Genomic DNA, 484,032 nt, shown 5'->3' with positions numbered 1-484,032 from the left:
AACAACAACAGCATCACACACAACATCCCCGTTCCTCGACTCTGCTCGGGAGCATTTCTTTGCCAAGACCACACTGATTTTACCGTTTCCTTTTGGTATATTCTTCATGGAGTCCCTGGCGCAGCAAACGGCTAACGCACATCCGCGGGGTGTGTTCTCACTGAGCCCTGATCCACCCAGGGAGGCTTTCTGTGACCAAGCCTGGGTCCGCTCCCCACTCTGCTCTAGCAGATGACCGTGGTCTGCTCTCCGTTTGGATGGAAGAGAAAGGCCCCTGGCAGCTCCATTCCAAGGGCTTCACGACCTCACCAAAGCCAAGGACTTCTCTGAGCCTGGGCACTGCAGGCGGGACCAGCCAACACATGCCCCATAGGCAGCTCCTGTCCCACTGCCCTTGTCCCATGTCTGGCAATGTGTTCCTAGCATCTCCCGAGAGGGGCCAGTAACTCTGGGTTCAAACCTGTGGCCCTGGTTCATCCCATCCCGTCCCATCCCATCTCCCAGCCTCCCCATGGCCTCGGGAACTGTGTGCTGCTGAGGCAAGGCCTGATGCCTGCGGTGTGTCCAGCTGCATGGCGACCCCCTACGTGTATGGCTGTGAGCACATCACATCCAAACGTCTTCCGGGGCAAGATCGTCCTTCCCTGAACATGGTCAGGTCTTCTTTTATTTTCTTTACTGCATCTTTAATTTTGTCCCATACAGTTCTGCTTTCTTTGTTATGCTAATCACAAGAGGCTTTACAATTTTTGAAGTCCCTGGGTGGGACTTTCCCACCATCCTGACCCAGCTCCAGGTCTGTCCTTCCCCCGCCAGGCATCCTCCACAGTCTCCAGGAGGGCTGTGGTCACAGGCGTGTACACCATGTGGCCCGGACAGGCCAAAGGCCGCACCTGGGGCCAGGTGAGGTGGTGGGCATGACCTATGAGACCCAGCCTCTCCAAGTCAGAAAGGACACTGGGGACTTCTCGGGGGTCTGGGGCCCACAAGTGTGGGGGTACTGGTTAAAGGAAACACGACATGAGTCACCACAGCTACGAGGCGGCCTTGTGACCATACTCAGCTAGCATCCAGCAGCCCCCCAAACTCCCACACCAAGGCTGGACCACAGCACGCCAGCTCTGGGCTTGTGCTTCTTTCCAGATGTCAAATATGGCCAGGGCACCCGGGTGCAGCTCACACGCAGGCCATCAGTGCTCGGGCCCCTGGGCCCCAGAAAGGCTGGTGCGGAGTAGACACCCTCATCCAAGTCCCCCCGAGCCAAGGGGCTACCCCGCCCAGACACAGACACAGCAATCAAAGGCTTAGTCTGCTGACAATAAACACAGGTGCTGCCACCCTTCACGATGCCACCCCAACAGTGCCTTACTCTTTGCACCCCAAGTGCAGCTGCCTGTGGACCCCTGGCTGTCATCTGGAAGGAATAAAGAGGCAGGGGTCTCAAGTAAAGAAGGACCCCCTAAGACAGATGGAGAGTGCTGGATCCTGACACCTCAGGGACCCACAGCCAGGGGCTGCTCTGTGAACACCGTGTGTGCATGGCTACCCCTGCCCCTTGCCCCCAGCCAAAGGCCCCTCACCTTCCCAACCCACACAAGAGGTAGATCACAGCCTCACTTCAGCAAGGCCATCCCCCAACGCCCCTCCACACCCCCAGGACAGATGCCCGGATGGTCCCAGCCATTGGCAGGCACAGCCCTGCAGCTGTGGCCCCTGGCGGTGGGGGCCTGGGGACTGCAGCCGCCCCTCTGTGACAGTGCTAGGCAATGCCAAGTTCCAGCGCTGGTGCCAGCTCTCAGAGAAAGGGCCATGAATGGCACACAAAGGCTGGCACACAAATGGCAGCAGCCACCTGACCCGCGGGTGGACGTGCCGGGCCCCAAGTCCCCCGACCCGGGGCCGATACGTTTTTAATAGAACCCCGACAGCTGTTCCAGCTCCCAGGGGACAACTCGTGAACAGCTAGCTGTAGGAGATAACTTTGCCCTGTGGCCACAGTGGACTGGGCCAGGAGGGAGCAAGTTGGGACTGGGGGAGGGGGTCTGCGGTGTCCAAGGGCCATTGGCCAGGGAAGAGGCTGTTGCCCGCTGTGCGGACCGACTGGCCAATATAGCCAAGGTCAGGGCATCAATCTGGGTCATCAGGGGGCAGGAGACGCTGTGAGTCAGGCCCCCTCTTCACCTCAGCTCCCACCCTGGGCTCCAGCTGCTACCAACACAATCTCGTGTCAGCTTATGTCCCTACATGGCTGACAGCAATTCTCACCACCACCACCCCCCCCGCCCACCCATGCCTTAAAATAAAATCACAAAGCATGTACAAGGATGCTTCTTTGAGGAGAATAGTGTGTCATTTCCTCAAAAAGCTGAAAACATAGAATTACCGCTGTTGTGGTGACGGCATGGGCAGCCCCATGTGACAGAGTGAAACTGCCCCATTGGGTTTCTAATGCTGCGGTTATTATGGGAGCAGATCACCATATCTTTCTCCTGCAGAGCCACTGGGTAGGCTCAAACCCCTGACTCTTCGGTTAGCAGCTGAACACTTAACCATCGCACCACCAAGGTCCTTAGAATTACTGTAGGATCCAGTAATTCCACTCCTAGGCATGTGCCTAAGAGATTTGAAAGCAGGGACTCAAAGAGAGACTTTCAAACCAATGTTTATTGCAGCATTATTCACAATAGCCAAAAGGTGGAGACAGCCCCCATCCATTAGCAGATGATGGATAAACACAATGTGGTCCATCCACACAACGGAATCTTACTCAGCCATAAAGAGGAGTAAAGGCCTGACACACGCTATAATGTGGGTGAAACTTGAAGACATGATGCCGAGTGAAAAAAGCCAGGCACAAAAAGACAAATACCATACAGTCCCACTTATGTGAAATATATAGAATAGGCAAATGCATGGAGACAGAAAGTAGATTAGAGGTTACTGGGGGGAGGGGGAGAGAGAAGGGGGAGCGACTGTATAATAGGTATGGGATTTCTGTTTGGGGTGATGAAAACATTTGGAAATGGATAGTGGTGATGGCTGCACAACATGGTGAATGTAATTAATGTCACTGAATTGTAATGGCTGTTTTGCTAGATACATTTTACCACCATAAAAAATTTTAGAGGAAAAGGCAACCCTGTGACCGAGCCTGACATCACGGGGTTCAGCAGGTGCAGCCTCCCAACCTCCAGGCACTCACACTGGGCAGAAGACGCCACGTGAATGGAGGCTCTGCACCTGCCATGGAGGGGTCCCAGGCAGACAGGTGGGGGTCCTGGGCAGATGTGTGGTGTCGGGGTGAGGACAGCATGTGAGGAGATGGGGGTCTGACTCACGACCCCTCAGGTGACAGAGCGTGGAGGACCTCAGCATACAGTGCCACATCTTATCTGCGGGACATGATGACTCACCCTCCCCCCACCACCACCACCTTCACCTTCACAGGTGAGGCCACAGTTCGTAGGAGTAGGGCAGAGGCAAGCAAGTACTTTCATAGGAAGCCTGGACTCAGGACACCAGTCAGGGGTAGGGAGCACCTGGTAGGTGGGTGTTAGAGGGGATGTCCTGGGAGGAGGTATTTGCCAGGAGGGGGCGCCAAGAGGGGGCTCTGGAAAGGGAGAAGGGAGGAGGCCAAGGATGAGGGAGGAGAGACTGGAGGGAAAAAGTGGGGAAGGGGGATGGGGAGGGCATGCAGAGGGTGCCAGAGGGAGGTTGGATGTGTTAGGAATGGGGCGTGGAGAGAAGGGTCCTGGGAAGGGAGAAGTGAAGAAGGGGTGGGAGGAGAGTGGCAAGAAGGTGAGGGTCAGGAGGGTAAGAGGGCCATCAGGGTGCCCCAAGAGGAGGATTCGCAGGTGAGGAAGCAGAAAATTGGGATAAAGTGCTCCAAGTGCAGCAGGCCGGGCACTCGGGTTGGGAAAGAATCTAGAGGCTGACCACAGTTCCCCCATGTTACCACACCAGCTGCTGTCACACTGCAGAGTGTGACTTTTGCATAGTTGTGACTTTTAGAGCCATGTTAATGTTTCACTACCCAAAAAATAAAAAATCAACCAAGATGGGGGAAAAAAAAAGAATATAAATAAGAACAAGTATACCTAACAGTGTATCAAATGAATAACATACATATACTAGAAGAAAAAAATAACTAACCCAAGTAACTTTTGAACACGGTATTTTGACTATTAGCCTCAGGCTGGTGACAAAAACAACTACAAACTAATGCTGGGCGCTAGTTACCAGGTTTACTTTTCATAGAGGTGCGGGTCAGCACTTTCAAATGACTTTATGCGTGTTCTAGGACCGGCAAATAAGTAAATATAAAGTGGATAATAGAAGCTAGGCTTCTCACTGTCAGAGAAGGAGTTACAAATATGAAAGGGCTCCAAATGAATCTTTTGTGTTTGGATTAGAATTGGAGGTATCAACATGCACTTATGGTTTTTCATAGATAGAAGAGATGGATGGGTGATAGATGAGAAGGGAAAGAGGAAGGAAGGGAGGGAGGGAGGGAGGAGAAAGGAAGAAGGAAGAAATACAGATGTCTGTATGTTTCCTAGCTCTCGCCCTTGGGAGGGCCTGGGAGCCATGACGCCCCAGTAACAATGAGCTCAGCTAGCAACCAGATCTTGGTTTCTAAACACCATTCTTTACTAAAGGAACCAGGGCGCCTTGGAGGAAGCTGATTCTAGGGCTGGGGCAAGGGAAGTACAACTTCAAGCAATTCGTCTTGTTTTCACCTCCCAGGGACTCTACTTTTAGGTATGTCCCCAAAAGACTTGAAAGTAGGGACTCACACAGATACTGTACACAAATGTGCATAGCAGCATTTTTACAGTAGCCAAAAGGTGGAAATAACACAAGTGTCCATCAAGAAATGAATAAAGAGGTGGGAAGATGGTGGAGTAATCAAACGCTTCTGGTGATCCCTCTTACAACAAAGACTCGAAAAAACAAGTGAAACAATTATATTTATGACAAGCTAGGAGCCCTGAACATCAAAGGCAAAGCTAGAAAATGGACTGAGAGGCAGGGAGAGGGAGAGACGGTTCAGAAGCAGAGAGGAGTTGCTGGACCTGAATCTCCGGGAACCCTCAGGCACCATTACCAGGAGCAACTACGGAGGGCTGGCAGTAGCATTCCGGCCTCAGTTTCCTCAGGGAGAGACAGCCAGCCGCACAGCCTACTCACATCTCCGGAACCAGAGAAGAACGGCGCTCTCGGCAAAAGCTAAGTACTTGCATATATTTTACCGTGTCCCCAGTTCCCAAGCCGGCTTCAGTGGCTGTTGATTTCTCTGGACCTGAAATAGGTTCTGCTGAGCACTCTGAGCCACTCTCCAGGCCTTGAAAAAGGAATAAATTCACAACTGGGGGAAAAAATAATCTGCCAGTTCCACTAACCTGGGAAGCTCAGGACAGAAGTGGCACCTGTCCAGGCATAAACGGTCCATGGACATTGAATACCTTTCTGCCCGTATGGACCTGTGTGGGCCTATTTCAGGAGAATAGGCCCTTGTTGGTAGACTGCAACTGTTTCAGCTGTCTGGTGGAAAGGTGAGTGTTTGATATTTGACACTGCTTTGCCTATTAAACAGGGTCCTCACCTACCCACATCAGGGTCCTAAGGACTGCTGGCTCCACTCACATCACCCAGGTACCCACAACAGGGGTCCAAGAATAATCAGTACCTCCCAGTCCCTACAACCAAAAGCATTGGGTGCCCATGGTCCATCTGCAGAACTCACCCACCTCTGCACTCTAGGGAACAGGGACATGCTTTCCTCACAGACACTCGGGGGATGGTTGTCAGCCCCCTGCCTTGTTCAGAGCATGACCCCCTGCTGCAACCAGATACCTGTACCTACACCAATCATCCCTGCTCCTCTAAAACTGTAGGACAGAGTCAGTACCACACACTTGATGACCAACTACCTGGACACCTGAGCTGAATCCATACAAAAAAAGTGAACGGACTCCTAGGCTCATATCCTGATAACAGCTGTAGCCATCTGGTGACAGGATGTTAGAGCTTCAAAGGAGGAAATAATCGAGCTAGCTCACTCAAGCAACCTAATGGGCATATCAAAACAAAAACAAAGCAAGAAGCTAGGATATAGTAAGCAAACATGAAATAAACTAATACGATAACTTATAGATGGCCTGGAGACAACAGTCAATATCAAATCACATAAAGAAGCAGACCATGATTGCTTCAACAAGCTCTCTAATCACAGAATCAAGGAATCTCCTGGATGAAGGTGCCTTCCTTGAATTACCAGAGCAGAATACAAGATTAATATACAGAACTCTTCAAGACATCAGGAACAAGATCAGGAAGGAGATCAGGCAAAATGCAAAACAAGCCAAAGAACACACAGATAAAGCAGTTGAAGAAATTAATAAGGTTATTCAAGAACATAATGAAAAATTTCATAAGCTGCAAGAATCCATAGAGAGACAGCAATCAGAAATTCAGAAGATTAACAATAAATCACAGAACTAGACAACTCAATAGAAAAATCAGAGGATTAGAATTAGTGAGATTGAAGATAAAACACTTGGCACCAATATATTTGAAGAAAAATTAGATAAAAGAATTTTAAAAAGTGAAGAATCCCTAAGAATCGTGTGGGACTCTATCAAGAGAAATAACCTATGAGTGACTGGAGTACCAGAACAGGGAGGGATAACAGAAAATAAAAAGAGAATTGTTGAAGATTTGTTGGCAGAAAACTTCCTTGATATGGTGAAAGATGAGAAGATACCTACCCGAAATGTTCATCGAACTCCACATAAGGTAGATCTCAAAAAAAGTCACCAAGACATATTATAATCAAACTTGCCAAAACCATAGATGAAGAGAGAATTTTAAAAGTGACTAGGGATAAAGGAAAAGTCACCTACAAAGAAGAGTCAATAAGAATAAGCTCAGACTACTCGGCAGAAACTGTGCAGGCAAGAAGGCAATGGGATGTCTTATACAAAGCAATGAAGGAAAAAAACTGCCAGCCAAGAATCCAGCAAAACTGTCTTTCAAATATGAAGGTGAAATTAGGACATTTCCAGATAAACAGAAATTTAGGGAATTCATAAAAACCAAACCAAAACTACAAAAAATACTAAAAGAAGTTCTCTGGTTAGAAAATCAATAACATCAGCTATCAACCCAAGACTAGAACACAGGACGGAGCAACGAAATGTCAACACAGATAGGGAAATCACAAAAATAAATCAAGATTTAAAAAATGCTTAAAACAGAGAAAGAGCAATGTCATTATATAAAACAAGACAACATTAAAACTAGAAAGAAGGACTAAGAAATTCACTCATAGATCTTTCATATGGACAGGAAGAAAAGCAGATATAAAGAAATAAAAGTTAGGTGTAAACGTAGAAAAATAGGAGTAAATATTAAGGTAACCACAAAGAAGACTAACAATCCTACTCAACAAAATAAAATACAAGAAAAAAATACTCAGGAGAAACAAAATCAACAACAATGCATAAGAAGAAAAGACAACATATAAACATTATCTACTCAGCACAAAAAATTAAGTGGGAAAAAGAAACTGTCAACAACACACAAAAAAAGACATCAAAGTGACAGCACTAAACTCATACCTATCCATAACTACACAGAATGTAAATGGACCGAATGCACCAATAAAGAGACAGTGGCAGAATGGATTAAAAAACAAGATCCATCTATATGCTGCCTACAAGAGATACACCTTAGACTTAGAGACACAAACTAAAACTCAAAGAATGGAAAAAATATATCAAGCAAACAACAATCAAAAGATGGCGGGAATGGCAATATTAATTTCTGACAAAATAGACTTTAAAGTTAGATCTACCACAAAGTATAAGAAAAGACGCTATATAACAATTAAAGGGACCATATACCAGAAGGATATAACCATATTAAATATTTATGCACCCAATTACAGGGCTGCAAGATACATAAAACAAACTCTCACAGCATTGAAAACTGAGATAGACACCTCCACAATTATAGTAGGAGACTTCAACACACCACTTTCAGTGAAGGACAGCACATCCAGAAAGAAGCTCAATAAAGACACGGAAGATCTAAATGCCACAATAGACCAACTTTACCTTATAGACATATACAGAACACTCCACCCAACAGCAGCCAAATATACTTTCTTTTCTAGTGCACACAGAACATTCCCTTGAATAGACCACATATTAGATCATAAAGCAAGCCTTAGCAGAATCCAAAACATTGAAATATTACAAAGCATTTCCTCTGACCATAAGGCCATAAAAGTAGAAATCAGTAACGGGAAAAGAAATCAAACTCATGGAAACTGAACAATACCCTGCTCAAAAACAACTGGGTTATAGAAGACATTAAGGATGGAATAAGGAAATTCATAGAATCCAATGAGAATGAAAACACTTCCTATCTGAACTTTTGGGGCACAGCGAAAGCAGTGCTCAGAGGTCAATTTGAATCAATAAATGCACACATACAAAAAAAAGAAAAGGCCAAAATCAAAGAATTAGCCCTACAACTTGAACAAATAGAGAGCAGCACAGGAAACCCTTAGGCATAAGAAGAAAGCAAATACTAAAAATTAGAGCAGAACTAAATGAAACAGAGAACAGAAAAACAATTGAAAGAGTTAACAAGACCAAAAGCTGGTTCTTCGAAAAAACTAACAAAATTGATAAACCACTGGCCAAACTGACAAAAGAAAAACAAGAAAGGAAGCAAATAACCCGAATAAGAAATGAAATGGGGCATATCACAACAGACCCAAAGGAAATTAAAAGAATCGTTATCAGATTACTACGAAAAATAGTACTCTAACAAATTTGAAAACCTAGAGGAAATGGATGAATTTCTAGAAACACATTACCTACCTAAACAGAGGTAGAACAACTAAACAAACCCATAACAAAAGAAGAGAGTGAAAAGGTAATTTAAAAACTCCCAACAACAACAACAAAAAAAAAAACCCTGGCCCAACATAAACCAGAGACTACATCAGCCTGAGACCAGAAGATCTAGATGGTGCCTGGCTAAAACCGATGACTGTCCTGACAGGAAACAAAACAAAGAACCCCTGAGGGAGCAGGAGAGCAGTGGGATGCAGACCCCAAATTCTCGTAAAAAGACTAGACCTAATGGTCTGACTGAAATTGGAAGGACCCCAGAGGTCATGGTCCCCAGACCTTCTGTTAGCCCAAGACAGGAACCATTCCCATAGCCAACTCTTCACACAGGCATTAGACTGGACTGTGGGATAGAAAATGATACTGGTGAAGAGCAAGCTTCCTGGATTAAGTAGATACATGAGACTATGTGGTCAGCTCCTGTCTGGAGGGGAGATGAGAGGGCAGAGGGGCAGAAGCTGGCTGAATGGATACGAAAATAGAGAGTAGAGGGAAGGAGTGTGCTGTCTCATTAGGGGGAGAGCAACTAGGAGTATATAGCAAGGTGTATATAAGTCTTTCTTTGAGAGACCGGCTTGGTTTGTAAACTTCCACTTAAAGCACAATTAAAAAAAAAAAAAAAAAAGCCCTGGCCCAGACAGCTTCACTGCAGAGTTCTGTCAAACTTTTCACAGAGAAGAGATAACACCACTACTACTAAAAGTATTTCAGAGCATAGAAAAGGTCAAATACTCCAAAATTCATTTTATGAAGCCAGCATATCCCTGATACCAAACCCAGGTAAATACACCACAAAAATAGAAAATTACAGACCTATAGCCCTCATGAACATAGATGCAAAAATTCTAGCCAATAGAATTCAACAACGTATTAAAAAAATAATTCACCATGACCAAGTGGGATTCATACCAGGTATGCAGGGATGGTTCAACATCAGAAAAACCATTAATGTAATCCATCATATAAATAAAACAAAAGGCAAGAACCACATGATCTTATCAATTGATGCAGAAAAGGCATTTGACAAAGTCCAACACCCATTAATGATAAAAACTCTCAGCAAAATAGGAATAGAAGGAAAATTCCTTAACATAATAAAGGGCATTTATACAAAGCCAACAGCCAACATCATCCTAAATGCAGAGAGTCTGAAAGCATTCGCCATGAGATCAGGAACCAGACAAGGATGCCCTTTATCACCACTCTTATTCAACATTGTGCTGGAGGTTCTAGCCAGAGCAATTAGGCTAGATAAAGAAATAAAGGGCATCCAGACTGGCAAGGAAGAAGTCAAAGCACCTCTATTTGCAGATGACATGATCTTATACACAGAAAACCCTAAAGAATCCTCAAGAAAACTACTGAAACTAATAGAAGAGTTTAGCAGAGTATCAGGACATAAGATAAACTTTCAAAGACATCGAAGAGGAAATCACCAAATCAATGCCATTTACAGTAGCCCCCAAGAAGATAAAATAGGAATAAACCTTACCAGGGATGTAAAAGACCTATACAAAGAAAACTACAAGACACTACTGCAAGAAACAAAAAAAGACCTACATAAGTGGAAAAGCATACCTTGCTCATGGTTAGGAAGACTTAACATTGTAAAAATGTCTATTCTACCAAAAGCCATCTGTAGATAGAAGGCAATTCCTATCCAAATTCCAATGACATTTTTTAATGAGATGGAGAAACAAATCACCAACTTCATATGGAAGGGAAAGAGGCCCCAGATAAGTAAAACATTACTGAAAAAGAAGAACAAAGTGGGAGGCCTCACACTACCTGATTTTAGAACCTATTATACCGCCACAGTAGTCAAAGCAGCCTGGTACTGGTACAACAACGGACACGTAGACCAATGGAACAGAATTGAGAATCCAGATATAAATCCATCCACATATTAGCATTTGATATTTGACAAAGGCCCAAAGTCAGTTAAATGGGGAAAAGACAGTCTTTTTAACAAAAGGTGCTGGCATAACTGGATATCCATCTGCAAAAAAATGAAACAAGACCCATATCTCACACCATGCACAAAAACCAACTCAAAATGTATCAAAGACCTAAATATAAAATCTAAAACGATAAATATCACGGAAGAAAAAATAGGGACAACACCAGGAGCCCTAATACATCACATAAACAACATACAAACATTACTAACAATGCACGGACACCAGAAGAGAAACTAGATAACTGAGAGCTCCTAAAAATCAAACACTTGTGCTCATCCAATGACTTTACCAAAAGAGTGAAAAGATTTCCTACAGACTGGGAAAAAGGTTTTAGCTATGACGTTTCCGATTGGCATCTGATCTCTAAAATCTACATGATACTGCAAAAACTCAACTACGAAAAGACAAATAATCCAATTAAAAATGGGCAAAGAATATGAACAGACACCTCACTAAAGAAGACATTCACAGATACATGAGGAAATGCTCATGATCATTAGCCATTAGAGAAATGCAAATCAGAACTACAGTGAGATTCCATCTCACTCCAACAGGGTTGGCATTAATCCAAAAAACACAAAATAATAAGTGTTGGAGAGGTTATAGAGAGACTGGAACACTTATACACTGCCAGTGGAAATGTAAAATGGTACAACCACTTTGGTAATCGATTTGGTGCTTCTTTAAAAAGCTAGAAATAGAACTACCATATGATCCAGCAATCCCACTCCTCGGAATATATCCTGGAGAAATAAGAGCCTTTACACGAACAGATATGTGAACACCCATGTTCATTGCAGCACTGTTTACAACAGCAAAAAGATGGAAGCAACCAAGGTGCCCATCAACAGATGAATGGATAAATTATGGTGTATTCACATGATGGAATACTGCGCGTGGATGAAGATCAGTGATGAATCTGTGAAACATTTCATAACATGGAAGAATCTGGAAGGCATTATGCTGAGTGAAATTAGTCAGTTGCAAAAGGACAAATATTGTATGAGATCACTATTATAAAACTCGAGAAATAGTTTAAACAGAGAAGAGAATATTCTTTGATGGTTATGAGAGTGGTAAGGGAGAGAAAAGGGGTACTCACTAATTAGATAGTAGACAAGAACTATTTTAGGTGAAGGGAAAGACAACACACCATACAGGAGAGGTCAGCACAACTGGTCTAAACCAAAAGCAAAGAAGTTTCCTGAATAAACCGAATGCTTCCAAGGCCAGTGTAGCAGGGGCGGGGGTTTGGGGACCATGGTTTCAGGGGACATTTAGGTCAATTGGCATAATAAAATCTATTAAGAAAACATCCCGCATCCCACTTTGATGAGTGGCACCTGGGGTCTTAAATGCTAGCAAGCAGACATCTAAGAATGAAAGAATGAAGAACACCAAAGACACAAGGTAATTACGAGCCCAAGAAACAGAAAGGGCCACATAAACCAGAGACTACGTCAGCCTGAGACCAGAAGAACTAGACGGTGCCCAGCTACAACCGATGACTGCCTTCACAGGGAACACAACAGAGAATCCCGGAGGGAGCAGGAGAGCAGTGAGATGCTGACCTCAACTTCTCGTAAAAAGACCAGACTTAATGATCTTACTCAGACTAGAAGGACCCCGGAGGTCATGGTCCCCAGACCTTCTATTAGCCTCAGACAGGAACCATTCCCATAGCCAACTATTCAGACAGGGATTGGATGGGACTATGGGATAGAAAATGGTACTGGTGAGGAGTGAGCTTCTTGGATCAAGTAGACACATGAGACTATGTGGGCAGCTCCTGCCTGGAGGGGAGATAACAGGGCAGAGGGGATCAGAAGCTGGCTGAATAGACATGAAAATAGAAAGTGGAGGGAAGGAGTGTGCTGTCTCATTAGGCGGACAGCAACTAGGCAAGGTGTATATAAATTTTTGTATGAGAGACTGACTTGATTTGTAAACTTTCACCCACAGCACAATAAAAATTAAAAAAAAAAAAGATGAATGGATATGAGACCAGAAGAACTAGATGGTGCTAGGCTACCACCAACAACTACCCTGAGGGGAACACAACATAGAATCCAGATGGAGCAGGAGAAAACTACAGAGCAGATCTTAAATTCACGTAAGGCCAGACTTAATGGTCTGACTGAGACTGGAGGAACCCCCAAGGCCAGGGCCCCTGGATGCTCTGTTTACCCAGAAATAAAACCATTCCCAAAGCCCAGTCTTCAAAGATTAGACTGGACTATAAAACAAAGTATATTCCTGAAGAGCATGCTTCTTAGTTCAAGCAGATAAAAAAAAAAAAAAAAAAAAAAAAAGGAGGCCAAATGGGCAGCTCCTTTCTGGAGGCAGGATGACAAGGCAGAAAGGGACAGGAGCTGGTTGGATGGACACAGGAAACGTGGGGTGGAAAGGCGGAGTGTGCTGTCACGTTATTGGGATTGCAACTAATGTCACATAACTTTATGTATAAATTTTTGAATGAGAAATTAACTTGAGCTGTAAACTTTCATCTAAAGCACAATAAAAAAGAGAGAGAAATGACTGGATAAACAACATGGAATATTTCTTTTTAAAACTTTTTTATTTTGAAATAATGTTAGAGTCGCAAGAAGTGCCACCCACCTCAGAAAAAAGCCTAGTGATTCTACTTCTGAAAAATCAGCCACTGAAAACACCGTGGACCACAGTTCTACTCTGACACACATGGGGCCAACATAAGCAGAAAAATTTAAAGGCAACTGGAACCAGGGAAGAAAGAAGATGCGGAACCGTGCATGTGAAGAACGTGACATTTGTGTGAAAGAGAGTTTTGCACACACGCACACACACGCACACACTCATGCACACAGAGAACTGGCCACTGAGCCATTTCTGGGGAGGAGACTGGGAGCACTAAGGTAGGAAAAAGACTTGTTTTTCAGTGTAAATCCCTGAACATCACTTTCAAAAAATGTAGGTGATTTTTCAATATTGTCAAATATAAAAGGAGCTCTGGTAGTGCAGTGGTTAAGAGCTCAGCTGCTAACCAAAAGGACAGCAGTTTGAATCCACCAGTCACTCTTCAGAGCCCCTGTGGGGCAGTTCTACCCTGTCCTATAGGGTCACTACGGAATCGACTCAACAGCAACAAGGTTGGTGTTTTTTGTGTTTTTTTTGGTGGTGCAGTGATTAAAGCAATCGACTACTAACCAAAAGGTCGGCGGTTCAAAACCACCATTTGCTCCCCGGGAAAACAATATGGCAGTCTGCTTTCATAGAGAATTACAGCCTTGGAAGCCCTACAAGGGTCACTATGAGTCGGAATTGACAGCAGTGGGTTTGGTTTGGATTTGGTCGAATACATGGTGATAGAGTTTGGAGCCTAAAAGCAAACATCATGTGCATAAGTACAAGGTGGGTAGAAATGGCTCAGCACAAAGTCAGTGGGGTCAAACCCAGGTCTGGGAAGCAGCAGGGGGCCTCAGAGCCTGTGGAAGGTGGACAGAATCTCTTCTTTATCCCTTTTTTACAGGATGGGATCACAGTTGGGCCTTGCCCCCACTTCGCTGTGGATAGAAGCCACCCTTGGCTTGTCAAGTGCAGCTGAGGGGCCTTTCAAATGCTAATCAGGGCTCCAGACAGGACGTAGAATCACAGGACAGCAGAAGAGCTGGAGTGGAAAGGAAACAGGAACAGAGGGGAAAAAAGGCAGGAGGATGACAGAAAAGGGAAAGGAGGTCAGCCTCCCACAATGAGCCTTCTGTGTGGCCCAAGGCCACGGAAGCAATGTGGCTAAAAGGCCAAACCGTGACCAGGAGGGACCAGGACCTATGTCTCCAAGGACCAAAAAGGCAGGGAGGATGGCGACTGGGACACTGACTCATCCCTGAGCAGAAACTCAGATGACGAGTGTCCACCAGGGGTCGAGACCTCACTCATACCATTTGCGGGGGTGCCGGCCAGCCACCTGGAAAGATCCTCTGGAGAACTGTCAGGAGAGCTGCGAGGCCTGTGTGAGTGTCCTAGGGCTGCTGCAACAAAATCCCACAAACTGTAACAGATGCCAAAACAGATATATATTCTCAGTTCTGGAGGCCAGAAGTCCAAATTTAGGTGTTGGCAGGGTCACGCTCCCTCTGGAGGCTCCAGGGGAGGATACTTTCTTGTCTCCTCCAGCTTCTGGTGGCCCCAGGCGTCCCTGGACTTGTGGCCGCATCACTCCTGTCTCTGCCTCCGTCTTCACACTGTGTCTTCCCTCTGTGTGTCTCTCTGTGCTCCCCCCCACACAACACATACCACATTACACAAATACCACACACACATTACACATATACCACACATACATTACACATATACCACACACACACCACATTGCACATGTACTGCACACACACCATACATTATGCATATGCCACACACACTGCAGACATACAGACCACACACCATACATTATACATACACCACACACACACACACACATCAACTTTGAGCACTGACCACCACGTTGCGTCTTTAAATGAATGGCCTTATCCCACCTTGCAACAACCCAGTGAGGTGGGCAACATTATTATCCCCAATTCCCTGAGGAGGAAACTGAGGCACCAAATGTGACTTTGTCCAGCAGCTGTGGGTGGTGCAGCCAGGGTGCAAACCCAGGCAGTGACTCGAGTCCACCTTCTCATTGCCCTGCCTTCCTTTTGCACCCTTATTTTTCATTCTGTGGAGGCTGCACATGAGTAGAGACCAAAGGAACCAGACCAGCTCTGCCCCTTTCTCTTTCTTTCCAGAAAGTTCCATCCTAAAACTATTAGTGGGACAAAGCGTTCGGACATTCATGCTGATGATGGGGGGGCCACCGAGGCCCAGAGCAGGGCAAGGAAGATCTCCCCACATGAGTGACCAGCATGGAGAGTAAGAGCCTGAGAGAGATAAGGAGGGCATCTCATGGTGGAGGGGTAGTGGCAAAGTTGGAAGATTGGCTTCATATAAGATTGAATTGTGTCCCCAAAAAATATGTGTTAACTTGGTTAGTCCATGTGTGGTTGTACTTCATTTTGTGATTTTCCTATGTGTTATAAATCATAATCTCTGCCTGTGGTTAAAAAGGATTTGGGTGGGACTGTAACACCCTTACTAAGGTCACAGCCCTCATCCAATGTAAAGGGAGATTCCCTAGAGTGTAGCTGCACCACTTTTTATCTTACAAAAGATAAGAGGAACGGGAAGCAAGCAGAGAGCCAGGGACCTCATACCACCAAGAAATCAACACTGGGAGCAGAGCGCATCCTTTGAGCCTGGGGTCCTTTCGCCTGAGAAGCTCCTAGTCCAGGGGAAGATTGATGACAAAGACCTTGCTCCAGAACCGACAGACAGCGAAAGCATTCCCCTGGAGCTGACACCCTGAATTTGGACTTGTAGCCTACTAGACTGTGAGAGAATAAATTTCTCTTGTTAAAGCCATCCACTTGTGGTATTTCTGTTACAGCAGCACTAGATGACTCAGACACAGGAGGGCTGATTATGTAAGCACAGAATTTGTGCACTATGGGAGCAGGATTCTCACTGTTGAAGACTGGTTATAAATATGGAGAAGGAGAAAACTAGACTGAGCCTTGTGGTGTTGGACTGGAATGAGAGGTATTGACACAAACTCATGGTTTTTAATAGAAATGGCTATGGACACAAACACATATATAAATAAATATGTGCTTGTGTGCACACACGTCACATATTCCTTAGCTATGTCAAGTGGGAAAGCCTAAAAGCAACAACACACCAGTAGCAATGAGCACACACAGTTCCCAGATCTTGGTTTCTAATTATCTTTGAAGAAATGGCTCATTCCAGGGCCGGAACGGTAAAGTACAAAATGAGCCCGAACACCTTGTGCCAGACAGGAAGGAGGTCTTCAGAGAATGATGGAAGCCCATGGAAAGGACAAAAGGTAGAGGGGCTTCCCTGGCCAACACTGTCACAACCTGAGCATCAAAACAAAATAGGCACATGCACACCACTACTCACTGCAGCACTGTTCACCAAAAGGCAGAAACAACCCAAACGTTCACCCTCAGGTGAATGGATAAACCAAATTCAGCCATAAAAAGAAAAGGAGTTTGGAAACATGCTACAACATGAATGAATCTTGAAGACTTGATGCTGAGTGAAAGAAGTCAGACAAAAAAATACCGCATATTGCATGACTTCATTTTTTATGGAATGTCCAGAATAGGCACGTCTATAGAGACAGAAAGTAGATTAGTGGTTACCAGGAGCTGGAAAGAGGAAGAAATGAGGAGTTATTGCTTAATGGGTACAGAGTCTTTTTGGGGGGTAATGAAAAAGCTCTGGGAATATAGTGGTGATGGCTGCATAACAATGTGAATGTAATTTAAAATAGTTAAAATGGCAAGTTTTATATATATTTATATACTTTTAAAAGAGTATAAATAAAACAACAAGAAAGTAAAATAGAAAATTGCAAGTCCACAGTGATATAAATGAATGAATGAATGAATTGGAAGTTTGTCGAGGATATTTACATAGTTTCAAGGTTATGAGGGGAAAAAAGTGACTTCACAGTAGAAGGGCTTGGCAGTCACCACCCAAGTAAAGTGACCAAGGTGGACATCACTGGGAATAGGGCCAAAAGTACATCATGCACCCGTCCCCAATAGGATGCATCAGGGGACACTCCTGCAAAGACACACAGCCTGACCGTGTTACAAACAGATGGCAGACAGGCTCACATTCTGAAAAACAATGACCTGCGTGCTTCACAAGTTTCAGCTTGTGAAGGTCAAGGAGGACGCAGGAGCCATCCAGACAGAAGGAGGGCCAAGACACACAGAAGGCTAGCGGGTTCCTCCCCACTGAGTTCTCAAATACACACATACCACCATCCTGCCATACTGTGCCTCAGCCCCAAACTTGGCAGATGGTGGGTGCCACTTTACCCTAGCTTCTCCCCTTTCCAAAAGCACCCAATGGCATAGGTGAATGTGGATGTTGGTTTTGCTTTGAATTTTTCTAAGAATTTGGTGATTCTCACCCCTTGACACAGAGACTGATCTCAGAACCATGAGGGGGGTCTTGTGGTGATGGTCTCTCTGGCTCTCACCAAGGAAAGATGACAGATGCTGCTTCTGCCTCAGACAAGGGACTTGTTCTCTCAGAGAGACACATGCAGAAAGCTGACCAAAAGCCCAGTGCCATTTTTCTTTCTTAAAATGCAGCCCTGCTCTGTTGTTGGAAGAAGCAAACATCTCCTGGAGAGGAGAAAACAGCAGGAGGAAGGGTTGCCAGTCCAGCAAGAACAGCCCATTCCTGACCGAGGGGTGGGGAGAACCTCCCTTCCTCTCATCACAGCCATCCCACTCAGCAAAGATGGGCACCTCTCACAAATGTTGTTGTTGATGTTGTTATAGTTGTTAGCTGCCATCCAGTTGGCCTCCGACTCGTGGTAACCCCACACACAATGGAACAAGACTCTGCCCGGTCCTGCACCATCCCCATGATCAGCTGCGAAGTGAACCATTGTGCTCCACAGGGTTTTTGTCGGCTGACTTTCAGCAGTTTCTCAAATGGGGCCCTAAGTACACCAGTGACTCACTTTGGCCAGAAGGGGAGGGGCAGAGAACTTGATGGACTTCCCTGACGTGCAGCAACAACTAAAGGAGTGAGACAAACAGACCACGGTCAGACTGTACCTGACACCAGTACGCTGACCCATACCTGCAGCAGGCCCGGAAGCCAAACCACAACCCTGCAGCAATGACCAGGACTTGACCAACGATGGCAGCTTCCCTAACTGACCCTCCCAACCAGTCACATAGGGTGCCCCACTCCTTGTTAGCCGTCCCCAACTCCCCCACACAACAGCGTCCACTGAGACATGCCTGGAGCCTACCCTTTTCCACTCTGAAGCTTTCCTACCCACTGGATTCTCTGCCAAATGCAAGTGATGGTGGCCAGCTCCCTTGCTACAGCAGGTTCTGAATCAATAGCCCCTGCTTATTCTCATCTGAGGGGACGGTTGTTGTGGTTAGTTGCCATCAAGTTGACTCCAACTCATGGTGACCCCATGTACACCAGAACGAAATGCTGCCAGGTCCTTTACCATCTTCATGATCATTGGTATGCTTGAGTCCATTTTTGCAGCCACAGTGTATTTTGAGTGCCTTCCAACCTAGGGGACTCATCTTCCAGCACTATGTCGAGCAGTGTTCTCTGTGATCCATAGGGCATGCACTGATTTTCGGAAGTAGGTCACCAGGTCTTTCTTCCTAATCTCTCTTGGTCTGGAAGCTCTGCTGAAACCTGTCCACCATGGGTGGTCCTGCTGGTATTTGGAATACTGGTGACGTAGCTTCCAGCATCACAGCAACACTCAAGCCCCCACAGGAAAACAAAAAACAAAGAGACCTCCCTTAAAACCCAGCAGCCAACACGGGCCTGACAACCTCATCTCCAGCTCGCCCTTCCTGTTGGGAGGCTTGGAAGCTCGCTAAGCATCCAGAGCCCTTTAAACAGGGGAGCCGGTCTGGTAATGACGGTCAGAATCTAGGCAAAAAGGTGTATTGGCTCTATTTGCAGATGTTCACAGCCCCTGCTCTGGAACATCCCACAACAGACCTCCATGGACTCCAAGGACAGGGCCACTCTGTGGAGAGCCATGTCTCAGGGGCAGTGCTTTGGGAGCATCTCCCAAGAGTAGCACACCCCAAGAGCCCGTTCTCCTGCTCATGCTGCACCAGCCTCTTGGTATGATCCAAACTGGTGCCTTCTCTTTGTGTGTATTTTTCCGGGGTCCTGACCTGCAACCTCTCTGCGTTCTCTTTAAGATGAAAGACAAAAACAAATCTTTAAAGGCCATCTCCTGAAGCCACAGAATGGCTGGAATTAAACGAAAACTAAGCTTGTGACTCTCCTCTTGGGGAACTTCCTGCTTCTTGAAAATGCATGGAGGAAGGCAGGTCTGATGGGGAGGCAGTCTGTCACCCTGCCCTGTAGAGGTCGGTCAGCATCAAGGCCTATGGACTCAGTGTCGCTAGATGTGTTCGTGCGGTTTTCCGTCAGAGGGCAAAACATCACCAAGACCTCTGAGTGGTCAGTGTAGAGGGCTGGCTGGTGTCTCCTTCAAAATTCATGTCCACCCTGAACCTCAGAATTTGGCTTTACTTGGAAATAGGCTCTTGCAGACATGATTATGGTAAGGGTCAACATGAGGTCATACTAGATTAGGGTGGGCCCTAAATCCAATGAGAGTATCCTCATAAGATATAGAAAAGACACAGAGTGACACAGAGGAGAATACCATGTGATGATGGAGGCAGAGATTGGGGTGACACTGCCACAAGCTCAGGCATATCTGGGGCCATCAGGAGCTGGAGAGAAAGGAGGTGTATTAACCTGGGCTGCTCTAACAAAGCAGCACAAAGTGGGGGGCTTAAAACAACAGAAATGTGTTCTCTCACAGTTCCGGAGGCCAGAATCAAGGTGTGGGCAGGGCCATGTTCCCTCTGGAGGCTCTGAGAGAGAATGTGTTCCGTGCCTCTTCCTGCTTCCGGTAGCTGCGGTAATCCTTGGCATTCCTTGGCTATGGCCGTATCGCTCCAACTTCCACATCTGTGGTCACGTGGCAACTTCTCTCTGCGTCTCTTTTCAGAGGCTAGTGCAGAGTGGCCAGGAGAACCGGCCTTCGGGGTGCAGCTGCTCTTTGGAAACACACCCAAAGTGCTGCCTCTGAGACGTGGCTCTCCGCAGAGTGGCCTTGCCCTTGGAGTCCATGGAGGTCTGTTGTGGAATGTTCTGGGGCAAGGTCTGTGACCTCATGTTAACTGATAACATCCGCAAAGACCCTATTTCCAAACAAGGTCCTGGGGGTTAGGACCTTAACATATCTTTTGGATGACATGATTCAACCCATAATAGGCACACATGTGCAGTTCTGCCTTGCAGTCCTTCTCCTGTGAATGCTCTGTCTGGGACCGCAGACTCCGTGCTCCTGGGTCCTGGAGTCCTCTGCAGCATCTTACCAGAGGGAGAGAACACCATCCCTCTAAGATACACGTCCACCCCATGGCACAGCACCCTACACTTTTACCAGGAGGAGTGGGCAGACCACCCACGACTCACAGGAGGCACCCCGAGGAGGAGGCAGCTGAGAAACATTAAAAAACCAAGCAACCCTCAAAAAGTTAAATATGGAGCTGCCATTTGACCCAGCAATTCCATTCCCGGGTATGCACCCAAGCGAACTGAAAGCAGAGACTCAGATACATACACACCAATGTACACTTCAGCACCGTTCACAACGGCCAAAAGGTAGAAGCAACTCAAGTGTCCATCAGCAGATGGTGAATAAACGCAATGTGTTCCATCCATACAACAGGATATTACTCAGCCATAAAGAGGAGTGAAGTCTTAATGCATGCTACAACATGCATGAGCCCTGAAAACACGATGCTGAGTGTAAGAACCCAGACACAAAGGACACATACGGTATGATCGCACTTACATGAAACTTCTAGAAGAGTCTCTATAGAGACAAAAGGTTATTAGTGGTTGCCAGGGGTGGGTGGGAGGGGGAGATGGGGGTTGTTGCTTAATGGGTATGGAATTTCTGTTTGGGGTGATGTCATGCATTGATTTGTGTACCCCAAAAATACATGTCCACTTGTTTAGGCCATGATTCTCAGTATTGTGTGGTTGTCCTCCATTTTGTGATTGTAATTTTATGTTAAAGAGGATTAGGGTGGGATTGTAACACCCTTACTAAGGTTACAACCCTGATCCAACATAAAGGGAGTTTCCCTGGAGTGTGGCCTGTACCACCTCTTATCTTACAAGAGATGAAAGGAAAGGGAAGCAAGCAGAGAGTGGGGACCTCATCCCACCAAGAAAGCAGTGCTAGAAGCAGAGTGCATCCTTTGGGCCTGAGATTCCTTCACAGAGAAGCTCCTAGTCCAGGGAAAGATTGATGACAAGGACCTTCCTCCAGAATCTACAGACAGAGAAAGCCTTCCCCTGGAGCTGACACCCTGAATTTGGGCTTGGTTTTTTTTTTTTTTTTTGGTGGGTAGACTGTAAGAGAGTAAATTTCTCTTTGTTAAAGCCCTCCACTTGTGGCATTTCTGTTATAGCAGCACTAGATGACTGAGACAGGTGATGAAAAAGTCTTGAGAATAAATAGAGGTGGTGGTTGCACAACATTGTGAATGTACTTAATGCCACTGAATTGTTCACTTAAAAATGATTAGAATGAAAAATATTACATTATACATATTTTTACCATATTAAAATTTTTTAGAACAAGAAGACAGAGTGAAAGAAGTGGATGCCCCGTTGCAAAGCTGGCAGGAAGCCCCCAGGTCTTGCCTCTCAGAGAAGCCTCCTGCAGAGATTAAAAGTCAGGCAGCCCCCCAACCCCCAGACAGAAGTGGCCTGAGAGAGGCAGACACTCATCTCACTGTTTCCCGGCCCCGTTTCATCTGGTGCCACGAGGCCCCATGTCCTTCCTCATCCGAAACTGCTCTTTATGCCTGGCCTTTGATTTCTGCTCTTGTCAGCACAGACTCCCCTACCCTGCACCCCCAACCCAGTGTGCCCCTCAAAGGACATCCCTACACAGCAGACACCCCCACCTCCAAAGCCAAGAAGATGGCCAGACTTGAAACAGCGCAGACATAGCCACATCTCCTTCTCTGTAAGAATCTGGTGTTTCCCCAGAAAAAAGAAAAATGTGCTCTTATTGGGTTGTGCTCCAGCCCAAGTGTCTAATGGAAATTCTTTAATTAAGAAAATTAATTCTTGAACAATGCCATTTTCTTGTACTACTGGTAACGATGTCCAGATGAGCTTGTTAGTCTACCACAGGTACTGGTTTTTCCAAATCATATGCGGAGAAAAAAAAAATCTCTGAATTCTTAGATGCAAATCTGTTTAATCCTAAAACAAAGCATTGGTTTGTTAAAGAGCTTTTAATGTACATTGAACCATTGATGCTCAGAAACAATGGGTTTCTCCAGGAATTTCTTTACTGGCCTAAACATTTTCAAACGTTTGGTATTTCAAGTGAATGGAAGGGGAAAACGACATGCCTGTAAAAGTAAGCTGTAATAATTACCTGGCTAATTTTAGTTTAGCCTTTATTGTAATTTGTCACCTCAATAATAGGAGAAATATAGATACAGCAAGTTTAAATGATTGAATTGGCACTTGAAATTCATTGGTTTTGTTATAATTTTTATGCAGTTTTTTTTATATTGAGGGATAAGATACTCAACAAATTGCAAATTTTTTTTCTATAGATGTGTGATTAACAGTCACAGTGATCTTTTTTATAAATAGCATGCTAAACAGACTTGCTATATGTGGTAACTTTTTCTCTGATGGAGTTGCTATAAGCCTTGCAATTCCTATGTGACTATCTTCCGCTATTTTGGACAATGCATGTACGATTATGCTTTGGATATAATGCTTTGGAAAGTTGTTTAAGTTTTGTCAGATAACTTATATTTTTCTTAAGTACGTGTTTCCTACTTTAAAAATAATTACTGACAAATATGCATTTCATATCTGTTTATACTTTGAATGTAAAAACATTTTTGTTTTGATATACTTTCTAACTTCCTGCATTGTTTTGATATTTTTTCGGCCAGATCATCTTTAGAAACTTTGGTTGAGTTCAGAAGTCTTAAGTATGCAAGTGTTTACGTGATTGCGCCATTCCAAAGAGCATCAGAACTGTCATTCCCTTCTAGTATCTTCTCAGGAGTAATGCAAATGACAAATTTCATCATCCTTTGGTAATATAAAAACTCCAGTGAACTCCCAAGGACACTGACAACATTTATATCATATGCTGTGTGTAAGGGTGCAGGTATGTGTGAAAGTATGAGTCGTTCTGTGGTTGTGTGTATCTCCCTGTAAGGTATGCACCGCGTTGGAACTATTCAGTGTATGTCTCTATGTGTATAGATATTTGTGCATGTATATCTCTTGCCTTTTGTTTACTTCAAAAAACCTCAAAGTAGCTCTCTTCAAACAGGGAGATATAGATTCCAAGCAACCTGTCTGTTTTTAGAATGTTCTGTGCATAGGGTTGCTATGAGTTGGAATCAACTCTATGGCAATGGGTTTGGGTGCATAGTCATCAGAAAGCATCAGTAAGTATCAAGCATATGTGTTTGCCTGTTAGCAGTGATGATGAAATCATCAAGTCAACACATGCTGTTCCCACAAGAAAAATAATAAAAGATAAACTATTTCTAGGAGAAGGACAAGCATTTCTTTACGTACCTGGGGGATACAGCTCTTCATGGTAAAGAGGGAATTTCTTTGGGGACATCAGTCAACTCTGGAGTTGCCATGTACAATGAGATTTACAATTGTGACACTCTTGGGTGGTAGTTTCAAAAGACACTACTAATATGCAGTAAGTGTTCCAACTATCTGTTGCTGGAAACTACTGTTTAATGGTCGATTAAGTCTGTGATAATGCTTGGAAGTGGGTGGAATTATGAAACTGTAGATGTTTTTAGAAAAACTTGTGAATGAAAACGAATTCAGGTGTTCTGTGTGAAGATGCTGAACCATTTCAATCAGACATTCCCTTCTCATGGCAGAAATTTTTGAACATTAAAAAAGAAAATAGTCAAAAAAAAAGAATCCAGTGTTTCCTGGGATGTTATGAATTGAATGTCTCCCCCAAAATATGTGGTAGTTCTGACCCTCTGCACCTGAATGACCCCGTTGGAAAAGTAGGGGATTTTTTTGCTATGTTAATGAGGTCATACAGGAGGAGGGTGGGTCCTAGACCCAATCCCTTCTGAGTGGTGTCTTTATAAAGAGCAAGATAGACACAGAGACACACACACGGGAAGACAGACGCTGTGTGAGGCCTCGTCTACAAGCCAAGGAACGCCAAGGATTGCTGGCAGACACCGGACACTAGGAGAGAGGCCACAGAAAGATGGACACAGCAGAGGCCCTGATCTAATCTTTCAGCCCCCGGAACCGTGAGAAAATAAGTGTCTGTTCTTTAAAGCCAGTACTCACGGTGTCCCTACTGCTGCCACCCCACAACACTGAGCGGGCACTGCCTGCCCTGTTAGACAGTTCGAACAAAAGCATTGAGGGTCTTGTCAAAAACAGCCATAAAAATGGGTTGTCATCGCCTGTGGGGTAGGACTGAACTGCCACCCCTGGGCTAGGTGGGGACAGAGGGACAGGAACTCTCCCGTCGTTGTGGGCCTCTCACGCTTACACCTGCCTCAGACTCACCCATGGTCCCAAAAACATCTCAAGGGGTTGGGGCAACATCAACTTGAAACAGCATCAAGAAACCAAGAAAACCACCCATCCAACTCCACTTTCAGCTGCCAAGACAACACCCTTTGGGACAGCATTAAAATTCAAGGACACAGGGAAAAGAAACACATTTTCCAGGGAAATGTTTTTATACGTAGGCAGCCCTGAGACTGGTGCTAGAGGAAGAAGAAAGAAACGAGTGCAGGGACACGTGGAGAAGGTTTTCATCTTTGGGAAAGGCACATGGTCATAAAACAAGTCACCCTGGGTTGGGCTCCTTCCCTATAAGAGGCGACACCAGGTCAGGTCTGCCCGAGCAGGCATCTGCCCACCTCTGAACCAAGTACCAAAGTCCCCTTTTCCTGCAGTAGGGCCAGCTCCTCCCACCTCTTCAGGGTGCATCCAGCCCTAAAGTCACCAGGCTGCACTAAGTCGGGGCGAGGCTGCCTCAAACCTGCCAGGGCTGCTGCCGAGAAAAGCCCGAGGGACTTACTTTAAAGGAACCGCGCAGCAGGGGCAATGCCAACATGCATGGGCTGGAGCATCCAGACCATCCACCTGCACCCTCTCAAACTCTCCTCAGCAGTTTTCAAATGAGGAGCTGAGGGCTCCTCCCAAAAGATCTAAGCCCTAGTCTTAGCGTGGTCTTTCCTTTCTCCCATCCATGTGGTTAGAAAAGACATGTTTTTTAAAAATCCACCCTCTGTGAATGGTTATAGCAAAAAGCCACCTGTCAGCACCCTGCTGGACTGGAAAGTGGCTGGGAGTGAGGTCAGCCCTTAATCCTCTTTAAACGGTGAGAGCGGGTTACCAAGAGCGAGAAGAGAGAGGGCATGGGGGAGAGAAGACAGACGAGAAATCTGGTTGATTCTTTTTGAACAGCAAAATGTGTTACTAGTGTACAGCTTAAAATTCTAACAAGCTTTACTGAAGAAAAGAGAGGAACCACACACAGACACACACTACACATAACACACACAGAGACACACGGACACACACCACACACAGACACACAGAGACATACACATACACGGACATAGACACACACATAGACACACACGCCACACACAGACAAATCCACACCACGCAATACACACAATAGGAACACACACGTGCACATAGGCACACACCACACACGTGCACACACACACATGCGCACCACACATGTATGCACACCACACACATGCACACGCAGACACACACGTACGCACACACCATGTAACATAGCACACGCGTACACATGCTGCACTCATCGCTGCCCCAAACTTAAAGTAGGAGCACAAGAAAATCACACACAGGAACAAAAGGAACAGAGGCACAGAGCAGTTCGTTCTGAAGCATCAAAGTCCTGATGTCTGTTTGCCAGGAATAAGGGAGACAGGGCAAGTTTTCAGAAAAGAAAAGAGGGATTCGGGGTGGGTCTGGGGAGCATCAAGAGGCATCTCATTTTGTCTGGCTTCTTTCCAACCATAAAATCTAATCCATCATCTTCTCCGGGAGAAGGCTCTTCATGAAAATTTACAGCGTGCAATTAAAAGTTAGAATTCCCCAGGGACCCTTCTCAAGGGGGTGTCTATCAGCCCCATGTAACTCAGGGGCCAGGCTGTGTGCAAAGCTGGCAGCTTTTAGCTGGCTCCTGGACTCCTGCACCCTCGCCACCACAGGAAGATGTTTCCGAAGGTGAAGCAGGGCTCGCTGATACTGGGTCTTCCTGCTGTCTCCCAGGCTGGGGGGATGGGGTGTCTGGCTCTGTGTCACAGTTTGTGGTTCATGGCCCCCCAAAACCTTTGGGACGGGCAAGGAGAAGCCCAGATGTTTCAGCACAACTTCTCACAGTGAAGCATTTTCACCTCAGTGAAATGCCCCCTCACCGTCCTAATTCAAATGAAGACTCCAGGAAGCCAAATACCACCCTGCCCATAGAGAAGTAGAGAATCTAATCGTCCAGGGTGGAACCTATAGCCCAGGAGCTCAGGGGCTCAGACCAGGGTCTCGGTGGAGGACCAGTCAGGGTGGACAGACGCTGCTTGCTGCACACACATGGGGCTGATCCATAAGAAACTTAGCTTTTGGGGATACAGACCAGAATCAGTCATCAAAAGCCAAGCACTGGTCCCCGGTAACTGGTTCAGATGGCGGCCATCCTGATCCCGGCTCTCCTGGAGCCAGGCTGCCCCCAGAAGGCACTTGGCAACATCTGGAGACACTCCGAGTTGTCACGACCTGGGGGAAGGGGCTGCTGGCATCAATGGGTAGAAGCCAGGGATGCTGCTAAAATCCCACAGTGTACAGGACGCTCCCCACCATCACAATTGGTCCTGCCCAAGATGTCACCTGTGCTGCGGTCAGAAGTCCCTGCTCTGGAGCCCTGATTTCAAGGACCAAATACCCTGTGGCAGCAGCAGCAAGCCCTCAGCATTTGCCCAGGGTGCTCAGCAGGCATCACTCTGGCAACCACAGGGGACTTAAAACACCCACCAGAGGCTTCCTGGGCGGCACAAGTGGTTTATGCTCAACTACTAACCTAAAGGTTGGTGGTTTGAACCCATCCAGCGGCTCCTCGGAAGAAAGACCTGTTTTGGTAAATCAGCCCATGAAAACCCCCATAGATCACAACTGTCCAATCCCCAACCCACCATGGGGACAGCACAGGACCAGGCAGTGCTTAGTTCTGTTGTGCATGGAGTCACCGTGAGTCAGGGACCCACTCAATAGAAACTAATAACAACAAGATGGTAGCTGCATGTTTAGTTTTTTAAGAAATTGACAAATTGTTTGCCAGGGCGGCTACACCATTTATGTTCCCACCAGCAACATCTGAGCAGTCAGTTCCTCCACATCCTCGCCGGCATTTGGTGTGGCCACTGTTTTTTATTTTAGCCATCCTGAGAGACATGTAGTGGTTTAATGTGCATTTTCCTATTGGAAGGAGCCCTGGTGGCACAATGGTTAAGCACTCAGCTGCTAACCGAAAGGTCTGAAGTTTGAACCCACCAGCAGCCATAAAGGCTACAGCCTAGGATACCCTATGGGGGCAGTTTTACTTTGTCACATGGGGTTATTGTGAGTCAGAATCATCTCGATGGCACCCAAGAATAGCAACAATGATGTTGAACACCTTTCTATGTGCTGTTTCGCCTCCCGTATATCCTCTTTGGTGAAATCTCTCTTCATGGCTATTGCCCATTTTCTAATGAGGTTGTTTGTTTTTTTTGTTATTGAGTTTTGAGAGTTTTTTCTATATTCCAACACCCCGGGGCACACAGTGAGGCAGAGTGTAGGAACCTCGCTCAGTCTCCACTCCAGGAAGCCACTGGGGTCCTGCAGCGCTGAGGAAGGGGGAGGGCTGGACATGCCAAAGTTTCCCTAGCCAGCCCATGGCCCACAGCTCCAGGCTGCACTTAAATAAACAAGGGTCACAATAGCACCCTGTAGACGGAAACTGTTCAGCCAGCTGACTGTTTCCTGTATGCCCCGCTACTCCGAAGATACGGCAGGGCTTAGATAAGTATTTTGCTTCCATTCACTGCCTTTTCCCCTTCTTCGCCTCCAGCCTCTGCCCTGTCCCTGGTTCAGGCTTCCTGTGAACCGCAGTTGTGTTTAGGGTATCTGATATGTTATCGTGAAAATAATAAAGTCAGAGTTGCTTCCAGTTGGAATGATGTGAATATGTTCCCCAAAAATGTATGGACACAGGTGTTTTCAACTCTCTGCAAAGGATGTGCTCTTGGAAACATACGTGACCTGAAGCTGTTGTTGATTTGAAATGCACCAGGACACAGGAAGGGCCTACAGCAAGCACATTCCTGGCTCAGTGGTCACTGCTAGGCTGTGCGTTGTTCTTTGAGCTTGTATATTCCTTTATACAGGTTTCTTTTCTAGTTTAAGAAAAACGGCTCTGAGGGGGTGTTATTACATTGCCATCCCACCTGTATTCCACACCCAAAGTCAGATTATGGCTGGGAGGGATGGAGCAAGGACGGGTTCTGCAGGAGGGGGTCTGGCATCCTCAGGCTGTGTCTTGGTGTTAGCAATCATTCCAGGTCATGGTGCTGACAAGAAGGTGACGCCCATCACCACCACTGCCACAGTTCTCGTTGTCATCACCACCATTGTCATTACCACCACCACCCTTACCACCACCACCACCATCGCCATCACCACCACGATCACCACCGTGACCACACTATCATCATCATCATCACTATCACCACCTCCATCACCATCATTACCTCCATGACCTCACCATCACCATCGTTGACATCACCATCACCACCACCGTCACCATCACCAACACCATCACCATCACCACCATCACTATCACCATTGCCATCACCACTATGACCTCACCATCACCTTTGCTATCACCATTGCCATCACCACCATTGTCATCATCATCATCATCACTATCACCATCGTCATCACCACCATCACCATCGCCATCATCACCATGACCTCACCATCATCACCATCAACATCACCACCATCACTATTACCATCATCATCACCAACATTACCTCACTATCATCATTGTAATCATAAAATCACCACAACCACTACCACCATCACTACCATTGTCATCATCATCATCACTTTCACTATCACCATCACCGTTGTCATCATCACCATCACCACCATCACCACCACCATCACCGCCACCATCACTATCACCACCACCATCGCCACCATCACACCATCATTGCCACCATCACACCATCATTGCCACCATCACACCATCATTGCCACCATCACCATGACCCCCACAGTCACATCACCATCGTCATCAACACCACCACCACAAGTACCACGAACACTGCCATCACCACCCTCACCATCTCTATTGCCATCACAATTATCACCACGATGGCCATCATCACCTCCTTCACCACCACCACCACCCCCCCATTGTTATCATCACCATCACCATCACCTCCACCATCACCGCCACCACCATCATTGCCATCACCATCACGATCACCACCATGATCACACCATCATCACCTTTGCTATCACCATTGTCATCATCATCAGCACTATCACCATTATCATCACCACCACCATCACCACCACCACCATGACCACACCATCATCACCACCTACATCACCACCATCACCACCATTGTCATCATCACCTTCACCAACGCCATCACTGTTGTCATCATCACCATCACCGCCACCATCACCATCACTGCCACCGTCACTATCACCTTCACCATCACCCACTAAAGGCCAGGAGCAGGTAGGTGTGAGGTCCCATCACCATACCATCATCACCACCACCACCACCATCATCACCACTGTCTTCGCCATTGTCACCACCATCACTGGCTGACAGCTTCATAGTACTTGCAAGCAGCCCTTCGTTATTCATTTCTCTATAACTCCCACATCCGTGAAGAGAGGCCACTAAGCCCAATTCACAAATGAGGAAACCAGGGCACAGAGAGGTCAAGGTCGCACAGTAACAAAGGAACATGAACCACGGCAGTCTGACTCCAGAGTAAGGCTCACCCCTGAATAACCAGCCTGTTTGTGAGCCCCAACTCTGGGCACAGAGGCTCCTGGAAGCATAGTCCTGAGGACCACCTTGCTGTCCTTTCTCTTAATTCCAGTTTCTTACAGACAGTGTGGAGCTCCAAGGCAGTCAAATGGGCCTGGCTGTTTTGCATACCACAAAAGCTCCCAAACCCCCCATTTGAGAGGAAGAAAGGAGGCATGTGGGTGTTGAAGCAGGAAGATCTGGCTACTGGCCCATGACCGATGTGATCCAGACAAGCCCATGTCAACACGTGGTTTGCTTTTCTGAGGACAAACTGCAGAAGTTCAATTCCTGGGGAGCAGGGCTGGCCCTGCTTCTGCTTTAAGCCTAAAGGAAACCTCAGCCAGAGGGCTGCAGTTCACGGGGGCCCAGACAGGCAGAGAATCTGAAGTAAGTAGGAGCCGACAGAAAAGAAGGGATCAAGACATCACTTCTGCTGTGATCACCCCGCCAGGCCCACGTGGGGCTACCACAGACCTGGGCCTCCAGGTAATGTGTAAAACTGTCCATCAGCCAGGTCTGAGTGACAGGCGAATTAAGCTTGTTAGGAACACCCGCTAAAGGCCAGAGGACAGGCTCTACACTTGAGGGTGCAGAATCCTGTGTCCTTCTAGAGGAGGGTGTGGGTTCTTACAAACTCATGGTCACCAGGAACAGGTAGGTGTGAGGGCCCAGTGGGTGGGTCCCAGCCTGCTCTTGTCAGGGGCCACGTAGGCAAAGAGAGGCCTGCTAGGGCTCCATGGGTTCAGTTCCCTTCACCACCTCCCTCCTCACTTCCTGGTCCCTCTGACCCCACTCAGGCCATGTGCACTCACAAGTGCATCTGTTACCCCCTTCCCTCCCCACTGCCCCCATGGAGCCACCCTCAGCCAAGGGGTCCCCCAGACCAGAGGGGGATCCACAGGACAGAGCAGACAAGCGAAGCTGCCTATGTAGGCCCCAGGCCACCCCCACCCTACCTGGCATGGCTAACTGGGTTTCGAGCCTTGGGCAGCAAGATTGGGTCCCCAAAGCCTCACATGAACCCCAGGGGGAAGAGGTAAAACCTGGCTGCAGGCCTAGGGCTCAGTACCACCAAACCCCAGTTCCCAGGTCCCATCAGGTCACCTGGAGGAGCCGGCCTGGTGGGGAGAACAGGCTGGCTGGCAGGAGGCCCCTGGGGGATGTGGGGGCCTGAGAGGTTGAGGCCTGACATCTCGGCAGCCATCATGTAGCCTGTGGCTCCACCTAGTGGCGACACAGTTGGCCAGCCGGGCCACAGCACAGGACCCAGACCCCCAGACCAAGTACCCAGGGCTGCCACTACCACAATGCACTGCCTCTGGGCTTCTTTCTCTACGCTAAAGCGGTCGCTGGGTAGGGAGGGCAAAAGAGGTGTCATTTCGAAGCTTCCAGTGAAATCTAACCACAAATACATTCTGTCAGAAGCGGCTGCTCAGACCACCTCCAAGATCCAGGCAGCTTTTGTGTGGCTTTATTAGCTTTCCTTTTGTTTTTTTCAATTTTATTGTGCTAAAATATATGTGACACATTTGCCATGTTAACCACTTTTTTCCTAAATTTTATCTAATTTGCTGTTGTTTAGAATATACACAGTAAAACATGCATCAATTCAACAGTTTCTACGTGTACAATTCAGTGACATCGATTACATTCTTCCATTTGTACAATTCTCATTCTCCTATTCTGAGTTGTTCCTCCATTTACATAAACTTCAGTGCCCCCTAAGGTTCCTATCTAATCTTTCAAATTGCTGCATTTTAACCACTTTTAAGTGTACAATTCTGTGACATTAATTGCATCCACCATGTTGTGTAGCCATCCCTACTATCCAAATATTTTTCATCCCCCATACAGAAACTCTAACTCCCCATTCCTGCCCCTAGCCCAAGGTAACCTCTAATCTGTCTCTATACATCTGCCTATCCTAGGTATTTCATGTAAGTGGGATCATACAATATGTGTCCTTCTGGGGTCTGGCTTATTTCACTCAGCATCATGTTCTCAAGGTTCATCCATATAGTGACATGTATCAGAACTTCATTCCTGTTTATGGCAGAGTAATACCCCATTGTGTGGATGCACCAAATTGTATTGTCACCTGTTGGTGGACACTTGCATTTTTTCCACCTCTTGGCTACTGTGGATATTGCTGCAGTGGACATTAGTGCCGTTGGCCTTCAGTGTGGCCAGGACAGCCAAAAGGCCCTCCACGTGCCTATCCACCAGCACCACTGGGGTCTTCGGTGTGGTCTCCCCAGGCATGAGCAGACAGCGTTTGAGGCTGAGAGGACCCCCACCCAGCGCAATGCTCCAAGGCTTGTTGAGGGCCCACCTCAAGTGTAAAAACACCAACTCTATCTCCACCTCGGAGCCTGGGCTAGAGTTTTGGGGCAACAGGACGACCCCAACCAAAGCCACATTACCCTTGGTTTCAGTGAACAGATGCCATTTAAGGTCCTGACGAAGCACTTTACAATGCTGGTAGTGATGTTATTTTTAATATACCCACCCTTACAGATTAAACTATGCCCGCAAAAAAGCTATGTGGAAGTCCAAATCCCTCCACCTATGAATATGCCGCCTAACACATCCTTCCGGGTTATCTGAAATTGTAAGATGCTTGGAGCCACGCAAAAGACTACTGTCCGTGGAATTTAGTCCCGTGAAATGCAGACGATTCTTGACCTCTAGTGGGGTCAGTTTTGCGTCCCATGCCCGACTTCAACCCCACCGCCGTGTCCACGCTGTCCGGCTCCAAAATGGCTGCAGCGCGCTAACGACGCACGGAAGCCCCCGCCCCTTCGCGCCGGCAGCCGCTCCGCGCCCCGCCCCAGCTCCGACCCGGAAGTGATCGCCCAAGGCGGAAGTAGCTGTAAGGCGCGGGAAGCGATTGAAAAGTTTGTAGGCGCGACTTCTAGAGTGAGGCGCAGGGGTAGCTACGGACGTGCGGGGACCGAGCGGGCCGGGGGGGTTCGCTGAGGTGGGGCCGGGGCGGAGCCCGTGAGCGGGTCGGGGTTCCGGGCGGGAGGCTGCGAGGGAGACCTGGGAAGTTCGGGGGCAGCGAGGGGTTTCGGGGCCTGGTGGGGGGCCGCAAGAGGGACCCGGAGGGTTCGGGGGCCGGGGCAGGGCCACGAGGGGGACCCTGGGTTCGGGGACCAGGGCAGGGGGCAGCGATGGTCAGTGCTACTGCTATGTTTGTGATAAGCTGGCATCTGAGGTAAGGTGCCCCGCAGGGCCTGTGAGGGCTTCAGGGCCTGCGGGGGGAGCTGTAGGGGTCTGAGGACCAACAGGAGAGCTATGGGGGCCTCAGGGCCTGCAGAGGAGCTTCAGGGACCTCGGGGCCTGTGAGGGGAGCTGTGGGGGCCTCAGGGCTTGTTGGGGGAGCTGTGGGAGCCTCAGGGCCAGCAGGGGGAGCTGTGGAGACCTCAAGGCCTGTGAGGGAAGCTGCGGGGGCCTCAGAGCCAGCGAGGGGAGCTGTGGGGGCCGCTGGTCACCTGGGTCTGCACCGGGTCTCCGCATGTTTTTGTGCTTTGGTATGTCTGGGTCTATCCTAAGACCATGGTCACGCCCCACCTTTGGGGGTGGTGACTGGACTCTGAGGCGCTGGTACCCCGCAGCATGAGAGGCCTGTGCATCCAGTCTGCACCGCCAGTGCCTGTCCTGGACAAGCACCCTGTCCTGCCACTGCAGCGCCCACAAGAGCAAGCACTGGAAGGATGAGCGGAACCGCACCCTGGCCGGCATCCTCGTCGTAGACCTGCGGCATGGAAGTGAGTCCCGCAGGAGCCCAGGTCTTGAGAGCCAAGCTTAGAAGGTGCCACAGCTTCCCTGTCTCCCCCGCCCCCGCAGGAGAGCGTCTGCTGCTGTTTATGCAGGAGTTTGCTGCGGCCTACACCCACTACCTCAGTGGGGCGATGCTGCCAAGCTCACAGGCCTGCTGTGCATTCCAGTCAAGGCCCAGCTTGGGACAGTGTTATCCCTGCCAGTGTCGGCATCAAAACAAGGAGCCCATGTACTGGTGAATGTCGGGGCAAGGGGGCTGGGCAACACTGGGGCACCTTTCCAGGTTAGCTCCAAAAGGGTTCCCACTGCACATCTGGGGTCTTAAACGCTAGCAAGCAGCCATCTAAGATGCATCAATTGGTCCCAACCCACCTGGATCAAAGGAGAATGAAGAACACCAAGGACACAAGGCAATTACGAGCCCAAGAGACAGAAAGAGCCACATGAACCAGAGACTACATCATCCTGAGACCAGAAGAACTAGATGGTGCCCAGCTACAACCGATGACTGCCCTGACAGGGAACACAACAGAGAGCCCCTGAGGAAGCAGGAGAGCAGTGGGATGCAGACCCCAAATTCTCATAGGACCAGACTTAATGGTCTGGCTGAGACTAGAAGGACCCCAGTGGTCATGGCCCCCAGATGTTCTGTTGCCCCAGGACAGGAACCATTCCCGAAGCCAACGCTTCAGACATGGATTGGACTGGACAATGGGTTGGAGAGGGATGCTGGTGAGGAGTGAGCTTCTTGGATCAGGTGGACACTTGAGACTGTTGGCATCTCCTGCCTGGAGGGGAGATAAGAGGGTGGAGGGGGTTAGAAGCTGGCGAAATGGCCACAAAAAGAGAGAGTGGAAGGAGAGAGCGGGCTGTCTTATTAGGGGGAGAGTAATTGGGAGTGTGTAGCAAGGTATATGTGGGTTTTTGTGTGAGAGACTGATGATTTGTAATCTTTCACTTAAAGCACAATAAAAATTATTTTAAAAAAAAGGGGGTTCCACTGCGGCTTCAGAGGGCTACTGCCATCCATTCGCATGTCCCTCAAGGTCATGGAGGGCATGAGGTCCATGGCCCTGGTCAGAGACCTTCCAGGCTTGAGATAGTCCAGGCTGCGGAAGGGGCTCTGCAGGGCTTTGTCAGGCTCGGTTGTTAGACGGGTTTTTTTTTTTGTTTTTTTCGTGTTTTATTTGTTTTAGCATTTTATTAAAAAGCAGTCAAACACATAGAGAAGGTTGTACATGAACACCACATGCCCACTGAGATGCCCCATTGGTGTCCAGCTTTGGGCCCCCAGGCTGGCTTCTTGCTGTGGTGGGGCTGTGATCCTTCAGGTGGATATGACAGGAGGCAGTTTTGACGGACCAGCCTTGGACAGGCTCCGTGAGCAAGGGTCTGCTTGCATGGGGCTTGGTGGTTTCCAGAACCTTCCCAGTAGACTCTCCTAGCCGCTCAACCTCCCACACGTGTTGGGGAAGCTTGAGTCCTTGGTCGCCCCCAAACCAGCGTTGGGGCCTGTGTGGCCCATGTGCCACGTGCCCATTGCCTGGGGCCACTCATGCAGAGGTGGGCCCTGAGCGCCTCACTGCTGTCCCCAGCACGTGACCCCCTCCAGCCTTTGTGGAATCCATGGTTGTGTTCCCACCAGAAATGGCTCTGACCTTTTGCCATCGGTGCCCATCAACGAACCTGATAATGCAGAGGGGTCCAGCGTCCTGTTTTTTTGTTTTTTTCCTCTAGGTATTCAGAGATTTTCAATTTGGTGTCTTCATTTATAAGCCAGGCAGAGAAAGAGACTCCAGAGACATCGGCCATCATGTTGCTGGGGGCAGTGAGGGAGATCGCACTGCATAAGGACCCCGCACTGTAAGCCTGAGGCTCTTGCCAGGTCTAGGCCCCGGAGGCCTGATCATCGGGTCTGGAGGCCCTGAGGCCTGATTGTCGGGTCTGCAGGCCCTGAGGCACAATCATCAGGTCTGAGAGGTTAGAAAGTCCTAAGCCACCCACAAGGGTGACCTGCATGTGTCCTCTTGCAATTATTGGGAGAACATGGGTACCACCGAGTCTCTGAAGCTGGCAGTGCCCCGGCTCATGGCCAGGTGTGTGAGGCTGTCCCTGATGGCACTGGGAGCCACAGGGCAAGGGGCATGTGTTCAGAGAGAAGCAGGCAGTCCCGGACCCAATGAAGGCAAAGGGGGGTTGTGTGGGAGTTGGGGTAGGGGGCACAGGAGGGGTCCTGGAGGCCATGTCTAGGACCTGGGTGGACAAGCGCTTGGTTCCTAACAGGCTGACCTCATCCAGGATGCACATCAGTCCTTGAGGGCTCCTGGAGGCCATGTCACCACCTGCCGTGTGCATGTGCACTTTTAAAGAATGCATGTGCCCATGTATGCCATGATTGCAGAGCTGTACCCCCAACGCCCAGGCTTCCCCTGCTAGGTGCCAGGTTGGTCACTGAGGGTCCTCCCACTGGCGTGCTGTCCTCTCCCAGTCCAGTAAAGGCCCCATTGTCATGACCTCTGCATCCCAGCCCCCCACCCCCCATACACATAGGTGCAGAGCACAACCAGGGAGTGTCCTGGCGTCTCTTAGCAGAGGTCCTTATTCCAGGCTCTGATCCCACCCTCATTGTCTCAGGTGAGCCGGGCGGCCCTGTGGAATGGAAATCCTGCCTCATACCACCCCTTGCCCTTCAGACATCTCTGATGGCCACTGTCCCCCCAAGATGACGCAGCTGTTGCAGAGGACGCTGGTGCTCGGCAACCTGCCTCAGGCGCTGTGCCAGAAGTTCATCTGCTTCTTCCAGGCTGCGCCACTGTCCCCATACTGCTTCAGCTTCGCAAATTGGTGAGTACTGCTGCATACGCCCTGCACACCATGTTGCTCAGAGAGTTGGGGACCCTGCGCCCCTGCCCCAAGCTGGGCGCCAGGGCCTGAACTGGTCAGATCCTGGAAGAGGGGCTGCAGTTCCACCCCCTCAGCCAGGGGAACAGCTTCATGGTGTCCACTCACCCACATCATTCCTTGAAGACACTGGGAGCCCAGTGTCAGGAAGGCCAAGCCATCGTCCTACCTCTCGGGGGCACAGGTGGGCAGGGGGTGCTGGTGCTGACAGCTGGTCGACAGAGAACGTCCAGTCACCACTCTGTGCCCAGCCTTCCTGGACCAGTGAGGGTACTAGTAGCCCCAACAAGTGAGAGACGGCTCTGTGACCACAGCCTGTATGCCCTCAGCCTGAACGTGGCACCTTAGGACCACCGGCTGCTGACCGCCATGCTGAGAGGCCAGAACATCACTGGCCCCAGAGGAGCGGGAAGAGGGAGTTTCTCTGGGAAGTGTTTGCCATTGTCAGAGCCAAAGTTGAGCAGCTGGAGGGCCTGGGCCAGTGAGTGACCCCAGGTGGGCTGTCGGGTAGTCTCTGTCTACCCCTCCTGCCATCTAGCTGCCACGGGGCCCAGAGCCTCCTGGCCCCAAACCTGGGTGTAGGCTCATCTGTGATCAGTCCCCACGGTTGGGTACGGTGCAGGTACAGTGTGACCTACCCTGCTACAGCTAGGCCTGTTGGCATGTTGTCTTAGTCCCTATTGCTAAGGGGCCTTCCTCCCAGAGTCTAAGCCTGCCCTAAGCATGGAGACCCCAGGTCTCTGCTGACTGGACGTCAAGGCCTCTGGGGTGCTCTGCACTGGCTTTTGGGCTATCCCTGACTCCAGGCTTCTGCCAAGTGGGCAAGGGTCAGGGTGGGTGCTGCAAGGTGCCAGGGCTAGAGGCAATCCTTCCCTCTCCCCTCCCTACCTGATTGCTGCAGTGATGGGTTTCTTTCCCCTGCTTCATGCTTACAGAGAGCTTGTGCACTACTTGAAGGCAGTGAAATGTGAAGACACCCTCGGGTAAGAACGCTTCTTCTCCTGCATGGCGATGTCTGATGTCTGATGGGTGGTGGCATACCATGCATCTGTTTCATTTTAGCAGACAGCGGCCTATCAGCGCAGGTGCCCACGGTGGGAGCTACCCTGTAGGCTGGACGACCTCCAGGACAGGGTCCCCTTCTACCTGTGCAAGTGTGGGGACTTCGCGGGTGCAGCCTACATGCTGCTGTCTCCTGTCAACATGCTGACCTGCTGCACTGCCTGCTGGCTCACACCTGCACACTTCGAAAGCTACCTGAAGGTGCTCTGGACGGGCAGCGTCCCTGTGGGCAATGATGTCCAGGACACTGGCCACTGGACGGTCGGCGTGGGTGAGGAGCTGGGGTGCTGGGCTCACCCCAGGGGGCAGGCTATGTCTGTCCTCCCGCCTCCCACCAGCCCACATTCAGGGCTCTACCACTACCTGCATGGACAGGGTGCCCAGCCTGGGCTCTGGCTAGCTGGGGGTCAGATGAGGGACCATGCAGGTGCTCGGCTGATGGAGTCATGGCTCTGTGTACCTGGGGGGTTTGTGGGTGTGGCCCCTCCTGTATCAGAGCCCATCCATCCCCAGGTGTGCCAGTGAAGCCCTGGGTCCTCATGAAGCAGGCCCTGCGAATGCTGTTTGGGAACGAGGCCTCATACCGGAATGTGACTGCCGAGTGGGGAGGAGGTGCAGGCCCTGTGTAAGGAATATGAGTGTGTGGGTGGGCAGGCAGGGCCATATGCTGAGCTGCCATGTCACAGGCCCGTTGCTGGAGCACCCTCCTCTCCCTCTGGGGCAGCAGCCCCATCCTGGAGTCACTGACGCTGCAGGCATCATTATCCTCATTCCAGAAGGTAACCACAAGTGCGCCTGCACGCATGGGGTCCGCCCCACTCTGCTCCCAGCCCACCTGCCCCTCACAGCTTTCCTTCTGCCTCTGGGCTCCCAGCAGGCATGGCATCGGTGCCGCCTTCCTGAACTGTCCAGCAGCCCTGCGCTCGTCTCACTCAGGGAGAGCCCATTAGGGCCCAGGGGTGCCCTTTGCCTGCTTTTATAACCCCTCAGGCTGCCCCTCAGGGCTTCCCAGCCCTCTCGTGGTCGACTTTCAGCCAAACCACCAGGCAGCTCAGGGTTTTATTCGGGAAATGGCCCTGTCTGCACGGTCCCCTCCCTCACACCCAGCCTGACCATGGCACTGCCAGCCCTCTTCCAAGACACTGGTCAGCCCACCTCCCTTGGGGTCCTGGTCCCTGCAAGCCACAGCAGCTGACCATCTGCATGGCTGCCCACCTCAGATGGTATCTATGACCACCCAGCACCCAGCCCACCCCTCCTGGCCGCGCCCCCCACTCTTGGGGCTGATGGCACACTCCTTGCAGAAGGTGCTGCGCGCCTTCGATGCCATCCTGCAGGAGCTGAGGCAGCACGGGCATGCCACCCTGCCTGCTGACCTCTTCCTCAGCCCGGTGAGTCAGTGGAGCTGAGGCAGGCAGGGCCAGCTGTCTCCATGTGAGCTGCCGGGTCGAGTTCATCTCCCCAAGCAGTTCCCTCCGCTCCTGTCTCCTTTACTGGCTCAGCTTGCTCATTTTTCTCTGGCTCAGTCCCTGCTTGCTCTGACAAAGTTGGGTCAGGCCTCACTCCCTTATGTCCCCTTTCCCCACGGATGCTGCTCTGGGCTTGTGCACAGGGAGGGTGATGGCCCCCATGTCTCACCACCTGCCCATCTGCCCAAGCTGGGCCTCGAGGCCTGCCTCCTGCTGTGCACCCAGGCTGCACACCAGAAGCTGGTCACCGAATTCCCTTGGCCAAACTCACTGCTGGACATCATCCTCGCCTTCAGGGTAAGGTAAGCACAGGCCCCAGTGCTGGGCATGAGGGGGTGGCCAGGTGGGTGGCATGGTCAGACTCAACTACATTTCCTCCTGCTGGGTCTTGTAGAAAAACCTCTGGGCACTGAAGGTGATTCTGGAAGGCGTGTACAAGACCTCTGCCGTCTACAAGGTGGGACCTGAGCTACCAGAAATACACGCTGCTACGGCTGTGAGTGAGCCTGCGGCCTACGCCATTGTACAGGGTGTGTGTGTTGGTGTAGGCCCTTGTGTGCGTGTAAGAGTGTGGTTTGTGTGTGTGTGTGTACACATGCTAGTGCATGGGCATGTATGTGTTGGTATGAGTGCTGGTATGTGTGGGCTATAAGTGTGAGTGTGTCTGGGGGTGGCTGGTGAGAATGTAAAGGCTCTGGCCAGTTGGTGTCCATGGCGGTCCTGGGCACCCTTGAGCCATGCTGTTCTGTTAGTGGAGGAGCCCAGGCCAGCATGTGTTGAGCTGGCCATACCCACAGGTGGCAGATCCTGGGCCCTGATTACATGGGAGAGCTGCTGTGCCTGCTCATGGGCTTCCAGAGCATCGACCTCCAGACCATTGGCGTCCTCCTGACCCACGTCGTGGTGGAGAAGCTCAGCCAGTGAGTGCCCACCATGCCCTAGATGGCCCAGCCACACGTGGTTGAGGTTCCGGGAGCACTGCTGGCCATTGGTTGTGGAGGGTATCAGCACTGTGCAGGGCAGGGTGGGGCCGCAGCACTGAGCAGAGTCTCAAAGGCCACCCTGCCTTCCAGGTGTACTTGGGCCAAGTCACTGGACCTTCACCGTCTCAAGGTGAGTGGCTTTCTCCAGAGGGGCCGGTTTCAGGGTGCTGCAGAACATGCCCTGGAGTTTCAGGCTCCCTACCGTCTTGGCCACACCTGGCCGTCGCTGTCCCTTCTCCCACAGGCCTTCCAGACACTGCATTTGGACCCCACCAAAAGCTAAATGCCTTTGTGTCAACCTTGGAATACTTGTAACAGTTGCCATTGATGCTTGTGGAGAAGAGGGGTTTTGGTGAACATGTTGTCTGGGCTCTGTGCCCTGCAGGTTTTTTTTGTCTGTTACTTCCCCTTCACGATGTTGGCTGCTGATTGTTTCCTGGTCTCCAGAGAGCAGAGTGGCCGGTGGGGTGGGGTGAGGCGCCGTGTTGGCACCAGGCACCAGCAGGTGCGCACAAGCAGGTTTTGTCTGAAGGCACAATGTCAGTGGGCCTGTCCTTTGGTGCAGGGACACCACCTACCACCCCCATCCGTCCGTGGCACCACGTCCGGAGGTGGGATGCGGGCTTTGTACATTCTTATTGGCAGTTCAGCTGTGCTCTGCTGGGGCCCTGGGTGGGTGCAGTTTGGGCAGCTGGGGGGCATCAAGGGGCCGCTTTCAGAGACCTGGGATGGCCACTCAGTTGTCACTAGGGTACGTGTCTTTCTCACGAGAGATGCAGCGGGAGCCCACACTCCTCATCACCCTGAAGTTGTTTGTTGTATTTTTTGCACACATAAGTCTAAGACTTGAATTATTTTTGAAAATTACTTTCAAACTTCCAGAGATTACACAAGAGAACTGATTTTTTATCAGCCTGTTTAACTTGGTGAAATATAAGTTTTCTTTGGTATTTTTCCAGTCCTCACAGCTGGTTTATTTGCGGAGGGGGACAGAGCTGGTGCATCCCCTTGGGCATGATTGGCAAACCTGGGCTGCAGTTGTTGCTGGGCACTCTGTGAGGAGGGGAGGGACACTCCTCCCTCCCCACCAGCTGTGTCTCCTTGAGGCGGCTGTGGCCTTGGGGGGCACACCAGCCCAGTGCTGGGTGCCTCAGAGGCACCACCATGTAGCGAGGGCCCTGGTTTCTGTGGAGGATGGCTGGGCAGGAGGGGGGCTGTGCCCCCACGGAGCCACCACAGAGCAAGCCTGGCCCTGTGCCATCTCCCCAGCCATGGAGATCCACAGATACACGGGCCCCACAATGAGGCAGGAACACAGGTGCCAGGGTCTAGCTCTTGGGGTGCCCTCTGCAGGAGATTGTGTCGCAGAGGCCACCCTCATCCTCTGCAGCATCTGGGGGCTCTGGTGTGCACACTTACTCAGGGTACCCTTCTAATGATCTCCTGAAGGGTCAGAGCACCGGCCTCCCCGGCAGGGGTTCAGCCAGGGCATGGAGGGGCTGCAGCAAGCGTGAGGTGTCTGCAGCCTGTCCGCCACCCACTGCACCAGGCCCACTGGCAATGGCCGTCCAGTGAGTCTGGCACACAGGACTGGGCACCCACTTCTGGGCCACAGAAGAAACAATGTGTCCTCACCCGGCGACCCAGTTAGTGGAGCTAATTTCAGAATGGGGCCTCTGCTCTCGAGACTGGCTAGCAGTGGCAGTCAGCTCAGCACACAGCTAGGTCCTCCCAACAGCCTCTTCCCACGCAGGCTGCAAGGTGGGTGCACCTCCCAGGGCAGGCATGGTCCTGGGCACCATGCGGTCTGGTCACCTCAAGGCTGACTGTTGAGCCAGGAAGGCGTCATCCAGAGTGCAGAGTGGGACCCTGTCCTGTACAGAAGTGAAGGTCCGTTGGCCCTCACGTCTCGGTAAGCAACAGGTGCAAGTACTCAGCTCTCTCGCAGAGTCACAGCTGTCACGCAGAGCAGAAGGGAGCTACCTGTAACCCAGGGGTGGGGGTACCTGGGCCACAGGCCTGTGACCAGCAGGAGGCCACACAGCTGTTGGGTCTGAAACACTCACCAAGGTGGGGAGAGTGGCCCCCATGGCCCCACCACCCTGGCATCGCCACCCCAGCCAGGCTGTCCCTTTTCTCCCTGCCCCATCACTGAAGCCAGGGGCTTGGTCCCTGACTTGACGAGTCATTGAGTGCACAGCGCCACAGAGAGGACTTCAGTGATCAAAGTGGCACTGCCTCAGCTCCTCATGGAGACCTGAACAGCCACCCAGCAGGGCTCCCTACCCCAACCCAAGGGTCACAGCTGTGCAGTCTCCCCACCCCCGCTGCTTTGGAAGGAAGTTAGGAGACCATGCCCACTTCCCTCCCCAGGAGACGGCCTCCCCTGGGACCCTCAGCCCTAGAACCCTGGGGGACACCGTTGGGCAGAACCTGTCCTGAAAGCAGGCCTCCCACTCGCCCTGTCCTACCCATGCCTCCAGAAGGGCCAGGTCTGTACCCAGGGGGCGCCACAGTAACCATGGCACAGTGTCCTGGATCCTCGGTGGCCTGCTGTGTCGGGACCATGTGGTGCTCAGGGCACCAAAGGACAAGCTAGGGGGCTGGGGGCTGCAGCCCCCCACTGTCGTTCTGGGGTCCCGCAGGAAGCCTGCCATGATGGGAGCAGCCTCTGTGATGATGCTTGCTCAAGGCCAGGCAGGGCTGGGGGCCTCAGGATGATAAGCAGCCATCCGGGGAGGGCAGAAGTCAGCCAGCACCACCATCTGCCCAGCGGGAGCCAGCACCCTTGGGTTTAAGCTCCCCACCCCACCCCATAATCCGTAATAAAAAATAATCCCGAGTTTCTGAACGTGCTCCTGTTCCAGGGTACCCTTCGCCTTGTCATTGCAAGTGGGGGTGGAAAGAGGCTGGGGGGGTGGCATCTGGGCAGGCTGGGCCATGGGGGCCCCTAGGGACTTCTCGTGATGTCGTTGTGCCCACCCACCTGCCCTCTGGGTGGGGCAGAGTGACTAGGTGCCCGGACCCAAAGGACCATGTTTTGGAATCTGGCCCTACACTCTGCTGCAGCGTTGCTGCCTGGGAGCCCCCACCCAGGATGCAGCCTGGTGCGTGCGTCACTCATGTCCCCTAGGCACAGCTCTCCCGAGTGCCAGCCAGGAGCAGGGACGGTGGGCAGCAGGGACTGTGTCTCGGGCCTGCTGGCATTTACAGGGCTGCAAGATCAGGCGGAGGGGTAGCCAGAGCCCTAGATGCCCAAAGACTACGAGGTGTACCACCACCCGGGGGCAGCATGTCCTCAGGCCCCTGCTGGCAAGCCTTCTGGGCCACTGCTCGGCCCTCTGTGCCTGGCCATGCCAGCCCAGGGCAGGCTAGGGTGTGGGCAGCCCCTCTAGACCCCAGGACAGCCACCCAGGCTGCCTGCCTGGCCTAGAAATGGGACCAAGTCCGCTAGAGGAAGAGGCCAATGTCCACAGTAGTTCAGCTCCAGGAAGAAAGAGCGCTCTGACCCCCAAAGGGCAAGGGGCCATCCCTGTCACTGGGCATTCCACTAGCCTGGTGGCCAGTACTCCTATAGCCAAAGGGTGGGCAGCAGAGGGCAAGAGGGCCTGACCAGCTTTGGGTGAGATGGGCTTAGAGGGGGCACTCAGCTGATGGCCCTCCACACCCAGGAGCCCCTGCCCCATTGGAGGGCATCTCAGCCTCCACTGCCCTGTGGGCCCCAGCACCTGCCAATGGGGAGATCCTCGGAGATGGTGCTCGTGCCAGGCAGGTCAAGTCCCCAGGGTCCCCCAGAAGGGGAGAGTGGCCTGGGCGGGGCCAGGGCCCCAGGTGGCAGGAGTGGGCAGGGCTCTGCCTGCCTCTAGAGCCTGGCTGCACTTCGCCCATAGCTTTACTGCCACTGGGTCCTCCTGTCACCCCGCCCTCCTGCCACCTGGCCCTCCAGGCTGTTACCTGGCCATCCTGTCACCTGGCCCTCACCCTCCCTAGACCTCCAACCACTGTCTCTGTCGCCGTCACGCCTAAGGACGCCGTCCAAGGTAGGCCCCTTGTTCTAAAGTGACCCTGGTCCTCGGACTGGCCCCAGTCCCAACTCCGGAGACTGGACCCTGCCTGTTCCGGCCGCGCGCAGAGGCCAGCCCGGGGGCGCGCGGCGGGGGCGGTAGGCGCGTTTGCGCCTAAGGCGCCGCTCGCGCCGCAGCCCGCCAGTGCAGAGACGCCGAGAGCCGGGCCGGGGCGCGGCGGCGGGCGGCTCAGAGGTAGGTCCTGTCCCCTCCACCTTCCTGTCCGCCCGGCGCGGGCACGGCGTTCCGGGCAGGGGTGCCACGTGGGTCCGCAGGGGTGCGAGCGGGGTCGCAGGGAGGGCGGCCCCCGCGCACACCCCCCCTGCCCTTCACCCCCTTCGCGTTGGCTTCCCCGCCCCCACCGCCCGGCCAAGGCCCCCCCCCTTCCCCGCCCTCGGCGCAGCTGCAGCCTCGCCAGGACAGAGACCCGCTACCCGGGGCCCAGTCTCCAGGGCTCACCACAGCCTGAGGCCGTTTTCTCACACCCTGGAGGAGGAAGCAGGGCGGAGGGGCTCCCTGGGCCCTTGAGTGGGCTGGAGGCAGGGAGCAGCTGCCTCATTCACCTCCAGGTCTCAACCTGTGGCTTTGCTGAAGAGGGGTCTGAACGGTCCATGGAGTTGGGGGGGACACTAGACTATGTGGGTCAGACTGCCCTATTCTAAATCCTGAGGGCATATGTGCCAGGGTGCTCTTGCCCCCCACCCTGCTCTCCAGGCTGGACATGCAAACTTCAGCCATATCCCCAGGGGGCCCCAAGCTGTCTCGGCCCCCTGTGCCCAGGGAGGGCCTCAAGGTGGGGACACAGGTGAAGGGCCAAGTGGGGTACCTTCTGAGGCCCTGCCCCCACCCCCCCCCCACGGCAGTCGTTGCCCCGTCCCTGCAGCCTGGAATTGGGAGTGGCCATGGGAGGTAGCGTGGGTTCCCAGGGCCCTTCCCCAGTAAGCGGCCCATTCTGCTGCCTCCTGGGAGACACTGCCCTGTCCCCACCTCCCATTCTTCAACCCTCGAACCCTAGTCCTGGGAGGCTAGGCTTTGATGAGGCTGATTGGGTGGGGGAGTGTGAGCTGAGGGTGGAAAGTTAGCACTGCAGTTAATTGGCCCCAGGGGTGAAGGGTGGGGGCCCTGGGGCTTCGTCATCAAGGAGAGGCTAAGGCAGCAATGTGGTCCCTGGGGCCCACCCTGGGCAATGGGGAGGCCACTCTCCAGGCCAAGCCAGTCTCCCACCCACCCTGAGGGGGGCTCAGGCAGCTGGGGAGGCAGCTAGGGGTGACCGCTCTGGGCACCCAGCTCAGTCACTTTCTCCTTCTCGTGCCCCCAGCTCCAGGCTGGCTACCGAGGCCCCCGACACCATGGAGGAGTGGGACGTTCCTCAGATGAAGAAGGAGGTCGAGAGCCTCAAGTACCAGTTGGCGTTCAAGAGAGAGATGTCATCTAAGACCATCCCAGAGTGAGTCCCAGACCCCTGCCCGTCTTAGTATCCCAGGCTATTCCCACCCCATGAGGTTTGCATTTCATTTGCCTGCCCCACACTCATTTGCATGAGCCAAGACCACACCCCCTGGGCTGGCCGATGCCATCAGTTCCACCTCCCAACCTGTGGCACCCTAGAGAGGGGCCGGGCATCCCCACTCACCTGCTCCTGTCTGCAGGCTCCTCAAGTGGATCGAGGACGGGATCCCTAAGGACCCCTTCCTGAACCCTGACCTAATGAAGAACAATCCATGGGTGGAGAAGGGCAAGTGCACCATCCTGTGAAGTTCCCCCCACTCCCTCCCCCACCAGCCCTTTAGCCCCCAGCACCCTCGCCCAGCCCCCACACCCCCAACTGCCAGACAAGCATCTTTTTTGAACTTGTAAAGGTATAACTTTTATTGTCTTTTCCAAAGTTTTTACTTTGGGGACACACACTGCAGTGGGGGACTGGTTTCCAGCTGAAATAGGGAGGTGCTATGGGTCCTGGTGGGGCTTGGGGCCCGGTCCCAGCATGGGATGGGGGAACAGGGGCCCCAGCATGGGCGGCCAGGCTACAGTAGGTCACGGATGTGTACGTGACGCCGCACGGCATTGGACACTCCCTCGCTGAAGCGGAACCAGACATGGCTCTTGCCCACGGCTGTGCCTATGAACCACTCCACCACATCCTTCCCAGGGGCCGTGTCCTCTGCTGGGGCCACATGCTTGCTGGGCGCGGCCACGCTCCTGACGATTACGCGCCCGAAGAAGTCTCTCTCGGGCTGGGAGAGGATCAGAGGAGGGCATCCTGGCACCTCTGAGCAACACCCTTGGCTCCCCACAGCCACAGTCACCTGCCCAGGTCGCCTTACCTGCTCCTCGAAGGTGGCCTTCCTCATGATGAATTCCAGCCGCTGCTCATGGTTGCAGGGAGCAGAGTGCCGCACCCCTTTCTGCTCATCCCTCAGAGAGTGCTCGGTGCCTGGGGGACCCCCATCTGCCTGCAGAGGCATGAGAAGAGGGTGAGGCTGACTGAGCAGGGCCACACCAGTGACAAGGCTCCATCTGCCACGGGCAGGGCTCACCAGGAACAGGGCTTACCAGGGGTGGGCCTCACCTGGGAGGGTGCCTCACCTGGGGGCCCTGGGCAACTTGGGCCAAGGCCTCTGCCCGGCGCATTTTCTCCACTTCAATCTCATGGGCAATGAGCTGCTTGGCCTGGTAGGTGAGTGGCTTGCGGGTGGGCAGCTCAGGGAAGCAGCAGATCTCTTTCACATTCCTGCTCTTGGGCAGCGGGGCAGGGAAACCAGGGCCTGGTCAGCGGAGGAAGGATGGCACCTGCCCGCCAACCTTAAGCATCACACTTCGAGAACTGGAGTCTGGGTTCATGTCCTGTAACCCCCACATCCCAGCTCTGTGGCAATGGGGGGCTGACCTGTCATCCCCTAAAGAAAACCAGCTGGGGAGGGTCAGGGCGGAGCATGGTCCCAGGACCAGGTCCCCCCAGCCTGTCTCTAGTTCTAGGTAGTCTCTAAACAAACGAGGAAAAAAAAAAAAAAAACCAATTGCTATCAAGTCGCTTCTGACTCATAGCGTCCTTATGGGATAGAGCAGAACTGACCCTGTAGGTTTTCCAAAAAGCACCTGGGGGATTAGAACTGCCGACCTTATGATTAGCATTCAAGCTCTTAACCACTGTGCTAGTAACGGTGTATCCCGCACGTAAGAACAGTGGTGCTGGGGCCAACTCCAAGCCCTGCTCCTGGATACCACTCAGCCCCCTCACTGGGGCAAGGGGACCCCAGGACTGAGGCCTGAGCCCCTCTTGGGTCCCCCAGGAGAGAGGTGGCCAATAAGGCCAGCAGCAGCACCTTGGGGTCAATCCCTGTGCCTCACTGCCCCAGAAAGAGGAAGGGAGCTCGGAGGACCTAAGTGGCTATCCAGAACCCCCGACGGGGGACAGGCACAGGCATAGACAGTGAGGGGCTGAGCAATAAACCTGCAGACCAAACAGGGTCAGGGGTCATCCCAGAGCCGTCAGTGATCCCCACCTCACAGTCACATTTGGAAAGGGCTGAGCGCACCAAGATATTTTAGACTGGGTCCTCGAGCCCAGGCCTCAGCCTCCCCGCCCTGGTGCCCCAACCCCCGGTGGCAGTGACCTCGGACAGTGCAGTGAGCCCCAGGGGGGCAATGACCCTGGGCAGGGCAGGTTGGGGTAGGGCAGTGGTGACCCAGGGCAGGGCAGCAGCCCCAGGTGGGGTTCACTCACGGCTCTAGGCGGTATGTGTACTGCCCATTGAGTGCCCGCTCCTGGCGGTAGGTGAGGCTGTAGGCCAGCATGGTGCCCACGAGGTCAGCCAGCTGCTGCTTTTCACAGGCGCTGTACAGCTGTGTGCTCACCTACAGGCAGATGGTAGGACACAGGATCTGAACACGGCCAGCCATATCTGCTCGGAGCCTCTCCCCTCCACGAAGCACTCACGGGGCGCAGCTTTGGCGTGAGGATATCCAGGAGTGGGCAGAGGGCATCCAGCACAAGGGCCTGGGGCATGGTACGGCTGCGGGCAGACGGTGTGATGCCCGACACTAGCGTCTGGATCAGGTCCTGCGTGCGGCTAGTCCGGTTCTGGGCCTGGAGTAGGTGGGGGAGCAGGACCTGACTCACCTCTAGGACCCGCCTGACTCAGGGAGCGAGACCAGCTCAGCCCAGGACCCCCTGACCCTAGTGGAAGCAAGGCCAGCTCAGCCCAGGACTACCCTCCCCCCGCACAGGCACCTCCTGCTGGCTGCTGGGGAAGGCCAGGCGCGGCACATGGGCAGCGGCGAAGAGCAGGTGGAAGGCAACAGGCAGGATGAGTGGGTAGCGCAGCAGCTGGAAGCTCTGACCACGGAGGGTAGCCCGGGCCAGCAGGTCATCAAAGGCCAGCCAGTCGAGGGCAGCACACACAGTACCCAGCCTGGGGTCCCGAAGCCGCAGCCGCAGGAAGTTGTCATACAGGCCCTGTGGTTGGTGGGGTCTGTGAACCCTCAGCCCCTTGCCCAGCCCGGCCCTTTCTCTCCCCCCGCAACCCCATGAGTTCCAGGGTCTCGGGGGGTTCCAGGGTCTCAGAGGATGCCAGGCCTGAGAGAGAATAAGCCGTACTACTGTTGGACAAGGACCCCAGGATGTGCGGGGAGACCCTCCCTACCCTGACTACCTCAGGAGCCAGCGGGCTGGCCCTAGCCCTCCCTTTGGGGCACAGCTGGCACGAGAGGTCCCCCGCAGAACCCAAGGCACAAAGCCCATCTCTCGCCTCTGCAGCCTTGCCGGCCCCCACCCACACTGAGCCACCCCCCACCCCCACGCTGAGCCACCCGCCACCCCCATGCTGAGCCACCCACTCAGTGGGATTTCTAGGATCTCAGACTCCTAAACCAAAGCTGTTCAGGGTCCAGCTTAGGCCCGGGCTCTGGGGGGCTGGGAAAGCCATCTGTCACCTGCTCTGGTTGAACTTCAGCCAACTCCCCTTGCTCTCACGCCCATGTGTCATCCTTGTCCCCCACTCCTGCCCAGGACTCAGTCCTGACCCACCCCCGGTCCCGGCTCTGACAAGCCCTGTCTTTGCACCGACACCTTCTGACCCCCCCATCTGCCACCCTCCTCCCCCAAACTTTCTCTTCTCCTGGAGCGCGGCACCCACTCCCTCCGTCGTGGGGACACATTTGCCCCACACACTCGCTGTGGGTTACCTGCACCACCTTCTCGTGCTCGCCAGCAGAGGCAGCCACATGCAGCACACGGTGGAAGCGCTGCGAGACGCAGATCGAGGCCGTTTCGGCAGGGCAGGGTCCTATATCCCTAGTCAGGAGCATGTGGGCAGATGGGGCTGGGTCTCGGTCCACATGGCACCTGGAGGGGGGACACTGAGGCTGGATGGAGCCCTGTGTGAGAGTGAAGGCAGCCCCCTGCCCACCCTGACTCCCCCCAAGAACCCCTCCTGACAGCAGCCCCAGCCCCTCGTCCGCAACCCCTCCCCCAGAGGTCTCATTGCCCAAGGGCCAGAGGGTCTACATGGTCACACACTCTGGGGTCCAAGAGGTCTCGGCTAACCGGAATCTCACTTAACTGGAGGTGGTCAAAGCCCAGCAGTGGAGATGGGGCCAGGGGCCTCAGCCCAGGTGTCCACAGGGCCTGTGGAGGGTGTCCCCCCGCCCCATGCCCACACCTCTTGGCCCGGGGCAACTGGAAGACTTCCTGCCATACTGCAAAGAGTCCCTTGCGCTGGTCCTTGAGGCCAATGTGCATGCTCTGCACAGCCTGTGCACTCAGCTCCCGCCGGCCCTGTCCATGCAGGAACTGGACACACGGGGATGGTGAGGGGCAGTGAAGGGTGGTGAGACACAGCAGGGGTGGGCAAGCAGGCCCCCACCCCCACCCTGCCAGCCCCCACCTGCAGGGTGTTGATGCAGGCGCGGATGTCATTGTCCGTCTTCTCGCAGAGGGCCACAAGCACACCGGGGTCAGCCTGCATGCCCCGCCGCTGGGAAATCTGTGGGGGTTAGGAGCAGGCTGGGTACTCTCCACAAGTAAGGGGAACCCTGTCCTGCAGGGGATGAGGTAGGTCTCCACTGATGGCCACAGCCCTGCCTGGAACCAGGCAGCAGCATAGGACACTCTGGCTCAGACACCACCAGCCACCACACCCAGGGCTGGCCAGGGGCTGGCTGGGGACCTGGACACAGAGGTTAGCCTGGGGGGAGGCCTGTGAGGGATCCACAGCCTGGGCATGTCCCCCAGGGTCCTTACTAACCTCCTGGAGCCGCTGCACAAGCCGCGAGGACAACGTGGGCGGAAAGTGGAGCAGAAGGGCCTGCTGCTTGAGCTGCCGCAGGGATGGTGCAAACCTGGGGGAGGGATCAGGCCATGCTACTGTGCTGCCACGCCCACCCTACTGGGGCACCCAGGGTCCATGCCACAGCCCAACGGGCACAGGGAAGAAAGCGGACCCAGGGCCCGGTTCTGATTCCATCACCAAGAGTTTATGGGCTGTGAGGCAGGTGGGCTCTCCTCAGGAAACCAGTGGCCCCACTGCCCACATGGTGGACCCCAACCGGTGCCACCACACTCACTGGTCATTGCAGATGCAGATAATGGGCCTCATCAGGAGCCCCCCCTCCACCTGGTGCTGCCGTCCCCTGCCCTTGGGCACAGCCTGGCCTCTAGGCTCCCCCTCCTGTGGCCCCCTGCGGTCCAAGATGCTCAAGAGGACATGGACAGCGGCCTGTGGGGGATGCGAGGGATGTAAGTGGAGCCCGCCAGCCTCTACCCCAACCCAGCTACAGAGGCCCCCCCATACCCAACTTGTCCCCAGAGATACCTCCCATGCCCCCTTCTGCCCGAGATCCCCCACAACCCCATCCAGCCCTGGAAGCCCCCCTCACACCCTGCCTGGCCCTGGAGGCCCCCCCCGCCCCACCCAGCCCTGGAGGACCCCCTACCGTGGGGGCCCCGTCGATCTCATCAATGACCAGGCAATTGGGCCTCCCGCCAGCACCCAGCACTGACTCCATCTGCGTGGCTGCCTCGATGCATGTGCGAAAGGCCTCAGGGCTGCGGTCATCACTGGAAGTAGACACAGTGAGGTCAGGGAGGGGCTTGGACAGCATCCTGGGGGTGGGCCACAATGCCCCCAGCTGGGCTTAGAGGCTGCCACGTGATATGCCCACCGCCAGGACCAGTGAACCTAAGCAAGGAGAAGTCTCCTAGCCCACGCACCTGGGACCGCCACCATGCCCAGATCACAAAGCCCCACCTCCTCTGACCAGTAGGAGCATGGGAGACCTGGAGGCTGGCCTTCCACGCCCTACCTGGCCCCTGGTCCAGCTGCTCCCGAGGATACCTCTACCATGCTACTCCGCTCACCTGGCATTCATCTCAACCACGCAGTACCCTGCGTGCCGTGCAATCACATGGGCCAGGGTGGTCTTGCCCAGCCCTGGGGGCCCGCACAGCAGTGCCACCTGCAGATGATGATGACATGCTGGAGCTGGCACCACCTCCAGGAAGACCCCCTTGCCCAGCAGCTGCAAACTGTAGCTCCCAGCTCTAACGCTGACAGTATCTTACTGCTCACAGTCCTCGTGTGAGGACAAAACCCTGCCTGCTAACAGCACAAAACTTGTCTGCTAAAACAAGAGAGCAAGTCACGGGAAACTAGAAGGACCACAGCCATTACAACGTGAGACCCCAGAACCACCACAATGAGATGGGGGCCCATCAAGGGGCATCGTGACCCCGTCATCTGAAGAACATTCTTAAGTCTCTGCTCAGGTTAACACAACAGACCAAGACCCCGACATCTTTGTGCTCCTGAGAGCAAACATGCCTCATGGCTCACAGAGGCTGCAAAGGCGCCATCCACCCCAAGCTCAGCCCTTAGCCCAGGGCAGTGGTGCTTGTGGTGGGGCTCACCTTTTGCTGGGGCCGCTGGCTCGGGTCCAGCTCAGCCTCAAGCATTTCCTCCAGCACCTGCTCGTAGCTCTTCCACTTGCCAGAGGCTGCGGCCTCCTTGCCCACTCGGGGCAGTTCAGTGCTGGGCCTGGGCTTCCAGGTGGGCCTCTCACGGCCGAACACCACCAGGTCCCACAGCTTCAGCCACTTGAGAAGGCAGCGGTTGGTAAACTGTGCAGGGGAGGGGCACAGCCTAAGGACTCCCCCCCATCAGCCCCTTCTGTCAACCTGCTGCCCTGGGCCCACATCACAGATGAGGGTGCCACACCTCAGGAAGGTACATGACCAGTGTCCAGTCTCCTTGGTGGCAAGTGGCAGGGCAGGGTTCACAAAGGTCCTCTGACCCTACCAGATATGCCTTGCTTCTCCAGGTTATCCCAGTATTAAATAAAGGAAGACCCCATAGTGGGAGCAGGGACCGGGGTGGAGGTTCTGGGGAGGTGACACAAGGGCTCCCAGCTGAGCTCACAGGTGGCCAGCAGCAGACCAGCCCCATGCTGGGTCTGTTTCCCCATCTACAACTCTACAGGGTGGACCAGCTCTCTCTCCACCCAACAGCCCAGCGAGCTGGGCCCTGAGTTTTTCCTTCTCAGGGACAGGGAAGTCAATCCTAGTTGAACAAGAACAAGGCCTCACATCATCACTGAGCAATTCCATGTAGTGCCGGGGCGCGAACTCATCAACCCACAGGTAGTGGTGGGAGGCGTCTTGGCCATCAGCCACCTCTGGCTCTTCCTCTGGGGCCCTCACAGGCTGGGGGAACTCCTCCTCCTCAGGCCTGAGGCTGAAGAACATTGTGGTCTGAGCCACCAGGGCCTTGACCCCAGACCATGCTGACCCTGCATCCATGGAATACAGGCGGAGGCAGTCCAAGACCAAGGGAGGGTCCCGGGGTGCGGAGAGCCACTGAGTCACCTGTGCAGCACATCTGAGAGCTGCTGGGCCTCCTCGAACTGCCGCTGCTGCCGCTGTTTAGACAAGGGTCGGGTTAGAGTGGCTCAGACCTTGATCTCACCTAAAGCCACCCTTCCCTGCCCAGCTGGACCCTAGCCAACCCACCTTGCCATCCACCTGCTCCTTCAGGGAGGCAAAGGGCACACCCAGCAGGTCCAGCTGGCTGTGGCCACGCCACCGGATGTCCAGGAGAGGGCTCTGTGGGGAGGGGGCCACAGTCACCTCCGCACCCTGGTCACAGGGCTCTCACAACCCCCCTATAGTGCCCAGGGAGCTAGCACCCAGTGTCAGCTGGCCAAGGGAGGTGGGGGAGGCCCTCTCTAGTCAGGGACCCCAGTGGGGAAACCAAAAGGGATGGGGTCAGATCAAAGGAGCCGCAAGGACCTCCCCATCCTGGGGGTATGCCTGGCCTCAAGGGTGGGTGGGGAAATGGGGTCTCCCAAGGTCCCTCTGACCACACAGGACCTCCACCACACTCCAAAGCAGCTTCAGCTCTCCCTGTTGGTTCTCTGCCCACCACCTCACCTCCTCCCAGAAGCTGACTGCCACGTGCTGCCAGAACCACAGGTAAGGAGACTGAGACCCAACAGAGAACCCAGGTGACCCAGTACCCAGCAAACCAAACACACGGACCCCATTTGCCAAGCCAGGTGAGCTTGCCGAGAGGGTCCTGGCCAGGGATGTGAGGCCCGAGGCCCTTCCCTCGGCCACAATGAGCCAGCCACGTGGCACCCACCTGCACCCCCATGCCTGTGGGGTCAGCCCATAGCACCAGGAAGGCTCGGTCGCCACCAGTCGACGTCACGTTTATGTAGTCTTCCAGGACTGGTGGCCGCCGCAGGACAGGATTGCGAGCAGCTGGTGAGGCCGACATGGGATCCGTGTCGGCTCCAGTGTCCAAGGGCCTAAGAGGGGTCGGGACTCAGACTCAGGACTCGGCCTGCTGTTACCAGTAGGCAAGGGGCCAGGCCCACCCCTGGGCACCAGGCCCTCACGGGCCACCCCTCCAGCCTCAGGGCCCCATCTGAGGAGCAGGCTCCTTGCCAAGTCCAAGGCACGTACCCATCACCCCACAGCTCAGCAGGGACCTTGGGGCTTGGCGGGGGAGTGATGCCCCACTGTAGGGAATTGGGCAGTGACTCCTCCATCTCCTCCTCTGACTCAAAGTTCAGTCTCTTGACCACCTCCAGCCGCGGCCATTTGATCCTGGGGGCTGTGGGGACACATGGAGGAGCAAGAGACACTTCCCCAGCTTCACACCCCACCCTGGCCCCTGCGGCTAACCCTGCAGACATACTGGGAGGCAAGACTCTGTCCCTGTGGACATCACTATCCAGTTTTCTCTTCCTGGCACCATCCTTGCCTTTCTGCAGAGACCCGACCAGAGAAGAGCAGGTGGTAGCATCTTCTCTGGTGATGGCCTCCTCAAAGCTCAGCTGGGGTTGGCCCACTGGGGGCTGAGGAGTCCTGGAGAGTGGCAGACCTGAGGCCCCTGCAGAAGAGAGGGTGTTCGGTGGCTGCCGCAGGACAGCCTCCTGGGCCAGCGGCGTTGAGGCTCTTCCCTCCCCAAAGGGCGGTTTTCTTCTGGCCTTTGCTCACCGGTCTCTACCTCATCTTCTCAGAGAAGCCCTCCCTGATTGTCAAGCACCAGCATCACAGTGCTGTACAGGCGAGGAGGGTGAACAAGCCATGGGAGATGAGAAGTGGGGAATGGACGGCGTACACAGGGGAGGGGAACAGAGCCCAGAGGGAGGAGAAGGGGGGAAGGAGATGGGGGCCGATGGGAGGCCGGGGGAAGGACAAGGTGGTGGGGGGGAGGGGATAGGGGAGAAGTTGGGGAGGGGGGCAGGGAGGAGGGGGAGCTGGAGGGAGGAGATGGGGCCGGGAGGAGGGAACCGGGGAGGAAACGGGGGGCCGGGGGGTTCGGGTGGGCGGGTGCGTGGCCTCCCCGCCCCGCGCGCACCTTCCAGCTCGGCCAGCACCTCGAGCTCGGCCGCGAACTGGCTGTGGAAGTCGTCCTCGACCCCAAAGGGGTCCTGTTCGTAGTTCTCCATGCTGCTCGCCGCAGCGGTATCTCCAGGCCCGCGCCCCGAGCCTCCCGCCTCCAGAGCGCCGCCCGCGCCGCCAATCAGAGGCCGGCGTGCGGGCGGTGCTCGCCATTGGGTGACGGTGGCTGGCCGGCTGGGCGTGGTTGAGTGAATTCATTGGCTTCGAAGCGGCGGGTCCAGGAAAGCTGGCCATTGGGCAACGGGGGCGGGGCGGAGGCGGGGCTGCGCGCGCAGGCCGGGCGGGGCCGACTCAAGTCACTGTAGAAGAGTGGCAGCCCAGAAACGCTCGTTATTGGTCGCCCAGCTGCCCTTCCGCGGCGGGGGCAAAGGGGGAGACGGGGGCAGGCGGGGCGGGGCGGAGGCGGGGCTGTGCGCGCTGCGGGGCCGGGCCGAGGAGCTGCTCCGTGACCCGAGCGGAGACTCCGGGTCGCAGGTGGCGGAGTGCGGGGTCGCGGGGGCTGGAGCTCGGGCTGGACAGCGGCATCGGGGATCCGGACGGCGCAGCTCGGCGGCAGGTCGGTCCTGGGGCGGGCAGGAACTCAGAGCCGGGATCTGGCCGGACTCCTGTGGCCAGGGGCCACCTAGGGGCGCGGAGGCAGGGCCTTAGGGAGGGGGTGTCTGCGGGGAGGGGCCGGCTCTGGCCGCCCCGGGACCCCGCTCCTCTTTTGGGGTGCAACAGCCCCTGCCCGTGTTCTCCGACTCACGCACTCGGCGAAGCCCGGAGGAGGGCCTTTCACGTGTCCAGAGCCCGGAAGGGTCTACGGGACGGGCTGGGGAGGTCAGCGAAGAACAAGCCCGTTCCTTTCAAGATCTGGGTCGTGTCCTCACGATCCAGTCAGAGTCCGGAGAACCACTGACTCCCACCCCCGCACCCCGCTGATGCTTCCCCCCCAAGTGGGCCTTGGGTGCTGGGACATAGGGGATGGGGCATCAGAGGGTTCAGACCTGGGGCGGCGGGGGGGGGGGCCTGGGGGACAGGGAGAGGTGTCTGATGAGAGAATAGGGGGTGGGAGGAGTGTTTGACTCCGGGATGGAGGTGTCTGACCGGGGAGGGGTGTCTGACGTGGCGGTGACGTTGCCCCACCCCCTGCCCTCTCCTGCCTCTTTTAGGCACAGCCATGGAGCCAGGCAGCATGGAGAACCTCTCCATAGTGTACCAGAGCCGCGACTTTCTGGTGGTCAACAAGCACTGGGATGTGCGCATTGACAGCAAGACATGGCGAGAGACGGTTACTCTCCAGAAGCAGCTGCGTCACCACTTTCCTGAGCTGGCTGACCCCAACACCTACTATGGCTTCAGGTGCGAAGAGTGGATGAGACCACAGCTGGTAGGGTCCAGGCCACCTGAGGATGAGACCACAGCAGGCAAGGTCCAGGGCACTTCAGAATGAGACCGTGGGGGTGGGTGGGGTCCAGGCCACCTCAGTACAAGACCACAGCATTTGGGGTCCAGGCCACTTCAGGATGAGACCACGGTGGGGGGGGGAGTCCAGGCCACTTCAGGATGAGACCACAGCCAGCAGGGTCCAGGCCACCATGGGACAAGACCACGGCGAGCGCCTCAGTGACCCTGCCGTCCCCAGATTCTGCCACCAGCTGGACTTCTCCACTAGCGGGGCGCTCTGTGTGGCCCTGAGCAAGGCAGCTGCCGGCAGTGCCTACAGGTGCTTCAAAGAGCGGCGTGTCACCAAGGCTTATCTGGCTCTGGTAAGGCCCTCCTGGGCATGGGGGCCATAGCCCTGTGCCAGGCACCCTGTCATCTCCACTTTGCCCCTGTGGCCACTGGGCTGCTCCCTGAGAGGTGTGTGTTTCACCTGCCCAACAGTTGCGGGGCCATGTCCAGGAAAGCCGCGTGACCATCAGCTATGCCATTGGCAGGAGCAGCACAGAAGGCCGGGCCCACACCATGTGCATCGAGGGCACTCCAGGTATGGCCTCAGGGTGGGGTCCGGGCAGGTGGGGCCCGGGGTGGCAGCTGACCCTCACGTTGCCTCCTCCTGCCCAGGCTGTGAGAACCCGAAGCCGAGCCTGACGGAACTGGTGGTCCTTGAGCACGGGCTGTACTCTGGGGACCCCGTCTCCAAGGTGCTGCTGCAACCACTTACAGGTGTGCCAGAGTGGGGCAGGGGACCCTGCCTGCGGTGTCCCCATTTTGCAGGGAGGTAAACAGGCACTGGGGGAAAGTAACCCGCCTGAGGCAACCCCAAGTCACTGGCAGAACTGTCCCCCACCCCAGCACAGCCTGAGCCCTCAGGTCTTTACTGGGCCCTGGAGGTCCTTGGAAGGAGCTGTGGTGACGCAGTGGTTCACGTACTCAGCTGCTATCCAAAAGGTTAGCGGTTTGAACTCACCAGCCTCTGCAGGAGAAAGGTGTGGCGGTTTGCTTCTGTAAAGGTTTCTGCCAGGGAAATCCTGTAGTGCAGTTGTACCCTGTGTTGTAAGGTCACTGAATCTGAATCAAGTGGGGTTTCTAGATGGGGTTCTCCGTCTGGAACCTGAGAGCACCCTCTGTCTGCCTTCTACTGTCCTGAGTGTCAGTCTCGCTTGTAAAGGAGGTGGCTATGGGGTGGAGGGGCATGGATGCAGAGGGTAGAGGGGCATGGATGGAGGGCCCACTGATCCATGCCCCTGCCACAGGCCGGACGCACCAACTGCGAGTGCACTGCAGCGCCCGCGGCCACCCCGTGGTAGGCGATTTAACGTACGGGCAGGGCGGCAGCCAGGAGGAGCGGCCCTTTCGCATGATGCTGCATGCCCTCTACCTGCGGGTGCCCACAGATGCCGAGCGTGTCGAGGCCTGTACACCCGATCCCTTCGTGCCTGCCCTGGACGCCTGCTGGAGCCCCCACACCCTAGTGCACCCCCTCAACCAGCTCATCCAGGCCCTGCGAGCAGCCCCTGACCCTGACCCCACCATCTGGGGCCCCCAGCCCTGCAGCCCCACCACACCCCACTCCGTGACCCCCGAGACCGAGGCACAGCAGGCCTCTTGCCTACAGTGGCTGCTGGAGTGGACACTGGAGCCAGACAGCTGAGTGGGCAGCCAGGGTGTAGGGTGGCAGCTGGAACCCCAGGATGGGGCTGCAGGACAGAACCCCAGACCCACCCTGAGGCAAGTGGTGTCCCTAGTGGGCACACAGATGGCTGCTGGCTCCCCACTGGAGGAGAATTTAGGCCCACCCTGACTGCTGCAGGTTGAGGGCTGCAGTGTAGCCTGTCGGTCAGCAGGGGGAGCCAGGCAGTTGCAGGTGGAGGAGCGCCCAGGAAGTGCTGATGCCTGGTCACCAGGGAAACCGAGGCCCTTCTTTTCTCCTGAAATGCCTTTCTGGCTTCTAACCCTCACCCTCGGGCCCCCAATTTACAGACAGGATGGAGGCCAGGGAGGGGGAGTGACTTCCCACAGTCACCCAGCTGGACGGGGCAGAGTGGGCCTGGATCCCCAGCACCCACAGTCCCTGCCGTGCCCCTACCACCTGAAGTGACGCATTTCCTTTGCTCCTCTGCCTGGAGCCCCTCGTCCTATCGTCTGCAGACCCCGGCCCCTCTCCCTGTCTACCCACCGTGGTCTTCACACCCTGCTAGCCCACCTCTCTCTGTGCCTTTGTTTCTGCTAGATTCCACCTGGGAGCCCATCCCCCTCCACCTGGGTCCTGGGGATGAGGGGGGTGGTGGCTGAGGAGCCCCAGCTGCTCACCCACCCCTCTACACCTATCAGGGGTGTGCTCCACTATAGGGTCTTCGGGCTCCTAGCCTACCTCTGGCACTGCCTACTCCCACGAACCCCTGGCTTACAGGAACCCCAGCCTGGGAGCCGTGGGCAGCTTGGGTCTCACCTCCTGTCTCCCCGCAATGTGCCAACTACAGCTTAACTTCAGGGACTCAGAATAAACTCAGTGACAGACCCTACGGGTGACCAAGAACGTGTCTGATGTTAGGGTCTTGGGGGGTTCTGGAGACCCGGACCCTTCATGCCTCCTTCCTGAACCAGCAGGCCTCTGCCCTGAAACTACCAGTAGGGCTCAGACCACCTCAGGTTGCTGGCTGTTGACCTGAGCCCCAGCTGTGCAGGGGTACCCTACAGCCCAGCTTGAGGGCTGGGCTATCAGCAGGGATGGAGAGGGTAGAGGCCAGGTCAGGCCCACCCTGGAGGACCCCCAGGCTTCCCAGGGCCTCCCAGCCAAGTTTCCCAGGGCCTCTTAGAGTCACCTCCACCTCAGTGCTCACCCCCAAACTCTCAGAGCACTGGGTGGTGGGGGTGGTGGAGGTTGCACAGGGCTGCAGTTCTGGGCCTGGCATCTAGTCTTGGGCCAGCCCCACCTGTGACCACAGTGGGGTGGCAGCAGGGCTAAGGCAGGGCAGAGACCCAAGTCAGAACCCCAGAGACAGGGTGGCCGGGTTGGAGGTCCGGCCTAACTGCCTGAGGGCTGCATGGTCTAGGGCAAGTTACTGCTGCCCCCGTGTCTGTTTCCTTCTCTGTTAAGGGGGACTTGAATGGGTCAAAGGAGGCCACACGAGCCCGTGGGGCACCCCATTCTCAGTTGCTGTCTAGCCAATGGGACCACTCATCCCCTGGCCCTGCCTTTTTCAGTTGTTGTCTAGCCAATGAGACCACTCATCTCCTGGCCCTGCCCTCTTGCTGTCTAGCCAATGGGACCACTCATCCCCAGTCCTGCCCTCACACACCTCTCTCACTAGTTCTCATACTTGCTGAGCCCTGCCTACCATAGGCTCCACACCACAAACTCATCCCCCTTTGTCCTCATCAGAGCCTGCTCACCCCTTGGGATATCGTGTCTCCTGCCTCTGAAGTGGCAGCTCCCAAGTCTGGGACCATATGGATGATTCAGCACTGAACCCCTCACCCGGCACAGGCCTAGCCACGTGGTACTCAGGAACCATCTGGAGGAAATGGGAGGATTTCTCCAGGGGTTGGTCCCATGGCCCGCCTCCACAGGAGTGCCTGCCTCTCCTAGCACCCCACTCTTCCTCAAGCAGCCCTTGCTCAGCTGCCATCATTCTTGTTCCTGCCACACGAGATCACTGTTGGACACCGACCCACGCAGCCCCGTACTCAAGGGTTGTCACCTGACTCTCACCTGTCAAGCTCACTTGCTCCCCAACAACTGGCACCTACCAGAGTGACTGGGTCCGTGGGGGCTGTGGCTGAGCTAGGACCACCCAGGTGACCCCAGAGTCCCTCACTTCCAGGTCCTCAGGCAGGGCTATGCCAGAACATCCCCAAGGTGGCTGGGTATCCTTGTTGACCCCCAGAGCCAGCTATATCCTGTGGGTCAGGAGGGGGCAGCTACAGACACCATATGCACAGGGCTGTTCTCCACACCAGGACAGAGAGCCTCTGGGGCAGGCAGGCTGCTCCTTGCAGTTGTCAGTCGACTTCTTCCTCAGCTGGGGTGGGGGGGCTCATGGGGTCCCCCACTTCCTTCTAGAGCTGGCAGCAAGAGTGGGTGGTGGGTGTCACTGTGTTACCCCAGCCACTCCCAGCTCCCCAGGAAGCTGCAGCTAGGGCAGGTGGCCGGGGAAGCCCACTGCTCCCCAGACCCAGCCTCCACCTTTGGAGCAGGGCTGGCCCAACGGGGGGAGGGGGTAAGGTCAGGAGCACAGAGGTACCTTCTCAGTATCGTTGGCTCTGCCCTCCAGCTCCTGGGCCCCCAGGTGTCAAGAGACTCTCGCAGCGCCAGGAGGTCAGGAACAGGGCTGGGAGCCTCAGGGAAGAGCCTGACTACCACTCTGCAGGGTAGGGACACCTGGGCTCAGTGGGCCACAGGGAGGGCAAAGAGTAGATGTGGCCAGCCAGAAGGCCATGGAGCCCTGCATGCTGGCCTGGCACCGGTCAGGGGCCTGAGTGCACAGAGTAAGGCACAGGACAGATGGGCAGACAGAGGGTGGGAAGACAGAATGGGTGGCTGGCTGGCTGAGTAGCTGGCCTGAGAGATGGACCCTGTCTGGAAGAAGGCTGCCACTCCACTCCCGTCCTCCCTGGATCCTCCCCCTGAAGAAGAAGAGCCAACCCCCCACTCCCATCTCCCAGGACCTCCTGCCTGCCTCCCAGGACCCACACAACCCCTCTGACCACCCAGCCACCAGGGCCAGCCCTTTCTGCCTACCAGGTAAGGTGCCCTGCCCCCACCCCAACTGCCCCATGCCCCAGCTGTTGTTGGCAGGGTCTTGGGTAGGCGTGGGAATTGAGTGAGGTTTCCTGGAGGAAGGGGGAGGAGAAGTTCCCCAGCAAGGATCCTGGGCATGCTTCTGATGGCACGTGTGCTTAGTGACATGCAGCAACGCGTCTCAGGGCTTCAGCGTCACAGGGTGGAAGCCAGCCACACCCGCCCACACACAGGTACTACATCCAGCCCACATGTGCCTGATGTGCCTGACAGGGACATACCGTGGCACACGGCACAGAGGAGTGCAGGCCGAGAATCACACATTGGGCCTGCATGCACGGAGATGTGCGCTCTCATAGAACCCAGAGTGTGGGTACGGCTGGGCTGCTGCCAGCCATGAGCTCAGCTGAGCTACTGCCTCCCCTGTGACCAGGAGCAGGTGCCCGCCGTGCCTGGGCCCCTGGGGGTGGCACCACAGCTTCAAGGCTCCACCCAGCAGAGGCTCTGTGGGAGGGGGTGGCAGGGCGCAGGGCAGTGGCATGCTGCCTGCAGGCGAGGCATGGAGAAGCACAGAGTCCCCCATGCCCCCACCCTGTGTAGCTCCTGTGCCCCGGGGCTCAGCGGTACAGGCTGACGACGGCTTGGTGGGCTGGGATCTCTAATGTTCCTCCACCTGCAGACCTCAAGCCTCAGGTGAGAGGGTGGGGCTGTGGGTCTGGACCAAAGTGCAGCCCTGGGCAGGGAGTGGGGCCTCTCTGGGCCTCACTTTTGTCCCTTGTGGTGGGGGGAATAGCTCCACTCTCTTCCTCCTGGGCCATTTGTAGGGTCTGGAGACCCAGAGCTGTCCTGGCCAGGCTCCCTAATGTCCTCTAGCCTCCCTGGACCCTAGTCCCCAGACCTCACGACTTTGGTTTCAATGTGGCCAGGGCTGCGCAGGGGACTGGGGCAGAGTGGTCACTTGGGGCCAGTTGCCATCCAAAGCTGGGTGTTTGAGTGGAGGCAGAGAGGGGCAGAGCCTGCCTGGCCACACCTGATGGGGTAGGGGGAGAGAGGCTGCCCAGGGCAGGTTGAAGAGACCCACTGCCTTTCTCTCAGGTGCCTACTCAGAGTTACAGGGACCGCCGCCCCTCCCTCTTCTCTGTCTCCTTAATTGGAGATGCTGCAGCTGCCGCTTGGGTCCCCTGAGCCCCCACCTGTGATAAGAAAGACCTCATGTTGGCCCGGCCCCCCGCCACTCCTTTTTGTTCCAAAGCGACATATTTTTTGTGGGGTTTTTCCTCCTAAACATGGAGGGAGCTGGCTGGAGCCCTGTGACCCGGAAGGCCTCCCTCACTCTGGCTGGACAAAGGGGGTAAGGGGCGGGTTCACCGCAGTGTGCTCCCCTGCAGCTTGTCTGGGACCCGCTGCCTGTGACCCCGGAGCCTTCCTGCCCTGGGATGGCCTCAGCCAGGATGACCATCACCAGCCACCGAGCAGCCATGGGTCCCTGGGCGGGTGAGACGTCCCCCTGCGTGGAGGGCCCCCGTGGCTGGTCTCCCCAGGGAGGTAGGGAAGGGAGGCTCCCCACGGAACACAGCACCACCCACTATCCTGCCCCAGACCCAGTGGCCCAGGAGGTGGCAGGCAGGACTGTGTGGGACTCCACAACCCACCCATTCAGGGCTCTTCTTCCACTGGAGAAATGATCTCACTAAATGGCCTCTTGGGGCTGGCAAAATATGGGGGCTAGCACCCCACCTCTGGGCTGGATTTCCAAGGCAGGAACATGGAGCAGGCCCCCCAAATCCTTCTGGGAGGCCCAGAGCCTCAGGAGACCTGGCTGGAGGAGAAAAGTTTACACAGATGCACACACCACCAGGCACCCCTCAGACACAGGCCTGGCCCAGCCCTCCAGCCTCCATGAGCACCCATGGTGGGGTCCAGGGCTCCCCAGCATGTTCATCGCAGGCTCTGTTCCAGGCATCCTGGCCAGCCTGGGCCTCATCCTCCTGGTGTCACTCACAGCCCACTGCTCAAGCCCCCAAACCAAGAGCTTCTTCCAGAGCCAGCTGTACACAGACAGGGCCAGCCAGTGGGCCAGGTAAGTGCCAGGCTGGGGAGTCCTCCAGCAGGGTCCAGCCCACAAACCCTGCAGGGCTGGAGGGGGATGAGGGCCCACTGGTCGGGGGTGCTGGTTCCCATGTTCCAATGGGGGGAGGGGGAAATGCCTTGCCTGCAGTCACTCATCCCAACTGCAACATGAGATGACCAGACCACCCCTCCCTCACTGACCCTCAGGCTCTGTGGGAACTCCCTGAGCCACCCAACCCCCACTGAGGTTCCATGGGAACTCCTCAGTTACTCCTCGGCTCCAATAGCTCTTCCTTCCACCCGAGGCTCACCGCCCAGCTGGTGCCACATGTGCCCTCGGCCATCCCTGCACTGTCAGGTGGCTCGTGCATGGTGTCCCCCACCTTCCCAGGGGATACATGGCCACTGACCAGCAGATTCATCAGTCAGGTGGGGCCAAGAGTCCTGAGTTGGACCAGTCAGACACAGGCTAAACTCACACTAGAGCAGCGCCTGCCGTGCATGGGATTTTCTAGACTCACACTGCAGCCAAGGGGCAGCTGAAGATAGTCACTTACCCAAATCCCTCAGCAGGTGGCCAGAGTCCTCCGAGCCCCATCTGAGCACAGAGCCATCAGAGACTGGGCCTCAAAGGGGAGGGAATAAATGAGTGAATGAGTGAGTCAGCAAAGCAGGGGTCACATCTGAGCCCCAATGATAGCTTGAATCCTGGCCCTGGCAGGTACTCAAGGAGAAAAGGAGGGAATGAATGAATGAACACACACGAATGAATAAGTAAATAAAGGAGCCAATGAAGCAGGAACCCACCCTGCATTTTGAGACACTTCTCTGCACCATTTCCAGCACTTCAGCACTCCCCCCGACCCGCCTGGTGCTGGGAGGCAGCTCCGAGTGCCCTTGATCCTGCAGGCTGTATCTGTGCCCCTCACACCTACCTCCTCTCTGCCCAGGGCCAATGACTCCCTGCTGCACAGCTTCTGGTGCCAGCCAGCCGGCCAGCTCAACCGGGACCAGCTGTCAGCTCTGGTCAGGAGGATGACATCCCAGCAGGTGCTCCTTGAAGCCTGGCAGGTAAGCGCCTACCAGGGCCCTGGGCTAGCAGGGCACAGGGTGGCTCCAGGTGGGGAGGCTGTGCAGGGAGGGGGAGCGGGGGGTGGTCTGCACAGATGAGAGGGTCTCCCTGGCAGAAGCTGGGCTGCAGGACCTCCAGGCCGGGTTGGGAACATGGGAGTTCAGGTCACCGAGCTCAGGGAATGTTTTGGAAAAAGAGCCAATCTGCCAAGCTCAGAATGACTCAGGATACGTCCCTCAGGTCCACTCAAACACAGTGGGAAGTTCGGCCCCTCCAGGACAGTTTCTGTCCCTTTGGGCATCTTTTCCTGCTCCACCCACTTCAGACGTTTCTAGGATTTTTTGGCCAATTCACCCGCAGTCGCCCAAACCTCCTGTTGTTGGGAATGAGAGTTTGTCACCCCCGCACATTGGCCTTTCCCTCCTACGTCTAAGGCACTATTCCCCCTGAGGCAAGCTCGCTGGACCCTTGGAACTCGCAACCAATCTACGCATCCTCCATCCCCAAGTTCAAGGAAAAAAAGCTATCACTTTGTCTCAATATGAAATTAGTCTAATGCAGAAAAATGGTAAAACGCAGAAAACTTTCCTTTGGGGACCTACTCCAGCAGAGAAAGTCCTAGCATTTAGGGTGGATCCTCTGTTCTCGGCTCCAAGCAGGGCTTTCTTGGGATTTAATCTCATAGAGTTGGTGCCTCCCCCACCCCACCAGACTATCCATGCCCACTGCCTCTCTCCAGGGCTGCAGCTCTGAATAATGCTCCGAGCACTGACCCTAAACCACCCCTCCTTGCTAGGTTGTCCCCTTGTGACTGCCCTTCCCTGGACTAAACCGAACCCTAACCCTTGAGCTTTCAGGTTTATCGTGATTTCTTGAGGATAGACCCCAGGAGGGATGGCTGGGAATGTGTGTAGTTTACAAAACTTTCCCCGATTGTGAAATTCATGCTCATGTCAGAGGGCTTGGGAGGCACTAAGGAGCACAGGGGAGAAGTGAGACCCATTTATCTGCTGCCAAGGAAGATCCCCTGAGCAGCCTGACAGGCCCTGCCCGTGTCGTTCCTGCGCATCTGTTAACTGTAGCTGGGATTTTAAAAAACAAAAAACAAACCAGTTGCTGTTGAGTCGACCTCAGCTCACAGGGACCATGTGTGTAAGAGTAGAACTGTGCGCCACAGGGTTTTCAATGGCTGATTTTTCAGTAGATCTCCAGGCCTTTCTTCCAAGACACCTTTGGGTGGACTTGAACCTGCAACCTTTTGGTTAACAGCCAAGCATGTTAACTGTGTCACCCAGGGACTACATAACCAGAAAATACCTAACTTGCTTTCAAGTCCACCCTGACTCCTGGCTATCTCCTGTGTGTCGGAGTGCTCCACAGTGTTGCCGGTGGTTGGTTTTTCGGAAGTAGATCACTAGGCCTTTCTTCTGAGACACCTCTGGGTGGACTTGAACCTCAACCTTTTGGTTAGTAGCCAAGACTTTTAACTGTTTGCACCACCCAGGGACATAATAACAGGCAGGCAACTATATATTCTACTTTCCTCCCTAATGACTGCATGTTTCTTTTCTGGATATTTAAATACTAAATATCTTTCATGGAGAAATGGCGTCTTCTGTATGAACATTTTAGGACCACAAGTACCTGCTGTTAAGTTGCCTTCTAGAAGGTTCTACCAATTTCTGATTGTCCAGTAAAGCATGAGGGGGCTGATTTGACCTCATCTTTGCCAGGGTTGAGCATCTTCACTTAAAAAAAAAAACAAAACAAAACTTGGCAAGGCAGAGAAAGTTTTGGAAGTTTTCATGCCATTTGTGTCCAGGAGTTACTCTGAGGAAGGAGGACCACCATCCTGGGAGAAGGCGAGCCTTCACTGTCTGTCTACTCCCTTCCTTGCTTTGTGGGTTTTATGAAGGCATCTTGCTTTCATAATGCATTTAGGAATATAAGTGTCTTTATGGGCTGACTTGTTTTTAACATTTGGGTGTCTTTGTACATCCTTCTATCATCAATCTTTGGGCGGCTCTGTGTTTTTAGGTGTGTTGTGGACAGCATTGTTATTAGGTGCTGTCAAGTTGGTTCTGACTCATAGCGACCCGATGTACAACAGAACGAAACACTGCCTGGTCCTGCACCATGCTCACAATCATTGTTATGCTTGAGCCCATTGTTACAGCCACTGTGTCACTCCTCTTTTTCACTGACCCTCTACTTTACCAAGCATAATGTCCTCCTCCAGGGACTGGTCCGTTCTGACAGCATGTCCAAAGTTTGTGAGATGTAGTCTTGCCATCCTTGCTTCTAAGGAGCATTCCAGCTGAACTTCTTCCAAGACAGATTTGTTTGTTCTTTTGGCAGTTTGTGATATATTCAATATTCTTCACCAACACCATAATTCAAAGGCATCAATTCTTCTTCAGTCTTCCTTGTTCCCTGTCCAGCTTTCACATGCATGGGGGGAGATTGAAAACACCATGGCTTGGGCCAGGTGCTCCTTAGTCCTCAAGGTGACATCTTTGCTTTTCAACACTTTAAAGAGGTCCTTTGCAGCAGATTTGCCCGATCCAATGCGTCTTTTGGTTTCTTGACTGCAGCTTCCTTGGGTGTTGATTGTGGATCCAAGTAAAATGAAATCCTTGACAACTTCAGTCTTTTCTCCATTTATCATGATGTTACTTATTGGTCAGCTATGAGGATTTTTGTTTTCTTTATGTTGAGGTGTAATCCATCCTGAAGGCTGTGGTCTTTGATCTTCATCAGTAAGTGCTTCAAGTCCTTTTCACTTTCAGCATGCAGGGTTGTGTCATCTGCATAACACAGGTTGTTAATGACCCTTCCTTCCTCCAATTCTGATGCCACATTCTACTTCATACAGTCCAGCTTCTCGGATTATTTGCTCAGCATACAGATTGAACAGGTGCAGTGAAAGGATACAACCCTGACGCACACCTTTCCTAACTTTGAACCACACAGTATCCCCTTGTTCTGTCTGAACGACTCCCTCTTGATCCATGTACAGGTTCCTCATGAGCACAATTAAGTGCTCTGGAATTCCCATTCTTTGCAATGTTTTCTATAACTTGTTTTGATCCACACAGTCAAATGCTTTTGCATAGCCAATAAAACGCAGGTAAACATCCTTCTGGTACTCTCTGCTTTCAGCCAGGATCCATCTGACATCAGCAATGATATCCCTGGTTCCACGTCCTCTTCTGAATCGAGCTTGAATTTCTGGCAGTTCCGTATTGAGCACTGCTACAGCTGCTTTTGAATGATCTACAGCAGAATTTTACTTGGGTGTGATATTAATGATATTGGTCGATAATTTCTACATTTGGTTGAATCACCTTTCTTTGGAATGGTCACAAATGTGGATCTCTTCCAGTCAGTTGGCCAGGTAGACAACAGCATAGAACTGGGTTTTCTTTTTTATTGTGGTGAAATACACATAGCATAAAAATGACCACTTTGACCGTTTTAAGGTGCACATTCGGTGGCATTAACTATTCATGATGCCATTCAACCATCACCGCTATCTGGTTCCAGAACATTTTCATCACCCCAAGCAGTCACCCCCCATTCCCACCCCCAGTCTCAGTAAGTCCTAATCTACTTTCTGTCTCTATGGATTTGCCTATTCTAGACATTTTGTGAAAGTAGAACCACCCGGTAATTGTTTTTTTGTGTCTGGCTTGTTTCACTGAGCATAATGTATTCAAGGTTCATCTACATTGTAGCATGTATCAGTACTTTATTGCTTTTATGGCTGAGTAATTTTCCACTGCCACCACCACTTGTCTGTCAGTCTGTCATTTTTTTGAATTATGGTGTTGGTGAAGAATATTGAATATACCATGGACTGCTGGGAGAACGAACAAACCTGTCTTGGAAGAAGGACAGCCAGTGAGTGAAATTAGTCAGTTGCAAAAGGACAAATATTGTGAGACCACTATTATAAGAACTGAAGAAGTAGTTTAAACACAGAAGAAAATATTCTTTGATCGTTATGAGGGTGGGGAGGGAGGGAGAGGGGTATTCACTAATTAGATAGTAGACAAGAACTATTTTAGGTGAAAGGAAAGACAACACACAATACAGGATAGGTCAGCACAACTGGATTAAACCAAAAGCAAAGAAATTTCCTGAATAAACTGAATGCTTCAAAGGCCAGCATAGCAGGGGTAGGGGTCTGGGGACAATGGTTTTGGGTGATATCTAGGTCAACTGGCATAAGAAATCATTCTGCATCCCACTTTGATGAGTGGCGTCTAGGGTTTTAAAGGCTAGCAAGCGGCCATCTAAGATGCTTCAATTGGTCTCAATCCACCTGGAGCAGAGGAGAATGAAGAACACCAAAGACACAAGGTAAATATGAACCCAAGGACAGAAACCAGAGACTACATAAGCCTGAGATGTGAAGAATTAGATCGTGCCCAGCTACAACCGATGACTGCCCCAACAGGGAACACAACAGAGAATCCCGGATGGTGAACAGTGGGATGCAGACCTCAAATTTTTGTAAAAAGACCAGATTTAATGGTCTGACTGAGACTAGAAGGACGCCAGAGGTCCTGGTCCCCAGACCTTCTGTTAGCCCAAGACTGGAACCATTCCCAAAGTCAACACTTCAGATAGGGATTGGGCTGGACTATAACACAGAAAATGATACTGGTGAGGAGAGAGATTCTTCGCTCAAGTAGACACATGAGACTATGTGGGCAGCCCCTGTCTGGAGGCAAGATGAGAAGGCAGAGGAGGACAGGAGCTGGCTGAATGGACACAGGGAATACAGGGTGGAGAGCAGGAGTGTGCTGTCTCTTTAGGGGGAGAGCAGCTAGGAGCACATAGCAAGGTTACATAAGTTTTTATATGAGAGACTGACTTGATTTATAAGCTTTCACTTAAAACACAATAAAAGCAAAAAAAAAAAAAAAAGTACAGCCAGGATGGCAAGACTTTGTCTCACACATTTTGGACATGTTATCAGGAGGAGCCAGTTTCTGGAGAAGGACATCATGCTTGGTAAATTAGAGGACCGGTGAAAAATAGGAAGACCCTCAACGAGATGGATTGACACAGTGGCTGCACCAATGGGCTTAAACAGCAGCAATTGTGAAGATGGTGCAGGACCAGGCAGTGTTTCATTCTGTTGTACAAAGGGTTGCTATGAACTGGAACCAAGTTGATGGCACCTAACAACAACAACACTGTCACATTGTGTTTATCTGTCATCTGCTAATGGCCACCTTGGGTTGCTTCCACCCTTTGGCTGTTGTGAACAGGCTGCAGTGAACATTGGTGTTCACATCTGTGTGAGTTCCTGCTTTCAAGTCTTTTGAGAGTAGAATTGCTAGGCCATGTGGTATTTCTGTTTAGATTTTTGAGGAGCCACCACACTGTTTTCCTATAGCTGGATGTTTTAATAGTGTTTGAAACTCTGTCCCTCATTGCAATGCTGGTCTGTGCATGTCTGTCAGGCTTTATAGGGCTGTTTGTTCCATCTTGCTCTCTCATCACTCTGTGTCCTACAGTGTGTTGGTCCTGACTCTGGATGGGTGGGATCTTGATAAGGGGCAGCTTCTGAGTTCTCCTCCTCAACGTGAGGAACTGCTGATAAGGCAAGATCAACAGTTGCGTATTTGCTGCCAATACTTTCCTAATCTGGTTTTTGCCTTTTACCAATAGTCAATTTTTTTACCTTTCTTTTCATACTTTACAGGTGTTCCAAATGTTTAGGAGTCAGGGTTATCCCTATTTTTCTTCCCTTCTCTCCTCCAAGAGGTCTCATTCCCTCAGGGATTCCCTATGGGGTATCTTGTGGGGTGTGGGTTAGGATAGGGCTGTCTCAGGAGCACCCAGCTTGGGTGGGCATCTCCCCAGGATGAGATCCAGGCAGGGTTTTGTGGAACTGGGGAGGACTGGCCTGGTTTGCCCTGAGGCCCCCTGAGGCCCCCTTCCTGTCTTACTTGGGCTCTGTTGATGCGAGGTGGGGCTTCGGGCCCTTGAGGGATTGGCTGAAAGCCTTTAAAATGGCTCCAGGGCAGGCCACAGAAGTCCAGGCAGGGCATGGGCATGAGAGGGGGCGTCCTGCAGGAGTGCCAGGGATGACCCCGCTGTGGGGTAGGGGAGGCTGGGTGGCGTCTGGGCTAGGTACTGAGGGTGCAGGGTCCCACCCGTGACTTCTGGGATGCCCCTGGGGGTCTGCATGAGGGCCAGGGGGCCTCACAGGCCCTACACCTGCCAGGCCTAGGGTCACCCCTAAAATCCATTTGCAAGTGGGAAGGCTGCTGCGTCTTCCCAGCCAGAGGGGAAGGGGGTGGAAGAGAGGCCTGCTGTGATGTGCAGTGAGCAGGAGGAGGGGACATGGAAGAGGCCTTGCAGGGAGGCAGCTGGGGACTCAACCAGGGTGGGCAGGAGGAGGAGTGACCCCCACACCCTGCCCAGCTCAGCTGCCTGGCCAATCTTGTCGGGCAGCATGGCCTCCAGGACGACTTTGAGCAGCACCCACCGGACCTGCTGCTCTTCTATGAGTGAGTGCTCTGCCTGCCCGCATCCCCTCTGAGCCTGGGCCAGGGGCATGGCCTCTCCTGGGAGTCCCCTCTGAGCCCCAGCGGGGGGGCAGCCTCTCCCTGGACAACCTCTCTCCTAGGCATCCACTCTGGAGGGAGGCCAGCCCCACCCTCCCTGACAGAGCCCCTGCCATCCGCAGCCTGACCCAGGTGAGGGGGGACAACTGCCAGGCCTTCACACACCATGCCAGCCAGGGGGACACAGAACTGCTGGCCAACCTGCCTGACCAGAGGGTGGCCCTGCGGTGCAAGGCCTTGGACTGCCTTGTAGGTGGCCAGGCAGTGAGGGTGGGGTGGGGCCCCAGGCCTCTGGCTCGGCACTGACCTGCTGCTTGCAGGGAGGGCCCCGCCCTTGGCTCAGCGCCTCAGACCTGCTGCTGCTCGGGAGCATGGTGTGCGACATGGATGTGGCCAGCATTGCGGCTGCTGACCCCCACATCCTGCAGAACCGGCAACGCTGCCCCCGGCTGACCACCGCCCAGCAGGATGTCCTCAACATGCTGCTGGCCAGTGGGAGGACTGTACTCGGGTGGGCGGGGGCTGTGGGGGGCACCTATCTACTCAGGCACCCCAGGTCCACACTCACCCAGGGCTCCCTGCCTCAGGGATGGGACAGGGTGCAGCCTGGGTTTGGGCTGAGGAGGTAACTGATGTCCAGAGCTCTGCTAACCTCTGACTTCAACCTTAGCCCTAAGCCTCCCTCTGACCCTGCAGTTTATGGGGCACAGGGTTTGGGGGTGGAGCCACAGCTTCTTGGACCCACAACCCCTGGGCCCCTCATTCCAGGTATCCCGACCAGGGGCGGCCTGCGAACTGACCACTCCCGTGGGCTTCAGCTGGGGTGAGGGGGGAGCTGAGCTCAAAAAGGGCAGGCAGCTGTGGGACTGGGATGCCACCCTGGGCCCCCACAGCCTCTCCTCCCATGTACCAGGTCCCCGGGTTCCTGGACTCTGGAGGGGCTGCAGGCTCTGGGACCCCTGGCCACCCACATCAGCCCCTGGCTGTGGACGCAGGTGCCCAAGGTATGATGCAGTATCCTAGACAGTCTTCACCCAGCCTGTCCTAGGCCTGGGGTTCATCAGGCAGCCACCCCAGGGCCTGAGAGGTATACCAGATGCTCCCTGGGGTCACAAGGCTTCTGACTGTGGGGAAAGGGGGTTGGTGGCCCAGGAGGCAGAGCCACCACGCCCATCCCCTCCAGGCCGTAGGCCTGGACTTCTTCTGCACAGCAGTGTCTGCATACCGGGAGGGGAGGCTTGGCCCTCGTGATGCCAGGCGCTTCGTCACCAGCTTTCTCAAGGCCAAGGCCAAGGCAGTGTCCCTAAGGTCCAGGTGGGGCACAGGTCAGTGGCCACTGAGGCCAGTGATGCTACACCTCCTCTGCTTGGGGCTTCTTTTGGTGGGGGGGAGCTCGAGACATCTGCTCCTGGACATCCAAAACCTGGGCCCAGGGGATGAGACCAGTGCAGGCTCTGGGGTGGAGGTCCAAGCGCAGTGGGGCTAAGCAGTGGGATTAACAGTTGAGGCCAGAGCCATGGTTTGGCCCAGATTCTTGGTTAGGGGTCAAGGCGGAAGTTCCGGCCTCACCACCGCAGGTAGAGCCTGCATCCGTGGTAACATCACGGCAGCCACCTTGCGGGACGACCTCTTCCTGGTGCACTATGACTGCCAACAGCTTGAGCCCTGCCTGGGCAGCCACGTGCTCCAGGCCAACCTGGACCCCCTGCTGCAGCACCCACTGCCTGCTGAGTGTCAGCGCGTGGTCAAGGCCAAGCTCAGCCAGGTGGGTGGGGCCAGTGAGTGGTCAGGGCCAAGCTGGATCAGGTGGGCCAGATAGTGGGTGGTCAAGGCTGAACTGGGTCAGGTGGGTGGGATGGCAGGTGGTCAAGGCTGAACTGGTCAGGTGGGCGGGTGACGGTGGGTGGTCAGGGCTGAGCTGGGTCAGGTGGGTGGGCCAGCTCTGCAGGGTGTGGCAGAATGGGGCCTCAGGGCAAGGGCAGCCCGACCGGTCTCTGGCCCATCCCCCTGCAGATCTACCCGCGTGGCATCCCCGAGGACCAGCTACAGCGCATTGCCTCACTTGTCTACCTGTACTCGGATGTTGAAATCAGCCAGTGGAACATCACATCCCAAGACACGGTCCTGGCCCTCCTGGCAGCGGACGTGGCCCTAGACAACCAGACTGAGGTGCATCAGTGGGGTGGGGCCCCCTAAACCCCCAGCCCTGGGCCCAGCCTGCTGATCCCACCCCACCTGCAGGCTGTCCTACAGAAGTTCCTGGACCACAATGGCACGCTCACCAGCCCACTGCTCGTGGCTATTGGGGGCCCCCGTCTCTGCTGGATGAGTCCCTGGCAGATCCAGACCATCCAGCCCTCCGAGTTCCGGTGAGACCCCTGCCCTGTCCACGAGCCCCACCTGAAGGCCCTGCCCGGCACATCATGTGACTCTGGAGTCAACTAAGAGGACCAGGCTGGAGTTGCTTCCACCCTAGGCCAAGGAGGACCTGAAGGGGAAACTGAGGCTTGGTCAGGGGGTGGATCCCCAGCTGTCCAGAGGGTATACTAGTCTTCTGGAGGCGCCATAACAAAGGACCACAAACTGGGAGGCTTGAAACAGGAGAAATTTATTCTTTCACCCTCTGGAGGCCAGAAGGCAGAATTTAGGGTGTTGTCAGGGCCGAGCTTCCACTGAAGGCTGTAAGGGAGGGTCCTTCCTTGTCCAGGCTTGTGGCCACTTCACTCCAGTCTGCCTCATGTCTCGTGGCTTCTCTCATCTCCCTGTCTCTGCATGTCCTCTTACAAGGACAGCAGCCACCACACTAGGGTCACTCTGCTGCACTATGACTACATGCTAACTAACCCCATCTGCAAAGACCCTATTTCCAAACAAGGTCGCATGCTGAGGTTCCGGTGGGTGTGAACTTGGGGGGATGCCATCCAGCCCACCACAGAGGTCGAGGGGGAGCTGAGGCCTGGGGAGCAAGGGCCAGGCCAGGTGTCCAGAAGGTGGAGGCTCCTGGCCTGTTCATCAGTCTCATTCCCCAGGCTGGCCGGAGCCCTAGACATCTCCGCCTGCCCACAGAGCCAGAAGGACGTGCTGTACGCAAAGGCCCGCGAGGCCTTTGGTGGCACCAGGACCACCGCAGCCTACTACCGCTTCATGCGCCCCTACCTCGGTGAGCTCCCTGCATGCAGCGCCCTCCCCTGAATTCTCACCCTCTCCTCTGACTGACTGCCTCCCTGCCCCCAGGTGGCGCCCCTGTGGAGGAGCTGCGGCATCTGGCCCAAGCCAACGTCTCCATGGACATAGACACCTTCACCAACCTCAATCCCCGGGTGCTGCAGGTGAGCCCAGGGCTGCTCAGGGGGCGGGAAACTCCCTGAAGCTCCAGGGAACAGGTCCCCCAGTCCCCTCCAAGTCACAGCCGTGCAGACAGTGTGGGCCCAGCATTCGTTCTGCTGCCTGGCCCCGCTGTCGCTTCCCCGCCATTCGCCATCATGCCCCAGGTTAACACTGCCATGTACGTCTTCCCGAAGCTGACCCCCACAACCCTGCATGCCCCCACCACCCCACATGCTCCCTGCAGAGCCTCAGTGTGGACAACGTGACGACACTGCTGGGCCAGAACGTGGGGGACCTACAGAAGGTGCGCAGCCACCCCACCATCAGCTCCTGGCTCCGCAGCCTGAACCACTCAGCCCTGGGTGAGCTGGGGCTGGACACCGATGTTGCCAGCACCATCGACCCAGCCTTAATGACTGGAGGGACCCCAAACACCAAGCCCCGGCCACCACTCCTGGCCCACCCCTCGGGCCTGCCTGGGGACAGTGCTGAGGCCCCCACCTCAGGTATGCCCCGCATGCCCCGCTGCCCTCTGGCATCCTCCCTGGTGGTGCCCACCTCCCAGGGCCCACAGCAGCCCTTGTCACTGGCCTCCCACCCACATTACGCTCTGTGCACTGGCTCCCCATCCCACATTTGCCTCCTTGGGTGACACCTCACTTACTTGAGTTCCACTTTTACTGCCCACTGAGTAATTCAGGGGCATAACCACCCCATCCCAAGCTCTTGGAACAGCAGAAAGTGCAGGGATGCTTTGAGGTCCTGCTGGGAGCTGCTGGTAGGGTCCTCCCTTGCCCTGTCCATCCTCAGGAAGGGGCGAGCCAAGAGCCTGGGGAAGGGCTGCCTCCGGTAGCTTCAGGTGGGACTGACAGGCACCACTCTATGTCCACTGCAGGTGCCCCTCGGACACCCCTGGGGGCCCTGCCACTCACCCTGGTACTGCTCTCCAGTCTTCTGTGGCTGCTCCATTGGGCAACCCCGAGCCCACCTGGGCCTGCTCGCCGGGGGCCCATACTGCGGAAGGCACTGCCCCAGGGTGGCCAGGCCCGTGGGCAGTGCACGCAGGGTGGACAGGGCTCATCCACAGAGCTGGGCCAGGAGATCTGGGGGGCCTGCTGTCCTGGCCCCTACTCACCCCTGGCCTCTAAGACCTAGAGCTGGACTGAAGCACCATGGCTGCCTGGACCCTTCTCACCCCTCCAGGAGGAAGAACTGGGTGGGGGACTTCAATGTCACCAGCTTTGCTGATGAGTATAAATAAAGCTTGAGTTCTCTCCCTGCCTGTGTCCCTCTACTCTGGGCTGGCAGTGGGGGGTGGGGGGCACTAAGAACCTCTGCCAGGGCCCAGCCCCCATAGCCCTCTGCACACCTTGGCTGGGGGCTCAAGAACAAGACCCTAGAAGTCCCTGCCTTCAGGACAGTGGGCAGTATTGGGAAGGCCCCATTTGCCCCCCAACCTGATGAGTCCCACCCTCAGATCCCCTTTCCCAGTGGGAGTGGGGGGCCGAAGAAGGCCACATGCAACTCTGAGAGGGCATGTTTGTGGGGTCACAGCCGCCAGGCCCTCCAGCGCCCAGGGAGCCCCAAAGTTATGCTCTGACCCTGTCTGCAGCCTCACAACACCAAGGTTGCATCTGCAGGGGGGACGTGGCCCCGTTTATTGAGGCTCTTGGGGTGGGATGGGCACGACCAGCCTGCTTGTGGCCCAGTGGGGCTCCAGCAGGTCTGGGGAGAGTCATCCAGGGCAGTGTCAGCTCAGGTCAGAGCCAGAAGCAGTGACAGGAGCACGGCAAGCACAGATCCGGGTCCAGAGAAGCAGGGGCCCCTAAGAAGGTCTCTGTGCAGAGAGGAGCCCACACAGACCCAACTGGCCACCCTGCCTGCCAGCCAGCAAGCTACCCACGCCCACCTTGGCCACCCAGGTCTACGACCAGGTAGCCACTGGGGATGCCGCCCTGAAGCCCCAGGCCCAGCGTGTCCAGGTCTTCCTGCCGCTTCTGAACAATCCAGTCCCACACCGGGCTGTTTTGCGCCTCCGCCTTTAGGGCCACCACATGCAGCCCCAGCAGCCCCTGCACCTCAGCCACTGTCAGGGGCTGACAGAGACACCCCAGGGTGGCCGTCAGGGTCTCCTGCCCCCTCCCTCTCACCTCCCTCCAACCCAGAAGACTGCCCAAACCTGCCCTGTTTCCGTGTCACCAAGCCCAGCCTCAACCCCACAGCCCCGGCCTGCAGAGCCTGTCTGGGGCCAGACCCTCACCCACTGCTGCCTTGCCCATCCCCATCCGGCCATACCAACAGAGCCTCTGTCCACAATTCCTTGAATGTGGCCATGTCCATGCTGATGTTCTGCTGGCTGAGGGCTCACAGGTACTCTGTGGTGGCCCCCCCGCCACATGGGGAGAGGGATTCCAAGGCTATGTGAGGCCCTGCAGACACCTCCAGAGCCCCACCCCCACCCCTGCTCGCTTGCTACAGAGATTCCCTCATCCAGAGGAGCTCTGGGCCTCTGGGGAGGTGGGATGGCTGGAGCGGGTAGGGATGCCCCTCAGTGGCACAGAGCCCCACCACAGCATTTCAGTTCACATACACTTGGGGGCCGAGGATGCGGGGCCGCCCAGTCACACGCCAGTGGGCAGCTCTGAGGTGAGGAGAGAGTTGCAGCCCCCACATCCACCAGGGCCCCAGGCTCACCCAGGTAGGGCTGGATCCTCTCCAGGTATCTGGGCCCAGTCGTGTTCTGGAAGGCGATGTGGACCTTGGTGTAAAGGACCTCCATCTGTGGCCGGGGACATCCCTCCAAGTCTCTGGGCTTGACCACCCTGTTGGAGAGCATGGAGCCAGGCAGTGAGCTTGGCCCTGGCACACTTGCCATGCCCTGGGCCCTCGAGGACTCACCAAAGGATGTCTGGCTGCAAAAGTTGCAGCTGCTCAGGACTGAGTAGGCACAGGTAGGCAGGGTTGAGGGTGGCCACAGTGGCCAGGGTGTCCTCATCAACCTGGACCCCTCCTGCCACATAGCAGGTTATCAGGGCAGCCACCAGTGGGAGGAGCTGCTGAGGCACCTGGGGTACAAAGACGCCTATTGCCCACCCCCAGGCCTGCACAGCCTCACACTGTGTTGTCCCCCACACCGCCGGCACAACCTCACCATCGACCCCACTCCTGGCCTTCCCAGCCTCACACCCTGTATCCCCCACCTGCACAACCACATGCCCTGGGCACCCCCACCACCACCTGCACACCCCTGGGCAGATGGTCACCTGAGCGTCTGCCTTTTGCCCCCTGCTGACTCGGACTAGAGCTTTCAGTGTCTTTGTGGACATCACGTCCCACTTGCTAATATCCTCAGGTGAAACCAGCAGGAACAGGGAGCCCAGTATTTGGACCACATCAGTGGTGTAGCCCTGGGGGTAGGTCTGCATGAGGAAGGAGCTGTGAGAGCCATGGCCTCTCCTGAGGTGACTGGGGATATGTGGGTGCAGCAGACCGGTGGGAGCCCATACCCTAAGCTACCTTGTCCAGCTTGCACTTGAAAACAGTGAGCTGCTCATAGGTGAAGAGGATGGCATCCACCTGGTCCAGCTGCTCAGCCAGCAGGGCACTATCCACACAGGCCTGCAGCTCTCCCTCTGAGTAGAAGACCAGCATCTTGTCCACCCTGACAACCTCCAGCCCCGGGAGACAGCCCTCCTCTGCAGGGGGACAGATGGGATGGGGGTAGGCTGCTCTTTTGACTGCATCCCCTGTACCCAGGTGGGCCCCGGCTTCTCCTCCCAGGGCAGGCACGGTGATCACTGTCCCCAGTATCCCGCTGCAGTCTGGCTGACCAGGCCCTCAAGAGGATGGCAGACAACTTACGGTGCCACCAGGACAGGTCCCTGGGGTTGTGCTGCAACCAGGCAGCCGTGATGGCCTGAGGACACAGCAGGGCAGGGTGGGGTCTCACCTGGCAGACACTGCAGAGAAGGGGCTGGTCCAGCATGGGCAGCAGCATACCTAGCTACTCCCTAGCCAGTAGTACCTCAGGTCCAGCTACATGTTTGCAAGTGGGTGTCTTTGAAAACTGACTCGCACTGTTGAGTATGTAGCTGGGTGTGGCTGCATGTATACCTGTGTGTGTGTGAACACAGACTGGACTAGCCCACACCATGCAGGGCTGGGACCCCTTCCCAGGCCCATGAAACCCTTCCCCCACACCCCCTAAGGGGACTTACCTGTCCTGTCTCTGCTGCCTGGACCCCAGAAGGTAACGCCCACACTGCACAGGTAGGGTGCAAGTTGGAGGGAGGGCCCACGGCTTCTGGGGCGTGCCTGCCCCAGGCCTTGACCCTGGGGGTGAGGGGACAAATCCTGGCCCCAGTCTGATCCCCAGCCCCTCAGCACACCCCACGGGGTGAGAAGCAAAGACAAAAACTCATCCCACCCCATCCCAGGGGCAGGGACCTGCACCCCACTAGGAAGTCCCACCTCCACACCCTAACCAGACAGTTCAGAGAGCCACCAGGACAGGTCCCTGGGGCCATGTCCTGGCACTCAGCTGCTCAGGGCAGTCAGGTACCCCCACAGGCACCCGGCTTTGGCCTCAGCCCCTCACTGCTCCAGCTCACCCTCCAGCGCAGCGGAGTGTGGCAGTGGGGGAAGGGTGCCAGACACAGCCACCTCTGGGGGCAAGGGTGAAGCAATACCTCCAAAGCCTGGCCGATGGTGTGGGGGCACTTGGATCCCTGCCCACAGCCTGAGAGGAGGGGGGCTGGGACGGTGGGGGGCACAGCCTTTCCCCAAAGTCCCTCCACCCTGTACCACCGAACCCCCTCTCGCTCTCCCACACCTTGAGCAGCCTCTCCCTTTACTCACCAAGGCTGAGAAGGACAAGGCTGCAGTGGGTGAGGGTCCCATGGTCCCCAGTCTGTGAAGTCATGGCCTGTGGGGGACAGTGGCCCTGAAGCCCCCTGGGCAGGACCAGATGCCCGATCATCTACCCTGTGGTCTGGGACAGCTCTGGGAGGGGGTTTGTGTGTCTGAGGCTGGTCCCTGCTCAGTCAAGTTTCCTGTGGAGCCAGAGAAAATCCCAGACCAACCTCCAGAGGCACTTGCCACAGCATCTGTTCAGCTGCCCAGCTGGCCCAGCCCCTCCTGCCCCAGTCATCCTCTGAGTCACACCTGCCTCACTGTGAGTGCCCAGGACAGGAGGCAATACCATTGCCTTCCTAGGGGGTTGGGTGGGCATCTCAAGGTTAGTACAAGGCTGCCTCCTGCCCAGGCCTGCCTCAGTTTCTCCTTCTGCATGCAGTGTGCTTCAAAGTGAGGGGCTGGTCTGCTCAGTACCCCCTCCCCACCCCATGCAGCCCTGCCCCCCCCCACCTCTTGCAGCCCTGTACCCCCCGCCCCATGCCCTTGGCCACAGGTGTCCTGCTTTGTGGGAACCAGAGTCCTGCAATGAACAGTGCCCTAGGACAGGGTAGGGTGGGCAGGGTTGCCTGCCAGAGGGGGTGGATGTTCCTGTGTTCCCTTTTGAGCCCCTCCCAGAAGCAGGAAGAAAGAAGGCCCTCGGGGTGAAGTGGGAGTGGAAAAGGGTCACCCCGTCCCACCTCCAGCCCCTTGGAGCCACCCTGGGTCATGGACCACATTTTCAGGGGTAGACATGGGGGGTACCCTTGGGCTTCTGTGTGTGCTCTCTGAGGGTGGGGCTCTGGGCCTGCGGGTCAGGTGAGTGAGGAGCCCCTCCCAGGAGAAGAACTGCCCTTCTGGGGTGGGGGGTCGGGCCTGCAGGAGACCACCCACTCTCTACACTGCCCCTCCCCTCCCAGGAAGGCCAGACTGGGCACTGCCTGTGGCTGGGTGGAGTAGAGGGGGCTCCCTCCCCCTAAATCTTTGCTCAGGCCTGTGCCTGCCCCCCCCAGGGTTCAGAAATGGGAGGGGCTTTCATGCTTCAAACAGGGGCAAAGAATCTCCTGGGCCAGCCCAGTACCCATGGTGGGGTGGTCTTGGGGAGTGACCGCAGCATTCAGATGTCACCTTGCTGTCCCCTGGCCCCTGCTGAGGTAGGAGACTCTTGGGGCTGCAAAGACCCCGAGGAGGCCAGAGAAAACCTGACCTCCAAACCAAAAAGTGGGCAGTGAGGTGGGGGTGGGGTTCCCTAGGGTGGGCATGGCCAGACATGGACTATGCACCCCCTGTTGTCTTTCTCAGACTGCAGCAGACCCTGACATGGCCCTGTTCCCTCCTCTATGACTGGAGTCCCCTCAGTCACTCACTGAGAGCCTGCTACTATGCTATGGGCCCTGCTCAGTTTCTGGGCGTATTCGGAAGCAGAATAGACTGGGGCTGTGTCTAAGGCTATGGGAAGGGGACCTGACCACACAGAGAGTACTGGCTCTGTCCCTCTGCCCCCCTGCCCTGCCACCAGGGTGACAGCAATCCCTCCTTATTCCCCAGGTGGAGTCTGGGGTCTGAGTGGGTCACGAGCTCCTCAGAGCGGTGTGGGAGAAGGAGATGGCCCAGGACATACCAGCCGAGGTTCTTTCCTTGCCCACCTGCCCCACCATCTGCAGAACCTCCCACCCCAGCCCAACCGTGCTCTCCAAGTGTTTTCCCTCAAGTGAAAGCAAAGAAGTCAGACCACATTCCCTGCCAACCTCAGGCCTGTCAGGTGAGGGATGGGCAGGGGAGAGATGGCGGAGCCTGCCTGGGGTCACATAGCATGTCAGCAACAGGCACAGGGCTAGGGGCAGAGATGATCCCAGGGCACCACCCTCTGAGGAGGGGGAGGTCTTGCCCCTCCCCCCATGCAATGGAGACCTAAGGAGGGGACATCAGCACTGGGCAGGGCACCAGGGGGTACCCCACCTTCCACAAGTTGCAATGTTTGGAGCTGGCCCAGGCCTCCTCCCTGGGCAGGCCCCAGCCACCGACTAATCCTTGCTCCCACCCAGAACAGGCATGGCCAGGGGGTTAATGGAGGTGAGGATGGAGACTTCCCTGCCCTCACCGCCACCAGGTATGCCCACTCACAGGCACATTCCCAAGCCTGTGACCTCGGACCCCTGCTGCACACAGATAAGGTTATAGTCACCCCTTGTGGCCTGAATGCTGGTCTTAGTACCCAGGAGATGCTGCTCCTTGGGGAGACCCCCAAGTGTCCCCAGAGCCCCTACTCCTGGATGGTCCCTCCCAGAGTCCTGGCAGGCCCTGCCTTATGATGACTCTTACCTTCCAGGCTGACCCACCAAGCCTGTTCCCTCTCTGCCTCCGGTTTCCACCACTGGGGAGTGGGGCTGGTCTAGTGGCCGACACTCTCCAGGGCTCTCAAAAATGGGCCTGCCCAGGCGGCTGGGAGGGGCGGCTACTCACGCTGTAGGAATGCATGGGTAGGCCCCTACCCAGAGCAAAGGCCAGCACTGGGTCAGCCCTGGGCCACCCCGTGAATGGGGCAGTAGGAGTGGAGAGCTGCCCTGGGCCTTCTCTCGGTGGGTGTGTGGGAGCTCTGCCAGGTGGACAGTCGTGGGCCCCAGGCATGGGCCAGGAGCCCTCAAGGTGTTGTTTCCTGAGATCTTGTCCTCCCATTTCTTGGGGTGTGAAACTGAGGCTCGGTGAAGTAGAATGGCCTGCCTGGCAGGGAGCCCACACCGTTGGTTTCCTCTGTGTCCCTGTCCCTGTGTCTCCTCTTTTATGAGGACAGCACTCATATAAGATTAGGACCCACCCCACTCCAGCACGACCTCATGGCAAGGCTAACTGGTAACATCTGCAAAGACCCTACTTCTAAACAGTCACATTCACAAGTGCCAGGTTAAGATTTGAACATATCTTTTCAGGGAACACAATTCACCCCATAACACCTGGGTACTTGTCTGCTCTAGGGAGTACACGCCACTGCTGCTTCTGCTCACGGTACCGAGCTCCCATTTCTGAAAAAAGCTCACGAAACTGCTGCTGGTTAAGTCCATCGTTAACGTGGAGGTCGCTCTTGGCTTTACTGGTTCAGTAACCCATGAGTGATTCAAATATTTTCTGCAAAGTACCTGTGGGTGAGTGATATAAGAAAAAGCCTTAGGCTTTAAACGGGTTACATTTGCACAAGCCTTGTAACTTTGTCCAGCTAAGCCTTTTCCTGCTCCATACATAACTTTGCTACCATGGATTAAAACACGTATTAGAAGATTTCACTTCAGTTTGTGCCCAATTAACGTTTTCTCAACTTCTTTAAAATAAGCTCCCTGTAGTTCGTTGTTTCAGGGAGATAGTCACCTCCACCTCCTCAAATAAACAACCACAACTGGGCAGCATCAGTAACATCTGTCTACCCACCAGGAGCCAAGGAAACCGCCTCAAATAATTTGCCTTGTTTTTAATTGACTATGATTTTGATCCCAATGCACTTAACCTTAGAACAACTGTTCTTGCCCAAAGGCTGAGAGTCTTAAAGTTCATTTTCCCTGCATAGTCTTTGCTGCAATCAAACATGAGTTAGTTAACTCACCATCCATAAATAGCTTTCCTTGTTTGACTAACAAGCCTCTGGGAAGCTTAATTTGTCTGCAGCCTCATTTTCATTTTTGTGAAGAAATTCAACTTCACAAGATACTCTATTTTAAATTTTCTGATTTTTCTGACCTTTGCTTTCCTGTGAGTTGGTCATATTTCCCGTGATGAGTGCCTGGTTTGGAAATGTGGAAGTATAGTGTATTTCAGCAAAGCTGTAGGCTCACTGCATAATGAACACAGTGCTTTGTCATCTAGTCTAGTAAAATAATCCACGCTATACTGTGCCTTAAAAACATGACTTTTAAAAGTCCACTTTCCTCTTCCTCCCCCCCCCACCCCCAGTGATGGGTTTGCCTTGATAAGAAAGAATAAAATGTAGCAATATGACCATTCATGCTGCACTCAAAACACTGTTACCACTGCTTCACTGATTAGCATCTGGACGGCAGTGCAACATTGTTGCAGCACTCCATTCTGCCATTGCAGCCAGAAAGCAGTCACAGGAGAGGACAAATGAGCACAGCCCTGTTCCAGTGAAACTTGATTTATGGACACTGAAATGTGAATTTCATATAATTTTCCTGTGTCATGAAATACTGTTCTTCTTTTGATTTTTTAAAACCCTTTACAAATGTAAAAATCATGGACTGCAGTTTGCCAGTCCCTGGTTTAAACACAAAACACAGGTACTAAAAGACAGGGTTACCAGTGCACCTCGCGCACAGTCGCCACCCGTCTGTCAGTGGAGGCTTGTGTACTGCTATAACACTGAACATATTTCAGCAGAGCTTTCAGACTAAGACAGACTAGGAAGAAAGGCCTGGTGATCTACTTATGAAAATCAGCCAGTGAGAATCATATTGACCACAATGATTTGATTCACAACTGACCATGGGGATGGTGCAGGATCGGGCAGCATTTTGTTCTGTTGTGTATGGGGTCATGAGTCAGGAGCTGACTTGGTAGCAGCTAACAACAACAACAACAACATCAGGACAGATTAAGAAAAAAAACCTTAACTACATGCTATCTGTAAAAGTGACACTTTAAATATAAAGATACAGAAAACCTAAAAGTAAATGAATGGAAAAGGGTATACCATGCAAACAGGAAGGATAAGGAGGCTGGAGTGGCTATGGCCAACTTAATGTCAGGTAAAATAAATGTAAAGACAAGGACGATTACCAATGATAAAGAAGGACATTTAGTAATGATAAAGGAGTGTTTATGATTTCAATCCTTTTAAATTTGTTGAGATTTGTTTAACAGCCCAGAAGATGGTGTATCTACGAGTATATCATGCATGTTTGAAAAAAAAGTATATTCTGCAGTAGCTGGTTATAATGTTCTATAAATATCAGTTAGGTCAAGGTGATTGAATGTGTTGTTCAATCCTCTGTGTCTTTACTAATTTTTTTTTTGGGGGGGGGCTAGTTTATTTTAAAGGAACCTGGTCCTGTAATGGTTAAACTTTTGGCTGCTAACTAAAAGGTCATTGGTTCAAACCCACCATTGGCTCCTCAGGAGAAAGACCTGGAGATCTGCTCCCATAAAGACTAAACAAAAAAGACTACAGCCTAGGAAACCCTATGGGGCAGTTATGCTCTGTCCTACGAGGTTGCTATAAGGCAGAATTCACTAGGCAGCACACAATAAGAGTTTATTTTATCACTTGCTGAACAACTTGTGGGCTTACTAAGAGGGGTTTGACCTTTCCAGCAATTATAGAAATTCAAATTAAAACAGGGAGATTTACAAAATTAGAAATGTAGATAATAGCAGATGTTTGTGACACTGCAGAGAGGCAGATCCAAAATTACGTATGTTTTTTAAAATAAGCAAAAGTAAGCTGTGCTCATGAAAGAAATGTTGGCCAGACATCCTTTGCAGAGCCGCTATGGTCTCTTGCTTTAACAGTGCTTGAACAGAACCTAGCGCTCGCCAACCTTCCCCCAGCCAGCCACTCCCAGCCAGCCTTCCGCCACCTTCTCACAGCAGTGCCCCTGGATGCCCCAAGGCCCCTACCATTGCTCCAGTGCAATGCAACTGCTGCCTCTCCTCGACTGCCACCATGATGACCACACCCCTCTCCCAGATGTACCAGAACTACAACCAGGACTCAGAGGATACCATCAACCACCAGATCAACCTGGAGCTCTAAACCTCCTATGTCTACTTGTCCAGGTCTCACTGCTTCAACTGCTATGATGATGCTTTGGAAATCTTTGCCAAATATTTTCTTCACCAATCTCATGAGGAGAGAGAACATACTGAGAAGCTGATGAAGCTGCAGAACCAATGAGGTGGCTGAATCTTCTTTCAGGATATCAAGAAACCAGACCGTGATGACTGGGAGAGTGGACTGAATACAACGGAGTGTGCATTACGCTTGGAAAAATGCATGAATCGGTCACTACTGGAACTGCAGAAGCTGTCCACTGACAAAAACGACACCCATTTGAGACTTCATTGAGACTTATTACCTCAAAGAGCAGGTGAAATTCATCAAAGAATTGGGTGACTACGCAACCAACTTGTGTAAGATGGGGGCCCCAGAATCTGACCTGTCAGAGTATCTCGTTGACAAGCACACCCTGGGAGACAGTGATGGAGAGAGCTAAGCTTTAGCCTGGCTTCCCCATAGCCTCAGGGTTGACTTCTGTGGTCACCAAGACAGCGCCTGCATGTTGGGTTCACATGTACCTTTTCTATAAATTGTACCAAAACATCCACTTCCATTCTTTCATTTGTACCATTCCTTCACATTGGAAAAAAAAAAAAAAAACTCTTATTTTCACATGGCTAAATCTGTTCCTGATGAGGGCAACTTCAGCCACATCTAAGAAGTTGGATAAATGTTACTTCTGGCTTCTGTAGTTTGACTTCTGGTGCAGACACACTGAACATTAATCCCCATGGGGGCACAGGGATGAGGCTCAAAGAAAACCAGCTAGGACCTCCCTGAACACCCCTCCCCAACATGGGCAGAACAGAAATAGGCTGCAGAGTCTAAGGGTCATCAGGAGACCCTGCCTGGAGCCTGGAGCAGACCTGACCACTGGATCTTCAGCAATATGGGCTTGGGTGTCCCAGACATGCCTTCCTCTGCTGCCAGTCCCATTTGCTTGGTGACCCGAGCCCCAGGCCCCAGAGTAGATCCACTGTTGAAATCAGGGCCCCCCTATATGGGATGTCCCCAGAGACCCTTCCTCACCAGGCCCCCCTCCAAGACTGCTCTGGCTGCCTATTCCAGGAAGCCTTCCCTGGTTGACCTGACTCTGGGTGGTGACACCTCTCCCCTGCACTGCTTCCCCATGTGCCATAAGGCTGGTTGAGGGCCGCAGAAGATGGCTTTTCATCCACTTTGCAGAGGAGGAAATGGAGCCCACAAATGGCTGGCCAAGCCTGCAGAAGAGACGGGTTTTGGGTTTTGGCCAAGGAGAGTGGTTACAGCTCTGGAGCTGGGTGCTCTGGGGTCAAGCCCAGTAGTGGGACGTGGACCAGGTCCTGGCCATGTTTGGGGCCCAGCTGCCCACATCTGTGCACCGGTTCCTGGACCGGCTCTTGGTGGAGCTGCCACTGGTGAGCGGGAGGAGGGGGGGCGGGGGAGATACCCAAGGGAGGTTTGTAGGAGGGAGGCTAGGAGCAGCCCCACGAGGCAGAGGTTCTGGGGAGTGGGCCAAGCAGCCCAGGGAGGGGTGGCTGGTGGACCCCCAGTGCACTGGCTCCCGGATCCCAGGCAACCCTCGGCCCTGGTGCCTCCCTGAGTCCATCTGCAAATGGTCTTGGGACCTGTGGGGCTGTCCCTCCCTTGTCCTGCCCAGGCTCCCCCGGCATCCTCGTCCTGGCCTTCCACACCCCAGGATGCCTGGGGCCGGCCACCAGGGCTTCACATCTCAGAAAGCCGTGTGCTTCTTCAGCCCACATATAATGGCCAAGGGGAGGGCCAGGGGGACACTGTCACATGGGGTGGGGAACTGAGGCCTTGCTTTGTACACCCAGGGTGATGCAGCTGTAGACATGCGGGGACCTGGGTGTGGGGGAAAGAAGACTGCCCCAAGAGGGTTGCAGCCTGGGAGCTTCAGCATCTCAGAGCAGAGAGCCAGGGCTGGGGATACCAACAGAGTGGAGATGGCCCCTGGGGGGCACCCTGGACCCAGCAGGGCTCCACACAGGGAACAGAATCCAAGTACAGAGAACTCTGAGGGACAGGGAGGCGTGGGAGGCCAGAGAGGAACAGGCTTGCCCTATGGACCCCCAGGAACTCTCCTGCCTCTGCCCCCACCTCCTACCTCCTACAGAAGCTCACTCCCCAGGACCTGGAGGGCCTGCTCAGCGAGAACCTTCTGGAACTATTGAGTATCAAGCACCTCAAGGCTGGGTAGGCCTGGGTGGGGGGTTCACAGCCTGGCCAAGGTAGCAGCCAGGGGGCTGCAAACTTTGGTGGGGACCCCAGACCAGGTGAAGGCCTTCTCAGGCCACCTGAGTGCTGCTGCTGATCATTCGGGGGTCTGCATACAAAGAGTGGGTGCGAAGGCTCCTGGGAGGGGTGCCGTTGAGCCCATGGGGCGATGGGGGCCTAAGCAGGATGGACCCCATGTACTGTGGACAGCGAGCACCACACCTCCCCAGGGAGCTCGAACATCAGGCAGACTCTGAAACTCTCTCTGGTGTTTCCTGCAGCCCCTTCCAGCTCTGTAGCAGAGGGGGGACCCTGGAGCTGCAACCCACCCACATCCTCTGTCTGCTGCTTCTGCCACAATGCCCTCAGCCTTTCTAGATCCCCAAGGGAGGAGGTCACACAGGCCTCCTCATTAACGGCTAATTGAGGTGTGCACCCAGCCACACAGGGGCCCTGCCAGGATTACACCTGTTGACAAGATGTGGTGGCCCCAGAGGACAGGGGCCGGTGTGGATTACGCCATAACGGTTCTCAAATGACTTCGAGCAGTTCCCTACAACGAATAAAACTGGGTCAGTTTCTCTTCACAAAGGTGGTGCCTGCACCTCAGGGCAGGGTGGACCTGGACAAGGGGCTGGGCCGGGAACCAGGGGAAGGGCCAGACCACCACAACAGCCTCCACCACTAAAGGGTGGTCTCTCTCTGGACCCTGGGGACTTGCAGGGATGATGACCTCCCCCAGGGCAGGGCCACCCTAATGAGCTCACTCCTGTTGGTTGAGTCTCTCCCACCGACACACCCACGGGGACCAAAATAGCCCCCTGTGCCATAGAAAGGCCCTCTGGGAACAGATGTGGAAGCTTTGCCCCCCACCCCATGCCTATCCAGAGAGGAGAGACCCCCTCCATGACTGTGAGGGGCCTGGGGCTAATTTGTCCAGAATCTCCTAAGCCTGAGGGCCCTCATGTCGTAAGGAGGCCCCTCGCTGCTGCCCACAAAAACAAACCAAATAGCCCCCAATTTACGACAAGTGTGTGGGCAGGTATAGGACCCAAGACCTGTTTCCATGGGAATGAAAGAGTCCCAGATTCTGGGTGGGTCATCACCATCCCCTTGCTGTGCTGATGATGACTCTGTCCTCTGCAAAAGGCAGCCCTGAGTCTACCTGTCTGTATGTGTACCTGTCTACCTGTCTTGCACGTAGAGATGGCCACCATGTCTTCAGCCTCCTCCACACACCTACTGCCCTCCTGCAACACTTAATACCAGGTACTGGGAGACAGGAGTGGGGAGCCCCCCAGCAAGCCCTGAAGACTCCATGGCTACCTGTGTGCTTAGGGTCACTAACAGCCAAGTTTGGGTGGACCTGTGTGTGTGTGGGTAGCCAGTGACTCAGGGCTCTCCACTGGCTGTGGAAACTACTCACGCCTCCTATAACCACGTGAGTCATTGGGGCAGTGAACCCCATTTCTCCTCTCCATTTCTCAGGGTGGGGATGCATCCTCGATGCTTGCTTTGCCACCAGGGCATTTGAAAATGTGACAAATATTTTGCATCATATGACTGTTGTTGTTAGTTGACAGTTGTTAGATTCTGACTCCTGGTGATTCCATGTGTGCAGAATAGAACTGCTCCACAGAGTTTTTAAGGCTGTGACCTTTCCCAAGTAGATCACCAGGCCTGTCTTCTGCGGCACCTCTGGGTGGATTCGAACCATCAACCATACAGCTAGTAGTCAAGTGCTTAGCCATTTGCACCCCTCAGGAACCCATCATATGATTACCCAAAACCAAACCCATTGCCGTCAAGTTGATTCCAACTCATAGCGACCCTATAGAACAGAGTAGAACTGCCCCATAGGATTTCCAATGAGAGGCTGGTGGATTCAAACTGCCAACCTCTTGGTTAGCAGCTGAGCTCTTAACCACTGCATCACCAGGGCTCTGATCATATGGTTAGGAAACATTAAATTTTATTTATTTATTCTTTTTATTTTACCTCCCCCCAACCCTGTGCCTGCCTCTCCTGCCCCACCCCTGGTCAGCTTATCTTTCCAAGAGTCCAGTGGCCCCCACCCCAGCTCCACAGTGCAACCTGCCATGCTCATGGCTCTTGGACACATCCTGGGCTATGTCCCCTCTGCTGGTCACAGTGGCTACCACCCTGTTCTACCTGTTCTTCAACGCCAGTTCAGCCCCAAGCCTCATCAGTGTGTGCCCCCCAAAACACACACATTTAGGAGGTGGGCTAGGCCAGGTGAAACTTATCCTAGTATTCACCTGTCCTCCAACCCCTGAGGTTCTCATGAGAACATGGACATGAGGGCTGTCATGAAGTGAATGGCAGCGCCCCTAAAGATACAGCTGTCTGCGACCCCTGAGTGTGACCTTGTTTGGAAAATGGGTCTTGCAGATGTGATTGAGTTATGGAACTTGAGATGAGTTCATCCTGGTTTGGGTTGGCCCTAAGTCCAGTGACAAGTGCCCTTAGAAGAGAAGAGAGAGGAGGAGAAGCCAAGAGACAACAGAGGCAGAGATGGGAGCAATGCTGCCACAAGCCCAGGAACCCCTGGGGCTACCAGGAACTGGAAGAGACAAGGCTGAACCCTCCTCCAGAGTCTTTGGAGGGAGCACGGCCCACCCACACCTCGAATTTGGATTTGTAGCCTCCAGACCGTGAGAGAACAATCTCTCTTCTTTCAAGCCCCTGCTTTGTGGTCTTTTGTTATGGCCAGTCTGGTTGCTCGCTCAGGGCATCTGTCCTCGGGGGTGAGCCTGCACTGTAGTCCACAGTAAGGAGTTTCTTGGCTCTGCAAGCCTCTGAGGAAACGGTGCCAGCAAAGAGGAGGTGGACGCCTTGGAGCCCAAGTGAATTCCGTGTCTAGAGCAGAGGCCGAGGCTAGGGCCCTGTGGAGTCCACAAGAGCGTCCCCTGCTGCTTGCGTCCTCAGCCGGCCCTGTGCCCTCCCCAGCACGTGGAAGCCTCCCGTCAGGGTCAGGCTGGGAGCTGTGCACATGGGAAGCAGGAGGTAAATATTCACTAACGATGATGATGAAACAATTTGTAAAATGTGAATGCAAAGACCCAGGAGGTGTCATGGTTGGCACAAGAGCCTTAGGGTCCCCAAGGAAAGGCTGAGAGTAATAAAAGAGCTGCTGGGGCTACGGGGTCCCGCCCAAACTCCACCCATTAAGGCCATAAGGAGGACCCTCAGCTCCAGCATTTGGAGCAGATCCAACAGGGCTTTGCGTGAGTGTGTGTGTGTGAGTATGTGAGTGAGAGTATGTGAAGGTGTGACAGTATATATAAGTGTGTGTGTATTATGTGAGCATGTGAGTGTGTGTGAGATAGTAAATGGGTGTTATCAGTGTGTGAGTGCAGGTGTGTGTGCGAGTGTGAATGTGAGTGTGTCTGTGGGTGTGTGCAAGTGTATGAGATCAGAAAACCCCTGGTCATATTTTCTGAACAAAATACTGGATGACGATCTCCCGCTGTTACGGATTGAATTGTGCCTCCCAAAAATGTGTTGTAAATCCTAACTCCTATGATGGTTATAATTTACGACACATTTTTGGGGGGTACACAGACCAGGGGGTTTCTGGTCACACATACATACACATGCACTCTCACACTCACACACACACGGACTCATACACTAATAGAGCCACTATCTCACACACACTCATATACGCACACCTTCACACACTCTCACTCGCGCGCGCACACACACACACACACAAAGCCCAACTGGACCTGCTCCAAATGCCAAAGCTGAGGGTCCTCCTCCTGCCCTTGATGGGTTGAGTTTGGGCAGGGTTATGGAGGCCTGGTGGTGCAGTGGTTAAAAGCTTGGCTGCTAACCAAAAGGTTGGTCATTCAGATCCACCAGTTGCTCCTTGGAAACCCTATGGGACAGTGTAAAAACGGCATGGGGCAGTGTCTGACCTCCTCTAACTTCACAAGGGGGAAGAAGAATCAAGATCAACAGCCCAAAGCTGATTCCTATGAGACAGGGGTTAGGCATACTTTCTCTCTCCGCCATCTTTACCAATTCTGACACCAACTGTCCTTCGCATGGCACTTTTTACTTCTTTGCTGGGTTCAATATTCATTGCAATCGCCACACACAACTCACAGACAATACTCATGATTATGGGGTTTATTAGGAAGTTACAATTCAGGCTCAGGATACAGTTCTTCCATCAAGACAGCCTCTTTCCCGCTGTGCTCACAGGCATGCCTCTCTCTGGCTCTGGGCCTCTGCCCAAAGGCACTCAGCTTTCTTTCTCTGTGGGGAAGCCCACCACGCTGTCTCCTGCTGCCAGGTCTCTGCCACTGCTTCTCGCTACCTTCAGTGTTACAGCTCTCTCTCTCTGTCTCCTGGTTCCAGAAGCTTCTCGGCACAGGGATCCTGGGTCCAAAGGAAGTGCTGGCTCCTGGCTGTTATTCCTCGGTTGTGGTGGGATCTGCTCTTTCCCTGGCCTGGAGTGACTCATTTCAAGCCCAGTGGGGTGCAAAACTGACCAATCCCACTGGTGAGCCACAATTATCTTATTTGCCCAGTCCCACCTAATCACTTGGGTGGGATTTACAAGACCATGGCTAGAAAGGCCACACAAAAGTGATCAAACGGACTGCAGGCAGTTCTACCCTGTCCTATAGGGTCACTGTGAATGGGAATCAACTGGATGGCAACGGGTTTGGTTTTTGGGTTATAGTCGTTATAATCCCATTTGGAAACAGGTTTTCTTTGTTATGTTAATGAGGCAGTATTAGTGTAGGGTGTGTTTTAAATCAATTTCTTTGAGATATAAAAGAACAGATTAAGCCAGCAGAGCTGGGGGAAGATAGGTACCATGCCACATGAAGATACATTACCAAGGAACAGAAGCTCAGAAGAGACGACCTTCCTCTAGAGCAGACAAAGACAGAAAGCCTTCCCCTAGAGCTGGTCCCTGAATTCAGACTTCTAGCCTCCTGTCAAAAAATAAATTTCTGTTTAATACTATTATAGCAGTACTAGATAACTAAGACACCTGAGTCCCCCTACAGGGACTGAAACTGCTGGGGCTGGGCCCAGATTTGACCCCTGGATTTTTCTAGAAAGTTCCAGGAAAAAATGGTCATTCAGTGCATAACTGAATGTGATAGACACAAAAATTGTTCTGTTCAAAGTCATAAAATTTCACGGGGAAATGGAGTTTGCTCAGACTGCTCCTCGAAATGAAGCAAAAGGGGCCTGGGGACCCTGCGAGGGGCTCCCTAAGGCCAACCAGCATTCCTCATAGGACCTCATGCCCTGCAATGAACCACCAGAGATGGAAGGAATCCCCCTCCCCTTTCTCCCCCAACTTTTCATTTGCTTCAGCGTCCATCACGCCTGAACTTTTCATTCGACGGCAACTGAGTGCCCACTGTGTGTCAGGCTGTTCTGGGTTCTGCATCACTGAGCAAAACAAAGCTTGCTGCCTGTGCAAACTCCCCAAGTGTGGTACCTCGGTGCCCACACCTGGCCGAAGGTAAACACTAAAGGAGTGGATAAACTAAGTGGGGATGCCCTCTTTCTGAAGGCAGACAAGCTCTGGCACCCGAGTTGTGGCAGTTTCATCTACCCTGTCCCTGTCCCACCCCGGTGGAGGCAGGAAAGTGCAAACGAATGTGTCCCAGGGACTGGGACGAAAGGCGCCGTCCCCACGCCCGCTAGCAGAAGGTGGTCACCCCCCCAGGACGCCTTGGGCGAGGCACGCATGCGCCGCTAGGGGCGCTTTCCGGCAGCCCGCCTTTTGCGCCGTTTGGCGACACCTGCGCGGGGCAGTAGTGTGGGCGCCATGGCGTCGCCTTTCAGCGGGGCGTTGCAACTCACAGACCTGGATGACTACATCAGGCCGTCGCAGGTGGGCAGGCTCTGGCGGCGGGCGGCGGTGCGCGGGGAGTGGGCCGCGGCTGGCGCGCCGGAAGCTTCCTACTCTGTCTTTCTGCCTCGGTTTCCTCCCCTGAGAAATGGGGTCCGACCCCGGGGACCCAGGCCCGTGCCCCAAGGACTCCAGGGAACCCACTTGTACTCTGGTGGACACAGGTAGCAGCTGGTTATCACGATGCCTTCAAGACCACCAGTGAGGGGAGTGCCCCTCCCCCACTCTGGCTGGGTAAACTGAAGCTGTGGGGTGTCAGGTAGTTTGCTGCCAGGGTCACTCGTGGGCGCAGAACCGCCATGCCCACATCTGCGGGAAGATCTCTGCCAGGCCTCAGCTCTCTGAGCTACAGTTCTATTATCTGGAAGTGGACTGTGATGTCCTACCTTGGTTGTGAGGACAAGGCAATGGTCCATGTGAAGCACACAGGGTAAAAAAACCAAAAAACCCGTAGCTCAGTAGACATCAGGGTGTGCGGTGGGCGCTGCATGGGGAGGAAGACAGAAGCCCAACCCTAAAGAGGACCTGCAGTTTTGTGCCTGCCTGCCACCCACCAACAGCCGTAAGGGTCCCAGCTGCAAGGTGCCAGGGGAAGGAGGAAGGGGAGAAGGGGGCTGGGGCTGTGCCCCAGCACTGTGGGCAGGGATGATCCCTGACGGGCCCCCCGCCAGGCCTTCTGGAGCCAGTCATCTTCAGAAGGGTGGTGGCCAGTGCAGTTCTCTAGTGACAAGAGAGGGCAGGAACAGGGAAGGGAGTGACATTCCCCCCCCCCGCCCCCGGCACTGGGCAGGGAGGTGACTTGTAAACGCTGCTGAGCAGAGCGCTCCTGCCAAGTTTCCTCTCGGTAGCCAGCATCACCTTCTGGCCCTTCTATCTGTGGACACACCTCCTGTTCATACCTGGGGAGGGCAAGGATCAGGGTTGGCAGGGAGAATTTTCAGGCGTGGTTGCCACTGGCTGTACTGCTGACTGGCGACCCGCAGAGTGACCTTTGGTGCCTACAGGATGTTAGAAAAGGGGGTCCATGTGAGGATGGGGTGAGTGGCCATAGCGCATAGGACTGTCCTGGCATCCGTGGCTCCGACAGGGCCTCAGGCAGCCAGCCTTTAGGAGACCCTCTTCCCAGGGGCCTCCGTCTTCTCAGGCCTGGCATGGCATGGGGTCTCCTCCCGGCTCAGGACTGCATCAAGCCCATAAAGGTGGACAAGAGGCTGGGGAGTGGTGTAGCCAAGATCCACATCGAGGACGACGGGAGTTACTTCCAAGTGAGCCAAGTAAGATGTTCTGCTTGGAGTATCAGAAACATTTCCTCTGCTTTGTTCTTCACTGAGGTGATGCCGAGTCTCCCTGTGTGTGAGGGATTGGACCCAGGGCCACTGGGGCAGGGGCCCAGACTGAATAACAGGTCCGATGTGCCTTGTAGGGGGTTCTTTTCTCTGCAAGGACAGCAGTTCCTGCCTCCCTCTCTCAGAGCTCTAGTCTTGTAGATTCTCCAGCTCAGATCTCTCATCTCGAGCTGGGCTCCCTCTTTCCTGGGCTCTCCCTGTCCTCTGCAGGCCAGGGGGACACAGAAGTTGGAGAAAGCAAAGATCTCACTGAACGACTGCCTGGCATGCAGTGGCTGCGTCACCTCAGCAGAGAGCGTGCTCATCATCCAGCAGAGCCATGAAGAACTCCGGAAGATTCTAAACGCTAATAAGGTGGGCGGTGAGTGGGCTGAGAGACCCTTTCAACCTGAGATCCACCAACATTTTGTCATTCATTTGTCAAGGTGAGGGTGTGTGGGCATTCTTCTTAGTGAGTTACCTGCCAGCATTCTCCGACACCGAAAGAGCCAGGCCTCAAACTTTTGGTTGTGAAGTCTGTGTAGAACTGACTGCCCAACCAAGCTAACGCCCATGCTCTCCAGAGCCAGGCGCCCAGCTCTCCAGCCATCTCGTCAGCATTCAAGAGTAGATGGCATCCCACCTTGCTGCATTAACACTGTAACAGGTAAAAGGTGGATGCAGCCTGTCTTAGTTATCTAGTGCTGCTAGAACAGAAATACCACAAGTGGATGGCTTTAACAAAGAGAAGTTGATTCCCTCACAGTCCAGTAGGCTAGAAGTCCAAATTCAGGGCGCCAGCTCCAGGGGAAGGCTTTCTCTCTCTGTTGGCTCTGGAGGAAAGTCCTTGTCATCAGTCTTTCCTTGGTCTGGGAGCATCTCAGTGCAGGAACCTCAGGTCCAAAGGCCACGCTGTGCTCCCAGTGCTACTTTCTTGGTGGTAGTATGAGGTCCCCATGTCTCTCTGCCTGCTTCTGTCTTTTATATCTCAAAAGAGTTTGGCTTAAGATACTACTTAATCTTATAGATCTCATCAGTATAATTGCTGCTAATGCATCTTATTTCATCATAGTGATAGGATTTACACAACATAGGGAAATCACATAAGATGGTGGACAGTCACTTAAAATAGTGGACAGTCATACAATGCTGAGAATCATGGCCCAGCTAAGTTGACAGATATTTTTGGGGGACACAATTCAATCCATGACATAGCTTGTCAGCAGATGATGGCTAACCAAATCTGTGGTCCATCCACACAGTGAAATACAGAAATTAAGTCCTGATGCATGCCACAATGTGGGTGAACCTTGGAAACATGGTGTTCATGACAGAAGCCAGACACCGAAGGGCAAATGTTGTGTAAAAAAAAAAAAAACATCGCTGTCAAGTCAATTCCGACTCAAGTGATCCTATAGGACAGAGTCAAGCTGACCCATAGAAGTTCCGAGGAATGGCTTGTGGGTTTGAACTGCTGACCTTTTGGTTAGCAGCCGTAGCTCTTAACCTCTGCCCACTTACATAAAGGCAAATGCATAGAGACTAAAGTTTATTAGTGGTTACCAGGGGCTAGATGGAGGAGAGAATGGGGGTATTGCTAAAGCAGTACAGAGTTTTTGATAAGAGAGATGAAAAATTTGGAAACGGTTAATGGTGATGGTTGCTCTACATCGTGAACATAATTTAGATCACTGAATTGTACACGTAAAAATGGTAAATATTTTTTTATATATGTTTTACCACAATAAAAAAAGCAATATATACACATATCTATGTAAAACCCAGAGGTCGGCGGCTCAAACCCTCCAGGCGCTTTTTGGGAGAAAGATGTGTCACTCTCCTTCTGTTAAAAAAAGAAAAATCCGGAGAATATGGCCCCTGGACACCCTTTTAACTCTGTACTGAAGTCACTCCTGAGCTTCACCCTTCAGCCAAAAATTAGATAGGTCCATAAAACAAAACGAGACTAAATAGGCACACCAGCTCAAGGGCAAGGATGAGAAGGCAGGAGGGCACAGGAAAGCTGTTAATGGGGAACCCAGGGTTGAGAAGGGCAGAGTGTGGACACATCATGCGGTTAGCTACCAATGTCAAAAGACAATGTGTATTAACTGTTTAACGAGAAAGTAATTTGCTCTGTAAATCTTTCATCTAAAGTACAATAAAAAAATTCTTTTTTAAAGCTTACAGTCTAGGAAACCCTATGGGGCAGTTCTCTATTCTACAGGGTCCCTGTGAGTCAGAATTTACTTGACAGTAGTGGGTAAGTGTAAGTATACGTAAAGTTAAGCGCGCCCTCCTTGCCTTCCAGGTGGCGGTGCCCGACCAGCAGAAGCTGGTTGTCATCTCAGTCTCCCCACAGTCCGTGGCTTCATTAGCTGCGAGATTTCAGCTAAATCCTACAGACACCTCCAGGAAGTTAACTTCATTCTTTAAAAAGATAGGTGGGTGGGTGCTGCCATGTGGGAGGCAGGGGCCCGTGCCACCATGCTGACTCTTCACGCATGTCTGAACTTGATGCTCTGGGAGCACTTTGTTCTGGGCGTGGCTTCTGACCCTAGTGACAGCTCTGCATGAGCAAGGCCACGGGGGCCAACTCTGGGGTGCAAGTCTGGACTCACCACACCTCGTATTGTTTTCTCATGATCACCGCAGCACCTGTTACCTGTCTGGCCCAGACCGACTGGGGTTGGACTCTGTCCCCAGGCTATGGGGAGGGGCATTGAGTGGACACCCCTTGTAGACTGATGTCTGGGCTCTGTGCAGGGTGTAGCCCAGCCCCCTAGAGGGACCTCTGACCTCAGACAGGGACACCCACAGTCACTCACGGGCTCTTGGGCAGCACCATGGTCACTGTCCACAGCATGGTGTGCCATGTGACCACCACAGACACACTGAGGGTCTTTGGTGGCATGGTTCCAGTCGGGGCCCCACCGTGGGTATCCTCCTGGGTTGAGCTGGCTGTTGCTTCTAGGGGTGCACTACGTGTTTGACACTGCCTTCTCACGGAACTTCAGCCTTCTTGAGAGCCAGCGTGAGTTCGTGCAGCGGTTCCAGAGCCAGGCCAACTCTGGACAGGCCCTGCCCGTGCTGGCTTCCGCCTGCCCAGGTGCGCTGGGCCATGTGTCTCTGGATTGTTGCAGTTTGTGAGCTGGCATCAAGTCGTCCCTGAACTCGTGGCGAGCTGTGTGTTACGGTGTAGAGCTGCTCTGTAGGATTTCCTCAGCTGTGACCTTCACGGATGTACAGGCCTTCCTTCCTTGGCACTGCTGGGTGGGATTAAACTGTTGCCCTTTAGTTTAGCAGGCAATCGCAAACCATGTGCACCACCCAGCCTCCTGGTCTTTGTGCTACTACAGGTAGCTAAAAGTTAAAGGTGAAGTTAAAGTCTGAAGTGGTGTCAACAGCTCAAAACAGGCATAGGAGTGGTAGGAGGCATAGGGTTCTGTAGAAACGGGTCAGAAGTCTGGCCCAGAGTATCCCTCAGGAGGAGGAGCCTGCCTGGAGGTCCGCCTTTGGGTCATTTTCACTTACAAGGAGTCCTGGTGGTACAGTAGTTAAGCACGTGCCTGCTAACCAGAATGTTGGCAGTTCAAATACGCCAGTTGCTCTGTGGAGAAAGGGGTGGCAATCTGATTCTGTAAAGATGTACTGCCTTGGAAAACCTATGAGATAGTTCTACTCTGCCCTGTAGGGTTGCTATGAGTTGGAATCAACTTGACAGCAGTGGGTTTTGGGTGCGGGTGGTGCCCCTCTGAGCTGCTAAAAACATACCTCCGGGTGATGAGAGAACAGAGTGTTTCTCTGTGAGGTCAACCCCCTGACGCATGGCCCGCCCCCGAATTGTCAGTCACTTCTTGGCAGTGAGAGGTAGTTGGCACCAGCTCCCTCACTGCGCCCCTTCTGCTCCTGTTGGCCCAGGCTGGATCTGCTACGCTGAGAAGACCCACGGCAGCTTCCTTCTCCCACATCTCAGCACTGTCCGGTCCCCACAGCAGGTCATGGGCGCCCTGGTCAAGGACTTCTTCGCCCAGCAGCAGGTGACAGAGCCGGGTGTGCAGCCACCGTGAATGGTGGTGGCCACATCAGTCACTGTGAGACTGTGGGAGAGGTGCTGCATCCTAGCCAGTGGCCACACGGGGTCCCGCAGACATGCAGAAGTGGTACAGTTCAGTAGCAGCAAATGTTCTGCCACCCCCATCCCTTGACACTTGATCTTCTGCTGCCCAGTGCTCCACCTGTCACCAGAGGACCAGCTCCAGGCGTGTCCCACACTCGGTGGCAGGCCAGGCACTCGGTTCAGGGAGCGGGAGGTGGAGGCCATGTGTCAGCGACACCCACCCCACAGGGTAGGCGGCTTATGAGGGCACCCAGCACAGGTTGGGGAGGAGGAGGAGGAAAGCCAAGCAGTGACTGCTGATCACAGCTGCTGCGCCTGCTTTCTCCCCTCTGTCCAGACATGAGTGGACGTCTCCCTGAGTCTTTCTTGCCTGGCCTCCTGGTTCCTTCCAGGGTGGCATGATGTCTGAGCCACACTGAAGGCCCTGCTTACTCTGCAAGGGTCAGCCCATCTGTGATTGGCCCACATCTGCAGGTGGTCCTTCTTCTGGAGTGATGAGCCCAGGCCCTGTAGTGCCCGCTGATAAATGCAAGATTGCTAGGAGAGGTTTCGGAGGAATGGCTGGGGCTGTCCCAATGCAGTGCATGTTGATCTGTTATGGGGCATGTCAGCCCCCATGTGGGGCATGTTGGCACAGCATGGGGTGTTGTCAGCCCCTGTGTAGGGCATTTTGGCCCCTGAACCATGAGCAACTCTGTGTCTGTGTCCCCATGTAGCACCTGACCCCTGACCGTCTCTACCATGTGACGGTGATGCCCTGCTATGACAAGAAGCTCGAGGCGTCCAGACCTGATTTCTTCAACCAAGAGTTCCAAACACGTGATGTTGACTGTGTCATCACAACAGGTGCGGTTGCACTGCCTACGGGTCCCAGAGCCCAGGCACAGGCCCTGAGGGAGCCCCAGGGTAGGGGAGCAGGCCAGACCAAGGGTCCTCCTCTGTCTGCCTGTGGAGCCAGGTCAGCTGTCACCAGTCAAGCCCCATCCTGGAGACCTGCCTGGATGGCACACTGTCAACGGCTCTGTGGTGGGATGGTGAAGGCTCTAAAGCCCAGCAGCATTTCTCTGCCAGTCAGCACCTGTTGTTGCTAGGTGCTGTCAAGTCAATTCTGACTCACAGTGACCCTGCGTGACAGAGTAGAACTGCCATATAGGGTTTTCTAGGCTGTAGTCTTCATGGGAGCAGATAAGGTCTTTTTCCCGGATCCACTGGGTGGGTTCAAATCGCCTACCTTTCAGTTAGTAGTTGAGTGCTTAGCCGTTGTGCCATTACCAGGGTTTCTGGGTCAGCATATAGAGTCCCTGTACACGAACAGCCTCACAGAGCCCCACCATCCCTTCAGAAATGGAAAGAACACAAAAATAAATTGCCACAGGGAGGCCGGACAGACTTGGAAGTCCCCTGCCTCTCCCGTGGAGACACAGGAGGGTGGGCTATGTATCTAAAAAAAAAAAATTGTATCCAGGAGTGGCAATTCTTGCCCCCGGCTGGGTCCTCCACCCACCAGCCCAGGAGGCACATGGGGCCATTGAAGGCAGATGGCAGATGTGGGGGTGGGTGCCCCTGGACTGTGAGTGCTGGCCAAGTGCTGAGAGTCCAGTGGAGCATCTGGTTTATCCTAGGGGAGATGTTCAAGCTGCTGGAGGAGGAAGGGGTCTCATTCCCAGACCTGGAGCCAGCCCCCCTAGATGTTCTGTGAGTCCTGGTGTACCTGACATTGGGCCACAGATGGCTAGGAGGGTTTATTGTGGCTTTAGCCGCTGCCTGTGGGGTGGCGGGTGGGGGAGGGGGGCGGGGATCCATGCCTCCATGCCTGTCAGGGTCCACAGCGTGAACGTACCTGAGGTAATCAGAGCTGAGGCTGGCCTAGCCCAGCTCTGTGCCCTGAGCACAGTGGACTGGGGCAAGGGGACAGTCCTGTACCCCAGGGTCCTTCCCCTCCTTCCAACCATGCACCCCCACAATCCCCCCCCCACCCCCCCACTGGGCATGAGCCATACTCTCCGTGTAAGAAACCATGTGTGAAGTCTCAATTCCACCCTGACAAGTGTGGTCAGAGACCACTGGCCTGGCCCGCAGCCACTGCCCTGCTCAGAATTTGTTTGGGACATGCGGTGTGGGGGCAGGTATTGGGGAATTGTGGCACTCTCTGATCATTCCTCCAAGGGGTGGGGCCGTGCCAACTGTGCCCCAGACCCTTGCTGGTCATGGCCAGGCCTGGCTCCCCAACATGGGGGTGGGCAGCAGGCTGCAGGCAGCTCCCCAGAGAATGTAAATCATACAGGTCCTGAGGAGGGGCTTGAGTCCTGAGAAGAGCCCATGTTCTACAGTCCAGCTCCCTTACGCTGCTCCAAGACCCCTCCCAGCTCGCTCTGCAGTCCAGCCTTGGGGCTGCTCTTGTGGAGTCTCCTTCCTCAGACCTGGGAGTGGAAGCCCTTCCCCCAACCCACAGCACTGCCCTGGTCAAAGGCAGGTGGGCTAGAGGGCCCTCAGCAGCAGGCCTCTCCTAGGGGCCACCTGGCAGCCCTTCTGCCCAGACCCATCCCCATGCCGTACTGACCACCCCCTTTCTTAGGTCGAGCTGTGCATCTGCCGAGGAGCCTACCAGCCATCGGGGTGGGGGCTCCGGGGGCTACCTGGAGCATGTGTTCAGGCATGCAGCCTGGGAACTCTTTGGAATCCATGTGGCTGAGGTCACCTACAAGCCCCTGAGGTCAGTGGAGCAGCCGAGAACTGGGCTCCAGGGGCTACATCTATGGCAGTCTCAGCCCCTGGTCCTTCGCTTAGCTGGGCTTATGCAGGCATTTGGCACAAGCAGGGCTCCCCCTCCCAGCCCTGTAGCTCAGTCTCCCCATCATGGGGGCTGTGTGCAGCATGGGAGGCATCTTCACAGAGGGGCTGAGGCACCTTATCACTGTCCTTGAGGAGGGGAGGAGGGGAATGTCCCTTTCAAATGAGGAGGCCGTGGTTGGGGTTAGGCAGTGTGTCCTACCCCCATCACACCCTGCTTGAGGGAGAACAAGGATGGCAGTCTTGCGGTCGAGACCAGACATCTGGCCACAGGGTGTCCTCCTAAGCCCCCAGGCCTCCTGTGGAAGCGTCACAGCCAACCAGCTCTGTACCTTCAGGAACAAGGACTTCCAGGAGGTGACCTTGGAGCGGGACGGCCAGGTCCTGCTGCACTTCGCCACTGCCTATGGCTTCCGTAACATCCAGAACCTGGTACAGAAGCTGAGGCGTGGGCGCTGCCCATACCACTACGTGGAGGTCATGGCCTGCCCCTCAGGTAGCATGTGGCCTCTGGGGGCAGGAATGGAGCAGGCCAGGTGGGCGGCTGATCAGGAGAGCTGGTGTGGGGAGGAAGCCATGGGTTTTGTCCCTGTGCATCACCCCACCACCATGCCCATCCCACTCTCCCTAACCCCCACAGGCTGCTTGAATGGCGGTGGGCAGCTCAGGGCCCTGGATGGGCACAGCAAGGAGCTGCTGCAGCAGGTGGAGCGGCTGTATGGGGAAGTCAGGACACAGGAGCCCAGAGATGTGCCAGGGGTCCAGAAGCTGTACAGGCACTGGCTGCAGGGCGAGGGCTCAAACAGGGCTGGCCACCTGCTGTATACACAGTACCACGCTGTGGAGAAGGCCAGCTTTGGCTTCAGCATCAAGTGGTAGGGGCTTTGGTTTGCCTGGCCTGGCATGGAGTGTACACGAGCACGAGCCTGGGGCTCCAGGGCCTCTGCCTCAAGACACAATGGGACAAACTGGGACATGTGGGAACAGGACTCTGGCTGGAACCTGCCTCTGGCAAGCTTCAACCCTCAGGCCCACACTGAGGCACTGTGCACTGGGGGGCCCACTAGGGCTCAGTCAGAAGGCGAGAGCTGACTCCCATGCCAACAGCAAGGCTCCAGAAACTTGCGATGGCTCGGGCTGTCGCCAGCCTCCCTCACTCTTCCCTAACATGAAGGGAACTTAAAATTTCTAGAGTCATTTTCTGAAGCCACGGTCTGGGAGTTGTGCCCAGCATGGGGAACCCACTGAACAGGCAAGAGGTGCCCACCTGAGCCACACCTAGCATGGGGTTGCATGCCTGCTGACCTGGAATCTAGAGATGGGCCACACACCGAGGCTGCAGCAGGCCCGGGGCTCGGCCCGCATGCACAGTGGGGTGCAAGGAGCCTGGTGGTATAGCAATGGCTCCTCTGCAGTCCCAAGCCAGGCCTTCCATCCACAGATGGCATGGGGGGATGCCAGACTTTCTCTGCCCACACCGGGCCAGTCTTACCATGAGGCTTACTCCCAATAAAGGGATGTGCATGTCCTAAAGCATCTCTAAGACATGGTCTGTGTCCTGAGAGCATCTGCTAGAGTGAAGACAAGGTCTTTTCAAAGCTTTATTTGGGTCCAGAAGTCCAGTGCCCGGTACAGCTAGTTCCAGGACCCACAGGGCACGGCGTCCCCAGGTCCCACACGCACCCCACAGCAGACACTGCAAGTCTACCTGGCTGGTGGAGTCCACGCAGATACATGGGACAAGCAGTCTCTGCTGGCCTCTGGGGGCAGACAAGGTTGCCGGAGGTTTCGGCGTCCCCACACGGCCTAGTTGGCTGAGTCACTGCAGGAAGAAGGGACATGGCATGAGCCCCGGCCCAGCCCCAGGCTCACTTCTCGGGGGACAGGCAGGAAACCCACTGAAGCACCAGGAGGGCCTGTGCTTGTAGCTGCAGTGACTCTGGCTGCTCAGATGCCCTGTTCAGGTGCCTCCCTGCACAGGGCCTGCAGGACCTCTGCCGGCACCATGTCTTCCCTGCAGGGAGGGGGCCCCTGTTGTCCAGATGACGGCAGTGCCCTGAGCACACTGGTATTCACACCACTGTGGGCACGTGGGCCTCACCTTTTTTCTGGGATGATGGTCCCAGTCACAGCTAGGGCAGAAGAGGGCAGGGCACAGGACAGAGCCCAAGGAGTGGCTAGGGCAGCCACGTGGCGGTTAGTCCTACAGGCTGCCCCTTGCACCCAGGGGGCCCTGGGTGAGGTGGTGGTGTACCTCTGCCCTGAGCCCCACCCACCACCCAGGGTTAGCTACAGAGACTCCCCCAGGTGCCCTCCCCCCCCCCACTCCAACTCCAGACTCCAGGCAGCACACTCCTGCCCTAAGCACATCCATGGCCAGCCCAGCCACAGAGCTGACCCCCAGCCCTGGCCACAGAGGGCTGCATACCTTGGCCCAGGACAGCTTGGCTCTCACATGGTCATTGCTGGGCCCCACCTGTGTAAACACCATGGTGTTCAGTATGTGGCCGAAGGGCACCTTCTCACACTGTTGGCTCCTCTACCTGTCCTGCCTCCCCACAAGGGGCCATCGCGTCCATCCATCTGCACCCCTGGCACGGGCGGGCAGGGAGTTCAGACTCTCCTAGGAGTAGGGCTGGAACAGGCCTTTGGCGTTTCGAGAGGCATGGGCCACTCGGTGTCTCAGCCAGGCTCTGGTATATTTGCTGTGCAGTCCTCTTCAGGCACAGGCCACAGCCAGCCACCCTGGGGACGGAGAGCTGGCAGGCCCAGACACCCCATAAGAAGTAGCTCCTGTGGCCTGGCATCAGGAGGCAGCACATGTGGATGGCCCCCAAACTGCACTGTTTGGAGAGGGGTGTGAGGTGGACATCCTGGGCAGCTTCCACCCCCGGCCAGGTGCATCGTAACCCACAGCTCCTGGCCATGTGCCAGCCTGTGGGTCAGTGTGCAGACTGCACTTGTTGGTGCCCAGCACAGCTAGTCCGGACTACGGCTCCACGTTGCCCTGCGTGTGGTCCCTGGGAGCAGGCAGGAGTGGGCCATACCAGAGGTAGGGGCAACTGGGGGCGGAACCCTTGTGTTCAGCCCACCAGCCCTCACCAGAGGTGGTGGGTGGTCAGCACAATGGTCAGGGACATCCCCTCCTGGCCCACGATCTCCTCCAGCAGCTGAAAGGAACAGGTGTTAGGGAGCTACGGGCTGCCGGTTTGGAGCTGCCTCCCATATCAGGATGCCGGGTACAACAAAACACAGCACCCCAGGTAGGCCTGGCCCTAGGGCAGCACCTGGGTGGGTGAGGAAGCCAGCAAACAATTACTGAGCACCCGGTGTGTCCAGGATGGGTTAGGCACCACGGAAAAGGCCAAGAAGAGGCCAGAGGCAGCCCCACCTTTTGGGAGACCCGAGATAATCAAGGAACCCCAAATGACCATGAACAGAGAAGAGTATGGGGGAGGGTCTGCTCCAGCCAGTGAGGCTGGGGAGCCCCTCCGAGGGGTGTAGGGCAAGGGGGTCTGCCTGCCAGGCTGTCCCCAGGCAGCCTTGACCTCAGCGTGCTCCCCACCGCCCCCCACGGCCCATCCTCACCCTCTGGGGCACAGCCACAGTCTCCCACATGTGCTCCGCGATGACTAGGTACATACAGTTCTCCAGCACGAGGATGACCTTAACCTTCGTGGTCGCTGGAACTGTGTCCAGGGGAGCCAGGATTTGGAGACACGGGCGTGGGGTAGAGACACGTCCCGATGAGGATGACAGTAGGTAAAGGCCAGGAGGCAGGGCACTCGGTGACAGACCGTCGGCACGGCAGCTCAGAGCGCCCAGAGGCCGCCCAGAGTTACCTGCCTGTGACATCAAAAGAGGCCCAGCCTTCTGACTCCCTTCTTGAGGGTGACATCTCCTCTTCCAGACTCTAAATAGGGCCGTTCGAGGGCCGGAATCGGCCCACACACATTCAGGCCAGAAGAGCTTCCCGAAGGACCCACGTGGCATCCCACACTCCAGGCGTGCGCGAGCAGACCAGCGGGTGCAGGAAGCCAGCCCCTTGTCACCTAGGCCCCTCTCACCCTCAGACCCCACCCCTGCATTACAGGCCGCCTTCTCTAGTGAGCCTCGCCGCCGCCACTCAGAGAGTTTTCCCACGCCAGCCCACTCCCTGGCCTCGCGCCGTTCAGGCCCCGCCTTCCTCCCACCCCAGGCCCCTCCCTCCCCGCGGCGGCGCGACCCCGACCCAGACCGCCCCCTCCCCGCAACCCCCTCCCCCGCTGTGGTTGAGCTGGCCGGGGTTACACAGCCGCCTGAAGGACGGGTGGAGGAGGCGAGGACGCCGGTCACTGGGCTAGACGGAGAGCGCCGCTCCGCCCGCCTGGCCCGGCACTTGCGTGACTCGGGGCCGAAGGGAGGGCGCGGGCGCGGCGGGGAAGGCGCGTTGACTCTACCCTGAGCGCTCCGCAGCCGCCAGACCCGGGGCTGGACACCTCCTCCGGTAAGACCTCCTGGCGCCCACACTGAGCCAGTTGTCCCCTACCCGCCCCCCCCGGTCCCAATTAGGACATTGTGCCCTTTTTCTGCAGTTTGGGGGATTATCTGTCCAGTTTGTTCCCCTGACCATCCCAGCACTTAGCTGGCATCGGGAGGCACACATAAGGCGTCTAATTAGTGTGCGAACCAACACAAAAGGGCTGGCATGGAATTCCGCGTGGCCGTCACACCCTCCCCCAAGCTGAGCACACCCCATGCACCCCAACAGATCTGCGTTGCACAGATGGGGAAAGGGATGGACAATCCTCCCCAGCCGCTGCTTTGCAATTGTGGGCGGGGCCTTGAGTCTCCTAGGACCCACAGACCTGATAACGACAGCCACAGCATCGTAGCAACAGCCACCAGGGCGGCCAGGCTCACCCAAGTTTCTCTAGCCCATGGAGAAAGGAGCGCCTGCAGGCGTTAGGCCAAAGCCCCCACCTCGGGCCGCTGAGAATGTGAGTAGACAAGATGCCAGTGCTCCTGCCCTGGGGCCAGAAGAGGGGCAGGCCCCACTCCTGGACTGATCCTGGCCAGCGGAGGGGCTGCCCCAGCTGGGCTGGTTTGAGTAGGTGGATGGTTACTACTGGGCTGGGTGGATGACTAGGGGCTCCATGGGGGTGGGGGCTTCAGCCGGGCCTGGACCCACTTGGAGGGTGGGTGGCGGTGCTTCTCCAGGTTCTGCCATGGGCTGAGGACTTGCGGCTAGGGGCCCCAGGTGACACCCCAGCCTGGGCCATCAGTGTCCAGCCGGAGTCACTGTCAGACCTGGAGCTGAGTGAGGAGCAGTGGCTGCAGGTGGGAGTGGGGCTCTGGGTGCCAGGAGGAGAGGGGATGCCTGCAGGGTCCCATGGGCAATCCCTCTCACCCCACTGGCCACCCCCAGATCTCCAAGGAGCTGGTCGACCTGCAGCTCACCATCCATCAACTTCGGGAGCAGCATGAGGCCCAGATCTTCGAGCTGAAGAGTGAGGTGGGCACCTGCCCAGCCTTGCTAGCCCAAGGGCATGGGAGGGGTACCTGAGGAGGAGCATGCTGGAGGGTCCAGGTGTGTCAGTGGGAGCCCCAGGGTGGGCGTGTGCTGCTATACCCACACTCATGTCCAGGTGGACGTTTTCCTGCTCCAGTGGCCCAAATGCAGTTGCTCACCTGGTCACCCTGCAGGTCCTGCGGCTGGAGAGCCGAGTGCTGGAGCTGGAGCTGCATAGGGAACAGGGCAGCTGGGGACAGCACCAGGCACCAGCACAGGGCCACTCTAATGACCAAAGACTCCAGGATGCCTTGAGGAGGCACCAGGTGGGAGCCTAGCAGGGTGTGGTGGGGACATAGTGAGGCCAGGACCTGCTCACCCCTCACACCTCCCTTCCATACAGACACAGCCCAAGGACTTCATGCCCCTGAAGTCCAGGCAACAGAAGCTGCAGAACCCTGTGAGTGTGCGGCCACCTGTCCCAGGGGCTGCCCAGGTGTGTCACAGCCTTGGGGGCAGCAGTGCAGTGGGTGGGGAGCTTGGGTTCCAGTTCCACCACACCTGTGTGCCCACAGCAGCTGGGAGAAGCAGAGAGGGCACTGGAACTGCAGAGGGCCCAGCAGCAGGTGCTGGAGATGCGTGTGTGAGTGACTACCTCGCTGGAGACAGGGTGGGCAAGCAGCTGTTCCCAAGGGGCTGAGGGATCCCTCCCACCAGGACCCACTGACCTCACCCTATGTCCACAGGGAAGCCCTGGGCCGGCAGCTGCAGAGAGCCCAAGAGGAGGCCAGGGCAGCTGGGCAGCGAGTGGCCACACAAGCCCGGGTGAGCCCAGCCCCATCTGCCTCAAGATCCCAGGCAGCGGGGGTCCCATGAGCACCGCCTGCCTGCTGGATGTGGGTTCAGAGCCACCTCTGCCACCAGGTGCTGTCCGCCTGCCAGGGCCAGCTCCACCAGGCAGAGGCCAAGAACAGCCAGCTGCAGATACAGCTCAAGAAACTGAATGAGCAATATGTGATCCGGCTGCAGCACTATGCCCAGGACATGGCAGTGAGCACTGGCGAGGTGGTCTTGGTCTTGGGGAGCCGAGCCTAGCCTGGGCATACTACTTGGCTTCTGGGAACCCCATGGCCCCCAACACCAGCCCAGCCCCATCTCCCCCAGGACTATGCAAATGGTGCAGGCCAGGCGCCAGCCACTGCACCCCTTCGGGCATTCCTGGAGGCCACCCTGGAGGACATCCGGGCTGCGCATCGAAGCCGAGAGAAGCAGCTGGCCCGGGCTGCACGCACCTACCACAAGCGCCTGGCAGACCTGAGTTGTCGACATAAGGAGCTGCTGGCCATCCACAGGTGGGCCCCACCCAACATGTGAGGGGGCCTCCAGGGTAGGATGGCCCCCATGACCCTGGGTGTGGCTTAGTGTGCAGCAGGCTCCATCCCAAGTGTTGGCGGACCCCACCATGGCCCCCTGGCCCTCCAAGGCTGTCCTTGATGCAGCCACTTGGGACCTCAAGCGGATGCCCATGTACCTGGCTGCAGAGCTTGGCCCCCTGTGGGAGGAGAAGGCAAAGCTGGAGATGCACCTCTGGATGCTCCAGGCCCAGGTGACCCTCCCTGCTGCCCCACATCAGCCTTGGGGTACAAAGCCCCAGAACTACCCAGGCCTCCTTCCAGCTCCACCAAGCCCAACCCTAGGGCCTCTGAGAGGCCTCCCTCATTCATCCAACCAGGAACCCCTCCTGCACAGCCTGGATATGAGCCCCCGACCATTTACAGCATGGGGGCCTGAGACGCTGCTCTTGTTCCCACAGAAGGGGCCCAGTGAAGCCTCCCTGGGGGCTTTGGAGCCACAGTGAGTGCCCTGGGGGGTCCTGCGGGAGCTGGGGAAGGGAGCATCAGGGAGAGGAACTGATCTGTGCCATAGGAGAGGGAAAGCTGACCCTGGGTGGGCATCAGGGAAAGCCCACCAAGGAAGGGGCATCTCAGGTGAGGTCCAGAGGACCCAAGGAGGGAGGCAGGGGGAAGCATGAGGGGGTGGCTGGCAGAGGTGCTGCCCAGGGAAGGGCAGTAGCAGGCTGCCCCATGGCTCTGGATAGCCTAGCCTGTGCTCTCAAATGTATAAAAGGTAGAGGCTCTGTAGAACCACCTCCCAGGGTTTTGGGGAAACAGGCACCCAGCAGGGCAGGGGATGTATCCGGCAACGCTGCAGACACTGGGTCACTGTCCAAGCTGGCTTTAGGCAACCCTTTCCAAACTCACTCCCAGGCAGCACCACCTCGAGGCTCAGGGAACTCAACCTGAACGGGGTCCCTGGTCAACACCTCATGCCCACCCCACTCACAGGGGCCTGGACGCTGCATCCTGGGCCCAGATACACCAGAAGCTCCAGGACTTCTCCAGAGGCACCCAGGTAGTGGGCAAGGGCTTGGGGGGCCCTCACCTGTGCCCTGGGCTCACGGCCCCTCCTGCATTCCAGGCTGAGCTGGAACAGGAGCGGGCACAGCTGCTGGTCCGGGCCACGGCAGCCGAGGCTCAGCTCTCTGAGCTACAAGAGTATGTGGACCAGCACCTGAGCAGGTGGGCTAACCCCAGGGCCTCAGTGTGTGGGAGGGCAGATGCCACTGTCCCCAGCCAGGCAGGGGATTTCAACCTGGCCTCTCTAAACAGGTACAAGCAGGAGATCCTGACGCTGAGAAAGCTGGTGGGAACGGGGGACCCCTCGAAAGTGGGGGCTGTGCCACCAGCCAAGCCCCCGCGCCCAAGGACCCACAACCGGTAATCCAGGAAAACTGAGCAGACTCTTCTCTACTAGCAGTGGAGCACCCTACTAAATAAAAGTCAGGGCAGAGCTGAGTCTTTATTGTGTCCAGCAGCCGGTCTGAGAGGTAGAGGACCCACGGTCCACAGCAGCCTGGATAGGGGCCCCCAGGGAGGAGGCAGCCTCCCCAGCTAGGCCATCACAGCGAACATCGTAGGCCCAGACTCGGTCCAGGCCCTCACCCACCACAGCCACAGGCTCCCAGGTGGGGAGGCGGAAGCACCCAGACACCACTCGGGCCCCCTCGGGTAGCTCTGCCTGTAGCTTGGCCTCCAGCATTGGGAGCTGTGGTAGAGAAGAGTGGGGGCATGGGCAGGGGACCACACAGCATCCCACCAAGCTCCGCCAGGCCCAACAACTGCCACTGGCTGGTCCCCAGGCCCCAGAGCAGCAGCGTCCCCATCGTGCAGCCCAGACCTACCACACTGGGGGCCAGGAACACAGACACGTTATGGCAGTCCCTCAGGCTCACCTGCAGGAAGAGGAGGTCCCCCAGCAGGAACCGGGGCCCGAGCCGGGGGAGAGGGTATGGGGGTCACTGCTGCTTCCGAGGCCCAGCACGCACTGTGGAGCCAGGTGATGGGAGATCAGGTGGGGGGTCTGAAGGGTGCAGAATCCAGAGGTTACCTTCCAGAGATCCTTACAGAGGTAGCAGACGTTCCCGGAACAGCCTGCCCTCCACGCGTGTAGCGGTACCAGCCCCACCAGGCACGGGTTCAGCTCGTAGCCCACAGCCGGGCGGAGACTGCACCTGTGGGCCGCCAACACCTGTGGGCAGGGAGCGGGCACGGGGACCAGGAGGCGGGGGAGAGGCGCTCGCAGGAGGGGGCAGCAAGTAAGGGCGCCTTACAATCCTGCCATCGCCAGAACCCAGATCCACCATGTTTCCGCGGCGGCCTCGCATCAACGATAGCACATTCTCCACCTGCCGCGCGCTCGCGCCCAGGTACGGCACCTGAGTGAGGGGGCGGGGCTGGGAGGGCTGGAGCCCATTGGCCACACCCACTTCTCCCCCGATACCTGGATCATCCAGTAGTGGAAGGGTTTTGCCACCTGGGCTTCCTTCCCTAGCTGCGGGCCGGGCCCCGCCTCGCCCCGCCCGGAGCTGCCGTCACCCTCCCTTCACCTGTTGTCAACCGTTATTTGCAAGTCCCGCCCCCTCCCGGCGGGGGCTGCACTTCCCTCGCAACCCCGCCTCCAGCTAGGCGTCGCCCGGCGCAGGCCCCGCCCTGCACCTGCAGCCGCAGCGGCACGCGACGGAAGCCAGGCTGCAACAGCCGGGCCCACACGGCGTAGGCTGCCAGGCCTGAGCCCGTCGCTGCCTGCAGCAGCTCCAGAGCGCCCAGGCGCCGCTCGCGCAGCTCTGTCACCGCCTCGGCCGGGTCGTCCTGCTCCATGGCTGTGGGACACGCGGCTCAGGATCGCCCCGCCCCCAGGTCCCACCCCGGCTCGGATCGGAGCCCCTTACGCTAGGACCCGGGAGCGAGAAGGACTCGCCCGATCCACCGCCCCGCCGCCCCGGCCTGCACCACTTCCTCCGCTCGCGTTTCCTGAGGCCGCGGCGATGCGCCGGAAGTGAGGGGCAGGGCCCACGCTAGTGACGCCGGAAATGGCCGACCCGAGTCCGCCTGGCAGGTCCGTTGTGGTCTTCAGTTCGCCCAGGCCCAGGGCCCTTCCCGCGAGTTCCACGTCGCGACGGCATCGACCTGCGCCCCACGATTGTGGGCAGCCCTAGTGAGCGGCGACCTTCGCAGGATCCGGCCCCGCCGTGCCCTGTTGCGAAGCTTGCAGTGGTCCGGTCACTCGTTGGTTCACTCAGCGGACGGTTATTTTGGGCTTTCCCTCGGAGGTGGGGAGCCCTTGGAGCGCACAACCTGGCGTGGGGAGACGGGAGACAACACCCGACGATTTCAGAGAGGGCTGAACACCCAACGGAATGTGGGGCTGCGATTCGACGGCCTGAAGGGGAGGGGAGATCACTCGGGGTGTCCTGGCCCAGCGAATACAGTTCCTGCGGAGGCTGGCGACGTCAGTATCCCAGGAGCGGGAGGCCAGTGTGTGGGCTGGAGCACGGGTGGGAGAGAGGCTCACCAGGGGACTGCGGGCCCTGGTTTAAAGCCAGCCTCCCTCTACGGCTCTATCTCAGGGAGATTGGTCGGGGCTCCACTGACCAGGATACCCGGAAAGCCGATCAAGCCTGGGAGCAGTCGCGAAAGGACACCGGTCAGGTTCCTCCTACACCTGGAGGCAATCAGCTGGGTGGGCGGGAAATTGGAGGAGGGCTGGGGTCTGAGGGAAAGGGGGCGGTTCCGGAGGAGAGGAGGGTTGACGAGGAGGAGAGATTTAGCCGCCGGAAAAGACAGATGCTGGCTCTCAATTGAGTGAGTGGGGCGTGGGGGAACCGGATGTGAGGGGCCTGGGCCTCTGGCGGCTCGTGCAGCCTGGGGCTGGGAGTCAGAGTCCCAGGAACTGGAGAGACCACCTTCCTTCTCCAGAAAACATCAAAATAGACAGGCGTTCCTGGACGGGACCTGCAGAGCCTGAGCAAGGGGGAGCCAAGTGGGAGAACAGAGCTGGGGTCAGGCTGATGAGCCAAGACCTCCTCACCTCACCTTGAGGCCGAATACCCATGAGTGTCAGAGCTTGTCTGACCTGCCCCTTCTCGGCCTCCACAGCCCTGGTCCAGAGCCCCGGCCGGGATGGGGTGCTTCCCAGTGTAGTCAGGCTTGAGACCACTGCCCTCTCTTCAAGCATGGAGTGCCTCAGGTTCCTTCCTGAAGGACAGGTGTCACCAGGTGACAGGAAAGCCCTGCTGTCCAGCAATACATCCCACTCCTCCCAAGACCAGAGTACTGGAAAGGAGAAAGAGGCCTGACCCCACTAGGCATAGAGAATCTGGGAGGCTGCTGTGGGGCTGGAACTGGCCCTCTCAGGAGAGGGGTGTGCCTGGGCCCTGGGCTAGGGGAGCACTTCCACAGCACCCCATTCTTGTCTTGGTCCTTGCATTATTCCCAGTGCCCAGAGCAGTGCCTGGCTCCCAGAAGGCACTCAATAAAAGCTGGTTGGATGAGCGCACCCCCGAGTCTGCATAGACCCCACACCTCTCATGTTCACACCGGCACTCCATGCTCTGAGTGCCCACATTAATTTGCACACATGCGCACGTGGCTTGCACACAGCTGGAGGTGTGGCCCGTAGGTTACACAGGTGCCACAGCCCTGGTCCCGTAGCTCCAGTCCCACACACCCTACCGCTCCCCATGCCCTAGCTACTTCCCCCTAGGGCTGATGAAGCCCTTGGCCCAGCCCTCTGAGGTGTTCTGGCTATCGAGGTGTGGCTCCTGGCCCCATGAGCCCCACCCACCTCTTCTCTATGTCCTTTGAGACAAGGACTCGTTGCACAGGAGGCTCAGTCACTTCCTGGGTCTGGTGAGTAGAGGCCAGGGCCCAGCCCAGAGCAGCTGCCCACCATGTTTGAGAATCAGGGTGAGTTCAGCTCACCCTGGAGGGGAAGCCCTCCTTGGGACTGCTGCCGCCTCTGAACAAGGGGAAAGGCTCCCAGCGGGGAGGGAACTCAGACAGTGGGGTCTGAGTCCAAGGGAAAGGTCTGGGTGGGGATGAAAATGACAGGGTTCTCCATGTGTTGGTGGCACTTAAAGCCTTGAGGCTTGTCCAGTTTTCCAAGGAGAGAATGTGGATGGGAAGGGGAGGTGCGGGGTTGGACATTTAGGGAAATGAGAGGAAGCGGGGTGGGGGCAGGGGGAAGTGGAGTGCCCAGGGGAGTGGATCATCCTGGTTCCCCCATCCCCCACCAAATCCTCATCTGCCCCTGAAGTAAAGGTGGTGTAAGCACAAGAGCAGCCCCCTTCCTGAAATGTGGAGCTTTCAGTCACCCTGTCCAGAGTGGCTACTGGGGGGTGTCCGCTGACCCAAGGAGGGGGTCCTGTGCAGGGGTAGATTATCCAATAAACCCAGTGCCATCGAGTCGATTTCGACTCATAGCAATTATCGAATAGGCAAGCTAAACATAGTGCTTACCTTGTCTACCTGATCATCTGTAGTGAACAATTTCACATTATTTCACGACATCAAAGACTGCTAGGTATGGCTGGCATCTGTCTCCCAACCCCACAGCACCTTCCTACAGAATCAAAGCCTCTTTTCAAATTTACAGTCCCTGACAGGGCAGATGACTTAGTAAGCAAGGTAAGCATGGGCTTACTTACGCATGCTTACTAGTCTATAGTCAACAATTTCACATGCTTATGTGATGAATTGACACTGACTGCAGTAATGGGCTCAACATAGCGACGACTGAGGATGGTGCAGGATCATTCTGTTGTGCATGGGGTCACTATGAGTTGGAACCAACTATTTGGCACCTAACAACGATGCGTGAAAAACGTGTGAAATATAAGCACAAGTAAGGCTGTGCTAACCTTGCTTATTGGGTAATCTATCCCCACCTGTGGGGAACTTGTGCAGTCCTGCCCCTGTCCTAACCTCAGTGCTCTGCCTCAATGCTCAGGGCCCCACCTTACCGGGAGCTGTGGGCTCGGATGAGGAGTCAGCTCTGAGGAGTCAGCTCGCTGGCTCTGGCCTGCGCGCACCTGGCCTGTGGCCTTTGTGAGCAGATCCCTCGTCCCACGATGCCTTTTGTGCTGGATGCTGGGAGGGAGGGGGCGCCACAGTAGGCAAGTGGTGGGAGATGGCCCTGAGAGACACTAGTGTGCGTGCCTGCCCGCTGGGAGTGGCAGAGTGAACCCTGAGGAAGACCCCATACCCGCTGCTCCAATCGGGATGCCGGGTGCGCCCTGCGGGGCCTCTGGACAAAGGGGTCCATTCTTCCCAAGGGTGGTACAGCCAAGGATGACTTTGCCACTCAGGGGGAGGGAGGCTGGCCTCTACCAATTTCAGCCCATCCCCGGGCCGCCTGGAATCCGGGCTCAGGAGCAATGTCTGCCTGCCCCCCATCATCTGAGGAACCCCAGGAGTCATGACCCTTTTCCCACTCCTGCTCTGAGCCACAGAAGCACCCTGGAGTTGGGAGGCAGCAACTGAATGGGGGGGCCTTGCATGCCTCACCCCATCCAGCAGTCCCTTACAGGGCATAGGCGTTGCCCCTCCTCCAGCCTTACTAGCTAGGCAGCCCCCCCGGCTCAGTCTTCCCCACCTTTTTTTTTTAATTTTTATTGTGCTTTAAGTGGAAGTTTACAAGTCAGTCTCTCATACCAAAATTTATATACACCTTGCTGTATACTCCTAATTGCTCCCCCTAATGAGAGAGCACACTCCTTCCCTCCACTCTATTTTCGTGTTCACTTGGCCAGCTTCTGACCGCCTCCACCCTCTCATCTCCCCTCCAAGACAGGAGATGCCAACATACTCTCATGTGTCTACTTGATCCAAAAAGCTCATTCTTCACCAGTATCATTTTCTGTCCCATAGTCCAGTCCAATCCCTGTCTGAAGAGTTGGCTATGGGGATGGCTCTCGTCTTGAGTCTCCCCCTCTTTGAAGTGAGAACACAGTGGCCCAGGCCTGAGGGGATGACATGAGGTGAGGCAGAGCCAGGGCTGGCTCAGGTACAGACTCCACCAACACTGGCTAAAGTAATGATGTTCTTATTATCACTGTGGCCTCAGAAGCCCTTGGTACCGGGATGCCATCTGGAGGCCCCCTCCCCACCCACCCTCCCACAGCCCTGCCCCAGAACCCTGTCCTGGGGGAGAGACCCCCAGTGGTGGTCACTCCCAGTCCCCTTCAGCCTAGTGCCACCTTGCAGGGAAGCAGGTGGGCAGTGCTCACAGCCACATAGGCATGGCCAACCTTCTGGACATGAGGGGCACAGCCCAGTCAGGCCTCACCAAAATGGCTCCAGCCCCTGAAGAGGAAGGTGCCAGGGCCTGGGTGCACACCGCAGTGCAGCGGGGTGTGGATGGAGGCCTGTGCCTGGCCCCCTGCACCCCCCCCATCCTGAACAGTGGCAGCATCTGGCGGAGGACTCCTGCAGCTCCACGTCATGGGTGACCTTGTGGATGATCCCGTGGATTACTGTGAGACATGTGGCCAGTGGCAGGCATGAGGGGAGTGCAGGCCCCAACGTCCCCCCATGGCTAGACACTCACCAAAGTCACTGGTGCAGGTGGCCAGGAGGAGCTCAGTGTTGCTACAGAGTCTGCGGGCACCTGGGAACTTGGGGCTGTAAGCCCAGCCTTGCCCATCTGGGATCCCCCAGGACCCGCCCTGACAAGAGGAGGAGGGCCAAGCAGCCAGACTCCTGTCTCAGACCTGGAAGGCAGCTGGGGACCCCAGGATGTGGGAGAAAGCCGCACAGCACACATGTGGATGCATCCTGAAGCCACACCTACACTGGAGTGCACTCCTGTGCGCACACACCAAGGCCTGGGGCTATGCCCAGTGTGGGGGTGGGAGGACACACCCGCCTTGCATTTGCACAGCCAATGCCCAGAAGTCCCCTGTGACCAGCCAGGCTTGGGGTGGCAGGGCTTATGGTGGGCCCTGGGGCCTGGCCTGGGGTCAGGGGACAGAACAGAGACCCCCCCCATCCCCTGTGAGGTCAGGCTGCAAGCTCCAGAACAGCAAAGAGGTGGGCCTGCTGCCCTGCAGGAAGCATCTTCATGGACTTTCGTTGGTTGGCTGGGGGAGGGGAGGGAAGTCACAGCTGGCCTGGGAGGCCTGGGCAGCTTTGGCAAGATGCTTTGATTTTGTCCCCAGCATCCCCTCCCCCACACAGTCCCAACCCTTCGGGGACTAGGGGCAGGAGACTGCCATGCCTGGCCACCCCCCTCCACTCTGCCCCATGTCACCAGCTCTTTCTCTAAGATGGATCAGGAGGGGGGCACTCCAGGTCCAGCATCCCTTACTCCCTTGGGTCTCACTAGCTAGCTATGTGGTCTTTGACAGGCACTTTGCCCTTGGGGCCTGTTTCTCCCTCTGTGCAATGGGTTCAATGCAGGCACATCCCCATCAAACCTTCATGACTTCACCTCGATGGTCACTCACTGTCCACACCAAGGCCATGAGCCTGGGGTAGCGACTCAGGATGCCCATCTTCCTGAAGCTCAGAGCTGAAGGCGGCCACCTGGCAGTGGGCCTGGGCTCTCAGCTAGCAGCAGCTCCAGGGTGCCACCAGCCTACTCAGCAAAGACCTGGGAGCCTACAAAGGGTTGTGCTGGCTGCAGGCAGGCGACTCCAGACCACACGTTGGACCACGCCCCAGGATCGCCGACGGTCCAGGGTCAGGCGCATTGCCCCAGGTGGGTACAGCCATCCACAGTGACCTCTGCACCGGCTAGGGCCAGCTGCCCCACGCTGCTGGGCTCCAGGGTCAGGGCGCTGGGCACAGGACCAGCGGCGCTGAGCCAGAGCCCCGTGTCCCCGCCCGGCCCAGCCGCCCACCCCACCTTCTGCAGCCACCAATAGTCGCACCCACTTTGTGGAGGAGGAAACTGAGGCCCCGCGTTCGCGGGACTCCAGGGGAGGGCAGCGATTCGGTGCCGGTCAGAGAGCGCCCCCATTCCTCCTAAAGGGGAACCCCAGTCCAGGGGGACCACGCAGGTTTCCTCACGGGTCGTACCTGCACCTCCAGCTGCAGCGGTTCCCGAAGTAGCTGGCGCGGGCGCCTGCGGCCAGGAGGGCACAGCAGGGCGCGCCGAGCCTCGCCGGAGGAGGCACGGAGCGCGAGCACCTACCGAGGTCTCGGGTCTCGGGAGCCGGCCCGAGTGGACCGGGACGGGCGGCGGCGGAGCACCCGGGGCGCCGGCCGCCCTCTCCAGCGCGGCCCCACGGCCAGCGGCTGCTCACTGGCCCCCGCAGCCCCCCATTCCGGTAGCTTCGGAGCCGGCCGGGCCGGGTGCGAGGAGGTGGCTGGCGGCCAATCCTGGGGCGGCCACGGAACTTTCCGCCAATGGTAGCGGCGCTCCCTGGGGCGGGGCCGGTAGCTGGGAGCGGGAAACGCGGCCGGCAGCGCGTCACCCCCCAGCCCTCGTTTTCTGGGCGGCCCCTCTCGGCCCCCAAACCCTCCTGGTCCCGCCACTGTCCCCGGAGCTTGTGCTCGGGGGCAGGGTGCAGGTGGTGCTCGCAGGAACATCTGGGCCGGAGGCCATCTCACCCCGGGGCCTGGCCCCTTCCAGCCCACGTCCCACCCCTAACCCGGCCCTGGCGGCCCCTCCCCGAGAGCCAGCAGGTACGCCAGGGAAGAGGGGCGTTCACTGGACGCGGGGACTTTGCCGGGCTGCCGTCCGCTGACCTCTGGGGAGCTGGGCCTCGGAGCTGGGCACAGGCTGGGGCCCAAGCTGTAGTCAGGGCCCCCAGGAACCAGCCTGTGGATCTTGGGGCGGTTGACTGGCAGAGAGGTGGGAGGCGCTGCGGAGAGGGCAGCCAGATCAGGCTTAGACCCGCTCTCCCAACAGCCTTTTTCTCAGGCCAACTGTGACCACATGTATGTCAAATGAATGATACAGTGAATGATGTGGCTTTCTGGAGGAGGTTGAACGGTGGGATGACAGGCACCAAGACAGGACACTGCTGAGCAAGCCACAGAATCAGCCCCACAAAGCCTGAACAGGCTGAACCAAGGCTGACTCCCAAAGAGAAGGAATTGCCCAGGGTCAGTGTGAAGATCCACGTGGTGGTGGAAGACTTCCCTGACTGAAAGACCTCTGAACTCCACCTGAGAGTGGGGAGCCACTGGCCAAGTGGAGAAGGGAGAGGAAGTTCTAGGCAGAGGGGAAGAGGAGACAGGTGTGGATGGGACTTCTGACTGCTAGGTGAAAGCCCAGGGCCAGGAAGAGCAGAGGGTGGACCATAGGTCAGATCGCAAAAGGCCTTAGGCATGGAGGCAGTTCAACCAGCGTTGACGATGGGGTCCCAGACCAAGTGAGGTTTCCGGAGCTTGCAGACTCTGTGGAGTCTGCCTCCCTTGCTAGGCCTGCCCCTCCAGCCCTCCAGCCTCCCCACCCCAGGGCCTGAAGCACATGGCTGGCAGAGGTCAGAAGGCCCCAGGGGAAGGGGGAGGCTGGGGCCCACTGTGAGCCTTTCTCCTGGCCCAGAGTCTCCCAAGCCAAAGAAGGGCCCAGGTGGCCCTAGGGCTCAGCTGGCCTTTTGCCCCAGACAAGGTGAGGGTTATAGGGGGTAGATAAGACCTGGAGCTGGGCACCTGGCAGAGAATGACACACTAGCAGAAAGAGGGGAGAGGTGGTCAGACCCAACTGCCCCTTTCCAGAGGCCAGAGGGCCACTTCTGGGCTGTCCTTGGGGCAGAGGCCTGCCTAGCCTATGCTTGAATCAGGTAGTGGGCTCCAGGCGCCCTCTGCTGGTAGCATGAGGAGTAAGCTGACTGGGCTCTGGCCAGCTCATCAGGCCCCACCTTCACCCCTTCCCCAGAGGATGAGCCAGTGATGCTTATAGTTTCGGGTGGCCAAATGACTGCTGACCCAGAGCCCAGAGCCGACTCCCTCCCCGTGGGGGTTTTGCCTCGTGGTCCCTCCTCCCTGCACTCTGGTAGGGAGGACACCACCCTCAGCATGACACCTGGCAGTGGAGTTTCGCACAATCTGATTGGCTACTTTGCCTGAGAGCCGCCATGGGCCAGGCTGACTCATGCGTCTGTTGAGCATCTCCTGTGTGCAGGGCCTGTACTGGGGCCTGAGGCTGCAGTCTCGAAGGGACAAGCATGTCCTTGCCCCTGTGTTGTTTGCAGTTGGGTGGAGACAACAACAATCCCAACAGAAACAGTAAGAGTTGATGTTCATGGGTGTCTACTCTAGGCTGGGCTCTGAGCTTCAGCCCCCACTAACATGTGAACCATATATGCATGTGAACCACACATGCACACATGCACGTGTGCACACACCCATACGTAATGCCCATGCACTCCCACCATGTACATGCGTGCACGGGTGCATACATACATGCACACACATGAGCATGGATGCATACAGGAGAGCTGAGTTAAAGAGATGTCCCATGCAGGTGGCAGCATGACTGGGCTGGTCAGGGAGGGTGGCCCTGAGAGGTGATCTGTGATCCAAGGCTGGGGGATGGAAGGAGATGGCTGTGAGCAGGAAAAGTCGTGAGGAACAGTGAATGCAAAGGGCCCACAGTAAAGAAGAGCAGTACCCAGCCCCTGTTCCACCTCTAGGCAGACGAAGCCCCCAGGCAGATCCCAAGAGCCCCTGGGCCTGTGGCTGGGTATGGACATGGAGCCAGGGGACCCTGAGGTCCTGACCTCAGCCCGCACCATGGCCCCGGTGGGCAAGTAAGCTCAGGGATGAGTGGAGGGGTGGCTGGACACAGACCCATGGAGATAACAGATGTCAGCTCTGACTCTGGTTTGTCCTGCATCCTCCGTGTCTTGCCACTTGTCTCTTGGAGTCTGTCTCCAAGTTCTCGGTCTTTCTGAACCTCTGTCTCTGTACTTGTCTTTTCCTGTGTCAATGGGTTGGACTGTGTCCCCCCAAAAAGACACACTGAAGTCCTAACCCTTGTACCCGTGAATCAGACCTTGTGTGGAAGGAAGGCTTTTGAAGATATAATTAGTTAAGTTGACATGAAGTCACACTGGAGTAGGATGGGTCCTAATCCCATGTGACTGGTGTCCTCGTAAGAAGCAAAAAGGACAAACGGGGGAAGACAGCCACATGATGATGGAGGCAGAGATTGGAGTGATGTGGCCTCAAGCCAAGGAATGCTATAAGCCAGAAACTAGGAGAGACAAAAAAGGATCTCCTCCTAGAGACTTTGGAGGCAGCATGGCCCTGCTGACACCTAGAATTCAGACTTCTGCCTCCAGAATGTTGAGAGAACAACCTTCTGTTGTTTTAAGCTCACCCTTCCCTGTTTATGGTCCTTTGTGAGAGCAACCCCAAGAGACTCAGGTACCATGTCTTTCATCAAGGGACTTGGCAGGGTCGAGGCACCAGGAGCACGAAGACCTTTTTGAATGACTCTGTGCAGTTCAGAGTGACCTGGCTTCTGGGTTCCCGGCTTCCCCAGAGGGGCCTTGGAGGAGAAGCCTGATGAGAGGCTGTGAGTGGGGGCACTGGCAACCTCAGGCAATGTCACCCGACATCACCCCCCGGCCTGCCCATCCTCTGGCCATTGCACTGTCTCCCAAATCATGGTCCTAGGGGGCCAATGGTGCTGATGCGGGACATCCCAAAGTGGAAGACTACCTTCTGTGGAAGGTGTTGCACCACTGTGAGTCTGGCCTGAGCAAGGAGAGGCAGCCCTACTGTCTAGCACGGTGGACCACGGGGTGTAGGGTACCCCAACAGGGAAGATCACAGTGCTGGGGCCACAGACGAGGAGTGCTCAGGATGAAGGCAGGGGGCTTGGCTGCCTGAAGACCCTCTTGGGGGGCAATATGAAGAGTGGGCAGGGGAGAACCAGGGACGAGGGGCAGGAATAGTGGCCCAGGAGAGGAAACTGATGGGCAAAGGCTGGGAGGACAATGGAGCTTAGAGAAAACCAGAAGCCACAAACATGGCAGAGAGAGGAGGGGAGGAGCTTGAGCATGGTCCTCCTGGTGACACAGAACAGGGACTCCAAGAAAATGAAGAGTTGACAGGACAAGGTCTCCTGCCTGAGTCTTGAATTTCACCAACAGCAGGCAGAAGGCAACGTGGGGGTTGGCCTGAAGCTGGCCCTTCCTTGTCCCCAACTGAGCCTTAGCCACCGTTTCCTTCTGAAGCCAGGACCTCCCAAATGTGCCCTCAGGCTGGCCCAGGGGAGAGTGCTGCAGCATGGGTGGGGTCAGGAACAGCGGGGACAGTCCCCACACCAAGGGGCAGGTGCCAGGAGCTCACCAGCCTCTGGCCCCCCAGCATCACATGCCAACCGTGTCCATGTTCAGCGCTGGCCTGGATCTGCTGCCCAGCTGGACCAAAGTTGCTAAGGGTGCCTGAGGGCCCAACACCAGACCAGGCCTCCCCCAGACCCGGTCAAGGAGCCAGGCCATCGCTGCCAACTCCTGCAGCCCTGCTGCCCGCACCCCTGCCAAGTGGGTCTGGCCTGGCCTCAGGACCCACTGTAGAAAGTTTCCTGTCACCAGGGATGTTTTTTCCCCTTTGACAAGAAATCCACCACCACCCCACCACCACCTCCCCCCACCACGCCCCCACCCCGGCGCTGCTCATTTTCTTGAGAAGCCGAAAATGCAGCTGCCGATTGATTTGCCAGTGAGCTAAAAATAACCACCAGCCTCCAGCCAGGGCCAGGAAAAGATCCCATCGCTAGGAGACAGCTGTTACCAGGAGACGGCCATTGCTAGGCGACATGAGTTGCCATGGCGACAGCCCGGCCCTGAGTCATCCTCAGCCCTGGCTACCTTTGATGAGGGGGCGAACCAGGACCTGGGCAGTCAGGACCTGGGTCCCAGGGGTCCCAGGAGGAGGGATAGGCAGGAAAAAGAGACTGGGGGGCAGCAGAGGGACCCACTCCCCACAGCCACCCCAGCCACAAGGCTCTCATGCCTGTAGGCGCCTCACTCTGGCTAAGGGGTGTTGAGGACCACCAAACATACCTGTGGTTTTCTGGCCCCCCACAAGCCTCTCCCCAGCCCCTCTGGGTCCTCCTGTCTCTGAGGGGGTATGGGAGTGGGGGAGAGTGTCCATCTGGCCCCAGTGGCTTCAGAACAGAAATAATCACTTGGATCGGGACTGAGGGACTTTCACCCCTCATACTGGACCGAGACCTTCAGGACACCCCCTTCAGACCCCATACTCATTTCACAGGCGGGCCTCAGCCAGGGGGAAGGATGGGTCTGAAGAGCCCTGGGAGGGAGGGTGTGGGCCTACACCTGTGGCTCCAGGGTGCACCGCTGGCCCAGAACCCCCAGGGAAATGCCTGGGGCTGCCCGTGGCTGAGGTGCAGGGACATTTCAAATGTGGCGCCAGGCCTGGGCAGCTCTGCCCCTGAGCCAAGCGTCCGCACCAACCACTGTCATGGCGGCCCCGCCCCTAAGAATGGCTCTCTCTCCCACAGCCCTCCCTTCTCTAAAGGCCAGGACATGCCCCCAGCCTTCAGTCCTCAGGCCCCTGGGACCCCAGCTCCAGATGAGAGCTGTTCCAGGTGAGGGGGTGCTCCAGGTGACAGAGGGTGCTCCAGGTGAGGGATACTCCAAGTGAAAGATGCTCCAGGTGAGGGGTGCCCCAGGCAAGGCCCTGGAGGGTGACCAGTGTGGGTGGAGCTCAGGATGCCAGGGGCCAGGTCTGAGGTGAGGTGGCAGTCAGCCACTTAGGTGAAGCCACCAGTAAAGAGTGGGGAGAGCCCGGGGAGGACAGGCCCCATCTGCACCATAAAGGACCCTGTACACCGTGGGGATACAGGTGAGGAAAGAGGTGGGGAGCTGGGCAAGGAGGCGGCTGCCGTTACCCACAGAGGAGCCAGCGAAGGGGCCTGGCATGCGGAGGGCGACAGGATGGGGAGAAGTGTGGGATCCCACAGGCAAAACAGACAGGGTGTGGACAACAATATCTCCTTAGCTTCCCCTGCAAGGAAGAGTGTGCCTTTGCCCTGCTTCTTCAGAGATAGGCCAGCCTATGGGGGCCTCTTCCAGGCCAAGTGACCCAAATGCCATTGCATGTCCTGGTGTCACACACCTGTGCACTTGGGGTGTGTCCATTCCAGCCTGACTTGGGGCACGGGGCTCAGCACATATTTACCTTTTTCTCTGGCTGAAGTTCTGGCACTCGCCGAGGGGCAAGCCCCCCCAGTGTGAGGGTGAGACCCTTTCTACCCTTGCACACAGGGGTGGCAGTTTCTAGGGGAAGGCCAGCCTGCCAGGCCCACAACTGGTCTAGACAGGCTGGAGTGTTTGCTGCTGGCCACCCCAAATGCCTTCATCTGCCCCATTCTGTCGGCTCCACCACAAGCCTTCTTTGATCAGTACCACTCCTTGGTCCCTACCTCACAGTAGCAGCTTGCTCACCCCGGCAGGCCCTGGGCCCCTTCTTCTTGCCCCCACAGTGGGATCCACCATCCTGTCCCCGCCCCCCACTGCCCCAGGCCTCATATGCCAGAACCCCCTGTCCCTGCTTCCTGTCAACATGCTGCAGTCACCAGCTGGTTTCGTGTCTACTAAGAGTCTCTTAGCCCTGTGGCTCTTGGACCCCACACCTGGCCCTCCACCTTCCCTGGTCCCTGGAGAACCCAGGATGGGGCCCAAACCATCTTTGCCTGAGCCTGCCAGGAGACCTGGTGCCTTGGTCCTTAACAACATCCATGCCCATACCCACTCCCCTACCCTGCCCTCCACTGGCCTCCTGTCCCTTCTGGAGGGCACTCTCGTCTCCTTCCAGTCCCAGGTTCTTTCCAAAGCTCTTTTGGGACCCCTCTTCCATCGCTCTGGAGGATCTCGACTCATTCCCTCAGGAGCCCCCTTGACCACCCTGGCGAGGCCACCAGCACTTCACCCCCCCGTGTACTTCATCATTCTTGTCACTCTATGAAATGATCTGGTCCAGTCATTTGTGTGCCGGTTCTCCGGGTGTGCGCGCGAGCCCCCGCTCTGGGGAGGTGTCAGGCCGGGCCCAGCAGGTCCGCATCAATGTTAGGAGCGTGAAGGGGTCTGGGCCGGCTATGCCCACCCCTCACGGGCCTAGTAGAGGGGCCATGGGAGGTGGGTCGGACCATCCCACCTCTCGCTTCCCCCTCCCCGCAGGTGGCAGCCAGGGGCGGGTACGCAGGAGGCCTGCCCCCCAGCAGTGCAGGACAGTGCACCCCCTGCTGACCGACCGCCCCGGGGACCCAGTCCACCTGGTCCGCAGGGTTCGGGGTCACCCGGGTTTGTTGTCAGGCCGGCTTCGGCGACTGGGAGCGGGGGCCGGCCTGGCGCGCGCCCGTGGGCGCTGCGCCGGGAGCGCGCGGGCCGGGCCAGGCCGGGGAAGGGGCGAGGCTCGACGTCCTCTGCGCCCCCCTCCCTGGCCGCGGACCGGGATTGGCTCCCGGCGGCGGGGGCGCGCGAGGGTGCGGCAGGCTGGGTGGGGGCGCGCACCGGCGCCGCCACCGGCCTCGGAGGAGCCCAGGGAGGAGCCGGGGAGGAGCGCGGAGAGGTGGGAGAGGAGGGGGGAAGAAAGAGGAGGTGCTGGCGGCTCCCTGCAAATCGGCCGTATTTATCTGGGCACAGCCTCAGCCACACCGGTGGGAGGCTCAGGCGCCGGTCCTCTCCCACCTGGGAGCTCTTCTCCCGACGCGCGCGGCCGAGGGGGCCCGGCCAGGCCGGAGCGCTGGACGCTGGGCGCAGGGCGCGGGCCGGGCCCTGCCGGCCAGGCCAGCACCTCGCTGCCTCCCATCTAGCCAGCGCCCATGCCGGGCTCCCCATGACCGGAGGACTCCCGGAGGACAGCGTGGCATGAGCCAGGAGCCCGGGCCGAGGTAAGGTGTAGGGCCGGAGGGCTGCGGGACGGGAGGGAGCCAGGAGGGACCAGACCGCGCCACCGCAGCGGCCACAATGAGGAGGGGGCGGGGTGGGGGTTGGGGACTGCAGTAGCCGAGACCGCCGCCAGGAGAGCTTACATAAGACCGCAGCCCCTTCTCCCGTGCGGTGGGGCCACCGGGCCTCCAGTCCCGCGAGGCCTTCCCACAACCCCGGCTAGTGGAAACCAGCTCACCACCCACCAGTGGGGTCAGGGCCGTGGTCCGTGCCACTTGAGCCACTGAGGAGAAACGCAGTGACCCTGTGGAAGTGTGGAGTTGCAGCCCCCGGGTTGCCTGTGAGCCCCTGGCGGTGACAGGTGCTGAATACAATTAAATTCCAAGAGGAGGCAGTGGTTGTATGGCCTGGGGGCTGCCCCTTACCTGACACTTCTGGTGGGGTGAGTTGACCAGCTCCTGGTTCTAGAGGAGCTGTGGGCCTTGGCCGAGGCTGGAGGGGCTTAGAAGGGGAACTGGGCCCCTGAGCATTGTTGGGGAAGGGTCCTGTGGCCTCCTGGAGGCGTGAGTGGGTGAGGAGAGCCCCCTCAATCACCCTAGAAGGAGAGCAGTTCTGGCTGTGGAGCCTCAGGGGTCATGGCTAGCAGCCACTCCTCCCAGCTCCTCCTGGCCTCTCCTGGGCAGCCTTACCTTGGGGACAGCAGATGGTAGATGCGCCTTCAGCTACCATCTCCAGAAGGCCCCTCCCCCACTACCATCTCCCAGGGCCCACTGACCAGGGTCAGCTCAGGCCTCCCTGGTGCCTGGCTGGGCACAGGGCCCTCGCTTCCAGCTACTGCTTCTGTGGGGCGTTGGACAGCAGCCTGAAGCAGAGGCCTAAGCCTGGCTGGGAGCCTGAAAGGCTTGGGGGACACAGGCGCCTGAGCCCCCCGACAGGGTCACCCAGACCAGGGAGGAGACCTAGTGGTCACAGAGCCCAGCTTGCCCCTGCAGGAGGTGGCTACAGGGCCTGACGAGGTGCCTTTGTTTTTTTTTTTTCGTAAATGTGGGCTGTGCAGGGTGGGCCATGAGGCCCCAGGGAATCCCAGGCCTACACTGACCCCTGCCTGCAGCTTACACTTTGTGGCTTCCCTACCCCAGACTCCTCCTTAGTTTGGGCCAAGCCTGGGAGCTTAGCATCCCACACTGGGGAGGCTCATCAGACAGAAGGCCACCACTGGCTCATGCTCACTCCCAAGCATCTGATACAGTCTCCCCCTGGTCAGAGGGGACCTGTCTGGGCCTGGGGCCAGGGAGTTGTGGGGTTGCTGAGAGGCTAGGAGACATCTTATCCCTCCAGAGGGAGGGAAGGGGCTCATTGGCTGGCTCTGCTGGGCTACCCAAAGCCCCTGTCTCATCCTACATGGGAGCTTGCAGCTGTGCTTCCAGGGCTGGCACAGGGTTGAGTGGGGGTGGTGGCAAAAGAGAGACTGTGGAGTGAGCTAGTAGCCCAGATCCTTTCCCAGCAGTGATCTGGGAGCACAGTCAGTCGGCCGCAGAGCATTGGACGGAGGGTTTGGGGCAACTGTCCAGAGCAGCAGGCACCAGAGCCCCAGTCCTAGGCCCTGGAAGTGCTCAGGTCCTTCAGAGCAGAGGGGCCTGGCTGGAGCCAGACTGATGTCCACTCTCCCAGGTGCCCAGCCTCTCCTGGGCTGCCATGCTCAGGACATGCCAAGTGACCTTTGTCTGCTGGTGCCTCGATGTGGGTCTCTGAAGGTCTTGCCTTCTCAGAGCCCCTGTCACACAGGAGGGGAGGGGACCCTGCACCCCAGAAACATCTCAGAGCCAGGGGCGGGAGGAGTGCTGCGGTGATATGTGCAAAGTGGCAGGATGTGAGCATTCCTGAGTCATGGAGCTTGTCCTGGAGTTTGTCAGCCCACTCAAGTTGCTGGCCCTGAGCTGCCCCAGTTGTCACCCCAGGCCTTGGTGTCATCACTGAGCCCAACCTGCTGTGAGTGCTTCTGGTGTCCACAGCTGCCCAGCTGCACAGCCTCAAGGGCAGGTCTATCAGAGACCCCAGGTCTAGGGTGGGATGCTCTGAAGGTGGGGTGTCAGGGCTGGGGGAGAGCCCACTGAGCTTGAAATGAAGAGGGATGGAGGTCTCCAGGGTAAGGGCAGTCCCAAAGAAGGTTGCCCCGGGAGTGGGTGTGCAGCCTGCAGCCTCTGGAAGGAGGAACAAGGGTGTGACCAAGATGCCACCAGGTAAGGTGAATTGTCAGAGTGGCCACCAGCCCAGGGCCCAGGTCGGAGAGGGTACAGGGGCTCTGGAGAGGCAAAATAGGGCACAGTATGATTGAGGCAGCTGCAGAGGACACATGTAGTTTGTGGTAGGCCAGGCACCCAGGGTTGCCCTCTAGGACACCACTGCTGGACCCAGGCATCGGAGGTCACAGACTTGGGGTCAGGTCCCAGCTGTGTGCCACTCCTGGAAAATCTGCAAAGCTGCACCAGGCTTGTTGCCCCATCGTGGTTGGGCCATGTGTGAGAGCATCAGGCAGTGACAGGGACTTAGCCCTGGTTCAGCAGATAGGAACAGCCATATCCTTGCCCTCCTGGGGTTCCTGCCCCCTCCCCTTGGGTCTGGCCAGACTCAGGAACTCTGGTGGTCAGCTTCCTCAGCCTTGCAGCTCCTGAAGGGGCCCCACTGAGAAGGAGAGGGAGCTATTCTTTCCCCAAGGGTCTATATGATTCCAGGGCCCTCTGCCCACCACCCTTTGGTGTTGGGACCCTCCTCAGAGACTCTGACACCCACTGACCTTGGGTAGTGGCCTCCCTCCCTTGTGGGCACTGGCCCCTGTCACAGCAAGATGAACCTCTTAAGCTACAACTCACCTACAGCTCCCCTTAGTCTGACTGTCCTCCACTGGGCCCCCATCTCTGGTGCTGTGCCCCTTTCTGCAGGACCCTGCTACCTGGGCTACTGCTCATTGTTCATTCATTCATTCAGCCAGCCCCCAGAGGCCACCTGGATGTGGTGCAGTCTGTCCCAGGCTGGGTTGGAGAGGCAGACATGTGGGCAGTGATGGCGACTGTGTGATGAGGGGGACCCTGGAGATGTCTTCTCCATGCTAAGGGTTCTGGTGAGGGAGGCAAGGGTGGCTTCACGCTGAGAGCTGAGCAGGGAGAAGGAGTTTGCAGTGCTAATGGGTGAAGTCTCCCAGGGGAGGGGGAGTCTGTCTGGACTGTGAGTCAAGCTGGGGAGAGGCTGGAGGGAAGGCTGTGAGGCAGACGGGTGGACTCCAAGGGTCTCAGGCTATCTGTGGACTGCTGGATTGGTAATCACCAAGTGCTGGGGTCCTCCCAGGGGCTCCCAGGGCCTCCCTACTCCCTGGGCCCATCTGGTCCCCATACTTCTCTCTGAGCCTGTGGGGAGAGCACAGAGGCCACATGCAGCTCTTCCCAGCTCTGGGTGCTGAGGGCCAGACAGCCAAGGTAGCAGCCACTGTCCTCATCTTTCTCCTTGGGGCCCTGGAGTGCCCACGCCCTTCACAACCAACCTACCCAGGAGGTGACCTCCCCAAGAATTCCACTTTCCAAGCTGAGCACAGCAGGTGGAGTGAGACTGGGAACTGTACAAGCTTGGCTGTCTTTTTAAAGACTCTCCCTTTCCCGGCATCCACTGTCGAGGTCTTGCCTCTAAGGGAGAGGCAGCGTGAAGGGCCTGGACACTGCCCCTGTCCACTTCTGGCAGGACACTGCAAGCTGGTCCCCAAGAGCCCTGCAGTGGGGGGCTGTCACAAGTGGCTGGAGGGTCATGGACTCTGCCTGGGTCACCCTTCTGGCCAGGTGGGTGGGCCAGGGCCAGGCTCATCCTAGCCCCTCAGGGGCCCCTTGGCTAACTGCCAGGAAGACCCTCTCCCCAGCCTTTCTCCTGAAGCTTCAACCCTTGAACCCAAGAGATGGCTGTTTCCAGTTTTGAGCTGTAGGACTGGGGCAAGGAGCACTCAGGGTGGGCAGGACAGGGCCGGGAGTGCAAGGAGCAGCTGGCAGGTGGACACAGGACCAAAAGCAGCAAGGCTGGCTCTGTGGGGAGGCAGCTTTGATGGGACTCACATGAGGGCTGACCTCAGGGAAGGCTGCCCTGGCCGGGGATAGGGCTGTGGGCTGAGGGGAAGCTGGGCTGTGGGCCCCCAGAGGCTTCTGGGCGGCCCCCTGAGCCTGTGCCTCCCTCCTGTGGGCTCTCAAAGATTGCTTATTTTCATCCTTCAGATCCTGGGGCCTAGAGGTAGGGATGGGATGTGTGCCCATGCAAATGTGAATGTGCAATTGTGCGCTCCAGTGGGGCAGGAAGGGAGCCCACAGATGGCCCAGGGCATCCACGTGCATCCCCCAACTTGGTGCTCCACGTGCATACTCAGGGCTGGGAGAATTCTCAACAGAAATCTGCAACAGTCCTCCTTATTTCTCCCTGGTGCCGCCTCCGCCACCTCTTCCGGATTCTAGCCAAGGGGGTAGCTTCTCCGCCACCTTCAGCGCCCCTCCCTGCTGAGCGGGGCTTGCTGGGCCTCGGATTTGCTGGGGCTCCTCTGCCTTACTCCCCAGCCAGCCAGCCAGCTGCTGTTAGTGGCGGAGCAGGCCCAGGCCCGGCCTCAGAGCAGGTGCGCAGCTGTGGTGACCGCTGTCCATGGTGCTGGCGCCAGCGCCGGGCTGGGCCAGGCCTGTGGGAGGTGGGAAGCTGGTGGGCAGGGCGCCCCGGCCTTAGGAGCAGGGGATGCTCTGAGAACACAGAGCTGCCTCTCCATCCCCATCACAGCCTCCTGGAGGGAGTTGCCGGGCAGCCTCTCCCTTTTGCCTCGGGGATGGGGTGGCCACGGGCCTCATCCTGTCAACCGAAGGTCCCCTCCTCCTGTATTCTGTCCCTTGGGATCTGGGGCAGTCCTCGAGCCAGGTCTTGTTCTGTGCTCACCACCACTGTGGGCAAACCATGACTTCTCAGAGCCTGGGGTCCCCTGCCTGAAAACTGGGGATAACAATAGTGGCCACCCCTCCCCCATACACACACAGGGCTTCTGTGAGTTTAAATACATGACTTTCCCAGTGGGCAGTGTTGTTATGGTTGCCGAATTCCTATCAGCCAGTGACAGCCATGATTTCCTGGCCAAGGTGTGGGAATGCCCTCTGGGCAGGGCCTGTGGGAAGCAGGGAGATGGCACAGAGCACCTGGAGTGGGACTGTGGTGGGGTGGGGTCATGGCTGCCAGGGCAGAAGGCCTTCAGTGCCCAAGCTGGGTTGGCAGCCCGTAGGCTCATTTTCTGGTGAGACTCCTGGCCCCAACCAAGATCTGTGCCCTTCCTCGGACATGGGATGCTGAGTTTGGGGGCTGGAAGTCAATGCTTGGGCAGGTGCCTCGGTGAGGCCTCCCAGCTCTGGAGCAGTGGCCCAACTCAGCCAGGCAAGAGGGGAAGGTGTCTGTGGGGACCTGTGGGTGGGCACTGTGACCCCAGTCTAGGACTGCCCTTTGACTGTTGCAGCCTTTGACTGTCCCTCCCCTGAGTGTGTGGGGCAGGGGGTAGAGGCCTAGGTCCTGGGGTCACTTAAAGAGCAGGAAAGGTGGAATCTGCCTTGCCCTTGAGTCTGACTGTGGGGCTCAGAAATAGCCTGATTCACGTGCCGAGAGCTCACCATGAGCCAGGCACTGTGCTCAGCCCTTCCACACATCACCCCTGAGAGGGGGCACCATCACCTCCCAGGCCCAGAAGTGAGGAAATGGAGGCTTGGAGAAGGTGAGTGGCTTGCCAAGGCACGTTCTGAGCCCAGGGTGTCTGACCCAGAACTTGTACAGTTTAAGCACTGGGCATCACTGCCTGCTTGCTGGGTGTTGGGTGGGTGGTGAACAAGGAGGAGCTTGAGTATTTGGAGCAGATGGTGGCACTGTGAGGGCCCCACTGCCTTTTCTTTCCAGGGACTTCCATGCCCAGTATTCTCTGCCACTCACAGCCTCAAGGAGTTGAGTGGGAGCCGTGGGCTGTAGCTGCCCCAGCCCCCCTGACTCTGGGGTGGGGAGACTAATGACCCTGACCTAAGCAGAGCTCCCCACATCTGCCCTCTCACAGCCAGCCCTGATCCAAACCTGGGCCCCACTGTTTAGTAGCCATGACCTTGGGCAAGCAGTTCACCCTGCTTCTGCCTCAGTTTCTTCATCTGCACAATGGTAACAGTCATCACAGTGTCGTCCTCATCGGGCTGGGCAGAGGATTAAGGAGGCAGTATGTGTCCAGGACTCAAAACAAAACCTCCTGTTTGCACTGACATTCTCAGGGGCAGGTGCAGACAGGGCACCAGAGAGCCGTGCTGGGACCCTCTGAGGGGAAGGCCAGAGACCACCCGCCAACCTACTCTCTCCATTCCTCAGCCCCTGCCTAGCAGGTGGGCAGCAGGCAGTAATGGGGGCCTGGTTCACACAAGGCCAGGGTGGGCATCAGAGTGGCGGAGACAAAGGGAGCAGCTCCCACACTGAAATGAACAGAATCTTTTCTCTCTTCACCTCTGTTTTCCCACCTGTAAAGTGGGAACCACAGTACCTAAGTGTTGAAAAGTGCCTGTGACCTCCATGCATACAGTAAGTAGGTGCTCAGTGAGCATGGTCCTCATGACCCCAGCTCTGCTGCTTGTAGGCATTCTGGTCCTCTCTGTCAGGCAGGGTCTGGGCTGGGCAGGGCAAGCAGTGGTGAGGGGGAGCTGCTCGACCCTCCTCCTGCCTTATCCTCCCGCAGAGCGAGCGTGGAAGATGTCGAGCCCTGGTGTCGACGGTGACCCCAAGCCTCCATGCTTGCCTCGAAATGGCCTGGTGAAGCTGCCAGGCCAGTCCAACAGCCTGGGCGCAGCCAGCATCACCAAGGGCACACCAGCAGTCAAGAATCGCCTGTGCCAGCCCCCACCACCCCCTGCCCTCCCGCCACCCAGCCTGGCTGCCCCGTTACCCCGGGCCACCCTGGCTGGGGGGCCATGCCCTTCAGTGGGGCTCCCCCTTGGTGGACCGGCCTCATCCCTGGCTCCCGGGCCCCCAGCCGAGCGTCTGCCCCTGGCTATAGATGAGAAGATCCTCAATGGCCTCTTCTGGTACTTCTCGGCGTGTGAGAAGTGCGTGCTGGCGCAGGTGTGCCGTGCCTGGCGGCGCGTGCTCTACCAGCCCAAGTTCTGGGCTGGCCTCACGCCAGTGCTGCATGCCAAGGAGCTCTACAATGTGCTGCCCAGTGGCGAGAAGGAGTTCGTGAACCTGCAGGGCTTCGCGACACGTGGCTTCGAGGGCTTCTGCTTGGTGGGTGTCTCCGACTTGGACATCTGTGAGTTCATTGACAACTACGCGCTCTCCAAGAAGGGCGTCAAGGCCATGAGCCTCAAGCGCTCCACCATCACTGATGCCGGCCTGGAGGTGTGCCTAGGGAGCAGGGCCAGGCGGGTGGGGCAGGGCACGGGAGAGGCAAGGCCAGAGAGTGGGGTGCGGGTGGCCCTCAGGGGAGGCTCCAGTCACAAAGATCAAAGTAGCTGAGGGTGGGGCCCTGAGGAGGATGGGGCTGTGGGATGGGGGGACCCAGTGCAAAATGAAAAAGATGCCTCCTGTTCAAGACGGTGATGAGGCATTCAACTAAGGGCAGGGACCTTCTGAGCACAGGGCCCTGGACGAATGCCCAGGTTGCATGCCCACAAACCTGGCCCTGGAGGGCAGTGTGCTGGAGGAGACAGTCCCATAGGAAGGAACAAATGTCAGAGGGGCAGCTGAGCGGCCCCTACCCTAGGTCCTGGACTCTAACCATCACAACATGAAAAGCCCACTGCTCAGAGGGCCAGCTCAGCCAGGCCCTGCCACCTGTTTTAGAATTGTGTTGGTGTATTACATGTTGTTTTGTGCCTTCAAGTCAATTCTGACTCATAGCAGCTCTACAGGACAGAGTAGAACTGCTCCTTAGGGTTTTCTGGGCTGCAATCTTTATGGGAGCAGATCACCAGCTCTTTCCTCCTACAGAGCCTTTGGTGGGTTTGAACTGCTCACATTTCAGTTAGCAGCCTAGCACTGTAACCACTGTGCCATCAGGGCTCATTGGGATGTGACATACACTCTGTGAAGTGCTCAGTCAGAGTTCAGTTTGATAAGTACTCACAGTGTCCACACCTGTGAGACCACTGCTTCCTGCCCCGTAGAGGCTCCTTACTGGCCAGTTCAATCTTCAAAGCACCGCAGAGGGCTCCCTTGGGGAAAACCAAACACTTAGTGGGTGGGTGTGGGCAGTTGGATCTCCTGATCCTGGGACCCTGCTGACATCCCACAGGTGATGCTGGAACAGATGCAAGGAGTGGTGCGCCTCGAGCTTTCAGGCTGTAACGACTTCACCGAGGCGGGGTTGTGGTCCAGCTTGAGCGCACGCATCACCTCTCTGAGTGTGAGCGACTGCATCAACGTGGCGGATGACGCCATCGCCGCCATCTCGCAGCTGCTGCCCAACCTGGCGGAGCTGAGCCTGCAGGCCTACCACGTGACGGACACCGCTCTAGCCTACTTCACGGCGCGCCAGGGCCATAGCACGCACACGCTGCGTCTGCTGTCCTGCTGGGAGATCACCAACCACGGCGTCGTCAACGTGGTGCACAGCCTGCCCAACCTCACAGCGCTCAGCCTCTCGGGCTGCTCCAAGGTCACCGACGATGGCGTCGAGCTCGTGGCTGAGAACCTGCGCAAGCTGCGCAGCCTCGACCTCTCGTGGTGCCCGCGCATCACCGACATGGCGCTGGAGTACGTGGCCTGCGACCTGCACCGCCTGGAGGAGCTCGTGCTTGACAGGTGCGGACCAGCGCCCCAAGTGGGGCGGAGCCTGGGAGGTGGACGGGCCCAGCGTGGAGTGGGCGGGGTCATGGCAACCGGGGAGCCTGGAGTGGTGACCCGGGTTATGGCAGGAGGGCAGAGCCTGGATGGTGGGCATGGCGTGCCAATGGATAGGGCCAGAGCGAGTGGGCAAAGCCATCCTAAGCCGAAGGCCTAGACTAGTGGGCTGGGCTACAGCAAGCGTGGGCTGAATCAGTGGCCCTCGGGAGTGGGTGGGGCCGCAGAGGGATCAGGGAGTGAAAGGGAACCATGGCTGGGACTGGCAATGGAAAGGGAGGGGCTATTGTGGGGCGAGGCAGGGGGCGAATCCACTCCTGGGACTCCCAAAAAGGAGCAAGGGGATGGAGTTGAGGAATGGAGCCAGATGAGTTGAAGGTGGCCTCGGGCAGTGCCCCCTCTGGTCCACCCACAGGTGCGTTCGCATCACGGACACTGGCCTCAGCTATTTGTCCACCATGTCGTCCCTCCGCAGCCTCTACCTTCGATGGTGCTGCCAGGTACCGGCCCTCCTCGCCTCAGAGGATGGAGGAGCGCCTGGGGGAAGTGGGGGTTGAGGGAAAAGCCCCCTTCCAGACAATCCGCTGACCTTCTCCCGCTCCACTCACACACTGTAGGGAAGTCTGGGATCCCTCCGCACCCAGCGGCGGACCTAAGTAGGCCTTACAGGGTCCTCAGGCCCTCACTGGCACTCCCAAACTGCCTCCTGGCTCCGTGGTGGCTAAGGAAACCCCTTCTTGAGCCCCGCATCCTGCCCCTCTAGCAGCCCAGTACTATGATTTGACCCCAGAGCAGGGTGGGGTTGGGAGGCGCCCCAAGTATGCGGACAGAAATAACCCCTGCGCTCGCGCCTAGGTGCAGGACTTCGGGTTGAAGCACCTCCTGGCCATGAGGAGTTTGCGTCTCTTGTCTCTGGCAGGTGAGACCCCCTCCATCCTCCTGGTCAGTGACCAACCCCGACTAGTCCGACCCCTACTAGTCCATCTGGTCCCTTGTGCGGATTCACACCTGAGCTGACTGGCCTTGTCCCAGGTCCAAACCAGAGAAAGAGGGAGACAGGGACAAGTTCCAGCCCCGCCAAGCCGGGTCCTGGCCGGCCCCGCCCCCGGCCGACCCCTCCCAGGCTAAGCCACCTCCCCCTCCTGCCCGCCCGCAGGCTGCCCGCTGCTGACTACATCCGGGCTGTCCGGCCTGGTGCAGCTGCAGGAGCTGGAGGAGCTGGAGCTGACGAACTGCCCGGGGGCAACGCCCGAGCTCTTCAAGTACTTCTCTCAGCACCTGCCCCGCTGCCTCGTCATCGAATAGCGCGGGGTCCTGCCCGCCCCCATCGCCTGAACCCGGTCATGCTCTGGGTGGGGGGCGGGGACACCGCTGAGCCTCCTCTCCCAGCTCTGCCCTCGGGGGAGCCCCACCCCAGTCCGGGGCGGAGAGGGGCGGGCGAGCCGAGGGAAAGCCCCGCCCTGCCCGCCCCCCCGCCCGCCCCCCCGTCACCTCCGCTCCTCTCCTGGCCCCGCCCCGGGCAGGAAGGGACAGTGGGCAAGCCCCTCGCACGCTCGCACACTCGGGGACTTTGTGCATGCCCCTCGTGCCCGCACTGCACGCCCGCCCTCCCCCACGCCCCCTCCGCCGCCATCACTCGCCCACTCGCTGCGGGGGCCAGGGTTCGGTCTTGGGGGCGCGCTTTGAGCTCACCAGACGGCCGCCTTTACTGCCTTCCCCGCCCACACCCCGCTCTCGGCCTCCGTGATACCCCCCATTCCGGACAGGGCCCCGGGCAGGGGGAGAGGGAGATCGAGGGACCTGGGTTTCCCAGGACACAGGGACCTGAAAGAGCACCAAGGGCTTCCCGCATCTTCCACGGCACAGTGCCTGGAGCCCTCCTAGGAGTGCGCCAAAGCCATGGCCCCCCCCGCCCCGAGGAGCCCAAGCTCCCTTGCCCCTCCCCCGCCCCAGGCCAGCCTGGCCCAAACGGGCCTCCCCCTTCCCTGCCACACCACCCCTGGCCTCCCTGTCCTTGGGCCCTAGGCAGGCTGGGGCAGATTTAGGTTGTAAGAGCAGTGGCCTGGCTGACCAGTCATGACCTGGGAGTGATCAATATCAGCTCAGCCAATGCCTCAACCCAGGGATGGTTCAGGCACAATGAGAGACCCAGAGCTGGAGTTGACACCTCAGGGCCCAAAGGCCTTGGGAGCAGCCTGGGCAGAGCCCACACTGCAGCCCCTGCCACCCGCTGGCTCAAGCCTTTCAACACCAAGCTTCACCGTAGGCAGGTGTCCACCAGGTGGATTCTGTAGCAGTGGGCCCCGGCCAAGGCTGGGGGAAGCGCCAGCCAGTGACCCCAATCTTCCAGTGGCCAGCATACCCTCTGCACCTAGAGGAGGGACGGCTTCCCTCTAACCCCCCCTCCCATCCCTCCCAGTTTCCCAACCCTCTGCCTGCCCAAATGGGCTTTGGCCATGTTCTGTCTGATTCCAAGACACTTGGAAGTCCTGGGCAATGCTGGGACATCTTGGCAATTGCTGAGGAGGGGGCTGGGACCCCTTTCCATCCCAACCTTGAGCCCCAGGAGATACACCCCCCAAATCTGATTGGAAGAGAGTAAGCAGTTTCCAGAGAGCCAGAGAGTGAGAAAGAGAAAGAGAGCAAACGAGAGCAGAGGCTCTTGAAGCAGAGAAGCAGTTCAACAGCCCAAAGGTTTCCCTGCCCCTTGAAGTGCCAGCAGGAGGCACTGGGACTGAAGTCGTCAGGAACCAGTTTCTTAAGCCCCTACTCTCCACAGCCCCTTAGTGGGGAGGAGGGAGCTGTCCATTGTCCAAAGTATTAAAGGAACTGAAGCTCTGATATTTCCAGCAACTATAGGAGGAAAAGTGAGAGAGAGAGAGGAAAAACAAACAAAACCAACCAACCCCTGAAATCATTTTCTTATTGTACATAATGACCTCATTCTCCTGTATATGCGGAAGATATAACCTTATATTTGGTAAGTGTTTCTTGTGCTATTTTATCACGTGACCTGTTTATAAAAATATATATTAAAAATGTTGTAAAAACCCGAGTCTGAGTGGTTTCTAGGTCATCAGACCGTGCCGGGGGAGGGTTTTCCTGCTGTGGGTGGCCCAGATCTATGTGGATCCTTGTGTACCTCTCAACATGCTTTCAACACACATGTTGGCGCTGTGTGCCACTGTGCCAAACTGGGAACAGAGCAGTAACCAACACAGAAGACGCCTAACCTCCCAGATGCTGAAACCACTGCATATAATATTCCCTCCAAAATGAGACCCATTCTACACACAGGGGAACTGAGGCTAAGAGAGGGGCAGGGATTTCCTAAAACATCACACAGTGCCTCAAGGGCAGAATCCAGGACTCACACCCAGCAGAGAACGGAATGCGGGAGAGGGTCACTGATTGAAGGAATCCTGCAAACAGGTTGTGTCAAGGACTGGAAGTCTGGTGGAGACTGAGGCCGACTCGATCCCTGCCCTTGTTGAGTTCATACTTGTGAACCAGTAAGCAAACGAACAGGCTGTGACATGTTGTGGAGGCGACAGTGACAGAAGTGGCCAGGAAGGCCTCTGAGAAGGTGATATTTAAGCTGAGCTCTGAGAGGTGCCAAGAGAACCATTCAGGTATAGCAGGTGCAATGGCCGTGAGGCAGGAAGGAGCGCTGCGTGCTAAAAAAAAAAAAAAAAGGCACGGGAGCCACTAGGGCTGGGGCACAGGGAGCGGGGAGAAGTGTGGCGGAAGATGGGGAGAGGTGGAGGCCAAGCTTGCAGTGGGAGCTATGGGGGAGGGCTTAAGCGGAAGAGTGGTACCAGGCTCCTGTAGGTTTTAGGTCAAAGGGGAAAGGCAGGCCCAGGCAAAGCAGTTAGGAGGCTGCTCCTGAGGCTCAGGAGTCGGCAAGGATGTATTTGGGGGACAATTGGAGGAATCTGGGAATCATTTACGGAAGATCTGACTTGCTGATGCGCCTGGGAGGAGGGAGATGTCAGGGATGAAAACTGGCATTTAAATACTGAGATAAAAACACCAAGGTGAAAACGGGTAGTCCGGGAGGCCCCCCAGTCCCAGTCCTGGGCTATCCTCCTCGGATACCAAAGCGGCTTCCTGACCCGGAACTTTAGTGGTGTGCGCGAGAATTCGCGCCCGCTTCCGGCGGGGCGAGTGAAAAGAACCGCTTCCGGCGAGGGGCAGGTAAGAAACGGACCGCTTCCGGCGCGGCTGTTAGCGTCCGGCCGGCAGCTTTGGTAAATGCGTTGGGAGCCGGCGGAAAGCATAGCCGCCCCCGCTGCTCTGGTTCCGGTCCCGCTGTCCTTGCTCCCCCGCGCCACCGGCACCTCCGCGCCGCCCTCAGGAATTCAGTACTCCGCCTGCGCCTCTGCTGTCTCCCGTCCCGCCCGTCTTCCAAACCCCTCCAGCTCCTTAAGCAGCTCGGGCCTCGAGGCCCCCCTATGCCCCCCGCGCCTCTATCGCCTGGGTCCTCCGGACCCATCTGCCTCTCTCCTCTTTTGTCACTCCCTCGCCTTCGTGTGGACGTGGGAGCCACTTCATTCCTCTGTCCAGCGACGCGGACGGCCGGGCTTGACTGACCGAGGGGCCAGTGACTGCCCAAATCTGACTGATGAGGGGGTAGAGAGGTGGCCTAGACCGAGACTGACCCGCCTCAGGGTACTGTGGGGCCAAGTGGCCTACCTAGCTAGGGTGATGGGCTGAACTGACTCCAGTGAGTTTGAACTTGCCTATTAGACTGACGGACAGAGACCCGTGGACTGCCCTGAACCAGCTCTTCACGGCTGCCCAGCCAAGCCCAGGCCCGAGCAGTCCTGGGGGGCCCAGCGAGTGTGAAGGGTCTGAACTGAGGGACAGACCCACAGTCGACCAGCCTTCCTGCTCACTGACCTCCTGCCCCCACCAGACGTGCAGCAATGGAAAAGATGTCCCGTGTAACCACCGCCCTGGGTGGCAATGTGCTGACGGGCCGCACCATGCACTGCCATCTGGATGCGCCAGCCAATGCCATCAGCGTCTGCCGTGATGCGGCCCAGGTTGTGGTGGCTGGCCGCAGCATCTTCAAGATCTACGCCATCGAGGAAGAGCAGTTTGTGGAGAAACTAAACCTGCGTGTGGGCCGTAAGCCCTCGCTCAACCTGAGCTGTGCAGATGTGGTCTGGCACCAGATGGACGACAATCTACTGGCCACAGCGGCCACCAATGGCGTGGTGGTCACTTGGAACCTGGGTCGGCCATCCCGCAACAAGCAGGACCAGCTGTTCACAGAGCATAAGCGCACGGTGAATAAGGTTTGTTTCCATCCCACTGAGGCCCACATGCTGCTCAGTGGCTCCCAGGACGGCTTCATGAAGTGCTTTGACCTGCGCAGGAAGGACTCTGTCAGCACTTTCTCAGGTGAGGCCTGCAGGGTTTGGATGGGACAAGTGCAGGTCTCAGTAGGCATCCCAGCCTGTCCAGGCCGGGCCAGGAGTGTTGCCTGCCTCAGAGGCCTTCAGGTGTGCCCCAGAGGGCTTCCTAGAGGAGGGGTTCAGGAGGAGCAGGCCTGGATGAGGTGGGAGTGGCACCTGGACCTGCTGGGGGTGGAGTGGGGCCGAACTGTCAGAGAGAGTGAGGTGTTGAGGTATGAGCCAGGGGAGGGGATGTGGTAGGGGAGGGATGAGGGTTGAGAGCTGTTGAGACAGGAGGCAAGGCCAGCAGAGTCGGAGCAGGGCACGGGCCACGTGTCTGCATCCTTGCGCCAGGTGCCTGTGTCTGCTCCACGAGGCTTCTCCCTGCGGCTGTGCCCTAAGCAGTGCTTGAGGGTGCCCATTTCACCTCTGGGCTCTAGGCTAAGGCTGCAGGCAGGCATGGAAACGAGTCCTCAGCCACTCAGAGGCTCCACCAGGCCTCCTCCCATCCTGGAGCTTGAGGACTGGCCCCTCACTTCCTCCTGCCCCTCCCCTCCATGGCCAACCACCTGCAGGCCAGTCCGAGAGCGTGCGTGATGTGCAGTTCAGCATCCGAGACTACTTCACCTTTGCTTCCACCTTTGAGAATGGCAACGTGCAGCTCTGGGACATCCGGCGGCCTGACCGCTGCGAGAGGATGTTCACGGCCCACAACGGGCCTGTGTTCTGCTGCGACTGGCACCCTGAGGACAGGTGTTGTGTGAGGGGTCACCTGAGGACAGGGTGTGTGTGCGTGAGGTCACCCAAGGGCAGGTGGGGCATGGGGGGGTCACCCGAGGGCAGGTGTGTGTATGGGGTCTCCAGAGGGCAGGTGTGGTGTGGGGCGGGGGAATCATCTAAGGAGAAGTGTGATATGGGGGAATTACCTGAGGACAGGTGTGGCATGTGTGGGGTTGTCACCTGAGGACAGGTGTGGTGGTAGTGGGGGGATTGGACAGACGGGTGAGGCACAGAGGTCTCTCTCACTGACTCAGACCTGTGAATCAGAGAAAGTAGGATACAGCAGGACTGAGGCACCCCCCTCCCACAGAAGAGGATGCTGAGGTCTTGGCGGGGCTCTTGCAGGGGCTGGCTGGCCACTGGTGGACGTGACAAGATGGTGAAGGTCTGGGACATGACCACGCCCCGTGCCAGGGAGGTGCACTGTGTACAGACCATCGCTTCAGTAGCCCGTGTCAAGTGGCGGCCTGAGTGTCGCCACCATTTGGCCACCTGCTCCATGATGGTAGATCACAACATCTACGTGTGGGATGTGCGCCGGCCCTTTGTGCCTGCCGCCATGTTTGAGGAGCACCGTGACGTCACAACAGGCATTGCCTGGCGCCACCCACACGACCCCTCCTTCCTGCTGTCCGGCTCCAAGGACAGCACACTGTGCCAGCATCTGTTCCGTGATGCCAGCCAGCCTGTCGAGCGTGCCAACCCTGAGGGCCTCTGCTACGGCCTCTTTGGGGACCTGGCCTTTGCTGCCAAGGAGAGCCTGGTGGCTGCCGAGTTGGGGCGCAAGCCCTATGCTGGTGACCGGCGCCACCCCATCTTTTTCAAACGCAAGCTGGACCCCTCCGAGCCCTTTGCAGGCCTGGCCTCCAGTGCCCTCAGCATCTTTGAGACAGAGGCTGGTGGCAGCAGCATGAGCTGGTTCGTGGACACGGCCCAGCGTTATGCCCTGGCTGGCCGGCCACTGGCTGAGCTCTGTGACCACAATGCTAAGGTGGCCCGAGAGCTGGGCCGCAACCAGGTGAGTGGGGTTGGGTGGGGTGGGGCAGGCATGACTGCAGGCCCAGAGGGCTGTGGCCTCCCCAGGTGTCCGTCAGCGTACCACCAAGACTACACGCTGTTCCCTTCCACTGCCCCCCTCTATGCTGCTGCACTATAGCATAGGGATTCTTAACAGTCTCCTGGGGCAGCCAAGCTTGTAGATCTTGGGTTCCATCCATGCAGGGAGGCCTGCACAGGCAGCGGTGCCCAGGGCCCCACAAGTGACTGGTGTCCGCCCCCAGGTGGCTCAGACATGGACCATGCTGCGCATCATCTACTGCAGCCCTGGCCTCATGCCTTCCACCAACTTCAACCACAGCGTGGGCAAGAGCAGCTCCTGTGGCCTGCCGCTCATGAACAGGTAGAGCTTGGGGTGGGCTCTCCCAAGAGGCTGGGCCCTGGCCTGAGCCTCGAAGGCCCAGCCCACGCATTGGCCCCTCCCTGCTTCCAGCTTCAACCTAAAGGAAATGGCCTTAGGGCTAGGCAGCGAGACTCGACTGGACCGCAGTAAGGGTGACACTCGGAACGACACTGTTCTGCTTGACTCCTCGGCCACGCTCATCACCAACGATGGTAAGGATGGGGGGCACTGCTGTGGGCAGGGTGGGGCATTCCACAGCTAGCTGCTCTTCAGTGCCGCTCCCTCCCCTGCCGGGCAGACAATGAGGAGACCGAGGGCAGTGACGTGCCAGCCGACTACCTCCTGGGTGATGTGGAGGGGGATGAGGAGGACCTGTACCTGCTGGACCCAGACCACACGCACCGTGAGCAGGAGGGCAGGGCCAGAGGTGGGGTTGGGGCAGGGCCAGGAGGCAGGGCAGAGGATCAGATCCTGCTTGCCCCCTGCCCCACAGCTGAGGAGCCTGAGTACGTGCTGCCCCAGGAGGCCTTCCCACTACGCCACGAGATCGTGGATACGCCACCCGGGCCTGAGCACCTGCAGGACAAAGCAGACTCACCACACATGAGTGGCAGTGAGGCGGACGCTACGTTGCAGACACCTATGGACTCGTCCTTCTCGCTGATCTCAGTCTCGCATGCCCTCTATGACAACCGCCTACCACCGGACTTCTTCAGTGCCCTAGTGCAAGACATGCTGCACTTCTATGCTGAGCAGGGCGATGTGCAGATGGCCGTGTCGGTACTCATCGTGCTGGGAGAGCGTGTGCGAAAGGACATTGATGAGCAGGCCCAGGTGTGTGCCTTATGTGCTCTGCCCTGCACCGCTGACATGGAACCCCAGCTACTGGGGGTGCTGGCCTGGGTACTGACCTCCCTGCCTCTTCCTGCCCCTCCCTGCACCACCAGGAGCACTGGTATACGTCCTACATCGATCTTCTGCAGCGCTTCCGCCTCTGGAATGTGTCCAACGAGGTGGTCAAGCTGAGCACCAGCCATGCCATAAGCTGCCTCAACCAGGCCTCCACCTCCCTGCACGTCAACTGCAGCCACTGCAAGCGGCCCATGAGTGGGCGGGGCTGGGTCTGTGGCAGGTGGGGCCGGGGGCGGGCCCAGGGGCGGTGGGGTGGGTCCCCGGTCAGCCCTGAACCCCACTGAGGGAGCCTCCCACCCCCGCCAGGTGCCACCGCTGCGCCAGCATGTGTGCTGTCTGCCATCACGTCGTCAAGGGCCTGTTCGCATGGTGCCAGGGCTGTAGCCATGGCGGCCACCTGCAGCACATCATGAAGTGGCTGGAGGGCAGCTCCCACTGCCCCGCGGGCTGCGGCCACCTCTGCGAGTACTCTTGATCTGGCCCTGGCGCAGCGGCTTCTGCAGGAGTTCTGGACCCCAACCCCCGATCGCACCTGCATGGACGTCTCTTGCCCAGACTGTGCCCAGGGGAAAAGGCCTGGAATTTGTGAGCCAAATAAAGCAAGCTGGAGCCAATGTCTAGGCTGCCTGTCGCCCGAACGCGCCGCGGAGCTGCCCCTTCCCCGCGCGTGCCAGCTCTGGTGGGCGGGGGTCTTCCTGGAGGTGGGGGTGGCAGTGGTGATGGCGGCCGTGTCGCCGTGGTAACTGGCGGAGCCAATCACGACTCTGTGCGGCCTGCACTCTGTCTTCCGGGGCGCTGGGCCGATCTGAGCAACAGCTTCCGGGAACCGCGCGGCGCGCACCTGTTGCCAGGACGACGGATCTCTCAACCACTGTGGGCCGCGCGGAGTGCGGCTGGACTTCCCGGCGTTCCCCGCGGCGGCGGGCGGGATGCTGGTGGCGTCGACACGGTCGTGGCGCCAGGGGTGCGGCAGCTCCTGCTGCTGGGTCAGTGGACGCTGGCGGGCCCAGGGAGGCCCGGCTTCGGGCAGGCAGGCGACGGGGGCTGGTGAGAGGCGCGGGGCTGGAGCGGGGTGTGGGGCTGGGGCGGGGTGGAGGCGCTGACCCGGCTCTGCCCTCAGGCAGCGGGGCGGGTCGGGGACGCTGGCGGCCTTGGCCGAGGAGGGGCGCTGCACTGTTGAGCGCCGCGCCGACCTCACCTACGCTGATTGCGCGCCGCGGTACATGCCCCTGCCCACCTCTCAGAGCCGGCCCCTGATTTCCGTCATCTTTGACCGCTCCTGTCAGTCCGAACTACCCCCCCCCCCGCCCCCGACCACAGCCTGGTGAACGCGTGGGGTGTGGGCGGTGGTGGGCGTGGGCCAGACCCGACTGTGACGCAGCCTTTCTTGATAACTACGCCTTGTTTTTTTTTTTTCCTTCAGACCCGTCATCCTGCAGGGGCTCACAGACAACCCGGTGAGTGCGCGGCAGCCCTGGGCAGCTTTGTACTCGCTGGGCCTAACCGCTTAGTTCTCTCCCTTACCTGCAGAGGTTCCGGGACCTGTGCTCTCGCGAAAGGCTGCTGGCCTTGTTTCGGGACAGCGTGCTGTGGCTGAGCGCAGCCAACACCTTCAACAAGAAAGGTGAGCTGCCCAACCCCGCACTTGCCACCTTTCTTTTGTCGTCAGACAGGACTAGCAGATCCTGAGATCGTTTTCTTGCAGTGGCCCTGCCCTTCCAAGAGTATGTGGAGCAGCTGCTGCACTCTTAGCACCCCATCTTCCTGGGCAGTGGTGAGTCACGCCTGGGTGATGGTGACGGAAGGGCACCTGGGAGGCCTTGGTGTCAGGATTATTTCTGTTGTAGACACTCTGTACTTCTTTGGGGACAACAGCTTAACTGCATGGGCGCCACTCTTCCGCCATTACACCCCACCCCGATTTGCCCTGCTGGATACCACCTGTGCTTACAGCTTTGGAATAGCGGGTGGGAACCCCCCACAGGATCCAGGGATTTGTGTATGTTGGGGAAAGTAAGATCACTGTTGTTTTGACTCTGTAGGAGCTGTTTCCCGGTGTTCCCTTCCCCTGGTATGAACCTGGGTTCTCAGAAGTGATTTATGGCCATAAGGTCAGCAGGGACTGGGAGCTGAGACTTACTTAGGGCTCCCTGATGCCAGCGTGAGTGTGACCTTGCTGCTCCTGCCCCCAGCGCTGGTTCCTGTACCCCCCAGAGAAAACGCCAAAGTTCCACCCCAACAAGACCATACTGTCCTGGCTCCACAACACATACCCTGCCTTGGCACCCTCTGCAAGGCCCCTGGAGAGCACCATCCAGGCCGGGGAGGTCAGTGGCTGGCCAGAGCGTGTGGAAGGGTCCCACAGGTTCTCCACTAACCCCTGTGCCCCTGCTCCCTGCCAGGTGCTGTACTTCCCTGACCGGTGGTGGCATGCCACCCTCAACCTGGACGTCAGCGTCTTCATCTTCACCTTCTTCAGGTAGCCAGAGTAGCAGCTAGCTAAGCACCCCCACCACACGCCACCACGTGCCAGGTAGTGCTCAGAGATTTTATTACAGGAACAATGGTAGCAAGGTTGGTTTTGGCCCAGCCCACCCTCACTGCTATTTTGGGCCCAGAAGCGGGGGTAGGGAGGCTTGTACCTAGGGAGGGCTGTGCTGAAACAGGAACAGTTCAGAGCCCATCAGCAGTACGACAGGGTAGGGCAGGACACTAGGGGGTGGGGGGGTCCAGGGACAGACTATGTACAAGGGCTGGGGACACAGGCCCTGCACTGGCAGCCTTAGTAGTCCTCTACCCAGCCATTCTCGGAGATGAATGCGTCGATGACCTCCTTCATGGCCAGGTTGGGGATGAGCTGTTCCTGGGTCAGTGGGCTCCGCGTCACAGGGTCAAAGTGGCCCACACGCTGCAGGGACAGCAGGGTCAGAGGGTGCTCAGGGGCCTGGGGCTGGGCAGTACCTGTCCCTGCTGGCCGCAGCCTCACCTGCAGGTGCTCCTCAATATCTTTGCGGTCATAGGTGATGCCACTCGGCGTGATGCATGGCTCACGCATCAGCTCGAAGCTAATCTTGCCACACAGGTAGTCAGGGATATCTCGCCTCTGCAGCACACAGGGAGGGATCAGGGGCCATGACAGGGACCCCCACCACAAGCCCCAGGGGACAGATTGGCCTCACCTTTCTCTTCTCGTCCACCTGGGAGAAGATTTCATCCATGTCTGCCAGATATTTGTCCTGCAAAGAAACAAGCAATTAGGCACCATCCCCCTGCCCCACCATGCACGCAGATAGATCCACTTGGGGCTGGGGGTATTCTCACATGCTTGGCCTCAATGCAGGCCTGCTGGGCCCGGACGTGGCCATCGTCCTTGTCACCTTCGTGGTTCCGCTGACAATCTTCCAGCTCCCTGGGGGCCGACCAGGAGCTGGTCAGATAGGTCTAGCCAGGAGAGGTCAGGCCCCACCCAATCTCAGGGCCAATGATCAGGCCTCCCATCTCCTGCTTCTCCAATAAATATTTTTGACTTAACCTAAGACTACGTGACTTAGTGGGGCAGAGTCTGCTTCGGCCACAGCCCACCTCTCCCGCTGTGCCAGGATGAGCCGTGTGAGGTAGGAATGCAGCTCGTTCTCCTGGTGGATGCGCCGCTCCTCAATGCTGTTCCAGCGCTTCTTCTTGGCAATGCGCAGAGCACTGGGGATGTCATCACCAAAGTTGAGCCGCTGCTCCTTGGCCAGGTTGTAGGCTGGGGAATGGGGGCTTTGGGTCACTCGTTGGCAGTCTGAGGCCAAGCCACCCCTGCCCCCCCCCATGCCGCCAGCCCACCTCGCTGCAGATTGGCGATGGCCTCATCATAGCTCTCCATCTCAAGCTGGCACTGCCCCAGGAAGAAATGTGCCTTTACTGACTGCCCGTCCAGCTCCAGAGCACGCCGGCAGTCAGCCAGTGCCTGCTCATGCTGCTGCATCTTCAAGTAGCACAGTGCCCGGTTGGTGTAGTACACAGCTACCAGAGGGTTCCGGGTCTGGGGACCAAGGCCAGACCAGCCAGTGTGAGGGTCTGAGGGCATGAGCTCAGCCTGGGCCCTCTCCCAGGTCATGTTCGAGCTTTGGGGCCCAAGGCTGGAATCAAACTATAAGCTTCTCAGGAGTCCCTGGGTCCCAAGACTTGCTGAGCTGGAGTCCTGGCCCACGTGCCTGGCTCAGAACCCAAACCTCAACTCTAATTGATTTTGCAAAGGTAAGTCCCAGACCTGTGGAGACCCACACTTTGGGTTTGCGGTCCTCGATGCACAAAGATACCTGTACTCAACCAAGCCAACTCAAACAAACCTGAACCGTTCACCCCACCCACCATACTTGTCCAGCAACTGGCGCTGGGTCCACAGCCGTGGCCTTGGCCCCTTAGGAACAAGATTATCACCGAGTCCTCAGCCTGTGACTTCCCTGAGACCGAGCCAAAACCTTCCTACCGAAGGACCGGCGGGGCTGCCGGGTAGGGGCTGGGGGGCGGTTGGACGCGGGGCTGAAAGATGGGGCCCTGCCCCCTCCCAGACCAGGGCGCACTCACGATTGCGCGGCCGTAGCAGGCCGCCGCCTCCGGGTACTTGCGGCCCACGAAGAGCCGGTTGCCCTGCTCCTTGAGCTCTTGCGCGCTGAGGCTCTTCTCCGGGCTTCCACCGCCAGCGCCCAGCCGCGTGCCACCCTCCTTCTCCTCCCTGCCCTTCATAGCGCCGCGCGGCACAGCCTGGGCTTCGCTCCCAGGCTCCGCGCCCGGCCCACCCCGTGCCCGTAGCCGGAGCCCGCGATCCGCTCAGGCCGGGTCCAGTGATCGGCCACCGGAACTTCCGGCTGCGCGAGGCGGAGCCAGCGGATGGGCACGTGAGGTGGGCGGGCCCGCGCGTGCGCCTGCCCGGCTTCGGCGACGGGGCGGGGTTAGCCGGGAGCGCCGGCGTAAAGGCGATGCCCGTGCACCCCCTAGCCTCTCTCCGCCCCCCACTCTTGAGCCCTCCTTCCCGAAGGCCGGGCCCCGCCCCCACATACCCTGCTCCTCTAAGGCCTCTCTACGGAACCGGCTACGGCTGCAGCTGTCTTTGCATTCAGCCTCCCCAGTGAGATACCTTCTTTGGGCCTGCCCCATCCCGTGAACCCCGCCCCCGGACCAGCTGAGGACCCGCCCCCGCCGGTGAAGCCCCGCCCCGGAGTGCGAATATAGCAGCCGCCCGCGGGCTGTGGGGCTGTGAGGACCCGAGTCGCTGGGTCGTCCTGGCGCATCACGGGGAGGTGGTGTGGGCGCACGCGGGCTCCCAGGGCCGGCTGGAGGCCCTGGATCGGTGGTACGGCGGTAGGGAATTTGGCGGAGGGAGAGGGTACTGGTAAAGGCGACAGCTCCCCGTGGCCTGGACCCCGTCGCTGCTCTTCCCCAGGTATCATAAGGAGTTGCTCGTGGCCGGGAGTGGGTGGAGTTCGGGGGAGAAGCACGTGACGCGAGACGAGCTGGAGCGGCTGCTGACGTGGAAGGTTGCGGTGAGGATTCCCCTGTGGGGTTGGTCTCCAGGAGAGGGCGGAGCTTCTTCCTGGGGAGACACTTCTTCGCGAGTCAGAGCTTCCTCGGGCGGAGTTTCATTGGGGCGAGCCCTCGCGGGGCGGGACCTCTTTCTGGGGTCGGGGCTTCCTTTGGCCAAGTCCGCCTCCAACACCCTTGGCCTGGCCACCCCCAGTGGGGCTGATTCCGGCCGCCCCTGCAGCAGCTGGTAGCCGCCAATCCCCCGGAGCTCGTGGTGCGGTGCTCAGCCGCTGCCTTCCGCCTCCTGCCCGATGTGCTGACGGCCGTCACAGAGCTGTGTGCCCGCCGCAGTGTGGGCGCCGCCACAGCCTCAGGTGAGGAAGCACTTGGGTGGGTGTAGTGTTCTCTCTATCCACCCAGCGAAGTTCTCGGGTGGAATGGGAACCCACCTGGCCTGGTCTGTCCTGGAGGCGGTGTTGTCCACTGAGTTGTGGGGCCAGAGTACTACCTTCCGTTTCACTGCCTATAGCAGTCCTGGCAGCTGGAGCTCCTGAGGCAGCAGACTTCATGTCCCATGAGGCGGTGGCCAGGGTGTCTGGCCTGCCTGCCCAGCAGTACATCCTCCAGCACTACCGGCTGTACCTGGGCCAGATGCAGGATCATGCCAAGGCTTTGAGCCAAGGTGAGGGGACATCGGTGGGCAGGAGGGCGTCCAGGGCTCCGGTGGGAGTGTCCAGAGGGCAGGGGTGGCTAGCATTTATGGGCCCAGACTCCCTCTGCTCCTTCCCAGCCAGTGCCTCTGGGCCACGGACCCGGCAGCCCGCGGAGACAGCACTGTGGACCTGGGCCGTGGGGCGGAAGATGTGCCCGGGCCTGCTGCCTGACCTCAGCCCTGGCACAGTCAACATCCATGTCATCAGGCCGGCCAAGAGGCGCAGGACCCAGGCCGATTGACTTGAGCCATGGAGGAACCTGTTGCCTTGATGTGGAATCTGTCTGCATAGCAGGGTTGGCCAGACAGAGGCCTGCCTGCACCATCACAGCTGAGTAAATGCATGCTGAACACAGCTCCCTTCCCAGGCGAGGAGTATCCCACCCTTCTTGCTGTGAGGACATCTCCCACACACCATGACAGAGGTGTCGGGGTCAGAAGCCCAGGCTCCTTCACAGTCTGGTCAGCACATGGGGTGGCCAGGTGAGCCCCACAGCCCATGCACTGCCACCGGTCCTGTGTAAAATATTTATTCATTCTCAAAAAAGGCTCAAACTGCAAGTCCTGGGGCCAGGGAGCAGGGCAAGGTCTCCTCTGGGCCTCCCTTGGGGACCACCTCCTACCTAGTCCCGCCCTCTGAAGCCTGGGACGATGAAGCCAGAGCTGGTATCAGGCTTGGTCTGATTTGGTGGGGCCACAGGGGCCACTCACCCCCGCAGGGGGAGAAACAGCTTCCACATGGATATGCAGCCCGCCAGTGGCCACCTGAACCCCACACCTTTGCCCAGAGCCTGTCAGGGTGGCGGGGGCACATGGGCACCCAGCAGGTCATAGGCAAATATGTTCCAGAAGATGGCAAAGAGCAGGAAGGTGCCATAGGCAAGCAGCACCACCCACCAGCCGCACTGGTCACCCAGGCGCTCCTCGTAGCTACGCAGGATGGTCAGGCCCATGCTCACGCCCACCACTGCACCTGCCAGGTGTGCCATGAAGCTGGGCTGTGGACCTGAGGCAGGCAGCGGTGGAGAGAACCGCAGCCACACGGCCCGGCCCACCTCGGAGCTCACTGCGAAGGAGGTGGGAGGAACTGTGGGGGGCGCCCCAGCCACAAGCTGGCGTCCCCACCCACCTCACCCTGCCCAGCCCTCTACTCACTGCACACCAGGGCCAGCACCATCCTCAGCAGCTTGTAGGGACACCGCATCCCAGCCCAGTTCTGGTAGCGCAGACAGAGGCTGTGAGGCAGGATGGGCACCCCCCCGTGCCCGCTGGGTACCCCCAAACCCCGCCTGGGTGGTCCCATTACCATAACAACATTGGCCAGATGTGCCGAGCAGAGGGCGTAGACCCCGCCGGAGCTCCCCACCACGGGGGCCCGCATGTCGGTGATAGAGACAGTCAGTGAGCCTGCGTGAGCCAGGAGGAGGCTGTGAGGGTGCAGCCTGATGGTGGGGTAGAGGGCGGGGGTGCACACCTGCCTCACCTGCCAACACGCCAGCCAGGTAGAGCAGGCTGATGCGGAGCAGGCCATGCACCATCTCCAGGGGCACCCCGATCATCAGCTGCAGAAGCGCATTGAACCCCAGTTGCTCCAGGCTGTGACAGTGGGGGCCGGGCACAAGGGGCATGGGCATGAGGAAAAGGGGCTGGGTATGAGAGACAGGGCAGCACCCTGGTCTCCCTCCCTCGTGCCAGCTAGTGCAGACTCCGTTTCTTGACTTAGCCCCAGCCACTCACCCGACGTGCATGAACATGTAGGTGAGAAAGCGCCAGGCCCGGGCACGGTGCCCGGGGTGGTACACCAGGGGGCTCTTCATATACTCAGGGTGGTAGGTCTGCAGCACCCACTTGTTGAGCCGCGCCCCATAGCACAGGAACACGATGATCTGGGGAGACGGGGGTCAGGTGGGGCCTGGCTGGGTGGAGGGGGTGGCTGGGGCACGGGCAGCACTCACCTGGGCAAGGGTGACAGATGCCATGAACACTGGGGGCGGGCAGCTGCGGTGCTGGTAGAAGTACCAACGGCGGTCCACCTCGCAGGGTAGGATCTCGTAGGCCACATAGCGCACGAACCGTTTGTAGACACCTAGGCCTGGCTCATCTGGCAGCCCGTCCCGGGGCAGTGCCCGCTGGCCATTGGCAATGGCCCGCTTGAAGCTGCTTGAGCGCTTGCTGTTGATCTAAGGGTGGGGTTGAGCATGGGTCCAGGCACCCCTGACCCCTGCCACAGTGCCCTCCAGCCCCCACATCCACACACCTCCCCAGTGGGCTGGGTGGAGAGGGGCCACCTGCCCGCCCCCTCTAGCCAGGGTGCTGTGCTGCAGGGCTGGGGCTCCCCACTATCTTCCCAGTGGCACTGACCAGGTCAACCAGTTCCTGGTAGCAGACCTGGCCCTGCTCGTTGCTCTGGGCCAGGGCCACCAGCATGTCCAGCTTGGCAGGGTCCAGAGGCAGCTCATGGTTATGCACCAGGCCAGCGAAGGTTTCCGTGCTAATGAAGCCGGTGTTCTCGGGGTCCAGCTGCTAGAGGTAGGGGGGGCCAGCCGGCCTAGGGCTGAGCACAGGCTCAGACCCTCATTCACAGGGCTGGGCTAGGCTAGCTCAAGCAGCAGGTCCAAGCACCCTTGGCCCAGAGGCCCCAGCCATCTGGACGGGCTGCCAGGTTCTTCTCGTCTCGGTCCCACCCTGCCCGCCCTGGGGTCAGCCTATGTCCGAGTACAGCGTCCTCCCCTTGGGTCTCAGGTGCGGGGCCAAGGTCGTGCAGGGAGGGGTGGGGGCACTTGCGGCCGCCCGGTATGGGAAGCTGCCCTGCCCTCACGCACCTGCTCCTGGATAAGCTGCAGCAGCGAGCTCCTATCCATAGAGCCGCGCCGGGGGCCGGTGGGTGGCCGCGGCCGGAGGGGCTGCTCTGCGGACGGCTCCGCTCCGCCCCGCCGGCCTGCTCCGCCTGCTCCGCTCGCCGCCGCCGCATGCAGGATCGCGTCACGGAACCGCTGCACGCGCCGCCGGGACAGGCGCGCGCCCCATAATCCCCGCCCGCGGAGTGACGCGCAGAGCACTGGTAACCGCGGTCCTGACACACCCGCCCCGCCGCGCTTAGGCAGGACCCCGGCACTGCGGCTGCCCCTCTCACCCACGACACCTGGGAAACTGAGTCACCGCGCCGCGCCCAAGCTCTCCCTAGGGGCGCATCTGCGGCTCTGTGACCTGCGTAGCCCTCCGGGCTCCGGCCTCAGTGCAGACGTCACCTCCTCAAGGAAGTCGTCCCGGACCCCCGCGCTGCCTGCGACCCCCCAGGCGGTGGACCCCGCGTTTCCCTCGCGGCTCATTGGCTCTTCCTGCTGACCACCCAGACTGATGCAGACAGCCTGGCTTCTTCTGAGCCCTAGGGCTCTACTGCTGGGTGCCAAAACTAACAGAAGCCAGTGAATGTAGGGGAGGTGACAGTGCAGCTGCCCAGACCAACCCCCACCGCGCACGTCTGGATTGGGGGCTTGTGCCTGAACACTACTGCAGCCAGCTTGGTGGAGAGTCAGGGTCTCTGGCCTGAGCAGGCCACTGGGGCTGGGCATGGATGGTACTAGGTAGGCTCAGGCAGACCCATGGACCCCCGGGCAGAGCCACAGCTGGGATCAATGAGGGAACCCGCTTATACAATGGAGATGACACAGACCAAGGGGATAGATGACCATAGCAAACTTTTCAAGGGCTACTCAAATGTACAGCCTGTTGCTGCAGTGTGCAATGGAGCCATCATCACTCTTGGCAGCTGTGCCCTCTGGGGACACAGGTGTCCAGAAATAGCACCTGGCTCTGAGGGCTGGCAGGGGTGGAGGGACAGCCCATGGGGCCAGAAGGGGCCCCAGTGCCCACCCCACCCTCCTGAGGCAGATGTGGTCCTGCACAGTGGGCACCACCCAAGTGTACCGAGCCTGCCAGGCACCAAGAATGTGGCTCAGAAGCTGGGGAGGAAGGAATGGGCTGGGCTGGGACCCTGGTCTGCTCAGCCACCACAGGCTCCAAGACACGTGGAACAGCAGGTGCCTGTCCAAGAAGGTTCTCTGGAGAACCACCCCGTTCCCTTCAATGTGGGGGGTGCTATGGCTGTCCCTTTCAGGGTGTGAAGGACGGGACAGGACTAGGCAGGGTCCCCAAGCAGGGGGCTCCTATGCACTGCAGACGGAGCAGCATAATTGGGTGCCTGGTTGAACCAGGCCATCTGGACACTGCGGCCCGGGGAGTGGGCTACATGGGGGTGGTGACCTCAGACTGCGGGCTTCCCACTACACTCCCTCAAGGACACTGTGGGCTGCTCATCCCCAGACTGATGTGGACTACATTGGACAGAGGTCCTCTGGGCCCAGCCAGACATTAAGTGGCCTGGACATGATGCCTGGGGGCAGGGAGCAGATCCAGGGCAGAGGCTGAGGTGATGCTGCAGGAGGCACCCTGAGGTCTCTGGAAGTAAACGGCCAGAGCTGTGCTTTCCAGCCACCCCAGACAAAGGACAAGTTTTAGGCTGATTCACAAAAAAACTGCCTTTAAGGTGTGGAATCCAAGAGATGGAAGACAATTGAAGTTTAATCAGAAAACCCAGTTTCATGCCCTCAGAAGGGGCAGGCAGAACCCATTCCACAGCAGTGGCAGATGGGCCCATGTGGACCACAGGGAAGTAGACATTGTGATCCCAGCACTTCTTGCCTGCCCCTACTTCTGACCCCTTCCACACCTGCTGACCACCTGGGCCCAGGACCAGGAAGGAGGGAGTGGGGCCCTAAGAATTCCACATCCGGAGTCACCAGCTTCCTCATCTATGACCCCAGTCCCCCCAGTACACATGATGCCCAATAGTGACAGGGCCCAAGCTGTTTGGAAAAGGGGCCTCTCCAGTAGGGGTGGGCAAGCTGGCACAGCTGTAGCAGGATAGCACTTGGCAAATGTTCAAGCAGGAGAAGGCCCCTGGGCAGGGGCCCTCTGCCAGTGCCTTGGGGACCCTGAACCAGGACTGTAGGGCGGGGCCAGGCAGGAGGGCAGGGAGGGCCTCAGGCTGGCCTCATCAGCTCTTCACCAGGGCCCTATATAGGGAAAAGCTGAGCACGGCAGCCAGGGCGGCCCCAACAGCCCCCAGCGTCACCTGCAGCCAGAAGGAGGTGGGGTGCAGCTCCGTATGAACCAGGTATCTGCAGAAAGAGAGCAGAGCCATCTGGAGAAGCCCCAGTCCCTCTGCTCAGCCCCAACATCCCTGCTGTGCCCCACCCAACCCCTAAAGCTGGACCTAGAAAAGCCTCGGAGCCCCATGAGGCTGGCTCCTCGTCTGCAACCCAATCCCACCAAGCCTATCCTCCCCATCCTGCAGCATGACTCCTAGCTTACAGCCCACCCACCCATCTGGGGACAGGACTCTAAGGCTGTGGGGGCCAGTACTCACGGGAAGGTAGCCATGGTGGCCAGCCGGCTGAAGATGGCAGTGCTGGGTGCAGCCGAGCTGATACAAGAGAACGGGACAGGAGCGGGCAGCCGGTGCCTGTGGCAGAACTCAGCCGGGGACATGCCTGGTGGCGAGATGCCTTGGGGCAGGTCGGCCTTGGAAGAGATGAAGAGGCAGGGGGTCTGCCCATCCAAGTAACGCTGCTGCAGGGACAGGAGTGACGTAAGGGCAGCATGAGGGTGGTCCACAGAGTGAAGGCAGTGGAGTGCTGCACGGTGCCCCCTGCCTTGCCTTATAGATCCTGGCGCAGAATGTGAAGGATGTGGGGTTGCTGCTGTCAAACAGCAGGCAGGCGACATCACAGGCAACATCTGATGCAACGTCCAGCAGGCTGTCTGCACCCACCTCATGAAGCTGCAGACAGAGGACGGCCTCAGGCAAGGTGGGCTCAGAGGGCCACGCAGGGACAGTGGGGGCAGAAGCAGTAGGACCACCTCAGGGTACAGGACGGGACCCCCACCCCCACCCTGAAACGTACTATCAGGTACTTCTCCTGCCTGTTGACGTGCACTGTGTTGATGGCGTAGGCAGAAAGTTCCATGGAGGGCTCCTGGAGCTGAAGGAGGCACAAGAGAACACAGGAAGGAGACACTGACATTCGGTGGCCCTGATCCCCAGGGCACCCCCCACGCCCTGCAGGACACTCACCCCTAGGCTCCGGCCAAGGAAGGCCTGCAGGAAGGCAGACTTGCCCACTCCATGTGCCCCCACCACCTCGCACAGGAGGACACGCCTCTGGGTCTGCCCCTTCTCCTGGTCCAGCCTTTTCTCACGGGTGACTGTGTGTGGACAAACAAGTGATGCGGGGTGGCACAGAATCCCAGGCAAGGTGGGTGCCCGCCTGGTAAGAATGGGGCTGATGCGGAGGCCCAGCACAGGGTCCTTGAGAGGCAGGTGCCCACCTGTGATGGCATGGGCCTGGGAGTCCTGCTCAGAGAGGACGGGGTACCCCAGGTAGCCGAGATCCCCAAGACAGCGCCGGACATCCACATAGGTCACCAGGCTGGGGGTAGGTGGGCAGGAATTACAGCAGCGCAGTGGCAGTGTGGCTGGGCGGGCGGGCAGCGAGGGCTACGCTTACGTCCACTGGCAGAGGAAGCTGTGCAGGGGAAGCTGGCCACCGGCTGCAGTGCACACCGTATAGGGCAGCTCAGGGCCCCAGGGGGCTGCTGGGAAGACACTAAAGAGGCTCTGCAACTCCACGGGCGAAAGGGCACCATCGTGGTCCTGGACGGAGGCATTGATGCAAGCAGTGATGTAGGGGGCAACAGGGCTGCATGGGGGTGGCACCGGGCTGCTCACATGCTCACCTGGTCGTGCTTCTCAAACACTCTCTGCAGGAATTGGTAGCCAAAGTGGTTGAGCTCAGTGGTACAGCCTGAGGGCACGGGGAGCCTGCAGAGAGGGGGCCCTGTTCCTGCAAGCCTGCCTGTGAGGCCTCCCAACCGTACGCCAGGGCAAGCACCATGTGGCCATCTGCCCGTTGTGGGGAGGCCTGGCCAAAGTCCCCATCCAGGGGGCAAGGGGGCAGAGACAGATACATCAAGATCTGTGCAACTGTAGCAGGACATCTTCTACACAAGCATTCTGGTAGGTGGTCAGTCCCCTGGACCTGGTGTGCTCTGCTCAGGGAACAGCCGGGCCCAAATGCCCCCAGGAGGCACTGTGCAGGCCCCCCATGAGACGGATGGACAGATGGGTGGGACTGAGACTCAGGTGAGACATGCACCCATTTGTGGTCCCCAGGATGTGGCCCAGATGCCCACTCACGGGGGGAAAAGGTAGTCATCCGTGAGCTCAAGCGCATCACCATAGCCAAAGCGCCGCAAGATGGCCCAGGTGGTCTCATGGCGGCCACGCTGGATGAAAAGTGTGTTCAGGAAGAGGAAGCCTGTGCTGAGGAGTCAGAAGTCTGGCACCTGGCCTGGTGGCCCTAGCCCACCACCCCACACCAGCGGGCAGCCCAGCCTCACCGTCCAGTGTCAGCTGATCATTCCACACACCGCCTGCCACATTCTTGCTCACCACCATCTTCACATCCTCCAGGGCCTGCGGGGCCAGGGGGTGCCCAAAGCAGGACTTCTGTTTCCAAGAGAAACTTGGTGTTAATCGGCAGCCTCCTGGTACTGCCCAAGACCAGGCATCGGGGCTGTAGGGGTGCGGGGCAGGGCGTGGAGGGCTGGGCTGCACCTGGAAGGTGTTGAGTTCCTCATCGCTGAGCGCCTGGTCCAGGTCCTGGTCGCAGAGTCTGAAGACGCGTGTGAGGGCCTGGGTGCACGCAGGCTGCAGCTACAGGGACAATGGCTCAGCACACCTGCTTCCCCCTGCACACCCCTCTCACCCCATGCCCACCCCACCCGCTGCCTGTCCCCCACCTGCTTGGCCTCGGGATCATACAGAGGTGCTGTGGGGTGCAGCACGGCCTTCTGCGCATAGTAGAACAGCTCTGAGATGTTCCTCAGGTTCTTGGCCGAGCACTGGGAGGGAGAACTGGCTGGAGGCGCCCTGGGGACACTGTCCTGGGTGCAGCAGGTCAGGGGACCTCCCTCCACCCCAGGCCCTCAATGAAACAACCTGACTCCGACTGGCCCCAGGTAACCAGCATGGAGGGGTACAGAGTGTGCTGTAGGCTCTCCGCTTCTGCACTGCCCTCACCACAGAACCCCTCTCCTTGTCCACCTGGACGACCAGAGCTGGGGCCAGAATGAGGACCACCCTGCTCACCTCCACACAAGTCTCGATCTCAGGGAATTGGCTCATGATGGGAAGCACAGCCTCGATGGAGCCCCCCGGCCGCAGGTCCGACTTGTTGCCCACCAGGATGATGGGGACCCTGGGGAGAGGCCCATGGTCACCAGGGCTGGACAGTGGCATGGCCCAGGCACCCACTGAGGTCCCCACCGAGGCCCCCTCATTACCTAGGGCCCCTCTTGGTTCTCCCATTCACCAATGGGATCCACTTGGTTCTGATCTGAGAAAGGCCAGGCTGTGAGTGAGACGGCTCCCACCTGGGCTCTGTGCCTGCCTGGGGGATGGGAGAGGCACTGGTGCCCCAGACCCAGCGCTCTGCCTCTGCCGTCAGGGTCTGTGCAGAGGTTGGCAGCTGAGCCCAGTGCAGGGCTGCCCTTGCTCACCTTCTCGATAGTGGCCTCCTCGGAGATGTCGTACACCACACATACCACATTCGCCTGTGTGGAGCAGTGGTGGTTTTGTCCCAGCCGTGCCCTCCAGCCACCCATTCTGGGCCACCTGTATACTCAACCTAGATGAGCCCTGCCCTCCAGCAGAGGCATCAGGTCCCAGCACAAGACTCCCATGGCTCTGGATAGGGCATCCCTCAGGGGGCTCAGGACAGACACAGGCAAGGCAACAATGGGCACGAGGGGCAACAATGGCAGGAGGGCCACCCCTGGGCAGCCAAGGCCTAAACCCTTGGCTGGCACAAGAGAGGCTGCAGTAGGTTCAGGTGAGACTGTGGGGCCAGGTTCCCTCTCCTGGGGGCTTGGCTGGGGCACAGGTTCCCCCGAAACAGATGAATGTCTGGCACTACAGCCCCAACAAAACAGCGGAATTAGTGGGCTACAGCCAAAGCGGGCTCCTTAATCCAAAAATCTCCACAAGAGGACAAGGCCAAACAACTAGGCCCAGGTGGCAGCCAACCCCCACACCGACAGCCCAAGCCTCAGGCCCAGCAACCCCTCCTCAGACCCTCTCCACCGGCACACCTTGTGGATCTCAGCCTGGAGCTCCTCCTCTGTCTGCTCAGCTTCTAGACGGAAAAAGAGCTCTCACTGAAAGCCCTGCCCCAGGCACACACCCTGGGCTGTCGGGGATGGGGGTGGGGTAGGCGTTACCTGAGTAGTCCACGATGTGGGTGGGCACCTTCTCTGGGGTGACATCCGCAGGAATTGTAATCTCTTCTGCCCGGGGAGGGACCTGGGACACAAAAGCCTATTGCTGTAGGCAGGACCCCTTAGGGTGGCCCAGGGAAGAAGGGCTCCCCCGGGGTAGGCTTCACCAGAAAAACCCCTTCCACCCAGTTCCCAGGTCTGGGGCAGAGCTAGAATGACACCGCGGGGTAGGCCAATCATTCGCAGGCGGCGCACCAAGCCCAGATGCGGACCCCACCCCATGCGCTGTGGGCACTGAGATGACGCCCCTAAAGCACGCTGGGGTACCACGCCCGGCGCCAGCCCGCCAGCCCGCCGCCCGGGGCCCTGGTCAGGCCGCGCGGGAAGCCTCCGGCCCGTACACGCGCTCGGCCACTCACCTCTTCGGGGAACTCCTCGCCCACCAGCGACAAGATCAGCGACGTCTTCCCCACCTGGGCTGCGCGGGGCGGGGCGGTCAGCGCGGCGCCAACCAAGGTCACGGCGCGCCACGCGCCCGCCAAACCCGGAAAGATCCAGGCCCCAGCCCTGCCGCTCCAAGACCCCCGGTCCCTCCCCCCAGCCGCTCCATGACCCCCGGCCACCGCCCCAGGCGTGGGCGCCTACCCTCGCCCAGCAACAGGATGCGAACATCCCGCTTCATGGCCGCAAATCAGCCCCCAACCTGGTCCCGTCCTGGCCCCAGCCCCGCCCCCGACCCGCCTGGTTCCCAACCATATCCCTGATTCCCGTCCCTCGCACCGACACTTCCGGTCCGCGCCCGCACTTCCGGCCCGCGGCCTAGGGAGCAGCGACTGGGCGGACCAGAGCGGCCGGGATGCGCGGCGACGCCACCGCGCGGGCGCACCGGGCACTGCAAGCGCCGCTCCCGGCTCCTCCTCTCTGGGCCGGGGGCGGGGTTGGAGTTCTTCGCACTCAGGTGTCTGACCCGCTGCTGCAGCCTCCCGGCTACATCCCTCCTGTGTGCAGGGATCTCAGCCTCCACCTTAAGCGCTGAGGCTGCCCAGGGAAGGATCCTTGATGAGCAGCTGGGTGGAGAGTGGGGGCTGTGGGGGTGAGGGCCAGGTCGTGGCTGGCTGGGAGAGCCAGGCCCAGGACAGTCTGGAATGAGCACAGAACCAGCAGGCTGGTGGCCAAGGCGACGCCCACGTTTATTTAAACTGTACAGGTTAGACACATTAACCCCAGAAGAAAAGCCAACAGCATTTCACAGTTCTCAGACCCCCAAGTTCACAGCAGCTGGTCTTGGTTACAGACAGTCCTGAGCCCACTCTTGTGGAGGGCCACTTCACTGGCAACCCTGAGCCTTCCTGGCCAGCAGAAGGCCCAGCTGTTGAGGTGGTCACTGGGGAGACACCCCAGGGCACCGGGCACTGCTGCCCCTGGGCCTTAGCAGCTGACGCCTCCCACACCAGGATTTCCTTGTGGGCCGCTGTGAGGAGCAGCTGTGCTGACAGGGAGAACTGGCACAGGTGCACCGAGTTGTTGTGGCCAGCGAAGTCCTGCACAGTCCCCAATGCACAGTCCACTAGCCCCACCAGGCGCTCTGAGGGCAACATGGGCCTCAGTGCTGGTGCAACTCCGAGTGAGGGCTGCCTGGCCCGACCTTACCCTGTCTTCTGCCAGGGCAGGGTCCTCACTTCCCCTGTCCCTCCACACCCACCAAAGGCAGGGTCCTCACCCCACTTCAGAGGTGAGGGCACAGAGGTGAGGCGGTGTGCCTGAATCTCAGTGCCTGGGGAGGGGTCTGAGGGACAGGGCAGCCCTCAGTCCCTCAGGACAGAGCACTCACCAGCAAAGCTGACAGCCATAAGGCATGCTCCCAGGGACAGACTCAGGGACATGGCAAAAAGGGGCAGTGGGACTGTCTCTACCACCTGCTGGCAGTGATGGTGAGACCCAGCCCCTCGCCCCATTTCCCTCAGCTGGCATCAGGTAGTGCACCTACCTGCTTCTGGCAGAGGCTGTACAGGAGGAGCAGCTCCTCCCGAGGGCCGAGGTGGGCACATACCAGCAGGTCATTGTTCCAGGAACAGAAGGTAGCAAGGCAGGGTAGCAAGCAGGCAGGCGACTATAAGGTGCAGACACTGTGGCAAGTGGGGCAGGCACCACCCTGCCCCCAACCCATGTGTGCTTGCAACTGGCACCTCTTACCTCTGCAGGCATGGGTGCTGGGAAGCTCGGCCAGTCCACAAGCTCACAGCAGTCCTCCAGCCAGTCAGCTGCCGAGACACTGATCTGCTGGTCCCTGCTGACGGCCAGCCACAGGTCTGCACCCGGCACCCCAAAATCTCCATGCTAGGGGACTGGGGGCTGGTGGGTGCCTCCTGCCAATTACACCCCCCTGCCCGCCTGCCCCTAGGTGGCTTCACCTCCTTGCTTCTGCACTGGGTGGCAGAAATGGGGGTGTCCTGGTGGTCTCTCAGCACTCAGAGAGTCATCCCTGCGTGGGGGCAGCTCATGGCCACCAGCCCATCCTTGTCCCTGGAGAGGATGATCTGACCTGGGCCAGGGCAGGGTCACACGGTCTCCTACACACCCCAGGCCCCACCTTGACCATGCATTCATTCCTCTATATGCCTTGGTCTCCACCTGGACCACGCGGCTGTCCCCTTATGCCCCCTCTGCCCTCATCGTCAGTGGCTAAGGCCACAGCCGTCAGTGCAGATGAGTGGGGGTGCATCTTGAGCTCCATCTCTGTTTGGGAAACACTGAAGATGCGCAGTGTGCCGTCGCTGTAGCTGCCCACCAGCTGCTGTGGCCCCAGCTGCCCATGGGACAGGGGGCTCCAAGCCAGACAGAGACAGCTCTGGGGATGTGCAGGGGCCAGTGTTGGTACCCACCAAGCCCCTCGCAGGCAGGCAGCCCTGCTCAAGCACCTGCATGCTCCCACCCCTCAGGCCCCACACACCTGGCTCAGCACCTGGAACTGGATCACCAGCTCCATGCTGGCCAAGGACCACACCCTCACACTCCCATCCTCGCCACAGGTGGTGCAGTGGGATTTGTCAGGGCTAAGTCACCTGCAGGACACAGCCAGCTGAGGGGCACCACCCAGCCCCACTTGGGCCAGCTGCCCTGAGCACAGAAGGGACACAGGCCTGTCCTGCCCCCAGTGACTTCATCTGTGGTCCTGTCCTGAGCCCTGGCATGTCCCAGCACTTAGTCTGTGTAGGGCAATGGACAGAGGGACACCACCAACCAGGCCAGCTCGACTGTCCCTCAGAGGAATGGCCACACAGAGCTACTGAATCCAGAACATGGCAGCTTACCACCCCTGGTGGGCTGCAGACCAACTAGAGAGATACAAAACGATCCCTTCGGCAGCTGTTGGTGACGACAGTGGACTGTTCTCCCCAAGTTCTCGTGTACATGAAGAGAAGAGCAGACGCATGGCCCAGGGAGGGGGCTGTGTGACACGGGGAAGGGGCAGGGGGACAACTGGGGGAGGTTGGGGCTAACCTGAGTGGACCTCACCTTGCTTCTGTGGTCACTGATAAGGTGGATGCTGGCGCCCTGGTGCCCACAATGCCCATGTCCATGCAGGCATCAAAAGCACCACTCACGATGTCCCCGTCCAGCGTCAGCTCGTGCTCCAGGAGGACAGAGCTGGACCTGGGGCAGGCATGCAGGGGTGGCCGTGGGCTTGGGTGCCAGACCCCTCCAGGCTGGGCACTGTGGGCGTGTCCCCTCCAGGCCCCTGCTGAGCTCCCCACTCCATCACCTCATGCCCAAGCCCTTCAGTTTCAGCTCCTGCACAGCTCCTGTGGCCCACAGGTGCAGCCGCCACGTGTTGCTGCCGGTGACCAGCTGCGTCCCCACACACAGCAGCACTCCTGGGGGTAGAGGGCAGTCAGCAACTGCCCCAATGCCCACCACAGGACGGCGCAGCCCACAGTGTAGCAAGGGGCTCTTCTCACCCACCAATCTCGCCATCATCAGCCTCCCAGGCCAGGAAGCAGCAGCCAGAGCAAGTGTCCCAGACGCAGACCTGGCCGGCACTGGAGCTGCAGCAGAGTAGGGGCACTGTGCTGAGGCACAAGGTGGTGAGCTCGCTGGTTCCCAACTCCACAAGGAACGATTCGCAATGCACCTGGGCAGGCACATGCACGGTCAGCCATCCCCAAGCCCCACCAGCCAGACCCCTGCCTCCAGCCCTGTGCCCACTGCTGTACACCTGGAGGCAGGTGTCTGTCCTTAGCTGCTGCAGGAGCCAGAAAGTGACATCGCCCTGGCACACATAGGCGAGCTTGGGAGCATCCCCGGGACTGAATGCCACGCCATGCACTGGCTCTGGGAGGTGGGTGAAGGTCACAAGTTCATGGGTGGCCATGCTCCACAGGGCAAGAGTGCAGTTGCTGTAGTCACCTGGGTAGACATCAAGGGCAGGCAGCTGCGTCAGCACCCAGGCGAGGCCCCCGGAGCCCATCCCTGGGCCTGCCTCTGCTGACCCAGTGTGATAAGGAGCCTTGACGTCCAGTGAGAAGGCCAGGGCCTGGATGGCGGAATCATGGTGAGAGATGAGTCTCTGGCAGATGCCCATAAACACATCCCAGATGCAGATCTAGCAGCAGGCAGCCTCACTGCTGTGGCCCAAGACAGAGACCAACACCTGGCAAGTGGCAGGTATGGTCAGCGGGCTGGCATGGCCAGCGGCTCACCTGGCTGTGTCTGGGGGTGGGCAGGGGGGCACCTAGGCATCATGGCTGAGGGCCAGTGTGGACACGTCCTCGGGGTGGCCGAACCAGTGCTGCCAGGAGCCAGAGCGCAGGTCCTCTACCACCACCAGGCCGCCGCACATGTAGGCAAAGAAGCCTGCGGGGCTGCAGGGCTGTCAGGAGTGGCCTAAGTGTCTTCCTGTCCCCCTGCCCCCCCAGGAGCCAAGAAGGTCCCCACTACACCCTTCAGGAAAACTGCTCAGGTGCAGAAAGACCCAAAGAGGAGAAGGCTGAGGCACCTACAGCTGGGCCCCACCTGTGTCTGGCCTCCACACCATGTTGGCATGTCCATTCCTGTTATAGCTCACAACGGCCTTCAGGTGCAGCTGCCTGCCACCAGCTGGAGAGAAGGAAACAGTCTGTATGGACAAGGACCTAGGATGCTGGAGATCCTGGCACAGCTGCCCAGACCCCCTCAGGGCCACATAGCCCCTCGACCTCAGGGTCATCTCCCTGCCCATCTCAGGGTCACATATGATTGGTCAGGGTGGGAAGTGGGAAGTGGACAGAGTCCAGGGTGGAGGAAAGGGGTGCCCCTGGAGCCCCTCTCCCCGACCCTCACAGACATGGCCCATGGCTGACCTTGGGGAGCTGGGAGGCCTCGAAGTATACCACGAAGGGCTTGTAGGAATCAGGGCAGGCAGTGAGCAGGGTACGACATCCCTGGGGCTGCTGGCACCTGCTGGAGGGAGGGTTGAGCATCAGGCCTCCCCAGGGCAACTCCTCAGAGACCCTCATCACCTAAGGGTGAGGACTCCAGGGAGCAGAAGGCCCACCCACCGCTGCCTGGTCCAGGTGGACACACCTCTCTATCTACTGGCCCCACCTACCCCCTGCCAGCCTTTCTCAGACCTTTGGGAGCTACAGGGCCCGTGTCAGGGATTTCCCCTCCCCGCACTGGTCTTCCAGAGTTTACCGGGCCAGCCATGGGGGCAGGCAGGCTTGCCGAGTCCCCAGGGGACCGCTGTGGCCCTCCTTGGCCTGTCCCCGCCAGCTCCCTTCTCCACCAGCACAGGAGGGCCTGGGACCTGGCGGGGCCCCGCAGGACTATCATCCTCACTGGGTCCTTCATCACTGAACACTGAGGACATGCCTAGGGAGGGGGCAGTGAGGAGTCAGAGTGGAGCCCACACGCAGCCACTGTCCTTGCTCGCCATCAGCACCTGGGCTGGCTGGACCTCCCGGGGCCCCCGCCCCTTACCGTCACTACCCTCTGGGAGTGTGGCACCAACTGCCAGCTGGGGCAGGCAGGTCTGGGACAGCACAGGCACCCGGCCCCAGGGGAGCCCACTGGCTCCAGAGATGGCATCCACCTCCTGCTGTCCTGCAGCCGGCCCTGGGGATTGAAGGCACCACAGGTGGTGCTCAGGGATATGGCCCCGGCTCTGTGGGTGACTGGGAGAAGGGACTGGCCCTGCAGGGGAGATGGGGCAGACAAGACCTTTTCCAGACAGAAAAGGGACCAACGCCAATGTCCCTGAACACAGTCCGGCCCATGCTGGGGTGCCCGCCCCTCAGACGAGCCACTGACCCGCCTCACAGGCTGGTGAGGCCCTGGCTGAGCCTTGGACACTGCAGAAGCAATGAGACAGAGGGTACAGAGAAGGTGCTGTGTGGTGGGTGGGCACGAGGGCAAAGTGGACACTTGCATGCCCTGGGGTATCCTCTCAGGGAGACCAGGATGTCCCAGAGGAAGACAGCATCTCCCACACTGAGGACCTGCTGCTGGTCGGGGGTGAAGGCCATGCCCTGCACAGGCTCCAAGTGCCCGAGGGAAGTGTCACACATGGAGCCTAAGGGTTGGCCAGGTGGAGACCCAGTGAGGAAGGCCCTGGAGGACTTCATGCACAAGCAGGCACAGGGAGTCCTGGGGCCCCGCCCTCCGTACCCAGCAAAGAGACCACCTACAGGCCCATGCCATCCCGCTCAGCACATACCTGGCAGCCAGGGTGTGCCTATGTTGAGGAGTCCCACACCTTGATGGCCTGGTCACCGGCCGTCACCAGGAGGCGGGCATCCTCACTGAAAGCCAGGGAGGAGCAGGCCACAGGGTGGACGTCAGATAGCTTGGCGTCATTCAAGTGGTGGTAGGCTAGACAGCTGGGGGGAAACATTCAAGTGGGGGGAGGCCAGATAGCTAGGGGGCATTCAAGTGGGGGGAGGCCACACAACTGGGGGTCATTCAAATGGGGGCAGGCCAGACAGCTGGGGGGGTATTCAAGTGGGGGGAGGCCAGACAGCTGGGAGGGTGCATTCAGGTAGAGGGGGGAGACCAGGCTGAGGAGCTAGGGCAAGAAGGCCTGGCCCTATATAGCAGGAGAAAGTAGCTTTCTCAGTAAAGCCACCTCTTGGGGGACAGCAGTGGCCTGGGGGTTCTGTCTTTGTCAAGGGATAAGGGCGATAGTGCTCTGGGGCTCACCTCCCAAATGGTGCACCCCGACGTGACATCCAGCACCAGGACTTTGGTGGAGAAGGTGGACACCAGCAGGTGGCTATTGGACTGGGGCCGGAAGCAGATGGCCTGAAGCAGGGCGCGGACATCCACTTGCAGCAGCTGGGGCAACAGTGCGTGAGCGTCAGCCACTGCCGCTGGGCAGAGTGCACATGCATAGGCCTGGGCGCAAGAGGGTACAGCCTCAGGAGCAGGAGGCTGCACCCCCGCCCCGGCCCCACGTTGTCCAGCCAGGTAATCCTTTGTCCAAAAGCCAACCCTTGCCCAGGAGGACACAGTGCCCTTCCACCACGGGCACACCCACCCTGCCCCCCCGCCCCCAGGCCCTTGCATCCACATGGTGACAAGGAGAGCCCCAGTGGCAATCCCGAGGAACTGTGCAGCTAAGATGGGGGTTCAAACAGGGGTCTGCTGGCTCCCCCACCCACACCCCAGACAGGAGAGGAGACCCCAGCTGCTCACCTCGTCTAGGGAGGCCGCGGCCACCAGTCACTGTGTACTTGGAGGGGCCCACGAAGGCCAGCAGGAGGCTTGTCCCCGCTGACCGCCAGGGCACCGGGGCTTGGCCAGGCATCCTGGCATACCATGCTTCCTGGGGCAGCATGGGGGCAACGGGTCAGATGAGCGGGACAGCCATCCTCGGCTTTGGGATGCTGTGAGCCCTAAAGGTACCTTTCTACCCCATGCTGGGGGTCCAACCAGGGACTTGGGACGCCAAGGGGCAGGTGGAGATGGGCCTGAGTGTCTCCGCATCGGCCTGGGAGGGTGTTGGTCTGGGGGGCCTGACCTGCCACTTAGAGGACAGAGCACCAGGGGTCTGTGCAGTTGTACTGGGCCAGGGTGCCCTGAGAACAGGTGCTGAACAGGAAGCTGCCATCAGGAGTGACGGCCAGGCCAGTCATAGCCCCTCTGTGTCACCTGCACAACATACTGGGACAGGGTGAGGGCTTCAGGCAGTGCTGGAACTCCTGTGACAGCCCATCCCCTGCCCAGCACCCCACGAAACCATCCCCAGCCCCCTCCACCCTGGGCGTCCCAGCAGGTTCCGGGCACAGCCCAGCCCAAGAAGAATTGGCTCCCAGCCCCAGAGGAGTTGGCTCGCAGCCTTGCCCACCTGTGCTCCATCAGCACATCTGAGGTCGTCAGGCTGAAGGACCACACAGTGCTGCTACGGAAGCCACAGGACGGGATCTGCTGAGTGGGTTGAAAGGTCACTGTGCCTGGGGCCTCACCCAGGGGTGTAAGATCATACAGCTGGGGGAGAAAAGAGTGGGTGAGGGGTGGGGCCCGAAGATGAAGGGCAGGGCTGGCTGAGCACCGTGCCTCCTGTACCTCCCTCCAGCTCCCTCATCTGCCCTGCTCCCCCTGTTGCACCCTACCTGCTGCAGGGTTGCCAGGTCCCAGATGCAGATGGTGCCATCCTGGGCAACAGTGGCAAGCTGCATACTGACTGGCTCTGTGGCGCAGGCCAGCACAGAGGCAGTATGGGAACAGACCAGCACACGGTACTCCTGTGATGCCATGTCCAGGAAGCCCAGTTGGCCCATGGAGGTGGTGGAGAGCATGTGCTGGCCATCAGGGCTGATGCAGACTGAGCTGACTGGGCCCTCGTGCTCTGCAGCTGGGGTAGGTAACCTCCCAGCTGATGTGGGTCGCAGGCATGGACCCCGGGCAGATTGTGGATTCCCATGCTCAGGCTGCCTGCATGCCCAAGGCACAGACGAGCCCACTTCTCCCACCAGGAGCCCTGGTTCCTGGGGCCAAACCCTGCCCAGCTGGCCCTGCACAGCTAGCTCCAGGCACTCCTGGCAACGGACCTGGCCTCAGGACATAGTCCCTGCCACATGCCCCACACTGAGTGGCACTTGGACCTCACCTGCCTCCAGGTGCACCGCGGAGAAGTTCAGAAGCCAGAGACGCAGGTAGTGGTCCTCGGAGCCCATAGCGCACAGGGCTGGGGAGATGCTGACGCTGATGGTGATGCCGGGGCCTGCAGAGGGTGGCAGTGTCAGGGGTACCCCGGCTTCCTGCCATGGGGCTGGGTGCCCACCTACCTGAAGTGAAGGTTGGCTTCTGCTAGTGGGGGCTCTTGGGGGGCTGCATGGGCAACAGGCGGCGGGCATGCCTCACAGCCATGCACTGGGCATCCACCTCCAGAATGTGACCACTCTAGTTGCACACGTAGCTGCTCGAAAATGACAGGTGAAGGGTTGTGGGGTGGGGGGTGCAGGGCAGGAGTCTGTGGGGCCTCCAGTGTGTGTGGAGGTGCTCACAGGAGGGGACAGGGCTCACATGAAAGGGAGGGGCAGGGCGGGGGCTCCCAGCCAAGGGGAGGCTCACAGCATGGGAAGGGGCAAGGCGGGGGCTCACAGCATATGTGGCCCTTCCTGGCACGACTGGAGGAAGGCAAGGTCAGTGAAGTGCAGCATGTGGTGCTCCACCAGGTCCTCTGGGCAGGAGTGTAACGCCCCACCACACAGCCGCCACAGACGCACAGTTCCCCGCTCACATAACGCCATCCTACAGGAGAGGCAAAGGGGTAAGCGCCCACTCTGGGGTGCCCACGGTGAGACCCTACCTCCATACTAAGGCTACACAAGGAGGGTCCCGAGCCAGGGACTGGGTTCAGGGGGGAAGCTGGCAATGTGGGTGGGTGGGCCACGTCACCTGGTGTCATCAGAGGCAACCACCCAGAACTGGATGTTTGCGTCAGCACTAGCCTATGCCACCTTGCCGCCGAGGCCCACTGGATTGGTGCCCCACGCCACCACCATCTGCAACACAGCCTGCACCAGCCCCAGGGGGACTGAGCCCGGTTGCATCCAAGCGTCCTTGGGGCTCTGCCCAGCCCACCCCTCTGGGCTGCTGGGTGATGCGCTTCTCTGGAGGGACCAGCTGGTGAGGCCATGGGAAGCTCGGCTCCCATGCAGCCTAGGCACACAGTTCCTGGACATTAGCTGGAGAACCAGAACCCATATCAGGACAAGGCCAGCACGGACTTGGATTTCTATGAGGCACGAGCAGCGGAGCATCCCAGCGGTGTTTACAGAAACAGATAATAAAATGCCTCACAAACAGAGGTGCGGTTAAACAGCAAGCAGCACAATGCTCAGCTTCAATGATGGCCACTGACACGTCAAAGAGTCCATCGTTCAAATGGTAGAATAGAGAAACCACTGAAGAAATCAAGGCAGGTGTTTAACTGTTGACCCAAAGCGATGCCCTTGGAGTAAAGAGCGAAGAAATTAGGATGTAAAACGTAAGACCCCCGGGGTGCTTCCCAGCACCTGCATTCATTGCGGGGAGGGTTGGCCAAGCGTGCCCAAGCAACAGCCTGCAGGTCCATGCTAGGGAAGGAGGTAGGGCAGGGGAGCTATTCTAAACTGGATTTTTTTTTTTTTTAACAAAGGACACACAGGTCTTCAACAAGCAGAAATGAGCAAGGGCAAGCATTTAGCAAACAGAAGCACACACTCCAGGCGGCATCCCCACCTCCCCAGCCTTGGGGCAGCCATTACTGTCCTCCCATGGCCGTCCTTGCCAATGCTGCAGAGAAACTGGGGGCGCAGGGCAGGGGTCTTCAGCAGTCAGTGCCGCCTGGGCTGCCCCTCACTGCCACCCCTACCCCTACCGCTGACCCCACCCACCTGAGGGAGCAGACAGAATGGACTGGGCTCTGGAACATGGACAGGCAGCCCCCTGTCTGGAAGTCCCAGAGCCACACCATGCACAGAGGCTGCACCTGTGCTGAGGCCAGCAGCAAGCTGCTCCCATCCTGTGCCAGGGCAGAGATCTAAGGAGGCAGCCATGGCTTCAGGGAAGGCCCTGAAGCCACACCTAGTCCCCCAGCCAGGGTAGTGCCCACCTTGTCAGTGTGGCCAAGGAAGAAGCGCTGCTCGCTCGTGTAGATCTGCAGGGTGACAATGACCACATGGCAAGGGTACATAACAGTGGCCCCATCCTTGGTCCATAGGGCCTGGCAGTAGGGCTAGGGCAGAGGTCAGGGTGCACCCCATCCCTCCTGGCTGCCCAGGTCAGCCTCGTGCCCTTCCCTGGCCTGCACACATTTGGCACAGAAGGAACACACACACCTCATATCACACACAACCAGATGCACAGGTAAACCGGACAGCTAAAACATGCAGACACACACACATGAATACATACACAACATATCCACACACACATGCATATACACATAATATTGCACACATATGCGCAGACATGGATGTGCACATGTGTGTGCAGATGAAAATATGCACATACATACACACGTACATATACATAAATGCACACAAGTGTGTGTGCACACGGGTGTGTGTACACACACACATACATGTATACACAAACACGCACACACATGCTGTCACTTCCTCTAAGCCTTGCCTCCAAGGCAGAAAACTCTGGGATTCAGGTAGCAAAAGACCAAAGGGCTCCCCCAGAGACATAGCCCCCATCAGCGCCCCATTAGAGCCCTCATTTTCTCCAAAACAGAAAACTCTGAGGTTCAAGTAGCAAAAGACCAAAGGGCTCCCCCAGAGACACAGCCCCCATCTGAGAGGGCCTGACAAGCACCCGGAAGCAGCTGGGAAACATTGCCTTCTCTGCAACCACTCTGCCTGAACCTGTTAGGGCCCCACAAGACACGCTTACATGCCAGCCACATGCATGAGGTAGGCACATGGTTGGGCAACCCGCGGCAGAGCACTAAAAAACATGGGCTGAGAGCTCTACAGTCCACAGAAATTCAAGTGATTTAGACTAGCACTTTAGCCATGTGAGTGCCCATAAGCATCTGCCAAACAAACAGAGCGACATGTGTGAATCTGAAAGCCAACGTGGCCAGGGCACTGAGCTGTGTGCCAGTGTGTGGGCATGGTCAGGTGGACCCAGGCATCTGAGGACCGCAGAAAGCCACCAGGGTCTGCAGGGGGTGAGGGACCCCAACACCCAAAGGCTCTGAAGCCCACGGGCACCTCACCCATCTGGTGCTGGGGCCCCCGAAGCCAATGACCCCCTTGAGCTTCAGGATCGGAACCGGGAGTAAGCTCTGAAACAGGCAGACTCCTGGTGAGAGCCCAGCAGGGCACAGCCCATCCCCAGCCCCCCTCGCAAGAGTGACTCCTTGGGTCCTGGGATGGCTCCTGCCCGTGGCAAGAAGCCAGGATTCTGGGGACCCTGGGTCTTGCCCCACCTGCAGCGCGAGCCTCCCTACCCCCACCACCACAGACCACCAGGAGCTGGGAGTGGGACTCAAGAGTTGAGGAGCAACATACAGACCCCATCCTTACTCTCAGTTGAGAGGGATTCTTGCCCCAAGCCATCTCCTGTCTGCTCTGCTTGCTGCTGGCAGCCTGGATGGGAAAAGGTATCAGAGGCCCCTCGGCCCCCAGTGCCACTCTAGGGGATTCAAGATGAACCCAGCCTGCCATGCCTCCAGCACCCCTTACTCAAAGCAGGAGGTGAAGCAGCTACGCCAGGCCCCAGACACTACTCTCACTGGCGACATGCTCCCCAAGTGCTGGCCACCTGGGCCCAGTGCAGTGAGGGCCCATGCCTTCCTGGAACGGGTACTCACCTCCTGAGAGCCAACATCCTCCAGGGCCCAAGGCGCTATAGCCTGCGTGTGGGCAAACGTGTGGACACCATCGCCAGCCCCCACCTGAGCCAAGGCCTCCAGGGGCTGTAAGGACAGACTGACCTCCAGGAAGGACACAGACACCGAGGCGGCCGGGTGGGACTGTGGAGGATGGGATCCGTCAGCTCTTGGGGTCCTGTGCCCAGCCCCTGCCCCAAGGGTGCAGAGCACTCACTGCTGTGGGACTGGACATCGGGACCACGGGGGACACGCTGTCCTTCAGGGTTCTGCTGCCAACCACCACACGTGGAATGAGCCATAGCATAGGCCCCAGGAGGCCTACAGCAGGGGCAAGGGCAATGGTGACTACCAAACAGATATGCCTAGTGAGGCAGTGGCTGTGCCGGGACCCCATAGCCACAAGCTCCCAGCCACCACCTGCCCACGGCCTGGCACACCTGTGCGTTCAGCACACCCCCATACCAGCTCAGAGCTGGAAAGCTTGAGGCACCCAGGTGTCCCCACACACAGACCTCCAGGACCTCAGGAGAACCAGTACTGGCCCTAGCCTGCCAGCAAGCAGCCACACCTCAGTGTTCACCTGCCTGCTGGTGTGCAAACCCCCTCCCCCCCTCCCACCGACCAGCCTGCCACCAAGCCCAAGCCTGCCTGCCTCAGGAGGGGATCAGCTATTCTGACCCAGCTCACAGGGTGCTCCTGGGCTGTTGCTTGGAAACCTTGGCAAGGCAAACGGCGAAGCAGCATCTGGGATGGCCTCTCCCATCTCCCAGAGGCCCCCTGGACAGGCAGGGCTGCTCACCACATGTGGACATAGCAGTCATGCCAGCACTCCCGCTTTGGCACTGGGAATGCCATTTCTCGTGGCATGGGAGTGACAGCCAACTTGTTGCACTGGGCCTCAGTTATGGTCACAGCTATATTGACTCGGGGTTCTCCAGATCAAGGGAAGCAGGTCTAGCAACCCCTCCCAGCGCCAGGTGACACTTAAGCCAGGTGCCCACCAGTGTGTCACCAACATCCACCCTTGGGGTGCCCAGGAGCTGAGAGGCAAGGCTGTGCACGCCTACGGTGGCTCTGGCCCCAGCTGCACCTGCCAAGCAGGAGCTCAAAGGAAGCCCAACACCAGCACTGAGTCTCCTGGGGTAAGGGGAGGGAGCAGGGGGCGGCCCTCACCGGGGTCAAAGCACAGATCACTGGTGTAGAGGTTCCAGACCAGCATGCTTGCATACAGGTGGACACTCTTAAGGTGCCCATAATGCTGGTTCAGGTACATGAGCAGGGTGTCCTGCAAGTCTAGATGCAGGCAGGTCCAGCAGGTACCAGGGGGGCCCGCGCCTGCAGACAGTACCTGATCAGGGCCCACCCATCCCATTGAAGAGCCCCTCCAGTCTACAATGCCCTCTGTCCTTGGCTGCCCCTCCCCAGGCTACACAGTCCCCACTCTGCCCTTTCCAGACCTTCTGCCCCATCTTGTCACCTGGCCTGGACAGCCGCGCCTCACAGAGGAAGGGGAACTGAAGCCACGTAGCCATAGACTTGAACTCCTTGAATAGGTTGGAAAAGGACACACGGACAACCTGGCTGTCTTGCGGGAGGGCAGGGTGTGGCCATGAGGAGACAGAGGTGACAGGATTGTGGGGCCCCCATACTGCCACATACCACACTGCACCTCAATGGCCAAGTCCAGGTGGATGATGAAGTGCTTGGTGGGCAGGGGCTGGAAGAGAACATACAGGTACTGCCCAGTCAGTCCCAGCGACTGGGTGCTGGTTTTGGGGAGCTGGATGTAGTTGCTGGCAGACACAGATCCCCGGATCTGGTACACAGTGCTTCTCAGGGTCTTGTCCTGGAGAGAGGCAGGAGCTGTGCTCACCAGCAAATCAGGGGCCACACAGGAGGGGAACCCTCTGCACCTGGTGACCCCGGGCCAGGACCCTGAGGTAGCATGGGGCATGTCCCAGTTGGAAGGGAAGGGGGCCTTGTCTTCTCCTGGGCCCCTCACCCACACACCTTCACTAAAGGCATGTCACCCTCCTTGGTGGACCTCTTCCACTCATCCACCTTGAAGTGTCTGAAGACATTGAGTAAGGGCTGCTGCCACACTGAGGGGGGAGTGGAGCAGAGGTCAGGCAAGGCACTGAGGGGTGGGGGCTGCCACGCTGGCGGGGCGCGGGGGCAGAGGTTGGCAGGCACTGAGGCGTGGGGGCCCACGAGCCTGAGGACCTGGCACCAGGCTGACAGGTGCGTCCTGGACTGGGGGCAGTGTGGGGGCCTCGGGGAGGCCCAAAGGCTTATTCTACACTTTCACCCAATAATAACAAGATAAGTCACAGCAGAACTCAGCCCGCAGCCCTGGGCGCCAGGAAGCCAGGCTCAGAGGTCACTCAGCCAAGCGCTGGCCGAGGTGGGGGCCCCAGGGGCCGCCCTCCAACACTGATGCGCACCGGGGGCCAAACTGGTGGGTCCTGCACGCTAAGGCCTCTGCCCCGTCCCCAACCCGGCCCGCCACCTCCAGGGCTGCCCCAGGGCCGTCCACACCACACCGACCGTTCGCCCGCTCGACCCCGCCTGCCTCGGTCCCGGCCCCGCCCGGCCCGGCGGCGGACCGCTGATACCTCCGGCCAAGGCGCAGCCGCTCGAGGTTCCCGCCTTGGCCGCCGCACGCCCCACGCAAGGCACGCAGCGCGGCGCCCACCACCGGCGCCTAGCAACGGCGCCTCACCCCTTTCGCCCTCCTGGCGGCGCCCAGGGCCCATGTGACTGCGCCAGCCCGGCATGCCCTGCGCGGGCGTCGGGCCGGGCCGTGGGTCTCAGCCGCAGGAAGGTCGCCCCGGGGCACCTGCCGTCCAGCCTTTGAGTCTTTTAAAAAAATTTGGAGCCAGGATCTTCTCGTGCGAGGTGAGCCCTGGCTCAAGCCCCACGCCGGCTGTCGTGCGAAGGCTGGCACCGCCGTTCGGAGGCCTCCTCTCCACCTCTAGAGCGGCAACCTCGCTGTCCGCAGCCTCCCCGGTCTCCAGGACTCCTGCCCTGCCTGCTCCGGCCACTTCTTCCACAGTTGCTACTGGCGGCAGAAGCCGGAGGCCCATCCTTAATCGAGAATTCGACCCACCCCCAATTCGTGTTAGTGGGGCTGCACTTAGCCCTTGCCGACTTGCAAGAGGAGGGAAAGGGCTGAGGCTAGACCCCTCCCAAAAGCCTGGCCACACACACTATCGACCCAGCAGGGACCCCACCTCTCCCTCCTGCGTCCAGCAGGCAAGGCCACCCTGGCCAAGAAGGCAGGGTCGTTCAGCTGTCCACAGGTGCCCATAAGGAGGCTGGGGGCTTCATGCCCATGCAACAGAGCTCCTCCACTTACCCACACACACTTCCACCCCAAGACCTGAGGAATGTCTTCGCTCAGTGTCTCACAGCCAGGCATCCCAAACCCAACCCCAAATCCTGGAGAGCTAGGCCCCCTGGTTCCATGGCTAGTTACTTAACGTTGCTCTGCCTGACTGAGGCCAATAGGGAGAGGAAGGAGCAGGGCAGTTGGCCCTGCGCCATGAGCAGGCTGGGCCCTGGGCCTCGTCCCTCAGCCAAGTGGGCAGCTGGGGGGAAGCTGAGGGGCAGAGTGTGGCAGAGCTGCAACCTTGGCTAGCCTAGGGGTACCATCAGCGGGGCGAGAGGCTCCACAGGGAAGCTGACCCCCCACCCCCTCCACACACACCAAATAAAGGCCACTCAGAAAGGGCAGTTTCTTGACTTTATTAGCCTGGAACTCCTCCCTCCAGCTCCAGGGCCTGGCACAGCAGGCAGGATTGAGGTCAGCAGACAAGTTCAGCCCCTGTAGCTAGATGCCTGGGACAGTCGGACCAAGGGAACAAAAGGTGCAAAAGTCCAAATGCTGGCACTTCAGGTGTGGCCGGCACCCAGCCAGGCCCAGTGAAGCGAGGCCTGCTGCCATGGTGGACACGGGTGCCATGGTCCTCTTCTGGCCACGGGTCCATCAGGGGCAGGGCAAGGCCCTGCACAGGCAGTGCTCCTCCCAAGCATCAGCTAGGAGCAGTTGGTGATTCTGGCCAGGAACTGCTGCGCCCACCACTCATCCAGGTCAATGGGCACAAAGTCTAGGAGGAGAGAGAGCCAAGTAGTGATGCTGCCTCCCCAGGCCAGTCAGTAGTACCTCTCCCCTACAGTGTGACTCCTCAGCTGACCCAGGTGAGGCAGGCACTGGGAGAAAACAGGCCCTGCTCAAGACCTCCCTCCCCAATCCCACACCCTGGGACAGGGGACAGAGATGAGGGGACACTCACTCTGCAGTCGGGGGTTGGGGGTCCTCTCCTCATACTGCACAGGCCTTGGCCCACTCTCACCGGCTGGGCCGCCATCCAGCTGCTGCTCTACCTGCTGCCAGGCTGTGGAGAGGGGGTGGTCAGGCCAGGCCAGGCCCTGCCACCCCTACTCCCACCCCAGGGCCTGGTGGCCACCCTGGACTCCAGCCCAGCACAGGGAGTGGGCAGCCAGCTCAGTGGTCACAGGACCAACGGGCAGACAGCCAAGGAGAAGCCTAGCCCTCTGGCCACAGGGAGTCACGTTGCAGTGGGGAGAGAACTGGTGGCCTGGTCACAGCCTCGGCCCCCACTCTCTACCTTCGGACACAAAGCGGACGTTTTCCTCGTGGGCCAGTGTGTAGGTCTCCTGGGCCCCTTCGAGGGATGGGGACGTGGCAGGGGGCCGCCGGCAATTCACCCGATTGAACACCAGCCTGGGCCCTGGGCTGTAGGGGGGAGAAGGTTGACGTCGGTCCCCTGGTTGGGTGCTGCCTGGTAGAGCTCTGAGCAGCCTCCTGCCACGCCCTCGGCCCAGCCTGGGTACTTCTCTGAACCATAGAGCAGCCACCCTGCAGCCAGAGACTGAGCCGCTCATTCTCCTGTGGCCGAACCGCCACAGCTCAGCTCACAACCTTGCAGCATTCAGCCCTGCCAGCCACTCCCACCATTCCCCAGGCTCCCCACCCCTGACAGGGCACAGCCTAGTGCACAGATCCAGGCTCCAGCTACACAGGTGGCCCTCTCTGGCCCAGCGGTCTCCTGGTGCCTGCACTGCCACTGGCCTCCCAGCAGCCCAGGGGTTGGCTGAGCCACTACTAGACTTCCTTCACCCCACCCGCTGGGCCCCATTCTCCACCAAGTTCTCCCCAGGAAAGGAGCTTCTCCTTCTTGAAGACGCCCCCAGTGTGGCAGAAAGGACCCAGACAAGGACCAGGCAGCTTCTGCCCTTCCCCGGTTCACCCCCAGGCCCTGTGGGGACTAGCACCCAACAGCACCCAGAATGCCAGGGGAGGGTGGCCAGAGACAAGATGGGGGACTGGGATGCTCAGGGAGCTCTAAGTGAGGAGATGGCCCCAGGGTGCTGGGCATTTGACGTCCAGGAGGCTGCAGACCCTTCCTGGCCAGCCGGGGCCGGGAATGAAGTCCACCCCAGCCGGCAGGAGCCAGCCACGCCAGCACAGCAAGCCCAGGATGCAGGGGCCATGGAGGGAACGGGCACACCTACAGCAGGAGGTGGGAGCGGGACTCCGGGGCTGCACACGCCGCTCCGGCAGGCCCTCGAGGTCCCCGGCCGGCCGGCTCGCCTTCCTGGGCTCAGGTCCCCCATCGCTGGGCAACTGCAAACAGCTCTGGGTTCCTCCTCAGGTGAGAGGGGTGCTAAAACAGAGAGGATCATCCTGAGGTGCCCGGAGCTAGCAGGTCAGTGGCTGTGGAGGGCCTCACTGTGCAGATGACAATGGCAAGAGAGCGGGGTGTGGCTCCTCCCGCACAACGTGGGGGGCTCACGCAGGACCCTCAGACTCAGATACGGCCACTCCCTACCTGAGCTTCTGCACAAAGCAGAAAGCAGGAAGGTTTGAACCAGCTCTGCAAGAACATAAACTTGGGGAAACCAATTTAAAAAAAGAAAACAGTCCCAGCCAGTGGCTATATGAATGAAGGGGGAGCTGGAGGGGCCAAGAAGGGGCCCCAGCAGCTGGGGGACTGCCTTGCCCCGTCCTGCCCACCTTGCTGCCCCAGGCACCACTTATGTAATCCTGCTCTGTGAAGCTTCATGGGGAAAAGGGCACAGCTCCAGTGTGCAGCTGGGGAGGGGTGCACCTGGGGATGGTTTGCATCTGGGAAGGCATGCGCTGAGCCACGGCATCCAGGTCCCTGCTCAGCACTGACTGGGGTATCGTCTCATGTAATCTGAACACCCCTCCAAGTAGACCACCCACCCATTTGTCAGCACAGCAACTTGGGCTTGACATGGAGGGGGCTTGCCCCAGCCTGCCTCCCCCACCTGGCTCCCAAGTCTGCGGGCCTGCCTGGTCCGTTCCCTCTTCTGGTCTTCCCATGTGCCCTCTACCTGTCCTCCGGTCGGGTGGCCATGCAGTCCTGCTGTCCCCAGCACTCGATGACACCTCAGTTTACCACACCCTCCCTGTCTCTCGCCAGGCAGAAAGCGCCTTACAGGCAGATATGTCTGGCCTATCCACCATCATGGCCCAGTTCCAGGCCCCTACCTAGCTGGGAAATAAGCAAGTACAGTGTGCACCCAGGACAAGTCTGTGGGGGTGGGGTGCATTTTCAGAAGGTGGTTGGGGAAGCCTCCCACAAGAGGCTGCAAGAACACGGGTGGGGCTCCATGTGGGGGCAGCCCGCCCCCACGGGCCCTGGGGCTGTCCTGAGCTCCCAGCTAGGTCTAACATGGGGCAACTGGGGGAGGGGGAGGGCAGGCAACCCTTGTGCCCGAAGAGGGGAGGAGAAGCCTGCCCATGGGTTGGCCAAGTAGTCTAGCCCCTCAGGTGGATGGTCTGTGCCCGCCCAACAGACCCCCCCATCCAGCCTGGCTCTGAGTGCCCTGGCCACTGAGATGCATGGCCTCTGACATCCAGAGGTTTGGCCATGGGGCCCAAGGGCTCCCAATGAGACCCACGTGGGGCCCTGCAGGGACCGGGGAGCCTGTCTTTTCCATGCTGACCCCACCCCCAGCAATGGGACCAGAGAGGGAAGGCAGGCTTCCCAGGTAAGAGGTTGGGAAGTCACCCTGGGCCCCTGGGCCTGAAGAAAAGAACCAGGCCCCTGGCCAGCACCCCACCGCCCCCTCTCTCAGTGAGCTCTGCTCCCTTACCTGGGTGACCAGGTGACACAAGTGCCCTGTGCCTCAGTGTCCTCATCAGAAAGGTAAAGGAGGCTCTGAAGACCATGGCTGGAGCCAGCACAGTCTGGCCTCAGGGACCCCCAACCCCACTGGCCTCCCTCCCTGGACGCTAGGCCTCCCCTTTGCCCTGGTCTCCTCGCTAGGATCTAGCTGCAAATGTCAATGTGGCCCTCCAGCAAGGAGGCCCTGAGAGCAGTCTAGGGCCCTCAGCCAGTCTCAACACTCATCTGATGGTCCCCACCCTCACCCCAGCCTCTGGTGTCTCAGGCCAGTAACTGAGCCAGACAGGCCCTCTCAGCTCTGAGTGGGCAGGGAGGGGGCAGGCTGAAGGTGGAGTCCATCTGGAGGCACTCCTGGAGGCTATCTGTCCATCCTCGGCTTGAAAGTTTCCCTCAGTGCTCCCCCCAGCAGCCCTCCCCAGCACGGCCTCGGCTAGCACATGGACCCTGTGAAGCCACCAGTATTATTTGCCTTCCCAGAGGGGCCTGAGCCCAAGCACCAGCGAGCCCAGGAAATGTGCAGAATAAAAGCCCCAGGAACTTAGCCAAAGAAGGAAAAGTTTCAGTGGCAGGGGTCTGACCCCAGGTCATGGTCACAAGGAGGCCAAACTAGCTGGGCCTGAGCCTCCCATAGCCTCGGGCTGCAAGCTGCAGGTTCACAAGGTGTGTGGGGTGAAGGACAGGAAGGGCACCCCTTGGCGGCCAGCGGAACCACGTGCACCTTTTCCCTCGGCTCTCAAGGACGGGCTGGCAGCCTCGACAGAGACAGGAGACCTTGAAGGCCAGCGCCCTGGGCTACCAGCTCCACCCAGGAGGAGGAGCACTGGGCAACTCGCCTCAAACCATGAGCTCCGCCTGCCCCAAAGGAGGGCAGCAGGTCAAGCGCCCAGTCCACCCAAGGTCCACCGCGGACCGTCTGCCTCGGCTCTCTCCAGCCACTCCGGCCCCAGAGCAGGTGGGCTCTCTTCTCCCCACTGGGGATCTACCAGGGTCCCGCAGGAGGCGGAGAGTCCAGGTAAGGAGCAAGCGCCACGGCGCCCTGGCTGGATCAGTCCGGCCATTACCGGGGCGGGGGGCGTGGTCGGCGCGCCCCGCCCCTCCGCAAGCCATGTGGCACGGTCTCCGGTAACCTTTCCCCAAGGTCACCCTCCCGGCCATCCGGCGGGGGAGGGGATGGCCGTGCTTGGCGGGCCGGGGCCGCTTGCTTCTCACCTCGACAGGGGCCAAGGTCCCGGCGGCTGCGCCCGCGGGGGAGGCGGCGTTGGCGGGGCTGGCTGCCGGCATTTCAGGAGCTCGCCGAGCCTGCTCTCCACCTGCTGTTGCGGGGGGCCTGCGGATACACGGAGTGCGTCAGCCGCCGGTGGACACGGGCCCTCAGCGCACGGAGCCCCGGGCGGACACTGCGTCGTGGGCCCCGTGGGCGTGCGGACCCCGGAGTGGGTAGACTTTAAGGCGCCAAACCCTGCCCCTACCCCTCACCCCGTGCGCACCTGTGCGGCGCTGCGCGACGAGCTTGCTGGGCCCCTTGGTGATAGTATACATGGTGCGCCGGGCTCCCGTGCGGAGGGGCCGCGCCCCCGGGCCGCCCACGCGCTCTCTCGGAAGCACGCCCGGCTTGCAGCTCACCGGCCCGCGGGGCTGCTTCTGGCGGGCGCGGAGGGCGCGGCCCCTTTAACGGGCGGCTGGGCTCGGATTGGGGGGCGGGCCCGCTACACGCCCCCGGCCCTTAAAGGGCCCGCGCGGGTTCGGGCCGGCCTGGGAAGCGCGCGGTAGGGGGCTAGGCAGGCGGGGCCGGCGGCCTCCGGGCAACAACGTCTTGCACTCCCTGCGGCCCAAGGCCACGTCAGATGGAGAGCCCTGTGGCTTTCCGCGGCCGGCGGTCGGGCGGGCGCCTCAGCTTCCCCAGGCCTTGGTGTGGCCGCAGTGTCTTGGCCTGGGGGCCGGGTGAGCCAGGTGCAGCCCATACGGTGGGCAGGGCTCCTCATGTGGGGCCGCAGCGACGGCCAAGTGCGGTCCTGAACCCCTGACGCCCTGCCACGGAGAGGCACGGGGGAGGGGTCCGTCCCCCTCATATCTGGAGGGCCCTGGCCAGGGTGCGTGGGCCGGTATGAGTGGTCGCCTTTTGCTTGAGCCTTGGAACCAAGGACACGAAAGGGAGGGCGACCCCTGGGTTTCCGGTAGGGAAGTGGTGCCCAGTGAGCCTCCCTCCAACCCCTCCCCCAGGTGCACCCACCAACTCCAGGGAGGGGCTGAGCGAGGCCACTTACTGACCCAAGGTGTTGGGAGTCCTGGAGGACAAAGAAAGTGGTTAGGCAGGCCTCTCTGTCACCCTGCATCTTGGGGACAGCAGTTATCAATGGCAGCTGAGTCTCAGGCCTTCATCTGTGACCTCCGGGGAGAGTGGAGACCCAGGAAGCCGGACTGCCCCCAGACCAAGGAGACAGGGGAGGGGAGAGGAAGCTGGGAGCCTCCCCTGCCATTGATCAGTCCAGGGCTCTATCCCTTGGCCCCTCGGGTATGCAGGCTGCTCAGACCCTAGGGTCTCCCCAAAGGCCCACCCAGTGTGGGCAGAGGGGGCACAGTAGCCACTGGGTATCAGACACCAGAGCAACCAGGCCATGGGCAGCCCACCCTGGCAGGCAACCCCTTTGTCCTTCATTTGGTTGAGTTCAATTACTCAGGTTAAAACTAGGACCCCACCTGCCCAAGCTTGTGGCATCCCTTGGGCCCTTGGACTCCTGCTTTCATCTGGCAAATATTTGAAGAGGCTGTCTGTGTCAGTGCCAAGCTTGGGGGTGTCCACCTGCCTGGGGGTCAGGCTTACTGCCTGTAGAGGTTCCCAGAGCACTTGTGGGGTGGGCAGCCCTTGGGGCAAGGGTAGGAGAGGGTCTTTTGGGGGTCAGGAGGCAGGGTTTCTCTCTAAATCTCCAGGCAATAAGCAAAGTGTCCAACAGAAGAGGGAAGAGGCATGGGGAGGAGAGACCAGCAAGACCCCTGCCCCCTCTCTCCCCATCCTACCCCAAGTGCCTGCATGGCAGCGGGGGAGGACCCCACATGTTCTCAGGGACTCTGTGGAAGCTTCTGCCCAGGGATGGGGTGCTCTCAGGCCTGTCCTTCCCCCCGCCCCCTACCCCCATGCCCCAGCCCAGGCCCCTTGGCTCCTTGTCTTGGCCTAACAAGGCTGGAGGATGAAGGGTCCCCCTACCCCAGGCTGCCTCCTCTGCAGGGAGGGCAGGGCCTATGGGAAAGTCCAAGGGCTGTGACCTGGTGACCTTGGGACCAGCATGTGTTCAGGGAACCCAGACCTGAGCATCTCCCCCACCCGGGAAGGACCCCTCACTGGCCAGGCTGACCCCCTCCCTCAGCACTGTCTGCCCTTCTCCAACACTGCAACGTGTCCTCCAAGGCCAGCTTCTTCCTGGTCATCTGCCCAGCTTGTTCTTGTGGCCTTGAGCAGGCAGAACTGCTGTGACCATCTCCCTGCTCAATCACTGTCACCAGGGAGATGGGGACCAACAGGCATACACCGTTTCTACAAGGGAGACTGGTGCCACTCAGGATCGGGGGAGAAGGGCAGGGTACCAGGGAGGATTTGGCCTGAGGGTGAGGGGGTGTGTGTTCCAGTAGAAAGCCTAGTTAGAGCACAAGGGGTGGGGGCACGGAGGAGCTGGCCTTGGCCTGAGATAGGAGGATGGGTAGACAAGCCTTGCCTTTCCTTGAGGCCGAGGGGACATCACAGCCTTACCCCACAGGCACTGTCTGAGGCCTGAGATCAAAGGTTGAGCCCAGAAGCCCTCAAAGGACTTGGCAGGGGAGTAGCAGGCAAGGAATTTTCCTGACAAGCCAGAGTGGAAGGTTACAGGACAAGTTGGAGGGGGTAGGGGTCCCCAAAAGATGCCAGAGCCAAGGCAGGGGAGACCAGGGAGCAGAGAGCCTAGGAGGCTGAGGGTGGCACAAGGGACAGAGAGTAGGGACAGGCAGCCCCCCTTGCACCTCTCCCCTAGAGGAGTCTTCCCAGCTATGCCCTCATGGCTGGCCCCCCTGTGTTAAAGGCATCCCAGGGGTAGCAGAGGGCCCAGTTGAGCCCCAAAGGTCAAGGGTCTGGACAGGTTCACTGCTGCAGCTGCCATGACGTGACGTCAGCTTGGGCTACAGAGGCAGCAGGGCCAGTTCTGCTGGACAGGAATCTTGGCTGGCTGGATCTGCCCTGCAGCCCCACAGACCTCCAGGGACCCCATTGGCCAGAGCCCCTGGGCCAGTGCTGCCCATGATGGTGTCTTTCCTGTGAAGCCACCCCCAGAGGCAAGGTTGAGTGACCACAGTAACTCCTGTCATCAGAGAGGTCTGGACCTCATCCCCAGCCCCTGGACTCAGCAGTTGGGGGAAGCTGGAAAGGGTGGTTCTGCCGGGGTCAGCAAAGCCCTTTTCCTTATGGACCTCAATCATCATAATAAAGTCCTGTTCTCTTGGAAAAGCTTCTAAATACAATATTAAAGTTTTATGTAAACAGAGAAGTCCAGGTTTCCATCATCCCAATAGATGTTCCTCATGGACCCAGGGTGGCCAGCTGGACTAGGGGACGGGCTTCTATGAGACCCAGGGCTTGGTTCCCGCCAATGGAAAGGTGACTGGTAACCCTGGGAAAAGTTTCTGGCCAGATGATCAAGCACGTTCCGCCAGTTTCCTGGGGTTGCTGGGGCCCACTCTCAGAATCTAGGGACAGAGGGGTAGACGAGAGGATGGGAAGGCTTGAGAGGGAAGCTCAGGGACCACGGACCTGGGACAGGGGTGGGGGTCCAGAGCCCAGATGAGAAGGTGGACTGCTGTGAGCTCTGGTTGTCAGGATGCTGAGCCCTTGGGGAGGTGTGAGAAAGGGTGGTGCTAGTCTCCTCCCCCAAGCAGGCCCCTGGACATGGAAGTGTCCTTGGGGAAAGGAGGCAGGCTAGTGGGCCTTTCAGGCCTGGTGAATCTGGGGGTTGGGGGCTGGGACCCTCAGGCCCCTGCGATTCTGGTCAGAGGAAGGGGCTCCATGGGGACTGCTCCCTGCAGAGCCTGAAATGCAGTTCCAGGAGGAATGCCTGTAGGCCCTGGGGGTGTGGACAGAGGCACAGGCCAGAGGGAGGTGCTGTTGTGTTGGCAGAAGGACAGGAATTTCCCCCTGTCCACCCCCACATATACAGCATGGGGCCAGAGACCAGAGATCGTGGCCCTATGGGCACTGGCAGCTGATCAAGTGGAGTGGACAAGGCTTCACTGGGAAGGTGGCTAGTGCCACCGTAGCTTCGATGTGGTGGGACATAAACCCCTCAGGTGGGGGACCTGGGAACTGGTCCAACCTCAGGAGGGGTGCTTCTGGCCCAGAAAATAATTCAGTCTCGACGGACTCAAGCCCGGCTGCTGAGGAGATGCCACTAATCGAAGGCTGGAGCCAGAGCAGCCGCAGGGGCTGTGGACACCGACAGGCTCTAAACACGGGTACAACTCCCTCCAGAAAAACCTGCACTCGTAAGCACTTACACATGCCCAATCACTGTGGCAAAGGCCTGTGGTGAGGCAGGAACCCTGGCCATCTGCAAGTTTGGCCACTTCCCTCCTGGGCACTGAGCACTGAGCTCCGGGAGTGTCTAGGGCAGTGTAGCCCTTCTCAGGGTCCAGCCCAGAGTGAGTAAGGAATACCAGCCAGGGGTCAATGCCATTAGCAAGCAGCCCTCAGCTGGTCGTTGGGCTGAATTCCTATGGCAGTGCCCTACAGCAAAGGAAAGCAGCCTCAGTCTGGGTCTCTGGGACTGGAGGTAAGCTGGAAGTAGGGTGACCCATACAGGGCAATCTGGGAGACTTGCGCTCTGGGAACCCAATGTGAAGCCCCAGAAAGCCAGGTGTCCTTCAGGTGTTGGGCAGCCTGAGAAGGGGGTACCTCACGTCGCCTTCTGGGGCTCCCTGCCTGGTGCCCAAGTGGGGCCTCCCTCTGAGCTGGGGACCCCAGTTTGGGAACCGGGAGCAACACCTGTGAGTGCCCGCAAAGGGCTGCCTCCGACTTGATTTCAGGGGTCACCGACCCTTCACGTTCTCCGAGGTCCTCAGGGTGGCCCTGGTACACTCAGTGTCACAAAGACATCCCAAGCATCAGTGGGTTCCCTTTCCAGGCCAGCCAGGTACCCCCATCCTGCGGGAAGGGACCGCCCCGCAGCCCCGCCCAGGCGGAGCCCCGCCCAGGCAGACCCCGCCCCTGCCGGCGGTTGCCACGGTTTTCAGGGCGAAGGTCCGAATAGAGGCCGCCCTTTAACTCGTTCCCCTCCTCTCCAACCTACTCTCCTCGAGTGCCGGCCTCCCGGGCGAATGTCGCGAGGCCCACACCGTCCCAGCGAAGCCGGCCCTCCCACCCTGACCGCGGATTCGGCCTCTGCTTGGCTGCGGTGGCGAGGCGCATGCGATATGGTCTCTCCAGCGTGGGATGGTTGCATCACAATCTCCTAAGTCTCGCGGGCGGACTGATAGCGCCGCTGGTGAAGTGCTAGCATACAAGAGTCCCATTCTTGCGACCCGGGTTCGATTCCCGGGCTGCGCAATACTCTTTTGAGTCTTTGCTCCCCCCCGCCCTCCCGCCGTTTTGAAAGCTGACTTTTAGCTAACTGAAGAGATTTAAAAAACAACAACAGAAATAGGGGAACTTCGTCACTTACGCAGCCGCCCGGGAGGCCATCGCCATGCTCTCGGAGAAGCTTACTGAGCGCCTGCGGATGCAACGCGAGCGAGACCCTCGGCAGGTCAAGCCAGTTTCAGAGAGGGGAAGGCGCTATGAAACGCTGGCACACGCGAGAGGGTGCCTGAGCAGCGGAACAACTATAAACCAGAGACCCCTGCGCGCCGCTTCGACCCCCATCGGCTCCCCACCCCCTGGACGGCTATTGACTTCGACCCGGCAACCGTTGTTGTTAGGTGCCATCGAGTGGGTTCCGACTCATAGCGACCCTATGTACCACAGAACAAAACACTGCCCGGTCCTGCACCATCCTCACAATCGTTATGGTTGAGCCCATTGCTGCAGCCACTGTGTCAGGCTATCTCCTTGAAGGTCTTCCTCTTTTCCCCTGACCCTCTACTTTACCAAGCATGATGTCCTTCTGCAGGGACTGATCCCTCCTGACAACATGTCCAAAGTATGTAAGACACACTCTTGTCATCCTTGCTCCTAAGGAGCATTCTGGTCATACTTCTTCCAAGACAGATTTGTTCATTTTTTTGGCAGTCCATGGTATATTCAATATTCTTCACCAACAATTCAAAGGCATCAATTCTTCTTTGGTCTTCCTTATTCATTGTCCAGTTTTCACATGCATATAATGCAACTGAAAATACCAGGGCTTGGGTCAGGGCACCTTAGTTTCCAAGGTGACGTCTTTGCTTTTCAACACTTTAAAGAGGTCTTTTGCAGCAGATTTGCCCAATGGAATGTGTCTTTTGATTTTTGATTGCTGCTTCCATGGGTGTTGATTGTGGATCCAAGTAAAGTGAAATCCTGACAACTTCAACCTTTTCTCCATTTATGATGTCGCTTATTGGTCCACTTGTGAGGATTTTTGTTTTCTTTATGTTTAGGTGCAATCCATACTGAAGGCGTCTTTGATCTTCAACAGTAGGTTCTTCAGGTCCTCTTCACTTTCAGCAAGCGGGGTTGTGTCATCTGCATAACACAGGTTGTTAATGAGTCTTCCTGCAATCCTGATGCCCCATTCTTCTTCATATAGTCCAGCTTCTCAGATTATTTACTCAGCATACAGATTGAATAGGTATGGTGAAAGGATACAGCCCTGATGCACATCTTTCCTGGCTTCAAACCACTCAGTATCCCCTTGTTTTGTCCGAACAACTGCCTCTTCATCTGTGTACAGGTTCCTCATGAGCACAATTTAGTGCTCTGGAGTTCTCATTTTTTGCAGTGTTATCCATAACTTGTTATAATCCACACAATGGAATGCCTTTGCATAGTCAATAAAACACATGTAAATGTTCTTCTGATATTCTCTGCTTTCACCCAGGATTCATCTGACATCAGCAATGATATACCTGGTTCCACATCCTTTTCTGAATCAGGCCTGAATTTCTGGCAGTTCCCTGTCGATATACTGCTGCAGCTGCTTTTGAATGATCTTCAGCAAAATTTTGCTTGTGTGTGATATTAATGATATTGTTCGATAACTTCCACATTCGGTTGGATCACCTTTCTTGGGAATAGGCATAAAAAAAAATTTTTTTTTTTTCTTCCAGTCGGCTTGCCAGGTAGCTAGCTGTCTTCCAAATTTCTTGGCATAGACAAGTGAGCACTTCCAGCTGCATCCGTTTGTTGAAACATCTCAATGTGTAAGTTTGTCTACTGTGGGGGCTTGTGTGTTGCTGTGATCCTGGAAGCTCTGCCACCGGTATTCAGACACCAGCAGGGTCACCCATGGCGGACAGGTTTCAGGTGAGTTTACAGGCTGAGACTAGGGAGAAGGGCGAAGCAGTCTACTTCTGAATAGCTTTCGGGGGCAACTGCGGGGCGTGGCCTCCTGGGAATGCCGGCGGCACAACGACATGGGGGGGGGGGGCGGGGGCGCGGACGCTGGACTACAACTCCCAGCGCGGCTGGCGGCCGCTGGCGGACTACAGCTCCCGGCGCTCCCCGCGGCAGGGCGCGGAGTCCTGGGGATTGCGATGCTGGTGGCGGCGGCAGCCGATCGGAACAAGGATCCCATCCTGCGGGTGCTGCAGCAGTATGTGGACCCGGCTCAGCACGGCGTCCGCGTGCTCGAGGTGGCCTCGGGCTCCGGCCAGCACGCAGCCCACTTCGCCCGGGCCTTCCCCCACGCCGAGTGGCAGCCGTCGGACGTGGACCAGCGCTGCCTGGACAGGTGTGACCGAGCGACGGTGTGGCCAGAGCCCGCCGTCCCTCCCCGCATCCACTCGGGAGAGTGCGGGCGGACCGGGGCCTCAGGAAGGCGGGACCCTGGACAGCCCAGGAGGTCGGGGCGTCCCGGGGCTGCGGGATGGCCGGGAGCTTGGGGAGGACCTCTGGGGGCCCATTCTGGCCGCCCAGGCCTCCTCTCCACTGTGACCCCGGACAAGACCTTTCACCTCTGAGGCTCTCCTAAGGAGGGCCGACAGGTCATCGGGATGTGGGCGCACGGGGTAGGGGGGCGGGCACCCACAACGCTGTCTTCCGGCAGCATCTCGGCCACCATACAGGCCCAGGGGCTGACGAATGTGAAGGCCCCGCTGTACCTGGACGTGACCTGGGGCTGGGAGCAGTGGGGCGGCACTGGGCCGCAGTCCCTGGACCTGCTGCTTTGCATCAATATGATCCACATTAGCCCTCTGGGCTGCACCAAGGTCTGTGGGGATGGGGGCCAGTTTGCCCCATGTTGCAGACAGCCTGGGAACAGCACCTTACTGCCCTCTGCCTCACTCTTCCCAGGGGCTGTTCAAAGCAGCCGGGCACCTGCTGAAGCCCAAGGCGCTGCTGATCACCTATGGGGTGAGCACTCCCCACAGAGGACCCCAGAGATGGTCCCTGCCCCTCAAAGGGCAGATCCTGGCCACCTCTGACTGGGATGGTTCTAGGCAGAGTTCTGGCCAGCTGTCCCCTCATGCTATTCCTTTGATTCTGTAGCAACCATCCACTCTCTACCCTCCTGCTCAGCCTCCCTCTCCTCTGAGCTGGGGACACACCACCACCACAGCCTGTGCCCCGCACCCCGTCCGAGGCAGCCCGGGCAGGTGGGTGGCAGCAGAGCTATATCTCTTGTCCCTGCAGCCCTATGCCATAAATGGGAAGATCTCCCCTCAGAGCAACGTGGACTTTGACCTAACCCTCAGATGCAGGTCAGGCTGGCAGGCGGGGGCTGTGTGGGAGGCAGGGGGGCTGGGTGCCCCCAGGCTGTGATTCTACTGCCCTCCTCCTGCAGGAACCCAGAATGGGGGCTGCGGGACACAGCTCTCCTGGAAGACCTGGGCCAGGCCAGCGGCCTGCTCCTGGAGAGGATGGTAGGGGCTGAGGGTCTCAGGGTGTGGGTGGGCCTCAGGACTTGGAGAGGCTCTTCCCAGCCAGCATTCTCCTCAGGTGGACATGCCAGCCAACAACAAGTGCCTGATCTTCCGGAAAGAGTGACTCCCCTCCCTCCCACACTCCTTCACCCCTGGACCGTTGGCTACTCCCTGGGCAGAGCCTTGGGTCTCCTAGCCCTGCTCAGTCAGGGGGCTCTTGGCCAGTGGTCCCAGCCTGCCTCAGAATAAAGTGTATCCTGCTTCCCAGTCTGGTGTCCATACATACGCCAACTCCTGGAAGCATCCCTCCAGGGCAGGCAGGAGGGGTCTACCCTGTGGGGTCAAGCTTGGGCCATGGGGGAGGGAGGGAGAGGACATCCAGGGACAGGCTGAGGCAGGACTAGCTGGCTGCTGCCCCCTCCAGCGCCTGCCACAGGTATTTAGGGTTCCCAGGAGTGACCTCTGTGCAAAGCCAAAGTCCCAGTTTGGTGGTGGAACCACTTCTGGGGAGGATGGAGGGGCCCCAGTGGCCCACCCAGACCCCCTTGCTGAGATCAAGAGGAAGGGTCGAGTTCTCCTTGGAGAGGCCTAGCACCAGTAGGCCACCAAGTTGGGGAGGAACCCTTTTATTTGCCAGGACAGGAGAGGGGTGGGGCTTGGGCGGGACTGGGTGAGCCTAGTCCTGGAAGCGTTTGAGCAGCTCGCAGGCCTTCTTCTCCATCAGCTCTGCTATCTTCTTGACACGCTTCTCACTGGCAGCACGCACATAGCTGCTAGCATCCAGCACAGCCATGCCATCACGCACCTCGCCCATAATGACCAGCGGCCCATCTCCAGCCGTCACATTGGGGCACGGGCAGGCCCAGTCCACACCCAGCAGTGTCACCTCCAGATACTTGGTGCCAAGGAACTGCAGACCCATCTTGTCATCCTTGAGCACGTCGTCCAGGGCCACGCGGGCGATGCCACCACCCCCGGTGGCCTCAGGCTCCTGTAGCACCTCGGTGAGCCTCCCCACGATGGCGAAGTCGCTGCGGCAGAGGCTTAGTGCCAGCCGGCTCCTAAGGCGGCAAGTACGGCAGGGCAGCGTGCGCGGCATGGGACAGGCATCCTCGCAAGCCTCACGGCTCTCGAAGTTGTTGCCATTGCCCTCGCAGCCACCATAGACAAACAGGTGGCACTGGCGCAGCAGCGGGCTATAGACCCAGCGCATCTCATGACCCAGGCACGGGCCCCGCACAGCAGGCAGCACGCAGGCATCCCCAGGACCAGGAGCACAGGCCTGGCACGCCTCATATGTCCTGAAGCCACCACCCGCACCCTCATCGCAGCCACGGGCCTTGAAGGTTGCACAGCCGCCGCGCCGCGGGTCAAAGCGCCAGAGCATGCGTGGACCAGCGGAGCCAGGGCAGGGCTGTGTGTCGGGTGGGTGGGAGCACTTGGCCCCAGCCAGCGCAGGGACTCCAGGTGCATGCAAGGAACTCTCTGCAGCCACACCCCACTGCACCACAGAGAGTGGAAAGTCGGCTCGCAGCAGGCCAGCGGCGTTGCGGGCGGTGCAGGTGTAGAGGCCGGCATCCTCGAGCCGGGCATTGTACAGCACCAGCTGCCCAATGCTGGTGACTACCACGTTGCCGTACATCTGGTCGGGTCGCAGGATCAGGTTCTCCTCCTGCTCACTCTGCCTCTCCCAGGTGATGGTGGGCGATGGGCGCCCGCTGACATCACAGTTCAAGCTGGCCGTACCCCCAATGGCCACCGCCTGTGGCGAGGGGTTGCTGTAGAGGGCGGGTGGCTCGGGTACAACAGGTTCGGCCCCAGGCATGGGGCGTGCTGTTGTTTCAGGGGTCCCCGGGGGGCCCAGGCTGCTGGGGGGCCAGCCCAGCACCGACTTGCAGGGCACGACGTGCAGGCGCAGGCCCCGCAGGCAGGCCTCTGCATCCAGGTAGCAGCGGTTGTAGTAGGTGAGGCCATCAGAGGCACAGGTGAAACTGGGCTCTTTCCCACAGCGCTCGCGGCAGCGGCACACAGGCTGCCCGTTCCAGATGTCACAGTCGGAGCCCTGCTGCAGGCACACGAAGCCCTCGCACGTGGTGGCAGCTGGTGCCGTGGGGCCCCCCGGGGCAAAGCGTGCTGCCACGCAGCTTCGCAGGCCACACACATTGGGGCAGCACCTCTCAGGGGCTGCACAGTCCTGGGAGGCAGGGGGGAGTGACTCAGTGTGCGCCCCTTCTTCCACTGCCCTGCTCCTTTTCCCACCTGGCCCACCCTTGCCTCTGGGATGCAAGCAGTGAGCCGTCTCTTCCAAATGTGCCCCTTGGCTGCAGCCAATCACTGCCTCTCCTTGAGTCTGCATTTTCCTGCTGGAAAGCCAAGGAAGCTCACTCTCACCTCAGTGTGATAAGCTGCCACTGCCTGAGCTACAGGAAACCCTGGTGGCATAGTGGTTAAGAGCTATGGCTGCTAACCAAAAGGTTGGCAGTTCAAACCCATCAGGCGCTCCTTGGAAACTCTATGGGGCAGTTCTACCCTGTCCTGTAGGGTCGCTATGAGTCAGAATCGACTCAACAGCAATGGGCTTGGTTTTCTTTTTTTTGCCTGAGCTATAGCACTCTTCACGCGGGGCACCCCCACCCCCAAACAGGTTTCATCACTACACCCATTGCACAGACAAGGAAACAGTCCCACCAAGCCCCACCGACCCTGATATCACTGGTCCCAAATGAAAGAGCAGCAACTGGGGCACAGCAGGGCGGCACTGTTTTGGGTGTGGTGTGGGGTGCCTCTCCCTATCCCCAGGTCTGCAGGCCTGAGGGCATGTCCACTCTGACCTTCAGAGGTGGAGGGTGGCTAGGTAGGAACAGGCAGGTTCAGACAGGACTAGACCGAGAGTGCAGTGGGGAAGGGGGCTCTTGGTGTTCAGGTGTGTGGGAGTGGGGGATCCCTGGGGCACAGCCTGCCCTGCCACAGCAGAGTGGTGAGCCCCACACCCGGCCCCTGCTGACCCCGATCCTGCTCCCCCCTGCTCACCTGGTCCCCCAGGCACTCTTGCTCACAGGTGCTCTGGGCATCCACCCACAGGTGGGGGTTCAGCTGGTTGGGGCACACACCTGGGTGGCTCCTGGACTCTGGTGGTGGCGGTGGCAGGCTTGCCCTGGCAACCAGCCCAGAGGTGGTGGCGGCGAGCACTGTCAGGAGCCTGATGAGCAGCAGTGGGGCCGGCATGGGGGCCGTGGAGAGCAGGAGTGGGCAGAGTGCGGCCGGGGCTCTTAGTCCACCTTGCCTAGGCCCTGCTGGCATCCACCCTGCCCTTGCTGGGTCCCACCTCCTGCTCTTGGCTGGCTGGCTCTCACCTCCCTGGGGCCCAGGGCTCTCCAGCCCCCTCGCCCCTACAATAGATGCTCTGGCCTGGAGTCTGGGGTTGGGTGGTCGGGATCCCTTAGAGCTTTCAGGGTCCGTCCATGTGGCTCCAGCCATCTGAGCTGGTGGCTCTCAACCTGGTCAGCTGGGGGTGGGGAGGGGAGAGGGAGGGGCTGGGCCCAGCAATACAGAGCCACTGGCAGAGTGAGGGTCATTGAGGGGCGGGGAAAGTCCGCCTCTGGCTGAAGTGAGGGAGGGGAGGGAGACAGGGGGCACTGTAACCTGAGCCCCTCCCTTGGGCCCTGGGCTTTGGGAACTGTCCACACTGGGATCAAAGCCCTTTGTCCAGACCCTCCCCCGCTCCCCAGTCTCAAGACCAGGAAGGTGGGGGCAGGGCTGGCCAGCCTCAGCTTTTGTCCCTGACGTCCTGGGGTGGGGGGACCTACGAAGTGGGGGTGGACTGACACAGGCATCCCTCCCAGCACCCGCTCCCATGTCTCATCAGGCCTCATTTGGGCTGGCCCCTGCTGTCACCTGATGCCATTATGTCCAGGTGCGACATCCAGAGGTGCAGGGAAACAGGCTCCAAATTCAGCCCCTGCAGAGGGTAAGTTGGAGGGCTCTTCCCTTCCCGGCGATTCCATAGCCTTCTCCCTTACCATCAGTGCCCCATTGGCCAGCCCTTCTGATGACTTGTGAGGATGGGGCTGATGCACCCCACAGCTTTCTTTTGCAGAGAGCCCCTCTGGTAAAACCCAGGTGCTGGACCCCTGGTCCAGGAGGAATGGGGCCTAAGGGAGGAATGTTCCGGAGCAGTGCTGTCTCAGAGAGCTTCCCACAGGACATCCATCTCTGTGCTGTTCAGTCCAGTACCCACTATTCCACGGGTTGCTAAGCACCTTGAAACTGAGCCATTAGACGATGGGACAGTCTAGTCCCTGGAGAGGCCAGGTCAGCGCCCCTAACAGTGTGTTAAGAGAGCAGATGTCCCACAAGCCCTCCAAGACCTAAGGTGTTGGGGCCGTAACAACTGTACATGTGGTTGGGGGCATCTGTCCTCCAGCCCTGGGGGCAGGGCAGGAAACTCGCTGGGATCAAACGAGGCACAGGACAAAGGGCAGCCAGAAGTTGGCCCTTCTAAATCCCCTGCAGCTCCAGAGAGGTGGAAACTTCTGGGAGGGGGCTTCTCCAAAACAGATGAGAAACTGTCCCTGTGTCTGATCTTTTGACCCAGGAGGCAGGGTAATAAGAGCCTGGTGTTGTACACATGAAGCCAAGATGGACACCAGGATGTCAGTGGTTTTTTGCCTCAGGGCCTGGAGCCACTCCATACACATCGTCGACCCGACCGGGCTGCTCTGGCCCAGCTCCCCCTCCCAGGTAGGCCTCTCCTCTGGCAGCCCAGCAGCGAAGCTGTCCCCACCGGGGAACAGACTGACACAGCCTGGAGAATCTGTGCCCTCACCTCACCCCTCACTGGGGTATAAGCCCAAACAGACAGTTGCAGGGGTGGTGAGCGCAGAGGGCTGAGAGGTGGAAAGCTGGGTCAGCAAAGTTGGATTGACTCCACAGCTGCAAGGACACCTCCTTCCTCCCCCTTGCCCCCTGCATCACAGCCCCCACCCACCAGGCACTGCACTTCAATTTAAAACCATAGAGTTTAATTTATATAAAGCGAACCACAGTGTCACAGTTGAATTACATTTACTGTACAAAAAAATAAAAATGGTTCAAAGAGAACAAAGGAATGGAGCAAGTCCACAGCAGCGAGAAGTAGTGTTGACATTGTGAACAAAGTCATCAGTGTCTTTGAAGAAAAACCAAGTCCGTGGGTTCTCTTCATAACTGCAAGAAAGAGAGCCCATCTATAGGAAAGGCTGGGAGGCCTGGGCACACATTTGCAAATCTAGTGTTGCCCAGCCACCTGCTCAGGACCCGTCTCAGGAAACGCGCTGGCCACCTAAAATGTCCAAGAGTGGGGGAGACACGCTAGGGGGTCGAGGGCAGGAGGTAGAGTGTGACTGATGGCCATGTCGCCCAGGCCAGGGTAAGAGACAGGGAGGGGGCGACAGATGGCTTTGTGAGGGACGGCCCCACCCAGGGCCTCCAATACATTGTGGGCTGCTGGGTCCTTAGGCTTTGAGTCCACTGCTGCAGTGGTTGCTCCAGTGAGCAACTCACAGTGGCTGTGACCCTGCAGCACGGTGATGCAGGTAAGGGGCGGTCACAACTCACTGGGGTTAGTGCAGAGTGGCCACTACCCCACAGGGTCCCTGTGCAGTTCAGGGTGCCTAAGGTGGTGTTTCTACCTCTACAGAGCCCTTAGCCTCTCTGGAGAGGCCGATCTCTGTGTGGGAGCAATGAGGGGAGGTCATGCACTTGCACAGAGTTCTCAGGCACCCCAGCCCCTTGGGAAACCGTCTATTCATCTTGAGGCCTCTGACGGGTGGGCACATCGTGTCATCTGGAGTACTGGCTGGAGCCCCAGATGCTTTCCCCAGACCTACACTGGGGTCAGCTTCCTGTGCAGAACCCAGTGCCCATGATGTGAACAGAAGAAAAACTCTGGGTCTGACCCACCTCAGCCTCCAGTGCCCTCCCAATTGTCCCCAGCACATCCCCAAGGCCAACACAGCAGTACCCAGGCCTCCATAACAGCCCTTAGAAATGTACAAAAACAGGCCGCATGTTTTCTATAAATGAGAAGGGCGGTGGCAGCCCCTGCACTCCTCAGAGCGTCTCCAACTATGGCCAGCTGTGCCTCCTGATGGCTGCTCACGGGCATGACGCCCCGCGGAGTCTGCAGCAGGGCGCACACGCCATCCTCTCAAGCTTGCTCCGCTGAGACCAGCCACATGCCCCTCCCTCAACCTCAGGTGTGGGGGGGGCCAGAGCCCTGGGAAAGTGCCCGGTGCCTTGCCGACTGATCCCCCCACCCCCCAGCCCAGGATGGCCCTCCTGTCGCGTGCAGGCGTGGTGGGGCGGAGAGCCTGCTAGGAGATCTTGCAGTTGCTACGGGAGCAGTTCTGGGGGGGGCTTTGGGGGGGACGGATGCAGCGGGACCGCTTGAGGCTGTTGCCCTTGCTGCCCCCACCACCGCCCCCGCCAGCCAGCGAGTAGGAGCGGCCATGCATCATGACTGCGTTCATGCCGTTGGCCATAGAGAAGGACTTGAGGTGGCTCTTGATAGTGACGGGCAGTGGGAGCTTGTCGATGAGGTGCACCGGTGTGCAGGACACGATGGCGCGGCAGCAAAGGTCCTGCAGGCTGAACACTGGGGGACAAGGGATTGGGTCAGACCGTGGCAGGGGGAGAGGAGGGAAGATGAGGTTGTGGGCACAGTGGGGAGAAAGTGGTCAGCAGGGACCCTCCAGTGATGGGTGTGGTCAGGGGAGGGGGAGCGGTCTTGCGGGCGTGCCAGTGGGCGGGGCATCCGGGCCTCACCACGGTTGGGCCGCCAGATCTTCTCCATGCCGTGGCGCATTAGCACGATGCGTGACAGCTCCGTGAAAGACTCAGTCACGTTGAAGTTGCACAGCGGGCTGACCTCAAAGAAGGTCATGCAGTTCTTCTCAGCGTAGGCGCGCGCCTGCTCCGTGGGCACCTGGCGCTTAAAGGCCAGGTGCAGCCTGTTCCCCACCAGGATCCTGGGGACCCCGGGTGCATGCTGGGGACACAGGACTCAGGACTCAGGGCTGGGAGCAGCCCCCAGCACCCCCTCCTGCCCCACCACCTATGGGGTCTCTGACCCGGCTCCCAGTCTCCTCTCAGAGGCCCTGTTGGAATTTTGATGCCAGGATCAAACCCAGCCTGGCCCCTCCGGCCCAGTCTTGAGGACGCGAGGTCAGAGGCCCAAGCTCAGTCATGGTGACAGGGAAGGGGTGGGGACCCCTAGGGGGACCTGATGAGGCACTCTCCCAGCCACCTGTCCTCACCTACCTCATCGATCTCCTTGATCCACCGGTCAATGCCATCAAAGGACCAGCGGTTGGTGATGTCGTACACCAGGAGGATGCCCTGCACAGAGGGAGATGCAGGTCAGCCACCACAGGGCTAGGCCAGGGCCACAGCCAGCAACTGAGGACGAAGCACCAGGGTGACGGTCATGCAAGTGCCACACAGAGCTGGTGCCCACTGTGTCCCTTCCTCCCACACAGCAGGGCCACAATGGGGGCAGCAGAAACAGATGGGCAGAGTAGGAGTGCAGAGCTGGGCTGGGCTGAGACGGGCTACCCTCAAATGTGGGAAACCAAATGGGGGTGCCCAACACCCCATCCTGGCCCTGCCCCACCCCCAGCACCTTCATCTGTACGTGGTGACAGTGTGGGCAGGGGCCACTGTGGATGCTTCCTGCAGGTGGAGGGGGGACACTGCAGTGAGGGGGACACAGTAATGGGGACACCCCCACCCTGCCCCAGCCATGCCAAGCAGGTCAGTAGGGCAGGAGTGTATCTCAGACACCTGAGCCCTGGCCTGGGGCACAGCAGACCAGCTGGCCACCACGCCCCGAAGCAGCGCAGGAAGGCAAGTGTCCTTGGAAGGACATCTGCCTGCAGTGAGCTCTGCCCAGAGGCACTCCAGGCAGCTCAAGGCAGAGGCAGAGCCTGTGTTCCCAGCCCCACACTGGCCACAGGTTGTCACTAGGAGCTGGTGGCCAGCTGCAGACAGGCTGCTGCAGGGACTTCCCACCACTTCCCTCAGAGACCAATTACCCTGAGCTCCAGCCCGAGGCTGGCCAGGGCCCATGCCTCCTCTCTGCCCTAGATCCCATGAAGCATATTGTGGATGACACCTCACATGCTTGCCCCAGAACCCCATTTGAGGGGCAGAATCCAGGCAGTGAGCAGGGGCCACCTAATCCTAGCCCTATGAAATCTCCACCACGGGGGCGGGGGAGGCGGGGAGTGGTGCTCAAACAGACGACACTCCCATCTCAAAGTAAAGAACTTCAGAGTTTCTGCCCTAAAATACCTCTCCATTTCTGGATGACTCAAGTCCAGTCCCCAGGTCCTGCTGGGACAGGGAAAGGATGCTAACCCCAACCTGTGCTCCTGCTCTCTGGACAAGCCTCACTCAGACTAGGTGGAGGTGGGGATAGCTCATCAGGATCTTCAGCCTGGCAGATGTCCTGAGGCTAGGTGCAATTGTGGAGGCCAGTTTGGTGGGTGGATTCACAGATCAACGAGCACACTCCTATGAGTGAGTCTGGCTGCTTGGAGTACAGAGAGCAAAGTCCCTCCTTTACTGCTGGGGTGGGTGTGATTTGGGGGACACTGCCACCAAAGACATTGTGATATAGCCCCCCCCCCAACCTGGTAATCCCACTTCCAAGAAATCATAGATGATGTGCCAACACTAGCCCCTGGGGATGTACACCCAGAAACAAACTCACAGGACTGCTGAGTAAGTCTTACAAACATACCACGAGGACACTAAAGATAATGTTTTAGAAGTTGTTATGGATTGAATTGTGTCCCAAAAGGAAGCATGCTGAAGTCCTAACTCCTGTACCTTTGACCGTGACCTTGTTTGGGGAAATAGGGTTTTTCTTTGCCAATGCTATCATAGTAGTGTAGGTCCTAATTCCTTCGGAGTGGCATTTTCTAAAAGAACAGGACAGACCAGGAGACACACACAGGGGAAGACGGCCTGTGAGGATTCCTCTACAAACCGAGGAACCCCAAGGACACCGCAGTTGCCAGAAGCTGGGAGAGAAGGAAGGATCTTCCCCTAGTGCCACTGGGGAAGTGCAGCCTGCTAATGCTCTGAATTCAGACTTCTGGCCTCCAGAACTGTGAGAGAATCATTACTGTTCTTTAAAGCCACCACTGTGTGGTATTTTGTACAGCAACCACGAGACTCAGACAGAAGTGTATTTGCTGCTCATGGGAAGATAGACAGCAGATTGTGAGATGAAGATGCCAGTCCCAAATGTTATGTACAGTGTGATCTTCAAAAAACAAAACTAAAGACACACTCACACCCCACATAGAAAATGCTGACATGGACACATGCCAAATGTCAACAGGCTAGATGGTGGGTGACTTTTCTCTCGTTTATGGTTCTCTGTGTTCCCTTAGGAGAACATGACTATTTGCATGACGTTTAAAAACTAAAGCAAGTGAGCACAGCCCCTGGCTGACCTGGCTGGCCTGGCTTCACCTGCACTGAGGTGTCCGGAGCCCTGGGCTGCCCAGCAACAGCCTCGCCTCCCCCAGGCTTTGCCGGGTGCTGGTCCCCCGAAGTGACACTGCAGTACAGCGGAAGTCTGGTGGTCGGGGTTATGAGCAGAGGAGACATAGTCACAAGTCACAGGGAGGAAGGACACAGAGAAAAGTGGTGACAGTGTCAGGTGACAGGCAGCAGGGACCAAAATGAAGATGCTGTGGATTTACCTGGGAAAATTTCTAGGATTAACCACAGGTAGGACTGTTGAGAAACCAAAACGAGATCTCCTGTTACTAGAACCCACCCCCACAGCAAGTCCAGTGTCACTCCTATGTTTCAAAGAGGCAGAAAGAACAAGGGGCAAAGAAACTCTTACTACACTGGTTTTTTAAACAATAAAATACATGCTCAGAATACAAATATTGACCAGACGCTAGGGTACAGAAAATAGCAACCCCTTCCCCTAATTCCCCCAAATATTGATCAGAACAGTAGGGTATAGATAAAAGCAACCCCTTCCCCTAATTCCCCCAATGCTGGGATGGCTACTGGGTGCCTCCTGATGTGCCACCAAAGTGCTGTTCATTTCTACCATGGACATGGTCGCACCTGCCTACACCTGTCCCTTCACGCCTGGATGCGCAGGCCCAGCAGCTCACACTACGGCGACCACAGAGCCCATGGGACTAGGATTATATTGTCAGATCTGAGGTAATTTTGCAGCCCTCTGGATCTCAGTGAAGGTGGAGGTAGGCAGGAAACACAGAACAAGGACTTGGGCAGACGCAACCCCTGGGGCTTCAGTGTGTCAGGGACGCACAGCGAAGCACTGGCAGAATGAGGCAGCTCTGCCACCAACCTCGAGGTGGGATGGAAAGGCCCAGGACAAGGTGACTAGGGCCCAGCTGTCGGAGCCCGGGCTGCAGCCCAGGGCCTGGCTCAGGCTGGCCTTGCTTCTCCCAGGGATGCTCAGACACCCCAAAAGCACTGGGCACCCCCCACCAAGCCAAGACAGGCACATGAAATGACGACTAAGCATCTGTAGAAGCAACAAAGGAAAAAAACACACCAACACCTGCCTGTGGCTGATACTGTGGAGAGAACATGCGGATGAATTACCCAGTGCCTGTGTCATGGACTGAACTGTGTGCCCTAAAAATGTGTGTATCAACTTGGCTGGGCCATGATTCCCAGTATTGCATGACTGTCCACCATTTTGTCATCTGATGTGATTTTCCTGTGTGTTGTAAATCCTGCCTCTACGAGTTAGTGGGGCAGGGAAGGGCAGCAGTTGTATTGATAAGGCAGGACTCAATCTACTGGATTGGACTGTGTCACGTCTTGAGCAGGTTTCTTCTAAGATACAGAAGAGAAAAACAAGCAGAGACAGGTGGACTTCATACCACCAAGAAAGCAGGGCCGGGGGCGCAGCAAGTCCTCTGGACCTGCGGTTCGCGTGTGGAGAAACTCCTAGTCCAGGGGAAGACTGATGACAAGGACCTTCCTCCAGAGCTGACAGGGAGAGAAAGCCTTCCCCTGGAGCTGACACTCTGAATTTGGACTTCTAGCCTACTAGACTGTGAAAAAGTAAATTTCTCTTTGTTTAAGCCATCCACGTGTGGATGCCTGCTTTCGAAAGAACTTTCCACAGGCAAGTGCGGAGGCTTGCCAGAGGCTTCCTATAGCTGAAAGTGTGCCGCGATGGTGACGCTCACGGCCCAACCCTGTCAGGCTTGATTTTTCACTGCCCTTCTGGGTGCTCCCAGCAGCCCCCCATTATCATAATTCAGGATGACCCCCACCCCCGTCTCTTCGTTTTCTTTATTACGAAAACAATGCATGTTTAGGAGGCTCTGGTGGTGCAAGGGCTTAATGTGCTTGGCTGCTAACCGAAAAGTTGACAGTTCCAGTCCACCCACGGATGCCTCAGAAGAAAGACCTGGTGATCTACTTCTAAAAAATTAGCCACTGGAAACTCTGTGGAGCACGGTTCTACTCTGACACATGTGGGGTCACCATGAGTTGGGTCAACTTGACAGTACCTGGTAGTGGTTAAGCATGTTGACTATAGAAAGATTAAAAAATACTGGAAAGCAGAAGGAAGACAATAAAACCCATCCAGAAACCCCACTGTGCAGAATGGTTGGCAATGCCATCCACAACAGAGGCTTCTCTCCTAAGTATCTAAAGCCATATGTGTAACTCCTCCCTCTCTAAAGCCCCAGGGTGACATACTCCTTGTGCTGTTCTCCACCTGAAAGCCCTTGCTAAGTGTCCATGTTGTGACATCTCCACCTTAGACTTCTGCTCATCAACATAACCATGGTGACAGATGCCCGTGAGGGTCTGTCTGTCTGTCTTGGGTCACTGCGAGGACAAGCTGCTCACAGTGGAGCTGCTGGTTGGGGCAACTGCCTCCAGGGACACCTAGCACCTACTGGGCAGCATGGGACACCTGGACCCTCTGTCTAGTCTCCATGCCTCTGTGGGAACTCGACAGACATAAGACATGCTGGGCCACCTGGGCCTCTCAGCCACCTAATAGACGAAGAGAGCAGAGCCGCGCTGCACCTCAGCTCAGAGAAAGAAGTTGTCCACGAGGCCCCACACATGCAGGTGTACCTCTATGGGACATCCCCCTCCCACGCCCAGGATCTCTGCAGCCCTGTCACCCCAGCACATGTCCTGAGCATCCCAGCCCAGTTGCCCCCAGACCCAGCCTGAGCCCCTGCTCCTCTGAGTGAGGCCTGGGGTACCCTCAGCTCTACACTCAGCAGGAATGAAGGGTCCTGGCTGGCCTAACCCCAGTGAGGCCACAGGGTGTCACTCTGGTCCCGTGAACTGGATGACTGGCCACTGGGCACACTTGCTTCTCCATGTAGAGTCCTCTGCATGGGGAACCTGGGGGCTCCCAAGCTCAGAGGGTCCAGGAAGACATGTCCCCCAGACAAGCAGGGGCTCTCAGCAGAGGCTGACGTCCTTGGAGAGGTAATGTGCTCCAGGAGTTCGTAGGATGGCAGCTGGCAGTCAGCCAGAACAAGTCATGAACTGAACACAGTCACAGAGCGGCTCTTGCCTTACCTGTGCGCCCCTGGAGTAGGACCTGAAAATGGTGCAGAACCTGCCCTGGCCTGAGGTGTCCCTGAAACATAAAGGGTGGGGAAGGAGGCAGGGTCAGCAGGGGATGCGGCTCCCAGGACCCTCTTGACCTCCTCACCCATTCTGTGGCGCCTGCCCACGGCTCCCCACCATGGCCAGCAGGGCTCAGCAAGACTAGGCAGCCAGGCTGTTCCACAAAGGAGGCCCCACTGGCACAAATCAAATGCCCATCCTACACACCCAGTAGAGGTGGCGTATCACCCAGGGCTAGGTGGCCAGGGCTGTGCCGCCAGGTGGGAGAATGCCCAGACTGTGAAGCTCTGGAAAATTTTCTCTCATGTGAGTCCTGAGGGCCATAGAGGAAGCAGTCATGGTGAGCATGAGGGTGTGGGGCCCACCAACAGGGCAGCCTCAGGTTCACATGAAGCTGCTGAGATGCAGTCCTGCCTTGTCTAGGGTGCAGGCTGCACCACGGCACACAGGAAACCAAGTGTTACTCCCAGCATCTGTGTCCTCACCCAACAGCCCTGTGGTTTTGTGTCCCCTAGGCCTCTGGAGCCCTGTCCCCGCCTCACCAGAGCTCCAGCTTCACACGCCGGCCGTCCAGCAGGATGGTGGTCGTCTTATAGTCAATGCCTGCAAGAAAGCAGAGCAGGGGGAGGGTGAGGGTCACTCCTGCGGCTCCAGCCAGGGACTGCTGTGCGTGATGGGTCATAGCAGCCAAGCCACGCTCACAGCAGGCGTGTCCCTGCTGGGTGGGACCCTCCCTCAGGCTTAGCCACGAGGAGGGTGGGGGTAGTCAGCCCGTTGAACAGAACTGTGGCTTCCTCAGCAGCAGCTACTCTGGATCTAAAGCTGAACGCTCAACATTCACCATGTTTCCAAGTCCTTGGGTCCCCAGAGCCCCAGGAACAGGTGATCAGAATGCCTGAAGCACTATTAAGGCAAAGTAATTTTTAAGATGCTGTTTCTCTGGAGAGCTTTCCAGAGAGCCTGTGCTTCCCACATTACTTCTCTTTATTTTTTATACTTCTATAAGAGAAGATCAGTCCAAGAGAAGCTGATGGGAACAGAAACGTGTTCATGATCTTAGAAGAATTTATTTATGGGCGATCTAGAAATTCCCCAAAAGCTCATCCAGAGGCTCAGTCCCTTCCTCTCCTCTGCCTTAAAATCTTCCCAATTTCTTGGTTTGTTATAACATTTGTTCCAAGAGGGCTTGAAGAATGTTGAAAAATGTTTTCTTTTTTTAAAAAATATGGGCCTGCCTACAGTTTGGCTAAAAACTGGTCTCCAAGAATGGCTTCAGTTCCAATTCAGAAGGGTGTCTTGGGGCCACAGACTTGGGGGTTCCTCTACTACCTTTCAGGCCAGTAAGTCTGGTCTTTTTTGTGAATGTGATTTTTTGTTCTACAATTTTTCTCCTGCTCTGTCCAGGACCCTCTGTTGTGATCCTAGTCAGAGCAGTTGATAGTGGTAGCTGAGTACCATGTAGTTCTACTGGTCTTGGGTCGTGTAGGCCTTGGTTCCTGTGGAAAATGGCATTTTTTAATGTAGCTGCTGCCATCATATGGTGTATATATATGTCTGCATACGTGTGAGCACACTGCATATCTATGCAAGTGTGTATATGTATTCACACAGTGTATATGTGTGCATGTACTTGTGTACTGCACCTGTGTATAAAAACACACACACATGTACATGTGTGTGCATGCATGTACACGTGCGCGCACACAGATACATAAAACCCACCCGCCTGGATGCTGGCTGGCGCAGAGCTAACTGTGGAGCATCTGCATGCTGCAAGCCCCCTTGGCCATTGCTGCCCACACTGTTCTGCCTGGCTTGCTCTAAGCTGTGCATCAAAACCCAGTGTGCACACCAGCCCTCTCAGCAGTGCGCTGGGTGATGGGTCCCCTTGCCCCTCTTGGCTAAGCTCTTCCCCCTGCTGCCCTGAGGCCCCTGTGGCCCCTCTCACCCACAGCTGACCTGGGCCCCTACTCGGCTGTGGAGGCAGGGACAAAGCCAGCCCAACCCTGCATCGCAGTGGGCACAAGGTCTGGGGAGCCAGGCCTGAGGGCTACAAACCCTCTTCTCCCTGGCCACCCCACATGCTGACCTTCACACATGCCATAGTTTGTCATCACTAAAGCAATCACTATTTTCTACAGCAGCTGTGGCTGGAGCACTTGTCACAGGCTTGGGAGGGCCCACGCCAAATGCACAATTATAGCTCCTCTGTAGAGTCATGTAGCCCACTGGGCACATCAAGATGCACTCAGAGGACCCCAGACAGGCAAAGCACTGTCCGAATGCCTTTGTGCCACTAGATGGCGGAGTTGCCCACGGCTCAGCTATGAGGGTCCAAAAGGGACCAAATCTGTCCCCAGCAGGCTTGGGCAGGTCTGACAGCTATGCGGACTGTAGGCTGCCCTGCCTCCCGGGGCACTCGCCACCAGGCCTTATCCCGTGGCCACAACAGGGATGGGGGCACCACCACTCCTCTCTCCACCTCAGGTCCCAGGACAGCCCATGGGATATGCTGCTGTTCCCAGTTGACCACCAGACCAATGCTCCAGCTGCTGCCTGGGGGCCCTGCCCACCAGCCACCCATGGCACAGCGTTTACTGTCTGAGAGCCCAGTTTATCATTTATGACAGGACTCTAACTTCTATCTTTTCAAAAAGGAGTAACAGGCCTCTATTCTTCCAGGGTATGGAGGAGTTGAGGCTGCGGCATTTCGTTCTGGCCAGTGTAATTGCCCTCCTCCTGGAAAACAGGAGCAGTATGTGGTGTTCCAGGGGAACACTGTGGCACAGGCCATGTCAGATGCAAGAAACGGTAAAAATGACAAGTGGGGTCCCCACTCCCTGCCTTCTCCTGCTGCATGCAGAACCCAGCTAAGTCCCTGTGGTGGTCAGTGAGTGCTAATGAGAAAGACGTAAGGTTGACTATGGAACAGTGTCATCAACTCAATAAAGATGCCATGGCTTCAGGAACCGCTGAGTCTTCCCCATTCTCGGAAGCTGCCCACCGCCTGCCCTCGGTCTGACAGCTTTGGAGGGCTTCCAAGAAGAGCAATCACACAGGCCGAGCCTGAGGCTGCACAGGAACTGGACCAGGCGGTGGGCAGGTTGTGGGGGCAGCGCATGGACCAACACACAGCAAGGAAGGGCAGTGGCCTGGAAGCTGTGGCGGGAGAGCAGACGGTGCTGCCCAGGAGGCCCTTCTGCCAAGTCCAGGCATTGCCCATGAAGGGTTGATGGGCTAAGGGGGAGATACTACTCGCTCGGCACTCTGGCAGGGCACTGCTCATTTCTCCTTCTGCCTGATACCTTGTTTTCAAAGGAGCTTAATACACTGTTCAGTGAAAAATGCCAGGGCAGAACTGCATGTGGGTGGCCACTGTAGTGGAGAAGGGGAGCACGTCTCTGCTCACCTTCAGTTGGAGTCAGGGGGCTAGGTGGTATGAGGGGGTTGGAGCTGCAGGGCTGGGGGGAGGGCCTTGGCCCAGACCTGCCTGCCAAGCCGTGGGAGTGCACAGCCTGCTCTGCACACTTATGTTCGAACAGTGTCAGCCCAGAAAGGGCCGGCCGGGTAAAGGGCGATTGCCTCTCCCCCTTCTGTCAATGTTGAGATTGCCTCACTCTGCCAGAGGCTGAGGCATGAGACACCCAGACACAACTCAAGGCAGTCTCAGCAGAGTCCCCAGAAGCACCTCCATTGATGTCCACAGGACAGGACACTAGCTTTAACCTGCTCATCATCCTCACGCTGCTGGAGGCCCCCCTTCTCTGCATCTACACCGGCACAAAGATAACCTCTCAACCTGGAAGACTACTGGGGTGGCTGCATCACCCCGATAGCCTTCTAACCACAAAGGGAGTCTGGGGAGCCCTGACAGGCAGAAGCCGTGTGTCTTGGGGCCGTGTCCACACTATTAAGAGAAGCCCAGACTCCAAAACCTACCATCAGATAGGGAGGGGGACACACTGACTCCTGCTCTGGGGTTCCTAGCCCCCACCCTGGCGCTGCCTAAAGAAGCCTGCTGTGGGGCACAGACCCCGGCACTGCCCCTCATCTCCCCGTTGTGCTGATGTATCAACAGTGAAGCTGGAGGCCCAGGGCAGGAGGAGTCCTGCTCCTCAGGACTTGGCAATAACCTGGGCTCACTGCCCTATGGCTGGATCCCCATGCTCCCCTCCACAGCAGGGGCGCCTCTCTGCACATCCCAGCACACAGCCATTCTGGGGCAAATGAAGCAATGTTTTCCTTGGAGCTATCACTTTTTCCTTTGTCTATCTGTCCCTAACCCCGAAGGGCTCACCTCCTGCTTCCAGAAGTTGGACAATTTTCTAAAGACCAAATCCATGTATATCCCTTGGGGGGTGGGGGGGACAGGGGAGTGGGAAGCATCACCCCTAACAAGAAACCCTTCACGGTTGCTGGTGCGTGTTAAGTGCACTGTTCCAGAACACTGGCTCCCTGCTTCCCAGACGCTGGCTCGCAGCCCCCAGGCGCCGTGGCCGCCCTGCTGCGCAGCCAGGGCCTGAAAGCTCAGCCACAAGGGCTAGAACATGCTCCAGGCCACAGGGCACACCCACAGTGTCTGATGAGCCTCTGGAAGGAGGGGCTGCTTTCCTGTCCTCAGTTTCCACAGGTGACCTGGACACTCATCATGCCACTGGCCATCCTTTGAGAACTCAAAACACCAGCCAAAAGCCTGAGGTTCCCCTGCTGTTCCCCAAGGAAGCCCAAATGCCCAGTCATCCTGAAGTGCACCCAAGAGCTACGCCAGCCAGTCCCCAGGACTGAGTGGGGTGTGTGAGCATGTCTGCATGAGTACTTGTATATGTGCGTAACGTGGGTGTGATGTGTGTGTGAATGCCTGCGTAAGTATGCACATATCTGTGTATGTGGTGTTGTGTGCATGCACATATGTATCTGTTTGCTAACACAGAAAACAACAGTGTGAGAAGAAAAGCAAATCCAGAGGCTGTACCTCTTGTGGTACAGGGTGGTCCCCAATCAGGGTCAGTTAAAGCACCGTTTGAGCTTCCTTCTCCCAAGTGTCTACCTGTGGGTTGCAGATGGGCATGGTGTGCTCTTCCCAGGCCTCTCCTCCACATCTAACCATCTGGCCAAGACCCCTGGAGGATAAAAGGACCTAGGTCCATAGCTGGCCTTCCCCAGCCCACCTCACCTTCCCAGTGACAATCTCCAAGTAAAACAGGAGCCAGAGTGCCAGCCTGACCTGTTTCTCATCCTCCCACCACCCCGCAGCCTCCCTAGTGGCAGTTCCCTTCCTGAAGCCATTATCTTAGTTCCTCTACCCAGGCCGGACACAGCATGCTGGTGGAAGAACACCTACGTGTGTGGGACAGACATCTCTGCGAGACTCCATGGCTCTGCAGAGAAACCTGGGCCATGGCCATCTGCCAGCTCCTCAGTGTCTGCCATGCTGTCTGCTGGAGCTCACGGCAGGTGCTAGGGTGAGGGCCTAAGCCTGAGACTATCCCACCGCCATGCTGATTCTGATCTTGGGAGTGGCCCTCTAGCCTAGCTCCTGGAGCAGCACAGAAGTGTTCCTCAAATCCTCTCTCCAACCCCTACAGCACACACAGTGGGTGAGCGCCTCGGGAGAGACCCCAGCTGGAGCCATGGTGGGCGGCATTCCAGAAGCCTCCTCTTGCTTACACTGACCCCGGGGGCTCTCAGGGACTGGCTCTGCTTGGCAGGAGGGGCAGGAGCGGTGTGGGGAAAGAGAACAGGACCCTGATGACGGTCTCAGCCACAGAAGCCAGGGAGGAGCAGCTAGACGGACAACAGCAGTACCAAGGCAGCAGGAAGTAGCCGGGAGGGGAGGAAACCTGGAAAGAAACCTGTGCTCAGCTTGGGATCCACTGAGACCTACGAGGAAGGTTGCAAGAAGGGGCTAAAGAAGAGGGTGTGAGGCCCTCAGTAGAGGGAAACCTACCTGCCCCACCCCACCTGCCCTGCCTCACATCCCACATACCCTGGCCTGGCCCACCCCACCCAAGCCGGACCCCCTACCCTCCCTGCCTCACCCTCCCCAGATCCCCATCATGAGAACCACTGTCACCGGGACCAGTGCCCACTCTAGAACCTGGTGTCTGACAAAGGAAAGCAGGCCCCAGTAAATGGCACCAAAAGGAGCAGAACCCAGGCACCAGACCCAGGACAGGGCAAAGGGTGCTGAGGACTGCATGGAGGCCCCAGACCAATGCAGGAACAGCCGTGAAAGAAAGCTCTATGCAGCGTGGTCATCACTTGGAAAAATGCACATTTAGCGAGCACCAAGATCTTGGCCGCTAACCAAAAAGTCGGCAGTTTGAATCCACCAGCCGCTCCTTGGAAACCCCATGGGGCAATCCTACTCTGTCCGATAAGGTCGCTATGAGTTGGAATAGACTCAACGGCAATGGATTTAGTTTTTCTGGTGTCCCATGTGTAAAAATTCATGCCAGTTGGTTGTTTGGACGCAGTAGATATGACCCTGTGGGGTCAGGGTTACACTTTGGCTCAGGAACACAAAATGTGGGGGCAGCAATGGGTACAGTCTTGAGACAAAAATGAGCTTCAAGAGAAACATATAGAGACAGGGAGGAAGCACATTCCGGGCTTGGGGTCCCTGATGGGGGACACCTGCAGCCTACATGGTACTAAGGGGCTCAGAGTGCCAGGGACGTGTGCCTACATAGACACCGTGCTCTTTTGTGAGCAGCCGCAGCCACACCAGGCTGTCGTGCAGTCCTCAAACTCTCTGGGACCACAACATCACGTCATCGCGTCCATGCAGTCACTGACCCTCTTCCTCCCTCCTTCCCACCCACTCCCAGGGCCAAGACCCTCAGCAACTCTCACCAATGTTGCGCCCCCAAAGGTGCAGAGAGGGAGATGGACCATGCTCAGGGGCCCACCCCCACTAACCCTGTTCCCCCTGGGCAGGGGGCGTGTAAACTGCAGTGCACTTTCCTGGTGGCCTGACACCTGATGCGGGGATGCTCAGGAGCCAAGGCATCAGGAGACAAGTGCCCTTGTTGGTCCAGCCAGCAGTCACACAGGAGTGGCTGCTGCCCTGAGACAGGACGCCTCACAGGTTCAGTGGGTGTGCCTGCACCTGGCATGGTGCCAACCAGACCCCCACCCGGCAACACACCCTGAAGTCAGTCAAGGCCCAATGCAGGCCACCTATGAGAACAGACATGGTGCCCACAACTGCGGCTCCCCACGGGGCCTGCACAGTGAGGACCCAAGATGCCAGACCACTCCTCAATCTATGGACCTGTGTTTGGAAGAAAGGAAAACGATCATCACCCCTAGGAAGGGCTCCAAGTTTACAGAAGCCCAGAACCACACGCAGCTGCCAGATACAGGATGGCACCAATGACTCAGATGTTTGTGTATGAGAACACTGCACTCACACACCTGCCTGAAGAACAGGCCCAACCGGCCTCCAATAGGCATGCAGGGCCCCACTGTCTCCTGCCTCCAGGTGAGAAGGGCTGGGCTTGAAAACCCATGGGCGTTTCTGGCAGCCCCAACCACACGAGGGCCAGCTAGTGCCGGGGTGAGACACAAGACCATCTGCCATGAACTGAGCTCTGGGTTTGACTGTCCGGCTGTCTGCTGGCACTTCCCATCCTTTCCTGGACTCTTCCTGGTCCACATGGCTTTCTGCTCAAACCAACCTGAGGGGGAGGAACGCGGCTCCTATCTTCTAAGGTGGAGAGACCAATACGGCACTCTAACAACGAGGGAACGGGGTAAAAATACAAATGTGTCTCTTAGGGAGCCTAGGGCAGTCCAAACAATGAATGCGCTAGGCTGCTAACTGAAAGGTTGGTAGTTCAAGTCCACCCAAAGGAACCTTAAAAGAAAGGCCCGGCATTCTACTTCCAAAAACTCAGCCACTGAACACCCTGTGGAGCACAGTTCTACTCTGACACACATGGGGCCGTGAGTTGGGGTCGACTCAATGGCAACTAGTTTGGTACCTTCTATAAAAAGATCAGAAAATGAACCCTCAAGTGTTACAACTCCAGCAAAGGATAAACCCATGTGGTGTCGGATCCTGGAAGCGAGGCTGTCCCTGAGATCCAAAAAGCCTATGGAACCCAGGAAGTGCAAAAGTACTCTCACACCTGCTGACTTCACCTGACAAAGGGTGCTGGCCTGATCACAAGGCTCATCCTGGTGCTGTGCTCGCTGGACCGTGATGACCCCAGGGATAAGACACGTTTCTGCCAACAGCACGCTGCCATCTCTGCTCAGTGCTATGGGAGATGCACACAGAACACGCAGGGGTGGTAGGCTCTAACAACACCAAGTCCTTCTGAGAGGGGCTGCTCCACCATTTCCAGGGGTGGGCCCTCCTGCTGGACTGGTCCCATGAGTGACCACTGGTTCTCAGGAAAATGTCCACATTTCACACAGGACTGTCTTCACTGTGGTTAGTGTGTCACAAGAAGTGTGGCAATGTGCTGAGGCCCAGCAGAGAGGACAAAGGGGGACGGTGGTCCTACCTCCTCACTGGTGGTCCTACCTCCTCACTGGTGGCTACTAGTGCTGCAGTACCGCTGGGGAACAGGGGGTGGGGCCTACCCTCAGAAGAGCAAATTAATGTCTTTGGACAACTCTGCCAACCCTGCTGAAGCCCCAGCCCCCTCCTACGCCCTTCTGAGCACACACATCATCCACCTCTTGGGAGCCAGGTGTGAGGAAGCACAGTGTTCCTGGGAAAACAGCCTGTTGCCTTCCATGGCAGAATGAGGGGCGTGACCTCGGGAGACAGGGTAAGCCTGCTGGCAGTCTCAGTGGGGAAGGCAGCAGCCGAGGATGGCACAAAGGCCCGGCAGAGGTTCTCACACATCCTTGCTGAGCCTCACTTGTCCCTGCCCCCAAAACCAATCCCGGGGCTCTGCTCTCGTGCCCTTCAAGCCACTTCCTCTAGACTGAGCCACGAGCCCGGCACTGCTCTGATGCCAAGCCTGTTCTGGAAAGAAGGGACATCGGCATCAACCCGTCAGTCTTACACTCTGATGAACCCTGTTGCAAAAGGGCAGGACACACAGGCTCCGTGCCATCCTGCAGGCCAGACAACACTCAGAGCAGTCAGACAGGATGGATGAGAGGGCCTCACACACCCAGCGAAGAGTGTGGAAAACAGGCCTGAGAAAAGTAAAATCAGTGGGTTCACAAAAGTCCATGGAGAGACTGCACCACACGCATGTGGACTCACCGAGTCTGAGTGCAGAAGCACCCTTGTGGTCCAGGGTAGGTCTGCTCACAGCAGTGGTGCTGGCTGTTATCACTGCAGACCATGCTAACCGTGCTACCACATAGGATCACACATTCACAGGTGAGCTAGGCAAGTGCCAGTAGCATAATCCCTGTGTATGTGTGTGTGAACCACACAACCTGACACCCATAAACAACCTTCAGTAACGTCTCCACAGGGCATCTTCTGCAAACAAGGGATGCCAACTCCCTGAGCACTACGTAAACACCACAAGGACGGCCTACCTGTGCAGACCCTGTGTGGATGCGCCCACGCAACTGGGAGGCGGGGAGACCCTAAATATACAGGCCAGACACACCACAGTCTCTCGTTATCAGAACTCAGGCCACCGTGAGACCCCCATCATTGGGTGCACCACCCCCAGCTACATCTTGTTCCCCACAACCCTTTCCTCACACACTTCCTTATCCATTACCCCAGGGTGCCAGCTTCACCAACTCAGCCCAGCTCAAGCCCACTCTTTTCTGTGTAGCTGCCAAACTGCTCAGACTTGACCACAGGGATGAAAGCCCTTCTCTTTCAGAAGGCCACCAGCAGCACCGCAGCCTCCAGCGTGAGCAGGCCTGGAGCTGCCACTGAGTGCCAAGGTGATGGTACGCTCCGGACCCACCGCTTCCTTCAAGCCCCGAGGCCTCCGTTTGAGTTGCAAACGGTGAGAAAAAAACACTGCAAATTACCACAGACCTGCTCCCTGCCAGGCAGCTTTGCGTTTTAACTACCTGGAAAAAATAAAGAAAAGGTGCAGACAGTTGGTACTTGGCTCTTAATTGTAGCCTAAACACGCGAGAGCAAATAGGTGGCTGTTACTGTTTTTATTATACATTCTGGCTCCAAGCGGGCTGACAGCGCAGCCTATGCCTGCACACAAGCCAACGCACTCCGGTGACGCAACGCCCCTGCGGATTCCAGCTGGGGTCTGGGCCAGCACTGATGGATGGCATGAACACCCCCACTGCAACCCTGAAGGCAGACAGCCCGGAATAAAAGGCTGCCCTCCCAGGAACAGCCTCGGCAGCGCGCTGCTCCGGGGCAGCCTTCCCGGGCTGGCGGAACTGGCTTCCAGGCCCGCGTCTGGGAGAGACAGGGTTAAAGAGGCGCTGACAAAGGCCCTGGTAATTCGAGTCTCTGAGAACCCGGGCTTCCTGAATGGCTCCGCAGCAAACCCAGTCGCGAGCGTGCACACGCACAACGCGAAAACGGCCCAGGCTGAGCTGGGGGCCAGGCCGCGGACGCACAGACAGCGGGAGCACGGCCCGAGGAGGGGCCTTACCGTTGCTGTAGGCGTAGGGCGACTCAGAGGCGCCGTCCTGCAGGCTCTCGAGGATCTCGCCCTTGCCCACGTCGCTGTCGCCCACCAGGAGGAACTTGAGCAGGTAGTCGTAGCTCTTCACCGGGCTGCCCTGCGTCCCCATCCTCCTCTCATGGGCGCGCAGGCCCGGCCCGCATGCTCCGCGGGCGGACCCGGGCGACCCGGCGGACGGATGGCGGACCGAGCGAGGAGGGCCCGCGCCCGGCCGTCCCGGGAGCCACTGCGACCTGGCGGCCGGAGGCGCCGATGAGCGGAGGCCGCGCCGCCCGCCTCGACTCCCGGAACGCAATGCCGCGCGCCAGCCCGCGCGCCCGCCCGCCACCGCTCCGGTCCCGCAGCCTCACCTCAGCCACCGCCGCCGCCCCGCAGCTTCCCGCACGGCGCCGCGCAGCCCGCGCCCCGCCCCCAGCCGCGCCGCCGCCATTGGCCACCCGCACCTACCCTCCCGCGGCCATTGGTCCGGACGCACGTCCGTCACGGGCGCACAGCCTCCGCAGTTTCCCACACAGCGCTGCGGAGCCTCCGGTCGCCCGCCTCCTCGCCGTCACCATTGGCCGCCCGCCCCCGACTTTCCCGGAATTGTTGGCCCTCTTGCACGTTCGTCAGGACCACTACCGCCCTCGCCGCTTCCTGCAGAGCATCCCGGAGACATCGGTCACTAGCCCACTGTTCCGATGCACCGCCGCTCTCGCCCACCCCCTCACTGTCACCATTAGCCGCTGCCGCCTGCCCTCCCAGCCCCATTGGCCTGTCCGCACGTCCATCATGGCACCGCTAAGTCCGTCCGGCTCGCCCCTGTGCTCCGCCCCCTTTCCACTCACGTTCACCAATCAGGAGCTTGGAACTCCATGCTTGTTCCCATACGCCCCTTTTCCTCCCGCCGCCAGGGAGCAGAAGGGTGGTGGTTCCTGGGGTGAAGCGAGACGAAAGGGTCCAGGAAAACTAACCGCCTAGCAAGCTGCGGCCGACTGCTTTCGCAGAGTCCCGGGGGGGGGGGCAGCGTGGCCCTCCTCGCGGAGGGAGCGTGTAACGGAGCGTAGTTGGGCAGGAGCGGCCAATCGGACCTCGGGAAGATCGGGGGTGGGACTTCCGTTCCCGGTGGGCTGCGGGGCGGGGTGAGAGCGAGGTCAGGGGCCATCGGTGCCCCGGGACGGCGACCGGGCCGAGGGTAGTGGGGCCAAGTAGGGGTCAGCGCACACGGCGGGGGGCGACGAGGCTGGGGGACGTCGGGGTGGTGGACCGGCCGGGGGACAGCGGGGGCGGATGGCAGGGCTGGAAGAAAGTGGGGCCAGGCAGGGGATAGCGGAGGCGGGCGGGGCGGGATGTGTCGGGGGGGCAGTCTGGAAGAGAGGTCGGGGGCTCGGCTGCCCTATGCCCACCCATCAGCCTGCAAGCTGGAGTTGGCCCGGTCTGGACCTGTCGGGGTCGCCCCGCCCGGTGTCCCAAGTCTCCCATCCTTCTTGGTGATCCGGCTGCAGAGCCGCGGGGGAAGCGAGCCGCGTGGTCAGCCATGAACCCTGGCATTTGCTGCTCTCCAGGTTCCGGGGAAGAGAGCCCTCAGGTCACAATCCATGACTGTGAAGGCTTAAATGTTCTAGAACCTTGGTGGCCGCACTCGCGGGTTACTTTTGTCTCTCGAGGTTGTCACTGAGCGTAGGCCCTATCCCCAGGTGCTTGGGGCCCTGCAAATGTGTGGAAACCAAAAGGGCCTAGGACTGGGGTCGGGTTGTGGGGCTCCAAGGCTTGACCTGGGAGGCTTCCAGGAGGAAATGACTTCGAAGTTGTTTACAGGATAAATGGGTTGTTTTCTTTAACTGACAGAGTATGAATAGCCAGTGATCACGTGAAAAAATGCACAGGTTCACTCTGTGAAATGTAAAAGCAAAATTATACCATCTTCCAAGCACTGGAAACCCTGGTAGAGTAGTGGTTAAGTGCTATGGCTGCTAACCAAAAGGTTAGCAGTTCGAATCCGTGAGGCGCTCCTTGGAAACTCTATCGGGCAGTTCTACTCTGTCCTATAGGGTCGCTATGAGTTGGAATCAACTCGACGGCAGTGGGTTTGGTTCCAAGCACTAGGGTGACCACGTCTTTGTGGGCCAACGTGTAGGGGACCTTTTCACGGTCTGGCTCAGCTGTCACGGAGAGAGACGGACAGGAAGTGACATGTCTTGACTCACCTCTCAGTTGGGCTCCAGGGACCAGTAGAATCCCAGCACCAGAGCATGCGACTGATGGTGAAAGACTGGAAACCATGGAAGGTCCACTGAAGGGGAGCCGTGAGACATCTATGGTCCCTGCAGCCACCACGGAGATGAGGAAAGACGCAGGTGGGTATTGGCACGAAGCTCAAAGATCTGCCGGTAAGAGAAAAAAAGAATAGCATAGCATGTCTAGTGTAATGCCAGTGTTTGTGTTTAAAGAAGACACGTAGGTGAAGGTAATGTGTGATAGAAAAAGGTGGGGAAAGTGCTCCCCAGAGTGACAGCATCATTTGCTCGGGCTGGGGGGTCAAGAGTGACTTCCTCTTCGTTGATACTGTTTTTCTTTGAGAACATTCATGTATGATAGTATTTAAAAATAGCTGAAAAAACTAACTCTGAAACTACAACTCTTGATTTACTGCAAGGTGTCTTTCCAAGAGAAAAAACATACATCACACGGACACCTGTCCATGAGTGTTCACAACAGCCAAGAAGTGGAGACAACCCAGGTTTTCATCAACACATGATGGATAAACACAATGTGGTCCATTCATACAATGAAACATTCAGCCATAAAGAGGAATGAAGTCGTGACACACCCTACGACATGGATGAACCTTGAGAACATGATGTTGAGTGAAGGAACCCAGACACAAAAAGACAAATGTTAGGATTCCATTTTTATGAAATATCCAGAATTTGCAAATGCATAGAGACATAAACTGCAGGGACTAGGGGAAGGAAGGATGGGGAGTTATTTCTTAATGAGTAGAGTTTCTGTTTGGGGTGTTGAAAAAGTTTTGAAAATAAACAGTGGTGAAGGTTACACAACATGGTGAATATAACTAGGGCCACTGAATTGTACACTTACGATTAAAATGTTAGGTTTTTTGTTTTGTGTGTTTTACCATAATAATAATAATAATAAAAAAAATGTCAGCAACAAGAAATACACAGGAGGAAGCCCGGGTGGTGGCAGGGCCTGTGCGCTCAGAGCTAGCCTGCCTTGTGGCCTTCATGAGATGCCTAACTCTCTGGCCGTCTCATTGTGTACAGTGGGTGGCGCCATCCTGGGAAGGCTCTGAAAGAGCAGCCGGGGAACCAGGCAGGTGGTCGGCAGGTCTGACCTCAGAGAAGTACAGTGTGAAGGCTCTGCCTTGGTCAGTGCATCAGCACCTCGAGGGAGACTGGGGGTCCCACAGATGAAGGCCAGCCTTGGGCAGGGGGGTGCAGGTCCAGGGATGGCAGGACAGTAAGGACTGGAGAGGTGTGGGAGGTGCCAGATGGCATCTTGGTGACTCAGAGTGGCCAGGTGACAATGTCCCCTCGACTGGCTCTGGTGTCAGGAGAGGTGCTGGCCCTGAGGGCAGGTGCACAGACAGCGCAGCATCTAGCACAGAGGCAACATGTCCAACAGTACAGCATTATGGGCCTTTTAGTGACCTCTTGGCCCCAGGCCCTTCCCCGCATAGTGGGGATAGCAGGCCCATGGGAGGAAGCTGCCCCAGGGACCTAAAGGCCACAGGACCTGTGGGAAGGTGGGGGTAGGTTAGTTTGGTCAGGGAGGGTGCCTGTCCTACTCGGGGCCTGTAGGCTCTGATTGATGAAATACTCACCAGAGCCAGGAGCAGCTCACCTGCATCTTCAGGGAGATCCCACCCCTGCCCTGGAGTCCCCTGCACCAGGCAAGCCCTCTAATGGTGAAGGTTGTGTGTCAACTTGGGTGGGCTGTGATTACTCAGTGGTCTGGCAGCTGTAAAATGATGTAGTCACCTTGATGATGACATTTGATATAATGTAATCTCCTTCATGATGGGATCTGCTATAAGTTTTCTTGGGGGGTGTGGCATATATCCAATATATGTGGACTTCTGACAAAGCTTGCTGGCTCTTGCTTTGCTTTGGATCTTATGTTCTGCTCGTGAACATCAGACCTCTAATTCTTGAGACTTGAGCCAGCGGCCTGCCACCTTACCTGCTGATCTTGGGATTATTCAGCCTCTGCAACCTGTGAGCCAGAGGCCTGCTGTCTGACCTGCCACTCTTGGCTTTACCAGTCCCTGCGGCTACATGAGTCAGAAGCCTCCACCCTGACCCATGAACTTGGAACTTTTTAGCCTCTACAACCCCTAAGCCATCTCCTTGATATAAATGTCTCTCTACATACGCATGTTGCACTGATTTTGCTCTGCTAAGATACTCTCTGAGGCCTCAGAGCACAGCAACCCTGGGCCCAGGTCCACTGGCCTACCCCAGGGGCATCTTTGGGGCTGGCAGTGGGGTGAGAGCCAGCTTGTCCACCTACCACACCTGTGGAGAGGCTGCTTTCAGAACAAGCTGTGTTAACCAGCTGTCCCACCACCCCATGAAGGGGGTCTTAGGGCCCCACCCATCATATCCCTACCCTGGGCCTAGACCCACTACTCACGCCAGTGGGACAGACACAGCCAGGTGGCTCCCAAACAGAAGGCTTTATTGTCACTGTGGTGGTCACCTGCCCTGCCCCATCCACGTGCCTATTATCACTGCACTGCTGAGCGCTGTGGTAAAGCGGAGCCAGGGCTCAGATGCTGCCTCCTTCCTGTTTGTGGCAGATGCAGCCTCTCCTCAAAGGTGACAGCACAGGCCACTCCACTTGGCACTGCCACACCCACACGCTCAGCCCTGGTTCTCCTGCCCCACCAGACCAGAGTCCCAGGACCATGTTGGGGACTCCTACTTCCGTGCGACACCAGTGAGGGGAGGCAGAGGGCCTGGCCTGGAGCAGAGGGGCATCAATGGCCTATCAGCAATTTCTCCAGGAAGCATCAGGGAAAACACCTGGGCCATCAGGTGTATGGGTTAGCCACTGGGGGCTGGATTCGGCAGGAGGAGGGGGCAGGAGCTGGTCTCCCCGCTGCTGCAGCACTGGGAGGCAACACGTGGGCAAAGCTGTGGCTGTGAGTTCGCCCTGGGTGGACCCCCTCGATCCCTGTGTGGCAGGCCAGCCAGGTGACTGGCCAGCATGCCATGGAGCAGGCCCAGAACCCTGTGGAAGAGAGGATTGGCGCTGGGTCATAGGGTGGGTGGCGGGTGCTCCTGGGGCAAGTTCTGGGGTATGGAGGCATCAGTTGACTGCATGGTGAGCAGAAAGGACCAGGACACAGGTCCCAAGGCAAATGGTGCTGGTGACAGAGCCTGACTGGGTGGGCTGACCCTGCCTGTGACCTCAGGGCCCTAGGAACTAGGGGTCAGGGAGGAGCACAGGTTCCTCCCCATGCCCAGGGGCACATGGGCATCTCCCATCTGACACCTGGGGGGCATTCACTACTGAACAGTTCATGCCACCCTGGGTGGAGCAGAGGCTGCCACGGCCAGGAGGTGGTGCTGGGTGGCAGCTGGGGCCTCAGTCCCGCTGGCCCTCCTTCTGCCTCCAGGGGTAGATGAGCTCCCCGAAGAAGAGCTTGCGGCACAACGAGCTCCAGGAGACCTTGGGGTGGCAGCCACAGCTGGGGAGACGATAGGTGCACACAACATGGCTGTACGGCAGCGGGTTTATCTGCAGGAGCAAGGGTGCATTCAGACGGTGGCAGCAGAGAAAGGTCCGGGGGCTCCTTGGGGAGTAGGTGCTGGGGCTGGATGGCTGGGCAGGGCCAGCTGTGGCCCAGACGTGGCTCCCTGTGTGCAAGCCCAGGGGCCCCAGGTGGGGAGGAAGCACTGGGTGGCCAGTTTTCTCTGCCAGTTCTGGGTAGGCTGGAGGGGGTGAGGAGAGACCAGGCTGGGCCGTGAGGGCCAGGACCACTGGCCCCAGCCTCACCCGGTGCCTGGAGGTGCATCCCAGCAGGGACCCTCACTGCCTCTGCTCTGACCTCCGTCAAATGCTTTTGGCACACTGGGGGGTACACAAAGGATGGGCTGGGCCATGATGGAGCTAGGCATGATCGCCAGGCAAACCCTGCCTGCCTGGACCTATTCCCTGGCACTGAAATTTACCTCAAACTCCTTGCTCCTACAGGGACAAGCACTGGACGGGTGTTCAGATACAGGAGCCAGCAGGGCCCTCAGCCAAGTGCAGGCCCACAGGGCACACCTGAGCAGCCAGGGCCTCAGCCAGGTCTGCAGCAATGCCAGCACAGCACCAGAGCCCCTTGCCATCTTAGTGCTGCTAAGAAGATCCTGCCATGGGCTGGGGCCCCAGCAGTGCAGCCCCAAGGGGGCTCTCAGCCCTGCCGGGGAGCTCTGGGTGGAGTGGAGCCATGATGCTCAGAAGCCTCAAGGGTTAGGGCCCCCCACCGTGGGCCCTGCCCTCAGCTCCTCCAGGCCTCCTGCCTGTACCTGGCCCCAGCCAGCATACCCCACAGCCCTGAACTGGGCAATACAAAGGGGTGGCCCCATGGTGGCAGGGGTCCTGGTCTGGGGATGAGGGGAGGCAGTACCTGCATCAGGAGGCGGAGAGGCTTGCCAGCTTCCTGTTTCAAGACCCGGAACTTCACGCCAGCTGAAACGAGAGCAAGGGACAGTGAGAGGGGCAGCACTGCCCCAAGCCCTGGGAACCCCCTCACTGCACACAGCCCGGAAGATGTCAGCCTCCTTGGCATGGGTAGGGTCTTGGGCAGTTCCCGTGGCAGGCCTGGCCTGCATCAGGTTTCCAGCCCAGCATTTCCAGGTGGGAAGGTTCTTGGAGAGAGAAGCACTGGGATAATTGTCAACTGATGTAAAGGCCCATCCAGGAGGGGTGACTGCTTCTATAGGCATTTGTGTGAGGTCTCTGTACCTCTGCCCCCCTCCTCTGGCAGCGCAGCACCCACCTGCAAGTCTGTAGGGCCGGCAGAGCCGGAGGCCGACTGAGTACAGGGGCAGGGAGTTGACGAGGTCCACAAGCAGGTGGAGGAGGCCCTGCACAGTCACCACCAGGAGCCGGAGCTGCAGGAGAGAAGAGCGCTCAGGGCCCACGAGGCTGACAGCGCCCAAAGCATCCTCCTTGGTGAGGGTGATGACCCAGCCAAGGCCCAAAAGTGGCAGAGGCTCGCGAGGTCAGGCAATGACATGTCCATCCCTGGAGTGCCACTCACCTCCCACTGCCCCCCACCCCCCACTTGCACGCAGAGCATCCTAGAACACAGTGGTCTGTGCCAGTGACCCCCAGGGCCCAGGACTCACCAGGGTGAACACCAGGTAGTATAAGGCTATGGTGGGCAGAAGAAAGACCAGGATGGTGAAGAGCAGGGTCCCAATGAAGAGCTGCAGGGAGGGGTCCAGCCATGAGCACCGGGGAACTCACCTGTACTAGGCTCAGGCTCCTGAGAAAGCTCGGGAGGGCAGGCACTCACGATAAGCATCTAGTGCTGTGCGGAGCTGTGTTTTGTGTGTCAACACCCAAAGTCATGGACTTGCTGATGGGGGGCGGGGCTGGGAACAGGCCACCGAGTGCAGTCATGCACTGAGGACAGGCCTGCGTCAACATTAGGACAACGTACCCCAAGGGGCAGCACCGGATTGCTGTCGGGCTGAGCAAGTGCATGGGATGGCCCACACCCAGGGTTACCTACACATGTCTACCTCCATCCCAGCCAGCCCTGTGGTGGGTAGGCAGCTGCAAGATGGAGCCATGGGTGCCTCATGACGCTGTGGGCAACTACACTGGCCAGGCAGCCACTCTGAGTGCCTGAGCTTGGGGCGGCCACCCCCACGGCCACACAGGCCAGTTGGGCATGGGGGAATCACACACGTGGGCGCCGGTACCTGGTCGAGGTCATAGGAGCAGGAGTCCACACGCTGCCGCAGCATGTTCCACTTCTTCCCCCGGAACAAGCGCCAGAGTGAGGACAAGCCATAGATCTTCAGGCAGTACAGCCTGCAGGCAGGTGTGGGAGGTCAGGGACTTGGGTATTCAGGGTGGGGGCGGTCAGGGGGCAGGGGGTCAAGGTGTAGGTGGTCGGGGGCAGGCAATCAGGGCAGGCGGCCAGGGGGCAGGCGGTCGGGGGGAGGTGGTTAGGGTGTAGGTGATCGGGACGGGCAGTCAGGAGTGTGGGAGAGGGCTAGGGGCCCAGGCCTATGCCCATGGGGCCAAGGGGAATGCCACCTGGCACCATAAACGTAGAAGCAGTAGATGTGGAAGGTGAGGAGGGCGATGATATCTGACAGGAGGGACAGGGCGACTGTGAGGCCCAGGCAGGCGGAGAGGCCCACGTGCCACAGGATGCACTCAATGAAGGGCGACATGAGATGGATGTAGCCTGCGGGGAACAGGTGGCCTGAGTGAGCCTCCAGGGGCCCTGCCAAGAGATCCTGCCCCCATTCTCCCTGAGAACATGGCGAGGGCACAGTTCCCCACCCCGACACACACCACACACTCACTGATCCACAGGTGGATATGGTAGAGGAAGAAGCGGCCCAGCACCTGGTCCAGCGCTCGGTTCATCTTGAGCCCGGCAGGTGCGCCCATCAGCCACTGCAGCAGGTGCTGAAGCTCCTCGGCCACACGCTGCAACCACAGGGTGCATGGGTGGCAGCTAGGGGACTTTGCACCTCCCTGCAGCCCGAAATCCGGGTACCACCCTGACCAGTCCCTCTCTGTGGTCAGGGAGCCCCTTCTGCACAGTGGGGCTTCTGGGGCTCAGGGTAGGATGACACGGTCAGGAGGGCTTTCTAAACCCCAGTTGTAACCAGGAGACCATAACTGGGACCACCTGTGCCCCTGGCCTGCTAGACACGTTGCCTGAGCACATCCCTCTCCCCCTCAGGCCAGTGACTCAGGGACACTAGGCCAGATGCTCGTCCTGGACAGTTCACTCCCAGCAGGCCCCCTCTACTGGCCTCCTGGCACCACCCCCACAGAGGCCCCAGGTGGTGACTGCACGAGCATGAGGTGTCCAAGGGCCCAGACAGCAGGCTGGAGGGCGGGACTCTCCTGGAGACAGACAGGGACTTCAAAGTTGAGACCCTTGCTGCATGTAGGAGCCATGAAGGCTACCCCAGAGGAAGGCCAGTGCTGAGAGGCCCAAGCGGGCCCTCTGGCACCATCGTGGGGCTGCAGGAGTAAGCTCCCCACCCACACTTGCGCCACCCTCATCCACCGCCCAGCCAGTCCTGACTGCACCGAAGCCTCACAGCCATATCAGACACGGCCCTCAGTCCAAGGGGATAAAATGTTCTTTATAAACAGAACTTGTTTAATATTTAAAGGATAAGAGCCAGGCAGCAGAAAGAGGCTTTCATTTTTAAATTAAATATTTATGTTCCCAAGCAATTTTGCAAAAGGAAGGCCAGACGGTGCCGCCCCAACACTGAGTGGCTGGTGAGCAGGGTGGGCCTACCAAGCTCCTCCCCAACCCTCCTTGCTCCTGGGCTGGCCCCTGAGCTTTGTGGGGGCTCACAGCCTGTAAGGGTCCGAGAAGCATCCCCCGCCCGAGACACAGCAGGCCCAGAGCACACCATAGCCTGGACACAGGGCCTGGGGGACAGCTGCAAGCCAGAGGAGCCATCCTGAGCAAAAGACAAGCTACCATCAGAAGTGAGGGGCCTTTGGCTCCGAGGAAGGGAGGCAGAGAAGCCGGACTCTCCAAGGAGCAGTGGAAAGGCAGAGAGGTAGACCTGGGAGGCGTGGAACAGCAGTGTGGGCCCCCATCAAAGGGTGGGGGGAGCAGACCAGCAGGGACCTGAGGGGCAGGAGCCCTGGACACACAAATTCCATGACGCTGACACCACAGAGGGCCAGGCCAGGAGAGGAGCAAAATGGTCTTGCTGGGGAGGGGCCTTCTCCAGGCGGGGTTGGAGTGCAGGGGACTCATCTGCGGCTACCTGGGGCCTGAGGTATGGATTAGCAAGGCCCATGCCCCTGATGGGGGACAGCTGACATGGCAGAGACCCCCACCCCCCACTCACATCAGCCACAGGGATGAGGGCATCAGCCAGCTGCCCAATGTGGTCCTTCCCATGGAGCCAGGTCAGCAGCGCCAGGCCCAGGGCCACGTCCAGCAGCACTGAGACAAGTACATTAGCCTTCCTGGGGGTCAGAGGGGCAGTGAGAGCAGCCAGGGTTGGCACAGGCCCCCCTCCCGACCCCGCCCCAGCCTGGGACGGGGGTAGTACCTCATCAGCTGGGTAGGGTTCTCAGCCTTCCGGGTACTGAAGATGAGTGAGAGGTGCCCCAGCCGGTGCTGAACCTGCTCACAGGTGGACAGCTTGCTGCAGATAAAGGGCAACGGCCACAGCCGGAATAGCCTGCAGGTGAAAGGGGTTGGCCCCTGAGGCCCTCTTGCCTCATCCCTGAGTACAGAGGAAGGGCTGTGCCTTGCTCAACCCAAGGCCCAGGTGCCCCAAGCCCTGAGGGCCATGCACCCACACGCAGCTGGGGCAGTGAGGCAGGTGAGAGGGCACCCCATGGGCCACTGGGTGGGGGTAAGCTGCCGCCAGGCTCCCCCAAGCCCCACCTCACCATGTATCACCCCCGCTGCCTCCCAAAGTGACAGACTCCTGACTACACTTCCTGCCACCAGCCAGTCCCACATCCAATGCCAAGGGCACTCCAGAGGAGGAAACAGTGCCACCCCTGCTGACAGGGTCCCAGAAGGCTCGGCCACGCCAATGTCGAGGGGAGGTCTCCAGGGCAAGGGTGAAGAATGTGCTGGTCTGTGGCAGTGTTCAGAACCTCAATATAAATTCAGAGCCTAGCTGGAGGAGAAGGAACTTAAAGGACTCAGAACACGCGGTGCCACCAACTCACCTCGGGAAGGAGGGAGGCCTCCACCCTGGAAGACTTTTAAGGCTTCATCTTTGGTGGAGCAGCTTTGAACCAACTCCAGGGAAGAAAGAGTGTGCAGCGACCCCCACCCACCAACTCCAACCACAAGGAAGCAGGCCAGCACAGGACTGCTGAGAGCCTCACCAGGGCCATGGGCTGTCCTGTGCTGGTGTCTCGAGAGAGCTTGAAGCCAGGGGGCATAGGGGCTGCAGTCCTGTGCAGACAGCCCAGTATACTGAATGGCACGCTGCTGGGGGCTCAATATTCTGTGCACATGAGTGGTCCTAACCTTTCTTGGGTCCTCTGAGAAGCTGACAGAAGCTGAGGATCCTCTGCCCCCAAAAGCACCTCTACACAGACACCCTTATGTGCACAGCCCTGAAGCCCTTCATATCAGTCTCCCCAGAGACCCAGTCTCATATGCCCCACACAGAGCAGCCAGACTGTCTCTGGGACAAAGTCACAGCATGCGGGGCTCAGGGCACACAGCCACAGTACACAGGGCCCCTGGAGGCAGGTGCTTGAGAGGACAAGCTAGTCCCCATCATCTGCGAGCCCAGGACCTGGGGATGTCCTGCATCACAGCTGCTCCCCACTGGCAGTACCACCAGACAAGAGGTCTGCAGCGCAGCCCCAGAACCGCTGCTTGACCAGCTGCATGGCCAGCAGCTATTGATGACTGCATGCTCCCCTGGGTGCCACCAGGGACAAGTAAGCTCCAGGCAGGCAGACAGTGTCCACCATCTGCCTTCTTTCTCAGAGCCTAAGCCATGGGTGGTCCGTCCCTATTCTCCTGCCCAGGGTCTACCTGCCTGGCTCTACCTGGGAAAAAGAGGCCCCAGGCTACAGCCTCCACTGGGAATTCCCCCTAGACCCAGCTGCTTGCCGGCGGATAGCTTGAGCTGAGCCCTGCCTCCATGCCCCGTACCACAGGGGCAGCTGTGGACACCTGAGGTCCCCACGCTTCTCAGCACCCACCCCTTGCCCTCTCTCACCCCTCCCCAACAGTACCCAAGCACCCACCGGCAGGCACTGATGGCCGAGAGGAATGACAGCAGGAAGCTGAGCAGCAGACAGGCTGGCCCTGCAGCCTGCTTGGCCAGCTCCACAAGGATGCTGGCCTCCACACCCTCTGACTGCCAGTGGCTCAGCCGTATGGGCCCCTCGTCGAACCTGTTGCTGCAGAAGAGCACCTTGCTGCAGGCCACTGTGTCGAAGACAGCAGCCAGCCCCCTCGTGCTCACTGGGGCATCCCCAGCCTGATGGTCGGGCAGGGCTGCGGGCGGGTGCAGCTGGGACAGCAGCACCTGGCGCTGGTTGTAGAAGACAAGCACGACCTGGTCCTCGCTGGGCACACCAGGGGGTGCAGCCCGCCGGACAGCCTTGCAGCTCCAGAAAGTGCTGCCCCGCTCGCGGCACAGCTGCAGCCAGGGCTCATGGTAGAAGATGGCACCCAGGCCCTCCAGGAAGCGACTCAGGCCCTCCTCGGGCTCCTGCTGGCAGTGACACCAGGTGCCCAGCACAGTCACACCCACCCGGCTGGCCTGCTGCACCTGGGCCAGGAACTCCTTGACCTGGATGGGGATGAAGGGGAAGTGTACCACAGCCAGGACTACTGCGCTGCTCTGCTCCGGGACCCACCGTCCAACCAGCAGCCCGCTGTCTGCTGATGCACAGCACGTGGGGAAGAAGGCCTTGAGCACCATGCTGGGGACCCTGGAAGAGAGGGGGCTCACTCGCACTGCCACCACCACTGCAAGGGAAGAGTTCCTGAGCCAGGTGGCACCAGGGCAGCTGGAGCTGGGGCCCAGACGGGAAGAGACAGCCCTGAGGGATGCCATCCACACAACCAAGGGCCATGGCTAGGCAGTGCAGAGGCCAGCAGATGGACCCCTTACCTGCTCATTACACACAGGCAGTGCTCCTCTGTGAGCCGACAGAGTGCTGCCTATCTGTGCCCCGACCTGTGCCCCCACCTCAGTCCCCTCCTGCGCCCCCATCTGCCCAAGGCATGTGGCTTACCCACCAAGGGCAGATCACAGGGGTGCGGGGAGGTCATCTGACTCACTCATCATTGTTTAATGAAAGGGTTTTGGGGCCTAAGACGAAGCTTTTAATTTTTGCCTTTAGGGAGCCTCAGAGAGTTTTTCACGTGGAGCACACAGAAGAATGCACAATCTGCTTAACAATTAAAGAAATGCAAACTAAAGCTCTCAGGAACCCTGACTAACTTATAAACAAAAATAAAAGTGAGAACCTAGTACCCAGTGCCCCCAGGCCCTGAGCCCCTGCCTGGTCAGCAGCCCTCACCCAGGATGCAGGCCAACCCTCCACTTCTCCACGTGGGTGGGGGGGCTCCTGCCTCAATGCTGACCCTCCACCCTACCCGTGTGGCCCGGGGCAGTGCCCATCTTTCCCAGGAACCGCCGGTGTCCCAGCAAGCACTTCCTTCAGTGCATGGTCATGCTATCTGTCTAGGGCTTTTCCTAGAGCTCTCCAGAAATGGGGGTGGGAAGTTCCAGGGTCCCTGGAGGTGTGGACAAATATGCTGCTTCTTTTGGGAGAATTCCCAATAAGATTCACTCAGGCTGAATTCTGAGGGGCCCTGAACCCATTCTTCCCAAGATGTGAGCATATGGGGAGGACTGTGGTTTCAGGACTGTGGGTTCCTGAAACCCCCTCAGCAAGCCCATCTGCACTGAGACAGCCACCACTGGGTGGGGTTCCTCCTTGAGGCAGGCGGAACCCCCAGCACAGCAGTGGGGCCTACGCTTACCTATGGACACACACTTTCTCTGGCACCAACTGCCCCCATTTCACTGCACAAGTCTAGAGCAGTGCCCTGAGCAAAAATCCCTGGGTAGGGCCTCCTACCTCGTGCTGCACCTGGCCTCCAGCCCCAGTGTTCATGAGGCTCTCCGGGACAAGGGGACACAGGGACACAGGAGTGTGTGTGTACCACACACAGACACGCACAGTATCCTGAGGGCTGGTGGGGCTCTGGGAGGGCCTCATACACATACAAATACGCATGGCTTCAGAGGCCACTCCTGCAGCTGCCCTCCCCTGCAGATAACTCAGACCAGGGCTTGGGAGGGCCTCTTGTGGCTGTAGGATTTATAAGAAAGGGATCTCTCTAGGTGGGGCTGCCGCCAGTGACTGGAAAGGACAGGCAATGGGGTGGGGGTGCTCCAGCAGGGAAACCCAGAACCCTGATACCAGCCCTTGGCCAAGCCCTGTGGCTACCATCAAGGGCCAACTTCCCTTCCTGATCCCTCTCCAGGGCTTATAGGCCATCCCCCAGGGCTTGCCTTCTTGGGAGCCAAATGAGAAGGATAATCTCACCCAAAGGGGGACAGGATGTCCACCTGGGTGACCCCTCAGGGCCTGGTACCCTAGCAGCCAATAACATCATCAAACCTTGCCTGAGAAACCCTTTCACAGGAGCTAAGGAAAACCCCCCATGGCTACTGCTGGAAAAGAAACACAAATAACCTAACGATAACGCTTTGGGGGAGGCTGGTTCCTTGGTGTGATCGCTTTGTGAAAATTCATCAAGTAGTACACGTATGATTAGTACACTTTCTTTGTGGATATTATGCTTCATCTAACAAGTTTACCTAAAAAAAAAAAAAAATGCTCTTCACATCTAAGAAAGGAGGAGATTGGAGGGCAGAAGCTGATGTTCTTCTTAACACGTTATGGGGCAAATTCCCAGCCCTGCTCCAACCTCAGCCTCTGGGAGTGGCTGAAGTACAAAAGGAGAACCGGCTCACTTGGCAGCTGTGGGGATCAGACAGAAAAAAGATGAAAGCACAGGCAAGATCGATAAGCAGAGGAATGCGGGGTGGGAGAAAGAGGGGTAGGAACTTAGGCAAAGTGAGCATCTTTAAACGCTGTGATAAAAAGATACAGGCACCTGCTTGGAAAAGGCTCCTCTGAAGAATGAGACCCCATGAGACAGCCCACTCTTCCAACAGTCGGGTAAAGAGGTCTCTGGATTCCCTGTCCCCATAGAACTTGAAGTCTACCTTGTAAAGCAGGGGCGGTACTTCCCTCTCCTCCTTCCCGAGAACAGATTCCCAGAAGAGCCTAGCTGGACTGGCCAGGAACCCCTCCCCTTCTTGAAGCCTCCCTGCTCACTGCTCCTCAAGATCTCACAAGAATTTGTTTTTACCAGTGTTGTTTTCAAAACAAAAAACCTTCTTGCTTTCAGACTTTGATTTCGGGAGGGGTGTGATTATATGATTGATTTTTGCCCTTTCCTGCACGTTGCGGACAACTGTAAAGTGAGGACGGCCAGTCCTGTGGACCCTGAAAACCCCTCCAAAGGGTCCACAGCGGACAGACAGGCCAGGCTCCCCGCGAAGACGGCCCACCCGCCGGGCCGCGAATCCTCCCGGCGTGGGGGAAGGCTGGTGGGAAGCGCGCTCCCTGGTCCTCTAGTCGCAGGCCGGCCGGGCGGCGGGTGGTGGCGACTCCATTTTATGGAGGACACAGGCTCTGAAGGATGAACAGCCGGCCTGGTCCCGGAGAGACCGCTGGCGCCCGCGCCCCTGTGAGGTGTGCCCGCCGAGACCGAGGCGTCCGAGACCCGCTGGACCCAAGGTTACACCACGGCCCACCCACCCCCTCTGCTCACCGGCTGCGCCCCGGGGCTCTACCCTCGGGTGGCGGGATCGGAATTGGGTTGGGGCCCACGTTGAGCGGGCCCGGGCGGACCGCAGCGTCAACTGCCCCCAGCCCAGCCACCGCCGCGCCGCGGAACACAAGCCCCATTTCCGCCGGCTCCGCGGTTGCTGGGCGACGGTCCGGCCCCTAAAGGAGCCCGGGCAGCCCGCCGGCTGCGCCCGATCGTTCCGCGCGCTCAACATTCCCGCTCCCGCTACCGCCAGGCCCAGCGACGCCGACCCTCTTTCCCGGCTGCGGCCGAGATCCCGCGCTCCCGCCCCCGACAGCCGCCGAACTCCCTGAGCCCCAGGCTGGTCCCCTCCCACACTGCTCTCTGCAGAGGGCCCCCCAGGTCCCTACATAGCAGGGCAGGTGGGGCCTGATAAAACCTGCCCAGAGGCTGCCGCCAACTGATTGTCAGAAGTGGCACACCGGTCCCTCCTGTTGTAGGTAACAACACCGCAACTACAGCTGCAACAACATTATTGAGCACTACTTCATGCTTCCGTCCCTGCTGGCTGGGACATATTGGAGGACCTAAACCACAGCCCCCAGAGTCCTGGCAGGCACCGACATAAGCACCCTGTTCTGGCCTCAGGGGCAGGGGCAGAACCAGGCATGGCCCCTCCCCACCCCTTACTCCATGAAGGCCCCTCACTGCAACCAGGAGCCTTTAAGGGTCATTTCCCTGTATAGAGTATGTCTCTTTTAAGCAGCGGGAGTTTGTCTTCACAGGACGCTTGTCCTGGACCCTCAAGACCGCCAGAAGCCTCTTCCCAACCTCCACCTCCTTCCCTCACCCCTGGGGGTGGGGGGTGGCTTGGAGCTGTTTGCCACCCCCCGGGGCACCTTCAGAGCCCCTCCTCTCTACTGTTACCCCCCCTTACCTCTGCAGGGCTCAGAGAAGCTGGGGGTGGCTCTGCACCATTGGCACCTTTGAGGTTGGAGCACATTGAGGGACCGCCCCCTGCCTGAAGCTGCCTGGCCCTCCCAGCAGCACACTCCCTGCCTGCATCTGTCTGATTAGGGGTGGGGGCTGGGTGGCAGGCCTGCCTGGGTTAGGCTTGGTGCCTGGTCCTGGCACGCCAGGCCTGATGGGTAGCAGTATGGAGGGGGCACAGGTTCTCAGGCCATGGGCAGGGTGGGGAGGCTTGGGAGGCAGCTGTTACTCTGCTGTGGTTGAGGTCTGAGTCCTCGGTGAGGGGAGAATGTGAGGTCCTCAGCAGTCATCGCCAATGCAGCCCTGGCTGTTCCTCCAGGGAGCTCAGGCTGGAGGCTGCTTCTACCCAGCCCAGCCGGTTAGGCCCACTCCAAGCAGTGCTTGTATACCTTGATGTAGTGGTCTCTGGCATCTGCCACCACGAGCTGGCCCTGGGGTGCACAGGCCACGCCGGAGGACTGCCCCCAGCCCCTAGGACACCAGGCAGACTGGCGCCCCAGTCCAGGGGAACAGGGTCACCTGACACCGCTGCTCGTCCCTCACGATGACGTCGTCCTCTGAATCGGAGCACAGGTCCACTGGGCTGCCAAAGGCATGCCCTGTCTGGTCACCCAGGGAGCCCAGGGGCTGAAGAGTACTGCCAAATAGCTGCACATTCCCACACCCGTCACTCACAGCAAGGCCTCCATCATCAGGCCCTGGGCCCACCCAGCAGGAGCCCCGCAGACCCAGTACAGAGGTGGGGGCCAGTACCTCTGGAGCAGGGACTGACATGAAGCAGTGTATGGCCTCATGGCCCCGGGCACACAGTCTGTCACCAGGAGGCGGTTGAGGGGGTCCACAGCCAGCCCTTGGGGAGACTGGAAGATGCCCATCATCACCTAGCAGCCCTCAGGGGCCTGGGTGGTGTGCTGGAGTGCCTGGACAGCCCTGTGGATCAAGTTGCTGACCACCACAAGCCCTGCGGCTATCACAGCCACATCCTCCAACACAAAGGGCCCAGCCCCCGGCACACCGCAGGGCAGGCAGCAGACAGCACGGCCCTCCAGGTCCAGCACATGGACACAGGGCGCAGCCCCCTCAGTCAGGAAGAGCAGGCCCTCTGGGGAGCAGTACATGCCCTGGGGTCCCCCTGCAGCCCTCTCAGGCACTGGGATCTGCCCTAGCAGCTGGGGCCACAGGGCAAGGGCAGGGCCTCCAGGCTGGTCCAACGTGAGGTGCACCCAGAGCCCGGAGGTGGGGCAGCCCAGGTGGTTGGGGCGGGAGGCCAGAGGGCAGGTGAACAGGCTCAGACTTCTTGGAGCCGCTGGTCTTGCCACTAGACCGCCAGCTAGGGCTACAAGGATGAGGTCAAGCCCTCACTGTGTGCCCAGCCCCAGTCCTCTCAATGCCCTCCAGGGAGCTGGTGTCTTCCCCATTTGACAAGGGCTGGGGGGTCCAAGCCAGAGCTGGAACTCAGCTCAGCCAGGTCCCAATTCCCTGCCCGGTCCCCAAGACCAGCAGCCTGAGGCTCCATTTCCCCAGATGTGATCCTTGGAACAGGCATCTGGGGGACACTTGGCACGGGTGGCTGTGATTCCGTCTCTGAGCTCCAAGGCTTCTCCCAGAAGCGAAGTGTCCTGGGGTGGTGGTGGGAGTGATGAGTCGTGTTTCTCAAACTCATCCACCCATGGAACCCTTCCTTCGTGCAGAAAAAGTGAACTTTCATGTGGGTTGGCCCCAGCCCCTGCCCACCACCCCTACACAGCTCCTCCATCTGGGCCCCTGCACCCAGGACTTCTGAGAATGAGGCAGGGGACCCTTTCCCAGGCCTTCCCACCTGTCCCGCTGGAGGGAATGAGAGGGATCTCCTAACTGGGGCCAGCTCCCTGGATCCGGTCCCCAAGCTCCTTAGCTGCAGCCTCTGTTGTTGGAAACCGGAACCAGAGAGAGGGGAGGAGCCACCCAGCAGGTTCCCACGGGGACACAGTGGGGCATAGGGCACAATGGGGGGCAGGGGCAGGGGCAGTCTCAGTCTGCCATGTTGGGCTGCCACATTTGAGCAGCTGCCCGAGGAAGCTGTAAAATGGAAATTGGATTGTGCCACTCAGCTGCTTGCCCTCCAGTCCCCCAGTGCTGCCTCAGGCCCTCTGCACTGCCATGCCCTCTGTCTGGACACCTCCCTGCCCCCACAGCTGGATCCCACCATGCATTACTCAGAGAACTCCCCTGGGCCCCACTGGATCTGATGAGATTCCACCCACCCTCTGCATAGAGTGGCCCAAGCTGGACCCAGGTACTGGGTCACAGGTAGAGGCTCCAGGGGGGCTGTCTTGTGTTCCCCAGTTAGGTGACTGGGCAGAGGGCCTCTGAGAAGTCCTGTGACTACTGGGGCAGCCCCTGCATGGCCAGGCACACCTGTCTGCTTGGCCCCTGTCTGCCAAGTGGGGGCACTGACCCCCGAGGTGGTGAGACACTGGGGTGTGGGAGAGACGTGGGTGCTGACAGAAAGCTGGGAGGGGTGGGTCCACTGAGACCTGGGGCCTGGGGATTCTCCCACAGCCTGCAGCCCCTCCAGGAAGCCTCCAGATCACCCGTGGGGGGTGAGGTCAGCCTGGCGAGTGCCCCCGCAGGCGCTGCCTGTGGCCTTGTCTGCAGCCCACAGCCCCCTCACCTGACCGCCCAGCACCCCAGCTTGGATGCTTCTGGGTGGGGGCAGGCATGATGCTATCACAATTAATGGGGCGGTCGGAGTCCTGTGCAGACTGGCCCCAGCCCGGCTGGCCCGGCCCCAGCTCGGGGAGCAGGCACAGGCAGGAGAGGGCCCGGGGCCAGTCTCAGGTGGAATTGATGGGTGTGGCCCAGCTCCCTGGAGAGAGGGTGATCAACTGTGCCCCAGGGTCCCTGGGTACCTCCCTGCCCCCACCCCCAGCCTGTGGGAGCGCCAGGCCTCTGGGCTTGGCTGGAGGTAGCCAGCTGTGAAGGCCACCAGTGCCTGTGGCGGCTGCTAGGGCTAGAGGGGCCCAGCACTGCCACAACGGATGGAGCAGCCCAGGCCTCTGAGGTGGGGGGTGGCACCGCTTTGCACAAGGAAGTGGCCTCCAGCTGGACTTGGACTTTGGGGTGATCCTGTCCTGCCAGTCATGGTGGCTGGAGGCATCCATACCCTGCCACTGCACAGACAGTCAGAGCAGTCCCAGCCAGTCCCCCAACCATGAAGGCCCTCAGGTCCTCATGCTATTCACTTAGGGAAATCTCCCTGCCCCTGTCTGCTGATGCCCAGGCTGTACCGTCCCCCAGACCTCCAGGAGGCCCCTGCCTGCAGGAGGCAGGTCAGAGAATCCAGAGGTTAGCTCCTGGTGGCCAGGGACCCCACCACCCAGCGACACTGCCCTCCTGGGGACACCACCTGTCTGGGTGCTGTCGTGGGGGCACGTCTGGGTGGTGAAGGAAGGAGAAGGTGAAAAGATGTGTGAAGTGCTTTCTATTTCAACATCCAGGACTGTGTGCAATAAATAACCATGATCCCTCAAGTCCCTGTGAGGCCCCATAGACAGGCGAGGTGCTGGCAGGTGGATCTCTCCAGGTGCATGCTGAGGCCAGAAAGGTTGCCATGGGGGGTGCTGGGGTGGGGGAGCGGGGGCTAGAGGAGCAGGGACAAGTGCTCTGAGGGCAGAGGTGAGGGGCAGGGGAGAGCTGGTGCTGGGTCAGACCTTAGCACCCCCGAGAATCTGCAGGCTGGGGACAGCCTCAGGGGCCCGGGAGCCCCCTGCTGCACCGTGGGTGCCCCAGCCACCGTAGGGAGTGACGTCCTCGGAGGCCAGCAAGGGGAGGCCCGGAGGCGGGATGCTGGAGTCAGCCTCGCACTTGGTGGTGTGGCCAGAGAAGGGCTCAGCAGCTGCGGGACTCAGCGCACCAGGTGACTCGGGGGTCCCCTGGCCAACTGTGGGACCAGGCTCAGGAGGACCCCAGGCCTCCAAGGGTGCCTCAGGCCCCTTGGCTGGCACCCGCTTCACAGAGAGGTCAAGGGGCACATCAGGCGGCCACACAGCGTGCTCCAGTGCTTGGTGGATATACAGCAGCTCCTGGCGGATCTTGCCCAGCTGCTCATGCAGGGGGCGTGGGGCCAGGCCCCCTGTGGGTGCCAGCTGCTCCAGGCGATGCTCCACATGTGCATAGTCATCCAGGGCCCGGGTCAGGTCCTCACGCATGTGCCCTGGGCTGCTGGGTCCCAGGCCGTGTGGTGGCTGGGCGAGTGTTGCCACAGGGCCCAGGGCCTCCGGGTCAAAGGGCTCCTTGTCCTCAGACCAGAACATCGCAGGGGGTCCGGTCGGTAGGCTGAGGGTGAGGTGCCGGTCAGGAGGCCGCCCCAGCCCCTGCCTCCACTCCCCAGCCTGGGCCAGCAGCCAAGACCTTCCCTTGCCCCCAACCTGCCACCTGACGCCCTGAGGCAGGGGGATAAAGCCTTGGCTTGGGGACCAGAGACACTGGTGGGCTGGCTCCCCAGCCTTAGCTTCCCCTCTGTGGCTTTGCCCTGCCCAGGCCTGTCCTCCTCCAGCCCCTTCCTCCCCAGAGCCGGGCCCTTGACCCACCTGCTCTGGGAACCAAACTTGGCTATGCTTGGAACCTTCTGGAACTCTAGCCTACTTCCTGGGAGTGCCTTCTTCTTCGAGTCCTCCTCAGCAGACTGCTCCAGCTCCCTCTCCGGCCCTGGATCTCTGGGGGGGCCACAGGGCCAGGGCCCCCCCACCCCGGCTACAGGCACCTTCAGCAGCCTGACGGCCTGAGTCCCAGGGGATCCTTTGGGCGTTGCGGGGGGCTTGGTGGGGGTGGCCCTGCCTGCCGGCAGCCCCAGACTATGTTCCAGGATCAGAGGGTAGTAGAGGCGGGGGGCTAGGGTCGAGCGCTCAGGGGGCTGCAGGGCCGGGAAGGCAGGGGCCGAGGGCAGTAGGGAGGTGGCTGAGGCCAGGAAGGGCACGTGGGTGGTGGCCAGGGAGGGCCCCAGGTAGGAGAAAAGACCTGGGCTGAGCTGGTAGTTGACACCCAGCAGGGACAGGTGGAGGTTCTGGGCCTCAGGGAACTCCCTGCGGGCAGGTGGCGGGTAGCAGGGGACACTGCCCTCAGGGCCCATGACAGCTCTGTCCCCCACGGCTGTGCTCCTCGGGCCCCTGCCCGGCCCAGGCTCCCAAGACTCACCCAGGAGCCTGCTGGGGCCTAGACCCTTCCTGGAGGCCCTGGCAGTGGGGGGTGGAGTCCCCAGGGTGCCCTCAGCCCCTGACTTGAGGCACCCACTGCAGCAGCGCGGGGAGAAGCCTTCCGTGCCACCAAGCGTTGGTGCGGTAAGTGCTTTGGGGTCCCCGGGGCAGTCTGTGGTAGGTGCATGGGGCTGGGTCACAGTTGGGGCATGGTGGCACGGCCAGTGCGGGGAGTTGAGCAGCAGGGAGAGGGAGTCCTTGCAGAGGCTGTACTTCATGTGGTTGTACAGGTGAGACTTCTCCAGACAGGTGAAGGGGCACTGGAAGCACTTGTAGTTGTATGGCTTGCCCCACGGGCGTGGGATGTAGTGGGGCTTCTTGGGCTTCCGTGCCCGTGCCCGAGCCCCTGCGCCTGCCTCTCGGGACATGGCAGCCTGCTAACAAGCCAGTCTGGCCACCATGACCACCTGGGGACATGAGCCACGGTCAGTGCCCATCACCTCTGACCCACTCTCACTCCCCCCAATTACTCCCAGTACCCGAGGATAAAGCCCAGGGCCGACTGTCACCCAGTCCCCCAGGTGGGGGACAGATACAAACACACAGCCTCTGGACACACCTGCCTCTCAGCTTCAGCACAGTCACTTTTGAGTGTGCATGTGGCCCACGCGAAATCCGGGACACATACTAGAACTGTGTCTGCCATGCATGGGGAACTGAAATGCCTGCCATCGGGTGTCCTGGCCGCCCCCCAGGCCCATTTCAGGGGTGACTCAATCTATGCCCATCTTCCCCGCTGGCCCCAGGCTCCCCATGAGCTTGTAGAGGGACACGTGTGACCAGGGCTCCTTGACTGACAAGGGCCCTTCTGGGCTCGCTCCCCCCAGAGGCCCTGTGCCAGCCCTCATCAAGTTCCTATCCAGGCGGGAGATAAGCAAGATAAAAGCAGCCAGATAAGAAACCAGTAGAAGGTTCTGAACTCCAAGAGGCAGTGGCTACGGCTGTGTGTTTGTGTGTGTGTTACACGTGTATGTGTGTGTGCTACACGTGTATGTGTGTGTGCATGTGTGTGTATGCCGTTATGTTGTCTATGTGTGTGCACGTGTGTGAGTGTGTATACATGTGCCTGTTTTGTATGTTTATATGTGTGCACATGTGTATGTTATGTGTTGATATGTGTGTATATGTACACTGGTCACTGGTCCAACAAAGTGGGGTGGGCACTGGGGGGCTCTGAGGGGCTTGGCCACACATGGGGCTGGGCCAAGCTGTGGGGACTGGATGTCACAGCTCAGCCCCTATACGCCACCCACCTGCTCAGCCTGGCTCCATCTGGGTGGCTTCAGGCAGGTCAGGGCTGAGGCCTGCAGTGGACGTGCTCAGCCAAGACCCTCCTCCCCATGCCCGCCTGCCCATGCTCAAAGCCGGCTCCGAGCTCCATCTGGGCCACCACCTGCACCACCCTCCTGCCCCACTGTGAGCCTGCACAGGGCACAGTGTATATGTGTGGTGTTGGTGTGCGCACACGGGGGTACGAGGCCTCTGCACACTGAGCTGGCTCAGAACACTGCACCCAAGGGTGTGAGAGGCTAGGACACCAGAAGACACACTCACACACACACACGCACACACATGCAGGGACTAACGATTATGGACATGCACACTCAAGGACACCCGCAGACACACACACACACAGGGACTCACACAGTCATGGACACACACACCCAAGGACACACACACACGCAGGGACTCACACAGTCATGGACACACACATCCAAGGACACACACACGCAGGGACTCACACAGTCATGGACACACACACACATGCAAGGACTCACACAGTCATGGACACACACACCCAAGGACACACACACGCATGCACAACACGCATGCAGGGACTCAGTCACACATACTTGCAGACACATGCAGACACACACAGGGACTCACACAGTCATGGACACACACACCCAAGGACACACACACGCATGTACAACACGCATGCAGGGACTCAGTCACAGACACACACACCTGAGGACACATGCAGACACACGCACACACAGGAATTCACACAGTCATGGACACACATCCAAGGACACACAGACACAGGGGCTCACACATCAGTTACAAGCAAAACATGCCCGAGGACACACGCAGACACTGATACAAAGACTTGCACTCGTTCCCGGAACCGCCCACAAGTGCCCCCACACCCTCATGCCCTGGTCCTGGGCTCATGGTAGCTAGCAGTAGGATCAAATTGCTGGGGGTTGGGTCATTGTGGGCCCTGAAGGTGGCCAATGACCACTTTGCTGCCCCTGACCCCCGGGCACCCCCCCCCCGTGGGGACATTAGGGGCTGGGAGTGGAAGGCGGGGCAGGCAGGGGCTTTGGACTGGGTCTGTGGGTGCCTACACCCTGGAGTGGTGCAGATGTGGTGGTGGGGAGTGGGGCTGGGGCTCCTGGGGGGGGCTGGGCTGTGAACTCAGTCTGGGTTTGTGGGTGAGTGTGGAGCAACCCCCCGCTCCTTAACCCCCGTGATGGGATGACAAATGGGTGTGTGGGCTCGGGCAATGGAGGCAGCTCTGCTGGGACCATCGATCACGTAGCCCTGGGAGCCACACAGCTGCGCTGCCTGGTGCTGCCACTGTCCCCTCCAGCCAGGCTCTGGACACGGGTGGGGACTCCTCCCAGATCCTGGACTTGGGGTGGAGGCTCTTCTCAGGTCCTGGACTCAGGATGGGGGCTCCTCTCAAGCCCCTGGACTCAGGGTGGGGGGCAGGGGCTTCTCCTGGGCTGGCAGCAGGTACAACCTTCAGCTCACCCTTGGATCAGGTACCTGGGGGAGGCACCTCTTCCAGGTACCTCATCCAGGCACCATCTCAGCAGCTTCTGACCCCTGGGGACCCAGAGGATGCCCTGCACTCATTGCTGCATATGCACAGAAGCAGGGACCCCAGAAGTGCACCCACACATGTGCACACACCCAGCCTGTGAGGGGTGCTCCCAGACAGCCAGCACCCATGTGCCCCACATGAGATCCAAACAGACCCTTCCCTGTCAGAGAGATGTGCCCCAGGCCCCTCCTGGCCTCCCCAAGAGGCAGGGAGGAATCACATCCCACACATTCCTGTCAGCCCCTGGAAGCCCCTACAAGGGAGTGGAGTCGGGCCAGCGGGGATCCAACAACCCTGTCCCAATCTCCACCCCGATCTCCTAGCCCGCCGGCCGGTGCCCGCGTCCCCAAAGGCGCCTCTCCTATCAGGATGGGGCTGCTGCAGAAGGCGCCGCAGCCCGGACGGGAGGACGCGGGGACACGGGGGTCGGGGCTGCCCCTCAGCGCCGGGACGCCCCCCCGCCGCCCCCGCCCAGTGCTGCGCCCAAACTTCGCGGACTAGCCGAGACTCCCCGCGCTGAGCCCCGCCGCAGAACCGGCGGCGCCCCAAGGTCTGCGCGTGGTGGGCGGGGGGGACGAGGACCTGGCCGAAGCCGGTGCCTCCCCTTCCTCCGCTGCCTCTTCTCTGCCGCCTGCCGCGACCCCAAACCCTAGGACCCGCTCTTGGGCTGAAACGGACCCCGCAGGAGAAACTGAGGCCCGGCGATGGGGGCAGGACCCCGTGGTCCTGCAGTCACTTACACTGCTGCGACCCCCGAAGCTTCCGCCACTGGCTGGTGCCCCGACGCCGGCTCTCGTCCACCGAAGTTAGCGGTAGGAGAGGCTGCGCGTGCGCTTGGGCGCTTGCTCTGGGGAGGATGCGACCTCCGACGGGAGGGGCGGGAGCGGACACCCCACTCTCCACCCCCCCCCCCCGCCTCGCCCTCCTGCCGTCCCTGCGCCCTTCATGAGCACTCACCGCCCGCGTGCGGGGACCGGCTGCGCAGCCCTCCCTGGGCAGGCTTCTGGCCGAGCCGCTTGGAGTCCGGAGCTGCAGGTGTGTGTGGCAGAGCAGGACACCCGCGCCGCCCGGGCTCCAGTAGCCTGCAGGCTGCCGCGGGGGTGCGCAGAGGTGCGAATCTCGCGGGTCCCCGCTCTCTGACGGGTGTCAGCGGCGGGCACGGGGAGAGGAGCAGCAGGTATCCATCAGGTCACCTGGCCCCTGACAACCGCCCGCCTGGGACCGGAGCCTGGGGACTGAGCCTGGGGGCAGGGGAGGGGCCACAGGGGCCAGAGCCAGCTGGGGAGGGGACTAGCTAGCAGAATCCAGCTCCCAACTAAGACGCCCAGGAGGCTCAGCAGGCTCCTTCCTGCTTCTCTCCCAGGGAAACTGCCCTCCCTGCTTTTGCTCTTATGGAGACAGGGCGCTGAAAGGATTGCCCTGCCCTGCACCCCCAGCCCCATGATGGCCACCAGCTCAGGCAGTCACCAGGAACTAACCCCTTCAGGAAGCATCACCCCCAGCTTTGGTCCCTGCTCCCTTGGGAGATGCTGTGACCTGCAGAACCCTGCCCCCTATATCCCTTCTGGGAGGTCTTGCAGGGATGAGGGGAGGGGCCTGGATGTCCCTGCACACACTCTGGACCCTGCCCCTCACCCCATGTTTCAGAGCTGCTCCAGACCCACCTCCCAGGGCCCCTGGGTGCTGGGGTGCTCCCTACCTGCCTGGGGTCCTGCCCCCCTGGCCCAGGTCCTAGCTGAAATTCCCTGGCCAGCCAATTCCATTTTAAGGTGGTAAGGAGGCAGGTCTGGCCTTCAAGAGACCCAGGGAGTCAGGATCTGTTCCAGGGAAGGTGTATACAGAGAAGGTATGTCACGGTGGAACCCAGGGAGAGATACTGTCCAGGGGGAGCGTGGCCTGAACAGCACTGCCAGTGCCTACTTAGCTGCGGGCTTCCTGGGGTGACTACGGCTCAGGTTAGGGGCAGGGGTGCCTTGGAGAAGAGGGCCGGCCACTAGGGGGCTTCTGGATGTTATGCTGGGAATGGGGCACTAGATGGGTGTCCAGCACCTCCTTGGCTCTGTGGGGTAGTGGGGTGATGCCCTCCCCCCTCAAGGATCTTATGTGAGTGCTGCAGTGGTCCTCAGACCCATCGTAGACCATGGTCAGCTGTCGGGAGGGTCCTCCTGGGGTGCTTGCCACCATGCCTGGGAGTCTGAAAGGAGCAGGGCCCTGGGTCTGGCAGGCAGCCCAGCTTGGTGACACTGGAGTGAAGGCAGAGTGCCCCTCCTGACCCTACTGGGTGACAACCCCTCCCCACCTGGGAGAAGTCTGCAGGCTGGGGCTGGGGAGAGTGCCACAGGTGACACAATACCCAGCCTTCCCCTCTCTGCTGCATGGCCTGGCCCAGATGACCATGCAGGCGGCCCCAACCTGGTGGATTGCTGGAGTGGCCTTCCTGCCTGTGGCCTTTCAAAGCCTGGGGGCCAGGAGGCCAGCTCCTTCTGCACTCAGATCCCTCTCTGCACAGCCAAGCCCAGGCCCCTCGTCACGGGCACTGCCCAGAGAAGGCAGGGTGGCTCAGGTCACCCTGAGAGCCTGGGGCTGACCTTTCTGAGGCTCTAGGACAGGCCTGGCTGGCACAGAAGACAGACTGGCAGGAGGCTGGATGGAAGGGCCGGTTGTGTGAGACAAGGCTGGTCCAGGTGACCACAGAGCCTGAAAGAACGAGAGGCCAGGGCACCCTGTGTCCCGAAGCCCAGGAGGGTGCCCTTTGGGCATGGTGGACATACTACTGGGCTTCCAGGAGAGGCCAGTGACAGGGGTGGGTGAGTGGGCCCTGAGCTTGCTTCTGGGGTCCCTGAGAGATTGGCCACAGTGGGGGGTACCCAGGGTCCCTGCCAGGCCAGCTGGTCAGGGCTGGGTCACCCATGCCAGCCCCCATGGCATGCCAGAACATCTGCTCTCACAGCTGCCATGCACCATACCCAGGGCCCCATCCCACTTTCCTGCCAGGGTAGGGCCTCAGGGCACACAGCTGCCCACAGCTGGCTACTGGGGGTGGGTCATGACCCCTGTGGGCCACACCCCTGCATGTTGGGGTGTGCCTGGTCCCTGAGTGGTGACTGGGACACCCATGGCTTTGAGACTTGGTCCTGTTTTCGTTCTGAGCCTGGGGACCTCTGCCTAGCCTTGGCCTCAGCCCCCTCTCAGCAGGGTGATAGTGGGAATTGGGGTCTCTGGACACTTCCACTCCAGTCGGGGTCCTTGGGTGGCTGCCTGGCCTTGGTGTCTCCCCACAGCTGGCACCACGGGGCCTCATCTCTATCCTTAACCTTCTCTGTCTACAGCCATCCGCCTGTCAACTCCGTTAACACTGGAACTGTGAGCACAGGTGAAGGGGCAAGATGAAAAGCAGGGCCCGGGGAAGGGGGGGAAGGTGGGCTTGGTGGCCAGCCAGGGTCTACGGTGCCTGGGGCAGGGCCTGTTTCATCCCCTCAGTGTCCGCACATGGCAGCGCCAGGACAGTGCAAGGGCTGGGCTGGTTGTGGCTTTGGGGCCCAGGCCTGGCTGGACGCAGCGAAACTGGGATCAGTTGTGTGAACAGTGACATCACCCAGCTCAGATCGCTACATCCACGGACACCTCTTCCCCCTCCGAGTGCATGGAGACCCCTGGCCCCAGAACACTGGGCTTCCTGGGTGCTGCTCCCTCTAGCTCAACCAAGGAGGCCTCAGGGACCCCTGGGAGTGCTGGCACCGAGAGAGCCTCAGACCCAGACTGGCTGTGCAGGCTCCTGGTACCAAGGACCTGTCACCAGGAAGGCTGGGGGCCAAGGGCTGACAGGGAAGGGGGGTCCTGATAGAATGAGGAGTGCCCAAATCCCACCTCTGGGGGCATAGGTGCCACTCCTCCCACCCCCAACCCCTGGCACCAGCCCTCACTCTCCATTCCCAGAACACTGAAGCAGCAGGTCCCCGTACCACCTCTGGGGAGCTTGCCCTCCTCTGCCCTGCCAGTCCTGCTGGGAAGAATCCCAGGACTACAGGGTCCCTGTCCAGGCCTTGTCCTCCTTGGAGAGGCAGCCCCACCCTGAGTGTCCATGCCCCCCCCCAACTGCAGCACTGCCTCCTCCCCACCTTGTCCTATCCCCCCAACCCCTGTGGATTGTCACTACTCCAGGTGGGTGGGGCTGACCTAACAGCTGGTGGGAGAGGTTGAGTGGAAGTGAGCTCCTGGTCCAGGCATGCAAGTCGGGGCAGGGGCCTCTTGAGTTACCAGGTCACTGGGGACCAGGGCGGATGAGGTGAGAGGGTCTGGCCACCAGGCCCCACAGGGTATGAGCCACTCACTAACCACCCCCTGCTGGGCTGACAGCCGCCATATGCTCGGAAAGAGGAGCTACACTGCGTCCTGCGGCCCCAGGGCTGTCTTCCTGGCCTGTCACAGACGATTTTCCCTGCCTGAGTGGCAGGCGGCAGTGGGTGAGGGTGTGGGGCATGCAGCCCTCCTCCCAGCCCAGACCCCAATGCCCCTCCACACCCCAACCAACAGGGACCTTCTGCTTCCAGGGATGGTTCAGTGCAGAGCTCAGACTTCTGACCCCAGTGTCTGGTTCAATGGCCCTCCTGCCCCCGTGGTGGCCATCCTGGTCAGGGATCCCGCAAGGAGGCCATGGGCAGGCACCAGGGTCCCATGTGGGCCGGGTGGGAGGCTCAGCGCCCAGAGCTGTGTGGGGGTCAGGCTGCGTGGCCACAGATAATTTGTACACTAAGTGCTTCTGACAGGGCCACCTCACAAGTGAGATCCGGCTGCCATGGCTGCTGCCCAGGAAGGCTGTGCAGACAGCAGCCAGCAGGCAAAGTGGGCAGTGAGGGTGGCCACAGAGATAGGGAGGGGAGGACGGGGCTCTGGACAGGGAACAGGGCACACCGAGTGAAGATGCTGTGGAGACAAGAGGCAGAGGGAGGGGCCCTGACACCCCAGCTGTTGATGTTTACAGTCATTCCTGGGGGGAGCTGGGGGCTATGATCCCCCAGCTCCGGCTGGGTCACACTGCTACCCTGCCTACCAGCCTGGCCACCGGAGGTCCCACAGACTATCCCACCACCCTCTACATGTTCAGGTCCCCAGGGGAGATGAGCTTCTCTCCCACTCTGACCCCTTCTTGCCCTGACCCCCAAGGCTCTCTTCATGCCTGGCTCCTGGGCCCCCTTCCTGGGCCCGTCTCAGGGCTGCAGGGGCCTGGACCAGAGGACTGAGGGTGGGAGGTCTCGGGCTGGGCCAGGGTTCTGGAGGGTAGGCGCAGGGCCGAATGGTGGTGGCAGGCGGCAGGTGGCTGTGCGGTCAGATGTGTTGTGGCAGCTCCCCCGCTGCCTGAGGCCCGCCCGGAGCGAACACTGCTGGTGTCTTTAATTGCTTTCACATTCGATCACTGCCCTGTGACAGGCCTCTTACACCAAATGCCCCCACTCTGGAGGGCCATGCTTGGAGCCAGATTACAGGGCCTGGGCTGGGTGGCACATACAACACGGGGGTGGGTGAGAGGCCAGGAGATGGGCCCGGGGCCCGCAAGGTGGTGGGAACTCCCCCCTGCCGCCATCTGCTCCTTCCTATACCCCAGCATCAGCACAGAGGAGTCTCTGTGAAGACCCAGCACCTGGGACTGTCCCTCCGTCTGCCATCCAGGGTCCCAGCCCTGAGACCGTACCGGTGGATAGAGGTGTCTCCCCAGTCCTGTTAGGTACGGCTGCAACACGAAGGCCCACATGGGCAGGAGAGAGGTGCTAGGCTGCCACGTCCTGTCCACCATCCTGCCCCTCGCTGGGATTCGGCAGCCCTTCCCCTAGTCTGTCCTGGGGCTAATCCTGGCCCCATCCCTACCCCCACCCCACAGCGCTGCCCTGCCCCCGGAGGGCCTACAGAAAGAGAGACTACCCTTACAAAACAAAAGGTTTTATTTGGTCCATTGGAGCCTGAGTCTGGACCCCGCCCATGGGGAATCTGAACCGCAGGGGATGGGGCTGATAGTTGATAAAATAGCCTCTGTGTCAGAAGAGCTGCCATATTTACAGGGTTAAAAATATTCACAGCTCAGAAAAAAAAAGGATGAAATAAAAAGGAGCCCCAAAGGGGAGGAGTGCTCCTTGCCCATTCCCAGGACTAAGGCCCACAGCCCCAGGACAGGCCACTGGGCAGTGAGGGAGTGAGGGGCACTGAGGGTGGCAGCCAAGCTCCCTGGGCGTCCAAAGTGGGTGGCGGTGGGAAGGTTCCTGCCTCATGTGCCTGGGATGGGGCTGAGCCCCGATGAGACCTTGTCTGCTGGTAGGGCTGCCTGACCACACATAGGCCACACCCCAGTGCTGCTGCTCCATCATGGCTTCAGTCCTGGAGGCCCAGGAATTGCATAGTGTCACTGGAGGGCCTCTCCATGGTCACCTGGCACCAGCATCCTGTAGTGGATCACACTTGCCCCACTGTTTGACACCAGGGCGTGTTCAGGATGGGGCCTTGCTCCCCATGGGAGCAGGGAGAGGCTGACCCCTGCTGCCACCTGGGGTCTGGGCCCCAGGCCTCTGATCCCTGGAGGAGTCCTGTGGGCTGTCAGCTGTCTCACCCAGACGAGATCCCAACCCATGGGGGAGGGCAGCTGGCCTCTGAACCTGTCTTCTCAAGGCCATGGGCCAAGGGGATGTGTGGTCCGTGGCTGGTGGCTGGGTCGAGGTATTTGCTTTGTAGCCAAGAGGCCCTGGCCAGGCCGACTGGCCCCAGGGTGAAGGCAAGCGGGGTGGGGGTGGGGGGGGGGGTGGGGGGGTGGGGAGGGGCTCCCAGCTCCCCAGAGGTCCTGAGATTCATCCCAGTGTCCTCGGCCTGGGTCTCTCTACTAAAGTGCGTGCAGGTGGGCAGGCAGGCACAGCCCTGTCTGGCGGCAGGCCGAGGGGGTCACAGTGGCCTGGGCCCATGCAGGCCGGCGACCTCGGGTGTGAGTGGGGGGCTGTGGGTGCCCTTGGTGGCTCTCCAGTCATTGAGGAAGGCCTGGGCTGCCTTGCGGTGTGCCAGGCGGTGTGTGATGGAGAAGCCGGCATTGCCTTCCAGTTGGGACAGGATCACCAAGACCTGCCTGGGGAAGGGGGCTGGTGAGGGCCAGAGGCCCACCTATGCAGGGGCTGTGTGTGTATGTTTGTGTGGCAAGGCCTACCTGTCCAGGGGCTTTATGTTTAGGGTTCACCTGTTCAGGGGTGTGTGCGTGTCTGTGTGTGTCAGGGCCTACCTGTCCAGGGGCTGTATGTTTAGGGTTCACCTATTCGGGGCTGCATGTTCAGGACCTACTCATTTGGGGGCTGTTTGTGTGTGTGTGGGGGGGCCACCTGTCTGGGGGCTGCATGTTAAGGGCCCACTTGTTCAGGGGCCTTGTGGGGGCCCACCTGTGCAGAGGTGGCACGCTGTCATGGGTGCGCAGGCTGCCACGCGTGGACACGACGTTGAAGCTGTCGGTGCAGTCACACTGCACGTGCAGGTAGGACCTCGGGTGTCGGTTCTCAACCACCACGATGAGCCCCGCCCAGCCATGTGTCAGGTAGTAGCAGGTCATGCCCTCGCGGCCCTGCTGCAGATGGCAGTTGTGGGTGGGGGCCATGGGAGCCATACCCTGTTGACAGGTCCTCCCCGTGCCCCACGGGGCAGCACCCCCACCTCATGCCGCTCGCCCTGGCTCTCAGTCAGCAGGATGATGGCGTCAGCAAGCGTGGTCGGCTGGGCCTCTACCGGCTCTACCATCACCAGCCTTGAGCTGTAGACGGCCAACACATGGCCGGGTGGCTCTGGAGTGTAGCGCAGGCTCCCTGACATGGAGCTAGGGGCTGCAGAGTGGGTGTTGGGGGCATTAGGGTGGACGGGTACCCGGTGTGCACCCTGCGTGGAAGGCTACCCACCCTGCCCAGGTGCCCAGTTACCCTGTGTGGCCGTGGGGCTCGTGCCCCAGTGGTTGAAGGCACAGCACACAACTGCATACTCGCCCGGCTCTAGCATCACATCACAGTTGACGAACTTCTTGACCGCCCGCTTGCTGTGGGCCAGGAGGCGGCCCAGGCACAGGCGGCCACCACGGCCAAAGTTGGCCCGGAACACCAGGATGCACAGGTCCAGCAGGTGGCTGTCCCCCGCGTCTGAGCGCCTGCAGCCAGGGTGCATGGGTCATGGTGGACCATGATGGCCACACTGTAGCCTGCCCACCACTGTGTCCCACCGTCCTTCCCGCCCACACCCACCTGCTGCCCTCCTGGAAGAGGGCGAAGTCCAGCGAGGTCCTCTCAAGCACAGTCAGTGTGGTGACGCCCACAGGCCTGCTGGCTGAGCGGGGGAAGCAGCCCTGCACCCGCACCTCCTGCCAGTCTGAGCGTGCCTTGCAGATGTCCACTGAGTCAAAGTATCTAGGGCAGTGAGGATGGACATGCTCCCACAGCTGCCCAGGCCTCCAGTGCCTGTGTGGCACCCCCTCTCTTGCCCCTTTGCCCCCAGCCCTAGGAGTCTGTTGGGAAAGGTGCCCAACCAGGAAGTGGTTCAGCCTTAGTTTGCCACTGGACAAAAGGTTGCTGGGCTGCATAGCAATTCCACGATGGCCAGCTGACCTGTGGGGCCCCAGGTGCCGAGGTTGGGCAGAAGCAGCAGCTGCAGCCTGTTGGACACACCCTTCCCCTGCTGCTCTGGGCCCTTCCGGGTGCAACAGCTCCCATAGAGCAACCCACGCCCTGGCACACTGCCCCCTGCAAGGATGTAGCCCACCACACACCTGATGAAGTCACTATACTCCATCCAGAAGACACCCTCGCCACTGCTGAGGGGCACGAGCTCACCACGCAGGTGCCCTGGCCAGTGTGGCCACTCATCAGACCAGCTGCCATTCCAGGAAAAGCGGCCCCACGGGTTCCGGAGCCGCAGGAGCCTACGGACACAAGGCTGAGGCTGTGGCCGACCACACCCTCCCCCACTCGGCTGGCCACCTGGCCCTACCTGGAGCCCTGCACCTCACGGACATCCAGGATGGAGTAGGCGTGGCGTGGGCGCAGGCCCAGGCTCTCATAGGCTGCATCATCCACCTTCATGTTGCCTCCACCACAGGAGGCGCCCATGAGAAACCTGTGGGCAGAGCAGCCTTGTTGACCCAGTGGTCCTCCCTGCAAAACCCTAGCCTCCTGGGCAGGTGGACAGCCCCTCTCACCCCACACTCCCCCCAGCCCTCACCCCGCCTCCTTGGAGCTCAGCATCTTGGCCCAGATGAGGTCGGTGTCCACGGGTTCCTCGCGGGGGTTGGTGGAGCTGACCTGCAGCAGGAGGCTCTCACAGGGGGCCCCAGTGAGCGTGGCCAGGCCCTCGATGGCACGGCCGGCCTGCAGTGCAAAGTAGGAGCCGTGCAGCTTGGCCAGTGCCTTCTCGATGAGTGCTACCCACAGCTGCTTCCGCTGGGCCTGCAGGGAGGGCGGGGTTGGAGGCCAATGCTGCCTGCTGCCCTGCCTGCTGCCCGCTGCACCCCCCACCCACCTGTGAGAAGAGCAGGTAGCCACCCTCATCACAGGGCAGCATGTCGTCCACCAGCACCGTGGTCCACGTGCCATCTTTGCACAGCCGCACCTGGTAGGCACCCTCGGGGCACAGATCTCGTGTGACCATGACCCGCTCCACGAGGTCGGGCCGCTCCGCCAACACCGCCAGGGCGCTCAGGAACCTGGGGGGGTGGTGGCTCAGGGGGGCATATGGCTTGCCCCCCACCTGCCCCCGCCCTCTCCCCCCCATACCTGCCCCCGCCCTCTCCCCTCCCCCACCCTCTCACCAGCAGTTCCCCAGGAGCCCCTGCAGGATGTCCGAGGGCCGGAGCCTGCAGAACACGGACCACTGCACAGGGGAGGGGTCCTTGAAGACGGAGCAGTTAATCTCGTGGGGCCGCAGCCATTGCCGCACACGCTGCTGGACGCCATCCCCCTCAGGGAAGCCCACAGATGCGGGCCCGGGTGGGAAGCTGTCGTCCACGAAGTTCACGCCATTCTGCAGGGACCGTGGGGGTCAGGGCCTCAATGGGCTTGCTCAGCAGACCCACCTGACCCACTGCCAAGGAGTCCTCAGAAGACGCTGCAGAGTCCCACAGGTCTCCAGCTCACCCGATGCAGAACAGGGACCCCACTGGCTGATGTGTCAGCAAGGGGAGGCTGGATGCCACACCCCCCATCCAGTGCAGGACCAAGGCAGGCTTGCTTGGTCGTGTGACTGGGAGTGGGCCCAGGAGACAGCACAGCCCCCATCCCACTACTGTCTGGGAGGTAACCCAGACATGCCACCCATGCTCTTTCCCAGCTGGTGGGGCCGAGGTCAGGCACACAGGCGAGTAAGGGGATGTGGTGGGTAGGGGCGGCAGGTCTGCCCTGGCTGCGGAGGGTGGAGGGAGAAGAGCATGGCCAGTGCCTCCCACAGCTGACAGTGTAAAGTTGGAGGCCCTGACCCTAGCTCTCCCCAGGGCCTCCATGTCCCCTGCCCCCACCCCCACCCCCCAGCATCTGTGCCCTGATGTGGTGACAGGAGGGTGAGAAGCAGGCCAGGCTAGAGTGCAGACCGCAGTCCCACACCCTCTGCCCTACCCCATGCCCACCACCCAGAACCCCCACCCACCACCCTGTGCCTTCCTGTCCCGCCCTCTGCTCCCATTACACCCCGTCCACCCCTTTCTGCCCCCAACTGCTCACCTCCCGGCAGAAGGCCACGATGTGTTCCCATAGCGCCTTGGCCTCGCCCTCATCCGTCAGCCGCCGCTTCTCCACCAGCACGCTCTCTCGGCGTCTCAGGGGCGTGGCCCCCTGGCGCTGGGCCTCTAACAGCTGTGGTGTGTGGCAGGCGGCACAGTGCCGGGCACGTGCAGCATTGAGCAGGGTGCAGGCAGGGCAGGCCCACTGGGCCCGGTGCTCGGGAGGTGCAGCAGGCAGGAGACAGGTGGCCTTGTGGGCTGAGGGGGCCTGGCTGCAGCTGCCACTGCTGCAGGGCCCGAGCCTGTCAGTGCTGCAGTCAGGGCAGCGGGCAGGGGCCTCACCGTGCTCCTGGAAGCCGTGTAGCTTGGAGCAGCCACAGGCCGAGCAACGGGCAGCCGCTGTGGGGTTGTGGAGCGTACACTGGGCACACGACCAGGTGGTGAAGTCGGGGCTGGAGGGGCTGGCAGGCGTGAAGCGCACAGAGTCGCTGGCCAGGTTGATGATGTCGTTGCCCAGCACAGGGCCACAGTCCTCACCACGGGCTGGGCCACTCTCCATCGCCTCCAGCACACTCAGTCGCTGGTCAGATAGCAGCTCAGCCTGGCGGGGGGCCCCAGCTGCTGCCCACCCCAGGCCCTGGGGGACCTTGGGACTAGGTGAGGGCTGAGCAGCCTCAGGCACTGGTGGCTGCAGCTGGGGGGGCACCTCCCGGCGGCTTCGGGGTACAGGGTTGTTCTGCAGGGGTGGCGAGAAGGGGCTAAAGGGTGCCATGCGTTGGGGCTCCTGGTTGGCTGTGGGCACACCCTGGCTGGCAGAGACAGGGGTAGCCTCGGTGCTGTCCCCAGGCAGACCTGGTGGGGGCGGGGTAAGCCCGGCATGGAACCTGGCAGGGGCCACGACCTCAGGCACCACTAGGGCTTCAGGTGGGATCCTGGGCAGCGAAAGTCTGCGGGGGCCCCCACAGGCGGAGCAAGAGCTGGCCACAGGTGTGTTGTGCAGTGTGCAACGTGGGCAGGCCCAGGCCCCCGGCTCTGTAACCACCTCCTTAGGGCACCACCCAGCTGGTTCCACAGCTGCCCGCCCTGCTGTCTGCACAGGCCCTGTTTCCTTCTGGCAACTGCCCCTGGGCTCTGCCAGTACGGCAGGAGATGTGGGCAGGGCCCCATTGATAATTGGGGCCAGAGGGGCCCCGGGTGCGGGGTCAGGGGCAAAGCCGCACACCTCACAGGCCTCCTTGCCCAGGAAGTTCCGGAAGGTGCAGCGGGGGCAGGGCCATTTCTGCTCCTCCACGCTGAGCCTCAGTATCTGGTCGAGGTCGGGCTTTTGCCGGGGGGCCTCGCAGATGGCACACTGGCGCTGACCAGCTGGGTTCAGAAAGGTGCAGCGGGTGCAAGACCACTCCCGGACTGCGGCCATAGACCCGGGCGAGTGCGTGTGGCTGCAGGAAGGACCGAGGGGCCAAGTCAGGGCTCTGGAATCCCACAGCTCTGCCCTGAGACCGCCTTCTGGAGGGGGTGGGCTGTGGGGCTGAGCCTCCGATCAGCCCCAGGGGAATGTGAGCCCACAAGGGGTCCAGGGCCACATGGCAGGGTTCCGCCTCACTCCCAGCCCAGCCTGCATGTGCAGGCTGGGCAAGAGCCCACCATGAGGACCAGCTGGGGCTGCTGCCTGGTCTGGAGCTTCTCCAGGGCACGGGGCAGGGCTGACCCTCCTGCCCAACTAAGGACAGGCCCTGCAGCCCTCTGTCCCTAGATCCATGCCTAGGATTGGTCAATTCCAGCTGGGACTGCAGCTGCCCAGCGGGCTGTGGGCAAAGACCTAATCAGACCAGCCTGGCGAGGCCACACTGAAACCGCACACTTAACGCCTCACCTGGGAGCCAGACGACCCACCCAGGTGCTGTGCGGGGCTCAGAACACCCACATTCCACGCGGACTGAAAGCATGGCCAGCAAAGGCGACCTGGGACCATACCCAACCACCCTTCCTCTTGCAGCCATTGCTGGGCTGACAGCGTCTTGCTGGAGCAAAGAGTGTGGACCACAGCGTCATGGATATGACCAGCTCAGCCCGAGCCTGGGAGTGAAGGAGCTGTACCCTTGCATGGCCCTTGAGGCGCCCTCTATCTAGTCATTGGGCCTGAGGCGCGAGGCAAGCAGGCACAGGGAGGATCAGAGAGTTGGCCTGGGAGTACCTGCGCCCGAGGCCCACAGCTGGTCCAGCACTGCTAGTCGGACCAGAGCTGTGGTAACGGCAGGGGTGGGCAGGCCCGGCTCCTAGCACTTCCAACGGGACCGCTGGCCACAGTCCGTCCTGCCTAGGGCAACACTCCCAATTCCCCCAGGGCCCTGGGACAGGGCACACAGCAGTCTCCCTTGCACAGCCTGCCCGTGACCCCAGGGGGGCCTCACCTCTCCTGGGGCCCCCAGAGGGCAGCGGATGCCGTGCCATGCATTCTCCCCAGCTTCGGGGTCAGGGCTGGGCTGGCCTGACCATGTGAGGGGCCCATGCTCCAGAACACAGAGCCTCTAAACCGACCACAGCTGCCCTGCTGGTGAAAAAACCAACTGTTTTTTCACAACAAGCATGAAACTTGTGCTCCTTACAATACGTTCCAGCCAAACCCTTTTAGTTCAGGAAGAAAACTTGTCTCTTCAAAAACACAAACAAAAAGATGCCCCCAAGCACCATTAGTGTTTCCTGGATTCACAGCACCCTGTGGGGCAGCCTCTGGGTCCAGAGCAGGGAGGGGGAAGGATGAGGGAGCAGGAGCAGGCAGGGAAATGGCCAGCACCCAAGCAGGCAGTAGCATCTCCCAGAGCCCTCGGGTGTATGGATGGGAGGGAGAAGCTGGGCTTGTCATGGGGCATTCTCCCCAGGGTGGCCAACACACAGGGTAGGTGGCATCAGGCCAGGGATGATCCCTGCTCCTGTACTGGGAAACTCAGAAAACTGCCCGTGTCTCCCTGTCCTCCCTCGGTAAAAAGGCCCACAGCCTGGTCAAGGAGCAGAGCATGCATGTACCGGAAGAGCACATGCGTACAGTACAAAGTACATGCTTACACACACAATACACCTACAACATACATGTACACACGTCACACAATACACACGTGCTCATGCACATGTATACACACACACAAGGTACATGAATATACACACAGAACACCCATACATACATGGGCATATAGGCACATGCTGATGGTCCTGGGGAACACCATTCCAGTGGCGGGCTCAGGCTTGGCTGCCCGCCCTGCACTCCCCATGCTCTGGGTGTGACTGTACGGCTGAGCTCTGGATGGCCCAATGGCTAAGCAGCATGGAAGGCCCCCTACCCATATCGTATTCCCTGAGAACAGCTAATAGGTACACATGCGGATTAAGCAGACAGCTGTGTATACACCAGACCAGGCAGGATGGCCTCCCGAGGGCCCTGGAAGCCAGAGGCTGGGGAGCACAGCAGCTGCCTGGGCCCGCAAAATGATGACAGGCGGTGGCACACAGACTCTCAGGATATGGGGCTGCCTAGCCCTACTGGAGGAGTGTTCCCCAGGGCCTCCTCCCCCAGGGCCTCTCTCCCACAGCCCACATTCATATCTGCCTATGGGGCTCATTTTCACTGGAGGGCATGGTTGGAGAAGCGGCAGCTGGATGGTCGGTGGGGACGCAGGGTGTTTGCTGACCCAGTCGTGCCCAGGGCGACCCAGCAGGGTCCACTAGGACAGAAAGATCTGCTAGGCTGTGACCTGCCACGTGCCTTGTGCCCCCTGCAGGCTGCAGTGGACACGGGGAGTGTACATGTGTACCTGTCTGCTTGTAGTGGTGCATGTACACATGTATGCACATGCATGTGCATATGAGTGTGTGCATCAGCTGACAGCCAGTCAGGGTGATGTTAGGGCGCCACTGTGTCCCCACTAAGGGGCTAAGCCCTGTGCTAGGTAGGGTAGCATCCCCTGCGCCTACTCTCCACCCCTCTCCCTACTGCTGCCTGCAGCCCACTTCCCCACACCAAGTTTCCCATTTATAATCTGAGTATCAGACTCCCTCCTTTAACGCATATCCTCCCGAGTTACCCTTCTGGGCCCACAGCTGTATGACTCCCAGGGGCTCACACACACAGGCCAACAGTGACTGCTGAGGGGCCTGGTCCGGTCCCACTGCATGGGGGCCGGGGGCGGGGGGACCAGCAGGGGGCCAGAGCAGAAGGAGGGATGGAAGAGAGGAAGGAGCCAGTGAGAAAGGGAAAGGCCAGCACCATTAGGCAACTTGCCATGAGGTGTGACCCACACTCAGGTTCTCACCCCCACTTAGACATCACATGCCCGCATACTCACACCACCCCCACTCATACCACCCCTACCACGCACATCACCCCCACTGCGCACACACACACCACCCCCACCATGCAAACACACACTACCCCCACCATGCATAAACACATATCATCCTCAATATGCACACACACTATCCCCATCATGCACACACACCACCCCACGTGCACACACACACCACCCCCACCATGCATACACACAACACCTACTATGCATACACACACACAGCACCACCACTCAGATACCACATGCACACACTCATACCACCCCACAACGCCCCCACACCACCCACACTCACATGCACATCCATGCTCTCCTTGGCACACTTGGCCTCTCAGTAGGCCTCCCTGGCAAGCCCTGTAGAACTCCAACCACCACCATCCTGCCTCCCATTGGGCTGGAGAAGACTCCAGGGTGGAACAACAGCTACAGCGTGAGTCCCCATGGGGTGTGAGTGCAGGTCTGGGATGCACATGCAGCATGGGCGACCGCGGAACCCACAGACTCGACAGGCTCTCCTGAGGTCCACAAACTCATGGGGCCGGGGGTGAGAGGCGACCCCAACAGAGAAACACCTTTACTTTCTGCTGCTTAAGTTTTTATTACACGTGGTACCCTACAATGAAAAAAAGTTACACTAAGGTAGTTTTTTTATAAGGTGAGCTCTGAACTAAACAACCTGAGGTTTCATTTTGCGACCACAAGCTAGCAAAGCCCCACCTGTGCCACCACCAGGTGCTGGCAGGTCTGTGTAGATGCCAGCTGCAGGGGCAGAGCCCCGGCCTCAGAGCCAGCCACTCTGACCCAAGGGATCTCTTTAAAGAAGTAAACACATGAAAACAGAGATGTGCATGGACAGACACAGAGAAGACCGTGCACCATCAGGGAGACACAAACAGGACCACAGCGAGGTGTCGCCTCATGACCATGAGTATGGCGAGCATCAAACAGACAATCATAAGTGCTGACGAGGAGGAGAAGACAGAGCCTTGTCCACTGTGGTGGGAGCTCAGCTCAGTGCCATGGAAAACAGGCTGTTGGTTTTTTCACAACTAAACATAGACTCAGGATACCAGACTCAGCAATTCCGCGCCTAGGGATCGACCTACGGATGCAAATGTTCACTGAAGCATTGTCACAGTAAACAGCAAGTGAAACAGCCCAACTGTCCAACAACGGATGGCGGGTAAACCGAATGTGGTTCACCCAGCGTGACGGAGCGTTACTTAGACATAAAGAGAGATGAAGTCCTGATTCACGCCATCACATGGACGAATCTCAGAAGTGAAAGAGGCCTATCACAAAAGATCACCTGGCGTACGATTCCAGTTGTGTGGATTTTCTAGAAAAGGTAAACCCACAGGGACAGAGGCAGGTCACTGGTTTTTGGGGGCCTGCAGTGATGGGGAGGCCTGGAACAGGCAGGAGGCCTTTTGGGCTGTGGTGTTGGCTGCACACCCCACAGACCAGCCCAGCTACAACACTGCTCACTGACAGGGGTGAACTTTACACACGCACGTGATGTCTCCACAAGCCAGTTAAAAGGCACATACAAAGCAGTCATTCGGAACCTCGGGGCCCTGACAGAGATGACGTGGCGGCCAGGAGTTACGCTAAAGTCATCCCCCAGTCTATCAAGGAGCCTTCCTACCAGGATGGGGCGGGGGTGGGGGACCTGGCCACAAACCTAGAGGAAGCCCGACGTGCAAGAGTCTGATAGATGTAGTCCCCGCAGCTCCTGCAGCCCACCGTGCCATCCCCCCACAGCACCCCATGGCCCTCTGAAGCCCCTCTGCAGGCAGTCCCGTGCTGGGGGCAGGGCGGCACACAAACAGGAATGGGCAGTGGGCGGTGTTCAGCAGGTGCCCCCCAACCCCGAAATCCTGCAGGAAGACAGTCAGAACTCTCAATGTGGGTGGCTCTCCCAGGTCAGGGCAGCACTTCCCCCCCAAGAAGCTCCCAAAGCAGTTATGTACCCAGACCATCCACAAACCAGGCTCACCAGCTACACTGGCATACCATGTCCCCCAGGCCTGGCCCATCAAGCCTGAAGGGTCACAGCCCCTCCTGAGACTAGGGACAACTGAACCCCTAGCCCCTCACATCCATGGGCACAAGGTCACTGGACAGCCCCAAGAAACAGAGGCCTGGTATCCGTCAGCCCTTCTGCCAGGGAGAGGTGCCCCACCCCTTGTGTTCTTACCTTTGGGCCCGGGGCTGCAGAGGCACGTGCTGCTGGGTGACCAAGGCACCTTCCCAGACAGGCCCCCCAGGGGCACTCCTGCACCAGCTGGCTGCTGCTGGGGGCCCCGGGTAGGGCACCCCCACGGGGAAGCCATGGTCTGACTCAGTTTCGGTGGCCAGTGAGGAGGCGGAGCTCCCCATGGCCCCGCCCACCTGTCACATCTGGCCGGTGTGCAGGGTGTGCGGAGGGCAGAGGCTGCGTTGGAGACAGGGGGGCCGGTCTGGTCAAAGTGAAGATGACAGCGACAGAAATAAACAGAGAGAGAGAAAGAGAATGGAAAGAAGAGAGAGACACACATGATTCACGTGAAGGAGGCTGCGGTGCCTGAGGGGTGTCCCAGCATGGCAAGTGCACCTAGTGGGATGACGAGGTGGGGGGACAGCCACAGCCCAGCGGCTGCTCCTCCTCCCAGGGCCCCCTTCCACCCACACATCAACCACCTGGCCCTTGAGGGGAGGTGGGGCCGAATGTCTGCTCTTCAGAGGATCCCTTAGCTGGAAGAGGCCGTGCTATGAGCCTCTGTCACAGGAGAGCGGAAGCGGGGAACATTTAACTAAAGAGAAATGGAACCTTCACTGAGCCAATGTGGGGACAGAAACCACATGCCCCCAGAGTATCAGTGAGGACGTGTCAGGACACAGCCCTGGAACCTGTACTAACTCCCCTTTCCCAGGACTCAAACATGGTCCGGGGTGAGGGGCTGTCTGGCCCACCCCATCTGTTGACACTCCTGGTGGTGTCCTTCTTCAGCTCCCAGTGAGGGGACAGAGGAGTGGAGTCCAGGAGGAGATGGGGAGATGGTGAACAGACACCTGGCGCATGGCCCAGGTGGGGGGCTTCCCAGATGCAGTGGTTGACACCGCAAGCAGGGGTGCCTGCACACAGTGGTGCGGTGGCCTGAGGACAGGTCTCTCCCACGTCACTGCCTTTAACGCAGGACGGTGGTACACAGACCTCATGCTCTGGAGGTAGCTGGCTTGAGGGTACCTGCTGGGCCCGGGGCTGTATGTGGGGCTCCCACGGCTGCCAAGAGCTGGGGCCAGGTGCAGCGTCACACCCTGGTTGGCAGCCAAGGCCTGTCTGGGTGGGACAGCTTCTCTCAGCCCTCCTCTGCCCCGCCTGCTATGGCATGAGAGCCAGGGGTCCAGGGCCCCCATTACAGCTTCAATCCAGAGTGGCCAGGCCCTCATTTGCTCAAGATACCTGTCACTTGCCACGCATGCAATTTGTGGGGTCAGACAACCAAGACCTTGCCCTGACTGGCCCTGTGGGCCCAGAAAGACTGCGGCCACCCATATCTTGTCTGCATCCACGGAACGGGGACACAGACTATATAGAACAGGGCTGTGTCCAGAGCCAGGGTTGCAAACTGCAGCCCATGGCCATTTCTGGCTGTGTTGAGCAGAGTTCATATCTTTAAATGGTCAAGGATCAGAAGAACGACATTTGTGGCAGGTGAGCCCACGAGAAGTTCAGCTCTTGGCCACATAGCCCAGGCCCACCCCTTGTTTCTGCGCTGGCTGAGGGGTCTTCCCACAGAAGCTGCAAGCCATGTTACAACGGCTGTCATGAATTATGTCCTCCCCAAAATCTGTGTATCAACTTGGTCAAGCCATGTGTGGTTGTCCTCCATTTTGCAACTGTAATTTTATATTAAAAGAATCAGAGTGGAATTGTAACCCCACCCTTACTCAGGTCCCCTCCCTGATCCAAGGTAAAGGAAGTTTCCCCGGGCTGTGGCCTGCACCACTTTTTATCTCTCAAGAGATAAAAGGAGAGGTAATCAAGCAGAGAGTTGGGGACCTCATAACACCAAGAAAGCATCATCAGGAGCAAAGCACATCCTTTGGACCCAGGGTCCCTGCACCTAAGGAGCTCCTCGACTAGGGGAAGATTGAAGACAAGGAATCTTCCTCCAGAGCTGACAGAGACAGAAAGCCTTCCCCTGGAGCTGACACCCTGAATTTGGACTTGTAACCTACTAGGCTGTAAGAAAATAAATTTTTCTTTGGTAAAGCCATCCACTTGTGGTATTTCTGTTAGGGCAGCACTAGATGAGTAACACAATGGCACTGATGCTGGGCCCACAAAGCCGGACATACTGACCCCAATCCTTTACGGGGAGCTTGCTGACTCCAGCTCCAGACCAAGGCTGCCCGATAAAAACATAATGCGTACCACAGATACCATCTTAACTTTCTAGCAGCCACGTGATAAACACAGAATTTTGGTAATACGTTTTATGTAAACTGACACACCCAAATCATCACCTTGTCACCAAATAGTCACCAAATAATCGATACAGAAGCATTGAGGAGATGCTCAGCGTTCACTCTGGTCTTGGTGCTTGGGCCTCATGGATTAGCTCTATCTGGACCAGCCATGAGGCTGGGGCGTGTGCGCTGAGCAGTGCAGGGCCATGCACAGTGCGGACTAATCGACTAATCGCAGCTGGCCAGCCAGCACACACAGCACGCTCCCTCCTGACCATCCACACGCCCACCTCTGCTGCTCCTTCAGCTCTCAAACGGCAGGTGGGGTGCCAGGGAGATGGCTAGTCCCTCCTACCCACACCAGTTCACACACTCATTCATTCAACTGTCAATCATTCATTCACATGTTCCTTTAGCCTCTCGTTTATTTACTCATTGGTTCACCCACTCATTTGTTCATTCAACCACTCTACTGTTCATTCATTCACTCATTCATTCATTTGTCCACTTGTTCATTCATCTGTTCATTTGCTGAGTAGCCCTCAGACTCCACTACCCACTGGCTCATTCCAGGCACTTGGAGAAGCCGTCAAAGCCCTGCTGGCAAGAAAGAGCTCATGCTCTGGCTGCTGCTTCTTAGGAACAACACTCAGCGGCAGGGAAGCGAGAGCAGCCTGGACCCACCTCTGGCAGAAGCTGGCCCTCAGCCAGAACTCAATGGGGTGGAGGGGGGCGGCAGAGACCCCTGCCCGTGGGACCTGTCCTGCTGACTCAGCCCTAGGTCCTCTGTCCAGGGGAAGGGACGGCCCCACAGTGGACCTCCAAGGCTGTGCCTCAGGCAGCTCCTCTGACCAGGTTCCTCCCTGCCCTCATTCTGGAACCACTGCCCTCGTTCTTATATGGCTGGTGGCCTGGATCTAGGCAGGTGAGAACGAGGGGGGCTGCCCAGGTGCACTAATTAGGCCAAGAAGGTGCTAATTAGTGAGGCTTGTGCTCAGAGGCCAGCAGGACTGACAGCCAGATGAGGAAACGCAGCCTGGGTGGGGCAAACCCTCCTCAGAACCACACTGGGGCCCCAGTAACAATACTGACTCATAGGGCCCAGGCGCCCAGCCCCCAGCCCTTCCCCAACCTTGACAACCCCACTGCTCTGAGGACCCCACTGGGCTTTGGTGGGTGCCTGTGTAGGCCACTGAGGGCAGACTCCATGTGGTTGGCCAAGCACTTGGGGTAGGTGGGCTGTGAGCAAATCCCCTCCGCTTTCCAGCCTTGCCCTCCAAGCTCCCAGAGGGCCTCGTGGCCATCAGGCCCTGCCAGGGCACCAGGAGCCCATGAGGCCAGTGGGGTTGCCGGGCCACCTCTGTACAGGGTGAAGAAGCCACGGAAGGGCTGAGAGTCATCATCAGGGCTTCCCTGGCACTGTAACCCCCAACGCCCTCAAGGCACAACCACATGTCACTGCAAGAAGGGACAGGAGCAATGGCAGCCCAGAGGCAGGCCCCAAGCCAGGGCCGTGTGATGTTACCCTCAGAGAATGGGGCGGGAGGGGTGGGGGGCAAGTCTCAGTGTGGCCGGGCCCCAGGGCAGTGGCTCCCATGGGCTGTGGTGACACGTTTCCCAGTACAGTGATACCAACTGCTAGCCCAACCTCCCTGCACTGAGGCTGGAACACAGTTCAGGAACACTAAGCTGGCTACCCACTGTGCCCACAACTACACCCACTGACTGGGTAGTTGCCAGGTCCTGTTGCAGAGCTAAGGGTCCACGCAGATAGGCAGCCCTGTGTTGCCACAGCCCCACCTGGAACCCTGGCTACCTCCAGAAGAAACCACCTGGAGGAAATCAAACTCCTGCCTGTACCAGTTTAGTTCCAAAGGGCCAGGGGGAGGGGAGAGAGGAGAAAAAGAGGGGGGAGACGAGGTGGAATGAGGAAGGGAGGGGCTGCTATCTCTGAGGTCAGTGCCTGTGCATTCCTTGTATATGCTGTCCACGTGTGAGTGCACCTCGGAGGACCACATACCTGCATCATCAGGGAGGAACAAAGGGACGACCCTTGATTTGAGTCTCTATTCAGCTCAGGGTTCAGCATCTTACCCAGTGCTGTCTGCTGTCTTTACAGGGAAGGAGGCAAGGCACCCAGCCCTCGTTTCTGGCGATTCTGTGTATCTGGTCTACCTAGTTCACATGTGATTCCCAGGGCTTGCTGGGAGCAGACCAGGTGTCATGGGGCACCAGGAGCATCTCACGCCTCCAGCTCACCCCAAAGAGGGTCAGAGGGCAGTCTGGAGCCTGTATGGCTCTGGCCTCCAAGGCCTCTGGGCACCCCCATGAGCCTGGTGCCCCCCTACGGCTGCCTCTTCAATGATGGTGTCAGCCAAGGTGCAGAAGCTCAACAGCTCACCCTGGTCGAGTTTAATTCCAAAGGAACTAAAGGACCAAGACCAAAACAGCAGCAAGGGGAGCCCCTCTGTAGCAGCCAAGACCAGGTGCGCAGACGCTGCAGTGACTGTCTGCCATCACAGACAGATGCCTGTGACTTGTTTCCCTCTGATACTCCCAACCCGTCCAGGCCACAAGAGAGTAGTGGGACCATGGAGGAAGGTGCGGGGCTATGCTTGTGGACAGGAAGCAGAGGGAGATGCAGACCCATGTGGCCCTAGGAAGCAGCACGTCAGTGGGTGCACTGATGCCCTGGACAAGTGCTCACAGGAGGGACAGTCACACCACTGGCCCCCACGAGTCCTTCAGCACGCAATGCAAAGCCACTGCTTCTCACCGTCTTCAGTGTTACAACTCTCTCTCTCTCCTGGTTCCAGGAGCTTCTCAGTGCAAGGATCCCAGGTCCAAAAGAGGAACTCCACTCCTGGCTCTTCTTTCTTTGGTGGTGAAAGCCCCTCTTTCTGCTTCTGGGAGGAGTCATTTTAAGCCTAGTGGGATGGCAAAACTGACTAATCTTTTTGTTTCCACAGACCTTATTTGCATAGCCCCATCCCTACATGGGTGCTATGAGCTTTATTTGCACTATTAGCAAGCTATCTAATCCCCTTGGTGGGCCACAATTACCTTATTTGCATAGTCCCACCCAATCACTTGAGTGGGAGTTACAAGACCAAAGTGAGAAAAGCCATATAAAAGCAATCCATTGTGCTGCAGACCCAGTGTGGGGGACACTGCTACACAGAGGAGGTCCTTGCTCCCAAAGTGCCACACTGCTGGCCCAGTAGCAGGCCCAGACCTTGTGGCCCGTGCAGCCATCCAGAGCCCTGGCGTAGATGCCTCAGATCCACTGCTCTCCACAGGGCCTCCATCCAGCCCCTTCTAGAGTGGTGATGATTCAGAAGGGCCGCCCGACTGCCTCTACCCAAACTCAAAAGCAAGCCTCAGTTAGCACTAAAGAGCCCAGGGCTTCAGGACGGCGCAGCTCAGAGCTGCCTGATGCAGAAGCACAGTCACTCACTGCCTACCTACTCGGCCAGGTGGTGCTGGACACCAGGTCTGCCCCCACTGCTCACGCCTAGTGGGGCAACAAGAGGCCCCGTCACATAGGATGCATCATGTGTGAGGGCTGCAGCAATCCCACAGAGGGACAGAGTCTGCAGGGGGAGCCGGGGGGTCCTGTGGGGACACCTCAGAGCCAGGATCCTGGGCAGGGCAGAAGGTCACACGGGTCCCAGTGAACTGAGGCACCGCAGGAAGGGCAGCTGAACTGCAGGTAGCTGTGTCCAGTGGGGGTTTAGACTGAGCCAGGGGCAGCAGGAAGGCATTGAGCATGTTAAATCAGAGTAACATGACCGCACCTTGGGTGTCCAGATGCTCCTGTGGGTGCCAGCCAGGACCAAGGGACATATTGGGAGGCGCGGGTTAGGAGCCCGAGGGCCGGAGGAGCATATCCTTCCTCCCCGCCTCTGCCCACTGCCCACGCCCCACCCAGGCCTCACGGGCCAGGACGAGTGTAGACAGGTCACTCAATTTCCTGGGTTTCTGTAGCTGTGCTTCCCAGAGAGCCCAAATTGTTCCCAGCTAATCATGTCGTCGATGGCCTCTGTGACACTGTCCCACACACATCAATAAGAACCTAGTGTGGCAGCACAGGTGTCCTGCCACAGGCCAGCTGGTGGCCACTTCCCCTGCAGGTTCTCCACTGACCAGTTCGGGCTGATGAACAACATCCGTGGTTTTCAAGGATCTTTAGGACACCGGGATCCCTTTTTACAACTGCCACGTATATAAACAGTCAGCAAGGGACCAGAATGCTACAGAGCCTGGGCAGCCTCAGTCTCTTCATCTGTGAAACCGGGCTGTAAGGGCACTGGTCCAGGGCACAGGCCTGATATACAAACATTACTGTCACAAAAACCAACCAGACTGAGGCTGGCCTCTGGGGTGAAGTGGCGCAGAGATGCTGGTCTTTCCCTACATTGGGGCCGCACCACCTGAATGGGTACAGGACGAGAGGACCCCGTGTCTCTGGCCACTTTCTACTCCCAGAGCCTGCTGCCAGGGAGGCCCAAGGCACTGTCACCACTGAAATCAAGCAGTCCCTGAGTCCAGCCATTTGCACTTTGAGCCTGGCTCCCATGGGCCATTGGCCCAGGGTGAGAGGGTCGAAACTGCACGCAGATGCAGAGAGCAGCTGGAGTCTCACATGCAGAGAAGGAAGGGAAGATCCAGGAGTAAGACAGGCAGGTTGATCCCCAGTGTGCACACCACAGGCCCCCAGCTCCCCCAGGATCTCTCTCTGCATACTTTCTCTTCAGACCAGGGAAACACTATTGCTCTCAGCCCTCCTCACACCGTGAAAGTCACAGACCTGGAAGGGTAGAGTTACCTCCACCTCTCCTCCCCAACCCAACACTGCTAGTGCGAGTACTGGGGCATTCCCTACACCTCCCCCAGCCCTCCAGATCTGGGCAAAGGGAGGCACAGGGACCCCAAAAGAGGGTTCCTTGGGAAGGCTGACAAGTGCCGATTCTATGCCCAGAAGAGCCCCAGGTTCCCCCACATGACACCACTGGTGCTGAGTCGCAGGGTCTCAAGCACCCAGGCCTGGTGTCACAGCTGCTGTTGGTGTCCTGGTGCCTGCAATCTGGTCACAAACCCAGTGCACTCAGGGACCCCAAGAGCTGCTCTGATCAGGGCTGCCTGGCCCTTCCCACACATGGAGGTATACCCTTCAGGACTAGAAGGGAGAGCCGGGGTCCGCCCAGCTGCTAGGAAGGCTGTCTAGGGCACACCTAACTTCCCGGAGCCCGAGTAGGGAAGAGGAAGTGTGTCGAGACGAAGCCGGGGTGGGGGGTGGGGGGGGCGGGTGTGTCAGTGCCCAGGGCAGAGTCCGAACCCAGTACCTCCGCCCGGAGGAATAAGGGCACTCAAGGGCAGGCGGGGGCTGCGGCGACCTCTCGGGCCAGTAGCACCCGGGACTGGCCTCCAAGTGAACCCGATGACACGGTCCCGGCCGGCTTCCCATCTTAATCTGGGCCTACCCGAAGAGCGCCCCGGCCCAGCCCAGAGCCTCCTGCTGATGCTCAGGAGGGGCCGCTGGCAGAGGGCGGACACGGCTCGAGGGCCGCCCTCCCTCAGCCTCCGGAGGCCCCGGGCCCACCACCCCTCCAGGATCCGGGCAAAAGCAGGCCCGAGCCAGGCCACCTCCCGCCGGGGGCCCCGCGCCGTTGGCCCAGCCGTTCGGACTCACCTCCGCGGCGCGGCGGCGCCTCCTCAGCCCCGCGGCCCGGCAGTGCGACTCCGGCCTCTGCTTACTCCCCCCGGCCGCTCCACGACTTCGGACCCCGGAGAGCGGCGCGGCCCTCTCGCACCGCCACGGCTGCCTGGACCGATAGCCTCAGCCCGCGCGTCCACCGCCCCGCGCGTCCGGCAGATCCTGGCGCGCCGCCGGCCGCACCGCCTCCGTAGCGTAGAGCTTGCCGGCCCCGCGGCTCTGCACCCCTGAGCGCACGCGGCGCAAGGAGGCGTGCCAGACTACCTCTCCCACAAGGCCGCGCGGGGCTCAGCGGAAGTCCGAGCGGCCCGTGTGGCGCGCCGGGAGTTGTAGTCCTCGGGGGCGATGCTGCTGTAGATGACCGCGTTTGGGCCTGCGCGGCGCCACGCCCCGGCGTGACGTGCGAAGGCCGAGTGTGACAGGACTACAGCTCCCAGAAGGCCCTGCGAGGGAAAAAGACGCGGGCCTTCCTCTGCGCCTTGCAGGCCGAGCGGTGGGCCCTTGTCCCCGCGGGGGTGCCTGACCGAGGGTCCACGACTCAGGCCTGGCCCCAGCATGTCCATGAGTCCCCCTCGGAGCCCCCACCTCCTCGAAGAGCCCCCTCAGTGCCCCCCCGACTCTTCTTCCTCAGTTTCCCCTTCAAGAGCTTACTGGTCAAAAGTACCTGTTTTAGTGGCACCAACCTGTCTGCGACGCAGCTTTGTCACTCAGTGTGACAAGGGATGTTACTTCCCATAACCACGGCTCCCTCCTCGGTGAGGAGGGAAGCGACGGTCTAAACGGGATTTGAGAAGTTTGGCTGAGAGGACCTGGCACAGAAATGCAGGAACCTGTCCATCCCATCACCTTCCCTTAGGGCCTCCGCACACAACCGCCTTTCACGAAGGATCCCCCGCGGCGCAGCCTGTTCCTCCGCTGTACTTTGTGGTTACCCCGAGGTCACTCCCACCAAGCCGCTGCAGAAGGAATCCTCTCCAGGTCCTCTGCCCTGTGTCGTTCGGCGGAGGCACAGCAAGGCTGCAGAGCAGGGCACGGGCGCCGAGGGCAGAGGGAGGACTCGAACGCAAGGTCGACCCGCAGCGGGATCAACTAGTTTTATAGGTCGGAGCTGGAGGGGAAGTTGGGGGTCCTTCTTGTGTCTATGAACATAGCCCTGTAGTCCTTTGCAATACCCGAGTTGCTGAAACATCAGGCACACAGCGTCAATTTAAAATAACTTTTTTTTTTATATACAGCAGAAGGTGACTTTGGATCGTCCAAAACCACTGGCTAAGCCCTGCTCCATGCCAGATGAGGTATGAAGGAAGGGAAAGGCCCAAATCCAGAGAGAGGTGTGGACAGCATGAGTGAGCTTTGGGGTGCAGCCAAACACAGCCCCCGCCCCGTGGAGCTGAGGCTCCAGGATTCGTCGGGGAGGGGAGCCCCTGTGGCAGGGAGGCAGAGATCTGATCATCCCCGGCCTATACGGGTCTCCCCGAGTGGTTCATTAGCCGCCTGCTTTGCAAGCCACTTGTGCCGAAGCATGGGGCCTACCAGGTGAAAACCAAACCCCTTTGCTGGAATCCCTGTCCCTCCGGCAGGCAGAGGACGGGTCCTGGGGGAAAAGGGTGGCCTTGGGAGGCCCAGTAGCTTGCTGGCACCCTTCCTGGGAGAGCCTGGAGCTGCCCAAGGCAAGGGCAATGAGAGGTCCACCTGGAGAGAGGTCACCACCACCCGGGGCGCTTCTCCAGGGAGGCACAGCCTGGCCTATTCTTCCACAGGCCAGGTCACCAAGAGCCGAGGGCAAAGACCCCGACAGGCCCCGCCTGACTGTCCCGTCTCTGAGCCTCCTCCAGGACACCCTCTCAACTGCTCCAGCCCCCTGGGTCAGAAGCTGTCAGGCAGCCCTTCATTATATGTTCTCCACCCTCCTTGTCAGTCCCAAATAGGGACTGTGCCCCCTTGGGCTGGGGGAGCCCTGCGGGACAAGGACCCTCAATCCATGTGGCCCACCAGACTTGGGAAGGCCCCATGTTTAAAAAATGGAAATGACCTCCTAGGTGCGACAAGGCTGGGTGAGGCCGTCAGGAAGCTATGGCTGCCCTTCCTGTGGAATGAGAAATAGGGCCCTACGCTGTGAGGCAGTCGCAGGGTGGGTTGTGGCAGACTCAGGCCTGAGGAGGTATGTGTGTTCCTGTCAGAGACCCCTGTGCTCCATCCCCACTTCCAGCCTCTTCTCCAAGACAGAGTGAGGCCCCTGCAGGTGCTTATGGGTGGATGACAGGTGGGAAAACAGGTGACATGCAGCCTCTTGGCCAGCCAGGGAGACATGGGGGCTGGGCCACAGAGCGTTGGGGGCATGGCTCCCTCCTCCCAGGTCTCCCGAGCTCCCCTCTAAGGAGCCCAACTAACAGCCCCCTGCTGAGCTCATTGGATGCAGCGCTCTGGAGCCCCCCAGTGTCTAGCAGGGTCCTCTGCACATGCCAGACACGCAGCCCATGAGGCCTACAGCAGGGTCTAGATAATGAGGGCACAGGAGGGCAGCAGCCCTGGGCGTGCCAGTGGGAAGAGTGGGTCTTGGAACATGAAGGGCTCCCTTCAGGAAGAGCAGGATGTCGGCCTGGGACAGTCTATGCCCTCCGAGCGACCCTGAGTCCTACTGTGCCTCAGCCTGCAGGCCTTGGGCCCAGAGCTGCCACCTGCAGTCCTGCGGGGAGAGGGGGTCCTGCCCTGTGCGCCTCACCCCCGCGGGCTGGCAGACCAGGGCTCAACCCCCTTCTCTGCCCCAGGGATCTGTCTCCATCTGTGTGAATTCAGGTCTGGCCGGCAGGCAGTTAAGTGGAGCTGGGCTCCCCTCTAGCTTTGGAGAAAGTGCACCCGCCTGGCTGGCGCCTCTTCCAGACTGGCTCATTACCCAGCTCCCAGAGCTCAGTTCCTCGAGTCGGAGCTGGCCGCAGTCCTTGAAACCTCCTCTCTGATGTCCCACTGTAACTGCCACTCTTTGTGACCACCACCAGCTCGAGGCCTTTGCCTTCTCTCTCCCCTCGATTTGGGAGCTTGGTGCAGCTGCCCTGGAAGGGGCCTTCTCTGACCACCTCCATGCTAGCACACCACTGTCCAAGGGGCTGGGGCAGCTGTATCCGAGATATGCAACCCTCTGAGACACCTCATGCTCTGCCCTTACCCCTGACTGTCCTAAGAGGGGCAAGTGAGGGGGGCCTAGAGGAAATCCAGGCATGGCTGAGCCCCCATCATGTGGCCACCCCTAGGAGTGCCCAAACCTGTAGGCTTGAGACCCAGACCCTGTCCAGGAAGTGGCCATGCTCCTCTGTGCCGGGTGCCCATGCTCCTGCCCACTGGTGACCACAGAGGAAGGAGCCGCCTCTCGTGTGCAGTAAAAGCTTTAATTATCACAGCTGCCCTGTCCCATCACCGCGGCCTCATTGCGCTGTCTGGGAGTCACATCCAGGGTCCAGGTCAGTGCCAGGGCATGGTCCCAGCGTCCCCAATCAGTGACAGCACTGGTTAGCAACAGCAGGATCAAGACGAGAGGCCATGTCGCTGGGCACAGAAAGCAGAGCTCCAATATTTATATATTATACATATATATATTTCATGTGTACACAGATAGTTTCTCTCTTGAAAGTATTAAAAAATTGATCAACCTTCAATCTATAAAAAATACCTACTCTACATGATAGAAAAATCTCTCCTCCAAGTTTACACTGATTTACACCCAAGGCTTTCCCCAAAATGTACAATACGAGACAACATCTTAACTGTATGGAAGTATGGAAGGTGGACCCCATGGAGTATGGGCAGATGTTGGAGCAGTCACACACGCACTCACACACACATACATCGTATGTGCATACACATGGGGCAGCCAGTCTGCGGGGCGGGTCTCAGTCCACCCGGAGCTGCCAACAGGCTCCTGCCCAGTGCTTAGGCTGGGGGCAGGGGGGAGGGGGAAGCTTGGCAGCTCCTAGAGGTGACACCACTGTTCTCAGAGAGCCAGAGCATGGACACTTTGACTCCAGCCTTTTCCCCACCCTCAGGGAAGAGAACTATTTATAAGCCAAACACCCAGAAGAAGAGGGTCCAGGCTTTGGGCCTGGCCTGTGGGATCCAGGCCTCCCCAGGTGGTGTGTACAGCCCAGTCCACAGAGGGCACAGGCTCCATAGGACCAGGTATGGCCACAGCCCCACCTGCTGTGGATGCAGAGGGAAGCTCCACATGGCTAGAATCACTCAGTCCCGGTTTAAGAACAGAGTGTCTGCTGGGCTCCTGCCCTAGCCCCCAAGGAAGCCCTAGTCAAAGCCTCCTGAGGGTTATTGCAGGAAGGGTCCAGCCACTGGTGGGGAGGCCTGTGGGTTCGACCAAGTGCCCTGAGTAGTTCAGGGGTGACACAGGCTACTACAGGGAGATGCCCCAGAAAGCTGAGAAGGGAGGGGGCCCTGCGACTCCCCACTGGCCTCCCCAACCATTGCATCCAAGCAGGGGCTGAGGCCTGTCCCATGTTTCTGTTCCCTGATGCACCAAAGCCCCTGGGGCTGGGCAGACAGAGGCAAGCGGGTTTAACGGGATGGTGGGGGCACTCACCAGGCCCAGGAACTGCCTGTAGTCTATGCAAGAGGAGGGAGCAGTGCAGGCTCTGTGCCCACGGGGCAGACATGGGGTCAGGGCAAATGAAGGCCCCAGCACCTCTCCTGTATGGCCCCCGCACCTCCCACCCAGCGCCCTGGCCCATGGCCACCGGCCTCGTTCTGGGAGGTCAGCTGTTGGGCCATGGTCTCGGCTCTGTGCAGTCTTGTGCATGGCATCCAGTGTCCTACTTCACCTCCAGGATGGAGGGGTTGGTCTCCATGATGGCCACAATGATGCGATCGATGTAGTCCTGCAGGCGAAAGTTGATCTCCTCCTGCTTCTGGATGGCCTCCATGAGCTGTGGGAAGACAGCAGGTGCCTTGGGAGCCGGCTGGGGGGTAGGGAGAGGCCCCCACTGTCTAAAGCATTACCTCATCTCGGGACACAGAGCTGATCTCTGCAGCTAGGGACTCGGAGAAAGATGTAGAGAAGAGGTTCTTGGCCCCCTGGATGCTCAGGTTGATGATCTGCCCATTGAGCTCATCATTCTGCTCCTTGAGGCTCTGGTTGTCCTGTGGTGGCAGTAGCAGGAACGTCAGTCCCCCCAATTTCCCCAGCTTATCCCGGCCACACTATCCTCTACCAGCTGTCAGGGAGGAGCACAGCCTCCTACCTGCTTCAGCCTGCGGACCTCCTGCTCCAGCTCACTCTCTCGGGTGCGGCTATTGTACTCCTGGAGGCCTGCGCTGCTGCTCCGGCCCCGCCGTTGCTCTGCCTCCAGCTTCAACAGCTGCAGGTGCTCCAGCTGCTTCCGGAGATCCTCGATCACCTGCAGGAAAACCACAGAGAGGTGGGGGGTAGGGCACACCTGCAGCAGGCTGGCCAACAAAGGCTAGACACATGGGGAGCTGGGCACACGGGGAGCTAGACTCATGGGGAGCTGGACACATGGAGGGGTGGGCTGGCCACAAGGGGAGCTGGACTCATGGTGGGGTGGGCTGGGCCCACTGGGGGCTGGGCACATGGGGAGCTGGGCACACAAGGGGGCTGGGCATGAGGGGCTGGGCACCAGGGATGGGCAACTGTTAGCTCATCACATACTCTCCTGACTGCACGTGGGTGGACGAGGACACACGACCCCAACTGACAGACCCGCCCCCAGCACCTCTGCCCAGAGTGGCACATTTGAGACGTGTATCTTAGAAAACAAAGGGCGTCCTCAGGTCCTGTCCAGTGGGCAGCACATGATGCAGACCGGGCTGCACATTCACACACAGGTGCACACAGTGCCCAAGTGATGAGCGGGTGAGCTCCGTGAAGCAAAGGCAACAGAAGAGAATGTTACAAAGACAGCATGGCGCTACCAGGGCAGAAACCAATCAGGGCTCTCAACTAGGGCCAAATGGCATCTGGAACAGTTTGAGTCATCACAACTGGGGTGTTCCTGGCATCCGTGGGTGGAAGCAGGAGTGCTGCTCAACACGCCCCAGTGCCCAGGGCGCCCATGGCGGGGGATCTGGCCCAAGATGTCTAGGGTCTGCAGGGAAGACCCCAGTCTAGGGCCACGCAGACCCTTGCCCCAGCGTCACCAGTCATCTCCTCAGGATGGAGAAGCGGGCATGGATGAAGGGCGTAGGGACGAGCCATGCAGGGCACGAGGTTCATAGGGACGAGGGGATGAGGCGTGTGGGGACGAGGCACATGGGGACGAGATACACGGGAATGAGGCGCAGAGGTACAAGGTGCACAGGGACAGGGCGCATGGGGATGAGGCGCACTGAGACAAGGGGATGAGGCATGTGGGGACGAGGTGCACAGGGACGAGGCGCATGGGCACGAGGCACACGAGGATGACGCATGAGGCATGCCAGGATGGGGCGGACGGGGACAAGGCACGTGGGGATGGGGCACATGGCAATGGGGTGCACGGGGACGGGGAGCGCGGCAACGGGACATGCAGGGATGAGGTGCACGGGGACAAGAGGACAAGGCAAGTGGGGATGTGGTGATGAGGGGATGCAGAGACAAGGCATGAGAGGAAGAGGGGATGTGAGGATGAGGGGTGCAGGGACAGGGCGTGCCCACCTCCTGGGTGGACTCCTTGTCCCTCTGGAACTGGTGCCGCTCATGGCTCAGTCGGTCGCCCATCCTGCGCCGGTCCTCCTGCTCCTCACTGAGCCGCAGTGTCAGGTCCTCGATCTCATCCAGCAGTTTCTGCTTCTCCTGTAAATTGAGGGCTTTTCTACTCCAGAACGCGCCACCCAGTCTCGCCCCGTCACAGTACCTGTAACCGCCCCTTCCTTGCCCGAGAACCCAGGCGGCCAGCCCAGAGCAGTGCTGCTAAAGGCTGGCATGACAACAACTGCACTCGGCTCCTACAAAGCCCAGGACTGCTTCTAGGTAGAGGTCAATGCAGAGAGGGGCAGACACGGTGCCTGCAGGATCTCCCGGCAGAGGGATGCCTGTGCTGGGCATATCCTGCCCAGAAGCACATCCCTGTCCAGTGAACCAGGAAGCACCCCACTTCAGCGGGCCTGTCTCCATCCCCCTAACCCCATAGCCTCACCTCCTCCAAGCGCTCAATGCTGGCTTTCAGGCAGGGAGCACAGGACCGAAGCTCACCATTCTCCTCATCCAGCTGTTGCAACCTGGGACACAGACAAGGCTGAGGCCATGCCAGTGCCTCCGCGGGGGCCCAGCTTCTCCAGGAAACCTCACTTAGGAGCTGCCCTATCACATACCTGCTCCCAAATTACCTACAGCCTGCTCCTGAGGGCCTCCACCCCACCGCCCTCAGGCTAACAGAAGCCCGTATCTCCCTGCCTCACATGCTCCCTCCACCCGGCTTTGGCTTCCCTCTTGCTTCTGCCACTCAGTACAGTAAGCTGTTGTCACTATCGAAAACCCAAACTGGTGCACTCGACAACCCAGCTCCAGACTTGACAGGGTCCCGACAATGCCCTTTCCCATCTGGGACCTGTCCAGGGGCCATACCGCAACCTGTCGTCACATACCCTCAGACTTGTCTCTCGTGACCTGGATGGGTCTGGGGAGCCCTGGCTGGTAGTTTGCAGGTTGTGCTCAAATGGAGTTTGGTGCTTTTACACGATCAGACACAGCGATAGGTTTTAGGGCACACACAGAGGGAAGGGGCATCTTGTTGCATTGTATTGGGGTGCATGGTGTCCACATGACATTCTGGTGCTGTCCACCCTGACTACCTGGGGTAGGTGTATCTGCGTTGTCTACACTGAGGGTTACTACTTCCTTGCTTATCTCTGTTCCAGGCAGCAGGTCACCAAGTCCAGCTCCTGCTGTAGCATGTCCCTCACCCCTGAGGGGTCTCTACAAACATTATTATCTGGGTTATCTGGGAAGAGGTTCTTCTCTTCTCCCCATTTATTACTTATCCATCACTTGTTTATGTCAGCACGGGCCACCGCCAGACTCTCCCACTGCTGCTCTGCCTATCCAATGTGGCTTGTCCAACCAGCACTGTGTCCTCTGACATGCCTGCCCCGTTCTCGAGTGCCCCTTCTTCCTGCATCCTGTGCCCTCCCTGGATGGCCTGGAACCAGCTATTCCTCTGAGGAGAGCTGGCTCCTCCCATAACCCTTTTCCTTGCTCTCCTGCTGATGCTGCTGTCCCTTCTATCTCACCAGCCAGTGCCCACACAACACAGGACCAGCGCCTGTTCACCAGACGCAGTTAGTGAGAAGGCCTGGAGATCCATGGCTCACCTGAGACCTCACCAGTTCCCTGTCAGGGTCTGGTGGGCTGGAAGATGGCAAGTGGGCCATGTGATTCCATTCTCACCTGTGCAGTGTCCTGCAGTTCAGAGACCTCGCTTCCCAGGTGGGGCATGGGCGGGACCCCTGTGGGGCCTCTTGTTTCATCCTTGTCTTCACCTCAACTTCCACAGGCAGCTGGTATTCCAGCTCCTGAGCTTTCTGAGGCTGCAGGATAAATCCCGGCACTCCTTAGTCCCCACCAGCTCTAAGTTCTCTTTAAGGTTTCCACAGCCCTCAGAAATGCTGTGTGGCAGAGCTCACTCCCCTTCTCTGTCCTTCTGGGTTTGTGCCTTCAAAACATTAAGACTCTTTTCATTCCTGATGTCTTGCTAGGGTGGGCATAATGAATGCCTTCAATTCTCTGTCTTTAGGCTATTTTTTCTTTTTAAAATAACACTTGCTCTCTTTCCTCATCATTTAAAGCCTGCATAACATCACCAGAGGGCAACATCTTTATTGCTGGCATTCGACCATGTCTTCCTTCCCACCTGGTGCCTGTTCTAGCAACAAAGAGTCTGTCTCCTGGTGGGAGCTCCTGCTTCTGTCCCTCTCCCTTCTCCTTCCTTCATCACCAAGCTTGGAGGAGAAGCCTCCACCATGTTTGCTGGAAGGACATGCTGGGACCACAGGGCACTGTGAACAGGTGTCCTGCCCACGCAGACTGAGACCCGCGTGCTAGCATGACAGTGCAGGGTGACGTTATCGAAGCCCTGTGTTCAACCCGGGCTGCATCTCACTTGTGACATCAAAGGGGGAGGCAGGTGCTGCGAGGCCAAGCTATGTCCCCGTCCTGTTCACGCCCAGCTCCACGGCGCCCGCAGGTGCTTCTGCCCTTTACCAGAGGCCCCCCACACCCCAGGTGACACAGACTCCCTGCTCCCATGGGTAAGTGGCTTTTCTATGACCCTCTTCTTGACACCCTGAGGCCATCTAGCACCATCCTCTGCTTTGTGACATTGGCAGTTCACCCCCTCCTACTGCTTTGCCATACTCCTGATGGCTCCTTCTTGTCCCCAAGCAGGTGATCACAGGCTGCAGCCCCCTTGCTCTCCTCTGCTCCACGCCCCTTCAGCTTTAATGCACGCCTCTTTACTAAGAACCCTCTTGAGACTCTGCTGTCTTCTGGGCAGTGTAATGCACACGTCAGACTGAGCACAGGCCAGGCCCTCGGCAGCAAGGAGATCCCGCCCCTCTTGGGGCTGTACTGGGGCCAGCTCAGGGGCACCAGCCACCAAGACAGCACTGTGCTTAGCCACCAAGAACCACGCCCGTGGCTGTTTCAGGAGGCCACAGGGAGCCACCCGGGTCCAGCACCTTGGTTTGTAGGGGAAACTCAGAGACCTGCCTGCTCCATGCCCTCCCCCCCTCCACAGCAGGATGCCACTGCTGTCTAAGCTCTGAGTCAGCAGCCCATGGCCACCTCAGGGTCAGCCAGTCTAAAGTGAGATGTGCACACCATGGTAGCATCATAGCCGGGTCCCCTCCTAGCTCCCATCACGTTGCCAGCGCCCAGGAAACCCTGCCCTGTGCTTCTGCTCGTGAGGACAGTGGCTGCACCAGGCATCTGTGGCAGGGCCCTGGCCCCCCCAGTCTCTGTTGTCCCCGGCAGCCCTCTTGCCCTCCCAGCCTCCACTCCTGAAAACACTCAGGAGTGAAACCCAGACGTTTCTTCTTCGCTTTAAGAGCATGAGAAAAAGCACTTGGAATCCTCTTCTGTAGACACTGAAGACTGTAAGCCATCTCCCCACAGGCACACCTGTACACACGCACCCACAGGCACACCTGTACACATGCACCCCTAGGCACACACACACAGGCATGCCTGTACACACGCATCCATAGGCACACACACACAGGCATGCCTGTACACACGCATCCATAGGCACACACACACGTACACACCCAAGCATGCCTATACACACGCATCCATAGCCACACACAGGCATGCCTGTACACATGCATCCACAGGCATACCCATACACACGCACGTACAGGCACACACAGGCACGTCTGTACGCATACACCTACAGGCATGCCTACACACACACATCCATAGGCACACACCAGCACACCTGTACACACGCACTTACAGGCACACACACAGGAATGCCTTTACACATGCATCCACAGGCACACACAGGCATGCCTGTACACACGCATCCACAGGCATACCCATGCACACGCACCTACAGGCACAGACACAGGCACGCCTGTACACATGCACCTATAGGCACGCCTGCACCATGCATCCACAGGCACACACACAGGCACGCCTGTACACATGTACCTGCACACACGCAGGCACATTTGTACAAATGTACCTACACGTACCCACATGCAGGCACACCTGTATGCATACACACATGCACATCCACACGTGCATCCACACACATGCACACACGGGAGAAATTCCACAGAGAAGGAAGAATGTCAAAAAAATCATACATAAAGCAGAAGACCCCCCACCTCAAGTCCAGGCACACGTGCTCAGGCTCACTCTCAGAAGCTGTGGGACATCACCTTAGAAATACTAACAATTTTAACCATTCCTGCTAACAGACATTTAGGTCACCTGCTGTTTTCCACTTTTATAATGTTTGGAGCAAGGCTTTGAACCAGCTTGTTCAGGTTCATACCCCTACTGAGAATTTTCATTTCTAACAAGTTTCCTGCTAAGAATCTGCATTTTGACTCCAGATGTACTGAATCAGAAACTACATTTTAACAAGATCCCCAGGTGATTCTTATGTATAACCTCTGGTTTGGACACATATCCCTTGCACATACCACTGTAGACTGACCCCAATCTGAGTGTCTACAGTGCGAGTCCCTATGCAGAGGCACTGCTCACTCAGTGCAGGATACTGCTCTGACTTCCAGGCCTTTGGGACACATTCTAACACCGAGTCAGTCCCTTCTTCTTCGGATTTTCCCTGATTCATCTCAGGTTTATGGCTCCAGATGGGCATAAGAATTAATTTTGTCATGTTCCCCTTAAAAATCAGGTAGATATTCTGACTGGGGAACCGACAAGAGGCAGTACCAGAGAGACTGACGTCTTAGAATTAATTCAGAGGTTCCAGGGCCTTCCAATGGGTTCTAAAAGTTTTCTTCATGTGTGTTTTCTACTTTGTCCAAAGTTAAGTTTACCCCTAGATGGTGTGCCTTTCTGGGGTGGGTGGGGGGCTTTTGCTAACAATACCATCCCCCCACAACTCTCATGGTGACTCCTGAATGCTGGAAGGCCGAGATCTTCTCTAGCCACCCACCTGGCCTGCAGGTTCTCAATCTCGATGCTCTTCTCCCGTTCCATCCTGCATAGCAGCTCCCTCTGCTTTCGGGCCTCCTCCAGGACTAGCTCGCAGGTTCGTAGCTCCTGCTCCTTCAGCTGCTCCTCCAGGGCATTGGCTCTGCAGAGGCAGAGAGGTGAGGTGAGCACCTGCAGGGCCTCCAGGGTTAGTGACTGTGGGCGGCTCTATAGAGGGGAGGCAGGAGAGACGTGCGGACACAGGGAGGCAGGAGAGACGCGGGACACTGGAGGAGGCAGGGGAGGTGCAGGGGACACTGGGGAAGGCAGGGGAAGCTTTCCACGGGAGCTCAGTTGGGGTGGCTCTGAGTGTACCTGAGCTGCAGGGCCATGGCAAAGTCACAGAGGCAGGCACAGTCTCCATTGTTCTCAGGTGGGACCGCAACCCATCCCAGCCACACCTGTACCTCCCACCCCCTCGCTGCATGTGGAGGAGACCCTTCCAGGGAACACAAGCCTGCCAGGTGCCTGCCCGTGGGAACCTGCACTGACACTGGAGGCTGCCCTTCTGCAAGACAGGCGGTCATGTAGGAAACTGTGGTGACACCAGAGGCAGTGTCCACAAGAACCAGGAGAGCTGGTCCTGGAAGCGGGTACAGAGATACAGGGCAGGGCGGGGTGGATGCCCCAGCATGCCTATGTCCACTGATGATGACGGACATCGCACTGAAAGGAAACCTCTCCAGTCAGCGCTGGGAGTCTGGGTAGCCTGCCCAGATTCCTCTTGACAAAGACAAGGATGCTGTAACATTTTCTGAGACATAGCTTACCCTTAACCCCCACAGGACCCAGATCCCCCTCTGACTCAACAACAGGCAGGCAGCTGGCCTCCCTGGTGAGAACTCAGTGAGCAAGCAGCGGCCAGGCCGAGGCCTGGCTCCTCCAGGGAGCTTGTTTTCACCGTTAAGATGACATGAGCTTGTACCACTGCAGCATGGCATGTCCAGGAGCAGACCTACCGTGTCTATGTAACTTGGGGTAAGAAGGCTACAGAGGATGTCCAGTGTCCCTGTGGCCTTAGGGTGTACTGGTTTCCAAGCAGAGGCTGCTGCTTGAGACTCTGAGACAGTTCTTGCGCCCTCAGATTACAGATGAGAAACCGAGGCTCAAAGAGACACAGCCCTTGGCCCCAAGGTCACCAAGTCCATGGCAGAGCCAGGGTGTGAACCAGGTACCTGGGGAGGACAGTAGGTCCAAAAGCCTCCTGGGAGAAGCCACCACAGCTGTGCTTATGGGAACACAGGAGCCACCAATAAGTAGAGCCTGGTCTTCCTGCCCCAGCCGGCCTTCACCCTCATTTCACCTGAGTGACAGCCCTTCCCCCACACACTCACCTGAGCAGTTGGCCTTCCCCCATGCCTCACCTGAGTGGCTGGCCTTCCCCCCACACCTCACCTGAGAGGCTGGCTCTCCACATGCTCACCTGTGCACGAGCTGTAGGTTCTCCTGCCGCAGGCGGCTGTGCTGCTCCCCGTTGGCTGCACTGTCCTTCTCTAGCTCAGACACCCGCTTCTCCAGGAAGACAACCTTGGAATGAGACACTGGCTTAAGAACAGGTGAAACGGCAGATGGCCCACACCCACTGGGCACAGTGTCTAGAACCCAAACAGGGATCTTCTCAGGGAGAACAGAAGTGCACTAGACCCTGCTAGCTCTTGGGGCCCCCTGCTCCTGCGAACAGATGCACGTGTTGCCAAGACCCTGAGGTGAGCCCGGGATAGGGGAGCAGGGGGTCTGCATTTCTGACATAGCCCACAGGGTGGCCAGGTACCAGGGATGCAAAGGACAGCAAGGCTCAGTGTCCTGGCCTCTCCCTCCCTCTCTACAGCAGGTAGTAAGACGAGTGAAGGTGAGCAGAAAGAGGGCCAGAGAAAGCTTACAGAGCATGAGATGCTGAGGGGCCACGGAGGTGGGGGGCTCCAGGAGGAGGTAAGGGGCTCCAGGAGGAGGCGAGGGGCTCCAGGAGGAGGTGAAGAAGGGATACAACAGAAGGTGAGGTGAGGATTCTCCCAGCCCTGCCTGCCTGCCAGCCCACCTAGGGCCCTACCTTGTCAGCAATGGCCTCCTCGGTGCCCTCCACGGGCTCGGGGGGCAGGTCCTCCAGAGCCTCCATGGTCAGGGCCCCTGACTGGTGCAGGTGCCTGGGGACAAGAAGCAGGAAGAGCCTAATGCACAGCAAGCTCTTTGGAGCTTGATAAAACCCTGACCTACACGATGCTATGAACACACATTCTTACATGATGACAATCAAGTCTACCAGGTTCTACTTCCACTTCAGCAATGACTGAGCTTAAACATTTCCCAAATTTGATTTTTTCCCCAAAAACATTCTAAGGGAGAAAGAAGGATGACAACTTCACCATGGCTGGGCCACGTGGTCCAGGAAGTCCCTGGGTCCGCTGACCCCGATACATGCCCTGGGTGGGTAGAAGGGTACTTCCCTGGGACTGCAGATCCCCAAGCATGCCTTGGGTAACACAGGAGAAACCTTGGGACTAGCCTGTGGATGTCAGCTGACACTCAAGAGGGTGCTGGGCCCACAGGGTGGAATGATTGGTAACTACTCCCTTCCTATAGGAAACCCTGGTGAAGTAGTGGTTAAGAGTTTGGCTGCTAACCAAAAGGTCAGCAGTTCGAATCCACCAGGTACTCCTCAGAAACACTATGGGGCAGTTCTACTCTGTCCTATAGGGTCGCTATGAGTTGGAATTGCCTCAGCAGCAATAGGTTTTTTTGTTGTTGTTGTTTCCCTTCTAATCACTGTCCTTATGCCTCCAATGTGGGCTCTAGGTCAGGCCCAGACTCCACAGACAGTGGGGCCCAGGCCTCCCAACTAGAGGGCCTGAGGCACCTTGAGGGGCTGGGCATGGGGAAGGGAGGGATACGCCACATCCAAGAACCAGTGTGCCAGGCCCCGCCAAGTCCTTGTCATACAGCCGCCTCATCCTCACAGCAAATCCAACAGCATTACTGCATCTCCATCTTGCAGGTCTCAGGGTGAAGGGGAGGGAGGGCAGAGCCATGTGACCCCAGAACCCATGACAGCCTCGCCTGAGAGAGGCTAGGTCAGCTGCAGAGCACACACCCTTGGCGGGGGTGACAGCCTCTGACTAAGCACACAGCAGACAGGCAGGACAGCAAGGGGCCACCTGGTGCCCATCAGTAGGACCTCCAGAAAGAGAGGAGTTGGAAGGTGGACACCAGAGAAGCAGCTCGGGAGATCTCTCAGTGCTAAGGGACACGAGCTTCCAGATTAAAAAGGCACATTTTTTGTTTTGCTCAGAATAATTAATGGTGTAAAAAAAGGGACTCACGACAAGACTCATTTCGGAACCCCAGGAATAAGGGAGATACCCTAAAAGCTTCTAGACGGGGATTTGTCACAAAGGCACAAGCATCAAAAAGAACTTCACCTCTCAGCACAACCCTGAATGAGAAGATAACGAGCAGTCCTTCAAAAATCCTACACTTTTAAACAAGAAAGGCATCAAAGGTTTATCTCCTGTGCACCGCTGTTCTCAAGAATCTATACCAACAGTGGAGGGAGGACAAGAAGGAAGATGGGGCACAAGGAGCTGATGATCCAACACCTGGGACAGGTAAGGGAAGGAGATCCCAGGACCACAGGGTGCAGCAGGTCCAGGGCCAGGAAGGATAGGCTCAGAGCAGAGCTGGTAGGAGGTGTGAGGCTCTATCACAGGGCTGGTGGGAGAGGCACCCAGAAGAAGCAAATAAAAAAAAGGAGGGCAATCATTAACCTGGCTTAGAAAGGAAGCGTATAACAGTAATGCGTTACATGGCTTCCTGTGATCACCACTGGTGTCAGAGTGAAGTGCCGTATACTACACTGAAGGGAAGGGAGGAGTAATATAAGCTGTCCTCTTTCAGATTTTAGGAAGCTAACAGATACATCTAATGCTGAAAGATGAGGAAAGGGCCACACTGGACGTCATTTAGAAACCTGGCACCAGGCGCCGCCCCCCCCCCCCCCCGCCAAAGGCAGCACGGGGATGTGCCGGGGAGGACCATGCAGGCCGAAAGGGTATAGTCAGGAAGGAGGTGGGCCCAGCATGGGCTCTGTTCTGCAGTGGCTCTGTGAGCTGGGCTGCACTGACTGCCCTAACAAACTCATCCATGGTGGACCTTTGGGGACGCCAGCCCCTCCGGATCACATAGTAAAAACCCAATAAATGAGGAACACTCAAAGCTTTCAACTACGTATCCTTGTCACAAACTCAGGTCCAAACCCTCAGCCCTGGGAAATACTTTCCACACCGGTCCCCTCAAGTTACTTACAATCCCAAACCATGAACAGCAACTTTTTAGAAGTTTTCTTAAATACTTTGGAAAAGAATATATTTTTAAAATGCTCTTTAAAAGATTATGATTAATAATACATTTCAGAAAAACATTTTTCAATAAATAATAAAGTATCTTGCCTACCTTGCAACCTTCTTGCTGGAAAGCTGCTTTGTCGGGCTGTACAAAAATCAAAATAAACAGGAAAACAGTGTCAGAGAATAGTCAGAGAAGAACAGGAGGAAACAGGAAATTCAGGCTAAAGTGATATGGGGATGGGGCTGTCTTTTCCAACAGCACAAACAAGCATGCAGCACCCGCTCCCCTAGAAGAGCCCCATGCATAGAAACCTCATCAGCAAAGCATACAAAGGAAGGAGCAACCCAGGGGCTCACTTGAGGCCTCCTGGCAACTCATATCCCATCCCCAACAACACCTTCAGATGGAGCTACAACCTGACCTCAGAGGCTGCCCCCACCACCTGGACCAGCCAGCTGGCTGCAATGGGTCTAAGCTCAGTCAATACCATGTCCCAGTGCCAAGCAAAATGACCACTCTCCAAATGCTCGGCCACCAGAGGGTCCACCACAGGGAAAGGGGCATGGGCCTGTTCCTAACAGGAGAATCTGTCACTGGTTCTAACTCAGGCATTGATATTTCTCACTCTGAAATCCCAGCTAGGCAGTGGTTTGAAACATCTTTCCTGCTGCCATTTCAGGGCAGTAACCCCAGTCAATTATACCCTGTCCTAATTTACCCATTTTCAGAGCCAAAAGGGGCCAAACTTACCTTAGCTCTCATTTCTGGTATCCAAAGTTATTTCCCAATTTAACAGTAAACTGTTACTTCAACACATGAGAAGACACACCTCATCTCCCAGCACAAGCATGATTGCTGCCCCAAGCCCTCAGCAACAGTTGGGCCACACCCCTCTCCAGCTTGCTCATCTCAAACACACCTATGGTCCTCTTTAAGGCTCAGGCAGAAAGGTCTATCTGGGGAGAAGTGCATGTGCTGCCAGTTACCGATTCATTGCTGCTCAGTTCCAAATCTACCCTTTTTGCCTGCTCTCTGGAATTGGATCTGGGCCCTTTATTGTTCCTTTGTGATGCCAAATTTTGTCAGCAGAGGGAGCTGGAGAGATATTGTAGGAGGAAGGCTTGCTTCCTAGTTCTAGGGCGCTCACTCAGCAGGGTCCTGTGCTGTGCATCTTCACCCACTGGTAAGCAGCAGCCCCATTACCTCCTCAGGTGGTCTTGTAGCGAGGTGCCGCTGGTGAGACCTTCCCTGGGAACACCTTTCCCCGCAGCCTACAGGGTAGAATTCCAGCATATCCCACCAGCACTGCACACAGTACTCTGTCATCCTGCCACAGCCACGCCATCTTCAGCAAGTCCCCATCTCAGCCCGAGATTGGGGTTACACCATCGGACGGCTCTATTGCAGCCTCGGGTGAGGTAGCTACTCCTTATAAAAAAAAAATAGTAAACCAAAAAAACCAAACCCACCGCCGTTGAGTTGATTCCAACTCATAGCGACCCTATAGGACAGACTAGAACTGCCCCATAGTTTCCAAGGAGCACCTGACGGATTCGAACTGCTGACCTCTTGGTTAGCAGCCATAGCACTTAGCCACTACAGCACCAGGGTTTCCACCCCTTATAGTAAAAAAAAAACCTGCTCTTTAATTCTTTAGAATTCTTTTTACTCTTGACTGGCCAATGTTTCCCTTCTCCAACCCCATTATAGTTAGTAATTCTTTATATTAAGGTTCCCCTGCTCGAATTCCTGCATGGTTCCCCTCTCCTGGATGAACCCCAAGTGGTACTGTGGACTGTAACGTGAATGTGACTCCTTCCTGACATCACAGAGACTCCCTGAAGGTACCCGGCCCCCATTCCATTCACTGCTGGCCCTCGGGGACTGGCCTAGCAGTCCAGTGACAGGGTCTGTAATTTGAAACTGTATTTCTGGGCAAGGTGGCCTTCTTAATGTCCACAAGACAAAAATTGCCTCTATGAAAGCTCCAGGTGCCTGGGAGATATGGTTGGTGTTGGCATGTTCTGAGGTTCACTGGGCAGATGCTACATCTGATGCCAAATCTCTGGGATACAGTTTGGACTAAATTGTCTTCTACTTCCACAAACTATAACCAAATACGTTTACTTGGAGGCAATCGTCAGGCAGGACTCAGGGCTCCTCAGCTGAGTGCTCAGGGTGATTTTCTGACCGTGATGATTTGGTGGAACACTGACCCAATGGGTAGAGCCTTTCTCAGAGGAGGGGACTGCGACTGGGCAGGAGCCAGCTGGGCTTCCTGGCGGCACGTGGCCACATCTTAGTTTGTTCTCGGCCCCACAAAACCAGGCAGAGGTGACCATACTATCAAGGGGCAGGTCCTCAACATAGGAAAAGAGCATTTTAATGACAGAGGTCTTGGAGACCGAGATAAGGTACTCATCTCCATGCTTGCTTTCAGGTACCAAGACGACACACCTGTACACAAGCCTGTGCTCAGCCGTGGCAAGTCTGCCCATGGGAAAGACCAACAGCCCCTCACTGGCCAGGCTTGGTGGCTCTACCCAGTGAAACCTACACAGCAGGGAACTGTCTCCCCAAGACAGGCCAGAGGGTCTCTGCAATCACCAGGTGCCAACTTCCTGGAATCCCTGGAGACCCACTTGAGGGCGCTTGCTCGGTTCTCATCAATGCTGCTGGGGCCCTGCTGACTCTCCTGTCGAGTGCTCCACCGTCCTCCCTGGGCACTCGTCAACCCCTTGTCCAATGGCTTTGCCATCCTCCCCCTGAGTGCCCGAGCCCCCTGCTGGCCACAGTGCCAGGCTCCATCCCATCCTCTCTGATTATGGAGGGCCCCATTTGCAATGCTACAGGAATGTGCACCTCACCACCATGCAAGGCTTAGATGAAAGGAGCTGACGGAGAAGACACCAAACGCCCTGGAAATGGAACCAGAGGAGGATGGCAGCCCCAAGCTGTCAGAGTAAACAGCCCAGAAGATGGACCTGGTAGGGCTGAGGCTGAGGGGGCTGCTGGGGGCAGCTGAGGGTAGGCTGAGACAGGCTCCTCAATCTGGCAAGCAGTTCTTAAAGGAATCCAACACCCTGAAACCACCAAGCAGGGTCACGTTCCTGCCTCCCTGTATGCACCAGGGCTGACTTCTCCCACAAGGCCACCTGGTGCCCACAGCTCCGACTAGCACCTGCTGCTGTGCCTTTCCCTCCCACCTGCAGGAACATGGCCATGCAAGGCCTCATCTCTGTGGTAGCCAGAGGACAAGCACCACCTCAGCCCATCTCTCACCTGGGCCTACCCAGAAGTAACTCCAAGGGAGGTGCCATCCACAAGCAAGGCCCATGGTACGTTCAGTGGGCATGTCAGCACTGCAAACAGCACACAGAGACCTAGAGTTGGAGCCTGTGATGCTGTCTGGGCAGCAAAGGAGCTGCCTCTGCTCAGAGCCTTTAGTTGGCACTGGGCACAGGGTGGGGAGGGTCAGCTTTGACAGAAATGGGACCAGGAGATGGGAAGAGATACAAAGGGATGGAAAGACATGTACCAGGGTCTGGGTAATGGAGCTGGAGTCCTGGAAACTGAGTCTGAGCCAGCCTTACAAAATGCACGTGGGGACAGCCCACTGCAACTTAAATGTGCTCCTGAAAGCGGATCACAAACCATTTTAAAGACCAAGCCGTATGTTAAGTTTCCCAATGTTATCTCATGAAGTCTCTCAGGAACAGGAAGTATCATCTCTCTGAGCCCAGATTTCACAGCAGGGTCTCCTTAGACTGGAGAGCACAGCACCCAATGACTGTGGCACCCAAAGACCACCTCCTCCCACTGGACACAAGCAGGTCAGTCAGCCGCATTCACATGGACAGGCATGAGGGGTGAGGGCAGGGTGCAGGGGCCGCAGCATGCAGGTGGCCAGGCAGCACAAGGACTCCCAGAGCCTCCTCCAGCCAAGCAGAGTAAGGACCCTGTAGGCGGGCGCTGTGGACCATGAGGGTCCCCTCACCCTTGGGGACAAACCAGGCTAAGCACCAAGCCAGTTACCTATTCATCTCAAGATCACTCAGGCGGGCAGAGAGATCCTCAAGGCGATTGATTTGTTTGTGGCACTGGGTACAGTAAAACTCAAATGCCTCATCAGTGAAGATGCTGTGCAGCTTAGCAGCAAGCAGGTCAGAGCTGGAGAGACGAGAAGTCGGTTCAGGAGAGGCCAAGGTCTGCTGGGACCCAGGGATCCCACGGGGGGCTGCACATCCAGGACAAGAGATTGGACAGACCCTGCTGTAAAATACCTCACCGTGGAGGCTCCGGTGCCCGCCTCCACTCTTCATCCCTTGGCCTCTGTGGCTGAGACACACCAGTAGAAGGTCCAGCGCATATCTGGTCCCTCCTGGTGAGGTGCTTAGAGAAAGGTAGATGCAGCCCGAGAGAGCTTCACCATAAAGCAAGTAAAGTGCCAGTCTTAAGACAAAGGGATGTGAGTAAACACACCTAAGTGTGATGCCAAAGTGTGTCTGCAGGTGGGTCCTCCCTCACACTGAGGACTGCCTTAGAAGCTGCCCCATGACCACCAGTGTCAGAGCCAGGCGCTCACGGCATCGCCACCATGCCTGTCACTCTAAGGCCTTCATGAAAAACTCAGATGTCCGCTTTTTGTTGATGCCATGACAGGATTTAAGTGGGCTTTGGGGGTACTGAGTTGATGGCTACAAAGACAGAGAAAGGAGCGTCCAGGGCTCCAGGACCCATAGGCTTTTGGAAGCTAATATGGAAGCTTAATTTAAAGAAAGGTTAAAAGTGAAACGTAAAAGGTAGCGTAGAAGGTAATCTTCAGACAGAAAACAGTGAAAACACTGGATGAGAGAGGGACGTGCTATACAAATAGGGAGAGGTTACAACATGGGATGTGAGTGCTAGCTTTGGATGCCCAGATCCTATAGCCCTGTCTCAGCGTCACCATGAAGGTGGAGTTGTGAAGGAAAGGTGTTGAGGGTCGGTGTCGTATGTCTCCTGAGGATGAGCCACACTCCTGGGGACTCAGGAAGACACAGAGCACAGAGCACCGAGGTGGGACCGTCAATCCCAGCCTGCAAGACAGAAGGAGGCCCCTCCTGGCACCGGCCTCCACCTAGGCCTTCCTGGCCGTGGCAACAACCTGGGCCAAAGAGGACTCTCAAAATTGCCGCTGTCACCAAAGACGAAGGATTCAAGGAATTGGGAGCAAAGGAGAGAGGTGGCTGCGGTGTACCAGCTGTCAGCCAGGTAACATCTCACCTTAGCCAGCAGAGGTCACCAGCAGGCAGCCCTCTGATGGCCGAAGCACAGGCCAGAGAGAGGCTCCAGGCCTCTTTAAGTCCCTTGTTCTGGATAAAAACAAAATGTACTCCTCATGAGCAGCCCCAGCCACATCCACATGAGTGAGCCTGAGTCTCTCCTCCTTTGGCCCAAACCAGAACTTTTCAGGCACCTCAGATCCCAAGGGTCATCTGTAACTCTAAAGCCTCCCTCAGAGTTGGCTGTGGACCAGAAGGTGATCACGCCCGACAGCCTGGAGCCTGAGAATCCATCCCGCCCTACTCCCGCCGGCTCAGCCATGCCCTTGGGAAAGCTGGGGACACACTGGTTGAGAGACACTTGAGCCAACTTCCATTCGGGTACAAATTCGCAAATCTGGAATGATTTATTGTATCAGGTAAAGTTTTCTTTTGCCAATTTGTTAACCAAAACGGGGACCTGTGCCCATCATTACCCAGTGGAGACAGGGGGCCGTTACCTGGGGGTGAGCAGGGCAGGGCCACTGGAGCCTTCCTCCCCACTGCAGGGCGCCTCTGGGAACAGTCTGCCCTCGCTGCCCTCGCCGTAGTCCTCGAAGTGCTCTTCGCCACTGATCACCGTGACAACAGGTGGGCTGTGCAGGTGGGGTCTAGAAGGGCAAAACAGAAGAGACCAGGGTGACCAAGGAGTCACCCCAGAACAAACAGGTTGGCGGCCGGTGCGCTCCTACAGAAACGCCAGTGAGCCACATATGTGCGTCCAAACATTCCAGGGGCCATGCTAAAAAAGAAAGGAACAGGTGAAACAGGAGCTGAGATTTTTATACTTTTTCCATAGTAAGTCTCTGAAGTCTGTGTGTGTCTGCACATCCTGCACATCTTGATGTCGGTCAGCCACATTTCCACGGCTCGAAGGCCTCGTGGCTGATGGATGCTGCATCAGACAGTACAGGTGTAGACACAGGCCCCATGTCCAGGGCAAATGCACCCCATGCCTCTGTGTTGGGGAGCTGCTGGCTCTCACAACCCTAGTGAGTGTGAGCTCAAATTCCTGCTTTATTTCAGACATACAACAAGCCCCAGTCACAGGGAGTGAGGGGGTTCCAAGCATACCACTGCTGAAAGCAAGAGTCACCCTCCCTCCCTCGCCTTCTGTTTCCTCTGGAGAGCAGAGCAGCGGGGCCAGGGGGTGCTCAGGAACAGTGGTCAGGGCTCTCGCCGCATAGTTGGCCACCACAGGCACTGCCCCTACACTAGCCACCTCGCCACCAAGGTCATCCTAGTCATACTGCCATCCTGGTCACCACAGCCACTGCTTCCTGGCCACTGCAGCCATCTGGTCATCACCACCATCCCAGTCACTGCAGCCATCCTGGCCACCCTGGCCATCACATCCTAGCCACCCTGCTGCAGAGGCTGAATCAACACCAGTAGCTTGCCTAGAGCAACAAAAACAGCCGTGGTCTCAGCAGCCATCCTGCTCCAGGACTCGAGAACACTTTGCACTAACGCAGACAAGAGCGGGAAGCAGACACTAGAGGCTGCTCCCAAGAGGGGGGAGGGGCTTGGAGAGGAGGTGACCCCCCCAAGGTGGTGGGCAAGCTGGAAAACAAACACCCCCCCAAGCCTCATGGCTCTGCAGACGCGAATGGTGCCTGGTTCTCACACAAAACATGCCCATCTACCAGCAAGAGAAGATGACAATGCACATTCTGCTAAACTGGCATGTCTCAAACCTCCATCTGCATACGCTGATGGAGGAATGACTGTTATCTCTTAACAATTTCCTGACCTGCTTCCACATCCAATGTTCACTCATCTGCAGTCTCTCCCCCTCTTATACAGTGACAGGGAGAACACCTCTGCCACTGTCTTGGATTAAGTGATCCTATCTTCTGTTCTTCGGGACTAGGTGTTTATCAATATGCCCAGATTCCAGGAGGGAAAACTGCACTGGAGGAGAGGAGGGTGCAGTCTCCAAAGGCATAAGCAGCTCTGGGGCCCAGAGATGGCCCCTACCTGCCGTCCCTACCCCTGGACGCCTCCCCCAAGGGCAGCTTCCTTTACGTGGTGAAATGAAGCTAGAGCCACCCACGCCGTCCTGGGTGATCCCGTTCACACGAGCAAATCATCCAGATCGGGCAAATCCAGAGACAGGTGCAGATCATGGGTGCCTGGGGCTGGAGGGAGGGGTGACTGCTGGTGGGTACTGCATTTCCGTTTGGGGAGATGACAATGCTCTGGAACTAGACAGAGGTAGTGGTTGTACAACATTGTGATGCACTAAATGCCACTGAATTGTTCACGTTAAAAGAGTTAATTTTATATTTCAATTTCACAAAAATTTAAAAATGGTAAAGAGAGAGAAAGAATGAATAAAAGGAGACTCCAGACCTAGAAGGGCCCTGTGGCACAGGGGTTAAGAGCTTGGCTGCTAACCAAAAGATTGGCAGTTTCAATCTACCAGTCATTCCTTAGAAACCCTATGGGGCAGTTCTGCTCTGTCCTATAGGGCCATTATGAGTCAGAATCAACTCGACAACCAACAGGTTCGGTGTTTTGGTTTCCAGGCCTAAATGGCTTCCCCAACAAATTCTTCCAGACATTGAAGAAGAAAAGCACCATCTTGAATAAACTGTTGCAGAAAACAGAATGAGGGAGACCACTTCTTAGTTCTTTGTGAGGCCAGTTTAACCATGATGTTGAAAGAAAGGAACATTAGAGTAATTATCTCTTATGGTCATAGATGCAAAAAACCCTCAGCAAAATCAAATCAAAGGGTTCTGCACATCAGAGCCAGCAATAAAGGATAGCATACATGGCCAACGTAACACACATGGTAGAGCAATAGGAACGTCACACTGGCTGGTGGGCAGCAAACTGGCACCATCCCATGGAAAACCATCTGGACTGGCAGTGATTGTTAAAGCTGAAGAGACATGTCCCCGAGGGTCCAGCTATCCCACTGCAGGCCCACACAGGCACCAAAGACAGTAATGAGTATACCAGTGTTATTCGTAAACCACCGCCAGAAACTAACCCAAATGCCAACCAACAGTTGGCTGATTTAAAAGGCTGTGGCATATCCACACAGTTGACCCACAACTGCACACAAAACTCTGATGAGCCTCACAAGCACAGTGTAAGTGGAAGTAGCCTGAAGTGCAGGGACACAATGCGTGACCCCACTGGCAAGGTGGAGCCAGGATGCCTGGAGGAGTCATGGCCTATAGGCAGCCGGGCTCCAACTCTCGGTCTCAGTTTGAAAAACCCGCAAGCTGTGACTTAGGGCATGTGTTCCTGCCTGCGGTGAGCACCATATGCCAGTCAAAAGTCAAACACAACGACTCTGTGAGGGCCAAGCCAAAAATGCAATGAAATAAAAACAAAACAAAACATGCATCCAAGGCCCCCGTGTCCCACGGGTACAACCCGAACCTCCTGTTCGGGGCCTGGCAGCTGCCTGCACTGGAAGGCCCCTTCCAAGCACAGCCAGCCCATGCACTGGGTCCTCACACAGGAGCCTGAGATGGTTCTGGGGGGTAAGGTGGGGGATGTGGTATGATGACCCTGCTGGAAGACGTCCCCAAATACTGTCTCCTGTTGTAAGAAAGAGTGAGTTAGAGTCTTTCTCCTACAGGTTCCCTCTATCCCCCTAGCTGGAAGTCCACTTGGCACAGCAGGAGGTGCTCCCCTGTTGGATGAGCAAGGGTCAGCACTGTGGCCTGGTCCAAATGCCCCTCGTGGCCATGAAGGGACTCTAAATGACCCTCTGACCTAAACCTGGGCCAAGAGTCTCTGCGAACCAAACCTGCTGTCCTACGTGCACTGTGCATGCCATGCATAGGCCAGCACCCAGCACGCCCCACCTCCCCGACGGAGGCAGGACAGACCTGCCAGGTAACAGCACCATGGCACCAGGGTCAGACTCCTCCATGGCGTCCAGGTACTCGGAGGGCACAGCTGAACCACCAGCGCTGTCCGCATCGGCCTCATGCTGCAGCTCAGGATGCACCAGGGTGCTTGTGTCCTCATCTGTGAAAGTCTCGCACTCGCTGTAGGTACTCTCGGAGCCCATGTATGCGCTGTCCGTCACCTCTGTGCCCTAGGAGAGAGGGCGCCAGGAGTGAGCAGAGCACATGTGACCATGAACTTCTGAGCAAAAAACACCAACACACAAGGCAGGACTTGGTCATTTTTTTTTTAAATGAAAAACCAGCACCTGTCCAACAATAGAAGAAACCACTGGAGTAGCTGCTGAAGTCAGTTAAACACACACCCCTAGAGGAGATGCACAACCTCACGCCAGTCGCCACAGCAGGGCCTACCGCACTCTGTGGCCCCAGCATGTGATCACGCAGATCCAGGAAAACAACATCTGAGAATGTGCGTGATTGTCAGTATCTGCTGTGTAACTGTAAGATGGTGCTTTGAAATTCAAATACCTGGCCTGACATCAAAACTGTATACGGCCAAGTCCCAGACTTCTTCATGTCGTGGTTACTTAGGGTTCTACCTTGCCACTGGACACATCAGTTGTTCTTACTCTTTTGTGTCCAGCGCCTCGCACCAGGCCTGGCCCATGGAGAGTTTAGTATCTATGGATTGTGTAAATGAACTTAAAGCTAGGGAATCATTAAACATGATATTTTCAATTTATAATCTCGACTTTAGTTAAAAAGCAAAGGTAGGTTAGGAAGAGTAGCCAACATTTTATGCTCAAAAGACTGGGCAGCTTCCAGAACAGCTGCAGTTCCAGACAGAGGTGTATGTGGACTCTGTGCTGGGTCCCAAGAAGTGGATGGCATGGGCAGACATGCTGTAGCAACAAGAGCCACCATAACCACCCACCATGAGGCTACTAGAGCCTGGCTGGCCAGACACCCCAAGAGAAGATCTGGCAAAGCCAGCAGGGGCCTGGGGGGCCATGAAGACCCTGGATTCCAGCCTCAGTCCATCTCTGCCAGTGTGCGACCTCAGACACACCTTGCCCACTTGAGCTCAGTCACCACGCGTTTAAAGTGGGGTTACAAGTGCCAATCTTATCAGGGACAACATGGGCAGGGGCTTCTAAAAGTCTTCGGCATCTGTAAAACAGTCAGCTGAAGGGCAAAATGTCAGGGAGGATGGAAAGTCTGCCACTGGCTTGCAAGGCTGGGAATGAAGCAGGGGCTAAAATGGAATGTACCTGCTCTAGGTGCACAGTTACTTCATCCCCAAGTAAACATCCAGTGTTGCTTACTATCTAGAGCAACTAAATGCCTTATAAAAAAGTAGTCAGTTGGCTGAGACTAGAGGAATCCCGGCGGTCATGGTCCCCAAACCTTCTGTTGGCCCAGGACAGGAACCATTCCCGAAGACAACTCATCAGACATGGAAGGGACTGGACAATGCGTTGGAGAGAGATGCTGATGAAGAGTGAGCTACTTGTATCAGGTGGACACTTGAGACTGTGTTGGCATCTCCTGTCTGGAGGGGAGATGGGAGGGTAGAGAGGGTTAGAAACTGGCAAAATTGTCACGAGAGACTGGAAGGAGGGAGCGGGCTGACTCATTAGGGGGAGAGTAAGTGGGAGTATGGAGTAAGGTGTATATAAGCTTATATGTGACTGACTTGATTCGTAAACGTTCACTTAAAGCTCAATAAAAATTATTAAAAAAAAAAAGTAGTCAGTTGGACTTGATTTGTAAACTTTCATTTAAAGCACAATAAAAATTTAAAAATAGAAAAAAAGACAGAAAATGATACTGGTGAGAAGTGAGCTTCTTTGTTCAGGCAGACACACGTGACTATGTGGGCAGCTCCTGTCTGGAGGGGAGATGAGAAGGCAGAGAGGGAAAGAAGCTGGTTGAATGGACATGGGGAATACAGGGTGGAGAGGAGGAGTGTGCTGTCTCATTGGGGGAGAGCAGCTAGGAGTGCATAGCAAGGTGTGTATAAGTTTTTGTATTAGACAGTGTCTTGATTTGTAAACTTTCACTTAAAGCACAATAAAAAAAAAGTAGTTCAAGAACTGTCTATATGGGATCAAATGGACAACAGTAACTTAAAAGATTAGAAAGGAACCCTAGAGGGCACTGAATTTGTTAATAGCGGCAGAAGAACCCAGAAATGGAGGGTGAGAATGGTTGCACAACTCGAAGAATATAATCAACATCACTAAATGGTACATAAAGAAACTATTGAATATATTGTGTATGTTCTCAGCAAAAAAAAAAAAAAAAAAAAACAGTTCAAAATCTGAAACCAAGGAACTAAAGGGCCACTAACTGTAGTTTTCCTCATCATCCCACAGCAGGCCTCTGTGGCAGGGCCCAGACCCACCCGCCCCTTCCTGGCCCCAAGAGACGGTGACAATGCATGGCTGGTTCCACTCAAGCCTGGACCTTAGGGAACACAGCAGTGATGGCCAGAACCAGGCTGGAGAGGCCAGGAGAACAGGCAGCCTGCTGTAAGAGCCTGGGCCACAGGGAAGGCCCCATGGAGAGCAAGGCTCAGCATCCAGGGCACACTGGATGGGTTATCTGAGAGGCAGCTGCCATTACGTCCCCTACAACACTGACTTGCAAAGAGAAGGAGCATAAACAACACAAAGACCAGACTGGGCCAGCCAACACTCAGAAGCAGCATTGTTCTTAGTCTGCAAGGATGGTCAGTGGAGACCCGGTCCACCCTCTCCTTACCACACAAGCCGGCAGGGCCACCAGACCCCGCCTGGGCCATCCCCCACAAACTGCAGAGGGCCATGCCCGGTAAGAAGGACTTGATTCCAAGGGTCAGCGTACTGCATGTGCACGGTGGTCTCCACTGGGCGTGTGGACCTGGTCCCGGGCGGGCATCCGCTGGGAGGCAAGGCAACAGCACTGCAGCTCCCTCAGGCCCAGGGCGAGGATCTCCTGCTTCGGAGTTTCCGTAAACCTCACTCCTTCCTGTACCACAGGGGGTCAAGCCTATAAGTTATACATTTTCTCCCATGTGTCAAAGGATTTTGTTTTTGTATATACCCCAAATTTGATTCGAATTATAGACAAAGGAGGATCGTGTACGTCCCATCCTCACAGCACTGCTATCAATATTCACAAGGCCCTGGTGAGGTGCTGGCCATAAAAGGCCTCCTTTTGAAATGTCCTGTTCAGACCAGGGGACATGGGGCCCTGGAGGGGCAGCAGAGCGAGCTTTTGGCCAAGAGCCCAGTCATTGACCTGTCCACCCCGAAAGTATGGGCTGCAGGTGTGCTTTGGTTTGTGAGGGAAACCAAGGTAGTTTTCCAGAAGATAAGGTGAAAGATAATCCTGGAGCCTGGTGCCTTCCAGCTCACAGCCACCCCCTCCCCCCAACTAGGAGGAATGCGAGGAAAGCGGCTCATAGATGCGCCAGCTTCCCTCGCACCCAGAAGAGACCTAGCCTTGCCTAGGAGCCCACCAACCTATGCTACTAACTTCTAAAATCCTTACAAATTACAGATCCTAAGACAAACTCATGAGTCGGAAATGACTCCACAGCAACTAACAACAACAAAGATGAACTCACTGAAGATCTGAGTTCTTCGGAGAGCTCACTTGTGTTGACCAGTCACTGGGTAGAAAGCCCTTTCAGGAGCTCGGAGATGGCCACAGTGACTCAGGGGAGGCCCTGACGGCCGCCCATGTTCCCTCCTCCCTGATACCCGTCTGAGGGCAGGGGCACCGTGCAGGACGGACGGGATCCCACACAGTCACGGCCGCTCTTACTGCAGATGCCAGGCCATGTGCCCCAACACCAGGAGGGCCGCTTCCATCAGATGAGGGACTGGCTGCGCTTGGCTGGCCACAGCAGGGCCCTCCAGAGTGGCAGGTAGTGCCGAGTCTCTGCGAAACTTGCGTGCCCCCTGAAGGCACATCCCTGCCTGGGAAAAAGTTTAACCTGTGCCAGACACGCCCTGTTAAACTCCCTCTGGGACCGCAGGGACGGAGGAAGGTTCAGGAAGTATCTCTGGGCTTTAACAAACTACGGTCTCAAGACAGAGTGGCTTTTGTTTCTCAATTTCTAGCCTTCCCGATAATGTGTACAGAAGACACACTTGCCATGGTCTAGCTTGGGAGGCTCTCCTCTAGAAGCCATGGGAGGGAAGGAGAGGAGGGAGGAGACAAGCAGAAGAAAAGCTTTGTGGCTCCGCCAGCTCTCTGTGCTACTCCTACTGCTGGCCCTGGATCCTGACAGAGGCCCCCACACGGTGGGTGGCCTAGGGCTCTGTCAGGGTTGAATTATGTCCCTCCAAAAATGTGTATATCGATGTGGTTAGGCCATGATTCACAGTATTGTGTGATTGTCCGTCATTCTGTGATTGTAATTTTATCTTAAGAGGATTAGGGTGGGATTGTAACACCACCCTTACTTAGGTTACCTCCCTGATGCAATGAAAGGGAGTTTCCCTGGGATGTGGCATGCACCACCTTTTATCTCTCAGGAGATAAAAGGAAAGGGAAGCAAGCAGGGAGCACCAGGAGCAGAGTGTGTCCTTTGGACACTGGGTCCCGCACTGAGAGGCTCCTCGACCAGGGGAAGATTGAGGACAAGGACCTTCCTCCAGAGCCAACAGAGAGAAAGCCGTCCTTTGGAGCCAACGCCCTGAATTTGGACTTGTAACATACCAGACTGTGAGAAAATAAATTTCTCTTTCTTAAAGCCATCCACTTGTGGTATTTCTGGTATGGCAGCACTAGATGACTAAGACAGGCTCCATCCTCCAGCCCAGTTAAGATTCCTGGACAGGACTGGCTTCTCACCCAGCCCACAAAGACTGCTGGTGAAGTTCCACTCAGCCATAATGCTTCCCATCTTATACAGAAACTCTGCATGCCTGACCTTCTCCCAGGAGCTTCCCAAAGGAGCTATGGTTACCCACTGAAATCCTGTGGGAGGCCAGCCCCATAGCTGCAGCCACCCTGTCAGGAGAAGGCTCTGAAAGGGAGCGTCTCCAGAAAGTCAGGAGGCTGACAAAGAACAAGGTCAACTATGGAGGTCCCACACGATATCTGCCATCACACACATATCCATTCACGTGTCCACTAGATGTCTTAAGATTATGTGATACTTTTTCTTTTGTAATTTTTATTGTGCTTTAAGTTAAAGTTTACAAATCAAGTCAGACTCTCATACAAAAATTTACACGCACCTTGCTATATACTCCTAATTGCTCTCCCCCTAATGGGACAGCACACTCCTTCCCTCCACTTTCTCTTTTCGCATCCATTTGACCAGCTTCTGACCCCCTCTACCCTCCCATTTCTCCTGCAGACAGGAGACGCCAACATAGTCTCAAGTGTCTACTTGATCTAAGAAGCTCACTCTTCAACAGTATCATTTTTGATCCCACTGTCCAGGCCAATCCTGGTCTGAAGAGTTGGCTTTGGGAATGGTTCCTGTCTTGGGCTAATAGAAGGTCTGCAGACCAGGGTCCCTTGAGTCTCAGTCAGACCATTAAGTCTGGTCTTTTTAAGAGAATTTGGGGTCTGAATCCCACTGCTCTCCTGCTCCCTCAGTCGTTCCCTATTGTGTTCCCTGTCAGAGCAGTCATCAGTTGTCGCCAGGCACCATCTAGTTCTTCTGGTCTCAGGATGATGTAGTCTCTGGTTCATGTGGCCCTTTCTGTTTCTTGGGCTTGTAATCACCTTGTGTCCTTGGTGTTCTTCATTCTCCTTTGCTCCAGGTGGGTTGAGACCAACTGATGCATCTTAGATGGCTGCTTGCTAGTGTTTAAGACCTCAGACGCCACTTTCCAAAGTGGGATGGAGAATGTTATCCTAATAGATTTTATTATGTCAGTTGACTTAGATGTTCCCTGAAACTATGGTCCCCAAACCCCCACCCCTGCTACACTAGTCTTTGAAGCATTCAGTTTATTCAGGAGACTTCTTTGCCTTAGTCCAGTTGTGCAGACCTCTCCTGTATTGTATGTTGTCTTTCCCTTCACATAAAATAGTTCTTATCTACTATCTAATTAGTGAAAACCCCTCTCCCTTCCTGCCTTCCTCCCCCCTCTTATAACCATCAAAGAATATTTTTGTCTCTGTTTAAACTATTTTTCAAGTTCTTATGATAGTGGTCTCATACAATATTTCCCCTTTTGCAACTAACTATTTCACTCAGCATAATGCCTTCCAGATTCCTCCATGTTATGAAATGTTTCATGGATCCATCATTGTTCTTTATCGATGTGTAGTATTCCCTTCTGTGAATATACCATAAGTTATTTATCCATTCATCCATTGATGGGCACTTTAGTTGCTTCCATGTTTTTGCTACTGTAAACACTGCTGCAATGAACATGGGTGTGCACGTATCTGTTTGTGTAAAGCCTCTTACTTCTCTAGGATATATCCCAAGGAGTGAGATTGCTGGATCATATGGTAGTTCTATTTCTAGCTTTTCAAGGGAGCGCCAAATCGATTTCCAAAGTTGGTGTACCATTTTACATTCCCACCAGTAGTGTATAAGTGTTCCAGTCTCTCCTAAACCTCCCCAACATTTATTATTTTGTGTTTTCTGGATTAATGCCAGCCTTGCTGGAATGAGATGTCATCTCATTGTAGTTTTGGTTTTTTGATTTGCATTTCTCTAATGGCTAATGATCATGAGCATTTCCTCATGTATCTGTTCGTCGCCTGAATGTCTTTAGTGAAGTGCCTGTTCATATCTTTTCCCCATTTTTTAATTGGATTATTTCTCTTTTTGTAGTTGAGATTTTGCAGTATCATGTAGATTCTAGAGATCAGGTGCTGATCGGAAATGTCATAGCTAAAAACTTTTTCCCAGTCTGTAGGTATTCTTTTCAGTCTTTTGATGAAGTCTTTGGATGAACATATGTGTTTGGTTTTTAGTAGGCCCAGTTATCTAGTTTCTCTTCTGCATTATTACTGTTTTGTATACTGTTTATGCCATGTTAAGGTGCCTAGCGTTCATTGTCCCTATTTTTTCTTCCATGATCTTTACTGTTTTAGATTTTATATTTAGGTCTTTGATCCATTTTGAGCTCTTTTTTGTGCATGGTGTGAGGTATGGGTCGTTTCATTTTTTTACAGACGGATATACAGTTACGCCAGCACCATTTGTTAAAAAGGCTGTCTTTTGCCCATTTAAAGGACTTTGGGCCTTTGTCAAATACCAACTGCTCATATGTGGTTGGATGTATGTCTGGATTCTCAATTCTGTTCTATTGGTCTATGTACCTGTTGTTGTACCAGTACCAAGCTGTTTTTATCGCTGTGGCGGTATAATAGGTTCTAAAATCAGGTAGAGTGACGCCTCCCACTTTGTTCTTCTTTTTCAGTAAGGCTTTACTTATCCGGGGCCTCTTTCCCTTCCGTGTGAAGTTGGTGATTTGTTTCTCCATCTCATTAAAAAATATCATTGGAATTTAGATAGGAATTGCATTGTATCTACAGATGCCTTTTGGTAGAATACACATTTTTACAATAAGTCTTCCTATCCGTAAGCAAGGTATGTTTTTCTACTTATATAGATCTCTTTTGGTTTCTTGCAGCAGTGTCTTGTAGTTTTGTATGTGTAGGACTTTTACATTTCTGGTAAGACTTACTCCTAAGTATTTTATCTTCTTGGGGGCTATTATAAATGGTATTGATATGGTGATTTCCTCTTTGATGTTCTTTTTGTTGGTGTAGACGAATCCAGCTGATTTTTCTATGTTTATCTTGTATCTTCATACTCTGCTTGAACTCTTCTATTAGTTTCAGTAGTTTTCTTGAGGGTTTTCTGTGTATAATAAGATCATGGCATCTGCAAATAGAGATACTTTGACTTCTTCCTTCCCAATCTGGATGCCCTCTTTATCTAGCCTAAATGCTCTGGCTAGGACCTCCAGCACAATGTTGAATAAAAGCGGTGATAAAGAGCATCCTTGTCTGATTCCCGTTCTCAAGGGAAATGCTTTCGGACTCTCTCTGTCTCTGACGATGTTGGCTGTTAGCTTTGCATAAATGCATTTTTTTTTTTTATTATGTTGAGGGAGTTTCCTTCTATTCCTATTTTGCTGAGAGTTTTTATCATGAATGAATGTTGAACTTTGTCAAATGCCTTTTCTGCATCAATTGATAAAATCATGTGATTCTCAACTTTTGTTTTATTTATGTGGTGGATTACATTATTTGTTTTTCTAATGTTGAACCTCCCTGCATACCTGGTATGAATCCCACTTGGCCATGGTGAATAATTTTTTTGATATGTTGTTGAATTCTATTGGCTAGAATTTTGTTGAGGATTTTTGCATCTATGTTCATGACGGATATAGGTCTGTAATTTTCTTTTTTTGTGCTTTCTTTACCTGGTTTTGATATCAGGGATATGCTGGCTTCATAGAATGAGTTTGGGAGTATTTCGTCCTTTTCTATGCTTTGAAATCCCGTTAGTAGTAGTGGTGTTAATTCTTCTTTGAAAGTCTGGTAAAACTCTGCAGTGAAGTCCTCCGGACCAGGGCTTTTTTTTGTTGTTGTTGTTGAGAGGTTTTTGATTACCTTTTCCATCTCTTCTTTTGTTATGGGTCTATTTAGTTATTCTACCTCTGTGTTAGTTTAGGTAGGTAGTGTGTTTCTAGGAAGTCATCCATTTCTTCTGAGTTTTCAAATTTGTTAAAGTTCAATTTTTCATAGTAATCTCATATGATTCTTTTAATTTCAGTTGGATCTGTTATAATATCACCCAACTCATTTCTTATTCGGGTTATATGCTTCCTCTCCTGTTTTTCTTTTGTCAGTTTGACCAATGCTTTACCAATTTTGTTAATTTTTTCAAAGAACAAGCTTTTGGTCTTGTTAATTCTTTGTTTTTCTGTTTTCTATTTCATTTAATTCTGCTCTAGTTTTTATTATATGCTTTCTTCTGGTCCTGAAGGTTTCTTTTGTTGCTCTCTCTTTGTTCAAATTGTAGGGATAATTCTTCGGTTTTGGCCCTTTCTTCTTTTTGTATGTGTTCATTTATTGATATAAATTGACCTCTGAGCCCTGCTTTCGCTGTGTCCCAAAGGTTCTGATAGGAAGTGTTTTCATTCTCATTGGACTCTATGAATTTCTTGATTCCATCAATACTGTCTTTTATAACCCAGTCGTTTTTGAGCAGGGTATTATTCTGTTTCCAAGCGTTTGATTTCTTTTCCCTGCCTTTTCTGTTTCTAATTTCTACTTTTTATGGCCTTATGGTCAGAGAAGATGCTTTGTAATACTTTGATGCTTTGGATTCTGCTAAGGCTTGCTTTATGACCTAATATGTGGTCTATTCTAGAGAATGTTCCATGTGTACTAGAAAAGAAAGTATGCGTGGCTGCTGTTGGGTAGAGAGTTCTATATATAAGGTCAAGTTGGTTGAGTATAGCATTTAGATCTTCTGTATCTTTACTGAGCTTCTTTCTGGATGTCCTGTCCTTCACTGAAAGTGGTGCGTTGAAGTCTCCTACCATTATTTTGGAGCTGTCAATCTCAGTTTTCAGTGATGTTAGCATTTGTTTCATATATCCTGAAGCCCTGTCAATTGGATGCATAAATATTTAAAATGGTTATATCCTCCTGGTATAGCCCAGTGCCGTCGAGTACACAGTTCCTTTAATCATTATATAGTGACCTTCCTTATCCTTTGTGGTGGATTTAACTTCAAAGTCCATTTTGTCAGAAATTAATACTGCCACTCCTGCTCTTTTTTTTATTGTTGTTAGCTTGATATATATATTTTTCCATCCTTTGAGTTTTAGTTTCTTTTTGTCTCTAAGGTTTGTGTCTTGTAGGCAGCATATAGATGGATTGTGGTTTTTTATCCATTCTGCCACTCTCTGTCTCTTTATTGGTGCATTAAGTCCGTTTACATTCAGCGTAATTATGGACAGGTATGAGTTTAGTGCTGTGAGTTTGATGTCTTTTTTTGTGTGTTGTTGACAGTTTCTTTTTCCCACTTAATTTTTTTCTGCTGAGTAGTTTATATATTGTCTTTTCCTCTCATTCATTGTGGTTGATTTTGCTTCTGCTGAGTCTCAATTTTTTATTCTTCTGTTTTATTTTGATGAGTAGGATTGTTATTCTCCCTTGTGGTTACCTTAATATTTACCCCTATTTTTCTAAGTTAAAACCTAACTTTTATATCTTTATATTGCCTTGTTTTCCTCTCCATTTGAAAGATCTATGACTACATTTCTTAGTCCCTCTTTATTGTTTTAATATTGTCTTGTTTTACATTATGACATCGCTGTTTCCCTGTTTTGAGCTTTGTTTTACCTTGATTTATTTTTGTGATTTCCCTGTCTGAGTTGACCTCTGACTGTTCTAGTCTTGGGTTGATACCTGATATTATTGGTTTTCTAAACAAAGAACTTCCTTTAGTATGTCTTGTAGTTTTGGTTTGGTTTTTACAAATTCTCTAAACTTCTACTTATCTGGAAATGTCCTAATTTCACCTTCATATTTGAGAGACAGTTTTGCTGGATATATGACTCTTGGCTGGCAATTTTTTTCCTTCATTGCTTTATATAAGTCATCCCATTGCCTTGTTCCCTGCATGGTTTCTGCCGAGTAGTCCAAGCTTGTTCTTATTGACTCTCCTTTGTAGATGACTTTTCGTTTATCCCTAGCAGCTCCTAAAATTCTCTCTTTATCTTTGGTTTTGGCAAGTTTGATTCTAATATGTCTTGGTGACTTTCCTTTAAAATCTACCTTATGTGGAGTTCGATGAGCATCTTAGATAGATATCTTCTCATCTTTCACGATATCAGGGAAGTTTTCTGCCAACAAATCTTCAACAATTCTCTCCGTATTTTCTGTTATCCCTCCCTCTTCTGGTACTCCAATCACTCGTAGGTTATTTCTCTTGATAGAGTCGCACATGATTCTTAAGGTTTCTTCATTTTTTTAAATTCTTTTATCTGATTTTTCTTCAAATATATTGGGGCCAAGTGCTTTATCTTCAAGTTCACCAATTCTGCCTTCCACTTGCTCAATTTTGCTCCTCTGGTTTTCTATTGAATTGTCTAATTCTGTAATTTTATTGTTAATCTTCTGAATTTCTGATTCTCTCTATGGATTCTTGCAGCTTATTAAATTTCATTATGTTCTCGAATAACCTTTTTAATTTCTTCAGCTGTTTTATCTGTGTTTCTTGGCTTGTTCTGCATATTGCCTGATCTCCTTCCTGATGTCTTGAAGGGTTCTGTATATTAATCTTTTGTATTCTGCATCTGGTAATTCCAGGAAGACACTTTCATCTAGAAGACACTGTGATTCTTTGTTTTGAGAGTTTGTTAAAGTAATCATGGTCTGTTTCTTTATGTGATTTGATATTGACTGTTGTCTCCAAGCCATCTATAAGTTATTGCATTAGTTTATGTTTATTTACTGTATCCCAGCTTCTTGGTTTGTTTTGTTTTGATAGGCCCAAATGGGTTGCTTGAGTGAGCTACCTTGATTATTTTCGCCTTTGAAGCTCTGCCTTCCTGTCACCAGATGGTTAGAGCTGTTATCAGGTATATCAGTCTAGGAGTCCATTCACTTTTCTTGTAAGGATTCAGCTCAGGTGTCCAGGTAGCTGGTCATCAAGTGTGTGGTAGAGATTCTGTCCTACAGTCTTAGAGGGGCAGGGGTGATTTGTGTAGGTACCGGTATCTGATTGCAGCAGGGGGTCATGCTCTGAAGAAGGCAGTGGGCTGAGAATCATCCCCCAAGTGACTCTGAGGAAAGCGCGTACCTCTTCCCTAGAGTGTACACATGGGTGAGTTCTACAGACGGACCATGGGCACCCAATTCTTTTGGTTGTAAGGACTGGGAGGTACTAATTATCCCTGGATCCCTGTCGCAGGTGGCTAGATGACCTGAGTGGAGCCACCAGTCCTTAGGCCCCTGATGTCATTAGGTGAGGACCCTGTTTAATAGGCAAGGTGGTGTCAATCATCAAACACCCACGTCTCCACTGCACAGCTGAAACAGTTGCAGTCTGCCAACAAGGGTCTATTCTCCTGAAATAGGTCCACACAGGTCCATGCAGGGGGAAAAGGTATTCAAAGTCCACGGACCATTTACGCCTGGACAGGAGCCGCTTCTGTCCTGAGCTCCCCAGGTTAGCGGAGCTGGCAAATTATCTTTTCCCCCAGTTGCGAATTTATCCCTTCTCTAAGGCTGGGAGGATGGCTCCAGACACTCAACACGGCCTATCTTAGGCCCAGGGAAATCAACAGCCTCTGAAGCCAACTTGGGGGCAGGGGGCACGGTAAAATATACGCAAGTACTTAGCTTTTGCCGAGAGCGCTGTTCTCTGGTTCTGGAGGTGTGAGTAGGCTGTGAGGCTGGCTGCTTCTCCCTGAGGCAACTGTGGCTTAATGTTACCACCAGCCTGCCACAGCCGCTCCCGGGAATGGTGCCTGCAGGATCCCGGCGATTCAGGTCCGACAACTCCTCTCTGCTTCTGAACCATCTCTTCTTCCCCCTGCCACTCAGTCCATTTTCTGACTTGCCTTTGATATTCAGGGTTCCTAGCTTGTCATAAATATAATTGTTTCACTTGTTTTTTCAGGTCTTTATTGTAAGAGCGATCACCGGAAGTGTTAGGCTATTCCGCTATCTTGGCCTCACCTCCATGACACTTTTTTTTTTTTAAATAATTTTTATTGTGCTTTAAGTGCAAGTTTACAAATCAAGTCAGTCTGTCACAAACAAGCTTCTATACACCTTACTACATACTCCCATTTACTCTCCCCCCGATGAGTCAGCCCGCTCCCTCCTTCCAGTCTCTCCTTTCATGACCGTTTTGCCGGTTTCTAACCCTCTCTACTCTCCCATCTTCCCCTCAGACAGGAGATGCCAACACAGTTTCAAGTGTCCACCTGATACAAGTAGCTCACTCCTCATCACCATCTCTCTCAAACCCATTGTCCAGTCCCTTCCTTGTCTGATGAGTTGTCTTCGGGAATGGTTCCTGTCCTGGGCCAACAGAAGGTTTGGAGACCATGACTGCCGGGATTCTTCTAGTCTCAGTCAGACCATTAAGTCTGGTCTTTTTATGAGAATTTGGGGTCTGCATCCCACTGTTCTTCTGCTCCCTCAGGGGTTCTCTGTTGTGTTCCCTGTCAGGGCACCTGTTGTGGCTGGGCACCATCTAGTTCTTCTGGTCTCAGGATGATGTAAGTCTCTAGTTCACATGGCCCTTTCTGTCTCGTGAGCTCATAGTTATCATGTGACCTTGGTGTTCTTCATTCTCATGATACTTTTTTTTAAAAACAGCAATCTTTAAGTTTCATAGTGCCTCACTGCACTCCTCTAAAAACTACATAAAGTTTCAAAGGAAATGCCTTCTCCATTGTGGAAAAAAAAAATTATCATCTAAAACTTTGAGGACATTCCTTCTGCATGCTCTGAAAGGGGTAGTGCTTGGTTGAGCACGATCACTTACCTCATAGGTGACAAAGTCGTCGAACTCATCAGGGCAGACCAGGCTCTCCTCATCCTGCACTGGGGCGACACCATATAGGGGGCCCTCAGAATCTGCGGGAAGAAGACCCAGTGTTGGTCCAGCAGCAAACCTGGACATCCTAGGAAGGGTTAGGGGCAGCTCCATGGCTAGTGAGTGCAGGGAGGCTGACCAGAGGCAGAGGCATGGCAGCATTGAGGCAATGGCCCTGGTGGTCACAGCCAACACAGCCAGGGTCTCTATGAGAAACCTGCCTTTCCCATGGAAATGGTACTCTTGCCAGAATTCTAAGGAGCTGGGGTGCAGTTAGACTAATGTTATTCCTATTTCTTAAAAGAACTGGGCAGCATTATAAAAGGAAAAGAGCAAGGTATCAAGCTCTGTAAAACTACTTATAGGATGTAAAAAAGTATTAGGTACCATTATTTCAAACAGTCAAAATGTGGCAACAGCCCAAGGCATCCACCAACAGATGGTTGATAAACGCAATAATCCACACAGAGGAGTGAAGTCTTGATGCATGCTACAATGTGAATGAAACCTGAGAACATGATACTGAGTGAAAGAATCCAGACACAAAGGACACATACAGTATGATCCCACTTACATGAAACATCTAGAATAGGTAAATCCGCAGAGGCGAAAGGTTATTAGTGGTTGCCAGCGGCAGGCAAGAGGAGATGGGGAGTCTTCATTTCTGTCCAAGGTGATGAAAAAGTTTTGGAAATGGATAATGGTACACACACACACACACACACACACACATGCCAGACTTCATTTCTTTTTAATGTGTCTGTGTTTGGGGAGATACAGATGTGATAAATACACCAAACTAACACCCCTTGTCCCGGGTGGTGGGATCACAGGCAGTTTTTATTTTCTTCTGTTTGCTTAACTTCATCTTTCGTTTTACAATAAGAACCTTCCCACAGTGGACAGGTAATTCTGGAGTCGTCAATGGAGACATCACCTCTCCAACAGGATCAGCCCCACAGCGCCATGCCTTCTCACTTGGGAGGAAAGGCGTCAAGTCCCACGGTCTCTCGTATTCGGGCACAAGTGCGTTACACCCAGCACACACAAGGCCTGAGGCTCTTATGCCTCCTGATGTTGTCCCACTATGAATGTCAATTACGTATTTAAAATGTATCAGTTACCCACAGCATCAGTTACTTAGTTAATATATTTAACATAATCTAATATGATATCCATCAGTCTCTTTCCACAGATGTAGTCAATTTGATTTCTGTGTGTTCCATCTGGCGAGGTCCATGTGTATAGTCACCATTTCTGTTGGTGAAAGAAGGTATTTGCAATGAAGAAGTCGTTGGTCTTGCAAAATTCTATCATTCGATCTCCAGCATTGTTTCTATTCCCAAGGCCATATTTTCCAACTACTGATCCTTCTTCTTTGTTTCCAACTTTCGCATTCCAAACGCCAGTAATTATCAATGCATCTTGATTGCATGTTCAATCGATTTCAGACTGCAGCAGCTGATAAAAATCTTCTATTTCTTCATCTTTGGCCCTAGTGGTTGGTGCATAAATTTGAATAATAGTCGTTATTAACTGGTCTTCCTTGTAGGCGTATGGATATTATCCTATCACTGACAGCGTTTTACTTCAGGATAGATCTTGAAACGTTCTTTTTGACAATGAATGCAACACCATTCCTCTTCGAGTTGTCATTCCCAGCATAGTAGACTATTTGATCGTCCGATTCAAAACGGCCAATAACCAGTCCATTTCAGCTCACTAACGCCTAAGATATCCATGTTTATGCATTCCATTTCATTTCTGACGATTTCCAATTTTCCTAGATTCATACTTCATACATTCTAGGCTCCGATTATTAATGGATATTTGCAGCTGTTTCTTCTCATTTTGAGTCGTGCCACATCAGCAAACGAAGGTCCGAAAAGCTTTACTCCATTCACGTCATTAAGGTCAACTCTACTTTGTGGAGGCAGCAAATTGACTACATCTGTGGAAAGAGACGATGGAAAAGCTCAATATCATCAGTCAGAACAAGGCCGGGGCCGACTGTGGAACAGACCATCAATTGCTCATATGCAAGTTCAAGCTGAAATTGAAGAAAATCAGAGCAAGTCCACGAGAGCCAAAATATGACCTTGAGTATATTCCACCTGAATTTAGAGACCATCTCAAGAATAGATTTGACACATTGAACACTGGTGACCGAAGACCAGACAAGTTGTGGAATGACATCAAGGACATCATCCATGAAGAAAGCAAGCGGTCACTGAAAAGACAGGAAAGAAAGAAAAGACCAAGGTGGAAGTCAGAGGAGACTCTGAAACTTGCTCTTAAGCGTCAAGCAGCTAAAGCAAAAGGAAGCATTGATGAAGTAAAAGAACTGAACGGAAGATTTCAAAGGGCCTCTCAAGAAGACAAAATAAAGTATTATAATGACATGTGCAAAGAGCTGGAGATGGAAAACCAAAAGGTAAGAACACGCTCACTGTTTCTCAAGCTGAAAGAACTGAAGAAAAAATTCAAGCCTCAAGTTGCAATAGTGAAAGATTCCATGGGGAAAATATTAAAGGATGCAGGAAGCATCAAAAGAAGATGGAAGGAATACACAGTCATTATACTAAAAAGAATTATTCGATATTCCAGAGGTGGCATATGATCAGGAACCGATGATACTGAAGGAAGAAGTCTAAGCTGCCCTGAAGGCATTGGTGAAAAAAAAGCCTCCAGGAATTGATGGAATATCAATTGAGATGTTTCAACAAACAGATGCAGCACTGGAGGTACTCACTCATCTATGCCAAGAAATATGGAAGACAGCTTCCTGGCCAACTGATTGGAAGAGATCCATATTTACACCTATTCCCAAGAAAGGTGATCCAACTGAATGTGGAAATTATAGAACAATATCATTAATATCACATACAAGCAAAATTTTGCTGAAGATCATTCAAAAATGGCTGCAGTAGTATATCGACAGGGAATTGCCAGAAATTCAGGTTGGTTTCAGAAGAGGATGTGGAACCAGGGATATCACTGCTGATGTCAGATGGATCCTGGCTGAAAGCAGAGAATACCAGAAGGATGTTTACCTGTGTTTTATTGATTATGCAAAGGCATTTGACTGTGTGGATCGTAACAAACTAGGGATAACACTGCGAAGAATGGGAATTCCAGAACACTTAATTGTGCTCATGAGGAACCTTTACATAGATCAAGAGGCAGTTGTTTGGACAGAACAAGGGGATACTGATTGGTTTAAAGTCAGGAAAGGTGTGCGTCAGGGTTATATTCTTTCACCATACCTATTTAATGTGTATGCTGAACAAATAATACGAGAAGCTGGACTATATGAAGAAGAACAGGGCATTGGGATTGGAGGAAGACTCATTAACAACCTGCGTTATGCAGATGACACAACCTTGCCTGCTGAAAGAGAAGAGGACTTGAAGCACTTACTAATAAAGATCAAAGACCACAGCCTTCAGTATGGATTACACCTCAACATAAAGAAAACAAAAATCCTCACAACTGGACCAATGAGCAACATCATGATAAATGGAGAAAAGATTGAAATTGTCAAAGATTTCATTTTACTTGGATCCACAATCAACAGCCATGGAAGCAGGAGTCAAGAAATCAAAAGACGCATTGCACTGGGCAAATCTGCTGCAAAAGATCTCTCCAAAGTGTTGAAGAGCAAAGATGTCATCCTGAACACTAAGGTGTGCCTGATCCAAGCCATGGTATTTTCAATCACATCATATGTGTGTGAAAGCTGGATGATGAATAAGGAAGAATGAAGAAGAGCTTACGCTTTTGAATTGTGGTGTTGGCAAAGAATATTGAATATACCACGGACTGCCAAAAGAATGAACAAATCTGTCTTGAAAGAAGTGCGGCCAGAATGCTCCTTAGAGGCAAGGATGGCGAGACTGTGTCTTACATACTTTGGACATGTTGTCAGGAGGGATGAGTCCCTGGAGAAGGACATCATGCTTGGCAGAGTACAGGGTCAGCAGAAAAGAGGAAGACCCTCAGCGAGGTGGATTGACACTGTGGCTACAACAATGAGGTCAAGCATAACAACGATTGTAAGGATGGCGCAGGAATGGGCAGTGTTTCATTCTGTTGTGCATACGGTTGCTATTAGTTGGAACCGACTCGATGGCACCTAACAACAACAACATGATATCCTACCACACTTGTCAGTTTCTTGCCCCGTGGTAGGTGGCGTGTTGCTGTGATACTGGAACTATGCCACTGGTATTTCAAACACCAGTAGGGTCTCCCACGGTGGGCAAGTTTCAACATCACTTTCAGACTATGACAATCTAGGAAGAAAGGCCTGGCAATCTATTTCAAGAAATCAGCCATTGAAAACCCTAAGGAGCACAGTTCTACTTTGACATGCATGGGGCACCATGAGTCGAGACTGACTCAATGACGTCTGGTTTTATTAATTTGAGATAAAACACACATGTTCTGTAAGAGGCTGGCCTGTCTGGCCTGCTTCTCCATTATCAAATGCTAACAGTTTTACTTGCACTTGCAATAAACGAAAAAATTCAAAACTCTCAAGATGCAGCTGATCATTTCAGCCACAGTGGACACAGACTCAGTATTTGGGCTCGGTACATGATGCCACCATGGTACCCCACATTCTTATGTTCCTAAAGGGGGTGAAACGTGACCCTACGTCAGTCTCTTCTTTTCACTGAAGTGGACGTTTTTCACGTGCATTTCCCTTACTTCTCCAGTATGGGGGGAGCGTTCTGTTTCGGAAACAAGACCTGGGCTGCGATGGCATGTCTTTCAAGCTGGGTCAACAGCAAGGTAGTGTTGTTATCCTGTGTGGAGGGGTGGTCCTGCAGAGGGCGGGCTGGAGGCAGAGCTGGACTGGTCCCACCTGCAGTACCTCCACAGTCCTGCTTTCCCTTCTCCTGTCTGCCACAAGATCACTTCAATCTGCCTTCAACTGGGTTTACTCCAAGGTTATCCTCACTTTATCTGCACCCAAGCGGGGACAGTCCCTCACTCCCCTCTGAGATTCTGGATCCCAGGGTGGAAGATCCCAGGGTGGGAAGGAGAGGACCCCCCAGGCAGAGGGATTAGTTGGGGGAGGGAGCAGGATGCAGGGGTGCATGTGGGGAGACAAAGCGCAGGAAAATGATAAAGTGCCGATGTCCCCCTCTGGTGGCCCTGATACATGCTCAGACTCTCAACTCTTCCAAACACATGTGACCCTTACTGCCATTCCGGGCCCACGGCCGGGTGAGCGTGCCCAGGGCCAACACCTCTGCTCCACCCTCACCTCCTGCCCTCATGCCCATGCCTCTGCCTGACACCGGTCACCCTCTCAGGCCACACTGGCCCCTGCAGCCCTCCCACGGACCACTGTGTCCTTATTATTCAAGTTTGTGTCCCACGACAAGACCAGCTCTTGAGGACAGGGATTTGGTCCTGGCATTGGTGTTGGACCTCAGGGCACGAGCCTGAGAGGTCAGCATGTGCCCTCCCTATTCCTGGCTCACATTGCACCCACCTTGCTGAGCCCTCTCCTTCTCCCCACATGACCCTGGGCGGGTGTACTCTCTCCAGGCTCCTCCTTGCTCCCCCTCCCCCCAAATAAGCACAGAGATCATTTTTTGGCTAGAGTTTTTTTTTTTTTTAATAGCTACCACTTGGAAACGAAAGGGAATCAATAGCTTAAGTGTGGTGGAATTATCAGATTTCCAGGCCCACGAATCTTCCCACCATGATTCGGGTTTGAAGGCCCTGCTGGGTGGTAACCAAGTGCAGCTGGAAGGCGGCTGATCTTCCCCCTGAAAGTCCTCATCCCGGCACCTGCCCTGGGAAGGAGAGCTGGCCCTGCACATCTGCCAACATCAAGGAGGAAGACGCACAAACGGGCAGGTCAGGGCCAAGAACATGTGTCCCATGCTGGAAGCACAGCACCAGATGCTAGGTCAGGCCCCATCGGAGGAGCAGACTGTCCATCTCACATGAGTTTACCGTCCTGCCCCGCCAGTAGCTGGGATGTGACCAACATGTGTGGTGGCATCATGCACACAGGAAGCCCACGGACTCAGTGCTGTGAAGGCACCCAGGAGGAACTGGCGCCACTCAGGATGCATGCATCCAGAGCAGGGAGAGGCTCAGGGTCCAGTCAGGAGTGGCTCCAGCAACGGCAGCCAGAGGGCAGACATAAGAGCAGGGGGTTGCAGGTTCAGCAGGAGAGGAGAGTAGGCACCTTGCCCTCAGCCTGCCTGGCCTCCTCAGCATCCCCATCAGCCTCACCTCCAGCTGCTTTGCCAATGTCACCACCCACAACAGAGACTTGCCCAAGCTGAGGGCCAATCCAATCACAGCGCTTGTTTCCTCACATTTACACAGTGCCTCCAAGGGCCAACCCACTGCAAGTCTGAGGATTCTAGGAACCACTTGGGAAGGCGTAGAAATGGAAGCATCAGGTCCACCAGGAGGTCCATTCGAGCCCGGGATGTGGGTGGGGGTGTCAGGCCAAACCAGGGAAAGGCGGGAAAAGGTAGGGTATGCTCAGGCAGGGCCATCCCAGTGCAGCAGGGGATGGCCAGCCCTCATGGAAGGATCTGGACATGGGCAACAATGGCTCAGGAAGACCTCTGGCCTAAGGGCCTCCCTCACCCTGACCACACCCCAGATGTGCATGTGACCCTTAGGGTCCTGGCGAAGTGGGTTCTACCTCAATTTCAACAGGGGAGGGAGGAGAGTGTGGCTGACTGGGGCCTCCTGCCATGGTCACCCACCAGCCTCCTGGTGGAAAAGGGGAATGAGGAGGAAAGTCAATTCAGAGCCTCAGAACTTCATTTAAAGGGACCGTGTATGGAGCAGCTGGGGAGAAACACACAGCACCACTGCTGGCAGAACTGTCGGCGTTTTCTCATATAAAACTACACTTACACTTCCCATATGACCCAGCCATCTACTCTCAGTATCTGCCCCAAACAATGAAAACCACGTGTTCACGAAACGACTTATACACAAATGTTGTCAGAAGCTTCTCATAATAGCCCTAACATGGAAACAGCCAGGCATCATCCCCAGGACAACAGGCCATCCATACCATGGAATGCTGCTCTCAGTAAAAAGGAATGAACCACTGATACATATGAACAAATGGGTGAATCACAAAGACATGACGCCGAGTGAAAGCAGCCAGACACCAGAGTACGCACTGGTGGTTTTATTCACATGAAGTCCAGGACAGACAAGACTCATCTGCAGTGGCAGAAATCTGCAAGGAAGCTGCCTGCAGGAGAGCTGACAGGAACTAGCATGGGGTGACAGCCAGACCAGCGATGCTCTTGACAGGTCTGCTTTGCAGGCGTAGGGACCTGCCAGAACTCAGTGAATATGCACTTGAAACCTGTGCACGTCACTGTAGTGACCTTTTACTCAGATGGGACAGTGTGTGAGGAGCAAAGAAGTAGAGAGGAGAGAGATCATCTGGAAACCAGGCTGTTTCAGGGGCTTCAAGAAGGAGGGAAGCTGCTAAACTCAGCAAAAGCAGTTTGGAGGCATGAGAGTCGTTGGGTGACTTGGGGGCTGAGGTGGGCTGACTGACCTCCATTTCTGATGGCCATGATCCCTCTGTAGAAGTCTTCAAAGCTGATCACACCGAGCCCACCAGGATCCAAGTATTTAGTTAAGTCCTTCACCTGCAACTGCCAAATGAGAATTGTTATTGAAGAGCCTTTCCAAAATTAGGGGGTGTACTACATACTCGGCCTTCACACCACACAGAGAGGTGGACACTTGCGAGTAAGAACCAGAAAGCTAGCTAGCAGCCAGCAAACTCCATGACAGACAGCTCACCCAGAGGCCTGGGACGGGGAGCGAGGGGGGCATCCTGGGAAGATGCTGCCAGCAGCTCCCAGGTTTGCAAATCGTGGTTCTCAAAAAGTCAATAGCCAAGCTGTAGTGGGAAGATCAGGATTGTTGACATTTAAGTATTATTCTAGTGAATGTTCAGGATATTTATGCTCAGCATAAATTCACCCCACATCCAGACAGCCTTTCCCATCACTGCAGAATCCTTGGGAGAAAATTACTTAGGCAGATAGAGCCCTGATATCAGAACAATAAGAAGTAAATAAGATAGTTCATACATGAATGTTACAGAGGATGGAATTCTTCAAAAAGAAGACAGGTTTATATTTCCAAGTATACATTGGATTTCATCAAAACTGAGAACTTTTGTGCATCAAAGGACTTTATCAACAAAGTGAAGAGATAATATACAGGCATGTCATCAGTAGTACAACCACACAAACAGGAACTATTCCAAGGGACTTTAAAACATAGGATATATCCTGAAGACAAAGAGAATTGCAAAAATACTCCCTTAAATGCATTTCAGCAATCATAATTTTGGTGGTCACGTTGGTACTGTTATCCTGAGACTGTTGAGTAAGTATTGTGGCTGAGACAAATGAGTGGTAAGTAATAATCTAACTTCATCATTTCAAGTGTTTGTGAGAACTGGGATTCTCAACATGGTTGAAGTGTGAGATAAAGATATAAGATTGGTGATAGCAGGCAAACACCTTAAAATGCTGAATTTGAATTCTGAGTATCACTGTGAACTCATAATGTAATCAAAACAAAGCTTTTCTGGCTCTGTCCACTTGCAGCAGCCTAATATCAACGAGCATCCCTAATGCCTAGACTGTGGTTTCAAAATTCCATCTCCCCTAAGAAGAAGGACCCATGGAGAAGAGGCAGGATACGTACAGGCTGAGCTTCAAGGGTCTTGTCCACCAAAGATGACTCAGGTCACATTAAAGACGCAGAGCCTCCATCAGCCAAAAGTGAGACAATATGAGCACCTGGTAAGAATAATGACTGCACACAACATGGTAAATGTAACTAAGTGTACACAACAGTTAAAATGGCAAGTTTTTTTGTTTTCTATTTTTGTAATTTTTATTGTGCTTTAAGTGGAAGTTTACAAATCAAGTCAGTCTCCCACACAAAAACTTATATACACCTTGCCACATACTCCCAATTACTCTCCCCGTAATGAGACAGCCCGCTATCTCCCTCCACTCTCTCTTTTCGTGTCCATTTCACCAACTTCTAACCCCCTCTACCCTCTCATCTCCCCTCCAGGCAGGGAGATGAAAAATGGCAAGTTTTTTGTTATGCATATTTTACCACAATAAAATTAAGAACCCCAACAGACTGAAACACATCTAACATGTTTAAACACATGAGGACATAATTAGTTAAACAGATTTACTGAAATATTTACAGAGACCACAAAGATAGAAGGGCAGGAGCGGGGAGTGGGTAGAGGCACAGATGTAACAGATGGGCCATGAGCTGGTAGTTGTTGAGGCTAGGTGACAGGTACTTGAGGGGTCACTACACCAGTCTCTCTACTTTTGTATAGGTTTGAATTTTTCCATAATGCAAGCCCTACAAAGCTCTCTTTGAGAGAGGAGAGGGAGGAAAAGAGAGAGAAAGGGGAAAGGTGGGGGGAGGAAAGGGAGGGAGGAGACAGAATAGGAAAGAAAAGAATAGGACATTCAGCCAGGGAAAGAGCAGACCTTCACCCACAGTCAGGGAAGGGTTCACAGAGGAAGCCCTTGAGGGTGGGGAGTTGACACGTGGGGATATTCTGGGACAGAGACGCAGAGAAGGGAACTGCAAAGGCAGAGAAGTGTCAGAGCTGAGGCTGTGGCTGGCTGGGGTGGGGCAGGCTAGGCGGAGCCAAATCTTAAATTCCACTAACTCACAGTCAACAAACTTTCACCAGGCCTCCTGCGTGCCGCCTGCTGGCAGACGCTGGCAGAGGGAAGAGCAACCAGGAAGCCTGGTGGAGGGAACTGTCCAGGAGCAGTGCAGGCAGGGATGCTGGGAAGCCTCCATAGGAGGTGTCTGCCCTGCTCACACATGGGAGCACTTCCCTTGTGCCTCATCTCACTGACTCCTGCACACTGGTGCTAAGGGGGAGCCACCACTTACCAGCACACCCAGGAGGCATCACCGGACAGGACAAGAGCAGCAGGATGAGGTCAGGACGCCCAGAAAAAAAGAGAGGAGGCAAGAGTGCAGAGATGCAGCACAGGCCCCAGTGCCAGGACAAGGCAAGGACTCAGGGCAGAGGAGGCAGATGGAGGGCGACTGGGCAATTCATGGCAGGAAGATGGAGTCGGGCCCACGGAAGGTGTGCACTGACCATCCTGAATCCCGACTCTGAGGCCAGGCATCGGCAAGAAGATCCCCAGGGGCCTGCGGAAACAAAGGGTGCCAGGAGCTCAAAGCCCAGGGCCAGCCATGTGTACCCATAAAAAAAAAAAACCATAGACACTGCTAATGCCCAGAGATCGAGGAGATGGTTGTGGGGCTGGGAGCCCACCATGAAGGGCAGCGCATGGGGAAGCAGAAACAGCAGCCAAAGCCACAGCTGTCCCTCCTTCAAGACCTCACACACAGACAGCCCAAAGGGGGGTGACCGCAAAGCCAGACTTGGCACGAGACAAGGCACCAAGATGTGGCGTCGGGAACAGTGGAGAGCCAGAGACACCCTGGTGTGAGCAATAAGGGGGCATCAGTGAGAGGAAGCCCATGTGGGGCCCAGGATGTACTCCAAAGACATGCTGTAATGGGTCCTCGCATGACCCCACCTGTCCACATGAACACAAAACCAGGTCCACACAGGACCAGTGCACACTGACCAAACCCAGCAGTGTGATCTCAAGCCAGAATCTGAGTCCCCCCACCTTCACATCCACGTGGAAAGGGTCAGCGCCTCGGCTGCTGGGCCCTGCCGCCAGCACAGTTCTGAGTGGAGTTCTTCATAAAATGCCACTCTCCCAAGCACCTCCGTCTGAAAGCCCATGATATCAATAGACTCTCAACCACATCTAGGGGTGGGGTTACCTAAATCAGAATCCGCACTGACCAATATGTCCTTAAATTCCTAAGAATTTCAGCACTGAAACTACTAACTGGACACAAAGTACCAAGCAGTTCATTCTGAAACATTAACCAAAGGCTTCTGAAACAAATCATTAGCTAGGAATAGGCCCTTTATGCTACCAGGTTACAACGAGAAGATGCCAAATGGTGCTGTTTCCTCAAGAATGAATCCAAGTACACATGTTTTAAAGTCCATTTTAAACCGATTTTCTTTGTAATTGGTTTAAACCAACTCCCCAACACTGACAACTGAAGGGACTCTAATCCTTCAAGCCCAGGGAACCCCATTCCGAGGCTTTTAGAAAAAACAGCGGGACTGAAAAAATCCAGCAGCGCCCAGGGACGTAAGCAAGCGCAGTGGAGGCAGTCTCCAACTGACTGGCACCACTGCAGTGCACATAGTTCACGCTGAAGCTGGGTAATGCATGGAGCTGGCTCCCAGCCACGTATTTAATATGAAAACGTGTTACCAGTGTGGAGACATAACTGCTAATTTGAAAGCGAACCCAAAACAAGTCCTTTGACCACAGGTCACTATAATCCCAGAAACACATGTTGGAAGTGTCACCGGGTGGTAAAGGACCCCCAGGGAGACCACCTCCACTTCCGCAGCTCTTTTCTACTATAATGCGTGAATTGTAACATTCTCAACAAAGCTCATTTTATCAGAAACCATGGTGATAATAAGCACAATGTTCCAGGAGCTGCCCTGCGCACATCACAAACCTCACACTAGATCTGGTGGTGGCAGCGGCTATGGGGGCAGGGGGTGGGGGAGTGTATGGGGCTGGGCAGGTGGAGGAGCCCACAGACAGACCCTTTCCAAATGCCACCCTCCCACCTGCAGCTTGCACTGACGCGGCCACACTTCTAAGACTAAACACACAAACGGGTTTTCCTTATTGTTGATGACGTGTCATCTCAGATGTCCCAAACTGCATAGGCCCTTGTGCCCCAACAACCAACCTCTGAAAGGATAGCTGCCTGGCACCCGGAGCTCTGCCACAGACACAGTGGGTCAGGCTGCTTTGCATCTGGAGGTGGCGGCTGGTTAGTGTCAACACACAGAGATGAGATCCAACATGCCTCACTTAGACTTCAGAGAACAAACACTGAGTTGTTCCAATAAAATTAGAAAAGATGAGATTCCATATAATTTGGGAAAGAGGAAGGATATGCATGTTCTGTTTCTTTACTGACTGGAAACAAGCTTGAAATATTTATATTGAGCTGTGCTTTTCAGTATTAATTTGAAGACTGGTTACTTCTGGGCAGCAAGGAAAAGTGTACAAAGAAGGCTCCAACCTCATCTATAATGTTTTATTTCCTAAAAAGAAAGCAAGCAAATATAGAAATACATTAATATCTATTAACTTTGAGGGGTGCTGATGAGATAGTTGATGATATTAAGGAATCACTTTAATTATTTTTAAGATGTGATAACGGTATGTGATTACGTTTTTTAAAAAGAATGGATACGATGTCTGGGGTCTGCTTAAAAATACTGGTGGGGAGACAAGACTGGACTTAAAGTGATTGTTCTTTCAGCAGAATGATGGTGCAGGGGAGTTTGTTATACAATTGTATCTACTTTTGTATGTTTGGAAAATTTCATAATGGAAAGATTTTTTAAAGCACAGAATTATACTTCAATAAACAAAAAAGAGGGTACGTAGAGGGCACAGAAAAGCAAAACCCTGGTTGTGGAAGTACACATTTTTTAGATTATTTGTACTTTTCTGGAGGATTATAAAGAATCTAAACTTACCTGTGTTACTAAGATGTCTCCATCCCCCTCACTTTTTTTTTTAAAGTGAACAATTCAGTGGAATTTAATACATTCACAATGTTGTGCAACCACCCCCTCTAGTTTTAAAACATTTTCGTCACCCCCAACAGAAAACCCCACATCTATTAAGTAGTCACTCCCCATCCTCTCAGCCCCTCAGTCCCTGGCAGCCACAATCTGTGTTCTCTCTCTATGATTTGTCTATTCTGGACATTTCATATAAATGGAATCATACACTATATGCAACCTTTTGTGTCTGGCTTCTTTCACTTAGCATAATGCTTTCCAGGTTTATTCACATTGTAGCATGTATCAATACTTTATTCCTTTATATGGCTAAATAATATTTCATTCCATAGTATAGTCTATGTTTTGTTTATCCATTTATCTGCTGATGAACACTTGAGTTGTTCCCACCTTTTGGTTATTGTGAATGATGTTGCAATGAGCACTGGTGTTCACACATCTGAGTCCTCGTTTTCAATTCTTTTGGGTATATACTTCAGAGTGGAAGTACTGGGTCATATGGTAGTTCTAAACCCTAAAATGCAGTGGTTAAGAGGTCAGGCTGCTAACCAAAAGGTCGGCAGTTTGACTCCACCAGCCACTCCTTGAAAACCCTACAGGGCACTTCTACTCTGTCCTATAGGGTCACTATGAGTTGGAACTGACTCGATGGACACGGGTTTAGTTATTTTATTTTATTTTTTTAAACTGCTAATACCAGTTTATTTTAGTCTTCATTTCAGTGCAACTTCATTCAAATGTATTCTTATTATTTTAAAGTCCATATTATGTATATGAGAAATATATAACATATTCTGGACTTTCTTAAAGAAAACATGAACTATGTAGACAGAAAATCTATGAAACATTCAATTAAATTATAAATTCTCCCCCAAAATGAGATTAAACTAGGATCATGATGTATTTTATGAATCAGTGAAACATATTTAACTGTTTCCATTATCTTCTTTTGATAACTAGTATTATAGACCTATGAAGTAAAGGCTTTGAAGCTACTTTCTCAAATAAAATCTTGATTAGCTCCATATTAGATCCTTTTACATTTTTTCACTCTTCGTAGTTTTTGGAATGATGTCTCGTCTCTTCCCTTAAAATTAACTACTCACATTTAACACTTCACATGGGGTCACCACAAGTCGGAATAGACTTGATTAGCAGCTAACAATGACAATAAACTTGTAAAATTCTATCTTCAAAAAAACTTCTTAAGTCACTTTTTTTTTTTTTAATGTTTATTCTGGTTTTAGAGAAAGTTTACAAATCAAGTCAGTCTCTCCTACAAAAATTTACATACACCTTGCTATACGCTCCTAGTTGCTCTCCCCCTAATGAGACAGCACACTCCTTCTTTCCACTATTTTCATGTCCATTCGGCTAGCTTCTGATGCCCTCTGTCCTCTCATCTCCCATCCAGACAAGAGGAGCCCACATTGTCTCATGTGTCTACTTGATCGAAGAAGCTCATTCTCGGGCTAACAGGAGGTCTGAGGACCATGACTTCCAGGGTCCTTCTAGTCTCAGTCAGACCATTAAGTCTGGTCTTTTTAGGAGAATTTGAGGTCTACATCCCGCTGCTCTCCTGCTCGCTCAGAGGTTCTCTGTTGTGTTCCCTGTCAGGGCAGTCATCAGTTGTAGCTGGGCACCATCTAGTTCTTCTGGTCTCAGGCTGATGTAGTCTCTGGTTTATGTGGCCCTTTCTGTCACTTGGGCTCATAATTACCTTGTATCTTTGGTGTTCTTCATTCTCCTTTGCTCCAGGTAGGCTGGGACCAATTGATGCATCTTAGGTGGCCATGTGCTAGCATTTAAGACCCCAGACGCCACTCTCCAAAGTGGGATGCAGAATGTTTTTTTAATAAAAAAAAAAAGATTATGCCAATTCACCTAGATGTCCCCTGAAACTGTGGCCCCAAATCTCTGCCTCTGCTATGCTGGCCTTCGAAGCATTCAGTTTATTCAGGAAACTTCTTTGCTTTTGGATTAGTCCAGTTGTGCTGGCCTCTCCTGTATTGTGTGTTGTTTTTTCCTTCACCTAAAATAGTTCTTGTCTACTATCTAGTTAGTGAATACCCCTCTCCCTCCCTCCCTCTCCACTCATAACCATCAAAGAATGTTTTTTTCTCTGTTTAAACTATTGCTCGAGTTCTTGTAATAGTGGTCTCATACAATACTTGTCCTTTTGCAACTAATTTCATTTAGCATAATGCCTTCCAGATTCCTCCATGTTATGAAATGTTTCACAAATTCATCATTGTTCTTTATAGATACGTAGTATTCCCTTGTGTGAATATACCATAATTTATTTATCCATTCATCCGTTGATGGGCATCTTGGTTGCTTCCATCTTTTTGCTATTGTAAACAGTGCTGTGATGAACATGGGTATGCAAATATCAGTTCGTGTAAAGGCTCTTATTTCTCTAGGATATATTCCAAGGAGTGGGATTGCTGGATTGTATGGTAGTTCTATTTCTAGCTTTTTAAGGAAGTGCCAAATCGATTTCCAAAGTGGCTATACCATTTTACGTTCCCACCAGCAGTGTGTAAGTGTTCAAGTTTCTCTACAACCTCTCCAACATTTATTATTTTGTGTTTCTTGGATTAATGCCAGCCTTTTGGAACGAGATGGAATCTCAGTGTAGTTTTGATTTGCATTTTTCTAACGGTTAATGATCGTGAGCATTTCCTCATGTATCTGTTGGCTACCTGAATGTCTTCTTTAGTGAAGAAGTGCCTGTTCATATCCTTTGCCCATTTTTTAACTGGGTTGTTTGGTTTTTTGTAGTTGAGTTTTGCACTATCATGTAGATTTTAGAGATCAGATGCTGATCTGAAATGTCATAGCTAAAAACTTTTTCCCAGTCTGTAGGCAATCTTTTTACTCTTTTGTTGAAGTCTTTGGATAAGCATAGGTGTTTGATTTTTAGGAGAATTATTTTTTTGATATGTTGTTGAATTCAATTGGCTGGAATTTTGTTAAGGATTTTTGCATCTAAGTTCATGAGGGATATAGGTCTGTAATTCTTTTTTTTTTTTTTTTGTGGTGTCTTTACCTGGTTTTGGTATCAGGGATATGCTGGCTTCATAGAATGAGTTTGGGCGTACTCTGTCCTTTTCTATGCTCTGAAATACTTTTAGTAGTAGTAGTATTAACTCTTCTCTGAAAGTCTGGTAGAACTCTGCAGTGAAGCCTTCTGGGCCAGGGCTTTTTTTTGTTGGGAGTTTTTTAAATTAACATTTCACTCTCTTCTTTTGTTATGGGTCTATTTAGTTGTTCTACCTCTGTCTGTGTTAGTTTAGGTAGGTAGTGTGTTTCTAGAAATTCATCCATTTCTTCTACGTTTTCAAATTTGTTAAGGTATAATTTTTCATGATAACCTGATACGATTCTTTTAATTTCGGTTGGTTCTGTTGTGATACGCCCAATCTCATTTCTTATTTGTTTTTCTTTTGTCAGTTTGATCAATGCTTTATCAATTTTGTTAATTTTTTCAAAGAACCAGCTTTTGGTCTAGTTAATTCTTTCAATTTTCTGTTCTCTATTTCATTTAATTATGCTCTAATTTTTAGTATTTGCTTTCTTCTGGTGCCTGACGGTTTCTTTTGCTGCTCTCTTTCTATTTATTCAAGTTGTAAGGATAATTCTTTGATTCTGGCCCTTTCTTCTTTTTGTATACGTGCATTTATTGATATAAATTGACCTCTGAGCACTGCTTTCACCATGTCCCAAAGGTTCTGATAGGAAGTCTTTTCATTCTCATCGGATTCTATGAATTTCTTGATTCCATTCTTAATGTCTTGTATAACCCAGTCATTTTTGAGCAGGGTATTGTTCAGCTTCCAAGTGTTTGATTTCTTTTCCCTGCTCTTTCTGTTATTGATTTCCACTTTTATGGCCTTATGGTCAGAGTAGATGCGTTGTAATATTTCAAGGTTTTGGATTCTGTTAGGGCTTGCTTTATGACCTAATATGTGGTCTATTCTAGAGAATGTTCCATGTGTACTAGAAAAGAAAGTATACTTGGCTGCTGTTGGGTGGAGCGTTCTGTATATGTCTATGAGGCCAAGTTGGTTGATTGTGGCATTTAGATCTTCCGTGTCTTTATCGAGCATCTTTCTGGATGTTCTGTCCTTCATCAAAAATGGTATGTGGAAGCCTCCTACTATAATTGTGGAGCTGTCTCACTTTTCAATGCTGTTGGAGTTTGTTTTATGTATCTTGAAGCCCTGTCACTGGGTGCATAAATATTTAATATAGTTATATCCTCCTGGTATACTGTCCCTTTAATCATTATATAGTGTCCTTCCTTATCCTTTGTGGTGGATTTTACTTTAAAGTCTATTTTGTCAGAAATTAATATTGTTTGATTTTTTTTTTCCCATCCTTTGAGTTATAGTTTGTTTGTGTCTCTACATCTCAGGTGTGTCTTCTATAAGCAGCATATACACAGATCATGTTTTTTAATCCATTCTGCCTCTCTGTCTCTTTATTGGTGCATTTAGTCCATTTACATTCTGTATAATAATGGATAGGTATGAATTTAGTGCTGTCATTTTGATGTCTTTTTTTTTGTGTGTGCTGTTGACAGTTTCTTTTTCCCGCTTAATTTTTTGTGTTGAGTATTTACATATTGTCTTTTCCTCTCATTCATTGTTGATTTTGTTTCTGCTGAGTCTCTTTTTTTCTTGTATTTTATTTTATTTTGGTAAGTAGGATTGTTAGTCTCCTTTGTGGTTACCTTAATATTTACCCCTATATTTCTAAGTTAAAACCTAACTTTTATTTCTTTATATTGCCTTGTCTTCCTCTCCATATGAAAGATCTATGACTACATTTCTTAGTCCCTCTTTATTGTTTTAATGTTGTCTTCTTTTACATTAGGACATCGCTGTTTCCCTGTTTTGAGCATTTTTATCTTGATTTATTTTTGTGATTTCCCTATCTGTGTTGACATCTGGTTGCTCTGGCCTGTGTTCTAGTCTTGAGTTGGTATCTGATATTATTGATTTTCTAACCAGACAATTTCCTTTAGTATTTCTTGTAGTTTTGGTTTGGTTTTTACAAATTCCCTAAACTTCTGTTTATCTGGAAATGTCCTAATTTTGCCTTCATATTTGAGAGACAGTTTTGCTGGATATATGATTCTTGGCTGGCAATTTTTTTCCTTCATTGCTTTATATAAGTCATCCCATTGCCTCCTTCCCTGCATGGTTTCTGCCGAGTAGTCTAAGCTTATTCTTATTGACTCTCCTTTGTAGGTGACTTTTTGTTTATCCCTAGCTGCTCTTAAAATTCTCTCTTTATCTTTGGTTTTGGCAAGTTTGATTATAATATGTCTTGGTGACTTTCTTTTAAAATCTACCTTATGTGCAGTTCGATGAGCATCTTGGATAGATATCGTCTCATCTTTCACGATATCAGGGTAGTTTTCTGCCAACAAATCTTCAACAATTTTGTCTGTATTTTCTGTTAACCCTCCCTGTTCTGGTACCCCGATCACTCGTAGGTTATTTCTCTTGATAGAGTTCCACATGATTCTTAGGGTTTCTTCACTCTTTTAATTCTTTTATCTGAATTTTTCTTCAAATATATTGGTGCCAAGTGTTTTATCTTCAATCTCACTAATTCTAATCCTCTGACTTTCTATTGAGTCATCCAATTCTGTAATTTTATTGTCAATCTTCTGAATTTCTGATTGCTGTCTCTCTATGGAGTCTTGCAGGTTATTAAATTTTTCATTATGTTCTTAAATAATCTTTTCAATTTCTTCAACTGCTTTATCTGTGTGTTCCTAGGCTTGTTCTGCCTGATCTCCTTCCTGATCTTGTTCCGGATGTCTTTAAGAGTTCTGTATATTAATCTTGTATTCTGCATCTGATAATTCCAGGAAGACACCTTCTTCCAGAAGATCCCTTGATTCTTTGAGAGCTTGCTGAAGCGATCACAGCCTGCTTCTTTATGTGATTTAATATTGACTGTTGTCTCCGAGCCATCTATAAGTTACCGTATTAGTTTATCTCATGCTTGCTTACTGTATCTTAGCTTCTTGCTTTGTTTTGTTTTGATATGCCTGAATAGGTTGAGTGAGCTAGCTTGACTATTTTTGCCTTTGAAGCTCTAACGTCCTGTCACCAGATGGCTAGGGCTGTTATCAGGTATATGAGCCTAGGAGCCCATTCACTTTTCTTGTATGGATTCAGCTCAGGTGTCCAGGTAGTTGGTCATCAAGTGTGTGGTACAGGTTCTGTTCTACAGTCTTAGAGGGGCACGGGTGATTGGTGTAGGTATAGGTATCTGGTAGCAGCAGGGAGGTCACACTCTGAACAAGGCAGGGGGCTGACAACCATCCCCCAAGTGTCTGTAAGGAAAGCATGTCCCTGTTCCCTAAAGTGCACAGGTGGGTGGGTTCTGCAGACGGACCATGGGCACCCAATGCTTTTGGTTGTAGGGACCAGGAGGTACCAGTTATCCTTGGACCCCTGTCGCAGGTGGCTGGGTGATGTGGGTGGAGCCACTAGTCCTTAGGCCCCAGATGTGGGTAGGTGAGGACCCTGTTTAATAGGCAAAGTGGTGTCAATCATCAAACACCCACGTCTCCACCGCACAGCTAAAACAGTTGTAGTCTGCCAACAAGGGCCTATTCTCCTGAAATCAGCCCACAAAGGTCCATATAAGGGGGAAAGGTATTGAAAGCCCATAGACTCTTTATGCCTGGACAGGAGCTGCTTCTGTCCTGAGCTCCCCAGGTTAGTGGAGCTGCAGATTATCTTTTCCCTCAGTTGTGAATTCATTCCTTCTCCAAGGCCTGGAGAATGGCTCAGGGCGCTCAGCATGGCCTATCTCAGGCCCAGGGAAATTGACAGCCACTGAAACCAGCTTGGGGGCTAGGGATGCGGTAAAATATATGCAAGTACTTAGCTTTTGCTGAAAGTGCCGTTCTTCTCTGGTTCCGGAGCTTTGAGTAGGCTGTACAGCTGGCCGTTTCTCCCTGTGGAAACTGCGGCCAAACAGTACCACTAGCCCCACCTGAAGGTTCCCGGCGATTCAGGTCCAGCAACTCCTCTCCGCTTCTGAACTGTCTCTCCCTCCCCCTGCCACTCAGTCCGTTTTCTAACTTTGCCTTTGATGTTCAGGGCTCCTTGCCTGTCAGAAACATAATCATTTCACTTGTTTTTTCAGGTCTTTGTTGTAAGAGGGATCACAGATGTGTCTGACTACTCCATTATCTTGGCTCCACCTCTCCCCCTCACTTTTTTAATAACTTCTCAGCAGAATAAAAACTCCATCACAATGTGGAAACAATGCTTGAGGTAGCACAAAAACCTGCTTCAAATTCAGGCAACAGCAGAAAAAGTAGATGGAACATTCCAATTTTCCTCCTTTAGAGTAATTATTCCAATTTTAAGAGGCCCCAGCTAGAGACAGAACCACCAGCCCCAGTTTTGCTTCAACTTGGACCCAACTCTGAGGCCCCTGCCATTTCCTCTACAGTAAATTTCCCACACGTAAGGGACTGACATGGTGACAGAGTTCATAGAACCAACATTGTTTTTAAGCAGAAAAAGGAAAACCTATACTGATTTTCCATGGGGTCTTTTTTGGGGGAGAAGGGAAGAGGTGCAATTCAAAACTTTCAGAACTGTTTCAGTCTTTAAAGCAATATGTCTCACAGGAATCTTATTGGTCACACAGGAATTATAAGGATGTCAGATTTAATGACTTACAAAATCTAAATAAGACAGCCTGGTTAAGAATTTATATATGTAATAAAATATGCAAATTACAATTTAGCAAGCAGAAGACAGTGAGGTAAGTATTGATTCAAACAGTGCTGAATGCAGCAATTTTGCTGCCCCCTCCATTACAGAAATAACTTTCACTGACAGATATGGGCAATTCGCAAACAATAAACTGTTAGTACATTTTGACTTGCTACAGGCACAGTCTAAAGGGACAGAATTCTGAGCTTTCTGTGACATTCCGGTGAAGACAGTAGCTTGAAATTCCACATAAGTAGCAAGAATCATAGAGTCATGTATTCTAGTTTGAACTTTGAACTTTGTAATTCATGGAATTAATATACACAACTGAGTGGGGGCTGCTGGCTGGTTCACTTTAGGACTCAAACTAAAAACAGAACTGAAGTATTCTTAGACATGTTAAACTGTTTAATAAAATATTTTAATCATTCAGCTGCTAACCCAGAGTTGGACGGTTCAAATCCACCCACCAGCTCTCCGGGAAAAAGACCTGGCAATCTGCTCCTATGAAGATTACAGCCTAGGAAACCCTATGGAGCAGTTCTACTCCATCACATGGGGTGGCTATAAGTCAAAAATCAACTCAACAGTACGTAACAACAACGTGCTCAACAATTTATGCATAAAGACCTGATTCGGAGATTCCTTTAGATGATCATTATTGTTGTCAGGTGCTATCCAGTCAGTTATGACTCAAAGCAACCTTATGTACAACAGAATTAAACACTGCCTGGTCCTCCACCATCTTCAGAATCATTGCTCTGTTTGAGCCCATTATTGCAGCCATTGTGTCAATCCATCTCGTTGAGAGTCTTTCTCTTTTTCGCTGACCCTCTACTTTATCAAGCATGATGTCCTTCTCCAGGGACTGGTCCCTCCTGATAACATGTCCAAAGTGCATGAGACAAGTCTCGCCATCCTCACTTCTAAGGAGCACTGTGGCTGTACTTCTTCCAAGACAGACTTGTTCGTTCTTCTGGCAGTCCACAGTATATTCAATATTCTTCGTCAATACCATGATTCAAAGGCACCAATTCTCCTTCTGTCTTCCTTATTCATCGTCCAGTTTTTGCATGCATATGAGGCCACTGAAAATAGCATGGCTTGGGTCAGGCACAACTTAGTCCTCAAAGTGACACCTTCGCTTTCAAGACTTTAAAAAGGTCTTTTCCAGCAGATTTGCCCGGTGCAATACATTGTTTGATTTCTTGACTGTTGTGTCCATGGGCATTGATGATGGATCCAAGTAAAATGAAATCCTTGACAACTTCAATCTTTTCTCTATCATGATGTTGCTATTGGTCCAGTTGTGAGGATTTTTGTTTTATGTTGAGGTATAATCCATACTGAAGGCTGTGGTCTTTGATCTTCAGCAGTAAGTGCTTTGAATCCTCTTCACTTTCAGCAAGCAAGGTTATGTCATCTGCATAACGCAGGTTGTTAATGAGTCTTCCTCAAATCCTGATGCCACGTTCTTCATATAGTCCAGCTTCTAGTATTATTTGCTCAGCATACAGATTTAACAGGTATGGTGAAAGGATACAACCCGGATGCACAACTTTCCTGATTTTAAACCATGCTCTGTCCCCTTGTTCTGTTGGAATGACTGCCTTTCAGTCTATGTACAGGTTCCACATGAGCACAGTTAAGTGTTCTGGAATTCCCATTCTTTGCAATGTTATTCATAATTTGTTATGATCCACATAGTCAAATGCCTTTGCTTAGTTAAAAAACACAGGTAATCACTTTCTGGTATTCTCTGCTTTCAGCCAATATTCATCTGACATCAGCAATGGTATCCTTTATTCCATATCCTCTTCTGAATCCGACTTGAATTTCTGGTAGTTCCCTGTCAGTGTACTGCTACAACCATTTTTTAATTAACTCCAGCAAAGTTTTACTGGCATATGACATTAATGATGGAGCCCTAGTGTTGCAGTGGTTAAGAGCTCAGGCTGCTAACCAAAAGGTCAGCAGTTTGAATCCACCAGCTGCTCCTTAGAAACCCTACAGGCCAGTTCTACCCTGTTCTATACTGTCACTATGTTTTGGTTTGTTTTTTTAAACTAATGATATTGCTAAAAAATTTTTACATTCTGTTATATCACCTTTCTTTGGAATGGGTACAAATATGGATCTTTTCCAGTAAGTTGGCCAGTCTAACCTATATATATATATATCTACACACACACACATATATATGTGTATATATATACTCTCTCTATATATATACACCTGAAAAAATGTTCCTAATCTAGATGATCAGAAACATTTATTTCATAAGAACCACAGCTGGCTCTGTGAACACAAAGCAAAGGCCTGCTGGTCAGAGCCCTAAACATTGCTGGAGCACTCACTCCTACTGGGGGAATGTCATTACAGTAAATCGAATATACATTTTTTTGGCAACTTAAAAGGCAAAGTCTGCTTATTTCTGGACACAATTTGAAAATAGACAGGAAGGCTAACTAACCCAAGTTTTCCTTACTGACTGTGCATTTGGAGCTCTCGGTTTTTCTGCCTAAAACACAAAATCGCTTCCTAAACCACCAAGGTGGGGACACGCTATCCTGATTACCTGTGACGGGGAACTGATTAACCTTCTCTGGAGGAGGGCTTAGAAATTTCTAGAATAAAAGCACTGTGCTGGCCTTACATGGAAAAGCTCATTCCAAAGATCCCTGGCCCATGCCATACTCAGGGAGCCATGTCCATCCTTCAGAAGCAGGTGTTGGAGCATCCCTAGCAGAGTGCACTTGCCCACCGGAAGGGGCTTGCATGGCACTCAGCTAGAAAAGCCTAAGTCACAGAGATGACCTGCTCTTCTCAATGCAGACGGGTCAGGAAGTGGGTCTGTGCAGCAGAGGATGCGGCTTCTGTCCCAGTCTGTCTGCCATAACTGGGACAGTGATAGATCACTGCTCCCCACTAGGTCCCATACCCCCGCTGTGTCTGAAGATCCTGTCATTGATGTGGGGCAGGGCAGTGGGCACGGGAAGGGGGCACAGTTCTAGGGAGGGGACACCTCAGGCACATCCTCCCATGGGCCCTTCTCCAAGGGGCTAATGGAGATGTCCCACTCAGGCTGCCCTGTGGAATGTCAACCAACTGGGACATGCTTTGAAGTAAAAGATGACCCACTCACAGAACTCCATTTTGGGCTGTCTTTAAGGGTACTGGCAGTATTCTCTGACCTAAAGATGCCCCTCGACTCCTGGGTCAAACCTCGTCCCCTAAGCGTAAGTCAAAGGGAAAATAAAAAGCAACCCTAAGAGTTACCAAATAGAGGTGCAGCAAGGCGAATAACTGGAGGGAGCCCCGCCCCATCTCACCCCAACCTGTACTGAGGATTCCTGCTGCCTGCTCACCAGTGGTTTCATTTCCTAGTTAGTCCATGTTTCAAACGAATATGCTACTGCTGCTAGTTCCTGGCTTTCCGAATTACATGTTGCATTTTGCCTCCTACCGCAAGAGATGAGAATTAGCTCCTCTACCCCCTGGGTTGGGTTAAATCTTCTGCAGCACTTAATTTACACCATTGATGGTGTAAACATTTTTCATTGCTGATCCATGATTAAACTACAACATTATACACAATTTTTCCCTATACTTAGCCATTCCCTTGCTTTTTCATTGCCTTAACTTTTCACACACCTATTGCAATGTTTGGAAACCCGGGTGGCATATTGGTTAAGAGGCTGGCTGCTAACCAAAAGGTCGGCAGTTCGAACCCACCAGGCACTCCTTGGAAACCCTATAGGGCAGTTCTAATCTGTTCTATAGGGTGGCCACGAGTTAGAATCGACTCAACGGCAATGGGTTTGGTTTTGGTATTGCTATATTTAACTTGTCTGTCCACAGAATTGTAGAACCCCTCAAGTCCATTTTCCACACAAATTCTGCAAGTGCTTCCCTGCAATGCTCGGGGCCTTGTCTGCCCTAACCCTGCCCCTGCAAGTCTGTCCCTGGGGTCTCCCCTGCCTATCCTCTGCCTCCCTCTGGCTGGGAGCCTGGGAAGTGACCCTGTGTCTTCCTCTCTCTTTTTGGAGGAGCCTCTGAAAGCTTACTAAGAAAGGAGCACTCTTGTTTGGAATGCCTTTGGGTTGGACATCAGCGCCCATCCTCTCCGGTTCCCCTGTGCTGTGGAGGAGCCTGATACTGTTCCCTTCCAATGCCTGTGTGTGCACCTGCTTCTAACCTCCGGAGGCTGTTGGGAACTGCCTCTAAGATGCCACATGATGTGCGTGGTGGGGAATCTCTCCCACTCGCTGTCCGCAGCATGTGAACATCTCTTCAACCTGGAGATGCAGCTCTTCCCGTCTTCAGAAAGCATCCTGCATAACCTCTCGGAGAGTGTCTTCCTGCACTGCCTCTGTTCTTCCCTCTGTCAGGCCCGTGGTTAATCACATCCTTTTCTCTCATTTCTATCTGCCCACCCCTCCGCCTCTTTAAGAGCTCTGCAGGATATGGTCTTGACTCCATCTTCCAACCCACCAACTGACTGCTCTCATTTCGTTTTTAATTTCCAAGGATCCCTTCTTGTTCTCTGACTATGATCTCTTCTTCAATCTTGCTGAGAATACAAAGATTTATTTTCCATCTTTTCTTCTGCTCCTCCTGCTGACTGTTCCCTTAAAGTACCTTCTTTTGCTTTTCTTTTTTGTCTCCTTCTTGTTGGAAGACTTCCTCAAATATCTGAGGAGTTGTCCCTCTGCATTTTAAAGTGGCTGGGCTGGTTACCTGTTGATCCCACTGTAGGTTAGCTGGCAGTGACCTGGCTTCTGCATTGTCAGGATATGTCAGGATAGGACGCTGTGGCAGGAAGAATTCTAAGGGGCTCCAGGTGCCCTCCCTTGAGTGTGGATGGGGCTGTGAATGTGACGTAAGACTCTGTTGTGGCAGACGGCTTGTTGTGTGGAGAGGGCTTCCAGGAGTGAAAGCTGCACCCAGCAATCAGCCAGCAAGGAAGTGGAGACCTCAGTCCTACACTCGCCAGGACCTGAACTCTGCCAACCACCTGACCGAGCCCTGCTTGGTGCACACTGTGAGCGCAGCCTCATCAGACCCTGAGCAGAGCGAGCGCTGGCCACACCGTGCCTGGACTGCTGACCTGAAGAAACTGAGAGGTAACAAACAGGTGTTGCTTTAAGTCTGAGTTTGTGCAATTTATCACGTGCAGTGCCAGAAAACAAGTCTCATTTTCTCAGGGCCGTTCAGCTCATCCAGAGGAGACTCCCCCCATGGTGTTCTGAGTGCTAGGCAGTAGATGACACATCAGGGTACTCAGTCTGCTACCTATAGGGTGGCCATGAGTTAGAATCGACTCAACAGCAATGGGTTTGGTTTTGGTATTGCTATATTTAACTTGTCTGTCCACAGAATTGTAGAACCCCTCAAGTCCATTTTCCACACAAATTCTGCAAGTGCTTCCCTGCAATGCTCGGGGCCTTGGATGCAGACTCTCCCTGCCTTGTCTGCCCTGCCCCTACAAGTCTGTCCCTGGGGTCTCCCCTGCCTATCCTCTGCCTCCCTCTGGCTGGGAGCCTGGGAAGTGACCCTGTGTCTTCCTCTCTCTTTTTGGAGGAGCCTCTGAAAGCTTACTAAGAAAGGAGCACTCTTGTTTGGAATGCCTTTGGGTTGGACATCAGCGCCCATCCTCTCCGGTTCCCCTGTGCTGTGGAGGAGCCTGATACTGTTCCCTTCCAATGCCTGTGTGTGCACCTGCTTCTAACCTCCGGAGGCTGTTGGGAACCGCCTCTAAGATGCCACATGATGTGCGTGGTGGGGCATCTCTCCCCTGTTCTCCTAACCTCTGTTCTGCCTGGTGTCCTGAGTATGAATCCTCTTCACTTCCACCTCTATTCTCAAGAGGTCTAGGAGGGGGCTCACCCCACTCTCTGAAGTGGAACCAGCTCCCCACACGGGCTCCCCCAGGCTGCCCCTCCTGCCCTGGTTCCCTGAGGCCCCTGGTGTTCACTGTCTATATGGCCACATCGCTTTTCCACACCCTGGACATCTGCATTCATGTGTCCCAGCCCCTGCCCATTCGTTTGCCTCTTCTCTGAGCAGAGGGAGAGCCGAGTGTACAGCCCTGCTGGTTCTGGGCTGAGTGGTACCAGCAGAGTCTTTGGAAAGGTGCAGGCCCCAGGGCATATGCACAGTCTATGAACATGTGCCCACTCACCTTAATAAAAAGCAAGCATCATTCTGGCTCTGGCAGCCTGTTCTGAATGGGGATTTTCTGATTTGCTTTGTTTTAAATGTAGATGGAAAAGCAGCTTTAAGTGCCATTCCTACATCATGAAGTGTTGATAATATCAAAACCTTAAAATCAAAAAGTTTATTAACATGCCTGGGGTCTTAAAAGGAGCTCTGGTAGCAAAGTGGTTAAGGGCTCTGCTGCTAACCAAAGTGGGCAGTTCAAATCTACCAGCCACTCCTTGAAAATCCTATGGAGCAGTTCTCCTCAGTCCTATAGAGTGGCTATTAGTTGGAATCGACTCATCAGCAACGGGTTTAGTTTTGGTGGAGGTCTTAAAAGCTTGCAAGTGGCCATGCAAGACACAACAATTGGTTCCTACTCACCTGGAGCAACGGAGAAAAAAGGAGCCTCAGGAATAGGAGGAGGAAATGGAATGTGTGACTAATTGCCTCTATGAACAACTGTGTGACCAGAAAAACTGGATGGTGCCTGGCTATCACTACTGAATATTTTGATCGAAGGTTCCACAGAAGAATCTTGATGAAAAGGGGAAAAATACAGAACAGAATTTCAAATTCTCATGGTGTCTAGACTTTCTGGAGCCACGGAGGGTGGATGAATCCCTGAAACTATTGCCCTGAGATAATCTTTAAACCCTAAACCAAAAATACCCTCTGAAGTTATCTTAAAACCAAATAATAGTTCAGCTTAACTAGTAAAAAAGGTCTGCCTTGAGCATTATGCTCTTTTAAGAACTACCTATATGGAATCAAACTGACAACAGCAACTTGAAAGATTAGATAGAAACCTTATGTGGCAGTGAGTTTATGTTAACGAGGGAAAAACAACTCAGAAACGGAAGATGAGAACAGTTGCACAACTCAAAGAACGTAATCAGTGTCACTAAACTGCACGTGCAGAAACTGCTGAATTGGTTTATGTTTTACTGTGTATATTCTCAACAACAAAATAAATAAAATTAGGGGAAAAAAGTTTATTAACGATGTTAATAAGACTGACGTTTCATACTGACAACACTCTAGACAAGCAAAAAATGTTTGTGCAAAAACGCTACTTATGTCCTCCAAAATCTTCAGGAACATATCTGATCTGTACAATTATTTAACAGGTAAGGAGTCCCTCAGTGGGGCAAACAGTTAAGCACTTGACTACTAGTCAAAAGGTTGGTGGTTTGAACCCATCCAGAGGTACCTGAGAAGACAGACCTGGCAATCTGCTTCCAAAAGGTCACAACCTTGAAAACCCTATGGAGCAGTTCTACTCTGCACACAGGGTTGCCATGGGTAGGGACTGACTCACTGGCAACTAACAACAACAAGGTAGAAAAAATAAATGAGTATCGAATACAGATATTCCCACACAAAACACCATTTCTATCAAAAATTGCATACAATTTTTAGCCACTTAAGCATCACTGAAAGTGACTGTCCTTCGGGGCGGGGGAGCCAACACCTGTGTAGTTAGTTTACTATTACACAATACCTTTGCGATTTAAATTTAAAATTTAACAGTTTGTTTGTTTTAGAGTGGATAATAGTTAGGACCCACTCTGAGAGAACTAAACAATTCTACAAGCTCTAAAATACTTACTTACCCTTAAACCCTAGAGTCTCAGACCACCACTGCTGCAGAACTGGCCTAATGTTTACAACTGCCATAGTTTTTTTTTTTTTTAAATCGAGATTATTCAACAGCGGAAAAAACATCTAATTCAGCACAAATGAAAATTCTTCACTCTCATTCTGTCTAACATCATCTTCTGTTTTTCTCTGCCTTCACCTTCTGTACTTTGCTCTTTAAAGAACACTATCAAGTAGAGTATTAAACCAAAAACAAAGACTTTAAGGAGTGGGTGAGTACTTACCTGACCTCTGCTCCCTGTTTAGTGATGGCATGTATCTGAAACACAGGGCTCCAGGAGACCCTGGAAGCTGCCTGTCCTGACCCCCTCCCATAGGTCAGGATGGAGGCGCCAGGATGGAGGCGCCAGGTTGCACAGAACTAGCCCGACCCACAGGAGACACCCACACTTCTACTAGCACTTTGAGAGGAACATCAGCTCAGACACACCACGAGAAAAAGGCAAATGAAAACTACACTGACAACCATTCTGCTGGTATCAGACTGACAGCACTTTTCAGGAGGGCGATGTGGTGACAGAAGAATTTTTTTTAATTCTTTAAAATCTCTATACCTGTTCTCCTAGAGCCCCTAGACTTTAATAAAATAATAGAGACTGCTCATGAAGACTCAGCAACAAGAAAGTTTATAGTAGTGAAAACCTAAAATACCAAAAACAGTGGGTTAATCAAATAAATTCTAGTATATCCATTCATTTAATGGATAAACTATTTCATCATTAAAATCATGTTGTAGATTTACTGACATTGAAAGATGCTGACAATATATTCATCTAAAGTAGGTTAAAAATCTAAGTAAAGTCTGGCTGATTTTACCTTTCTTCTATAAACAATCATTTAAAACTCTAGAAGGTTCAAAGGTTCACAATGCAGGATGGGATTTTTGTTTCTCCTTTATTTAAATGTTTTTATTTAAAGAACAATTATTTGCCATGAGGGCAGGGTAATGTGCCTCAGATGCAGCCCCACAAGCCCCACAGGGGGACAACCCACCCTCTCCTGCTCCCCACCACATGTGAGGCCACAGGAGTGGCTATGCACACATGTGCCCTCTTTCTAGCTGGACAGGAAAGCATGTTCACTGGTAACTGCCCTCCACATCACGCATCTCAAACAGTATGCCAGGTACACGCAGTCAAAATCCAGCAAACCTTTATTCAGCCGAGTCGAAATGGCTGTCCATCAGCCACACATCTCAGCATACTCCCTATTAACTGAAGTTTATCTAACTCTAAACCAGGGCTTCCAACCAGTCTGAACAGATTCAGCCATGGTCAATGAAGTGAACTTGGAACAGACCCAAATTTTTTAAATTTGGGTTATCTGGAACAATAACTGGAATGGGAAAAATTACCAGTCGACGCCCTGGAATAGGAGACTTGGAAGAGGCATAGTGAGCCTTTTCAGGAGCCTGATACATGTGATAGGATTATTGCCAGGACTGAAGAGAGCGACACACATTCAAAGACGTGCAGCTGGCCGCCATTTCTGAGCAGGGCACCACTGTTTCCGAAGGACAAGCGATCTGGTTGCTATGCAACACATCCGCTGCATTCGATTTCTAAGAGAGAGATTAAGTTTCTAGCAGGGCTTCAACCAGTAATTTTTCCTGTTCTGGTTATAGTTCCAGTTCACCCAAATTTTTAAATTTCTGGTCTGTTCCCTGTCGCTTCCTCGGCCATGACTGAACCAGGAAGAACTGGTTCGAAGCCCTGCTCCAAACTCAATCAGCCATGAGATGAGAATATGTTCTGTACTCATGCTTGCATACGCTAAAATTCTCCTACTAGGAATTCCATAGTCTCAGAGAGAAAGGCAGGACGCTCTCTGAAAGGATTGGTGAGTCCTCACCAAATGGTAACTTATCATGAAATGGACTACAACCCAGATCCTTGAAGGGGCCTTACAAATCAAATAACCAAGAGAAACCCATCTAGCTGCCTCCAAGTTTTTTCCATCCTCACCAGCGAGAGTAAACCACACTGATAACATTGGATTTCCTAATAATAGGGCTTTTCATTTCCAATAGTGAAAAAGTTAAGCTTTGTTTTTCTTGGATCTTAGTGGAATAAACCAATCCAGTCCACCCAGTGCTGGAATGAAATAAAACTTTATCAACAAGTGGGAAAAAAGACGGGGTGAGAAGTATATAGAGGAGGAAGGGGAGACCAGAGGGACAACACTTCAGAGTGCAGGGTCTCTTCTGAGTCTCAGGAGAGCTGCCCCCAAAAGAAGACCATCTACCTGTTCCTTCTCCTCTAAAAGGACCTCCAGAAGAGGTGCCTAGGTGGGGCACATGTCCACTGGCTTCCAAAACGTGGCACTCAAAAGGTCCCCAGAACATACACTGGAAACCAAAGCACAGACTCAAATACCTTCTGCTGATCACATTTCCGGGCTTGGGCAGGTTCAGCAAAAGCTGGCCACTCTGCTACCTAATGCATTGTGAACCAGAAAACCATTCATCTTCTAATTGATCACCTCAGGTGACGAAATTTGTGAATGTTCCAAACACCTGAGGGGCAGCAGAGAGGAGGTGGAGGAAGAGCCCTGGTGGTAGGTGACCAGCTCCCAGGTGACCGGGGCTGTTGGGGCATCGTTGTGCAGCCAGTCCTGGGCACTCTTGTAAATAGCTGAGCCCTTCTTGAGAAAGACTGGAGACTCCAAAATGTAAGAAAAATAAGTGCTCCTTTACACTCAACGAATGCACCCCACACCTGCTTTCTCCTCAGGTATCCTTCACCTGGTCTGCATCTTAGCAAGGCAGGTGGACAGGACCCAAGTCAGGAGCCTCTCCCTCTGGCCACACGACAATACTGTCATGATAGCCACAAAGGATGCTTGTCTCCAAGTCCACATGGACTTTTAGGCCTGACCACAAAACGCTTGTTTACAACAGCCTCAAGGGAACATCTGATGCTCAGCAAGGCCTTGCTTCCATTCATCACCATCTGACAGTGGGGCACACCCCCCAGGAGGCAACATGGGAAGTGGGAAGCAGGTAAGCTGTGGACAGCTCTGGCTCAAACACAGCCTCTGTCCAACCTGCTCAGAGCTGCTCCACCTCGGGGGACAGTGCCCACATTCTAGTCTGACACCCACACCTGCTCCAGTTCAAGGGCTCCTACCTACCTTTCAAGGAACAAAGGTTCCCTTTCCAGTGCTGTCTCTCATCTTGGCCAGCCCAGTAGAGTTACCTGGGAGTTTTAGAACCCAAGCTCACTGGTCCCACCCCCAGAAAGTCTGATTTAAATAGTTGGGGGAGGGAGTGCAGGATGGGCCCCTAGGTCCCGAGGGGAATAGGGATGCAGAGAGGGATAACGGGAAGACCCACAGGAGTGGAGCCTCCTTCTGCCTCTGGACACTGGGCAGAAGAATGGGAGCCGGCATGCTAGGAGCGGAGGCACAGGGCATGGGTCCCAAATACACGGGAAAGAACACGTTTTCTCAGTTGTTTGAGTCACTTTTGGTCCAGCGTTCTGCTACTTTCTACTCAAGTCATCCTAACTACTGACTCTCAGACTATCTCCAGCCCAACCTCCTCCCTCAGCTCTGAACAGCACAGAATACTCCCCAGAAATGTCCAGTGTCTCAGACAAGCCCATCCCCTCACCCCCTGCCCTTCGTTCCCCCCTAGTGAAAGGCCCCAAACACCATGAAGGCCCTCACCTGCTACCAGCCCTCCGCTCCCTTCCTTCCCACACCCAATCAGTCATCCAGTCAGATGACACTGCCTCCCAGAATCTCCAAATCCCCCCAGCTCAGTTCCAGGGACCACCACCTAGTCCACAGTCACCAGCCTTGGCTGACCCTGCCAGGACCTCCTCACAGGTCTCCGCCATCCACTCCCGCAGACTCCAGAGTGAGTGATACCCTGAAAAGCTAAAACTTATTACCCACCCTTCTCAGTAAACTCTTCACTGTCTCCCTACTGCTTGGGCATGAGACCCCATTCTCAGCACACCCAAGCCTCCCTGTTCCCTGGTCCTTCTGGAGTGCCATCCCTCCTCCTCCAGGGCCTCCTTTGCTGCACCTTCACCTGGAACCTCCTTCCTTCCCTCTCCACCATGACCTTGGTAATTCTACTCAGTTTCAGAGTATCAGCCGAAAAGTTACTTCAAATGAAAAAAGTTGCTTCCCTTGGGCAATGTTCTTAACTACTAGGTCAGGCTCCCCGTCACACAACCTCACAACAATCTAGGCTTCTCCTTCACAGCATTTCCGCTACATGGAATTATTAGAGATTATCTGTTAGTATCTAGCCCATCAGCTCCATAAAGGACACTGTTATGGATTGAACTACGTCCTCCCAAAATTTGTGTTGTAAATCCTAACCTCTATGCCTATATTTGGAAACCCTGGTGGTGTAGTGGTTAAGTGCTATGGCTGCTAACTAAGAGGTCGGCAGTTCAAATCCACCAGGCACTCCTTGGAAACTCTATGGGGCAGTTCTACTCTGTTCTATAGGGTTGCTATGAGTTGGAATCAACTCGACGGTAGAGGATTTTTTTATGCCTATAGTTATAATCCCATTTGAGAATGGGAAGATTGACCAGGAGCAGCTCAAAAGAGACAAGAATCTTCCTCCACAGCCGACAAAGAGAGAAAGCCTTCCCCTACAGCCAGCACCCTGAATTCAGACTTCTAGCCTCCTAAACTACAAGAAAATAAATGTTTGTTAAAGTTGTCTGCTTGTGGTATTTCTGTTATAGCAGCACTAGATAACTAAGACAGACAGCAAAGGGGTCTGTCTCATTCATTGTTTTACCCTAGCACCTGTAACACCGCCTAGCATGTACAGTAAACATCACACACGTTTGCTGAATGAACGAATGAATGGATGAGAAGTGGTTGAGTTAGTAATGAAACCCAGGTCAGCCCAAATCTGACACCATCTTGTTTCCTTGGATGTACATAACATATACAATTTACGGATGGAAAAACAGCTCAAATAAGATAACACATTTTTAGAGACTCATGCTCAGACACCATGCACAACAGCACCATGTTCCTCCAGGGATTCATTGCACACAACTAACCAGTTCAGCAGATGCTTGTACAATCAGTTCCCACTCTCCACCTGACTGATGTGGCCTCGCTACATCACAGCCAGGCACCAAGCCCCTGCAAAGCTGGGAGGGGCGTTCCTAAGTGCCATGCCAGGGACTGTGCATTAGCTAGCACCAGTTAACAGGAAGTTTTCCTGCAGCCAATGACGTATTCCTGGGAAGAACATCCAAGTACTTTCTGCCTCCTCCCTTCATTACCTATTTTGGATACCACAGAAAAAATCTGAACTGCTTAGAACATCTCACTAAGCCTCATCCAAACATCTATGATTCCAAAGCTCAAGACGATGTGCTCAATTTTCCCAGCACAAAAATTAGATCTTGCTAGAAGTTAGAAGTTAGGTATGCTAATGTTAATTTGCACAGTTTGAGGTATGGTGGCATCATCCCTAATATAAGAAAGCTTTGCGGGGGGGGGGTGCCTACCAACATAGTGGAATATACCATGGTCATGAAAATCTAATTTTATGAACTTCGTGAAAATATAAAAACTTTCACACATACACACAAAAGGCTAAGCCAATCATTTGTTCACATGGCTTTCACATAGATTACATCTGGGCACAGAGAAACTGCAGGAACAGAGAGAGGCAAAGTTTGCATCCCAGCAACCCCCCCACCCCAGCTGTGTGGCACCAGCAATTCCTGCTCTACTGGTCTAACAGGACTGCTGTGGGGAGCCAGTGAGAAAAAGATAGGTAAAAATTCCTCACCCTGTTCTGACAGGTATCTGTGTGGGAGGCTAGGAGGAAAGGAAGGGGCTCAAACACGGTGAATTAATGCAGGAATTTGTCCCCACTACCTCCTGAGGGCTCACTGGAAAGAAACAACTCAGGAGCGCTCCCAACACTTCGGAAGATGCACAGCAGAGGGACAAGTGGGAGCTCACTTAGAGCAAAGAACCCAGAAATGGGCCACAGGGAGGATATTGCAGGACCGGGTGGCATCTCATTCCATTGTGCACGGGTTCTGCAGAGTCGGAGGCCCACCTGACAGAGCTAACAACAACCTTAACTGGAATCCATCGATAAGGAGCCCCCCACCCCTTTGCAGTATCACTACGACTCAATTTACTCACTGTATGCCATAGACTTTTCAAATTCAGTGTGCTATAATCCATGCCATCATTAGTCTTTTCTGAGGTTCAAAATGTCTCAGATTTGGCTAGTGGGAGCCCCTATAAGCTGGCACCTTGGTCCTTTTGACATGTCTCCATCAACTGTTGAACATTTCCTTGCTTTCTGAGACAAGATGTTCCAGACTCACCTTGAAATTTTCTTGCGCAGAACCTAGAATAAGTCATTTCTTCAAGGAGCCCTGGTTTCTTTTAGGAAATGGTATTTGGGAACCACAATCTGAGGACTGGGTGTGCTCATTGCTACTCCCATCCTTCCAGGTGTCCCTCACCCTTATTTCCAGCTAGAACAATATTCTCACTGGCTGAACTTTAAAAGCTACCTTGTAGGCTTTCAGAGGAAATGCTAACTTCTCTAATCAATGTGAATTGTTACTACTTTTACTGTGGCTCCATCAATTCGTTGTTCTTGTTGTGTGCCCATGGAGTGGATTTCGACTTACAGTGACCCTATGCGACAGAGCAGAACTGCCCCATAGGGTTTCCAAGGAGCAGCTGGTGGATTCTAGCTGCTGGGCTTTTGGTTAGCACCCAGAGCTCTTAACCACTTCACCATCAGGGCTCCAAAATTTACGTGTTTCTTAAAAAATATGATCAATCAGTTTAATGGCAGGCAGCGTAGTCTAATCTAAACAAAAGGTTTATAAAATGCCACTGGATTACTAGTGATGATAAAATTCCAAGCACATTGTCCTGTTTACTGACTCATTCCCAAACAATTCACAGCAATAAGGGCCTTTCTAGCAGTGACCATCCTCTCACATGAGCAGATGTCCAGCCAGGTACACGAGTCATAGCTTGAGTTTTAGGCTCTAAACTGGATAAACTTCTTAAGGAGAAATCAGAATAAATCATGTGAAATGAAAAAACAATGAATGATAAAAGCTATGGAGCTCCAGTACCACAAAGCCCAAGTGCAAAACCAGGACATCAGCAGACAAGGCACTTCTGATCACGGAGGACTATGAGCCTGGGGGCATGGACGTCTCTAGACAGCTTTTGAAAACTTCTGTATTTTTTTAAATACATCCAATTAAAAAAAAAAAATGTAAAATAGATCCTTCACCACACCAGAATTCCAAAAGCTGTATATCCTTCAATCCTTCTAAAGACATGGCTCAGAAATAGTTAAGGCTTCAAGTTACCCACATACAGAAGCTGTGTATAAAAGGGGCTATATGAATGCACGGAGTAGCCCTTACTCTATTTACAACTAATAATGCTGAGACCTTGGCCCTGCAGTTTGTCTCATATTAAATAATTCTCAAGTTTCCTAGAGCAACATCATTCTTGCCACCACACCCACACTATGTCCCTGCAGAGAAGGAGCAACATCATCCAAGGCCCAGCTCCCTCGGCAGAGACCTGAGGACTGAGGAAGAGGGACACCTGTTTCAGTGGCACAAACAAAACACTAACTCTAGGTTACCAATCCTATGTCATCAACACGTAGAGGTAAGGATCCACAACACGCAAAACAGAGGTCAACCATACGATTTTGGGAATCATGCTCCAGCCAAGTTTACACATAAGCCCAACCATCACTGGTTCCATATACGTTATTTGCATAGTCCCACCTAATCACTGTGTGTGAGTACAAAGACCACGGCAAGAAGGACCGTGCTAAGTAATTCATTACACCGAAGACAGGTCCTAAAGGCACTACCCCCACCAGTTCACACTTCAGAAGTATTTTGTATATTGATATAAAACCACAACTGAGTCAAAGAAAAACATGTAAATACTTCACTTTTAGACTCTATTTACTTTTTTATTTCTAAAGATTATAATTACATTTTTCCTAGATTCCCTTTTGTACTGTTTGAAATTTATGCTATGTGCTTATATAGACATTTTCAAAATATTTACAAAATCAGTAACATCACAGAAAATTTGGCAAATACACTAAAAAAAACCAACCCCATTCCCAACACGCCCTTGCTCCAATACAGATATCCCCCCAACACACACATACATATACACATACACACATATATCCCCCCAAATACACGTACCGCCACTTACAAAACTAAAATTATGCTTTTGTATTTCTTTTGTCTTTTTCAAATGTATAATTTTTAACAGTTATAATCATGATGTATGTAGAATTTTGGCTACTACTCTATTCTTTATATCACGCGCATTAATGTAAGGTAATCCAACTGAATGGGGAAATTATCGAATAGTATCATTAATATCACGCTTAGGTAAAATTTTGCTGAAGATCATTCAAAAGGGGCTGCAGCAGTACAGCAACAGAGAACTGACAGAAAATCAAACTGGATTCAGAGACAAGGACATGGAACAAGGGATATCATTGCTGATGTCAGATGGATATTGGCTGAAAGTAGAGAATACCAGAAAGATGTTTACCTGTGTTTTACTGACTATGCAAAGGCATTTGACTGTGTGGATCATAACAAACTATGGATAACATTGCAAAGAATGGGAATTCCAGAACACTTAATTGTGTTCATGAGAAACCTGTACATGGATCAAGAGGCAGTCATTTGAACAGAGCAAGGGGATACTGTGTGGTTTAAAGTCTGGAAAGGTATGTGTCAGGGTTGTATCCTTTCACCATACCTGTTAAATCTGTATGCTGAGCAAAAGATCCGAGAAGCTGGACTACAAGAGACTGTGGCTTCAGGACTGGAGGAAGACTCATTAACAACCTCCATTATGCACATGACAAAACCTTGCTTGCTGAAAGTGAAGAGGACCTGAAGCACTTACTGAAGATCAAAGACCACAACCTTCAGTATGGATTATACCTCAACATAAAGAAAACAAAAATCCTCACAACCGCCCAATAAGCAACATCATGATAAATGGAGAAAAGACTGACGTTTTCAGGGGTTTCATTTTACTTGGATCCACGATCAACACTCATGGAAGCAGCAGACAAGAAATCAGAGGACACATTGCATTGGGCAAATCTGCTGCAAAGGACCTCTTCAAAGTGTTGAAGAGCAAAGATGTCATCCTGAAGACTAAGGTGCACCTGACCCCAGCCATGGTGTTTTCAATTGCCTCATATGCATGCAAAAGTTGGGAGATTAATAAGGAAGATCAAAGAAGAACTGACACCTTTGAATTGTGGTGTAGGTAAAGACTATTGAATATACCATGGACTGCCAAAAGAATGAACAAATCTGTCTTGAAAGAAGTACAGCCAGAAAGCTCCTTAGAACCAAGGACAGTGAGATAATGTCTCACATACTTTGGACATGTTATCAGGAGGGATCAGTCCCTAGAGAAGGACATCATGCTTGGTAGAGGGTCAGCAAAAAAGAGGAAGACCCTCAACAAGATGGGCTGACATAGTGGCTGCAACAATGGGCTCAAGCATAATAACGATCGTGAGGCTGGCACAGGACTGGGCTGTGTTTCATCCTGTTGTACATAGGGTTGCTACGAGTCGGAACCGACTCGACGGCATCTAACAACAACGATGTAAGTTGGAGCCCTGGTGATGCAGCGGTTAAGAGTTCAGCTGCTAACCAAAAGGTCGGCAGTTCGAATCCACCAGCTGCTCCTTGGAAACCCTAAGGGGCAGTTCTACTTCATCTTATAGGGTCACTATGACTCACAATCGACTCGACTCAGTGGGAATGGGTTTGCTACTTTGAAACCTTTGTGATTAACATTTTTAAGGGTTACATGGTAGTCTTAAGTGGATGTTATTATTATTGTGAGTTGATCCCCAACCCATGGCCACTCCATACACAACAAAATGAAACGTTGCCCGCACCTGCACCTGATATTTAGATTATAAACTAATGTTTAGACTCTGTTTCTGGAAGTTAAACAAAATAAGCATTTGGAAGGGAGGCAATCCATAAACTTGATGTCCTTTACAACCTTTTCAGTACAGTCTAGATGGAATTAAATCCTTCCTACATGTTAAATCCTAAACTGGAATAATCCCTAACAATTCTGAATCTTCCTGGGGACAAGTAAACCTCAGGCATCCATTAAAATACACACCTGATGTCAGAGACACTCAATTTAAAAATCTTGGACCTAAAGGGATGATCAAAGCAAAAGATATGAATTACACCAGTTTTCTACAATGAAGCAATTGAAATATATTTTAATTTGCATATATGCATTCTGTAGGAAAACACCAAAATGGTGACAGTAGTTTCTCTGGATGGTGGGGTTATAGGTGATTCTTGTTTTTCTTCTTTTGCTACCTATAATCTAGCTTTTTTTTTAAGCAACGAATGTAATAACAATTAAGCTTTGTCCTGATATGATCTCAATTTGTGTAATTTTATACATAGTCATGTGTGTATAAGCAACAAAAAATTTGGAAGAAAATATACTAAAATACTAATGGTATTTTTCTCAGGATAATGAGATTATTAGTCATTTTTATTTTATATTTTATACCACTCTGTACAGTTTTTTAAATAACACGTCACTTTTATAATATGAAAAAAGCTTTTTTTAAAATTTCTATCGTGCTTTAAGTGAAAGTTTACCAATCAAGTCAGTCTCTCATACAAAACCTTACATACATCGTGCTATATACTCCTAGTTGCTCTCTCCCTAATGAGACAGCACACTCCTCTCCACTCTCTATTTTCATGTCCATTCCGCCAGCTTCTGACCCTCTCTACGCTCTCATCTCCCATCCAGACAGGAGCTGCACACATAGTCTCATGTGTCTACTTGATCCAAGAGGCTCACTCCTCACCAGTATCATTTTCTATCCCATAGTCCAGTCCAACCCGTCTGAAGAGTTGGCTTTGGGAATGGTTCCTGTCTTAGGCTGACAGAAGGTCTGGGGGCCATGACCTCCAGGGTCCTTCTAGTCTCAGTCAGACCATTAAATCTGGTCTTTTTATGGGAATTTGAGGTCTGCATCCCACTGCTCTCCTGCTGCCTCAGGGGCTCTCTGTTGTGTTCCCTGTCAGAGCAGTCATCGGTTGTAGCCGGGCACCATGTAGTTCTTCTGGTCTCAGGCTGACGTAGTCTCTGGTTTATGTGGCCCTTTCTGTCTCTTGGGCTCATAATTACCTTGTGTCTTTGGTGTTCTTCATTCTCCTTTGCTCTGGGTAGGTTGAGATGAATTGATGCATCTTAGATGGCTGTGTGCTAGCGTTAAAGACCCCAGACGCCACTCCCCAAAGTGGGATGCAGAATGTTTTCTTAATAGATCTTATTATGCCAATTCACCTAGATGCCCCCTGAAACCATGGTCCTCAAACCCCACCCTGCTACGCTGGCCTTAGAAGCGTTTGGTTTATTCAGGAAGCTTTCTTGCTTTTGGTTTAGTCCAGTTGTGCTGGCCTCTCCTGTATTGTGTGTTGTCTTTCCCTTCACCTAAAATAGTTCTTGTCTACTATCTAATTAGTGAATACCCCTCTCCTTCCCTCCCTCTCCACTCTCATAACCATCAAAGAATATTTTCTTCTCTGTTTAAACTATTTCTCCAGTTCTTATAAAAGTGGTCTCAGAAAAAAAAAATTTCTTATAAAAGTGGTCCTTTTACAACTGATTTCCCTCAGCATAATGCCTTCCAGATTTCTCCATGTTATGAAATGTTTCACAGATTCATCATTGTTCTTTACCAATGCACAGTGTTCCCTTGTGTGCATATACTATAATTTATTTATCCATTCATCCGTTGATGGGCATCTTGGTCGCTTCCATCTTTTTGCTATTGTGAACAGTGCTGCAATGAACATGGGTGTGCCAATATCTGTTCGTGTAAAGGCTCTTATTTCTCTAGGATATATTCCAAGGAGTGGGATTACTGGATTGTATGGTAGTTCTATTTCTAGCTTTTTCAGGAAGCACCAAATCGACTTCCAAAATGGTTGTACCATTTTACATTCCCACCAGCAGTGTGTAAGTGTTCCAGTCTCTCCACAACCTCTCCAGCATTTATTATTTTGTGTTTTTTGGATTAATGCCAGCCTTGTTGGAGTGAGATGGAATCTCGTTGTAGTTTTGATTTCCATTTCTCTAATGGCTAATGATCATGAGCATTTCTTCATGTATCTGTTCGCCATCTGAATGTCTTCTTTAGTAAAGAAGTGCCTGTTCATATACTTTGCCCATTTTTTAATTGGGTTATTTCTCTCTTTGTAGTTGAGTTTTTACAGTATTGTGTAGATTTTAGAGATCAGACGCTGATCAGAAATGTCATAGCTAAAAACTGTTTCCCAGTCTGTAGGTAATCTTTTTACTCTTTTGGTGAAGTCTTTGGATGAGCATAGGTGTTTGATTTTTAGGGGCTCCCAGTTATCTAGTTTCTATTCTGATGTTTGAAAAAGGTTTTTTTTTTTTTTTTTAAGACACTGACAAAACTGTCTGCAATCCTAACACAGAAAAGAACCTCATTGTCTTTTAGTAATTCAACCAATACACGGACTAGCCTATGTACACACAGACCCAGAGGTATACACACATACACAGTAACTCACATACATACATGCCACTTCCACACACACATACTCCTGCTCCCATACACGCCCTTTCACTCACACATACACCAGTTCCCACACACATGCATACATCCCTCCACACCCACTCATACCAGCTCCAACATACACCTGCTTGCCCTTGTTCTGTCTTTCTCTCACACATACACACACACTACAACCTTCCACACACAAAGACATCCTCACACACACCAAACATGCTCACACACACTCAATCTCAAGGTTAAAACAGATAGGAAAGGACCCTGAAATAACTAAAAGGTACAGCCAAACGTCCTCCGGCCAAACCAAACTCATTGCCATCGAGTTGATTCCAACTCATAGCGACCCTATAGGACAGAGTAGAGCTGCCCCACAGATCTCCCAAGGAGCACCTGGTGGATTCGAACTGCAAACCTTTTGGTTAGCAGCCATAGCACTTAACCACTATGCCACCAGGGTTTCCCCAAATGTCCCAGGGACTACCAAATGCCCACCACCAAAGGTGCACAAATGAAAAGCAGGGAGACCCTCTGAGCGTCAACACTTACTTCAGGAGCTGACTTCTTACAGGTACTGACAAAGACAGACAATGACTATCAAGGTTACTGAAGGGCATTCAATGCTTCAACGTGCAGGATTCTCTGAAAGGTCTCAAGGTGACTATCAAAATGTAAATGATTAAACCAATAAAATGTGTAAGCAGTCTTTAAGATTATACTTAATTCCTTTGAAAAATAAAACAAAAAGAAGCCTATACTTTCTCACACATTCTTAGAATTAATTTTATAATTTCTGCTTTATGATGGGTTGGTTCTGATTACAAGAGCATTAGTCCTCTCAGTATGAAGGGGTCATGTCAGAAAGAATCTTCAGAAACGGTCAAAACCAAAAGCAAAGAAGTTTCCTGAATAAACTGAATGCTTCAAAGGCCAGCGTAACAGGGGCGGGGGGTTGGGGACATCTAGGTCAATTGCCATAATAAAATCTATTAAGAAAATATTCTGCATCCCATCTTGGAGAGTGGCTTCTGGAGTCTTAAACGCAAGCAAGCGGCCATCTAAGATGCATCAACTGGTCTCAACCCACCTGGAGCGAAGGAGACTGAAGAACACCAAAGACACAAGGTAAGTATGAGCCCAAGAGTCAGAATGGGCCACATATGTCAGAGACTACATTAGCCTGAGACCAGAAGAACTAGATAGTGCCTAGCTACAACCGATGACTGCCATGACAGGGAACACAACAGAGAATCACTGAAGGGGCAGAAGAGCAATGGGACGGAGACCTCAAATTCTTGTAAAAAAGACCAGATTTAATGGTCTGACTGAGACTAGAAGGACCCCAGAGGTCCTGGTCCCCAGATCTTCTGTTAGCCTAAAACAGGAACCATTCCCAAAGCCAACTCTTCAGACAGGGATTGGACTGGACTATATATAAGACAGAAAATGATACTGGCGAGGAGTGAGCTTCTTAAATCAAGTAGACACATGAGACTATGTGTGCAGCTCCTGTCTGGAGGTGAGATGTGAAGGCCGAGGGCGATAGACGCTGGCTGAATGGACATGGAAATACAGGGTGGAGAGGAGTGTGCTGTCTCATTAGGGCGAGAGCAACTAGGAGCATATAGCAAGGTGTATGTAAGGTTTTGTATGAGAGACTGACTTGATTTGTAAACTTTCACTTAAAGCATGATAAAAATAAGAAAAAAAAAAAAAAGAAATGGTCGAGGCCTTATAAATAACCTTTTCCAGCTCCACAACTAATGCCTGGACAAAACTGACTACAGATTCCTGCTTCAAGAAGACACAACCAAAAAGCTCCCCTGGAGTCCTCTCTGTCCTTTCTTTTGCTGACTCCTGCTAACACTGTGTTACACTACACCACACCTGATCTACCACCAGATGATGTAATAAAATCCAAACACACCTGACACCACTAAAAAAAAAAAAAAAAAAAAAGGGACACAAAAGCCATCTGTATTTTATAAATGGGAACTGCTTCTATTAAAAATTCAGATAATCCACTTACATAATTTAGAATGTTACCTTCATAAACAGATTATATAGAGGATACTGAACTTGCTACCTCTGAAAACTTAATAATAATCAAGAGAACGTAGTTGCTTTCATCAAGGACAGTAATGTGACCGGCTTGAGTCTCCTGCACTCCATATTTTGAAATCGCAAGGTGGAAAGTACAAAAACCTAAGGTCTTGATTGTTGTTTAACTGAACTGTTCGTACAGTTTTAAAATAATCATGAATGCTTAGAAAAGAAACCTTATCTCTTAGAGAAGTATGCTGAAGTACTTATGGATGAAATGACCTACTGTCAGGAATCTGCTTCAAAAATAACCTGGGGTAGGGGCAGGTGAGCTTAGAGATGAAACAAGAGTGCTGAAGATGGCTATGGGGTTTCATTCTTTTTACTTCTGTGTATGTTTAAGACTTTTCATTTAAAAAGTTTAGAAATTATCATCATGCGGTGGACTTCTCTAAACTCCTTCACTGTAAGAGAATATTTCTTCTCTTTGCTCCTCTATAATGTACGCTGACGTTGGACTAGGTAAAAACAAGCCTGAAACACAATTAAAAAAACCCATCACCCTCAAGCTGATTCTGACTCACAGCGACCCTACAGGACAGAGGAGAATTGCCCCAAAGGGTTTCCAAGCAGTAGCTGTTGGATTCGAACTGCCAACCCTCTGGTTAGCAGCCAAGCTCTTAACCACTACACCACCAGGGCTGGCAAAAGCTTAAATGGACATAAAAGTTAACTTTTCATTACCCTGTAAATTATCTACTCCAAAATAGCAACCTAAACAGCTCAAAGAAACCACGAGCTCTCCTCCACCACCCCAAGAACAAGTTTCAACGAGGAAAATCCAAGTCAAGACATCTGCATCTCTTCCAACAGTCCTCTTCCTGAGCAGTCTGGAAGAGCAGACAGAAGCTCCTCTGCATTCTCTGGTCTCTCCAACCCCTGAGTCATCTGGCCTTGCCCCCAAACTTCAAATTCCAACAGACACTGTCAGAGCAAAGGAGCAAAGACTCATTTCTATTTTGTAATGATAAGAAAGCTCAGCCCTAAAGAGCAACCCAAAGTTTTTCCCACTGTGATCAAAGTTACAAGAGATGTTTCTCAAGTGAAAAGAGCTTTACGGAAATCAAAAGATAAAGGTTTGCAGGGATATTTTTGAGCCACCAATTAAATATAAGAAGTAGAAACCATGTAAGAAGGATTAAGAGAGAAAGACCTAGTTATAGTCCCTGTTCTAGCACTGACTAGTTTGAGGACTTGGAAAAGCTATTTAACCTTTCTGGGCTTTCCAGTTTCTTATCTGTAAAGTGGAGATGACTCCTGCTTGCCTACTTACCACCTCAGAGACTCATGATGAGGATCCAGTGAAACTGACAAAGAGCATCATGTAAGCTATAAAGTATTTATTCTACCGGAGTCAGGGCTGGTAAAGATGAGCAAACAGGATGCTTTCCTAAGGCCTTTGATTGGTGTAACGAAGCAAGAGCACATGTTTGGATAAAAAAGATACATCATACTAGTAAACAACAACCAAGGATACCCAAGGTGCTCCTGGGACTAGAGGCAAGAAGGAAAATATCAAGAGTTCAGGCCAGCAACCACAACCCATGACAAACATACAGGAAACTATTGGTTGGATAGCTTTTCGCCCATTCGAAAAAGAGATGGGAGACCTGCTCTGAGAAATGCCATGTGGTCATTACACTGACACCAACAATGTTCAGGATGCCCAGCACATACCTGCACATCATTCTGGACTGTCAGGTCAGCAAGAAGCCCTGATTTACTTGGACTGCTCAATAAAAAAAAAAAAAAAAAAAAATTTAATAGGAACTGTAAATACTCTGGGAGCTCAAAATCCCTCATAAAGGTTAATAGCAGGGTGTCAATTTTACCTCTTCTTAAAGACCACCTTGGCTCAAACATGCATATGTACTTGAACAGCCACTTAACAAATGTCTGTGTGTATGAGAAGAAAATATGAAAATCAGCAGATTAGCACTTAAGTGATTTCCTACCAAGTTAAATATTTAAAAGTGAACACTGGCGAGCTATGTGCTAACCACTGGATTTCTAGCAGAACACACATGCCTGCTTCTGTCTCCACCTACCCTGGTGGTGTAGTGGTTAAGTGCTATGACTGCTAACCCAGAGGTCAGCAGTTCGAATCAGCCAGGCACTCCTTGGAAACTCTATGGGACAGTTCCACTCTGCCCTATAGGGTCGCTATGAGTCGGAATTGCCTCGACGGCAGTTTTAGGTTTAAACTTTCCTAAGTGCTGACACAGACAGGAGAGGAATGGCTGTAGCAGCCCCAGCACTAGGTGCATTCTCCACCTATCTACAGTCTCACTCCGCCTACAAGCGTGGGGCGGGGGGGGGGGGGGGGGAGGGGAGCACTGGTGGAGTCCTGCAGGCTCTTTGCACTCCCCAGGGTGCCCCAAGGCTCATTCCCTTTCCTTCCACACAAAAGGAACAGAAGTCAAAATTTTTAACTCCAAGGACTTTCTACAAGCATCCCCTGTCTTCTAAACAATAAAAGAGGCCAATTCTAAGTAAAATATATGCCAACAACACACAGCAAAGTAACTGCTCAAAATCGGGGTCTATTGGTCTGGTCTAACAGGGCCTGCAGCCTGGCCTTTGCGGTCCTAACCCAAAACACTTCGTGCATTACTTCAGCCAAGGCAGAGAGCTGGGGAAACCACCGTGGGCCTTCTTCTTTGGGGAGAGGGAGGGCATCTTCATTAGGCAGCTTCGGGGGATGCCGCGGGGGCCACAAGCTAACCCTAGTTTAGGACGAATCCAGCTGTGTAGAGCTGGGGGGCAGGCAAGGGAAAAAAACGAGGTCCCTGAAATAAAACTCCCTTTTTTATAAGGGGGAAGAGGCTTTAGCTAAATTAAACCAGAGATGAAGGCAGAAGAGCGGAATAAAAAGGAAAAGCAGGTACCGAAGTCCTAACCAGCATTTCACGACCCCAGCGGACGTCTGCCCCCGAACTACACTGCAGGAGGACGGCCACGGCCCCGTACCTGCTCGGCCCCGTAGACCGTGGCAAACTGCACGAAGTCTTCGATGTGCACGAAGCCGTCCCCGTCGCTGTCCAGGGCCTCGAACACGGCTCGGAGGCGGGGACCATCTTCCGGAGCCCCCGCGGGCTCGCTCGGCCCGGGGTGCGTCTGACCGGGTTGGTGCGGAGGCCCCGGGCCCTCCAGCGTCCGCTCGCCCTCCGCAAGGGCGGAGAAGGGCGCAAAAAAGCCTCCCTGGGAGCTCATCTGGCGGCGGGACTCGAGGTCCTCCACGCGCAGACACGCGCTCTCCCGGCAGCTCGGGGCAACGTGCTCCCCCGGCTCCGCGCTCCAGGGGAAGAACGGGCCGGGCTCCGGCAGAGGCGGGTCGGGGCCGGGACCGGAGGCCGACGCCGGCGGGGGAAGGCCGCCTCCTGGGCCCAAGGGGCCGGCGTCGGAGCAGGTGTCCTCGCTGGCGCCGGGGTCCGGCTCCTGCCGCGGGCTCCCGCCCGGCCCGGGGTATGCTCCAGCACGGGGCCCCTCGCCCGGCGGCTCCGCGGGGCCCGGCTCCATCTTCATGGGCGCGGCGCCGGCCTGGCGAGGCTGCGGCGGCGCGGGCGGCTCCACAGACGGACAAAGGCGCTCAGGGCGCGGCGGCGGGCGCGGGCATCCCGGCGGCGGCGCGGGCGGGGGCGCCCGGGCTGCTCCGGCTGGCGCTCGGGCCCTGCTCCACCCTCGCCCATCTTCGCGCCGCGCCTCAGCTGCCCTCGGCCTGGCGGCGCGGTGGACGCGGGCCCATGGCTGCAGCGGCCCGAGGAGGCCGCGGAGGGGTCGAGGCGGGAGGGCAGCGCGGTACCGGAGGAGATCGAGGAGGAGCCAAAGCGCCTGAACAAGCTGAAATGCCAAGTGAGCCGACTCGGCCGCCGGGGCCCCTGGCCCCGCCCCCGCCTGAATGACGTCAGAACGCCTCGGCGTCTGCAGACCCCGCCCCTCCCAGGCCATATAGAAGAAAGTCGGCGCCAGGTTCCGGTCGGAGGTGCTGCTGCTGGCCCTGGGTGGTAACCGACAGTCTTGGTTGAGACCTGTAGCTTAGCCGTCTGCCTGTGGGTACCCTCCCTCGCTCCCTGCATCCTCGAAGTTTGGGCATGCGAGGGCCCCAGCGGGCGCGACGGCGACCTACGCACCCATCAGATAAATGTCGCCAAGGGGCAAGCGAAAAGCCCAAACTGTGCACATGTCACAAAGGAGCCAAGCCCTTCCTGCGTATGACGCGCGCACAGATTGATCAGCAAAGAGCAAAACCCAAACGGAATGGAGCGCACATTCCCTGAGGAAGCAGGTGTTCTTCAAGCAGGTGCCCGAGGTTGAGGGATGCCCCCGAGGTCACGCGCAGAGCGGTGGAGGTAGGCGTTCTTGCGGAAAGTGCGGCCCTTCCCACTCGGAACCGAAGGAACGCATCCAGAAGCAGCGAGACATTTGTTTCAACCTGTGGCAAAGGTTTTTAAAAACACGACGGCCAGAGTTACACTCGCGTCTCCATCACGCCTCCCGAGCGCTGTGTCTGTCTTGGTAATTGTCTGTTTTTCATGTGTCCCTGCCATCCTTGGGGAGCCAGGCACCCCTGGCAGGCATGGAACTGGAGACGTGCTGGTTAGGAGCAGGTGAGCTGTGAGGCCAGGCGGCGCTATATTTAGCCAGTGATGGAGTGTATCAGGGGAGATAATGAGCTCGTATTTTTATATACCGTGGGCACCGGCACCATATATGGTTTCGTATGTAGCTTTGGCAAGAGCCAAATGAAACCCAACCACGCTGTTTCTAAGTACATGCTTGAGGAGCAGTATGTTAATTAATGAATCATTTCCCATACAAAACCCCAGGGCACCAGATTTTGTGAGGCTGGCATTGGAAAAGGAAAAGAGAGGATTTCCTTCTCCCTCACCCCAAATATATTCTCATTTCCGTGTTCTAGCTGCAAGCTTTCATGTGGAAAATACTGGGTTCAAAGAAAAAGCCATCTCCAGTTAGGGCAAGAATTGGAAATTGGGCTGATGGGTCTCAGACACATTTTTCAGAGGCAGTTTTATTGACACATCATCCTTTATAAATAGGTGTGTTGGTGTGGGTGAGGTGACGCTTTCTATGTAAGATTCTGTCAGAGGGTAAGGCTGCTTGGGTGGACGGGCACTCCTCTGCGCTGCGCCTCCCTGGAAAATGTTGACTGCCTTACCCTCTGGTGTGCCCACAATGGCGACATCAAAAGCATGCATTTTCCTGCTTAGACTACCTAGAGAGAACTCTGTTCATGAAAAATTAAAAGCGGTAAGTTCCTGGTTATTCACTCAGATTCTAGTGGGTCCCCTTCATGGTCCATGTAAAATTTCAATCGAGAACATTCCAGCCCAGATTAAATGAGCCAGAAGCAATAGGAAGCCGCTTCTGCCGCCCTTTTGACAATGCCCTTCTCACGTTTATTTATATATTTAGAAAGGTAAAAAAGCACACAAGGCACCCTGGTGCTAATCAAAAGGTTAGTGGTTCAAACTCACCCAGCGACTCTGCTGGAGAAAGACATGGCCATCTGCTCCCTGTAAAGATTGCAGCCAAGAAAACCGTATGAGGCAGTTCTCTGTGTGGTCACACACAACAACACAACAAAAGGTACACAAAAGAGGAAGGGAGGGTGGGGTGCAGTGCACATCTGTTGGTTTTCAGAGCAGGTGAATTCCTGTGAAAAGCTCCCTCTGTAAAGCTTCACTTTTGAAAGGATGCTTGGGAGAAACACCTTTTGGGACTGGTTGGGCAGGTGGGTTTCCTTTATCCCTCTTCCCTGAGTGAACTTCGGCTTGTGGAGGAAGATGGGACCGATGAAACCAACCTGGGTGACTCAGCAGATTCCTGCTATGTGGCATAGGGAGGGGTAAAAGGGTCAGGAAACCTCAGGGCAAGCATGTCTCCCCAAGGGCCACTTCATCACCTGGTACTCAGTCACTGATAGGAGAGACAGAATCCTTTGTGTCCAGGAGAGGGTCAGGTTCAGAGGCCAGGCTCAATTCAATCACAGATTAATTTTTTTATGCACATTTTTTTTAAACTTGGAAGAAGTACACCGAAGTTATAGTAGACTCTGTATATGATTTTTTTGAGTCCCTAGGTGGCACAAATACTTAAGCACTATGCTGCTAACCAAAAGATTGGCAGTTTGAACCTACACAGAGGTGCCTCAGAAGAAAGGCCTGGTGATCTACTTCCAAAAGGTCATAGCCATGAAAACCCCATGGAGCAGCTCTACTCAAACACATGGGGTCATCATGAGTAAGGATCGATTTGATGGCAACTGGTTTGGTTATATATGATTTTCCACATTTTTGACAGTCAGATTAATATAAAATGCTATCTCCTTTTATTTGCACTTATCTTAATGCTAGTGCAGTTGAGCATTTATTTATTTATTGACCAACTCAGGTTCCACCTCTTCAAACTGCCCACTTGTATCCCTTGCTTGTTTTTCTATTGGGTTTTCTGAACTTCCTTAAAATCCCTTATCAGTTTTAGATGTTGCAAGTATCATCTCCATCCATGAACTCTGTGGGGGCCCTCTGTTAACAGAAATCTTTAATTTTGAGTGGTCAAATCCATCATTCCTCGAGCCTCCAGAGAGAGCATGGCCCTGCCGACACCTTGATTTCGGACTTCTGGCCCCCAACCTATGAGAGGATAAATTTCAATTGTTTTAAGCCACCGAGTTTGTGGTGATTTGTTACAGCACCCCTCAGAAAATAATATAGGAGCTGAAATAGCCAAAACAACCTTGAAACACAAGGGAAAAGTTAGAGGAATTAAACTGTCTGATTTTTAAGACTCATTGTAAAGCTAAAGTAATCAAAACAGCATGTTACTGGAGGAAAGATAGACATAGAGATTAATGGAACAGAATAGAGTCCAAGTACCAACACAATTCCAGGAGGAAAGAATAATTTTTTTAAAAGCAGTGCTGTTACAACTGGATATCCAGATGCAAGAAAAGTGAATTTAGTCCCTGTCATAGATTGAATTATGTCCCCCAAAAAATGTGTGTATCAACTTGGTTAGGCCATGATCCCCAGTATTGTGTGGTTTTCCTCCATTTTGTGATTGTAATTTTACCTTAAAGAGGATTAGGGTGGGATTGTAACAACCTTACCCAGGTCACAGCCCTGATCCAATGTAAACGGAGTTTCCCTGAGGCATGGCCTGCACCACCTTTTATCTCTTAAGAGATAAAAATGAAAGGGAAGCAAAGGGGTGGGGGGCCTCATACCACCAAGAAACCAGTGCACGTCCTTTGGAGCAGAGCCTGTCCTTTGGACCTGGGGTCCCTGCATGGAAAAGCTCCTACTCCAGAGGAACATTGATGAGAAGGCTGACAGAGAGAGAAAGCCTTCCCCTGGAGCTGGCGCCCTGAATTTGGGCTTTTAGCCTCCTTTACTGTGAAGAAGTAAATTTCTCTTTATTAAAACCATCTACTTGTGGTGCTTCCGTTATAGCAGCACTAGATAACTAAGACAGTCCCCTACCTCACCCTATAAAAGTTAGCTCAAGATGGATAATAGATTTAAATGTAAGAACTAAAACTATAAAACACCTTAGGAAAAGCACAGGAGAAAATCTTAGTGACTTTGAGTTTGGCAAAGATTTCTTAAATAAGGCAAAAACATGAACTATTAAAGAAAAAAATGGATAAATTGGACTTCATCAAAATTTAAAACTCAAGATGTACCTTTTCAAAAGATACTGTTACAAAAATGAAAAGACAAGCCAAGGACTGGAAAAAACTTTTTGAAAACATATATACAACAACTTGTAACTAGAATATGTAAGGAACTTCTGCAACTCAAAAAGACAAACAACCCAGTTTAAAAATGGGTAAAAGATTTAAACAGATACTTCACCAAAAAAGATATATGGATGGCAAATAACCACATGAAAAGATGTTCAACATCATTAGTCATTAAGGAAAATCAAATTAAACCCACAATGAGCTATTGTTTCACACCCACCAGAATGGCTAAAATTAAAAAGACTGATGATACCAAGTGTTGGCAATGATGTGGAGGAACTGGAACTTTCATACACTGCTGATAGGGATATAAAATGGCACCACTTTGGAAAACATTCTGGGAGTTTCTTCAAAAGTTAAATACACAACTTCCATATGATCCAACCATACCAGCCCTACAAAGATTTGTACATAAATCCTCATACCAGCTATATTTTTAATAGCCGAAACCTAAGAACAACCCAAATACTCATCAACAGGTAAATGGATAAACTGTGGTACATCCATACCATGGAATACCACTCAGCAATAAAAAGGTATGAGCTACTGATATACACAACATGTATGAATCTCAAAATAACGCTCAGTAGAAGCAGCTAGGCAAAAAAGAGTGCATACTGTATGATTCCATTTATTTAAAATTCTAGGAAATGCAAACTCACCTATGGTGACAGCAGATCAATAGTTGCTTGGCAATAGAGGGGTGGGGTGGGAGGGAGGGGTTACAAAGGGGCAGGAGGAAGGATTTGCTGGTGATATGTACGTTCATTATCTTGATTGTGGTGATGGGTTCACAGGTGTAGGCATGTCAAAACTCATCAAACTAACCACTTCACATACATGCAGTTTATTGTATGTTAATTATACTTTAATAAAACCCAAACCCATTGCCATCAATCCCGATTCATGGCGACCCCGTGTGTTACAGAGTGGAACTGCTCCACAGGGTTTTCTTGGCTATAATCTTTATGGAAGCAGATTGCCAGGCCTTTCTTCCGTGGTCCCACTGGGTGGGTTTGAACCGCCAACCTTTAGGTTAGTAATTTAGCACAAACCATTTGTGCCACTCAGGGACCTTCTACTTCAATAAAGCTAATAAAAAAAAACTGCCTGCCAAATATTTTTAATTTACAATTTTGAAAACTAGATTAACATTTTGTATTCAGCAAATCAGCTTACAGACAAAGTCAATTTTAAGTCTAGGTCACATTCTCCCCTATAATACTCCAGCATTTGTGACTATAGTTACCCACTCGTGTTTACTGAGATTTTATTCAGTAGGGAAAGATTTTTTTTCCTCACCTTCAAATTTGGTAAAGTGCCTTTCTTAGAGTTAAAATGGAACATCAGTTTGTAAGAACAGTTTAATCCTCCTGACTCAGCCTGAGGTTTTGATGATTTTAACATTTCTCTCTGAAATCACTAACACCTTCCTGCGATGACAAAGCAGCTACAGTGGACAAGTCCTCACCACACCTAGGGCTCTTTGTTGTTTATATTCTGGCTCCAATCTTGCCTCCCCCTTGACCAGAATCACAGATTGGGGAAGGCACTGAGGTTTGTACAAGATTCAGAACTTCCTTTTTTAGCCACAGGTTACATTTCCCAAAGAGGTGCTGATCTAGTTCACATCATTCCCCTTTCCTTTGGGTGAAACTGTCTGGGTTACATGAGATGGTGGAAGAGTTACAAGTTAATTCTGTATTTTTTGACAAAATATTTATCATTTCTTCTTCTTTAAGATACCTCCTGGGTCCCATCTTATAGAGATGCTCTGGCATACAGATGTGATGGGGCACGCTCCCCTCAAATTGGAGATAAAGTTATTCTCTGAGAGGTCAATTAGTGGAATCGTGTGTACCAATTAAATTTGTCACCGAAGAGATCACCCAAGAGATAATCAGTAATAAATGACCAAGAGTCTGGAAGCCTGCACCCATCTAACAAGGCAGTGTAGTCTAATCTCAGAACGCTAACTAGAGCCTAGTGGTAAATATGAAATGCAGTGCTTCGCTGTGTGCAGAGGTGGGAAGCACTAGTTATTTCATAGAAGGGCCCCAGTTAGCACGGAGCAAGGAAAAGGGAGGTCTGTAGAAGGGCCCAGACCACCGTGGTCCGCAGGAGAGAGGAGCCGGCTAGGCAGAGTCCTTTGCCTCTTGGGTCTCCTGTGTCCCCACTGGAGTGGCCCAGCCCTGACAGGTACACAGCATACTGGCTAGGAAGGAAAGGGAAAGAAAAAGGGAGATGGGGTGGACAAGTCCAAGAGGGACACATGGGGAATGACCCCAGTGCCCAAGGGAGCCACACAGTAAGAGTCAAGCATTTGGGAAACGGGCATTAGTGCTGGGAACCCTGACCTCCAGGCCTTTCAGGGGTGACACAGGACAAAGCAACTACCACAGGAGCCATAGCCACATTTTATCAAGTTACCTTGGGAATGGGAGAAGTCAGAGAGAAGCTCCCCCAAATTAACACTTTATTTCTTGCCATTTAAAGGATTCCTTTGCTTTCTGGTTGCTGCTGCAGCCTTGCATATCATTTAACACATAAGCAATAACCTGCACGGCTCATGACAGGGTAGGGATCCAGTAAGTGGGGGTGTGTCTGTTTGTTCTCCCAACCATATGGCTTTGAGTGCCCTCCGAGTTGGGCAGAGTGCCAAGTGCTGGGACACAGCTCAAAGCAAAACAAAGCTCTGCCTCGAGGGGCCCCCACACAGATCAACATGACGCCAGTGTAGAGACAGTGCCCAAAAGAGAGGACTAGAGTCAGGTGGCAGCAGGGCTAGGACCCTGAGGGAGACCTTGGACTGTGGTCAGGGGAGGGCCTCCCGGAAGGCTCCCCTGATTCCACTACGCCTAGTGGAAGAGGAGTCCCAGAGCAGGCCGTAGAGTATGCCACACTTTGCTTGTAAAGTGTGTGTGTGCCCTCAGCGCGGTGCGGACGGGGGGTGGGGGGGCTGGCAGGCCACACCCCAGATGGTAGCCTTTCCGTGGTTTGTAGCCCTCTGGCCAGCATTTTTCTCTTTTTTTTTTAATTGCAGTAAAAGTGTATATATAACAAAACATTTGCCAATTCAACCATTTTTTACATGTATAATTTAGTGACACTGATTACATTCATCATGTTGTGCAACCATCACCAATGCCCATTTCCAAATTATTCCACCACCCTTAACAGAAACTCAGAGCCCCTAAGCTAAGACTCCCGTCTCCCTCCCTCCTGCCCCTGGCCACCACTAATAAACTTCGGTCTCTATACAGTTGCCTATTTCATATTAGTGTGATCGTACAGTATTTGTCCTTTCGTCTGGCTTTGTTCCCTCAGCATGTTTTCAAGGTTGTCCACGCTGTAGCATGAATCACAGCTTCATTTCCCTTAATGACTGGGTACTGTTCTATTGTATGTATGTACCACATTTGTTTATCCATTCATCGTTAATAGACATTTAGGTTGTTTCCACCTTTTGGCTGTTGTGAACAGCGCTGCAGTGAACACTGGTATGCTGGCGGGTGTTTTTACGTAGTTGTAAGGAACAGAAGTGAAACAGCCTCACCCCCATCAAAGGGAGAACTCAGAGCTGGCTCTTCATGGCAGGACCTAAAAAATCATCTTCCACAGCTAAAGTTTCATATAACATTCTGACTAGGGCTCAACTATAAAATTATCTTTCTTTTCAGAGAACCTGGCATTTTCTATATTTTTGAAATAGTTATGGTGTTTTTGTAGGAAGTTTTAGAGATTGCAAATATGAGAGGGGCAAGAAAGTAAAACCAAGAACGTGCCAGACTCCCTTTTCCTCCATCCAGGACAGGGTGGGAGCCACCATGAGCGTACATTGGATGAGGGCAGAGCCACCGGAGCTGGGCAGGGTGGTCAAATGAGACAGCTTCAGCTGCAGGGAGAAATGGGCAGGGCACTCCAGCTACTTGGTCTCATCCCCTCTTTCTCAAATGGTGACCCCACCCCCCACCCCACGGGCTCTAGTCAGACACTCTGTGGGCAGTCAGCGGGCAGCAGCCAGGCTGGGAAGGGGAGAGGTGTGCAGGGAGGGAGACTGGGACAGCAAGGTCCCAAGGAAGGGGCCAGTCCCTGCTCCAGATGCTAGCTGTGGTTGTCTGACTCTGTACTTCTGGACTGCACACTCGCAGCTTTGCTCTGCACCAGCTGGGGTATTAGGGGTGGAGCTGTGGGAGGCAGCACGCCAGGAATTCAGAGCAGGTGAGGAGGGTGACCCTCGGCTGCTTCCCAGTGGAAATGCTGGCAGGGGCCAAGGTTACAGGACAGCCTGGGGGCCCCATGCACCTGTGTAGGCTGAGTTCAGACAAGCCACACTAGAATGGGAGGAGGGCAGGGCAGAGACCTCCCAGAGGGTCACTGCCGGGGCTCCAGAGGGATTCTGCAGCTGCTGTAGGTGAGCATGCTGTCTCCTCACCACAAAGGCTCCAATGGGCCCTGAGGTCTGTGGTGTCCACTCTGGCAGGTTGGGCCCCTCCCATGCCACCCACCTGCCCAAGAAGACCCTTCTGGCGGCATCCCATATACTGCCTGATCCCTGGGGTGGTAGAAACTCGAGATTACCTGAGAACAAAACCAGAAACATGCCCAGTGATAAGACTGTATTTGTGCCCAGCACCAGCCATGTGGACAGTCAGAGAAGGCTACCACGGGGGGCACAGGAAGGCCAAAGACAGGGGACCCCAGAAGGCGGGAGAAATAAGTCACCTAGAGCTTTGTGGGGAAGAATGGAAACCCCACCAGAATCTCCGTGTTGTTGGGGGAGGTCAGCCACATGCCACCATTGGCAACCAGCACAGCTCCTGTCACGAAGGATGCTGCAGGGCTGGCCAGGAAAAGCGCACTATGGGCAATCATCTTGTTCCCTGCCCTCTGCAGGGGGCTCCTGAGGAAGTGTAGGATCCTGCTGGCCTGGGGGCCACCTGGAGGGCAGCAGGCCCAGGGCACAGGCAAGAACGTGCCCACCCGCCCTCTTCTGTGAGCCCCAGGACCCCGTGGCCCTCTTCCCCTGGCCAGCTTTTTCCCTAATGGAGGGGCATCTGCTAACATCACTGGGGCCTGGCAGAGCAGGAACAAGCCAAGTCAAGAGTAACAATGGGGCCTTTCGGTCCACACGCTGCCGAGGTTCTAGAAGAGTCCATGGGCCATGTCACTACCCACCTGCCGGAGCAGTTGCCCCAAGTCCAGCTGAGGACTGTCCCTTAGACCAACACTCATCACCAGACCGTGGGAGGGGAGCCCCGCTGAGGGTCTGGGCTCCCTGAAAGCTTACCCAGCTGCTGGAAGCCCTTGGTGCCACTGATAAGGCCGGGGGCCAAAATGTTGACACGGATGTTCCCGTGTCCCCACTCCACAGCCAGGTGGCACATCATGGCATCTGCATGGGAACACAGCCAGTGTAAGGGGCGTCTACAGAGCCATTCTGCCTTTTGGGGAGCCAGGATGTACATGGGGGCCCAGTTCTACCCTGAAACCATGGTCCCAGGATGGTAGGAATGGCCATACCCATGGCAGCCTTGGCAGCGCCTGCATGTATGAGGAGCACCTGCCCCCAGCTGCCCAGGGTCGCAGTGATGTTCACGATCACCCCTCCGTGATCCCGCAACACAGGGGAGGGGGTCAGTGAGTGGGTGGCCTGAGGAGGGGGCCGTGGCCTGCGGGACACCCACCTGGAAGAACTTTTCATAGAGCACATGGGACACGTTGAAGATGCCAGCAGCGTCGATGTCCAGCACGGTCTTGAAGGCGTTGAAGGACAGGGTGCTGGCAGGGCACGGGAAGTTTCCAGCCGCACCTACAGGGCAAGAGGGGACAGCTGGCGACGCTGACCCGGAAAGGGGGGGCAGAATGTGGGGAGTGGCCCTGGGGAAGGCACTGGGTCAGTGATGGGGCGGACCCTCATGTACCCCAAGAGAGTTTGGGCAAACTCCAGAATGACAGAAGCAAGACAGGATGTTTTCAAAGGATAATTTCAGCCAAGAGTGAACCTTAACAAACTATGGACTAGACACCCTACGACAGAGGTGAACCTGAAAATATCATGCTGAGTGAAATAAGTCAGACACAAAAAGGTAAGTATTGTATGATCCCAAAAAACGAACCCACCACTGTAGAGTTGATGCCAAATCATAGCAATTCTATGGGACAGAGTAGACTGCTCCATAGTTTCCAAAGCTGTAATCTTCACAGAAGCAGACTGCCGCATCTTTTTCATGTGTAGTGGCTGGTGGGGTTGAACTGCTGACTTTTTAGTTAGCAACCCACCACTTAACCATTGCACTACCAGGGCTCCTACTAAGACAATAAAGCCTATTAATTATCACTGGAGCTCTGGTGGTGCAGTAGTTAAGAGCTACAGCTGCTAACCAAAAGGTTGGCAGTTTAAATCCACCAGCCGCTTCTTGAAAAACCTGTGGGGCAGTTCTACTCTGTCCTATAGGGTTGCTATGAGTCCCAATCGACTGAATGGAAACAGGTTTGGATTTTTTTTATTATTATCATTTTTTCAAAGGGAGCTTTAGGACCTGAGGTGTCTGTGACTCTGTGAACGGCCACTCCAGCCACATTCGCCATGGGGACAGAGCTGGGTCTTGGCCTCAGACCCCTGGGCTCCAGCAAGGTTCCACCACGGGGACCCCTGTCCCAGGGCCTGCGAAGGGGAGGCCTGGGATTGCCTACCAGTCAGAAGTCCCGCGCTCATGAACTCACCATTAACGAGAATGTCCATTTTCCCAAACTCCCTCAGCACCTCATCCACTGCGACTATGATGGTTGGGGGATCTTGGACATCCAGAGAGAGAGGGAGGCACCACTGGCCCTTGGCTGCAACCAGCTTCTTGGAAGCCTAGAAACCGAATAGCAAGGGAGATGTGGGCAGTGGGCAGTGCTTAGGCCCGAGGAACGTCGCTGTGGGCCTTACTCCAGGCAATGAGCCCTTGTTCTGCTGGGAAGCCAACTTTGCTGCTGGACCACACTCTGGGGAGGTGCAGTCTGTAGGCTGCTGCCCCAGGCCTACGATCCCGGCCGACATTTCTGCATCACTCCACATTGTCTCCCCACCTGCCCTGTCCCCAAGTCCCTTCCAAGCCTTTTGCACCAGTCACAGCAGATGCAGCTGACTCCCCAACCCTGCTCAGACAGCCCGCAAGCAGCTACCCCCCCCAGTGGGTGGGACACGTGGGCCACCACCTAACCCCCCAGTTCAGAGATCTCTAGGAGCTACTCCACCAACAACACAGGGCCCCTAGGGACCAAGGGTGCTGGGAAGCCATGTCCACTGAAGCCACCTCTAGGCCTCAGGACTCTCCAGACCAGGCTCTGGTCCGAGGAGGTGCCCTCACCGTTGACACTCTCGGCAGGCTCCTGCTGGCGATGACCATGTGGCAGCTATGCCTATGAAACCAGGGGGCAGATGTGAGAGCGGCCAGGCATGCAGGACACACTGAGGACAGCCTGCCCATTGTTTGAAGTGGAGCACCCTCCTGGAAAGGTTTCTCAGGCTGCTCCACCAGCCCAGGGCAAGGGGCAAAGGGCTGATCAACTGTGGTGGGTGCTGTCACCCAGGGGGTTCCCAGACCACCCAGGGATGCAGGCGTACCCCAAACGCCCCCGGCAGTGAAGCAGCATGGGCCTGCTGGTCACCCCTGCTTGGCCCCACATGCCCTGGCCCCCTACCTCTGAAGGACTCAGCCTCACAGTAATCATAGCACTGCCACCTGTTACACAAACCCAGTAAACCAAACCCAGTGCCGTTGAGTCGACTCCAACTCAGAGTGATCCTATAGGGCAGAGTAGAACTGCCCCATAGAGTTTCCCAAGGAGCGCCTGGCCGATTTGAACTGCCAACCTTTTGGTTAGCAGCTGTAGCTCTCAACCACTCACTATGCCACCAGGGTTTCCCCTGCTAAACAGGTTCCCTGAAATCTACAAGATCCAGTCTAACCCTTGAAAGAGCTGAGGACACTGGTCATGCTGCTCAAGAAAGCCACCAGCTTGTAAGGCGAGTTCCTGGGTTGGGTCAGCCCCAAGGCCTCTTTCCCATAGGACTCACCTCTCTAGTATGAAAAGTGGGGGCTTAGGGGACACTGGGGTGGGGTCCCCAGGGTATCAGCAGGCTCGCTCTCCCCCACCCCAGCCAAGCCTTGGGCATCTCCCCAGTTCATCCCAACTCCCCAAATGGGGATGGCAAGGTGCCACCCTGGGCCTGAGGCCCTGGGAGCCCCGCAGCAGAGGCACCTGGATCTGCTGGGCCCAGGGCTGCCCATGCCTAATTGCGCAAGAATCCTTTTCTGGTTTGATGCTTGCCAAGGTCTCTCCAAGGGCCGTCAAGGGGCATACACAAGACCAGCTCTCCACAAGTTGGGAAGAGCTCACAGGGAGCAGCAACCTCCCACTCTGAGGCAGCCCCAAAATGCCCACCCCTCCCCTCTTTGTGCAAAAATGAGTGCCGAGACTAAAGCCACACAGCCTGGACTAACGTGTAGAAGACCGGAGTCCTGCTCCCCCACCGTGGGCCTGCTCAGCACTTGACCTCCACCAGACTCTCTCAGGGGCACTGTGACCCTGTCTCTAGGTGGGGGGCAACAATGGGGTGATCCCACCACACACCAACATACTGCCCAGGGACCCCAGGATGGGGCGGAGCCAAAAAAGGGGCCAGGGTGGGGGTGGGCAGGGCAGTGCTCACCGCATAAAGACCTGAGCAATAAGGAAGCCAATCTCGGAGCCCCCGCCAATGATAAAGGCCACTTTGTCCCTAAAAGGAACAAAAACGGGGCTCTATACAGAGGTCCTCATTACCTGGGGGAGGAGGGCAGGCAGGTGCCCCTGGAGGACTCTGACCCAGCGTACTGGGCACTTTGAACTGCTGACAAGAAAGGTACATTATTTTTATGAGAAAATAAAACGCTGCTTTCTAAAGCCTGGCTCTGCTAGGCGTTCTGGGTCTCTGGATCCCTTCTGCCACCCACCTCTCACACAGCCCTCACCCCCGGGGTCCCCAACCCTGCGGCTCAAAGCCAGCTCTACCGCTACGGGCACGGAGCACCCGGGACTAACAGACTGCTCTCAACCGTGCAAAAGGTCATCAGGCCTCCTGGACTGATGCTCAGCTGAACCACAGTTGCTCAGCCCTTTGCCCCTTGCCCTGGGCTGTTCGCCCGGTGCAAGACCCTCACCCCGAGTTAACCGCATCACCGCAACACCTCTCCCGGTACTGGGCCCAGGGCGCACTAGCCCCTGCCCCCACGTGGCGCCCACCTGAGAAGAGGTGACAGTACTCGAGAAGACAATCGTCCTCATCGATGTCGGGCGGCGGCTGGCCATGCCCTCGATGCAGGCGGCGGGGACAGCGAGGACCCGGCTGGGGTCGGTTCACCAGCTTCTGCAGCACTGACAGGTGGCGTCCACCGGGATCCGCGCTCGGCTTTCCCCGCACGCCCCTCCTCTCCCCTTCCGCTAAGCCTCGCCTCAAATGCTCCGCCCCTCTACGCACTCCAGGCCGAACGCGTCCGCCACGCCCAACACGTCCCTGCTCCTACGGTCTTCCCCGGTACGCACACCCCCCCCACCCCCGCATCGCGGCCGCGCTGCCTTCTGGGACTGGAGGCGGGTTATGAGCGCAGGCGTATTGCGTCGTGGCAGGCCGTTTCTTCCGCGTCGGTGCAGAGGTGGCCGGACGACATGCACCTGCACGGCGTCCTTTTCAGGAGGATTTGTCGGCCGGGCACAGCGGACACTCGGCTTCCGGTTTAAGGGCGGCCGCCGCGGGCAGATCTGTGCCTTAAAACGCCTGGCTGGGGGCGCGCAGCAATCCACCGAGTTAAAGAGGGCAGAAAAGCATAAATGTGGTGGGTCTGTTGCGTAAATATGGTGGGTGGGGGAAAACCTAGAGCCCGAGGAAACAGAAAAACGAACGCCTTTCCCACGCGTTGCCAGACCCAAAAGGCACCTGCCCAGTGCCACCTCCCACAGTGGCCCTCCTTATGGTCATAAAGGTCACGGCCCTTCATCTCTCCCCTCCTATGGTGGATTAGGCAGCGGTCAATGCTTGGACACCCATCACCATGACACCAAAGGCTAGATTAAGTGACCTCACCAGGTATAACGTGTCCACAACCTGTGACAGGTGACCAGGTAGCTTCAGGACCCAGGGGTGAGGCGTGGGGTGTTAACTGGAAAAGGACGCCCAGCTGTTCCAGCCAGCCTCAGGAGGGGGACCAGTTACGGACTTCTGCCCTGGAGGTGGTTCCAGCTCCAAGCGGCCACACCCCCACCTGCCCCTCTCCCTCTGTAGCCTCCCTTCCCACATAGCCAGGCCAGATGGGGACCAGAACTGCTCCCCCCATTTCAAACTGGAGGTCTCTGGACCCCTGCCTGGCTCATGCACTCAACAAAGTTATGATCCCCTACTGGGAACGGGAGACAGTAAGTTTCATTTTTGCCCTCAAGGTGTTCACAACTGTCTGCCATAAGCAAATCAACCACACATACACAGCGCACATTGAATTTTGATGTCTCCCTTGAGGGAGTATAGGTCATACTACCCTCTTGAAAATACTCCAAAAGTTGTCCAGCACTTTGGTACAGAAAGGATTTGGTCTAATCTGGTGCTGGATTAGTACACAAAAAGGCACATAAAGTTGATGGCTCAAACACCTCGACCCATCTGGGGCAGAAGGTTGCCAGGGAGGTGGTTTGGAAAGGTGGGCAGAGAGCGTGGGTGTGGGCTGAGTCTTGTTGACAGAGGTAGTTGGTCCTGTCCATACAGGGGGGGACAAAAGCAGCTGGAGCCCTCAGGCTGGGAGGATACTGCTGTGGGGGCCCCGGTCCAGCCAGTCCACCAGCTCACTGCTCTGGAACCACAGCCCGATCTCCCTCTGAGCCCTCTCCACAGAGTCGCTGGTGTAGATGATGTTCCTGGGTCAGGGACAGAGTGCAAAGGTAAGGCTTCGGGGTGTTCCCCAGAGTTCCTGTGGCAGTCCAGGGAAGCAAGCTGAGTGTACAGAAAGGAAGGGAATAATGACAGCCAGCACCTATCTCAGGAGCCAAGAGTTGGAAAACTAGGTTCCAGCCTCTTACCATTACCTCTTGGGCCCAGCCACACACCCAGCTTCTCAGAGACTCATTTTCCCACCTACTGACCCATACCAGTTCCTCAGAGTGGCTGGGAAGATAGAATCAGGCAACAGCGGTGGCAGGGTACAGGTGCAACACAGAGGTACCCCCCCTTGTCTCCTGTGCCTGTGAAGAGCTTTGAAGGAACTGCATGGCAGACGTTAGGATTTCCCACCTCTGTAAAGCAGAGGATCAGCAAAAATGAGAGAAACCCTCAATGAGATGGACCACAAAGATGGCACAGGACCCGGCTGTTTCATTCTGTTATATATAAGGTCACTGTGGGTCAGGGCCAACACACTCAACAGCAGGAACAACAAAGGAGTCCCTGCGTTGTGTAAATGTTTAAGTGCCGGCTCAGCTGCTAATCGAAAGGTTGTATGTTTGAGCCCACCCCGAAATGCCTCAGAAGAAAGGCCTGGCAATCTACTTCTGAAATATCTGCCATTGAAAACCCTACAAGCACTGGCTTTACCGGTGGCCCAGCAAGATGCCAGGCCCCTTCTGCTCTCCCACTCACCCCAGGCCCCTCGACCGGCACCCAGGCCCCTCGACAGGGCAGACTGTCACCCCTCCTCACCCCTCCGCTGCTGTGTCCAAGCAGTGAGTGTTAGGCCCGTACCTGCTGATATGGATGCCGAAGTCTCCCCTGATGGTCCCTGGGGCGGCTTCAGCCGCATCTGTGTCTTCGATCATGGCCCTTGAGGTGTGGACCACGTTGTGGCCTTCCCAGACCTGCAACACCGAGATCAAGGAGTTAGGGAGAAGCGGATGCACCATGGGCTGGACCCAGGCTTGGGGGATGACATAGGACACATCTAGATGACCCTCAGGGCCCGCTCACCATGGCCACCATGGGGCCAGAACTCTTGTAGCTGATGAGGGCTGGGTAGAAGGGCTTCCTCTGAAGGTCATGGTAATGTTCAGCAAGGACACTCTCCCGCACCTGGGTAATACAGGAGGGGGAAGGGTGAGTGAGGGGGTGAGAGGTGCCTCTGGAGGCCCGCCAGCCCCCCCTGCCCCTGGCCCCCCAGGAGGCCTCTGGTACCTGCAGCATCTTCATCCTAATCAGCTTGAAGCCACGCCTCTCAAAGCACTGGGTCACGTCCCCCACCAGCCTCCGTTGCACCCCATCTGGCTTTACTGCCACCAGGGTCTACTCCTAGGTCCGGGAGGGCCGTCCTTTAGAAAGGGGGGTCACAGCTGTGTGGCCTTGGTCCCCTGTCCGCCCCCCACAACCCAGGCCTCAGTGTTTCTGCCTTTACCACAACAGCTCAGAGGTAGGAGTGCCCAAGTGGGGGACACCCAGGGCAGTGAGTCCCAGGGCTTCCAGCCCGCTGGGGGCCCTAGCATCCCTGGGGAAGGAATCTTGTAAAGAAAGGAGGCCAAAATGCAAAGAAGCAGGATCCCTGGCCTCACTCTGACTCCTATCCTTTAGGGTCGACAGAGAGACAAGCACACCAAGGGGGACCCAATATCCACACTCAGGGTTCCTGAGTGAAGGAAGGAGCTGCTGTGGCTTACAGGCCTGGGGCTCTTCCAGACCAGGAATGGCACGGGGGAGGGGCTGCACAACCTTGCCCCGAGCAGATGGGACCAGGTCGGGGAGAAGGGCTGCACCACCCTTCCCCAGAGAGGCTTCCATCTGGGCCCAGGCTGACACAGGCCCCCACGAAGCCCCTGAGGTGGACACTTGAGCTGGTGGCCTGCTACAGAGGAGGCCCTAGGTCGGACCACACCAGCCCTGGAGCCTGGTGTACCACCCTGGCCTAACTCTGCCTGAGGAAAGAGGACAGAGGGGTGTTGGGAGTGTTCCTCTGCTGAGGATGACCCTTGGGAGCGACACCTTCACTGTCCACTGTGGCTGTCTGGCCTCCGGCTTCCTTCTGCTCAGGGCACTTGGTAGCCAGGGAGGATAGGCCGAGGGAAAAGAGGCGGGAGCAGGGAGGAGAGAGTGGGGGCGGGTGCGGAGTCCTAGCCTGCGGCGGGGGTCACGGCCTAGCGTCTGCCCGCCCGGCCACAAGAGCACAAAGGCCGAGTGCCAGCCGCCCCTCTACAGCCTGGGGTGCCTACTTAACTGAGCTGTGGCACACGGGGCTCGGGCCCAGGGCCCACGAGCCGCACAACAGCCGCCGCAGCGCGGCGCACCCCAAAAAAGACCGCATGACCCCGGCCCACGAGCTGCTCCCCTGCGCGGTGGATCCGGCCCAGACCTGGACAGAGAGGCTGGTGGCAGGGCGCAGGGTTTGCGTCCCGCTCATCGGCGCCGGCCAGCCCAGGACCCCAACCCCGGGATCCTGGATCCCAGATCGGGGATCCCGACCTCAAGGCCTCCAGACACCACCCTGAACCCCATTCAATCGATCCCAGACTCCGGGATCCTGAACCAACCCGGCCCCTCTTTGAATCCAATCCCGGACACTGGACCCCCGCCCCACTCCACCTCATGGCCCCTGGCACTCCCTGGGCCCCTGCAAATGTTTAATATTGATTTCTGTTAAAACCAGAATAAATGAACATACTAATAAGGAATCTAGCCTGGGTTATGTGGGTCTTTATACCCAGGCAGTCAAAAAATGTCATTTTAAATATTTTTTATGGAAGAAGGGCCCGGCCTGCTAATGTTAAATCTTGTTATTTAATGTGTTGTGGTAAAATACACATAAGGTAGAATTTGCCATTTTAGCCATTCTTAAGTGTAGGATTCAGGGGCATTAATCACATTGGCCATGTTGTGTAACCATCACCACTATTTCCAAATTTTTTTATCACCCCAAACAGAAACTCTACCCATTAAGCAATAACTACATCATAACTGCCAAACCACTGAGAATCATGGCCCAGCCAGGTTAACACACACCTTAATGATCACATACTTCAACGTTCATTGCAGCATTATTCACGGTAGTCAAATGGTGGAAACAACCAAGTGTCCATTGATAGATGAATGGATAAACAAAATGTGGTATATACATATAGTATCTTTCCATCATAAAAAGACACAAAGTTCTGATGCATGCTATGACGTGGATAAACTTTGAAAATATATTCAGTGAAAGAGCCTGTTGCCACGGAGTTCATTTTGACTCACAGCAACCCTATAGGACAGAGTAGAACTGCCCCATGGGATTTTAAAGGAGCAGCTGGTGCATTCCAACTGCCGACCTTTTGGTTAGGTGCCAAGTTCTTGACCACTGTGCCTCCAAGGCTCTTTGAGTGAAAGAAGCCAGTCACAAAAGACCATATATTGTGAGATTCCACTTATATGAAATATCTAGGACAGGCAAATGCATGGAAACAGAAAGTAGATTAGAGATTACACAACATGTTCTTTATCCATTCATCTGTTATGATGTAGTTTGGCTGTTGTGTAATGATACAATCACTTTCATGATGACTCCTGGTATAATGTGATCACCTCCATGATGGGATCTACTGTGAGTAGCCAATCAGTTGAAAGGGAGTTTCCTTGGGTGTGTGGCCTGCATCCAATAGAGGTGGACTTTCTGGCAAGACTCAAAGGCTTTTGCTTGCTCTGGATCCTGCAGCTGACTCCTGTTCATCTGACCTCCAGTTCTTGGGACTTGAGCTAGCAGCTTACTGGCCATCTTGCCTGCCAGTCTCTGGATTCGCTGGTCATCATCGCAGCCTGTGAGCTGTAACCCTGCTGTCTGATTTGCTGATCTTGGGTTTACCAGCCCCTGCGGCTACATGAATCAGGAGAAGCCTCCAGCCTGACCCATGGACTTGGAACACTCTAGCCTCTACAACCTCATGAGCCATTTCCTTGATATAAATCTCTCTATACTTTACTGGTTTTGCTTCTCTAGAGAACCTAGCCAAAGGTAATGTATAATCAAATCTCAACAAATTTCAAATGACTGAAATCATATAATGTATGTTCTCTGTCCACTGCGGAATTAAATTTGAATTCAAAACAGAAGATAGGGGCCCCAGTGGTGCAGTGATTAAGAGCTGGGCTGCTAACCAAAAGGTTGGCAGTTCGAATCCACCAGCTGCTCCTTGGAAACCCTATGGGCAGTTCTACTCTATCGTATAGGGTCGCTATGAGTCAGAATTGACCTGATGGCAATGGGTTTGGTTTTTTTGATTTTATAAATATATTTATACACTTTACTAGTTTTGCTTCTCTAGAGAACCCAGCAATACACAAGCAAATCTCAGTAAGTTTCAAATGATTGAAATAGTACAAGGTATGCTCTCTGTCCACTAGAGAATTAAATAAGAACCCAGAACAGAAAGATAACTAGAAAATACCCAAATATCTAGTGCTGCTATAACAGAAATACCATAAGTGGATGGCTATAACAAAGAGAAGTTTATTTCCTCACAGTAAAGTAGGCTAAAAGTACAAATTCAGGGTGTCAGCTCCAGGGGAAGGCTTTCTCTCTGTGTGGGCCTTCTCATAGATGTTTCCCTGACTAGGAGCTTCTCTGCACGGAGACCCCAGGTCCAAAGGACACACTCTGCTCCAGGGACTACTCTCTTGGTGGTATGAGGTGCCCTCCTCTCTGCTTGCTTCCCTTTCCTTTTATCTCTTGTAAGATAAAAGGTGGTGTAGGCCACACCCCAGGGAAACTCCCTTTACATTAGATCAGGGATGTGACCTGAGCAAGGGTCTTACAATCACACTCCAATCCTCTTTAACAAAAAATTACAATCACAAAATGGAGGACAACCACACAATACCGGGAATCACGGCCTAACCAAGTTGACACATATTTTTGGAGAACACAATTCAATCTAGACAGTTGGATAAATATCTAGGAACAAAATTGGTAGATTGCATGGTAAGACTATATTTAGTTTATAAGAAACTGCTGAATGCATATTGCCATGTGAAAGAACCCAGTTTAAAAAGTCTACATACCGTGGGATTCTATTTATATGACGTTCTAGAAAAGGCAAACCATACTACAGAGACAATAAACAGATCAGTGATTGCTGGGAGCTTGGAGAGGAGGAGTTAAACAGGTGAAGCACAGGGGATTGTCAGAGCATGAAACTACTGTGATACTGTGCATTGTCAAAACTTATTGATCCTTACAGTGTAAAGAGTGAACTTTAATGTATGCACATGTAAAAATCTATTAGGAGATTAGGAGACCCCAGGATGGAATGCAGCCTGTGAGAAAAGACTCTAATTGTATTACAAACACATGGCATACCCTCACTGAAGGGGCTGGGAAAAAGGTGCTACCTGTGTAGCTATAGGGTCGCTGTGAGTCAGAATCCACTCGACGGCACTGGGTTAGGTTGGTTTTCGTGTAGCTTTGAGCATGAGTGGAGATTATAAGATTAAAGACAAAAGGAATGGCACACAAGCACTGTACTCTGGTTGGTAAAGTTGTTTCCCACAGGGGTACGTACGGGTTAACAATTCTGAAGTCACTGTGCATGTACACTGGGACTGAATAAATAAATAAATGGATGGTGAATGGTGGGAGGCAGGTTTCTCACTGTTGGAGGTAACAGACAAGCAAGGGAGAAGACTCCTGTCCTGATAACTGTCCCCTACCCCTGTCACCCTCTGCCAGTATATCTTTTCTGCCATTAAGACTGTGACTGGGCCCTGCCCTTGTCACTATGCTCCAATGCAACTGGACCTCCTTCCACATCCATTTAAAGCCAGAAGCCCTGGGGTCACTGCCTCATGCCTTCATCTTTAGTATCCAGTGCCTGAGACAGGAAGAGCGTACTTGTCCAGACAAAAAGGGGATAAATAAGAACCATATAGTGAGCTTTCTAAAACACTAACCTTTATTTAAGCATAATTCTAAGAGTACAAATTTCCAACTTTTTTGGTTGGAAAATGACCTTTCCTTTATGAAATAATGGAAACCTTGGTGGCATAGTAGTTGAGAGTTTGGCTGCTAACCAAAAGGTTGGCAGTTAGAATTCACCAGGCGCTCCTTGGAAACCCTGTGGAGCAGTTCTACTCTGTTGTATGAGGTCGCTATGAGTCAGAATCAACTTGACGGCATTGGGTTTGGTTTTTCTGATTTTATAAAATACTGATAATACATGATAGTTGGGCTTTAGTTTGTTTGTTCGTTTGTTTCCCAAAAAATTCAAAAAGATTCAGAAACCCTGTGTAGGTATCAAAACTTTTGGGGAGACTATTCCTATCTATGGAAACCCTGGTGGCATAGCGGTTAAGTACTATGGTTGCTAACCAAGAGGTTGGCAGTTCAAATCTACCAGGCACTCCTTGAAAACTCTGTGGGGCAGTTCTACTCTGTCCTATAGGGTCGCTGTGAGTTGGAATCGACTCGATGGCAACAGGCTTTTTTTTTCTTTTTTTTTTAATTCCTGTTTATGAAACCTGGATGTTTGGGCACCCCTAGTCTAGTTTATGCTGACAAGATGGGGCCTGCCCAGGGCCAGAGAGGGACAGTGACACCTCCCTCCCATCACAGAGGGTGAGGTCCAGCCCTGCTCTTGGAAACCTGCAGTTGGGGCGGGGGGAGTAGGACAGCCATATAGCACAGAGGGAAGGGTTTATTCCAACCTGGGGGAAGGTGGGTGGTAGAGGAGGCGTTGACTTGGACAAGTGGGGAAGGGGAAGGGAGAGACAGCCAGGAGTGTCTGAGGGTCTTGAACAATCCTACACCACCGTTCAGGGATGAGCATCTTGCCTTTGGCTGGAGGGAATATTTGTTTAGGGAGCAGTGGGAGGTGAGGCCAGAGTGCCACCCTGGCCAGTGGTAGAGGCACACTCCTAGGGGCCCCCAGGAGGAGCGTTTGGGAAAGGAAGGTTTGAGCAAGCAGGGAGGCAAGTGGGCCGGGGGAGGGGCAGCAGGGAGAATGGGCAGCGCTGCTTCCTGCCAACAGCCCTGGGACCAGGAGCCCTGGAACATCCCTGGAACCCAAGCCCTGCAGCTCTCCCACTGGACATTTGGTTAAATTGGATTTTTTTTTTCTTTTGTTATACCTTTTATCCAAAGTAAACATAGTGATGTTCCTTACGGTCAGCTGTCAAGCACGTGGACTATCTGGAAACAGGGCCCGCTCCAGCAGTGAGGGTACAGCAGTCAATGCTTCCAGGCTCTCACCCAAAGACGGAGTAGAGCCAGTGGAGCTGAGGGGGCTCCAGTTCATTTGGAAATGGGTTACACCCGTGTGGCCCACTGTTACGGATTGAATTGTTGGAGGTTCAGGTCCACCCAGAGGTACCTCAGAAGAAAGGCCTGATGATCTTCTTCCAAAAAATCAGCCATTGAAAACCTCATGGAGTGCAGTTCTACTCTGACACACCTGAGTGTGCCATGCATGAGTCAAGGTTGACTCAACAGCATCTGGTTTTCCATTGCTAATGCCAATGCTCTATTACTTTAAAAAAATGACTCCATGTTCACCAGCCCCAATATGAGGCATTCGGGGTCTGCTGACCTCCTCCGTAAGAAAGGCCTAAACCTGGCGGAGAACTTGGGGTACAGGAACCAAGCTGGACTCATGACTCCTCAGGGTGCCACACTCATCAAGGGCCCTCGGAGTGAGGAGGGCTCAGCTGGAGATTCTGGAGCCTACCCAGGAGAAGGGGCAGGGTCTTAGACTTTTGCTCATGCCTCCTGTTCCCTGAGTGATCTCAGTGGGTGCAGCTAAGGGCTAAAATCCTGCCTAAAAAAAATATATATATATATATATATATATATTTTTTAACCTAGCTCAGGAAAATTCTGAAATTGACCTGTCCCTTTAAATTTAGCAGAGCTGGGGAGGGCCCAGCCCAGATTCCGAGGGCACAAAGGAGTTCTTATAGAATTTGCACCCTGGGCTTCCTTCCTCCTTGGCCTCTACCCTCTACCCTGCTCTGCCTTGGGCCTGCCTTGGGCTGGCCCTGTCAGCCTCCCCTCCCTTCCTGGCCAGAAGAATGAGTTCATTCACATAGTACAAAGGTCAAAAGGTGCCACAGGTAGAGTGTGAAAAGCCCCGTCCCCCAGAGTCAGCCAGTGACCCTGCTGGGTCCTACAGAGACATTCTTTGATGCATGTATATAAAGCGTGTTTTTCGTTTTCCACAAAAATGGCAGCCCACAGCCCATCAGGACTTAAAGAGATTCCTGTTTTTTCCCATTTGCAGCCACGTTCTATCATGGTGTTTATCTCATGGGATGGAAACTCATGACGCAAATGCCCAGTTGTCTAACGGCCAGCACTTGCGTGTTTCCTCCCCACTGCAGTGATGTTGCTGTGTCAGACAATCCGTGAATGCATCCGCAGGGAGAATGCATGGGTGTGGGCTCACACAGCCTGGGTTATTTTGGTATTTGTGTTACCAGTATTGGGTTGTTTGGGTAGATGTGTCAGAGGCTTCCATGAGGTTCATCCTAACCACATCCCCACTATAACATCTGTGGGCCTATACAGTGTGATCACTCTTTGGTCTACCATCGATTTGTAAGGTAATAAAAAGGCACCTCAATTTGTTGTGATTTGCATTTTTCTAAGATGGGCGGGTTACTCTGAGTCGGAATCTACTCAATGGCACTGGTTTTAAGATGCGAGGCTGAACACCTTCCTGTCTAACATTTGCATATCCTTTTCCGGAACTCTGTAACTGTAACCTTTAATTATTTATTTATTTTGGAGTGTTGGTATTTTTCTATTGATTTGTAGGACTGCTTTATTATTAAGATCTTCATTTTTTAATTTTATTAAAATTAGCCGTTTGTGGTAAGAGTCACAAGCTTGTCATCCTCCACCCCCCAGTTTAGGGCTTGTGTTTCTACTTTGCTTATCCTATAGGGTCGCCATGACTCGGAATCGACTCGATGGCACTGTTTTTTTTTTTTTTTTAATGCTAGTTTTGCTCTGCAGAAAGTTTTGATTCCCACAAGGTTGAATTTCTAAGTCTTGCCTCTGATGTCTTCAGGATTCTGTGTCATACTTAGAAAGGCTTTCTCTTCCCCAAGGCTGAAAAAGTTTCCCCAAGTTTTATCCTGACTTATCGTTTCTTTTTGCTTAAATCTTTAAGCAATTTGCAATCTACCCTGGTGTACGGGTGTTAGTCCCACTCACTGATGTGTACTAAGTTCCCACAGGTGCATACATCTCTTTCATCTTCCCATACAGGTGTGCGTTTCGAACACACGCCTAGAGGATTTGTGGTTGAAGGGCGCGGGAGGCCAGCCCTGGGTAGTCCAGCTCTGGAAGTCTAAAACCCGGTCTACGAGGGCGGAGCAGAACTCCGCTGAAGGGTGGGGGCAACTCCGTCGGGTCCCGGGTAGAGGCTGCCGTTCCTCCACGGGCCTCCACGAGACCGCCACATCCTACTCCGCCGTCCTTATGCCGGGGTGCACGCGAACTCACAGACCCTTCTGCCCGGTGGACTCGCAGCGCCCGAAGGAAGCGTTTGGGGTGCTTCTCCTCTCGCATCTCCAGTGCGTTCCAATTCCCGCTCCATACCCCCCTCAGTCCCACGTCCCAAGCGGCCCCCTCTGTTCTACCTCCTTCGCGCGCACTGCGTGACCCTCCTTCCCATCCCTCCCTGCTACCCAAACCGCGCGCCGGGTCATTGTCCGCCCTCTACCCGCGCCACCCTCTGACCCGCTTCCCTACACGCTACCCTCCCGCCCGGCGCACCCCCACCTCTGCGCGCGCTCTCCGCCGGCCCCCCATGTCCCCGGCCTCCCCGCCTGCCTCCCCCCTGCCCCTCGCCCGCCTCGGACCGGGCTGCCTGTGGGGCGGGGCTTCGCAGGCGGAAGTACCCGGGGCGCTCGCGGCGGGACCCGCCGGGACCATGGGAGCCCGGAGCAGAGCCCGAGGCGGCGGCGGAGGCGGTGGCTGTAGCCGCCGTGGCGGCAGCGGCTGCCCGGGCGGCGGCGGGGGCGGGCGGCCGGGAACGCTGTCCAGGTAGCCCCGGCGGAGCACGGAACCATGGGCCGGGCTGGCACCGGGGCCGGGGGCGCGGCGGCCGCAGTAGCGGGGCCGTTCCTGCTGCTGCTGCTCCTGCTCGCTCGGCCCCCGCCCGCCGGCGCGGGCGACAGCCGGAGGAGCGGTGAGCTACGGGGCAGGCGGGGAGCGCCATCTCAGAGGCGCGGGCGGGGTGGGGCCGGGATTGTGACTCACCTGGAGGTACCTGTGCGCTCGCCGGCGCTGCGCAGGGCCGAGCTTCCCACCCTGGCTGGGGCACCCCGCGTCCAAGCGGTCGCGGTGGAAAGGACGCTCAGCGAGCACCCTGAGTCCCCAGAGCCCGGCTGGGCCGACGAACCGCTCCGAACATGCCCTCCCGCCCTCCTCCTGGGGGTAGGCGCCCGGCACCGAGGTGCAGGGGACCAGAGGACTCAGCTTGGGACTCAGCTGGAGACCCGCTCGGGAAGGAACCAGGCAGTCGGCTTCCAGAGCCCACCTGGCCCGGGAGTGGGGCGGAGATGGGAGAAAGTTGCTCAGTTAGACCCCAGAGCAGGAGCTAAAGAGTGAAGAGCTCAGGTCCATCCCGGACTCAGGGCGACTGCGACCCTAGTTACTTTCTCTGGAGGCCCTGCTGGACTCTGGGCGGCCCTGTCCAAGGAACACCGTGGGCCAGGGTAGGTCCGGAGAGTAGGTTGGGAACTTGTTGGGTGCCTGGCATTTCTGTCCCCGAGTGAGTTCACCCACACTGAGGCCCAAGGAGGTGGCTGGAGGGGGGTGCCATTCCCTCAGAGTTCTGCATGGGGCAGGATCTCCCTGGACCTATGGGATGATGAGTACCTGCCTCCTGCCCCAAGGCTGGATGGACCCAGATGGGAGCCGGTGGGGGCAGAGGCAGCTCCAGGGAGGCCAGTCTGAGAGTTCCAGCAGGTACACCAGAGGTAAGAAACCTGCTAGAGGACTCCCAAGCCCACCAAGCCCAGCCCCTATTCCCAGCATACAACATGGCCAGGGCCTCTCTGCTTAGGGCCCCAACTTTCTGGGTCCTGGCTCCTCCCCTGCCTTCTCTGAAATCTTGCTCCTTTGAGCTCCTGTTTCTTCTGAGGTTGTGTCTTCTGGTGCTGAGCTTGGTACAGCTTGAAATGAAAGGTTTCCCAGAGGACTGAGCCCCTCAGCCCCTTCCGCCTCTGCCTGCCCAGGTGCCATGTTTTTGGGGTCTGTGGTTGGGAGGTTTTCCCAGCAGACTGCCCTGGTTTGGGGCTCCCCTCACTCTGCATCCCAGGAACGGCTTAAGACTTTCTTCCTTGCTCCCTCCAGCCCTCAACCTGTGTCCTTGGAGGCCAGTGTAGGTGGGGCAGGATGGTCCCCCTCATCTTCCCTGGGGTCAGAGTTGTGACCTCCACATTCAGTAACTACTTGGCATGCTCACCAAGATAACTGTGGGCATCTCGGCTGGAAAGCCAGGGGAGGCCATGTTATACACTGGGAATGGGGGCTAGGCTTAGGAGTCCTGGAGCCCATCTCTGGTGTACCAGCTAGAGCTCTCAGCTGAGCACCAGGTATACTCTGAGGCTGGTCAGGCTAGGAGGCCACAGTATTCCAAGCTGAAGTGGCCTGAGGCCTTGTTCCTGAAGCTCCTGTCCCCTCCACCTGGGGGATGGAAGGCAGCCAAGTTTCAGCCCCCCAGAGGTCCTGGGGTCTAGGGTGGAGGAGGTCTGCCCCAACCACAGCACTTTAGGTTCTAGCTGTGCCATCATGTCATCACGGGGGCAGCAGTGGCCTCAGGAGTGCCCAGGTGCCCGGCCTGATGTGTGGGACCCTGGTGGGCAGGGCCTGTGGCTTTGGCGGCCCCCCTGGTGGGCTCCTTGAGCTGGCACTGGCTGTTGTTGTCTTTTCTCCAGTTCCTCCACTGGGGGGAGGGAGTGGTCATGAGGCTGGCAAGAGAACTGGCTGTCGTCTGGCTCCCTCACGTGCTCCCCTGGAGGGTCCTGAGCCTGCAGCTCCCCTGTGGACAGAAGGAGGCTACCTGGCAGCCATGGGCCGGGGGCACCCAGCTTAAAGGAGAGCCGTCGCACCCTGCTGCGTCCACAGTACTTCTTCCTGCTTCTGCCCTAAGCTCTTTAGCCTTGAAGGGAGGCGCGCTGGAGGGAGGTGCCGTTCACCTCAGGTGGCCCAGAGAGGGGAGGGCACGGCCCAAGGTCACTTGGGCATGAGGCATAGAGCCAGATCCTAGGCCTGACTGGCTACCGCCTCCCCCCACCCCACCCCACCCCCACCGAGTACAGAGAGTGCCCAGGAAGTGCCTGTTCTGGGGGGGGAGTTCCTGGAGCCCATTGCCCAGGGCAGATGAAAGGAGGGACAGGACTCACCATGACCATGCCACATTCTTTAACATGAGCCAGGGGCTGGCATGCAGGGAGGGAGCAGGGCTTGGGGCGGACTGGGAGCCAGGGTCTCTGAGGTTACCCCTGCTTTTAAGGGGTGGGTGCTGGGAGGGCTGCAGGTGGTTGTTCTGGAAGTTGTGACATGGGTATGAGATGAAGGGAGAGGGAGATGAGCACCTGGAGCAAGAGGCAGAGAGAGCTGAGATGTTCTGAGTCTGAGGCTGTGAAGGGGGCCATGTGGGCCAACAAGGTACGCTGCTCCCCAGGTGGAGCATTGCTTTTGGATCTGCAGACTTTGCGCAGGGATGGGGGGCTTGAGGGGACACTTAACATCTTGGGCTTCTGCCAGCCAGAGACAGTGCCAGGGGCCAGAGGGCTGCAGAGATCTTGCCAACGTCATCTTCGCCTTCGGGCTGATGCAGCACATGTCCCTGCAGATGTGTGGCTCGTGTCTGAGCTCTTCTCACAGACCCCGCAGCAGCTCTCCTTCTACAGCTGGTACGGCAGCGCCAGGCTCTTCCGCTTCCGGGTGCCTCCAGCCACTGTCCTGCTGCGCTGGCTGCTGCAAGTGTCCCGGGGCAGTGGCCCCTTGTGCTCAGATGTGGAGATCACTGTGTATGCACCTCTCTGCCCTGCCTGTGCCCCAACAGCCAGCCCACACCCCAAGCTGGCCAGGTTGCACCCTGACACCTTGCTGTCCCACCCTAGACACTTCCGCTATGGCGCTCCTCCAGTCATCAATCCCCTGAACACCAGCTTCCCTGACAACACCTCAGTGCCACCCTCCTTCCAAGTGCGAATGCTGCTGAGTGCGATGCTACAGAGCAACGCCTCTGTCAACGTCTCCCATCCAGCATCTGGGGACTGGTTTGTGGCTGCCCACCTGCCCCCCTCTCCCGAGAAGATCCAGGTGAAGGTGAGGGACCATTTCCCCTGCTCTGGCTGCCGAATGGGCAACCAGCCCTCCTGCCTCTCAACCTGACTCTCTGTCCAGGGCTTCGTCCCCTCCTGTGCCTACATCTTCCAGCCAGACATGCTGGTCCTGCGGGCAGCTGAAATCTCTGTGCTGGAGCCTGACATGCCCCTACCACAGACCCTCTTTCTTTCACGCTCCAGCTACCTCAAGTGAGCCAGGGGCTGGGGAGGCAGGTGTGGGGATGTTTGAACCCTTGCAGATGGGGGAGAGGGTGGCACCGCCTTGGCCAGTAATCTCTCTGGGAGTGAGAGTGGGCAGACGTCTGGCCCCTGACATCGCCCTGCCTGTTTACCCTCCACCCCCTGGGGGGAGCTCCAGAGCCACCCATCCTCCTGCAGGGTCTTCATCCCTGAGTTCACACAAGAGCTGCTGCTTGAGCTGCAGGACTGTGCTTCCAACGGGAGCCAGGCCTGCCCTGTGCGCCTGGCCGTGGGCTCGGTCACCTTGCCTAGTGATTTCCGGAGGGTGCTCAGCTGCACTGGCCACCCCTTGCCCTGCCGCCTGCTGCTGCACTCCCCACCCTGGGACCGGTGGCTGCAGGTGACAGCTGAGAGCCTGGTGGGGCCCCACGTCATGGTGGCCTTCAATGCCGTGGCCACCCTCACAGGTGGGCTGCATGGGTGGCGGGCAGGCAGGGGTGGTTCTCCCTGGCTGCATCTTTAGCTGACCCTGTCCTCTGGCAGCCTGCAGGCCGTGGACTGTGAGCACCCAGCACCACCTACAGGGCAGCCCCAACCAGAGCCATAATGTCTCCAATGGCCCCCAGGACCCCAACCATAGTGGCGGAGCAAGTGACTCCTGCTGCCTCATGAGCTACCCTGTGCTGCGGGAAGACATGGATGTGGTGTCTGTGCGCTTCCGGCCTCTGGACAGGGTCTCTGTGGTTGTGTGGCCCGACGTGCCCTCTGTGCTGCAGCTGTACCTTAACACGGGCATGGACAGCGGAGGCTCCCTCACCATCTCACTGCGGGCTAACAAGGTACCCCTACTCCCCAGGGCTGGTCTGTGGATGACTTGGGCCCACAGGGGCTCTGGCTGGGGTAATGTTGCCTCAAGCTGATTTTATCCACAGAGACAGGGTTCTGGCAACCAGGTGACACCAGCCAGGTGTTGGGCCAGATGGGGGTCTGCTGGAGGGACGGGCTACACCTGAGGAGTTGGGGCAGTGGGGTGGGCTGAAATCTGAGAGGCAGGCTCCAGGCAGGTATCCCAGGCAGACACTAGTGGCCTCAGGTGGACGTCAGCGCTGCCTTTCTGGGTCGCTCTGGGCCTGGGCCAACTCTGACCACCTTCCTCCAGACCATGGTCAAGAACAGCACTTTGGTGGTGGCCTGCGTGAATGCCGCCTCCCCTTTCCTCAGCTTTAATACTTCGCACAACTGTACCACAGGTGTGTGGGCTGGTGGGCGGCAAGTGGTTCCAGGCCGAGTACTCTGGCCTGCTCCGCCGACCAGGCCTTCCTCCCCCAGCCTTCTTCCAGGGCCACCCGCTGACCCTGAGCGCCACATCCCGGCAGGCCAACCTCATAGTCCCCTTCCCAGAGACAGAAAACTGGTACCTATCCCTGCAGCTCATGTGTCCCAAGAACCCCAAGTGAGTGAACCTGGGGCCTGGGGGGGAGTACTGCCACGTCACTGGGGCTGGCCACCTGCCTGCCCTTTGGTCATTCCTGAAGCAGCCCCAGGACCAGCATGGAGCCCTGGAGGGATTCCTGGGCCTCGTGGGGAGAGGGGAGGCAGAGCTTACGGCTCCAGACTGTCAGACCAGGGATGGGCGTGGGGCTTTTTTCTGGGTTCGGGGGTCCATGGGTCTGCAGGAACACTGACAGGTAGCCGCCTGCCTTCCTGTGTGTCCCCCCACAGGGAGTGTGAGCAGGACAAGGTACATGTAGAGATGACCCTGTACCTGGTGCCCTGTGTGAACGACTGTGGACCCTACGGCCAGTGCCTTCTGCTCCGCAGACACGGCTACCTGTATGCAGGCTGCAGCTGCAAAGCTGGTAAGGGCTAGCTGAAGGCATGGGGGGGTAGGCGTCCTCCCAGCCCCCCACCTCTGCTCACGGCCACTGGCACAGGCACAGTGTGGCACCCCAGGAGGAGAGCAGCCTGCCTCCTGGCCTTCCCTGCAGGGGCCTGGGTGGGGGCTGAGCCTCACCGTACTGCTCTGTGTCCACAGGGTGGCGCGGCTGGAGCTGCACGGACAACAGCACGGCCCAGACAGTGACGCAGCAGACAGTGGCTGCACTGTTGCTCACCCTCAGTAACCTGGTATTCTTGGCCCCCATTACCGTCTCTGTCCAACGTGCCTTCCTGGTGGAGGCCTTTGCCTACACCTACACCATGTTCTTCTCCACGGTAGGCCCCGCAGGGACCCTGGGGCGGGTGTACAGGTGGGCGGGCAGCAGGGCCAGGCACTCACTGTCCCCACCAGTTCTACCATGCCTGCGACCAGCCGGGGGAAGCTGTGCTGTGCATCCTCAACTATGACACGCTGCAGTACTGCGATTTCCTGGGCTCTGTGGTGTCCATCTGGGTCACCATCCTGTGCATGGCGCGACTAAAACCTGTCCTGAAATATGTGAGTGCCCCTTCCAATATCTGGGATCCAGGGGAGCAGAGACAGGATTGAGGGAGCAAGTGAAGGGAGAGCATCCTGTGTGCCCTTAGAAAACCATGTCTTCCCAGCACCCTTATAGGAGCAGGGCCAGCTGTTCAGCGGATGCTAGGAAGGAAGGTGGTGGGCAGGGCTAGCCAGGTGCCCAGCACACCTCTCCTGGGGCCTGGCCCTCTACCCAAGGCCAGAGTTCCCCCAAGAGCCTCTGACCACACTCCTAGTCCCTGGTGTAGGAGTCTTTGTGGCTTTTCTGCTGTGGCTGGGACTGGCCAATGGGGACACCCGCCCTGGTGCCCAGAAGCTACTGTCCTCAGCACCACTCCCTCAGCTCTGAGAACCAGGAACTGCCACCCAGGGCCTGCTCCGAGGGGTGCCTCAGGAAATCCCCGGCTTGGAAGAATCCCAGGGTGCACTGGGCTGAGTGTCTGGGGCCATAAACTTGCAGAAAGGGGAGAACTGCTGGCTATGGCCAGAGGCCTGTGTGTGATGAGATATGTGACTCATCAGCTCTTTATATAGCTCAAAGGTGATTGAGTTAAGACACACCCTACACTGATACGTCTCATTAACATAAGAAAGAAAATCCTATTTCCAAATGGGATTACATCCATATATGTAGGGCTTTAGGATTTGCAACACATTTTTTTTTCTTTTTATTTATCGTGCTTTAAGTGCAAGTTTACAAATCAAGTCAGTCTCTCATACAAAAACTTACATACACCTTGCTATGTACTCTGAGCTGCTGTCCCCCTAATGAGACAGCACACTCCTCTCCACCCTATATTCCCTGTGTCCATTCAACCTGTCCCCCGCTGCCTTCTCATCTCGCCTCCAGACAAAAGTTGCCCGCATAGTCTCATGTGTCTACTTGAGCCAAGAAGCTCACTCCTCACCGATATTATTTTCTGTCTTAGAGTCTAGTCCAGTCCTTATCTGATGAGTTGGCTTCGGGAATGGTTCCAGCATAGGGCTAACAAAGGATCTGGGGACTGTGAACTCCAGGGTCCCTCTAGTCTCAGTCAGACCATTAAGTCTGGTCTTTTTACAAGGATTTGAGGTCTGCATCCCACTGTTCTCCTGATCCATCAGGGATTCTCTGTTGTGTTTCCTGTCAGGGCAGTCATCGGTGCTAGCCAGGCACCATCTAGTTCTTCTGGTCTCAGTCTGATGTAGTCTCTGCCTTATGTGGCCCTTTGTATCTCTTGGGCTCATCTTTACCTTATGTCTTTGGTGTTCTTCATTCTTCTTTGCTCCATGTGGGTTGAGGCCAATTGATGCATCTTAGATGGCCGCTTGCTAGCATTTAAGATGCCAGATGCCACTTGCCAAAGTGGGATGCAGAGCGTTTTCTTAATACATTTTGTTATCCCAATTGACCTAGATGTCCCCTGAAACCATGGTCCCCAAACCCCGGTCCCTGCTTCCCTGGCCTTCGAAGTGTTCAATTGTATTCAGGAAACTTCTTTGGTTTTGGTTTAGTCCAGTTGTTCTGACCTCTTCTGTATTATGTGTTGTCTTTCCCTTCACCCAAAATAGGTCTTGTCTACTATTTAATTAGTAAATGCCCCTCTCCCTCCCTCCCTACCCTCGTAACCATCAAAGAATATTTTCTTCTGTGTTTAATCTTTTTTTTGAGTTCTTGTAATAGTGGTCTCATACAATATTTGTCCTTTTGCAACTGACTAATTTCACTCAGCATAATGCCTTCCAGATTCCTCCATGTTATGCTTCACGGATTCATCATTGTTCTCAATCGTTGCGTAGTATTCCATTATGTGAACATACCATTATTTATCCCGTTATCTGTTGATGGGCACCTTGGTTGCTTCCAACTTTTTGCTATTATAAACAGTGCTGCAATGAACATGGGTGTGCATATATGTGTTCTTGTGAAGGCACTTATTTCTCTAGGATATATTCCAAGGAGTGGAATTGCTGGCTTATATCGTAGTTCTATTTCTAGCTTTTTAAGGAAGCGCCAAATCAGTTTCCAAAGTGGTTGTAGCATTTTACATTCCCACCAGCAGTGTATAAGTGTTCCAGTCTCGCCACAATCTCACCAACATTTATTATTTTGTACAACACATATTTTTGAGGGACACAGTTAAGTCTATAACATTCTATCCGTTTTCCCCCCAAAATTCATGTCCTCCCCACATACAGAACACACTCACCCTATCATATCTCAAAAGTCTTAACTCCAAGTCCCAGATCTCATCTTCTGAATCATCTAATCAAGTATGGTTGAGACTCTGGGCATATTCCGTTCTGGGGCAAAATTCCTTTCCACTTCTGGACCTGTAAAATCCAGAATACAAGTTATCTGCTTGCAAAGTACAATGGTGAAACAGGCACAGGGTAAACATTTTCATTACAAATGGGAGAAACTGGAGGGAAAGAAAGGGTAACATGCACCAAGCAAGTCCAAAACCCAGTAGAAAAAATTTCCTTCTGTCCGAAGGTTTGAAAATAATCCTTTTCTCTGGGACCATCTGGTTGGAGGCCTCTAGGCCCTGGGCATGAGCCCTGCCCTCCGGGCCCACTGCGACAGCAACTCTGCTCCCTCAGCTTCGAGTGGCCCCATCCTCTTAGTATATCTGTCTGAGTGGCAACCCAGACTGTTGACTCTGGTAAACTCCGTTCTCTTGCCCCTTTGGCAAGGCTGCCCTGCCCTCCCAGCTTTGGGCAAGGCCTCATCCTTTTGGCCCTCCTGAAAGGCATCCCCATACTCTGAAACCGAGTAGGTAGAGATCTGACTCTGAAGCCTAGCTGGTGGTTTTGCCAAACTTTGAAACAAAGGCAGCTGTTTAGTCCTATAAAATAGAAGCAGCCCTGCCCACTATGGTTCCTCTAGCAGTTCTACTGACATTGAACTGTTTCTGGGATGGTGCCTTCCTTTTCTTGGAGAACAACAGATGCTTGGAACCAAGTCAGTCCACTGGCCTGTTTCTGGCCTGTAGAATTACAGGAGGCAGCCAGCTCCCTTCATTTTGTACAGTCTCTGTCCGTTTCAGACTAAGCTGATGGGATTTTTACATGGGTGGTTGAATAGATGCATCAGCCACAGGCTTAATCTCTTGAACAAAAGATTGAGTCCCCATGTCCTTGGTGAGATTTCTGGAACACATGTCCTTAGTTTGTACAACACAGCTTTCCAAATTTTTATGTTTGAGTTTTATCTTTAATAGTTAGCTTTAAGTACATCTCTTTCCTCTCAAATTTTACTGTAAGCAGCAAGGAGAAACCACGCAGCTCCTTTAAGAGCTTGCTTAGAAATTTTCTCCCAAATATCCAAGTTTATCACTTACAAATTCTGCTTTCCACCAACATTTGAGCATAATTTAGATAAGTTCTTTGACACTGCAAAAAAGCATCACCTTCCCTCCAATGTCCGATTTACATGTTCATCATGTCTTTTTAAAGTCTCATCAGAAGTACATTTTAACGTCCACATTTCTAGCAACATTCTGTTTGTGACAATAGAAGCTCTCATCACAACTCACAATTCTTTTTGAGCCCTCATCAGAATCATCCTTAATGTCCATAATTCTATCAACAGGCTCTTCAAGGCAACCTAGGGCCTTACTGTGAAGCACATCAAAATTCCTCCAGATTCTACCCATTAACCAATCACATTTTAGGTGTCTGTTAGAGCAGCATCCCACTCTCTGTTCCCAATGCTGTCTTAGTTTCTCTGGCGTTCCTTGGCAGTCTTCACGTGGCATGTATCTTCTCATTTGTGCTTCTTTCTTTGTGCCTAATCTGTTCTTTTTATGTCTCAAATGTGATTGGTTTAAAACATGCCCTATACTGATAGGTCTCATTAATGTAACAAAGGAAGTCCTATTCCAAATGGGATTACATCAACATGTATAGGGGTTTAGGATTTATAACACATATTTTTTGGGGGGGCACAATTCTCCCCAGGGAACAGCTGGAGACTGAGGCCTCCCTGCTTGGAGTCCCTGGAAGCCCAGGGATACAGAGCCTGGGGGATGGGGGCACCAGCTGTAGCTGTTCTGTGTGTGCTACAGTGGGTGGATGAAATTGGGGAGTACCACCTTCCAGTTCCCCCCAAGGCACCCTGCCTGGCTCACAAATCTTGGTGCTTCAAGCATACCTATTTACCTGCAGACAGGTCAGTGGGGACACTGGGGCCCAGCAGTATGGGAGCTGGAGGCGGGAGCGGCTTCCCTCCTGGCCAGCAAAGCAGCGATAAGGGGCAATGGTGGAAGCTAGCAGTATCACCAGCGTGCCCAGGCACCCTGCTCCCACCAACTCCTGTGACCTATGGCCAATCTCTGTACACAGGTCCTGTTTCTCTTGGGCACACTGGTCATCGCCATGTCGCTGCAGCTGGACCGCAGGGGTGCCTGGAACATGATGGGGCCCTGCCTCTTTGCCCTTGTGGTCATGGTTTCCATGTGGGTAAGGAGCCAGGGCAGACAGGCCTTCCTATTGCACCCTCCCACCAATGGACAAAGCCCAGCCCAGCTAAGAGCTTCCAGCAGACACCCATTCCAAGAGGAGAGAATGTGGCCCCTTGCTGTGATCGCCAGCTCCCTGCCTGGGCCCAAGTCCTCTGCCCTGCCAAGTGCTGGCTGTGGCCATACCAGGACTCTTTGGGCCTGAGGCCTGAACCCCAGGACCAGCGGCCTCCACGCCCTGGGTCCCCCTCCCAGGCCACCCTCATTATTCCAATTCCTGGACCCAGGTGGGCTCCTGTGCCCGCTGCCCCCACTGCCGTGCCCACCCCAACCCCACCACACCCGTTTGTCCTAGGTGTACCGCTGTGGGCGCCGATGCCACTGCTACCCCACCTCATGGCAGCGCTGGGCCTTCTACCTGCTGCCTGGCATCTCCATGGCCACTGTGGCCGTGGCCATCTACACCTTCATGATGACCAGTGACAACTACTACTACACCCACAGCCTCTGGCATGTGCTGGTGGCCGGGAGTGTGGCCTTCCTGCTGCCGCCATGCGAAGAACACACGGAGCCCTGGGCCTGTGTGCAGAGGCTCCCTTGCCATTACCAGATCTGCAGGAATGACCGAGAGGAGCTGTACGCTGTGACGTGATGGCAGGCGGGTGGGTGGGCAGGACAGGGAGAGAGACCCTGTCCAGACTGATTTACAAACGAATAAAAGTGCCCTGAGCAGCCTCCTGGCTCTGTCCTCGAGAGAGGGCCATCACCCTCCCAGCACAGTGGGGCTCCCTGGGCACTGTCAACTCAGTCCCCCTGCCATCTGACAGGTCAGTGGCAGCTAGGGCTGAAGCTGGCAGGACCAAGTATAGGCTGTCCAGGCCTCTTGGGAGGGTAGTTTGATTGGAGACATGGAGAAAGTCTTCCCATTGCCCTGTCCCTGTGAGGGTGTGCTCTGATCTTGGGGCAGGGAGGCCAGAGCCCCACTTCTCATGGGCGGAGTGGGTTACACCTGAGTGCCAGCAGCCCTGGTGGGCACCCCTCTGCTGCCATCACCATGGGTAGAGGTGCCATGGTTACCGAAGCTGATGGGCACAGGGGATGCAGGGCCAGCCCACTATGGGGTAACTCTCCCATGTGGGCCCAGAGGGGAGCCCTGGGAGGGTGATGTGTGCTGCCCAGGGGGCGTAGTCCCACAGGGCAAACCTGGCTCCCTGGGGAGTATCCGGTTGTAGGGCCTGGGAGCCCAAACAGTGGCTGTCCCTTGCACTGGGCCATGCTTGGAGAAGGGCTTCCTGGTCCCCAGGCCTTTTTTGATGCTCTGTCCTGGGAAGCAGGGGAAAGGGGCTGTTGGTTGGGGACACTGCCCAGCCCTTCCCTGAGGCCACAGTGTAGGGGGCAACCCTCCAGAGGTTGGTTGCCAAGCCTAGGTAGGCCAGGCAGTGTCCGGTGGAGAACACAGCCTACCCCTGGGGATACTCCTTCTGTCCAGGGTGTGTCTCCCGGCCTCCCTCAACCCCAGTTACCGCACACTTGGCTATTGAAGCATCTTCCAGGCTTCTAAAAGGGAACCCTGTATATTGGTGTATAGAATTGGTGTATATTGGGGATAGAATTTTTTCTGAATTAAGACATTTTTATGTAGCTTTTATTTTGCAATGACTGGTGAATTTTATATATTCTGCAATGATTTCCAAGTCAAACGAGGTCTGACGTTGTCTGCTGAACGAGGGAAGGACAAATAAGCTCGGCCGGAAGTCCTTGATCCGCCTGTCTGCGCCGCCGTTCGCGGAAAACGCGACGCCTCACTTTGCTGACGGTGCCTTGGGCAGACGCTGTCTCCGCAGGGTGTTTTCCCTGGTCCCTAAAGAGGAGGAAGGGGCGGGACGAGGGATAGATGGATAGGCTCTGCCGCCAGTCAGTGGCGGGCTGCCGTGCGCGGCTTCCGGTTCCGGCGGCGCACAGGGTGGTGTGCGAGCGCGAGCAGCTGTTGGGGTCTGTGGCTGGACATAGGGGTCGGTTTGGCACGCAGAGGTAGGGCCCGAGGGTCGGGGCCGGGGGCCAGGTTCGGGTGGGCATCGGAGTCCAGGCCGAAGGTTGGAGTTAGGGTTGGGAGTGAGGATGGGATGGGGGTGAGGAAGGGGTCGAGGGTGAAGATGGTGTCGGCGGCGAGGACCGGTCCGGCCGGGTCCAGGGCAGGCTGCCGGTGACGGCAGCCTTCGGTCCCGCCAGCCTCGCCGCGATGCCCTTGCACAAGTTTCCCGTCCACCTCTGGAAGCAGCTCCGGATGCGTGAAGGCATCTACTCGCGCCTGCCCCAGCACTACTTGCGCTCCCTGGAAGAAGCGCCCACCCCCACTCCCGTCCACTACAGGCCCCATGGGGCCAAGTTCAAGATCAACCCCAAGAACGGGCAGCGGGAGCGCGTGGAGGACGTGCCCATTCCCCTTTACCATCCCCCCGAGTCCCAGCTGGGGCTGTGGGGAGGCGAGGGCTGGATCATGGGCCACAGATATGTCAGTAGCCATAAGGTGGGTGAGCTGTAATGGGCGCAGGCAGACTTCAGGGGGCTGCCAGGCCTCTGTCGCCTTCTTTCTGTGCTGGGTTCCAGAGAAAGCCTCAGAGCAAGGGGAACAGTGACTGGCCCTGGTGTGGACACACAAGCTCTGCTGTAAGGACACTTGCAAGTGAAGTCACAGATCTGGCAGATGGTACCCTGATACAGAAAGGATGATCACAGGAAAGTGAGCCAGGCAGAGGGCAGCACTGCAGAGACCCTGAGGTGGCTGGCAGGGAGTGTAAGGAAGGAGGCCCCCTGCCATCTTGACTCGCCATAGCTTTCTCAGTCCTCACAACACACAAGAAGCTGGGCTGCTTCCTCCTCTCCAGGCTTAACTGAGTGACTGCCCTGGGGTCAGGCAGCTTGCAAAGGACAGAGCCACACCATCCTGCCCTTGGTGGGACCCTGGAGGGGCTGTGGAGTCTCTTGGGTGGGTATCTCCCTTTGCCACACCAGCTACCTGGGGCAACAGCAGACTGAGGGAAACCCACTTAAGAGGCAGCCGGGTCCAAGGTGGGGTCGGGCTGCACCAGGCTAGGGGCCAGGACGTCTGGCTCACCCAAGGCAGTGGGGAAGGAAGGGTGAGGGGCTGAGCAGAGGCCCTGCTCGCTCGGACCTTTGGGAGGGGCAGCTGCACTCAGGGGTCTCTGCCAACCCTCAGCGCTCTAAGAGAGTGAAGAAGGTCTGGAAGCCGCAGCTGTTCCAGCGTGAGCTATACAGTGAGATCCTGGACAAGAAGTTCTCTGTGACTGTGACCATGAGGACGTTAGATCTCATCGACAAGGCCTATGGGTTTGACTTCTACATCCTCAAGGCAGGCTGGGGGCATGGGGAGTCAAGGCTGGGGGTGTCAGTGCAGCACGCTCACCGGGGCACGCTGGGATGGTTGGTGGGTCACTGGGGGAGCCTCTGCTCTGGGAGCAGTGGTGGGAGGCAGGGGCCCTGCAGTTGTGCCTGGCCCCATCCCCAGCCTCCCCCAGACCCCAAAGGAGGACCTGTGCTCCAAATTCGGGATGGACCTGAAGCGCGGAATGCTGCTGCGCCTTGCCAGGTCGGACCCACAGCTGCACCCAGATGACCCAGAGCGGAGGGCGGCCATCTATGAAAGGTACAAGGTGAGGCTTTGCCCATCTTCTCTGGCCCCTTGCAGTCCCTGCGGGCAGTGGACAGATCCTCACTGCACCCTCCTCTCTCTGCTGCCCAGGAGTTCACAGTCCCTGAGACCGAGGCAGAATGGGTTGGTCTGACACTCGATGAAGCTGTGGAGAAGCAGAGGCTCCTGGAGGAGAAGGTGTGATCATGGAAGGGGACTGCGGGGACCACCAGCCTGGGTGCTGCTGGTGTGCTCCCCCTCTCCAGCCTTGACTAGCTGGCTTCGCAGGGCTCACGAACAGAGAGATTCTTGGTGGGGGAGCTGAATTCTCAGTGCCAGGGCTTTTGTTGCGTTAACAACCACGCCCCCGCCACGACCCCCCCGAGTCTTCCCTGAGGGGCATGCGGGGCCAGGGATGTGACTCTTGCATCCCCAAGAAGGTCTTGTCTCATGCGCAGGGCTCTGTTCCTGGGGTCCCCTTGGGGCTCAGCCAGTGCAGATGGACTTCCACCTCCTAGCCTGGGCTGCTCTAGGCCCCCAAAGGAGCACTGAGCATTTGAGATTCTTCTCAGTCCTGGGCCAGGACAGGCACAGCAAGGCCTCTGGGTGCTACCTGAGGTCCCTGAGAGGGCCAGAGTTCCAGGGCCCTGAGGCCTGCCCTCACATGATCCCCTCCCCTCACAGGATCCAGTCCCTCTGTTCAAGGTCTACATGGCCAAGCTGGTGGAGCAGCTTCAGCAGCAGGCACTGTCTGAGTCTATAGTGTTGCAGAAGAAGGCCATCGGGAAATGATGGGGCACTGTGGAGAGCCTGGGGGACGGCAGAGCCACCGTGGGCAGTGAGCGATGCTGGCCTGTGCATTGCATTTGCAGTGTCGCTTCAGGTGGGGTGGTCTCTGGGGGCCGAGGAGTCTCTTATTGCAGAATCTTGGGAGCCCAAGCACTGGGCCTTCTCACTGCCTCTTGGTTCCTCCCGTCCCTGGTGAGGCCCAGCCCCTCTCTTCAGTATCGGAGGCCCTGCCGTGGGTCCGCCATACCCCAGGGCGCGCACCTGTGCTTGTGGAGCAAGAACAATAAAGTCTGAACGGAGCAGATAGGGACTCTGTGGGCTAGTCCTTTGCCTGGCTGAGGGGCGGGAATGGATGGACAGGGCAGGGGCACAGTCCACTCCAACTGCCCCTCCACAGTGGGACCTGCCCTTCGGGGAAACCCCAGCCCATCCCAGGCTCCACTGCAGGACCAAGACTGGTTTGGTGTGTTTCACCTTCCTCTGGAAGAGGGCCTGGGTGGTTGAAGGTGCTGTTCCCCATGGCACATTGTTGCCTGAACGTTCCGGAACATTCTCCCAGCTCTGGGAGTGAGTGGGTTGAGTCATCAGCAGCTTGCCCTTGGGAGCCGAGTACGCCCCACTGGAGCCTGGCCCCAGGAGCTCCATCTGGAGCCAAGGAGGTCCTGCTAGTGGCACAGGTGTGATGTGATTGTGGAGTCAGGAATTTCTGTGATCCCCACAGAAGGTTATGCCAGGGTGGGGCCTACCTGGATCTGTGACCTTACCCCAGGCCAGATGGCAGGTAAGGAGGGGGTGTTGGGTGAGACATTAGATACCCTGAGGTCCTTCTTGCCCTAAGATTTGGGGAGTGCCCCAACCCTTGCTTGGCAGTTGTGAGCACTGAGGTCCCATTGAGGCCTTAGGGGAAATGTACCCCCAAAGCTGCCCTTTCCCCCAGGACCCTCTAAAATGCCCCACCCTCTGCTGTGTGGGGTCGTGTCACTGGCAAAGCCTTGCCCACGGTAGTAGGAGCCCCTGCCCCCTGAGCCCAAGCCACTGACCTGTCCCTGACCACTCTGGGCATCTTGGGCTCTGTGTCCTGCCACTCTGCGGTTGGGGCTTTCCCCACACGCAAGTGGCTCATGCAATTGCCCTGCTCTGTGAAAAGCCCTTAGTTTTTTTTTTTTTTTTTTTTTTTCGTTAAAAGTAAAAAGCAAAGAGTTTTATTGAGGGTAATACAATTCTCGAATTGGGGAAACACAGCAGAGAGGAATCTACTAAGTGCTCCAACATTCTGTGGGAGAGGTGAGCCTTTTATATAGTAAAACGAGGAAGGTAAACTCTGAATAGTAAAATTGGGTGGGGGGGGAGGTATTGAGAGACCATCAACAATATAATCTCTTTTAACATCAGCAAACCGGCGAGGGGCCAGAGACCCCCAACATCATGTTGGTGTTGTTCGGTGATGTTGAGTCCGTTCCAACTCATAGCAACCCTATGTACAACAGAACAAAACACTGCCCATCCTGTGCCATCCTCATAATCGTTGCTATGCTTGAGTCCATTGTTGCTGTCACTGTGTCAATCCATCTTGTTAAGGGTCTTCCTCTCTTTCACTGACCCTCTACTTTACCAAGCATGATGTCCTCCTCCAGGGACTGGTACCTCCTGATAACATGTCCAAAGTATGTGAGATGAAGCCTCACCATCCTTGCTCCTAAGGAGCGTTCTGGCTGTACTTCCTCCAAGACAGATTTGTTCATTCTTCTGGCAGTCCATGGAACATTCAATATTCTTCACCAATGCTATAATTCAAAGGCATCAATTCTTCTTGGATCTTCCTTATTCATTGTCCAGCTTTCACATGCATATGAGGTGGTTGAAAATAGCATGGCTTTTTTTTTTTCTTTAGGTCAGGCACACCTTAGTCCTCAAACTACATGTTGCATTGGGCAAATCTGCTGCAAAAGACCTCTTCAAAGTGTTAAAAAGCAAAGGTGTCACTTTGAGGTCCAACATCATAATCTCTGTCATCATCAGCAAACCCTTCCTGGAACAATCACGTGTCCTATTTTGTGTGGCTGGCTCAGTGTTAATGTCCCATGTGATGTCTGGGTGGTCAAAAGAAGCAGTAGCCCACCCAGGGACCTCTTCGTGATGGACAGGAATGGGGCAATCCTGAGGATGGTGACTTTGGTGCTCTTAATTTTGTTTTGCTGCAAGCAGACTGTGGCCATCCCACCCCTGCCCTGGCTCGGGGGTCTGGTATCAACATGGCCCCCAAACCCTCAGCTCCAGCTGGGCTGGGGTTTCCTGGATGGGCCTACCCTCTTGGCCTCTGCACCATGGGTCCTGTGGGTAGCCCTGACCCCTTCCTGCCTTTGGGCTGCCGCTCTTCACCCTTGGGTTCTCAGTCACCATCTGCTTGCTCCTGCCTTTTACCACTCAGCCAAGGCCCTAGGCAGAGCTGGTCCCTGTGTTAGTTTCTTGGGGTCTTAGGGGGCTAGGGTGTTGCCATGGGGCTCATGGCAGCAGACCTAGGCCTGGGTCTTTGTCAGCAACAGCAAGCCGGGCTGCAGTTTCCAAGTCTTGCCTTGCACTGACTCTTGGAGCTCCAATTCTGCGCCCTGGGCCTGGGGGTCGTCTTGGACTGTGGGCTGGCCGCTGGTGTTGCCCAGGGGAGGGGCTCCGTGTGGTTCAGCAGGTCATGCATGTACACCATGGCCCCTCACCAGTAACCTGAGCTTTCTCCACCCTCCTGGTGGGGCTTCTGTGAGGATGCTCCAAGATAGCCATGGAGATTGCCACCCCGGTGGTCAGCCCTTGAATCCCTGGAACCATGATCACTTTTCTAGTAGGATTATCATCAAACTCTCACAAAAGTCCTTGACTCAGTGAATCATAGACTCAGCTCCCCCCACAAAATCAACCCAGGTTCAGGGACAGGTTCCTGGTGGGCTGGTGTTCCTGCTGTTCCACCCTACGGGAGGTAGGTATATGTGTGTTGGTGGGTTGCGGGGCATGGACATGCTCAGACATGCGTATACCAAAAAACCCAGTGGGACATGCATATACACATTCAAATATACCTACACTCAGACACGCACACATACGTGCAGACACATGCTCAGACATGCACATACACATTCAACATGCTTACACACCCCCTGGACACGTGCACACACACTCAGAAGTACACAAATACATGTTCAGACATACACTCAGAAACACCCACTCATACAAGGAACCAGGAAGAGAGCCATGGGAGCTGGTTGGGGAAATGCTGCTGCCTGTGCACCTGCCCTCCACATGCGCCCCTACCTTGCCCAGGCCTGGCCGACTAAGCCACCCTACTCTCCCTACATTTGTTCCCACCACCTCTCAGTCTCTTTGCTGCTGCCTTTCTGCCTTTTTGAAGGCTTCTGGCCTCCCACCTCCTGGATCTTCAAGCCCCCCTGTTTCCCAGAACTCCAAGGCCCCCCAGCCCCTGGACCACCTAGTGCCCCTCGCTAAGGCCCTGCAGTCTCTCAGGTCCCTGGGGAGGCATTTGTACTGGCCAAGGTCAAACCTGCAGAGGCTACCTGCCCTGAGCAAGCGGGCCACAGCCGTGTCCTTGTCTTTGCACTAGCTGGGGCCTTGGGAGCCCAGCACTCCCTCCCAACCACTATCCTCCCTGTGTCCCAGCCATTGGCTGAGCCATGTGTGTTTTCATGACAACGCTCAGCCTCAAAGGGATGGTGACTGTGCTGTGGACAAAGGTGAACCGTGCTTCAGCTGTCCAGAGGCAACAGTGCTAGCAGGGGTCCCCAGAGAGGGGGGAGTAGGGCCCTCAGTACCAACGCACCTGATGATACCACGATGATCCAAGGTCCTGCTGTGTCCCAGAGTCCCAGAGAGGGTAGAAAGACCTTCCCCATCACCCTGTCTGGCAGAAGGGACAACTGAGGCCATGAGGAGGGGTTTGTATGGCTACACTGCAGGGAAAGCTGTTTGAGAAGCTGGCTTGTGGTGCCCAGTCCAGGTCTCTGCCCTGACCCCTAACTTTGACCCCTACCTGCCTCCCCGGCCCTGCTCAAGTGGGCAGTAGTGGCAAAGTGGTGGAAGGAGAGATAGAAGAGGGTCCTGTTTCATCATCAGGCAACTTCACCCTTGCCTGGGGCCCCATCAGGGAGCTGGGAGCCCAGGGAGCCCCATGCACATACCACCCTGCACCTGCCCGGCCACCTGGTGGTCTCCACCTTCATGTCCACCATCATTGCTGCAACTGTGGTCAGTCTCCACTACTGCCTGCCCATAGTGCAGACCTGGAAGCTCCAGAGGTGGGCTTAGTTGGGTGACATCCCCAGGCCTGGACTCCCTCGACTCTTCCAACACGGGCCAGCCATCCCAAGCTGCAGCCAGGTCCAGAGAGCACGTGGCTGGTGTCAGCCCCACATGCTGCCTCTCCTCCCAATACCCTGGAATGGGTCTGCAGTACCAGGCTCTCCAGCCATGCCAAGCTGACCTGGGCCTACCCTTAGCCCACACCCTGACCCTGGACAAGGCCTGCCTCCTGGTGACTTCAACACAGCTGGTTGGCTCCTCAAGGCTGGGAACTCAGCTGTCTGGCCCTGCTGTGGCCTGTGACAAGGTGGCCCAGGGTTGCGTGAAGAGGTCTAGAGCTGAGCATTAAGGGCCAGTTAAGCAGTTGTGTCCTATGGCTCAAAGCTAGCTCCCCTACCCCGTCTGAGCCGGAAAGTGTGACCCTGTGGGCCTGCATCCATGCCTCCTCTGTGGTGGGCTTCTCAGCATCTGCTCCCTTGCCCCCTGACCTGCTCCGTGCTGTGGCTTACACCTGCTCCCTCACAGCCCTGCAGCTGGCAGGTGTGGCTGGGCCCAGCCAAGAAGTGGGACACAGCCTTTATGGGAGCCTAGGCCAAGGGGTGCTGAAGGGCACTTGGACAGATGGAGGGCTCCAGGGATGCTCCACGTCCCACATCACTGTCCAGGGAGTGAAGACTCCACGCCTTGCTGAGAAGCCCATGTCTCGTGGCTGCAGGTGGTTCACAGTGCACGACAGAAAGGAGCAGGGCTACAGTCATGGGATGCAGCTGGTCATCACAGGGCACTGAGGCCTGCCAGGGTGAGAAGTTGAGGTTGGGGGCAGGGCCATACCAGAGACTCAGAGGAGTCTCAAGGGGGAGTGTAAGCATGTCTGTCATAGGTGATGGCTAGTGGGGACACGGCAGAGGGGTCTTTTGAGGTCTGAGGTGGGTCCAGTGCTTGGTTCTGTCCACCTGGGGTGTTCTCCTTGCCCTTCCTCCCACTACCTTACTCCAGCCTGGGCCTGGCCTCAGCCCCTGGGGCAAGCCTGACCTGAAGTCCTTCTCTCAGCAGGGGGTGCAGAGGAGTTGGAGGCTGCTTTTCCTCCTCTACCCTGGGTATTCAGGCAGGGCATGGACTGGCCTCCCAGGAGGGCCAGGGACCCCCATATGAGCCATGGACAGAAATGTGCACACACATTCAGTAGCTGGTGTGGGGGCCACCACCTCCAAACCACGCCACTTGCCTCTCTGAGGGGACCCTGGCCTGGACCCACCAGCAGTGCCACCTGCTCCCTCAATAGTCAAGAGTGGCTCGGGGGTGGCGTTGTCTAAAAGGGCTGGTTGTCATGGCTACCATAGGGTTCTGAGGCGTGTCTTCTGGTCCCTGCCTCAGCCAATCCGTGTGGAAGCCAGAGCTGCAACCTGGAGTCACACTTCTTCCTTCAGCCACGCAGTGGCCACGAGCCAGCCTGCTTCCTGGATTGGCTGTGAGTGCCCCTCCCACCGGCCGGGCCCATCATGGAGGACAGCGAGAGGACTGGGCGTGAGCGGGCATGTGAAGTCAGGCAGGTGAGGTAAGGTGGCAGCAGGCAGATGGACAGATAGACGGATGGACAGGTGGGTGGGCCGACAGGTGAAAGTGCCCCCACCACCCATTGTTCTTGTGGCCACGGCCCTGCCCTTGGCCACCCAGCCCTCTGCACCCACCCCACCTGCACCTCCACCCTGGACCCTTGCCCTGAGTGTCCCCAGGAAGGATTGTGGGAAGAGAGACAAACCCAGCGGCACGAATCTCATCGCGCCATGGCCCCCAAAGTTGTCCTCATAGCCGTTTCATGTCAAATTTCACAAGGAGAAGGCATCAAAGACCCCCAACCAGCACCTGGCCCTCTTCTGGCCACCAGTCCTGGATAAGGCGACAAGCCATTGTAGACTCATTTTGGTTTAAAGAGTGGTTTTTCGAGAGGAAAAAAAAAAAAAGACAGGCAAAAAAGAAAAACAAAACCGTCCACCTGTGTCAGGGAGCAGCCCGTCCAAGATGGATTGGAAGCACCAAACCTACTCTGAACCTCAGAGGCCAGCCCTGCTGGGAGTGGAGGGGCACCGTAGAACTTGTAAATGGACCCTGCTGGAGATCAAAGACGGGGCACATTTGTGTGTGTGTGCACGTCGTGTGTGGGAGTGTGCCATGGGTCGTGGTGCCTGGCACATCCCTGCCTACTGTGTCCACCCTCCGTGTTACTTTCCTCCTTGCTGCTGTGTGTGACATGTGTAGACGAGTCTGGCAGGGCTGAGCAGAGGGACAGGGATGCCAGGGTCACACACCCACAGCTGGTGTCTGTTCTAAGGGCTCTCTGCAAGGCGGTCCTGCCCGGGCCTGGTCCTACCATCTGGGCCTCCACCTTCTCCCAGCGTCCAGAACCTTCCCCAAGTTCTGCCAGGATGTGCCTGGGCACGGGGACAAGGGTAGCTGCTCACGGTCAACCTCACTGCTGTCCTGCCAGATGGTCCAGCAAGCGTTTTCTGGAGTTCAAAGCCTCCGTCGATGTAATTGTTAGATTATTAGGTGAACTCCAAAAGGCAAATCTTTTAATCCACTGTGGCTAATCCAGTGTACTTTTGTTTGCCCCGACAGATTCCACAACAACAAAGGGGCCGGGGGGACCCCGTGTAAGTCATCACATGCCCAGAGTTTGGCTGTGGTGGCCACAGGCTCCTAGGCAGCCGAGAGAGACTTAGAGGGACAGTGAGGGAGGGTAAGCATGGGAAGGAGCACAGGTGGGCACAGGTCCACCTGGAGGCAAGGTCCCTCCTCGCCTCCCTGCAGGCTGTCCCTCTGCAGCCAGCTCTCAGGGAGGGCCTGGGGGCACCCTGGGATGTACAGGTTTAGGGGGGCAAAACCAAGGGAGTCAGAGAGAAGGAGAACTGATAGCCAAAGACTGGGCAGTGACAGCCCCCCACACACCTGCAGAGGCCTGCAGGACAGAGGCCACCTGGACTGGGAAGGGGGAACAACAAGGACAAAGGCATAGAGATGGGAGTCAGCCAGGTAGGGGTCAGAGTGGCAGGAGAGCAGGTGTACCTGAGAGAAGGGAAGTAGCCTGAAGCTGCTGGGGTGGGAGACCCCTGGGGCACATGGCTGCTCCAAGCTCTACCACTTTCCCTGGGGCGGCAGTCCTGGCAAGACCCTCTCTGCTGGCATCTGAGGCACTTGACCAGAGGCCTGGGTGGCAGAGCCACACTTCCCCTTCCAGGAGTCCCGCAGGTCTCAGAGGCCAGCGGGGCTGGGCCAAGACCCATCCTTTGCTGAGGAGGATGCTCTGGCTCAAAGAGGTCCCTCCTGCTCATGTCCCTGAGGCCCCCACATTGGGCTGATCCCCCACTTCTGCCCAGGTCTCCTATGCCCAGTGGCAGGCAGGGACTGCCCCAAGACCTTGAATCTTTGTTCCTGCTTCCTGGCCCTGCCCGGCTTCACCTTCTCCAGGCATCAGCTCTGCCCAGCTCCAGAACCCTCAGAAACATTCCTGGGGCCAGAAGCCTACAGGAAGTCATGGCAAGATGGTGCCCCTGCTGTGTCTCTTGGCTGGGAGCAACAGGACTCCCTTAAGACACCAGGGTCAGACCTGAGGTGGGGTGGGGTGTAGAGGGCACCTGGTGAGGCCTGTGAGCTGCTGAGCCCTGACTGAACCCCTACTTGGCCAAGCCCCCCAACTCTTGGCCGGGCCCATACCTGGGCAGGCCCTCACCTGGCTGAATGAGCCCCAGATAATTTGCTGAGCCCCCACCTTGGCTATCCTCCACCTGGCCTCCAGCTGGCACTGCTTTTCTCTTGGTTTTGTGCCTGACCCTGGATTCCTGGAGTCCAGCAGAAATGTGGTTTGTGTTGGGTGTGCTGGCTGGGCTGTCCATGCAGGGGAAATGGGTTGGAGTGACTGAGAGGCTTGGCTTCCCCCAGAAATGAGTGCTGCCTGGCAGGCAGACCTGGCCAGGTGTGACCCATGAGGGTGCAGGTGTGGGACCTTTGGGCTCCTGTCCTGGACTCAATCACAGTGACCACAGTGGCATCGTTGCTGGCAATGGCCATGTGTGTTGCTCCCAGCCCTTCCTTAGTGGCCTCCTTGTAAAAGGGGGTAAGGTGAGGTGAGATACTCTCTGAATGCGGCTGGTGCCAGGTCATGGGAACAGAAACCACCTCAGCTGCAGGGTAACGTCAGGCGGCGGGTCACACACAAAACTGTCACCGGCCAGCAGGGGCTGGAGTGGGGATTTGTGAGATTTTGGGGACTAGGATCCCCGGGGAGTTGTCTGCCTGAAGTGCTATAGGCTCTGGGGTTGGCAGGAGAATGGGATCAGCCTTGACAGTGATCCAAACACCAGCCAGGAGGACTGACCTGCCCATCAGGCATGAAGGGCAAGACAAGCTGAGCACAGGAGAAAAAGGAGCAGGAGCAGGTATTGGTGCAGTTCAGGGCCAACGTGGGCTTGGCAACCACAGCAGATGCATCTCTCAGGAAGGTCACCTGCCACTCCTGCAGGCACTTTCTCCCTGGTCACAGGCCCGGAGCCCACAGCCCAGCCCAACGCCCCACTCGTCCTGCCCTGCAGGGTCCCACCTTTGCCGCACCTCCCTGTATGGTTAATTGACACCATCAACCATTGACAGAAAGATGTCACTCCTTGCGTTTCCATCTGATCAATGCTCCGGGGTGGCCTTTTTTTTTTTTTTTTCATCTTTTGGCCTTTATATATACATTTTCTATTTTCACAGAAACAGGGAGACTGTGTGTGTGGTTTAAAAAAAAATCATTTATTGAGATAAAATATGTATATTATAAAATTTACCATTTTAACCATATTTAAAGTGTACAATTCAGTGGCATTAGTTACATTCACAGTGTTGTGCAACCATCGCCTCTATTTGCAGACATTCTCATTACCCCAAAAGGAAGCCCTGTACTCATTAGCAGGCACTCCCCATTCCCCCTCCCCCTAGCCCCTGGCAACCACTAACCTGCTTTCTGTTTCTATGGGTTTGCCTATTTTGGATGTTTCATATAAATGGAGTCATGTAATACGTGGCCTTTGTGATTGGCTTTTGTTTAACCTCATGTTTTCCAGGTTCATCCACATCGTAGCATGTGTCAGGGTCCATTTCTTTTTATAGCTGCATAATATTCCATACTTTGTCTATGCATTCATCTGTTGGTGGACAGTTGGGCTGTTTGTGCGCAGTTTTGTAGGTTTTCTCCTTGATGTTATATATCATGAGCACTTATCTGCAGTGGGTAGGGGCATAACAGATGACACTCCTCCCTCCCCCTCTGCTGAGCTTAGAATTGATGGAAAAAAAGAGGCTCAGGGACAGAGAGATGGAGTCCAGAGGCTTGTGGCCAGGGCTGTGCCGCCAATGGGAAGCCAATTCCCCACTCTGTTAACTGGATGGCCCAGGCTTCTGTCTTCCTTCAGGGCACCCCCTGTGGCACACACACACCTGTGACTCCAGCATATGCGGGGGTGGAGAGACCAGAGGGGCCTATGGAGAACCCACTCCCCTCCGTGGAAACCAAGGGGCACGGGCAGTACGGTTCCCTTAGACCGGCCATTGACTGTGGCCATCCGTCTATGCAGCTGCCCTTCTCCTGGATGCTGGGCCGCACCCAGTTCCAAGGATTGTCCATCTTGCATGACGGACTCCACACCAATCTTGGTTGCCCCAATGCCTCCCCCAGGTCACTTTTCTAAGTGTTCATCCACAGTTGATGGGGCGGACACCCTCAGGGCTTCGAGGTGTCCTTTATTTCAGAGTACCCCTTTTCCACCCAAGTTAGAAAACAGGTCATTTCTGCTCCTACATTTTTCATTTAGTCCTTGGTGAGCCTGAACAAGGCCATCTGTAGTTGATCAAATCTCCGTTAAAGCCTCTGGTGTCAAACTGCTCTCAGTGAAGGGGTGTTTATCTTTGAAAGGACCTTTGTTCTGAATGGAGAGCACTCTGTCCCCACACCTCTGGCCTGTTCTCAGCTCAGGGTGGCTGGCCCAGGGCCCCTGCCCAGGTCACCCTGCTTAGTCGAGAACACCTTCCTCTGCCTCTCTCTCCACAGCCTTCCTCACCATCTCTCTGGTCTGGCCCCTGGTGGGGGCATCTTCTGAGCTCACCCCCTCTGGCCAATGCTAGGTAGTCTGCTCTCCCCACCCTCATGACCATCATCCTCTTAGCAGGGGCCGCTGCCTCCCCCAAGGCTTTCTGACCCCCTTCTTGTCCCTGCAGGCTGGAGGCCCCCAGGAGTGGGAGGCCCAAGGGCCCTGTTCTGGTCCCAGGGCCTGGGGAAACCCTCTGCCTTGGGCCAGGAGGAAGATGGGCATGGACACAGCCCCCAGAGCCTGGCCTGGCCATTGTGGCAGCTCTGCAGATCGAAGGCAAGCTCTGGGGCCCTTGTCTGGGAGTGGACAGGGCCAGTGTCTGGGATGGCCTGCTGTCTGTCCAGCCCACCCAGGGCTGCCTCCCACCATGAGACTCTGCTACAGCATGAAAGCAGCCACTCTGTCTCCTCCAAGGTTCTGAGGCTGCACCAGGCAGGGGATGGTGCACAAGGGTCTCCTGTGCCCAGCACTCTGAGCCTGTGTCTGTCCAGTGTTGGCTCAGCAGTACAGCCCCTGCCCTTACTGCCCTGAGGCATGACGATGGCCCCAGAAGGTGGCCTGGGCCCTTGATGGGCTGGGAACCCTTCCTTAGTGCCCCTCCTTCCATACCACTCACCCCAGGCAAGCATCACAGGGGGCAACTGGGCAGGAGGTTGACTAGGGGCTCCAGGGGCTCCATGCCAGGACTTCTGCCCTTGCCGGAAGCCGTGAAGAATAAGGGGGGTGGACAGCTGAGGTTGAGCAGTGTCCAGAAGACGAGGTGACTGAACAGGCGGTCTGGGCCGCCTGGGTGAGCGGCATGGGTGAAAGCATGGGGGTGGGCAAATAACCAGACACATTGAGGAGTGGGTGGTGTGGGGGAGATGCCACTGGGTGAGCCCTAGGGGGCTTTAGAGCAGGGGCAGCCCAGATGACAGCTGTTGGGGAAGTTTGGGTGTTGAGGAGTCCTGGTCCAGGTGGTGACAGGTCCCTAAATGGCCCAGGCTGTAAAATGGGGGTACAGCTTCCCCTGGGGGTTGCTGGGAGCATCCAGAGAGGTGCTAGGCCTGATACCGGCTCTGAGAAGGGGTGGGGCACGGCCGTGATTCCTGGGGATCAGAGACTCCTGGTGGCCACATCCTTCTCTTGGAGAGGTGCTGACAGTGGACTGCGGCCTGGGCAAGGGGCTGGACGTCACTAGGAAGTTCAGCCCCCAGCCACCGGGCCTGCCGGCTAACTTGGGACCCCTACTTCCCCAGTGGGTGGGTAGGCTGAGGGGGGGTCTCCAGGGCCAGCAGGGCCTGAGGCTGCCAGTCCCACTGGTCACCCCGCCCACCCGGGCACGAGGTGGTGAAGCGCGAAGGGCGGTGGAAAGAGCGGCTGGGCATGGGCCGGGCCTGTGGGCGCCGACCTGAGGAATCCTAGGCACGTCGATCACCGGGGCTGCCTTCAGTCGTGTTGGCCGCAGAAAATCGTGGGCGATGCGGGGTACGCCCACATTCCCCTAGATCCAGAGCTCCCTCTCCAGGACCTGCCCCTCGCCGAGACTCCACCCCCCGCCCAAGGAGCAGTCCTGCGCTGTGGCTTTACCTTGCGCTCTCGGCCCCGCCTCCCCGTTTGAGGCCACACCCCCACGTTGTGGCACTACCCCCACGCTCTCGGGCCTATCCCCGCCCTCTGGCTCCGTCGCGCTCTCTTGGCCCCGCCCCCTCACTTCCGGGAGGCGCAGGCGGGGGTTCTCGGTCTTGGGCTTCGGCGCTTTGGGCTCGGGCTCCCAGCTCGGGGACGCGATCGCGGCTGCCACCACATCAGGAGCCGCCGGGGTCGGGCCAGAGTCGGGCCGCAGCCGCGTCCGCCGGGAGCGGACCGGTGAGAGCGGCGGCCGGACCTCGGCGGCACCCTAGCGCCGCGCCCTCCCCGTGCTGGCCGCGTCCGGGCCCCGCGTCCCGCGCTCCGCGCGGCCGCCGCCGCCGCCGCCGCCGCGGCCGCCGCCGCCGCCGCGATGGGGGCCGTTCCGGGCCGCGCCCCCGCCGGGTCCCGCCTGCCGCGCCGCAGCTGAGCGCATGGGCCGCGCCGCTCCGCGCCGGGAGCCGGGCCGGGGCCCCGCCGCCGCGGGCGGTGAGTAGGGCGGGCGGGCCGGGCCCATTGTAGGCCGCACTAGGCCGGCGGGCGTGCGAGGTGCGGGCCGCGGCGCGGGACCCGGAAGAGGGCTCCGAGGCGTGCAGGCCGGGGTGCGGAGGGGACGTGCAGGGGTGCGAGGGCTGAGCCGGGGACGTTTGGGCTCCGAGGGGATGCACGGGGTTCGAGGGCGTGCGGAGAAGCCTTGGGGGTTGAGAGGTATCCTGGGAAGATGTTGGGGTCCAGCCTGCCAGGCAGGGGATGGGAAGGCAAGGCCCTTGCCACAGAGACGTGTTAAGGGGGATGAGTGGGCTTGGTTCAGAAAGAGCAGGCCCTTGGTCTAGGTGTGTGGAAGAGAGTGAGGAAGACCCAGGATTCTGAGAGAGGGAGTGCTCTCAGGAGAAGGGTCGAGGTCTCAGCAGCTGGGTGTGTTTGCATGATGCAGGGTGGGTGCTGTTGTCCGTTGGCCTGGGGCAGGTTTCAGGGTGCAGGTGGGGTCAGAGTGGCTGCTGGGGCCAGAGGTCAGTGCAGGAGTTCTGGAGAGCGCAGCTGTGGAGTGCTGTTCTCCTTATCCCCCAGCAAAAGTAGGAGTAAGGGCGTCCAAAGCCTTGGCAGGCCCTCCCTTTCTGTGGCAGAGGTGCTGGGGCTCAGCTTGTCTGAGTACCCGCTTTTCCTGGCCTCCACACCCCCTGTTATCTTGCCTAAAACCGGGTCTCTCTTGTGGGTCTTCGTTTCTATCCCCACCCCACAATTTGGAATTCGACCCCCCCCCCCACGCACCCATGAAACCAGGGCTGCACAGCTGTGGCAGCAGAACTTTTTAACTCCTCAGGAGGTCAGTAGGGATGATAACATCAGTCCTCTGGGATTTTCCTGAGCCCATCCCTAAGTTAATTTATAAAGGGTCCTCATTGTGCACAGCGGCCCCTCCCTCTTGGCTCATCTGTATTCTTTGCATCTTTAGGCAGATCTCATGTTTACTTGGATCCACAGGCCGTGGTCTGGAGAAGCACATACGTCTACACCTGACCAACCAGAGATAGTCAGCAGTAGCTCAATTTCAATTTAAAGAAATTCTGTTCGGTACAAGGGTGGGAAAGCATGTAAATCATGGTGCTTCTGCTTGATTTTCAGCTGGTTCTGACCTTTCAGAAAGGCTGATCGTTAGAAATTCAGGTGTTGGGGGATGGATTGTATGTAAAGCAGTAGCCCTGACCATTCAAGAGTTTAATTAATGGACTATTGGGAAAATGTCAGAGTTATACTGTTACATCTGCTCTCCATCTAAATAAAAAGTTCGGAAGATAACGTTTGAGTAAAATCTATCATCTCATCTCTCTACCTACCTACCTACCTAGGCACAGGTGTAGTGGTTCGGTTACTTGAGGTGGAGGGTGCTGCCATGGTCCAGGGGTGTGCCCAAGCCAGGACCAGAAGAAATGTAAACAGTGTCAGGCTTATAGATCGCTTTTTACGGATTCACTTTATTGATGGTGGTTCCAGGCTGTGGGCCAGAGTTAGTGTTTGTGGCTACTTGGCGCAGACCTGAATTAATACAGCTGTTCTGTGTGTGGTGTGTATGTGTGCACACTGAATAGTACACCTGTGTCTTAGTTGGAGCCCAGGACTGAGACCACGAGAGCAGGTTTATGCTGTCAGTAGTTTGTCAGGGTGTCTCCGTGCTTCAGGGACACCAAAGATCTCCGTCAGTGGACGGCCAAAAATAGATGAGAATGTTGGGAAAAGTTTCTTTTAGCCTGTGAAACTAGTTTAGCATGATTAAGGTGGATTTGGTTCTCAGATGAATTGAAATGTCATTCTTGAAAGACACCTGCAACTTTGTGATGAAAGGTTAGATCTAACAGCCCCTTAAGAGCAGGGACAGTAACAGATGCGTAATTAAGTTCCCACTTAGAGTATTGTTTGGTAAGTGATTTTTTCATGTGTCTAGTGACCTGGTTCCTCCTCATGGTGTGTGCACTGCAAGGGTCCCAGGGGCGTGTCATGTTGGCATGTGCAGAGATACAGACACAGGAGGGATTGCTTGTGGCTGACAGGGCTGAGGGACAGCGACTTTTGTGGCAAAGTGGCCATGAGCGGCGGGACACCACAGCCAAGGGGCCTTGACCTTAACCAGCAGGCATTCCTGCTGAGGCCACTGTTGCAGCCTGCCCAGCAGTTTTCATGAAAAGTCACTCGCTGCAGAAATGTTTTCCAGTGTGTCTCGGGTCTGGCCCCAGGTGGAAGCAGGGCCCGGCAGCATGGGCCTTAGGCTTCAGAAGGCTGCCCTCTAGACTAGTCCTCGGGTTTCACTTTGCACACCCTGGCCTCTTTAGCACTCCGGAAAACCTGTGATCTCCAGCATTTGTATAGCTGGGACCTCTTAACCTGGTGGCTGATGCAGGGAGAGAGAGGGTGAGGTTAGCAGGAATGGTTGTGGGCTCCTTGAGGGTGTGGTGGGGGGCCCTGAGGACCAGGCAGAGAGTCAGTCTGTCTGAGCCTTGTGTCCAGGACGATCTGATCCTCATATCCATGCTGGCTTGGGCGACACCAGCAGCAAAACCCTTGAATCTATGACCTCTATGAGGGGAGGGGTGTTTCCTTCAGTTTACGGAATTCAGTCACATGAGCTCTGTGCTTCCTTGGCTAAAACGTGTGACTGGATTTGGATTTGATTTTTTCTTGTGCCTTCTTGGTTTCTTAAAGTACCTGACGGCCACCTGCTGTCAGATGCTTTCTCACACTGACGGTCAGGATGCCCTGTGCTTTTGCAGGTATCCTCCAGTCACTCAGCCCGTGACGTTGGAGGTGACCCCCAAGTCACGGCTTTTTTGTGTGAGTTGAGAGAGGAACACCTTACTGTGGGTTACACACTGCACGTTGTGCTGAGTGTGAAGGGGTGGTGGACAGAAAACATACCCGCTGTTGGCCTAGAGAAGGTGGGACTTGAAAGTGAACATTGTTGTGGGAGCAGCCAAGACAGACTGCCCGTGGACGGGGGAGTGTAGTGCCTTCAGTGACTGAGTGTCTTGGCATGGTGAGGGGCTGCTCCCCGGTTAGGTCTTGCTCTGGTTTACACAGCTGGTCAGCACTGAAGCCCTCTTCTTCCTCAGCCTCCTGCCGGCTCAGGTTCAGCAGAGATGGGGTCTCAGACTATTGAAATTCCTGTGAGTCTGTCACAGGAGGGCCCTTGAGAGGAGGCTGCACTCTGCTCTGGGCATTTGCTTCTGGTCTCAAGAGGCATTCATGTAGCCTTGAGGGTTTCCAGAAGCTGTTTTCATGGGAAGCCATCCTGTGGCCAAATTATGTCTCGATTGCATGTTTAAGCTGAATTTCAGGCTTTGGGGTGGGGGGTTTCACTGCCAAGTCTTGTCTCAGAACGCCTCTAAGGCTGTGTGGCCATGGACCCACCTTTCCTAATCCTTATCCTTTGATGGTTTCAACAGGACAGACTGACCCCCAGGACGCACGGTGCTGATGTGCCGGGTGCAGTGTGCTGTGCACTGACACGCGGAGCCCATGATGACTGCCCCAGAGCAGGGCTTCCCCCTGGACCTTGGCACGAGCTTCACTGAAGATGCGCCCAGGCCCCCTGTGCCGGGTGAGGAGGGAGAGTTGGTGTCCACTGACCCGAGGCCAGTCAGCAATACTTTCTGCTTGGGGAAAGGTGCCAGGCCCAAAGGGGAGACGACGTCCACAGCCACTCCGCGGCGCTCCGACCTGGACCTGGGCTATGAGCCTGAAGGCAGCGCCTCGCCCACACCTCCGTACCTGAAGTGGGCTGAGTCACTACACTCCCTACTGGATGACCAGGATGGGATACACCTGTTCAGGACTTTCCTGAAGCAGGAGGACTGTGCTGACCTGCTAGACTTCTGGTTTGCCTGCAGTGGCTTCCGGAAGCTGGAGCCCTGTGACTCCAATGAGGAGAAGAGGCTGAAGCTGGCCAAGGCCATCTATAGGAAGTACATCCTGGACAGCAATGGGATCGTGTCCCGGCAGACGAAGCCAGCCACCAAGAGCTTCATCAAGGACTGCATCATGAGGCAGCAGATCGACCCCGCCACCTTCGACCAGGCCCAGACGGAGGTCCAGTCCACCATGGAGGAGAACACCTACCCTTCATTCCTCAAGTCTGACATTTATCTGGAATACACGCAGACAGGCTCCGAGAGCCCCAAGGTCTGCAGTGACCAGAGCTCGGGGTCGGGGACAGGGAAGGGCGTGTCTGGGTACCTGCCTACCTTGAATGAGGATGAGGAGTGGATGTGCGACCAGGACGTGGAGATCGAGGACTCCAGGGGCACCGCCCCCTCCAGCAGACTTACCCAGAAGCTGCTCATGGAGACGGCCGCCCAGCGCACCTCCTCATGCCGGCGGAGCAGTGAAGGCAGGGAGCTCAGGTGAGTTGGCCAAGTGCCCGTCTACTGCACTCACCTCTGCAGCTGGGGGCTTTAACTCAAAATGAATACAACCCCACTGTGTCGGTTGGACTGTGGTTTTATTTCTTACTCACGAGACCTTCACATGTGTCAATAAGTGTGTTTAAAATTTGTAACGTTGAGAATCCTTCTGTTAAGGACTAAGATTTATGGCTTCGTAAGTTGTTGGAAACGTTGGAATTCATCGATGTCATAATGCCATTTAAACTTTACTTTGGCAGCAAAGTTGGTAACCCCTAAGTGCAGGTAGGAGATGGGTTAGCCCCGTAGTCCTGTCTCTGTGGCGTAATAAAGGGAGGAGTGGCCATTTAAATGCACCGGTACTTGCTGGGTTATTGCTGTTTATAAGATTCTTCCTAGAGGCTGGAAAATAGTGGTGGGGAGGCTTCTGTGTGGTGAATTGTCGAGTACTTTGAAAACTTCCTGTGGGGACGGCTGCAGTTCTAGGACTGGCCTTTTTTTTCCTGCCAACAAATGGTTAGTGCGGTTGAGCGGCATGCATTCACAACAGCCCAGTGTTGGTTCTAGAATGTTTATGAAGCGCCTGCAGGGAAGCACCTTTGGGAGGAGTAACCTTGAAGCAGTTAGCATTGGGAACTGGCTTCTTAATTCTGGCTTCTTAGTAAACTTTATGTGGTTGCTGGAGGGTCAGTTGGTGGCAGGTGCTGGCAGGGAGCCTCCATGCCCCACCCACTTCCCCGAGGCTGGTGACACCTGAACACCTGGAACTCATGTGACCTGGAGTCTGAGCACTCCTGTGGAGCTACTGTGGGCCTGGTCCTTCACGCTTACTGTAACTTGGACGTTGCCTACTTGCTTATAGACACTGGATCAAACATTTCTGAGGTTTAAACAGCCTTTAGTTTAGGTGATGTGATTCAAGATGGACTGAGGCAAATTCTTGGTTTTTTCTGCTCGTTGTCTTTAGCTCAAAGCTATTTATTTAGCAAGCTCTTGTGGACAGAACATGCGCTGAAGTCATATCTTGCTAAGTGCAGGTAGAGTAAGTGACACAGTTTCTCAAATCTGAAAGTTTTCATACATGATTAGAACATTTTAATGGTGGGGTTAAACTTGAGGCCTGGACTGCAGGGAACGGAAAAGTTGAGCTAAATTTTGATCGTTCCCCGCCCCCCTGCCCCTCCCGCATCTCAGAAGTGACTTATTTTGCTTTTTGTCTGTTAGTAATAAGCAGCCTTTGCTATCAAATTGGTAAAATACATTGGCTTCCCCTAACAATGTTTGGTTGTGAGAACTGAGCTGTCTGAGGGCACTGGGGCAGAGAGGCCTGGCGTTGGGAGTCTTGTCTGTGATTGGGGTTCGGTTTATGGTATGAAGGTCATCGTTTCTTAGCACTGACAGCCGTGGTGGCCCAGCCAGTGCCTCCCATAGATGATTCTGGTGTGGCCGTGTCCTACTCATCACGCAGTGGGGTGTCAAACAGGGTACCAGGTGGGGAGTACCAGGTGCAGTCTGAGCTGGCGTAACGGGCTGATTGGCACCTATTAATGGGAAGTCTAGAGGCAAGGCCAACTTCAGGCATAGTGTGATCAGGGCTCTAGCCCCTCTCCTGTGCTTCTCTTGACTCTGTACCCTGGTGGCCGGCCTATTCCTAGGTAGCCCCTGTGTTGAGATGGGTGTCTGCAGCAAGCTGAAGCTCTGAGCTTCTTGGTATAGAAGCGCTTCCCACAGCCATGGAGAAGGCCTGTGTTGCTTTCCTTGGTGGGGACAGCCATGTCCTGCTATATACTGCCTGTCCCAGTGAGGGCATTGGCTGGGGCATGCTGCCGGGCAGACACTTAGTGGGCCACCCGGACAGCATGGCTGCCTGCTCAGGGGTCCACAGGGAGACTGGGGATAGAGGGAGGGGAGAGGTGCTGGCTTTGTAGACAGCACACCTGGGGCTCTGTGCAGCCCCCACCTGACTCCTGCCATTCAGATTCCATCATCATTATAATTTTAATGCTTTGGGGGTTTTGCATTGTTTCACGTGATATATCGTATATGTTTCTTCATTCCTCTGATTTTTTAAAAATAAAAATAGTACATAGGAAAAAGAAAATTTGGAGAGAAAAGCAGATTATGTCTTTGCATGTTTCCTAATATTATAGTTCTATCGTACATGCAGTTTTTTTTATTATTATGGTGAAAATATACATGCCAAAACGTCCACCACTGTAACAACTTCCACATTTAAAACTCAGTGACATTGATTACATTTTTTCATGTTGTGCCACCATTATTGCTATCCTTTTCCAAAAGATTTCACCACCCTTCACATAAACTCAGTGCCCCCGAACCAAAAAAAAAAAAAAAAAATCCCCGTTTTCCCTCCCACCTACCCACCACTGGTAACCATTAATAATTTTTGGTTTCTCTCTGTGCGTATATATATGTATATATAATTTTTTTGGACAGTATTTTATTGTGTTTTTGACATAAGTTTACACAGCCAATTAGGTTCCCATTTGACAATTTCTATACAAATTGTTCAGTGAGATTAGTTACAGTTTTCACAATGTGTCAGCATTCTCTTTGTGTTCTTGTTGTTCCATTTCCAGTACTCTAGTTTCCTTGCCCCCTTATCTTCTCTGCTTTAGAGTAGTTGTCCTTATGGTCTCATATAGATGGTTTTGTAATGGAGTGCCACACACGGGTAATATCCTTTATTTTGTGTGCCAATCGGTTATTTTGCTAAAAGGTGACCTCGGCATAGTTCCGGTTCAAGGTTTAAAGGGTATCTCAGGGTGATAGTTTCAGGGAGTCCTCTAGTCTCAACTGGCCCAGTAAGTCTGGACTTTTGAAGAATTTGAGTTCTGTTCCACAGTTTTGTCCTGCTTTGTCAGGGTCCATCTGTTGTGGCTCTGATCAGAATGGTCAGTAGAGATAGACGGGCACCATCTAGCTCTTCTGGTCTCAGGGAGTTCACGCTGTGGCTATTAGCCCTGTAGACTAGTTTCTTCTCTGAGACTTTGGTTTCCTTCTTTCTCTTTTGCACCTATAGAGTAGAGACCGATAGTTGTATCTTAGATGGCTGCTTGCAAGCTTTTAAGACCCCAGACGCTACTCACCTCACTAGGATGCAGAACACTAACTTTGTGATCTATGTTATGCCAGTTGACTGCGTTGTCCCATGGTACTAAGGTCCTAAGCCTTCAAACCCAGAACACCAATTTCAGAAGGTGTTTGGTTATGTCTGAGAGATCTCTGTAACGTGTCCTCTGTGCGTATATACATGTACACACACATCTGTACATACATGTCCATATAGATATTTCTATCTCTGTACACATATGTACTTACCTGTACCTGCCTGTAAATAGGTATGCTTATACACATACATATGTGACCATATACTCGTTTTTTGGTTATTGTTGGTGCTGTCAAGTTATACGTCATATTCTTTAGTGCAGGCATCATATTCTGTTGTGCGCGTCTTAGCGGCATCATTTACTTTGGTCAAGCTGTGCTCACTACACCCACATTCAGTGCTACTTTTCCTTCCTATCACCAAAAATAACAAGTGTCTATGATCTAGAGAGTGATTCCCTCCCCTATCCCTGGTCGCCACCAGTGAACATTGGTCTCTATATGTACCTATCCTTGTCTTCTTGTAAAAGAGGGATCATAAAGTATTTATCCTTATGTGCTTGATTTATTCCACTTAGCATTATGCCCTCCAGGTCCATCCATGTTATTATATGTTTCATGGACTCGTCATTGTCACATATGGTTGTATAGTATTCCTTTGTGTGTATGTACCACATTTTGCTTATCCATTCATCCGCTGATGGGCACTTCAGTTGTTTCCATTTTTTTGCTATTGTGAATAATGCCGCAGTGGACATAGGTGTGCATATGTCAGTTCGTGTCACTTCTGTTAGGTCTTTAGGGTATATACCTAGGAGTGGGATTGCTGGACCATAGGGTAGCTAGCTAAATTTCTAGTTTTCTGAGGAAGTGCCATACCGTTTTCCATAGTGGCTGCGCTATTTTACACTCCTACCAGTAATGGATAAGTGCTCCAATCTCACATCCTTGCCAACTTTTGTTATCTTCTATGTATTTTCTTGTTGCACATAAGTGAGAGCATATAGTATGTGTCCTTTTGCAACAGGCTGCTTTCACTCAACATGTTTTCAGCATTCCATCCATGTGGTGGCATATGTCAGGACTTCGTTTCTCGCTGTAGTTATTTGATATTCTGCTGTAAGGATGGACCACATTTTCCTTATCCATTCATCATGGACATTTCAGTTTTTTCCACCACATGCAGTTTTAATTTTGGCTTTTTAAAAAGCAAAACATGTTTTCTTTCTGATTGGGACCTGCTGCTGCTGTTATTTCACACTGTCCTGGGCTGTTGGACTCTGGTGTCTGTCCTTAGTCTGTCCCAGTGCCCAGGTGCTGTGCTGAAGCACCTTTGTCTCACATTATCTGGCTGGACTGTGGTCTGGGGTGAGAATACCAAGTGCTCGTTGTCTGCTGCAGGCTGTCCTGCGTGCCCCGCCACCCCAGGCCCTGGGCAACGCATGGAGCTGCTTGTTCTAAGTGAGAACTGGGGCTTGTGAGGTTACACGTGTTCTCATGTGTCTCAGGGCTTGTAACCGTGGGCCCTGGAATGCATAGCTGTGGATATGGCGGCTGTGAGCAGGCCCTGGCCAGAGACCCTGTGATGGCGGCAATGAGGGACAGGGAGGGTGGCAGATGGGTTGTCATGCTCGTGCCGTTGACTTGGAGGAACTGTGTTGGAGGCACTTGGCAGGTGAAGCACTTCCATGCGAGGGACAGCCCAGCAGGTGAAATGCTCCGCTTTGTTGAAGTGCCCTGTTGTCGCTGTGTGCGCGCTCACTCAGATCAGAGACATGTAGGTCCTCTGTAGCTAGGCTATCCCATAGGGTGGGCATCTCAGGCTCCCTAAGAACAACCATGTAGCTCTCACAAACCAGGCCCCCGAGACTTCCTCCCTCAGGTGTTCCCTTCCTGGATGGAGGTGTCCCTGCTGCTCAGTGGGTGGCAGGGGAAGGGTGTCTGTCCCCAGCCCTGCTAGCACAGAGCCGGTCTCAAGATTCATCTGACAGCCTCGTAGACAAATGAAGGTGAGTGGGACCGGGAATGTGTGGCTGCCCTTACTTTAAGGGAAAAGTCACAGAGCTCAACGAGAATCTGACATGACCGGCTTCCTGAGTGGAAGTTTGTGTTTGTCGATAGCTGTTGTCTGGTCCCTGAGGGGCACCTTGGGTGGGTCTCCACTGAGCCTCTTGAGGAGCGTTTTGGGTTAGTGACGATTCAGACTCAAGTTCCACGCAAGGAATCACGGATCTCACAGAAGCCCCCACCTGTGTTCTCCGAGGCCCGAGTGGGGGGCGCAGATGCCGTCACTGCAGGCCTCTCTGAGTGACCTGCAGTTTTCTTGGAGTTGCCGCTCCAAACATTCACCACAGCTGTGACTTTGAGGAAGCGTCTGTTTAGCTGACATTTTGTCAGGAGGCTTCGCGTGTCTCCTTGGGGGCTGGTGAATCCCCTGGAGCGTCTGCTTGCAGGGTCCCTGTGGGGGGAGGGAGTGCTGGGGTATGGGCTGATCCTGAAGCCCCATGAGGAAGATTCACTGCAAGTCTCAACGGTGGATTCTGTAGAACACAGGCCGCATCCGCGTGTAAGTCCAAGGTTGGAGCAGCCCAGCGTGAGTGGCACAAAGCTGATCTACATGTGTTGTGTTTCTACTGAACAGAGATGAAAGTGCTTTCTAGTCTATTAACTCACCATATGTTGAGCGCTGACTAGTCATGTTTCATAAGTGACTTGTTTTATCTGGACCCCCTAGTTCTTCCTAGCACACCAAGTCTGTAGCAGCATCAGTTTCCCCAAAAGCTTGGGCAGGATTGGCCTCGGCTTCCTCAGAACAGGTGACAGGTGTGCACACATGTTGCTCATGTGCGTGAGGGCCGAGCTCTGTGGGGTTGGCAATACTGAGGGCGAGAGAGGGGCTGGTGTTTTTGCAGTTGCTTGGGTGTGTGTCCATGTGTCGGCACGTGCCCTCAAGGCCGTCTGGGAGAGGGTGGGTCCCCACTCACCTGGAGCTTTCCCCTTGTGCTAAGCCCAAAGACACCGACTGACACCTTGCTGAGCTTCTGGCATAAATGATTACCCATTTTGTCAAGGTAGCACTTCATCAGGCTGGTTTACGTGTGTGTCTAACAAGCTGACGTGTAGTCAGACTTCCTGATGATACACTGTGACAACATTGTCTAGAGCAGAAAGTTCCCAGGAGTGGCCAGGACAGGGACCCTACCCCCTGGTGCCAGAAAGTTCCACAGCGATGTGTGGCCATCAAACTTCTCAAGTCACATAGACCACAGTGTGTCCTGGCTGTGTGGGGCTGCTCTGGGCTGGGTGGCCCCTGCCCACTCTTCTCAGGGACCCTGTGGGTAGGTAGTGTCCTGCTGTCCTGCTGTGCAGGAGGGCCCAGCCACTTGAGTGGGCCCCATACACTGCAGCAAGGGGCTGGAGTTGGCACTGGACCCGTCTCTGGATGTTGTTGACTGATGCACCACCAGGCCTCGGCCAGCACAACAGAGCCTCGGGACGCTTCTTCTCACCGCGGCTGTGATTGTTTTAATATGCAGCAGCCCTCTTCTTGTGGGGTTAAACAGACATCCAGAATGTTCTTTTATTGCCCATGTAAGATACAGGAAAGCCATAAAGGAGAAGATTGGGGCATCTGATTTCACAGAAGTGAGAAACTTTTCTATGACCAAAATCAACATAAACCAAATTAAAAAGAACAGTGACATTTTAGGAGAAAATATTTTTGCACGTATAACTAAAGATTAATAGTAAGAATGTTTAAAGACTTCCTGTAAACACTAAAAAAATTATCAAAAACTTGGTAGAAAATGGACAAGAGTTATGAACCTGGTTCCACGTCCCCTCCTGAAACTGGCCTGAACTTCTGGCAGTTCCCTGTCAATATACTGCTGCAGCCGTTTTTGAATGATCTTCAGCAAAATTTTACTTGCGTGTGATATTAATGATATAATTTCCACATTTGGTTGGATCACCTTTCTTGGGAATAGGCATAAATATAGATCTGTTCTAGTCAGTTGGCCAGGAAGCTGTCTTCCATATTTCTTGGCATAGATGAGTGAGCACCTCCAGCGCTGCATATGTTCGTGGAAACATCTCAATTGATACTCCATCAATTCCTGGAGCGTTGTTTTTCGCCAATGCCTTCAGAGCAGCTTGGACTTCTTCCTTCAGTACCATCGGTTCCTGATCATATGCTGCCTCTTGAAATGGTTGAACATTGACCAATTCTTTTTGGTATAATGACTCTGTCTATTCCTTCCATCTTCTTTGATGCTTCCTGTGTCGTTTAATATTTTCCCCATAGAATCCTTCACTATTGCAACTCGAGGCTTGAATTTTTTCTTCAGTTCTTTCAGCTTGAGAAACACCAAGTGTGTTCTTCCTTTTGGTTTTCCATTTCCATCTCTTTGCACCTGTCATTGTAATACTTTACTTTGTCTTCTTGAGCCACCCTTTGAAATCTTCTGTTCAGTTCTTTTACTTCATCAATTCTTCCTTTTGCTTTAGCTGCTCGATGCTCAAGAGCAAGTTTCAGAGTCTCCTCTGACATCCACCTTGGTCTTTTCTTTCTTTCCTGTCTTTTCAGTGACCTCTTGCTTTCTTCATGGATGATGTCCTTGATGTCATTCCACAACTCGTCTGGTCTTTGGTAACTAGTGTTCAATGCATCAAATCTATTCTTGAGATGGTCTCCAAATTCAGGTGGAATATACTCAAGGTCATATTTTGGCTCCTGTGGACTTGCTCTGATTTTCTTCAGTTTCAGCTTGAACTTGCATACGCGCAATTAATGGTCTGTTCCCTGGCCTTGTTCTAATTGATGATATTGAGCGTTTCCATCGTCCCTTTCCACGGATGTAGTCAATTTGATTTCTGTGCATTCCATCTGGCGAGGTCCATGTGTATAGTCGCTGTTCATGTTGGTGGAAGAAAGTATTCGCAGTGAAGTTGTTGGTTTTGCAAAATTCTATCATTCGATTTCCGGCATTGTTTCTATCACCAAGGCCATATTTTCCAACTACTGATCCTTCTTCTTTGTTTCCAACTTTCGCATTCCGATCGCCAGTAATTATCAATGCATCTTGATTGTATGTTCGATCAATTTCAGACTGCAGCAGCTGATAAAAATCTTCTATTTCTTCATCTTTGGCCCTAGTGCTTGGTATGTAAATTTGAATAATAGTCGTATTATCTGGTCTTCCTTTTAAGCGTATGGATATTATCCTATCACCGACAGCATTGTACTTCAGGATAGATCTTGAAATGTTCTTTTTGACGATGAATGCAACACCATTCCTCTTCAAGCTGTCATTCCCAGCATAGTAGACTATATAATTGCCCAATTCAAAATGGCCAATACCAGTCCATTTCAGCTCACTAATGCATAGGATATCGATGTTTATGCATTCCATTTCATTTTTGGTGATTTCCAATTTTCCTAGATGCATACTTTGTACATTCCAGATTCCAGTTATTAATGGATGTTTGCAGCTGTTTCGTCTCATTTTGAGTCGTGCCACATCAGCAAATGAAGGTCCCGAAAGCTTTACTCCATCCATGCCATTAAGGTCGACTCTACTTTGAGGAGGCAGCTCTTCACCAGTCATCTTTTGAGTGCCTTCCAACCTTGGGCTCGTCTTCCAGCACTATATCAGACAGTGCTCCACTGCTATTCATAAGGTTTTACTGGCTAATGCTTTTCAGAAGTAGACTGCCGGGTCCTTCTTCCTAGTCTGTCTTAGTCTGGGAGCTCAGCTGAAACCTGTCCTCCGTAGGTGACCCTGCTGACACCTGAATACTGGGGGCATAGCTTCCAGCATCACAGCAACACGTAAGCCCCCACAGTACGACCACGTGACAGACATGTAGGGAGGATGTGGGACCAGGGATATCATTGCTGATGTCAGATGGATCCTGGCTGAAAGCAGAGAATACCGGAAGGATGTTTACCTGTGTTTTATTGACTATGCAAAGGTATTCGACTGTGTGGATCATAACAAATTATGGATAACCTTGCGAAGAATGGGAATTCTGGAACACTTAATTGTGCTCATGAGGAACCTTTACATAGATCAAGAGGCAGTTGTTCGGACAGAACAAGGGGATACTGATTGGTTTAAAGTCAGGAAAGGTGTGTGTCAGGGTTGTATTCTTTCACCATACCTGTTCAATCTGTATGCTGAGGAAATAATCTGAGAAGCTGGACTATATGAATAAGAACCGGGCATCAGGATTGGAGGAAGACTCATTAACAACCTGCATTATGCAGATGACACAACCTTGCGTGCTGAAAATGAGGAGGACTTGAAGCACTTACTGATAAAGATCAAAGACCACAGCCTTCAGTATGGATTACACCTCAACATAAAGAAAACAAAAATCTTCACAACTGGACCAATGAGCAACATCATGATAAATGGAGAAAAGATTGAAGTTGTCAAGGATTTCACTTTACTTGGATCCACAATCAGCAGCCATGGAAGCAGCAGTCAAGAAATCAAAAGACGCATTGCACTGGGTAAATCTGCTGCAAAGGACCTCTTCAAAGTGTTGAAGAGCAAAGATATCACCTTGAAGACTAAGGTGCACCTGACCCAAGCCATGGTATTTTCAATCGCATCATATGCATGTGAAAGCTGGACAATGAATAAGGAAGACTGAAGAAGAATTGACGCCTTAGAATTGTGTTGGTGAAGAATATTGAATATACCATGGACTGCCAAAAGAACAAACAAATCTGTCGTAGAAGTACAGCCAGGATGCTCCTTAGAGGCAGGGGTGGCGAGACTGCATCTTACATACTTTGGCCATGTTGTCAGGAGGGATCAGTTCCTGGAGAAGGACATCATGCTTGGCAGAGTACAGGGTCAACGGAAAAGAGGAAGATCCTCAACTAGGTGGATTGACACAGCGGCTGCAACAATGGGCTCAAGCATAACGATTGTAAGGATGGCGCAGGACCGGGCAGTGTTTCGTTCTGTTGTGCTTAGGGTCGTTATGAGTCGGAACCGACTTGACAGCACCTAACAACAACAAAAACAACAGTTATGAACAGAGAATTTAAAAAGAAAGAAATTAAAACGATGAAAAAAAAAAAAAGAACCAAACCGCCAGTCTAACTAGTAATTGTGGACACACTGGTTAAAGTGTGATGTCGCTTTCTGGATGCTTAAGTGGCAAAAGTAAAGGTGGGTCTCCTCAGGAGTATGTGGTGGCGCTGCCCCTGGGAGGAATGGCTGACAGCCTCTGTCAAATGCCATCACCAAGTCCCAGCCCTTGTCGGTCCTGCAGCTGCTCTCAGACCGGTGCTGGGAGAACCCAGTTAGTGCTCTCGGTGCTTGGAAACCTAGGAGGTCCTCAGGGCTGGAGGGAGGGTGAGGTTACTTTGTAGCTGGTGACATGGGTGATATTTAGAAGAGGAATGAGGCAGGAATAATGTGTGTCTGTGTAGATTTGGAGGAACTATCTGGAAAGATGCCCCAGGCTTGAGCCTAAGTACCCCTGGGAGGAACGGGCATTGCGTGGGGCATAGAGACCCTCTCCCTTCTGCTCTATCATTTTGCTGAACTGTTGTATTTTTTATTCTTCTGTTAAGATACTTAAACTCTGGAAGTGTTTAAGACAACAAAGAGGCCTCTGCGCCACTGGCTGAGTTAACATCTTGTTTGCAGGCATGGATCCTGGCGGGAGCCGGTCAACCCCTACTATGTCAACTCTGGCTATGCCTTGGCCCCAGCCACAAGTGCCAATGACAGCGAGCAGCAGAGCCTGTCGAGCGATGCCGACACCCTGTCCCTCACTGACAGCAGTGTGTAAGTCCTGCCCCAACACCAGGCCACCTGGTCTGCCTTGTAATCCCCAGTGCTTGCTACCTGCTTTGACTTGACAGAAGTTTTGTGATCTTTTCCCCAGAACTTGCATTAGGTTTTTTGGCATGTTGCGTTTTTGTTTTCATTGAAGTCTCTCTAAGAAGTAGTGTCTGTGCATTTGGTCGCCTTAACCCTAGAGCATGCAGTTGTTTAAAGACAAGATGTAACTTGATTTCCACATTTATCACAGTCTTCTGAGTGTTCACACCTAAAATGAGAAGCTGCATAGAGCAGCCCTCAAGGGCTACCTGACCACCAGTTTACCCTGAAGGAAGGCGGGGTACGGAGCCACGCGGTCTCTCAGTGTCCGCGTGCTTATTGGTGTTGATTTGCAGCCCTCGCTCATTTCCGGCCTGAGTGGAGCCCCCTCCCCATGGGCACCTGAGGGTGTGGCATAATATAGGTTGGTGGGTATCTTCCATGAAGGCCGAAGCAAAGGTTCCGGGCTTTGGGACCCCCAGGTGGTCTTCGTCATAGGGTCTGTTTTGCCCTCACCCTCGAGCAATGTGAGAACCATCCTCAGCTAACCTGGATGTAGTGTGCCAGTCCTGCTCTGAAGCAAAATGAGCATGGCTGGACTTTGTGGAAATGCTAGATATGTATTAGCTGGAGGAGAGACCCACAGCTGAGCTCCTGGGCAGCCCTATCACGTGTGAGTGAGGGGGCATGTGTGTGTGTGTGTGTGCAAGTGTACATGAGTGTGCATTGAAAGGAAGGGGTATGCACATGTGTGTGCATGAGCATGCAATGCATGTGTGTGTGCACATGTATATAAACGTGTACATCTGTACACACACGTGTCTGGTGGTAGCCTTGGTGTGGCAAAGCAGGCACCACTCATGGCTGCTCTGCGTGTGCATGGTCATGGCTCAGAGCCAGCCGGTGTTGCATTGGGTTGTTTTTCCATCTGAGTTGTGTTGCCCTCTCTCGGATAGGGATGGCGTCCCCCCATACAGGATCCGCAAGCAGCATCGCCGGGAGATGCAGGAGAGCGTCCAGGTCAACGGACGGGTGCCTCTGCCTCACATCCCTGTAAGTAGTGGGCAGGGCTCCATGGCCCACACTGCGCACATACCCTCGGAGCCCTGCCCGTCTGTGGCACTGACTGGGGAAGGTGTCCTGGACTTTCTGCAGTGCACTTGCTCCAGGTGTAAGCATGTGGCCTTGGGGACACCAGGCGTTGTGTCTCAGGGGCCTGGCTGGCACAGTCAACCACTGGGAGGGTTGCCTGATAAGGGGACGTGTCCTCTGAGCTGGCCCCCCCAGGCATCTCCCTTCTTGAGGCAAGAGGGCAGTGCTTGGTCTCCAGCACAGTGGCCAGCCTGCCCCTACATGGCAGCTGTACAGTGTGGTGCTGCTGGGAGGCCTGGTGCTGCTGTTCCTGCAAGTGCCCCTTCCTTCAGGGTGAACCCTGGGGGATTGGCCTCTGGCCAAACTGGCCAAACCAGGGATGTCACTGCGTGGGTGTCCAGCAGCCCCACTCGGGTAAAGGTGGTTGTAGCACTTGGTCTTGGGCAGCGGAGGGCCAAGTGCAGCATGGAGTCTCCCTCTGCAGATGGGCCCTTGGTGATGGCTTGAAGGATTTGCTCTCTGAGTCTGACATGCCAGCTTTGAATGGGAACAGCTATCGGGTCAGGAAACCCATGTGTCCAACGGTGGCTTGGGAAATTCCTTGCAGTTTCTGTGCCAGAAAAGGAGATCCTTGGGGTTGTTGCCTGCACCCTTTGTCAGATTTCTGAGTTAGAGCCTCTTAGCATCTCTGCAGGCACCTTAATTTCCAAATAGGGAAAATGACTTATCCATCACCAAACCAAAAAAAAACTGTTGCTATTGAGTCAATTCCAACTCATAGCAACCCTACAGGATGGAGTAGAACTGCCCCATAGAGTTTCCAAGGATCAGCTGGTGGATTTGAACTGCGGACCTTTTGGTTAGCAGCCGTAGTTCTTAACCATTGCCCTACCAGGGCTCCTTATCCATCACAGTTGAGAAGAAAGGAAGCTGGTTTGTGCTTATTCTGAGAAGAGGATGGTCATGTGTGCATGTGTGTGCACATGTACACGTGTGTGCACATGTGTGAGAATGATAAAGCAGAGGTGGGGGAATGCTGGCAGTGGGGTGTCTGGGTGGAGGGTGGATGGAGCCTTTTGTACTGTTCTTGCAACTGTTTTAAGGTGAAGTTACTTGAAATTAAAGCTACCCCCCAAAACGGTTATACAGTATATTACCATAAAATATGTTACAGGATTAAATCATTTTAGAAGTGAAAGTCCTAACTTCTTCAGATTTTTTCTCTCCCCGGGTTTTGGGGGTCTTTCCTGTCCCTGTAAGGAATGCCCAAGTCCAGGCCTGATCTGGTTGTACATTACATGGGGGCCGCTACCACCTAGTGTGCAGGGGGTGTCCCCATGAGGGACTGATATCCTGGTGGCTGGGAGAGACCACTCAGGTCTGCCCTGCCCATGAGACCCAGGCACCAGCAGCTCAGGCAGCTCCCAGCTACCAGTCTTTGCGTTGTGTACATGACCCCAGAAGTCTGTCCATTGAGCCTCAGGCCCTGCTTGTGCTGCCTGTCCTGGGACCCTGAGGGTGGCGTGTCTGAGCAGCCCTGGCACCATCCAGGGTGGGGCTCAGTGTGCACACTGGGTGAAGGCGCCAGGACTGGACCTCCCACCCGCTGTCCCCCGTCTGGCCCACACAACTCCAGTGGCCTCTGGGTTCAGTCCCTGGAGGCCAAGTGTCCTGCCTGGGAACCATCCCAGCCCGGCCTCAGCATCTTCTCCTCGCGGTTGTGAGATGCTGACAAGCTTTGCCACTGGACCAGAGCTGAATGAAGAGAGGTCTCATTTGATGAGAAAATGGGGGATGTTCAAGAGGGGAAAAGTAAACATTCACCTTAAAACAAAATCCAGATTCCATGTGTTATTTCCCCCACCAACAATGTGCCTGTGACCGCTAAGAACGTGTGTACCCCAGTGGGAAGGACGGTGTGTGGTAGATGTTCAGGGCAGGCACAGCCCTGCTGACCTGGCGCGTCCCCCCAGCGCACTTACCGGATGCCAAAGGAGGTCCGTGTGGAGCCACACAAGTTCGCTGCTGAGCTCATCCACCGCCTGGAGGCCGTGCAGCGCACGCGGGAGGCTGAGGAACAGCTGGAGGAGCGGCTGCGGCGTGTGCGGATGGTGAGTGTAGGTGTGTTTGAGTGTGTGCTGTGTCTAGGGGGCTGGGGCGGATGGTGAGTGTGTGCGTATGTGTGCATAGGTGAGTGCTTGTGTGTGGGTACATCTGTCCGTGTATGCATGTGTGTGTGCGTGGAAGGGCTAAGGCAGATGGAGAGCACGTGTACGTGTGTGTGTGTGTCGGGGTTGAACCCCTGCCCAGCGTGTGTGCTGTGTGTGTGTGTGTGTGGGGGGGGGGTCACCCTTGGGGGCAAGTCCCTGCCCAGTGTGTGTGCTGTGCGTACCCTGATCCAAGGTTCCTGATGGGCGCCTGTCCGCACAGGAGGAGGAGGGTGAAGACGTGGATGCAGTCCCTGGCAGCCTGGGGATGGGCCACAAACTGCCTCCTGCCCAGGCCTGGCACCACTTCCCGCCACGCTATGCAGACGCAGGCTGTGCCGGGCCACGGGACACACATGACGAGGACCCTGAGAGCATCCTGGATGAGCACGTGCAGCGTGTCCTGCGCACGCCTGGCCGCCAGTCTCCTGGGCCTGGTCACCGCTCCCCTGATAGTGGGCATGCAACCAGGCTGCCTGCAGTGTTGGGTGGAGTGGCCGGGCACGGCAAACACACAACCAAGGCAGGTGGAAAGGTGGACGCAGCTGGCCTATACCACCATAGGCATGTCCACCACCATGTGCACCACAGCATGGTGAAGCCCAAGGAGCAGATCGAGGCAGAGGCTGCCCACCGAGTCCAGAGCAGCTTCCCGTGGAGCCCAGAGCTGCACGGCTACACTACAAAACCTCGCGGCTTCTCTGAGAGTGTGGGTGCCGCCCCCACCGCTACCGACAGCCTGGGCTATAGGTGAGCCCGTGGAGCATGGAGCCCAGCCTTCAAGTGCACCTGCCTGAGGGGGAGGGTGTGCATCACTGGAGGGCTTTAGATGAATGCTCCCCATGATGGGTATGTGTGAACCACAGGTGTGGGCAGTTGCCAACACCCAAAGGAGGGAGTGTGACTGCTGAGCGCCCAGGAGCATGGAAGCTTTTGCGGGGGGAGGGTCCTCAGGCCAGCTGCTGAGTATGGCCTGAGCAGGGGCTGTGCCCATTTCAGCAGGAGGGTACAGTGAGCAGAAGTAGCGGGCTCAGGGCTGTTACTTGGTGTGGAGGCCTCAGCCTGAGAGGAAGGACATGTTCGCCACTGTCCCACACTGTGCAGACAGCACTCGGGCCTCCACTTCCTGTCATGGTATCTGCCTATGCCACCCAGGCCACCAGAGGTGTGCTCTAGCAGCAGCCAGACTGATGACCAGTCTACTGGCATTGGATCAGGGGACATACAGGATGGAGCAGGGACAGCTGGATGCCCCTCTTGACCGGGGGCTCAGGAGCAGAGCTGCCTCTGGCCCTGGGCATGGGGGCACAGGCAGGCTCTGTGTGACCCTCACGTCTTGCCCACAGCGGAAAGGCAAGTGCGTCCTCTAAGAGGATAGCCAAGAAAGCTGAGGCTAGCCGGGGCGTGGCCACCTCGGAGGTGCCTGGCTCGCCTGAGGGTGCGGAGAAGATGCAGACGATCCTGCAGTGGATCATCGAAGGGGAGAAGGAGATCAGCAGGCACAAGAAAGCCGGCCACGGGTAAGGGTGCTGCCTGGCGGTCCTCCAGAGCCCTCACCTAGAGCCCCCTGGAGACCAGCTCTGCCCATGAGGGACAGGGGGATCGAGAGGACCGTGTGTTGGGCTGTTCTTGCAGTTTAGGAGGGTGATGGGGGGCCTGTCCTCACAGCATGGGGAATACAGGAGCTCTTGACGGCCCTGCCCTTAACGGGGTAAGAGGGGCAGTGGCTTAGGAGCAGCATGTGTGGGCACACTCCAGCTGCAGGAGAGGTTTGGGGTGATGGGGGTGGAGCACAGGGGCTGGCCCTACTTCCAGAGCCCACGAAGGTCAGTGCCACGTGGGGTCCTCACTCCCACCCCACACCAGCCACATAGCCCCCGTGACCTGTGTCTCAGGTGCTGTTCTCACCCCCAGGCCTTCCGGGGCCAAGAGGCAGCAGGCCCACGAGAGTGCCAGGCCCCTGTCCATCGAACGCCCTGGCACTGTGCACCCCTGGGTCAGTGCCCAGCTTCGGAACTCCATCCAGCCCTCCCACCTCTTCATCCAAGACCCCACTATGCCCCCGAATCCTGCACCCAACCCCCTGACCCAGCTGGAGGAGGCCCGCAGGCGTCTGGAGGAAGAGGAGAAGCGAACCAGCAAACTGCTCGCCAAGCAGAGGTGCGGCTGGCAGGGCAGGGAGCTTGGGAGGCCCCAGCAGTATGTCAGTGTGGTGGGCTGTGGCAGGTTGTTGGCCTGGTGGATGGTTCTGGGCAAGGTGTCTGCAGGGCGCCCCCATCCCTCTCTGTCTCTGCCCCAGGACGAAGTCACAGAAGAAGGCGGGCGGCGTGAGTGCCCCGCCGTGCGATAGCATTGTCGTGGCCTACTACTTCTGTGGGGAGCCAATTCCCTACCGGACCCTGGTGAAAGGCCGTGGGGTCACCCTGGGCCAGTTCAAGGAGCTGCTGACCAAGAAGGGCAGTTACAGGTATGAGCTGGCAGCCTGGTGGGGGTCAGCGTGTGTCCGGAGGGGGCGGGGGCAGAGCATCCAAGCACAGCTGCCATGAGTAGCACAGCTGGGCCAGGCAGTCTGGCCCGTGGGCAGGGAACATGGCTGGAGAGCAATGGACGGGACTGCAGCCTGGGCCCCCCTCACCACCGCCATTCATTCTCTGCAGATACTACTTCAAGAAAGTGAGTGATGAGTTTGACTGTGGTGTAGTGTTTGAAGAGGTGCGGGAGGACCAGGCCATTCTGCCTGTCTTTGAGGAGAAGATAATCGGCAAGGTGGAGAAGGTGGACTGAGCACAGGCGCTGGCCCTGGGCAGGTAGTCCACACACAACACGCTACCACCACACAGGAAACAGCACTCCCTCAGACATGGCAGCCACACCCTGACCCACCTGTGTCTGGGGTGGGGTCCCTCTGAGGGCCCCCATAGGCCTCTGTGTGGCTGCCAAGGAGGGAGGCCCGCCCCATTGCCATAGCAATAGTGAGGGCTGGCCCAGCAGGGTGACCCCATGCCCTGGCCAGCCCCATTGGTCCCTCTGCTGCTAATGGGCCCTGCCTGACCCTGGAGGCCTTGCCTGGGGCATGGGCTTGCCCTGGGGTGTCTGCTCCCCACTGGGACCCCTGCTCATAGGCCCATCATTTGTACATGTCACTGAGTGCCTTTAACACAGCCTGTCCCTTGCCTGCCACTGTGTCAATCTGCAGTGGGACCGTTGCCCAGGGATGGCCATCCCACAAGCCCCCGCACCCCATGTAAATATGTACATTTCTCAGGCAGGGCCAACAGGCAGCTGCCCGTGTTGTTCTCATGCGCTGACTTGTACAATGGTCTTTTCAAAGGTACTTGGTTAATGATGAAATAAAACATTTGTAAACCTTGCCTAGGGGTGTTCTGTCTGCTGCAGGGCTGGGGATGTGTCAATATTGGTCTCCCTTTTTCAGCCTGGTCTCACGCTGCCCTGTCACTGAGCCCAGGCCCTGGCTGGGAAGGTCACACCTGTTCTACAGGTCACAGGGGTCCTGTGGAGCGACAGCTGCCCAGCACCAGCACCCATCCCGGCTCCCACCTGAGCCAGCAACCACCCGGGAAGCTGAGATTCAAGCCACAAGGAGCCCAGAACCATGCACAGCCGGGACAGGGTTCTTTATTTACAACTGGACTCTCCAGCCCCACTGACCCCGCTCCCTGGTCTGCCGGGCCACAGTGTGGCAATGAGGGGCCTTTGGGCAGGAATGTGGGTGCACCAGGCAGCTCGTTACAGCTCCTCCTTGGGTGGCACGGTGGAATTGGCCTTCTCCTGGAAGGGTCCCAGAGGCACTGCTCAGAGCACTTCCCACGGGCCTGCACCAGTCAGACCCAGTCCCCCATTCCAGAGGCCTGTCTAGAGGTGTGGCAGCCCTGGGACAGAGCCACGTGTAAGGCACCCACCTGGTAGGGGACCCTAGGCTCCATGTGCTCCTCCGCAGGTAGCTTGCCCCCGTTGTCCAGGAACTTGGAGAAGGTCTCCAGGTATCTGGTGCTTTTGTATTTGATCACCTGAGAGGAGGGACCAGGGACTTGGGGGACAATCCCCATCCTGCCTTGTCCCCACCTCACCCTCCCATGCCTTGCTGTTCCCTCTGAGGTCCCGGCCTTCCAGGCCCCACCCCATCCTCCCATCCCTCTGTATCAGGCCCTGCCCTGTCCTCCGTGCCCTGCCCCTCCCAGGCCCTTCCTCCAGGCTCCACCCCCATGCCCTGCCCTGTCCTCCAGGCCCTGCCCCAACAGTGAACCTAGGACCTGACCAAGCAAAGGAAGGAAAGTTGCCTCTTCCCATTCCTGCCATCCACCATCACCTTCCGACCTGGCCCTGCCAGGAAGTACTTGAGGGTGGGGAAGCCGTGCACAGCAAAGGCCTCCGACTCGTTGGCCGTTGCATCCAGCTCGGTAGTGATGATGTCCTGACAGTCACTATACTTTTCAGCCAGTGCCTCCCAGGTGGCGGCCATCTCCTTGCAGTGGGTGCACCACGTGGTATCTAGAGCAGGGGGGCATCAGCACTGGCCTTCAGGGTCCACCCACCCGCCGTCCACCCCCACCTGCCTGCAACACTCACAGAGCTTGACAAACATGTTCTTTGTCTCATTGAAAGCCACCTGCTCAAAATTCTTGCCCATGAGGGGGTCTTGACAGGCCGCTGGTCCCAGTCAGGCGGAATCTCCTGACTCAGGCGATAGGGCTGGTGGCCGGGGCAGGCATGGTATTGGTGGGCACTCTGCAGGGTGGGGATCCCTGCCTCTTGCTGGCCCCCAGCCACGCCCTGTGGTGCCAGTTAAGCGACTGACCTTGACCTCGCCATTGAGGACCGAGTGGCAGAAGGCTAAAACGGCGGCCAGGGTGACCAGCCCCCCGCCTTGGGGTACATACTTCTTGGTGGTCGCGATGTTGATGAAGTATAGGGTGGAGGCCTCCTGGGCCCTCAGGCCGCAGTACTGCAGCACGTGGTCGTTATCCACGTCCACGTCCACCACCACGAACAGCACCTGGCCGGCAGCAGTTGGCACTGGGCACCCGCTAACTGCCCAGTCCATCCCTTGCAGTACCCCTCAGTACCTGCCCCTGGAATGGGGGAGCCACCTCCCCGAAGCCCACAAGCAGCGCCCTGTGCGAGGCTAGTGTCTGGTTGATGAAGAGCAGCAGGTGGTTGAGGATCCTCAGCAAAGATCTTCGGGGATGTCTGTGGGGAAGGCAAGCTTGTGGGGTGGCTCCTGTGCACCACCAGCTCCCTGGAGGCCCTCAACCCTCATAACTGCAGCCTGACTCACCTGGCTGTTGAACCCCATGACTAGGTGCATGCTGTGTGTGGGGAGGAAGCATGACAGATGGCCCTGGTCCAGGCAAAACTCCTTGTCCACAGGGAAGTCAGCCCAGCCCTCGTCAAACTGGACAACACTAGCTGGTCAGTAGGAGCCACAGCCCTCACACTACCTAGGCCCCCCACCTATGTCCCTGTATCCAGCCAGCTCCATCCAGGACCCCCACCCAGCTGTGATTCCGCCCATCCCCTACCCAACCTTCTTGAAGAGGACCACAGTGTCCTTGGTGAGGCCAAACTTCTGGAAGAGTTGTGGCCGGTTGGTGAGGCCAAAGGTCAGGTCCAGAGCATCCTGGGCCAGGGCCAGGAAGGTGACCATATCCTCGTCCTGCAGGTCCTATGGCCCAACCCCGTGAGGCTGGCTGGTGCCACAGGCCCACTCTGAGGGCCCGGCCCCCACACCCCTCACCTAGAAGAAGCCAATGACCACCACATCCTGGGTGTCTATCAGTGCTTGGGCACCCTTTTCATCCTCCGGCCAGGTTTCACTGAGCCTTACATGCTGCTTCAGCCACTTGGTGATGCCCTCAGTCTCCCAGGGGCCTGCCAAGGGGTCTGCTCAGCCTGGGCATGCCCCCATGCCTGCCCCCCCCAACACACACCAGCCCCCTACCCCATGCTGGCCCTCCAACCTGTGTACTCCTCTGGGTGTGTCCGGTTCCCATCTTGGAAGAGCTTGAGTGTGGGGTATCCAGTCACTCCAAACTTCTGGGTCAGCTCTGGTTCCGCAGTCCCATCCACCTTGGCCAGAGTGGCCCTCACAGATTCTGTGGCCAGCAGTGTAGCCACCTTGCTGTACTCGGGGGCCAGGGCCTTGCAGTGTCCACACCATGGGGCGTCTGGGGAAGCAGGGCTGAGAGTGGGCCCCTCAGCCTCCCTGGCCCCAGCTCATCCACCACCTGGCCACAGCCTGTGGCACCTGGGGTGGTCTCGTCTGGCACAGAACAAGAGCGTCTGGCCACCCACCTTGGCCACAGCCGAGCCCCAACACAAAGACTAGAGACCCTGACCACCCCTTCCTCAAGGCACCCAGCTTGGGGGCTGGGGGCTCAAACCAGAGACATCCTAAGAGCGAGGGTTCTGAGAGCACTGCTCCCAAGATGAGGCTGGCAAGTGTGGCTGCCTGTTGAGGCCAGCTCAGAGTGGACTGGCCATGTGACAGAGGCCATGTGTGGCTGAAAAGTCTGAATCGTTTACGGTCTGACCCTTTGCAGAGTTTGCAGCCCTGCTCTGGGGACTCCTGGTCATTGAGCCAGGGAGAGGACAGCACTGCAAGTAGGGGCGTGGATGGGCTCTCATCCCTGGGTCTAGCCCTGCCCCTGTATGGCCCCCACCTGTCAGCGCCAGAGCTGTCACTGAAAGAACTTAGCTGAGTACAGAGAGCCAGTCCCATGGGGAGGAGGTGGCCCCTCAGTGCCTGCATGCTCCAGTTCAGCCCCTGGTGGCCCCAGGTTCCCCGACTCACAGAACTCCACCAGCAGGGCCAGGTGTGTCAGCAGGGCCAGGTGTGTCTGCAGGGCCAGGCCCAAGGTGTGCCCACTCAGCACTAAGACCCCATCCTCCTCGGGGAACTTCTTGGGGAGCTGCTCTGGGAGCTCTCCCGAGGGCCCCACAGACCCTGGCCCCTGGCCCTGTGGGCCCGAAGGCCTGAGAAACAGCAGCAACAGTAGCGCAGGCAGCAGCCGGCTGTCCATGGTGGTGCCAGGGCCACAGGGCAGGTGCAGATAAGGGGGCTGGGGCCAAGCAGTGGCCGCCACGTGGCACCCAGGCCTGTCCAGGGGGAGATAAGGCCACAAGTCCTGCCCCCTCCCACAGAGAGGGGGAGGCAGAAAGAGGTGACACGAGGGCACTGAGATGGGTGATGTTTAGATGTTTAATGGAACTGTTCAGGGGGTCCTGGACTGGGCAAGGGGTTGGGGGTCTGATCACTGACTGAGGGGGCTGGGGAGCACTTGGGGGTCCCAGTGCAGCAGCTAGCCAAGGCGGGGGAACAAGGAGCAAACAGGGCAGACTGAGGGTGGCAGGGCTCAGTCCTGCCAGTCCTTGCAGATATGGAGGCCCCACTCCCAGGACAGGTGGGCCACCCGGTCGTCGTCCGTGAAGCAGGACAAGACCACGTAGGCGCCCCGTGCCAGCGCACCCTGCGGCGCCTCCTCCACCGGAGTCACGAACTCATACTCCTGGGTGCTCGGGCCGTAACTTCCCACCATGTAAACGGCCTTGTCCACTAGGGGAGGGCAAGGTCATCAAGGGCCCTGTGAGGCTGGCTGGCCCCTGTTGTCCCTCCCCTTCCCTCCCCCCCTTACCAGCCCCCCATTCCCGCCCTCACCACGCAAGCCCTTTCTGTAGGTGTGATGCAGGCACCTGAGGCCACAAACGATTTCTTTATTGACCTGCAAGGACAGAGGGTGTTAGGGGGCTCTGGGGGCTGGGTCTATGGCTGGCTGTGTCTCTCCCCACCCCACACACATACAGCCACCCTCACCTTGAAGGTGATCTTCACTCTGTAATCCACACCCTCCTTCAGGACAAACACCTGGTTCTTCAGCACAACCAGGTCCCCTGTTAGGGAAATAGTATCTAGGGCCTGAACTCCCAGGATGGCTGAGACCCTTCCCCAGGCGATGGGCATGGGGGTCCTAGGAGGGCCACAGTGATGGCTCTGTCCCAGAGAGCAGTGTGTAGCTGGCAGTACCCTGTGAGGCCCCCATGTCGGGCTCCAGGCATCAGGGAGTCCTTACCTGAGAGGTCCATGGTTATGGGCCCTGGGGCCTGCTCGGACATCAGCGTCAGCCGCATCACCTGCACGTTGGGCACGCACGGGTCTGATGGGGGGAAACGGCCAGTCACAGAGTCACAGGGCGCCCTGACTCCCTGGGAGTGCCCTCCCCTGCTCTTCCCAGGCCCTCCTGTACCCGAGACCGGTGGCAGGGGCCCCAGCAGCGCCTGCTTGTACTTGGTCAGGCTTTCATCGTCCAAGTCTAGCTCTTGGAGCTCTCGCAGGCTCTTCTGCCTTGGGGCCCGGTACGCCACCATGGTGTCGTCCAGCGCCTCATCTGGTGGCAGTGGCCCACCATCCTTATCCGTCATGAGGACTGGGGTCAGGGAGGGTCCGTGAGCAACTGCCACCAGCTGTCTTGTCACCTGTACCTCCTACCGCCCCAAGGAACTGAAATGGAAGCTGGTGGGGGCTCAGGAAGAGGGTTAGGAGCTCAGGGAGGGGGATGGGCCAGGTAGAGCAGTCAGGGATGTGAAGACCTAGCACCTCCTCACACCAACCCCTCTGGAAGGAGTTCTGGGGGGTCAGAGTAAGCACCATACGTCCCCAGGGACCAGGCCAAGTGAAGGCACCAACTGCCCTACTCCTGGTCAGCCATTCACCCAGAGCCCCTCCTTAACTCTGAAGCCAAAGGTGGGGGGGAACAAAGACCCCCCCAAATGTGGGATAGCCCTCAGGAGCTGGGAGGTCCCTTACAGCAGAGTGGTGGCCCCTCTGGTTTGGGCAGTGACTTTTCAGGTCCTTTTTAGAGCAGAAACCCTGTCCTTTCCACTATCCTCTGAGGGTCCCTCAATGCTCTGGGCACTTCCCATAATGTCCTAGGACATCTCTGGGTGCCCCACCAGCCTGCCTTGTGACGGCGGTCTCTGAGGGCCTTCCTACAGCCCTAGGGTCTCTCCCCATAGCGCTTTTGAGAAGAGGGGTTCTCTTTCAAATTCTTGGCTTACTCTCTGGGGCCACTTCCCGTGGTGCTCCTGACTGGGAGTCATCAGGAGTCCCTTCCCAAGGTCCTATGAGGCCCTCCCCGTAGTACCCTGGGGCCAGGTGTTTCTGAGCCCTTGCAGGTTCCCATGGCCCTTCCCATAGTGCACTGAAACAGGGGTCTTCTTGAGTTCTTTCCCATGGCCTTCAATGCCCCTTCATAAGTGCTTTGGGGCCACTTCCCACTGCACTGCCTTCACCCCAAATCCTGACCAGAGTGCCAGCCACACCCGACGGAGAGGGGATCCCAGGGGAGATTTCCACGGGGAGACAGTCCCCCTGCTTCCCTGACTTTGCAAACAGACCCATCTGTTCCTGACTCCCTTCCCCATAGTGGTCGGTGCCTAAAGAAGCCCCCCACCGCCGCCACAGCCTAGGCGAGGGGCCGTGCCACGAGGTCCCCACGCGTCCCCAAAGTTGCAGCGGGGGAAAGGGTCGGCCCCGCTCCGCCAAGCCCCCCGCCCCCACCCACGTGGCCGCCCCAACCACCCCACCCCGCTCACCTCGGGTGCACAGCGCCAGCCGGAGCAGCTCCAGGAGCTGCGCCCCCAGTTCGCACGCGTCCAGGCCCAGCATGGTGGCCTGCGGTTTTCCCCGCGCGCGGTGGAGCCGAGGAGCCGCTGCCCACCCAACCGCCGCCCGGCTTGGCGCTCAGCCCCGGCGCGACTGCGGTGAGCTCATCCCGGCCGGGAGCGCCCCACGCGCCCGGCGCCGCGCCCGCGCCGCGCGCCCCCAGCTGCTCCGCGGACCCCGCGCAGGCCCGCAGAGACGCGCGTGTCACCCGCCCGGCCCCACACAGAGGCCGCACCAGGTGGTAGCCGCAGCGGGCACACGGAACAGTCGACCCTGCACGGACCTGCCCTGGGCACGGACACGCGCGGTCACGGTCGCGGTCACGGTCCTGGTTACAGTCCCAGCTGCCTGCGGGCGCGCACCCTGATCTGGCTGTCAGGGCCGTCCCCCTCCCCTGGGCGGTGCGTGGGGTACCTGAGGGGCCTCTGGGGAAGCCCTCTGGGCGGGGCAGGTGGGGACAGGGGCTCCAAAAGGAGCAGGTGTGCGCCGCCCCCCCCCCCAGGTTCTTATTACCAGCAAGGCAGCGCAGGCCACACCTGGGGCCCTGCCCAGTGGAGCCTCCTTCTGGGCAGAGGGGACACCTGGGGGTTGCCCAACCTGGGGGGATGGTGGTCTGCACAACCTCCTGGGCCTCACATCCTAGAGGGTCACAGCCACTGGCACAGAGGGATAGTGTCATACAGGGGCACCAGGAGGTTCCACCCACACAGTGAGGTACAGTCTGGACACACAAATGCACCCACCAGATGCATGGTCTCTGATGTTCATGGACCTCTCTGTGTGTCTGTGTCAATGTGTCCATGCATGGGTGTGTGTGTGTGTGTGTGTCTGTAGGATCCTGCGGAACCCAGGTGATTCCAAAGGCCCCAGTCCTTGTGGAGACCTCAGTGTGGGAAAAAAAGACATTAAACCAAAGCAAATTCCCCCAGGAGGAGGGTGCTGAGAGGGGAGCCCAGAGGAGCTTCTGATCTTGACACCTAAACTGAGACCTGGGGGGAAGGGCTCAGGTCAGCCAAAGCAGGTAGCAGGGCCTCAGGCCAGGGAAAGCAGGATCAAAGTGAAAAGGAGAAGCTGGAATAAATAACTAACTGGTCTTTGTCCCCTCTTCAGTCCCCCCTATCTCTGGGAACGCCCAGGCTCAGGCCCACTGTATCTAAGCAGATAATAGCTTGCCACCGGTGCTGGGAGCATGTGGCCTTGAGTGTGAACTGGGCCCCTCTGAGTCCTACCTGCTCACAATCTTTCTGAGGCAGGAGTCCCCTAGCCTTGCTGCCCCTTCCCTGGAGAGATCAGGGAGGTCAGTTGTCCCCAGGCTGGAGATGGCCAGGCCTTTGGTTGGCCTGAATCCACTCAGGCATTTGTGAGTGGGGTTTTCACCAGAGCTAAGGGAGAAGACTTCCCTCACTCCCCCTGTCCCAGCCCCTCCTAGACCTGGCTTTACCACTATTGAAAATGGACTCAAACCTCAGCATCTAGAGGCTCCCGGCCAAATGCCAATCCTCCAGCTATCCCTCCCCAATCACCCCAGCACCCCTGAGCCCTGGGGAAGGGGGACGTCAATCTCTAACAAGGTAGAAATAGGCCTGCTTCTGCCTCCAAAAAATGGGTCAACCACCCTGCCCAGTGGAGCCTGAAGAGTCCAAGCCCACCCAGCTCAAGATGTCTGGAAAGGATACCATAGTGTTGGAGGAGGAGAATGGCTCAAGAGGCTGGTGGTGAGTCTGGGTGTGGGTCATTAAGATAGCCCCCTCCCTCGACAGTCCCAGGGTGCCTTGGGTGGGGTCTCTGCCTATCCCACAGCTAACCCAACCCAGTCCCCTATGCAGTGCCCCAAGGGGAAGAGAGCCAGCCAGAGCCCCCAGACTCAAGGGACCCACCACAGAAGAGAGATGGCAAGGGTCAAACCCAACAAGCAGGCGCCAACACCCAGCATTAAGGCAGTGTCATCACAGTCACGTGCAACACCCAGCACTCCACGAATTACACACTTGACCTGCCCCCAAGTGCTGGCCACAGATACCCCAACAAATGTTGCCCCTGTACCAGGCAGGGGTCACACCCAGCACCACCCGGCCGCCCCCACCTGGTGGCGCCCACGAGTCACAATCCTGGGGTGGGTAGCCACACCCCTCACCCTGACCTCAGCCCCCTCCGCCCCATCACGATGGGCCACATTTTAGGTAGGGAGTGGTGATGGAATGATCAGCCCTGAAACCGCTACATCCCCTACCCAGCCCACCTTCCCTACCCAGGCCCCTCCCCTGGAGGCCCTCCCTTCACTGAAGCTCCTCCCTTTCTCTGAGCCCCCATCCTTTCCCTGAGTGCCCCCCGCCCCAGTTCAGCCCCCCTTTCTAAGCCTCCGCCCCAGAGCGGACGTCTTCGAGGCTGTCGGGGTCGCGGGGTTCCACCTCGGGCCGCTTCTGGCACGCAGCCGGGAGAGCTCGGCGGCCACGGAGGGGTTAACATCAGCCCCGCCAGCAGGGGGGCGGGGGCGGGGGCGGCCGCGGGTGGGGCGGGGGTCCTTGCAGACTGCCCGGACACACCCAGCCGCGCCCCGCCGCCAAGGACGCCAGCTCCGAGCCCTACGGGGGCATTCGCCGAGCGCAGATGCCCTGTCTGAGCAAGGTAGGTGCCGGATGGGCTCTGGCACCAGGCCTGGGGGTCGCGCTGCCCCTCGAATTTCCCGGCCTCAGGGGAGGGGCCGAAAGGGGTTGGAGGGGCTGCGTGAGTTGGGACGAGGTGTTGGGGTGACTGCTCAGTGTGGGCTGGTGAGACCCCTGGGGGCCAGAGATTCGCCCCCTAGACTCCTCCGGCCCTTCCCCCTCCTCTGCCGCCTGCCGCGGCTGAAATCCCACCATTAGTGCTCGTTAATCCCACCCATCTCTGAGCCTGCTGATCCGGGGCCATCCAGGCCGGTTCCTGAGAGCCCCTCGAGGCTTCTCTGCCAGATGGAGCGGGTGGTCGTGAGCATGCAGGACCCCGACTGGGCGTGAAGATGCGGAGCCAACGCCTGCTTATCACCGTCATTCCGCACGTGGTGACCGGTGAGGCCCACCGGAGACCCTGGGGGCGTCGGGAGGGCCAACCCTGCCTCAGTTTCCCCCACCGCAACCTCTGCTGTGCAAGTAACGACATCGTGGAGTAGCTGATCCAGAAGTACTCCATCTCCGAGGAGGGTGAGGGGGTCGTCTTGGCATCCTCCCCCTCCCCAGGCACTGGGGTAGGGGGAGGGTGGTAACTGTGTTGATAGCCTAGGGCTGGAGGCTCACAGGTGTCAGGGCTCAGCCACGTGTGCCAGGGTGAGGGGCACTTGTCCCGGGGTACCCTGACTCCTGCACTCACGTTTCCCCCCTCGCCCACTTAGTCCCTGCACTTGGTCACCCTCCTGGTGCGGCACAGCTACATATACCCTCTGCAGTAACCATGCAGCCTCTTACTACAGTCAGATGAGACCCCCTACAGGTTCCAGGTCACGGAAGGTGGGATCCCAACAAGTGGAGATCCTTGCGGGGACAGGTTTGTTGGGACTGGAGTTGAGCGAGGTGACATCACCATGGACCTGGGGGGTCCATCGCTCCCTCCTCGAAAGGTCTGGACTGGATGTCAATGTGTTGAAAGGGGAGGGAACTTCAGGCTGTTTGGGGCCACAGCAGTCCCCCATAAAAGGTAATATCCGAGGAGGATTCCTGCTGCTCTGGGTCTTCAGACCTCACCCCATTCCTCCCTCAGTGCCTTCCCCAAGTTCCCCACCTAGAGGGGGAGCTCAGGGCACCAGAGTCAGGGAGCCCCCTCAGGACCCCCAGGGGAAGGCAGCTCAGCTCTAGGTGGAATGGCCAGTGGTCAGCTGGGCCTGCAGGCCATGGGTGGGCTGGGAGATCTTCAGACACCCCATCCCCAGCCCAGACCTCTTTTCAGGGGCTGTGAGTGGGGATGACACTGGTGTGGCCAAAGCCCAGTGGGTCCCAGCAACCCATCTCTGCCCACACCAGAGGCTGTATTTCTGGACAAGCACTCTGTGGCCAGCAGCTGAGCTGGACTGTGGTGAGTGAGGAGATGGCACTCCCTGGACTGGTGGCCCCAGGTTATGCTGCTGGTAGGAGGGGCAGGGCTTGCCCCCTATAGCTTGATCCCCGCTTCCTTCCAGCCATTTACCTGGCCAAGAAGAACATCAGAAAGCTGGGAGCTCTGGCTGACCAATGAGAAGGTGAGATACACGTCAAGGCTGAGTCCAGCCAGAGGAACCGCACTTGTAACCCCTGGGCCTCAGAGTTTGCAAAGCTGGGCCCACTTTACAGAGAATTGGGACTCGGTGCATACGGCTCCACCCAGGGCTCAACATCCCCAGGATTATCAAGACACACACAGACACATGACCCCTGTGCAGTCTCACTGGGGTGGGAATCCATGCTTCGGGAGGTAGACGTGGAAGGGGGTTATCCATTGCAGCCTTGTAGCTCCCCAGGACCACTATGACCAGCTGCACAAGAAAATCAACCACATGTGAGACCTGGTATTGATGCAGGCCAGGGAACAACTGCGGTGAGGCTTTCTGTGGGCCTCAACCCATGCTCACCGCTCTCACCACACCCTGACCACGCTCCCTTCCACACCCACGTTACCTTGCTTGACTCACACTCTTCACCTAGACCATGGCCCCGTCCATACCCAGCCAGCCCCTCCAACCAGACCCACGGCCACCAGCCATGCCCTTCTTGCCGAGGCCCAACCATGACCATGCCCCCATCCACGCCCAGCCGGTACTGGCGGTGGGGACTGCCAACAGCGTGGTCCAGGCTTGGCCCCTGGGCTGACCCTGGCCTGGGTAAGGAGGTGCTGTGATGCGCACAGTTCCCCCCAACTCGGATTCCCCCCTCCCAGGGTGGCCAAGCAGTGCCAGAAGGGGGACAGGCTGGTCATCGCCTGCCGGGAGCATACCTACTGGCTGGTGAACAGGCCTCTGGTGAGCCCCCCTGTGCCCACCGAGGTAGTGGGGGCTCTGGAGCTGCCCGTCACCCTCCAGACCTCAGGGCCTTAATTTAAGCACCTCACAGTCCCGGCAGCAGAAGGCTGTAGTTATGTGACTCTCTCTAGTTTCTGCCCATCAGAACCCAGAATTCCAGAGCTGGTGGGGATGAGGCAGGCCCTACACCCTGGGGAAACAAGCTTCCCTTGGTGGTATGAGGGAGGGCATAGGAAGCCAAGGGCAGAGAAGACTCCTGGAGGAGGCAAACCATTGTCCTGGTGGGTGGTTTGAGGTTCCCTGCTAGGAGGGGCCATGGGGTGAAGTCAACCGGCCATCCCAGGTCTGCTGGGACAGCCACAGAGCCATCCTCCTGGAGGCTGCTGGGAGGGAACCCATGGGAAGAAGGGAGATGAGAAGGGACAGTAACTTCATCAAGTTGGGGGGCACCCTGAGAAAATGACACTCAGGCTTCTGAGAGTGGGGCAGGTTGAACAGGTGGCATGGATGGAGCAGTGGGGACCTCAGGTGGAAGGACCTCGGTCAGGGGCTGGATGGGTCTGTGACTTGGGACGTGGCTCCAGCGGTGTGGGAGGACCAATGGAGGGAGCAGGAGTGGCCCAGGCAGTGGTGATAGTCAGCAAGTGTGCTGAGGACAGACTGGCAGGATGTGTGGATAGACGGATGGACAGATGGATGCACAGGAGTAAGGGCGAGGGATTACAAAAAGGAGGTTAAGGATTTAAGGCCTCTGACTGGGACGCAGGGAGTGGGAAAGGGTTACAGGAGGAAGGCCATGGGAAGGTGGTAAGTAGAATGGAGCGGGGGAGAGGTAACCAAGGGGGGTGTGCACAGGACACCCTGGCTCTGGTGTGAGACAGGGATGGTGCCCCCTCCCTCCACCCAGTTCTCTGAGAATGACAAAGGGTGATACCTCTGCACAGAGCTTCAGAAATTGGGGTCTCAGTGTCCTACCCTCCCTCTGCAGTCTGGGGTTCCCAGCATGCTGGAGCAGGGTCCAGAGTGGGTCTCAGGCACTGCCAGCCGTGTGCCAATGGTGAGGGCCCTGCATGCATGTTGCCCCTCCTATTCCCCCACATTAGTGCTACTCTTCCAGCCGGGGGCTGCTGCTGAAAGGCTTCAGGAATGGTTGGAAGCTGTCCATCCCTCTTTCTGTCCATCCACCTATCCGTCTACCCAACTGGTAAGTGACATGGTTGCCCTGTCCTGGGGTGGGCTCCTGTCTCACTCTGCTGGTCTCACACCCCACCCCCACCTCTGGCCCCCCACTAAATCTCTTGCTCCCGCTGCTGCCCATAGTGCAAGTAAGTGCAGTGGACAATGGGGAGAGAGGCCAGTTCCCTGGGGTGGGCAGTGTTGGGGTTGGTCAGCAGGAAGTTGGTGGGGGCCAAGTCAGCCCCTGGAACCAGAGGGAACCAGCTGTGGCAGACAGCAGAGACTTGGGTTCAATCCAAACCCACCCTATAATAGTGCAGATTCGTGGAGTAGCTGTCTGATAAACCACTGTGTCTCTAATTTGTGTGGGTGGGAGAGAGCAGGGAGGTTCATCTGCTCCAACTTGGGCCATCTAGGAATCTCAGGGTTGCAGCCATGGCTTCTCCAGCCCCACCCTAGCCAAGAATTCTGGGTCTAAGCATGATGAGTTAAACCTGGGGTCACAAGTTAGCAAGGCAGGGTTCTCTGTGACCTTGTTAGCAACGTTTTCCACGTATATGTTGAGTTTTAAAGAATCATTAAAATACGTCCAAAAGCATGAAATATTAATCACATTTAGGGAAACAGGCAACTTTGAGAACCTGAGGGCTCCGTGGAACATTCTGGAAATCCTCAGACTAGAGGCCCCCAGAGGCCTCCTGGAAAATCAGAACCCCCCCCCTTGTTAGGGGAGGGGCTCCCCTGAGCAGGGACTGGGGGCCTGAATGAAAAGAGCTGGAATAAGCTGCCCTTGTGGTGGGGGGGTTACTCCTCACATGGGGGCGGCTCACCTGGTCATCTTCTAACTCAGCCCACCTGTCTCCTACAGACAAATAACACAGATTTCTACAAGCAGGAGGTAGGTCCTGGGGGGCTGGGTGGATGAGGGTTGTAGCCCGGGCCTGCCTCCCAGGGCTCCTGTCCCCCCAGGTCGAGCGCTGCAGAAAGGCAGCACCTGGGTGAAGTCCTCTGTCTGCCTGGAGGCGTGAGTGGGGTGCGGGAGCTGTGGGAGACCCCTAGGTGGAATCCAGACCCTCCCTCAAGCCCCTCCCTGCCCAGGCCCCTGAGGGCTGTGGCCCTGGCACCCCCCCAGGAACCTGAAGTTCAGCAGCCAGGATAGGCTTCACAACCCCACCATGTCGGGGTGCCTGCCCAGCAACCCCTGGATCACAGATGACACTGCCTACTGGGCCATGAACGCGCACACGTAAGCTGGGGACGGGGGGTGGGGACTGAGGTATGCTGCGGCCTGGGGGGTCGGGCAGTGACCCCTGACCCTCCCAGGGTCGCTGTGCTCACAAAGCTGCATGTGGAGCGATGAGGCTTCACACAGGGTATCACAGTTTGTGCACCTATGAAGCAAGGATTTTGTGTTTAAGGGTCCACAGGACATTCCTGGGGCTCTGAAAACCTCACTGCTTCCTGATTCTGGTCCCTGAAGGCCCCTGCTCACTGTCCCCTCCAGCCCAAGGGAGGTTCACGGTGGCTCTCTTGGCATGAGGCTGGGCTGGTTTGCCATGGGGCAGTGGAGTGGAGGTTCTTAGACCCCAGACACACCTGGACCCTGTCCCCCAGTGATTCGGCAGGCCTGGGAGGGGGCCTGTCTGAGAACCACGTGTAGAAGGTCCCTCACCTCCTTGGCTGCCTTTCCCACCATGATCCTGAAACCCAGCCAGCAAACCTTGCAGTCCACTACTCCAGGAGCAAACCCACTTCATTCCTTTGGGAGCGGACAGGCAGGCAGGCAGGCAGACAGACAGACAGACAGAGGCTCACCCCTGCCCTGAGGCTTCTGCACAGGACAGTGCACATGTTTATTCACTGGTTTCTTGCGGTGTCTGGCGGTTGGGCTGCTCTGGTCCCAAAGCGAGGCCCGAGGAAGTTCAGGCGGGCTGAGCTCACACAGCTGCCCTCAGCCTGGAACACAAGGCACAGAGGTGAGTCCTGCATCAGGCAGCCTGGCTCCAGTGGCGAGCACCAAGGAGGGACAGACCTGTGAGGGGCACAGTGGTGCAGGCCACGGCTTCAGCCACTGGTGTGCAGTGGGAGGGGGGCCCACTCATGTGACAGAGACTGCCTCTCCGATGCCCCCTCACAGGCCGGATCAGAGAGGCCATCCGTGCAGTGACCCCTGCCACGGTAGAGGTACCTTGCTGTGGGGAGGCTGGGGCTGAGTCATCTAGAGACCACGCCCAAAGGACTACCTGCAGAGGCGGAGCCACTTGGCTCTGTGACCCCTGGGGTGGTGCTGAGGGAAAGGGGAGGAGGAGCCTCAGCAGGACTTGCCTGGGGACACCTGGGGCCCCCTATGAGAGTGGCTTTGGCCTGCAGAGAAGCTGCAAGGACAAGGGTAGGTAGGGTACTGCAGGATTCCCCACTCTGCAGGCCTTGGAAGTGATCCCCAATCAGGGCCAGCACGATCCTCCAGGAGGGGGGAAAGGACAGTGGGCCCTAGTGTCCCCTTCCCCACATAGCACGGACATGGCCCCCAGGGTGGGGAGGACAGCAAGGTAGTGAGCCTTGTGGCAGTGCTGCCACAGCTGGAATGGCAGAGCAGTTCTGAAGACCGTGAAGCTGACTTTCTGGAGGTTTAATTCTGGAAGCAGCATCATGCCTCGCTCTGGTACCGCAGCCGGGAGAAGCGGTCCCTGATGGCCTGGTCGCTGTCAGCCCGGTCCTGGCCCAGATGCACGACTCTGCTATCTGGGATGTGGTCCCGCACCTTGTGCTTGGTCACTGAGACCAGGCCAGGCTCAGCCGGGCTCTCCGGGCCCGTCAGTAGGACGTAGGCAGCGTGGCGGCTCGGCTCAAACAGGATGGCTGTGGGGACATAGCCATCAGGGCAGCCCCGCCCCACCCCTAGCCCTTTGAGGACCCCATGAGGCGCACTCACCTTCAAAAGCAACGATGTTTGTGGAGATGTTGGCCAGCTCCAGAAGGATGCTGGGTAGGGTGGGGTGGAACATGTAGAGGCTGTGTGGGGTGTTCCTGGTCTCCTGGAATAAGAGGACTGCCACGTTTCTGCCGGCCTCCCCAGACTCCATACCACATCCCGGGAGATGCTCTGGCCACCACCGTGGGCACTCCTCGTTAGTGACCATGCCTAGGACTGCTGTGTCCACTGGGGTTCCCACCAAACCAAAACCCCATGCTGTCAAGTCGATTCCAACTCATAGCGACCCTATGGGACAAAGTAGAACTGCCCCATAGAGTTTCCGAAGAGCACCTGGTGGATTCGAACTACCAACCTGTTGGTTAGCAGCCGTAGCTCTTCACTACTATGCCAACAGGTCCCCCACAAATGCCAACTTCAACTCTGTCCTCGTCTTCTAGTCCACTCCCTAGCCTGTTCCTTCTCCACATGCTCAATCTCATCCACACCACACCATACTGGAACCCAGACCTTGCTGTCACTCCTAGAATCCCTCATCCCCCACCTCGCTCCTATGACATGGCCTTCAGGTGCCCCCAGCCCTGCCTGCGTGGCTCCCCGCTATCCATCAATACCATCCTGGTCAGCTTCAGACTGTCCTGGGGTGGCCCATATGTGTGTGTCCCCCTCCCTTCACCACACCCCATACCGTCTGATTTGCGCCAACCCCCTCAGGGAGGCCCCAGAAGAAGAATGCTGAGCGGTGGTCTGCGGTTGGCAGGTTGGCAGACGGGGGGCCCCCAGGGAAGCCTGGGAGGGGCTGGTGCCACAGGATGACCCCGGTGCTGAGGTCCAGGAGCAAGATCTGGGGAGAGGGTAGCTGTGGGCAGCGGGCATGAGACCCTCCCATTCTAGCAACAGATTCCAAAGAAATCTGCCAGGCACAACACCGCCCTCAGTCCAGCTGTGGACAACAGTGGGACCCAGCAGGAAGAGCAGCCCACCTGTCTGTTGATGCCAGTTCCATTTTCAATGACCACTGACAAGGTATCTGGTTTGTAGTGACCGAGGACGGGTTTTCTGGAAGGAAAGCAGGAAATTAACAGAGGAAATCTCTGGGACATGCATCCCACACCTCATCTTCCTGTGGCTGCACCTGGACACCTGGACCGCAGCCAGTCAGCCAGGGTCAACTCCTTGTCAGCGGCAGATGGCTGTGATGCCTGGGGAGGGCCCACCCACCATGCTGTGGCCACAGCTACTGGTGTTGGGAGAGCCCTTATACATACCTGAAGACCTGGGTGTTGCCGAGGGTCCACCTGGGTGCGAGGTCCTGTCCATCCAGCAGCACACAGGCCTCAGAGCCCACGAGGAGCAGATCGTTGCCAGCTCTCCCAGGGACATGCATCTGGTAGCGGATGGCTCCGGAGCTATGAGGGGAAAGGGGAGGTAGGCACAGGCCTTGTGTTAGAGGCCGGGGCCCCTGGTCCATCGGCATATCCCATGTTTCTTTGTTTTCTGACCAGACTCCCCTCAACAGGGCACAAGGTGAGACCCCACTGGAGACCTTGCCCCCTCAGACCCTCAGTTTTTCCTCTCCCGTTTGCCATGTTCTTGTATCTGAGCCAATGACGGCCCCGTGGTCCCCAGTAGCAGAGCCCTGCTCCCATTTGCCTGCTCCACTGGACCCTGGGCTTGCCCCATCTCCAATCTGGGCATATGGTGGCAGACACAAGCATGCAGATCAACCTGGGTGAGGACACCCTGTGGGTGGTGGCATTGATGGCACGCTCCCACAGCGGGTCCTTCTTGAGGAGGCTCTCTTTCCCTGTCATCTCCTCAAAGAGACTCTTCATGGACCAGCCACAGAGAGAATGTGCTGCTCAGGACACAAAGGAGTGAGTATCACTGCTGGGGTCTGGGCAAAGGTGTGGCCCCCAGCCCAGCTCCCAGGGCACGTGGCACCTCCCCAAGCCTGGAGTCCACCTGCTGCCCAGATAGGCCCACACTCGGGGAGGGCAGCTCTTTGTGCCCTTGGCTCTGTGGGGACTGGCTCACAGATGAAAAGCCCTAGAGCAGTGCCAGAGCCTCATACGTGGCTTCTCTGAGGGTGCAAGAGGTGGGCACACCCACCACAGGGAAAGAGGAGGTAGTGGGCGCCCGTCCTGGTGACGTGCAGGAGCGAGCCACCCTCTCCGTCTGTGCCGAGGCTGCCTTTGCGGCCAACCTGACTCCCAGTGCTGCCCGAGTAGACGTAGCCGTTCACCTGTGGTGACAAGGGGCATCAGGGTTGGAGACAGACCTGACCATGCTGTCTGACAGAGAGGGAGCCCCCAGCTGACTCCATGGTGCCAAGAGTACAGGCCCCAGGTCAGCCTAATGAGGAGGTGGTCAGACCCAGTCCCTCTCGGGGTGAAGGCATGCTTCCCTTGGTACCCTGGATGCAGGGAGGAGCCTGGGGCCGTGTGTACCTCCTTTTCCTCCCTGGTGAGGACCAGCAGGTCGGGGAGCCCATCGTTGTTGACATCAGGCACCCCGAGCAGCAGACTCAGGATGGACACGTTCCTCCCAAGGCTGCCGGGATGGCTCCACAGGGTTTCCCCTAAACGCAAACACCACCAAGTGCTGGCCCCAAACCCACGGCCACCATAGCCTGGCACCAGGCACAGCCTCTGACAGCCTGGAGGCTGTGGAGTGTGTGGGGCTGTGCCAGCTCACCTCACCCTCAAGGCTGAGATGCTCCCCAGCCTGCAGAGGCCAGGGACGTATAGTGTGACCCTTGGAAAGGAACAACCACACACAAAGCAAGACCGGAACTGCAGAGCTCTCCCTCTTTTTTGCTTATCTGTATTTCCTCATGTTTGACGCTAAACACCAATTGCTCTAGAACACCTCAGGGCCAGTGTGATGCCTGGCTCTGAGAAGGAAGCAGGCCACTGCCTGCATAGGTGGGAAGGGCTGCCCTCCCTCACCTCTTGGGACTCCAGCCTGCTGTCAGGGTTGCGGTTGTGCCTTTGCCCCTACACAGAAGGGGTGAAGGAGGGGCATGTTCACATTGGTCCTGCAGCCTGGTCTTGGCAGACAGCCTCCTCACCCAGATTCATCCTGGACCAAACCCTGTTTGTGGACTGAGTCCGTCCTTCCTACAATGTTTCCAGTCTGCTCCATATCCTGAAAACCACAATCTGCAAAGGAAATGCTAATATCCACTCAGTCTAGTGTCAAGGCATAGAATTCCTTAAGACCTTCTAAGGTGCAAGGGACCCATACAGCCAAATCCTGTCCTTCTTCCCGCTTGTTCTTTTCCTCGGCACCTGGACAGGCCTTGTTACATCAGGGCCGGGAGACACACCCACCTTCACAGCAGGTGTACTCTTCCCCGGGGTCTCAGTGTAGTCCACATCCTAGGCTTTTTACTGGGGCATTCATGACAGGCAACTGGCAACCCCTCTGTCTTCCCAGTGAGGAGCTTCCAGCAGTGTCACCTGAAGCAGGTACTCAGTAAAACCTGCCCCCACAGCAGGACTTAAATCTCAGGTGACGGAATGCAACCCTGAGGTAGACACCAGCTGGGCTATGTAGCACTGGGGCCTGTGGCTTCACTGATTGATGCTAGTTTGTTGGTTCCTAGCTCCCCATCCAGATGGCGCTACCCCCGGGGCACAGGGTTCACCCTTCACAAAGCATACTGATACCACATCTTCCTGCCACTGCAGCTACTTGGAATGCCTGCCCTGCCCACTGCATCTGGTGGCCTACCTGTGAAGGGGTCCACTGCGATGACAGATCCGGGTCCGCCCACAAGGACACAGGCTGACAAGGCCCCACTGGCCCTCTGCTGGGGTCCAGTGCACTGCATGACAGTCACATCCTGTGCCACAGGCCTCTCCCAGAGTAGGCTGCCGTTGGCTCCCGACACAGCAGCCGCAAAGGTACAGGGAGAGGAGAAGCCTGAGGGAGAGACCACATCTGTAGCCCCATCTACTGCCCAGTCCTTTCTCCCCACCTGGTACCCCAGTGCTCTATCCTTTTCCCTGAGCCCCAGCCCCTGGCCTGTGGGGTTCTGCTGCAGTCAGCAGCAGGGCGGGGTGCTGGGAGCTGAGCTTGCCTCCTCACTCTGGGACAGTGTGCCCAGAGGGAAGGGTGATGGGCGGTCACCAGAAGTCGCACTGCTGCTTTCCCAAACACTGCAGAAGTGATAGGGTGCCCAGATGAGCACCTCTCCAACAGGGAGAGCCTCCCTTTCTGGGAAAAAACAAAATTACCTTCATCGGCGCAGGACAGGTTGAAATTGTTGCTGCTGTTGGCATTTTTATAAAGAAAGAGAATGTCTTGGATCCTGTCCCTGTTTATGTCTTTCATAGCCAGAAAATCATAGGTGACTGAAAAAGAAAACCACATGCTGCATTCCAGGACCACAACCAGGGTTAAGTCCAGCACTCACTGCTGCCCCTGGTGCGCTGCTCTGCTCTGCTCTGGGGCTCTAGGATAGTGAAAACCTGCCACCATGAGATCACCCCCAAACCAAGCAACACTTCCTCACTAGGACTGATTAGCAACTTCCCACGGTTCTTCAGAACGGCGGTGATTCTAATGAACGTGACTGGCCAGAATGATAACATCAGGTGTTAACCTCCAGGAAGGTAACTGGGATACCTGGGTGTCACTAATGGACATTGTGAGCACCTTCTATTCAGTTACAAATCCCTTGTGAGACTAGTCTGGGATCTATATAGACTACCCTTCCCTACTCATTGAGGGCTCTTTCTTTTTTTCATTCAAGGATTCAAAGAGTAAACTACAGGCCTTAAAAATCAAACACCTGGGACAACCAACAGATAGGATGACTAGCCAGAAATCCAACAGAGAGATGCAGAATGTGAGACAGCTATCGTTGGTCTTGATAAGATCCTACATATCCCTGGCCATCTGGAAGGCTTTATACACAATCAGGAGAGACCCAAGAGGGCCTTAGCCACCTACATGTCAATGCAGCCAGATTAATTATACTATTAAAGTAGACAAAAACATCAAAGAAAAGAAGGTTAAGTTTAATATCCTTCATTAATAGATACAATAATCCTCAACACAAATTAGTAAACAATTCCAGCCAAGCATGGTACTGGGAACTTAGCCTTCCCCCTTGCCTCTCGAGATAGTCCTGCGAGGAAGGAAGAGTGATGTGATGTTCCCAGAAATTTCACTATTTGCTTCACTGAGATGCTAGTCACAAAAAGTTACTCAAAATAGATCATAGATCTAAATACAAGAGCTAAAACTATAAAATTTCTAGAAAAAAACATAGGAGACAATCCTCATGACCTTGAATTAGGCAGAGTTCTCAGGTATGACACAAAAAGCACAATCCATAAAAACTGAATCTTTCAATTGATAAGCTGGATTTCATCAAAATTAAAAACTTTTGAGCTTCAGAAAACACCATTATAAAATTGAAAAGACAAGCCACAGACTGGTCAGAAATATTTATAAATCATATATCAGATAAAGGGCTTGTATTTAAGATATATAAAGAAGTTTTTCAACTCTATAACAAGAAGACAAACAACCCAATTAAAAAATGAGCCAAAGATTTGAATAGATATTCACCAAAGTAGATATAAGGATGGCTAATAACCCACATCATTAGTCATTTAGGAAATTAAAATTAAACAAGATACATCCACTGACATGGCTAAAATGAAAAACACAGATAATAAGCGTTGGCAAGGATGTGGAGAAACTTGGAATCCTCTTGCACTGCTGATGGGAACGTAAAGCAGTGCAGCTACTTTGGAAGACTGCTTGGCAGTTTCCTAGAAAGTTAAACTTACCATAAGGCCAAACGATTCCATTCCTAGAATTCTACCCAAGACAGAAGGCAGACTTAAAAGACTACAAGGTTATTTATTGTATGACTCCATTTATATGAAATGTCCAGAAAAGCAAATGTATGGAGATAGAAAGCATACCAGTGGTTACCTAGGGCTGAGGTGGAATGGGGATTGATCACAAATGGTCATGAGGAATCTTTTGGGGATGAAAGAAAGGTTCTAAAATGGGGATAGTTGCACCATCTGTAAAGTGACTAAAAATCACTGAATTGTATACCTAAAATGAGTGAACTTTATGGTATGTAAATTATACCTCAATAAAGTTGAAAAAAAAGAGAGAAGTATATATCATCCCCTCAAAATTAAGCACCAAGTTCCAAATTCTGAACAGAATTGACTCTATGTGGTAAGCGACAAGAAATTCTCTTTATCCCACCAGAGAGGTCCTCAAGTCCATGCAAAGAAACATTCAGAGGCTATTAGAATTCACACCCACGGACATGCTGACTGGTTAAGCTGTTCCTCCATTTCTAAGACAGAGTGGAGTATCCTGAGAAAGGCGGATGCAGCTGCCTTTCATAAAGGCCAAGATTCTGGATGCCAATTTTAGGAGAGCAAAATAGCACTGTCGTTTATTCTAGCAAACTAGAGTGTTAGGAACATCTCAGGAAGACTGGACTGCAAAATCTGCTGTGTATTTTTCACATTTTATGGCAGGCTTCTCTATTCATCCAGTTGCTCTGTTTTATGAAATTTTTTAGTTCAGAAAAGTAACAAAACGGGTCCTTCTAATTATTCACCCCACTTGTCCTTCCTCAAAGAAGGAAGGGAGAGGGCCATTAAGTTTCCTTGGCAGTCCTCCTATTTTCACTGAGAGACTATTTTATAAAAAAAAAAATAGCTTCCTAAAATTCCTGGAAAATCTTGGATGTAGAACTGACAGCTGCTCAGGGTTGATTCAACTGTTAAAGGCCACTTCTAGCCTCACTGAGACACAGTTCTGCTGCCCCTCCCACCCCCAGCCACCCTGTGGACTCAGAGAGGGTCACACGGCACTGGGTAGCCTGGGCCACACATCAGAAGACTCACCTGCTGTGTCGTAATTGATTCTCCACATTTGCTGTGATACAGGCCGGTCTGGACACGGGATGATGAATGAGACGACAAACACCACAAAAAGGCAGATAAACAGGGAGAGAAAAAATGCCACTGTCCGGCACCGGGATAGCTGGGACTGTGGAGGCAGGCTCTTACAGGGGTCTTCCTTTTCAGTGCGGTTCCCCAGGTTCTCCTGCGATGTCCGGTCCTCATTCTTCAAGGGGTGGATTTCAGCTTCTAAATCCTTGTTGTCCATCATCACGTGCACATTCCACAGTTTGTCTCCTGGTCACTGTGTCAATGAAACAAGAGTTAGCTGAGGCTGGTGGCCCCCCAGCAAAGCACTGTAGCATCCAATAGCCCCCAGAGCTCTGCCACTTCCAGCCCCTCAGGAGTCCGACTGCAGCATTGACCGTGGCCCATCAGCCCAAGAAATAAAAGCTAAATAAATGTTTACGGTGTCATTTTAAAAGGTTCCACTTAAGAAGGTCTTTAATTAGTGTAGAGCCAGCAGGCAGGACATATTTTCATCCTTAACACACTGGTGCTTCTAGCCTCCTCACCCTGGAATAAGCTGAACAAGCACAAGGCAATGCTGTGGCTGATGCTGACAATAACAAACCTGCACATTAAACGTTAACTAAGCTCCTCCTGCTCATAGTCTGGGCACATCTGACCACCTTCTGCCTGCCTGAAGTATGGATGTAAAAAGGCATGCCAAGTGAGAATTTGGCGAAACCCACATCCTCACATATGCGGACTCCCTAAAGAGCCAGGGACCCCAAGTTAAAAGCATCGTCAGTGAAGTCACGGTGGAGTCACAGCCTTGCCACTTGCTAGCTGCATGACTTGTCATGAGCTATGTGATTTGACTCTGACTGTTTCCTTACCTGTAAAAGGGAAATATCAAATTAGTAAATATGTATAAAGCACTTGGAACAGTATCTAACACATATCAAGTACCCAAATACTAGCTAATTATTATTGATAAAACATTTAAACAAAAATCGATGGAGGAGGGAAGTGGACAGCTGCATGGAATTTGAGTGCAGGTGTTTGCATAACCTCTGGGTCCTGGCTTAAAGGGAAGGACGCATGCTCTCTCCTTGCACCCCTCCTTCCTGCTGCCTGGACTGTGGAGATACTTGGGGCTGCCATCTTGGAAAACAAGATAAAAGCACATTTAAAGAGGGTAAAGCCACAGGACAGAAACAGCTTGGGTCCCTGATTTCTGGAAAATAGTGCCATCTCTCCTGAGTTGATTCTACTTTACTATATGAGAAAGAAATAAACTCCATCTTGTATAAGGCACTTTGTTATTCTGTTCCTTTTTAAACAGGCTATCCTAAAAACTGAAGTTATACAGACAGGATGGAAGGGATTAACGGCTCTGCGTGAGCTATGATCTTCATCTATCCAGAAGGAAGCCCATACATAGTTAAGGACTTACAGGGGCGAGGCAGACTGCCAGTGTGAACCAACAGTGGCCACTGGAAGTGGCTCTCTCCAGGGACAGGCCAAGGAAGGTGGAGGAGACCAAGGGCTTCTGATTTTTGTTTTACACTATTTTCTGATGTGAACTTTTTTCTATATTTAATAAAAAATAATTCATTTAAAGACCTGTGTGTATCATCCTTAATGCTGAGACACAAGTTTCAGCATCTTCCAAGTCAGAGGTGTGCTCTTCAAAGGAAATGAGCTGGACATAGGAAAATCACACAATGAGTCACGACCACGGACAGTAAGACCTCATTAAACCTGGCACATGGTAGAAGTGGAGCAGGCTAGTCTGGAAAAGGTAAATAGGAAAAGAGCCAGCAACAGAAGCTTGGAGTGGCTCATCAATGGGGCCCAAAGGGCTAGGGACCAAGACCTAAAGGGCAGAAAGAAGCGGCATTTACTTAGAACTCTAGCCACCATGTCCCCAATGAAGGGACGCTTGAAATGTCTAAACACACACATTCCTCTGGCAAAGGAAAGAAAACTGGATGAGGACTCAGAATGCTAAAATTCTAGATTCAGCTCTATTACTTTAAAAGTTCAGGAAAGAACTCAAACTCAGAGCCACGGCAGCTCTCATCTGTCAGAAGTCAGAACACCTACAAAGAGATGTGCAGGAAACCATGCCAAGACTGACAGGTACTCCACAAAAATGGGGGGCACAGTCAAAAATGCACCAGGATCAGAGAGCATACACAGGCAAGGCAGATGCTGACTTCACATGTGTACTATGAGACTTGACATCTGTCCTAGGAGACTTCATGTCTGTCCTTCAAGTCATGATTTCACATCTAGATGACTTCACATTTGTCCTTCAGGAAGACGACTTCACATCATCCTTTGAAAAGACTTCATATTCATCTTAAGAGGCTTTACCTCACCCTATGAGAAGACAGCTTCCTATCTGTTCTAGATACTAAACATTCATCCTACTAAGTGACTTCACATTTGTCCTTCGAGAAGATGACTTCACGTACACTCTACGAGATATGACTTCACATCCATCCATGAGACTTCACATCTTCTTCAAGAGGATGAATTTACATCTGTCCTATGAAACTCCACATCCGTCCTATGAGACTTCACATCTGTCCTGTAAGACTTCACTTCTGTCCTTCCATACATGATTTTATATCCATCCTACAAGACTTCAGATCCATCCTTTGAGACATGACTTCATATCCATCCCGTGAGACTTCACATCCATCCTTTGACTTCATATGTGTCCCTTGAGAAGATGACTTCACATCCCTCCTATGAGAAAACAACTTCATATCCATCCTTCAAGACACAACTTCATATCCACCCTTTGAGAAGATGACTTCACATTTGTCATTTGAGAAAGCAACTTCGCATTCATCATTTGAGACATGACTTCACATCCTACAAGAAGACACTTTCACATCTGTCCTTTGAGAAGGTGACTTTACATCTGACCTCTGAGAGGACAACTTCACATCCAGCCTGTGGACCCCATTTCCCAGACCGGGCGCTGGCACGTGTAGTCAGTAGCCTGGATTGGGTATCTGTGCCTTCATAAAACTCCAAAAAAAAAAAAAAAAAAAAAGCCCACTGCCATCAAGTTGATTCCGACCCATAGTGCCCCATAGGGTTTCCAAGGAGCAGCTGGTAGATTTGAACTGCTGACCTTTTGGTAAGCAGCCAAGCTCTTAACCACTGTGCTACCAGGGCTCCATAAAACTCCCAGAGATTCTAATAATCAAGCAAATTTAAGCCATGGATCTAAGGATTATAAAGCCTTTGGTAAAACATATCCCTCAGGCAGGATGGATGAGGGAGTTAAGTCCTTCCAAGGGAAACATTCCCAGCTTTGGTTCCACGTTAGAACCATGTGAGTTCTTTTAGAATCCTGATGCCACACCCCAGACTAAGAAATCAACCCTTGGTGGTGTAGTGGTTAAGTGCTATAGCTGCTAACCAAAAGGTCAGCAGTTCAAATCTACCAGCTGCTCCTTGGAAACTCTATGGGGGCAGTTCTACTCTGTCCTATAGGGTCGCTGAGTCAGAACTGACTCGATGCCAACAGGCAGGGTGGGAGCCCAGGCAGGAACAGTTGTTGAGGCTCTCCAAATGACTCCAAGATGCAGCTGAAGTTACCACTTACTGACTTAGAAGTCTGATATTGTTCTGTTTGTCATCATTTTAGCCATCAGATGATGATAAGCAGATTTCTCTTGCCTCCAGCCTCTCAAAGTGAAAAAATACCATTCCCTTTTCCTTCTCTCCCTCCCAGCCTAGAGGAGAGCAAAGCAAAGGGAGAAAAGGGGCTTGAAGAGCGAGCTTCTCACTTCAACCAAGCCCACCCAAGATGGCTTCTAGGCAGAATTAGAATTCTAGGCAAGTTCATTAAAGTCAATGCAAATCCAAAAGTAAATGCATATAATACAAAATTTGAAAGGTTTGTAAAAGGGTAAATAAATCTCCTTTCCTCTTATGGCCCCTAATCACCCAGCTCCCCCACCAGGGTAACCATGTTACTAGTTTCTTATAGCTCCTTCCAGAAATATTCTGCATATCAACAGGCTTAGAGATATATTAAAGTGTTTTTTTCAAAATGTGACTAGAATAGCCAAGTTATAAATCTGACCTCTGAAAGGAAAAATAAGCTTAGACTATTCTCTCATCTCTGTGGTATGATTTATCTTGTTAATAACTCAGATCAAATGGTACATCTTGTGGCGGGAACTGAAGGAATATTGTTATTTTCTCAGTTACCTGGCTTTTGATTTGGAGAGCCTTCCTGAAAGAACAAACATTTCTCTCATGCTGCCTATCTCTGTGACATGATTTAGAAGCAGGGAAGGGAAAAGCTCTGCCAATGCTCATTAGTAAAACACTTAGAAGTCCGTAATCTTCCTCCTGTCAGGATTTAGAATCTGGCCTCACATGCAGGAGAGGATGGAGAGAAGACCACAGTCCCCCAGTGTTCTTGTTTGGTAATATTCTCTAAAATGAGCATTTGCTAATGCTGAGCAGGCATCTGCATGTTTACTATATTGTTTTCAGTATGTTTGAAATATTTAATTTAAAATATTTTGTTTAGGTTTTCAAAAAAGAGAAAAGTGCCCACATTAGGGCCTACTGCTATGGGGATGTGTAAGGTTCTTTCGAAAGCTGAAACAAGGCACATCGTATACACGAGGGAAGGTACAAACAAAGGCTTCTAAAGGCCAACCCCCATTATTAAAAGCAAACCAATGCAGATCTGATTTCATCAAACAAGCACCGATTCTGAGCCAGGCACTGGGCGAGGCTTGAATGAAGCAACAACCTGAGGGAGCCCTAATGTAGACTGCAAATACCTTTTGGGCTAGGCCAGCAATGTTACTAAGGATTTTTTGTGAGAAACATTTAAACTGGTTTCTAAAAGCCAGCTACTAAGACAACTAATTGGACACAGACTGATCTGAGTGCAAAAAGAATTTGTGAGAAACTAGTTTAAATATCATCAATGAGATCACCAGCTCAATCAAAATAAATTTCAAATAGATTAAGGATGTAAATAATATTTTTAACAAACCCAAAGACTATAAAATAGAAGAGAATGCTTATATAATCTTGGGGTAAAAAAGATCTTCTAAGCATGAACACCAGAAGCTGAAATCAATCATAAAGATGGACAGATTGGACTAAAAATATTTTGAAACGTCTACATGACAAAGAAGGGAAAGTTATTTGCCATATCAGTGAAACAGGATAAATATTCTTAAGCGATTTCACAAATCTACAAAAGAAAGACAGACCCCAGTGGAAAAATAAGGGACTACGACATGACTAGGCAATTTACCAAATAACATATCCCAATGGCCAATATATGTATGAAAACCCAGTACATATATGAAAACATATTCAATCTCATTGGTAGTCACAGAACAACACATTTAAAAAATGGGTACCATTTTTTATTTATTGGGTTAACAATGGTTAAAAAATAAATATGTATTGGTGAGCATGTAAGACAACAGGTACTTTAGCATATAGTAGTAGTGGAAGTTTTAAAATGGTAGAAATCTTTTTACAAAGCAGCTTGGCAATAACTATCAAACTAAATTTAAATATGCTTAATGTATTAAACACTTTTTAAACAGCATACCCTCTGTTTAAGAAACCCAAACTTCTAAGACTTTATCCTATGGAAATACTTGGACAAGTGCAGAAAGACCTTTATACACGGTTGCTTATCATAGCATTGCTTATAATTTTTAAACACTGTAAATGTCTATCAGTGGAAGAATTAATAAATTATGGTGCATGACTACAACAGAATAACTAAATGACCATTGAAATGATATAAATATATATTAACAAAGCTTTCAAAAAATAAGAAAAAATGAGGTTACAGTTAAACTGGGCAATCCAAAAATTGATACTTAGCTTACATATTTTATTTTTACATAAAACATATAAATGTACATTTATCCACTGATCCTTCAAAGTAAGAGAAACACCTTTTCTTTGAGTGTGGGTCTGCTGATTGGAGTTCTGAATTCATTTTCTTACATAAAATCACACAATTCCAAGTTTACTTTTTTAAAGTGGAGAGAAAATGTGGTGACCTGAGTGTGGAATTCTTTATAAGAATTTTTTCAGTCTTCTTTGGTTGTCTTAGCCACATCTAATTTTATTGACTTACACCTTTATCAAAACTCTTTCCAAATAATTCAACTAGTTTTCATAGATGCAACTATCTTTTTGCATTCTTTCCTATGTATTTGCTGGTGTTGTTGTTGTTAGGTACAGTCAACTCGCTTCCAAATCATAGTAAACCTATGTACCACAGAACGAAACATTGCCTGGTCCTGTGCCATCCTAACAATCGTTATGCTTGAGCCCATTGTTGCAGCCACTGTGTCAACCCATCTCGTAGAGGGTCCTCCTTTTTTCCGATGACCGTGTACTTTACCCCCACGTGTCTGTCAGTTTGTTGTACTGTGGGGGCTTGCGTGTTGCTGTGATGCTAGAAGCTATACCACCGGTATTCAGATACCAGCACGGTCACCCATGGAGGACAGGTTTCAGCTGAGTTTCCAGACTAAGACCGGCTAGGAAGAAGGACCCAGCAGTCTACTTCTCAGAATTAGCCAGTGAAAACCATATGAAACCTTGCATTTAATAATATTATATTATACTATGGTGGGAGTCCCTGGGTGGTACAAATGGTTAATGTACTTGGCTGCTAACAAAAAGTTGGAGGTTCAAGTCCACTCGGAGGTGCCTCAGAAGAAAGGGTTGGCAATCTACTTCTGAAATATCAGCCACTGAAAAACCTATGGAGCACAGTTCAACTCTGACACACATGGGACCATCATAAGTCAGACTCTACCTGAAGGCAACTAGATCAGAAATACTACAGCAAAAAATACAATACACATAAACAGGATTGAGAGTAACCACAGCTGACTTCTGAAAAGCAGATACCTTAAACGGTGAGAGTAAAACTTTGTAGGCTGACCAAAGAGTAGCCTGCTATTCATGGGGAACCACTAACAGTTTACAAAGGAATTGGGGGGCATCAGATAAAATCAGTGAGTCAGTTCACTGGCAATCAGTTAAGAGAGGGCCGACTCCATATATTTTTCATCAGTGATCGTGTATTCACTGTTAACATTTTCAGCTACCAAAGATTTTTTAAGTTAAAAAATTAGTAAGCTTTGCCAATAAAATAACAGAACCCTAAATACATGTTTGAACAATTCATTACCATATAAAGAAAAGGAATCATAAAGTAGATTTTTAAAAAAATTTATTTATTGTGCTTTAAGTGAAAGTTTACAAATCAAGTCAGTCTCTCATACAAAAACTTATATACACCTTGCTATGTACTCCTAGCTGCTCTCCCCCTAATGAGACACCACACTCCTCCTCTCCACCCTGTATTCCCCGTGTCCATTCAACCAGCTCCTGTCCTCCTCTGCTTTCTCATCTTGACTCCAGACAGGAGTTGCTCAAATAATCTCATGTGAGCCAAAAAGCTCACTCCTCACCAGTATCATTTTCTGTCTTATTGTCCAGTCAGTCCAATCCCTGTCTGGAGAGTTGGCTTCGGGAATGGTTCCAGTCTTGGGCTAACAAAATGTCCGGGGACCATGACGTTTGGGGAAAAGAGAGTAGAATTTGAAGTTGCGTTTGACAGTTAGCTCTACTTCTAGCTTTGTGGTTTTCGACAAACTTTTTAGAAGTCACGTTCCTTATATATACGTAGATATATTGTCTGTCTTGCAAGGTAGTTGGGAAGGCGTCAGATAATGTTTATAAAATACCTGGCTCAGCTCTTGGCATTTAGGAGGTACTCAGTTCATCTTCAGCCACCTACTCTGCTTCTACCCTTCTCCAGACATTAGGAACTCATTTGTCTCACTGGTTTCCTGTTTTCTTCTTAAGAGAACTGTTTCAAGTCTGCAGCTGCCCCAAGGAGTCAAGATTCTATATTGAGATACTTAGAGTCTGAACTTCACTTAGAAACATAGACTCTACACTGAAAGTTGCCTTAAAAGTCCTCCAGTGAAGTCTTGACCACCCCTGTAGGAACATCCTCTACGAAGGAGTTTCCATAAAGGATGATGTCTATACCACACCGGTGATATGCAAGATAATTTAGGTGGTACCAAATGAATATTTTTATTTCAGTAGTTATATTAGCAGTGTTATATAGTCCTATGCTATTTTAAGGTAATTATTGATATGCTATATAGGGTCGCTATGAGTCGGAATCGACTTGATGGCACTGGGTTTGGTTTTTGGTTTTGGGTAGCCCTGGTGGCGCAGTGGTAAAAGAGGTCGGCTGTTAACCAAAAGTCGGTGGTTTGAACCCACCAGCCACTTTGCAGGAGAAAGATGTAGCAGTCTTCTTCTATACAGATTACAGCCTCGTAAACCCTATGGTGCAGTTCTATTGTCCTACAGGGTTGCTATTGACTCGACAGCAGCAGAGTAGTTGGGTTGGTTATTGATACACGTTAAGGACTTAGGACTGCCATTTTTTTCCCTATTTGGTCCCTATTTTTGGTTCCTTTTTCTGATTTCCTGAAGGTTACTTGAACATTTTTTTGAATTCCAGTTTGATTAATCTGTTGTTTTTTAGTGCTTGTTCTAGGTATTACACAAGATAACTTATCAGAATCCATTAATATCATTTTATTAGCTTGAGAGAAGTGTAGAAACCTTAACTCCCTTTACCGTTCCCCCATTTATAAATATATCATTTGCAACCTCCTGAAATGATTGAATGTCCACCAATTCTTTCTGGTATAGTGACTGTGTATTCCTTCCATCTTCTTTTGATGCTTCCTGTGTCGTTTAACATTTTCCCTGTAGAAACCTTCAATATTGCAACTTGAGATTTGATTTTTTTCTTCAGTTCTTTCAGCTTGAGAAATGCGGAGAGTGTTCCTCCTTTTTGGTTTTCTATCTCCAGGTCTTTGCACATTTCATTGTAATACTTTGCCTTCCTGAGTTGCCCTTTGAAATCTTCTGTTCAGCTCTTTTACTTCATCATTTATTCCTTTTGCTTTAGCTACTGTACATTCAAGAGCAAAGTTCAGAGTCTCTTCTGACATCCATTTTGGTCTTTTCTTTCTTTTCTGACTTTTAAATAACCTCTTCCTTTCTTCATATATGATGTCCTTGATATCATCCCACAATCTTCTGGTGTTTGGTCATTTGTGTTCAGTGTGTCAAATCTATTCTTGAGATGCTCTCTAAATTCAGGTGGGATATACTCAAGGTTGTACTTTGGCTCTTGTGGACTTGTTCTAATTTTCTTCAACCGCAAATGAGTAATTGATGATCTGTTCTGCAGTCAGCCCATGGCCTTGTTCTGACTGATGATATTGAGCTTGTTCATTGTCTCTTTCCACAAATGCAGTCAATCTGATTTCTGTGTATTCTATCTGGTAAGGTCCACATGTATAGTAGCCGTTTATGTTGTTGGAAAAGGTATTTGCAACGAAGAAGTCGTTGGTCTTGGAAAATTCTGTCATGCAATCTCCGGGGTCATTTCTATCACCAAGGCCATATTTTCCAACTACCAGTCCTTCTTTGTTCCCAGCTTTCACATTCTAATCACCAGTAATAATCAACGCATCTTGATTGGGGGTCTGATCAATTTCAGACTGCAGAAACTGGTTAAAAATCTTCAATTTCTTCATCTTTGGCCTTAGTGGTTGGTATATAAATTTGAGTAATAGTGGTATTAACTAGTCTTCCTTGTAGGTGTATGGATATTATTCCATCACTGACAGCATTGTACTTCAGGATAGACTTTGAAATGCTCTTTTTGATCATGAATGCAACACCTTTTCTCTTCAATTTGTCATTCCCAGCATAGTAGACCATATGATTGTCTGATTCAAAATGGCTAGCACCAGTCCACTTCATCTCACTAATGCCTAGGATATTGATGTTTGTGTTTCCTTTTGGATGACTTCCAATTTTCCTAGATTCATACTTCATACATCCCAGGTTCCCATTATTAATGCATGTTTGTAGCTGTTTCTTCTCATTTTGAGTGGTCCCAGCATACAGGAAGTAGCATATGATCACGAACCAATGGTACTTGTGATGGTTAAGGTTGTGTGTCAATTTGACTGGGCCATGATTCTCAGTGGTTTGGCAGTTATGATGTAGTTTGGCAGTTGTATGATGCTGTGATCACTTCCATGATGAGATGTGATATAATATGATCACCCCCATGATCGGATCTGCTGTGAGAAGACAGCTGAAAGGAGTTTCCTTTGGTGTGTGACCTGCATGGAATGTAAGTGGATATTCTGGCAAGGCTCACAGGCTTTTGCTTGCTCTGGATTCCTCAGCTGGCTCCTGTTCCTCTGACCTCTGGTTCCTGGGACTTCAGCAAGCAGCTTACCTGAGGTCTTGCTTGTCCATCTTGGGATTCCTCGATCTTTGCAGCCTGTGAGCAAGAGCCCAGCTTTCTGACTTGCCAATCTTGGGTTCATCAGCCCATGCAGCTACGTGAATCAGGGGAGGCCTCTATCCTGACCTACAACTGTGTGAGACATTTCCTTGATATAAATCTCTCTCTATATATGTGTATATGCTTACTGGTTTTGCTTCTGTAGAAAACCCGGCCAAAGACATTTCATACCGGGAGTGGCATTCTCCTGGAAGCAGTTTACCTTCAGTTGCCTACCTCAGGGCTACATCAACTCTCCAGCCCTATGGCATAACTTAGTCCACATGGATTTTGATCGCGTTTCACTTACACAAAATGTCACACTGGCCCATTACACTGGTGACATTATGCTAACCGGACATAGTAAAGAAGAAGTGCCAGTTACTCAACTCACTGGTAAAACATTTGTGAGCTAGAGGGTGGAAAATTAATCCCACAGAAATTCAGACGCCTTCCACCTCAGTGAAATTTCCAGGGTCCAGTGGTGTCGGGCATGTCAAGAAATTCCTTCTAAAGTGAAGGATAAATTATTGCATCTGGCTGCTCCCACAACTAAAAAAAAGGCACAATGCCTAGTGGGCCTTTCTGGATTTTGGAGGCAACATATTCCTCATTTGGGTGTGCTACTCTGGCCTATTTATCAAATGACTCAAAAAACTGCTAGTTTTGAATGCAGAACAAGAGAAGACTCTGCAACAGGTTCAGGCTGCCATGCAAGCTGTTCTGTCCCATGGACCATATGATCCAGCTGATCCAATGGTGCTTGAAGTGTCAGGGGCAGATAGAGATGCTATGTGCTATTTGGCAGGCCCCTATTGGTGAATCACAGCACAAACCCTTAGGATTCTGGAGCAAAGTCCTGCCATCCTCTGCAGATAACTACTCTCCTTTTGAGAAACAGCTTTTGGCTTGTTACTGGGCCTTAGTAGAGAGTGAACACTTACCCACGGGCCACCAAGTCACCATGCACCGTGAGCTGCCCATCATGAACTGGGTGTTGTCTAACCCAGAGCCATGAAGTTGGACGTGTATAGCAGCACTCCACCATTAAATGGAAGTGGTATATGTGAGTTTGGGCCCGAGTTTAGGACCTGAAGGCATAAATAAGTTGCATGAGGAAGTGGCCCAAATACCCACAGTTTCTATACCTGCCACATTACCTTCCACCTCCCAGGCTGCACCTATGGCCTCATGGGGAGTTCCTTATGATCAGTTGACTGAGAAAGAGAAAACTCATGCCTGGTTTACAGATGGATCTGCACAATACGCAGGCACCGCTCGAAAGTGGACAGCTGCAGCACTACAGCACCTTTTTGGGACCTCCCGGAAGAACAGTGGTGGAGGGAATTTCTCCCAATGGGTAGAGCTTCGAGCAGTGCACCGGTTGTTCATTTTGCTTAAGAGAAATGGCCAGATGTGGGACTGTATACTGATTCATGGGCTGTGGCCAACGGTTTGGCTGGATGGTCAGGGACTTGGGAGGAATATAATTGGAAAATTGGAGACAAGGAGGTACAGGGAAGGGGTATGTGGCTAGATCTCTCTGAATGGGCCAAAAAAATAAAGATAATTGATTCCCATGTGAATGCTCACCAAAGGGTGACCTCAGCATAGTAAGTTTTAAACAAGTGGATAGGATGCCACATTCTGTGGAAACCAGTCATCCTCGTTTCCCAGCGGCTCCTGTCATTGCTCAATGAGCTTATGCACAAAGTGGCCATGGTGGCAAGGATGGAGGTTATGCATGGGCTCAGGAACATGGACTTGCACTCACCAAGGCGAACTTGGCTACAGCTACTGCTGAGTGCCCAATCTGCCAGCAGCAGAGACCAACACTGAGTCCCCAATATGGCACCATCCCTCGAGGTGATCAGCCAGCACCCTGGTGGCAAGCTGATTACTTTGGACCACTTCCATCATGTCAAGGGCAGCGTTTTGTCCTTACTGAAATAGACACTTACTCTGGATATGGATTTGCCTTCCCTGCATGTAATACTTCTGCCAAAACTACCATCCACGGACTTATACAATGCCTTATCCACCATCATGGTATCCCACAAAGCACTGCCTCGGATCAAAGGACTCACTTCACAGCAAATGAAGTACAGCAATAGGCCCATGCTCAAGGAATTCACTGGTCTTACCATGTTTCCCATCATCCTGAAGCAGCTGGCTTGTTAGAATGATGGAACAGCCTTCTAAAGACACAATTACAGGGCCAGGTAAGTGGCAACACCTTGCAGGGTTGGGGCAATAGTCTCCCAGAGGGTGTATATGCTCTAAACCAGGGTCCAATATATAGTGCTATTTCTCCCATAGCCAGGATTCAGAGATCCAGGAATCAAGGGGTGGAAATGAGAGCTGCACAACTCACTATTACCCTTAGTGATCCGCTCACAAAATTTTTGCTTCCTGTCCCTGCATCCTTATGCTCTGCGGGTCTAGAGGTCTTAGTGTTCTGCCTGGAGACACATCACTGATTTCACTGAACTGGAAGCTAAGAATACCACCTGGCCACTTTGGGCTCCTTATGTCTCTGGATCAACAGGCAGAGAAGGGAGTTACCATACTGGCTGGTGTGATTAAACCTGATTACCAAGAGGAAATCAAATTGGCATTACATAATGGAGGTAGAGTATGTCTAGAAGCAAGGGGTCCCTAAGGGTGTCGCTTAGCACTACCATACGCTGTGATTAAAGTCAATGAAAAACTACTGCAACCCAATTCCAACGTGGCTACTAGTGGCCCAGAACCTTCTGGAATGAAGGTTTGGGTCAGCCCCCCAGGCAAAGAACCACGACCAGCTGAGGTGCTTGCTGAGGGCAAATGGCATATGGAATGAGTGGTAGAACGTAAATACCAGTTACATTCAGGTGGCCGGTTTCATAAACGAGGGCAGTATAATTGTTATGAATATTTCTGCTTTGTATGTGTGTTCATTGTATCCTGTTAGGCCCATGTATGACTTTATAGCTGTCTTTATTCAGAGGTTATGTATGGTTTATGGAGATGCTTAAAACTCATCAAAACCAAACCCACTGCCGTCGAGTCAATTCCAACTCATAGCGACCCTATAGAACAGAGTAGAACTGCCCCATAGAGTTTCCAAGGAGTGCCTGGCGGATTCAAACTGCTGACCTCTTGGTTAGCAGCCACAGCACTTAACCACTGCGCCACCAGGGTTTCCTGGTGCTTACATCAGGGAGATGCTTAAAGGTACCAAATTGACAAGGGGTGGACTGTGATGGTTAAGGCTGTGTGTCAACCTAGCTAGGCCATGATTCTCAGTGGTTTGGCAGTCATATAATGTTGTAATCACTTCTATGATGAGATATGATATACTGTGATCATCTCCAAGATGGGATCTGCTGTGAGTGGCCAATCAGTTGAAAGGGAGTTTTCTTGGGTGTGTGACCTGCATCAAATATAAGTGGACATTCTGGCAAGGCTCGTGGGCTTTTGCTTGCTCTAGATTCTGCAGCTGCCTCCTGTTTGTCTGACTTCACGTTCTTTTGACTTGAGCTAGCAGCTTACCTGCAGTCTTGCCTGCTGATCTTGGGATTCCTCAATCTTCACAACCAGTGAGCAAGGGCTCTGCTTTCTGGCCTGCTGATCTTGGGTTCGTCAGCCCCTGCAGCTATGTGAATCAGGAGAGGCCTCTATCCTGGCCTATGGACTTGAGATGTTCCAGCCTCTACAACTATGTAAGCCATTTCCTTGATATAAATCTCTCTATATACATTTATACCATTTACTGGTTTTTCTTCTTTAGAGAATGCAGCCTAAAACAGTACTGAAGGAAGAGGTCCAGGGTGCACTGAAGGCACTGGCAAAAAACAAGGCACTAGGAATTGACAGAATACCAATTGAGATGTTTCAGCAAACAGATGCAGCGCTGGAAGCACTCCCTCATCTCTGTTAAGAAATTTGGAAGACAGCTACCTTGCCAATCAACTGGAGGAGATACATATTTGTACCCATTCCAAAGAAAGGTGACCCAATAGAATGTGGAAATTATCGAACAATATCATTAATAGCACACACAAGTAAAATTTTCCTGAAGATGACTCAAAAGTGGTTGCAGCAGTACATCGACAGAGAACTGCCAGAAATTCAAGCCAGATTCAGGAGGACATAGAATGAGGGATATCACTGCTGATGTCGGATGGATCCTGACTGAAAGCAGAGAATTCCAAAAAGATGCTTACCAGTGTGTGGATCATAACAAATTATGGATAACATTGTGAAGAATGAGAATTCCAGAACACTTAATCTTGCTCATGAGGAACCTGTATATAGACCAGGAGGCATTCGTTCAAATACAACGAGGAGATACTGTGTGGTTTAAAGTCAAGAAAGGTGTGTGTCAGTGTTGTATCCTTTCACCATACCTATTCAATCTGTATGCTGGGCAAATAAAACGTGAAACTGGACTACATGAAGAAAACGGCATCAGGATTAGAGGAACACTCATTAACAATCCGCGTTATGCAGGTAACACAACCTTGCTTGCTGAAAGTGAAGAGGACTTTGAAGATCAAGGACCACAGCCTTTGGCGTGGATTATACTTCAAAATAAAGAAAACAAAAATCTTCACAACTGGCCCAATCAGCAACATCATGATAAATGGAGAAAATATTGAAGTTGTTAAGGATTTAATTTTGCTTGGATCCACAATCGACACCCATGGAAGCAGCAGTCAAGAAATCAAAAGGCGCATTGCATTGGGCTAATCAGCTGCAAAAGGCCTTTTATTTAAGGTGTTAAAAAGTCACTTTAAGGACTACTAAGGTGCGCCTGACCCAAGCCATGGTGTTTTCATTGGCCTTAAATGGATGCAAAGGCTGGACAATGAATAAGGAAGACTGAAGAAGAACTGATGCTTTTGAATTACAATCTTGGCGAAGAATACTGAATATACTATGGACTGCCAAAAGAACACACAAATCTGGCTTGGAAGCAGTACAACTGGAATGCTCGTTAGAATCAAGAATGGCGAGACTTTGTTTCACATGCTTTGGACATGTTATCAGGAGGGCCTAGTCCCTGGAGAAGGATATCATGCTTGGCAGAGGGTCAGTGAAAAAGAGGAAGACCCTCTCTCTATGGGATGGAATGACACAGTGGCTTCAACGATGGGCTCAAGCAAAATAACGACTAAGAATGGCGCAGGACTGGGCAGTGTTTCGTTCTGTTGTACGCAGGGCTGCTATGAGGTGGAACAGACTGGATGGCACCTAACAACAATAATTTTCAAGTATAAATTTTTATGTTAATGTCCAAATTCAAATGTAAATTTTAATTTAATAAATTTTACTTATTTTCAATTATTCAAATTTATTTGCTAGGGTAGAACCAAATTTAAAAACAGACAATTTTATATCCACATAAAATGAAATGACAACTAAGTTGAACGCAAAAATCAAAGCTTGCCGAAAATAAAGAAAAGGATTTATGAATACCTAAAGATAATTCCAAAATTAACTTTCTTTTTAAAATGTAATGAGTCAGGGGTTTGGGGACGATGATTTTAGGGGACATCTAAGTCAACGGGCATAATAAAATCTATTAAGAAAACATTCTGCATCCCACTTTGAAGAGTGGCATCTGGGGTCTTAAACGCTAGCAAGCAGCCATCTAAGATGCGTCAATTGGTCTCAACCCACCTGGATCAAAGGAGAATGAAGAACACCAAGGACACAAGGTAATTACGAGCCCAAGAGACTACATCATCCTGAGACCAGGAGAACTAGATAGTGTCCAGCTACAACCGATGACTGCCCTGACAGGGAACACAACAGAGAACCCCTGAGGGAGCAGGAGAGCAGTGGGATGCAGACCCCAAACTCTCATAAAAAGACCAGACTTAATGGTCTGAATAAGACTGGAAGGGACCCGGTGGTCATGGCTCCCAGACCTTCTGTTGGCCCAGGACAGGAACCATTCCCAAAGCCAACTCTTCAGACATGGATTGGACTGGACAATGAGTTGGAGAGGGATGCTGGTGAGGAGTGAGCTTCTTGGATCAGGTGGACACTTGAGACTATGTTGGCATCTCCTGCCTGGAGGGGAGATGAGAGGGTAGAGGGGGTTAGAAGCTGGTGAAAATGGGCACGAAAAGAGAGGGTGGAGGGAAAGAGCGGGCTGTCTCATTAGGGGGAGAGTAATTGGGAGTATGTAGCAAGGTGTATATAAATTTTTATGTGAGAGACTGACTTGATTTATCAACTTTCACTTAAAGCACAATAAAAATTATTTTAAAAAAATGTAATGAATCAGAAGAGATTCTTCCGTTGAACACTCGAGTTTAATGGGTGCAAATTGTTGTACTAGTACTGTTAGTGCTGAAATTACTAACAGCAATATGAATATAAAGAATTTGTTCCAAATTCTGCATCCATTCCTTGCTGTAGTAAAAAAAAAAAAAAACAGTGGTATAGAAAGTTAAACTATTTTAGAATCTGAAATTGTTGCCTCTGCAGATCCCATAAATAACAGAAATGCAGATCCTGCTTTGTGGAATAATTTTTCTTCTAATGATATAAATAATTGGATTATAAGAAGGGCAAGTGATTGTCAACATCACAGAGGACCATTTGAAAATTTGTGGATGGTAAACAAACAAGGTTCTACAGCCAGAATATATTTCTAGAGTGCAAAGCTAATGGTGAAAATTATAAGAGGAAGCGGCTACTGTGTTCTCCATCAGCCAGTTCTGTTTTGTTTGCAAACTATTCAGTCCTAAATCATTTAATTCTTGATTTGCTACAGATGGATTTAGAGATTGGTGCAACTTGAATATGACTGATAAAAATGAAAACCGTTCAATTCAGAGATTGTATGTTGTCATACTTACACAGAAGACACAGCTTTGGCTTAACTCATGAATTGGAAACACAAATTAATGAAGAACGTAAGTACTGGAAAGCCATTTTGCAATGTGTTGTCGGGTCATTATAACAATTGCTAAACATGAACTATCTTTTCGAGGAAGAAATGAAGTGTTTGGATCCCCACAAAATGGAAATTTTGAGGGTTTTACTTGAGCTTTCGTTCAGATTGATCCATTTTTAGCAGATCACAACTCCAGACACAGGAAAGGACAACCCATTGTATGTGCCTAAAACAACATGTGAAGAATTAACAAACTTAGTAAGTGATAAAGTTTGATCAACTATTGTCTTAGTTATCTAGTGCTGCTATAACAAAAATACTACAAGTGGATAGCTTTAACAAATATTTTGTCTTAGTTTAGGAAGCCAGAAGTCTGAATTCAGTGCATCAGCTCTGGGGGAAGGCTTTATCTCTGTCGGCTCTGGGGAAAGGTTCTTGTCATCAATCTTCCCAGCTTCTCAGAGCAGAGATCCCAGGTCCAAAAGACAAGCTCCACTCCTGGCTCTTCTTTCTTGGTGGTATGAGGACCCTCCTCTGCTCATTTCTTTTATATCTCAAAAGAGATTGACTCAAGATACAATCAAATCCTGTAGATTGTGTCCTGCTCATTAACATAACTGCTTGTAATCCTGCCTTATTAACACTAGGGAGGTTAGGATTTACAACACATAGGATAATTAAGGCCTAGCCAAGTTTACACCCATTTTTGAGGGATGCAATTCAATCTATAACAACTATTGTCAGTGAAAGAAATATAGCTCAGTATTTTAGTTTGTCTGTAGATTCCACCCCCGATCTTTCACATACAGATCAACTAAGTACTGTTTTAAGACACATATCTCCAATAGATGGAAAACCTGTTGAGCAATTTATCACATTTGCTAGCTTAAAAAGTCATGCCAGTGAAGCAAGTACTTCGCCATTTATGTGAAGTTTTTAAAACTGATTTTTTGAACTGCAGAGACCAGTCCTACGACAATGCTGCCAATAGGTCAGGGTGTTATAAAGGCATGTAAGCAAAAATTTTAGAATGCCATGAACACGCCATTTTCATACCATGTACTGCACATTCATGTAATCTTGTGGGGCACAGCACAGAAGATTGTTTTCCAGAAGCAGTTGTTTTTTTTCCTACTGTTCAACTACTCTACACATTTTTTTGCTGCCTCTGCTCAACGGTACGCAGTTCTTAAAACATATTTAGGCAATGATCAAGTAAAAAATGTCTAATACACATTGGGAAGCACACGTTGTAGCACAAATGCAATCCTGGAATCATACACTGAGATTCCAGACTCACAGAAAATGCTGGTGAAGACTATACATAAAAAGGAGATACCAAAAGATAAGCTGGAAACGTTTTAAAAAATACAAGCACTGTTGTTGTTGTTGTTAGGTACCATTGAGTTGGCTTCAACTCATAGTGACCTTATGCACAACAGAACAAAACACCACCCAGTCCTGGGCCATCCTCACAATAGTTGTTATGCTTGAGCCCACTATTGCAGCCAACGTGTCAATCCATCTTGTTGAGGGTCTTCCTCTCTCTTGTTGATCTGCTACTTTACCAAGCATGATACCCTTCTCTAGGGACTGGGCCCACCTGATAACATGTCCAAAGTATGTGAGACAAAGTCTTACCATCCTTGTTTCTAAGGAGGATTCTAGATGTACTTCTTCCAAGACAGATTTGTTTGTTGTTCTGGTAGTCCATGGTGTACTCAATATTCTTCACCAACAACATAATTCAAAGGCATCAATTCTTTTTCTTCCTTATTCACTGCCCAGCTTCTGCATGCATATAAAGCCAGTGAAAACATCATGTGCACCTTAGTTCTTAAAGTGACATCTTCGCTTTTTAAAAATTAAAGAGCTCTTCTGCAGCAGATTTGCCCAATGCAATGAATCATTGGATTTCTTGACTGCAGTTCTCATGGGCATTGATTGTGGATCCAAGTAAAATGAAAACCTTGACAACTTCAGTATTTTCTCTGTTTAGCATGATGATGCTTATTGGTCCAGTTGTGAGGATTTTTGTTTTTTTTACGTTGAGGTGTTATCTATACTGAAGGCTTAGCCTTCGATCTTCATCAGTGTTTCAACTCCTCTTCGCTTTCAGCAAGTAAGTTGTGTCAACTGCATACCGCAGGCTGTTAATGAGTCTTCCTTCAATCCTGATGCCCCATTCTTCTCCACATAGTCCAGCTTCTCAGATTATTTGCTCAGCATATAAACTGAATAAGTATGGTGGAATGATATAACTGTGACGCACACCTTTTCTGACATTAAACCACACAGTATCCCCTTGTTCTGTTTGAACAACTGCCACTTGGTCTACATACAGGTTCCTCATGAGCAAAATTAAGTGTTCTGGAATTCCCATTCTTCACAATGTTATCCATAATTTGTTATGATTCACACAGTCGAGTGGCTTTGCATAGTCAATAAAACACAAGTAAACATATTTCTGGTATTCTCTACTTTCAACGAAGATCCATCTGACATCAGCAATGATATCCTCATTCCAAATCCTCTTTTGAATCTGGCTTCAATTTCTGGCAGCTCCCTGTCAATGTACTGCTGCAACCACTTTTGAAAGATCTTCAGCAAAATTTTACTTCTGTGTGACATTAATGATATTGTTTGATAATTTCCACATTCCGTTGGATCACCTTTCTTTGGAGTGGGCACAGAGATGGATCTCTTCCAGTTAGTTCGCCAGGTAGCTATCTTCCAGATTTCTTGGTATAGATGAGTGAGCACTTCTAGTGTTGCATCCATTCGTTGAAACACCTCATTTGGTCTTCTGTCAATTCCTGAAGGCTTATTTTTCTCCAATGCTTTCAATGCACCTTGGACTTCTTCCTTCAATACCATCAGTTCTTGATCATAAACTGCCTCCTGAAATGGTTGAATGCTGACCTTTTTTTTTTGTTGTTGTTGTTACATTGACTTTGTGTATTCCTTCCATCTTCTTTTGATGCTTCCTGTGTTGTTTGCTATTATGCCCATAGAATTCTTCAATATTGCAACTTGAGGCTTGACATTTTTCTTCAGTTCTTTTAGCTTGAGAAACGCCGAGTGTGTTCTTCCCTTTTGGTTTTCTAAATTCAGGTCTCTGCACATCTAATTATTTTATTTTGTCTTCTCCAGCCACCCTTTGAAATCTTCTGTTCAGCTCTTTTACTTCATCATTTCTTCCACTCTCACTTTAGCTACTCTAAGTTCAAGAGCAAGTTTCAGAGTTTCTTTTGACATCCATTTTGGTCTTTTCTTTCTTTCTTGTCTTTCTAACGACCTCTTGCTTTCTTCATGTATGATGTCCTTGATGTCATTCCACAACTCGGCTGGTCATCAGACTTTAGTGTTCAATGCATCAAATCCATTCTTGAGATGGCCTCCAAATTCAGGTGGGATATACTCAAAGTCCTCCATGTGTCTGTCAGTTTGTCATGCTGTGGGGGCTTGCATGTTGCTGTGATGCTGAAAGCTATGCCACTGGTATTCAGATACCAGCAGGGTCACCCACGGTGGACAGATTTCAACTGAGCTTCCAAACTAAGACGGACTATGAAGGACCCGGCAGTCTACTTCTGAAAAGAGCCAGCCAGTGAAAACCTTATGAACAGCAGTGGAACACTGATATATTGCCAGAAAGTGAGCCCCCCAGGTTGGAAAGCACCCTAAAGACCACTGGGGAAGAGCTGCCTTCTCAAAGTAGAGTCGACCTTAAAGACATGGACTGAGTCAAGCTTTCGGGACCTCCACTTGCTGATGCGGCACTACTGAAAATGAGAAGAAACAGCTGCAAATATCCATTAATAATCGGAACAAGGAATGTAGAAAGTATGACCCTAAGAAAATTGGAAATCATCAAAAATGAAATGGAATGCATAAACATTGATATCCTAGGTATAAGTGAGCTGAAATGGACTGGTATTGGCCATGTTCTATTGGACAATCATATGGTCTACTATGCCGGGAAGGACAACTTGAAGAGGAATGGTGTTGCATTCATTGTCAAAAAGAACATTTCAAGATGCATACCCAAGTACAACACTGTCAGTGAGTGATAGGATAATATTCATACGCCTACAAAGAAGACCAGTTAATATGACTATTATTCAAATTTACGCACCAACCACTAAGGCCAAAGATGAAGAAATTAAAGATTTTTACAAGCTTCTGCAGTATGAAATTGATTGAACACACAATCAGGATGCATTGATAATTACTGGTGATTGGAATGCAAAAGTTGGAAACAAAGAAGGACTGGTAGTTGGAAAATAGGCCTTGATGACGGAGATCATGTGATAGAATTTTGCAAGACCAACGACTTCTTGACTGCAAATACCTTTTTTCACCAACATAAACAGCGACCATACACACGAACGTCGCCAGATGGAATACACAGGAATCAAACTGACTACATCTGTGAAAAGAGACAATGGAAAAGCTTAATATCATTAGACAGAACAAAGCCAGGGGCCAACTGCGGAACAGACCATCAATTGCTCATATGCAAGTTTAAGTTGAAAATGAAGAAAATTAGAACAAGTCCACGAGAGCCAAAGTATGACCCTGAGTATATCCCACCTGAATTTGGAGACCATCTTAAGAACAGGTTTGACGCGTTGAATACTAATGATCTAAGACCAGAGTAGTTGTGGAATGACATCAAGGACATCATACATGAAGAAAGAGGTCATTAAAAAGACAGGAAGGAAGGAAAAGACCAAAATGGATGTCAGAAGAGACTCTGAACTTTGCAATTGAATGTACAGTAGCTAAAGCAAAAGGAATAAATGATGAAGTAAAAGAGCTGAACATAAGATTTCAAAGGGCAGCTCGAGAAGACAAAGTAAAATATTATAATGACATGTGCAACGAGCTGGAGATAGAAAACCAAAAGGGAAGAACATGCTGGGCATTTCTCAAGCTGAAAGAACTGAAGATAAAATTCAAGCCTCAAGTTGCAATAGTGAAGGATCCTCTGGGGAAAACACTGAACAACACAGGAAGCATCAAAAGAAGACAGAAAGAATACACAAAGAATTGGTAACATTCAGCCATTTCAAGAGATAGCATATGATCAAGAACCAATGGTACTGAAAGAAGTCCAAGCTGGGCTGAAGGCATTGGTGATAAACAAGGCTCTAGGAATTGATGGAATAAAATTGAGATATTTCAACAAACAGATGCAGCGCTGGAGGCGCTCACTCGTCTGTGCCAAGAAATTTGGAAGACAGCTACTTGGCCAACCAACTGGAAGAGATCCATGCTTATGCCTATTTCCAAAAAAGGGGATCCAAAAGAATGTGGAAATTATCAAACAATACCATTAATATCTCATGCAAGTAAAATTTTGCTGAAGATCTTTCAAAAATGGTGGCAGCAGTATATCAACAGGGAACTGCCAGAAATTCAGGCCAGATTCAGAAGAGGATGTGGAACCAGGAATATCATTGCTGATGTCAGATGGATTCTGGCTGAAAGCAGAGATTACCAGAAAAATGTTTACCTGTGTTTTATTGACTATGCGAAGGCATTTGATGTGTGGATCATAACAAATTATGGATAACATTGTAAAGAATGGAAATTCCAGAACACTTAATTGTGCTCATGAGGAATGTGTACATAGGTAAAGAGGCAATCATTTGAACAGAACAAAGGGATACTGCGTGGTTTAAAGTCAGGAAAGGTATGCTTCAGGGTTGTATTCTTTCACCATATTTATTCAATCTGTATGCTGAGCAAGTAATCCGAGAAGCTGGACTATATGAAGAAGAATGGGGCATAAAGGCTGGTGGAAGACTCATTAACAACCTGCGTTATGCAGGTAACACAACCTTGCTTGCTGAAAGTGACCACAGCCTTCAGTATGTACTGCACCTCAAAATAAAAATTCTTATAACTTGACCAATAAGCAACATCATGATAAACAGAGAAAAAACTGAAGTTGCCAAGGATTTCGTTTTACTTGGATCCACAACGAACACCCATGGAAGCAGCAGACAAGAAATCAAAAGATGCATTGCATTGGGCAAATCTGCTGCAAAAGAGCTCTTTAAAATGATGAAAATAAAAGCTGCCATCTTGAAAACAAAGGTGTGCCTGACCCAAGACATGGTCTTTTCAATCACATCATACGCATATGAAAGCTGGACAATGAATAAGGAAGACAGAAGAAGAATTGACGCCTTTGAATTGTGGTGTTTCAAAGAATATTGAATATAACATGGACTGCCAAAAGAACGAACAAATCTGTCTTGGAAGAAGTACAACCAGAATGCTCCTTAGAAGCAAGGGCAGCAAGACTACATCTTACATACTTAGGACAAGTCATCAGGAGAGATCAGTCCCTAGAGAAGGACATCATGCTTTGCAAAGTACAGGGTCAATGAGAAACAGGAAGACCCTCAATGCGATTGACTGACACAGCGCCTGCAACAATGGGTTCAAGCATAACGATTGTGGGCAGGGTGTAGGACCAGGCAGTGTTTCGTTCTGTTGCACACAGGGTCGCTAAGAGTCAGAACTGACTCGACAGCACTTAACAACACCATATTCAAGGTCGTGAGCTGATTTTAATTTTCTTCAGCTTCAACTTGAACTACATATGAGCAATTGATGGTCTGTTCCACAGTCAGTCCCTGGTCTTGTTCTGACTGATGATTTTGAGCTTGTCATTGTCTCTTTCCACAGATGTAGTCAATTTGATTTCTATGTATTCCATCTGGTGAGGTCCACATATATAGCAGCCATTTATGTTGTTGAAAAAAGGTATTTGCAATGAAGAAGTCATTTTTGCAAAATTCTACCTATTCAATCTGTATGCTGAGCAAATAATTTGAGAAGTTGGACTTTATGAAGAAGAACTGGGCATCAAGATTGGAGGAAGACACATAAACAACCTGCATTATGCAGATGACACAATCTTGCTTGCTGAAAATGAAGAGGACTTGAAGCCCTTACTGATGAAGATTAAAGACCACAGCCTTCAGTACGAATTACACCTCAACATAAAGAGAACAAAAATCCTCAACTGGACCAATAACCAACATCATGATAAATGGAGAAAAGACTGAAGTCAAGGTTTTCATTTTACTTGGATCCACAATCAACACCCATGGAAGCAGTAGTCAAGAAATCAAAAGACGCATTGCATTGGGCAAATCTGCTGCAAAAGACAACTTTAAAGTGTTCAAAAGCAAAGATGTCACTTTGAAGACTAAGGTGCACCTGACCCAAGCCATGGTATCTTCAATCACCTCATATGCATGTGAAAGCTGGACGATGAATAAAGAAGATAGAAGAATTGATGCCTTTGAATTGTGGTGTTGGTGAAGAATATTGAATATACCGTGGACTGCCAAAAGAAAAAACAAATCTGTCATGGAAGAAGTACAACCAGAAAGCTCCTTAGAAGCAAGGATGGAGAGACTATGTCTTACACACTTTGGACATGTTATCAAGAGGGATCAGTCCCTGGAGAAGGATATCATGCTTGATAAAGTAGAGGGTCAACGAAAAAGAGAAAGACCCTCAATGAGATGGACTGACACAGTGGCTGCAACAATGCGCTCAAGCGTAACAATGATTGTGAGGATGGTGAAGGAGCGGGCAGTGTTTTGTTTAGTGGTACATAGTGAATGAGTCAGAACTGACTTGATGGCACCTAACAACAACTACTTTACCAAGCATGATGTACTTCTTCAGGGACCGACCCCTCCTGATAACATGTCCAAAGTATGTGAGACATAGCCTCACCATCCTTGCTTCTCAGGAGCATTCTGGTTGTACTTCCTCCAAGACAGGTTTGTCCATTCTTTTCACAGTCCATGGTAAACTCAACATTGTTTGCCAACACCATAATTCAAAGGTGTCAATTCTTCTTTGGTCTTCCTTATTCATCATCCAACTTTTGCATGCATATGAGGTGACCAGAAACACCATGGCTTGGGACAGGCGCAACTTAGTTTTCAAGGAGACATCTTTGCTTTTCAACACTCTAAAGAGGTCTTTTGCAGCAGATTTTCCCAGTGCAACACATCTTTTGATTTCTTGACTGCTGCTGTTGTTTGTGGATCCAACTGAAATGAAATCCTTGACAATTTCAATATTTTCTCCCTTTATCATGATGTTGCTAATTGGTCCAGTTGTGAGGATTTTTGTTTTCTTTACAATGGGGAAGGGTCTTTCTTGTAGGCCTATGGATATTATCCTATCATTGACAGTATGATACTTCAGGACAGATCTTGAAATGTTCTTTTTGATGATGAATGCAATGCCATTCCTCTTTAATTTTTCATTACTGGCATGGTAGATCATATGACTGTCCAATTCAAAATGGCCAATACCAGTCCATTTCAGCTTACTAATGCCTAGGATATCAATGTTTATGCATTTCATTTTTAATGACTTCTTTTAATTTTCCTAGATTCACACTTCATATATTCCATGTTTCCATTATTAATGAATGTTTGCAGCTGTTTCTTCTCATTTTGAGTCATATCACATCAGCAAATGAAGGTACTGAAAGCTTGACTCCATCTACGTCATTAAGGTCGACTCTACTTTAAAGAGGTAGCTCTCCCTAGTCGTATTCTGAGTGCCTTCCAACCTGAGGGGCTCATCTTCTGGCACTCTATCAGGAAATGTTCTGGTGCCATTCATAAGGTTTTCACTGGTTAATTTTTTCAGAAGTAGACTGCCAGGTCCTTCTTCCTAGTCTGACTTAGTCTGGAAGCTCAGCTGAAACCTGTCCACCATGGGTGACCCTGCTGGTATTTGAAATTGGGTGGTGTAGCTTCCAGCATCAGAGCAACACGCAAGCCACCACAGTACTACAATCTCACATGTTGGCTATGTGGAATAATATATTGCAGCATTTTCATCGGACTAATCAAGCTTTCCAAGATTCAGAAATAAATGTAAAGACATGTACAGATCTCTACCCATCACTAACTGGGTGTTCACGTACTTTAAGAGAAGCTTTTGAAAACACAACAAAATAAATATTGCCAAATACTGATTATCAAGCAGTTCACCACTGCAGAAGTGTTAGAAAGAAACAAGTGACGGGAGTGCTCCAGAAATATCACTGAGTGACAGAGATCAATTTCGCATAACCACACACTACACCATCATTCACACACTTAAACCTTCCATGAAAAGAGTGGCGAATAGATTTTCCTTCTTAAGCAATGTGGATATACCTGAAGAACAATGCATGAAGGCATCCATGAAATTAGTGCAGGCTCACCCCGATGACTTAAATACAAACCTTTATGGAGAAGTGTGACAATTTCATTCTTACATGAGAACTAATTTTACAGATTCAGGAAAGACAAATTTTACTCATGTAAGCATATATGATTCCATAACAGAAGTTAAAATACAATGCCCATATTATGGATTGAATTGTGTCCTCCCAAAATGTATGTCAACTTGGCTAGGCCATGATTCCCAATATTGTGTTATTTTCCACCATTTTGTGATCTGATGTGATTTTCCTATGTTATAAATCCTACCTTTATGATGTTAATGAGGTAGGATTACAGGCAATTATATTAACAAGGCAGGACTTAATCAATCTACAAGATTAGGCTGTATTTTAGTCAATCTCTTTCAAGATATAAAAGAGAGAAGCAAGCAGAGACACATGGGGACCTCATACCACCAAGAAAAAAGAGCCAGGAGAACAGTAGGTCCTTTGGACCTGGGGTCCCTGTGCTGAGAAACTCCTCCACTGGGGAAGATTGATGACAAGGACCTTCCCCCAGAGCTAACAGACAGAAAGCCTTCCCCTGGAGCTGGCATCCTGAATTTGGACTTCTAGCCTCCTAGACTGTGAAGGAATAGATTTCTCTTCATTAAAACCAAAACCATCCACCTGTAGTATTTCTATTATAGCAGCACTAGATAACTGAGATGGCACATTTCCCAATGTTGAAAAAGTTTTATGCACATTCCTAACTTTAATGATCACAAACTGCAAAGAGAACCTCATTTTTGTCCCTAAAGACACTCAAAAACCCTCAGCACACAACAGTGATTCAAGAAAGACTCGATTCATTATCCTTATTATGTATGGAAGTAGATATTGTTTGGGAGATTAATTGTGATGAAATCATTGAAGAATTTGTAAGAGCAAAGAACAGAAAAAAATTTGTTTTTAATTATAACAAGTTAGAGCTGAATCAAAAAAATCAAACGCATTGCCATTATCAAGTTGATTCTGAGTCATAGTGATCCTACAGGACAGAGTTGAACTGCTCCACAGGTTTCTAAGGAGTGGCTGGTGGATTTGAGTTGCTGACCTTTTGGTTAGCAGCCATAGCTCTTAACCACTATGCCACCAGGGCTCCCTTAGAGATCCAAGGTCTATCTAAAAATAGAATATGGCAATTTGTTGTAATATTTGTTTTCTGCTCATTAAATTTTCTTTGATGACATTTTTTCATTGTTCATTTATAATTATAACATTTATTTAGAAATTGAAGTATGACATTTAAAGAAAAATTGGTGAAAGTCAATTTTTTGTTGTGGGAAATCAACAGAATTTTACATTGGTTGAAACAACTAAGTTCGCTGACTTATTTTCTTTGTTAGAGAATTTGTGGAATATTCTTTTTGCAGAAAAGGTGGTATATAGTAAAAATCTTTGCACTCTGCATCCACTAAAAATTTTATAATTCAGTTCATTTCATTCCACTGAAATGGCATATGACACTTTCAATCACTAATATTATAGTCACATTTAAAAAGAAGTTACATCACGGATAGCTAAGACACACACACACATACATGTACACACATGTATATATAAAATTCACATATCCCATTTGTATGAATAGTAAACAGTGGAGGGGACACCACAGATTATTAATATATAGGGCCTTTGGATGTCTTAATGTAGCCCTGGGCACACAACAACAACAAGTTAGCAGAATTCTATGTGAGAAGTCTGGAGAACATACATCCGAGGGAACTATTAACATTTGTTATTTGTCAACATCAAATAAATTTGATGTCAAATTTCCTTAAAAGGAAAACAAAACTTCAGTTTGTATACGTATATATGAAATTAAACAAACATTTTCCAGACACTGGAAGGAAAATTCCAAGAATTAAGAACGTTTTAACCTGCAGTGCCGTGATTTACTTAATATGGCCCTTCTTTTTTTTTAGCCATAGTCTTTGTATCTCCCACCAAACGATTGACTGGGAGTATGCAAATGAGGTACCTGTGGCCCACCAAGGGGACTGGACAGCTTGCTAATAATGTAAATAAGGTTCATGGCCCCCTTGTGGGGGTGGGATCATGCAAATAGGGTGTATGAAGCCCTGTGAGGGGATTGGTCAGTTTTGGCATCCCATTAGGCTTAAAATGAGTCCTCCCAGAGGTGGAAGGGGGACCTCACCACCATCAAGAAAGAAGATCCAGGAGTGCAGTACGTCCTTTGTATACAGAATCCCTGCACTGAGAAGCTCCTGGAACCAGGAAACTGAGAGAGAGAGCTGTAACATCGAGCCAGTGTGGCGATTCATGGAGTAAGAGAGAGTGCATTTGGGCATGAGGCTTTCTGGTGGAATGGGATGCCCCCAGGCACTTGAGAGAGCTAGGTTTGCCAACCAACTGGCAGGAGACAGCAAGCTGAGCATAGCTCCTTTGGGCCAAGGCTTCCTGGAGGAGCGAGGTGCCTTATTGTCGGAGTTAAAAGAGCTTTGTAACACTTGCCAGAGCAGAACAGAGGCCAGGCTAAGGGGCCGAGGGCCAGGGAGAAGCCTGCCTGCACCATGGCTGAGAAGAGGCTATCTTGATCAAAGAACTGTATCCTGAGCATTCCTAAACCTGAATTGTAACCTGTTACTTCCCTAATAAACCCCATAACGGTTAGTATGGTCTGTGAGTTCTGTGTGGCCATTGCAATGAATTATGGAACCCAGCAGAGAAGCAGAGTGTGCTGTACGAGGGACGGTTAGTGTCAGAATTGGTGAAAAAAGTTGGAGGGAGGAGGTATGTCTGACCTCCACCTCACAGGAATCAGCCTTGGGCTATTGATCTTGGCTCTCCTTCACCTTTGTGAAGTCAGAGGAAGTCAGATGATTCCGCCATGCCATTTTTATATAACCTAAAATAAAAGCTGTTAAAATGTATCAGATAAAGAAAAAATACTTAGTGTCATAGGCTGGGTTCTCTAGAGAAGCATAATCAGTAAAGCATATAAATATGTATAGAGAGAGATTTATATCAAGGAAGTGACTCAAGCGATTGTAGAGGATGGAATGTCCCAAGTCAGAGTAGAGGCTTCTCCTGATTCATGTAACTGCAGGGGCTGGCAAACCCAAGATTGGCAGGTCAGAGAACAAGGCTCTTGTTCACAGGTTGCAAAGGATGATGAATCCCGAGATTAGCAGGCAAGACTGCGGGTAAGCTGCTAGCTCAAGTCCCAAGACCCTGAGGTCAGACGAACCGGAGCCAGCTGCAGGATCCAGAGAAAGCAAAAGCCCATGAGCTTTGCCAGAACGACCACTTATATTTGATGCAGGCCACACTCCCAAGGAAACTCCCTTTCAGCTGACTGGCTACTCCCAGCAGATTCCATCATGGAGATGATCATATTATATAAAATCTCATTATGGAAGTGATCCCAACATGATACGACTGCCAAACTACATCATAACTGCCAAACCATTGAGAATCATGGCCCAGCCAAATTGACACACAACCTTAACCATCACACTAAGGAAAAAAGCATGAGGTTAAGAGATTTATATTTTTACCTCACCCAATGTTCTTTGCGATCACCTCTAACAAGATGGTCGCCTTCAGGATAGAATATGGAAATTGAGTCACAGACTTTTCAGTCACTGACTGGCATTTTCTCTCATTAATTCTGAGCTTCTGAGACAACTATAAAATCTATTTTTTTTCATTTAATATTATGGAAAACAAAAGAAATACAGAGAAATATAAGGGATCAGAAAGAAAATGTATCAGTATGACACATATTAAGGTAAAAGACATGACTATAGGATGACCTGAATGGAGGTAAATACATAAACTATAACACCTGTGGGCTAAATAAGTATATGCTCTTTCAGACCCATTATTTCCCTGGCTCTAAGGAACTCTCGAGAAACCAGACACTTGGCTATTGGTCTGCTCAAGGCCACAGCAGCTGCCACACCTAGCCTCCTAGGGATACACAGGCTATCACTTCCAGCCAGGTTGGAAACTCTGATTATGGGATAGAACAATAAAACCTAGAAATGGTTCACACAGCTCATTAACATTTAAAGGGCTAAAACAACAGTCTATGGAGAAAGCAAAAAACGATGGCTTTCTTTTCTCCAAGTGTTTTTCCACTAAGAACTGTTTACTGAGTCAGAGACGACAGAAGATAGAAACATAAGTCTCACTCTAATAGTTTTTTTTAACAGATAAAGAAAGCATAAAACCTGTAGCAAGGGCAGAAGGAAAACTGCCAGCACAAATAATTGACAATTCCAGAGATACTTTGAAGGCAGGGGGTCTAATTTTTTAAACAGCTACTTTTTTTAAATTTAGAAAATGTAACATAAAATTTGCCATTTTAACCATTTTTAAGTTTATAACTCAAGTGGCATTAATTACATTCACCATGTTGCACAACCATCACCACTATGCTTTTCCAAAACATTTTCGTCACCCCAGACAGAAACTCTGTACCCATTAAACAACGACTTCTTCTTTCCCCTTATTCCCAACCCCAGGTAACCTCTAATTTGTTTTCTGTCTCTATGAATTTGCCTATTTTAGGTGTTTTATATAAATGGAATCTTATGTGACTGGCTTATTTCACTTGGCACAGTCTTTTCAAGGTTCATTCATGTTATAACATATATTAGAATTTTATTCCTGCTCATAGTTGAACATCCCATTGCACATATATACCAAATTTTGTTTATCCATTTATCTGTTAGTTGCTATTGACACTTGGGTTGTCCACCTTTTGGCTATTATGAATGCTGCTGCAATGAACATTAGTTTACAAGGATCTTTTTGAGTCCCTGCATGGAATTGCTGGGTCATTTGTTAACTTTATGTTTAATTTTTTGAGGAACTGCTAAACTGTTAAAATGCAAAAATTTGATTAGAACTATTTTCTTGGAGAAAAGATAATTTCAGAGCTCTTTAGTAAGAAATGTTCCCCAATTTTTAAATTTTGAATTTCATAAAATTCTTGAAAGGAAATTTTCAGACAATGGTGGCCTTGACAAAGAGCTGAGACTTTCGAAATTAAATACTTATCCTAACAGGTACTTTGCCTACTTTAAAAATTAATTTAAACTAAGTAAGAATTTTGTTTAGTCTTAACTGCACGTCTTTAAGTCATAACTTTGGTTTTATAAGAGATCTCTATCAAGGATGTGGGTATACACAGTTTGATCTCTGTGACAAAATAATGACAAGGTCCACTTTCTGTTTGTCCAGAAATTTCTACTATGACCAATGGAATGCTTATCAACACTCAGAGAAGACTACCTACTTCTTGCATTACTTGACCTCACTAGAATGATAATTTTACCAAGTAGACATTTTTAAAATCAACGTTATTTGCAAATTAAAATAAATAGATAAATAAAACAAGAAAAATATACTTGCAAATTAAAAAGAGAGAGAGAAAATACATTTAAATAACGGGGAAGAGGGAGGGTTGGAGAAAATAGCTGATATTGAGATTTTAATGGAGAAAAATTTAGGGACTAATTAGGGAAAAGTTCTGATCATAGACTAACATCTACCTTCACCAATTAGTAATAAAAACTGAAAGGATTTTGTTAGTGGTTTAAAAAAATAATAAGATCACCTGGACACACTCTATGGCTAGATATTAATAAGATAAAAAGTTATTCTTAAAGGTTTGGGTGAGAGAAGGTAGAGTTGATTTATTCGGGTTATTATAGATTTCTTTCATCTGGAAAACTTTCTTTTTTTTTTTTAATTGTGCTTTAAGTGAAAGTTTACAAATGAAACCAGTCTCATACAAAAACTTATACACACCTTCCTGTGTACTCCTAGCTGTTCTCCGCTTAATGAGACAGCATGCTCCTCTTCTCCACCCTGTATTCCCCACGTCCATTCAACCAGCTGCTGTCCCCCTCTGCCTTCTTATCTTCACTCCTCTCCAGTACTGTTTTCTGTCTTATCATCCAGTCCAATACCTGTCTGAAGAGTTGGCTTTGGGAGTGGTCATCTGGGGAACTCTTGCCCCACATTTACACTCCATTGGATTACTTTTCCAAAAGATAGGAAATATCTAGAACAGAACACTGCATCTTGTCATGTATTCATTGGACATTCGTGGTCTTTTATCTGTGAATTACCTGCTGATGGCCACTTAGCCACTGCCCAGCTTGTACGAGGACCTGACAAGTATTGGATATTAACCTTCAACACTTCACACATGCTGGTCCTTCTGCGTGAATGCCCCATCCCTATTAGCCCTCCTAGTCTCAGCTAGAACAACATTAAACTTTAGTAAAGGTTTGTGACCTTGCTGACCCATGCGAGCTATCTTCCATCCCAGAGAACTCATGGTAGGCATTCAACAAATAATACCAAAATGGTTGAAAAAGAATTTGATGGAGCCTGTCCTGGGACAAGAAGATGAAAAAGATAACTTGCAATCATTCTCTTCCCTCCAGGGCCTGTATTTTAGTACAGATTTCATAATCCATAATCCCTAATGAATCTTACAGAAAGTGTGCTCATGTGCTTGTTCCTAAAGCTGACCGTGATACATACAGATAATTTAAGAATGCCACTGCAAACGGTACTCCATGTATTTTGATAGCAGTTCAACATGAGTTATTTGAAAGAGACACTCACAATAACCAACTAGGATTTTTCAGCTGAAAAAGCAATGTCAGACAATGACTGTAAGAGTGTTCAGTTGTTTACAGCTGAACAGCTATTTCCTCTTTTCACCAAGCAAACAATCTCGTGACAAAGAATAGGCCCTTAGTCATTTTTCAAATGAGAACAAAGTTTAAGGTCATGGTTCCCTCATAAAGGTAAAAGTCTCACAGCATATGTAGTCAGCACTCACAAACCTCAACACAGTCCTTTTCTTTACACAACTGAAAACATTTAAAGTAACTGAGGATGGCTCACAGTATCTCCTAAAAATAAGTTAAGAATGAATGCCTGCATTTCAAACAAGCAGCTGTTACATAGGATGAGTATTATAAGCTGGTTCCCGAAATAACGTGAATTCTAAGGCAGATTTTACTTCCCCTGACTCCACTACAAATCAGTGCCTTTCACTTCTTGTGGGGGTGGGTGTAGAAGGAAAGCAAAAGCTCTTAAAAAGATACAGTGTAACTCTTAATTGATCACTTTTGATCAACCCAATGAGGTAAGTAGACCCACCTACAGCTTATTTTTTAACATTATTTGTTTTTAAAACCTTTTATTAGGTAAATATTTAAATATTCACAAAAGTAGAGAACACTAGCCCACATACACCCATCCGAGATTGTACAATTACCATCATACAGCCAATCTTTTTTCATCTATAAGGCAACACACTTCTCCCCAACGCTCCAATTATTTGAAACTTGATCTTACAAAACTGTTTCCCTAATAGCTGGTTATTTGGCTAGGAGTCAGCAATTTTTTTCCCCACACCATATCTGGATAACCTAAGCTCCGTGAAGGATTTTACAAAGTGTTAAGAGTGGGGAAAAAATTCACCGCCAAGTTTGTGGGTTTTATAAAGACCAATTTTCAGTGAGATATACAATACATTTTGAAACATCCAACAAGTCTACAGATTCTAACTTCTCTATCTCTTCAATGTATCCCTTCCTTTCAATTGCCACTGCTGTAGGTCATTTTCTTAGAACGTCTCCCCTGGATTTCTGTAGCCCTTTTGAATCTTTCCTCCTAGATACTGCAAGAAGCATCTTTCTGATCACGTCATCTTTTGTTTAAAATCCTTGAACGACTCCTCATAACTCTGATAACAAAGACTGAACCCCTTAGTTTACTTTCAGGTCTTTTCACCACCTAGCTCCTGCCTACCTCTCTAGTGTCATCTCTCCCCAAACCCCACACCCAATATTTGTTTCAGTCATGGTTCCCCCAGAGTCACACTGCACACACAGTCCTTCTGTTCTTCATCTAGTAACACCTACTGTGCCTTTAAAGCCTACTCCAGCCTGACTTCCACTGAGATGCTTTCCCTGACACCTCAGGCTTCTCTAGTGTGTCCCTCACATTGCTCTGTACTCACCGAGTCACTGGAGAGACCTCCCCCAGACTATGAGCAACTTGAGGGCATACACTTGCTTTTCCTGTCTTTGTTTTCCCAGGACAAAGCATACTGACTGCTCGACATAAAACATTCACAAATTTACATGTCTGAATATATGACTAATTTTTGTTATTCTCTGCTCATGAACTTTTCTCAGAAGAGTAATTTATTAATGCATTTATTAACCAATATTTAATTACTTCGAAATCCACAGCTTGCAGAAGCAATTTTTAAAAATCTGATTAGAAACAGATGGCATAAATCAAATATACGGGTCATGGTGACTACTTGACATCCATTTCTCTCTCTCTAGTAACAGCACCTTGATTTTCCTTGGAAAAATCCACTTGCCCCCATGCTCAATGTCCAAGCTGCACTGAAGGCACTGGTGAAAAAACAAAGGCTCCAGGAATTGACGGAATACGAATTGAGACGTTTCAACAAATGCATGCAGAGCTGGAAGTGCTCACTCATCCATGCGAAGAAATTTGGAAGACAGCTACCTGGCCAACCAACTGGAAGAGATCCATATTTATGCCTATTCCCAAGAAAGGTGATCCAACCGAATGCGGAAATTATGGAACAATATCATCAATATCACACATAAGTAAAATTTTGCTGAAGATCATTCAAAAGTGGCTGAAGCACTGTATCAACAGGGAACTGCCAGAAATTCAAGCCAGATTTAGAGGAGGACATGGAACGTGGGATATCATTGCTGATGTCAGACGGATCCTGGCTAAAAGCAGACTACCAGGAAGATATTTACCTGTGTTTTATTGACTATGCAAAGGCATTTGACTGTGTGGAACGTAACAAATTATGGATAACATTGAGAAGAATGGGAATTCCAGAACGCTTAATTGTGCTCATGAGGAACCTGTACATGGATCAAGAGGCATTCGTTCGAACAGGACAAGGGGATACCGTGTGGTTTTAAATCAGGAAAGATGTGCGTCAGGGTTGTATTCGTCCACCGTACTTATTCAATCTGTATGCTGAGCAAATAATCCGAAAAGCTGGACTATAAGAAGAACATGGCATCAGGATTGGAGGAAGACTCATTAACAACCTGCTTTACGCAGGTAACACAACCTTGCTTGCTGAAAGTGAAGAGGACTTGGCTATACAACCTTGTGAAAGACCTTGATCCATAATCATCCAGCTAAGCCACTCCTGAATTCTTAACCCACAGAAACCGTGAGACAATAAATGTTTGGCTGTTTTATTCCACTAAATTTTATGTTAATTTGTTATACAACAGGAGATAACTAACACAAGTAGGTAGGATGGAGGCAGAAACCTGAGAAAGAAATGAACAGACGGAAGCAAGACAGAGAGAAGGTATGCGAGAAGGTGAGGGACTAATAAGACTATCCCCACCATCACCAAATCCTGATGGTCACTTTCGAGCTGTTGGCTCCAGCTATTCTGGGTCCTCTGTACTTTTCAGCTATAACAGCCAGTAAAATTCCTCCATAGCTTGATTTAGTTTAGTCGGTTCTTGAGACCTGAGCCAAAAGCATCCCAATCAATGAAATAAGGACTCTAAAAACTGGTAAAATGTCCAAATACATATCCATGTGATGTCAGGGCCATTTCTATGATCTCAACCTTCCCTGTCTCCACTTTCTATTTAGTATGCCCCATATTTTGTTATTTATCTTGTTTAAAATCTGTATCCTTCAGTATAATTTAAGCTCTTTGAAAACAGGAATTTTGTCTGTTTGGTTTAGTGCTACGTCCTCAGCTCATGCGGAACCTGTACGTAGACCAAGAGGCAGTCATTCTAACAGAATAAGGGATACTACATGGCTTAAAATCAGGAAAGGTGTGCATCAGGGTTGTATCCTTTCGCCATATTTATCAAATCTGTATGCTGAGCAAATAATCCGAGATGCTGGACAATAAGAAGAGCGTGTTATCAGGATTACAGGAAGACTCATGCAGATGGTACAACCTTGCTTGCTGAAACCAAAGAGGACTTGAAGCACTTATTGATGAAGACCAAAGACTGTAGCCTCAGTATGGATTACACCTCAACATAAAGAAAACAAAAATCCTCACATCTGGATCAATAACCAACATGATGATAAACGGAGAGAACACTGAAGTTGTCAAGGATTTCATTTTACTTGGATCCATAATCAATGCCCATGGAAGCATATTGCATTGGGCAAACGTGCTCCAAAAGACCTCTTTAAAATGTTAAAAAGAAAAGTTGTCACTTTGAGAACTAAGGTGTGCCTGACCAAAGCCATGGTATTTTCAATCACCTCATATGCATGCGAAAGCTGGACAATGAAAAAAGAACAACAAACAAATCTGTCTTAGAAGAACGGCCAGAATACTCCTTAGAAGGTCAAGGATACATACTTTGGACCAGTCCCTGGAGAAGAAAGAGGAAGACCCTCGATGTGATAGACTGACACAGTGGCTGCAGCAATGGGTTCAAACATAGCAATGATTATGAGGATGGCATAGGACTGAGCAGTGTTTTGTTCTGCTGTAGACAGGGTCCCTATGAGTAGGAACCAACTGGATGGCATCTAACAAGAACTTGTCCTCAGCACTTAGAATCATGCCTGGCAACCAGAAGATACTCAGAAAATATTTGTTGAGTTACTCTTAGCTACTTTAACTGTACATTTACTGTGAAACCACAATAAAACAAGTGATGCAATGTGGTGATGGCATTAGAGACATTAGCAGCCAGTATGTGGAGATGAGGAACACATCACATAAGCTACCTGAAATCACAGGGTTTCTTGGAGAACCCACAAGTAACTGAAATTGCCTTTCCTGATTAGTTATCAGTCTGCTCAAGGGCAAACTCTCTCCTTATAGTTTTCAATTAACCTATGGGGGGCTGGAAACTTCCACAGACAGACTGTACTTTTTTCCGTTTTAAACTCTGCTTTGTTTTGTTCAGTAAGACAAGCTATAAGTGAGTGACCTCTCCTGTAAATAAGGAAAAGTCAGGTGAGCTCTGAGGAAAGGTCTCTGGGTTATTCTCTCCTTGTCTTACAGATTTGTTTACAGTGTTCTAATAAGAAAACATGAATATCTAACCCATGGGAGAGTCACTTTTGAGTTAGACTTCTCACTAACATTGTTTTATTTATTTATTTTTAATTATTCAACAACCAATATAGATAGCATTTACCCTCAAGAGCATAATGAGTAGCTTATCCATCCTGCAGCCAAAATGGGATGGAAAGTCTCCTGTTGTTGTTAGGTGCCATGGAGCCAATTTTCAATTCATAGTGACCCCATGTGACAGAGTAAATTTGGCCCATAGGGTTTTCTAGGCTGTAATCTTTACAGAAGCAGATCACCAGGTTTTTCTCCCACAGAGCTGCTGGGTGGATTTTGGTTAGTAGCCACGCATTTAATCATTGCACCACCAGGGCTCCTTGGGAAGTTTTCTACTGGGAGTTAAATCCTTTATCTGGGGACAACTGGGACTAGAACTGATCCCAGGCTGCTGGAATGGGGAAAGTCAGAGACCAAAGAGACTCCCTAGGAGCTGGGGCTGGAAAGGCCAGTGAAGCCGGCTGGCTTTGGGCTCCTGCAGCAGCCTTTCTACCCATACCACTGCAGGGACATGGCAGGGTAGGTGGGTGAGGACATGGGCAGTGGCCAGGGAGCCTTAAAAAGAAGACAACCCAGGTCTGTGAATATCTGGGGTCATGCAGGGTCTGGGGTCACTGGAGTCTGTGAGGAGCCAGGGTCACCGTGGTTAGGGTTTACGAGACGGTGGGGTCAGCCCAGATCTCGGGTAATCAAGGGGCTGGGGTCATCTGGGGAATGGGATCACTGGTGGGCTAGAGTTACCCAGGATTTGGGGTCACCGATGCCAGGGTCTGTGAAGATCCAGGGCCACCCAGGGGTTGGAGTCTGTGAGAAGCCGGGATCACTCAGGGGTTGGGGATCTGAGAGGATCTGGGGTCATTTGAGGGTTGGGATCTATGATAGGTAGGGTCTGTGAGGAGCTGGGTTCACTTGGGACTCAAGGACTCTGAGAGGCTAGGTTCACCGAGAGGCTGGAGCCATCTGGGGACTAGAGTCATTTGGGATCTGGGGTTACTAGCCTGAGTCTGTGAGGACCTGTGGTTACTGGGGATTGGGGTCTGTGAGAAGTGGGGGTCACTTGAGGGTCAGGGTCTGCGAAGAGCCGGGGTCTTCTGTGACTGGGGTGTGTAACAAGGCAGAGTCACCCCAGGGCTAGGTTCACCAAAGGACTAGGGTCATCCAAGGGCTGGAGTCAACCAGGACGTGGGTTCACCAATGCCAAGGTGTGTGAGGATCCGGGGTGACTCAGGGGTTAAGATCTGTGAGAAGCTGGGGTCTCTGAGGACAAGAGGTGGCTCTGGGTCTGGGGTCACCAAAGAACCTGTACCGACTGGGGGTCAGGGTCCCTTGGGGCTCAGGGTCTGTAGAGACCAGGGTCTGTGAGGAGGTGGAGGGTTGCCTGGGCTCTGGAGTCACAGAGGGACCAGGGTCATCCAGGATCTGGGGTCACCGAGGCTAGGGGAGCTAGGGCCACCAGGGGGCCAGGGTCACAGGCGGCTAGGGTCCGTGAGGAGCCGGGGTCACCGGGGTCACCAGAGGCCTGGGTCTGTGAGGAACTGGGGTCACCAGAGGCCGGAGTCTGTGAGGAATCGGGGTCACTGGGGACCAGGGTATGTGAGGAGCCGGCATCAACGGAGGCAGTGGCCTGTAAGGAGCCGGCGTCACCGGCGACCGCAGTCTATGAGAGACCGGAGTGTGTGAGGAGGGAGGTTACCATGGGGAAATGTTGGGGAACCAGAAGCGGTGCCCCCAGAGGGGCGAGCCCCGGGGCGTGCACGCGCGCGGACTACGAGGCCTCGCTCACTCACCTGCCACCGAGCCCTCGCACCCTCCCGGCTGCCAGCGCCACCAGCCGCGCTATGTAGGCCCCGCTCCCTTACGTCACTTCCGAGGGATGCGGCGGGTGGAAAGAGGTGCGCCGGGTAGGCTCCACCCTGTTTCGGCTCAGCCCCCGCCCCGCGGCCCAGCCAAGGTTGCTATGCAGCGCGGAAGGTGGACACGCCCCTCGCCTGGTATAGGCTGTGCAACACTGACCCGCCGTTGCGCGCAGAGCGGCCCACGTTATCTTGTCCTTCCGCCAGCAAGCTAGTAGACCCGGGGTGCAAGGGTCCGGGCCCTTGCTCTGCCCGTCGCTCCGAGGTGTTAAAACTGGCAAAGACGTATGCTGTTTTTAGGTG

General features: G+C 54.2%; 36 protein-coding genes and 1 long non-coding RNA gene across 111 annotated transcripts; 15 read left to right on the top strand and 22 right to left on the bottom strand.

Annotated features, from left to right (window-relative positions):
* Positions 1-33,572: 33,572 nt before the first annotated feature.
* Positions 33,573-42,611, top strand: LOC126087183 (uncharacterized). 14 transcript variants are annotated; one of them, XR_007519673.1, is made up of 10 exons: positions 33,573-33,635; positions 34,334-34,486; positions 36,237-36,362; positions 36,783-37,343; positions 38,336-38,383; positions 38,463-40,233; positions 40,326-40,427; positions 40,729-40,851; positions 41,005-41,044; positions 41,159-42,611. It is a non-coding gene; the product is annotated as an uncharacterized LOC126087183 (long non-coding RNA). The 14 variants fall into 14 exon arrangements; XR_007519674.1 differs by having other exon boundaries at positions 33,582-33,648; XR_007519678.1 differs by lacking the exon at positions 33,573-33,635 and adding an exon at positions 33,653-33,696.
* An 81-nt stretch (positions 42,612-42,692) lies between these two features.
* Positions 42,693-46,838, top strand: GNG13 (G protein subunit gamma 13). The gene is made up of 4 exons (XM_049904236.1): positions 42,693-42,826; positions 44,805-44,954; positions 46,297-46,425; positions 46,628-46,838. Exons 3-4 carry the CDS (start codon positions 46,328-46,330, stop codon positions 46,731-46,733), a joined length of 204 nt encoding a protein of 67 aa, XP_049760193.1. The 5' UTR covers positions 42,693-42,826; positions 44,805-44,954; positions 46,297-46,327; the 3' UTR covers positions 46,734-46,838.
* A 159-nt stretch (positions 46,839-46,997) lies between these two features.
* Positions 46,998-56,020, bottom strand: CHTF18 (chromosome transmission fidelity factor 18). 2 transcript variants are annotated; one of them, XM_049904235.1, is made up of 21 exons: positions 55,841-56,019; positions 55,175-55,369; positions 54,940-55,090; positions 54,614-54,782; positions 53,983-54,075; positions 53,839-53,891; positions 53,560-53,707; positions 52,885-53,094; positions 52,336-52,433; positions 51,912-52,035; positions 51,543-51,694; positions 51,224-51,317; positions 50,864-50,962; positions 50,639-50,769; positions 50,163-50,322; positions 49,210-49,434; positions 48,916-49,065; positions 48,703-48,833; positions 47,565-47,709; positions 47,303-47,431; positions 46,998-47,212 (listed from the first exon to the last, which is right to left on the bottom strand). In XM_049904235.1, exons 1-21 carry the CDS (start codon positions 55,929-55,931, stop codon positions 47,003-47,005), a joined length of 2,958 nt encoding a protein of 985 aa, XP_049760192.1. In that variant the 5' UTR covers positions 55,932-56,019; the 3' UTR covers positions 46,998-47,002. The 2 variants fall into 2 exon arrangements, with proteins under 2 accessions (XP_049760192.1, XP_049760191.1); XM_049904234.1 differs by having other exon boundaries at positions 46,998-47,431; positions 55,841-56,020.
* A 271-nt stretch (positions 56,021-56,291) lies between these two features.
* On the top strand, positions 56,292-59,911 carry RPUSD1 (RNA pseudouridine synthase domain containing 1). Of its 3 annotated transcripts, XM_049904091.1 has the most exons (8): positions 56,292-56,440; positions 57,036-57,225; positions 57,509-57,632; positions 57,751-57,853; positions 57,931-58,032; positions 58,162-58,257; positions 58,563-58,612; positions 58,704-58,868. In XM_049904091.1, exons 2-8 carry the CDS (start codon positions 57,044-57,046, stop codon positions 58,779-58,781), a joined length of 735 nt encoding a protein of 244 aa, XP_049760048.1. In that variant the 5' UTR covers positions 56,292-56,440; positions 57,036-57,043; the 3' UTR covers positions 58,782-58,868. The 3 variants fall into 3 exon arrangements, with proteins under 3 accessions (XP_049760048.1, XP_049760047.1, XP_049760046.1); XM_049904090.1 differs by lacking the exons at positions 58,162-58,257; positions 58,563-58,612 and having other exon boundaries at positions 58,704-59,911; XM_049904089.1 differs by lacking the exon at positions 58,162-58,257 and having other exon boundaries at positions 58,563-59,911.
* An 821-nt stretch (positions 59,912-60,732) lies between these two features.
* On the top strand, positions 60,733-76,261 carry LOC126087080 (mesothelin-like protein). Its single transcript, XM_049904092.1, has 17 exons — positions 60,733-62,053; positions 62,651-62,743; positions 63,439-63,544; positions 64,010-64,130; positions 65,071-65,191; positions 71,637-71,722; positions 71,902-72,028; positions 72,100-72,290; positions 72,693-72,783; positions 72,963-73,104; positions 73,357-73,544; positions 73,793-73,948; positions 74,021-74,148; positions 74,809-74,939; positions 75,014-75,108; positions 75,351-75,612; positions 76,002-76,261. The coding sequence occupies exons 3-17, from the start codon at positions 63,487-63,489 to the stop codon at positions 76,259-76,261; spliced, it is 2,157 nt and encodes a 718-aa protein (XP_049760049.1). The 5' UTR covers positions 60,733-62,053; positions 62,651-62,743; positions 63,439-63,486.
* Positions 76,262-76,305: 44 nt separating this feature from the next.
* On the bottom strand, positions 76,306-82,369 carry MSLN (mesothelin). The gene is given in 11 exon segments (XM_049904996.1): positions 76,306-76,941; positions 77,016-77,202; positions 77,402-77,578; positions 77,670-77,928; positions 78,005-78,171; positions 78,370-78,525; positions 78,623-78,801; positions 78,968-79,065; positions 79,324-79,438; positions 79,964-80,157; positions 82,319-82,369. Coding segments are annotated over 10 exon segments (1,539 nt in total). The 5' UTR covers positions 80,085-80,157; positions 82,319-82,369; the 3' UTR covers positions 76,306-76,861.
* Positions 82,370-93,787: 11,418 nt separating this feature from the next.
* Positions 93,788-104,298, top strand: CIAO3 (cytosolic iron-sulfur assembly component 3). Of its 3 annotated transcripts, none has more exons than XM_049903442.1 (11): positions 93,788-93,888; positions 95,085-95,180; positions 95,463-95,606; positions 97,543-97,675; positions 98,206-98,340; positions 99,153-99,271; positions 100,068-100,197; positions 100,974-101,046; positions 101,927-102,064; positions 102,480-102,637; positions 102,782-103,117. In XM_049903442.1, exons 1-11 carry the CDS (start codon positions 93,823-93,825, stop codon positions 103,018-103,020), a joined length of 1,431 nt encoding a protein of 476 aa, XP_049759399.1. In that variant the 5' UTR covers positions 93,788-93,822; the 3' UTR covers positions 103,021-103,117. The 3 variants fall into 3 exon arrangements, with proteins under 3 accessions (XP_049759399.1, XP_049759397.1, XP_049759398.1); XM_049903440.1 differs by having other exon boundaries at positions 93,791-93,888; positions 95,033-95,180; positions 102,480-102,677; positions 102,782-104,298; XM_049903441.1 differs by having other exon boundaries at positions 93,791-93,888; positions 95,033-95,180.
* An 832-nt stretch (positions 104,299-105,130) lies between these two features.
* HAGHL (hydroxyacylglutathione hydrolase like) lies at positions 105,131-107,010 on the bottom strand. The gene is made up of 4 exons (XM_049904995.1): positions 106,989-107,010; positions 105,730-106,637; positions 105,244-105,311; positions 105,131-105,161 (listed from the first exon to the last, which is right to left on the bottom strand). Exons 1-4 carry the CDS (start codon positions 107,008-107,010, stop codon positions 105,131-105,133), a joined length of 1,029 nt encoding a protein of 342 aa, XP_049760952.1.
* A 22-nt stretch (positions 107,011-107,032) lies between these two features.
* CCDC78 (coiled-coil domain containing 78) lies at positions 107,033-110,496 on the top strand. 11 transcript variants are annotated; one of them, XM_049903437.1, is made up of 13 exons: positions 107,043-107,120; positions 107,341-107,460; positions 107,549-107,635; positions 107,827-107,958; positions 108,036-108,092; positions 108,208-108,275; positions 108,379-108,457; positions 108,557-108,682; positions 108,797-108,984; positions 109,055-109,486; positions 109,900-110,044; positions 110,111-110,211; positions 110,302-110,494. In XM_049903437.1, exons 1-13 carry the CDS (start codon positions 107,061-107,063, stop codon positions 110,411-110,413), a joined length of 1,707 nt encoding a protein of 568 aa, XP_049759394.1. In that variant the 5' UTR covers positions 107,043-107,060; the 3' UTR covers positions 110,414-110,494. The 11 variants fall into 11 exon arrangements, with proteins under 11 accessions (XP_049759391.1, XP_049759394.1, XP_049759392.1 ...); XM_049903435.1 differs by having other exon boundaries at positions 109,055-109,238; positions 109,365-109,486; positions 109,900-110,496; XM_049903436.1 differs by having other exon boundaries at positions 109,978-110,044; positions 110,111-110,496.
* On the bottom strand, positions 110,340-112,488 carry ANTKMT (adenine nucleotide translocase lysine methyltransferase). 4 transcript variants are annotated; one of them, XM_049903445.1, is made up of 5 exons: positions 111,688-112,487; positions 111,303-111,407; positions 111,080-111,220; positions 110,874-110,924; positions 110,340-110,737 (listed from the first exon to the last, which is right to left on the bottom strand). In XM_049903445.1, the coding sequence occupies exons 1-5, from the start codon at positions 111,847-111,849 to the stop codon at positions 110,492-110,494; spliced, it is 705 nt and encodes a 234-aa protein (XP_049759402.1). In that variant the 5' UTR covers positions 111,850-112,487; the 3' UTR covers positions 110,340-110,491. The 4 variants fall into 4 exon arrangements, with proteins under 4 accessions (XP_049759402.1, XP_049759403.1, XP_049759401.1 ...); XM_049903446.1 differs by lacking the exon at positions 110,874-110,924 and having other exon boundaries at positions 111,688-112,488; XM_049903444.1 differs by lacking the exon at positions 110,874-110,924 and having other exon boundaries at positions 110,539-110,737; positions 110,925-111,220; positions 111,688-112,488.
* A 3,670-nt stretch (positions 112,489-116,158) lies between these two features.
* On the bottom strand, positions 116,159-117,991 carry METRN (meteorin, glial cell differentiation regulator). Its single transcript, XM_049904994.1, is given in 7 exon segments — positions 116,159-116,442; positions 116,444-116,504; positions 116,579-116,638; positions 117,477-117,562; positions 117,564-117,706; positions 117,708-117,745; positions 117,748-117,991. Coding segments are annotated over 7 exon segments (861 nt in total). The 3' UTR covers positions 116,159-116,213.
* A 7,513-nt stretch (positions 117,992-125,504) lies between these two features.
* Positions 125,505-136,141, top strand: FBXL16 (F-box and leucine rich repeat protein 16). 3 transcript variants are annotated; one of them, XM_049903588.1, is made up of 6 exons: positions 125,505-125,848; positions 132,598-133,256; positions 134,152-134,660; positions 135,175-135,199; positions 135,555-135,618; positions 135,856-136,141. In XM_049903588.1, the coding sequence occupies exons 2-6, from the start codon at positions 132,612-132,614 to the stop codon at positions 136,002-136,004; spliced, it is 1,392 nt and encodes a 463-aa protein (XP_049759545.1). In that variant the 5' UTR covers positions 125,505-125,848; positions 132,598-132,611; the 3' UTR covers positions 136,005-136,141. The 3 variants fall into 3 exon arrangements, with proteins under 3 accessions (XP_049759545.1, XP_049759544.1, XP_049759546.1); XM_049903587.1 differs by having other exon boundaries at positions 135,115-135,199; XM_049903589.1 differs by lacking the exon at positions 135,175-135,199 and having other exon boundaries at positions 135,856-135,940.
* Positions 136,142-138,924: 2,783 nt separating this feature from the next.
* On the top strand, positions 138,925-143,674 carry WDR24 (WD repeat domain 24). 3 transcript variants are annotated; one of them, XM_049904056.1, is made up of 9 exons: positions 138,925-140,108; positions 140,677-140,884; positions 141,227-141,899; positions 142,162-142,280; positions 142,371-142,492; positions 142,579-142,683; positions 142,774-143,114; positions 143,228-143,401; positions 143,499-143,674. In XM_049904056.1, exons 1-9 carry the CDS (start codon positions 139,628-139,630, stop codon positions 143,574-143,576), a joined length of 2,301 nt encoding a protein of 766 aa, XP_049760013.1. In that variant the 5' UTR covers positions 138,925-139,627; the 3' UTR covers positions 143,577-143,674. The 3 variants fall into 3 exon arrangements, with proteins under 3 accessions (XP_049760013.1, XP_049760012.1, XP_049760011.1); XM_049904055.1 differs by having other exon boundaries at positions 140,677-140,854; positions 143,228-143,412; positions 143,499-143,667; XM_049904054.1 differs by having other exon boundaries at positions 143,228-143,412; positions 143,499-143,667.
* A 123-nt stretch (positions 143,675-143,797) lies between these two features.
* On the top strand, positions 143,798-145,682 carry JMJD8 (jumonji domain containing 8). Of its 9 annotated transcripts, none has more exons than XR_007519636.1 (6): positions 143,798-144,178; positions 144,616-144,649; positions 144,704-144,816; positions 144,898-144,966; positions 145,235-145,263; positions 145,595-145,681. XR_007519636.1 is itself a non-coding variant. In XM_049904058.1 (6 exons), exons 1-6 carry the CDS (start codon positions 143,806-143,808, stop codon positions 145,609-145,611), a joined length of 717 nt encoding a protein of 238 aa, XP_049760015.1. In that variant the 5' UTR covers positions 143,798-143,805; the 3' UTR covers positions 145,612-145,682. The 9 variants fall into 9 exon arrangements, 7 of the variants coding, with proteins under 7 accessions (XP_049760015.1, XP_049760019.1, XP_049760022.1 ...); XM_049904058.1 differs by lacking the exon at positions 144,616-144,649 and adding an exon at positions 145,385-145,519 and having other exon boundaries at positions 144,723-144,816; positions 145,595-145,682; XM_049904062.1 differs by lacking the exon at positions 144,616-144,649 and having other exon boundaries at positions 144,723-144,816.
* A 41-nt stretch (positions 145,683-145,723) lies between these two features.
* Positions 145,724-148,057, bottom strand: STUB1 (STIP1 homology and U-box containing protein 1). The gene is made up of 7 exons (XM_049904057.1): positions 147,765-148,057; positions 147,021-147,219; positions 146,775-146,940; positions 146,514-146,601; positions 146,372-146,428; positions 146,179-146,295; positions 145,724-146,100 (listed from the first exon to the last, which is right to left on the bottom strand). Exons 1-7 carry the CDS (start codon positions 147,921-147,923, stop codon positions 145,975-145,977), a joined length of 912 nt encoding a protein of 303 aa, XP_049760014.1. The 5' UTR covers positions 147,924-148,057; the 3' UTR covers positions 145,724-145,974.
* A 71-nt stretch (positions 148,058-148,128) lies between these two features.
* On the top strand, positions 148,129-151,272 carry LOC126086948 (uncharacterized). Of its 5 annotated transcripts, none has more exons than XM_049903825.1 (5): positions 148,129-148,305; positions 148,621-148,720; positions 148,942-149,074; positions 149,233-149,382; positions 149,470-151,272. In XM_049903825.1, the coding sequence occupies exons 1-5, from the start codon at positions 148,157-148,159 to the stop codon at positions 149,652-149,654; spliced, it is 717 nt and encodes a 238-aa protein (XP_049759782.1). In that variant the 5' UTR covers positions 148,129-148,156; the 3' UTR covers positions 149,655-151,272. The 5 variants fall into 5 exon arrangements, 4 of the variants coding, with proteins under 4 accessions (XP_049759782.1, XP_049759780.1, XP_049759781.1 ...); XM_049903823.1 differs by having other exon boundaries at positions 149,230-149,382; positions 149,470-151,268; XM_049903824.1 differs by having other exon boundaries at positions 148,945-149,074; positions 149,230-149,382; positions 149,470-151,266.
* RHBDL1 (rhomboid like 1) lies at positions 150,207-152,491 on the bottom strand. The gene is made up of 8 exons (XM_049903822.1): positions 152,235-152,491; positions 151,774-151,935; positions 151,368-151,592; positions 151,150-151,298; positions 150,896-151,008; positions 150,719-150,819; positions 150,568-150,628; positions 150,207-150,478 (listed from the first exon to the last, which is right to left on the bottom strand). The coding sequence occupies exons 1-8, from the start codon at positions 152,271-152,273 to the stop codon at positions 150,207-150,209; spliced, it is 1,122 nt and encodes a 373-aa protein (XP_049759779.1). The 5' UTR covers positions 152,274-152,491.
* Positions 152,492-152,709: 218 nt separating this feature from the next.
* Positions 152,710-159,503, bottom strand: RHOT2 (ras homolog family member T2). Of its 8 annotated transcripts, none has more exons than XM_049903814.1 (19): positions 159,397-159,503; positions 159,171-159,229; positions 158,755-158,836; positions 158,626-158,666; positions 158,035-158,088; positions 157,819-157,925; positions 157,625-157,733; positions 157,276-157,377; positions 157,091-157,189; positions 156,874-156,982; positions 156,671-156,791; positions 156,211-156,295; positions 155,982-156,127; positions 155,803-155,903; positions 155,549-155,679; positions 155,379-155,456; positions 155,132-155,254; positions 154,841-155,043; positions 152,710-154,592 (listed from the first exon to the last, which is right to left on the bottom strand). In XM_049903814.1, exons 1-19 carry the CDS (start codon positions 159,431-159,433, stop codon positions 154,469-154,471), a joined length of 1,911 nt encoding a protein of 636 aa, XP_049759771.1. In that variant the 5' UTR covers positions 159,434-159,503; the 3' UTR covers positions 152,710-154,468. The 8 variants fall into 8 exon arrangements, with proteins under 8 accessions (XP_049759771.1, XP_049759772.1, XP_049759775.1 ...); XM_049903815.1 differs by having other exon boundaries at positions 158,626-158,669; positions 159,171-159,224; positions 159,397-159,474; XM_049903813.1 differs by having other exon boundaries at positions 152,711-154,592; positions 158,626-158,669.
* Positions 159,504-159,923: 420 nt separating this feature from the next.
* WDR90 (WD repeat domain 90) lies at positions 159,924-174,645 on the bottom strand. Its single transcript, XM_049904993.1, is given in 43 exon segments — positions 159,924-160,336; positions 160,583-160,667; positions 160,739-160,861; positions 160,945-161,088; positions 161,163-161,293; positions 161,419-161,599; positions 161,702-161,804; positions 162,268-162,405; positions 162,515-162,626; positions 162,715-162,883; positions 162,968-163,158; positions 163,242-163,263; positions 163,265-163,402; positions 163,484-163,605; positions 163,765-163,848; positions 164,091-164,129; positions 164,425-164,601; positions 164,710-164,903; positions 165,049-165,285; positions 165,444-165,608; positions 165,854-166,122; positions 166,385-166,492; positions 166,494-166,613; positions 166,764-166,878; positions 167,075-167,214; positions 167,340-167,575; positions 167,837-167,950; positions 168,015-168,145; positions 168,331-168,480; positions 169,248-169,307; positions 169,608-169,753; positions 169,826-169,936; positions 170,942-171,010; positions 171,252-171,314; positions 171,539-171,700; positions 171,774-171,996; positions 172,359-172,473; positions 172,733-172,894; positions 173,037-173,140; positions 173,224-173,405; positions 173,570-173,860; positions 174,057-174,263; positions 174,403-174,645. Coding segments are annotated over 43 exon segments (6,444 nt in total). The 3' UTR covers positions 159,924-159,968.
* A 651-nt stretch (positions 174,646-175,296) lies between these two features.
* Positions 175,297-180,463, bottom strand: MCRIP2 (MAPK regulated corepressor interacting protein 2). The gene is made up of 5 exons (XM_049904130.1): positions 180,228-180,463; positions 179,950-180,067; positions 176,191-176,318; positions 175,855-175,956; positions 175,297-175,668 (listed from the first exon to the last, which is right to left on the bottom strand). The coding sequence occupies exons 1-5, from the start codon at positions 180,277-180,279 to the stop codon at positions 175,598-175,600; spliced, it is 471 nt and encodes a 156-aa protein (XP_049760087.1). The 5' UTR covers positions 180,280-180,463; the 3' UTR covers positions 175,297-175,597.
* Positions 179,567-189,022, top strand: METTL26 (methyltransferase like 26). 4 transcript variants are annotated; one of them, XM_049904128.1, is made up of 8 exons: positions 179,567-179,752; positions 187,003-187,198; positions 187,406-187,625; positions 187,941-188,103; positions 188,189-188,248; positions 188,384-188,490; positions 188,679-188,757; positions 188,834-188,982. In XM_049904128.1, the coding sequence occupies exons 3-8, from the start codon at positions 187,429-187,431 to the stop codon at positions 188,879-188,881; spliced, it is 654 nt and encodes a 217-aa protein (XP_049760085.1). In that variant the 5' UTR covers positions 179,567-179,752; positions 187,003-187,198; positions 187,406-187,428; the 3' UTR covers positions 188,882-188,982. The 4 variants fall into 4 exon arrangements, with proteins under 4 accessions (XP_049760085.1, XP_049760082.1, XP_049760083.1 ...); XM_049904129.1 differs by lacking the exon at positions 188,384-188,490 and adding an exon at positions 188,528-188,595 and having other exon boundaries at positions 179,570-179,752; XM_049904125.1 differs by having other exon boundaries at positions 188,679-189,022.
* Positions 189,023-189,433: 411 nt separating this feature from the next.
* Positions 189,434-191,982, bottom strand: WFIKKN1 (WAP, follistatin/kazal, immunoglobulin, kunitz and netrin domain containing 1). Its single transcript, XM_049904992.1, has 2 exons — positions 191,788-191,982; positions 189,434-190,951 (listed from the first exon to the last, which is right to left on the bottom strand). The coding sequence occupies exons 1-2, from the start codon at positions 191,980-191,982 to the stop codon at positions 189,434-189,436; spliced, it is 1,713 nt and encodes a 570-aa protein (XP_049760949.1).
* Positions 191,983-193,804: 1,822 nt separating this feature from the next.
* On the bottom strand, positions 193,805-213,085 carry RAB40C (RAB40C, member RAS oncogene family). Of its 4 annotated transcripts, XM_049903393.1 has the most exons (8): positions 212,966-213,085; positions 212,460-212,648; positions 211,980-212,245; positions 201,960-202,020; positions 201,367-201,427; positions 196,057-196,134; positions 195,562-195,784; positions 193,805-195,391 (listed from the first exon to the last, which is right to left on the bottom strand). In XM_049903393.1, exons 2-8 carry the CDS (start codon positions 212,567-212,569, stop codon positions 195,111-195,113), a joined length of 1,080 nt encoding a protein of 359 aa, XP_049759350.1. In that variant the 5' UTR covers positions 212,570-212,648; positions 212,966-213,085; the 3' UTR covers positions 193,805-195,110. The 4 variants fall into 4 exon arrangements, with proteins under 4 accessions (XP_049759350.1, XP_049759351.1, XP_049759349.1 ...); XM_049903394.1 differs by lacking the exon at positions 212,966-213,085 and having other exon boundaries at positions 195,562-195,664; positions 212,460-212,707; XM_049903392.1 differs by lacking the exon at positions 212,966-213,085 and having other exon boundaries at positions 212,460-212,705.
* Positions 213,086-216,626: 3,541 nt separating this feature from the next.
* PIGQ (phosphatidylinositol glycan anchor biosynthesis class Q) lies at positions 216,627-227,840 on the bottom strand. Its single transcript, XM_049903391.1, has 11 exons — positions 227,587-227,840; positions 223,968-224,660; positions 222,293-222,424; positions 222,086-222,206; positions 220,559-220,685; positions 220,284-220,437; positions 219,944-220,055; positions 219,362-219,442; positions 219,010-219,124; positions 218,638-218,699; positions 216,627-217,760 (listed from the first exon to the last, which is right to left on the bottom strand). The coding sequence occupies exons 1-11, from the start codon at positions 227,721-227,723 to the stop codon at positions 217,608-217,610; spliced, it is 1,887 nt and encodes a 628-aa protein (XP_049759348.1). The 5' UTR covers positions 227,724-227,840; the 3' UTR covers positions 216,627-217,607.
* Positions 227,841-227,975: 135 nt separating this feature from the next.
* Positions 227,976-230,232, bottom strand: NHLRC4 (NHL repeat containing 4). The gene is given in 2 exon segments (XM_049903396.1): positions 227,976-229,019; positions 229,021-230,232. Coding segments are annotated over 2 exon segments (414 nt in total). The 5' UTR covers positions 229,330-230,232; the 3' UTR covers positions 227,976-228,914.
* PRR35 (proline rich 35) lies at positions 229,437-234,157 on the bottom strand. The gene is made up of 5 exons (XM_049904991.1): positions 233,127-234,157; positions 232,248-232,872; positions 231,825-231,971; positions 231,209-231,329; positions 229,437-229,891 (listed from the first exon to the last, which is right to left on the bottom strand). Exons 1-5 carry the CDS (start codon positions 234,155-234,157, stop codon positions 229,437-229,439), a joined length of 2,379 nt encoding a protein of 792 aa, XP_049760948.1.
* A 9,260-nt stretch (positions 234,158-243,417) lies between these two features.
* On the bottom strand, positions 243,418-262,112 carry CAPN15 (calpain 15). Of its 4 annotated transcripts, none has more exons than XM_049903911.1 (13): positions 261,815-262,112; positions 253,868-254,129; positions 247,332-248,769; positions 246,428-246,639; positions 246,139-246,322; positions 245,842-246,065; positions 245,611-245,736; positions 245,390-245,542; positions 244,869-245,030; positions 244,554-244,774; positions 244,294-244,460; positions 244,026-244,207; positions 243,418-243,721 (listed from the first exon to the last, which is right to left on the bottom strand). In XM_049903911.1, exons 2-13 carry the CDS (start codon positions 254,047-254,049, stop codon positions 243,544-243,546), a joined length of 3,429 nt encoding a protein of 1,142 aa, XP_049759868.1. In that variant the 5' UTR covers positions 254,050-254,129; positions 261,815-262,112; the 3' UTR covers positions 243,418-243,543. The 4 variants fall into 4 exon arrangements, with proteins under 4 accessions (XP_049759868.1, XP_049759869.1, XP_049759871.1 ...); XM_049903912.1 differs by having other exon boundaries at positions 244,026-244,204; XM_049903913.1 differs by having other exon boundaries at positions 243,626-243,717.
* A 1,308-nt stretch (positions 262,113-263,420) lies between these two features.
* Positions 263,421-347,305, bottom strand: RAB11FIP3 (RAB11 family interacting protein 3). 4 transcript variants are annotated; one of them, XM_049904684.1, is made up of 15 exons: positions 346,653-347,305; positions 308,136-308,235; positions 300,518-300,609; positions 286,999-287,210; positions 283,606-283,755; positions 281,877-282,011; positions 277,947-277,982; positions 275,551-275,644; positions 274,927-275,030; positions 273,466-273,606; positions 268,972-269,053; positions 268,491-268,628; positions 267,079-267,234; positions 266,837-266,977; positions 263,422-266,763 (listed from the first exon to the last, which is right to left on the bottom strand). In XM_049904684.1, exons 1-15 carry the CDS (start codon positions 347,205-347,207, stop codon positions 266,650-266,652), a joined length of 2,250 nt encoding a protein of 749 aa, XP_049760641.1. In that variant the 5' UTR covers positions 347,208-347,305; the 3' UTR covers positions 263,422-266,649. The 4 variants fall into 4 exon arrangements, with proteins under 4 accessions (XP_049760643.1, XP_049760644.1, XP_049760641.1 ...); XM_049904685.1 differs by having other exon boundaries at positions 308,136-308,229; XM_049904686.1 differs by lacking the exon at positions 281,877-282,011 and having other exon boundaries at positions 263,421-266,763.
* Positions 347,306-352,137: 4,832 nt separating this feature from the next.
* On the bottom strand, positions 352,138-361,475 carry DECR2 (2,4-dienoyl-CoA reductase 2). Its single transcript, XM_049904990.1, has 10 exons — positions 361,415-361,475; positions 361,057-361,259; positions 360,727-361,000; positions 360,152-360,242; positions 358,806-358,857; positions 358,174-358,309; positions 357,138-357,259; positions 356,971-357,067; positions 356,738-356,842; positions 352,138-356,387 (listed from the first exon to the last, which is right to left on the bottom strand). Exons 1-10 carry the CDS (start codon positions 361,473-361,475, stop codon positions 356,173-356,175), a joined length of 1,356 nt encoding a protein of 451 aa, XP_049760947.1. The 3' UTR covers positions 352,138-356,172.
* A 766-nt stretch (positions 361,476-362,241) lies between these two features.
* Positions 362,242-363,658, bottom strand: NME4 (NME/NM23 nucleoside diphosphate kinase 4). The gene is made up of 4 exons (XM_049904704.1): positions 363,620-363,658; positions 363,425-363,517; positions 363,203-363,315; positions 362,242-362,382 (listed from the first exon to the last, which is right to left on the bottom strand). The coding sequence occupies exons 1-4, from the start codon at positions 363,641-363,643 to the stop codon at positions 362,259-362,261; spliced, it is 354 nt and encodes a 117-aa protein (XP_049760661.1). The 5' UTR covers positions 363,644-363,658; the 3' UTR covers positions 362,242-362,258.
* Positions 363,659-372,353: 8,695 nt separating this feature from the next.
* On the top strand, positions 372,354-384,726 carry PGAP6 (post-GPI attachment to proteins 6). Of its 2 annotated transcripts, XM_049904683.1 has the most exons (13): positions 372,354-372,600; positions 375,274-375,451; positions 375,545-375,752; positions 375,831-375,961; positions 376,151-376,419; positions 376,496-376,791; positions 377,112-377,202; positions 377,282-377,405; positions 377,675-377,811; positions 377,988-378,166; positions 378,243-378,389; positions 382,737-382,853; positions 383,208-384,726. In XM_049904683.1, exons 1-13 carry the CDS (start codon positions 372,480-372,482, stop codon positions 383,502-383,504), a joined length of 2,295 nt encoding a protein of 764 aa, XP_049760640.1. In that variant the 5' UTR covers positions 372,354-372,479; the 3' UTR covers positions 383,505-384,726. The 2 variants fall into 2 exon arrangements, with proteins under 2 accessions (XP_049760640.1, XP_049760639.1); XM_049904682.1 differs by lacking the exon at positions 372,354-372,600 and having other exon boundaries at positions 374,915-375,451.
* A 46-nt stretch (positions 384,727-384,772) lies between these two features.
* Positions 384,773-387,600, top strand: MRPL28 (mitochondrial ribosomal protein L28). Its single transcript, XM_049904700.1, has 6 exons — positions 384,773-384,883; positions 385,082-385,379; positions 386,070-386,222; positions 386,389-386,523; positions 386,613-386,699; positions 387,186-387,600. Exons 2-6 carry the CDS (start codon positions 385,092-385,094, stop codon positions 387,291-387,293), a joined length of 771 nt encoding a protein of 256 aa, XP_049760657.1. The 5' UTR covers positions 384,773-384,883; positions 385,082-385,091; the 3' UTR covers positions 387,294-387,600.
* A 12,127-nt stretch (positions 387,601-399,727) lies between these two features.
* AXIN1 (axin 1) lies at positions 399,728-421,860 on the top strand. 2 transcript variants are annotated; one of them, XM_049904680.1, is made up of 10 exons: positions 399,728-399,811; positions 403,258-404,214; positions 415,014-415,154; positions 416,147-416,243; positions 418,256-418,393; positions 418,713-419,239; positions 419,836-420,009; positions 420,404-420,649; positions 420,789-420,956; positions 421,147-421,860. In XM_049904680.1, exons 2-10 carry the CDS (start codon positions 403,331-403,333, stop codon positions 421,271-421,273), a joined length of 2,502 nt encoding a protein of 833 aa, XP_049760637.1. In that variant the 5' UTR covers positions 399,728-399,811; positions 403,258-403,330; the 3' UTR covers positions 421,274-421,860. The 2 variants fall into 2 exon arrangements, with proteins under 2 accessions (XP_049760637.1, XP_049760638.1); XM_049904681.1 differs by lacking the exon at positions 399,728-399,811 and adding an exon at positions 399,904-399,924.
* A 337-nt stretch (positions 421,861-422,197) lies between these two features.
* PDIA2 (protein disulfide isomerase family A member 2) lies at positions 422,198-425,529 on the bottom strand. The gene is given in 13 exon segments (XM_049904695.1): positions 422,198-422,278; positions 422,410-422,517; positions 422,817-422,998; positions 423,077-423,140; positions 423,143-423,199; positions 423,306-423,503; positions 423,574-423,676; positions 423,678-423,697; positions 423,786-423,902; positions 424,035-424,172; positions 424,245-424,378; positions 424,468-424,674; positions 425,301-425,529. Coding segments are annotated over 13 exon segments (1,599 nt in total). The 3' UTR covers positions 422,198-422,236.
* Positions 425,530-425,560: 31 nt separating this feature from the next.
* ARHGDIG (Rho GDP dissociation inhibitor gamma) lies at positions 425,561-428,291 on the bottom strand. The gene is made up of 6 exons (XM_049904702.1): positions 428,099-428,291; positions 426,751-426,930; positions 426,577-426,660; positions 426,321-426,397; positions 426,165-426,228; positions 425,561-426,062 (listed from the first exon to the last, which is right to left on the bottom strand). Exons 1-6 carry the CDS (start codon positions 428,169-428,171, stop codon positions 425,863-425,865), a joined length of 678 nt encoding a protein of 225 aa, XP_049760659.1. The 5' UTR covers positions 428,172-428,291; the 3' UTR covers positions 425,561-425,862.
* A 2,668-nt stretch (positions 428,292-430,959) lies between these two features.
* On the top strand, positions 430,960-435,554 carry RGS11 (regulator of G protein signaling 11). Its single transcript, XM_049904989.1, is given in 12 exon segments — positions 430,960-431,150; positions 431,153-431,212; positions 431,294-431,352; positions 431,533-431,637; positions 432,158-432,209; positions 432,313-432,372; positions 432,623-432,707; positions 433,047-433,128; positions 434,232-434,332; positions 434,449-434,453; positions 435,274-435,328; positions 435,437-435,554. Coding segments are annotated over 12 exon segments (816 nt in total). The 5' UTR covers positions 430,960-431,116.
* Positions 435,555-436,127: 573 nt separating this feature from the next.
* On the bottom strand, positions 436,128-483,742 carry FAM234A (family with sequence similarity 234 member A). 7 transcript variants are annotated; one of them, XR_007519726.1, is made up of 13 exons: positions 483,664-483,742; positions 444,136-444,436; positions 441,481-441,597; positions 440,975-441,166; positions 439,687-439,817; positions 439,349-439,481; positions 438,965-439,094; positions 438,505-438,645; positions 438,220-438,295; positions 437,925-438,080; positions 437,237-437,339; positions 436,337-437,163; positions 436,128-436,260 (listed from the first exon to the last, which is right to left on the bottom strand). XR_007519726.1 is itself a non-coding variant. In XM_049904689.1 (12 exons), exons 2-12 carry the CDS (start codon positions 444,401-444,403, stop codon positions 436,952-436,954), a joined length of 1,659 nt encoding a protein of 552 aa, XP_049760646.1. In that variant the 5' UTR covers positions 444,404-444,436; positions 483,664-483,742; the 3' UTR covers positions 436,128-436,951. The 7 variants fall into 7 exon arrangements, 6 of the variants coding, with proteins under 6 accessions (XP_049760646.1, XP_049760648.1, XP_049760649.1 ...); XM_049904689.1 differs by having other exon boundaries at positions 436,128-437,163; XM_049904691.1 differs by lacking the exon at positions 436,337-437,163.
* Between the last annotated feature and the right edge of the window lie 290 nt (positions 483,743-484,032).

This window comes from Elephas maximus, chromosome 12, assembly GCF_024166365.1.
Source record: "Elephas maximus indicus isolate mEleMax1 chromosome 12, mEleMax1 primary haplotype, whole genome shotgun sequence".
NCBI classification, from domain to species: Eukaryota; Metazoa; Chordata; class Mammalia; order Proboscidea; family Elephantidae; genus Elephas; species Elephas maximus.
The sequence above is the reverse complement of the archived record's forward strand: the minus strand, read 5'-3'. Positions and strand labels throughout refer to the sequence as shown.

Bases quoted from the DNA above. Each gene is read 5' to 3' on its own strand.
- GNG13 (XM_049904236.1), top strand. From the start codon at position 46,328: ATGGAGGAGTGGGACGTTCCTCAGATGAAGAAGGAGGTCGAGAGCCTC. The intron at 46,426-46,627 runs GTGAGTCCCAGA...TCCTGTCTGCAG, and splicing joins TCATCTAAGACCATCCCAGA to GCTCCTCAAGTGGATCGAGG.
- CHTF18 (XM_049904234.1), bottom strand. From the start codon at position 55,931: ATGGAGAACTACGAACAGGACCCCTTTGGGGTCGAGGACGACTTCCAC. The intron at 53,095-53,559 runs GTGAGGCCTTGT...TCCCCTGCACAG, and splicing joins TGGAATTGCTCAGTGATGAT to TTTACCAACCGCTGCCTTCT. The intron at 51,318-51,542 runs GTGAGTGTGGTG...TCCCTCCCCCAG, and splicing joins ATCTGCATCTGCAATGACCA to GTTTGCACCATCCCTGCGGC.
- RPUSD1 (XM_049904089.1), top strand. From the start codon at position 57,044: ATGGAGCCAGGCAGCATGGAGAACCTCTCCATAGTGTACCAGAGCCGC. The intron at 57,633-57,750 runs GTAAGGCCCTCC...CCTGCCCAACAG, and splicing joins CCAAGGCTTATCTGGCTCTG to TTGCGGGGCCATGTCCAGGA. The intron at 58,033-58,562 runs GTGTGCCAGAGT...CCCCTGCCACAG, and splicing joins GCTGCTGCAACCACTTACAG to GCCGGACGCACCAACTGCGA.
- LOC126087080 (XM_049904092.1), top strand. From the start codon at position 63,487: ATGGCCTCAGCCAGGATGACCATCACCAGCCACCGAGCAGCCATGGGT. The intron at 64,131-65,070 runs GTAAGTGCCAGG...CTCTCTGCCCAG, and splicing joins AGGGCCAGCCAGTGGGCCAG to GGCCAATGACTCCCTGCTGC. The intron at 73,949-74,020 runs GTGCATCAGTGG...CCCCACCTGCAG, and splicing joins CCCTAGACAACCAGACTGAG to GCTGTCCTACAGAAGTTCCT.
- CIAO3 (XM_049903440.1), top strand. From the start codon at position 93,866: ATGACTACATCAGGCCGTCGCAG. The intron at 98,341-99,152 runs GTGCGCTGGGCC...CTGTTGGCCCAG, and splicing joins GCTGGCTTCCGCCTGCCCAG to GCTGGATCTGCTACGCTGAG. The intron at 99,272-100,067 runs GTGACAGAGCCG...GTCCCCATGTAG, and splicing joins ACTTCTTCGCCCAGCAGCAG to CACCTGACCCCTGACCGTCT.
- HAGHL (XM_049904995.1), bottom strand. From the start codon at position 107,010: ATGCTGTGGCTGTCGTTATCAG. The intron at 106,638-106,988 runs GTCTGTGGGTCC...TGTGGGCGCCAG, and splicing joins GCTGTGGCTGTCGTTATCAG to GAGGTCTTACCGGAGGAGGT. The intron at 105,312-105,729 runs GTGAGGATGGGC...TGTTCCTTTCAG, and splicing joins CTGTGGCTGTGCCCCAGAGG to CTGCTGGAGGAGATCGTGGG.
- CCDC78 (XM_049903429.1), top strand. From the start codon at position 107,061: ATGGAGAAAGGAGCGCCTGCAGGCGTTAGGCCAAAGCCCCCACCTCGG. The intron at 108,276-108,378 runs GTGAGTGACTAC...CTATGTCCACAG, and splicing joins CAGGTGCTGGAGATGCGTGT to GGAAGCCCTGGGCCGGCAGC. The intron at 108,683-108,796 runs GTGAGCACTGGC...CATCTCCCCCAG, and splicing joins ACTATGCCCAGGACATGGCA to GACTATGCAAATGGTGCAGG.
- ANTKMT (XM_049903444.1), bottom strand. From the start codon at position 111,849: ATGGAGCAGGACGACCCGGCCGAGGCGGTGACAGAGCTGCGCGAGCGG. The intron at 111,408-111,687 runs GTGCAGGGCGGG...CCCCTCACTCAG, and splicing joins GCGTGCCGCTGCGGCTGCAG to GTGCCGTACCTGGGCGCGAG. The intron at 111,221-111,302 runs GTAAGGCGCCCT...CCCTGCCCACAG, and splicing joins GTTCTGGCGATGGCAGGATT to GTGTTGGCGGCCCACAGGTG.
- FBXL16 (XM_049903587.1), top strand. From the start codon at position 132,612: ATGTCGAGCCCTGGTGTCGACGGTGACCCCAAGCCTCCATGCTTGCCT. The intron at 134,661-135,114 runs GTGCGGACCAGC...GTCCACCCACAG, and splicing joins GAGGAGCTCGTGCTTGACAG to GTGCGTTCGCATCACGGACA. The intron at 135,200-135,554 runs GTACCGGCCCTC...GCTCGCGCCTAG, and splicing joins ACCTTCGATGGTGCTGCCAG to GTGCAGGACTTCGGGTTGAA.
- WDR24 (XM_049904054.1), top strand. From the start codon at position 139,628: ATGGAAAAGATGTCCCGTGTAACCACCGCCCTGGGTGGCAATGTGCTG. The intron at 143,115-143,227 runs GTGTGTGCCTTA...CTGCACCACCAG, and splicing joins ACATTGATGAGCAGGCCCAG to GAGCACTGGTATACGTCCTA. The intron at 143,413-143,498 runs GTGGGGCCGGGG...CACCCCCGCCAG, and splicing joins CGGGGCTGGGTCTGTGGCAG to GTGCCACCGCTGCGCCAGCA.
- JMJD8 (XM_049904058.1), top strand. From the start codon at position 143,806: ATGTCTAGGCTGCCTGTCGCCCGAACGCGCCGCGGAGCTGCCCCTTCC. The intron at 144,817-144,897 runs GTGAGCTGCCCA...GTTTTCTTGCAG, and splicing joins CAACACCTTCAACAAGAAAG to TGGCCCTGCCCTTCCAAGAG. The intron at 145,264-145,384 runs GTATGAACCTGG...TCCTGCCCCCAG, and splicing joins CCCGGTGTTCCCTTCCCCTG to CGCTGGTTCCTGTACCCCCC.
- STUB1 (XM_049904057.1), bottom strand. From the start codon at position 147,923: ATGAAGGGCAGGGAGGAGAAGGAGGGTGGCACGCGGCTGGGCGCTGGC. The intron at 146,941-147,020 runs GTGGGCTGGCGG...CCCATTCCCCAG, and splicing joins CATCGCCAATCTGCAGCGAG to CCTACAACCTGGCCAAGGAG. The intron at 146,602-146,774 runs GTGGGCTGTGGC...GTCGGCCCCCAG, and splicing joins ATCCTGGCACAGCGGGAGAG to GGAGCTGGAAGATTGTCAGC.
- LOC126086948 (XM_049903823.1), top strand. From the start codon at position 148,157: ATGCCCGTGCACCCCCTAGCCTCTCTCCGCCCCCCACTCTTGAGCCCT. The intron at 148,721-148,941 runs GTGAGGATTCCC...CCGCCCCTGCAG, and splicing joins TGCTGACGTGGAAGGTTGCG to CAGCTGGTAGCCGCCAATCC. The intron at 149,075-149,229 runs GTGAGGAAGCAC...CACTGCCTATAG, and splicing joins GGGCGCCGCCACAGCCTCAG to CAGTCCTGGCAGCTGGAGCT.
- RHBDL1 (XM_049903822.1), bottom strand. From the start codon at position 152,273: ATGGATAGGAGCTCGCTGCTGCAGCTTATCCAGGAGCAG. The intron at 151,593-151,773 runs GTCAGTGCCACT...CCCCACCCTTAG, and splicing joins ACCAGGAACTGGTTGACCTG to ATCAACAGCAAGCGCTCAAG. The intron at 150,629-150,718 runs GTAATGGGACCA...CTGCGCTACCAG, and splicing joins ATCTGGCCAATGTTGTTATG to AACTGGGCTGGGATGCGGTG.
- RHOT2 (XM_049903813.1), bottom strand. From the start codon at position 159,433: ATGAAGCGGGATGTTCGCATCCTGTTGCTGGGCGAGG. The intron at 158,837-159,170 runs GTGAGTGGCCGA...TTTGTGTCCCAG, and splicing joins GCGAGGAGTTCCCCGAAGAG to GTCCCTCCCCGGGCAGAAGA. The intron at 157,926-158,034 runs GTGAGCAAGGGC...CCCATCCCCCAG, and splicing joins AGGAGGCCACTATCGAGAAG to GCAGGCACAGAGCCCAGGTG.
- MCRIP2 (XM_049904130.1), bottom strand. From the start codon at position 180,279: ATGTATACTATCACCAAGGGGCCCAGCAAGCTCGTCGCGCAGCGCCGC. The intron at 180,068-180,227 runs GTGCGCACGGGG...GTGTATCCGCAG, and splicing joins CGTCGCGCAGCGCCGCACAG to GCCCCCCGCAACAGCAGGTG. The intron at 176,319-179,949 runs GTGAGAAGCAAG...TCCCCCCTACAG, and splicing joins GGACCTTGGCCCCTGTCGAG to CCCAGGGCCCAGGCTGGTGT.
- METTL26 (XM_049904125.1), top strand. From the start codon at position 187,429: ATGCTGGTGGCGGCGGCAGCCGATCGGAACAAGGATCCCATCCTGCGG. The intron at 187,626-187,940 runs GTGTGACCGAGC...GTCTTCCGGCAG, and splicing joins GACCAGCGCTGCCTGGACAG to CATCTCGGCCACCATACAGG. The intron at 188,249-188,383 runs GTGAGCACTCCC...TTGATTCTGTAG, and splicing joins CGCTGCTGATCACCTATGGG to CAACCATCCACTCTCTACCC.
- WFIKKN1 (XM_049904992.1), bottom strand. From the start codon at position 191,982: ATGCCGGCCCCACTGCTGCTCATCAGGCTCCTGACAGTGCTCGCCGCC. The intron at 190,952-191,787 runs GTGAGCAGGGGG...CCTGCCTCCCAG, and splicing joins AAGAGTGCCTGGGGGACCAG to GACTGTGCAGCCCCTGAGAG.
- RAB40C (XM_049903393.1), bottom strand. From the start codon at position 212,569: ATGGTGACGGCGAGGAGGCGGGCGACCGGAGGCTCCGCAGCGCTGTGT. The intron at 212,246-212,459 runs GTAGGTGCGGGT...TCCGGCCGCCAG, and splicing joins GGACCAATGGCCGCGGGAGG to GTCGCAGTGGCTCCCGGGAC. The intron at 201,428-201,959 runs GTGAGGCGGGGA...TTTATGTTTCAG, and splicing joins CGTGTGAAGCTGGAGCTCTG to GGACACCTCAGGCCAGGGCA.
- PIGQ (XM_049903391.1), bottom strand. From the start codon at position 227,723: ATGGGGCTTGTGTTCCGCGGCGCGGCGGTGGCTGGGCTGGGGGCAGTT. The intron at 220,056-220,283 runs GTGGCATTCCCC...ACCTGCCTGCAG, and splicing joins TTCTACGTTTATGGTGCCAG to GCTGTACTGCCTGAAGATCT. The intron at 219,443-219,943 runs GTACCGGCGCCC...CCCTCCCTGCAG, and splicing joins GCTCCTATGACCTCGACCAG to CTCTTCATTGGGACCCTGCT.
- PRR35 (XM_049904991.1), bottom strand. From the start codon at position 234,157: ATGTCCCGAGAGGCAGGCGCAGGGGCTCGGGCACGGGCACGGAAGCCC. The intron at 232,873-233,126 runs GTGGGTCAAGGG...CCTCACCCTCAG, and splicing joins AAGTTTGGTTCCCAGAGCAG to CCTACCGACCGGACCCCCTG. The intron at 231,972-232,247 runs GTCTGACCCAGC...TTCACCACCCAG, and splicing joins AGATTCTCGGGGGTGCTAAG to ACGTGCCCCCACGACAGCAC.
- CAPN15 (XM_049903911.1), bottom strand. From the start codon at position 254,049: ATGGGGAGCTCCGCCTCCTCACTGGCCACCGAAACTGAGTCAGACCAT. The intron at 248,770-253,867 runs GTAAGAACACAA...TCCTTCCTGCAG, and splicing joins CTGCAGCCCCGGGCCCAAAG to CCACACGCACTCGCCCGGGT. The intron at 245,543-245,610 runs GTAGGGCCAGGT...TTGTGTCCGTAG, and splicing joins CGTGAGGTGCAGGGCTCCAG to GCTCCTGCGGCTCCGGAACC.
- RAB11FIP3 (XM_049904684.1), bottom strand. From the start codon at position 347,207: ATGAAGATGGAGCCGGGCCCCGCGGAGCCGCCGGGCGAGGGGCCCCGT. The intron at 283,756-286,998 runs GTCTGTCCTGCC...TTGCCCTTCTAG, and splicing joins ATGGTGCTGTTACCTGGCAG to ACCCCACCTGCACAGCCCAC. The intron at 273,607-274,926 runs GTGAGCATGTGG...CTGCCTCTGCAG, and splicing joins AACCTACAGCTCGTGCACAG to AGCCAATGCCCTGGAGGAGC.
- DECR2 (XM_049904990.1), bottom strand. From the start codon at position 361,475: ATGAAGGGCCGTGACCTTTATGACCATAAGGAGGGCCACTGTGGGAGG. The intron at 358,858-360,151 runs GTGAGCACTGCC...CTGGTTTCATAG, and splicing joins ATTGCTCAGGTCTTTATGCG to GCATAGCTGCCACATGGTCA. The intron at 357,260-358,173 runs GTGAGTTCATGA...CTTGCCCTGTAG, and splicing joins AATGGACATTCTCGTTAATG to GTGCGGCTGGAAACTTCCCG.
- NME4 (XM_049904704.1), bottom strand. From the start codon at position 363,643: ATGAAGATGCTGCAGGTACCAGAG. The intron at 363,316-363,424 runs GTGAGCGGGCCC...TCGGTGTTGCAG, and splicing joins CTGGCCCCATGGTGGCCATG to GTCTGGGAAGGCCACAACGT. The intron at 362,383-363,202 runs GTACGGGCCTAA...TCCCTGACCCAG, and splicing joins TTCGGCATCCATATCAGCAG to GAACATCATCTACACCAGCG.
- PGAP6 (XM_049904682.1), top strand. From the start codon at position 375,006: ATGAGCACCTGGAGCAAGAGGCAGAGAGAGCTGAGATGTTCTGAGTCT. The intron at 375,452-375,544 runs GTATGCACCTCT...GTCCCACCCTAG, and splicing joins TCAGATGTGGAGATCACTGT to ACACTTCCGCTATGGCGCTC. The intron at 376,420-376,495 runs GTGGGCTGCATG...GTCCTCTGGCAG, and splicing joins TGCCGTGGCCACCCTCACAG to CCTGCAGGCCGTGGACTGTG.
- MRPL28 (XM_049904700.1), top strand. From the start codon at position 385,092: ATGCCCTTGCACAAGTTTCCCGTCCACCTCTGGAAGCAGCTCCGGATG. The intron at 385,380-386,069 runs GTGGGTGAGCTG...GCCAACCCTCAG, and splicing joins GATATGTCAGTAGCCATAAG to CGCTCTAAGAGAGTGAAGAA. The intron at 386,700-387,185 runs GTGTGATCATGG...CTCCCCTCACAG, and splicing joins AGAGGCTCCTGGAGGAGAAG to GATCCAGTCCCTCTGTTCAA.
- AXIN1 (XM_049904680.1), top strand. From the start codon at position 403,331: ATGATGACTGCCCCAGAGCAGGGCTTCCCCCTGGACCTTGGCACGAGC. The intron at 415,155-416,146 runs GTAAGTCCTGCC...TCTCTCGGATAG, and splicing joins TCCCTCACTGACAGCAGTGT to GGATGGCGTCCCCCCATACA. The intron at 416,244-418,255 runs GTAAGTAGTGGG...GCGTCCCCCCAG, and splicing joins TGCCTCTGCCTCACATCCCT to CGCACTTACCGGATGCCAAA.
- ARHGDIG (XM_049904702.1), bottom strand. From the start codon at position 428,171: ATGCTGGGCCTGGACGCGTGCGAACTGGGGGCGCAGCTCCTGGAGCTG. The intron at 426,661-426,750 runs GTACAGGAGGGC...TCCCCCCATCAG, and splicing joins GCCCCTGCCACCGGTCTCGG to ACCCGTGCGTGCCCAACGTG. The intron at 426,398-426,576 runs GTAAGGACTCCC...TTTCCCTAACAG, and splicing joins CATAACCATGGACCTCTCAG to GGGACCTGGTTGTGCTGAAG.
- FAM234A (XM_049904689.1), bottom strand. From the start codon at position 444,403: ATGATGGACAACAAGGATTTAGAAGCTGAAATCCACCCCTTGAAGAAT. The intron at 438,296-438,504 runs GTATGTATAAGG...CTTTCCTTCCAG, and splicing joins GGCAACACCCAGGTCTTCAG to AAAACCCGTCCTCGGTCACT. The intron at 438,081-438,219 runs GTGGGCTGCTCT...CCCTCTCCCCAG, and splicing joins GAACTGGCATCAACAGACAG to ATCTTGCTCCTGGACCTCAG.